The sequence below is a fragment of the Symphalangus syndactylus genome, chromosome 21 (assembly GCF_028878055.3).
Source record: "Symphalangus syndactylus isolate Jambi chromosome 21, NHGRI_mSymSyn1-v2.1_pri, whole genome shotgun sequence".
In the NCBI taxonomy this organism is placed as follows: Eukaryota; Metazoa; Chordata; class Mammalia; order Primates; family Hylobatidae; genus Symphalangus; species Symphalangus syndactylus.
In genome coordinates this window covers 47,270,789-47,837,186 of record NC_072443.2, presented here as the reverse complement: position 1 = coordinate 47,837,186, position 566,398 = coordinate 47,270,789, and the positions used below count along the sequence as shown (strand labels likewise).

The following is a 566,398-nucleotide window of genomic DNA, read 5'->3' as shown; positions in this document are numbered from 1 at the left end:
ACCCTACTTGTCAGGCCGTATGCCCAAGGGGCTATGTCTGCCCCTGAGTGACCACCTTTTTCTAATGTATGTGAAGATGCCATACAGCCTAGGGGAGTCCTAAGTAGAATCAGAGCACCCACAGAAGACACAGGTGTCAAGAAGGAAGGAACCATGTCCACACAACTCACCCTGCCTCCCAGTGATAAATATTCTCCTTTCCCCTCACCCCAATCACTCAAGTCCTTAAAGAAGTAGACTTTTATTAGGTAGACATTTTCATTTATGTGGAATTTTGTGGTTTGTTTCTCATAACTGAGTGGTTATAGGAGGTGTTGCTCTCCTAGGTTCTGGAAAAAGACTACACACAGAGGTAGCAGGAAGAGGAGGGGATCCAGAACCACAATGAGTAGCTGTGCTTGTCGTCTCAATGGTTGCAACTCTGAAGAGAGATAACGGACCTTCCCATCATTTTCTTTCACAAAGAGGCATATTGTGGTAGGCAGGATTCTAAGATGGCCTCCAACATTTCCACCCTCTGGAGTACATGCCCTGTATAATCTCATCATCCCTGTAAGTGTGGGTGAGACCTGTGAATATAAGGAGATATCATTCCTCTGATTAATATTATGTGGCAAAAGAGAACTTTCAGATGTAATTAAGGTCCCTAATCAGTTGGCTTTGAGTTAGTCAAAAGGGAGATTATCCTGGGTGGATCTGACCTAATCTGGTGAGCCTTAAAAAACAGACAAAAGAAACAACAACAGATGCCTCTGCTGGCCTGGAAGAAAGCAAACATCAATGTTGTAAACTGCCATTCCAGGGCCATGGAACTGCGACATGAAAGTGGCTTCTACGAGTTGAGAACAATCCCTGACCAAAATCCAGCAAGAAAACAGGGACTTCAGTCCTACATCCCCAAGGAACTGAATTTTGTCAACAACCAATGAATATGGAAGAGGACCCTAAGGCTCATATGACAGCACAGCCCTAGCCAACACTTGGACTTCAGCTGGGCAAGGCCCTCAGCAGAGGACCCAGCTAATCTACCCAGAATCCTGCCCTGTGGAAACTGAGATCATAAATCTGTCTTGTTTTAAGCTGCTAAGTATGTGGTAATTTGCAATGCAGCAAAAGGAAACAAATGTATATGTGAAAGGAGTTTATATACACAGGGTTGATTGGCTCCACAGGGAGTCTAACAACCACACCCCACAGCTAAATCACAGAATTGTGCTGAACCTGAGCCAAGGTCCCGAGTATGGTGTACCCATCATCACTGCTCAGCCCCAGCCTCACCATGATCCAAGCAGCAGGTGGAACAGGGTCACTCTCGTTTCCTCCTATGAAATGGCACACTTAAGATCTGGGGAAAGTGAGCCACAATATAAGCCACATAGGATAGGCAGAACTGACTTTCTGAGCTCATAGCTAGTATGAGACAGTTGATATTTATTATAAGGCTGAAATGGTAGAGAAGACCGTCGGGATTCCCACTGTCTGGTGCCAGACCTATGGTTACTTGGCCAAATAGAACTTTAGTCCCTAAGATACTGAACATGCAAAGCTGAATGGACACTAAAGTATCATTTTTCAGAAGGGTCTCCTAGAAGAAGGAAGGAAGGGGAAACAAGGTGGAAGGAGAGGAAAAAAAGGAGAATTTAATTCAGTAAACAAATATTTATGGTACCCATTATGTGCACAGTTCTGTTCGAGGCTCCCGAAATACAGTGGTGACTAAAACAAACAGAATCCCATGCACTTCAGTGAAAAAATATAGAGAAATCAATAAAACAAAAATTTAAAAATACATAGTATGTAATGATTATAAAGCAAGGGAGGAGTTGGAAGGGATATTGGTGTTCAACTTAAAAGAGTCAGATAAGACTCCCTTAGAAGGTCACATTTGGATACAAAACCAAAGGTGCTAAGGAATGAACCCTGTGGATTCCTGAGGAAATCATGTTCCAGGCAGACGAAATGCAAGTGCACAAGTCTTGAGGCAGGAGAGGGTCTGGCCTTTCTGAGGGATAATAAGATGGCCAGCATGGCTGGAGGGAAGTGAGGAAGGAGAAAAGAGAAAATGATGGGTTCAGAGAGTTTAAGGGCCTGTGGGTTACTTTGACTTTTACTTGCACAAGGTGGGAGCCACTGAGGGTTCTAAACAGAGGAAGGACATGATCAGTCTTAGGTTTTCAGTAATTTGATCCTGCAGCTGTGATAACAGACTACTGGAAGGGAAGGGTGGAAACAGGGAGATGGGTTAGGAAGCCATTGTAGTGTTCCGGGTAAGAGATGAAGTTTGCTTGGACCAAGGTGATGGAAGTGGAGAGAAGTGCTCCAATTCTGAATGACTTTTGGAGATACAGCCAATAGCATTCGCTCTGATTGGATTTAAGGTGTCAGAGAAAAAGCAGCCAAGGATAATTCCAAGGTTTTTAGCCTCCATGAGGAAGCCTGGAGGAGCTGGTTTGGAGAGGAATCTTGGAGTGCAGTTGGGGTGTATTAAGTCTGAGAAGCCTATTAGACATCCAGTGGTGCAGAGTTAAGAGCTGGGTGTTCTACTGTGGTGTTTAGGGAAGGATTAGGGCTGAAGACATAAATGTAATATCCAAAACATGAAACTGGATGTGATAAAAAAGAGAGTGCATGTAGATAGAGAAGTCCAAGTGTAAATCCTGGGGTACTCCCAGATTAAAGTGCCAGGGAGAGGAGGAAGAACAAGCAAAAGAGACTGAGAAAGAACAGCCAACGAGGAAGGAGAAAAACCAAGAGTCTGATGTCCTGGAATCCAAGGAAAGAAAGTGTTTCAAGCATGTGAAAGTGATCAACAGGGTCAAATGTTGCTGATAGGTTGAGCCAAGGCTGAGAGATGATATTGGATTTAACAGCATGTCATTGGGGACCTTAACACAAGTCATTTCAGTGGAGTGATGGGGATGAAAGCCTGGTTCAAGTATATTAAAAAGAGATTTTGAGGAGAGAAATTAGAGGTGGCAGGTATAGGCAACTCTTTTAAAGAGCTTGGCAACAAAGGAAAGCAGAGAAAAGGGTCAAAGCTGAAGAGGAAAATGATGAGAGGCATGTTTTTATGTTGATGGGAATTATCTAGTAGAAAAAGGGAAATGATGAGAAAGGATATAGTCAATATTCATTTGTACAAGAAAATAGCAGAAAACAATGTAACCTACTTGATAAAAGATTTTATGTAATAAAATATTTTATTGTAATATTTAAGACAGATTTTTTTACTGAAACATAATAAACACCCAGGAACCCACTACCGACCCCAAAAGCTAGACCACTACCAGTAACATCTATGTGCTCCTCCCTCTCTACTCTTACCTCTGTTTTAGAAGAAAGCAACTTTCCTGAATTGTGTTATTATCATTTTCCTGTAAAATTATATTCTCTTGACTGTATCCTCTTATATTTATTGACTAACAGATCAAGGATAATCTAACCTATGCCTCTCAACCTGGCCTCCTACAGACAGACATCAAACCACCTCAGTCAGACAGTCCCATGAAATTCCTCCCTTGTGTTTAACCTGCTACACTAAAATTCTGTTCTATTTCATCTCCTATCTCCAGCTGCTAGTGCTTTGGCTGAAAAACCCCTTCTTCTGCACAAAGATCATTATTATTCACTCCTGTCAGCATTATTTACTCTGCATGAAAGCAGGAAGAGATTGGCACACCTTTGTCCCATGTGCATATACAGAACAGACCCCAGTGGCCACAGCATTCTTGTTATCCTGGAAGATGCACCTGCAGCCCTCAAGCCTCCAGCCTCCCCCTCCCAACCTAAGGCACACCCTGTTCGTCAGGTGCCTATACCAACACCTGGCAGCTCCTCCACAGAGGCCTCAGAAAGGCAGGTGATAGCTAGTGACTAGGTTTCTTTCATTCCCAGATCTTGCCCTGTGGGCAGTGGCCATCCCCAGACCATCCAGGATTCTCCAGGTGTGCAAGGACCTGCAGGATTTTGACAAATGCCAGCAGAGTGGCCTCTTTACAAATGGATGCCAACAGGCTATGAAAAGCTTTCTGCATGCATAACCCAAAAATCTAGTTCCCCGACTTGTTCACTGATGCTTAAAATTGCTTTAAGGAGAGACAAAGGCTTTCATCTCACAACCAGAGAAAGCTTTGAAGGCCCTGGGTGAACTGATCTATTTAGACTAATGCACACTGTTGTATAAATGGAATGAAGGTTAGATGATGCAATGGGCCCCTTTAAAATAGGTGTGAAGTGACACGGGGTGTAGCAGAGAAAGATGGGGCTTTTCTTGCCTCCTTGGATGCTTGAAACGAACAGTCTTGAGACCAGGTGTGGTGGCTCAAACCTGTAATCCCAGTACTTTGGGAGACCAAGGCAGGTGGATCACTTGAGCCCAGGGATTCAAGACCAGCCTGGGCAACATGGCAAAACCCCGTTTATAAAAATATAAAAATTGGCCTGGCATCGTGGCAAGCACCTGCAATCTCAGCTACTCGGGAGGCTGAGGTGGGAGGATTGCTTAGAACTAGGAGATTGAGGCTGCAGTGAGCCAGGATCACCCCATTGCACACCAGCCTGGGCAACAGAGCAAGACCCTGTCTCAAAACACACACACACACACACATTTACACAGTCTTGAAATCGAAAGACCTGGAGTAAAGTTGGGCTCTGGGCCCTACTGCCAGCTGTTCGATCACAGGCAAAATTACTCGAAGCCTTGAGCCTGTTTTTTATTTCCAAAGTGAAGGTAATACCTACCTTCAGAGTTTACTGTGAAACTTTGATGTCATCATGTTTGTAAAAGTGCCCTGGCACAGTGACCACATTCTACTCGGTAAATATTTTCTATTTTTCCCTGTTGTCCCCAGGCATCTCAGGCTCTGTTTCTATCCACTCCATCCCCCTTTCTTAGCATTATAAGGTCAAGAGTGAGGAATCTGGGACCACGCAACCCAGGTTCAAATCCTGACTCTGTCACTTGCTGACATCTTGGACAAGTTTAACCTCTCTGCTCAGTTCCCTCATCTGTAAAAATGGGGATAACAATAGTACTTGCCTCATGGGGTGACAGTAAGGATGAAATGAGTTCATGTGTGTAATGCACTTAGAACAATTCCTGGCACCAAAAAACGCATTGTAAGAAGTGTTGTTACTATGATTCCCAATGACTTCTCACCTGTCCACTTTCCACAAGCCCAAAGATCAAGCTCCACTTTCGCTCTCTCACCTACAAAAGCGCACGGTCAATGGCTACACATTCTGCCCCACCCCCAACGCCCCCAGCCCGGGTTTCCTAACGCCCCCAGCCCAGTCCTGAACCCTTCAGGCCATCTGGTCCTTCCACCACCAGCAAAGCCCAAAACAGCTTTCAGCTTCCCCCAGCAGCCCCCTAGCGGAACCTGGGAACCCGCCGCTGCAGGAGAGGCGGGGCGGCTCTGTGACGTCGCGCCCGGCGCTACCCCGGGTGACCTGGCAGCGGAGCCCGCGCAGGGTTTGCCAGGCGAAGGCGCAGCGCTAACGGTCCTAACATTAACGGCGTTCGTGCCTCGCCGCTGCTGTCACCCCTGGCCGCTGCTGCCCTCCCCGCCGAGGTTCTACTGCTCTCCTTCTTGAGAAGAAGGGTCGGAGGCACTGGATCTCTCCCCACACCTCTCGCCTGAGGCCAGGCGCCAGGTGTCGCCTGAAGCCAGACAGCCGGTTTGGGAGCGAGCCTGAGGTAGCCACCCCGAGGGGAAGTGGAGGGAGGGCAGGGCTCTGAGCGCCCCGAGGGCTGCGCTGGTCTGAGGGAGGAGCCCTGCGGGACGCCCCCTGGATTCTGAGCCTCTCCTTGTTCACAGGGCAAGGGGAAGGCAAGGAGATCAAGAGAATGTGACTGTGGGGATTATGGCCTTCTGGCCAATTTGTGTGCGTATTTTGTACCCAGAATACTATTATACGGTTTCTTACCCAGAGGACAGTGGTTGGGAGACTCAAGAGTCTGGAATCAGAGCCCTCCACGGAGCAGCCACACCTCTGCTTTTTCATCAGCAACAGGGATATAAAAATACCTCTGGGGGAATTGTCATGTGGACCAATGGGCATACCTAGTACTTCATAGACTCCTATCATGCATTATTTTATACCTAGCACTTCATAGACTCCTATCACGCATTATTTTATACCTAGCACTTCATAGACTCCTATCACGCATTATTTTATACCTAGCACTTCATAGACTCCTATCACGCATTATTTTATACCTAGCACTTCATAGACTCCTATCACGCATTATTTTATACCTAGCACTTCATAGACTGCTATCACACGTTCATTTTATACCTAGCACTTCATAGACTGCTATCACGCATTCATTTTATACCTAGCACTTCATAGACTCCTATCACGCGTTCATTTTATAGCTAGCACTTCATAGACTGCTATCACGCGTTCATTTTATAGCTAGCACTTCATAGACTGCTATCACGCGTTCATTTTATAGCTAGCACTTCATAGACTGCTATCACGCGTTCATTTTTACTAGTATCTATTGAACACTAAGTTCCAGGCACTGGGCTAGGCATTGGGATGGTGTGGTGAGTAAAAACTGACCAGTCCTGCCGTGAAGTTTGCTGCGGGAGGCACATGTTACTCAAAGAATCACACCGATGATAAGTAAGTGATGCTCTCAAAGGGTATGTGCAATGGAACTGACAGGGTAATCAGGGAAGTCTGAGCAGACCTCCAAAGGAAGAATTAACCTGTTAAGAGGAGGAGAATGCATTCCAAACAAGAGTAACCACATCCCAAACCCACCATCTCCAATTCCAAACCCAAATAGGGATGTGCAGTTGCCTGTACTTGGTTCCAAGTGCTACTCATAGAAACCCTCTGAGTTTCTGCCCTGGAGCCTTTCATTCATGTAACTGGAGACTTTCATTTATGAAAAGGAAACCCTGTTTAGCCCATACCAATAAAACCAAGTGAGAGATCCCTGAAACAAGACTATAGTCTATTTTAAGACCTACATTCTTCAGCACTTGGCAGGTATATGTTGAGCTGCCATTTCACATTGAGAGGCATGTAGGTTTCACTTAAGAGGAAATGCATTGAATTGAAAGAGTTGGGGTTATGGATAAGCTCTGGAATGTATAATTGAAGAAGGCCTACAATATCAAGAGATTTAAAAATGGGGCCCGGTGCGGTGGCTCACGCCTGTAATCCCAGCACTTTGGGAGGCCGAGGCGGGCGGATCACGAGGTCAGGAGATCGAGACCATCCTGGCTAACACGGTGAAACCCCGTCTCTACTAAAAATACAAAAAAAATTAGCCGGGCGCGGTAGCGGGCGCCTGTAGTCCCAGCTACTCGGGAGGCTGAGGCAGGCGAATGGCGTGAACCTGGGAGGCGGAGCTTGCAGTGAGCCAAGATAGCGCCACTGCAGTCCGGCCTGGGCGACAGAGCAAGACTCCATCTCAAATAAATAAATAAATAAATAAATAAATAAAAAATAAAAATGGAAAAGAACTTTACGAAATGTTAAAATTGAGGAATGTTACGACAGAATGGACCTTTCTCCCACTTCTTTGATGTGAACAAATGACCCTTATTGCCCAAAGGCAGAAAAGCTGGGCTTTGGTGCCTCTTAAACTCAGAGAGTCTATGATTTCAACTCTTTGTGATTCAAAAGTGCATGGAACTCCTGAAAATAAATGGGAACATGGGAGGTTAATTTGACCTGACCCTCCTTTATAGTGTTTTCTATTTCTACAAGGGTACCACCACCGTGCACCCAGTCATCCAAGCTTGAAAACTGATAGTCACTCTAGACTTTTCTGTCCTTCACCTCTTCCTCCTTCTCCACCTTCTGTTCTTCCTCCTCCTCCACCTCCTCTTTTCTTCCTCCTCCTCCTCCTTCAATAGTTACCAAATCCTGTAGATCCTATCTCCTAAATACCTGTCTCTTATACCCCTCCCTATTGCAACTGCTTTTCAAGGCAGTGAAGCTCCTGAGAGTTGTCAAAAGTGCTGCCATATTCTCCTAATCTGGCTCACTGCCTGAAGCTTCACCATCCTCTCTTCAGCTCATCCACACAGCTGTCAGTCAACGTGTTTCAGAGTCCAACAAAGAGAAATAAATCATATAGTAATTTTTTGAGCATATAATAATTTTAACAAGAGAAGTTCAATATAAAGAATTGTTAATGATGGGATTGGAGTAATGAAGGATTGGCTAATATGTCAGGAGAGATCTAAAATATACAGGAATCACAGACATAAGGGGCAATCACTACCCCTGAGATAGATCACCCAAGGAAGAAACCTTTCCCAGAGCTTGGTGCAGAGGGGTTGGCCACAGCTGACTGGAGAGCAGAGAAATTGCTGAAGTGCCAGGCAGGCAAAATTTACTCTCTGAAACACCAGAGAAGCCATTCACTAAAAGGTAACTCACTGACAGCACTCTGCTATAGAGCTTCCCAAGAGAGGTGCCAGGGGACACTGCTAGCCATGGAGCACTGATGGCCACCGTGTACTCCAGCAGTTGGGCACTCAAAAGATCACACACTGCATGAACCAGATGCTGGAAAAGCTGTGTGCTACAGGATCCCAGCATAGAAGAAACTACAAGTTCCTGGAGCCTAGCAAGAAGAGCATATCTAAATTCCTAAGAGAAACCTCTTCCTCCTCCAGTCCTTCCAGTGCCCTGTCCTAACAAAGCTTATCCTTATGACAGCTGGCAAGGGAAAAAATGTTAAAGGACCTAGTTCAATTTTTGTGGAGGAGGCAATACAAGGTGAATTTGGAGCTGAGAGGCAAACATTGATAACTGGACCTCAAGCTAACACTGATGGTGTGACTCTTGTGCTTAAATTTTCTTTTTTTTTTTTTTTTTTTGAGATGGAAATTTTCTAGTGGCTCCCCATTGCCTTCAACAAAAAGCTCAAAAGCCCAAGCCTTGAGCTATATTTCCAGCCTTAGGCCCAACCACTTCTGCTTTGTCCACTTTAGAGCTCCATAATTACAGTTCCCTGAACTCATCACGTTTCTGACAATCCCACATCTTTGCCTAAGTCCTTCTAGCTACATGAAATTCTCTCCTTACTCTCATAAGTACACATATGCTTACTGAATACCTGCCCCGTACCCAGCTCTCTTCTGAGGGCTTGCAATACAGCAGTGAACAAACCAGGTTTTTCCAAGTCTCAGTTCAGATGTCACCACTCTTTGAAAAGTATTTTCTGACCTCCTTCTAATACCTGCAGATGTTAGATGCCTCATCCAAGAGTTTTTCTTCTGTTTTTCTTCTGTTCTTCTATATCTAGTGCAGGCTTCTTGACACTTATTATACCTTATTTGAGTCACTGATTTTCCTGTCACTCTCTTCCACTAGACTGTGAGCTCCATGAAGCAGAGTGTGTGACTTATTTATTCATGTATCCCAGTATTCAGCACAATTCCAATAAAACACCTAAATTTTGTTAGATTAATGATTTCCTAAGGATCACATAATTAGTCATAAATAGTCCCAGGGCCAAAACCCTGGACTCCTGCCTCACAGTCAAGAGTGCTTCTTCACTACAGCTTCATCTGCCCTCTAGATGTTATGCCACAACTAGCTACGAAGGATAGCAGCCCTGTTTTGCTTTGGAAAAGGCCAGTGCAATGTTGAATATCATCAGGAATGGTAATGGAAACTGAAGAGAAACATAGCCCTAATCTTATATTGGAAACTATAGTGCATTCACTCCTCAGAGCCCTTGCTTGTATGTTTTAAATCTCTGACTCACAGGAATGCTATAATGAAATCAGAAGTAGGAAGGACGACCAGCCTGACCAACATGGTGAAAACCTGTCTCTACTAAAAATACAAAAATTAGCCAGGTATGGCAGCACGCACCTGTAGTCCCAGCTATTCAGGAGGTTGAGGCAGGAGAATTGCTTGAACTCAAGGGGTGGAAGTTGCAGTGAGCCAAGCTCATGCCACTGCATTCCAGCCTGGGCGACAGAGCGAGACTCCATCTAAAAAAAAAAAAAAAAAAAAAAAAGTAGGAAGGACAAGGAAAAGATGAAAATGGTGTGGAGTATTATGACACTTACTCTTAATAAAGACTTTCATACTCTTATATAAGACAGGGCTAAGGTGACCCAAGTGTGTACACCAGGTCCCCAAATCAGGGAACCATGTTGCACAACTTTACAGGACATAGTTTACATGCCAGTCTGTAAATGAGCCATGTGTCCCTAGAATTGTGGATGATGATGTGAATGAACATGGGGAAAATCTTTGAAATATGAGCATGGCTTAGATAAACCAAAAGAGGTACTTATTCATTTGTTAAATAATAAACATGTAGAACTCATGCTTTCAAGAGGTAATACTAGCATGATATATAAGCAAGTTTGGGAAATTTGCTGATAAAGCCAAAAACTACTACTCAAAAAAAGGACAAGGTCAAGTAGGACTGCTCTTAGCAATATTGCTGTTGGCATCCAAATGCTGTGTTGACTTGGCTGTGGGTTTGTCTCAGGATAGAAAAAGATCCAGGCTTCTGTGAAACACAGTTGAAGAAGCAAAGTTAATACGAATAAGACAAATTGTGGAGATCTTGAAAGTCAGACAGGGCATAATTTTTATAAGAAAAGAAATGAAGATCCATTAAACATTTTTCAGAGTTATGTAAAAACATGAGTGGTTAAGAAATTTTACTGGAGGGCAAGATGACCAACTAGACGCAGACAAGTGGAACAGCTCCCACAGAGGAACTGAGATGACTGGAGTGCTTTTAACATGTCTTCAGAGGGAAGGCACAGACAGTGGACTGAGGGAAGGCACAGAAGCTTGGCTGAAGGGGGAGAAAGCTGGGAACCTCATACGGGCTACCATACACTGAAGCTCATTTTTGAACCACAACAGCTCTGGGGGAACGAGTGAGTTGAACTGGCAATGAGCAACCTGCTCTCACCAGGGTCCACTGGAACCCTGGAAGGAGGGGACCCCTCAGTCACCACAGAAACTTGAGGTGGCAGGGAGAGCTGCTTAGAGAAGTAGGGCAGCAAGCCAGCTGATGTGGAGCCCAGAGAGTTTGATGTGGGAGTGTTTGTAGTACAGCATGGCCAGGGATGGCCATTCCACTAGGCTCAACTTGCTCCAATAAGAGACTTTAGCTGTAGGGGAACTGTTGAACCTTATCTCTGCAGGGCAGTCTTGTTCATCAGATGGAGCTGGTCTGATCTGAGCACCCCTTGGTCTGCTGGCCTCTTCCAGGCCCAAGCCTGGCCATGCCTGCTTACAGGGCAGTCTCAGGTGCCTTGGGGGTCCACACCATAGCTTCTGCACTGGCGGACCATGCCTGATCAGTGGAGAGCTCCAGCAAGGTGGCCCCTATGGCTGCATGCTGCAGCCAGTACTTTCCCTCCCCATACCACAGCTTCCCTGAGCCCACAGCAACTACCCACATCACTTTGCTGTTCCATGTCTGCACAGGCAGGTTTTGTTTTACTTGCCCCGCCAGCACACAAGAGTGTAGTCCACCCCTGCCGACCCCACTGACTGCCACTGCAGACAGAGCCTTGGTGGGTACAGAACCAGCAAGCACCACCCCTGCCAACACCTGTCCTTGTGCTAACACTGTGCAGAGAACAGCAGATCCCCCTCCACCCTAAGCAACCACTCCTGCTTGCAGGGCACAGAGAAGTCACCTGAACTTGCACCGGCCAGCACCCTGCCCCCATTCAACACCACCTCCAGTGCAACAGCACACACAGTCTCCATCAGGGACCCCTGCTCCCCACAACAGCTGCCTTGCCTCTGCCACTGTGTGGTGATTTCGGGAACTTTTGTATGTCCCTGAGGACTTTGGAAACCATTTTTGTAATAATATTAATAAAAACTATTAATATTTAATTTTAAATTACCTTTTATGATGGAAAATAAATAATATATATAAAGTACTTAAGGAGACTATAGGCCTTTTTGACTACAAAAAATCAGTTTTCAAAGAAAATATGGCTGTCCTTAAGAATATTTTTAAATAAATCACATAAAATTTTTGAAAACTTAAGCATTTGGTAAGTAAAGGGGGAATTTTGGAAACATTATTTAATTTAATAATTACAATTCTAGATTTTCACAAACTATAAGTATTATTTATTTCAAGTATAATTTACATATTTTGAATTTTTTTCTTTTTTTTTTTTTTTGAGACAAGGTCTTGCTCTGTCACCCAGGCTAGGGTACAGTGGTGTGATCTTGGCTCATTGCAACCTCATCCTCCCAACTCAGCCTCCTGAGTAGCTGGGACTATAGGCATGTGCCACTATGCCTGGCTAATTTTTGTATTTTTAGTAGAGACAGGGTTTCACCACGTTGCCAAGGCTGGTCTTGAACTGAGCTCAAGTGATCCGCCCGCCTCAGCCTCCCAAAGTGTTGGGTTTACTGGCGTGAGCCACTGCACCCAGCCAAAAAATATTTTTATAAGACTTTACCGAAGGCCTAGAGTCTCCTTTATTAAATCAATTAAATTATTTTCTTTTTTTGAGGCAAATGTTTATTATTTTTGTAAACAAACAATAAGTCATTATAAAAGTCCACTAAGTATCAGATTTTGGATATTTGTTTAATATCAAAAGCCAAAAATAAGTCACAAACAAATCAAGTCACAATGGGAAAAAAAGTGAACAAAATCTACTGTTTTCTTAGGGACAAATGATGATGATGATGGTGATGGTGATGATGATGATGAAAACAAATCATATAACTTCATTGTTAGGAGAAAATAATGTGAAAAATAAGAGAAAATTAAATCAAAAGTAGAGCTAAGTATTTGCAACACATATGCATAAAGATTATCATTGTCACTGATAATAAATGCATCGCAATTAAAGTAATAATCCGACGTACAGGGATTGTTTTAACAAGATGGTTGAAAGGAAAAGCCCTATAAAGGCGTCTCTGGCAGCAGGTGTTATACATAAAACCTTCGGCACAGAAACAATAGGTACTGAAATCTGGAAGTTTACCGACTGTGTCAAACAGTGTCCAAATATAATTTCAACTGTTGTAAGTTTGTAAATGGTTGTAAATTTTGTATTACTATAGAAAGTTTACAACCATCAATCTTTCATGGCACACCTGTAGCCCATTCTGCCATGGCCTCTAGTGGAGAGCTCAGCTTTAGAGAACTATGAAAGGCAGAAGAGGATTAAGTGGCAAAATGCATACTACAAACAATATTTGATGATATCCAAGTTTTCTAGGAACGCCTATGGTGCAGTATGAAAAACCCTGGGGAAGTATAGGGTTTAAGCAGATGAAAGAAGAAGGGTACTTCAAGTAAGCCGGCTAGAATTAGCAAAATACTGAGGGGAAGAGAGAAAAGAAGGATAGATGACTGTTAACAGTGGGCAAGACAGTGTTAAGCTTTGGATATATAATTTTTTTTTTTTTTGGAAAGTGGCCAGAGCAGACTGTATAGGAAATTTGTGTTGGTAAAAAGTAGCAGAAAATTTTTAGTTTAGAATTATAGGTATAAATCATAGAAAACCTTGAAAGTCAGGATATGATTGTCATTTTGTGAGCAGTGCTCCCCGACTATAAAAAGCAACTTGGAAGATAGATCTGGACACACTGGACAGGACAGGCCAGAGAATGACCTGAGACAGGGAGACTAGTCAGGAGGCTGCACAATAGGTGATAAGGGGCTGAGCCAGAGCCACAGGAGTAGAAATAGAAAGGGATTAATTGAAGACACATTTCAAAGGAAATAGTGGGATTTAGTGAGATTCAGCAGACTGAAGAAAATGGATGACTCTCAGGCTTTGAGGCCAAAGGACTGAGAGATTAGGGTATCATGTTCAGAGAAGAACCTGGAAGAGGGATTTAGTTGGGAGATGGACAATGGATTCTAGTGAAGTGTCCTGGAGGCAATGGGAAGTACGAAATAGAAGCACAAGGCGAGAGGTCAAGGATGGGAAAACAAGTGTAATCCACACAGTTTTGTCATAGATAAAGCCGTGAAGAGGCTGCAAGCTCTCCAAGAAGAGCAACAGAAAGAATGCTGAAGACCTGAGTTGGGGGAAGATTGCTAACTCTTGCTTAGAGCAAGGAAGGAGGAAGAGGAATTATGGAAGGAGGCAAAGGAGCAATGCTGAGGAAAATAGACACACAAGAATGGCATATGCTATCAAAGGAGGAGAAAGGCTCAAGAAGGAAAGAATTGTCATGTCTAGCAGGCCACCTCCCATGTCAGACTATGTGTATTCATATCCTGCCTCTGTCACTTATTATATGTCATTGCAAAAGTTCTGTTATCTTTTTTAGTTTCATCATCTGTGAAATAATGCTAATATATTCTACCTCATAGGGATATTTTGAGGATTACTTGAGAAAAATGTATGGTCCAGTACTTAGCACAGTACTGGTCCTGTTATGAGTGCACCTAGCACTTACAATAAATTAATAGATATAATTGATAACTTTTAAGGGAAAAATAGAATGATGAGAAGAGAAAAAAAAAACTGCAAGAGGTTAAAGAAGGACCAACCCCTGAGAAAGACAATGGGTATGGAAAACTTACAAGAGATTCCTTGCCCCAAAATGAAAAGAGCTTGCAGACCAGTTGTTAGAAACGGCAATGGGATGAAGTAAAGGCTTTACTTAAGTTTGCTCTATACTGACCAAGGGTTAACATTGTTACTGTCGTCATGGAAGCTTCCTTAATTAGGATTGGGGCATCTTTTCATTTACATGAGATTATCTGAGACTCCAGGAGAGAAATTAAACAATTGCACAACTAAAAGATCCTGTCAAAATACATGGACACAGAAAATGGTGCAGCCGCTGTGGAAAACAGTGTGGCAGTTCCTCAAAAAATTAAAATACAATTACCATATGATCCATCCATTCCACTTCTGGGTATATATACCCAACACAATTTAAAGCAAGGACTTGAACACATATTTGTATACCTATGTTCATAGCAGCATTATTCACAATAGCTAAAATGTGGAAATGATCCAACTTTCCATTGACCTATGAATGGATAAAACTGTGGTACATCTAACAAAATAGTATTCAGCCTTAAGAACAAAGAAATTCTCAGCTTGGGGCCAGTGGTGCAATGGATAACACATCTGACTATGGATCCGAAGAAAAAGGAAATTCTGACACATGCTACCACATGAATGAACCTGAAGACATTGTGCTAAGTGAAATAAACCACACACGAAGGGACAAATATTATATGCCATATGATTTTATATGATAGTCAAATTCATGGAGATAGAAGAATGGTGGTTGCCAGGAGCTGTGGGGAAGGAGAATAGGGAGTTAGTACTTAATGGGTACACAGTTTCAGCTGGTGAAGATGAAAAAGTTCTGGAGATGGTTGGTGGTGATTGTGGCGCAACAATGTGAATGTACTTAATGCCACTGAACTGTACATTTAAAATGGTAAATTGTGTGTATTTTTAACACAGTAAAAGAATATATATATGTGCAGAAAACATGAGCAAATAAGGCACTGCTCTTTGATAGATAAAATGGGTTGAAAAGTCATCAGAAACAACTTATAAGAGTAACTTTTTAAATGATGAAATATTTCATACCGACAAAATTAAATACATGATGTAAGTAAAAGTATAAAAATAATGAAACAAGCATCTAGGCAGCAACCATCCAGGTTAAAACATACAGCATTACTAATAGTACTGAGACCCTTGTTGTATCTCCCTAATGACATCCCTCTCCCTCCTCTCCCTCCTCCACCAGAGGTAACCACCATTCTGAATTTGTATTTATCATTCCTTACTCTTTATTATAATATTATAACATATATATGTCACCAGAAACAATATATTGCTTTTCCACCTAGCATGGTGAGACTCCTCCACGGTGATGTCTGTGGCATACTCATTGAGAATTGTTGTTATTGTTTTAACAACTGAAGCTTTTTATCATTTTATCAAAAACAATTGAAGCTTTTATCACTCTTTATTCCTAATAGTGCATTTTGCCTTAAAGTATCTTTTGTCTGGCATTAGTATGTCTACCTTAACTTTTATTGGCTATTCTTTGCTTATTTATACCCTTTTTACCTTGAGTCTTTCTGTGTCTTTGTTTTTTCAGGTGTACCTATACCTGTATTTTAACTGGCACATTTAAGCCCATTTATTTTTATTGTGATTACTGATATGTATGCATTATTTTCTACCATGTTATTTGTCTACTTTTCCTACGTTTTCACTTCTCCTTTCTTGCCTTCTTTTTGACTGATGAAGGGTTTTGTTTGTTTCCTTGTTTGTGTTTTTAAAAAATTCCTTTTTTCCTCTCTACAGATTTAGTGGTTATATTACTGTTATGACTTTTCTAATACTTTGCAAAGTCTAAAATTAATCATTATTTTATCCTCTTTTTCCTCCAAATAAAAAAACATAAATAAAGTAAAAGGTCATGAAGTTCCACCAACCTAAGACCACTTTAGTTTCTTGTCTTGGGATTTCCCAGCCATGCTGGTGTTGGTATAAATTGAAAACTTAGAACTAGTCTGTGGCTACAAACTCCTGGGGGATTGTTTCTCTCCTGACTAGAAGCAGCAATGGAGACAGGTTTCTTTGTTGCTTATCCCTGCCTGTAGGCAGATATTTTCAGCCACACCTGAGGGTGCAGTCCCTGGGTGGGTCTCAAGTTTAGGTCAGAAGGGGAGTCCTTTAGTCCAGACGTTTGCCTTTTGTGAGCCCAATCCTTGGTCTCCACCCACCCTGCCTGGCCATTTATCTCAAAGCTTCAAGTTCCTGCCATCTACATTTGCCCAGGTGAGCTCTAGTTTCTTCATTTGCCCAGCACTGCGGGTTCCACTTTACTCACCTCATTGGCCACTGGAAGATTTCTCTCACTTCATTGCAAGCTCAGCAAGGCAATGTGAAAGCTTTGTACTGAGATTTGTCTGGCCTCTAGGTGTTTTGAAGAGGGACAGCTTTTTAGCATATCTAGTCTGTCCCTTTCTCTACTAAAAGCAGAAAAAAATCTTTTGATCTATTTTTTATTTGTGGAGGGAATTGTATACACTTTATGGATTTTCGTATTTTGTTTCAATTTGTCCTGGAACTTTTTGAAAGAAAATGTACGAATTTTCCACCTGACAATTAGAGTGGAAAAGAACATGCAGCTATAAAGAGAGACGCTCATCAAATGGCTGTTTAATGACTATTTTTATGTGGAAATGGCCTAATGTCAATTCATAGAGGGTTCAGAGTAAATTTTGCTACAATTCTTACCCAACTAATAAGTGCTGGACGACATGGAAAGATGTTCATGATATACTTTTGAGTAAATAAGCTGTTTTGTATAATCTTATTTTTTTATTTTACAAACATATATATACTGAAAAATTCTGGATTTTTGGGGGTGATATCATTATTTTGGGGCGATATCATTAGGGAATTTTTTGCTGACCTCCACTTTTTAAATGAACAAGGGCTGTGTAATTTTTATGTAAAGCACATAACTATTTACAACAAAAAGTAGGGGTTAGCAGACGGCTTTCTAACCTTGGCGTTGTGTAACAATAGAATGCATTTGTCTTGCAGAGTCCCCAAAATTGAGTGTCAAACAGAGGCTGGGTGACCTCCTGTCCAGGATTGCTCTCATCTTATTAATCGAAGTTTCCATCTTATGTATTTTTTTCTCCTGAGAATAGGCCAACCAATCAATGGCTCAGACAGATAAGCCAACATGCATCCCGCCGGAGCTGCCGAAGATGCTGAAGGAGTTTGCCAAAGCCGCCATTAGGGTGCAGCCGCAGGACCTCATCCAGTGGGCAGCCGAGTACGTGCTCCTTTCTCGCCTTCACCCCTTGGAGGACGGCCGGAGAGAGAGGGTCCTGGAAAACCGCGGAGGTTGTCATGGCTGCAGCCAGGGGGTCGGGACTAACCGGCATCGTCTTTGTTTTAGCTCTTGCATTGCTTTGATGCTTTAAAATTCACACATAAATACTACATCTAGCTGGGCAAGGATGGGATGCCTCCCCTAAGCGAGCCAGATTGAGCAGTAGGACGCCAGGTCAATAGGCCGTGTCCTGGGGCAAGCAGCAAGAGTTAGATGACCGCGTCGCACCAGCGTACGCACACCCACCTCCTCCCTGCACTCCTTTTCCCACTTCCGGTGGAAAGAAGGGCTGGGAATCTCCGAAGCTTAATCTGCCTTTCTTCGTTCTCCTGTCTCACCACTAGATGGCAGCAGTGCAGCCGGGAGAGGGAGCGACAGCCCCGGATGGATGGGGTGGGACCAGTCCGGCTAGTTCACTCCTTTAAGGAGACACTTCCTCCCCTGCTGTTAAAACTCATACTTGGACCCAACCAAAGACGCTTTGTATCTTGTCTTGGAGGAAATTGTTGTTATTTTCTTTAGTGTTTCTCTGAACTGATTTGTTCTGCCAACATAAAGATGTCCGCACAGTGCACATTGCATTCTGGGGAAAGGCCAAGCAGAGTGATGGGGTCCTCAGGCATGGCTGAAAACAGTGTGCCTCAAACACGGGTGCTTTCTTTCAGGAGAGACCTCCAGAGGCTGCTCAGTAGATGGAGCTTACACAACAATCGCTGTGGGCCTGGATTGAAGTAGCTTTGCACAGAAAACCTCTCAATTATGAAATTGCTCCTTAGACAAACTTGCCTGCCTGAGACTGGGGAACCAGGACTTGAGACAGGAGTTGGAAGATAACTAGACCTCACGGACCATTTTCAGGCTATTTTTACTGCTTGATGATTCCCTGCTTAGGAGGGTTTCAGTGGGAAAGTGACAGTGAGAGAGGCCGTTGAGAGAAAGCCAGTGAGTTGGGGAAGGGAAGATGTCCTCAGCCTGAGGTTGTGAGTGGGTGTCCTGCCCAGATGGTGGGGAGAGTGTGGACACCTTTGAGACGACACAAAATGTCATCTAAGAGGGGACTTTCGGAGTCTCTGGGCCAGTGCTGTGCTCCTGGACTGGATTAGGATGCAGCTTTTACAATTGGAAGGAAAATAAGCCAGTGGTGCTCATAAAAAGAAACATAAATGGGGGTTGCTTTGCCTAGTAATGAGCCCTGTTTAGTTTTCCATTCTAAATTTTATATATTGCCTCTTAAGATTGAACTTTAGCTTCAGAAGACTAATATATTTTGGCATAGTCAGATAGACTTTATCTTATACATTAGTTTCAAACCCATTTGATTGTTCTTGTGCTGCTGTTTTATAGTAAGCAAAATGACATTGCTTAGTATTGTCCCTGACATTTATGGAAGAGGCATTCCACTATTTTAGCCTGCTTGCTCTCATATTGTATCACGTGCTATAATTTTTTTAGACATCCATGAAAACCTAGTTTGTAGTTTAACCACAATGAAAAAGGAGGACATGACCTAAGAGACCCCTCCATTCTATCCAGACATGAAAAGCACCTCTCAGATGGTTGTATATGACTTACTTAAAACCTGTAGCATTTTAGAGAATAAAACTCTGCGAAGTATTTCCAAGACAAAATACGTTTTTAATCCATTGCAAGTAAGAATCTCCCTACATATGTGTTGTCAACGAAGAAACCTCTTACCAGGCATCAGCAGGACATATACTTATTTGTCCTCTGGTAGGCATGTGTTACAACACAAATTTGCAATATATGTGTATAACCATGGACCTGATCACTTGCAAATGAAGCTCAATAACCCAAAGAATGAAATCCATGATTACAGCTTTGCTTCCAGGTTGTCTAACCAATTCCACAAGAAGTCCAGGGATGTTGGTACTGAGTGTTACTCTACCTGGGCAGCACTTCTGTGGAATGAGGTACTGTGTGTCTCTGTCCCTCCCATTTATACCACCCAAGTCTGGTTATAAAGCCTGAGGCCACACCCTGCTCCTATTGTCATATTGCACCCATGCCCCACCCACCCCAACACTGATCTGTGTGCAGAGATTTCTCATGCACATTGTTAAAGGTGGCCTTAATGTATTTCTTCTGCCCTTCCTGCTGATGACCTCCAAGGGGTGACTGGCAATTACTGCTTTAGTCCATGTAGCTTTCGCTCTGCCTTGCTATGTGGCTCAGAGACAGGCAATGGTTAGCCCATCATTGTATGGCTTGACCCTAAAATGGACTTTTACAAAATTCCCTCTATATTATTTTCATACTACCTGGATCTGGAGGAAGTAGTGGAGGGAAAAAAGCAGGGAGGGACAGAAATTTCTGGTTCATGGATCATCAATAACCAGGCTTTTGATGGAGACAGACCCTGCCATACAGCACTGGTGACCCACATGTCAGCAGCTCATGTCCGTTCCCTGCTGCAGGCAGCCTCTTTTCATCTTATGCCAATCCTGAAACAGAACTCAGTACTTGTTCCACAATGCCCCAAAACAAAGTCCACTCCACAAAACATTGAGGAGCAGGCAGATTTCACTGAAAATTTTAAGGGAAGATGGAGAAACAGTTTTATTTCACAGGCACCTCATAGCTTAAGATTGTCTCAAACCTTCTTTGGCTTGTCTTCTCTCCTGAGCCTCGCAGCCTGCCCTGCCAACCCTCTCTCCCTTCCCTCTTGAAGCCCCAGGCCTCACTACCTCCCACCAGAAACTCTTCCTGATTCACCCCAGGACACTTCCATCTCTTCCCCTTCCCTCCTTTTTTGTTTCTTCAGAGATGGGGGTCTTACTCTGTCACCCCGTCTGGAGTATAGTGGCACAATTATAGTTCGCTGCAGCCTCAAACTCCTGGGCTCAAGTGGTCCTCCAGCCTCAGGCTCTGGAGTCGCCAGATTACAGGCCTAGCCACCATTCCTGTGCTGCCTTCCCCTTTCTTACGTACATTACTTTTTAGTTCTCTTCCAACTTCTCTTCCCAAGATTATATATACATATGTAACATATATCTGTGTGTATAAAACACTCAGAGATGACTGAAAAAGAAACCCGAACCCAATATGCTCCAGGGAATTGCATACCCAAACTTTTCTTGGTTCTTCCTCATCCTTAGAGAAGAACAAAGCTTTGTATTCTCTAAGCATTCTCTATGCCCTAAGTGGAGGGTAACACATTCAGGCTTTTCCCATATGTAAGTGAACTAAACACAATGACACATAGAAGCCACTTAACAAAGGTTCCTTTCTCTACTCCTTCCCTCAGAAGAAGGGGGAAGGATTGCTAGAACCGCCAGAGGCCACTGGTGTATAGGATGCTCCTCCTACTCTCTGACTTTTTTTCTTGTAGTTATTTTGAGGCCCTGTCCTGTGGAAAGACGCCTCCGGTGAGAGAGCAGTCTGAGCAAGCTGCTTTGTGTAACTGGGCAGAGCTAACACCTGAGCTGTTAAAAGTCCTACATTCTCAGGTAAGGGCCCTGCTGCAGCATTGAGGAGAATGTAGGGACAGTGTTGAGGCTGGGTGGGTACAGACGAAAGCCCTCTGTTCTCCTGCCAGTCAGCTGACTACTTGGCACCACCCTAAAATACACTAAACCATGGCCTGAAAGTAAATCTTTCCTTGGCAAATGGGAATAATTTTGAAATAGGCTGTAGGCTGAGTCATTGGTGGGGTCATCCCAGATTTCCTTGAAGCTGGCAGAATGTACAGGGGCTCAATGCAATGCTAATCTCGTCTCTCCAGAAAAGTGCAGGTCCTCAGTCACTCGACAGTGTCTCCTTACTGATCAAGACCATAATATGATGCCAATCACAGTTTGGGGAAGGGCATATTTTAGCTCCCCAGTTATCCCAGGTCCAGACATAGCTTTTAGTTTTAGGGAGAGGCTGTGAGCCTCTTCACAGCCACATCATCCTGGGAGTTGCCTGGTGAATGAATGCATGAGGAGGGTCCGGCTTGAGAAAGTTTGTGGTTTGGCCAATTCCCAGGAAATATGGTTGAGCACCACCATACCCTGCTTTATGGTCCAGGACAGAGCGGTTTGGGGTGATTTAGGACTGGCTTGGCTAACCACCTTCGTCCCAGAGGCTTAGCATTTCACTAGAATCAGAGAGTCAGGAAAGGTGTTGGAGCACTTCATCTGGCATCTGTGCTCTTGTTGCATTGGTGGCCAACGATCAGTCACCTTCCCTCCTTTTATCCACCAAGTACCTTGTGCAGTGAACATGACAGAGCTCTAAAGTACCTGGGATCAAGCAACATTAGGCATCCAGACCAAATCCCTACGGGTCAGCCACATACCCCATATCATTCCTGGGAAAGCATGAGGGATGCACTTGAGGTCTAGAGCTAAGAACTCAGTGCAATCTGGAAGAAAGAGGCCTACATCTTGTTCTAATTTTACCATTAATTAGTGGCCTCAGATAAGCCCTCTACCCCTTGGTTTTGTTTTCAGGCTGTTCTATCTGTCATATAAAGAATAAAACAATTCAGGAATACAATAGCAGATAAAAGCATCACCAGAAATTAAAATGTAATATAAATGTATAAATATAAATGTAATATAATTATAAATATAAATATAAATTATAAATGTAATATAAATGTATAAATATAAATCTTTTGCATAATTCTGACACCTAAAGTTTAACAATTAATAAATTATATTTCAGCATGCTCTTCACTAGGATTTGCAAAGATAACTGCCACACAGAGCCATCTTTACCTTTTTAACACCCCCTCCCGCCCCTTGCCATGTGCTGGGAGATGTGGACCTGGCCTGGGGGTGGGGTGTTTCTCAGGGCCTTGTCTCAACTTCTCCCACATCCTCTTTGTTATGTCTGTCCCCTGCCCTGCAGGTTGCTGGCAGACTGATCATCCGTGCAGAGGAGCTGGCCCAGATGTGGAAAGTGGTGAATCTCCCAACAGATCTGTTTAATAGTGTGATGAATGTGGGTCGCTTCACGGAGGAGATCGAGTGGCTGAAGTTTTTAGCCCTTGCTTGCAGTGCTCTGGGAGTTGTAAGTTAGTTTGACTGTTTTTTGTTCCTGAAGGGGAAATCTCCCTCTGGGCCTGGAAGGGCAGTGCATCTATACACGCGGTCAACTCTCCAGGGCTGATGATAAACATGCCTCTTCTCATCTTGTCCTTCTCCTCTCTAAAGGAAGGTCATTTCTGTGCTTGTCAGGCAGTAGCAGGGGTTGGGAGGAGGAGAGAGGGAAACACTATGTTCAGGCTCTGGGGAGAGTTGACTACAGTGTAGCTCTTGGATCATTTATGAATATTGCCCTCAGATTTATTTTGACTCCGCTCCCTCCATTCACATTCCCAGAGACAACAAGAGCCGACTGTAGAAAAAGACTTCCAGACACCTAGAATATGTATCAATAGACACTTTTTAAAGGGGGTACAATCTTATAGAAAACTACTATGTAACAAACAGAATTGGATGCAGAACTCAGACATAAGAAAGCAAAAGAAAAGAGAGATGAGGCTATTTCTGAATTTAGTCATGACATCTCCATGGATGCAGGATGTTCATACAGATTTATGCCTTTTCCAAATTTGACTTGTTTGATATTGGAAAAGCAATTTTACTGTTTTGAAGCCAAAGATGCTGAAATCAGTTTATATGTATAGATATTTATAGCTTGGGTATCTTATATGTGAACGTACATTGCTAAACATTGTTAAAATAACTTAAAATGAATCAAAAACATGGTTTTTTAAAAGAATCCCTGAGATACATGCAAGTTTGAAAATTATTGAGAAAATAATTGCCTCTGCCAAAACCAAATGGTATGAAAAGGTAGTCTGAATCATTCAGTATATCTAAACATAATCTTGTTCTTCTCAAATATGCTTGGAATACATATTTGACAGTTTTGTTTCTGAGAAAATTTAGTGGAAATATTGTAGTCCAACTTTTCCTATAGGTTCCCCTACAGCCTTCATCATAATTATTTCTTTAGAGAGAAGTAAACAAGAGGACATTTGTGGCTTTTCTTCTTCATTGTCCTTTATAGCATTTATTACTGAATAAATCACTATCCTCTGAGGAGGAAAGGAAAGTAAGCAGCAGAGGCCTATGAATTGTCAGTCAGGACTGGGGAAGATCACAAACGGGAAGATAAAAAATGAACATATTTTATTAAATTCTCATAGGGTTACAGATTTTTTTTCACACCACATTTGGAGACGTTTTGGGGGGAAAATATACCTTTAAAATTTTATCTGTAGTTAATTCGGATCTTCTTGGTCTACCCCACCCACAAAGGGTCAAATAAGAAAATAAATAAATTCAATCCAATCCTGAAATTTTAGTCTGATGCAGTAACTGAAACAGCCTAAAGGTAAATTTCCCAGTATCTCAGGTTTTTCCTCACCACGCTCTCTTCTCCAAGATGGCAGTTGAATGTAGATGGAAAGAGGGGACTCTAGGACCACAGAGCAGTCAAGTGAAGGGTTTCTCACATCCCTCAGTCTTCTCTGGCATCTCTGGTCTCCATGGCAATGCCTGTCTGTCTGGTCGCTAGCTGCTTGCAGCTTAAGTTTTTGGTCTCGTCTCTTCCAGACTGGTGAAAGGCTGACGATGCCTCCCCCACTGGCTCATTTCGTTCTCAATGGTGTCAAGGGCCTCCTTGATTCTCTGCCAGGCTGTCGTATCTGCTCCCTGGTTCTGGTGGTCACCAGCGTGTGGTGTGCCTGAGTCCTTCCCTTATCCCCATACCTCACAGTAACAAAGAGCGACTTTGGAAAGTCAGATTCCAACCCTCCCTTTACTTAGCCCACTGTGTAGATGCTAGGTTTCCTCTGATGTACCTGCCTCCCAAACTGGAGAGGGGAAACCATGAGGTGAATTGGATCTTTCTACTTCCCTTCTAAAATAAGGAGGTGGGATTCAATGTTCCATGAGGTTCATCTACCTCTGACATCCTGTGATTCTATCCCCACTTCTCTGCTTCCTCTGAGACTTCTCTGCTTCCTCTGAGACACCCTCAGGCCTACCTCTGAATAACAGTGAGCTCCTCCAATTCTAAGAGGCCTTGACATATCTGACTTTGCTCCTCATCATCCCCATGTCAAAGAACCCCTAGAGATAAAGTCAGCCTGGAGGTTAAGTCTGTAAATAAAGGGTGTCCTATGAATCCAGTAATCAATACCCTTATATTCATTTCTATCATGCTGGAGCTGGACTGTTTCTGGGATCTTAAATGTGGGGTTGGTCAGTGGTATGGTGTGAATGTTTGTGTCCTCCCAAAATTCATATATTGAAATCTCAACTTCCAAGATCATGGCCTTAAAAGTAGGGCCTCTGGGAGTTGATTAGGTCATGAGGGTGGAGCCCTCATGAATGGGATTAGTGCCCTTATAAAAGTTGCCCCCTCCACCAAGTGAGGACACATAGAAGGCATCATTCATGAGGAACCGGCCCTCACCAGAGAGCAAATCTGCTGGCCCCTTGGTCTTGGACTTCCCAGACTCCAAAACTGTGAGCAATAAATTTCTGTTGTTTATAAATTACCCAGTCTAAGGTATTTTATTATAGCCGAGACTAAGTCAGGGGTCACCATCTGGTGAAGACCTTGCATCCTAGTTAATTCATATATCCTTAGAGGCAAGCCCAGAATTTCTCTTTCCTTTGCCAATTCAACAGCAAGACAGGATTTCTATGCCATTCAGAAAAGCCAGTTTGTTCCTTGTAGAAGAGTCTAGTAACAGAAATTTTTACTCTGGTAGGTAATAGGTACATTTACTCCATCTTGAGCTCTCTGCATCTAATACACATTATTCAGAAAGCGATGGCATGCAGACCTGTATTCCTCCTCCCTTCAGCACTCCTTCCTCTGGACTGGTCTATGCCACCTCCTGTTCCACTGAACTGATTATTAAAAAAGGAAGAGATCACGTATGTAGAAAATAATCATGTTCACTGGAAGGAGCGGCATATTTTGTTAGCAAACGATTTACATTTCAAGGCTTTCACCTCTAACTTTGAAAATGAAGCTTGCAAGATGCTTAAAGATTACGTCTGTGAAGTGGATCCCAAAAAAAATATTGTGCAAGAGAATGAAGACCTGTTTACTTTAGGTTTAGGTCAGTTTACCAAATAGCTCCAGTCCAAAGAGTTATTTATACACTCATCCATTCATTAAATCTTTAAAAATACTTAAAAATCTTATGAGGCAGTAGAATTTGAAGGTTTGTAGTTTGAATAATCAATAAAAGATGATGTTTAGGGTTGAAAGCCCCTATGTTAATTTGTTGCCATGACTTGGTGGCTTGAACAACAGAAATCTGTTGTCTCTCAGTCCTGGAGGACAGAAGTTCTGAGAACAAGCTGTCAGCAGGATTGCTTTCTTCTGAGGCATTTCTCCTTGGCTTAAAAATGGCCAGCTTCTCAAACTGTGTCCCTCTGTGCCTACATGTCTGGTGGCTCTCTCTATGTCCTAACTCCTCTTCTTATAAAGACACCCTACTGACTTCATTTTAACTTATCTTTTTAAAGGACATATGTTCAAATACAATCACATTCTCCAGTTCTGGGGTTAAGGCTTCGGCATGAACTTTAGGGGGAACAATTCAGCCCATACCAGCACCCCATGGGAGAGGGCAACAGAACAAAGCATTACGGGTGCAGAGGGTTTTTTTTGTTCGTTTGTTTGTTTTTTACAGAAACAGGGTGAGCTGTGGGTGGAAATTATAAAGTTCAGAGTTTGCTTGCAAATCTACCCTAAAGCATTCTCCCACTCACATGCATGACTTACCATCCTCCCAGACAGCCTCATATATACTAGTTAGCCCCATGCCTGCCCTCCCATCCGCTCTGAATTAAGTGAAAGTGAGTAGAAGATGCAGCGTTTCACAACGATTTCCATGAGAGGACCCCCAGGGGCAGAGGAGAGGAAAGGAAGGTGGCCTGCCTCAAACTCAATTTTTTTTTGACATCATGTGGTTTATTGAAGATTCTGTTTTATAAAATAACAATGCTTATTAAATGTAAAGAAACAAATTTGAAATATTAACTCAATTAAAATTAATTTTAATTATGTTTAAATTACTTGCCATCAAGTAAAACTATCACTCAAGGAAGAGTTTATTCACATCCTCAGTACCTCCTGACATAGACTTACGCTCCTGGGTAACACACACCACAGTTAGAGAAGCCCCATCTAGGCAATCATTCTGTTCTGGGAGAGGATGAGAGGAGAACAGCAAACATCAACTGCTAAGGCGGGACAAGTCTCCTCTACTAATCATGTGGGAAGATACAGCAGCTGCTTTTTCACTCACCCTAAGGACTCAGGACTGATCTTTCACTGATCCCTGGAAGAGTGGGTCAGGATGATCCATACATCATCAGTTTGAGTAAACCACCAAGATCTGTTGCTGACCTTCATTTCACAACTCTTTTGCTTGTAACATTTATTCAAAGGGTGGGTTTATTTAAAGACATGAGATGAGTTCTGAGCGTGCTCCTTTAATGTTCAAGTTTCATTGTAAGGAGGGTTTGCTTCTGTAGTAACCCTTCTATTAAAATTCCTGGCACTCATTGTCAACCAATATTTCCTCAGCAATAAAAGGGTTAGTAATACGTAATATGAAATAAAGCACTAGCTGATTCTATTTAGATGGACCCAGATGCTTTAGAGGAACGTTTATCTTGATGTTAAACACCATTTTTCCAGTATCTTCCTGGGACTCCATTTTCCTGGGGAAATTACCCTTCTCTTATCTTCTTCTCTACTGTGTCATTGCCACAAGTATCTTGCTGGATTATATAGGCTAGACCATCTATCTCAGCCCTTTAGAGATAAGATTGGAGGGTAATAAGAAGAAATAATTCTAATTATATAGAATGCAAATCAACTTCCCTCCTTTAGTGAGGTTATTCGGGCTAAAGTAACAAATATCTTAAAGTACTTAGGAATGTATAAATTTAATTCCTTGAGTAGTCTTCCAACAAAGAAAGAAAAAAAATAAAGATACCCAATACTTAATATTTTTTAGAATGAATTAGTGCCATTTGAATGTAAAAATTTCAAGCTTTCTAGAATCTTAAATTTTTCCCACTTCATTTTATAAGAGCAATATTTTTGTTTTCTTTCTTGTATCTAAATGGATCTCAGGAATATTGCCTGGAAGAGTAACTTTCTCCTCATTTTATCTAACTTTTATAGACTATTACCAGAACCCTCAAGATAGTGTGTGAGGTCTTATCATGTGACCATAATGGTGGGTCGCCCCGGATCCCGTTCAGCACCTTCCAGTTTCTCTACACGTATATTGCCGAAGTGGATGGGGAGATCTCTGCATCACACGTCAGCAGGATGCTAAACTACATGGAACAGGAAGTGTAAGTTAACTTTTGTCAAGTGGAGGTGAAAGAATACCAGGAAAACAAATCTAGCTGGCCAAGATAGTGAGATTATTGTATTATACTGCTCTGGAAACAGAAAAGTATTGTGAGAAACATGAAATATGGATCTGAAAGAAAAGGGGAAAGGGAAGGAGAAGAGGAAGGTAAAGAATGATATAGGACAACAATTCTTTGAGTGCTACTGAGACTAGCAGTAGTGGCAGCAGCATCTGAGAACATGTTAGAAATGCAGAATCTCAGGCTACACCCTGGACCTATGGAATCACAAACTCTAGGGGTGGAGCCCAGGAATCTGTGTATTTATAAGCCCCCCTAGTAACTCTGACTCACACTTAGCTATGATCAGTGGAACAGAAGTGGAGGAGAAGGAGGAGGAGGAGGAGAAGCAGGCAGTCAAGGGTTAAAAGAAAAAGAGGGCTGGGCATGGTGGCTCACACCTGTAACCCTAGGGTGGGTGGATGGCTTTAGCTCAGGAGTTCAAGACCAGCCTGGGCAATATGGTGAACCCCTGTCTTTACTAAAAATACAAAAATTAGCTGGGCGTGGTGGTATGTGTCTGTATCAGTTAATTGGGAGAGTAGCTTGAGCCCAGGAGGCAGAGGTTGCAGTCAGCCAAGATTGCACCAGTTACTCCAGCCTGGACGACAGAGCCAGACCCTGTCTCAGAAAACAAAACAAAACAAAAAAAGAGAAAAAGGAGCAACAGCAGAATTAATGTGAAATGAGAGTTGTTTGCATATTGTCTTCTTAAGATTAACTGTCAATGAATTAACTGCAGATATACCTTTTTCCAAACAGAATTGGCCCTGATGGTATAATCACAGTGAATGACTTTACCCAAAACCCCATGGTTCGGCTGGAGTAACAGCACAATTTTGGCAATTTTAAAGGAAGATACAGAGATGATTGTACTTCAGAATGACTGAAACCCATATACCACCCAAAATCAATTTTCTTGTACAACTGGCACACACTAATAAACAATTAAACAAACATATGAGATCAGAAATGTGCAGAATTAAGATGTGAAATTGTTGGAACAAACCACTTTCATTACCAGGAGATTAGTATTCTTCCCACGTGGACACTGAGTAAAAGTGGCTGAGAAAGCATGGATAGAAAATGCATCTCCAATCAAAGCCAGACTGTCAGATTTTAAAAAGTAGTATGTTAACCAGACACAGTGTTGTTGTTCTGTGATTGTCAGGCATAATTTAGATGAGTGTCTTTTATATGGTCAATTGAAGTTTTTGCCAGTTTATTTCTCCATTTGTTGGTACTGTGCTAGTCATTCATTCATCCTCTTACTCATCAATATTTACTGAGGTTAGCTATGTGCCAGGAATAGGGTTGCAAGAAAAAAATACAGGACACCCAGTTACATTTGAATTTCAGACAAACAAAAAATATGTTTTGTTTTGGTTTTTGCTAAACCTGGCAGCATTCCAGGAACTATGCTGGCTTCTGAGCACATACAAATAAATAATATCAGAATTCTGCCTTCAAGGAGCTCACAGTCTAACACTAAGATAAGACATGAACATAAATCATTTTCATGCAAATGGCCTTGAGAAGAACTAACAGTATCCCAGAAAGTGTCAATGTCAATGGATTTTTCTGAAACCATATACAGATGTCATGGAACCCACTAGAGAAAATCCCCTACAGGAGCCTAAGACCTTCTGACAAGGTCTTAAAGATTTTCCTTCCTCGAAAGAAACAGATGAGATTAACAGGCTGTGATTATGGTTCTTAATGTCAGGTGTGCCTAGGTCGCTGGGTCAGTCCCTTCTATTTGTAACACTATCCCCTCTTAAAAGTTGCTTTTGGGCCGGGCGTGGTGGCTCACGCCTGTAATCCCAGCACTTTGGGAGGCCAAGGTGGGCGGATCACGAGTTCAGGAAATCGAGACCAACCTGGCTAACATGGTGAAACGCTGTCTCTACTAAAATTACAAAAAATTAGCCGGGCGTGGTGGTAGGCACCTGTAGTCCCAGCGACACGGAAGGCTGAGGAAGGAGAATGGCGTGAACCTGGGAGGCAGAGCTTGCATTGAGCCGAGATCGCGCCACTGCACTCCAGCCTGGGCGACAGAGCGAGACTCCGTCTCAAAAAAAAAAAAAAAGTTGCTTTTGCTCAAAAATCATGTTATGTTACATGCATATATCTCTCTCCATCAATTGAGGAGAAATTTGTCTATTAGTGTCTAAAGGTAAGAGGAGAGAGATTGTGATTGGATGTTACCATGGTCCTTGATTTCTGACCCGAGTGAAACAATAAAAGGGACTGAAACAAATTCTTCCCCCACAGCACTGGGCTGCACCTGCAGGGGATGGGCAACAACTAATCCTACCTGCTGTCTGCCTTCCTAGCCAAAGTGGCCCCTCATTTCCTTTTTTTTTTTTTAATTATACTTTAAGTTCTAGGGTACATATTCACAACGTGCAGATTTGTTGCATATATATACATGTGAGTGGCCCCCTCATTTCTAACTGCTCTGGAACCTAAGGCTGTTTGAGAAGGCTGAAGCACTACAGGTGAAACCTGGCACTGTAATTAATCAGGATTAGAGAATGAGTGAAATCCTTTAACCTGCCTCAGATTCTTGGTGTCTCTCAGTTTCTCTTTCACTGTGGCCAAAGAACTGAAATATGGTCTTGTCTGCAAATAGGGAATAAAGGGGGACAGAAGAGACAGCTCCAATTTGAAAGATCTTAAAATAACAAATTAGGTTCATAAATGTAACAAAAGCAGGAGTCCTTCGTACATTTGGGAAAACAGGTTGAAATCAGAAACTTAGTCTTGGTAGCCTTGAACATAATCCCTCAAGAGTGAGGCTAATAAAATTCCAACGACCCAAGGGTATACTAGACACAGACATGAAGTTATTGGTGCTGTAGCTATCTGTGCTTACTGAGACTAAGCACAATTGGCAATACCATTGTTCACTGCCAATTGCTCATCTTTTGAGCCACCACTTGGTGTGCACCATCTTCCTCCTCTCCCGCCCTGGCTCACTGGGGCAATGCTTGCTCTAAGCTATTGATATTGCTATGCCACAGCTGCTCACTAGGGACACAGTATCTACAGCACATCTGCCAACTGAACCTGCTTCTGCAGTCACCCCAAGGATGGAAAACAGCTTTGTGCTTTGCCCTCTACCTGGGCTATGCTGTATTAACAATATTATAAATACTGTATTAATGATAATACCCAACATTTATTAAGCACTTACCATGTGTAAGCCACTGTGTACACTGCTTTATACATTCTCAAATTTTTCCTTACAATATGACCTTATGAAGTCAGTGTCATTATCTCTAAGAAACAATCTTAGATAAATTAAGTTGTTCAATGTCACTGGTGAGAAAGAATTTGGATCCAGTTCTGACTCCAAACCTATGATGCCTTGTATATATCCTCAGTGCCTGTCTAGGTATGGGATTCCTCCCACCCCCACCTGAAATAATCCCTGAGAGATTTACATGCAAATAGTTTATTTAGGAGGCAATCCCAGGAAAGTGGAACAGGGATAGGAAGAGTAAGATATTATAGTGATGGGAAGAAAGCTAATAAATGGTGTGTTATCCAGCCAGTTACCCCTGTACCCCAATACTTTTGGGGAACTCTGGGAGACAGCATAGAACACATCTCAGAGTTATCCCAATCGAAGGGTGAGGAAGCTCTTCATCCATCACTGGATAATCCCCACCTGTCACTGACTGAGGGCTTCTTCCAAGGGAATTAATGTTCTGCCTTTGCAGCTTGCCTCAGCTTGCTCCTTTTCCTCCAGGAAAAAGGCTCTCGGCCAGGAAATCATAGATGTTCACAATAAGAAGCCACCTGCATCTGCTACACTGCCTTACAGATATTTTAATAAAACAAAATTTTAACATTTTAATCACTATTAATGTTTCTCTCTTTGGGTCAGGCACAAGTCTTCAGGGTCTGCAGGGCAATAAGTGACCGTCATTGTGCTGTATTAAAATTCACAACTGACCCACAAACATGACACATTGTCCCCAACCATTTCTTCCTGTGATGGGATCATTCCAAAGGGGGTCCCTTGATTCTTGCTGCCAACAGATCCTTGTCAGACCCATCCCACTGGCTTTCCTATCATAATCAGCAATATCTATACAGTCCTAGCATGACCCCAGTTAAACTGTCAAACAAAGGCCCTTGTAACATATGGTTTGTATTTCTCCTTTACAAAAATTTTCAGGAAGCAATAAAATCAGGATTTCATAAAGCAGAAACGGTGGGCTCTTTCTTTCCCAAATTAAGCTATTTTGATTAAAGTGAAGACTGCAGATACATAAGCTCCAGTGGGAAATGCAAAGATTATGGCTCAATTCCATTTTCTCTATGCTCCATGCCCTTCCTCTCCTTGATGCTATTCCATCAGGGACCTACCATCCCTAGTTAACCAACTACTTCCAGGATCACCAGGGCCCTGCAACAGAAGGAGTGGACACCCCAATGTGGAAAGCTGGTTTTGAATTAGGTTAGAATGGGAATCTTAACCTGAAATCCTTGGAGAGGCTCCTCAGTGCCTCTGATAACATTATATATAAAACTATGTTTCCAAAATGTGCTCATTAGCATTTTTCTGAAGAAAAAATTATAAAGCTTTGAGCAATTTCTCAAAGTTGTATATTATCTCAAAAGGCCAAGAACCTTCAGGTTCAAAATAGCCCCAGAGAGCACTAAATGTCTTGAAGAAAGACAACAGCACAGTCTCTCAGATCTTTCCAAGCAGAACTGAGCTCACGCTCCCAACATGTGACTCCTTATCCACAGCCTCTTACTTTTTGAATCTTAGATCCTGGCCATAAATCTGTGTTTTTAGTTTAGATCTTCATATACTTTCAACTTTGGTCATTTCCTATAAACTGGAACATGGTCAAACCTGAACAGAGATTTTCATACTTCAGAGGTGAGCCAATTGGCAAAGTCATGGTCCAATGTGCTGAATTATGAAAGACTGGATAGACAAGCAGAGTTGTGTATCCATGATACTAGAGGGACTAAACCTCTGGACCAAGCTCAAAGGGCCAGTCCTGGATAATCCTGAGCCTCGGACATTCAAGTAGCTGTCAGCCCCAATGCACCAAAGCAGTCCAAACAATGGTTGATTCATTGGTTTATTCAACAAATAATTAAGAAATTCCTACAAGTGCAAGGGATTGTGCTAGGCACTGGGGATACTGCTGTGAACAAGGTGAGGTCCCTGCTTTCACAGAGATTAAATTCTACTTAGGAAGACAGACATCACATAACTAAACACAAGTTTATATTGTGAGAAACGATGCTACTACATAGTAGCATGGGGCACACAGTTAGTTTTCAGGAGCAGGATAGAGAGGCTTTCTTGAGGAAGTAATTTGAGAACAAGTTCGGAAGCCACAGGCAACTCAGAAAGGTGTATTTGCAGCCCACAGGTCTTTGCCACGCTCCAGACTCAACTATCCAGTAGCTAACTTGACATCTTTTCTTGGATGACTCCAAAGTACTCCCTAATTTAACAAATCCAAAAATGACTTTCCTGGTTTGCATTTTTTTCATAATAAAATGTTGGAGAGAAATGAATTCATAAGCTTCCTTCCTAAATGTGGATCTCTCCCACCACCCGCCAAGATACAAAACCCAGAAACCAGGGTCAACAAATACCTTCCCCTTGCCTGACTTTCCAACTCTTATCACCAAGTGCTCTCCATTTTACCTCCTGTGCATCTCTCAAATATGTCCTCTTCACCTTCCCTCACCACCACCTCCGTTAGGTCCCCTCATCCCCTCTCAGCTACCAACATATTTCATCTGGACTTCCTATCAGTCTGGTCCTCACAGGGAACAGAAGACAATCTAGATTTTTGAGGACAATTAAAAGGTTTACGGCCGGGCGCTGTGGCTCACACCTGTAATCCCAGCACTTTGGGAGGCTGAGGCGGACGGATCACGAGGTCAGGAGATGGAGACCATCTTGGCTAACACGGTGAAACCCCGTCTCTACTAAAAATACAAAAAATTAGCCGGGCGTGGTGGCAGGCGCCTGTAGACCCAGCTACTCGGGAGGCTGAGGCAGGAGAATGGCGTGAACCCGGGAGGCAGAGCTTGCAGTGAGCCGACACAGCACCACTGCAGTCCGGCCTGGGCGAAAGAGCGAGACTCTGTCTCAAAAAACAAAACAAAACAAACAAAAGAAGGTTTACATAATGGACAACAAGGGGGTTGAGGCACCCAGGGACTAGCAAACCATTATCACCCCTAAGACTGAAGGGACAAAGGGAAGGACATGGTTTATTAGATTGTGAGAGGACTGAAGCTCCAGGGGCTCCCCTGATGATGCAGAGGGCCAGTGCATCAGCCAAATGGTGCTGAGATAGCAGGAATATCCCATTCTCTCCCTCTTCTATTGACTAAACAGAACCTGAAGCTGGAGGGCATGTCTGACTGATGTCAGTCCAAGGAGAGGACAGAGAATGGATGCAGGAGGAGAGAACGTGCTCACACCCATACTTGCCTTTCCCCCAAGAACTCTCTATGCTAGTGATCAGCAAACTTCCTCTGTAAAGGCCCAGATAGTAAATATCTTAGGCTTGGCCGGCTAGACGGTCTCTATCACAAATACTCAACTTTGGCAGTTGTAGCACAGATAATGTGTAAACACATTAGTGTGACTGTGTTCCAATGAAACTTTGTAACACTGAGATGATTTTCAGGTAACTTTTCACATCACAAAATATCATTCTTCTGACTTAAAAAAAAAAACTACCTGAAAATGTAAAAACTGTTCTCAGGCTATATCCAAGAATGGCAGACTGAATTTAGCCAGGGACTGTAGATTTCAGATTCCTGCTCTACACTACAGCCATGGATCTTTGTAAAACCCCAGTCAGTTCACTGTGCCCCCTGCTTGAACTTTTACATATTCCCAGTGGCCTTAGGATAATAAGCCAAATCATGTAGCCTATGAGGACTGCATAGTCTGGCCCTACATACATTTCCATCCCCACTGTCTATACTTCAGCAGCAAGAGCCTCTCTGGGTTTCTCTTTCTCAACATCATGCTGTCTCCACCTCTTTAGAATACTCTGCTCTCCACTCTCTATCTAGTTCATTTGCAGATCTCAGCTCACTGCAACATTATTTATAATAGCAAACAACAAAATGAAATGGGGTGGGGGCATAACATTCCCAACACTAGGGAAATGAATCATGGAACACCAGGCAGCCATTTTATAATTGTACATTAATGAGAAACAATGTTGATTAGATACTAAGAGAAAACACTCATGTTACAGTAATATCTATTATTTCATATTGTCGTAATACATTTATACATATATATGTAGGTGGAAAAAATCTTGAAGGGAATCCACCAAGCTGTTCAGAGTGATAACTCATGGGTAATGGGGTTATGGGTGGTCTTTTCCTTTTTGCTTATCTATATTTTCTAAAATAAACATGTATTAAGAAAAATCAATATGAATTTTAAAAAAATCAACTTAACTAAAAAAAAACCCTTAATTTCAGGTGAATATGTCAGCAAGTTATGAAGTTATGTGAGGGCTGGGTAAGGAAAGGAGAGGTTTTCACAGTTTGATCTAATTCAAAACTAAATCTGTGAAATACTCGTTTCCTAAAATTGCTCAGGATAAGTGTGTGATATTTTGGTGGACATATTTTAGTTCCTGGGCTTTGACATTAATTGTAACAGACTTTTAAAGGGTAGCTCTTTTCTCCATTAAAAAGAAATGAGGCAGGGCATGGTGGCTCACCACTGTAATTCCGGCACTTTTGAGGCCAAGGCGGGCGGATCACCTGAAGTCAGGAGTTTGAGACCAGCCTGGCCAACATGGTGAAACCCTGTCTCTACTAAAAATACAAAAATTAGCCGCGTGTGGTGGCGCGCACCTGTAATCCCAGCTATTCGGGAGGCTGAGGCAGGAGAATCGCTGGAATCCAGGAGGCAGAGGTTGCAGTGAACTGAGATTGCGCCACTGCACTCCTGCCTGGGTGACAGTTGAAATGGAATAAACTGAGTTATCTCTCTTCAACTTGATTTAAATCGTTAACCCAAAACTCAATGCCTTAAAAACCAATGACTGAAATCCTCATTAAAATGAGTGCACATGCCAATACTAAGAATGTTGTGTCATTTTTCATCAAAAGTAATTACCTCAACATAAGAGGAGACAAGTACGCATGGAAGTAAACCCAAAATCCCAACTAATGAACATCGTTCTGAGATCAGTGGCCACAGGGAATAATTCTGCAATTGCCATCACACGCAAAGATAATAACCCGGAGGTCTTATTTTTATAGAATATCAAGAACAAAATCATCCAAAAGGCACACGATGCCAAACTAAAAATAAAGAGCGAAAACCCAAAAAGTCGCGCTCAATTCCTTCTGAAACCTATCCGCCTCCTACCCCTGTCCCTTCCTCTGGCGCTGGCGGTTCCTTGTCCCCGTTTTCCCCACCGCAAGTACTGGAACCGCCGCTTAACTCTTTTCTCGGCGGCTCCGCCCCGACCCCGCCCCAGCCATGCCTCGGCCCTACCCCGTTCGCCGTTTATTGGCTTCTCCCACCTCCTGCCGGTGGCTGACGAGCCGGGAAGCCGGGAGGGATCTATTGCGTACGCCCAAGGCGCTAGGCCTGGAGCAGGAGACACGGAGTGGAGGCGCGTCGCAGACTATGAAGCGCGGCGTTCGGCGGGATCCTTTCCGGAAGCGGAAGCTCGAAGGTCCGGGAGCCCACGGCGGTTAATTCTTTTTACCGTGAGGCTTCACCTCCCTCGGTCTGGGCTTCTCTGAGGCTGCGAGAGATGGTCAGGTCCGGATCTCGACCGGGCCAGGTGAGGGCTGAGGACCTGAGGAGTCCGCTGTGGGGATGGAGAGGAACAGGGGGGTTTTCGGGCCAGGAACTTGTAAAACTCTGCTCGAAAAAAGACAAAGACAATGCGGCGACATTAAAGTGCTGGGACAGAGGTGCAGGGAACACCTAATCTTCCCGTCGTAACACGGCCGCTCGGTCTCTAGATGTTTCTGTTGAAATCGTCGTAGGCCTCTAGAGCGCCGGCTTTGGGGTCAGGCCCGGGTTCAAGTCCCAGCCTTCGCCGCTGGGTCGAGTGACTTAACCTCTCCTAGCTTCAGTCACCTGCAGATTGAGAGTCTACTACTTTTTACTTCTCAGAACTTCCTATTCCTTAGCTGCAAAATAGGCAGAAATAAGCATAAAATCCTGTCTCGAATTGAGAAGGTTAAGAGAACCCAGTAAAAACATCGATCACACAGTTGTTGTAGACATACAACAAAATTTAATTCCCTTTAAAACAGGTAGTTTGCCACTATCTTAATGATAACAGCAGCCAACATTTAGATAGGACTTATGTGGCAGATACTACTGTAAGTGCTTTTATATATTACATAGAATAACTCATTTAATAGTCGCAATATCCTTATGAGGTAAGTACTATTATCCCTATTTTATATATGAGGAAATCGAGGGCTGGAGGATTCAAATAACTTAGCAGTTACACAGCTGTGGAAACAAGATTCAGACTCACAAAGCTGATGCCAGAATCCAGTCTTCTTTTAAACATTTTACCTAGTAGATGTATGACTTTGAACAAACCACTTTTCTGAAATGTAGGTTCCCACCTCACAGAAATAATAACTCACAAGGTGTGGATTAAGTGGAAATGAAAGACCTCGGCACACTGTAAGTCATTCTACAGAGGCAGCATTATCTTGTACTTGTCGGTAGGAGATATGACTACTAAGAAATGCTTATATGATTCTCAAATAGCAAAATTAAAAGTTTAATGATAATAACCCCGTAGAAGTAAGTGTAAAATAAAGCAAACTGATTCTCCTGTATTGTGATCAGGACACTCCTTTTGGAGAGCAGCTTTGCAGTTTGTATCAAGGGTTATTAAATTGCTAATAACCTTTCACCAAATAATTTTCCTTTTAATCCTAAATATAAAAAGGCTGTTTTCAGTAGATAGAAAGGCTTATTCCAGGTTTGTTTTTTTAATTGTGAAAAATATGAAGCAAACCAAGACCATATTATATTACTTCCACTGAAGGAAACATTATACAACCATTAAAAATTTCTGAATATGAAAAAGATTTAAAAGTAGAAAACACAGGATTTAAAATTGCAAATACCTAGTTATTATGACTAAGTAAAAAAATGCATAGGAAAAAAGATTGGAAGGCCCAATAGCAAAGAACACGTCTGGTACCTAGATCTTGGTTTCCAAGCACCATTGTCCACTAAGGACTCATGGCTTCTTGGAGAAATGACCAACTCCAGGGCTGAGCAGGGGAATTATAAGAAAAGCGTGGATACATCAAACTAAAAAGCTTCTGCACAGCACAGGAAATGATTAATGGAGTGAAAAGGCAATCTACAGAATGGGAGAAAATATTTCCAAGCTGTGTATCTGATAAATAATATCCAAAATACATATAAGGAATTTCTATAACTCAAAAGCAGAACAACACATAATCTGGTTAAAAAATTAAAAAAGGATTTGAATAGACATTTCTCCAAAGAAGACATACAGATGACCAACAGGTATATGAAAAGATGCTCAACATCACTAATCATCAAGGAAATGCAAATTAAAACCACAATGAACTATCACCTAACACCTGTTAGGATGACTTATTAAAAAAATGAAAACACGTGTTGGCAAGGATTTGGAAGAATTGGAACCCTTGTACACTGTCAGTGGGAATGTAAAATGGTATAGCCGCTATGGAAAACAATATGGAGATTCTTCACCAAATTAAAAATAGAACTATATCACCCAGCAATTCCACTTCTGGGAATTTATCCAAAAGAATTGAAATCAGGATATAGAAGAGATATTTGCACTCTTGTGTTCATTGCAGCACTATTCACAATAGCCAAAATGTGGGAACAACCCAAATGTCTATCTACAGATGAACAGATAAAGAAAATACGGTATATACATACAATGGACTATTATTCAACCTTTAAAAAGAAAGAAATTGCTGTCATATGCAACAACAGAGACAAACCTTGAAGACATTATGCTAAGTGAAATAAGCTAGTCACAGAAGGACAAATACTGCATGATTTTACTTACATAAAGTACCTAAATAGTTAAAACTCATAGAAGCAGAATGTGAGCATGGATTGGGCGTGAACCAGAGGGATTTTTGTTTTTTGGTTTTTGTTTTTTTTTTTGTAAAGAACAGTATTGGGGTAATTGGCAACATGCGAATAAGGTCTGAACATTAGATCGTAATTCTGTATCAATGTTAATTCCTGGTTTTGATAATTATACTGTGGTTATGTTAGAGAATGGCCTTGTTTTTAGGAAATATTTAGGAGTAAAGGAGTATTATATCTGCAAACTTAACTCTAATGGTTAAGGCAAAAAGTACTGCTGTGTATATATATTGAGAGAGAATATGGAAAATGTCAAGGGTCACAGAATCTGAGTGAAGCATATATAGGGCTTCTGTGTACTATTATTTCATAGTAGAAACTACAAAAAAAAAATGGAAAGGAATTGTTCCAATATGATAGTTACTGTTTCAAGGTGCTTTTATCATGAGTAATTTTCTTTACCAGATTTTCTATAATATAGCCTTGTGTATATTTTTTGGAGAAACACCATATATAATCTTACAGTTATGCCAGACATGTACCTCAGACAGTGTACTTTAATTGTGGTAGTTGTTTTTGGACTCGATCCAGCGTATAGTATTATAGTGTCATGGCTTGGATTTTTTATTATGATTCCAGCCAAGACATCGACATAAATATACCAAAGGGAAAGACCCTGAGACTGTGATGCAGAGACCAGTGGAGTGATGTTATACAAGGTCTTACTTCCCACATTGTTGGTTCTCACTGCTGGCTTCATGACCCTCCATCATATTCCAAGTTAACTCAAGAAGTATAACTCTTACCAACCCAGTTTTTTAAAAAATGCATTCTCAGTGACATTCTTAGAAGGATGGAGCACATATTCAAGCATATAATAGAATGCCATATAACTTTAGAAAGTTTGGTAGTTACAGCTCAAAGCTATCTTGAGATGAAATATGTAAATATGTCAAGAGAAATTATAAATGAAACTGCCAACAGTGACTACATCTGGAGGGTGGAACTAGGGGGAATCAGGGACTTTCTCATGTCTATTTAAAATTATTTTGAATAGAGATTATATTTATCTGATATAAAGTTATTAAGATATAAAATAGTATACCATGGAAAGTGTCCCTTCTCGCTCTGTCCCCAGATACTCTGTTTCCCTCCCCAGAGGCAACCATGATTAACTGTTTCTGGCATAACTCCCAAGATACCGGATGCATGTAAAAGCAAATACTTATTTTTTCCTGTTTTTCTACACAAAAGGTTGTCCATTACTGTCACTTTTAAAACAAAAAGGTTTAAGAAAACAGTGGTATATGAATTTAAAAAGAAAGATTAAGACAGTGAGATGTAGATAAAGAGAAGGGGTGGAGTTCTCACTTGCTGGTCTAATCAGGCATTCTAAAGAATGTACATAAAAGGAACCAGAGTTAAGAACTCTGTTCTGTGTCTTGAATTAACTTGCATGTTTCAAAGAATTTGGGAATATAGAACATATTTGGGACTAATATAGTCTGAACTTAGTATAGTAGTTACTTCTGGTTTAAAATAGTATCTCAATTTCCTTTTCACCTTAAATAGACTTAAGGAAGAAATATATGTGTTGTTTGCTTGACATTTTACATAAAAGAAATTTAATATGTGAATTAAATTATAATTGTGGATTTTTAGGATATATCACATTAATTAAAACAGTGAATAATGTGGTACATACATACAATGGAATATATTTGACCTCAAAAAGGAAGAAAAATTTTGACACATGCTACAATATAGATGAAGCTTGAAGACATTATGCTAAGTGAAATAAGCCAGTCACAAAAGAACAAATATTGTATTATTCCAGTTATATAAAGTTTCTAGAGAAGTCAAATTCATAGAAACTAGGATGATAGTTGCTAGGGTCAGGGGGAAGAGGGGATGGAAAGGTATTGTTTGATGGATACAGAGTTTCAGTTTGAGAAGATGAATAAAAGAAAAAAATGACATTAAATTTTGTCAAGATAGCATATTGAAAATATAATAGAAAAATATTTGTTTATCTGCTATAATATATTATGTCATAGGTGTTATCTTCAGGAAGGCACACTGGACCTGCTAAATTAACAAATGGAAAGAAAGCGTAAGTACTTAAAGACGTTTACAACTTCAGATTTCAAGGAATTTTTCAGGCCTTTGGGCTGGATGACATGTTGTCTACGCCAGAAAATTAGGTAGCCCTCTACCATCACAAGCTCTGGGGAACAATTTTTCATGTCTACCCATGTTAATCATTTTAGTATTTAATAGTCTTTCTAATCTTCAAAATGTGTTTATAAATTCATCTTGTACATAGTTGGACAAGCTTTCTTGTCTAGTCTTTGCTGGAAAGAAAATGACTACTTACTAATATATTTTGGGAAAAATATTTGTAAGAATATTAATGAGCTTGTTTTCCAGGACCTATTTAAGAAAAATACCACGTTTTAATGCAGTTTCTGGCTATTCCATCCATTCTGATTCAGCAAGTCAGGTAAGATTGAATGGATACACACTATTTTAATTAGTTTTCAGATCGTAGCTAAAAAGTAGGAATAAAATGCAAAGTATTAATTGCTCTAAGGAAGTATGAAGTCTGTTGCTTTAAAACATCTTTTCTACCAATAATAAATTGTTTGTAAATAAACAAATTTTAAAACTACATAATATATATTTTTTCCTACACTAACAGTTATATACAAATGTATTCTAAATGACTTTATGTCTTACAGGCTGAAACTGTACACGGGCTTGATGGTTGTGCTTCTTTGCTGAGGGACATTTTGAGAAATGAAGATTCAGGTTTATTTTTTTAAATTCTTTGCTGATCACCTTATCTCAAGTCATTATTTTGATGTTAACAAGTTTTTGTTTTATTAATAGGTTCAGAAACAGCATATTTAGAAAACAGATCTAATTCTAGACCTTTAGAAAGCAAAAGATATGGATCAAAAAAGAAAAGACACGAAAAACATACTATTCCTTTGGTAGTCCAGAAAGAAACATGTAAGCCTTTTTTCTCTTAGTTATTTAAAGATAATCCTTAATTGTGGGTATTTTGATCAGTTATCAGGATTATACAGTTGACTTTCATTTTAATAATCAGTATTAGTTAGGTTTATGTGTGCTTATGCCTTTCCCTATTCAGCTTCTAATCACTGAGTAGTCCACTTTGCTTGCTGTCATTTTCTCAAGAAGAAAAGTAGAAAAAGAGACTGTCTGGGTTTTGTAGGAGAAAAAGTTCAAACTCAGAATGACATTTGGGAGGTATGTAGAGTGATTTTAGTTTCCCCTGCCACTTGTTTTCATGGATAATCATAAATTGGTTGTATTTCAAATGTATACTTCTAGTAGTTGCTTTAAAATTATTATATAATATATATATATCCTAAGTTGGTCAAGCTGAACTTGTCAAGCTACACAGTTAGGATACATGGTACACAGGAAGGTAAAATTGGATGAATAAGGAAAGAGAGCCTGCTGCTGATTGGTGGTGAATATAGCCAAGGGTACTTTACACCCTCACGGCTAGCTAACTTTTCCTAGTTTAGAACAAGAAAGTTTTGATTATGTTGTCCCTTGGAGGCCTAGAGAACAAGATAGCCCAAAATGAAGATGAAAAAAGTCCACAGTGGGAATTCAGATGGACTAGAATTAGACTAGCCAGTTCTATAGTTCAGGTGGGCCAGAAATGTCAGCACTGTAGTGCGTGTTTAGATTCAGCTTGGGCAAGGAATGCAGTTTAGAAAGTCATATAAAGCAGTAGCCCTATAAAGAGATAAGGATTTAGGCAAGGAGGCTGAGAAAGTGTCAGTAGAGCATTCATGGGACTAGAGGTTGATGTTTCAGATAGTCCCGAGGTAGAGAACTAAGGCAAGGGAAACCTAACTCATCTTGGAGGCCAGTAACAATAGCCTTATATTATCTTGACCTGTACTATTCAAGATGGTAGCCACTGGCCACATGTTGCTATTCAGCACTTGAAATATGACTAGTACAACCAAGGAATTGAATTTTAATGTTATTTAATTTAAATTAATTTAAAATTAAATTTGAAAACTGATAATTGATCCAGTTATTATAAAACTTTTAAGTATGTTTGGAATAACTTGGGCATGTGAACCTACCTTTTCAAGTGTCAATTTTATTAAATCTAAATATAGACCAAGTATTTCTGATGAGAATTTAGCATCTAGATTGTGCTTTGTGTAAAATATATGCTAGATTTAGAAGATTTAATACAAAATTTCAGTTATTTATATTATACACTGAAATGCTAATATTTTGGATATATTGATTTAAATATTATGAAAAGTAATTTTACCTATTTTATATGGTTACTGGAAATTTCAAGTTACATATATGGTTTGCATTACATTTCTATTGGACAGCATTGGTCTAAGCTCAGCACACTACAGCCAGCTTTATAAGTAATGTTTAGTTATTTTATTTTGTAAATAAGATTTTATTAGAATGCAGCCAAGCTAATTTATTAATGCGTTTTTATTAGCTGTTTTTGTGCTGCAGTGTCAGAGTTGAGTAGTTTTGACAGAGATCATCAGGCCTGCTAAACCTAAATATTTATTTGACCTTTGAAGAAAGAGTGCTAAACTCTGGCCTTAACTCTTAAAGCAGAGGCCTTTTTATTGGGGCCCAATTGAGAAAGAAAGGAGCAGTAGCACCTGTTCCTCCAGTCTCCTACTTTTTGTCTGTAGGCAGGTTATTTCTTATCCAGGGCACCTTTCCTCAAGGAACTATTATTTGCGATATATGTGACTGGCAGTGGGTGTCATGGTATCAGCTTATTGGATCCTGACTTATCTGCTTCTGTCAGTCAGAGTTCCAGCAAGAAACAGATGGCAACACTCAAATTGAGGTAATTCGAGGAGGGTTTATTTACAAAGGGATTGATAAAGGTATGAGTAGGGTATAGGAAAACCACAGATTTTGCCTACTAGGTCGTGTGAGTCTAGTGCTAGCAGCAGCAGCAGCAGAGCTGTTATCATCTCTAGGCCATAAGGGATTAGGAGAGAGAGAGGTTACTGGATCTAGAAAGAGATACTGTTTATGGAATATGCTACTTTGAGAAGAGCAGTGAGCTTCATTGAAAGGATGAAGTCAGCCCAAGGTGGCCTTATAGAAAGGGAGCAGGAGTAAGTGTATATCCTGACTTCATGCTTCTTCCTTTCCTTGATATGCCAAGACTCCCATTGGATTGAACCCAACTGATGCCCTACTGATGTATATCAGGTCTGGGATTTGACTCTTACAAGCTAGTAAGTTAGTCTTACTGTGTCATGGATGCTAGCAGAAGACAAAACTACTGGGTCAGAGACAAAGGACTTTATTACTCACAGCACAGGAAGCAATATGTGCATCAGCATATTGTGTTGGTTCTCATTCACCCTAGTTCCCATTGGGGTGATATGGTGGACCCATATGGATGCTGCACATGCCTTAGGTTTAGGTTGCAACTGAGGAACACTGAGCTTGGGGAATCTGTCACATTGATAGTAAGCAGTAATCAAGCCTGTGCTTGTCCCAGAGGGAAACATTACCTCATCCTTCAAGGTTGCTTACTGCAAACACAACCCTGAGAAGCAGCCCAGGTAAGGAGTTTAGGTCAAAGCCTTGCTTTTTTGGTATATATAGCAAGACATATTGAAGGACTGTCTTTTTGCAGCCCATGTAGATCAGCATTCCTGGGAGAGCAGGGTGAAGACCAGTAGAGGTGGATTTGGATTGGCAGATGGAAGATTCTGGCATTCTGGGTCCATAGCGTTAAATTCTTATTTGGATTACAGCCAAATCGGCAGTTCTGGCCTGTGATCAGGGTGCAATATTCTTATTGTTCTTTCTCCCATATTTTCTTAATGAGAAGGAAGGACCTACTTCCATAGGACAATCTTCTTTAGGGTTGCAATATTAGAAATTAGTTCCTAATTGTGTGTGTGTGTGTGTGTGTGTGTGTGGTTGGCAGCTGTTAACCAATAATACAAGATTTTGCTCTGTTACCACAATGCTCAAAAATACACAAAATCCAAGCTCATAACTTGTTCTCTTGACCATCTCCAAGTGAAGTAATCATAAAGAACTTTAAGCAGTCCATTACAGCATGTTAACTAGTATCCATGTATGATTTTACTTTTAACACACATTAGCTTGCTATTTTGTGTTAGCTGTCTTCTGGGGAGTGGCCCCCTTATGTACTTTCTGTCTGGGATCATATGATCATTGAATGCATACCTGATCATTGAATGCCTATGGAGTCAGGTAAGCACACCATGATGCATTCTGGGAGTAAGGAGGCAGAGAAGCCCTTCCAGAATTGTATTGAGCTTATTTGAGAGTGCTTCTGGCATTAAAAAACAATATGTATTTTTTAAATAAGCAACTTTTACATGTGATAACTGTGTTGAATGCTTTCATGATTTTGCTTTTAGTAACATACATTGCTGTCTTCATCTTGGGGAACTAAACCAACCGCAGGCAAAAATCCTTTGAGCATTGATTGCCACTCATAAAGGCCAGGTGTTCTTACGTATTTCAAATTATAATAGGCATCCAGTGGCTCTTACCTGCACTGGATGTTTGTTCTATATTCGAGTGGCAGGAATAACTTCCTGTCAGATAGTGCTTGTCTATCCAAGCAACAGCCAGTGCTTGCACAACAGCTAGACTTCAGGGACTGAAAAAGTTTTATGGACTGAGTAAATGAATACTTTCCTTTCATGAATTCTAGTTATCACCTGACATCACTTAAACATATTGCCAGACCAATAGCTACAATTTTCATGTAGAGTGCGTTGGTGTAATTAACAAGAGCAAGAAAATATACTTCATTTGTATTTGTGTAGTAACAGGCTCATTTGATCATTGGTTTGTTTTATTTTAAAATTGTGTAGTAGTCATATAACTGCAGTCTTTCCCTTACGGTTTCTAACTTGTCTTGGATTGTTTAAGACTTCATATCATTAAGTAAAGTTACTCAACATTATCCATAGAGCTTTGTGTGGACTGAGTTTATAAAGAAGCAGAATATGTCATTTTAGTTCTAAGGCTTTGATTTTGAAGAAATAGGTTTGGAATTTATTAATTTATGTTAGTTGACAACATCTGGCTGAGGCATAATGTAGCTCAGCTTTATTAGAAACTGTGAAAACCACGCCTTGAAAAGAAAGTAAATGAGAGCCTGATGCTGTGACCTGTGTGTGAAATCTGAGAATTCTTCAAACTAGCCAATTCTTAAGGACCAGAGGAAATCCAAGCGCAGAAGGAAAGACCCAGGAATCAAGAGGAAAGGACTTGTGGTATGCTAGATGGCCATGGGCTATGATCTCGCCCTCTATCATTTTAGATTTCAAAGTTAAAATATTTTAGAGGGCACTTTTCCATTTAATTTATTATAAAATTGTATTTCCAGTAAGAAATAGTATTTGCTTTGCAGAAGTTTATTAACCAGTTTTGTTTGAGCTGATATGTTCAGATAGTGAAGGTAACTCTTATTAATTTTGATTTTAATCACCTCAGAGAGGACATGTTCAGAGGTTTATTACTGACATCAGATAGCATGATTTATGAATATGATATATTTACTTGTCTATTGTAAGAGTGCAGCTATTTGGTGATATTTAACATTGAGTTTTTACTGTGTGCTAGACATTGCTTTAAGAAATTTACAAGTGTTATGTCATTTACATCTCTCAATAATCTTATAAAATAGGCATTATTAAAATTTTTCTGATGAGGAAAAAGAGGTCAAGAGAAGTTAATTTGCCCAAGGTTACTCAGCTAATAAGTGTTAAAGCTTGTATTTAGGTCTGGAAAGTACACTCATAGGAATAGATCCTCTCAAAAGGAAACATACCCAAAGTCGAAAGGGAAGCATCTGATATCTTCAGCCATTTTCGTAGTCAAATACTAAGTCTTTTTCTTTAAATTTTTTTTTCTATTTTCACTGGTTATAGTATTTAATCTGCCTTTAACTTTTTCTGTTTTTGCTTTTACATGGAAGTTTTATGCTTTTAGTAATGTTTTTATTTTCAATAAACTATATTTGAGGGATTCTCTACTTTTAAATTTTTAATTATTTTGTTTTTTAAAAAATTAAGGAATACTTTTCATAAACAATTTTAAAGTACATAAATCTCAATAAATTTTTGCATGTGTATACACCCCTGTAGCCACCACCTAGATCAAGATATAGACAATTTTTAGCACCCTGCAAGGCTCCCTCCCTATCAGTACCCTCACCATCACCTAGACCCTCATCCCTGTGTAACCATTTTCCTGACTTCTGTTTCCATTTGTGACTTTTACCTGTTTGATGACTTCCTGTAAATGTGATTGAACACTGTGCGCCCTTGTGTTTGACTACTTTCAGTCAGCCTTAAGTGTGTTAAACATCCAGGTAGTTGTATATATCAGTACTTTGTTGTTTTTTTAATGCTGTATAGTATTCCAGCCTGCGAGTATACCACAGTTTATCCATTTCTGCTATTCATGGCTATTTGGTGTTTTCAGCTTTGGGCTACTGCAAATCAAGCTGCTGTGAACATTCTTGTACGTGTCTTTTAGTAGACATAAGCACTCATTTCTATTGGTGTATACCTGGGAGTGGAATTGTTATTTCATAGAATATATGTACATTTAGTTTTGGTAGGTGTGACAAATAGCCATATATTTTTCTAAATTTATTTTGTATACTGATAACCTATGATTTACCAGAATATTTTCATTTCTGTTAATAGTGTTTTAAAAAACCTTTGGGAAGGGGACCTAATTAGGGAAATAGAATTCAGATTGTTATACTAATCTATAGGTAGTGCTATAACTTTGTTGTTTTTTACTTATTACTTTGTTAATACCGATTTCTACCTTGTTCATAGACTAATACTAGGTTCTGTAAGAGAAAACAATGAAGTACAGCCCTGCTTAGAGAAACTTATGGTTTAGTCAGAAAGGCAGGAGGATGAAAGATAAGCAGTATAAGGCAGTGTGTCAGTGGCATATGATTTGTATAGATAATATGTGCTCTGGGGTGGTGAAGAGTAGTCACTAGACTGGAATGATTGGATTGGAAAAGGCTTCATATGGAAGAAGGAAACTCAGATGAGCCTTGGTGAGTGGGTAGAATTGGATTGGAAGGAATGGTTCATGAACAATGTTACTGGAAGGCGAGAAAAGCTTGTTGGGTAACTAAATTGGCCTGACTGAAATGAAAAATTCGAGTTGGGGGTGATGGGGCGATAGTTGGAAAAGTAGCTTGTGGTCAAGCTTTGGAAACTTCAAATGCCAGGCCAAGATTTTGTTTGTTTGGTTGGTTTTGTTTTGTTTTGTTTTGTTTTTGAGGACCCAAAGCATCAGAATTGTACAAACTATTCTCTTTCTTATTGCATTTTCCCTTGAGAACGTGAACTGACAAGGAACAAGGTGAAGGAGTTTGACTGGACTTTAGGGATAATATAACTCCCTTAAAAGAAGTGTTAAAGTTGAAGGAGAGATTTTACAAATGGCAAGCAGCATAAAAAATGAGAATTGTAAAGAATTAGTATAGATGATTTTTGACTGGGGAAACTTAATTACTTTCAGAAAGAATTTGAGATGATTTTCTTTAGTAGGGGTGATAGTGGTAAAGCCCTTCTATGAAGTATGTGATGAATTGGACTACTTCTGAGAGCCCTTTCTTCTCTTAAAATCTGTGGTAAAAGTTTTTGAATAATCATATTTCAAGAACTTTTTTTCTTCTTCCACATTAGCATCTTCAGATAATAAGAAACAGATACCTAATGAAGCTTCTGCTAGAAGTGAAAGAGACACATCAGACCTAGGACAAAATTGGTCATTGCAAGATCATTATAGAATGTATTCACCCATAATATATCAAGCCCTCTGTGAGCATGTGCAGACTCAGATGTCACTGATGAATGACTTGACTAAAAAGAACATCCCTAATGGAATTCCTGCTGTACCATGCCATGCTCCCTCTCATTCTGGTGAGTATAAATACTGTTTTAAAATCATGAGTGTAAGTTCTAATTAAATTGCTTGGTTACTGTATAAAAAGTAGAATATGTGATTAATTTTTTCTCTCTCTTACTTGTAGAATCTCAGGTAACTCCTCATTCTAGTTATGGCTTATATACCTCCACCCCAGTCTGGTCACCTCAGCGGCCACCCTGCCCTCCAAAGGTTCATTCTGTGCGTACAGTTCGTATACTATATAAGTAACTATTTGTTTATAGCAGTCATTCAGGAAGGACTGTTGAATTTATTGATTGTAACTTAATGCACTAGGATTTAAAGACCAGTTGTTTATTTTTTTTTTTGCTATAAAAGTTTTACCTATTTATGGCCAGGTGCCATGGCTCACACCTGTAATCTCAGCACTTTGGGAGGCCGAGGTGGGTGGATCACGAGGTCTGGAGTTCAAAACCAGCCTGGCCAACATGATGAAACCCCATCTCTACCAAAAATACAGAAATTAACTGGGCATGGTGGCACATGCCTGTAATCCCAGCTACTCGGGAGGCTGAGGCAGGAGAGTTACTTGAACCGGGACCCAGGAGGCGGAGGTAGCAGTGAGTGAGATCGTGCCACTGCACTCCAGCCTGGGCTACAGAGTGAGACTCTATCTCAAAAAAAGAAAGAAAAGTTTTACCTATTTATTAATGACAATAATGAAGGAGAAAGAGGGAAAGAGATCAGTAGGGGGAAAAAAATCAACTATACTGACCACCCAAGTACAACTGCTGTTAACACACTGACAGAGTTCTTTCCAGTCGTTTAATCCTCTGTACAGGTTTCAGTTTCTGATTTGTATTTGTTAACGTTTGCTTTCCTTTTAAAATAAAGTTATAAGTAAACAATACAGTCTTATATACTGCTTCTTTCATTTAATACTTTATTAAAAACATATTTATTAATATATACCCTTTGAATTTTTAATAACTTGTTAATACTGTATTTTGTGGATATACCATAGTCTGTGTAACTACTATATGGTTAGGAGTAGTAACCATATATTTGAGTTTGTTATAATTAATATTATTATTAATAAGCAAGTTTCTAATATCAGAAACTTACTAATATTCTTAGCTTAAAAGTAAGTTGGATTTTTTTCCTCAGTACAATAAAGATTCTTGTTTTTTAAAGCTTAGTTTACCCTGTAATATGGGAGCATTACAAGGCCATGACTAAAATAGACTGTTTACAAATACCACAGATGGTTTAAAAGCATCAAAAATTAGTCCACTTTGGGAAATTACATCATAAGAAAATAAGTTCAAACATACAAAAAGTTTTTGCACAAACATATTTACAGAAATGTTTCAGCAGTGAAAAACTGGCTGTTACTTAAATGTCTAACCGTGTGGGAGTAGTTACACAGACTATAGTATATCCTCAAAATATAGTAGTAACTACTTATTAAATATTCACAAAATGAATATATTAATAAACATGTTTTAATAAATATATTTCATATATTTGAGTTTGTTGTGATTAATACCTACAAATGAGTGCTCATACTTCTGAAGACTTGTTTTTCTCTTTCTTTAGGAAGTTCGAACTGATGGCGACAGTCAGTTTGCATCACAAGGTAAAGCGGTTTCTGCAACCTGTACTGATGTTCTAAGGAATTCATTTAATACCAGCCCTGGAGTTCCATGTAGCCTGCCCAAAACTGACATATCAGCTATTCCAACATTGCAGCAACTGGGCCTTGTTAATGGAATTCTTCCACAACAAGGAGTTCATAAGGAAACAGACCTACTAAAATGTTTTCAAACATATTTGTCTCTTTTTCGATCTCATGGAAAAGAAACGCATCTGGACAGTCAGACACACCGAAGCCCTACTCAGTCACAATCAGCTTTCTTGGCTACTAATGAAGAAAAATGTGCCAGAGAGCAAATTAGAGAGGCCACAAGTGAAAGAAAGGATTTAAACGTACGTGTGCGAGATACAAAAACAGTGAAGGATATACAGAAGGCAAAAAATGTGAACGAGACAGCTGAAAAAGTTAGAATTATAAAATATTTGTTGGGAGAGCTCAAGGCCCTGGTAGCAGAACAAGGTAGATGGGACTTATAACTTTCTGTAGTATGGTGTTATACTAAATAGCAATGTCATATTATTTAGCTATCATTTAAATGGAGTTTGTGGTATTTTCCATAGAACTGTGTTTTGAGCTAATAAGAAAATGAGTTCTACTTGTTGTATTATTTTTTAGGTTTTGATCCCTTCTTTCCTGTGGATTTAAAATGTGTTTGAGAATATCAAACATTCAGTCTTTTGCTTGCAAGTGTGTATTTATTCTGCTTGATAGTAGACCTTGAAAAGAGTCAACCAAAGAGAATTTGTACAGATAAAAATTTTAATTAGAGAATGCCTATAAATGATTAACTCCTTGAGTAGACTGGTTATTCTTCCTATTTTAAAAAGATGCAGAGTATTCCTTCCTGTCATTTCTTTAATAGCCAACTGTTAGATTGTTCAACAAATCTCACTTTGAGAAGTAACCCGTACCTTCTTATGCCCTTTTCAGTGTATTTTTAGGACTTTTTTTCTTAAATCAAGAAAAATGTTTCTGAGCCAGATTCTATTCATTTGTTTCCATTCTGTGTATGTATTCTATAGTAATGGCTTTTGCTTGAAATGAGTTACAGTTTTGTCATCTTGCAAACACAGTAATTGATTTTGGAAGCATTGATTGAATACCTAATGTTTGCAGACAAAAAAAAAAAATCTTAAAATGCTATATAAATGTAGCACCATTAAACCAAAGATTTAGTGTATTAAAATTGCTGTGTTTTCAGACCTTCAACTTATTACCATTTTCACAATCAGATACATAATCATGGTAATAATAATAATACAATTGGCTGTCATTTATTGAACACTTACCATGTGTCCAGCACAGTGCTAAGTGTTTTATATGCATTATCTCATTTAATCCTCCCAGCAGCCCTATGTGGTACTGTTACCACTCCCATTTTACTGATGAGGAAACTGAGACTCCGTCTCAAAATAAAAAATAAATAAATAAATAAAGATTGGTAGAAGACTGCTTGATCATTGAACACAGTTGTTTACTGTGTACATATACTTTTCATGAGGATGTTAAAATATCTGTGAAACTGAATACATTTTTGTAACTTAGAATACACTTTCAACCTCTTGGTTATCAGATGATTAATAAATAATTTTAGGTACTTTCAGCCCATAGTAAATATGAATGGGAATGAGAGGACAAAGATAAAAGGCAAAAGAATTAATATCTACCTTCTATGCCTGTGTCTGTTCGCAATCTCCAAAAACATCTCTCCACAATTATTAACAACTTTTTGATGTCACAACAAATGAGATGTGGCTGCTTGTGTTCAATCTACTTTAGAAAATTAAATAATGAAACTATCTTAGCAGACCCTCACTCAATATTTTGCCATATTAACCCCCTAAAGTAAATTGTTTGCTTATGCCAGGATCAAAGGTTGTATTATAAATGTTAATACTATAACCAGTTATAGGAAACCCTATAGCAATCATAGGAGTCCACTGTGGTCCTTGGTAAGTATGGACTAAGAGATTTGTGCAAGCCACATTCCTACTTGACTCTTGAACTGAAAAAAAAAAAAAAAAAAAAAATCACTTATGTAATAATCCTGTGATTTAAGATTAATCTTTAGTTTACTGAACTTAATTTCTTTAGAATTCTAAGGAAGCAAATACCAGCAGCATGAAAGAGAAAAATGGAACCTGTATAATAAATTTATAAATAATTGAGTTGAATTTATAACAAGAATGTACATATCTGTAAAGATTTTCTTTTTTAGTAATACATACTAATAATCTTGTCCAAAAATATAATATTGATTTTACTCATTTCTGTTGCCGTTTATAGGGGATTCAGAAATTCAGAGGTTGGTTACAGAAATGGAGGCATGTATATCTGTACTTCCAACAGTAAGTGGAAACACAGATATTCAAGTTGAGATAGCACTGGCCATGCAACCATTAAGAAGTGAGAATGCTCAGTTACGAAGGTAAGAATTGCTCTTTGAATATTTTTGTCTGTATGCAAAGATGTCTCCTGGCCAGAACAAAGGTGCCAAATGACATACCTAGGACTTCATAAGTAAAATTTATTTGCTGTCTTAGCTGTATTTCTACCTTTCTTCCTCACTTTTCAGAGATTTCCAGCATTCTCTAACTCTTCCTTCTGCCCACTTGTACGTATTTTCTCCCACTTCTTTTACCCCTATTGTCACTTGGTAGTGTGTAGGCAGAAAAATGAAGTATCTCTGTATATTTATCAGACTAGTCTAAGTTATGCTGCAGGAACAAACTTCTAAATCTCATTTGCATAGTACAGCAAGTTTCTTTCTCCCTCATGCCAAGACTAACATGGATCATTGGTGGCTCTTTCATCGTGTGACTCAGGATCCAGACTCCCTCCATTTTATGAAGCCACTGTCTCAGTATGTATTGTCCAGGAAAAAGAGAATGTGGATATGGTAATGGGGGAGTCCTACATGGCTCAACTCAGAAGTGATCGTTTCGCTACCACTTATATTTTATAGGCTGAAACAAGGCACATGGCCCTGCCTAATAGAAAGGTCTGGGACATTGTATTAAAAGCAAACTGTTTTTCTTCTGCTCTCACACCACAACAATCGACACAGAACACTTACATGATCAATGTGTAGGGATTTCTCCCGACCAGCAAGCAAACAATCAGTTCTGCAACAGACACCAGTTGGGAGTCCTCCAGTTCAGTTCCAACACTATCTGCCTGGAAATAGTATCAGATCCCACAGGTTGAGGGCTCAGTTCCACAAGACTGAGCTCTACTTCCAATGCCAATCACAAGCCCCAGGTTATTTTGCCTGTGTTTCTGACTGGTTGGCTATAAATCGAAGTTCCCTTGACCTCCTTCTTTGGGTTCAGTTAATTTGCTAGAGCGGCTCACAGAACTCATGGAAACACTTAGTTTACCACTTTATTATAAAGGATATTGTAAAGGATACAGATGAAGAGATGCAGAGGGCAAGGTATTGGAGAAAGGGCGTGGAGCTTCTATGCCCTCAGTGGGTGCACCACCCTCTAGAAAGCTCCATGTGTTTATCTGTAAGCTCTTCAAACCCTGCTCTCTTGGGCCTTTTATGGAGGCTTCATTGGATAGTCATGGTTGAATCATGGACAGCTGTGAAGATATATGATTTGACAAAAAGGGTATGATCTAATAGACAGAGTGGGGAAACCCAAGAAGTTCTGTCTGTTCAAATTCTTTTTGGCCTCTCTGTGGAGCATTCCTTTCTCCTCAGTATGAGGCAGGTCTCCTTCGGAAATGGGGTTCTTATTTACTACAAACAGACAAGGTAGGTCAGAGAATTTCCTTATGGCAAGAAAGGTGGGAGAAGATTAGAGTATGTTTTTAGTTCCTATGGCCTACGGTGGGGAGGAAAAAGGAGCAGGTGAAAGGATGTCAAGAGAAGGTTAGAGAGACAGATTCTGTTTTCTGAGGCCTGCTTCTGAGGCCTAAAGTACCTGAATATTAACAAACGACTGTCTTTCACCTTTATCACTGAAGCTGGTCTGAAGCTGCTTCAGGAACCAGGGACAAAAGGCCAAATACTTTAATAAAAGGTATGTTTTTGGTTTTGACTGCTTAACAAATAACAAGGGCTGTGGGCATTGACAGCCAGGAACTGTGAATGAAAACATATGTATGTGTATATATACGTATATATGTATGTGTATATATACGTATATATGTATGTGTATATATACGTATATATGTATGTGTATATATACGTATATATATGTGTATGTATGTATATGCAGTAACAAACATATACTCACACCACACACATTTATATACAATATGTATATATAAAAATATATAAAATAATGTCACAGATATATACTTACTTCTATACACCCAGGAAGGAAAGGAGAACCTTAGTAAGCACTAATATAGCCCCACCACACTTAGACATAGAAAAAAGTAAAATTCTTTGATATTTTTTCTTTTGGTCATCTTAACTTGTTGGAATTACATTCTTAATTTGTTTAGGAAAGATGTAGACCAGGGATCTAATCTTGAAATAAAAAAGGAATCACCCACATATTAGCAATAATATCTTAACTTTGAATGTTTCAGTGATGACCCTCAAGGCCAACACTTCAGTGTCTGTTTATTAATACACTTTGCAGAAAATTGGAGTACATATCAAGTGCTTCTGCAGCACTACAATGCGAATGTGCCCTGAGAGAGTGTTACAGCCGCATAAGCTATAGACATTGTGTAAGATATGACCTGCAAGGATCTACACAAATTTTTAAAGAAACTGGAAAGCAATTAAATAGTTGGAACATAGCTAAAATATACATATCTGGAGCCTGTAGAGGCATGATAGCTAGAGAGATGCACTCATTTAGTATTCTTTCTCTGGAGGTCATTATCCTGTAGCTACTACGATATAAGATGGGGTTGCTGGGTTTAAGATCTAATATCACCTTTAGTCTTGACCTAAGGAATTCCTATACCAGCATAAATTTTTAAAACCAAAAGTGAGTAAATAATAAAATAATGAACAGCAAATACTGCTAACATTTATTGAATGTTTTATATATGCCAGAATATTGTCCTTGATATGTGTCACCTCTTTATATCTTCACAACAGCTCTGTGAAATAGGTGCTATTTACTCGCATTGACAGATGAGGAAATGAAGGCACAAAGAGTTTATGTAACTTGCCCAAGGTTATACATCTAAGAAGTTAAGAGTCAAGACTCGAACCCAGGCAATTTGGTTTTAGAGTACAGTGATCTTAACTTTTAGATTTTTACACTGTCTCGGTTAGGAAGTAGAGATTTAATTATACCTCACTATTTAGGTGTATTTTGTGGAACATAGAATGTATTGTAAGCCATTCAAAATAAACAAGCATATTATTTAAAGGAATGACAATCAAATAATTGGTTTCTTAAATAAGGATACCAAAACTTAGTCTGAGAATATTTTAACATTGTCACCATGGAAAATATTAGTGGTTCTTATTTATTTCGGTTCCTTAGAACATTTTTAAATTGCCTTAGGAGCTAATTCATAAGCCACTCAAGAAAATGAAGTTTACTGGTTTATGGGCCACCACTTGTTTCTAGTTTTTTTTTAAAGGTATTTGTTTGATGTCTGACCTAATTCTTCAACTGGCACCAGAGCTATTTGGCTGGCTGTCTTTACAGGACAAAGATTATGTAGCATGCTATTGCCACTGTTGTTTACTTGACCTTCTAAAAGATGAAAAAACTAAAAAATGAAGAATTTTTTAGATATGTTCTTTTTAGCAGAATGAGGTTTCTGGTAGTAGTGTAGGAAATTTTGTGCCACTTTGGTAATCTATTTGGAAAGAATTACCCATCATCTCCATTACAAATGAAAATTGGAATACATTGGTTCATTCAAAAGTGTTTCTCATCATTTTCAATTTTTAAAAAAGTATTTTTTTTTTCCTGTTTAGATATTTGGAAACTACGTGTTTCTTTTTAACCACATCTTTTAGGACTTTCTTGGAGTTTATTGCCATCTTGTGGCTTAAAAAATTGCTACATGCATCGTTTCTATGATATTTTGGCATTTTTGGCATTTAGGCTAGACAGTTTTTAATGTGTCTTCTGGCACAGTTATTCAGCATTTAGCCTTCCTGGTCGCCAACCACTAAATGTCTGTAGTGCCCCATTAATTTTGACCACCAGAAGGCCTGGCACATTTCCAAATTTCCTGGATGGGAGTTTGGTGGGTATTACCTCCAGTTAAGAGCCATTGAGCTAGAGAGTGCCAAGAATTCATGACCACCTCCTGATATTAAACTCAACTATGAGACCATTATGTAGCCACACAGAACATAAAAATGAAACAGGAGTGAATGGAAGGAGTCAAGAATGATGTTCAGGTTCTGTCTTCATAATTTAACAAATGGTAACATAATTCTTCCAGATGGGAGCTACTAGAGGAAGAATAGATTTGTTTTATTTCATATTGTTAATGTTTTTTGAGTTGGGCAAGGTAATAGGAGAGCCTGTGAGTTAAGATTTAGACCTGCTGAGTTAGACTGTCTGGAGTACAGGAACAAGATGCAAGATGGAAATGTAGACTCGGGAATTATTCTCTGAACATGTTTTTATTGAGCTTTTTGTATAGATCTGGCACCGTTGTAGACACTGGAGACAATTTGATTGAAAGTGAGTGATTTGTTACCAGCATATAAGTAAGTGGTATATTCACAAATAAGGTCGAGTGTGTGAACGCAGTGAAAGGTGAATTGCTGGGGAGTAACAACTTTTTAAGGAAAGAACAGAAGATTAAAATTAGGAGAGTGACATCACAAAAGTCACAGGAAGAAAACAATTTATAGGAGAGATTTTGTATAGCATTAAAATAAACCGACAACAAGAACAAAGATAGGTCCAGAATAAATATCACAAGACAAATTACTCAAAGAACTTCAGAAAAACTTAAAACAGTGTTCCATAGTCTCAAGGAAATTAAAGATAATAGGATCTCTTACAGGGAGAACGACTGAGATTGAGACAAAGTGCTCAAAGAAGAAAAAAAGAAGAAAAGTGAGTTAAGTGAACTCAGAAAAATAAAGCAAAAAAATTACAAAAATGAAAGAAACAAATGTAAAATAATTAACAAACAGACAAACTCAGGGATAGTGTAGTCCACTAGAACTTAAGTATTGTGAAGCCTGAAGTTTTTTGTTTTGTTGCTTTTTGGGTTTTTAGGTTTTTTTCCCTAAGTCTTTCTGTTTTAATTGCTACTAAATTCATAGTTCAGTGTCTCCTACTACCCTTAGCTTCTTCCTATTCCTAAACCCTTTTAAAATTTTTTATTTATTTTTATTATGGTAAAATATATATAATATTTACCTTTTTATTTTTAACCATTTGCAAGTGTACATTTCAGTGGCAATAAATAAATTCACAATGTTCTGTAGCCGTTACCACTATCTGTGCCAAAACTTTTTCATCCCCAGCATGAACTCTGTACCCATTAAACAGTAACTTTCTCTTCTTCCCTTTCTTACCTCCTGGTAAGTTCTTGTTTTTTGTTGTTTTTGTCTCTGAATTTGAGAAGGCTGAAATTTTGTTGCTTTATAGTTTGCAACTATATTTCTAGTGCTAGGAATTGTGCCTAACACTCACTTTAACAAATATTTGTTAAATTGACTGAATGCCTGGTAGATAAGCTTGAGGGAATCACACAAGGCAAAATAGAAAAAGAATGATCTAAAAATTATTATGAAGAAGATAATACATATGAAAAAGAAAATAGATATAAAATTGGTGTTCCTGAAAAAAGAGAACAAATGGATTAAAGACAATATTAAGATATTTATAAATAAAAGGGAAATTTTTCTGGTTGTACCACTTTATTCTAGCCTGGGAGACAGAGCAAGACCCTATCTCTAAGAAAAAAAAAAAAAAAGATCTGTGTCAGCAGATGAATAGGACATAGAAGATCTCAGAAAAACCATGCAAAACAATCAACACCAACACATATGCTGGTTGTTACTACACCCTAAGGATGAAACAAGTTAATTTTTGGAGACACTCAAAAGAAGTAGAAAATTATGTATGAAGAGAAAAATTTTAGTCTGTCTCCAGCCTTTCCACGGTGATTTTCGTTGCCAGGGGATCATAGAATATCATTTACAAAGTTCTAAGGGAAAGAAAGTATGCCCCGATAATCTCTAATGTGGTCTAGCTGTCTTTTTAGTGTAAAGGCCACAGTCATATTCTCAAGTGTGCAAGAACTTAGGAAGTTTAACACCTTTGAACACCTTTAAAAAACAAAAAACTTGAATGGCAAAGTCCAGTCAACCAAAAGATGAATTCAAACAAAAGAGTAGACAGATGTGAACATTGAATCTATATGTAAAACTAAGACAACCATGGAAATTATGGTTATAGATCAGAATGTGTTAGTAATCTTGATAATATGAATTCCAAACTCTGCATTTTTCATATCCTATTTCCTAAATTTTAGATTACTTAGGAATAATATTTCTTGAAGTAAAGAAACATTTGCCTAACAGTTTTGGTTTCGCTTGTTAATTTCTTTCCATTAAAATCATGTAATCCTAAATTCAATACATAATATTTTTAAATAGTATTTGTAATATCATCCCATTATTTTAAAATTCTTCTTAGATATTTGTCTTTTTGTCTCTGCATATGCTGGAGAATGTATGAATGTTATCCAGCAAATAATGATTGTTATTTCTGTTTAACAATGTGCTAGATGTTCTAACAAGTGCAGTAAGGCAAGAAGAAATAAAAGCCAGCCACACTGTAAAGGAAAGAAGTAAAACTGTCTTGTTCACAGATGACATGATAACTCTTGTAGAAGATCCTATGGAATCTACAAAAATGCTGCTAGAGTTAATAGAAAGCTTAGCAAGGTTGCAGGATACAAGATCAATTGTATTTTTATGTGCCAGCAATGAACAATTTGAAATTAAATTTAAAATCAGTACTAGGATAGCATCAAAAAAATATGAACAATTTAGGGATAAATTTGAAAAATATGTAAGACCCATACACTGAAAACTACAAAATATTGCTGAGAGAAATTAAAGATCCGTATAAGTGAGAGATAAACCAGATCCATAAATGTAAGACTTAAGATATCACTTCTCCCCAAATTGATGTATAGATTTTATGTAATTAAAGTAAAAACTCAAGCATGCTTTTTTTAAATATTTAATTGAAGCTGATTCTAAAGTTTACATGGAAATTTGAAGAATCTAAAGTACCCAAAACAGTATTGAGAAAGGAAAACCAAGTTGGTACTATTCAATTTCAAAACATAAAGGAATAGTATTCTAAGAAGTGTGGTGTAAAGGTGACAAATAGATCACTGAAACAGAATAGAGTCTAGAAACAAATTCACACACAGAGATAGTGTTTTGCAAAGATATCAGAGAAATTCAGTGGGGAAAGAATACTCTTTTCAATAAATAGTGCTGAAACAATGGGAGAGTCATGTTTTTAAAAAATGAACCTCAACCTTTATCTCATACAGTATACAAAATTGACTTGAAATGAATCACAGATCTTAATGTATAAACTAAAACTACAAAACTTCTACAAGGAAACATAGAGAAAATCTTAGGGATTTTGGATTGGGAAAGATTTTAAAAATACAACACAAAAAATATAAACTAGAAAAAAATGAGTAAAGTGGACTTCATCAAAATTTAAAACTTCAGTTCTTCAAAAAACACTTATTAAAAATGAAGAAGCAACCAACAGACGGAGAGAAAATATTTGTAAAACATGTACCTGATAAAGGACTTGTATTAGAATGTATAAAGAACTTAAGACAGTATAAATTTTTAAATATCAAGTTTAAAAACGGGCAAAATATTTGAACAGACACTTCACCAAATAAGTGGATATCAAATATGAATATCAAATAAGAATATGGAAAGATGCTTATCAGTAATGATTAGGAAAGTGAAAATTAAAACCATGACAAAATACCATTGCATACCCATTAGAATGGCTAAAATTCAAAATTAATAAACGTTGGGATGTGAAGGATTTCACAACTGGTGGGGATGTAAAATAATTTGAACACTTTGGAAAAAAAGTTTGGCAGTTTGTTAGAAATTAAACATATATCTAACATACGATCCAGCCAGTCCACTCCTAGATATTTAAGAGAAGCCAAAGCGTGTGTCCACACAGAAACTTGTTGATGAGTGTTCATAGGAAACAACCCAAATGTCTATCAATAGGTGAATGGATAAACAAATAGTGCTATATCCATACAGTAGAATACTACTCAAAAGGGTTAGAACTATTGATACATGGAACAGCATGGATGAATCCCAAAATTTTTTTTTTTTTTTTTTTTTTTGAGACGGAGTCTTGCTCTGTCGCCCAGGCTGGAGTGCAGTGGCGCGATCTCGGCTCACTGCAAGCTCCGCCTCCCGGGTTCACGCCATTCTCCTGCCTCAGTCTCCCAAGTAGCTGGGACTACAGGCGCCCGCCACCACGCCCGGCTAATTTTTTGTATTTTTAGTAGAGACGGGGTTTCACCGTGGTCTCGATCTCCTGACCTCGTGACCCACCCGCCTCGGCCTCCCAAAGTGCTGGGATTACAGGCGTGAGCCACCGCACCCAGCCGAATCCCAAAATTATTATGTTGAGTGCAAGAAGCCAGGCTAAAAGAGTATATATTCCATAATTCCATTTATATAAAATTCTAGAATATGCGAACTATAAATAAGTGCTTATCTGGGAAGAGAGAGTTATGAAAAGGGCTATGAGGAAACTTTTAGGGATGATGAATATGTTTTTTGAAAAATTTTTAGGTTTGGGGGTACACGTGAAGGTTTGTTACATAGGTAAACGTGTCACAGGAGGTTTGTTATACATGTTATTACATCACCCAGGTATTAAGCCCAGTACCCAATAGTTACCTTTTCTGCTTTTCTCCCTCCTACCACCTTCCCCTCCCTCCTACCATCCAGACCCCAGTGTCTGTTGTTTGCTTCTTTGTTAATAAGTTCTTATCATTTAGCTCCCACTTATAAGTGAGAACGTGGTATTTGCTTTTGTTTCTGGGTTAGTTTGCTAAGGATGATAGCCTCCAGTTCCCTTCATATTGCAAAAAAACATGATCTCATTCTTTTTTATGGCTGCTGATGAATATCTTAATTGTGATGGTGGTTTTACTACATCATATGGCAGAACATAAAATGACACACTTTAAATTTATGTAGTTTCTAGTATGTCAGTTTTATCTCAAGCTATCAAAAAAAAAAAAACGAATGACTTGAATAAAAGAAATATTTGCCTAAGTAGCAGCAGTTCTTTTCCTTTTTTAAAATCCAGTATGTTTAAATTTAGTACATATCTTAAAATAGCATGTGTAACATCAATTTTTAAAATATCCTTTTTTCTGTTTTTATCATGTATCATTTTAAATAGAATATTTTTTTAAAAGCCTAGCCCTGAAAGCAGGGAATGAGAGGAATGAAAGTAGCTAGTTGTACAGTTAGATTGGAGGGAATTTTTTTAAAATATGGGAAGAGTTTTAATATGTTTCTTGGCTTAGGCACATGAACTGGCAAAGAGGGAGAAACTGCAGATACAGAAGATAAAGGGGGTGGGATAGGAGCAGAGTCCTTGATGGTCTAGGAGGAGAATGGGATCCAGGGCACAGATGAGGCTACTCATCAGACTAGATGGAAAAAATGAGGGCTAATACACATGGATACACCCTGGGACCAAAGGATGACTGTGTTTGTCCCCAAACCACATTATTTTTAGTGAAAAAAGGAAAGTATACAATTGAGAAGAGGAGGGTAGGAATGAGGGGCTTGCAGTGAATTATTAGAAGTTTAGATTGGTTACATTTGGGAAGAGAAGAATCTGACCAGGGACATACAAAAAGATTATCGAGGAAAGCTTCTGTTGTAAAGGGGAAACCTTTAAAGAAAATCAGAATTTTATTAAAACAAAAATAAGCTCACATTATACTGTTGTTCTGCAGCTTGCTGCTTTCACTTCATAATGTGTCTCAGAGATCTTTTCACGTCAGTACAAATGGACCTCTCGCTCTTTTTATTATCTGTGTATTAGTATTTCATATATGGATGTACCATAATTTATGTAACATTTTAAGTTGTTTCCAACTTGGCACTATTAAATAATTGCTGTTGTGAACATCCTTGTATGTATCTACAAGGTGGGAGATGCTTTTGCACATGTAAAACTGTTTCTGATGCTTGATAACCTAGAAGTAGAATAATTTTGTCAGAGATTATGAACATTTTACATTTTGTTGGACATTTCAAACTGCCATCCAGAATGGTTATACTGATATAATCACACGAATTGAGTTAATTCATTTCCTGTACTATCATCAGAAAATGTTATTTCCTTTTATTTTTGTCAATCCTATGGCCAAAAAATACCTTCTTTTAAATTTGCAATTCTTCATGTTAGTGAAGATGAGCATTTTTATCATATGCTTATAGGCCATTTCTATTTCTTATGTGAACTGCTCATTCTTATCCTTTGTCACTTTTTACTAGGTTGCCTTCCTTACTGATTTGTAGGAGTTCTTTAAATGTTATGGACCCCTTGTCTATAACATATGTGCAGGTATTTTCTTTCAGGCTTTTAATTCTACAAAGTTTCAAATTTTGATATGGTTAAATCTTTCGTTCTTTTCCTTGATGCTTGCTGGATATTGAGTTTCACTTGGAAATGCCTTCCCGACTTCAAGATTATGTAGATTTCCCCCATAAAACTTGTATAGTTGGGTTTTGTTTACATATTTTATCACTTTAATCAACTCATAATTAATATATGTGAGTGATGTGAGGTAGGGTACTATCATTTTAGAGTCAGTACCAAAAATAAATATTTTAAGGCAAAATATTTTTAGGTAAGTAATTCTGGAAAGATAATAGAGGTAACTTTTTTTCCCCATAAGCGATAACTTCTTAGGAGTAAAGAAAACACTTTTATATGTTTCTATTTGTGAAGCAGATACATATTGTGAAGTTCATTGTAACAGGGCAGATTTGTAGCATGTTAATATTCTCATTACTTAAGACCATTAACTTTTCCATCTAATAAAATTATTAGAAGCATAGATTTGTGTTTCAGCATATGACAAACATCAGGCAGATAGATGTCTGATAGCAGTCAGTGCCTGTAGGTATTCTAGTTCATAGTAATGACAAATCTTTTAAAAAGTAGATGATTAACTACAGTGATGAAGATACACCGAAAGACGACGAGAAACAGCATGAGGAGATAGAAAAGGAAAGAAAGAGAAAAAAACAACAAATCACTGAAGAGACAAAAAAGAGAAATTAACACTTTCCTCATGAGGGTTTTTTGTTTTTGTTTTTGTTTTTGAGGCAGAGTCTCGCTCTTTCACCAGGCTGGAATGCAGTGGCGCAATCTCGCTCACTGCAACCTCCACCTCCCAGGTTCAAGCAATTCTCCTGCCTCAGCCCCCCCAAGTAGCTGGGATTACAGGCACCACACCCAGCTAATTTTTGTATTTTTAGTAGAGATGGGGTTTCGCCATGTTGGCCAGGCTAGTCTCAAACTCCTGACCTCAGGTGATCCGCCCACCTCGACCTCCCAAAGTGCTGGGATTACAGGCGTGAGCCACTGCACCTGGCCTATGAAGGGAGGTTTTATGTTGTTTCAGGCAACCTTAAAAAATTATCTCAGGCCTCATAATAATAGTAGTATGGTTTTGTTATTGTTGTTTATTTAGTTTTTGTCTTTTGGGGATGAGATGGACTTCTGCCGTCTTAGTGGGTTTATGTTTTATCTTTTTTGATAGGCTATCACATGTATACTATTAAATTGGCTTGGTATTCTTGCATTCATAGTTCTTCATTATTTCTTTAGGCAGTTGAGAATTTTGAACCAGCAACTCAGAGAACAACAGAAAACTCATAAGCCATCTGGTGCTGTGGATTGCAACCTTGAATGTAGGTAAAAGAACTTTAAGGATTGATAAATTATTTGTGGCTCTGGAAATGTTGATAAAGAATTGAGCTTTTGTAATTACTTTGAGGGGATAAATTTAAAATATTGCAGAAACATAGGAAAATAAAAGATGCTATCACTTCCCAATAATATACACCTTTTTTTGTTTGTTTGTTTTGAAATACAGGAATGTGTTTCCTTTTACATATCTTCTCTGCATATATAATTGATTTATTTAACAAACACTTACTGAATACCTACTGTATGCCAGGCACAAATAGAACTATATATGTACTTTTTCTTTTTTTAAAATGAGATCACACTGTATATACTTTTCCACAGCTTCTGTTTATTCATTTAACATATAGTGGACATTTTTGTCTATCAAAATACATAATTATGCATCTTTCTCTTTAAGAATTACTTGGGTATTCTGCTTATCCAGGTCTACCATAATATGTTCCTTTGGTAATAGCACTTTCCCCTTTTTTCCCAGTGCAAACAACATTGCAGTGAAAATCTTTGTATATGTCTTTGTGCATATATGTCAGCTTTTTCTGTTTGTTTGTTTGTTTGTTTTGAGATGGCGTCACTCTGTGGCCCAAGCTGGAGTGCAGTGGTGCGATCATGGCTCACTGCAACCTCTGCCTCCAAGGTTCAAGCTATTCTTTTCCCTCAGCCTCTCAAGTATCTGGGATTATAGGCGCCTGCCACCACGCCCGGCTAATTTTTGTATTTTTATTAGAGACAGGGTTTCATCATGTTGGCCAGGCTGGTCTTGAACTCCTGACCTCAAGTGATCCCCTCCCAAAGTGTGGGATTACAGACAATGAGCCACCACGCCTGGCCAGCATTTTTGTAGGATAGATTTATAGCAGTAGAATTGTTGAGCCAAAGGGTATATACAGTTGCAATTGTGACAGATATTGCCAAATTGTCCTTAATGATCACAGAGCTTAATTAAAGAAAGAAACTAGAATAGTACCAGAAGAAAAGATAAGAATTTTTATTTTTTTATTTTTTTGGAGGGGAACTTTTCCTAAGCCTGACAAAGACTCAATTGCCACAGAGGAACAGATTGATAAAATATGTCCCCAGAAAACTTTTTCAGTTTCTACATAGCAAAATTATAAATACATTCAAAACATAAGCAAAATGGAGAAACAATACATGACACAATGAAGGCTTAATCTTCTTAATATATAAATATATCTTACAAATCAATAAGAAAAAAATATGATTATCCAACAGAATGAGCACTTTATAAAAGTGTTCAGTTTCACTAGAGTGATTTAGAAATTATCACTGTGTCTCCACTGTTAACCAAAGGTGAGGAGAGGGAGAGGGTAGGAGAGAGGAGGCCTAGAGGACAAGTGGGGAGATCAGTAGTTGCCACTTTAAATAGCTTCTCTTATTTATATTATCTGATCATTTATCTTATTGTTTCTTTGAGATCATTACTGTTTATAATTACTTGTTTGTTATCAGCTCTGTGAGAACAGGGGCCACGTCTGTGTTGTTCATCTCTGTATATTCAGATTCTAATACAATACCTCACACATAGTAAGCATTCAGTGAGCATGTATTTGCTTAATAAATGGTGCCATATACTTTTATCACCATGAAAAAGAACGTGATAGATCTATGTGTTTGCATACAACAGTCTTATGGGAAAAAAAGGCAAAGTTAGAAATTGTGTATAGTGTGTGTGTGTATGTAGTGTAATTAATACCATATGCAAAAGTGTTTTCACGAAAGATACCAAAATTAATACTGATTGTTTCTGGGGACAGAGAGGAGGAGTGGAAGGGAGATTCTTCATTGAGAATCATTTGGTATCATTGACATTTTGTGGTGTTTGAATTTTTTAACTTTGTACATGTATTATTCTTTTAAAAGGATTATGTATTCTTTCTTTTGAAAGGGTTAAAAAAATTAATGCTTAAATGTCAACTGGAAAAGAAAGGTATGACTTCTGTCAATCATTTTTAAAAATATATGTAGTATTTATGTAGAACTGCTCATGCAATTAATTGTTAAACAAAATCAATAAATTTCAGGCTTTTTTTTTTTTTTTTTTTTTAAAGAAACAGGTATTTTCCAAGTTTGTACTTTTTAGGTTTGGGAAACAACTATTTGATCCATTTTGTCTTACAGTGTTTTCTCTTCAGTCATTGAATATGTCACTGCAAAATCAATTGGAGGAGTCACTGAAGAGCCAGGAATTACTGCAGAGTAAAAATGAAGAGCTGTTAAAAGTGATTGAAAATCAGAAAGATGAAAACAAAAAATTTACTAGTATATTTAAAGACAAAGATCAAACTATACTTGAAAATAAACAGCAATACGATATTGAGATAACAAGAATAAAAATTGGTACGTATTTAGACAGTAGTTATGGTCACATCTTTTAAAAGGAATAAGGAAACTGAAACTTTTGTTGTTTTAGAATTGGAGGAAGCCCTAGTCAATGTGAAAAGCTCGCAGTTTAAGTTAGAAACGGCTGAAAAGGAAAACCAGATATTGGGGATAACATTACGTCAGCGTGATGCTGAGGTGACTCGACTAAGAGAATTAACCAGGTAAAATTGACTTCCTTTGAATAACTCATGCCTTTTTTATTTTTAGGTGTTTTTATAAACTTCAAAATAATGTTAGACCTGTTTTCTCACCCATATCTTTTTCTCTTATTTTGCCAAGGTTTTTGCTAATTTCTAATGATGTTTTCTTCTGTTCCAATTAAATTAGTTTAGAAATTTCAAACCTGGCGAAATGTTTTTTTAAAACTGTGTGATTCTGGGCAGGGGGACCTGATGAGAAGCTGAAGACTTGTATAGCAACACCATTGAGCCCTCTGGTTCTGAAGCTAGAGAGATCTGACTGTAATCCTAGCTCTGCCACATATTAGCTGAGTAACTTTGAGCAAGCCATTTAACTTCTCTAAACCTCAGCTGTAAAGTAGGCACATGAATAGAGTTGTCATGGGAAACTAAGAAATCATTCATGAAAAGCACTTAGCATGGTAAGCCCTCATGCCATATGATCTTGGGTAAGTCAGCCTCTTTCAGCCTTATTTCATCAGTTAAATGAGTGAGCTGGCAGTAGCCCTTGAGATCACTTCATTCCCTAACAGTATTTTTCTAAAATAAAATTACCTCACTCAATTTTTCTATGATATTCACTTACAAAATTCAAGTTTTCTTTTGAGATATTTGCGCAGAATTGGATTCTCAACTGCTTTTTAAAGTTCTAGGCAAGAAGTCAGTTATCTTAGGCCTAAAGATCTGCAGATCTGACTTTGTCTTCAAATGATCCTAGAAGTTCCAAATATAAAATAATCTTCCTTGTGTTTCCAATGAACAGATCGATTTTGAATTTTAAACTTCTCCCCTCATTTTGAATGATAAACTTGTAGGGAAGCAGATGAAACGGTAATATATAACATTTAATTTATTAATTTAGTTTTATAAATGTATTTGAAATTAATAATCTGTTCACATGGAAATATTGCCCTTTTTCCACATTTATATTTCATAGGATGTTTGCATTCAAACTTTTATTTAACAATGGCAAAAGCAAGACATTTTTTGTAATCATAGAATTATAATTGATTAGGTTCTAGTCAGAGGTTCTGAATATTGGCTTATACCAGTCTTATTCAAAATAAAGTAATAGAATGTTCCTTCTTATGGAAGTCTTTGTAAGGTATCCCAAGGAGCATGTTTCCTTTTTTCTAAGGAATAATTTTGGGGTGAGAACTTTGTTAGTGTCAAGTATTTATACTAAGAGAACCGAGTAACAAAAGGCCACATATGGTGTGATTCCATTTATACGAAATGTCCAGAATAGGCAGATTCACAGAGACACAAAGTAGATTAGTAGTTGCCAGGGGCTGGAGGAACCGAGGGGTGTAGAATGGGAAGTGACTGCTAATGGGTAGTTTCATTTAGGAGTGATGCAGATGTTCTAAAATTAGATAGTGGTGACAGTTCTCAACTCTATGAATATACTAATAACCACCAAATTTTGCACTTAAAAGGAGTAGATTTTGTGGTATGTAAATTATATCTGTTGAGTGCAGTGCCTCATGCCTGTAACCCCAGCACTTTGGGAGGCTGAGGTGGGTGGATCGCCTGAGCCCAGGAGCTCAAGACCAGCCTGGGCAACACAGCAAAACCCTGTCTCTACAAAAAATACCAAAGTTAGCTGGGCGTGGTGGCACATGCCTGTAGTCCCAGCTACTCGAGAGGCAGAAATGGGAGGACCCCAGGAGGTGGAAGCTGTGGTGAGCCACTGTCATGCCACTGCACTCCAACCTGGGTGACAGAGTGAGACCCTGTCTCAAAAAATAATAATAAAATAAATATATTAAAATAATATCTCAATAAACTTATTTTGTAAAAGTTATATATGGTATACAGTCTGTTTAGAAAAGAAAAAGGAAGAAAAGAAAAAAATAGTGAGTCAGCATGGTCAAGTGCCATGAGAGTTTGCTTAGGAGTTACTATGAACATCTGCTTCATTCTAAGGGGCAACTCTTAGCCCCAAGCAGAAAATCAGATGAAGTGGAGGATATAGTTCTCTGGTAGTTTTCTTTCCTTCTCACAATCCTTTTCTTCATACTGCTAAATTCAGCTTCTTTATGGATATGAAATCACAAGCTGCTATCTTTTATTTATAAAGTACTTCGATTTTTTTCAAAGTTCTGTCTTTCCTATGTCATTTTATTTGTCCTCATCTATGGAGGGAAGATTTTAGTATCTGCATTTTCATAAATGGGCAAACTGAGGCCACCCAAAATAAGTATTAGTAGAATGTTAATAACAGAGCTGGGACTAGAACTCACATCTCTTAATTTCTAGCCAGATGTTCCTCTTGCACATGGAGTGGCTTTAGCCATGGTAACAACTCCATGCATGATTTAGCCTAAGTAAACCTTATAATTTTTTACCTGGGAGGTAGACAGATGAATGGATGGATTCGTTTGTTTATTCAACAAACATTAATTTTGTATTATGTTCCAAATATATATGTGTGAAGCATACATAAAAATATTTAATTATTTTTAGTGGCTAAATATCCACACTGACAAGTGAAAAGCGTATTCTAGCGCTTTACTGACATATGTAGGGATACATCTTTTTTTATTTATTTATTTTTTATTTTGAGACAGTCTTGCTCTGTCGCCCAGGCTGGAGTGCAGTGGCACTATCTTGGCTCACTGCAAGCTCCGCCTCCTGTGTTCACGCCATTCTCCTGCCTCAGCCTCCCCAGTAGCTGGGACTACAGGTGTCCCCCACCACGCCCAGCTATTTTTTTTTTTTTTTTTTTTTTAGTAGAGACTGGGTTTCACCGTGTTAGCCAGGATGGTCTCTATCTCCTGACTTCATGATCCACCTGCCTCAGCCTCCCAAAGTGCTGGGATTACAGGCGTGAGCCACTGTGCCAGGCCAGATACATCTTTTTTTAAGTAAATGCATTGCACATGTTGACAATACTATTCAACATATGCAATGCATTTACTAAGAAAATTGGTAACAAAAACATAAGAAAAATCTTTCAGAGTAACAGTATAACTTTTCTAGAAATTAGTAGAAATGGAAGCCCAAAGAAAAAAGGGACTTACCTGACTTTCACAGCTAGTTAGTGTCTGAACTAGGACCAGAGCCAGGATTTTGGATTCTGTCTTCAGCTTTGCTATCTGTTTTAAAGAGGACAGCTTTTCTCTGGATAAAGATGCCCCATTATTGAGGTATTCTTCTACCTGTGTAGGAGATACTTTTGTACCTGCTCATTCTTTCAAAATAACATGCAGTCTGCCTTTTCCATTGTTTATTCAGAATGAAAAAGTGTAATTGGAGCCTTTTTTTTCCTTAACATTTATCCTAACATAGAAGTATAGGAACTGAAAAAGTTCATTAATTCTTGCTTACTATTTGCCTTTATAAAAGGCCTTGTCTAGAATATTAGATACAGACTTTTGCCCTCCTTTTCGTAAGACTAAAGAATTTTCCTATCAGTTTTTTATATTTTTGTTAAGCACGTTTTTATGCTGGGCATAAATCCTGCCTCGTGACTACTAGCTCACCTGTCAGATTGACTACACTCTTATGAATGATTGTAAAAACATGATGGGAAGGCTTAGCACAGTATCTCATGTAGAGTTTAGCACTATCCCTACATTTTCTAAAGATTTAGTAACAGCTTCAAAATTCTAACTACGTTCATTGATGTCAGTTTTATACTTTTTTTTTTGTTTTGAGGCAGAATCTTGCTGTCACCCAAGCTGGAGTGCAGTGGTGCGATCACAGCTCAGTGCCGCCTCAACCTCCCTGGCTCATGCAATCTTCCCACTTCAGGCTCCCAAGTAGCTGGGACCACAGGCACATGCCACTGTGCCCAGCTATTTTTTTTTTTTTTTGTACTTTTAGTAGAGACGAGGTCTTGCCATGTTGCCCCAGCTGGTCTTGAACTTCTAGGCTCAAGCAGTTCTCCCACCTTGGCCTCCCAAAGTGCTGGGATTACCAGCACACCCAGCCATTGTTTTGTTCTTTAAATTAAAACAAAACAAAAAAGTCTCTGAGCTTAATTATATCTAAATTCATCCACATTGTTGATTTATAATTTCTTTGGTGACACCCTATGCAATTCAATTGGTTAGGAACATCTCTAGTTCTATAGGTGGGTTGCTGTGACCATTTTAGTGTTACTTTGGACGTTAGAGTGTAAAGCACCAGCATCCGACAGTACAGATAAATCTACATGCTCTTCTACTCCTTCACTCTTCCCATAGTCACCTTAGTCAGATAGGCATATGGTTTTTGTATGTGTGTTTTAAATAATCTCTCAGAAAAGAGATTTTGTAAAATTTCTGAATGCCTTTCTCAGACTTTGGGGAAGGAGTAATGGGACTGAAAGGTACATGTACAAGGTCTAAAGAAATACCACAAATCATCTTTCTTTTCTGTCTCCAACCTGTAATGATTTTAAATGTGCCTGTATCACTTTTTTTTTTCAGATCTTACTACAACATGTTATAAAACCATTAAAATGAGGAAAATTAATATTTTAATTTAAATAATATTTATATTTAAAAATATATAAATTAAATAATATATAACATTATTTAAGTAAATAAGTAGTGAATAGTTTCAAAGAGCATTCTTACAAGTACTCATAGTTATTTAAATTAATATATTTTTATAAGTAGCCTAGAAAGAACCCTGCATTTGTTATGAAAATGTGCCAATTTTCTAAGTATTAAAAATCACTGTCTTTGGCTGAATTACATATAATAGAAACACCAGTATATCCACTTGTCACTGTTTAGGTGCTCATATTCCTTCCTTTAAAATTTTAACGTTTTCATATCTCTTTACTTAGAGAGATTTTTAATTTCAGAGACGATGAGTCATATTCTGTTTATATATCAGAAGATTAGTAATTGCTACTAATTTCCAGAAATTAAGCTTTTTTAAATGTCATTGTCCCTTCCTTTCTTTATCTCTGATTTTATCTATAGCAACAATAATTTTTTTTAAAAACTGGAAAGAAACCTCAATATAAGTATTCCTTTACTGAAAATAAAAATAAAAATTTTGGTATGCAGTCTGATCAAATTAATTAGTGGGTCATTATTCATTACAGCATTCCTTCAAAGATATGTTTCTCCAGCATATTTTTGTGTTGTAGTAACAACTCATTAGCTTCTTTTAATATCATAATTGACAAATTAATACCATCTTAACTATGTGGGGTACAGTGATGTTTTGGTATATGTAAACAAGGTGAAATAAGTAAATCAAGCTAATTAACATGTCCATCATCTCACTTATTGTATTTTGGAGTGAGACATTTGGAATTTACTTTTTTAGCAATGTTGGATTATTATTAAGTATAATCACTCTAGGCTGGGCGTGGTGGCTCACGCCTGTAATCCTAACACTTTGGGGGGCCAAGGCGGGCAGATCACCTGAGGTCAGGAGTTTGAGACTAGCCTGGCCAACATGGTAAAACCCTGTCTCTACTAAAAATACAAAAATTAGCTGGGCATGGTAGCAGATGCCTGTAATCCCAGCTACTCGGAAGGCTGAGGCAGGAGTATGGCTTGAACTCGGGAGGCAGAGGTTACCATGAGGTGAGATTGCACCACTGTACTCCAGCTTGGGCAACAGAACAAAACTCCGTCTAAAAAAAAAAAAAAAGTTTAGTCACCCTACTGTTCAATAGAACCCACAAACTTATTCCTCCTATGTAACTGAAACTTTGTACCCTTTGACTAACATCTCCCCATATCCCATACCCTACCTTACACCCACCACAACTCCAGTCTCTGGTAACCACTATTCTACTCTCTGCTTCTATGAGTTCAACTTGTTTATATTCCATATATAAGTGAGGTCATGCAGTATTAGTCTTTCTGTTCCTGGCTTATTTCACTTAGCATATGGATGTCCTCCAGGTTCATTCATGTTGCAAATGACAGAATTTCCTGGTTTTTTTGTTTGTTTGTTTGTTTTTTTAGGGCTGAGTAGTATTCCAATATGTTTATATGCCACATTTTCTATAAAGAAATAATCATTCATTCACTGAAGGAAACTTAAGTTTATTCCATACCTTGGCTGTTGTGAATAATGCTACAATGCCCATACTCTGGGTATGTGTGTATAGATACATAGATATGTGCGTGTGTGTGTGTGTGTGTATGTACGTATACATATATATGTGTGTATATATGTATACATATATATGGATATATATATGGATATGTACATAGACATGGGATTGCTGAATCATATGGTAATTCTATTTATACATTTTTGAGGAGCTTCCACACTGTTTCCCGTTGTGTCTATACTAATTTACATTCCTACCAACAGTATACAAGGGTTTCCTTTTCTCCACATCTTCATCAACACTTGTTAGCTTTCATCTTTTTTGTAATAGCCATTCTGACAGGTGTGAGATGATATCTCATTGTGGTTTTAATTTGCATTTCCCTAATGTTGAGCATTTTTTCTTAGACATATTGGCCATTTAAATGGAGAAATGTCCTTTGCCCATTTTTTTAATTATTTGTTTTTTTGCTATTGAGTTGCGTGAGTCCCTTACATATTTTGAATATTAACCCCTTATCAAGCATGGTTTGCAAATATTTCTCCCACGCCATGGCTTGTCTCTTCACTCTGTTAGATTGTTCCCCTTGCTGTGCAGAAGCCTTTTAGTTTGATACAATTTCATTTGTCTATTTTTGTTTGTGATACCTGTGCTTTCAAGGTCATATCTAAAAAATGATTGCCTGGACCAGTGTCATGGAGCTTTTCCCTCATGTTTATTTCTGATAGTTTTACAGTTTCAGGTCTTGCATTTAAATCTTTAATCCATTTTTAGTATATTTTTGTATTCATTGTGAAGTAAGAATCCAATTCCATTCTTTTGTACGTGGATCTCCAGTTTTCCCATCACCATCTGTTGAAGAGACTTTTCCCCATTTTGTTTTCTTGTCACCTTTGTCAAAAATCAATTGGCCATAAATACATGGATTTATTTATGTCCTGTTCCATTGATCAGCGTGTCTGTTTTTATGCCAGTTCATGCCGTTTTGATTTCAATTCCTTTAATATATTTTGAAATCAGGCAATGTGGTGCCCCCAGCTTTGTTCTTTTTACTTAAGATATTTTTGGCTTTTTGGGGTTTTTTAAAATTATTCTATATGAATTTTAGGATGGTTTGTTCTATTTCTGTGAAAAATGACACTGGAATTTTGATAGGAATTCTGTTGAATTTGTAGGTCATTTTGGGTAGCATGCATATTCCAACAATATTGTTTCTTCCAGTCATGAGCACAGGATAGCCTTCCATTTATTTGTGTTTTCTTCAATTTCTTTTATCAGTGTTTCATAGTTTTTAGTATATACTAATAATATATATATATTTAGTAAATACTAATAATATATGTGTATTGTTCATCTCCTTTGTTAACTCTTCACTGAAGTATTTTACTTTGTTTTTTGTCGCTTGTTTTTCTTAATTTCTTTTGGGTAGTTTGTTGTGAGTGTATAGAAACGTTACTGATTTTTTATGTTGATTTTGTATCCTGCAACTTTACTGAGTTTATCAGCAAAACAGTTTTTTGATGTTTAGGATTTTCTGTGTATAAAATCGTGTCAGCAAACAGACAATTTCATTTCTTCCTTTCTGATTATCTTCTATTTTTTTTCTCTTGCCTAATTACTCTAGGTAAGATTTCCAGTAATATGTTGAAAAAAGTGGTGAGAGTGGGCCTTCTTACCTTAGTCTTGATCTTAGAGGAAAAACTTTCAACTTTGCATCATTGAATATGATGTTAACTATGGGTTTGTCATATATATGGCCTTTGTTGTGTTAAGGTATATTCCTTCTATATGGGATCTTTTTAGAGTTTTTTCATGAAAGCATGTTGAAATTTATCAAGTGCATTTTCTGCATCTTTTGCGGTGATCATATAGTTTTAAATTCTTCGTTCTGTTAATGTGGTATATCACATTGGTTTTGTATATTGAGCCATCCTTGCATCTCAAATGTAAATACTCTAATCATGGTGAATAATTCTTTTAATGTGTTGTTGAATTTGGTTTGCTAGTATTTTGTTGAGGGGTTTTTTTTTAATCTGTGTTCATCAGAGATATTGACCTGTAGTTTTCTTTTCTTGTAGTGTTCTTTTCTGGCTTTGTTATCAGAGTCATATTGGCCTTGTTCTTGGCCGTGTTCAGTGTTTTCTATGTAAAACAAGTTTGGAAAAATTCCCTCCACTTTGAATGTTTGGAAGAGTTTGAGAAGGATTGGTATTCTCAATCCTTCTTTAAATGTTCTTTAAGTGTTGGTTAGAATTCAGCTATAAAGCTGTCTTGTCCTGGGCTTTTCTTTGGTGGGAGACTTTATTAAGAACATTTAATATCCTTACTCATTACTGGTCTGCTCAGACTTTCTGTTTCTTCGTGATTCAAGTTTGGTAAGTTGTGTCTGTATAGGAATTTATCCATTTCTTCTGGGTTATCTAATTTGTTGGTGTGTAATTGCTCATAGTAACTTCTTATGATTCTTTGCATTGCTGTGTTATCAGTTGTAATGTCTCCTTTTATTTCTGATTCATTTGAGTCTTCTCTCTCCTTTTCTTAGTCTAGCTAAGGGTTTGTCAATTTTGTTTATTTCTCTCAAAAAACAAACTCAGTTTTGCTGATTTTTTCCTATTGTTTTTCTAGTCTCTATTTCATTTATTTCTTGCTCTGATCTTTTGTGATTTCTTCCTTCTGCTAATTTTGGGCTTAATTTGTTCTTATTTTTCTAGTTCCTTAAGATGTAATATTAGATTGAGAGCTTTCTTTTTTGATATATGTTTATTGCTATAAATTTCCCTCTTAGAATTGCTTTTGCTGCATCCCATAAATGTTGTCATATTTTGTTTTCATTTTTGTTTGTCTCAAGGTATTATTTTATTACCCTTTTAATTTCTTCTTTGTCTCATTGGTTGTTCAGCAACATGTTGCTTAATTTCCATGTTGTGAATTTCCCAAAATTTCTCGTTATGGATTCCTGGTTTCATGCCATTGGAATCGGAAGATGCTTGATATGATTCTAGTCTCCTTAAATTTGTTAAGACTTATTTTGTGGTCTAGCATGATCTATCCTGAAGAATGTTCTGTGTGCACGAGAGAAGAATGTGTACTCTGTTGCAATAGGATGGAATGTTCTATATTATGTCTATGAGATCTATTTGGTCTAAACCAAGCTTGTCCAACTCATAGCCCCTGAGCCACATGCAGCCCAGGATGGGTTTGAATGTGGCTCAACACAAATTCATAAACTTTCTTAAAACATTATGAAATTTTTTTTGACAAATTTTTAAGCTCATCAGCTGTCGTTAGTGTTAATGTATTTTATGTGTGGCCCAAGACAATTCTTCTTCCAGTGTGGCCCAGTGAAGCCAAAAGCTTGGACACATTCTGTGATTTTGTGCTTCTAGTTGCTTGTTTTCGTATTAAGAACCAGACACTTCTCTCAAATCCTTTTTTTTAAAGATGGAGGTATAGATAAGTGAATTAAAGAAACAGTTAAAAAATAATAATTAGTGTTCTAAATTCTTCTTAACAGAACTTTACAGACTAGCATGGCAAAGCTTCTCTCCGATCTTAGTGTGGACAGTGCTCGCTGCAAGCCTGGGAATAACCTTACCAAATCACTCTTGAACATTCATGATAAACAACTTCAACATGACCCAGCTCCTGCTCACACTTCCATAATGAGCTATCTAAATAAGTTAGAAACAAATTACAGTTTTACACATTCAGAGCCACTTTCTACAATTAAAAATGAGGAAACCATAGAGCCAGACAAACCCTATGAAAATGTTCTGTCCTCCAGAGGCCCTCAAAATAGTAACACTAGGGGCATGGAGGAAGTATCTGCACCTGGAATTATTTCTGCCCTTTCAAAACAGGATTCTGATGAAGGGAGCGAAACTATGGCTTTAATAGAAGATGAGCATAATTTGGATAATACAATTTACATTCCTTTTGCTAGAAGCACTTCTGAAAAGAAATCACTTTCTAAGAGACTATCCCCTCAGCCACAAATAAGAGCAGCTACAACACAGCTAGTCAGCAACAGTGGACTTGCTGTCTCTGGAAAAGAAAATAAACTGTGTACACCTGTAGTCTGTTCCTCTTCAACAAAGGAAGCAGAAGATGCACCTGAAAAACTTTCCAGAGCATCTGATATGAATGACACACAGCTCCTCAAGAAAATAAAGGAAGCAATTGGTAAGATCCCTGCTGCCACCAAGGAGCCAGAGGAACAAACTGCAAGTCATGGCCCATCAGGTTGTCTTAGCAACAGCCTTCAAGTGAAAGGCAATACTGTCTGTGATGGTAGTGTTTTCACTTCTGACTTGATGTCTGACTGGAGCATCTCTTCATTTTCAACGTTCACATCTCGTGATGAACAAGACTTCAGAAATGGCCTTGCGGCATTAGATGCCAACATATCTAGACTCCAGAAGTCTTTAAGGACTGGTCTTCTGGAGAAATGAATTCAGAAGAAAACCCATCAGGTGCTTCTTTTTAAAACTAGAACTTGGCTATATTGAATGTGTATTTCTCTTTAGTGAAGTGATGTTTTATATTATTAATTATGTGTGAAGTAATACATTGTGCAAGTAATAAATGTATTGTTGAGATACATTGACACTGAGGAGCTTATAAAAACAAGTCATCTTCAGAAGTTGACAATTGCTACAAGAAGAAAGTTGTAGATAACTAGGAAATTATTGTAAGTAATGTTTTATTTCAGTACTTAGCAATTAGAGTTCTTTTATTAAGATGTATCTGCTGGATTAAGGGTACAGGTTGAAATAGTTCTGTGGTTGTCCTAAAAGATAATGGGAAAAGAATCTCTGGATGTAAGTTTTTCTATTGAAACTAGAGGTTTTTTTTTTTTTCTATTTCCATATACTTTTTTTTTAATAGCAATGTGTTTTTATTAAACATGCTGTGTGCCACAGGCCAGTGTTGTTGGTGAAATATATAAACATTTATTTAAAGAAAAAAGTTACCAGTATCTACACCTCTTAAAAAACATTGATTGGTCTAAAAAATATATAGATAACATCCTAAATTAACATATGGCTTCTTAAAACTTGGGCACTTTTATTTGTTTTTATCCCAAATTCATGTTTTAAGGCCTTTAAAGAATAGTCAGACTGATAAAGAACTGCTAACAGATAAGCTATAGTTTGGGAAATTTGTGGGTTTTTTTAAAATAACAAATGTTTAGTTTTGTCCTTATATTTAAACATGATGGAATTTGTAAATCTTGGCATTGATTGTAATTCTGCCTTTTTGGAAGAATTTTTTTTTCCAGCATGTTAGCTGAGAATATTCTCTATTTTATAAATAATATGAAGTAGGTTGGTCTCTCTGCTTCTCCATACCAGGACTTCTTAGCTCAGTATCATCTCCCTTCATGTAAGCAGCACATTTTAACTCTTAGGAAGCTGAACGTTGTGTTATCACTAATACTTTGTACAGGTCACCTGCCTACTCTAATTGTCTTTAGTACTTGGACAGGCTTTATCAATTTTTTTAATTTTATTTATACTTTGGCTTTATCATTAAAGAGTGTTCTCCTAGTCCCAGAACCTCCTTGTGTTTTTTGTTTTTTTGTTGTTGTTTTTTTTTTTTTAGGTGTTAGTGCTACAGCATTTGAAGGAGCCAGCTGTAGTCTCTTTGATATGTTCAGATTTTCCAGATAGAGATTTAAGTCTAAAAATTTATTAAGTGAATTCTAAACTATTTCACACAAGAGTCCATTAGCATCTTTAATTTTATTTAGTATTCATGAATTAATTTATTGGCATCTTATTTGGAGGTAATAGGCCACAACTCTTTAACAAATAAGTTCAGATATAAAAAATAATAAAAAAGGAAGAAAATTGTGTCATTTATCTACTCCCAAATATTTAACTGTTATTCATATGCAAAAGTAAAATCTTAAGATTACATGGTAATACAAGAAGATAGTCCTATTTGGCCCTTAACATGGAACAGCCATCCTTATATGCAAAGGAAATTTTTAAACTCTGTGTGTTCAATTAATTAGTGGCTAATAATTTGATCAAGAAACAAATGAGACTAGAAATTTCTTCAGGGACCTTCAGCAGAAGCTTAGTATTTGATAAAAGACATGCACATGACTTGAAATAGGAACGTGCAAGAATTTGGTTAAATTTCAAGATGGAATATGCACCTAGCAATATGGATAGAATAGATAGTGAGTTTTATAGAACTTTAGAACAGAAGGAAGCCAAGAGTAGAGGAGGACCTAGAAGAGAACTTCATTTGGATGAATACATAGGATTTGGGTAATCCTGTGAATAGCCTTAAATGTTTCCGCCTTAGAAAGTCAGTATCATCAAAATGTGGAGATTGGTTGAATTTGGTATATTAGGATGTACCGTGGTAGACCAACCTGACTGAAATAGAGGTGGGGAGAGGGTGGTAATAATAAATGAAGAAAACACAATTAGAAGATTTGGGTCAGTTGTGGAATGTCTTGAGCTCCAGGCTGAGGAGTATCCATTAAACATTAAGTCATTGAAGTATTTGGGGATCTGGTGGTGGTATTTTTTGTTTTTTTGTTTTTTTTCAGTTGAGGATTACCAGGCGAAGTTGGGTATTCTTAAAATGTCATACAGTGATAGTAAATAGGAAGGATTGGAGGAGGGAGAGACTGGAGACCATTTAGAAAGCTGTTGCAGTAGTTCAGACATAATCCTTTGGCAATAGAAGTGAAAAAGGAGAGGCAAATTGAAGAAAATTTTTCAGTCAGCTGGGTGACTAAATAGGAACTACAGAGGATAGAAAAATCAAAGATGACTCCAAGGTTTTCAGTTTAATCAGTTTGAGACACACCGAGCAATGTCTAAAATGAAAAGTCAAGTTCTTAGTTAAGTTCGAAGTTGTCTTCGTTAGAATAAAAAGGGGAGAAGGAGAGTGTCCATTCTCAGTCGTCATCTTTAGATCATCTCAGCAGGAGTCAGCATTACTGCCTCACTGTAGTCTCAGAAAGGTCAGGCTGGTCCCAGATCCCAGCCCTCTCAGCCTTTTCAGATGTCCCAGAGTGCAAAAAGCGTATTAGTAGATCTCCAGAGTATCCCTAACCTCTGACACACTGAAATTCGTGTCTCCTGATAGGTATTGAGCATGGAATGAGAACCATCCTCTAGCATTTTGTCACTATTTTACTGTCTTTGATCTGTGGAGGTAATATACAACCCTTTACAATGAATTTAGTAGTTGTGAACACCATTGAAGATAAAAGGTAGAATCTGATGGTATTGGACCAAGTGTAGAGATCCTAGGGGCAGGGCTAAAGAACCAAAGAAGTACTTAGCACATTTTCTTCCCTTATTCTCACCACCCCTGGAGTTTAGTAAATCTTTCAAAAACCTTTACTTTTCACTGATGGTGGCATTTTACTTGTCAAGCGCCTTAAAAGTGATAAAGGCCTGCTCCAAGTACATGGAAAGTAGGGCAGCATTGTAAAACGTGCTTAGGTAAAAAGGGCATACAGCTTCATCACAGCTGACCAGGTAGGTAACTAGTGCTCACATTCCCTCAGCTAAAGATTCATTCACTCAATGAATGAAATGAAAGCTCTAATATGTTCCAGTTACTATTGTAGGCTCTGAGAAGACAACAATAAACAAGACAGACATTCCATCCTTAAAGAGCTTATGATACAGTGGGACACAAGCAAAGGAACATACAGTCAGTTCTTTGAAGAAAAATAAAGCAGGGTAAGGGAACAAAGAGTGATAACGTTGGCTTAAGTTTAAATAGTAGGATAACAGGCCCCTTCTCAAAAATAATGTTTAAGGGTCCAGAATTTAAGCAACCACTAGGGAAAGTTGGGTTTGATTTGTAAGTTAACACTCCCTTAATCATTTTTCGAATGTTAGTTCTAGATTTCCTTCTGCTCAGAATTGCTTAAACATGTGGGTTCTAAGACTATAGCATACCTTAACACACACAGTACAAAGCCCCTTAACTTTTCTGGATGTATTAATATTACCACTTGTAGAGAACCAGGCACTATTTTATTTAAAGCTGTTGTCTTGAGCTGACCCTCCCATAGAATTACCAGAGATGATAAGATCTTAGACTTCTGAAGGGTTTAAAAGTTAACTTTGAAAGGACTACAGAAATAATCTCACTGTTATACTCAAAGAAAAGAAATGTTCTACAGTGATACTACTGGATACCTACTACTGGAAGATTCCAAGCACACCAGGGGTATTCCTTTTGCCTGGACCACCTTTTGCCCAAGCTCCTCCTGACAAATTTTTATTTATTCTTGAAATCCACAGTACTACTTCTGTACCTTGTAGATACTTCTAGTGATGCCTTTATCAGTTTACATATCCACCTTTCCTACCCTCTACTCTTCTTGAGGATAGGGACCAGGATTGATTCATTTTCAACTGCCCTCATGACCCTTGGTGACTATCATATAGTTTGTACTTAATAACTATTGTTGGACCTAACTAAATCTCTGCAGATGATGACCTAGGCATAACTTGATTTTCTGTTGGTGTTAAGTTCATGAAACAGCTTGTTAATAGCTTTATTACACACATCTAAGTTCCTAGGATTAGCCTCCCTGTGCCTTTTATTCTTTATTCAGTTACTAACTTCTGAAACCAAATTCACTTACTGGCAAACATTTGCACACTGCTGCTTGTGCTATGGAGAAGCCACAGATTCTTAAATATTTAGGACATAAACTTTTTTTTTAACCATGACACTAATGCAGAGTAATCTGTCCCACTAGCCTGCCTCACCAGTTTTTGGGAGGGATGAATGTAAGCAAAGCACTGGAAAACTGCAGGGCACTGTACAGTCTGTGACTTATGACAATATTTAAAGAGTCCTCACCATCCTGCTTGCCCTCTTCTGATGTCTGCTAGTTTGTCAGTGAGTCCCTTAAAATGTAAATCCAGCAATGAACTTCAGATGTGATCTGATCCAGGCGGACGACAGTAAGATTGTCATTTTCAATAATCTTGTAGTAGTTTTAAAATGGACAAAGGTTGAGTTGGCTATCTTAGCCATCACGCTGCAGATCATATTAGGGCTGTAGTTAGTTAATTTCCCAATAATATTCACATTGTCATTCTTGGTGTTGAGTGGCACCATGTTAGGGCGGCTGGGGCAGGAAGTCACAGGTGGCCGTTTCCATCTAGCTAGACATGAGCATTTCCTTGAAGACTAAGGTTCTAACTAGATAAGTGGTCTCAGCTGCTTCTAAAGGAAGAGCTCAAGTTTACCACAAACTCTCAGTGCTTGTTCTCCTTGAAGCCAGGTCTGCTTTTAGAGGCCATGAATAATGAAATATGAAAACTAGCATGTGGAAACTGAAATCAGACATATTTAAAGACACTTGCTTAAGGCCGCACACCTAACACCTTAACCAGATGTTGTGATTCTCAGTTGCCTTTCTTCATTATGTTGTCTTCCTGACAGCTCAGTCTCATGACCACTGGAAACTTTAGGGCTCCAAATCTGTCACCAGAACCTAGCTCTGTGCCGTTCTGTCTATACTAGCATGGTCTAATAATAAGGAATTCCCTCTGGGATTTATTGTGAGGATTAAATAAAATCACGTGAAAATGTTTTGCAAACTACAAACATTAAGTGGATGATAATGATTACTAATTACATGTAGTTGGTCTATGTGTATGTATGTGTGTGTACTATAATAGACACTTAAGGTCTTACTTTTGCTTTATTAAAGGCACACAGTGTTCTTAAAATCTGTTTACCATGTGGCATAATGCTAGTAAAACAATTTCCCCGCCTGTCACTTGGTCATTTCCACCGAAGTCATTACTAAAACTCATTTTAAAGTAGACAGGTTTTTCTCCCATCGACACTGGCATTCAAAGTGAGCTCTGACATTTCCAGGACCCCAGCATTATCTTCTGCTCAGCCCAAGGGTAAGAGGGCTCATTTCTCCACAGAAATCTCAAGAAGACGTGGAGAAGAACACCAGCTATCCAAGAAGAAAACTCAGTCCCTTTTGGAGCAAGAGACTTACACGTTTGTTCAAATCTATAACAAGAAACGTTGTCAGCCGCTCAGTAGGGAGCACACGGCCAAGGTACATATTTTCATCCCACCATCCTTTCCAGATTATTTTGCACTTGGCTGTGAGCTCTAGGCCCAGAGTTGGGTAAGAGACCAGATTCAAATATTTTAAAAGTAAGGAGCTCCAAAACAAGCAGAACAGACCTTCTTGGAGGGTAGTAGTTTGTTTGAGGTTTGGCAAGAAGAAAGTAGTAAAGGCAAAGTAATTTTCAAACCTAGAGCCTCAATGGATTAAGAGAAAATTAATCTTTTCTCTTTTTATTAGGTCAGTCAATATGATTAGACTTGCCATCTTAGGATAGGGTGATGGAGTGATTGAAGATGAGACAAAAACTAGAGCAAATCAGTAAATCACATTTGAAAAAATAGGTCTTCACAATTTAGAGCAGTGAGCTATATTCTAACATCACCCCTCCCCAACACAAAGCTTGTGATCATTGTTTCACTACAGACTCAGTCCACCATCACTATCTCTCCCCTCCCCATATCCCAACCAGTCTACAAATCTGTCTGGTTAGATTTTTAAAATAATGGATGACAAAACACTTAGAGCAACTTCTCTCAACTCCTAACATACCCAGAAAGGGTATGAGAATTTAAATTATAGTTTTGTATTATATCTTTGGCCAAAATTTGAGAAAATGCCATGGTATATTATTGATTAATATAAAACACTTAAACAGGCAATGATAAGTTGGTGGGAAAATTCACTTGAACAACATGGTGCATTAGAAGAGCAAGAGCAGTGGATCAAGAGTCAGGTGACCTAGTAATTTTGTCTTTATGTGTTATGTGACCTTCATTCATTTACAATTTATTGCTGCCTGCCGTGTGCTGCATACTGAGCATTTAAAGACAAATAAGACAGTGTGCCTTTGAAGGGCCTAGAGCCCCAGTGCCTCCCAAATGAGGAGATACGATCTCAAAGACTCATTCCAGCTCAAAAGGCTAAATTTTCCAAGAAGAAAGATCGCAACACCAAAGGAACTAGCCACGTGGCTTTGGTATGTCCTCCTACCACGTTGGTATCTTACAGAATTTTAGCTTTGGGTTGCTCTTTCTTTTTTTACTTTATTTCCTTCTTTCTTTCATACTAATGTCATGGGTGCTCTCCATATTTATTTTTCTTCTTCTTTTAATTTCGAAGAGTGTCTTTATATGGTAATTCTGAGGACTTGAACATTTTTCTTTTACCCTCACATTTAAATTAAATAATTTACACTGGTTCTTAATGTGAAGATGGTAATGTAAAGTGGCCCTTTTCCCCCTTTTGCAGAAACTAAGAAGAGTACAACTCCATCTGCAGGGGGAACAGGGAGAGAGCTCTAAAACCAAACCACAAAGTAGCTAGAAGGACTGAAAAAGCAGGAGTTATCAAGCAGGAGTGCATAGGAGAGGAAACAGTGGATGCTATGACTCCAGATAGCAGAAAAGGCTAGCAGACTACATTTCTCGAAGAAAAATGGTTTACCCAGAAGTGAAAAGGGTTTTTTTTAATTATTTTTTTTATTGATGAGATCTCGCTCTGTCGCCCAGGCTGGAGTGCAGTGACATGATCAAAGCTCACTGTAACCTCAAACTCCTGGGCTCAAGGCATCCTCCTGAATAGCTGAGATTACAAGAGTGTGCAACCACGCCCACCTAATTTTTTTCTTTTTTTTTTTTTGTGGAGACAGGGTTTCACCATCTTTCCTAGGCTGGTTTTGAACTCCTGGGCTCAAGCAATCCTCATGCCTTGGCCTCCCAATGTGCTGGAATCTCAGGTGTGAGCTACCATGCCCAGCCAGGAAAAGTTTTAAATCCTTAGTTTGTAACAATGGGGAGAGGATCCATGGGCTTTACATAGATTTTATGTTTAGAGACAGGGAGCACAGGTGCCTATTCCCAAGTGGAAGAATAAACACCAAACATAGTAATGCAAAAAACTCTGAATATTAAGGAAAATTCCAGTCCTCCTTACAAGCTTGCTGCAAATAGCTGATCTAAGAAAACTTTCCTTAACTGCTTCAAAAAAAGTCACCAAGAAAGACCAGCAGAGGATCTGTACTAAAATATTTTTAGGAAATAGGGGAAATAAATAGGAAAATATGACTGTAAACTAAAACCACTTATCAGGAAAACATTGCCATGAAGTAGACAAAAGTTTGTGACTAAGTATTTGGTCATGAATGTTTATAACTGAATGAAACAGCTATTTATTGAAACCAAGAGCACTGAGCAGAGAAGCAAGAGTCTAGGGCCAAGATGATCTGATAACAGGAGGGGATGAAGCAGGAGTTGGCAGAACTTAGGGAAAAGATGGAAGGACACATTACACCATCTCAGAAATGAAGGCAAAATTGAAAGCAAGTCAAAGTAAAATAGATTAAACATAATAGTTTTGATACAAAATTATAGGTTCAAACTTGTCCTCCCTTCAGCGCTTTACTTACTACACTATTGCCTCCCAGCTCTAAGCAAGGCTTCTAAGAAATGTGTCATGGAGCAGATCCTTGTTGCTTTGTAGGTGACATAATTTTCCCCTCTAGAAGCCTGTAGAATTTTCTCTGGCTTTGATCATCTTAAATTTCACTCTAATGGGTATGGGAGGTTTTGATCTTTAATGTCACCTGTTAATGCTCTGTGAGCTGCTTAAATCAGTGGTCTTGCATATTTTTCTAACTCTAGAAAACTTCAGTCATTATTTCTTTAAATATTTCCTCCTACTACTTTCTTTTTCTGTCTCGTATGATTTCTATTACACTTCCATTTGAAATTTCATGTCTCCTTTTTTTTTTTCATTTCTTTGTCTATTCTTAACTCTTCTGGAGGAAGTTTCCTGATGTGATCTTTCTATTTATTTATTTGAGACGGAGTCTCGCTCTTGTCGCCCAGGCTGGAGTGCAGTGGTGCAATCTTGGCTCACTGCAAGCTCCGCCTCCCATGTTCACGCCATTCTTCTGCCTCAGCCTCCCAAGTAGCTGGGACTACAGGTGCCCGCCATCACACCTGGCTAATTTTTTTGTATTTTTAGTAGAGATGGGGTTTCACCGTGTTAGCCAGGATGGTCTCGATCTCCTGACCTCATGGTCCACCCGCCTCGGCCTCCCAAAGTGCTGGGATTACAGGCGTGAGCCACTGCGCCCGGCCTGATGTGATCTTTCATCTCATTCATTGGTTTTTCAGCTATCCCTATTCTGCAAATAAACTCATGTGTTGAGTTCTTAATTTCAACTGTTATATTATTCATACAGTATTTTTTTATAATTGCTTGTTCCTGCCTCATATTTCCAATACTCTCCCTTATCTTGTTAAATGTGTTTATTATGTGTATTTTAAATTCAGGCCTCTCTGGTCCATTGATTCTGATACCTTTAGCATGGACTGTTAAGCATGTGCACATGGTTTATATCATTATTTTCCCCTGTAAGCTTACATTACCTTGGGGAGTATCAGCTACCTGGACAGACAATGTATACCTGGAATGGAGACTGAAATCCAGAATCCAACTGAGACCCTTCTGATGAGTTATTGAGTGTATGTGATGTGAGGTGGTGGTTGTAGTGATAGGAAATACTCCTTAGAGTGTTGACCTCTGTCACTTCAGTCTAGGTTTGATCATTCCCTGTTTCCTGTATCTTTTTTTTTTTCCTGAGCTCTACTCATTTTTCAAGAGCTTCCTCCCATAGGATTGGGACAGAGATTAGGCCTGCTCAGGAGTCAAGACATTCTTCTGCACCTGTTGTTAGCCGCTCTTCAAGCCCTGCCATAGGCAACTCAAATACTCAGTGGCACTGGCCTGAGTACTGCTCTTCTGCCCCCCAGAAGTGAGAGGTGAGCAATGACTCACTCAGAACAATGTGGGGGGAGAAGAAAAATGCAGGGAGAATGATGTCCCCCAGCCCACCTTCTGCCTGGCCACCTTCTATTTTAGGCTGACGTTTCCTATATACCCACTGGTAATCAATCACTTCCTGTCTCCCCAAAGGTTTCTCAGTAGTTTTATGGTATATTCTGTTATCCGTTATTAACTTGCCTGTCACTTCTGTAGCATTCCATGGTGGGTTCTGAAAGACTAGCAACCCAGGTTCATTTGCCATCTTGTGCTCCCCACTGATGTGTAATGTTACCTCTGCGTCACTCACCCAGTTCCCCTTTATCTGTGGGTCTGTTTATTCTCCCTCTCATCTGTTTTACCTGTCTCTGTGCAATACCATACTTTTAATTATTGCAGATTTATAATGTCTTCATATCAGGTAAAATGATCCTTTCTCCCCCCATTCATCTGCAAAATTGTCTTTGTCTATGCTTGGGCCTTTACTCTTCTGTGTGAAGGACCAGTTGGTCAAATTCTGTGACAAATTCTCTTGAGATTTTATTAGAATTGCTTAGAATTTATAGGTTAATTTGGAGAATTGCCATTTTTATTATATTGAAACCTCCAACCCATTAATATTGTATAATGCTCCATTTACTAACTCCATAAAAATCTTGTTAAACTTTTATAGAATTTATTCCTAAGTACCTTATAGCTTTTGTTACAGTTGCACATCCCAGGGTTTTTTTTTTTCTTTTTTTCCACAATGAAAAGACCTTTAGTTTGTTCCTAATCACATAAAAGTAAATCCCACCTGAAATCCCGCCATCATGAGATTAACGAGTTGGTTATCCTTTTAAGCATTCTTTATACATACACATAAAAATACACAAGTAATTCTATATATATAGGATCATATCATGCTTGCTATTTTTTTCATCAACACCTTCTCTCACCACCTTCTCTCTTCATACTAGTCCTTTTCCCACTCCCTAGCCACACACCTGTAACCTATCTTCATAACCTAATGGGTGATTGTCAGTGTTTTCTCCATGCTCATTAAGTCATATAGGTCCATGATTTATATAGACTTCAGAGAGAGCTGGTTGTTGTTTCACAAAAGTGGGATCATATTTAACTTTTCTGTATTTTGATTTTCTGACTTAGAAGTACCTTAGGGAAATCCCTCTAGATGACTAGGAAGTCATCTAGTATGGATCTAATTTATTCTCTTCAATGGCTAGTTAGTATTCCATGATATGGAAATATTGTATAATGCATAATTCATTCAATCATTTTGTTCAGTTATATATAACAGAAAATAGCTATTTTAAGTAGAAAGAGATTTAACGTAGGGAATTTGGGACTTACAAAATCACTGGAAGTGCCCAAGTTGTAGGCTCTAGGCTGGGCCTCAAAGAATCATGCCCACAACAGTCCTACAGACCGTTCTGTCCAAGAGAACTGCTGTCTCTGTCACATTCCAGAAGCTGCTGTTCCAGCTGCTCGCTTCAGAATCACACTACCTTAGCTGCAACTTGAGGATCAGGAGGCTACCACAGGAACTTTTTACTCCGGACCTACATTGTGTCTGTCAGATCTGCACTAGTGCATCTGGAAAGATTAAATCACAATCTAAAGTCCTAGCTTTGAGGGAGAGTTGGAAATATGTCTTTAGCTTTCCAGCCTCTGCAAAATAGAAAGACACACAAGAAAGGGGTTAACCAAACAGAGAGTGGGCCAATCTACCAAATCTATTGCTGTGAGCATTCACTTTGTTTCCAGTTTGGGGTCTCCTATCAACACTGTCACACAATTGCCATATGACCTCATGTGTGTGTCTACTGCTATTTCTAAGGAATAGATTCCCAGGAGTAGAACTGCTGAGCCAAAAGATATACTTATTTTAAAAAATAGATCTTGCCAAATTGCCTTCTAAAGAGGTTGTAACACTTTACACTTCTGCTATAAATGTGTGAAAATTTCCTTCATATATACCACCAGCAATAAGCAATAGATGCTGTGGCTTGTCGTGTGTGTGTGTGTGTGTGTGTGTGTGTGTGTGTGCGTTTGAAAAATAATACTTTTTATTATGGAGAATTTCAAGCATGCACAAAAAAGGCAAATAGCCTAGTGAACTCCCATGTGTCCATCAGCCAGCCCAATATCCATGGCCAAACCTGCCCCATCCAATTCCTTCTGTTTCATTTTGTTTTAAAGCAAGTTCCTGATGCCTTATTAGCTCATCTGTAAATATAAGTATAAATGTATTTCTAAAACACAGGAACAGAAAACCAAACACCACATGTTCTCATAAGTGGGAGTTGAATGATGAGAGCACATAGACACAGGGAGGGGAACATCACACACCGGGGCCTGTCGGTGAGTGAAGGACAAGGGGACGGAGAGCATTAGGACAAATACCTAATGCATGTGGGCCTAAAACCTACATGATGGGTTGATAGGTGCAGCAAACCACCATGGCACATGTATACCTATGTAACAAACCTGCACGTTCAGCACATGTATCCCAGAACTTAGAGTAAAAAGTTAAAAAAAAAAAAATAAGCACAATATTATCATATCTAAAAAATTAACAATAATTATTCATTAAATAGTTAGCTAGTATTTACATCTTATTTGAAGTACACAAATAAAGGTACACAAGTTGCAATTGATTAGTCTTTTATGTCTCTTTTAACAAATTGTCTCCCTTGCCATATTCTTTTTCCTCCATACAATTTATTTGTTGAAGGAACCAAGTTTTTGGTGCTGTAAAGCTTCACAAATTCACAGTCTGAATTTTGCAAGATGCATTTCTATGTTTTGGTGGAAGATTTTCCTCATCCTTATTGCCTGTGAATTGTTAATGGAATCTGAAAGCTTGATCAGATTCAGGTTTGATTTTTATGGCAAGAAGAATTCAAAGGCAGTGACTGTTTCTCGATCAGGAGTCACATAATGTTTGGTTGTCTCCCTCTTTGTGATGTTAACAACCATTGATGCTCAGTACCCAGATCTATTAGTTCAGTAGGATTGCAAAATGGTGACAGTCTAAATCTACTCTTTTTCATTTATGAGGTGTACTGTCTATCGAGAAAAATTTTCTCACCTCTGCTGTTTGGTTACCCAATGGTATAGTTCATATAAATAAGGCAACATAAGTGCTTGATTCTTTCCCATTATTTACCAGTTTTCAAAATAATGAATTGGTTCCTTAGCATCCTTTAATGATGACTGGGTTTTTTAAGTATCATTATGAAGTAATGGATTAAACTTCTTTGATGTGTTTCAATCCATTGCAGTTATGATTTTCATTGATACTTACATTGTCCCATGTTTGATCTTTGGAAGCTTTACTATGTCTGTTATTATGTTTGCCAGTGTGATGGGGGTTGAGTGATTTTTTTGTTACTTTTATTTTTATTTCTCTGATTTCTAGTGAACTTGAATCATATTCATATGTTTGTTGGGCCTTTTGATACTACTAATTAGTAGGTTGTTTGTATCCTTTGCACAGTTTTCTAATCAGTTGTGTTAGTTGTTAGTCACCATCTTATCAGTTTTTAAGGGTGCTTTGTATAGAAAGTGATCCTTTGTATGAATATAGTAGCACAAACATTTTTTCAGACACATTGACTGCTATTAACTTTGTTTATAGTACTATTTGCCGTACCAAAAAAGTGATTTATAAATGGCTGAGTATGCCTATCTTTTATTTTATAGTTCTTGGTAAGGAAAGTCTCCTCAAACCATAGTGTGTACATATAATCTCCTAGATATTTTTCTTCAACTTAAAATTTTTTTACGTTTAAATGCTTAATATATTTGTATTTATTTTTTAATGTAGTGTAAGATGGCAGTTCAACACTTTTCTTCCAGTTGTGTCTGCATAGTAAAAAAAAAATAGTTCAACTTTTTTCCCATTGAACTACCACTTTGACATACATTTAAATAATAACTACAGTGTAATCATTAATTATTTATTCTGTTCCAGAAATATATTTTGTATTCTTACTAATGCTATATTGAATTGAATTTATAAGTGTTATAGTATCACTGATATCTTAATAAGCCCCCCTGTATACTCTGTCTTCTTTTTTTTATTTTTATTTTTATTTTTGAGATAGAGCTTCTCTCTTGTTGCCCAGGTTGGAGTGCAATGGCATGATCTCAGCTCACCACAACCTCCACCTCCTGGGTTCAAGGGATCCTCCTGCCTCAGCCTCCCAAGTAGCTGGGACTACAGGCTCTTGCTTCCATGCCCGGCTAATTTTTTTGTATTTTTAGTAGAGACAGGGCTTCACCGTGTTAGCCAGGATGGTCTCGATCTCCTGACCTCATGATCTGCCCGCCTCAGCCTCCCAAAGTGCTGGAATTACAGGCGTGAGCCACTGCGCCTGGCCTGCTCTGTCTTCTTATATTTTTCATAGTTTTACTAGCTATTCTTTGGTATTCTTTCTTTATATAAACTTTAGAATCATTTTATCTAATTCCAATAAAAACTCTGTTGAAATTCTAATTGGAACTACATTAAATTAATATGTTAAAATTTCTAGAATTAACAGTTTTATATTAAGTATTTTCTTCCAGGAACATGATATGACTTTAAATATATTCAAATATTTTGTGTCTTTTAATAGTTTTTCCCCAATTAAAAAAAAATAAGCCTAGAGTTGATCTTGTTAAATGTATAAGTATTTAAAACTTTTGGCACTATCTTAATCTGAATAGATTTTTATTAGCAACATGAATTATTATGTAAACATAAGAAAGAACTTTCCAGATAGAATGTCCAGTCGCTGGAATTCGTAAGTGAGTTGAAGGCTCCCTCTCATTTTACCGGGAAGGAAAAATGGATATACACCTTCCTAAGACTGTTCAGTTATGGTCTTGCTGAGAGATAGGGGGAAGGACCAGAGGAGCCCTGGAAGACCTACTCAGAAAAGGAATCTGGAATGTTGCTGTTTTAGGCAGCCTCCTAATGTCAGGCTTCTGTTCATGTGAGGGCTGTTGACTTAATTAGCCAGTTTTTCCAGTGGGTACATGGGTGTGTGGGAGACCATTATAAAACATGCTGGGATAATTCAGAGCAAAAAATTCCCAAAGTATTTCTTCTGTTTTCTTTCTTTCTTAAAAATTCCACCTTACTGTTATGATATTGTTTGGTTGTTTTGTTTTTGCAATTAATAGCTTTTTATTTCCACAGATAAGTCATGCAATAAATGTATTTATTAACCCACATCGTGCCAAGCTCTCCATTTATTGCTTGGATATATAGAAAAAGCCAGACCTAGTCCTTGTCCTCAAAGGCTTGCAGTCTATTTGAGGATACACAAATGGATTACTCAGTATGAGGCACACATGTTTTGGAGCACAGAGGAGAGACATCTTAATCAAACTGGTGAAGTTCAGTCAGTTTCACAGATAAGGGATCATTCAAGCTTGGAAAAGACGAATGATTCCTGAACTACCATGGCACGTTCAGAAAATAGTGAGGTGCTCCCACGGCTGGAGTTGACGTTACGATGAGTAGCTACAGAAGAACCCAAAAAAAGATCAGGAGTTTGGTCAGCTACAGACTTTTACAGAGGAGACTCCCGTTAACAGATTTATGTTGAAGAAAATCATTCTATCAGTGTGGATTAGAGGGACAAGACTGATGACAGGAAGCCCAGTTGGAAGGCTGCCACAATAGCCTAAGGGGCAGGTAAGGCAAGTGGTAGTGAGAACTGGGGAGGAGAGGAATTTGCCATCTGCATAGGTAGGAAATCCCATGGGCAACTGATGAGGCAAAGGGAATGCAGAAAGACCCAGGTTTCTGGCCAGGACTGCTGGATGGGTGTCAGTGTCATTAACCTGGGAGCCAGGAGGCTGGGCAGGTTTCCTGGGGATGAGGGGAAGAGGGCAATATTGGACATGAATTCCAGGTGAAGAAGTCCAAAAGCTGAGTACTCAGAAGAAATGGACTAGAGATTTACATTTGGGGATCATTGGTGGTATCTGAAACCATGTGAGGGCATGAGATGGGTTAGGAAGCGTGCAGAGCTAGGGTGGAGTACTCAAGGCTTAGTTCATGTTCTCGTATACCAACAGCAGTTATCAAAGACAACTTAAGCTAGCAGATGAATGCTTTCTACAACAGAACTAAGAACCTCTGATAAGTTTTTAATTCAGAAGCTAAACTGATTAAACAATAAACATCTTAAAGTCAGAAAAGCTAATAAATAAGCTCTTTCCATTTATACTTCTACTCAAGTACTACTTGTTAAAATAACTTCTGACTTTGTTAATAAACAATTATAAACATGAATGCAAAAAACTAGATGAAAATGTACTGTTGTCCCGGCATGATGGGTCAGGCCTGTAATCCCAGAACTTTGGGAGGCCAAGGAGGGCAGATCACTTGAGGTCAGGAGTTTGAGACCAGCCTGACCAACATGAGGAAACCCAATCTCTACCAAACAAACAAACAAACAAAACAACCTACAAAAATTAGCCAGGCATGGTGGCAGGCACCTGTAATCCCAGCTACTCAGGAGGCTGAGGCATGAGAATCGCTTGAACCCAGGAGGTGGAGGCTACAGTGAGCCAAGATTGTGCCACTGCACTCTAGTCTGGGTGACAGAGCAAGACCCTGTCTCAAAGAAAAAGAAAATGTACTGGGTTATTCACAAATGCTGGATTCAAACTTAAGTTTTTCACTTCACACCTGTTTAGGATTCATCAGGTGTAGATAATCCGAACCACCATCTCAATCCTCCACTCACCTATAGGTTCCCTTGGATTGCACCATCTCTCCAGCTGCCACTCATCATGTCTGCCTTGGCTGGGACCATGGGTCACAGCTCACAGTCTCTCCAACCTGGCACTGAATGAAGACTGCACAGATAGAGGTTACCAAAAAAGAGGCAATGCAGAATAATGGAAAGAATTTTAGCCTACCAGGGGCCAGAGAACTGAGTTTGGCATGGCACGATTAAGTAATTGGTACTCCACAGAAAAGTACTTACCATTTGTGAAACAATTATTCTGTGTCAAACACTCTGCTGATATGCTTTGCAATGTGCCCTCTTGTGCAACCCTCACAACAACCTTATGAAATGGATGGGGTTTATTTATCTCATTTGTATCTGTTTTTTAACAATTAGGAAATTCAGGTCCAGAAGAAATTAAGTCACTTGTGCAAGGTCACATAGCCAGTTTTTTTTTTTTTTTTTTTTTTTGAGACGGAGTCTTGCTCTGTCGCCCAGGCTGGAGTGCAGTGGCACGATCTCGGCTCACTGCAAGCTCCGCCTCCCGGGTTCACGCCATTCTCCTGCCTCAGCCTCTCTGAGTAGCTGGGACTACAGGCGCCCGCCACCACGCCCGGCTAATTTTTTTGTATTTTTAGTAGAGACGGGGTTTCACCGTGGTCTCGATCTCCTGACCTTGTGATCCACCTGCCTCGGCCTCCCAAAGTGCTGGGATTACAAGCGTGAGCCACCGTGCCCGGCCCACATAGCTAGTTAATAACAAAGCTTCAGTGACTCAGATGTTAACACTAAACTATAGTCCCTCCACACAATTTGAGGTAGAAATGCACAACTTATCCTCTACCTTCTACTTTGTCTTTTGCAAAACAAGGGATTTTTCATAGATGATATCATCTGGCTATAGATTCTCATTATGTAGGAAATTGAGTTTATAGACTTTGTATACATCAGAGGACTTACATATAAAATATCTCCAGATTTACTTTATACAGTAGATAGATTTCTCAGCCATGATTTGTATGTGCTCATTTTGTCTGTAAACGTGGCCTTTGCTGTGCTGGGTTTTCAAATCCCTTCCCTCCCCTCTGCCCAGATCACCTATTGTTTCTAAGATAAACCTCTACAGTGTGTTTAGAATGGAGGTATAGGGCTCTTGAGGGTAGCAAACGGAGAACCTATAGGTTTATAAAAGTAGAATATGAAGGAAGATGACAGATAGAATGTAAAATAATAGAATGTAATCCCAAGTTTATATTTGTTTATGTTGTCATTTCTATTCTTTCAGACTTTTTAAAACTGTGGATTTAAATGTTCTGCAAAGTCTTACACAAAAGCCCAACACAGTACATGAACTACAGAAAAGCAGAACTGCTCTGAACAAGGAAGAGGTGGGAGATCTGAGTCCTGGCCCCAGCACCCACTTCATCAACTTCAGTCACCTCCTTGGAATCTGGGGTTCTGCAGCTTGAAATAATCAATTTGGATTTTAAACTTATTTGTAACATAATAATAATCATAGGAACTTTAAAATAATATTTTGTACTAAATTTTAGAATTATTATAATAAGTGATCTAATAAAACAGTCTTTTCCTGAAAGATGCCCAGTAAATTCTCAATAAAAGTTACTTAGGGGATTACAGGGTGTGGCTGTGGGGAAGATGATAGATACATTTTATTTTCTACCTTCTATACTGTTTGTTTTCTTTCCCTTTTTCTTGCAATTAACATTTATATTTTTATGGTTAAAATATTAATTTAAACTTTTTTCAGATTTTGGAATTACATTCTCATTAGTGGCTTTGTAACAAGAGAGACTCAGGTTGAAATCCCAATGCCATCACTTACCAGTTGTATGATTTTATCTCCTCTTAAATGCAGGTGGGAAGTGGGGAGTAATTGTAGAATTTTGGGGTGCTGATCTAAAGTGATAACAATTGTAAAGACTTAGTACTTGGGGATGTAATACATTTTTCCTGCTCCTGCCCACATGACTTTTCTGTACGTTAAATCGCTATTATCTTATGTATTATCCTTATATAACAGGAAAAGTTAACCTTTGGTTAACACATAAGATAATAAGATTTAAAGAATAATACATAACAGGATTTAAAGTACAGAAAATCAGTGTACAGTGAATATTTATAGGAACAAATCTACAAATCATATTTTAAAGTTTGGTATGTCTGTATTTTCATATGTTAATACTACTGATCAAGGAACTGATCTTTTTTAAAAAATATTTTAACCCCCTCCCACCCCCACCAGTCTCTAGTAGCTACCATTCTACTATCTGCTTCTGTTGAGTTCAACTTTTAAAGATTCTACATGTGAGTGAGATCGTGTGATATTTGTTTTTCTGTGCCTGGCTTATTTCATGTAACATAATGTCCTCTAGGTTCACCCATGTTGTTGCAAATGAAGGATTTTCTTCTTTTTGAGGTTGAATAGTTTTCCGTTGCGTGTCTATATATACCATGTCTTAGTCTGTTTCTGTTGCTTATAATAGAATACCTAAAACTGGGTAATTTATAAATAAAAGGTATTCATTTATTATAGTGTGGAAGCTGAGAAGTCCAAGGTTAAGGGGCCTCATCTGGTGAAAGCTTTCTTGCTGGTGAGGTCTCTGTAGAGTCCCAGGGCAGTCTGGGGTATCTCATGGCAAGGGGGCTGAGCGTGCTAGTCCTCTTCTTATAAAGCCACCACTCTCATGATAACCCATTAATCCATTAACCCATTAGTCTATTAATCCATGACCCAAACACTTCTTAAAGACCACATCTCTCAACACTGCCACATTGGCGGTTAAATTTCAACATGAGTTTTGGAAAGGACAGATATTCAAACCGTAGCAACACATTTTATTTATTCATTTATTTGCTGTTGTACACTCAGGTTGATTCTGTATCTTGGCTATTGTGAATAATGCTGCAATGAGCATGGGAATGCAGCTATCTCTTCAACATAGTGATTTCATTTCTTTTGAATATATACACAGAAGTGGAACTGCTGGATCATATAGTAATTCTACTTTTAGTTTTTTGAAGGGCCTCCAAACTGTTTTCTGTAATGCTGTACCAATTTACATTCCCACCAACAGTGTATAAGCTTTCCCTTTTCTCCACAAGAGAGTAATCTCTAAACAAATAATTAGCCTTTAGAACAGAAGAGCAAACTGAAGCACAGTTGTCTAATATGCAAATTGTTTTGTTTGCTGGGGGTTTTACCTAGGCCGTCAGTAGTTCTCAACTCTGGTTCCACATCAGAATTACTGGGGAAACAAACAAAAAAATTATTCCCCAGGCTTTATCCTAGACTAACTGAATCAATTTCTGGGGGTAAGACCCAGTCATACATGTTTTGTTTTGTTTTGTTTTGTTTTGTTTTGTTTTGTTTTGTTTTGTTTTGTTTAAAGCTCTGCAAGCAAGTACATTGTGCAGCTAGACTTGAGAACCAGCAGGCTTTTAGCCTCAGCCCACCAATGCTGATCTAGGTAGATTTAGTATATTCACGAGCTAAGGTGAGCTAATATATTATTCAATACCCATGTAAGACTAATAAATTGTGACATCTTACTGTCTTTTCCTTCCCTTTCCTTCTCCTTTGGCTTATTTATTTATTTATTTTTAAACAAGGACCAAGCAGTGACGGAGGCCAAGCCAGAGAAGGGATCCAGAGACAGGAAGGAAGTGCAGCGGATGTGCATAGACGGATGGGAGATCCAGGCTTGCAGAATAAACTTTTTGCAAAGGTAGTAAAAATAAACGGGCACCCCCTCCCCAACAAGCCAAGGAAGATTTTCTACAACTAATGTCACTTTGGGGCAGTGGGGGCTAACTTACATTGTTTCAGGAGGCCTAAGGAAACAGACAATTTCTCACTGAAGGAAATTTATTTTGTCTTGACACACCAGACATCATGTGCTAGGTTTGTGTGTTTGGACCATGGTCTTCTTCAGGTATTTGTGCAGATCCTCTTTGTCTCTAGTCACTAGCCAGAGTTTAGGGGAGCTGGTACAATCTAGCCCCCATTAACTCTTGAAACTGACCAGCTCGGGCTCCTTTTTAGAACGAGACTCCAAACTAAGGAGAAATTTTTAGAAGTGGAATAAAATGTACATAATAGGAAATGATACAAACCAACTTGCAAAAATCACTTGTATTTATGTATGTTAGCAATAAATAATCTGAAAAAGAAATTAAGAAAACAATTCAGTTTTCAGTAGCATCAAAAAGGATAAAATACTTAGGAATAAATTTAACCAAGGAGGTGAAAGACTTGTACACTGAAAACTATAAAGTATTGCTAAAAAGAAATTAAAGAAGACATAAATAAATGAAAGACATTCTGTGTTTATGCATTGGAAGACAATAGTGTTATAATGACAATATTACCCAAAGTGATCTACAGATTCAATACAATGCCTATTAAAATCCCAATGTTTTTGCAGAAATAAAAGGAACCCATTCTAAAACCCATATGGAACCTCAGAAAGCCCCCAATAGCTAAAACAATCTTGAAAAAGAACAACAAAATTGAAGGTTTCATACTTCCTGATTTCAAAACTTACTACAAAACTACAGTAATCAAAACAGTGGGGTACTAGCATAAGGACAGACATATGGGCCAATGGAATGGAATGGAGAGTCCAGAAATAAATCCTTGCATTATATGGTCAGCCTATTTTCAATGAGGTTTGAAATCAATGGGTAAACAACAGTCTTTTCAACAAATGGTGGTGGAAAAACTGGATATCCACATGCAGAAGAATAAAGTTGGATCCTTACCTTATACCATATACAAACATTAACTCAAGATGGATGAAAGACCTAAATTTAAGAGCTAAACTGTAAAACTCTTAGAAGAAAACATCGGGAAAATTTTTATGAAATATTGGATTTAGCAATCGTTTCTTCGGTATGACATCAATAACATAGACAACAAAGCAACCTACAGAATGAGAGAAAGTATTTGCTAATCATATATCTAGAAAAGGATTAATAGTCAGAATATGTAAATTTAATAACAAAACAACCCAATTTTAAAATGGGAAAAGGAATTCAATAGACATTTCTCCAAAGAAGATACTCAAAAACAATGCTCCACAATTTTAGTCATTAGGGTAATGCAAATCAAAATTACAATGGAATACCACTTTATACCTGCTAAGTTTACTATTATCAAAAAATAGAAAATAATATATATTAATGAGAATGTGGAAAAACTGGAACCCTTGTGCATTGCTGGTAAGAATGTAAAATGGTACAGCCATCAAAACAGTTCAGTGGTTTCTCAAAAAAGTTAAAAAATAGACGTTCTATGACTCAGTAATTTCATTCCTAGGTATGTTTTATTTTTAAAAGAATTGAAAATGGTCATTCAAACAATACTCATATGCCAATATTCATATTATGCATTATTCATAATAGCCAAAATGTAAAAACAACCCAAATGTCCATTAACAGAAGAATGGATAAACAAAATACAGCCGGGCATGGTGGCTCACGCCTGTAATCCCAGCACTTTGGGAGGCCGAGGTGGGCGGATCACGAGGTCAGGAGATCGAGACCATCCTGGCTAACACGGTGAAACCCCGTCTCCACTAAAAATACAAAAAATTAGCTGGGCGAGGTGGCAGGCGCCTGTAGTCCCAGCTACGCGGGAGGCTGAGGCAGGAGAATGGCATGAACCCTGGGGGGCAGAGCCTGCAGTGAGCCGAGATCGCGCCACTGCACTCCAGCCTGGGTAAAAGAGCGAGACTCCGTCTCAAAAAAAAAAAGAATGGATAAACAAAATAATGCTAGATATGAATATTACTCAGCTATAAAAAAATGAAATGTTGATATATTCTACCTGGATAAACCTTGAAAACATTATGCTGAATGAAATAAGACAGACACAAAAGGACATATATTATATGATTACACTTATATGGGGTAACTAGAATAGGCAAAATGATAGAGACAGAAAGTAGAATAAAAGTTACCAGGTGTTGGAAGGAAGAGGAAATGGGAGATATTGCTTAATGTGTACAAAGTTTCTGTTTGGGATTATGACAAAGGTCTGGAAATAGATAGTTACACAATATGGTGAATGTACTTAATGATACTAAATTGTATACTTTAAAAATGGTTCAAATTGGCTGGGCACAGTGGCTCACACCTGTAATACCAGGTCTTTGGGAGGCCAAGGTGGGTGGATCACAAGGTCAGGTGATTGAGACCATCCTGGCTAACATGGTGAAACCCCATCTCTACTAAAAATACAAAAAATTAGCCAGGTGTTGTGTCACACACCTGTAGTCCCAGCTACTCGGGAGGCTGAGGCAGGAGAATCACTTGAAACTGGGAGGCAGAGGTTACAATCAGCTGAGATGGCATCATTGCACTCCAGCCTGGGCAACAGAGCAAGACTCCATCTCAAAAAAAAAAAAAAAAAAAGGTTAGAATTATAAATTTTGGGTTATGTATATTTTGCTACAATAAAAAAGTGAAAAAATTAACATGACAGGGAAGAGTCGTGAAATGGTTTGAATTTGTGTCCCCACCCAAATCTCATGTCAAATTGGAGGAGGGGGCTGGTGGAAGGTGATTGGATCATGGGGGTGGATTTCCCCTGTGCTGTTCTTGTGAAAGTTTAGCAAATTTGCAGCCTGACCATATGGTAGTAAAGAAAAACCCATTTTCTGGACAGAAAGTCAAGCTGGCTGCAGAAATTTGCATAAGTGGAGCCAAATATTAATATTCAAGACAATGGAGAAAATGTCTCCAGGGCATTTCAGAGACCTTCACTGTAGCCCCTCCTATCACAGGCCTGGAGGCCTAGGAGGGGAAAATGTTTCATGGGCCAGACCTAGGGCCCAGCTGCTCTATGCAGCCTCAGGACATGGCACCCTGCATCCCAGCTTCAGCTGTGACTAAAAGGGGCCAAGATACAGCTCAGACCATTGCTTCAGAGGGTGCAACCCCCAAGCCTTGGCAGCTTCCATGTGGTGTTGGGCCTGGGGGTGAACAGAAAGCAAGAGTTGAGTTTTTGGGAACTGATATGGTTTCGCTCTATGTCCTCACCCAAATCTCATCTTATAGCTTCCATAATTCTCATATGTTGTGGGAGGGACCCAGTGGGAGATGACCGAATCATGGGGGCAGGTCTTTCCTGTGCTTTTCTCATGATAGTTAGTGGGTCTCACAAGAGCTGATGGTTTTAAAAATGGGAGTTTTTCTGCACAAGCTCTCTCTTTGCCTGCTGCCATCCATGTAAGATGTGATTTGCTCCTCTTTGCCTTCCACCATGATTTTGAGGCCTCCCCAGCCATGAGTAACTGTAAGTCCATTAAACCTCTGTTTCTTCCCAGTCTTCGGTATGTTTTTATTAGCATTGTGAGAATGGACTAATACAGTAAATTGGTAACAGTAGAGTGTGGTGCTGCTGAAAAGATACCTGAAAATGTGGAAGCAACTTTGGAACTGGGTAACAGGCAGAGGTTGGAACAGTTTGGAGGGCTCAGAAGAAGACAGGAAAATGTGGGAAAGTTTGGAACTCCCTAGAAACTTGTTGAATGGCTTTGACAAAAATGCTGATAATAACATGGACAATGAAATCCAGGCTGAGGTGGTCTCAGATGGAGATGAGGAACTTGTTGGGAACTGGAGCAAAGGTGACTCTTGTTATGTTTTATCAAAGAGACTGACAGCATTTTACCACTGCCCTAGAGATTTGTGGAACTTTGAACTTGAGATAGATGATTTAGGGTATCTGGCAGAAGAAATTTCTAAGCAGCAAAGCATTCAAGAGGTGACTTAGGTGCTGTTAAAGGCATTCAGTTTTATAAGGGAGGCAGAGCATAAAAGTTCAGAAAATTTGCAGCCTGACAATGCGATAGAAGAGAAAATCCCATTTTCTGAGGAGAAATTCAAGCCTGCTGCAGAAATTTGCATAAGTAACAGGAGCGGAATGTTAATCCCCATGACAATGGGGAAAATGTCTCCAGGCCATGTCTGAGACCTTTGTGGCAGCCCCTCCCATCACAGGCCAGGAGGCCTAGGAGGAAAAAGTGGTTTCATGGACCAGGCCCAGGATCCCTGTGCTGTGTGCAGCCCGGGGATTAGGTGCCCTGTGTCCCAGCTGCTCCAGCCGAGGCTAAAAGGGGCCAATATAGAGCTTGGGCTGTGGCTTCAGAGGGTGCAAGCCCCAAGCCTTGGCAGCTTCCACATGGTGTTGAGCCTGCAGGTACACAGAAGTCAAGAATTTAGGTTTGGAAACCTCCACTTAGATTTCAGAGAAGGTATGGAAATGCCTGGATGCCCAGGCAGAAGTTTGCTGCAGGGGCAGGGAAGTCATGGAGAACTCTGCTAGGGCAGTGCAGGAGGGAAATGTGAGGTCAGAGCCCCGAAGCAGAGTCCCTACTGGGGCACTGCCTAGTGGAGCTGTGAGAAGAGGGCCACTGTCCTCCAGACCCCAGAATCGTAGATCCACTGACAGCTTGCACCATTCACCTGGAAAACCACAGACACTCAATACCAGCCCATGAAAGCAGCCAAGAGGAAGGCTACATCCTGCAAAGCCACAGCAGCAGAGCTGCCCAAGACCATGAGAACCCACCTCTCGCATCAGTGTGACCTGGATGTGAAACATGGAGTCAAAGGAGGTCATTTTGGAGCTTTAAGATTTGACTGCCCTGCTGGATTTCAGATTTGCATAGGGCCTGTAGCCCCTTTATTTTGGCCAATTTCTCCCATTTAGAATGGCTGTATTTACCCAATGCCTGTACTTTCATTGTATCTAGGAAGTAATTAACTTGCTTTTGATTTTACAGGTTTATAGGTGGAAGGGACTTGCCTTGTCTCAGATGAGACTTTGGACTGTGGACTTTTGAGTTAATGCTGAAACGATTTAAGACTTTGGTGGACTATTGGGAAGGCATGATTGGTTTTGAAATGTGAGGACATGAAATTTGGGAGAGGCCAGGACAGAATAATATGGTTTGGCTCTGTGTCCCCACCCAAATCTCATCTTGTAGCTCCCATAATTCCCTTGTGTTGTGGGAGGGACCTGGTGGGAGATGATTGAGTCATGGGGTTGGGTCCTTCCTGTGCTGTTCTCATGATAGTGAATGGGTCTCACAAGATCTGATGGTTTTAAAAACGGGAGTTTCTCTGCACAAGCCCTCGCTCTGCCTGCTGCCATTCATGTAAGATGTGACTTGCTCCTCCTTGACTTCCACCATGATTGTGAGGCCTCCTCAGCCACGTGAAATTGTAAGTCCATTAAACCTCTTTTTCTTCCCAGTCTCATGTATGTCTTCATCAGCAGCTTGAAAATGGACTAATACATGAACCTCCACCTAGATTTCAGAGGATGTATGGAAATGCCTGGGTGTCCAGGCAGAAGTCTGCTGCAGGGGCAGAGGCCTTATGGAGAACCTCCACTAGGGCAGTGTGGAGGGGAAATGTGGAGTTGGAGCCCCCACACAGAGTCCCCACTGTGGCACTGCCTAGTGGAGCTGTGAGAAGAGGGCCACTATCCTTCAGACCCCAGAATGGTAGATCCACTGACAGTTTGCACAGTGCACCTGGAAAAGCTGCAGGCACTCAATGCCAGCCTGTGAAAGCAGCCACAGGGGCTATACCCTGCAGACCCTCTGGGGTGGAGCTGCCCAAGGAGTTGGAAGCACATCCTTGCATCAGCATGCCCTGGATGTGAGACATGAATTCAAAAGAGATGATTTTAGAGCTTTAAGATTTAATGACTTCCCTGCTGAGTTTTGGATTTGCATGAGGCCTGTAGCCCCTTTGTTTTGGTCAATTTCTCCCTTTTTTTTTGAGATTGTGTCTCCCTCTGTTGCCCAGACAGGAGTGCAGTATCACAATCTCGGCTTACTGCAGCCTCTGCCTCCTGAATTCAAGTCATCCTCCTGCCTCAGCCTCCAAGTAGCTGGGATTACAGGCACACACCACCACACTTGACTAATTTTAAAAATATTTTTAGTAGAGACAGGGTTTCACCATGTTGCCCAGGCTGGTCTTAAACTCCTGACCTCAAGTAATCCACCTGCCTTGGCCTCCCAAATTGTTGGGATTTCAGGCATAAGCCACCGCACTTCGCCGCAATTTCTCCCTTTTGGAATGGGAGCATTTACCCAATGCCTATATCCCCATTGCATCTTGGAAGTAACTAAGTTGTTTTTGATTTTACAGGTTCATAGGCAGAAGGGATTTATTTGTCTCAGATGAGACTTTGGACTGTGGATTTTTGAGTTAATGTTGAAATGAGTTAAGATTGGGAGACTGTTGAGAAGGGATAATTGTATTTTGCAATGTGAGCAGGACACGAAATTAGAGAGGGGCCGGGGTGGAATTATATGATTTGGATTTGTGTCCCCACCCAAATCTCATGTTGAATTGGAGGAGGGGCCTGGTGAGAAGTGATTAAATCATGGATCATGGGGGTGGATTTCCCCCTTGCTGTTCTCATGATAGTGAGTGAGTTCTCACAAGATCTGATGGTTTAAAAGTGTATGGCACTTCCCCCTGCACTCTCTCTCTCTCTCCTGCCACTATATGAAGAAAGCGCTTGGTTCCCCTTCACCTTCTGCTATGATTGTAAGTTTCCTGAGGCCCCATAGTCATCCTTCCTGTTAAGCCTGAGGAACTGTCAGTCAATTAAATCTCTTTTCTTCATAAATTACCCAGTTTCAGGTAGCTCTTTATGGCAGTGTGAAAACTGACTAATACAAGTTGAAAGAAAAAGAAGAGCCAGATAAAAGTGAGTAAGGGAAACAGAGCCAGGAAATCTCAGAAGTCCAGCTACCATATATATTTTTTGACACTACTCAGAAACAACAAAGGGGAAAGCTTTGTGACGTTTGAAAAACTGTCTGGACCAATCTCCTTTTAAAAGTTCAAGAAAACAAAATTCATGTAAAAATGATCAACAAAAAAATACTAAGGTCAACTCTCATGTAAAGTTACTACAACGAAGTGAATAAAGATCATAATAACCTCCAGCAAGATATTCTCAAAAAAAATTAAAGCTATAATGTCCTAGAAAAGCTAATACACACTGAGTGACATAAAACATGAAAGAACAACATACATCAGAATTAGAGAAACTCAGAAATTGGAACAGAACTCACAGAAGAATTAAACATTTTATTTTATTTTATTTTTTTATTTTTTTTTAGAATTAAACATTTTAAAAAGCATTTGAGAAATAAAGATTGACCTATAAGGAACACAAGAACACATAAATATGACTAATAAACAAAAAACAAAAAAACTAGAGCTTCTTGGAGAAATGGCTGATTCCAGGTTTGAGGCAGCAAATGTACAGATGTGCCTGGAACATCTTGTCATATCAGATAGCAAGGAAGCTATCAAAGACTTCTAGGGTCTCTCACTAGAGAGAGAGAGAGAGAGAAAAAAAAAAAGACTACTAGAATCTTATCAAAAGGAGCCAGGAGCCATATTGAAGAAGAAGCTCCTACTGGCCAAAGATGGGACAATTTGAGCTCTAATTTAGTAGATGGAAACCTATCAAATATATTTAAATGCATGAATTTATAATGATATTAAAGAAATCTAAGAATGACAGAGAATCAATTCATTATCTTGAAAACTGGGCACTTTTTTTTTTAAAAGCAGGTATTCATCGTGCCTTTCCTACCTCAGGGTAATCAAATAGTAGATGAGAGGTAGCATCTCCTTAACCACTTATTGAACTAATAAATGAAAACAAAATTATTAGAATGTCATGATTTTGCAAACCAATTAATTAATGAATCTAGGAATTGGGCATGGACAGCTGCTAACCTCAAAAAACAGCAAACACCAGACATCATGATCATGTACCTTTTGATGAAAAGAACACACAACCATCTATAACCTTACAAAAGACATCAGTCTGAGGAAGACCCTGGATCAGCTGCCAACTTGCTGTCAATACAGAGGACAGAGAAACATGCTGAATTACCTCATGAATGTGCAACCCCCAGACTCTGGAAAACCTCACAGATCAAGGGCTTAAGTTATTTAACAAATAATTGTAAGGAAAAGACTTAAAAGGCAAATAAAGTTAAAAAAAAAAAAAAGAGTAGGGGGAGGGGTAAGGTGCACCCTTGGAAGATACCAAGAAAAACAAAAGCAACACAAGTGACTGCATGAAAGTCAGGTTAGTGGTTACTTTTGGGAGGAGGGAGAAAGGGGGTTGTCATTGAGGTAGGGCACATGGAGAGGCTTCTGGGGTGGCTGGCAGAGTTCTATTTCTTGATCCAGGTGGTGATTACAAGGATGTTCCCTTTATAATAATTTACTAGTTTATATATTTTTTTATGGTTTTCTGTATTTATGTTTTATTTTACAATTAAAAAAATTTGAAAAAACACTCAACCTGCAGTAAACAGTTTTTTTAAAAAAACAAAAGAAGGTCCAAGTGAAGAGATCAGAAGCTATAAAATATTTCATATTGGGTGCAAACTAAATATAAAGCAAGCCAAAACCAGAAACACCTCCTCCCTCCCCCTTTTTTTAATTTAAAGAACTTTGTAAGTATCTTCCAAACCAATGAGAGATTCTTAACACACACAAAGGGAGTATGTCAGAGGAAGCGTGGGGCTGAGTTGCACCACTGAAGGATGTCTGAAAAAAAACTACATAGACAACCTTCCAGCACTAAAACTTTATAGCCCCATGGTTCCGCTGACATCTTCATTTTACAGATTAGAAAACTGAGGCCCAGAGACAGCCAGTGTCCCATACACGCTCACAAAGCTAGCATCAGCCGCCGGCCTAAGGCCTAGGTCTCCCAGTCTGGCACTAAGACACGCACCAAGACAGTACCAGCCCGCTGACCGCCGCGTGCGAGGAGTAACTGGTGCGGTGCAGGGTAAGTGCGAGGGGGCCCCCGGGTCTGGCGCTAGGTTTGGCTGCGGATTCTCCGCTCCCGACTCCGAGGCAGAAGGCGGGTGGGCGTGGCGGGAAGGGCAGCAGGTCCACTCCTCGAGCGCTATGCAAATGTCATGCAAATCAGCGCATGGGGGCTGGAGCCGGTGGTTTGAGTCCTGACCCGGTAGCGCCGCTCCCTCACTCGCTCTCCCCAGCGCGCGTCCGCTCTCCGCACTCCCACTTGCTCTCTCTGTCGCCCGTTCGCTCACCCCCGCCCCGCCCTGCCCAGTCCCGGACGCGCCTCGCGGGCTCCTCGCGCCGCCAGGTCGGCAGCAGGGCGCTGAGCTAGCTGGGAGCCCGCGCTGTGCGCCTGCGGCCGGGGCGCCCCGCCAAGCGCCGGTGCCCCGGCTCCCGGGCCGCCTTCGCCGCGCGGGTGAGTGAGCCCGCCCCACGCTTTTGTCCAGGCGCGGGCCCTGGAAGTCAAGGCTCCGAGGGTGGGAGTTCTGGGTGGTGGCTGGGACCCCCACCGTCTGTGCCCCCCGACTCCCCTGGTGGAGAGGGGCCCCGGGGTGCGGCGAGGAGTCGGGGGCGTAAGGAGACGACCCCAGTGACGCCAGGCTGCACGAGTTTTCTTTTGGGGAGATGAAGTGCTTGGGGACAGTGATGCGATTGCCTCTCTAGGAATCATCTGAAGGGGGTGCCTTTGATTTGAGGGGCGGAGGAGAAGCGGACCCTTCTCCCAGCTCCCAGACCCTCGCTAGAGGACTCGGTGACGGCCTCTGGGAAGAGGGTGCCACGTGAAGGTCCTTCCAGCCCAAATGTGATTCCGGGAAGGTAGGGCGGGGAAGGCGGCCCGCGAGGGCCAGACCTGGCCATCCCAGGCGAAGCTGGGGCGCGGGCTTTGCAGACTTGTTCCTGCTCCATACTCCTCACTTAAGCTCCTTGCCTCGCTCTGCCTCCTTCGCGTTAACTGGGGTCCCATTGTTGAGGGACCTTGTTCGCCGATGATTGCGGTTGGAAAGTTTTGGATAAACTTCTCAGGAGATATGAGCTGTCAATAGTTGAGGTAGACCCCTTCCTGGAACTTACGGAACTAAAAGTCCCTTCAAGACCCAAAAGACTGAATTTCTAGGAGTGGCATTGCAGATGCGAAGATGGGCTGATGGGGAAATGGTTTCTAGGATTTTTTTTAGATTGTGGTGTGTGTGTTGGGGTGTGGGGCACTTTCTATTTCATAGCCAGAAGGAGAAGACCCAGCTCTACTAGAGTCTAGAGGGAGTAAAATTAGCTGTTGTGATTCAGGGAGCTAAGTGGGTGTGGGGAAACACCTGGGCAGTGGGCGTGATGCCAGACCTCAGGCCCTTGGTTTTTACCATCCCTCCTCTCCCCAGGTGTAAAGACCAGAGTATATGCAATGACCCTCCCACCCCACAGCCTTTGAGAGCCTGCCCTGGAGCTGCATCCCCCTTCCAAGAGAGGCTGTGTTCTTCTCCACCTGAATGGAATCCTTTTTGTCAAAATGCACTTATCAATAAATTATTTCCAGATGGTGGGCTTAGAAGGCCCATTTAGGGAACCCCACCCACAATTCAAAGAATCAGGAATCAACAATGCAAGTCTCTGGGAGAAGTGTAGGTGCATCTGGTGACTTTATTAGGTTCCTACAAGGCATTTAGGGTTCTAATAGAACTATCTGTTTTCTTTTCTCTTAAATTCTTGACCTTCTCTCTTCTGTGATTCTCTTAGTCTCTTCCCCGCCTGCACACTGTGGGACTGTGGAGGATGATGCTGCTGGCACCACAGTACTCTAGGGCAGCATGGAATTTTCCTTCCTGCCCAGAATGAGGCAGGAGCCTTGAGTCTGGGAGGAACCTGAGCAGTTGGTCCTGGATCTGGAGTGGTTGGACTCTGGATGTTGGATTGGGTAGTGGGTACTCTGGGGACATGCACAAGAGCTTTTTTGCCAAGATGTACAGGTCTGTCCCATTGTTCACTGATGATACAAAGGATGCTGGACCTCATATGCAGCTAAGCATGAGCTTGGAAACCACTCCACTGTGGGGAAGCATTTATGCTGGTTTATCTCCCATGTTCAGTTTCTTTTGTGTAATAACTGGCTAGCTGAGGAGAAGGGTAGCTGCAGCCTTGTAGATGTTTCCTTGTCTTATTTTTATTTTTATTTTTTATTTTGAGACAGGGTCTGGCTCCGTTGCCCAGGCTGGAGTACAGTGGCATGATCTCGGCTCACTGCAGCCTTGACCTACCAGGCTCAAGGAATCCTCCACCTCAGCCTCCTGAGTAGCAGGGACTACAGGTGTGTGCCACCACACCTGGCTAGTTTTTTGGATTTTTTGTAGAGACAGGGTCCCACCATGTTGTCCAGACTAGTCTAATGGGCTCAAGTGATCGCCCACCTCTGCCTCCCAAAGTGCTGGGTTACAGGCATGAGCCACTGCACCCAGCCGGAGTAGTTGCTGTTTGTGTGAGGTTTGCTCACCCATTCATCAGGGGCTGCTTCCCCAGGGGCCAGATCTTAGAGAACATATACAGAGCAGACTAGGCCTTGAACATTCCTAGTCTAACTGGTAAGGCCAGGTGGCCCCACCTGCTGCCTCAACATGGTAGACAGACAGCTACAGTCACTGCAGAGTAGGGGCTCCTGGCTGGCAGGTGTCGGGGTGGAATCTGCTGAGAAGGCTTGTCAGAGAAGGAGGTGACCCAGATGGTGCAGAGGGGAGAGGCCTTTGAGTTCCAAGGGTGGGGAAAGATTCTGGGTCTCTGGCTAGGGAGATCTTTGCTGGCCTCGGAGGCATAGATTGTGAATGCACTGGGGTCACCATGTACTCAGTGTCTTTGAGAATGACCCCTTGCTTTTATCCTCAAAATATAAGATGAGCCTAGAGTTTGAAACACAACTAGTTGGCTTGTCTGTCTTTTAGGAAGTTCATAAGGTGGGGTGGGGGTTTCAGAATGCAGCCTTGCTTGGGGATTTGGGTACAGTGTCCCATGAGTATGGGGAGTCTTAGTATCTTTCTGAGAACAATACTTCTTGGGAGTCTGGAAATATAAGCCTACTTGGAAGCCCAGCTGCACCTCTCACAGCTCAAACCAACCCACACAGGGTGGGAGATTGTTCATTCTTAAAAGCTTCCTGTCTTGTCTTTTCAGCAAATGTAGTAAAATTTAGAAACAGCACTTAAAAAGTATCCTTTCCCAACAAAAGACAACGTCCTCGCTCAACTTGGCCAACAGACGGTGCATGCAGAGGAAAATGAGGCAGGGCCATTTGCATGGAAAATGTCCATGTGGATGCTCAGGCCTGAGCGGGGTCTACTGGGAGGCCTGAGTGCTCAGAATCAAGGAACCACCCAGCAGTGAGCCAGAGTGGGACAGAGCGATGTCACTGTGATGAGCTCCCATGCCATGTGACTTCTATCTCTTCCCTGTGCTCCCCCAGCCTCCTGCCTTACAAGCAGGCAGATGTGGCTGTCGGGGGCAGCAGTGCCCATACAAGCCACGCCCCTCTCCCACCTGTGCCATTCTGCAGATGGATTCTCTTTATTCTTTCTTGAGTTTTGGCTGCACACTTTTCCATTCGTTTGATGCCAACAGGTTGAGCAAATGCATTCCCCTCACAAACTCAAGGTGGGTGGACCTCCGTATTTGCACTGCAGGCCAGCAGGTGCATCCCTCCTCCTTGTAGCATGCACCTGGTGTGTGAGGGCTGCAGCCCCCATGACATTTACTATGACAGCCAGCCCAGTCTGCTGGGGCAGGAGGAGAGCCAGCAAAAGTTGCTGCCTCATGAGCTGGAAGGTAAGGCTGTGTTTCCAGATGCTCCCACCACCTTCTTTTCCCTGCCCTCCTGCTCACTGTACTTCAGTGTCTGAGGGTGAATGGGCACCCCACTAGGGAACTGTGGAAATTTTTGTGTAGATCTGGCTTCTCAGATTTTCCACGTTGTCCCCATCCCCCCCTCTGTTGGTACTTCCTTGCCCCGCTTCCACCCTCCGCTCCTCTCCTTCCCTGGGTCTTCAGTGCAGAGCCCTCTGGAGACAGAAAGCCCCTTTGGAGACAAAAGAAAAGGGATGAGGAGAGGATTTCCTTTTCTTTCAGACCTGCTTCTTGATTTTTTTCCCTGGCTCTGGGAGCTCAGATCTGTTGCTAATTTGTTAATCCAGGACCTTATGGGTTATTTCTCATAATCTCTGGGGGAACCAAACACCTGCAACTTGGGGCTTTTATAGTTGAGGATGCTGTTTACCTTTCTTGTTTTCAGAGATGAGGATTTCTGATGTATAGTAGGTCTCATTCAGGTTTCTGGCAGGAGGAGGCAGCCAGGCAGGATGTGGTCTTTGGTGTTAAACTTGGGTTCAGTTCCATCCCATTCACTTACTGGCTGGGTGTTCTTGGGCGTGGGTTTTAACCTCTGTGAGCTGACTTGAGTTTTGTCATCTGACAATTAGGGCGGTTATAAAAATTAAATGAACATAGGAATATAAATAGGCACAAAACAAAGAATAGCTTTTATTATATATACCGTGCAGTGTTCTCCAGGTCTATAGAATGACTTGTAAATCAACCAGCAGACACTAATGATGTCTACTTTCTATTGAGCTCTGTAGAGGATTATAAAACAAAGGTAATGTGAGCCAGGCACGGTGGCTCACGCCTGTAATCCCAGCACTTTGGGAGGCCAAGGCGGGCAGATCACAAGGTGAGGAGACGGAGACCATCCTGGCTAACACGGTGAAATCCCATCTCTACTAAAAATACAAAAAATTAGCTGGGTGTGGTGGCGGGCGTCTGTAGTCCCAGCTACTCGGGAGGTTGAGGCAGGAGAATGGTGTGAACCCAGGAGGCGGAGCTTGCAGTGAGCTGAGATGGCGCCACTGCACTCCAGCCCGGGCGACAGTGCGAGACCCCGTCTCAAAAAAAAAAAAACAAAGGTAATGTGCCTATGCTAAGAGACTCTGGGTGGGCAGCAAGAGAGCTAACACATATGAGGTAATTCGAAAACAGGGACAACATGCAATTTCCAAGTTTCATTAAGAGAATTAAAGGATGACAAGAAATTCAGGGTCTAGAGTGATGTGGGAAGGCCTCAAAGATGGAGAGGAGGAAGGGAGGGTGAACATTTGCCAGGAGAGAGGAAGGCAGGAACATTTGGCTCCGGTGTCTGAAGGCTGTCAGCTCCTTCTTTGCTGGGCCCTGGCACAACACCTTTGACCCTGTGGCGTGCTCCCAAACATGCAGGTGTGCTTGTCCTGAGGTTTATTTTGGGAGTGGTTTTCATTCTGGCCTTATTTTCCCTCTGCTGCCAATAATATTTCTGAAACATCTGAAATTGTTTTATTTTATACTCGATCAAAAATATTAAGAGGCAATTGGGTGGCCAGAGTGAAAGCCCAGAGGCCCGTAGAAGACTTTTGGGTTTCTGGGGCTTTGTGTTGTCTTTTCATGCCTCATGTATTGTAGCTCACTTCCTAGTTCCGGAATCACAGGGTGTTAGGACTAAGGCTCAAGTCCACTTGATCTTTGCATTGGACTGAAGAGGAAACTCTGGCCTAAGACGCCAAGTGGTGGCTGGGTACGGTGGTTCATGCCTGTAATCCCAGCACTTTGGGAGGCCAAGGCGGGTGGATCATCTGAGGTCAGGAGTTCAGGACCAGCCCGACCAACGTGGTGAAACCCCATCTCCACTAAAAATCCCAAAATTATCCGGGTGTGATGGCAGGCCCCTGTAATCCCAGCTACTCAGGCGGCTGGGGCAAGAGAATCACTTGAACCCAGGAGCAGAGGTTGCGGTGAGCTGAGATCACACCACTGCACTCCAGCCTAGGCAACAAGAGCAAGACTCCGTCTAAAAAAAAAAAAAAAAAAAAAAAATTCAAGTAGTAGAGCCAGCATCAGCCAGAGTTCTCATCACTATCTACCCTGGTGGAGGATAGTGATGGCACAGGAAGGTGAACGGCCTGACATAGGCAGGAAAAATGGATACATTTGTTCCCTCATCTGCCCCACCTGCTTCTCTAGAGTCCTTGAAGGCTGTCCTCTTTAGTCTGAGGGTCCTTTGGGGAACAGGAGTGAATGCCCTTCCTTTATCTGGCCTGTGATCACTGCCATCTGTCTGCTTCAGGGCCCCTGGATACCGAGTGCTATTCCTCTTTCCTGGGGTCAGACTACATGGAATGTCATCTGAGGCTGCGGGAAACACCAGGAAGATGCCCCGGGTTTGGGGGCTAGCTCCAGCACTGTCTCCTGCTATGTGACGTGGTATCTCCAGGTCTCAGATTGTCCACCTTTAAATGGACAGAGAAGCCCTTCTCTACTCATCTGATGAGGCTGTAGGCAGATGAACACGTGCTCAGCAACCTGTGCTTGTGATGCGGTCGTAAGGGTAGTGTCCTGCTAGGCACTGTGCTCCTGGAGGTCACCGGCTGTAGTTCATCTTGTATCCTTACGCATAGCCTGGTGCCTGACACACCACAGGTGCTCAGTACATCTGGGTAGAAGGACTGGCTAATGGGGTAAATGGAGGTGCTCAGAGAAGATTCTAGGGGATTTGCTGTCTGCCACTCCATGAGAAGGCACTTTCCACTCATTCACCTCACTTCTTCAGTTATGTCTTCTATAGGGCTAGGTATACTTCATTCTAACTTTTCTCCTGAGCTTTATGCATCTTTCCAGCTAAGTACTGAGTCCATTCATAGAACATGACTCAAGCAGATGTATTCCTAACCTTCCCCATTATCCAAGTTAAATTTCCATTTGGTATTTTCCTATTAGTGTCAACAGGGTGATCATTTTCGTAATCAGTTGGTTGCTAATCTTGTGGAAACAAGTATGTTCACGAGGAAGCAGCAGGTGGTTTTAGAACATGCCTGGAAGAACATAGTTCTTACCTTGCAACCTGCCTCTGATTACTACCAAAAGCTCCTGCCTTTCCAGTAGTCACTCATGGTGTACATGATACAATCAACGCAGCTGCTACTGATGTTACCCAATAGTATGTTTTAGGGAGTTATCAGGCTTCTTGTTGCAATTGGGCAAGTACCTAGGGGGCTCAGCTCCTCCCCTGTGGGCCTGCTGATTATCCCAGGCAGAGAAACACTTGGTTTTACTTCGATACTACTATTTTCTCCTGACCAGACCGTACTAGCTCACACTTGGAGTATTAACTGTGGCGTCTCTGTAGCCCAAATACATCATACACTTGATTGCTTTGTTGATCTAGAACATAGTCTGACTGTGTCACCACCTTCAGAAACCCCCGGTGGCTCCGTTTCACACAGAACAGCCTTAAGCTGTTCACAGGCCTCTATAATCTGACCTCCAAGCCCAGTCTCACAGCAGCCACCCCCACACTCCTTGATCCCACTACAACCAGACTTCTTGTCTCAGCCCAATTTATACTTTCCTGTGTCTCTGAGTGTGACTGTAAGTTCATCCTCACCTGGAATATTCTTCACTTGTCTCTTTGATTGTCAGGTTCTTCTATCCTTAAATATTTGTTCAGGGAATGAGTTAAGTTCCTAATAACTGTCAGATACTGCCCCTAGAGGCTGCTTCTGACCTTTTCAGCCTCAACTTCTCTAGAAATAAGTCCCTGTAAAATTCTTTTTACAGAGACAAGTCATAAATTATCATGGTATGTTTTTATCATTTGTTTAATTTTTCTCATGCTAAAATTTTATATCTGTAACTATACTGAAAAAATATCAAGGGAAGAACATGCTAATGCCTCTGTTTCCTCATAGCAGTGGTTCCAGAACTGGCTGATAACAAAATCTCTTTGGGAACCTTGTTTGAAAAATAATCTATGGCTCCCCAGTCCCAGCCCAGACTACTTTGGTGGGGTCAGGGAATCTCTGGTTTAACAAAGCTTTTCAGGTGTTTCTGATGTCAACCTGATTTGATTTTTCGCTATGTAATTATTTCTATTATTTCTTTGATTTGTGTATTAGGAGGGATTCTTCAAAATTAACAGAAACCAATTCAGGCCAGCTGTAGAGAAAAAAATAAAGGTAATAGCATGATAAAAGATAGATTCTCGTATTTTTTTTTTTTTTTCGTATTTTCTTTATTCCAAATTATAGGCACTAAGATTTGTATCACTTTATAGTTTCTCAGGAAAAAGCACTTCCTTTCATATAGACAATTTTAGAAAAGTTTCTAAACTACAATATACCTTTATTTTTGAAATTGCATACCAGTTTCTTCATCATTATGATCAAAATATAAAGATCCTTCTGAACTATGATAATGTGATAACTGATATAATCTATCAGAGTTACATATGATTTCAGGGTGAAATGCTGTTTTTCATAATCTGTGTTCATGATTTTTGAATGTTGATGCATTCTTGCATTCCTGGAATAAACACTTAGTCATAATGTATAGTTTTTTAAAAAAAATACCCTAGTGACTTTGATTTTCGAATATTTTATTTTGGTTTTTTACATCTATAGTCCTAAGTGAGATTGAACTATTAATTGTCTTTGCTTCCCTTGGCCAGTTTTGTATGTGCCCACAATTTTGACATTTTTGGCACCTTTAGGATTGAAAGAATAAGTCTGAGGAATATTAAAGTCTACCAGGGTTTTATCTACATATTCTTCAGATTAAATTTTGAGTTCTGGCTTTTCTGTAAGTAATATTGCTAAAAGTTAGATATGTTTTTCTAAAAGCTAACTGGAAGCTTTGAAAAAAATAAATATTCAGTATCTACCTGATCATCTGTTGCACATAAATCAGTCACACCAACTTTTCCTAGCTTCGGTGTATTCTGGTCTGGTAAATTTGGCAGTTTTACTGCCTTTTGATTCCGTTGTTTGACAAATGATCAGCATTTTCCCAGGTACACAATAACTTTTCAGTGCTGCATCATAATAGGTTTTTTTGAAGACTCTTTTTCTTTCTCATGTAAAAAAGTAGATATAATTTATATACAGTAAAATTCACCTGTTTTAATGTACAATTCTGAACAATTAGTACACAATTATGAGAAAGTTCAGTTCTGAATTTTGACAAATGTATATATAGTCATATAGGCACCATCACAACTGAGATACAGAAGAGCTCCATCACCTCCCAGAATTGCCTTGTGAGCTTTTGTTGTCTGCTCTTCCACCACCTGCAGACCTTGGCAGTTACTGATCTACTTTCTCTCCCTGTGTTCTTTCCTATCTCAGAATGTCATAAATGGAGTCATGGTTTGTAGGCTTTTTAGTGTGCCTGCTTTCACTTAGCATTAATGTGTTCGAGATTCATCCATGGTGGTGGGTATATCAATAGGTCATTTGCTTTTGTTGCTGAGTATTATTTCATTGTAAAGATGTATCACCATGTGTTTACCTATTCCCCAGTTGAAGGACATTTGGGCTGTTTCCAGTTTGAGGTGATAATGAACAATTCACTATCAATATTTGTGAACAGATTTTTGTGTGAACATAGATTTCATTTCACTTGGGTAAATATCTAGGATTGGGGTTTCTGGGAGGTATAGTAAATGTAATAGAATACCAAACTGTTTTCCAAAGTGGCTGTACCATTTTGCATTCCTGGTAGTAATATATGAGGGTTATACTTTCCACATCTTTGTCAGTACTTGGTATTGTCAGATTTTAAAAATTTTAGACATTCTAATAGGTATAGTTTTATCATATTGTGTTTTTAATTTGAATTTCCTTAGTGACTACTGATGTTGAACATCTTTGTACTTATTTGCCAAACATATATTGTCTTTGGTGAAGTATCTGTTTAAGTCTTTTGCCCAAGTTTTATTGGATTGTTTTTTTCCTTATGATTTAGATTTGAGAGCTCTTTATATATTCTGGACATTAATCTTTTATCGGGTACATGTTTGGCAAATATTTTCTTGCCGTCTGTAGCTTGTCTTCTCATTCTCTTTAACAATGCCTGTTACTGCATAGCAGAAGTCTTTAATTGTGATGAAATTCAATTTATCAATTTTTAAAAATGTGTTATGCTTTTGCTGTTGTATCTAAGAAATACTGACCTAATGTGGAGTCATTAAGATTTTCTCCAGTGCTTTCTTCAAGATGTTTTACAGTTTTAGGTTGTATATTTAGTTCTGATCCATTTTAAGTTAATTTTTATACATGATGTAAGGTATAGATAGAGATTCTATTGTGCGTATGAATGTCCAATTGTGCTAGCACCACAGTGAAAAGATTATCCTTCTCTTATTGAATTGTCTTTGTACCTTTGTTGAAAATCAGTTGAGCATGTATGTGTGGTCTATTCTGAGTATTCTGTCCCATTGATTTATGTGTTCTTTCAACAATACCACACTGTATTGATTATTGTAGCTTTATTGTAAGTTTTGAAGTAAAGAAATTTGAGCCCTTCAACTTAGTTCTTTCTTTTCAAAATAGTTTTGGCTATTACAGATTTTTTGGCCTGACATATAAATTTTAGAATCATCTTGTTGGCGTCTGCATACATTCCTGATGGCAGTCTGTTGGTATTGCATTGAATCTATAAATCAGTTTGGAGAGAATTGATATCTTAACAATGTTGGGTTTTTGAGTACCTAAATAAACTATATTTCTCCCTTTAGGTCATCTTTGATTTCCTTATCAATATTTTATAGTTTTTAGCATATAAATATTGAACATATTTTGTCATGTTTATAGCTATGTATTTCATGTTTTGGTGCAATTTTTAATGGTACTTTTAGTAAAATTCTGTTTTCCAATTGTTCATTGCTAGTATTTATAACTACAATTGATTTAGTATTTTAATGGATTTTTTAAAAATTTAAATCAGAATAAAGTACAGCAAAATATGTACTTGCAGAGTTTGAAAATCTAATGTGATTAGTAGCTAGCTAAATCTAATGTGTAACTTAAACAATTTAAAAGACTGGGATATAGAATCAATTTTCAGCCCTCATCAGCTCTTAACTATTTCCCTGAGCTTTTTAATTATTTTTAAGCAATTGATTTTTGTTTGTTGACCTTATATCTTTTAACTTTTCTAAACTGACTTATTAGTTCTAGTAGCTTTTTTTCTAGATTCTTTGAGATTTTCATCATAGATAATCATGTCATCTCTGAATAAAGACAGTTTTATTTATTCAATTCCAATTTCTTTGCCTTTATTTTTCTTGCTTTATTGTGCTGGTTAGGATTTCCAGTATAATGTTAAACAGGAGTGGTGAAAACAGACATCATTGCCTTATTTCCAATCTTAGGAGGCAGGCGTTGAGTCTTATATCATCTTGTGTGATATTAGTCATAGGTTTTTTGTAGATACTTTTTATCAGGTTGAGGAAGTTTCCTTCTAGTTTGCTTAGATTGTCTTTACCGTGAATGAATAATGATTTGTTCAAGTGCTTTTTATGGATCTGTTGAGATGATCATATTTTTTTCTTTTGTCCATGAGTTGGCAAACTTTTTCACAAAGGGCAGTGTGAGAAAAATAAATATATATTTGGTCTTTATTTTCAGTTTCTGGCATAGAGCTTCTAAAACCCTGAGAATTTCCTGAGTGAGAGTGGTGAGAGGAATGTCTTTGGTTATTCATAATAAGTCCCTTTCAACCATACCTGAGTTTATGCTGGTGAGGTGACACTTGGTGAACCCCTGTATAGCTTCAGGATGGGGGCTGATTGTCAGAGGAACCAACCATGAAATTAGAAGGTTGGAATTTTCAGCACACCCTGCCCCAACATCTAGGGAGGGGAGAAGGGCTGAACACCGAGCAAATCACTAATGGCCAGTGATTTAATCAATGATTCCTTTGTAACGGAACCTCTGTAAAAACTCCTAATCAAAGGAGTTTGGAGAGCTTTGGAATTGACTAAACACACTGAGATGCTGGCAAGGTGCTGGCAATGCCTAGAGAGGGCATGGAAGTTCCCTGCCCCTTTTCACATACCTTGTCCTGTGTATCTCTTCCATTTGGCTGTTCCTAGGTTGTATCCTGTAAAATAAACTGGTAAATATAAGAAAAGAGGGCTCTCAAGTTCTGTAAACCATTCTAACAAATTATCAAACCCAAGAAGGGGGTCATGGGAATCCCTGACTTATCGTCAGTTGGTCAGAAATATGAGGGGCCCAGGACTTGTGATCAGCATCTGAAATGGGGGCAGTCTTGGGGACTGAGCCCTTAAGCTGTAGGATCTAACACTAACTCAAGGTTGATAGTGTTAGCATTGAATTGGATTGTAAGATGCAGCTGGTGTCTAGAGAGAGATTTGGTTGGTATGAGGAAAAAAACTCCATATAGCTGGGTGTCAGAAGTGTTCTGGAAGTTAAAAACAGGTCATAGTAGCCAGATAACAAATATTTTAGGCTTTGTGGGCCATAAGGTACTTTATTCAACTCTCTGCTCAACTCTCATAAATCTCCTCTACTCAGTGATTCAGCTCTGCCATTTGTAGCATGAAAGCGGCCACAGACAATAGATGGATAAGTGAATGGATGTGGCTGTGTTCCAGGAAGCTGTATTTATAAAAACAGGCTGCAGGTTGGATTTGGCCTGCTGGTCATAGTTTTCCCAGTCATAGTTTGCTGATCCTTGCTTTAGTCTATTGATATGTGGAATTACAGTAATTGATTTTCAAATGTTTAACCAGCCTTACATTCCCAGAATAAACTCCACTTGTGGCATATTATTAATCTTTTTATATATTGCTGGATTTGGTTTACTCAATGTCATTGAAGTTTTTTGTGTCTATATTCATGAAGGATATTGATCTGATGTCTTTGTCTGGTTTTGGTGTCAGGGTATATTGGTAGCCTTATGAGTTGGGAAGTATTCCTTCCTCTTCTATTTTCTGGAAGAGTTTGCATAAAACTGTTGTTATTTATTCCTGAAAGTTTTGGTAGAATTTGCCAGTGACACCTGAGCCTGAAGTTGTTTTGCGGCATGATTTTCAACAGCAAATTAAATTATTTAACAAATATAGGACTGTCCAGGTTATTTGTTTCTTCTTGAGTGATTTTCAGTAGGTTATATCTTTGGGATAATTTGTCTATTTAATCTAAAAGACAGAATATTTATAAATGTTCATAATATTATTATCTTTTTAATTTCTTTAGGAATTGTAGTAATGTCTCATTTTCTATTCCTGATATTTATAGTTTGTATCTTCTCTTTTGCTCTTGGTCAATCTGGCTAGCAGTTTGTGAATTTTATTGGTTCTTTCAAAGAACCAGGGGTTTGTTGGTTTGAGTTTTCTCAATGTTTTTTGTTTCCAGATTCATTGGTTTTTCTTTATCATATATTCTGCTTGTTTTGGGTTCAGTTGCTCTTCCTTTTCTAGTTTGCTAAAGTGAATGCTTAGATCATTGATTTGAGACCTTTCTTCTTTTCTGATAATTTCTAGGGTTCTCCTTTTCTGGGACAATTGGGTTGGGAAAGGGGACATGGAGGTGTAGAACCAGTTTTCCTACCTCTAAGCATTTATTAGGAGAGCTTTAGTAAAAGCCTTACCAGCAGGGAGCCCTGAGGCTTCTGCTTGGGGGTGGGACCAATGGGAAGGAGGCAAAGGGTCACACCATGGACTGTTTCTTTCATGGGAAGCAGTGGCCTGGTCTTCCCACCCTGACGGTCTAGGACCCTAATGCTCATCTGCCTCCCAATATGGTCTGTAGAAAGGAGAGGAAAGGGAGTTGGAGTTGCTGCAGTGTTGTTGGATAAAAGGGTTCTCTCCTAATAGTTTAGAACAGGAGCTGGTGGACTTTTTCTGTAAAGAAGCAGATACAGATAGTAACTATTTTCAACTTTGCAGGCTATACCATCTCTGTCACAGGTATTCATCTCTGCCACTGGAGCATGGAAGGAGCTGTAGATAACATGTAAATGAATGGGCATGGATGTGTTTCAGTAAACCTTGGTTTACAAAAATAGATAACAAGCTGGATTTGGCCCATGGGCCACAGTTTGCCTACACCTGCTTTAGTCTGCTAATGTGGTGAATTACACTGATTGATTTTCAACTGTTCCAGACAAGTTGTATTCTTGAGATAAATTCCACTTGGTTTAGAGCATCTGGTCTGTGCTGGCCCTGTCTTTGTTTCTCAGCTTGCGTTGTCACTGAGCCATGAGCTTCTCAGGGGTGGGGCCACAATAGGGCCATCTGATCTCCTGTCAGGTGTATGGTAGATGGCTAGTGAACCTTTGTGGCTGGGTGGAAACACCTGTGCCCTTCGGTGGTCCTCTGCTGCAACTTCCTTTTTGGGTCCCCCCAGGAGCCTAGAAGAAATGGAGGTTGGGTGGAGGAGTTGGGCTCAAGTGCTGTCACTGCAGGCCCCAGGCTGATCTTTCATTTTGAGACTATTTTAGAAATGTGACTCATGTTTGGTCTGTGAGGCGTTGCTTTCTAATTACTCTCTGTCCTTTTTCTGGGGGATGTGGTTGGCACCATAGCTGGCAGGCTCAGGAATTCAGGCCTCCAGGTGCCAGCCCAGTGCTGGTGTTCTAAAAGGGCTTGATTGACCCCTTTCCAGGACCATGGCTTTCTAGATCCTTTTATAGAGGAGTGTGCCTGTGTGTGGGAAGGGGAAGAGCAGGAGGGGCCAGGCCTTTCTGGCTCCTAAATGACCTTCATGCCTGTGGAGTGTGGACTAGATAGAGCCATGTGACAAGGCATGACAAACGGATTTTGCACAGGTAGATTTCATCGTCCATCTTAGCCACTTTTCCTAATTGATTGGGAGGGCTGGGTGAGTGGTTGATGGGAAAGGTCTGGAGCTGACAGACCCGGGTTTCAATCCCAGCTCAAGAACTTATTAGATGGGTGAATCTGGGCACATTATTTAACTACTCTGAACTTCAGTTCACTTCCTTATAAAATGGAGATGTAACAACCTCCCAGAATTGTTGTGAGGGATGTGTTAAGTCCCTCACTTTCTCTCCTGGGCTGACAGAGGTGAGCAGAGTGGTGGACAACAGAAGTGCAAAACGACTTGAAAACATCATGGGAGAATCCATTTGCAGACTGGGATATGGAGCGGGTGTGCTGGTCCCCTTTTCCTGCCTAGAATATTTCCGAGCTGAAAGATGGGGAGGGGTGATTCAAGGGCCAAGCCTCTATTCTGCTCTGGAGCAAGACCACCCTAGGTCTGGATGATGCCTTAGGTTGTTTGGGCCTCTTGTCTTTCATTGTTCAGCCAGGTTCACTGGGATAGGAACCTGGAGCTGTGCCAGTCCTGGTTTAGTGGAATTAGTTGCACAGTTGCCTTGGATTTAATGGGAAAATTTAAGGCCTCTTGGACCTGTTGATAATAATAACCCTCCTTATGACCACCCATGTGGGAGGAGTGAGGAGAGTCACCTCCAACTGCCTTCAGAACACCACCACCTTTTCATGTGTTCTGAGGTTTCTGCTTTCCTCTTAACAAGGTTCAAGACCCTTTTGCACAGGTGTTGGGGATGAGGACCCTGCTTTCCTGCAGAGTCTGTGAGTTAAGGGCTCTACTGCTCCTAGGCCACCCTGCTCACCCTAGACTGAGGCCTCATTGCCTTCTGGGACAATCAGACCAAGGCTTTTACTGGAGAGCTCATAAAACTTGTTAAGGATCAAGTACTAGATAAAGTTCCAATTTTGTCACCCTGAGATACTCTTGTATTATTGTACCTGAAAACAGTATTGAAACACAGATCTCATTGTGACACCCCTGGTTAAAAACAATGTTAATCCCCTGCTACATAAAAGACAAAATTTCAACTATTCAACGTGGCATGTAAAATAGGCTGCAATTAGGCCTGCCACCTAAAATATTCAGTTATTATTTTGCTATAAATACTTCTTATTTTGATAATGTTTTACAGTTTACTTGTACATTTTACATTTAATCTTTGTCAATCTTATGATATCGTTCTTGTTCCCACTTTGTAGTTGATGGCCCAAAGCTTAGGGAAGTTAAAAGAAATTTGTCCAAGATCAGATGGCCACAATAAAGTCAAACCAAGCACAGGGTATAAATTAGTGCTCACTTGCTACTTCCTCACTGTATGACCTTGAACAAGTTTATTTATCTGTAAAGAATCAGGGATAATACAACAAACTTGTAAAGTTTTTGTGAGGATTAAATGAGAAAATCCAAGCAAAGTGCTTGGGAGAATGCCTGGCACATAGTAAGTGCTCAGAAAATGTTGGGTATTATTATGATACTCTATTTTAATTATTCCAAAATTAATGTTTTCAGTTTTTAATTCCACTATTATAAGTAACACTGTTATAATGATCTTTGTCCAAATAGTTTATTTTTTCTGTTGTATTATTTCCTTGGATTATATTCCAAGAAAAGCATTACTAGGTCAAAAGATACGATCCTCTTTTTTTGCCTTTGTTCCACATTGCCAACTAGCCCTTTAGAAGGATGGTTCTCATTTAAAAGGCAGCTACTAGACTCATGAGAGTGAACTCTCTCCCATCGGTGGTACTTTTGTGCAACCTCTCAGCCCATCAGAGGGCCTATACCAGTCATTTATCAGTCAATGAGGGTTATAATTATCACCTTCCAAAAAGACCAACAGATCCTAGACTGGTTGGAGCCAAACTTTATAAACTAGGTTGTGCCTACAGCAAGACACAGGACCCGGCTAATCAGCAAACTGTACTAAAAACTCTAGAAATGGCTGACCTCTCAACTCACTTTCTGTAGGGCTCTGTGGGAGTCTTTGCGTGTACACAGCAGGTAGATAAGAAGGAGTGGTACTGGGGGAGGCAGGAGTTGCTTATGAGCTGTGGACCTGAGGATTGTAGGGAAGAAGACTGTATGGGAACCATGTGTGGCTTCAGACTTTTTATGTAGGAGAGTGTATGCATTTGTTTGGGTTATGTAACAAAGTATCACAAGCCAGGTGGCTCAAAACAGTGGAAATTCATTTCCTCACAGCTCCAGAGGCTGGAAGTCTGAAATCAGGGGTTCAGAGTCAAGCTTTCCACTGCAGGTTCTGGGAGGATCCTTCCTTGACTCTTCTGGCTTCTAGTGGCTGCCAGCAGTCCTTGGCATTCCTTGGTTGCATGTGTGTCACTCCAGTCTCTGCGTCCATCTTCACATGGACTTCTCCCCTCTGTGTCAGTGTATGTTCACATGATGTCCTCCTCTCTGTGTGTCTGCATCCAATGCATCCAAATTTCCTCCTGTTTTTTTTGTTTTTTTTTTTGATACTAGCCATTGGATTAAATCCCATCCTAATTCAGTATGACTTCGTCTTAACCTGATTATATCTGCAAAGACCCTATTTCCAAACCAGGTCACATTCACAGGTACCAGAAGTTAGGACTTCAATAGGATTTTTGGGGGGACACAATTCAACCCATGACAGATGGATTGGGAAGAGAAAATGGAACATGTCCATTTTTCATATCACAGACTACACCGTGGATGGGGCTGTTGGTGGAGAAAATTATGGACAGTTGTAGTGTCACTGGTGGGAATGCTGGACAGTTGTCTGGGCCAGTGCTGCTTCTGTTCTTGGCCTCCCCAGCCCCACTTACCCTAAGGATTTGTCACAAAACTAGTCACTGATAAGTATTAGGTGCTTCTAGCTGGGATGATGCAGCCACAGCAGAAAGAGCTTAGCCACCGAGGGAAAGGGGTGTTCTAGGAGCCAGTGGGGAGTCATAGAAATAACAGGACTGGGCAGACATGCAGATCTCAGGTTAAGTCTCAGGCTACCTGGAACACCATGGCCTCAGTTTCCCCATTGAAGGGTAAGGAGGAAGGGACTGCATAGCTTCTGACGTCCCTTTCTGTTTGGCATTATAGAATTCTAACAGGAGAGGTAACATTTAAGAGACACCCAAGCTCCTTGACCCTAAGGGTTGTCCTGAGGTCTGTCTGGGTGACGAGGTGTGAGCAGCTGATATGGGTGGGTACTGGGGAGGGGACAATGTGGTATTTCCCATCCCAGGTCTTTCTTTCCAACAAAACTTTATTCAAGTCACCTCTCCATGAGGCCTTTCCTGGCCACCCTCTCTAAAATTTCAACCTCATCCTGATATTTCATGTCCCCTCTTTCAGTTTTATTTTTTCTCCTTATACTTATCCCCTATCCAACATGGTTTACATTTTATGTATTTTCCTCACTAATTGTCTGTTTTTCCCACTAAACAGTAAGCTCCTTGAAGGCAAGGATTTTTATCCAGTTCTAAAATAATGCCTGTCACATACCAGGCACTCCATACGTATTTGTTGAATAAATGAAGGTGTGGTAAACCTGATAAATTGGGTGAAAATTTAAAGGGGGGTGTACCAGTTACAGTCTTTGAAAGGTCTCAGTCCTCCTTGGCTCCAGCCCCCTAGCCAAGACTGCCCAGGGTCCTGCCATAAGTAGCACCTATTTCTGCAGGGTTTGTTCCAGTCATCAATTGCTGGGACAAAACTCTCCCAAACAGTAGCATAAATAGTGGCATAAGACAACAATCATTTTGTTATGCTCTGGGGTTCTGTGGGTCAGGAATTTGAACAGGACACAGTGGGGATGGCTTGTGAAGACCTGAAAAGCTGAGGTGACTCAAACAGCTAGGGGCTTGGATCATTTGGAGGCTTCTTCACTTACCATCTGGCTTCTAGACTGAGACAACTTGAAGGCTGGGTTCAGCTGGGATACCTGGAGCCAGAGTGCCTACATATGGCCTCTCCATGTGGCTTGGGCTTCCTCACAGCATGGTGGCTGGGTTCCTGGAGCAAGCGTTCCCAGAAGGAGCATTCCATGAGAGCCAGGTGAAGACTCCCTGGTCTTCTATTACCTGGCCTCAGAAGTCACATAGTGTTGCTTTTTGCCATACTCTGTTGATCAAAGCAGCCATAAGCCTGCACCTTGATAGGAGTGTCAAATATTTTGAGACCATGTTTTAAAACTGCCACAGGAATCTTACCACTTTATCACCACTCCCAATCTAAAGTTAACCTGAAGTAAAAATCTGCCACCTTCAGATCAGGACTTACGGTAAATTATACCTGTTCTCTACCTCAGTCTTCACTAATTGAGCTTCTTCAGGACAGAGTCTGCCATGTTTATGTTTTTTGAAGCACCTAGCACATTATCTGGCACACAATAAGTACTAAGCAAGTCAGCAAGCAAGGGAATGAATGAATGCACGAACACAGGGAATGGGTGTTTTCTGTGGCTGGCTTAGCACTGCTAAGTAGCTACAGGAAGACTTGAAACTCCTGTCTATTAAGGCCAAAGTTTTCTAACCAGTTTCCATTCAAATTCTGCAAAAGCTGTGGGTTAGGAATAGATTCCTGTGGAAGAGACATGAGTATGGAGATAGAAGTTGTATGGTATGTTAGGGAATACTGGTAATCTGGTTTGACGATAGCAAATAATTTCTGTATTTTCCTAGGACAATGGTAGAATAAGGCTAGAATGTAAGGGCCTTGTTGCAGGCCACTGAGTATAGATATTATTCATTAATGAAGAGTCATCAAATATTGTTGAGCAGCAGAGTACATGTAATAGGAGCTGTGAACTAGGAAGATTGACCTGCCAGTGACATTCAAAACAGATTGGAATAGGGAACCCCAAAGATAGGCAAAACAGAAGGTTTGAAATCCAGGTAGGCAACCAGGGCCTGAACCAAGCTAGAAACTGCAGGAAAGCCAGCAAGGGGAGGGATGTGAGTGATTGTGAGGTTAGCATGTGTTTGGGGCCATGTGAGAGGTGACAAAGAAGAGAATGTAAAAGATGATGCAACAATCGCATATATTTAGAGACGGAGTCTGTCACTCAAGCTAGAGTGCAGTGGCTGCAATCTCGAACTCCTGGGCTCAAACGATCCTCCTGCTTTTAGCTTCCTGAGTAGCTGGAGCTACAGGCATATGCCACCATGTCTGGCTAATTTTTTTACTTTTTGTAAAGACAGGATCTCACTATGTTGCCCAGGCTGGTCTCAAGCTCCTGGCCTCAAGCAATCCTCCTGTCTCAGACTCCCAAAACACCAGGAACACTTTTACATTGTAGGGACTAATTTCTATAATTTTGTTATAAAAATTTTCAAATATACAGCAAAGTTTAAACACATGTATGGTGAATACATATATTCCCTCCACCTAGATTCTAAAGTTAACATTTTCCTGTATTTGTTTTATCACCTGTCCATCCTTCCATCGTCAATCAGTCCATCTTGTTTTTGTGATATGTTTAAGTCACAGACATTGGGAAATTGTACGTGTTCCCCTAAATACTTAAGCATGCATACCATTACCTTGAGTTGAATATTGTTTACATTATTTTTTCTTTTGAGGTAAAACTTATTTATAGTGAAATGAACAAATCTTAAGCATAGCATTGGATGACTTTGGACAAAAGCATGCACCCGTGCAATCCAAACCCCTTTCAAGATTTGGACATTACCATCATTCTACAGAATTCCTTTATATTTCTTTCCAATTTCTGTCCCCACCCTCCAGATGCAACCATTATTCTAATATTTAAGGAACAGATTTGTTTTGTCTCTCCTAGAACTTCACATAAATGAAATTGTATGGTATATATTCTTTGGCTTAGTGTTTTTTTCATTTGACCTGTTTTTGAGATTTATCCATGTTGTTTTGTGTATCAGTCCATTCCTTTTAATTGCTGAGGAGTATTTCGTTTATGGCTGTACCACAGTTTACTTATCCCATTTCCAGTTTTTGGAAAAAAAGTTGTTTCCAGTTTGGCTATTATGAATAAAGCTGCTATGAATATTTTTGTATAGGTGTTTTTGGGTAGACATATGTTTTCACTTCTCTTGGGTAAATATCTAGGAGTGGAATTGCTAGGTCATAAGATGAGTCTATGTTTAGTTTTGTAAGAAACTACCAAAGTGTCTGTTTCCACATTTATACACCTATATTTCCAATATATCAGAATCTAGTTGCTTCACATCCTCATCAACATTTGGTGTTGTCAGTCTTTTTAATTCTAGTCATTCTTGTGGATACTGCTATGGCAGATCCTATTATAGTTGTAATTTGCATTTCCCTAATAATTAAGGATATTAAGTGCTATTATGTGCCTATTGACCATTTATGTATCTTTCTTTTTGAAGTGTTATTCAAGTATTTTGCCCATTTAAGAATTTGAATTGTCTTTTTATTATTGAGTCATAGGAATTTTTTATTCTGAATACCAGTTCTTTATCAGATACATGATTTGCTAACATGTTTTTCTAATTTGTAGCTTGCCTATTCATTTTCTTTCTTAGATCAGAAGTTTTACATTTTGATAAGGTCTAATTTATCTTTTTTTTTTTTTTTGGCAAGGCTATTTTTTTTCTGTGTCCAAAGAAACTTTCACCAACCCCCAAATTACCAAGATAATCACCATGTTTTCATCTAGAAGCTTTATAACTATAGTTTTTATGTTTAGGTTTGTCATCCATCTCAAATTAATTTTTGTGTATAGTGTGAAGTAGGGATCAAGATTTCTTTTTTGCCCCTGTGGATATCCGTTGTTCTAGCCCCATTTGTTGCAAAAACACCTTCCTTTTTGTTAGGTACTGTTTTTATTCTCTTGCAGAAGAAGAAATTGAGACAGAGCTAGGTTAAGTAACCGCACCTGGCAGAGACAGAGCCAGGATTTGAACCCAGGCAGTCTGGATGCAGAGCCCGTATTTAAACCACTGTGTTATAATAACCCTTCTTACGTGGATGACAGGTTTTCAACATGAATGCAGGCAACTCAGTGTAAAGCCCTGGTAGGGAATTCAGGAAGCAGGGGAGTTCAGTTTGGGATTGAGCTGGGGAGCCCATGGGATACCTAAGTGGGCACAGTGGGGAGAAGATAGAAAAAAGAAGGAAAAACTTGGAAGAACAAGTAGGGGAGAAGGGAGGTGGGGGCTGCTGACAGGGGATGTTGTTAAGCCTAACCTGGATTTCAACTTTTTTATTTAGCATCAGGGGATTGGTTCTCTGTCATATCAATCCTGGTCTAGAAGAGTCATGAAATAGGCAAGATACAGCTAGTCTAAATCTTTTGAATCTAGGTAGTAAGGGTGACATGAGCAAGAGTCATAAAGCCAGAGAAGATAAATAGATTAAGTAGAGGTAGGGAAAGTCAGCAAGCCTCATGTTTAGGATGCCTACTCTCTGTTAGACAGACCTGGCTTCAGGTCTTCATCCAGGCCTTGCAGCTCACTCTGTGATCTCAGGCAGGTTACTTCATTTCTGTACCTCATTTTTCCTCATCTGTAAAATAGAGATAACACTAAACTCACTGAATTAAAATACATAATGGTTTTAGTATCTGGCACATACACTCAATAATGGTGTGTCAGCTATTTTAAGATTCAGTATTTTAAGAATGTGGTCAAGGCCCAGAAATGTAGTAGACCCTCAGGAAAGCTTGCTGAATACACAGATGAACTCCAGGGACACAGTATTCTCCAGTTTAAATTGTGTAACTGCGTAGTTTTAGCACAGTTGGCCATGAAGTTAGAGTAAGAAACTAGGAGCATGAGCTGAGCTGGTCTCTAAATACTCAAGGTGGTGCAGGAGGCAGCCCAGACTGGTGACGCTGAGCCAGCATGGCCTTAGAGCCTTCTTTAGGAAGGGCACTGACTGCCAGCTCGGATTCCAATGGAGCCCCCACGGGCCTGGAGCTCTGGAGTGGGCAGGGAAGGTGCTTCTGCTCTGAGTGAACAGAGAGCTCCCTGACAGCAAGCATGAGGATACTCCTGCCTGCGGAAGGGGTGGCACCTCAAGTGTATTGTTGCCCAGATGGCCCACAGAAACCCATGTCTGTCCCTGGTTTTGATGACTATGTCCTGATCTAGCCCCACTTCTAGAAAAGGCCATTTAAATGGAGTTTGTAGGATTGACATTTTGAGTCCAGTCCACTTTCCATATGGGCAGGAAGCAGAGTCAATTAAGTACTTGTCGAGGACCTGCTGGGTACCTGTTGAGACTCTGTGCTGGGTTAGGACACTGTTTTCCTGCCCACCAGGAGCTCAGTGTAGTTAGTGAATGACACACACAAAGAGGTATGTGGTACGTGCCAGATGTAAATGGCCAAAGACAGCTTGGGCAGAGTCATATGGATAAATGCTTTCTACAAGGATTGTCACACTAATGCTAGATGTTCAGGCCCTCTGTCGTCTACTCCAGCTCTGGTACCTTCTCCTTTCCAACAGTAATAACCGATATTTGAGTGTTCGCTGTGAGGGCAGCACTTTGGAGCTGTTAACTAAGGTTCTCATGATGACCCCATGAGGGGAGCTCTGTTAGTACTTCTGTATTTAAGACGAGGGATCTGAAGGACAGACACCCACAGGCTTCTACAGGCGCATTGCTGGTGAGCGCTGGTGCTGGGTGTGAACCCAGCTGTCTTGCTGCAGAGCTTACCTTGGTAGGCCCTTGGGGCTGCTTGGCTAGTTTTTTTTCAAATATAGAGCAGGAAGGAGGATTATTGACATTTTCTTTCATGATCTCAACATGCAATCACACAGTGTCCAACCAGTTTTTTTTTTTTTTTTTTTTTTTTGAGACGGAGCTCACTCTATCGCCCAGGCTAGAGTGCAGTGGCGCCATCTCAGCTAACTGCAAGCTCCGCCTCCCAGGTTCACACCATTCTCCTGCCTCAGCCTCCCAAGTAGCTGAGACCACAGGCACCCGCCACTGTACCTGGCTAATTTTTTGTATTTTTAGTAGAGACGGGGTTTCACCATTTTAGCCAGGATGGTCTCGATCTCCTGACCTTGTGATCCTCCCCCTAAGCCTCCCAAAGTGCTGGGATTACAGGCGTGAGCCACCGTGCCTAGCCTGTATCCAACCAGTTTTTACCTAAATATGGCCCCCTGTACATTTTACCCTGACACTGGCTCAGCTAAAATATTCTTAATTTCAGAAGAAGAGGCAACAAGACAGAACTACTGTGTTTATTGACCAATTTAGGCTGTCTCAGGTCACAGCTCTGAGGATGGGAGCACACTGAGTACTTTAACAATCCATGGCAAGGTGACAGCATCTTGGGCTCAGACACAAGAATTATTCTCAGACAGGGCTTTTTTCAGTGCCATAAATTTAAGCAGCTGGAATTCTTTTCCATCCTATTCAACCTCCTGAAGTGAAGAATTTTGCCTTTTATTGGGAAATCTGCATTTCATTGTATAGCTAGAACACTATGTCCTTGGCTCCCTGATCCTCTAGAGAAGGTGGGTCTTTATTTTATTCCAGGTTCTGGGTGCCGTTAAGCTCAAATACCAGAAAGTCTCTTTCAGCATGAGAAGCTGGAGACACAGCAGTGCCCTGATCAAAGAATTCGAGCAGCCAGGTGTCCACCCCAGTGCAACGCAGGCCTTGTGCACAGGGTGTAGGGAAGAACTGCAGGTCTAGGAGACAGTGATGCTGGCTGCTCAGCATCGTGGCTCTCCCTACGCCTCTGGTCTGGAGCCCTGTGCTGGGCCTGCCAGGGCGTGAGCGCTGCTCTGCTGTCTGCAGAATCAAAGGAGGGTATTTTAAACAGCATAACAGAAGGCATCATCCCAGTCACTGATGTCCTTCAAAATAACCTTCTTCAGAAAGTATATACTTGTGCTAGTGATGATGCCATTGCTCAAAATGTTTTTGGAATTTCACTTTTAGAATTGTGTTTAGTTTAGAATCATGCCTTTTTTCCTTCCTTCTGAGGGGGAGTTTTTTTTTTTTTTTTCTAACTGCATCTGAAAATATTAAAGAATCCATCACTTAAAAATTTATATAAGTATGTAAACTTTTTGTTTCTATTACCTAAAGGGGAAATTACTGGCAGCAATTTGATGCCCACATGTTACCAGAAACAGATGATGCCAGTCATTTAAACTTTCGTGAACCTCATGGGTAATACATGCTATCTCATTGTTAATTTGTGCTTATCACTACTGAGGTTGGGCATGTTTCCATGTATTTTGGCCATTTGTGAATTGTTTATTCTTGTCCTTGGCTCACTTTTCTATTAAACGATTTGTCTTTTTCTCCTTGAGCTATAGAAGCTCTTCATATGATAGTGGTATATGGACAGTTCTTTTAATATCTTGTGTTATGACACAGCTTCATCTTTTGAACATAAATTAGATTTTTGGAAATGCATGGCTTGTGACTGATTAAGTCAGGCTAAAGTGACTTCAGCAATGTTATTTCAGTACCCATGTCTGGAAGGACTTAAACGTGTCACGGACTTGGAGTCAGATGTAATCAGGAATAGACAGACTGTGTTGGAGGTGTGATTAGGATGAGTAATTGACTAGCTGAGAAGCTGATGAAAACTTCATGTATACATACCTAAAACATTTTAACTTAAAACATATAATGTTAAACATTTAGTTGCCAAACTTTCACTATGGGACCCAACTGGGTTTACTAAGGGGAGCCTATGTTATCTTACTTGTTTGCTCTATGCCTGTAAGGCATTTTCTGCACATTCCAGTTTGAATCTTTTTAGTGTAGAATGGAATTTAGGCACTTTGAAAGCCATCAGAATGCAGAACTCTTTTAGTTTTTATAATTTTTTCCCTGTTTTTTACAGTTGTCCCATCCAAACCTAATTCAATAGCAATTTTTTAAACAATTCATTTCTATCATTTAACTTTCACAGAAAGAGATCTTTTATATTCACATTTAATCACTTTATATACTATTTAAATTATATGTAAATTTAGTCATTCAATTTCAATAATAAATACCATGGACATAACTGGTTTTAGGGACAAGCCAGCTGACTGTTGGTAAGCACACAGCTCTCCTGGATGAAGCCAGTTTGGTAGGAAGAGCACCGTCAATATGGGTGAACAGAAGCATTTTAGTGAAAGGAGGCTGCTATGGTTTGGATGTCCCCTCCAAAACTCATGTTGAAACTGGGTCCCCAGTGTGTCAGTGTTGAGAGGTGGGGCCTTTGGTGGGGGTGATTAGGTCATGTGGGCTCTGCCTTCTTAAATGGATAAATCCATTCTTGGATTAATAGATTAATAGGTTAATGAATAGATTAATCCATTCATAGGTTAATGTGTTAATGGATTAATGGCTATCAAGGGAGGAGAACTGGTGGTGTTATAAGAAGAGGAAGAGAGCCTTGAGCTAGCATGATCAGCATACTGCACTGCCTCAGGAATCTTAAGAGTCCCCACCAGCAGGAAGGTTCTTACCAGATGTAGCCTCTTGACCTTGTACTTCTCAGCCTCTGCAATTGTAGGAAATACATTTCTTTCTTACTCTTTAGTTTCTGGTATTCTGTTATAAGCAATAGAAGATGGACTAAGAGGCCTATGGCTATCTCAGGCTGTCTGGGGACCTAAGAGACAAAGGGAATGGGTGAAAGGTTAGAATCACATTTCTGGAGAACCTAGTCCTATTTTCCTTTCCTTAGTACTTTGAGATCTCTCCCACTCTGGAGACCTCTCAGTTCTCCCAAGCTGCACTCCACATTTTTCTGTCTATGAAACCATCTTCAGGGCCAAGGACAATACCACAGGATCTGGGCACTATTGCAAGTGATAAACATAAGCATGACAAGCAGATAGCTCCCAAGAGCCTCTGTAGCAGGAGCAGCAGCAAGAAAACTACCAACCCTCAGGGCACTGAAGATGGCCCAGAATCCAATACCAGTGGGCATCCAAAAGTCTTTTGTCCTTCGGTTTACGTTATGCCCATGGCTGAGAGTCATCAGGCCACAGGCCCCAAGTGCAAGTGGGAGAGTTGAAGTGCAAGGGAAAATTAATGTATACAGGCCATGGTGACAGGCCCAGTGTAGACTATTAGGCTGGATTTGCCCCAGGATTGAAAACTTAGTCAGGGCCATAGCCCATGACACACAGTTTTTTTAATACCAAAGATCAGGTGTCCTCAGTTTGCAATATGGAAACAATTTGGGTTTGGGAGTCATATCTGAATTCAAGTCCAGCCTGTATAACACTTTGAGAAATCACTGAACTTCTCTGAGCCTGTTTCCCATATTAAAAAATGAAGATAACATTGCCTGGTTTGTATGAGTAGCTGATGTGAAGATTAGGAGCATATATAAAATGCACTGTAATACATAAAGAAGGTCCCCATTAAATAAAGGCTGTTATTATTAAGAGGTACTCAATAAATATTTGAATGGGTAATATAGTTAAATGGAAAACTGGCTGTATTAGGGTTGACTTGGCAAAAGCAAAACCAAAAAGAAGCATACATGTGAAATAACGCCTGTTGTTAGGTGGTTAGCATTGAGATTTATGTGCCTCATTCAACCTGGTACCCTGGTGAGACCAATTCTGGGCAGATCCCAGTGTATGCACAAACGAGAGGGTTGTAGTGGTGTGTTACAGAGGAAAATGTTCCAACTGGGAACCAACTTTCTCCTTCCACACTCACAGGCAACAAAGCATTCCTTTCCAGGTAAAGAGGAAGAAAAACTACTGAAGTGTCATAGATTCTCCGTTTGTTGATTCCAAACTAGGTGTTGTCCCTTTATATGCCCAGTAACTGAGTAAGGATAACATCACAAACACTGGAGACTCAGGTGCCCAGGCCCCAGTGTACCAAATTCTGTTCTGGAAAGAATAGACTTGTAGTTTTGAGATATAAACAAATTGTAGTATTCACTGTTTCCTCTTTCATCTCACTCTTTCTACCTGAAATGTTTACACTTGAATGAACGGAAAAGATTATATTAGTCTTTAAAATTCCTGACAAAGTCCTCTGCTCTAGGTGGCTTGATCAGTGATAGCTTTGTTGTAAAAGCAGAAGGTCCCAAATATCTAGGGCAGGTAGTGGTGGCAAAAAGCAGGATCAGGGTCTATTTGCTTTGGTTACCGTGCTTGTCTTTTGGAGTGAGAGGCTTTGGCAAAGTGATGATGCTTCTGGAGCACCAGTTAGGAATGGTTGGCATTCACAAATGATCTCCTTCTCCTTTTTTAAAATTTTAATTTTGTTTTTATTTTTTAATTTCTTGTATTTATTTTTTTAAGGACAGGGTCTCACTCTATCACCAAGGCTAGAGCAGAGTAGCACAATCATAACTCACTGTAGCCTCCAACTCCTGGGCTTAAGCAAACCTCCCACCTCAACCTCCTGAGTAACTAGAACTACAGGCTCGTGCTCCAGCCTGGGTGACAGGATGAGGCCTCATCTCCTAAAAAAAATAATAAACAATGAGATCAGGTATATATAAAAACATATAAATGAAAAATATAGTTATTGAAATAAGATGCAATAGATGGGATACACTGGAGACTGGTTACCATTGAAGCATGAGTTAACAGATTGGAAAATAGGGCAGAGAAGTTTAGCCTGGCTGTGGCACAGAAATATAAAGATGTCAGAAACATGAAAGAACAGTTTAAAGGTATAGAAGGTAAATGACAGGCCTCAGCATTGTTTAATAAAAGCTACAAAAACAGATTTAAAAAGAGAATGGAAGTGAAGCAATATTTAAATAAATGATTAATAAGTTTCCAGAATTCAGTAACAATGTGAGTTCTGAGATCAAAAGTGTCTCCTAATACTTTGAAATCTAAACAAAAGTTAACCCGCAATTAGACATAGTGAAACTGCAGAAACTGCTTTTTGTTCCTCTTCAGAAAAGAGAAAAAAGAGCAACCTAAAAATCCAAAATAAAAATACAAGTTATGTATAAATAAATGACAGACTGACAGGTATTTCATCAGCAACAAGAGAGGTAAAAAGACAGAGGAGTAACTTTTCTGTGTTGACCCTAAAATACTATACCTAGATAAACTATCCCAGGAGAATGAGAGCAAAACAAAGACCAAGAATATAAATACAAAGATGCTCACTAAAATAACTATTAAAGTATATATTTTGGGTGTTTGTTTCTTTTTAATTCCCATCTCTATTTTAGATTCAGTGGGTACACGTGCAAATTACAAGAATATATTGTGAGATGCTAAGGTTTGGGCTTCTATTGATCCCATCACCCACAGATAGTAAACACTGTATCCAATAGGAGGTTTTTCAGCCTTTGCCCCCTCCCCCTCCTCTTGGAGTCACGAGTGTCTATTGTTCCCATAAAGGATATGTTTTGGAAAGAAAAAATTAAACAGTGAGAAAATATGTACAATGTAAGAGGCAATGGTAAACATAGAAATTGATAAAATATATTTATTTGTTAGTGATGCAAAAAATTCATAAGTGTATATGGTTTGAAAAACATGATTAAAATGAAGACTAGGCAACAATAGCAAGATGGTGCAGATTATTTTGAGGGAAAATGTTAAAGCCATATTCAGAGTCAGGAAGATAATAATTATAGATTTTTTAAGAAAAAACTATAGTCATCAATTGTACCCAGAGGGTTAGGCTACATTACTAAACTCAGTAGCCCAAAATAAACATTATCTTATTTAGCTTCCAATTCTTTGGGTTGGTTGGGCAGTTTTTAAATCTGGCCTAGCTCAGCAGATCTTGATTGGACTCTATCATGTCTCTATGGTCAGCCGGTGACTACATGATCTAGGATAGCCTCACTCACATGTCTGGAAGTTGACTGTCTGATCCTTGGATGTCTTAGTTCTCTTCCAAATTGCTTCTCATCTTCCAGCAGGCTACCTTGGGGTATTCACATAGTAGACCCAGGTTTCCAAATGCAGCAAGACAGAAGGATTTAACTGTCCAAAAACTTTTTAAGCCTCTGCTTATGTTATATGTGCTAATGTCCTGTTAGTCAAAGCATGTCACATTGCCAAGCCTGGATTCAATGGGGAGAGAAATAGACTCCACGTCTTTGACAGAAGTAAAAGAATTTATGGGTGTTTTTGGAATCTATCAGAGTCTGCTCTTTGGCCACATTTCTCATGCATGCAAAATATGCTCATCCTTATCCTAAGCTCTCTGTCTTATTTATAGCATCAGGTTGGAAGTCTACGATCTCATGATCTTATCACATACGGATATGAAAGAGGGTCCTCAGCTGTAGCTCCTTGGATACGGCAGCTCTTGATCCAGAATTTAAAATGACAAGTCACCTGCTTCCTACACCTCCATCATATAGTGGTGAGACAGGGGCAGGATAACTGGAATAGACATTTCTCTTCAAAAAGGAGAAAAACAAAAGGCACATAGCAGTTACTGGTCCATAACAAATCAAAATTCTCCCGGGGCAAATGTTGCCAGGTCATCTAATCTAGGGCCATTCCTTCTGCTCTCTGGGGTGTCTTCCCAGTTTGTTGTTCTCCAAGGCTCTTGACTCCATTCTCTAGTATCTTGGTTCTCCCTCTTAAAGAGCCTTTCCTTTTCCATAAGAAATAGTGCAGTTGAGTCCCTTTCTCATCTGTCTTTCTGCCCATAGTTGAGGGCCCAGAGACCTCTTTGCGGCTTAATCAATTTTAGTCCCTTCTAATCCAAGCTGATGGTGTTTTGTTGGGATGATTTTCTTTAAAATATTGTGGGCTTTCTATGTAATACGCTCTAGCCCAAATCATTGTATAAAAACTACACCCACAATTGTTTTTTTTTTTTTTTTTCCCTCTAGAGTTATTCAGTGACTTGGGATTAGGCTGCTGTCAGGCCCTTAAGATTCTTAGGAGCTTTTTTGACAAGCTAAGGTGTGCTAGGCACTTTCTTAAATCCTTCAGAGGCCTTAACAAATGGTCATACAACCCAACTCTTAATTTGCTCTTTTAAGGCCTCCTTTTACTCTGAGAATATTTTACTCAAAAATTGTCAAATATAGGCAGACTGGAGACGAGGGACAGTTTTATTTTCCAACACCGCAAATCCTGGACCTTTTATATTCCATCTAAATTCTGGTTGCAAACTGAACATTTCCTTCTTTAGCTCACCTTTGTCTTGCCATACTTTAGCATATGCAGTTAAGAGCTCCTAAATGATACTTTCGAAATTTTGTCTGGAGATCTACTTAGCTGCAACTAGGAGTTCACTAGGGTCTTTTCTTTTTGAAAATCTCAGGAGCTGGTTTTTTGAAAAGATCAGCAAAATTGATAGACCGCTAGCGAGACTAATAAAGAAGAAAAGAGAGAAGAATCAAATAGACACAATAAAAAATGATAAAGGGGATATCACCACCGATCCTACAGAAATACAAACTATCATCAGAGAATACTGTAAATACCTCTATGCAAATAAACTAGAAAATCTAGAAGAAATGGATAAATTCCTGGACACAGACACCTTCCCAAGACTAAACCAGGCAGAAGTTGAACCCCCGAATAGACCAATAACAGGCTCTGAAATTGAGGCAATAATTAATAGCCTACCAACCAAAAAAAGTCCAGGACCAGACGGATTCACAGCCGAATTCTACCAGAGGTACAAGGAGGAGCTGGTACCATTCCAATCAATAGAAAAAGAGGGAATCCTACCTAACTCATTTTATGAGGCCAGCATCATCCTGATACCAAAGCCTGGCAGAGACACAACAAAAAAAGAGAATTTTAGACCAATATCCCTGGTGAATATTGATGCAAAAATCCTCAATAAAATACTGGCAAACCGAATACAGCAGCACATCAAAAAGCTTATCCACCATGATCAAGTGGGCTTCATCCCTGGGATGCAAGGCTGGTTCAACATACACAAATCAATAAACGTAATCCACCATATTAACAGAACCAAAGACAAAAACCACATGATTATCTCAATAGATGCAGAAAAGGCCTTTGACAAAATTCTACAGCCCTTCATGCTAAAAACTCTCAATAAATTAGGTATTGATGGGACATATCTCAAAATAATAAGAGCTATTTATGACAAACTCACAGCCAACATCATACTGAATGGGCAAAAACTGGAAGCATTCCTTTTGAAAACTGGCACAAGACATGGATGCCCTCTCTCACCACTCTTATTCAACATAGTGTTGGAAGTTCTGGCCAGGGCAATCAGGCAGGAGAAAGAAATAAAGGGTATTCAATTAGGAAAAGAGGAAGTCAAATTGTCCCTGTTTGCAGATGACATGATTGTATATTTAGAAAACCCCATCATCTCAGCCCCAAATCTCCTTAAGCTGTTAGGCAATTTCAGCAAAGTCTCAGGATACAAAATCAATGTGCAAAAATCACAAGCATTCTTATACACCAATAACAGACAAAAGGAGAGGCAAATCATGAGTGAACTCCCATTCACAATTGCTTCAAAGGGAATAAAATAACTAGGAATCCAACTTACAAGGGATGTGAAGGACCTCTTCAAGGAGAACTACAAACCACTGCTCAACGAAATAAAAGAGGACACAAACAAATGGAAGAACATTCCATGCTCATGGATAGGAAGAATCAATATTGTGAAAATGGCCATACTGCCCAAGGTAATTTATAGATTCAATGCCATCCCCATCAAGCTACAAATGACTTTCTTCACAGAATTGGAAAAAACTAAAGTTCAAAAAAGAGCCCGCATTGCCAAGACAATCCTAAGCCAAAAGAACAAAGCTGGAGGCATCGCATTACCTGACTTCAAACTATACTACAAGGCTACAGTAACCAAAACAGCATAGTACTGTTACCAAAATAGAGATATAGACCAATGGAACAGAACAGAGCCCTCAGAAATAATACCACACATCTACAACCATCTCATCTTTGACAAAACTGACAAAAACCAGAAATGGGGAAAGGATTCCCTATTCAATAAATGGTGTTAGGAAAACTGGCTAGCCATATGTAGAAAGCTGAAACTGAATCCCTTCCTTACACCTTATACAAAAATTAATTCAAGATGGATTAAAGACTTACATGTTAGACCTAAAACCATAAAAACCCTAGAAGAAAACCTAGGCAGTACCATTCAGGACATAGGCATGGGCAAGGACTTCATGTCTAAAACACCAAAAGCAATGGCAACAAAAGCCAAAATTGACAAATAGGATCTAATTAAACTAAAGAGCTTCTGCACAGCAAAAGAAACTACCATCAGAGTGAACAGGCAACCTACAGAATGGGAGAAAATTTTTGCAATTTACTCATCTGACAAAGGGCTAATATCCAGAATCTGCAAAGAACTCAAACAAATTTACAGGAAAAAAACAACCCCATCAAAAAGTGGGTGAAGGATATGAACAGACACTTCTCAAAAGAAGACATTTATGCAGCCAAAAGACACATGAAAAAATGCTCATCATCACTGGCCATCAGAGAAATGCAAATCAAAACCATAATGAGATATCATCTCACACCAGTTAGAATGGCGATCATTAAAAAGTCAGGAAACATCAGGTGCTGGAGAGGATATGGAGAAATAGGAACACTTTTACACTGTTGGTGGGATTGTAAACTAGTTCAACCATTGTGGAAGTCAGTGTGGCGATTCCTCAAGGATTGAGAATTAGAAATACCATTTGACCCAGCCATCCCATTACTGGGTATATACCCAAAGGATTATAAATCATGCTGCTATAAAGACACATGCACACGTATGTTTATTGCAACACTATTCACAATAGCAAAGAATTGGAACCAACCCAAATGTCCATCAATGATAGACTGGATTAAGAAAATGTGGCACATATACACCATGGAATACTATGCAGCCATAAAAAAGGATGAGTTCCTGTCCTTTGTAGGGACATGGATGAAGCTGGAAACCGTCATTCTCAGCAAACTATCGCAAGGACAAAAAACCAAACACCACATGTTCTCACTCATAGCTGGGAACTGAACAATGAGAACACTTGGACACAGGAAGGAGAACATCACACACTGGGGCCTGTTGTGGGGTGCAGGGAGGGGAGAGGGATAGCATTAGGAGATATACCTAATGTAAATGATGAGTTAATGGGTGCAGCACACCAACATGGCACATGTATACATATGTAACGAACCTGCATGTTGTGCACTTGTACCCTAGAACTTAAAGTATAATTAAAAAAATGAATAAATGTACTCACAGAAAAAAAAAGAAAATCTCTTACGTTACTGCAAGCTTTAGTTTCACCAGTTGTTCTGTCTCAACCCAACACGAGCCATCATTTTGCCAGCCTGCTATAGCAGTTTCTTCTCCATTTCTCCAGCCATTGCAAACTGTTTTCTTACTGCTTTTCTTGCCACTAGAAAAGCCACTATTTCAAAGCCAGTACCGCATGTTATAATTTTTCTTATGGCGCCACCCCACATTTGAAAGCAACTGCTGTATCAGTTAGCTTTTACTGCATAATAAACCACCCCAAAATTTAGAGACTTAAACCATAGCTATTTTTATTTATATCACAATTCTTTGGGTTGGCTAGGTAGTATTTCTGATCTGGACCAGCACAACTGATCTCTTACTACATGCAATTAAAGCTATTCTTTGAGGAAAATTTATGGCCTTAAATGCATTTATGAAACATTTAAAGTATGAAAAATAAGTTGAGGTCAGGCATGGTGGATCATGGCTATAATCCAAGCACTTTAGGAGGCCAAGGTGTGGATCACTTGAGCTCAGAAATTTGAGACCAGTCTGAGCAACATGGCGAAACCCCATCTCCACAAAAAATACAAAAATTATCCAGGCGTAGTGGCGCGGGCCTGTCGTCCCGGCTATTCAGTCGGCTGAGGTAGGAGGATATCCTGAGCCTGGGAGGCTGAGGCTACAGTGAGCTGTGATCATGCCACTGAACTCCAGGTTGGGCAACAGAGCGAGACCCCATCTGCCCCCACTTCCTACCAAAAAGAAAAGAATAACATGTCGAATAGGTATTATTATAAATTTTATTTGGCTATATTTAAAAGATAATCTAAATGACCATGGCTTTAATGACCTAGGGGTTTAACATTTGCCATATAACAAGAAGTTTTGAGGTAGTCCAAGGCAAATATGGATTCTCCATTACGCCATCAGGGTCCTGGGCTCTTCTAACATCCACTCAGCTAAACATAATTTTCATACTCATGCTTGCTGCCTCATGGTTGCACAGTGGCTGCTTTACTTGCAGTTTTGTGTTCACATTCCAAGCATGATGGAGAAAGGACAGGTTTTGAAAGAGGCATGTGCCAAGTGAGTTGGCTACCTTTAATTAGAGAGCTTTCTTGGAAGCCCTATGCAATAACTTCCACTTATATGTCATTGGTTAGAACTGTGTCATTTGGCAGTTCCTAGCTGCAACGGAGCCAGGGAAGTATAGTTTTTTTTTTTTTAGCATGGTATATTGCCTTCCCAAACCAAATAAGGGTATGTTAGCATGGAACAAGGGAGAATATTATAAATATTGTGTAGGCAATTATTGTTGTCTACTATATATATCCCACTCAAGAAGCTAGAAAAAAATCCTAAATAAACCTTTGGAAAAGTAGAAGGAAGGAAACAAAGGAAGGCAAATTAAATAGAAAATCATTTGGAGGATTAAAAAAGTGATATAGATAAAACCCTAGTAAGGCTTTTTTTTTTTTTCAAAATAAGACCCACAAATAATATTTTGAATGAAATGGAAATATAACTCCTGATATGAAATTGATAATAAGAATCAAAAACCTATACTCTGAAAATTTTTATGTTAAAATTTGGATTAGGAGAAGACATGGGTAATTTTCTAGGCAAATATAATTTGCCGTAACTACTTCAAAAGATATAGAAAACTGCAGTAAAATAACAATTATAAAGAATTTAAACTGATAGTTAAGAGACTTCTTCTCCCAAAAATATAAGGCTTAAATGGTTTTTTGCATGTAGAACTCCAAGAAATAAATAATCCTAATATTGTGCAAACTGTCTAAGAGGATAGAAACTGAGGAAAAGCTGTCTTTTTAAAATAATGATAGTATAACCTAAATATCCAAATAAGACAAGAAGAACACAAGAAAGGAAAATTGTGGGCCAGTTTTATTTATAAACATAAATGCTTATGAAATATTTACAAATCTATTTCAAATATTTACATTCTGATTAAGTAGAGTTTGTGAAAGGAGTAGAAGGATGATTCAACATTAGAAAATATATTAATGTCATAAAGAATATTAACAGATTAATAATGCCTATAATCTATTACATACAGAAAAAACATTAGTCAGAATTTAGCACTCATTCACAATTGAGGCAAACTTCTCAGAAAACTGAGAACTTCCTTAACCTGATAAAGAACATCTATCAAAATAGTAAAGCAAAAAACAATCCTTAGCAATACACAGTAACATCAGGCTCACTTTCAATAAAGTCATAAAAAAGACAAGAATGCCCTTTATCACTATATTCAGCATTGTACAGGATGTTCTAGCCAATGCAATAGGACAAGAAAAATGTGAATATTGAAGATAAATATTAAAATGTTCTTACTTGCATACCAATAAGATTTTCTTGGGATTTTTAAGTGGAAAATACAGTCATCCCTCACTATCCATGGGAGATTGGTTCTAGGACCTCCCTTGGGTGTCAAAATCTGTGGACGCTCAAGTCCCTTATATAAAATGGTATAGTATTTGCATATAGTCTACGTGTATCCTACTGTATACTGTAAATCATCTTTAGGTTATATGTAATACCCAACACTATGTAAAGGCTATGTAAATAGTTGTTATACTGTATTTTTTATTTGTATTATTTTTATTGTTATATTGTTATTTTCATTAGATTTTTTAAAAAAAATATTTTGGATTTGCAGTTGGTTGAAGCCATGGATGCAGAACCCATGGATATAGAGAACCAACTGTATACTATAAGAGTTCCAAGTTCCATAAATACAGTATCAACATATTAAAGTACTATTTACCAGGAATAACCAACTAGAAAAATTAATAGATAAAGGATCCCATTTTCAGCAATAACAAAAGCCATAATATACCCAGGAGTACACCTAACCCAAAAGTACACAAGAATGTTTTTGAAGAAAATTACAGTTGTTGAAAGGAAAAAAAAAAGAGATCCTTCATAAATGGAGAAAAGGGCTATATTGATGAACTGGAAGATTCATTATAAAGGTGCCAGTTCTCCACAAATTAATTCATAAGTTAAATATACTTCTTAGTATGGATGAGCATATGGAATGACAGACGCCTACACTGCTGGAAGGACAGTACTACAGCTTTAGGAAACAATTTGTTTATACCCTTTACACCCTGGAATTTCAGTCCTAGATGGAGAATATTTCTAGCGTACCTGAGTAGACGTTTAATATTAAAGTGTTCATTGCAGCAAAAAATGGGAAACAGTCTAAATTTCCACCAGTAGGAAAATGAATGAAATATTATACATACTATATACAGCAGTAAAAGAACTATAGTTCTATTTCTTAAGAGATCAATCTAAAAAACAACATTGAATGAAAGAAGCAAGTTACAGAAGGATATGAAAAGAATAGTGTTTATGTGAGTTTTAAAGCCTGGGAAACAACACTATATATACAGTGTGATTATACTGTCTTTCTGTGCATTCACACAAACATGTCTGGGAATGATAAAACAATGAGTTTATAATGGTTCTTAAGGGAGGAAAAGACGTGGAAATGGGAAGAAAGGGTTCCCAAAGAGACACAAATGTATCTGATGTTCTTTTAATCAAGAATCTGTTTTGTCGCTATGATAGAAATCTTTCGCCATTACAAAGTGCTTTACCCTAAATGCAGTGAGGTATCTTGGATTAGATCCTGGAACATAAAAATAACATCAGTTGAAAAACTGGTGAAATCCAAATAAAGTCTGGTTTCTTAGTTTTGAAAAATGTACCATGGTAATGTAATAGATTAACATTAGGGGAAACTGAGTGAAGAGTACCAGGGACTCTGTATCATGTTTGAAATTTTTCTAAGAATATAATGTTATTCCCAAATAAAACATTTATTTTAAACAGTGGGGAGGGGGTGGATTTTTTTAATGGCTTTAATTAGCTGGGCATAGAAGTGTGTCGCTGTAGTCCTAGCTATTTGGGAGGCTGACATGGGTGTATTGCTTGAGTCCAGGAATCTGAGGCTGCAGTTAGCTATGATTGCCAGTGTACTCCAGCCTGTGCAACAGAGCAAGACCCTGTCTCTGTAATCTCAGCACTTTGGGAGGCCGAGGCAGGCGGATCACGAGGTCAGATCGAGACCACGGTGAAACCCCGTCTCTACTAAAAATACAAACAAAATTAGCCGGGTGTGGTAGCAGGCGCCTGTAGTCCCAGCTACTCAGAGAGGCTGAGGCAGGAGAATGGCATGAACCCGGGAGGCGGAGCTTGCAGTGAGCCGAGATCGCGCCACTGCACTCCAGCCTGGGCGACAGAGCGAGACTCTATCTCAAAAAAAAAAAAAAAAAAATATATATATATATATAGCTGGGCATGGTGGAGTGTACCTGTAGTCCTAGCTACTTGGGAGGCTACAGCAGATAGATTGCTTGAGCCCAGGAGTTTGAGGCTGCAGTGAGCTGTGATTGCACCACTGCACTCCAACCTGAGCAACAGAGTGAGACCTTGTCTCAAAAAAACAAAACTAAACTAAAACCCAAAAGGTGCTCATGTCTATTTCCCCAGCATTGTCAACCTTGAACTCTGTCCCTGAGGTGGATGGACTCCTGACATGTCCTTGTGGTAAATATTTCCTGGGTATAAATGATGCTACTAGTCTTTGTGTCCTGGATGTCTCATCTGCCCTGTTTTAGAACACTCCTAGAGGGCACCAGTCTCTCTGCAAAGTCTTCTTTATTCCAATTTCATGGGTCATTTGGTACTCACCTAAGACCTAGAGATCTTAGAGTTGGAATGGACCCTAACAGAGTGCCCTGTGCAGCCCCTTTCCACAGGGAGGTCAGTCCTCTGGAGGACAGGCTGAGGAACTCAGTGAGCAAAAATGACTAGAACCCAGAAGTTTGCTTCCTAGGATTATCTTTGCTCTCACCTCATTGTCTCTTATAATAAAGGCAAAAGAGACTGAATACCCCCTCTTATTTGTTTGTTTGCTTTGAAAACTAGTGGAGAGGTCAGGCACTGTGGCTCATGCCTGCAGTGCCAGCTACTAAGGTGGTGGAGGCAGGAGGATTGCTTGAGGCCAGGAGTTCAAGGCTAAAGTGCACTATGATTGTACCTGTGAATAGCCACTGCATGCTAGCTTGGGCAACACAGCGAGATCCTGTCTTTAAAAAAAAAAAACAAAAAAAAAAAACTGAGGAGAAGAGTTATGTATTACCCAGAAATGGTGACAGACACTGGAGCTGGAGCTATGAAGGTGAGGTTGGTGCATCTTTTTGTCTCTTTGCTTACAGACCTTCCTAGGATTAGATACTGTCTGCTTCTGAGGGAAGAGTGGGCTGGGTGCAGAGAGAACTAAGAGTTGTAGAATGTATGCCTGCCCCTCAGTCTTTATCACAACCCTCTGGAGAGGTCAATTGCTCCTGTCTTACAGATGAGGGAACAGGCTTAGAAAGGTTAAGTGACTTCCCTAAGGTAATAAAACTAATAAGAGATAGGTCTATATTTTAGGATTCTAAGAACTCATGACTAAGGAAGACCCCTGTGAAGGCAGGGAGGATGTATTCCCCAGAGCCAACTTTTACTCTTGGAAGAGCTGTGGCTGGGAATGATGTGGAACCTGAGCCAAGACAGAGCAGCTAGCCTAGGACAGGTTGAGGGAAGATCCAGGGGGTGAGGATCAGGCCTGCCAGGGCTACATGCCACCGTGGATTCCTCCCTCTGGAAAAGAAAGTTATGCAAGTTGGCTTCCTGCTCCTCCTACCCCTCATTCCTCTGTTCCATCCTAGCTTGGGGGCCCATGTCCACTAGCCTTCCTGGGAGGCCTCCCCCAAACCAAGGTCCTTGCTTTGTCTCTGTTTAATAGGTATGGGAGAGGCTTATGTGACTAAAGAGGACACCTCAGAGCTTGGTCAAGATAGGTGTGTGAGAGTAAACTCAATCATTATGTGAATGTGGTTGTTGGCTGAACACAGAGCATAAACCTAGAAGATTTGTGGGAGCACGGAGGGAAAGTGCCTTTTGAGAGAGGTCTCCAAGGAGAATATGAGATTAGTTGAGGTTCAGTGAGTTCCTTTGTTGCTGACTCAAGAAGCATATTTGAAGGGATAAGCCCTCTCACTTAGAGCAGAAGCATCCCAGCCTTGTTGCCATAGTGACAGTGCTCAAACAGAGGCTTAAAAAACAGAAAACACCATGTCAGAGGGATTCCTTTGGAGCTATGATGCCCCAGTAGAGGTCCCAGCTATTGTGTGCTATGGAGGAGAGGGGCAGGGAATTTGAATAGTTCCCCTTCCTTCCTGTTTCTTGCTGTGGGGCTTTTGTTTTGGTCTTTCTCTCTGGACTGATATGGCCTTTGGAAAGGGATGTGTCTCTGCAGAAGGAACCAGTCTTCTTTTAAACCTATGTCGGAAGTTGGAGGCATCTCCCTTTTTCAGGCCCTTTTCTTTCTTGGTTATGCTGGCTGTTAACTTGCCATTCTGGAATGTAGTGGAGTTTTCTGTAAAGCCAGCCACCTTACCCCATTCCTATTAGAACATGAATCTGTTTGCAGCAAGCTACATATATAGTCTCCTTGTCCTGCTCCCTAGGTTGGATGCTCTTAAGCCTGGATGTTCATTCTTATCTCATAGAGGAAGGATGAAAGGGCCCTTACAACCAGACAGACTTGTGAGATGTGGTCACTAGTCACTTGGCTTATCTGGCCTCTTTAAACTGTACCCCAATTTGCAAGGACATATTAAAATATGTGATTATTTCTCCTAATCTGTCTGATTTCATTGTTTCCAGTATTTTTGACATCTGGTCTTCTGCATCTCTGCTTTGACAACATGGTTTAGACTTTGGTTTGCTTTGACCCATGGACTGGTGAGACTTGAGCTATTGAATTACTGATAGCGGAGTTGTGAGGGGTGTGTTGATTCTGTTACTCCTTCTGTTTCCAGGTTCCTGCCTGATAAGCTGTATTCCACACTATCCGAAGATCATACCTTAAGCCTCAGCAAGCCCTCTGTCTTAAATATCAGAGTGTGTGGGTTCTGTACCTTGTCAGATCCAACATGGTGTCTGTCCCAGCAGCACACTGGGAGCCAGCCAAATCTGGATTAGACATAGTCTTGCCTTAGGGCACTTGCAGTCTAGTGATAGAAGTGATGCTAGAAATGTAAGCACCTCAAAGGAGAGATCTTTGTCTATTTTGCTTTGTTCATTAATGTATCCCCTATGCTTAGAACAGTGACTGCTATGTAAGTATTTAATACAAATGTGTTGCATAAATGGACACAATGTCTATGAACAATGTCAAAAGAGAAGTACAAATAAATAAGGCAGTTTCAGAGAGATAATATATTGGCAGAGGAAATGAACAGACAAGTTGATCTTGTTTTTTGTTATTGACTATATGATCTTTGGAATTTGTTGAAACTTGCATTATAGCCTTTTGAGTTTAATTTTTGAAAATATTTTCTATGTGTTTGAAAAGAGTAATGCATATTTTGTAATTATCAGACATAGGGTTCTATATATGTCTATTAGATTAAGCTTTTTTGCCCATGGTGACAAATTTGGGAGTTTTTACACAAATAGTTGTGAGATTGGATTAAATTGAGCAGAATTGGCCTGATTCTGAGCTGTTATATTGGAGATAGTTACTAGACCCCCATTTCTAAAACTGATGATGCCAGGGATATTCTCTACCTCTTTATCTCACTCCTGTTATTATTATGTAGTGATTCTCTTTCTGATTAATTAAAGTCTATTTTGTCTGATATTAATTTAGTTATTCCAACTCTTTTATGGTTAGTTTTTGCCTAACTTATTTTTTCATTTATTATTTTCAATGCCTTTGTGTTTTCTAGGTTCATCTTATGAATAGTATATAGGTGGAATATATAGCTACAGATATAGATAGATATTGTATATAATATTGTATAATAATATTATCTGTCTTTTAATGGGTGAATTTGGTCCATTTATCTTTATTGTGATTTCTGATAAAGTTGGAGTTGGAGAGACATGAGTGTACCTGGATGGATGAATTGCTGATGGCCATGATGGGAGATAATCCACCACAACAGTATACCAGAAGATACCTAATAAATGTTAGTTCTCTTTTTTAACCCCTGTCTCTAGTCTCTTCCTAGTGGATATTTGGATGATTTAAGTAGATTTTTTCTGATTAGCTCCTTGGGTACAAATGTTATATATTTCTGACACTCTCAGCCTCTCTAAACCCTAGCATTCTGACCTTGTAGGTGGTGTATAAAAGAACTGGATTGATTGTAGGGGGTTAAAGAGGGAGTGGGTGGAAAGGAAATTGTGGCAGGAGGTGTTGATGACTCATTGAAAACATATGAGTGGAAAGAAAGGCTAGAAATAGGATGGTAGCTAGAAAAGGGAGTAGGTCTCATTGTTGGTATTTTTAAGAGAGGACGTCTGAAGACAGAAAAAAAGGAACTGACAGAAAATGAGTGGTTGAAGGTATTAATGAAGCAAGCACTAAGCTATCACTTATCAGCTTCTTTAGAGTGAGAAGCAGTGAGAAAGGGATATACAGAAAAATATTTTTACATGGTATTCCATAGAAATATACATCTCTACTAAATTATTAGTGTAAACTATGTAAAGATAGGCAATATGATTTTTAAAATATAGATTAATCTCATACTTCCTTACCAAGCTCTTAATAAACATTAGTTAGGCCAACTGGATTTTCTGTCTCTACTATTTTATAGCACTAGGAAGAACTTTTAATTCATCAAGTCTATATTCCCATCTAAGATAGGAGAACTTTTATAGCATCCTTCACAGATAGTTGTCCAGGACCTTTTGAACATTTGTGGTTTTAAGAATCTACCACCTGAAATATGAAGCTGCTGCCTTTGTCCAGAGGTCCGGTAGTATGAAGCTCCTCTTTTATTCGGTAGAAATCTGCCTATATGTAACAAGCTCTTTCTGGAACAGCATATCATGAATATAATTTCATTATATGTTTGAAGTCCCCACCATGTATCTGTTTCTTTGTACTCCATCTTATAACATTACCTGAGACCTGTCTCGTAAGAGGACTTCTGGATCCCCAAGAAACTTTTGCCTTTTTAAAACAAGGAATTCCAGTTTTTTGCGTTCAGACTAAAGAAGTCGCCCAGAACCATGAATGAAAATGGTATTTTGTCTGATTTTTAAATATCTAATAAAATGATTATATAGTTTTTTTTCTTTGTTACTAAGTTGGTACTGTAAATTACACTGATTTTCAGTTGTTGAACCAGCCTTACATTTTCAGGATAAACCACACAGAATAATAATATATTTTTTTCAAAATATATTGCTGAATTTGATTTACCAATATTTTGTTGAGGATGTTTGTGTTTATATTCATGAATAATACTGGTCCATGGTTTTCTTTTTTTATAATGTCTTTTATCTTATTTTCATACCAAGTAATGTTGGTCTCATAAAATTTCTTTAATTGAGGTTCTCTATTTCTTCTTGTGGGAATTTTGGTAGTTTGTGTCTTTCAATGAATTTTTGTATTTTATCTAAGTTGTCAAATTTTTATATTATGACATAGATTTGTTTTATATATATATAGAGAGAGAGACTTGTTCTATATATATAGATTCATATATATACATAAAATGTCTGTAGGATTTGTAGTAATGTTCTCTATTTTGTTCCTGAGATTTATTTTTGTACCATCTTTCTTTTTTTCCTGATCAGCCTGACTACAGGCTTACCAATTTTATTGATCTTTCCAAAAACCAAACTTTTGGCTTCATTGATTTTCTTTATTTCTTTTCATTGTTATTGATTTCTGCTTTTATCTCTATTATTTCCTTCTTTCTGAGAAATTTGGTTTTCATTTGTTCTTTTTCTAGTTTATCCTAAAGTAGAAGCTTAGATCACTGAGTTAATTCTTTCCTTCTTTACTAATGTAAGCACTTAATGCTACACATTTTCTTCTGACCTTTTCCTGCATCCCCCCAAATTTGACATATTGTGCCTTTTATGTCCATTCCATTTGAAATATTTTCAAATATTCATTGTGACTTCTTTTTTGAACTGTGAGTTACTTGGAAATGTGTTGTTTAATCTGCAAGCATTTTAGGAATTTGTTAGATACCTTCCTGTTACTAAGTTTTAGTTTAATTTCATAACGATCAGAGAATATTTCTATGTGGTTTCACTTCTTTTAATTTGATTCAGGTTTGTTTAGTAGCCCAGAATATGGTCTATCTTGATAAATTTTTCATATGCATTTGAAAATAATGTGTATTTTGCATTTGTTGGGTTGAGTGTCAATTCAGTCAGGTTGGTTGATAGTGGTGTTCACCTTTCTAAATCCTTACTTATTTTCTGTGTACTTGTTTTATCAATTACTGAGAGAGGAGTGTTGAAATCTCTAACTACAACTGCGGATTTTCCTAGTTCTCCTTTCAGGCCTAAGACTTTTTGGATAATGTATTTTGGAACCCTGTGTTAGATGTGTACACATTTAGGAGTGTTACATTTCCTTAGTGAATTGATCCTTTTTATGAAATTACTCTCTTTATCCCTGGTAATATTCCTTTTCCTGAAATCTACTTTGTCTGATATTAATATAGCCATTTCAGTTTTCTTTTGATTAGTGCTTACATTTATATCTTTTTCCATTGTTTTATTTTTAACCCATTTCTGTCTTTATATTCAAGGTGAGCTTTTTTTGTGGATAGCATATAATTGGGTATTACTTTTTTATACAATCTAACAATCTTTAATTCATGTAGTTAGGCCATTTATAATTAATGCAATTATTGATATGATTGGATTAAAACTACCATAAATATTTTTTGTTTCATCTTTTTCTTGTCCCTTTTATCCTCTTTTTCTGCTTGCCTTTGTATTTATTGAGATTTGTTTGTTTGTTTTGTTTTGTTTAATGTGGAGTCTCACTCTGTTGCCCAAGCTAGAGTGCAGTGGTGCGATCTTGCTCACTGCAACCTCCACCTCCCAAGTTCAAGCAATTCTCCTGCCTCATCCTCCCAAGTAGCTGGGACTACAGGCACGTGCCACCATGCCTGACTAATTTTTATATTTTTAGTAGATGGGGTTTCACCATGTTGGCCAGGCTGGTCTCAAACTCCTGACCTCAGTTGATCTGCCTGCCTCAGCCTCCCAAAGTGCTGGGATTACAGGCATGAGCCACCACATCCAGCTCAGAATTTTTATTATTTCATTTTATCTCCACTATTGGCTTATTATTATACTTCTTTTTAAAAATGTAATGTGTGCTCTAGTGTTTACAACATATATCTTTCATCTCACAGTCTACCTTCCAATTATATCACTTCATGTATAGTATAAAAACCTTAGAATATTATACTCCAAGTTCTTCCTTCTCAACTCTTGTGCTGTTGTTGTTATGCATTTTTCTTTTACATACCCTATAAACCCATAGTGCATTACTACTATTTTTACTTTAAAAAGTCAATTATCTTTTAGAGCAATTAAACATTTTTTAAAATGTCTTTTATATTTACCTTCATTTTAACCATTTCTGGAGATCTTAGTTTATTTGTTTGGATTCAAATTCTGTCTGACATATCCCTTCTGCCTGAAGAAGTTTCTTTACTAGTTCTCATTGTGCAACTTTGTTAATAATGCATTCTCTCAGCTTTTCATTTAGTTTCCAAAGTCTGTATTTTTCTTTTATTTTTGAGAAATATTTTCAGGAGTATGGAATTCTGGATTGACAGGGTTCTTTCTTTCAGTACCTTTAAGATTTCCTTTGTTGTTTTTCTGGTTTGCACTTTTTCAGATGAGAAGTATGCTTTCGTGTATTCCCTCACCCTATCTGCCTTTAAGATTGTTTCTTTCCCTTTGATTTTCAGCCGCTTGAAGATTATATGCCTAGGTATGTTGGGTTGTTTTCGTTTGTATTTATACTGCTTGGAGTTCTCTGAGATTTTTGGATTTGTAGTTTGATGTCTTTCATTATTTTTGGAAAATGCTTAATTATTATGTAAGTATTTCTTCTGACTCATCCTCTAGTTCTTCTCTTTCTGAGATTCCAATTATATGCATATTAGACCATTTGATATTATTCCATAGCTTTTAGATTCTTTGTTTTCTTTTTTCCCCCTATTCTTTTATTTCTTTGTGTTTTAGTTTGGATAATTTCTGTTGACTCATCTTAAAAATCACTGATGTTGTTTCCCCAGTTGTGTTGAGTGTGCTTGTGAGCCTTTTGAAGGCATCCTTAATCCATGGAAACAGAAAGTAGACTATTGGTTGCCTAGGGTTGGGAAACCTTAGGGTAGGTTATGGGAAGCGACTGTGAATAGATATGGCATTTCTTTTACAGGTGATGCAAGTGCACTAAATTCATTGAGGTGATGGCTGCACAACTCTTTGACTATACTTAGCATTGATTTGAAGACTTTAAACTGTATGGTATATGAATTATATCTCAATAGAGCATACATATTATTTATACATATATATATATATATATATATATATATATATAGACAGAGAAACAACTTCATGTTTTATGTTCAAAGGCTACATTGATAAAACTCTGGTAGGAATCAGGAAGGAGCAAGACATCTTACTGATGGTGCTGAAGGGTGTATAGAACAAAAATAATTCTGAAGGAAATGTTACAGGCTGGGCACAGTGGCTCACATCTGTAATCCCAGCACTTTGGGAGGACAAGGTGGGTGGATCGGTCAGGAGTTTGAGACCAGCCTGACCAACATGGTAAAACCCTGTCTCTACTAAAAGTACAAAATTAGCCAGGCATGGTGGTACATGCCTGTAACCCAGCTACTCAGGAGGCTGAGGCAGGAGAATTACTTGAACCCAGGAGGTAGAGGTTGCAGTGAGCTGAGATCACACTATTGCACTCCAGCCTGGGCAACAAGAGCGAAACTCCATCTCAAAAAAATAAAAAGAAATGTTACTATAACTGAAGCTGGTGGAAGGATAGGAATTATTATTTTGTCCCGTGTTACATACTTGATTCTAAGTGTTGGAAAATGACTCTGTTAAGTAGTAAGTGTTCTTAATTAGTCCATGTCTTTATTTTTCCATGTGTTTTGTAATTTATAGTTATTAGCCTTATAAATTTTAAAAGTTCCAAGTCATCCTGATGCTTTGAGTGCTACCTAGTGGTCAAACTCCTCTCTACTGTGTGTCCTTGGACACCCGACCCACCAGGTACTAGTGTTATCTGGTAGTGATACTGTTGAATTTTAATGATCTGGCTGACAGTTTCCATATTACCTCCTTCTGTTATAAAACAAAATACAAGTAGGCCTGTGGAGAGTTCTCCAAACTGAGAATTTTAGGACAGCTTTCCTACAGGAGGTTCACTAAGAAATCCACAAACGTCATGTGGTAGCCTAGCAGGTGCTCCTTATATGCAGGAAAGATACCCATGCCCTGGAGTGTTGTATGTTTCCAGACACACAGAACACTTCTAAGTGTTTCTTGATGTTTATGGTATGGAATAACCCCCAAAATATGTTAAGCAAAATAAAGCAAGGTGTAGAAGAGTGTGTATAATATGTTATTATTTGTATTTAAGAAAAAGTGGGTATAAAAATATACATGTATTTTCAAAATGTATCTCTAGAAGATGCTGATTACAAGGCTGATTCTGGAAGAGAAGTTGGTGCTGGATACCTAGGAGCTGGGTACCTGGAAGCAGGTGTGGGTGAAAGACATTTCACTATATACTTCTATATCTTTTCAGTTGAAGGGGCAAGGGAAAACTTCTCCTTTGCCCTCTGAAGGTTCACTAAACATCAAATGACAAAAGGTGGATTAACAGTAGAAAAGGCACATAAATTTATTTGATCATAGTTTTCCATGACATGGGAGCCTTCAGAATGAAGACCCAAAGATACAAAGGAAACCGTTCATTTTTATGCTTAGGTTCAATAAACTGTGGACAACTGTGTAAAAATATGATTGGACAAAAAGGGTATAATCTAATGCTAATAGACTGAGTAGGGAAACTCAGCAAGGCCTTTCCGTTTGTATTCCTCCTTTCTGTGCAGCATTTCTTCCTTCTGATGGGGCAAGACTCTCTCTGGAATGGGGCTCTTATGACCTACAGTCAAACAAGGTAGGTCAGATAATTTCTTTATGGCCAGTTTTTACACAGAAAGGCCAGGGGGAGAAGTTAGATTAATATTTTTAGGTTTCATGGCTGGCTTTAAGGAAAAGGGGTTCTGGTTACTATAACCTTCCTTGGGGAAGAGGGATTCTAGTGTCCTTGGAGGAGAATGAGTAGCCAGAGACAGGAGGGAAGGAGAAGGTCAGAGAGAAACTTTTGCTTCTGAGGCTGCTTCTGAAGCCTTCATTTTGGGGTATTGTTTTCTGAGCCCCAAAACAATTTCAAACCATATAACTGTATTTGCCATTTAAACAGGAATACAAGTTAAATTAAAACAAAATCTTCCTAGGATGGTTAATCAAACTTGAAGCTCAGATTGGCCCTTGATAATTTATTCTTTGTCCTTATTTCTCATCCCTGGGGTCTTCTGTCTTCAGGTCTTCCACCCCTGATCAGTTGCCTGCCACAGACATATTGAAATATTCCCCTCCATCTCTGAGCCTAATAGAAACTCTACACAGGGATGAAGCAGGATTTCTAAAATCTCTCTTGTGACTGATTGCCATATTGAACCTCAGGCTTTCTAGACCAGTGGTTCTCAACCTTGAGCCTGCATCAGAGTCACCTGGAGGACTTGTCAATATGCAATCAGCCCCACACCCAGAGTTTCTGATTCAGCAGGTCTGGGGTAGGACCCAATAATCTGCATTTCTAACAAGTTCCCAGGTGATGCTAATTAGGGACCACACTTTGAGAAACACTGCTCTATTCTAAAATAGTTTCTCCTATGATGGATTGATGTGTAGTTTTTGTGTTCCAGTTGTGTCTTCATTTAGACATATAAAGAAAAGGAGAGCTATGTTCCTTTCCATGGGCGTGCTTATAGCGCACCATTGCCCAGCTCTCTGTGCAGCCAACAATGCCCTTCAGGCTCGTTATGCCTCATAAGACAATATGCACTTTACCACCAGCAGAGCTGACACATTAGAAACCTGGCATCCTCCTTCATCTCTACTTCCTAGAGCAGACATTCTTCTGGTCACTGCCGTCAACTCCCTGTAAAGACTTAATTGGTATTTTAGAGGAGGCACTAAAAGAGTCATGCTAATTACTGATTTCCCTTCCAGTGTTTCTCTCCAGGGGTGCTATTAGCATTTTTAGGCAAGACAAAATGCTTTATAATGCTCTTTATAATGAGCATTCTATTTAATGTAGGACATTCAGCTCCTTTCCCTTGTTCTCAAGTCGTTATGATAGTCAATAATCCCACTGCACATCCCAATGCTCCCTCAATCCCCCTAACCCTTAACCCCCGTGCAACCTGCCTGTACCACCTTTACCCACCTGCATTCCCACCTCCAGGATGGGTTATGAGGACAACTCAACTTTCCACTGAGAACCACCAAGACCATTATTAAATTACCTGTCCAGACCTTTGCTTTAGATCCCTGCAAAAATCCCAAGGCATATTTTATTATTTTCCTTTTTATCAAATGTTGATATTAAAAAGTTACCAAACTCTGGCTGGGCACAGTAGCTCACGCCTGTAATCCCAGCACTTTGGGAGGCTGAGGCATGTGGATCACTTGAGGTCAGGAGTTCAAGACCAGCCTAGCCAATATGGTGAAACCCCATCTCTACTAAAAATACAAAAATTAGCAGGACATGGTGGAGTGCACCTGTAGTCCCAACTACTTGGGAGGCTGAGGCACAAGAATCACTTGAACATGGGAGGCAGAGGTTGCAGCGAGCTGAGATTGTGCCACTGCACACCTGAGCCTGGGCGACAGAGTGAGACCCTGTCTCTAAAAAACAACAAACAAACAAACAAACGAAAACCAGTAATGAAATGCTGAATGTTTCCTTTTGAAAACGCTGTTAGTAGAATTGTCCATTGTGTTGTTCAGTTCTCTCTCTGGAGAGAGACCTTTTGGAGATTAGCACTGGAGGGCCCTGTTACCTGATGAAGTGGCTTCGTGTCCTCATCTGACAAGTAGAACTGTGTGACCTGTCCTGTTTCCTTTTTTGCCATGAGCATCAGGGAACTCAGGGATCGATGTAATGCTTGATAGGGTTGCAAAATTAGCTTAGAAAATCATTTTGCCTATATTATCAGCTTTTATATAGTTTTAATTTTTAAATAATTAACAGCTTTATTTTTTGTTTTCTTGTGAGTGGCTTCTAATTATTTGAGAAGCAGGAGAGTATTAAGTGTCTGTGGTGCAGGCGAGTTGTGAAATAATAGCCAGATGTGGCCTAATCAGCTGGGCAAAAGAATGGGAATGACAGAGCACCAGGGGCCTCCCATGTGCATGGGGCAGGGTAGTGAACTGAGGATAGGAAGAGCAGCAGGTTTGGAGGCTCCTCTGGCTGGTAGAAAGTAGAAGGGGGCTGGTGAGAATGAAGGGCCAAGTGTGCTCACTGGAGATGGGGTTGAGGTTAAGGAACTAAGAAGCGATAGGTAGCCCTAAACCCTTACCAGAGATGGATATACATTGAGGGGGGTGGCAGCAGATGTCCTGAGCTTGACCTTTCTCTTCAAGGTCAAGAGAAGTCCTGCTGGGATTGCCTGGATTAGTTTATGAGACATGAGGAAACCATTCCTTATAGAAACACCTGTTCTGCTTTAGCTCTCATTTGGTCCTGTGGCCAAACAGATTACAGGGAGCAACTGGGTGCAGACAAGGCTGGCATTCCTGAAATGAACTTTCTGCTGACACTTCCTGTCCAGGTGGAAAAGAGCATCTGGCTGTGGGACTGTAATGGGTGGGAATTCCACCTCATCCTGCCCCTTCTTTGAGAGCCGGGTCTCTCCCATTTCCTTTTCAAAGTGTCCCTCAAAGTGTCAGGGGAAGCCACAACCCTAAACTCAGGATTTCCACCCTCTCTGTCTCCTTTGTGATTTATTAAGGGATTGTGTAAGGACTTTTTCAGTCTGGAACTCCTGCTGAATGCTGTCTTAGTCTATCTGTGCTGCTATGACAAAATACCTGAGGCTGGGTGATTTACAAATAGTAGAAATTTTTTCCTCACAGTTCTGGAAAATGGAAGTCCAAGATCAAGACACCAGCAGATTTGGTGTCTTGTTTGGGCTGTTTTCTGCTTCCAAGATGGTGCCAAGTTGCTTCCTCCTCACGTGGCAGAAGGCAGAAGAGCAAAAAAGGGCTTCAGCAGTTCACTCCAGCCCCTTTATAAGGTTGCTGATCCTATTCTCGAGGGCTCTGCCCTCCTGACTTAATCACCTCCAAAAGGTCCTACCTCTTAATACTGTCGCATCAGGGATTAAGATTCAACATAAATTTTGGGAGGGAACAGAAGACATTCAAAAACAGCAAATGTCATTGTGAGGGCTTGATTTCCTTTGGATTTTCAAACTGTCCTTTTCAAATTAACACACCATCTGGAAGGGTAGCCTATGGAGGTTTCTGAAATAAGTTATTTGTCCCTCTGAGGAAATGGAATTGCTACTTACTGTAGGTATTTGTTTCCGTCTTAAGAAGTGAGATTTACCCTCAGAGGAAAACAAAATTTCTGAAGGGAGGAGAAGGGGGAACTTCAGGAGCCTGGGCCAGGCTGAGTTGGGGGGTCCCGTGTTCTGCCTTGTGTGGTGCTGGGGGAACAGAGCATATCGGCCCAGCCCTGGGACAGTGAAGGTAGGAGAGACACTCCTCTAGAAGCACAGTTCTCTCCCAGGGTGTCGGTGTTTTTTTTCCTGCCCTGTCAGCCCTTTATTCCCCTGGCCATGTCACCAAAGCCAGATCCCTGATAGCCAGGAGCCAGCTCCCTCCAGAAGGCCCCAACAGCCACCTACCTGCACTGCCTTTCACCTGCAGGAAGGCAGCTCCCATGGCCTTCCTCCCTCACCCCTACCAGGGCCTTCCCCTAGACCGTGCAGCCTACCCTGAGTACCACCCTCATGGTTCCGCGTCTGTCCTCTATAGGGGAAGAAACTACCTCGTTCTGGTTCTCCTTGTAACTATTGTTCCTGAACTCTAAACGTATAACCCCCCACAAGGTAATAAAGGCCACCCATCGTCACTGTTGGGATGCTTCCCTATTTCTACATAGCCTGTCCCAGAGTGATGTACTCCTCCCAGCCGCTCCCACATCCCTTTTGCGTGTCTGTCTCTGATTTGGCTTTCCTTTCCTCCTTCCCACCCACCCAGGTGGCTCCCGGCTGCCTCTGCTGCAGTTCAGAGCAACTTCAGGAGCTTCCCCGCTGAGAGCTTCAGGCCGCCTTCCCTGTCCCACTGGCCCAGTTGCCACAACAAACAACAGAGAAGACGGTGGTGAGTGAGCAGAGTTTACATTATGCTGTTGACCATTCCTCCTCAGTCCACCCTGGGGAGGCTGCAGAGATGGGAGCTGTGTATCTTTCTAGGTGCCCAGAAGAGACTGCTGCCCCCAAGGTGAGATGGCACCTGGCCAGCTGCCCAGGCAGGTAGGAGTGAAGGCAGTATGCTGTAGCATTGTCTGTTGATCTTGGCTTAGCTGGTCAGAATTCTTGAACTGGCGAAGGTGGTGGGAATCATCATTGGAACTAGCCAGGAAACAAGATTAAGGGCCTGCGGGGTGCCCTGGCTGCTGCTAGAAACTGTTCACACTGCACGCTGTGGTACTCCATCCTTCCAAGCTGGCTGAAAACTTCCTCCTCCTGCTGCTCCAGGCGGCTGCTCTGACTAGCTCTGGTTTTGATTTCTCCATTGACTCCATGGTTCCTTGGCAAGCAGGCATTGTTGGGAATGGAACACAGGTGGAACTTTGTGTTACCTGGACCCATAACCATAGCTAGTTCTGTGGGACTGAGCAGCTTCCAGAGCACTGTCCACAACCTGGTCACCTGCACTCTGTTTGGTGAGAAATCCTGTGTGACAATAGGTGTAGAGTGAGCTTGTTTAACAAAGACAGTGCCTTCTTTGGGCAGCTATACAATAGTAAATATTTTAAATAATATTCCAAAATGTAGGTGATCGTTTGGGATTTCATATGTGTAATTTGGGGCTTAGGGTGTTTCCATTGCTTTCTGCAGCTTTAGCAGTGAGGAAGGTGGTTTCCCGCTGCTACCTTTGATGCCCTCCTTAGGGTCTAACTACTATAGTACTTCAGGGGTCCTCAGCTAACATCAGCCTGGGGTGAGGGTGTCAGTTAACTCTCAGTGCAGAGGAGGCTGGCAGGGCCAAAACCAAAACCAGTGAAACAAAGAAAGTGAGAAGGTTGGTGGGTGGTGGACATGGGGAGGCATGAATTCATAACAGGAAGTGTGGTCTGTGATTTCAAAAAAATAATACTGATTATTTCCCCCATGGTGCTAAACCTGCTTTGAACTATGGCCCCATCATTGACTTGAGGGAACAGCTTCTTAGACTACTTTAAAAGACATATCGAAGTATGTAGGGCCTGCTCTTTTGTTAAGGAAATAAATCCCATAACATTAAAGGAATTTTTTAAAAAGTGACTATGAGGTTGGACTCTAAAATGGCTGATAAAGGGAAAAGCAGTGTCCTACTACTGCCTGAAAGAAAACACAGCACATGTGGCTCAGATGGGGGCTTTATTTTAGGATTTGTGGGAGGCTGGACCAAAGTGAACACTGAACATATAAGCAAGGCGTCCTTTAAAGGAAAGCCTTAAGGCTTTTCACACTGTGAAGCACCATAGGTAGAAGATCAAAGGATGCACAAAATAATACAAGTCCCTTTATTTTAAAGGCACATCTGCCTGGCCGAAAGTCAGGATGAAAGTAGTGCCTCTGGTACTGGTGAGCGGGCTATGCCAGAAGCCCTCTTTGTTTAGTCACCTACTTTATGCTGTGACAGGGACATTTGCAATGAGGAAAAGAAGTAAATAAAAACAAGATAAAACTTCAGTTTTAAAGCCTAGGGGCACATGACACAATAGGACTCACCCAGTATTCCTTTCTTCACATCATTTGGGCCATGTGAGCAAAGCTCTTGAGACACATCTGGTCAGTGCAAAGGCAGTCTAGAACTCATGCCTTTCTCTGTGAGTCCCTTAAAGTCTGAGCCAATGGGACACATAGGTAATACAGGACTCCTTAGCAAGATGTAAACATTTTTTAAATTTAATTTAATTTTTAAAAATTTACAAATAATAGTTGTGCATATTCATGGAGTACATAGTGATGTTTTGATACAATTAATATATGGTGATCAGATCTGGGCAATTAGCCTATCCATCATTGCAAACATTTATCATTTCTTTATGTTTGAAACATTCAATATCCTCTTCTACCTATTTGAAACTATATAATATATTATTGTTAACTATAGTCATCCTACCATGGCATAGAACAGTAGAACTTATTCTTCTTATCTAGCTGTAATTTTGTATCCTTTAGAAATATCTCCCTATCCCACCCTTCTTCCTGCCCTTGCCAGTCTCTAGTATCCTGTGTTCTACTTTTTTACTTCTTTGAGATCAGCGTTTTTTGGCTTTCACATATGAATGAGAACACACCGTGTCTAACTTTCTGTTCCTGGCTTATCTCACTTAATATAATGTCCTCCAGTTCTATCCATGTTGCCGCAAATGGCAAGATTCATTCTTTTTTATGGCTGAATAGTATTCCATTGTGTATCTGTACAACATTTTATTTATCCATTCATCTTCTGTTGGATACCTATGTTGATCCCATATCTTGGCTATTGTAAATAGTGCTGCAGTAGACATGGGGATACAGACGTCTCTTTGATATGATTTCCTTTTTTCCTTTGGATAAATTTCCGGTAGTAGAATTGCTGGATCATATGGTTGTTTTATTTTTAGTTTTGGAAAAACCTCTATACTGGTTTCCATAGTTGCTATACCAGTTTATATTCCCACCAAGAGTATATGAGTTTCCTTTTCTCCTCATCCTTGCCAGCATTTGTTGTTTGTCTTTTTGAAAATAGCCATTCTAACTCGGATAAGATGATACCTCATTGTGGTTTTGATTTGTATTTCCCTGATGATTAGTGATGTTGGGCATTTTTCCATATATTTGTTGGCAATTTATATTTTTTCTTTTGAGAAATGTCTGTTCATATCATTTGCCCATTTTCTAATCAGATTGTTTTTCTGCTGTTGAATTGAGTTCCTTGCATATTCTGGATATTAATCCCCTGTCAGGTGAGTAGTTTGCAAATATTTTCTCCCATCCTGTAGGTTTTTTCACTATTTGTTTTCTTTGCTTCCTTTGCTATGCAGAAACATTTTCATTTGATATAATACTATTTGTTTATTTTTGCTTTTGTTCCCTGTGCTTTTGAGGTCTTATTCATTAAATATTTTCCCAGACCAATGTTCTGAGGCATTTTCCTTATGTTTTCTTCTAGTAATTTTATCATTTCAGGTCTTACATTTAGGTATTTGATCCATTTTGAATTGATTTTTGTATAGGATGAGCGGTGGGGGGTCTAATTTTATTCTTCTGCATTTGGATATCCAGTTTCCCCAGCACCATCTATTCAAGAGAGTATCCTTTTCCCAAAGATGTTCTCAGTACCTTTGTCAAAAATCAATTGGCCGTACCTATGTGGATTAATTTCTGGGTTCTCTATTTGTTCCATTGGTCTATGTGTCTGTTTTTATGCTAATACCATGCTGTTTGGGTTACTACAGGTTTGTAGTATATTTTGAAGTCTGGTAGTGTGATACCCCCAGCTTTGTCATTTTTGGTCAGGACTGCTTTGGCTATTTAGGGCCTTTCATTGTTCCATATAAAGTTTAGGATTTTTTTTTCTATTTCTGTGAAGAATTTCATTGGTATTCTGATAGGAATTGCATCCAATCTATAGATTGCTTTGGGTAGTATTGTCATTTTAACAATATTAATTCTTCTGATCCATGGGCATAGGATGCCTTTCCACTTGTTTGTATCCTTTTCAATCTCTTTCATCAATGTTTTGGAGTTTTCCTTGTAGAGGTCTTTCACCTCCTTGGTTAAATTTATTCCTATGTTTTTTAGTAGCTATTGTAAATGGGATTGCTTTCTTGATTTCTTTTCAGCTAGTTTGTTGCTTGTGTATAGAAATGCTACTCATTTTTGTATATTAATTTTGTGTCCTGTAACTTTACTAAATTTGTTTATCAGTTCTAAGTTTTTTGGTAGAGTCTTTATATATATATGGTGGTTTTCATCTTTTCATTTCCAGATGTAAGAATCCCTTGAGCATTTCTTGTAAGGCCAGTTTAGTGGTGATGAATTCCTTTACTTTTTGCTTGTCTGTGAAATATTTTATTTCTTCTTCATTTCTGAAAGTTCGCTTCGCTGGGTATGATATTCTTGGCTCACAGAGTTTTTCCCTTCTTTCTTTCAGTAGTTTAAATTCTATTCTTTCCTGGCCTGTAAGATTCCTTTTGAGAAATCTCCTCTTAGTCTAACAGAGATTCCCTTATATGTAACTTGGTGCTTTTCTCTTGATGCTTTTAAAATTCTTTCTTTGTCTTTGACTTTTGACAATTTGATTATAATGTGCCTTAGTGAGGAGCTGTTTGGGTTTAATCTATTTGGGGTTCTTTGAGCTTTCTAGACCTGAATGTCCATCTCTCCCCTAAGACTTAGGAAGTTTTCTGCTAATTTTTATTGCATTAATTGATTTCCTTTTAGTTCTTTTTAAATGATATCCATCTCTTTGTTGAATTTCTCATTCAAATCTTGAATTACTTTCCTGATTTCATCAGATTATCTCACTGATTTTCCTTAAGATTATTATTTTGAATTGTTTTTCTGGCATTTCATATATTTCCTTATGATTGGAGTCTGTTACTGGATAATTATTTTTCTTGGGAGGTAACATGTTTTCTGATTTTTTCATGGTTGTGTTTCTACATTGATTTCTATGCATCTGGTGGAAAAGTTGCCTCTTCCAATTTTATGAAGTAGGCTTTGTAGAGAAAGACTTATATGAATGTGTCTTGTGATGTCGGTTCAGTGGGGTGCATTTGCCTGGGTTCTAGGTGGATGCATTAGTGTAGTCTCTGTGTAGTTTCTTCACCTGTAATCCACACTAGTGGCATTTGTGATTTCTGAGTGACCTAGGCTGAAAGAGTTTGTGGTGACAGTGGTGCAGCTTTGCCAGGCTGGGCTTGCTGGGCTTTTTTCTAAGGTTGGAGGATATAAATGTAAATGATGGATTGGCCAAATTTGGGTCTAGCTTGCTGAGTTTGGGAGCCCAGGGCTATTATTTTGGCCAGGAGCATGAGCATGCAGATGTTTGGCCAACCTAGTGTGCCTGTCAGGAGTGGTCTGTGGGGCTGCTTTTCAGACTCAGGACAGGATGCTGACAGAAGTCCACTTGGCTGGACTCAGGTTGTGTTTGCTGGGGACTACCTACAGGTCTGTTTCTCATGCTTGTGACACAGCTGCATGATTGCCTGCTTGGCTGGGGGGCATGTCTACTGGGGATGGCCCATGGGGCTCTTTCTTCATCTCAGGACATGGGCTTATAGCTGCTCAGCCAGCCTGGTGATGTGTCTGCCAGGGGCAGCCCATGCAGCTGCTTATTAGGTCCAGGATGCAGGCGCAAGGCTGCTCAACTGGTGTGGTGGCATGCCTGCCAGAGGTGGCCCACAGGGCTATATCTCAGGCTGGGGCATGGACAGACAGCTGCTCAGCCAGCCTGGGAGAATATCTGCTGGGGATGGTCCACAGCATTGTTTCTTAGGTTTGGGACACAGGTGCAAAGCTGCTTAGCTGGCATAAGGGCATACCTGCCAGAAATGTCCTGTGGGTTTCTCAGGCCCTTTTTGGGGGGTGGGGGTTGTACAGGGCCACTAGGCAGGCCAGGGACATGCCTGCAAAGGGGGGATACTATTATGGAGCTGTTTCTCAGGTCCTGAGTGTGGGTGCATAGCCACTTTGCTGGTGCAGGGGCATATCAACTGCTTGAAGGCTCAGGGGCCTCTCCTATTTAGAGGAGGGCATGCAACCATTTGGCTGGCTCAAGGGTGGGTTTGCCCCAGGCAGAACTGACAGATTTTTCCTCTGGCTGGAAGTGCAGTGGCAGGGGTTGGTTTCCCTGCTGTACAGGACCAGAGTCACAGCTGATCTTGGGCCCATGCAACTGGGGTTGTGGCATACAGCCACCCATGTGAGCTTGGTGTAAGGAAAATGGAGCTCCAGTGCTGGGAGGTGCAGTAGTTACTGGCCCCCAGAGCAGGATGCAATCCAGAGGTGGCTGAGGTCTCAAGATTGTGCCTTGCTGCATCAGCTTGGCTCACAAAAGATGGGAGAGATGGGAAGTGCATACCTTGTGCTCCTAATTCAGGGCAATGTGGCTGTGTGAATTCCAGTGGCTCTCCGAACTGGGCCCAGGACTTGTAAGGATTGTGGGATTCTCCTGTTGTAAGGAATGTAGGTGTTTGCAATGCCAATGGGGACAGGTGGGGATCTTCTGCTTACCTTTTCCTTGCAACAAGAAGTCACTCCTGACTCCAGACATCTTGGCAGGGGAGATAGAGCTGCAGGGATTGAGTGGCTTCATGCTGCCCTCCTGGACACCACAGGTGTGTCTCCATGCCCTGCTACCTTCTAACACTCTCCCTACCAACATTTCTCAATAGATGTTTCAAAAGGGCAAGTAACCTGTAGTTTCCTCCATATATATTTTCAGAGATGTCAGTGGAAAGTCTCTTATCTGAATTCTATGACTTCTTTTTTCTTTTTTTTTTTTTTTTTGAGACAGGGTGTTGCTCTGTTGCCCAGGTTGGAGTGCAATGGCACAATTATAGCTCACTGCAGCCTCTACCTCTCAGGCTTAAACAATCCTCCTGCCTCAGCCTCCTGAGTAGCTGGGACTATAGGCACACACCACCATATCCAGCTTTTGAATTCTTTGTAGAGATGGGGTCTTGCTGTGTTGTCAGGGCTGGCCTCAAACTCCTGGGCTCAAGCAATCCTCCCACCTCAGCCTCTCAAAGTGCTGGGATTAACAGGCATGAGCCAACGAACCCAGCCTTATGAATTCCATGTTTTTAATGAAGATGATCATTCTGCTTTTGATATAATAACTTTGAACAATGAATTATGATATATATCACATCAAATTATATTTACATATGCTTCATTATTATTTTTCTTTTTTTAATGAAAGTGTATTTTAGAGAGCTCTATATTGCTTGATATATAAGTTGTAGTTAAATATGGGGTTTGATCATGTTTCTTTAAAAGGTGGGCATTAGGACCTTGATCAATAGTGTAACCATCTCTTACGTTATTGTTTCTATGAAAAATTCAGTCCCCTTCCCCAGAAAAGAATGTAACTCCCATCAATGTGGCTAACATGACATGACATTCTACCAGGCATGACTTTCATTCATTTAACAAGTGCTCCTTGAATGATGAGTGAGGCCAAGTCCCTACTCTCACGTAATTTTCATTCTAGTGGAACAGGAAGACAGCAACATCCAGCAGTGATTTTAAAGTACAGTAAGAGCCAGATGTGGCAGCTCACACCTGTAATCCCAGCACTTTGGGAGGCCAAGGTGGATGGATCACCTGAGGTCAGGAGTTCGAGACCAGCCTGGCCAACATAGTGAAACCCCGTCTCTACTCAAAATACAAAAATTAGTTGGACATGGTGGTGTAGGCCTGTAATCCCAGCTACTCAGGAGGCTGAGGCAAGAGAATCACTTGGACCCAGGAGGCAGAGGTTGCGGCGAGCTGAGATCGCGCCATTGCACTCCAGCCTGGAGGACAAGAGTGAAACTCCGTCTCAAAAAAAAAAAAAAAAAAAAAAGAAACAATAAAGTACAATAAGGAGCATAAGGGGATGAAGAGATTGGGTACAGAGGTATTTTATATAGGATGGTCAAGTAGTCAAGAAAGGCCCCTCTGTGGAGGTGATATGTAAGCAGAAAACAATAAAGTAAAGGAGGGGGTCTTGAGAAGATCTGGAGGAAGACAACTATTCAGGGTAGGAAAACTGTCCATTGCAAAGGCCCTGAGTCAGGAGTGAACTTGGTGTGGTTGGAGGAACAGCAAAGCAGGCCAGTGAGTGTAAGAGTGGGAGGGCAGAGCTTAATAGGAGATGAGTTTGGAGCAGTGAGCCAGAGCTGGGTGATGCAGGGCCGTGTAGGCCATGGTAAGGGGTTTGGGTTTTATTCTGTGTGTAGTGGGCAGCCGTTGGAGGGTGTTGAGTGGGGAGCACCACAATCTGACTGTGTGAGGGAGCTAACTCTAGGGAAGTGAGAGTGGAATTAGGGAGGCAGATAGGAGACTGCTATAGTGGTCTAAAAGCATGACGATGGTGCCTTGGATGGCTGGTGGCAGTGGAGGTGGAGGGGAGTGATAAGATTAAAGTTAGAGGCCGGGTGCGGTGGCTCACGCCTGTAATCCCAGCACTTTGGGAGGCCGAGGCGGGTGGATCACGAGGTCAGGAGATCAAGACCATCCTGGCTAACACAGTGAAACCCGGTCTCTACTAAAAATACAAAAAATTAGCCAGGCGAGGTGGCGGGCACCTGTAGTCCCAGCTACTCGGGAGGCTGAGGCAGGAGAATGGCGTGAACCCCAGGGGGCGGAGCCTGCAGTGAGCGGAGATCACACCACTGCACTCCAGCCTGGGCGACAGCGAGACTCTGTCTCAAAAAAAAAAAAAAAAAAAGATTAAAGTTAGAACCAGTCAGAGCTGCTTATGGATTGGAAGTGGAGGGAGAGGAGTGAGGGATGAATTCTGGGCCTGAGCACTTGGGTGGACAGTGGAGCCTTTTGCCTGGATGGGAAATGCTGTGAGAAGAGCACATTTGGCTGGAGGAAATGGAGAGGTCCTGTATGTCTTGTTAGATAAACCAGTCGAGATCTGGAGTAGACAGTGAGGTGTCAAATTCTGGAGGTCAGTGGAGAGGGTAGGATAAGAAATGTGTGTGGAGATCACCAGCCTCTAGATGGTGTATAAAACCACAGGACTGGATTTGATCACCTCAGGAGTGAGCATGCCAGTCATTTAGAGACCAGGAAAAGGAAGTAGGAAGAAAAACAGGAGAGCATGGCATTCCAGAAACCAAGGGAAGAAAGTCTGTCAAGAAGCAGGGGTGGTGATTAACTGTGTTAGTGCAGCCACGAGGTGTTTAAACCCATTATCACACAAGGAATAATGCTCTCTTGGTGATTTCCTGCTTTCATATGTGCTCGTGGACCTCATCTTCCCCCATTAAACTGGAACCTCGTTGAAGCCAGGGATGATTTCTTTCTTCTGTTTGCACTCAGAGCCACTCAAAGCTGTGCCTTAACTGCCTCATTCCAAAAGCTCTGCAGTGTGAGGTTGAGGCCTGAAGTGACGTTTCCTGAGGAGCTACTTTTGGATTTGTGTATTGGGGGGGTGTGGGGACAGTGATGACAAGGAAGGTCCAGGACTAGTCCCTTCCTAGGCAGAAAAGGCTACTGATGTCCCAACTCTGAGTAGAAGGGTTGGGTGGCAGAGGAGAAGATAGATGGGAGGAGTAGGACAGATGCACAAATGTGTCAGATTCTTAACTTCAGAAACTGTCAGCCCCACAAACGTGGTCACAGGACTTCAACCTGAGGAAGCAGGGACACTGATGGGTCATGATGGGCTCTTTGCCCACTGATTGATGCAGCAGTGGGATTCTTTACCATACTTTGTAAAGTACACGTGACCCCCTGCTGCAGCTGAAGAAGGATGGAGGAGTCCCTCATGGCTTCCCTTGAAGGTTTCTTACTCAGAACTACCATTTCAGGTTCTTACAAAGACTGGAGAATCCAGATGGTACCTGTGTCTGGGGAGTAATTCTATGAGCTGTGCTTTGGGACAGCAGTGGCCTCTTCTCTTGACCAGGTTTCATTTCTCTGTATTGATGGGGAGTGGGGTCTGGCCATTTTTGACTAGAGGCAATATCTGTGGTGGAATAGCTTGAAGACCCGGTCTTAGCCTATTTTATGCTGCTATAAAAGAATGTCACAAACCAGGTAATTTATAAAGAATAGAGACTTATTTCTTACAGTTCTGGAGGCTGGGAAGTCCAAGTTCAAGGGCTGGCTTCTTGCCAGGGCCTTCTTGCTGTGTCATCCCATGGTGGAACATAGAAGGACAAAAGAGAATAAAAGAGCAAGAGGGGGGTTGGACTTTTTTTAAAATAACAAACCCACTCCTACAATAATGAACCCATTCCTGAAATAACATGAATCTATTAATGAGAACAAAGCCTTCATTACTTAATCACCTCTTAAAGGTCCCACCTCTCAAAACTGTTGCAGTGGGAGTCAAGTTTCCAAAACATGAATTCTGGGGGACACATTCAAACCACAGCAACCCCCTACAGGGTTGGACAAACTGGAAGTTAATCTATGTAGGTAAAGGGTTGGGTTTTCTGGCAATTGGGAGATTGTGATGAGGTTTGGATCTTGTCCTGTCTCTTACATAAACATAGTGAAAGCAGACGACCCATAGTATCATAGGAAAGCATAAGAGTAGTTTCTGATTGGGGCACTTGTGAACACTTTGACAAAATGGAAAGCCATCTTGGGGGAGGCAGGACCAGCAGTCGAGCCCCTACAACACAAAGGAGACCCTGGGTGTGGGATGAAGGTGGACCCCTAGCCCTGTAGAGTTTAAGCTGGTAGGAGGCCTGCAGACCAAGGGTTCATCCCCTGGAGTTTTTCTTGGAACTTATTACTACATGTTTCCAGATAATCCCTGATCATGGGGCCTGATAAAATTCATTCTTACTGCTAAAACTATGTTAAGATAAAAGTTGTTTTTATTCATTTGCTATCCATTAAAGCCACCACAGACTAATTATTTTTCAAAAGAAAGAAAACTGTGCTACAGTTCTGCAAGTAACTTATGACCAGATGTTGAGGTCTTGGGATACCCTGCCCTGCTTAAAAAATATTGTAAGAGATCTTTAGACAGTAAAATCTAAAAATAAAACCCAAAATGTAAAAAAGATGAATAATAGCAAAGCATGATAGTTCAAGAGTTTTGTTGGCTTTTTAATTTTTTATTTATTTTTAAAAGAATCATAAGTTATAATTTCATACTGGTTGCTGAGACTTAGATATACCAATTTTGTAGTGGGGAGGGAGGGTAATTATAGAAAGCAAGAGAGAAAACTTTGAAAATCACTGGTAGCTCAGCCGGGCATGGTGGCTCACGCCTATAATCCCAGCACTTTGGGAGGCCGAGGTGGGTGGATCACTTGAGGTCGGGAGTTTGAGACCAGCCTGGTTAACATGGTGAAAGCCTGTCCCTACTAAAAATACAAAAAAAAGAATAGCCAGGTGTGGTGGTGCACACTTGTAATCCCAGCTACTTGGAGAACTAAGACAGGAGAATCGCCTGAACCCAAGAGGCGGAGGTTGCAGTGAGCCAAGATCGCACTACTGCACTCCAGCCTGGGCAACAGAGTGAGACTTCATCAGAAAGAAAAGAACAAAAGAGAGAGAGAGAGAGAGAGGAAAGAAGGAAAGAAGGAAGGGAGGGAGGGAGGAAGGAAGGAAGGAAGGAAGGAAGGAAGGAAGGAAGGAAGGAAGGGAGGGAGGAAGGAAATCACTGGTAGCTTAGCTGAATAGTCAGTGGGTATCTGCAAGCTAGACTTTATCATGCACACAAATCCTCGATCTAAAAATGAGTGGCAGTGGAAGTAGTGGTAGGAGGCAGGAGTGAAGATCATGTCGCATTAATTTAGGGTATCTGAAAAAGACATGGAGCCACTGACCACTTCTGTATCTACCAGCTTTCCACTTAGCTGCCTGAGGTGAGTAGAAATTGTATTAGGCATTTCCATAACCTTATCCTTAACTGTGTTCCCTCCTTTTCTTAGTGCCTGAGGTGAGTCTGGCAGTATCCGTACTTCCCTGCTCCCATTCATACAACCATGTTCTCAGATCCTGGCTTGATGTGGGTTAATTAGCTGTTCTAGGCCAGATTTCTCAGATTTCTGTTCTCACCTGTTCTGCACAACTACAACAGCTGGTGTCCTGCTGGCCTTTGCCTGAGTCACACCCTCAGGTCATGCATCCCCACCTTTTACAGGCAGAGTTGTTAGCATGAGAGCGCTGCTCTGTGCTCTCAGTGAAGGATGAAGGGAGAGGAGAAGAGCACCCTAGGATGATGGTAGAACTTTCAGTTCTCTTGCCAACAAATTGAATGAAGTTATAAGCTCTCCACAAGTTTTATTCAGTACAGACCTGGTGTCTGATGCTACAGTTAAGAGACTAGATTTAGAAGGAGGGTGGTGCACCTGTTTTGGTGGGAGGAATGAATGGGATGTAAGGAGAGATGATGGTCTGTGCATCTCAGACAAAGGAACTTAAAAAGAGGAGTCTTCAAATTCAAAAGAATGCCCCCTGCAAAAAAAAAGAGCCTTAGAAATATCTCAAATGAACAGAAATTTGAATTAGAATCCAGAAGATGAAAGTCAACAGGAATAATAAGAAAATAAATAAGGAAACATTCTTTACTTAAAAATTTTAAAAAGTCAGCTAAATGTTGATAGGATGTGAAGTGGTAGATGACATTTTAAGATAAAGACTATGGGAAAGGAGTTTATTTTGCCACTATCTTTCTTACAGTCTTTTGCTAATAGCTGTGAAGGGTCTTAGATTTCATATACTTTCAAGTTAAGGAGTTAACCTGCCACACATACATGCTGGCAGAAGATGAGACTCATGGGGTAGAGATAAGGGACTTTATGATTCACAACAGTAACAGTAATCAGAACATCATCATTTTCCTGTACTGGTTCTTTGAGCTCCAACCCCCACAGGTTGACACCAAGAGGGCCAGGTGATACCTGCACACACAGTGGAGAGAAGTCCTGAGCCTAGGGAACTTGAGAGTTCTGTAATGAACAGTAAGTGTGCCTGCACTTTGCTCCATCCTGAGGGAAACTCTGTCTTTGAAGGCTGTTTGCTATGCAAATCTTCTTGAAAAGATAGTTGGGAACAAAGGCAGTCAGTGCCTCTGCTTGCAAGATGTGCAAAACCGTGAGAGACATGAAGAATGGTCTCCCAACTGTTGCATCAATAAAAAGGGAGAGGAAGCTAATGTTTATTATATCCTTGTTATGCACCAAGCACCGACCAGGAGACTTCTCATTTCTTGCCTCATCAAAGTTCCAAAGCAGGCTTGCCCAGCGGTGGTACTGTTGTTGTTTTATCAGTAAGCAAGCTGGTGAGTCAGGGAACTGGAATATCTAGGTGGAGGATTTGTGTATGTATTATGTACTTCTTATATGCTAAGCATTGTGCTAAGAAGTAGCTAAAACTTAATTAGATGCTTATCAGGCGCCAAGCACAGTTCTAAGAGCTCTCCATGATTGATTGATTAAATTCACCACAACTAAGATTATCAGGTGCTGCTGAGGAAACTGAGGCACAGTGGGTGACAGAACTGAGATTCAAATCTGCACATTTAACCACTGTGTGGTTGCGAGTTGTGGGTTTTTGTTTTTGTTTTTGAGAGAGGGTCTGGCTCTGTCGCTCAGGCTGGAGTGCAGAGGTGCCATCTCTGCTCACTACAACCTCTGCCTTCTGGACTCAAGTAATCCTCCTTCCTCAGCCCCCTGAGTGGCTGGGACCACAGGCATGCACCACCATACCCAGTTAATTTTTGTGTTTTTTTGTAGAGTTGGGGTTTGCCGTGTTGCCCAGGCTTGTCTCGACCTCCTGGGCTCAAGTGGTCGACTTGCCTTGGCCTCCCAAAGTGCTGGGATTACAGGCGCCCTGTGGTTGTGTTCTTTCTTCATTCCTCAGAGTCATAGCAAGAGGGTCATAGTCAAACTAATGTGTGCCCAGAGGAAGTGGATGTATTTGAAAACTGCCAAGTAGAAATAGTTGAAGTGGGACTGAGTGTGTTTAATCTGCAGAACGATAAAGGATAAGTGATGCCTGTTTTCAAACATTTGTAGGCATGTCTTATAGAAGAGGAGAGTTCACTCTGTGTGACTGCAGGAGGCAGAATTGGGTCCATTTAGGGAGAGGCATATCATGGCTCAGCAAAAATCATTTCTTGAATAATACAGTGCCCCCTGACGTCATATGGGAATGGACTACCTGTGAGGGTGGTAACTCAGGGGTTACCTTTCAGAAATGTGCTGTCTGGGCTCTGTCAAGGTCCCCACAATAAGCCCCTCTGCTATAGGAGCTGGGCAATGGAAGAGGATGGCCCTAATGAGGTTCTCTAGACCCTTCCTAAGAGAGCTGACCCTGCTAACAGTGACCTGAACTCCTTCCCCTGCCATGCTCCCTGTCCCTTCTTAGAGCCTCAGGCCTCTGGTCTGTTGGACATGCACAGAGATGGTCTCTGCATGTGTGAGGAGGGTGCCTTACCTCTTGAGAATCCAGGACCACCCTAAGGATCTGGAGGAGTTAGTGCTGTAGCTCCTCGCACTCTCAGGCCTGCTCTATTTTTGGTTCCTTTCCTGCTATCAGCCTGTAATCACCAGCCTTATGGCTTAGCTATACCCTGGCAAATCTCCTTGCACACATCAGGCCCACTGTTGCCCAGTTTGGGACAGAATAAGATTCTGTGGTTCTGTAATTCACTCTTTCCTTGTCAAGTAGCCCAAGCTTTAAAAAGCAAGTGGGAACAGGTGGTTGGGCCAGTGCTGCTCTGTGATGACCTGGCTATGGCCCCCTGACAACTCCCCTGGTGTAGCTGTAGGCCTGGGCTGAGCAGATCTGATCCAGATGCAGCCCCAGAGGGGAACCCTGGGCACGTAGGGAAAGGAATTTGGGGAGATGGTAAGAAACAGGAGTGGTGGCAGCTGGCTTCACAGTATATGCTCCCCTCTGTTAGAAAAGGCCTCTGCTGGGGGCTAAAGACTCCCCAGAAGTAGTCTTAATTAGTCTGTGGACATCTTTAAAAGAATCTCATTTTCATCAAAGGGTTTTAAAGAGTGATGCTTAGCCCAGTGTAAAGGGCATAGTCAAGATCTGATCCTGAAATAATGTCTCTGCTATCCTAGATGTCAGGAGAAACTAAAAATATCCTCATAATCCTGAGGAATTCTTGGTTTATTGCACCCATCTCTTTTCCCTTTGAGCATCCTTCCAGAAAGTGAGAGTGAGGAAGTGAGCCAAGTAGCTTTAATTACCCAATCTGCTGACATTATTTTATCTGCGCCACTGATATTAAATCTGCACAGCATTCCACTTAAATCTCAGTGCTAACAGCAGCCTCTACAAACTTGGGCCTTTGTCCTTCTGTTTGCTGTGGCCCATGCTCTGTTTCCCACCCTACTGCAACCTCCCTCAGACTTCTTAAATTCCGAAGCTCTCTGTGGCACCGGAAATGATCTGTCTGTGGAATGTCCATACTTCAGGAAAGTCCCTGATCTGTGTGTGTTTATTCCCAAATTCTGCTCCCCCCAACTCAGCCTGGCTGTTTGTGGTTGAGTTCTGGCATGTGCCCATCATTATAGAAACCTGGATTTGGCAGGGGCATTGTGCCATATTTCTATTATTGGCATCTTTGGAGAAGGAGGAGAAAGTCTGTCTAGTTTTTTTCCCTCTCTTTTATGTACAAATGAAAATTTCTTATGTTAGTAACTTTTCTGGCCAACCAGTCAAATACATCTTCAATTTCAGATTGGTTCCCTGGAGTGTGAAAGTTTTCTCCTGGTTTAATGTTGACTCTGTTGCCTAATAGCTGGTTCATTTAGCACCTGATTGGTGCTGTGGTTATAGCTGCAACAGGCCACATTTAAGGAGGGCTTCCAGGGAACCGGCACCGTGTTGAGGACTTTAATCCTCATGACCTCTGAGACAAGTGCTGTTACCATCTTCTCCCCATTATAGGGAGGACATGAGCTAAAAGAGGTCCAAGAACTTGCTGAAAGCCAGGCAGTGTGGTGCCAGAGCTGGCTGACTTCAGCGCCTACTTCATGCTTCCATGCATGCATACATATGCCATACATACATGTGGGAGACCCATAGGATGTATGCCATCAATGCATACTGCTGTGCACACCAGTGCTCCCACCATCCTCCCAGGAAGTGTTGGTATCATTATAAAACTCTGTCCTCAGCAAGTGTGTATTAAGAACTTACTGTGTGTAGATTCAAAGATGTACAAACCCAGGCCCTGCTCATAGGCATTGCAGCTGGGGAGACAAGGCCTTGATCTGCAGAATCTGAGCTGGGCTGAGCAGGGGAAGCTTTGTCTGTTTTGTTCACTGCTATGTCTCCAGGGACTATTATAGCACCTGGCAGGTAGTAAGCTCTCAAAAACGTGATGAATGAACAAACTTCTAATTAAACAAAGCCATTTACATTTTTACAAATAAATGAAAGAACACATGAATTTCTAAAAAGTTTGAAGGACATAAACTGAGATTAGAGGGCAGCTTTTAAATTATGTACATTAAACTGTATAAAAAGCTCCCCATGTTGTCCTCATTTTTCTTACTTTTCATAGGTTGGTGGGCACAATGTGATGGATGGGGTGCTTGTGGACCCATGTCATAGATAGGGCTTTAGAGGCTCTTAGATCCTTGCTGGGTGGGGAGGGCTTAGAGAAGAGATGGACCTTGAGGTTGGAGTAGGACTCAGCTGGGTGGAAAAGACCGTGGGAGGCATTTCAGAGCTGCCCCCACTGGCAGGATTATACTAGAGAGGGCAGAAGCCTCATGTTTTGCTTGATAGCAATTGTTTTGAACTTCACTACTTCTCGAAGCTTGGATCCTTTTCTGTCTTACTCAATACTTGCCTCACTTCCCAAGACTTGCCTAACTTGGTTGGGTATCTAACTGTATATCCCTTCAAACCATGTAGGAATCCCTGGACCTAATACTTGCCTGAATTCTGGCACCAGATCAAGAAGAACAAGCTTAAACGGAGGCCGAGGCAGGAGAGTAAAATACCGGGGAGCCACAAGTCAGCACCAGGCAAGTTGACAGGAATCAAGAGGACCTGGATGCAAGAGCCATAAAATCCCATGCACTCTGACTCAGTAATTGAAGTTCTTGAAACGTATCTTGGGGAAATAATCTAAAGGATTATTATGGAAATAAAGGGGCCAGGTGTGGTGGCTCACGCCTGTAATCCCAGCACTTTGGGAGGCCAAGGTGGGTGGATCACCTGAGGTCAGGAGTTCAAGACCAGCCTGACCAACAAGGTGAAACCCTGTCTCTACTAAAAATACAAAAATTAGCCAGGCATGGTGTCAGGTGCCTGTAGTCCTAACTACTCGGAAGGCTGAGACAGGAGACTTGCTTGAACCTGGGAGGTGGAGGTTGCAGTGAGCCGAGATTGCGCCACTGTACTCCAGCCTGGGTAACAGAATGAGACTCCATCTCAAAAAAAAAAAAAAAGAAAGAAAGGATCAGTTTATGTCCATGAAACTGTTTGTTTTAATGAAATTGGAAGCAACCTAAATAATAAATAACAGGGGCATCATTAAGTTTTGGCTTGTCTACTTGCTAGAATATGATACAGTCACTGAAAATAAGATTTATGAAGAGTGTTCCATATCTGAGGAAAAGCATGAAAAATAAAGGCAATGATAATTTGTATATATAATTTTATTTTTAAAAGTACATACATAGAAAAAGATTGGAAAAATATTACAGAAAATTATAGTATTTTTATTGGGGGAAAAGTCATTTGTAATCCTACTCACAACCAAACTTTTAGCCAATATTGTTTATTTGTTTATTAATGACAAAAGATGATGAGACAAGGGAACTCGAGTGAGTTCAACATTCCTGTAAAGAGTCAGAAACCAAGACACTGTCTGTCTAGCAAAGGAGTAAGGACAGCTATGAGAACATGTCCAAAATAACCCGGAGTGTGAAATAACAGGTTCCTGGACAGAGGGCACATGAAGCCTGAGCTTGGCCGGAATAGGGTGAATGTGGCCGGGGAAGACACCTTTGTCTTTTGTTTTTCTAGAGGCTTGGTGTCTGTAACCAAATTTATCCCTGAGCCTGAGACACAGGAACAGGGTCCATGAGTCAGTGTTTCTGTGGCAGCCTTCTGGGTCAGTGCCTACACAGGCAGGGCAGGCACCAAATTTGACAGAGTTGCATGGGGAAGATATCTTTGAAGTCATGTCTTGTGTCTAGACTTAGGGAGACATGGGAGTGATTAGGGTAGAGGTGGCCATATGTATACCCCGGCTCCCCTGAATAGTCCCAGCATGAGTATTCAAAAAGCCCTTTCCATTCTCAAGAGTCCTCATTTGGATAATATGTTATGTGGTCACCCTAATTATTGAAAAGGAGGTTGGAGGACATTCTGGGTTGATGACAATTGCTCTGCTGGTTGCCTCTAGTGCTTAAGAGGCCGTGAATTGTCCGGGTGTGGTGGCTCATGCCTGTAATCCCAGCATTTTGGGAGGCTGAGGCAGGCAGATTGCTTGAGGTTGGGAGTTTGAGACCAGCCTGGCCAACATGGTGAAACCCCATCTCTACTAAAAATACAAAAATTAGCCAGGTGTGGTGGCACACGTCTGTAATCCCAGCAACTCGGGAGGCTGAGGCAGGAGAATTGCTTGAACCCGGGAGGCGGAGGTTGCAGTGAGCCAAGATCATGTCACTGCATTCCAGCCTGGGCAACAGAGCGAGATTCCATCTCAAAAAAAAAAAAGAGGAGAGAGAGAGACAGTGAATTAAGATTCCCTGATGCAGAGGTGGGCCCAGCCTGATGGAGAAGTGGCCCAGGTGTTGTAGATGAATACAGTTCTGCTATCTATCCTGATTAAGATAACCAAGGTAATTATTCCCAAGCTGCCCCAGCATGTGGCTAGAATTCATATTTAACTTTGACCCAGGAGCTCCTTTTCCCCTTGCAGTCTTGCTCCCCCATCCCACAAACCTGGTACATGACCATTAAAATCTCAATAAGCAGAAGCTTAAGTAAGGGTAATTTGCCAGCTGAACCTTCCCCTATTTGCAACCTTTTAGCATTAGCAAGTTCTTGACTTTTCATGAAAAAGCCCTGGTATGGCTAGTGCAAAAATCAGTTCAAATGGTAGAGGATGATAACTTTAAGCAGATAGGGACTTGGCCTGAGTGGGCTCTGTTTATTTCCTGCTGTCTGCCCTTTCTTCTATCGGCTCTGTCAAGGCACACTTTTTGGGAACCCCATTACTGAGCATACTGCCAAGTTGACCATCAGTGATCTAGCCTGGGAGCCAAGCCTAGGTTCATCTTGCAAGAAAAGTGGGGTGGGATTGTGGAGAAGGCCCCCTCCCCTGTGCCCACAGGAGGACTGGTGTGACCTTGAGTGCCCCAATATGCCTGGCTGGACATCTTGGGAGCACTGGGAAACAGGAGGTAAAGACCTTCACACAGTATCTCCTCACAGACAGCCTCAGCTCAGTGGAGCCCTCAGTCAACGGAGAAGCCGTGACAGGCACAGCTGACTGGATGTGTGAACAAACAGATTAACAGCTCAGGGATTGCCAAAGTAAAGAGACATCTAGATCTTTCATAGACGTTTTGTTCGGTTGGTTGGTTGAGGGGCACAGGTGACAAGTGTTGGGGCATACTCTGGCTTTTCCTGGACTTAAGCAAGAAATTACCTTTTTGGCACCTGGACACTGTTTTAAGTCTCTAGTTAAGAGATAAGGGGAAATCACCATCTCACTCAAGAGAGAACGCTCTGCTTTAGAGGCCAGACTAGATATGGAATTGGCCGGAATCTGCCAGGATCTGTGGAGAGGACACCTAAGCAAGCATGGGCTAATGTCAAACCATAGCTTCCTAGAGAGGTTGGGTGGGGAAACCTGACTTTCAATGGGGGAGGAAGTACCACTGCAAAGTCTTAAACTGAAACAGGTGTAAGCAAGTTGGTTCTGACCTCCCCTCATTTGGTTTAAGCGTGCATCACAAGGAACAGGTGCTGTCAATAATGAATTCAGTTTTTCTCTTGAGCCCAGAAGCAGAGAGGGATGAAGCCATTAGGTGATAGAACTCAGCCCTGACTAACAGGTATGAGGGGGAACAGAACTGGGGGGCAAGAGTTCTTCAGTGTGGGCGTCCTGAATCTCTATCGCTGACTCTGAGAAGTCCCAGGAGTCTGCTTTCTCTAAGAACAGTTCCATATTGGGTAATGACAAAAAACCAGAGTGAGATTAAAAATGGATTCTTTATATTGAGCGTTAATGATAAAAGCTCCAGGTGATAGCATTCTGTTCAATGTTCTATAACTGTTAGAAATGGGGGTTAGTAATTAGAAGTGAATTGTTAATTTAATAGACATGTTTTTATAGAAAAATGATATAAATAAGTATGTGAAGTACTGCTTTCTGGCCTAATCAATCACACCTGGAGGGGCCTACCTGGCTGGCTGCTGTGTCCACCAGGTAGAAGCTTACCTAAATTGCTTGAAAGAAAATGTTCTGGCACTAGAATTGCCATTTCAAAGCTTTACAGGGATGGTAAACAACATACTGCTCTTCAGAGCACTATACCAATCTTGTTATTGTTGGCGAGAGAGAGCATCTAACACTCAATAAGTGCTAGGCACTCCAGGCTGCATGCTAAAAAAAAATGAACTGCTGCCTTTGTTTAGCACAGTGTCCCCAGTAGGGTGTGGAATTTCAAGTTCAGGAGTAGACAAGCATGAAGGGTTTTAGGGCCTTTGAACAGGCCAATGCCACATTAGCTTTTTAATTTTCCATCCCACTTTCCTGGCTCCTGGGGCTCTATTTTCTCTTTGATAATCTGTTTTCTCCAATAGGATTCCAAATTCCCTATTGGAAGTTGAGCCTCATATCCGTAAGGCCCGTGCTCCCTGAGCCAGGTATGAGTGCAGCTAATAGCTGATGGTGGTCCATTGATCTCCCTGTTGGCCCTGCATCTGCCTGTACTTCCCCCTTGCAGCTGATGGAGGATCCTGTGTGGAAGGGCTCCCTCTCCCCAAGTGCAAATGGCTCCCTGTTTCAGAGAGGGTTGAGAGGGGACACGCACTTTCTCCTCTCCACTGGGAACCAGCTGAGCTGACACCTCCGAGAAGAAGTTCCTCTTTGTGTTCCTGCTGATGGGCTGTGCTCTCAGTTGGTCATTGGTTTTCTCCATGCCTTCTCCAGGTTCCCAGAGGTCACCATTTTCATTCTAGTTAGCCCCACTCTAGAAGAGATTTAGGGCTGGGAGAAGAGGAGAAATATGTGTTAGCCTCATTAGTATCTTTGGTGAAGTGTGAGGAGAAAAAGGTAGCCATGATTGCTAGAAAAATGAGACTGTTAAGGGAGAAAAGTATGTTGATCTCTGTTATCACCCATCATTGCAGATGGCAAAAGTCAGTTGTTCTCAGCAACATCACTGAGTGCCGTGCAAAGACCCTGGAACTGGAGGGTGTCCTTTGGGAGACAGGTAGGGCATGGTGTGGAAGGGCCTGTATGAGTCACATGAGGACAGCCAAGGGTCTGACTGGACTCCCAGCCAGTCCTGCCACAGGTATTGCACGCAGCTGGTGCTTGAGTGGGCTCACCTGCCTATCTGAGGAGCACGACAGGGAAGGTGAGAACTGTCCTGAGCCTGTTGGGGGGATTGTTCATCTAGAAGAGGCACAACTGGCATCCCCATTGGCAGAGCCAGGGCCAGGCTTAGAGCATCAGGTCAAGGCTGCTTGGACTTTGGTCAGCTCAGCTTTAAAGAGCTGTGGCTAGAGGAGAGACTCCAGCAACCTGCAGACCAGCTCAGGGGAATGTCAGGGGAGTGAGGGGCTGGGTGGCTAGGAAACGGGCAGGTGACCACGAGCTCCTTGCTCTCTTCTTGTCTGCCTCTTCTCCAATAGGCTGAGGGTTCCTGAGGTCCAGGGGCCTCCTCAGAGCCATAATGAGGAATGTGCCCCTTCCAAGGCTGTCCCCTGAGTCTCAGTCTTCCCTAACTTCTCTAACTCCTTTGCTCTTACCCCTATATTGCTGTAATTCCTGCCTCCCAGCTGGCTGGGATGGAGCTGGACTTGGTCCCTGCTGAATCTCAGAATCTAGATTGGAGCAGCAGTTGCTCGAATATTCAATGAATACTTGAAGGCAATGACAGAGAAGGTGAGAAGTGTCCTGAGCCTGTTTGGGGGGACTGTTCATCTAGAAGAGACACAACTGGCATCCGCATTGGCAGAGCCAGGGCCAGGCTTAGAGCTGGCTTACATTTCCTCATTTTGTATTCCACTGAGCACCAGAAATGAAGCAGAGAGGGCTGAACCCTGACACAGTGGGCCAGCTCAAGCCTGAGATTGAGGCCCAGAAAGGCCCAGGCTCAACAGACGCCAGCTCCGGACCCAGGGCCACCCTGCTCACCCATGGCCCACAGAGGGATGCAGATTGAACTCTTCGTTCCGGAGAGTGGCCACCTTGATTGGGAAGGGAAGCAGGGGCAGGGGAGGAGACGGAAGTCACAGGGAGACTATGGGAACCACGGAAAACACGGCCATTCTCTCCTGAGGTCTGGGGTTGGGGCCTATGTCTGTTTCACCTACAGTGCTTATGTCATTGTATTGGGAGGAGGTAGTTGAACCTCTCACCTTATTTATAGTCCTAGCGGGCATTGTGGGCACTCAGTAAATACACAGTGATGGGTGTGTGGACAGGTTATGAGTTCTGAGCCTTAGGCCCTAGTTCTTCCTGCTCTGCTGAGGGCACAAACCTGATAAAGCTTGAGAACCATGATCAGGTAAACTGTTCGAAATAGTCAGGAGAGTCCCATCTTCTCAATCCTTTTGTCCAGCTGTGGAATAGGCCTTTTAGACAAACAACAGTGGCCTAAGAAGTTGGAATATGGAAGAGGATTCCTATGTATAAGAACCGCAGGAAATAATGACCTTCTGGAATTTCCTTGCTGAGAGGGCTGTGTGTTGTGGCTGTGGCATTTGGCTACTGCGTGTATGTCCTATTTCCTGTAATACAAGGCTTAGCTCATCACTAGCAGACTGACAAGCTAGTCTCAGAAGCAGAGCAACTGGGATTGTCAAATGGGTTTCCTTAGTATGCTCCATCCTGCTTACTGGTGAGAGGTTTAGGATAGTGTGTCTGAGCTGCTGTCTGCAGAGCAGAGTGTGCGAGTGGCTCTGCAGGTGCTGGGGTTCACAGAGAGACTGCCAGGATGTGCACCTAAGATTATATGTTTAGAGGTCTTCTTTTTGTTTGTTTGTTTTTTGAGATGAAGTTTCACTCTTGTTGCCCAGGCTGGAGTGCAATGGCACAATCTTGGCTCACCACAACCTCCGCCTCCTGGGTTCAAGTGATTCTCCTGCCTCAGTCTCCCAAGTAGCTAGGATTACAGGCACCTTCCACCACTCCTGGCTACCTTTTTGTATTTTTAGTAGAGATGGAGTTTCACCATGTTGGCCAGGCTGGTCTCGAACTCCTGACCACAAGTGATCCACCCACCTTGGCCTCCCAAAGTGCTGGGATTACAGGTGTGAGCCACCACGCCTGGCCTCTTTAGAGGTCTTCTAACCCCAGAGAGGTTAGGACACTCCCTCAGGGCCTCACTGTTAGCAGACCCTGTCCCTGAAATTTTGTGGCCTTAAGTCAGTTTCTTCTCTGTAGGCCTTGGTTTTCTCATCTATAGACTGAGAAGGTGAGCCAGGGGCTCTCTGAGTTCTGTGATTGTATGCAATCTAGCGGCAGAGCCAGAACAGGACACCAGGACCTTTGAACTCCAATCCACTCCCAGCTCTTCCCTGTGGCATCTCTAACAATGTGACCTTGTCACCGAGGGTCTGAAGCCTGGAATCAGAGACCTCAGTTCAAATCTAGTTGATAATAAGTAGCCGTTACTTATTAGCTTTGAGAACTTTGGCTACTATTACTCAACTTCTGAGTCCTTCCTTTATCTTTAAGATGAAAATAATACAGTATGTATCTTATAGGATTACTTTGAAAATTACAGTAAACTTAGATAAAGCCCTCAGTACAGTACCTAGTCCTCAATAAGCGTTCAATAAATGGGTTATTTGTATTAGTGACAATTGGTGTGTGGTTCAGTCACTGCACTTGTCTGGACCTTAGGTTTCGTTTCTGTAATTGGACCAGTGCTTCTCTGACTTGGCCATCCCTGAGGACAGTCAAGAAAGAGCATGTATTCTAGGGTTAGGGGCTTGGGGTGTAGCCTGTAGCAGCTTGCAGAAAGCCTGTCATTTCTTTGAATTCCTATTTATTTGTAAAATCTACTTACAGTTGGTATCCTATACAATGATCTGAATTTTTTGGCTGTAATATAAAAATGCTTCACCCAAATCTTTGAGTAAAGTTGATGTTCTAGGGTGAGGTAGCCTCAAATATCCCAAAGGGCATACAGCCACACCCCTCTGGGCTGGAGGTGGGATTGAAAGTAGTTTCAAAGGTCCCTTCCAGCTCTGAAATTCCAGGCACCTAGAGTAAGTGAGTCTCATCCTCAAAGGACCTAAGGTTGGTACCAAAGAATTATAAAGGAACCTGAGAAGTGGAATCCCTGTGCCCTGCCCCTGGTGAGAATGGACAGGGCTGGGTGGAAGTGGAACTAGCAGAAACAGGGAGAGAGACAGCCCTCTGCAGTGAAGGGTGAAGGAGGCTGGAGGAAGAGCTGGGCTGTGTCTGGGCCTGACTGTCGGCCCTTGGGCTGATGACCCTGGCAGGGTTGACTTGGCAGCTCTCCACCTCCCCAGGTAATTTCCAGGAAACACTAAGCCATTGTTTCTCATCCACAGCTGGAGGCTGTCTGGGGAGGAGCCCTCGTATCTCAGGAGGGCAGTGAGGGCAGGGGGTGAACTGCATGTGGAAACATAGAGCTTGTCACACTGCCAAGGCCTCCTGGCCATTCTGATGCAGCACCTAAGGCTGGGGTCTGGGCTTGTGCCCAGCCAGTGGGAGGAGAGTTGAGGGAGTCTGGAGAAGGGCAGCGAGTTTTTGGAAAGAACACAGAAATTTCTGGCTTGTGAATGGGAACAATCTCTAACTACACTCTGGGAACCTCTCTGTGCATGGGGAGAGACTATCTGCTGATGGTGGTGTCAGCCTTGCACAAATTTGCCAGTATGCATGGTCTCTTCTTCAGGCATGAGGGATTCAAATGAAGTCACCCCGTTTGTTTAGGGCAAATGTAAGGGTTTTCCCTGGGCAAGGGATTGATGACTTAGTCAAATTCATACTCAGCAGATGTCATGACTAAAAATCTAAGGGGATATCAATACATTTGTTACACTGGAAATTTCCTGTTGTGTAAGGTATTTGTTATAATAAGATTTAACATAGCTTTTTTTTTGGTGGGGGGGATGGAGTTTCGCTCCATTGCCCAGGCTGGAGTGCAGTGGCACTGTCTCAGCCCACTGCAACCTCTGGGTTCAAGAGATTCTCCTGCCTCAGCCTCCAGAGTAGCTGGGATTACAGGCGCCTGCCACCACACCCAGCTGACTTTTGTATTTTTGATAGAGAGGAGGTTTCACCATGTTAGCCAGGGTGGTCTTGAACTCCTGACCTCAGGTCATGCCCCCACCTTGGCCTCCCAAAGTTCTGGGATTGCAGGTGTGAGCCACCACACCCGGCCATAAGATTTAACATATCTTGATAAACCCTTTCTAAGCATGTTACCAAGTTGGATTTGAAGTTCAGAAGGACTGGATTCCAGTACTGCTTTATGAACTGTATGACCTTAGGCAAGACTCACCTGGTCTTCGAGCTTCAGGTGTTCCATCCATAAAGTGGTGCTATAAAATATCTCAGTATGTTGGCCAGGCACGGTGGTTCACGCCTGTAATCCCAGCACTTTGGGAGGCCGAGGTGGGTGGATCACCTGAGGTCAGGAGTTCGAGACCAGCCTGGCCAACATGCTCAAACCCCGTCTCTACTAAAAATACAAAAAAATTAGCCAGGCATAATGGTGCACACCTGTAATCCCAGCTACTCAGGAGGCTAAAGCAGGAGAATCACTTGAACCCAGGATGCGGAGGTTGCATTGAGCTGAGATCACGCCATTGTACTTCAGCCTGGGTGACAAGAGCAAGACTCCATCTCAAAAAATAAATAAATAAATAATATCTTAGTATGTTGTGAAGTTGAAATGGGATATTGATTAGGAAAGTATTTCATAAGGTGTTAAATAAGTAGCTAAATGTTCATTTTAAGTAAAAACCCTTTTGGTAACATTAGCTAAGCATCACCATCCTCTAGGCCCTCCACAAGCTAGTCTCAATCAATGTAATGACTGTATTTCTCAACATTTCTCTTGACCCATCCGTTTACCAGACGAGTTTCCTTGCTCTTATATACAAGCACCACCATCTGCCCAGATCAACTCTATACTGGAGGGCTCACCTGCTTAGATTACCATGGCCTGTTCTCTGTGCCTTACCAGCTTCAGAGATCTCAACTCAGTCTTTGAAGATACATTGGTCCACTCTGGACCCTAGTTTCCTCATCCATAAAATAAGGGAGCGGACTACATGATTTAGGTTCCCTTTCATCCCTGACATTCTGCAATCCAGCCATATTTCAGTGTGCAAACAGTAACCTAGAATCTGAGAAGATGAGAGCAATGCATGTTGTCCAACCAATTATAAGTAATTGATTTAAAAAAGCAATTTAAAAGCATGAATTTAAAAATAAAATAATAAAAATAAAAGCATGAATTAATAATCTATTCCTTGTGATATATAGGGCAATGTTTGTAGCAATATTTAAATGAACTAAAACATTTAAGTGAAATGTGATACCTGAGTCTTCATCATAACTTACTATTATCAAATTGTTACCATTTGTTGAGTGCTTGCTACATGCCAGACATGGTTAGAAATTACCTATTACAGTTACAATGAATTGAGTATTTTGAGTATCTACTTTCTGATAGATGCTTAAAGCTGCTGCTAATCATACTACCCTGCAGATGTACAGATGGGGAAATTGAGGTTTAGAGAAGTTAAGTAACTCACCCACTGTCATCCGGCCACTGTGTGGCAGTAGCATGGTTCAAGTCTAGGTGTGTGTAACAACAAAGCCTGTGACATGATGGCTTCACCCAAGTCCTCTGTCTTGCAGTCACCACTGTGCTTCCTCTTAGGTTGTAAATCTGTTGTTACTACTCTCCTAGGACTGGTGGTTACCCCAGCTGTGTTTATGATACAGCTCTGGACTTGACCCTGAATTAGGGATTGGCCCTCTCTCTCTCTAGTTGAGGCAGCCAGCCTGAGAATTGTATGGGAAAAAACCCTAGATTTTTATGGGAAAAATCTCCACCTAGATTTAGCACCTTCCCTCCTCTGGCATGTTGGAGAAACCCAGTCTCAGCTCCCTCCTTACTTCCCTCCCTGTGCACCTGCCCTCTCCTGTCGGTGCTAACCGAGGATGGAAGTAAAACTAGAAATCCTTAACACTGCTTGCCAGGCTTTGGGCTTCAGCCACAGGAGGCAGATTGTGTTGATGGATGTAATTAGAAAACTGCAAACCTGCTTCTCAAATCCCAGGTCCCAAAGGAGTTGATAAACCAGGTTGGCTCATCTCTCATTTTCCTTTGCTGTGTCACATGGGGAAGGATTTGGAATAGGAGTATTCCCAGGCCTTTCAGTAATGGAAGCTCGAGTCAACCATGGATGCACCAGAGCCAGACGAGTGATGGCAACTGCCTTTGGCCCCAGGGGGTCCAGCAGGAGCTGTGGATGGCTGGGGCTGGTGACAGTCTTCACTTGATAAGATTCTGGGATCCTACTGGCAACCATGTCACCGCAGCCCCTCCTGTCAGCAGTGCTTCCTGCTCCCTCTCCCCTTGGAAGACCTGTTCCAGCTGAATGGCTTAGGCTCTCACATGGAAAGGAGGACACACACAGAAGCGCCTTCCTTCTTCCCTCTCTTCCAATCAGTCAGGTGTTAGTTGAGTCACAGAGCTAATGTTTTCCCAGGGGAAACAGGCCATGGGACCTGATGCCTCCCCTAAACTGCATAGAGAGGAGCAGGGGCCACATTTAGAAGCCAGGCCTGGGCAGCTTCTCTCACAGTTCACTTGTGCCCATGCCCTCAGAATCTAAGGGTCTTCCTAGCAAAGTATCCTCTGGGCTTGTCCCTTAAGATCATCCCCACAGAACCAGCTCCATGCAGAAAGCAGAGAGGCAGTGTGTATTTCAGGCCATTTTAGACAGAAGGAATGGGATCTACAGTCTGCAGGTAGAGAACCTGCTCACAGCCTGCTCCAGGGAAGCGTGTGATCTGCAGAATTGTGAGGTGCATTTCCTTCCTGCACCTTTTCCCAAGTGGGCTTTCCTAGGCTTCTCACAGACCACTGTTGGAGAGGAGGGGAGGGCAGGGCAGACTCCTGCCACAGAGAGGCCACCCTTTTTACTCCCTCTCCTTTCTGGGTCTCCTCTCAGTCCTGTGACCCTACAGCACCAACAGCACACCCTACTTTCATGGGCTGCCCAAACCCACTTGCTAGTCCTCTCCCCGCCTTCCCTCCCTGCCCCCTGCAAGATTTCTGTTTCAAAATAACTCAAATTACCAAATGCTGGCAGAATTGAGGGAGTGGGAGGGAGAGGAAGAATGAAATCATTGAAGGACAGGGAATATATTCCATTTACCTTATGAGCAAATGATACTCCCCAACATCCTGCCCCATTAATTTTGCTGTTAATATTTGCCATTCTGCTAAGGGATTAAATGAGTTCTAAGTCACCTTAAGTACTTAGTCTAATGCCTGACAGTAAGTGCTAAGTACATGGCAACTATTATTGGTTCTCTCTTTTTCTCCTTTTTCCCCTGGGATTTTCCCTTAGCTCTTCCAGCCCCAGCTCTTCTCTGGACAGATGTCATCCAATCAGAAGGCTCCAACTGGGAGCTGGCCAGAAGCAGAGGAGCTAGAATCATGCACAGGTGTGGGTCGGGACTAACCCAGCCCTCAGAGTCATCCTAGCCTGTGCCCTGTCTCACAGGTGTGCCTCGAGGACCAGGTGTGCCTGCCTGATTTGCCTGCCTGGCGGGCAGCCCTGCGCAGGGAGCCCCAACAGAAGTCTTTTCGGTTGGATAAGCTTTGCCTCCTCTCCTGGGGTCCTGCAGCAGTTTGTCCCTGCCTGGGCTTGGCTCCCCCTGCTGGAACCTTTCCTACCTGCCCACATGTCTTGTGGAAAGCTGGTGGCAGTCTTAGAGAAAGGTGCACTAGGACAGGAAATGCCCAGAGAGACCCTTCAGGCCGTGTAGAGAGGACCAGAGAAGGAAGGTGGTTTTCCTGAGATCACACAGCTGGTTTGGGTGACAGCACCATAATAAGCATGAGAGTCACTGACTCTTCTGTGCTATCTCACCCTCCAGTGCCACCCGGATTTCTCCTGTGCCCCCTACTTTGAGCAAGGTTGTCTTTATTCTCTGAGCCTCTGACAGAAACTTTAAAATCATAAAAGCAATAACACCATTAACGATAGCATCCATCATAGATTCAGCTCCTATTCTGTGTGAGAGACTAGGCTGAGGCCGCTTTTTATGCACGTTGCTGACCCTCGTAACAATCTTGCAGGTAGGAGGGCATTAGCAGTAGCCCCATTTTACAGATGAATCAACTAAGATTTTGAAAGATTGTCAATTGCCTCAAGTCACCCTCCTAGGGATTGGAAGCCATGAGCTCGATTCTTGTTCCCTGAGTCGATTTCCTGGGCTTCGGTGGGCTAATGGTTGTGAGGCTGCCCCTACCTGAGTACTCACACCTCATCTCATAGGGTTTAAAACACAAGGCACAGTTCTGCTTGGCAGAATGGAGTAGGGGGCATGGTATTTGAGAAGGAGACAGTGGTGGTAGGAGTTCAATAAGTATACTTGATACCCCAAACTTAATCCTGAGGGGGTGAAACCTAAGAATGAAGTGAGTGAACTTTAGAATTATAGCTGCAGTGTGCGTTTTGCTAATTTAGTTATAAGCAGGGCTCTGGTTCTGGCTTTAATTTCTTTTGCATATGACTTGTATCGCAGAAAACTTCTCTCAGCCTGTTCCCATCAAATCCCAAATAAAGCAAGAATTCCAGCAGGAAGAGAACAACTCCAGGAGACCAGACCTTGCTCCTTCACACTGTGTGTGAGGTTAGGTGTGTGGATTTGATTAGATCTGTGTGCATGTGTCTGTGCGTTGTTGTTGTTGTTGTTGTCCCCTTTTAAGAAAATTTAAAAATAACTTTCTGCCAAAGATGTGGGCACCAGGGTTGTGTTGCTGAGCAGACATGCTCCTCCCACCCGTGGTCTGCTGCTCTGCTGATGTGGCCCAGCTGATGTGGGCAGCTTGTCTGCCTGCAGAAGCCCAGCCACTCCTTTAATGTGTCTTCCAAGAGGAAAGGCCCAGGAAGCCATGGGGAGGGAGAGGCTGCCTAGTGGCTCAGGGAAGAACTCAACTGTTGGGACAAGAGTGGGCTGGCTTTGCATGCTTTCATGTGGGAACCCAGGGACCTGGATCCAAGTCACTCAAGGATGCCAGCAGGAAACCCTGAGATTGTACCCAAGGCAGACTGTGATTGTGCCCATTTCACAGCTGGGAAGACTGAGAAACAAAGAGTAGAAAGGATACAAATCAAACCCATTATGAGGTACCATCTCACATCAGTCAGAATGGCTTTTGTTTAAAAGTCCAAAATAACAGATGTTGGCAAAGCTGTGGAGAAAAAAAAAAGACACTTATACACTGTTGGTGAGAATGTAAATTAGTCCAGCCACTGGGGCAGTTTGGAGATTCCTCAAAGAACTAGGAGTTGAGCTACCATTCGACCCAGCAATCTCATTACTGGGTATATATTCAAAGAAAAATAAATCATTCTATCATAAGGACACATGCATCTGTATGTTCTCCACAGTGCTATTCCCAATAGCAAAGACATGGAATCAAACTAAGTGCCTATCAATGGTGGAGTAGATAAAGAAGATGTGGCACATATACGCCATAGAATATAATGCAGCCATAAAAAAGAATGAAATCATGTCCTCTGCAGCAACATGGGCATAGCTGGAGGCCATTATCCTAAGCAAACTAACACAGAAACAGAAAAACAAATACCACATGTTCTCACTTGTAAGTGGAAGCTAAACATGAGGTATACATGAACATAAAAACAGAACAATAGACACTCTAGGGATTGCTAGCAGAGGGAAAAGGGAGGAGAGCAAGGGCTGAAAAACTATCTATTGGGTACTATGCTCCCTACCTGGGTGATGGGTTTAATCATACCCCAAGCCTCAGTATCATGTAAGTTGCCTTTGTAATAAACCTGCACATGTATTCCCTTACTCTAGAATAAAAGTTTTTTTTAAAAGGGAAAATAAAGTAAAAGTTAAAAAATAAAGAAGACCACTTTTCCCTTTCTCCTGGTGTATTTTAAGAAGGACAGAAATGAGAGTAGATGGTAACAGAGAGAGTAGGGAGATAGGCTAATGTGGTGGTTCTGAAAATGTGCCCTGGGGGTCCCTGAGACTCTTCCAGGGGCCCTTGAGGTCCAAGTTATTTTTCTAAGAAAACAACATTTGCTTTATTTCACTCTCATTCTCTTTCAAGCATACAGTGGAGTTTTCTAGTAGCTGTGATGTCACAATAGATTGGATGCAAAAGCAGATATGAAAATCTAGCTGTTTACTACTAGCCAGACATTACAGAAATTTGCAAAAAGGAGCAACTCTTCTCATTAAATTCTTTTTTGTCTTAGAAAATATATTTTTCTCCTAAAATGTTATTTATGTTAGCCTATAATGGGCTTATTGATGTTTTAAAATGAATTAATATTTCCCAGTTTTAATTTCCAACACTGTAAATATTGACAGCAATAACTCACAAACAAAAGCTCTCTGGGGGTCCTCAATAATTTTTAGAAGCATAAAGGGGCCCACCCTGAGACAAAAATGTTTGAGAACTACTGGGAAAGCAAGTAGGGGGTCTCCTAGGTGTTAAAAGAATACCAACTCTTCAAGAATCAGATATGATTCAAGGGAAAAACTTAAATTCATGTCATTGCCGATTCGGATGTCCACAGTCTGCCCCAAGGTGTGAGTTGCATAGGATGTTCCTTTGGAACTATGAAAATACCTTCTCTCGTTGGAGGAAAAGGTCTGGACAGGGCATCACCTTGCTGCCTCATTTTAGAGGAGTGCTCCAAGGATCATTCCTGAAGCTCTCCAGGGCTCTGGACCAGCGAGGCAAAGTCGTGCTCAACATGAACACAGTCTGTGGAGTCTGGCCCTCATCAGTGCAATTCCTTATGAGAAACACAGCACAGGAGTTCTCCATCCATCTGCTTGCTGGGCTTGCATCCTGCTCTAGGGATCATAAACAGGGCTTCTTCAGCTTAGGGAAGAAAGAGCTGGGTCTCAGGAGGAAATATCTTATGAGCTCTGGGTGGTAATCCCAGGCCAGATGTGCCAAGGGGTTGGAGTGGCGTTCCAGGCCAGATGTGGAATTGGGAGAGTGCCCAGCCCCTCCGAGGGCTCAGCTCTCTGCTTGACAGGGTCCTCCCTTTGTTCCACACTCAGATTAGAATCTGCAGCTCTGAACAAGTAAAAATAAAAACCTGTGAGCTTCCACCCCTGGCTCCCCCAGGACTCCATTGAGAGCCTCTGCAGTGGCAGCCAGAGGTTTCAAAGGTCACCCCAGCTGGGCGGATTAGAACAACAGATCTCCCGGACCGGGTGAAGTTGGCTGCTCAGCGGAAGGCAAGTTGCAACATCTGCGAGCAGAGTCAGAACAAAAGCCCCTTAACTTTTTCGGTCTGGCCGTGGGCTCTTTGGCGCCCGGCACTCCTTCGCTCTCCATTCTTGGCTGGACCTTGGACAGGAACCTCTGCAGTACGGTGGTGGTGAAGTGTGGCTGCCTTGCATCCTGACTCATGTGAAAGCTGCTGGGGAAGAAGCCGTGGTAAGGTGTGTCCCGTTCACTGGTGTGTGGCCCTGCCCAGCTTTGCTCCGGTAGGTCACAGCAAGTCAGCCTGGCACAGCCGAGGAGCAGCGCACTCTGGAATTAGGAGTGATTAGAGAACTTGTCAGGATTTGAGTGCATTGCAGAGAGGATTAAGGTGGGAGAGCGGAGCTGTCAGTGCCTGGGGCACTTGCACGTGGGTGGTTTTGCTGCCTCTGATGTGTGCTGTTGTTGGAGGTAGGGTTCACGGTAGACTGCGGAGCCTGCTTGGGAGCCCCTCCCTCTAGGGAAGGTATAGTATTTCCAAGATGCCCGGCAAACTGACCAGGTGCTTCAAGACAATGATCATTTAAAATGTGTACACTTTGGGTAGGGAAGGGGACAACTGGTTTCTCTAAACTTGTTCTGTGGTATTACTTGAGCCCTGATTTTTTAAACTTTTTTTCTGAGTCATTTGCCTTATAGTTGCAATCTCTTTTCGCTGTAGTTGAAAGTGTTCCTTTCTGGGTTCAAGAGACAATTTAAAGTGCTTTTGATCAAATTAAAGTCCAATTAACTCAATGCTGCTTCAAATATTTAATAAATTATGTTGCTTGTGAAAGCCTCATTTAGAGGTGGGCGTTGGCCCAAGCATCATGGGGTGAGAGGTAAGGGGGGTAAGGGGGAGTTTCCAGCTCTTGAAGAACTGCTCTTTTTGACCCTCTCCCCTGTTTTTTCTTCTTACTTCTCTGTGTTTCCCCTTTGATTTGTGTTTAGCTTGTATTGAATAAGACCCCCTAGCTGGGTGTGTTTGATTTTAGCCACTGAGCATTGCTCTGCATTAGAGAAATTATTGCAGAAATCACCCAACCTCTCTGGTTTTCTTGATTGGAATATAGTCAACAGGCTTGACAAGGGATTATAGAGGAACAAGGTTGGTCTAATTTACTTTGTTATTAATTTTTTTTCTGATAGAGCATTCCACATATGTCAGTAACCATTAATTGTGTGGCAGGGATCTGTTTATGCTGATGATGGCAGTGGGTGGGGCGATGGGCTGAGGGTGAGCAGAGCTGTTTGCTGTGGCTGGGCTCTGGTCCTGCCCGCATGATAGTTGAGTAACTCTCTCCCACAAAACCGCCTCGCAAGGGACTAGATGTTCCCTTGCTGTATTGATTTGCCTGTTCCTTTTCTAACCTGAAGCCAGACCTCTCCTAGGGATGGATGACTCCTGTCTAATGTGCTACTGAGATCAAGCAGGTACCTTTTGATGAGAACATCTGGGGCCTTCAGGAGATTTCCATGGGCCTCTGATTTGGGATCAAGAGGACTTGCACAGAGGGTCTTGAGCCACTCCTACCTTCCAGGAGGATCTCACCACTCCTAGCTTCCAGCTCCCCTGAAAGCAAAGGTAGAGAAGAGTCTTGTGTCTTCAAAGCCAGGTCTGACAGCAGAAAGGGGAGGCACATGCTCTGCCTCTCTTCCTCTGTACAACTCCCAACCCTCTGCCTATTGCATCTCTCATTACTGGGGATGGCAAGAAATACCTCATTTGAGATGTGGGGGCCTCCCAGAAGCCAGCAGACTTTGACTTTGTAATCAGACCTTGGTTTGGTTTTCACTTTTTAGCTGTGTGACCTTAGACAAGAGTAGTTGGCTTTCTGAGCCTCCATGTCTTCATTTGTGAAGGGGTGATCACTAGAACTGCTCTTTCTGATTGAGATGGGTGCCCAGCATGATGTCAGCACGTACACCTTGCTCATTAAATGGTGCTGCTAGTACAGACACAAAGGTGCTCCAGGAAGCTGCCCATGGGCCTCAGGCCCTCCTCCTCACCTTCCCAGGGAATTCTGCCATCTGCTTCCTGCTCTGTTTTCCAGTCATCTCACTCAGAGACCCTTGCCTGAAGATAACTGGGGCTTCTTGCTGTCCTTGGTGAAAGGATCGATATCTGTATTCAGGGTGGAGAGACGGGCATCCGTTTGGGAACTGGATGATAATGATGTTGACAGCCACTGCTATTGAATGGCTTTTGTGCTATATTATGGGTGTTACATACACTCTCATTCAAACCTTCTCTTCAACTTTATGAGATTGATATGATCATTGCATTTGACAGAGAAAGAGACTGAAGCCAAGACAGTTGGAGCACCTTGCCCAGCCCACAGCTGGAAAGTGGCCGTGTCCCCGGGTTTGTGGCAGGGTCACAAAAGTCTGATCCTCATGATACCTGTCCCCATCTCCACCCCAAGTCTCCACCCAGTCCTGGCTGCACAGTGTATCTGTCACTTCACCTCTGTGGCAGAGGAGGAGGGCACAGGGAGCAGTGTTCCTACTGGGGTGTGGTCCTGGGTAGCTATGTGGGATATCAGATGCCCATTCCTTCCCCAGCCCCGTGTTTCTATGGTCGCCACACAAACACACAACACACATGCCCCACTCATGTAATTGTTTGCTGCTGTATACCAAGTCTGTAGCTTGGCCCATGGTATATATTTAGTAAATATATTTTAATTGAGTGAATGAATATATCTTGATGCTTGCCATTAAAATTGTAGTATGACTGCTTTTAAATGGTTCTACAAACATACACTATATGCTGTAAATGCTATAGATGCTATAAATATGGCAAAATGTTAATTGTTAAACCTAGGTGATAGGTATTTGGGGTGCTCATTTTATCATGCAATTCTACTGTTCTGTATGTTTGAAATTTTCCATAATAATTTTTTAAATTTAAAATTTCTATATCATCAAATTCATACCATTATTTTCCCTGTAAATATGTACCCATAAAACCACCTGGTATTCCACTGTATTTGACCAGTTCTCACTGTTGGATTTTTAAAAATATGGTCTAGCTTCTGTCATAAATAATGCAAATAGTGTTCTTATAAATAAATTTTGGGCTGTATCTCTGATTCTTTCACAATAATATATTTCTAAATGTAGGATTATTGAGAAAAGACATGGACGTATTTTTTAGAATCTTTTTACCAAATTGCTTTCCAGAAAGACTACACCAGTTTTTATTCCCCATAGAGGGTATGAGCATGCCCATCTCATCATGGTCTCACCAGCAGTATATGTTATGTTTCTTTTTAAATGTCATTTAAATGAAATGTTTTGGTTCATTTTTAAAAAGTAACAGCTTATTCTTAATTTGCACTCTTAGATTATTGTTGGAGCCAAGCAGTGTTCAGTGGTACATCTTCTGTGCACTGTTCCGGTCATATCATCCGCCCATTGATCTGTTGGGCTGCTTTCTTCTGATATGTAAAGACCTTTGTTTGGTGCAAACATTTTATTCCAGGTTATCACCCATCCTTTAATGTTGTTGATAGTAGTACAGAATATTTTAATTTTATACATTTGTGGTAGCGGCTCTCAACTTTTCCCCTTGTTATCCCAACTTTTACTTTTCCTTTCCCATCAGCCAATTTGACTGCTTACAGGAGGCAAGAGGGCCTAGTGTTTAAGAATAGCAGCTCTGGTGCCAGGTGCTTGGATTCCAATGCCTGTTCTGCCCCCTACTAAATGCATGAACTTGGACAAATTTCTCAATCTCACTGTGCCTCAGGTGTCTAATCCCTCAAATGGGGGTACCAAGATTATCTGTCTTATAGTGTTGTTGTAAGGAGCAAATGAGCTGTTTATTATTTATAAAGGGCTTGGAAGAGTTCCCCATGTCTAGTAAGTGCTACACAAGTGTTTGCTTTTATTGTTACCTACTGCAGGGAACCTGTGAGTCTTACCATTTGGAAAGGAATTTTGTTTGCAAAGCTAGTATCTTATCAGTGAAAAAGAAAGCTGGGTTTATCAAGCAGGGGATGTGCCCTGTTACAAACGAGCCTAGTCCCTTTGCTGCTTTCACTTGAACTTCACAAGAGATATCCCCATTTTATTTTTGTTAGACATTATTCAATTTAAACAAACTAATTACATGCCCCAGAGAGCATTGTTCATTTGTGGCAGCTTACCTGACTCACAGCATAGGACTTCAGTGTGTGACCAGACAGCCAAGACAATGAACAGAAAAGCAAATCTAGGAATATGGCTTCTCTTCAGTTCAGCAGATGTGTGTCCATGTCTGGGCCAGTCACCAGGGATTTTGTGGTAGGAAATGATCGTCAGCCTGGAGCTGTCCCCACCTGCACTTGGAACCTGGGACAGGGACACTTAGGATGTATTCCAGGTGGTGGCAGTGATTGTCCAATGGCCTTGACTGGAGTCCAACCACCTAGCTCTTCTCAACTGCAACATTTTCCCAGCCTGTTTCTTCAGATTTTTCTATGGATTTTGGAAACTCCCCCTGAAACTCCACCATCTTTCCAACAAATCGTTCCTCTGTTTACAAGAGCCAGAGTTAGCTTCTGTTGCTTGCAATCAAGAACTCAGATATGTACTTATAATAATTCCACTTTTGGAATCATTCGTAAGGAAATCTTTAGGAATTCAGGCATAGATTTCAGCACACATAGGCTCATCACTGGGCATCATAAAAGATTTAGAAACTATCCAAATGGCCAGCAGTAGGGAGATAGTTATGTAAGTCATACGTCAATATGATGGATATTTGAAAATCAAATTTCTTAAAAGCAACTTTTCCCCCTTATTTTAAGAAAAGTTGTAGGGAAAAAATAGAAAACATTATGTACATAGTATGCTTTCAACCATGTAAGATATGTGTTTTTCTATATTGATAAAAGCAAAATTGGAGGGAAATGTACCACCATTCTGTATAATAGAATTATGGATATTTTCACTTAAAAAACTTTTATTTCAGGTTCACATTTTCACATTTTAAAAGAACCCTGGAGCCTGATAAACCTGGGTTTAACTTCCACTTCTGCTACTCAATAGCTGTGTAATGGGCAAGTTATTCCACCTGTCTGACCTCAGCTTCTTTATTTGCAAAATGATGACTATATGTACTTCATGGGGTTGTTCTGAGGATTAAAACAAATGAAATAATGTATAAAGTGCTTGATACAGTGCCTGGAACAGAATATATTCTCAATAAATGATAACTATTTTTACAAATGGGTAATTTTCAAGTTTTATGATGAAATGTATTTAAAATTAAGAATAATAAAATATCACAAAAGAGTTGACGATCACTCTAATGGATAGTCATCTGTTACTTCTCACATCAGCTGCTTGTTCTGCTACCCTTGCCAGCCCCAGTCACATCTTATCTAGTCCCCAGTAGGCCCTGGACCAGGAGTCAGGGCTTCAGGTGTTCTTGCCAGTGATGCTATCATTTTGCTCTGTCTCGTGGGGCAAGTGACTTACCCTCTCTGGGCTTCAGTTATAAATAGAGTCATTAGCCTGGATAATCTGAAAACACCCCCCTTCTCTGATGATCTGTGATCTTGGAGCCTTGTTCACAATCTGCTCCTCAGAGGTGGGATGTCCCCCCTTACCTGCCTCCTTCCCTTCATTCAGCCAAGACTCTCCCCTTACCTCACCCAGGGTCCTTGCCATATTAACCCCAAACTACCTTCCTCTCTTGGAGTATGGATCCCATCTTTCTATAGCCTGCGAGCTCTTGCAGTTCAGGCTAAAGCAGTTTCTACTTTCTACAAGAAGTGCTTAATATAGATGTTGGTCCTGAAGAGTTAGTGACTATTAAATACAGATTATAGACACCTATTATAAGATAGACACCTAAGAACTATTTCTCCATTCTTGTCCCCAGCTTCCCCTTTCCTAGAAGAAGGGGTCAGTGGAAAGATGGGAAATTCCCCACAGGGTTTTGAGGAGGCAGGGCATTGCCCTGGGAACTGGAGCCTTTGTCTGGGATGGGCTCTGCCTTGTCCTGGCACTTTGTGTATAAAAGACAGAGCCTCTCATCTTCAGAGAGGAGCTGTGGGTGGACACTGACCTAACTGGGGATCTGCTCCATGTAAAAGCCACACCTCCAAGCTGGACACACCTGATGCCTGAAGGGAAGACAGGGCTGTGCTTTGTCTGATCTGACCTGGTCCTCTTCCTTCCTTTTTGCAGACCATGGGGGATGTGAAGCTGGTTGCCTCGTCACACATTTCCAAAACCTCCCTCAGTGTGGATCCCTCAAGAGTTAACTCCATGCCCCTGACAGAGGCCCCTGCTTTCATTTTGCCCCCTCGGAACCTCTGCATCAAAGAAGGAGCCACCGCCAAGTTCGAAGGGCGGGTAAGAAGTGTGGCTGGATGGGGAGGCTGTGGGGAAGGATGGGCAGGGGCCACTGCTCCTTGTCAAGGCTTTTCCTGGGCCAGCTGGATCTAATAGAAGGCTCAATTTTCTTTTGGACCTTCATGTAAAATGAACCTGTGCCACTTTTCTCTTTCTTTTGTTTGTGATGGGCTTTGGTCTGTGCTGGAGAACTTGGGAGTGGGGAGGATGCTGCAAGTTGACCATCCTGTGATGTTTTGCTGTTAACATAAGTTGTGTTCTGGGTACATGCTACGTAATTACAGAAAAAGAAGACACGGTCCAGTGGCAGGAATAATATAGCTTGGGTTTATATATGTCCTCAAATCTGGACAATTGAGAATTGACTGTAATTTTTCTCTTGCTTTTTCCCTGGAAGGAGTGTTTAGTTAGCCAACCTTCTTGTACATCCGCTTGGTATACCTGGAGCAGTGATAGGACCTCTCATTTCACTTCTGTCATCTGTTGTAAATGAATACTGGTCACTTGCCATTACTGGGACTCCACTTCTTCTTCTACAAATAGGCATGATCATTCCTTGTCTACCTTGTACTCAAAGGAGAAGAGAACACTGAAGAATAGTTGCACTATGACTCAGCAGTCTAAGAGGGAGCTCCTGAAAGCTTGTAGGAGGGGATCAGGCAGATGATTCTTTTTGTATGATGCCAGACCTTACCTTTGTGTAAGTGGCGGGTCTGGCTACGTGGTTGTCTGGAGAGTTTGCAGGGGTTGCTGCCTTGAAAATGGCCTGGGGCTGTACTGAATTGCATGCTGTGCATGGACCTGTGTGGTCAAGACTGTTTACTAATGATTCTGACCTACTAGTCCTTTCATATGTTTTACCAGAAGATTGCTGGGGATGTTAGTGATGTTCCTGAGGAGTCTGTTTCTCTCTGGGCACTACCAGGATGAGGGCTGTCTTCTGTTGCTCTGACTCTGGTTCCCTCTGTCCTCTTATCCTCATAGCTAACAGGAAAGAAGCAACAGGAAGAATCGCTGGGGGCTCATAAATGACTTAGATGACTATAAAAAGGAATGAAGTACTGACTCATGCTATAACATGGATGAACCTTGACACATTATGCTAAGTGAAAGAAGCCAGACACAAAAAGCCACTGATTATAGGATTCCATTTATATGAAATGTCCAGAATAGGAATATCTATAGAGACAGAAAGTAGAAAGGTGGTCACCAGGGGCTGGGGGGAAGAGAGATAGGGAGTGACTGCTGATAGGTACAGGATTTATTTGGGGCCGATGAAAATGTTCTGAAATTAGTAGTGGTGGTTGTACAACTTTTTAGTGTACAGTACTTACAAAATACTGAATTATATGCTTAGAAAATTAAAAAGTAAAAACATTTGAGAAATGGCTGGGACAGCAAAATGGATCTTAACTGCACACCCACTCTCCTGCCATACTGCTTCTGAGATATAAACTCCTTCCTCAATTCAAACAAACGTGGAGAGGAAGAGACGGCAGCCTCCATGTCATGTGATGATGCCTTTGCTTCCTTTACTGACCTTGATGTCATGAAAGAACCATGCCTTGAGTGACTTGATTTGGAACTTCCATCTCCTGAGCACTGGCCAGGAGCCAACACACTGGAGTTCTTTGTTGCTCAGTGTCCTCTGGTTGGCAAGTCATACCTTCTATGTGGCTAAGGTTTCCTTCTCTGAGAAAAGACAATTGGCTGTTTCTGTATTTCTGGCCCACAGGGGTAGAAGAAGAAAAGTTGATAGATAGTAAAAGTACTTCATAAAGTTAGAAAGTATACTTTGGTAAGACAGTATTTTTCTTAAGGAGTTGAAATTTACATAACATAAATTTAACCATTTTAACATGAACAATTTAGAGTCATTTAATTCAGTGTTGACTGCAGTATTCTTAAAATGTAGCTTTCTCTATGTGAAAATTTTATTTTTCTTATATGGATGTAATCATTGACCTTGTATATTACATGTGGACTATATGTCAAAATGCATGTGTTCCTTATGAGTCAGACTGCAGTGCTACTTGACCACTTACCACCTGACTTGAATTAACCCAGAACAATGCCTTGGCAGCACACTGGTGTATACAGAAGAAAGACTATTCCAGAGAGACGTCAAAAGCATCCAGCTGTCTTGCAGAGACAAATGCAGAGGGAGAGACTGTAGAAGAAAATGCCCTGGAAGCTAGCATGCTGCAAGTGTGTATTGTTAGTGCAGGAAACAACACAAAGAGACTTTTGCATCAGGGAAGGGCCACATCACATGATCCCAGAAGAAGAGAGCTGGTTGTTTTGATACCAAGGACGAAATTAAACAGGGGGTGTTTCTGACCTGGTGACCTCAAAGAAGTGAAAAGTTAGGTGGTGTTAGCCTGAGGTGGCATGGGTTTTGAGCAGGAGTTGCTGGTTATAATAAGCTCCAAACACTCAAAATTTGCAGTTCCCTATTGGGCATAGTCAATGGTGATCTGCCTTCAATGCATGTCAGCCTTCGCTGTTGGGGCCACTTGACCTTGTCTGCAGCCGACCCCTCCCTCCAGGTCCTGGGACACACCCCTCCCTCCAGGTCCTGTTCTAGGTGCTCAGTCGTCACAGAACCAGTCCTGGTATCACTCTCAGGATGGCCTCAGGAGCACATTTCTCTGGTAACTGAGCTCTTGCAGAACCTCTTATGAGTGACTAACTTAAAAAGTATGCCTTCAAGCAACTTCTTGGGCCCAGGCTGGTCCCTGTCACAGCTGACAGGAATCTTCTTCCTGGCCTCTATCCACAGCACCTCTGCCTGCTTTCCTCCCTGAAGTTGCCCACACAGTGGAGACAGTGGAGGGTCCTAGGACTTCCCAGGTTCTTCTGAAAGAGGTTCAGGGGACCCTCCCATCACTGAGAAACACAGTAGACACCATAGATGTGACAAAGTTCTAAAGATTTGTTTCCTACTGCCTTTGGAGCTGCCAATCAGAAGTTCTTCACATGTGTGCTTTTGGTTTTTATTCTAATAAGACATTAAGAACTATTGTCCACTCTGCCTCATTTCCTTTTTATGCCTATTTTTAGACAAAGGACTTAATGAACCACTTCCTTCAATAAAGCTCCTCTTTCTATCTAGAGACTTGGGTGACATTAAGACGGGATAATAGGCACCCCCTGGTGGTTCAAGCCTCTTTCCGAGGAGCTCCAAACTATGAGATGCTCATCTCTGTGGGCTCAGTCCCTCACAGCCTTTAGGGCCTTTCCTCCTTGTGGGAGACACATGGGGTAGCCAACACGTAACCCATGACCAGGCCCCTTTGCCTTTGCCCTGTTCCATGATGGGGTCCACTGTAGAGGCTTCCTTTGCAGCTAAGGGTAGCCCAGTGACACATTTGGGCTGAAGTCAGATAGGGAGCTTCTGGAAAAGCCCTTGCTTTTCTGATTAAAGGAAGATAAAAAGACATCACTGGTGCTCTCATATTCCACCCTTCCCTTGCTTCCTGCCTTGAATACAGGTGTAATGCCTGGTGCTTGGGCAGCCAGATTAAAACCATGAGGCAACAAGCCTGTACATTAAGGATTGGTTGGGGGCAGGGGGACAGCAGTGGAGGGAGTGAAAAGAACCAGCAGCTAAGAGACACAAATCCTAAAGTTCAAAGGCTTTCCCAGATACGATCTTTGCAGTGATTCACACAGGAAATGTTACAGAAAGTATTCCTAACTGATAAATAGCTCACGAGATGCATGTGGAGATAGTGTCTCCTTAAATGAAGGGAATGAATAGGAGAGAAGACATTGCACAGGGATAGGGGTTCCTTATTCTGAGTTGATCGTGATCTTGCAGTGAAATCATTCTCGAAGAATTCATTCACTCCCTGGCTGTGGCCATTAGGCTTGAACCAGCAGGGTCTAGGGTTTATGAGAGGAAGTCAACAACTACTATTTGATTAGTGTCTACTGATTTGACCTAAGCCGCTTCTGTCTGTCCTCTCCCCTCTCCTTCCCATCCCTTCCCTTCCGTTCCTTCTTTTTTTTTTTTTTTTTTTTTTTTTTTCCAGCTTTGCCAGCCCAAAGCTTGAGGAGACTTTGGGCTGGCAGGAATTAATACAACTTTATCTAATTTCCACCTTTAGACCCAGACAACCAGATCCCTCTTCCCGTGCCCACAACCTAGAAGCCCCTGTTCCTTTATCCAGCAGTTCTTGCTCCACAGAGCAGCAGAGCAGGAGACCTGTCTGCCCAAGGGATACGCCCACTGTAGCCAAACCGCTGCCATGTGCTGGGCACCGAGGACCCAGGAATTTTTTACCAACTGGCCCTGAGCACACTTCTAACACCTGTGTAGGCCTCCTCCCATGAGAAGATGTTGCTAGGCCTGGGGGGTGGGGTCAAAGGGCAGCTGTTTGCTTGGGAGGACAGTGAGGTAGATGAAAATTCAGACGCAGGCTCTGTGTTCTGCTCATGCTCATGTTCTACCACATGCCTAGTAGAACAGAATATAAGTAGGGTGGGGCGAGAAGTGCACAGGACTGTGCCACTGTCTGGTGTTCATTGCTGGGCCTCAGGGGTGGCTGGGGGCTTCCATGTACAGACAGCCAGGGCTCCACGAATGCCAGGGGCTGGCGGAAACACCCCTAGCTGCTGTGTTGCCCATGCTGGCAGCTGAAGTGTTGATGGGCTGCTTTCCCCACCACAGAGTCAAGTATGAAAAGAGAGCAGTGGTAGGAAAAATGCTGAAATTACTGGAGATTTCTTCCCTTCTACCCTGGAATTTATTCTTATCAAAAAAAAAAAAGCAAACATGGTGACAAGCCCTGGCTGTGCTGTGACTCAGATGAGCTAATACTTTAGTGTCTCTTGAGAAGTACAGCCCAAATGAGGTTTCGGCTCACACTGCTGGCCTTAGCGTTTGCTGAAGTGGGCTTTGTGATAAAGAGCCAGCCCTGGCCCTGTCAAGGCGTGTTTCTGTCTAAGCTGTAAGAAGGGAACATGAGAATACTGAACCATGGAAGCATGAATAATTCCTCAATTTCCACTTTAAACAGTAGTGTATCCATCTCCCAATAACTTTCAACTCAGTTCACTTCCAGCTCAGAAGCAGTCAGCCACCATGTTTAGCACTTTGAGAAATTTGAAAGAAATGTCCGGTTTGCTTTCTGTCCTCAGGAGTCTTAATGATGTGGTTCTGGAGAAGAATGTGCATATAGAATACCAAGATATGACAGTGTATAATTAGGTGCTTGAATTTCTTCAAGAAATAGTTTCTACTATAGGAATTGAGAGATTAAGATGAGGCGGAGTGGCTTGAAGACTGGTTTCCTGCTCTGATTTCTGCCCTTCCAGTTCGTCCTTCCTACTGCTACTTAAGTGATCTTCCTACCACGTAGATCTGACGGTGCCACCTCCTGCTTTATACACTGGAACCTTGGATGGTTCCCCTTGCATGAAATTCTGCAGCACTGCTTAAAAGGCCTTTGATGACCAGCTCCTCACCCTCCAGCCTTGTCTCCTTTCCCTCCCTTCTTCCATCTGATGTATTTTGGTGATGGTCCTGCTCCCCTGGCCCACACAGGCACAGTGCAAATCCTTTGCTCTGGCCCCACCTTTGTGGAGAAAGGGTAAACGAGAAACATATTTTATCTTCCTATTGGTTTGGGGTTAGGAATGGGGTAGATATGATAGAAAGGGGACTAACGTATTTGTTAATGGCTTATTGGTGCCAGGCTTACAATCTTAATCATTTTATCCTCCTGGCAAGGCAGCTTTTATCCTGATTTTTTATAGGGTAAGAACCTGGGGGCTCCAAGGGATTATAACATTTACACCAGTAAGTGATGGAGCCAGTTTTAATGGACCTAAGTCTCATGTTCCTCCTGCCGCATGACGCTGCCCCTTCACATGTCTCATCTGGTTCCTTGAACGCGATGACCATTTCTTATCCATCTTTGAATAAGATGAATGCCTGCCATATGATGAATGCTCAAGCAGTGTTTGGTGCCCCGAGGAGAACCACAGTGGTGAAGTGTCTAAGACTCCTGGTGTCTTGCCAGTCAAGCCCATAAGGATTTGGCCCTGTACTTCTTCTAGGGCCCTGTGTCTCTGTTACCCCATCAGCACTCCCTGCCTGGCTTCAGAGCCCTCATTCCACACCAGCCACACCCCTGCGCACCTGCTCTCTGCTCCTCCACAGCCTGTGCCTATATCAAGAGTGCCCTTCCTTCTCCTTTCCATTCTACCCAGCCTCAGGATCTGATTTAAATTCTACCTCCTTCATGCTACTTTCCTTATGCTTCCTTTTAAAGCATTTCATTAGAGTACAGAAGAGCCATGGTTATAGGATGTGGAAAATTTACAATAATCATGTAAGATCATTCTTGACTAATAGCCACAGGAAAGAGTTGACTACTTTGGCCTTTTAAAAAGGTATTATTCACTAATAATCTCTGTGCCTATAACTTTGTTACAAAGAAAAACATGATTTAAATGCTAAACTATTTTTAAAACAAAAATTCAGACAAAGTTAAAAGTTATTTGCCTTAGCCCTTACTTCTACTCTCCATAGGTAGCCACCATTAATAATGTTGAGTATCCTTTCAGAAATGATCTATACAAATATGAGCATATATCTGAATATCCTTATATATACACAAATGGGCCGTGTATACATAATAACCTACAATTTGCTCTTTCTATTTTTTTTGTGAGTTCATAGTAGGAAATATATATTTATGGGGTACATGAGATATTTTGATAAGGCGTGCAATGTGAAATAAACACATTGTAGAGAATGGGGTATCCATCCCCTCAAGCATTTATCCTTTGAGTTACAAACAAGTCAATTATACTCTTTATTTTGAAAAATACAATTATTATTGACTATAGGTACCCTGTTGTGCTATCGAATAGTAGGTCTTATTTTTTCTATATTTTTTGTGCCCATTAGCCACCCCCCTCCTCCCCCACCCCCACCCTCCCACTACCCTTCCCAGCCTCTGGTAACCATCTGCAACTTGCTCTTTTTACTGAATGTCTTTTGGTGTTTTTGTTTTCACATTAGCACACAGATCCACTTCACAGCTCTAATCCTGAACTTTCTAACCCTCAATTGTTCCCTTCTCTGAATGCTTATAATACTTATATATATATATATACATATTATACGTGTATATATATATACGCATATAATACATATATATATATATGACTCATTTTTACTCTTTATCAATTTTTTTTTGAGATGGAGTCTTACTCTGTTGCCCCAAGCTGGAGTGCAGTGACACAATCTCGGTTCACTGCAACCTCTGCCTCCCAGGTTTGAGCAATACTCCTGCCTCAGCCTCCTGAGTAGCTGGGACTATAGGCGTGTGCCACCACACCCAGCTAATTTTTGTATTTTTTAGTAGAGACAGGGTTTCACCATGTTGGCCAGGCTGGTCTCGAACTCCTGACCTCAGGTGATCCGCCCACCTCGGCCTCCCAAAATGCTGGGATTATAGGCATAAGCCACCGTGCCTGGCCTACTCTTTATCGGTTTTTTAATCAATTTATAATTTGATCCATTATTGTTTATCTTTTGCTTCTTCAATGAGCATGAGCTGTTCAAGATACAGAATTGCATTGTCCAGTAGGATACCTACCCGTTAGTTACATGTGGCTACTTAAATTTAAATTAACATGAATTTAAATTAAATAAAATTGAAAATTCAGTTCCTCAGCCACATCAGCCACATTTTCAGTGCTCAATAGTCACATGGGGCAAATGGCTACCATATTGGACAGCACAGATTCTTGATCATTATCATAGAATGTCCTTTCAGACAGGGCTGATCGAGAGCATTCTCATACATAATTCAACTTCTCATACTGTATATCACTAACCCACAGCTAGAAGACAGACTGGAAATAGTTGTTCCATTCACAGTAAAATTGAAGGCATTACATTCTTGAGAATTAAGTGAATTCTCAAGATTCATTCAAAGAAAAGTATGATCTGTTGATGAATCTTTGTCCTTCATCTTCACTGTAGAATGCTAACCTTGATATCCCAGCAAGCTTGAATGTGCTCCCAAATTTTCCACAGGTGTCTATTCCACGTGGCTGGTAGCCCAGGTGTCACAGAGTTTCCAAAGTACTCAAAGGGAAAGCAGAAGAATGGCAGGGCAAGCATTACTGAAAGTTTACCATAGTCACCAGCTGGTCGTCACTTTGGGTTCAAAATGGTGGACTGAACAGACGTATTAACTTCCCTTCCTGACAAATATGACATCGAAATAAACATGAAGAGGTCCAAAGAGAATGCATTCATAGCTGCACTAAAAATGTGAGAGGGACATTAGTGGATGAGAGATTTTCTTGGCATTGCATTGAAGGACATATTAGCTCTGCCTGCAGAACAGTTAAGGGGTGAGGCTTCAGCCATATATTTGAGATTAAAAGATTTGGAGATTAGGAGTGGATGTAGGGCAGAAGTCGGGATGATTAAAGGAAAGCCTATTTACTAAACATGTATATGGAGAGAGTTGAAGCTCCTGCTGTAGATGTTAGTTTATAAGAAACAAGATGGAAGTGTGTTAGGTGTGCCATCATCTGTCCACTTGCTCCATGACCCAGCCTGTGACCATGACCAAGTCCTCTATGTGAAGCCTGCTAATAGACATTCCCCATGTGGGGCTTGCAGTCCACCCCCTTATTCAGGGAGATAGGACTACTCCCAAGAGGTAGAAAACCCACAGAAGCCACCTGCATTTGGAAACGAGTTCTTCAGCCACTGATGTTAACAGTTAATTCGTGGACACCAGATGTCTGAAAACAACATTTATACAACATAATATTGCTATCAAGAAAATTGTTGTTTTTAAAAATCAATCCATAGACAAAACTCAAAAGTGTTCATTATAGTTACAGAACAGAAGGTAAATCCTGTAAGTTTTGGCAAGCCAAAAGTAGAGGGATGGTGAATGGTAAGGTAGAGACAGAAAAACAGAGGAAGAGAAAAATATAGTGACACTAATGTCCCCATCTTACACAGTGGGAAGTAAAGAGATTCCATCTAAAATGGATGGGTCAAATAACAGGTTTAAGTATGTGACTTAAAACCATAATGACAGAGGTAAAAAAAAAAAAAAAAAAAAAAAGAAAGTCAACTCATGGGCCATATTTGGCACACAGACCTTTTGTGTTTGGCCAGTGGTGTTCTCAGAAAGTTTGAGCAAAGATTTGCAAATGGAAAATGTACACATATGATTCGTGTATAAGTGGCTTTTCTTTACAAATGAGAGCTGGCAATGTTTCCCCATGGCCACACTGGCCCAGAGGGTGCCATCACTGTGTCTGGCATTAGTTTCCAGGTTGTTATAGTCCCCACCATTCCAAGGCATCTCCCAACACTAAGGACAAGTGCCTGTTGCCGGTGAGGACTTTGCTTTTCTCCTAGCCAAGTCTATATTCATAATGGGAAAGCAGGAAATGGACAGGAAGGGCCTCGTGACATTTCTTGTCCCAGCCCACATTCCCTACATGTGTTTCCTGCCCAGCCTCTGTAGGCAGTGGAGTTAGTGATTATGCTATAAATGTCCAATAAAAGATCTAAAAATCAAGTCAAGGCCAGTAAGAGGGAGGCACCGTAAGCCAGAGAAATTTCTCATCACTCCTGTGGGACTCCATTAAGTGCTGTCTAAATTCTTAAATCAAGAAATAGACACAGAGCAAAATAAAAATAATTAAAAGAAAAATGGATTATGTCAAGGGTTATAGGTGAGAAGTAATACTATTGCACGGAGGGGAAAGATAAAAAAGGAAAGAAACCTTTAGCCATTTTATACCCTCAACTTTCACCTTACTTTATACACATTCTTATTGCTTGAATTTTTTGTAAACAGTAGACAGGAATTACTTCTGTATATTTTTTAAAAGCACAATAAAAATGCCTACAAGAAGATTCAGTACAGCTGTCTGAGTTCAATGTCCAGATTCTATTTGACAGATGGTCAAAGATGAATACACAGTTTACAGTGAAAGAAGTGTAGACAAAGTCCGGGCATGGAAAATATATAACACTGCATTTAAGAAATTACACAACTCTGCTGGCATTTAAACAAATGGAAATCAAAATACCTTAAAAGTATTTATGCACCTAAAACACTAGCAAAATAAGATACCAAGAGCCCACTGCTGGGGCTGTGAGGAAACAGGTGAGGTTTTCTTTTGTTGGAAGTACCAATTATTGGTTCAGCCTCCTTGGGGCTTAGATTGGCAGAATGTTACAAGGGCAATAAAACTGTTGATGTGCCTTGCCAAGAATTCTGCTTTTGACACTGTAACTTAACTCTTAAAGGAGAAGAAAAAATGTAGTTGCTACAAAGATGTCCAAAGCATTATTTTTAATAACAAAAAAGGAACTAGTTTGTACTCAAAAGGAGATAGATTATTATACAAACACATCAATATGGCAGATATTACATAATCACCTATTTGTCACTGTGGTAGCTATATCCATAAATGAAAATGCCTGTGAATAACAAAGTAGGAAGAAAAGTAGAACAAACACTGTGCACACTCTGATCACAACCATAGAAAATCCATCAATGTGTTCATTACCTAAAATTAGAAGAGGATTTGGAACTGTATGAATAGAATTATTTTTTGTTGTAAGTTCTTTAAGTGTCTGCGTTTTTAAAATTTCTCAATGACGGTTTACTTACTAGATGGCTGGCGCTGTCTAGATATGTCTGTCTCTCTACTAATAAGGCCTTAGGCTCCTATTGTTTTAACGTGTTTCCGATTATCTCAACTGTCTGCCGTAAAATGGAAACAAAGCTGAGTGGCAAAATGACCGATGAGAGATAAAGAAACCAGATTGGGGTTTTCTTCCTCTTAACTGTATACTCAAAGTGGCGTAGGGGATCTACACAGGCATGAGCGATAGCACTGAGGTCTGGTTCATTTGTTGACATAGATACAATTTCTGCAGAGCCCAGGATGTTCAGATTCCTTCTAATATCTATCTTCCTTCCAACTCTAAGTTAATAAGTAAGACACTACTTTCATAAATAATGACCAATGTGAGTTGAGCCTCCTCTGTGCTCCAGACTCTGGAGATACAAAGAAAAATAAAACATGATTGCTGTCTTCAGTGATCTTGTAACTAATGAATTCTCAATATCAAAACAGAAAATTAAACTTTCTTTCCTCTATGAAGCCTTTTCTAGCTCTTCTACCTCATTGCATTTCTTTCCATTTCCATATTCCAAGAGGGTTGTATTCTGCACTCTACAATTTAGATTTTAATTAGATAATTAACATAGTGTGTTGTGGAAAGAGCCCTGGACTGGGGTTCTAGTTCCCACATAGTTGCCTTAAAGCTTTCTACAAACCACTAAACCTTCCCGAGTCTCACATTCCTTCTTATAAAATCACGATTCAGATGATCCCTAAGACCCTTCAACATCTGAAATTCTATGATTTGTCTGTTGTAGTGTGTGTTCTCTGTTTTACATGCCTAGTTTTTATAAAACACACCTCGGTGCCAGCTCCTGGTAGATGCCCAGTAAAAAGAGATTATTTATTCAGTCTATAAGTTTTCTAAATATTAATCTCTTGTCTCCTTAATGTTCTGTTTTTATTTAAGATAGATTTTGAGTGTTTAGATTTGATTCATTCAAGTAATGTTTATCAAGCACTTTACCATGAGCTGGCTACTGTGTAGGCTGTTTGTGGTTTGAGGAGGTGCTTGGGGAGGGCTGGCCATCATTTGTGAGGACTGTGGTGTTAAGATCTACACATCAGGCTGAGAGTTGGACCAAATCATCTTGACCGTTGCTCCCATCTTCAACATTTTATTATTTTATTCAGTGCCTATTTGTATTGGAGTTGGTGTTGGAGTTTTCTTTGTGGTTTGTTCTGATCACATCTGATTTTTAATAATATGCCATACATTTGTGTGGCATTTTACAGAACCCCTTCTAGTTTATTTAGAGGGTGGAGAGTGCTAGTTACCCCCTCTCCCATTTGTCAGCACTTAGGGAAAGAGATGCAGAATGAAATGGAGGGAAGTGTGTGCATGGAGGGCCAGTGCCTCTAAGAGCACAGCACCCTCCAGGAGAGCTCGACTGAAGGATGAGGCCAGGCCTCTAGTGACTCCCTCAGGATTCCATTTGTCCAGCCACTGCAGGGCAGAGTTACTGGAGACTTGGTGGGCCAGTGCTCCCAGAGCTCCTCCGTCAGTCCCTTCCAGGCTTCATCTACTGTGAGAGTCTTCCCAACAATTGGCTTGGAGCACTTCATCTCTGGCCAGAAGCCTCCAGTTGTTCTGACTGCAGACTCCTGGCCTGGCATTTGCCTTTCTCCACGATGTGGGGCTAGTTCCCCAGACCAGCACTCTTCCCAGCTGCCAAGCCCTACAATCCCTGAGCAGGTCCCGGGATTTGCCTCTTGGACTTCCGTCATCCTTTCTAACTGGAGCCCGGACCCCTAATCTATCATAGTGCTACCCTGCTTCTTCTAAATGTCACCTCTTCCAGGGAGCCCATCCTGCTCCTCCTTGCCAGTTGTTGGTCTCTTTCCTGCTGAATCACCCTGGGGCTTTCCTGTGCTGTGTATCTTTGGCTTTGTGTTCTGATTATTTAAGTGCTTGTCTCTAGAATGCGAGCCTCTAGACAATCTCTTATTCATCTTTGTGTTCTCTATAGCACCTAGGACAGTGCCCGGCCCGTGGTAGATATTCAGTCAGACTTGGTTAGGTGATGGCTGAGCAGGGATGGATTTAAATACTCTGGGGCACTGCAGTCAGCCCCGTGATGCCAAAGTGTTGTCATTTGCAATGCATTTACTGGGAAGCTTGTCGGCTATCCTAAGGAGCTGCCTCTCTTAAGACCAACAGTGTGATCTGGAAGGAGGGCAGTTCTGGTGTCATTTGCTTGGGTCTTTGTCTCTAATTCACTCTGTCCTCTGGGCTATAGTTTCCTCATCCTATAAAATGAGAGAGTTGAACCAGATGACGGTGATGCCCCTTCCTATTCCAACATAACATAGTTTCATAAAAATACATTTATTTCTATTTTATTTTATTTTTTTGAGACAGAGTCTCACTCTGTTGCCCAGGCTGGAGTACAGTGGCTCAGTCTAGGCTCACTGCAACCTCTGCCTCCTGGGTTCAAGCAATTCTCCTGTCTCACCCTCCCAAGTAGCTGGGATTACAGGCACATGCCACCAGGCCAGGCTAATTTTTGTATTTTTAGTAGAGACGGGGTTTCACCACGTTAGTCAGACTGGTCTCAAACTCCTGACGTCAGGTGATCCACCCGCCTAGGCCGCCCAAAGTGCTGGGATTACAGGCATGAGCCACCGCGCCCAACCATAAAAATAAACTTTAAACAAGATTTTGGAGTAGGGACCTGGTGGTTTTATGAGCACGTTTACCAGTTGACCCCAGTGCTACGTGACAGGCTGACTTAAGTGACTAGTTTGCAGGTTCGTTCAGTAAACACTAATGGTATGCAGGATGTTTGTACTTCTGCAATAAACAGATGACAGAGAAAACCAAGACACTGTCCCTGTATTCAAAGGTTTGACATCCTCAACTTGCTGAGGCTGTAAATGTGCACTTCCCACACCCACTACATGCACATCAACCTTGAGTGCTGGCATGTCGTGTGGGAATGAGGAAGTGTGTTCTGATGCCACACATTGGACCTAATGTCTCCTTCAAATTAATCCCTGTCCCCTGCCTCTGCTGAAGAACTCTGAAATAAAAGTGGGTGGGAAATGGTGATGGTGAAAAGAGACTTGTGTCCTGATAGTGAAGGTGAGGATGAGCAATAGACTCACTTGTTTTTCTCTCATGTGGTGGCACCCTGAGTCCCTGAGCAATTCCTCTAAGAGTTGCAGGTCCCTCTCAGCCACTCAGAAAACTCCAGCAGGGATTACAGCAGGACGAGGTGGGGGCAGGGCAGAGCCTGTTGAGAGCTGGAGTTTAGATGGTGAGCACAGAGTCCCAAGCCTGGGAGGGAGGTTGTCTGTGGAGTGTGAAGAATTTGGCTCAACCTGGCCACCAAATGCTGGGAAGCCTGACAGGGGAGTGAAAAATGAGCCTGGAAGAGTTGGAGCCAGGAAGGCAAGGAAAATCAAATCAAATCTGGATCCTGACTTAAAAGGCATTAGGCTGAGGGGAGCCAGGCACCTGAACATACTTTCCACAGCCTGTCATGCTGGGCCTGCCTCATCCGTGCGCAGCGAGGGGACGTCGGGCCCAGGGAGACTGGTTCCCAGGCCACCATCCCCCAGCCAGTCCGCTCAGGCACAGGCACAACCCCATCAAATGCCATACTCTGTTGGGCTGGAGGACGGCAGAGCTGCTGTGGCTCAGTCCTGAAAGGAGTGGGGAGAGACTGTTTCTGGAGCAGACTGGCGCCAGTCAGTCCCCCACATGCACAGTGAAAACTGGTACTGAATTAATGAATTATCTGAGACAAAGCTCTTTTGTCATAAAGTCAAGTCATCCCCAACCCTACCCCGACTCTTCATTTTTAGCTGCCAGGACATAGCTATTTGGGGTTTGAAGTGAAATTCTGGATACCTTAGTGCTGGAATCATTCATGGAGGCACTTTGTAGAGAGTGGTTTCTCAAGGTGGGATCCTGCAGAAGCCACTGGGTGCCTGCAGGGTCCCACCCAGACCCACTGAGGTGAGACCAAGGAATCTGCACTTGAGCACACTGTCCCTAAACAGGTTCTTCTATGAGCCACTCAAGGGACAGCTGTTAGTCTCCAGAGATGGAAGCAAAGGTCACTCCTGCAGGTTTCAGCCGCCCCTGGGGGAGCACGTGGGAAGTGGCTGGGCAGTGGAGGAAGGGGTAACTGGGCTTCTGCATCTTGCCTGATTTTACTTCTGAGGGTGGCGGGTCTGACAATCTCAGGCCCTGGGAAGGGAATCTCTGTTGATGGGCTGCTCGAGCATATTGCTGACTTATAGATTGGTGATTCTTTTTTTTTTTTTTTTTTTTTTTTTTTTTTGAGACAGAGTCTCACTGTATTGCCCAGGCTGGAGTACAGTGGCGCGATCTTGGCTCACTGCAAGCTCCACCTCCCGGGTTCACGCCATTCTCCTGCCTCAGCCTCCCGAGTAGCTGGGACTACAGGCGCCTGCCACCACGCTTGGCTAATTTTTTGTATTTTGTTTAGTAGAGATGGGGAATGATGATTCTTAATATCACCATTATCTCCCCATTATCACCCTCCTGAGGAATCCCCTAGTGAAAATTTAATACCACAGATATACTCTATACTGTATATGTGTACTGTAGTATATCTGTGTGTATATGTAAAAAGAGTAAGACTTTTTGCCCCGTACTCCCGAGAACCAGTTATCCCCCTGCCTTACAGATGATATTACCCCCTTGAGAATGCATCATATAGATTAAATTTTATAATGCTTAGAATCTTTTTCTGGAGTAGAGATGTGGAGTCAGAATAGAGAAGGGAAAATATGGGTAGGAAATAATAAACCTGGGGTAAGAATAGCATACAGAAATAAGCACTGGACAGTCTTGTATTATAGTTGTTAGAGATGGGCTGCAAATGTGACTATTAGCTTTCTGGAAATCATTTTGTCTTTAAAAGATAAGCTCATTTGCTCAGGAGATGTAGTCAAAGGCCTAACTAGTGGGAACTCTGAAGATCATGTGTGGGTGTATACACATGTCCCTGTGTGTAAACAAGGAGCTGTCTGGATGCTAAAGGTGGTAGGAGATGCTTTTTGGGCAGAAGACTGGAGACCCCTGGCTCTGTCATTGTTCTGTGTTCTATCTCCCCTCCTACCTTGAACTCAGATCACCACTATCATCTGCTCCACACCCTCAGCCCTGTTCCCAAGCTGGCTCAGGCCCCTTCTCGCTGCTCTTCGCCTCATCTGCCTTGGGGCCCTCAGGTCTCTGTTCTACACTTGGTCATACTTCCTGAACCTCTCCAAAGTTTCAGCGGGGAAGAGAGGGTGAGCGCAAGACTCGAGCTGTGGCAGAGTGTGGGTAAACACCTCAGGGGGGACCTGTTCACCTTGACCTCTGCTTCAGGGAGCAGTGGCCAGCCCCGTGCTTATAAACATGGGCTTGCCAGAGCCCAAATGATCAAAAAACATCAGGGCAGGAAATCAGAAGCTCTGTGTCATGGGGCGATGGAAAGAATAGAAAGCACAGATTTTGTAGCCAGGATATCTGAGTTTGAATTTGTTCTGCTTACATTCTCTAGGCCCCATAGCTGAGATGGGAATAATAATTCCTACTTCTGAGCATCGTTGGAGGGTTGATGCAATGGCAGATGTGCGCCAGCACATAGCAGTTGCCTAATAAAACGATGGGCATCGTAGTACTATAGTAATATAATCAGGAACACTGATCCGTCCACAGCACCATTCTAAATGGCTTACTTTGAGAATGTTTTAAAGTAAAAATGCAATATTCTACTTAAGGAAGCAGATAAGCAAAGGTAGAAAGAAGGCTAAAATTACCTATGGTTCTGCTTTGCTCTCAGTCTGTATTATTGTTTTGTTTAATCGTTCTGTCCTATAGTTATTTGCTAAGCTGGGGGTTTCTTTTGTTTTCAGCATAGGGATAACTACAGGATCTACAGGGGCAGAGTGGCTTGTGGAAGCATCACAGGCCATGGGTCGGACTTGATTTTTAATTCAATCCCATCCTTTACCAGCTGTGATCATGAGTAATTTGCCAACTCTCCAGGTCATGCTCCTATCTATAAAATGGGGATAATACTACCTATAATATGGCATTACTTAAGTGAAATTCTGGATATCTTCAATACCTTCATTACTTCAGTGAAATTCTGGATATGTTTGCCGCATATGTAATATAAGTGCTTAGTAACTTTCAGTCATAACTAAAATTATTCATACTGTTTTGTATCCTGCTTTTTTCAGCCAACATAGCATTTTTCAAATCACTCTGTCACCATAATTTTAATGGTGGATATTCCATTAAATTTGATATGCTACCATTTACTGAATCATTACTCTGTTGGCAGTTATCTCGATGGTTTCCAATGTTTCCTTTTATAAATTAAATTTGCATCAACATCTTTATACATGAAGTTTTTAATTCCATATTTAATATTATTTCCTTGGGATTGATTAGTTGGCAGAAGAGAGGTGAATGGGACAAGGATTCGGGCATCTTTAAGCACAAGTACTTTCCAAGAGGCTTGTCTTCTTCAGCTTGCACTGTTATCAGTAAGGGAGAAGACATAGCACCAGTTTTCATGGCCCACCTGCTCCCTGATCTGTGAGATTCAAACTCGCCTTGTCAATTTGGGGCACCTCCCTCCACCAACTCCTTCCTGCCCCAGCTCATAGCTTGGTTCCCTCCAAACCAAGAATCCTTCACTAAACCTCAGTCTGTATCTGCCCTGCAGCTTGGCCTCTTGTCCTGGTGCCACACAGGGATCAGCAGGGTCTGCAGGTACCAAGCGGTCAGGAGAGTGGAAGGCAGGAAGCCAGAGAGTCCAGTGACAGCTGAGACCCATAATGGCGTCTGCTGGGGTGGCGGAGGGAGCGAGAACAGCAAGCAGACTCAGAGATCAGGCCTCTTCATCCTAGTCGTCGGAAAGATCAAGACAGCCCAGGGCTCAGGAGACCTCAGTGCCTACCATGATGCCTGACACACAGTAGGTGATTAAGAGTGAAAACCAAAGGCTGGGCAGTGAGTGCAAGGAGAACCATCTTCTTCCCAGAGGTTCACTGACCTTGACTGACTGATAGAGGACCTCGTAATTTCAAGCTAAGAGACTCTTCCAGCCACACAGAGTCAAATGTTGAACTACTTCGTACTTGTCGTTCCCCTTTTTCTCTTTTTTTCTCTACACATCATGGTCCTGGCCCACATAGTCATTAATTTTAATCATTCCATTGAAATCATATTCTTATTCAGAGTATATTTGTCAATTTGTCTTCACTGGGCCCCAGACTAGGAGCCTTTGGGTTGGATACTGTCTCCCCTAATAGAGAGTGAGCATCCTAAGGCAGGTGCCACATCTACTGTACTGACTCTAAAATAGGTGCACAACAAATACAGAGCTGGGTTCTAAGAGGCATGAAATGCTAAGACTCAGTTCTTGCTCACTAAGCATTAATGCAGCCTGACTGAAGTACTAAAATGTATGTGCATGCACACACTTTCCTGAACTTATATTTGTTTTGTAAGATCTGCCAGTGCTGAGAGCCAGATGAGGTACCCCATGCCTATAATCCCAGCACTTCGGGAGGCTGTTGGGGGAGGATTGCTTGAAGCCAGCAGTTCGAGACCACCAGCCTGGGCAGCAAAGCAAGACCCAGTCTCTACAAAAAATAGAAATAAAAAAAATTAGCTGGGCATAGTGGTATGCAACTGTAGTCCCAGCTACTGAGAGGCTAAGGTGGGAGGATCACTGGAGCCCAGGAGTTCAAGGCTGCAGTGAGCTATGATGGCACTCCAACCTGGGTGACAGAGCAAAACCCCATCTCTAAAATAAAAAAAAAAAAATTACCATGTTGAATCTGTCTTTCCCATCTCTGCTATTAGAGTAGGCGCTCCTTGTGGGAGGAGACTAGATCCTTAACCTTCTTTGCATCCCCAGAGTCTAGCACAGTAACAGTGAAGGGTGCTCAACGAGCCTTTATCCAGTGCATAAACAAACACTAGTAATGAACAAGACCTTATGCTCTGTGGTCAGTATATTTTTTTTTTTTTTTTTTTTGAGGCGGAGTCTCGCTCTGTCACCCAGGCTGGAGTGCAGTGGCGCAATCTCGGCTCACTGCAAGCTCCGCCTCCCGGATTCACGCCATTCTCCTGCCTCAGCCTCTCCGAGTAGCTGGGACTACAGGCGCCCGCCACCACGCCCGGCTAATTTTTTGTATTTTTAGTAGAGACGGGGTTTCACCGTGGTCTTGATCTCCTGACCTTGTGATCCACCCGCCTCGGCCTCCCAAAGTGCTGGGATTACAAGCGTGAGCCACTGCGCCCGGCTGTGGTCAGTATATTAATACAATAAAATGTGCAACAAAAAATATAGGAAAGAAGCATTCAGAAGACCTCATGAAGAAGGCCAGTTTCATTCTAGGCCTTTCTAGGAGTCATTAATTTATTCAATTACAAAATAAGGGTGTGGTGTTTAACAGTGCTCTCGAAGAATACTCCTGAGGGGACACTGGTGAAATATCTTGCCAAAAGACTAGGAAACCTTGCCATAACTTTTTGATACTTGGAACTTTCTTGCCCTTGATTCTGTTTGACTCCCCTGAAAAGTAGTGAGCTATGGAGGGACAAGCCTGAATTTGGAGACATTGTGTAAATTACTTATCTTCTTTGAGATTTTTTTTTTCTTACCTGTAAAATTAGTATGGTAACACTGACCTTACAGAGGTATTGGGAGGATTAACCAAAATGATTTGCATAATGTAGCCTGTACTTCCCGAGAACGAACATCCAACCCTGTCCATGCTTGTACAGCTGGGGGAGGAGTAACTGCCTCTGGAGGCCTGTGATGCAGTCTCAACTGACCCTGCAAAAGTATTGTAACCTCTGCCTGACCTGCTTGTAGGTTGCTTAGGAGGAGAGCTGAGAAGTGACAGGAAAATGGTTTTGTATGCAGTTTATGAGTTAAGAGAATATTACTTAATTGTGGGTTTGATGGAAAACATTATGTGAGGTTGGTTCAGATCTTTCCAGAGGTCTGCCAGCAACCTCAGAAGTGGAGCCTTATTGAAAACAGCTGGGGAGAAGGTTGGCGCCCAGCCTCTCCTTGCTTTTCCATGCCCCAGAGCTGTCTTGCTCAGTGGACTGAGCTCAGCCCCAGGACCCTGCCAAGGGCTCTGGCAGCCTCAGCTGGGGACAGGCAGTGGCTCTGCCCAGCTTGGGGCTGCATCTCAAAGATCAAAACCAGTTAAGCCAGGAATTTGCCAGGCCACCAGTCAGTATTTCTTCCAGGTCTTGAAATTAGCCACTGACTTGAGTTCTTGCAGGATGAGTTAACCAGTGCAACGTTTTCGTGGCAGGGGTGTGGGCTGCCTGCTGGATGTGTGATGGATGGGCTGTGTTGTCCTTTGAAGTCCTCCCAGCTGTCCTGCTGGGCACCAGCTAGAGAATGAGGATACTATTCAAAGCACAGCCCTCCCATATGTCCATTCGGAAGCCTCACCCTCCTTTGCCACAGAGGCTTTTCTATCGGAAGGCTGCTAGCTTTGCTACAGCTGAGGCCCGTTTGGTTTTATCCCAACCACTCACCAACCATGTCGATTTCAGCTGAATTTTCTTGAGGACAAATATGGCATGCCACTCCCTTATTCTTTCATTTCAAAGGGACATTTAGTCACTGCCAGTCTCTTGTTTTATTTACTTTCTAAAAATGTGCTCCTAGTAAATTTGCATAATTTGAATTTCAGTAAGTAAAATTTTTTAACTTTTTTACTGTTCATGAAAGTAAAATACGTTCTTTACTTTAAATTTTTGACATACAGAAAGTATAGAAAACAATCCCACCATCCAGTGATGACAGCTTTTTACACATTGGTAGATTTCCTTTTTATTTCTTTTTTTTTCTATTGTAACAAGGAGAAAGTATATTGTTAAAAATTACATTATGGATATTAAGTAACTGGTTTTATATGCTGCCTTTTTAGTTAATACTTAATGCTTTCTCATATTCCTTAAAATTCTTCAAGATAAATCTTAATAGTTGTATAGTATTTTGGTCGTAATTATTTCAAATAGGCTATGTTTTTGATATTTTGATTTCTAATATTTAATCTTTTAAATAAATAAAACATATCCATCTTCATGGACATCTTTGATAATTCCTAAGAGATATTAGAAATAGAATTATTGAATCTTTTTAAGGCTTTGGATAGCTATTTCCAAATTGTTAAAAATAGCCTGATAAGGTCAACATTACTATGCCAATTTTATAGGTAAGAAAAATGAAGTTTAAATTATTACCCTCCCTTCAGCAATGCTTAAGAATTTAATTTTCTGACACTCATAAGCACTAGCTATCACTTTACCTATTAACACATTTTTAAAATGAAACATATCACATTTTATTTTACCTTTGTTTGATTAATTTTAATTAAACATTTTTATATGTTTGTCTACTTTAGAAACTTCTTGTTCATGTCCTTTACTTTTTTCCTTCTGTGTTCTTTTTATTTAGTCATGTAAACTTTTTATATCTTAAAAAGTTCACTTTTTTTACACATATATTTGAAATATTTTTAATTTGTTTACCTTTTAATTTTTATCTTAAGTTTACTTTTGTACAGAAATTTTAAATTTTAGTGGTCACATATCTTTATGCTTTCCACTATTACTGTCATGCCTGGAATCTCTAAGATTATATCCACATTTCTTCTAGCTTTTTTTACTTTTAACATTGTAATCAAAATGGATGTTTCTGTGTATAATGTGAGGAAGGGATCTTGAATAGGATTTTTTTCAAGTTATCCATATTTACTAAATAATCTATTCTTTTCCCATTAGTTTGAGGTCACTTTACTGTGTACTAAAGTCTTATGTATAGAGTTTGTTTTAGGATTTTTCTGGACTATTTATTTCATTAGTCAATATGTGAACAAAAATGGTTTTAATAATTGTTGCCTTTTAGCATTCCATATCTAATCATATAATCCTACTGGTTACTTTTAATACAAGGACAAAGTATTTCTCTTTATATATCCAAGATTTCTCGTATGTTCTTTAGAAAGTTTTGAAACTTTAATTATATGGGATCTTCACATTTCTTAAATTTGTTCCTAGGTGAAGTGCATGTGCATCCTTTCCTAATGGTAATAGCTACTAGATATGAAAACAGTTTTAACTTTTGAGTAGTTTATAACTGGCTAAAGCCAATATCAGAGGTATCGATGGTTCTGAACTTATGATAGTTCAGCTTTACATTTTCAACTTTATGCAAAAATGATACACATTCATTAGAAACCACACTTCAAGTACCCCCACAACCATTGGTTTTCACTTTCAGTGCTCAATAAATTACATGAGATATTCAATTTTGTATTATATAATAGGCCTTGTGTTAGATGATTTTGCCAACTGCAAGCTAATGTAAGTGTTCTGAGCATGTTTAAGGGAGGCTAGGCTAAGCTATGATGTTTGATGGAGTCACTATGTTAAATGCATTTTCAATTTAGAAAATTTTCAACTTAGGATGAGCTTATTGGGATGTAACCCATCATAAATTAAGGAGCATCCATATATGCATAGCCTTTAATGCTTTTATCATTGAACAAAAATTACTAAAAATTAGTGAGCCAATCATTCAACTCACAAAATCAAAGACTAGAACAAGCCGAGGGAAAGCAGAAGCAAAACATTTATATAAAAGGAGAAATGAGTTTATTACAAAGAGAAAAACAATATTTAGGAATAAATTTAAGGACTGGTCTTAGAAATAGGAAATAGTCAACCCCTACTAGGCCATTCAAAGAAAGACAGAAAACATACCTAACATTTGGAAATGGGACTCTAACCACTGATCTGCAGTTGATAAAAATGAGATTTTCAGGGTAAACTTTGATTTGAAGATCTTGAAAGAAGTAGATGCTTTTCTAAGAAAATTAACTTAAAAAAAGTTGAAAACCTGAAAAGTTCAGTGGAAGAAACTGAAGCAGTTGAAGAAATATATCCTGAGAAAGTTCTGGATCCACATAGTTTTATAGATGAGTTCATTAAAACCTTCAAGGAGTAGATCATTCCAAGCTCTGTATTTGTAGCACAAAGGTTATTTACAGTATGAAATGGAATATTTCTTTCATAATCTCTCTCACCTTTATACATTCAGTTCTGTGAAATTCTTGGAAAGCTAGAATTGTGGTTGTAAGGCATCTTAGAGGGTAGGAAGGCTTCTTTTGACAACATCCCAGCCAAATGGCTCTCCAGCCTTCTTACGAACATTCTGGGGATGGGGATCTACCATGTCACAGTTGGTCTATTTGGTTGTTGAGGCATTCTTGGTCTTACTTATATGAATCTAAATCTGCCTCTGGAGAATTATGGACCCATTTATCCTTGGTCTGTCCTCTGGCACTACATAGCAGGTAGACTTTTATATAAGAGCTCACCATATATTTGAAGACAGATATGCCCTCCTTTTGGTGTGTTTTACTCCAGGCTAAATAGACCAACGTCCATCAACTATACTTTATGTTCCTTCAATAAACATCTGTTGAGCACCTGCCAGGTGCCAGCCGGGCACGGGGCATCACCCATCATCAGACACCATGAGCCCCTTCCTCAATATCCTATTAACACTTGGCACTTGTACCTGGACGCAGTCTGTCAGTGATGCCCATGTGGAATGGGACTGCCCACTCCCTGTGTGGACACCATGCTCTGTTAATACGGCTTAAGGTTAAATAATGTTTAAAAGACTCATGCTCGGCTCCTTTCAATGGGAGCTGCCCTTCCACCCTAATTTTGTCTAGTTGATGATTTAGAACCTTCACAAGACTTATTCTCTCCTGATATATCTTGATTCAGACCTTTGTTTTATTTTATTTTGAGAAAGCATTTTGCTCTTGTTGCCCAGGCTGGAATATAATGGCATGATAGCTCACTGCAACCTCTCCCTCCGAGGTTCAAGCGATTTTCCTGCCTCAGCCTCCCAAGTATCTGGGATTACAGGTGCCTGCCACCATGCCCAGCTAATTTTTTTTTTTTTTGTATTTTTAATAGAGACAGGGTTTCACCATGTTGGTCAGCCTCGTCTCAAACTCCTGACCTCAGGTGATCCACCCGCTTCAGCCTCCAAAAGTGCTGGGATTACAGGCATGAGCCACTGTACCTGACCTGACTTTGCTCTTTTAGAACATTGATTCTATCAGCCAATATGTATACTCCCAGGATTAATGCCAACTTTAGTACTCGTGAGCAGCCTCGCAGTCCATTCAAGTAATAAATTCATAATAAATAATAATAAATTCAATGGAATAAAAATGTTCAACAAAAACAAAATAGGAAGTCCTGGGACCTACCAGAGAGACCATGACATTAATTTAAAAATACTTATTGATCACCTACTATGTGCCAGTCATTGTGCTGGGAATTGGTAATTCACTGGTGAGCCAAAGCTTTGTAGCTCTTTCCACAGACAGTTACAGTCTAGTGCGATGAGACAGGCAGGAGTAACTGTGCACACAGATGAATTATAAGTCGTGATGAGACCCACTGAAGGAAAGCGCGGGGTGCAATGAGAGCATAACAGCATGACTTAGTTTGGGAAATCAACAAAGGTGTCTCTGAAGTGACACCCAGGCTGGGATATAAAGATTGGAGAGGAGAGACATCAGTCAGCTAGCCACTCAGTGCTGCCAAAAGGAAGTGGCCATGCTGAGTGTGGAGACAAGTTCAGAATAGGTGTAATGCCTGTTTCCCTCTCATGAGTAAGTCACAGTCTTGCAGTAAGTTGTGCCAAATATACCTGGAATGAATAAAAACATAACCCGAGTTACTGGCATAAGGGCTGTCACCTCAGATTGTCATGAGACATTCTGGTTTAAAATATTCTCATTTTTCCAGTAAAGTCATCCAAATATGCTTGGAGTTCCAGTATTTTGATGTTGAAACTTTTATAGCACCAACTCCTTCTTGCACCTGGAGGCTGCTCGTAAATCTCTCGTCAGATAATGTATCCTGATTTTTTTTAATGGAAAATATGGTCCTGTGCTTGGTGTAGGGCAGAGAGAAATGTGGAAGGTGATGTCATGGTGATTAGTTGTCTCAGATTTTCTGGGACAGGCCTGATTTTAAGTAGTCTGAGCTGTGATCAGATCAACATGCACTCGTTTTTAAAATGTGATCACTGTAGATAATAGTGTAGGTGCTGCAAGGTGGAAGCAGGGCAAGATCAGAGGCAGCCAGAGTAACTGGGGAGGCTCTCTAGAGGCAGAGCAAGTGGTCCTGGAGGAGCAGGCAGAGAGGGAAAGAGTGCACTTGTGTGGCCTTTTGGAATTGCTCCTTGCTTGGCTCCGCCAGCAGTGCACATTTCTAAAGCCCCTATCCTGTTCAACAGTGTATGGTGAAGCTGTTTCAAAAGGACACAATTAGGAGGAAAAATCTGATTTGTGACACATCCCATAGACAAATAGAAATAGAACTATGATTATCTCCTTTTGCGACAAGGAAGTAAGTGAAAATTGATTGTATCAGCATTTAGCCCTGGCTTTAGAATATTATTTTTCAGCCTTACAAACAAATACTACCTACTTAGAGGTGGATCTGGGTCCTCAGTACCTAATCTCTAGGTGTATTTAGAGAACTAGGCCCACCGTGGCCAGGGGCCAGGAGCAGCAGTGGCCTGAGCCCTGCATGGTGTTAGGGGTCTTTGCCTTAGAGAGGGGCTGGGTGGGTCATTCAGGTCAGGGCTGTCCTTATTGAATGGGTCTTCCCTTCAGGTGACATAGCTAAGCAGTCAGTGCTGAGAATTCTGACTCTGTCCTCACCTGCATTTGGTGGCAGTCCTTTCCAGGGGCAGAAGAAGCAGCTGAGGGCCAAGGAAATATTGGTTTTTTCATTTCCCCCTGTCCAGCAAAAGGAAGGGAAAAACACCAAGCTTGGAAATGGGACCCTGACCCTGGACCCAGTTGTAAAGCTCTTAAGACAGAAAACGGCTTTGGAATAAGCGCTGCTCTCATGCTTGCGTCCTGCACCTGAGGGTGAAGGGCTCTCCAGGCATGCCTGCTTCTTTTGGGCTGCAGGTTGTCCTGGTTCCCCTCAGCTTCTAGGGCAACAGCCCTGCTGGACAGCAGTGTCAGCCAAGTGGTCACTGTGAGAAGCTGCTGCTGAGAGGCTAGGAGTTCGGTCAGCATTCCCAGAGACTAGGGGCTCCTTCAGAAGCCAAGTGGTGATGGTAGGAGTCCAGGCTCCCTTAGGCTGAAGAGGACTCTCTAGGGTGTAACAAGTTTACAGACCCTTCCAATTCCTAGCCCGAAGCTGGCCCTTTTAACAACACAAAATAAAGTCATCTTCTCAAGAGCCACCAGGCCTCTCTCAGCAGCCCACTCCCCTGAAGACACCCGTAGGCATGATTCATCCTTAGCAAGTACTTCTCCCTGTCACTTCCTGACACCCCCATGGGACTGACACCCACCCATCCTTACTTCTTCCCCACTCCTCAGACCTGGAGGTCACTATGGCTAACGTGCTTAGTGCAGCAAAGGCCCTAGGGCAGCCCTGGCACCAGCCATGCATTTGTTTTTGTTTTTGTTTTGAGACAGAGTCTCACCCTGTCGCCCAGCCTGGAGTGCAGCGGTGCAGTCTTGGCTCACTGCAACCTCCACCTCCCAGGTTCAAGTGATTCTCCTGCCTCAGCCACCTGAGTATCTGGGATTACAGGCGCAAGCCACCATGCTTGGCTAATTTTTGTATTTTTAGTAGAGGCGGGGTTTCGTCATTTTGGCCAGGCTGGTCTCAAACCCCTGACCTCAGGTGATCTGCCAACCTCGGCCTCACAGAGTGCTGGAATTACAAGCATGAGCCACCACACCCAGCCTCATGCATTTGTTTTTAACAGACAAAGAATGGGTTGCGCTGCGCCTGAAATTCTCTGAGCTGGGTGGTCTGGGCAGTTGTCTGTACTGAGACCAAGCCCTACCTGCAGGCTTCTCAACCCACTGCTTTTGTCTAACGGTGGCTCAGCCGGGCCCCAGCCCCCGCCAATTCTTCCTCCCTGAGGATCACAGACTTGAAAGGGACACTGGCAGGAGGGAGAAAGGAAAGTTTGAGTTTTGTTTTTTACTACATAACTGGGCAGCTTTTCCCTCCATTTTTCCAGATGCTTCTTTAGAAAAGAGATTTCAGTGGCATGGACTGGGAAGTCTAATTCTGCTTTAAATGTGTGTTTTGAACCAGGACTCTGACCCCTTTGGTGCTCCCCAGCCCCTAAACAGGCCACCAACAAATACCCAGAGAACAACCACAGGCAGGGTTTGCTCACAGTGGGTCCTGATTGGAGGGTTGCTGGTATGTGTTTCTTTTCTTTTCTGCAACCCCTGGGCCATTGCCCTAAAATTCCTGAGCAATAGCTTGTGAGAGGGCTGTGCCCTGTGGAACTAAGTTGGTAAGAGCCAATAGATCAGGCGGAAGTGGCTGAGGAGAGCTACTCTGGTTCAGCAAGAGCTGTTTATGTGCTGGCACGACCTGGAATCTGCCTCGGCTGACAACCTGGGGTCTCCGAGGACCCCTCCTAAGGTGGGCAGGGCTGTTGGGAGCCATCTCACATCTAGTGCAAACTGGGTTCACCCTTTCCCTACAAACCCTTGGGCGCCAGCCCCAGCCCTGTAAGTCACCCCTACTGCTGCTCCCCTGGGGCAGATGCTATATTAAGAGGTGGTCCTACCTTCCTGCTCAACTCACAGCAACACCTCTATGGAGCCCTCACCCTCCTCCGTGCTCCCATGGTCCTCAGCACACACCTCTTACACAGCCCTGACTGCATGTGCTGTGAGCCTTGAGGCTGCGAGCCACTTCTGGGCGGCCTGGAGCGAAGGCCTGTGTGGTCACGGGGCAGAGAAGGGGGAATGAGGGTGAAGAGAAATAGGCAGGCCAGGTCTTATTCATAGCACAATGAGAACTCATTGGAAATTTTCAAAACAGAGAGGTGGCTTTCATCTGATTTATTTATTATAAAGCAGTGTAACATTTGGCAAAGGGATAAACATATAGCTAATTGAAACAGGACAGAGAGTTCAGAAATAGATTTATGTATATTGGCTCATTGACTTTTTTATTGTGGTGAAATATACATAAAATGAAATTTACCACTTTAACCATTTTTAAGTGGACAGTTTAGTGGCACTAAGTACATTCACACTGTTGTACAACCATCACTACCATTTATCTCTGGAACCTTTTCACCTTGTAAAACTGAAAGTTCACACCCATTAAACAATAACTTCTTACTTCCTTTGCCTCTAGTCCCTGGCAACCACCATTCTACTTTCTGTCTCTATGAATTTGACTACTCTAGGTACCTCACATAAGTGGAATTATATAGTATTTGTGACCGTCTTACTTTACTTAGCATAATGTCTTCAGGGTTCACCAGTATAGCATATGTCAGCATTTCCTTCCTTTTTAAATTTTTCCCTATGTAATGCCAAACCACAGAACCTTCCTTTTTAAGGCTGAATAATATCCCATTGTACACATATACCATATTTTGCTTGTCCATTTATCTGTTGATGCACATTTGGGTTGCTTCCACTATCTGGATGTTGTGAATAATGCTGTCATGATTGTGGGTGTACAAATTCCTTTTTTCTTTTCTTTTTTTTTTTTTTTTTTTGAGGTGGAATCTCACTCTGTTACCCAGGCTAGAGTGCAATGGCGCAATCTCAGCTCACTGCAACCTCTGCCTCCTGGATTCAAACAATTCTTCTGCCTCTGCCCCCCAAGTAGCTGGGATTACAGGCATGTGCCACCACCCCCAGCTAATTTTTGAATTTTTAGTAGAGACGGGGTTTCACCATGTTGGCCGGGCTGGTCTCGAACTCCTGACCTCAGGTGATCCACCTGCCTCAGCCTCCCAAAGTGCTGGGGTTACAGGTGTGAGCCACCACACCCAGCCTGGGTGTACAAATTTCTGTTCAAGTCCCTGCTTTCAATTATTTTAAGTATATGCTTGGAAGTGGAATTGCTGGATCATATGATAATTGAACTTTAATTTTTTGAAGAACTCTGCCATTTTACATTTCCACTAGCAGTGTGCGACGGTTCCAATTTCTCCATGTCCTTGCCCATACTTGTTACTTTCTATTGCTTTTTTTAAAATAATGGTGTCCTTAAAATGAGTTTTTAAAGAAAGAAAATGAAAACTTATAAACTTATGAGGACAGAAAGAATGAGGAGAGACAATTGCAAATGGGAGATGTCAACAAACTGGTAGATGACGGCACGTGAATAGATGGTTGGCTGAGTTGGGTTTCAGTCTTCTGTCGTGCTCTGCCTGTGGTTAGGGGAGTGGGCAATGATGAAGAAATTGGAAGATGGCATACTTCCAGAGCCTGGGTTGCGAAGTGAAGCTGAAAACTGGACGATGAAAGGTCTGATAAGGAGCAGTGAGGCCCCGGTTGCCCCCTGTAGTCCATGCCCCAGGCCCCTCTCCTCCCGTACACCCAAGGAGACCTAAAGCTCCTCCGTGGAGAGGCTGAAGCTGACCAGCTCTCACGTCCTGGACATGAGGTACAGCTGCAGGCAGGGCGAAGCGTTGTACTCAAAAGGGAGAGGGGCCTAGTGAAAGTCAGCATGTGGAAAATAACCAACTTGCCTTCCCACCCAGCCATGGTCTTCCCTCACTCAGTGTACTAAATGCTGGTAGGCAGACTTAATTGCTATACCCACCCTCCACCCTACACCACCAAAGCAGTAACTAGGAAGATGCCTTTTTATGGAAACTGATCATCTCAAGGGAGAAGATCTGCAGATATTGATGTTGATGTTTTAATTTCAATCCCTCTACCATGAGGTCTGACACATTGACAGGTCCCATCTGTGCACCTTGAACTTTGTATTTCCTTACTTACATACAAGAAGAACCAGTAAAGGATCATCAGAGGTCCAAGGGAATCCTTTGTTACGGAACAGATATAAAGAACCGAACAAGGAACCAAGTAGAAACAGAAGACTGCAGGAAACAGAACTTCAAAGAAGTTTCTCTCACCTCAGAGATAAGATGTTATGTCCATTAAGCAAGAAGAGAAGACAATTCACAACAATTTTGAAAAACTGAAAAAGGGTTTTTTGAAGTTAAGGATAGCCAAAATAATAAATTCAATATGCTAGTTGGAAAATAAAGTCAAAGAAATCTCTCAGAGAGAATAAAAAGACTGAGGTAGAAAAAGTGTGTAAAGAAATGTAGGTCAGTCTAATAGGGCTCATGTCCACTTCATGGGAGTTCCATGAAGAGAACATCGAGGAAAACAGTAGAGAGAGAATTCTCAAAACACAAACATTCCTCAAAACTGAAAGACATGCATTGCCAGTAATGAAAGTATCTACCAACGCTCTGACGGACAGTGAACAAAGACACACACCAAGTCAGGTCATCATGAAAGTCTAGAATATCAGAATGAAAAGAAGATTCTAAAAGTTTGAAAGGAAAACACACACACAACCCCACATGCATAATAGGTCACAGATGATGGATCAGGGAGTCCGTGTGGCATTATGCCTCTCAAACAGCAACACTGGATGCCAGAATTGCCTTCAAATGCCATGAAGCAGTATCTTCAGAGTTCCAAAGGAAAAAAAGATTTCCATTAAAATTCCATCTCCAGACAAAATGTCAGTTGAGTATAAAGGTAGAATGTGGATACTTTTGGAAATGCCAGATCTAAAAATTTTAACTTTCCATGCATTCATTCTTAGGAAACTAATGGAATGGTATTCTATCAAAACGGCAGCATAGAACGAGAAATTTCCAAGAGGTTGGTGAAGGAATATCCCAGGACCACTATGCATCAAGCCCAGAAAACATCCAGTTTAGATTAGAGGAGGATGACAAAATGTTCCAGGAGGGATATCTCTAAAGGAGAAAAAAATAACAGCAACTGATGAATTATCTGATGCATTTGACCATTACCGAGAAGAATTTATGGTTCTCTTAAGAAGTTGGAGTCCTTAAAAAACTAAGGAAATCAAAGTAAAGCAGTTATTAACTCCAGGAAAAATAAAAAGCTCAAGATATTTATCGTAATATACTATGTGGCATGGCAGTGAGCAAAGTTAGAATGTAGTGAAGACCACGATTTTTGTCATGTCAATGTGTAATGTCATTTTGCAGGGGTAAGGGATGGATTTATGTGGGGGCAGATTTGAGAGCTAAAAGTTCACATTCCATACAGAGAACTTAAGAGATTGTCTTAGTCCATTTAAAGTTTGTGCTGCTATAACAAAATACCACAGACCGAGTAATTTATAAACAATAGGAATTCATTTCTCACAGCCCTAGAGGCTGAGAAGTCTAAGATCAATGCACCACTTGGTGAGGGCCAGTCTTTCTGTTTCCAAGAGAGCACCTTGTTGCTGCATCCTCCAAAGGGGATGAATGCTATGTCATCTCATGGTGGAAGGCAGAAGGGCAAAAAGAGGCAAACTACTTCCATCAAGCCCTTTTCTTTTTTTCTTTTTATTTTTTTCTTGAGACGGAGTCTCGCTCTGTCGCCCAGGCTGGAGTGCAGTGGCGCAATCTCGGCTCACTGCAAGCTCCGCCTCCCGGGTTCACGCCATTCTCCTGCCTCAGCCTCTCTGAGTAGCTGAGACTACAGGCACCCGCCACCACGCCCGGCTAATTTTTTGTATTTTTAGTAGAGATTTGGTTTCACCGTGGTCTCAATCTCCTGACCTCGTGATCCGCCCGCCTCGGCCTCTCAAAGTGCTGGGATTACAAGCGTGAGCCACCGCGCCCGGCCCATCAAGCCCTTTTCTAAGGGCACTTAACACCTTCATGAAGGCTCTGCCCTTGTGAGCCACACCTCCTAATACTGTGGCATTGATGATTAAGTTTCAACATGAACTCTAGAGGGGCCAAAAACACTCAAATTATAGCAGAGATAATGCATAAAATTAAAAAGAATAAAGTAAGCCAGATGTGGTGGCTCACACCTGTAATCCCAGCAACTTTGGGAGGTCAAGGTGGGTGGATCGCTTGAGCCCAGGAGTTCGAGACCAGCCTGGGCAACATGGTGAAACCCCATCTTTACCAAAAATATGAAAAATTAGCCAGGCATGGTGGCACGTGCCTGTGATCCCAGCTACTTGGGAGGCTCTGGTGGGAGGATCGCTTGAGCATGGGAGGTAGAGGTTACAGTGAGCCAAGATCTGCCACTGCACTCCAGCCTAGGTGACAAAGTGAGACCCCATCTCAAAAAAAGAAAAAAAAAAAGAATAGTAGTTGTGTAAGACTATGGTTTAGGAATAATGGAAGGAGTATGAGAAGAAATGACTAAAAGCATTGAAGGTGATTGCCCTCAAGGAGGTGGAAATGGGAGTAGGAGGGCGGCCTGCTTTCTTATGACATAGTACCAATTCACATTTTAACCATGTGTGGGTGTTTTGGTGAGAATAAATATATATATATTTTTTGAGGTGGAGTTTCGCTCTTGTTGCCCACACTGGAGTGCAATGGCATGATCTCGGCTCACTGCAGCCTCCATCTCCCAGGTTCAAGTGATTCTCCTGCCTCAGCCTCCCGAGTAGCTGGGATTACAGGTGCCCGCCACCATGCCCAGCTGATTTTTTGTATTTTTAGTAGAGACGAGGTTTCACCATGTTGGCCAGGCTAGTCTCAAATTCCTGACCCCCGGTGATCCACCTGCCTCGGCCTCCCAAAGTGCTGGGATTACAGGTGTGAGCCACCGTGTCTGGCCGAGAATAAAAATATTTTAATAAAGATCTGGATTTTTTTAGGCTAATGGCCAGTCAGACACTGACATTGCATGAGGAACAACTTTTGATTCCTTCTCTGACATGATTCTCTATGCAAATCATGATGGCTTTGGGCAGCTTGGGACATGGGGCAGACATTCAAGCATAAAGGGACATTTTCATGAGGCTGCTATCTGCCACTTGTGCCAGGTATTTTCCAACAGAGTCACAGAGATGCTCTCCTGGCCATATGGATACAGGTGGCATAAAAGATCCTGCTTTCATAGCTCCACCTGCTCCACTCCATCCCTCAGAGCTGCTACCTGGGAGAGTGAGCAGAATGCATGCTTTGTGTGGTGGATTCTGACCCAACATGGAGCAGGTGTTGGGTCACACAGACAGGCTGCAGAGACCAGAAAGTCTGAAACAAAGCCAAGGAAGCCAAGTCATGATGTCCTCAGGATATTGAGACCCTCAGGTCACTTTTGCCCACCCCTGCTTTTAAACAGAAATTGTCAGAGGATAAGACAGAACAATCTGTGGCCAGTGTCTGAGTCTTGGGCAGTGGGCTCTGCTGATGGAGGGGTTATAGTCTCTGTGTTCTTTGGGGAGCAGACCTCCACTCCATCCCTACTGCCAGTGAAGTATGTCCCTCCCTCTCTCCAGGTCCAATCATGACTGGCTAAAAACTCCAGATTTATTATCCAGATTTATTTCCTGACACTCACCCATCCCTCTTGAAATTCCAGGGCTGCATTAGTCAGTGAGGCAGAAATCCAGGGGATGGTCTCTGTCTCCAAGGCTCAAATGGTATTTTGGGAGTGGAATAGTGGCACAGTAAAACTGCAGACCAGATATTTGTTTTAAAATGTGTTTTTTAATAATACATAAAAACAAGGATCACTTTTCAAATTGGGTTTTGGTCTTTAAATAAAAATAATAAGCCAATTCAACCAGAGCAGAATGTTCTCAGTTAAAGCATTGGATTTTTACCTAGTTAAGAGTGTGATGCCTTGAAGTTGTCTGCAAGAATGAAAGCTGTGTAAGATGAGGCTTACCAAGCCCAGAAGTTTATATGTTCTGATATTTCTTAGGGCAGAAGTAGTTTCATGCCATTGACAAAGCTGGGCGTGAAATGGAGTTTAGGGTACCCTATTATTAAAAAAAATTGTTGACTTTGAAGAAGAGAGGAAGAGTCTAACCTTTAGAATCTATTAATGTAGTATTGTACATGTGCTATCTCATTTAATTATAAACTTCTCAGCCAGGCGTGGTGGCTCACACCTGTAATCCCAGCACTTTGGGAGGCCGAGGTGGGTGGATCACCTGAGGTCAGGAGTTCAAGACCAGCCTGACCAACATGGAGAAACCCTGCCTCAACTAAAAATACAAAATTAGCCAGGCATAGTGGTGCATGCCTGTAATCCCAGCTACTCGGGAGGCTGAGGCAGGAGAGTCACTTGAACTCGGGAGGCAGAGGTTGCGGTGTGCCGAGATCACGCCATTGCATTCCAGCCTGAACAACAAGAGCAAAACTCTGTCTCATAAATAAATACATACATACATACATACATACTTCTCCATGGAAGTAGATTCTGGTATCATCCCCATTTTGCAGTTATGTAAACTCAGAGCCAAATAAGTAACTTGCTCAATGTCAGGCAGCTGATGATTGATGCAGCCCACATCCACACATAGATCTGTCTGACTCCAAAGGCCATATACCTTCCTGAAGTAAGTAGGTGGGACTTTTTTTTGCAGGTGACGAAACTCCAGCTAGGTTAAGCAAAAGAAATGTATTGTCTTATATACCTGAGTGGATCCAGAGTCTACCACAACTCTATCAACTCTGTCTCCATTTCTTCTCTTCACTGTATATATCAGCTCTTATTCTCCAGATGACTTCCTCCTTTTGGGAGGAGGCAATAAAATGGATAATGGGGGTTGGGAGAGAATGGCTGCAGAGAGCCTAAGTCTTACATCTTCCCAGTTTTGGGTCTCTGTGAAAAGAGACAACTTTGGTCTCTCAATATTCAAAGATAAAGTTGCAGGGAAGATCTCTCATTGGCTGGCTTGGAACATATGCCCATTGTTTGAGACCAAGTGCTTTGTCCAGGAGGCATTTTACCAATTGGCATCTCCACCAGGTCTCACACATAATGGGTGGAAAGGGAGGGGGCACTTCCTCCAAAGGAGAGGAATGCTGCTTACACTGGCAGGCAGGAGAGCCTAGCAAATCAGAACCACGCCAAACCACAGCATTAATTTGTTAAACCTCTGTAATGCCACATGCCTCTCATTAATACTTAATATGTCTGAGAGTGCGTCTCTATTTGGTAGCAAAAACTGGAGAGCTGCCACAGAAGAGTGATCTCCTGGGCTTGCTCCTCCAGCTGAAGACACAGTATCCGTGGAGACCCATGGTGAGAGAGAGTACAGCCAGAACCCCAGAGTTTTGTGTAGAGGTTCCGGAAAGGCTGGAGCCCCACAACTATCCCAGAAGGGCTGGGAGTTAAACCAGAAGGACATCTGTTTTGCTATGAAAATAATGCATTTGGGGGAACCAGGAAACTATCAACGTGAGAGGTTGCCCATCACACTTAAAATTCTATGTCTTTGGCCGGGCACAGTGGCTCATGCCTATGATCCTAGAACTTTGGGAAGCCAAGGCAGGCAGATCTTTTGAGACCAGAAGTTCAAGACCAGCCTGGGCAACATGGAAAAACCCCATTTCTACAAAAGTACAAAAAATTAGCTGGGCATAGTGGCATATGCCTGTAGTCCCAGCTACTTGGGAGGTTAAGGTAGGAGAATCACCTGAGCCCAGGAGTTCGAGGCTGCAATGAGCTGATTATGCCACTGCACTCTAGCCTGAGCAACAGAGTGAGAACCTGTCTCAGAAAAAAAAAAAAGAAAAAAAGAAAAAAAAATCTGTGTCTTTGTTTGGCTGCTCCAAAGGGTTTTAGATGCTTATATCATTAAAAGGGAATCAAAAAGTTGCATATGTTGATAAGGTTGGTCTAGATAAAAGGAAATAGATCTTTTTGATTAAGCGGTCCAGAAGGGCTTGAATTATAACCCCCAGCTACAGAGCTATAACTTGCCTTGTGTTTTCAGTGACAGAAACAAGTCCTCAGCCTTGCAGATGTCGAGGTGCAGGGATTCCTATGTCTCGGGTCATAGGATAAGAAAGCATGACATAGGAAGTGAGAGCGGCTGATCACAGAGAAAGAGACTTTGAGCATCTGTCCCTGGAGACCCACATGGCGTTTGCTGAGCCATTCAGAGGAACAATTCTCTGCATTCTGGTTTTATTTCCACGGAAGCACTTTTGTCCTCATTGGTTTACAAGTTGGACATGGGGGTGGGGAGCATCCAGCAGTTTAAGCCTCTCACTAATTGCTGTTTTTAGTTGGTATGATCTCTTCCTGATGGGTTCTGTGGGTTCAGTTAAGGCTTTTGACTGTTGGCAATGGGATTATTCAAAGCCTTAATTAAGTGCCTGCCTGCTTATGGGGCTGAGTGCCAGTTGCTGACACAGACGCAGGCTCCGAAGCTTGGTCATGCCATGCCCCTGGCTCACCCTTCACTCTTCACCCTCATAACATACCCATGAGGTAAGTTTTATAGACATTTTCTGTGGTCTGATTTGTTTGGGGTGTTAATGTTTTCCTTCTTTTTTTTTGTGCAACCACATCCATTTATTATCTGAGTGAGTTTATACTTGGAGATGGGGCAGAAGAAGATTGATTCTTCTTCAACTAATCCCTCAGCACCATTGGTTTTATTTCCTACTGTTTTTCAGTCTTTAATCACCAGTCCTCTTCTAGTCTTTTATCACAGGAGAAACAACACTTGTAACATGGTAGGAAGTTCAGAGTAATGTGTTACAGGCAGGCAGGCAGGCAGGCAACAATCACGAATACATAGACGGTGTTGCAGAATGAGGCTTTGTCAGCTTAGGGGAGAAGTCCATCTAGAAGAATTCCTTAATGTCCCCTCCTCCAGGCCCAGCCTTTCCCAGCATCCATTCAGTTACTTAACAATCAAGCAAATACTCATTGACAACCCCTTGGGTCTGTTGTTCCCAGCCCTAAAGATTCTTCAGCTCACTGCTCATATCTTCTTTGTGCATCTTCCCAATCCCCAGTGCCCTGCTGGGCAGTCTGTTTTCTCACTGGCCTCAGCTCAATCCTGCTTTCTCTCCTTCCCGGTCTTCCTCCATCCCTGACGTGGGCAGAGCCTCAGTTCCTTCTTCCTGCTCATGTGACCTATCTGCGGTTGGGCCACCGCAGCTGTGCCCTGCAGCTGTGTGGGTTTGTAGTGTGTGCACTGCGCCAGGCCCTGCCAGACACAAAAGACATACGGCAGATCTGCAGAATCAGCACAATCACCCCCTTTCTGCTACTCACCAAGCTTGGAGAAGATGGATATGTTGCTTTGAGTCTTGGAGGAGCTATAGGGACAAAGAATTTGCCACTGCTCTGAGCGCAGGCTATGGTAGCCTGTCCTAAGCAACTGGGGATAAGTTGAACGCCCTTGATATATGTTAGAGAAAAACCAAAACGCTTAGTGCTCTAACAGATGTTTTGCTTTTAGTCATTAAGTAAATCTCAAGGCAGCACCAGGTTCTGGAAACTCCCTCTGAAGTGAGACAGGCAGGTAGAATGCAGTGGCCAAGCGGCTGCCTGCCTGCAGCTCAGCTTTCTCCTCAACCTTCAGCAAGTACAGAATGAGCCCTCATTCCTTTTAAAGGCCTTTTGAGGCCATAAAGGTTTTTGAGGACATTTTATGAAACTGGAGCACAGTTTTACTGTTTAAAATTATTATAGGGGTTATGGTGACTATATCTTTATTTTTATGACAAGTTGTTGGTTATACCCTTGATTTATTTGATACCTGGCTTTTATTCGAGAATACAACCTCCAATTAAATGTGGTTACTGTGTCAAGAATGCGATTCTCTCCTTAGAGTGACCCTCTTTGGGGCCATTTCCAAAACTCATTGTGGTGAAAACTCAGGGCTGTCTATTCATGTTTGTGAGCATTTCTTCTTGTGGTTACTTGGTTTTCTCATATGGAGGATTAGAGGGTACTAAGGTTGTGGGTTGGACCCAGAGGAGAATGCAGGGGAAAGGAAAGAATCTTCCCTAAGAAGCTAAGTGGGTCACCATTTAAAACCATAATACTTCAGAGATGGGAGGAAACTTAGATACCAAAAGCAATTTCCTCCTTAATACAAGGGAGGAATTACAACCCAAGGAAGCTAGGACACCAAGTCAGGCACAGAGGGTGCAGGCCCTGGCTTGCATACTAGCCTCTCTGTACCACACTGACTCTCCTAGGGGTGTCTTAGGTACACACCTGGCAGGCACCAATCCTGTCTCATTACGAAAACAAGGGAATAGCCCAAGACTTGCTTATGGTGTGATTATAACCTTGGTGAACCATTTGACACTCTCCAAAAGTAGGGAGCAGATATTGCTTTAACCTATAAGGGATTTAGGGTCCTTGGAGATAGACGCTTATTAATACTTTTGGTTCTACAGAACTTACCTCACCAAAAACATGGATTTACGATAAGGCATGGAGACAACCACTCAACCTGGAAACCAAAATTATGGTCTCCAATCTGCCATTTAAGCTGCCATGTGAGATCATGGCAAACCATCTACTTCTCCAGGCCTCTTTTCTAGGCTACATGGGCCCAGTAATACGACTGGCTTTGCGAGCTGTTGTGGATATTGTTGGTGCCCCACCTGTAAACCTTCATTAGGCCCATTCCCAGCTGCTGTGAGTGTTGGCAAGGACTTGCAGGCAGGGGTCTCTGAAGCCCTATCTGAGGTTCTGCTTCTGGGTATCCAAGCCAAAGACATCTCCCTCATAGCTGCAAGAGTCAAGTAAGAGTCTATACACGGCGGCCCTCTGAAAACCACGGGATCAAAGAGTTTTTACTGTGCTCTTGATGAAGATCCTGACTGTAAAAATCCCAGCTATGACTTCTTGGTGGAAGGCCAGTGATGACAGCAGATAAGGCAACCTGGGAGGGCAGGGCTATTGTCATGTATCCCAAGGATGTGAACCCAGGCTTATTCCTTCACCACCCAGAGGTCCAGGGTAGTGGCAGACAGTAAAAACGGATTGATTTTCCATATTGGGAGGGCAAGTATTAAAGTTGCAAATCATTCAGACCTTGGAACTGAACAAGGTCACAAAAATTCCTGCGTTTGCTTCAGGTCCAATGTGCTATAAAAGTATCATAGTGAACTGCAACTTTCTTAAGTGATGCCAGTTTCAGCATATTTTCAAATTCCTAAATATTTATTTTAAGAGGGCATTTCAGAGGTAAGCTTGGGGTATGTGTAGAAAGTGAGAGGAAAAGAGAAAGAGACAGAAGGATCGTGTCCCTGAGGTCTGGAACGTTCACAATGTCCCCAGTTAATCATTGATGCCCCAGAGCCCAGTGAGCCACCGGAGCTGGCCCTGCTGCAGGGGGCCAGTGGGCTTGCTAATGGAATGCCAGGACGCCTTTGGCACAGTTAATGATTTACCTCCTCCTTGTTGCAATGCTTGGCACTCCCTTTCTCTGAAGCTGATAGGAGGCTGCATGATCATCTTCGGACAGGTAGACCAGCCCTGCCTAATGGAGTGCAGGAGAAGACAATGATGGTTTGCAGATTCACTGTATGAGCAGAGTCTTGAGGGGCTTCCTTCTGTAGGAAAGGGTTTCACATGAGAAGAATGCTTTAACAGTGTAATTGTTGTCTGATGTTCCCATGCCTGAACCTTTCTGCCTTTAGGGCCACAAGATGACATGATTTTATATGGGTGCATGACCTCTGTCACTTTTAAACATGCATAACATTTGTTTGCATAGCTCTTTTATTTCCACTACTAGATTTAAATTCCTTGAGGCCCTCAACAAATTAATGAGTGTGCTATATACATTCATTATACAGCACACTAATATAAAAGAAATGCATTTTTTAAGTAAAATTCTTTTTTCTGTTTTGCAAAGGCTAGGTGTACTATTGCAGAACTCTCAGAAACTAGTAGTTAACTAAAAAGAAAGGAGGAGACTCACAATCCTAACCACCCAGAGACAACAGCTGTTAACACACCATTTTATATTACAGTGGCTGAGACCCTGTGTATCCTGATGGATGCGGTCTCCTTCAACACTGTCAGCCTAAGGTCTGGAACACTTGTTTTGGTGAGGCTACAGTGGCTTCAGGCATTGTTCACATAGCTTTCGGGGAATCCACTCCAGAGTCTCAGCATTTCCTCCAAAGTACTCAATCTCTGTCATGAGTATAGTTTAGATTTTAATAGGAAAGGGATATATTTTTGTTTCTAGACATTGTAAATAAGATAGACCATATTGATTTGGAGTTTTGTTGTTGTTTCTTTTTCACTGAAGCTTGACCACAGATTAGTGGGGACAGAAAGGCAGTCTTGTGAGATTCACAAACTGGCACTGAGGAGTGACTATATGGAATAATCCAAGAGGGATTGTTCACTTTGGGAGTTTTCCCTGTTATTCAAGGCCTCCTTCCTTAGGAAGAAATCTGCATCCTGGTTACTGAGACTCTGGTCTAAGGGTGGGCTAGGGGCTGAACACCTGGGAAGGAAACTGAGCACAGTCCAAAGACAACAACCGGCGCTTTTTAGCATAGCTCTTTCCTCTCTTAGTATGCTTAGGGAAGAGACTGTATTTGGATGCCCAGGCCTGTGTGCACATGCGCCAATATAGCATCACTGTGTGACCTTGCAGAGGAGGGAAGAGACTGCATGTGGATGCCCAGGCCTGTGTGCACATGCGCCAACATAACATCACTCTGTGACCTTGCAGAGGAGGGAGGAGAGTGCATGTGGATGTCCAGGCCTGTGTGCACATGCGCCAACATAGCATCACTCTGTGACCTTGCAGGGGGTGTGAGGAGGATTATTGCTACAGATCAGTGAAGCCTTTCTTTGTAAATGCAATTTGGGAGTCATTCACTGAATTTTGGTTTTGCTTCATCCATATCCATTCTCTCTTTTCTTGAAGTGGATACATGGATAAAACTATTGCTACCACTGTTTTGTAATGCAAACAACTTTGTTCTCAGGAAACTCCTATGATGCCTTCTATTTTCCAGTGCTAAAATCCCCAATTCTGGGTCCTTGGCTGCACATTAGTGAGCCATTCTGAACCCTACTCCTCCAAAGATGAGTTAATTCTGAAGAGCCTACTGAGTTTCAAGTGTTTGAAGGCCCTTGGGGGACTTCCTTTCTCTAAAACTCAAAGTGAATTCTTTTCTTTGAATTTATCTCTGCATTTTCCCCTTTTTTGAGAGATGTCTTCTCTCTGATTGGGTTGCTATGAAACTCAGATGATTGCACCACTGCACTCCAGCCTGGGCAGCAGAGCAAGACTCCATCTCAAAAAAAAAAAAAAAGGAAACTCAGATGAGCCAAGTACTTAGAGAAGTGCTGAACACTTAGCACTCAGCAAATGTCAGCTGCTAACTACAGTTAGAGAAAGGCGAGTGGTCTAGAGCAGCACTACCCCATAGGACTGTCACAAGGCCTGAGTGTAGTTATAACTTTTCTAGTAGCCACATTAAAAAGTAGAAACAACTGAAATTAATCTGAATACATTTAATTCAACATATCAAAAATACTACTTTTCAACATCTAATCCATATTTTTAATTATTGAGATGTTTTGCCCTTTTTTGTATTGTCTTCAAAACGCAGTGTGTAATGCACACTTACAGTGCAACTCAGTCTCACTGGCCACATTTCAAGTGCTCCGTCGCTACCTGTGGCCAGTGGCTACCGTGCTGGGCAGTGCAGGTCCTGAACCTTGCTACTGCCCAGGGACCAGCAGCATCAGTAGCATCTGTGAGCTTGTCCCAACTGCAGAATCTCAGGCCCCAGCCCGGACCTGTAGAAGCAGAATATGCATTTTAACAGGATCACCAAGGATTTATTAGCATGTTAGAGTGAGAAGCACTGGTCTAGAATCCCCATACTCAGTCCTGGCCCCCTGGGATTCTAATCTAATTGGTCTAAGGTGGGACCTGGGCACTAGTGTTTTTTTATAGCTCCCCTGGGCGATTCTAAAATGCAGCTGGGCTTGAGAGTCATTTGCGTAGTGGGCTCTGGAGCCAGGATGCCTGACTTTGCCACCTTCTATCTTTGAGACCTTGGGAAATTGCCAAAATTCTCTGTACCTTGATTTCCTTATCTGTAAAATGAGAATGAAATGGGGGTGTTATGAGGATTAAATGAGTTAACACATGTAAAGCACTCTGAACCATACCTGACACAGAGAGAGTACTCATGAAATATAGGCTCTTACCCTTTCTTCTTTTTCTTGAAGGTCCGGGGTTACCCAGAGCCCCAGGTGACATGGCACAGAAACGGGCAACCCATCACCAGCGGGGGCCGCTTCCTGCTGGATTGCGGCATCCGGGGGACTTTCAGCCTTGTGATTCATGCTGTCCATGAGGAGGACAGGGGAAAGTATACCTGTGAAGCCACCAATGGCAGTGGTGCTCGCCAGGTGACAGTGGAGTTGACAGTAGAAGGTGAGTCCCAGGAGGCCCGAGTCCGGGAGGGAGCTGAGCTCTCAGTTTCCCCAAGGCCTGCAGCTCCTGCCTTAGCCCTCTCTTGAAGGATGGAGGAACTGACAAGAGAAAACACACCCCATCCCTGAACTCAGGACTTTCCAATCTAATGGGAGAGATGTGGTCCCTGCGAACAAGGGAGGCATCCAGGAGACAATGTTTGTCAAACTAGGTATCACCTGTCTCCTGCTTGAGCCCTCCCATGGCTTCCCCTCACACTGCAGCTGAAATCAGACTCCTTAGGATGGTCTTACAGAGCCCCACCCAATTTGGCCCCTCCCTAGCTCTCAGACCCATCTTCTACCACTCTGCACCCGTTCAGCCCACCGTGGTCACACCCGCCTCTGGCCCTTCTTTGAGCAAGGCTACAGGGCCTTCACCCTTGCTGTTCCTTCTGTAAAAGAAGAGCCCTTCCCTCAGCCTCTCGCCTGATGCTCCTTTCACATCCTTCAGGTCTGTGCTCAGTTGTCTGCTCCTTAGAGGCCCTTTCCCAACCATCCCAGCCCTATGACTCTCCATCCTCTCACCCCACTCGAGGTTTTTCTTTTAGGACGTATTACCATCTCACATTGCAGTGTCTCCTCCATCCCCCACCACTAAATGGAAGATTTAGGAGGAAATGGACTTTCTCTGCTCATTGCCTTATCTCCAACATCTAGAAAGCTTCCTGGCACATGGTAGATACTGAAATATTTGAGGAATGAATGAACAATGTTTTTATCCTCATTAACATCATCTTTAGCGTCATTATGAAATAATACATGCTCATTATTAAAAATTATGTAACTCAGAAAAATATGTAGGAAGTAAACACATCAATGTGTTAACATATTAGTTAAAAGTAATTGCTAAAACCGCATGACTTTTGCACCAACCTAATATTTTTGTCTTTTTCCCCACTCTGTACTTTAAAAAATTCTGTTAACTTTAAAACTTCTAGGAGAAACATTGGACCATAAGTAAAATATGTTTTGCTACTAGTGTGTCCTTCTGCCATGCTGAAGCCACTCCACTGGAAAGAGTATCTCTAGTTCAGGCCCCTGGCTGACACTTAAAGCCTTGATATCAGGAAGGACATGGGGTCTGTCGGCCCCTCAGAAGTAACACAAGGTTCCCTTGACCCTTCCCGGTCTTTCTAAGACTGGAAGTTTATAAACCAAGGCTCAGACTCATTTCTCCTCTTTCAGAAGACTGTCCTCCCAATCTGGTTTTCAGGGGACACTAGATGGAGAATTAAGGTAGTCAGGGAAGGTTCCAGAAGGGGGCGAGGTGCACCTGGGCTAATGGCCGCCCTTTGCCCTGTTTACCCTGTCTCCCCACACCACAGAAGGGCCAACAGGCTGTTTCACAGAGTGGAGCATACATAGTTTGGATGCTTTCCTTAAATTCTTTAACTGAGTGACTCACTTACTCTAATGACCTTTGAGTGCTTGTGGCTGGGGCATTCCAGATGGAAAGTGGCCCCTGTTCAGAGCCTCAGGATGGACCTCAGCTCTGCCATCCTGGTGCTGTGCTTTCCCCTACATGAACCCCCTTTCAATGCCTGAACTTTGTGTTGATGCCTACAAATAAAAATTACCCTGTTCCCTCTTCTGAGTTCTGTTTAGAGCTGGGGAAATTGAAAAAGCACTGAGTTATGAGTTTGTGCCAATGAGATGTGTGACTCTAAACCTTTGCACCTGTCTTTCTGCAGGATAAAGGGTTTGACTTTGGTGGTCTCTACAACCTGGACTAGCCCTTGTTTTCTATGATCCACATTAAGGGAAGATTGGAGTCTGTTAGGAATACAGGGGAGGCATATAAAACCTAGATAATATGAAAACCTTTTCTTCAATCCCCACTGTTCAGGAAGTGAGATCTGATGTCATGACCAAGCAGGAAAATTTTTAGTAGCTCATGGTACTCAGGGCAGGGGAAAGGAAATCAGGCTGAGGGCTGTAGAGGAAGGAGAGCCGGCTAAAGCTCTCAACCCCACCCCTCCCCTTTGGTTTTCATTTGGGGAGACTCAGGCCCTCAAATTAAAATTAAAATAAAGTTAATTAAAATAAAATTAAGACATAAAATGTAAGATACTTTCTGTCTTCTAACTCTAGGAGATAGAGAACAGCATAAAGGATGCAGCTCTTTAAATGTGTGTGAGTCCTATGCACATTCTGCTTCTGCAGCAAGACTGGTTTTAAGCTAATGTGTGATTTGGGGCCACCCCACAGACCTAGGCCTGAAAGAGTCCACTCTGGGCCCTTCTGCCATGGATAAGTTGTTGGCTGTGCCAGGATAGCCCAACCCTTTACAAAGGAAACCTAGCAGCCCACCTGCTTTCCCTCCAGCTCTCTGTGCTATGCTTCTTACTTGGAGTGAACAGAGGTCCAGGAATTCAGAGTGTAATTCATATGTGGAGTTTTGTAATCCTTTAGTGATCAAGTTTAGGAGGCAGCGTTGTGCAATGGAAAGAAAGTCAAATGGTCTTGGATTGAATTTTAGCTCTACTAATTTCTAACTATGGAGAAATTAACCTTCCTAAGCCTTCCTTTTCTGTGCCTTGGAATTCATGGCTGCCCTACAGTGTGGTATAAGGATAAGCACAGCTAGTAGGAAATAGCACCCAGAAAGTGGTAGCTTCATCATTGTTTGAACTGGCATTAGCATCCTTAGAGCTACTTAAAAAGGGAAATCTTCAAGAGAGAAAGATTACTCATCTGACTTTTAATTTAGTGATCAGGCCCAAGAAACATTCAGGATCCCCCAAGAGAAGGAGTGCCTTGATGAGGGCCATGCAGTTATTCAGGGCCTTGCATGATGGAAATCAACCTTGGTCTGAGCCCCTGGAAGGCTCTCTGAAGACAGCTCTGACACTTGCCCACCTCCAGAGGGCAGGTCGTGAGGCTTTGTGCAGAGCAAGGAAGAGACATGGTACCTGCCCTCTGAGAACTTCCTCTCCAGTGGAGGACCACAGACCTGTCCTGTAGAGATTTAATGTAAGCCATATATATAATCTTTTTTTTTTTTTTTTTTTTTTGAGACAATGTCTCTCTCTGTTGCTCAGACTAGAGTGCAGTGGTGTAATCTCAGCTCACTGCAGCCTCGACCTCCTGGGCTCAAGTGCTCCTCCTACCTCAGCCTCCCAAGTAGCTGGGACTACAGGCCTGCACCAACACACTGGGCTAATTTATGTATTTGTATGTATGTGTGTATGTATGTATGTATTTATTTTCCCGAGACAGGGTCTTGCTGTGTTGCCCAGGCTGGAGTGCTGTGACACGATCTTGGCTCACTGCAACCTCTGCCTCCTGGGTTCAAGCAATTCTTCTGCCTCAGCCTCCCAAGTAGCTGGGATTACAGGCGTGTGCCATCACGCCCAGCTAATTTTTGTACTTGTAGTAGAGACGGGGCCTCACCATGTTGGCCAAGCTGATCTTGAACTCCTGACCTTGTGATCCGCCTACCTCAGCCTCCCAAAGTGCTGGGGTTACAAGTGTGAGCCACTGCACCCGGCCTTATGTATTTATTTTTTTAAAGATGGGGTTTCACCATATTGCCCAGGCTTGTGTAATCTTAAGTTTACTAGTGGCCACATTTTAAGATATCATGTAAAATTCATTTTAATAAAATACTTTAACCTATTATGTCCAAAATATTACCATTGCAATGTATAATCAATATAAAAATTATTAATGAGATATTTTACATTCTTCAACATCTGGGATATATTTTACACTTACAGCACACCTCACTTCAGACCAGCAATAATGTCGAGTGCTCAATAGCCACAAGTGGCTAACAGCTACTCTTTTGAACAGTGCAGTTCTAGAAGCTGCCACCTGAATAGGAATAAACAAGGTTTACACAGAACAAAAAGAGGAAAGCCACATGGATGAACAGGTGTTGATATGGTTTGGATGTTTGATCCTTCCAAGTCTCATGTTGAAATGTGATTCCAAAGGTTGGAGGTAGGGCCTGGTGGGAGGTGATTAGATCATGGAGATGGATCCCTCATGAATGGCTTAATACCATCCCCTTGGTGATAAGTGAGTTCTCCCTCAGTTAGTTCACGTGAGATCTGGTTGTTTAAAAGTGTCTGGGACCTCTCCCTTCTCTCTCTTCCTCCCTCTCTTGTCATCTGACATTTCTGCTCCTGCTTCACCTTCCTCCATGATTGTAAGCTTCCCGAGGCCCTCACCAAGAGCAGATCCTGGTGCCATGCTTCTTGTACAGCCTGCAGAACCACGAGCCAAATAAACCTTTTTTCTATGTAAATTACCCAGCCTCAGGTATTTCTTTATAACAATGTGAGAACAGACTAACAGGTGGTGAGTAGTCCTGGGTCATCACACATCCACACAGTAAGCCTCGGACATGAAGTGGAGTGAGTGCCCAAATGGTGGGTATGCCCAGCCCCAGTGGTTTCAGTCTGAGAAGGCCCTTGACACTGCAAGAACCAGAGAGTCATTTCAGGTAATAAAGGGTTAACTTTAAGGACATAAGCTCAGGAGCCCAGGGAAAGCCAAACTGGCAGCCCCCAGAGGAGATCCAGACCTCAGATGGATCACCCACCTTAGAGGATTGGTTAGTGCAAATGCATGTGCACAGAAATCACCTGGCGAATCTGGTTGAAATGCAGATGCTGATTCCGCAGGCCTGGGGCAGAGCCTGGGAGTCTGCATTTCCAGCCACCAGTTGATGCCATGCTGCTGGTCCACAGACCATTCTTGGAGTAGCAAGGAAGGATTTAATTACATATGTGATATATTCCACCTAGTACAGTGATTCTCAAACTTAAGCATGCATCAGAATCACCTGGAGGGCTGCTGAAAACACTGACTGGGCTGGAGCCATCTGCCTGGCTCTCCCCTCCCAGATGGTCCAAGCACACCTTCTCCCTACCCCCAGCCACCCCTCAGTGCCACAGCTCCTGCTATCTACACCCGCATGAAACCACTGTGATGCAGACCGAGGCTCTGACTATGTGAGAGAGAGAGGGCCAGCCAGTGGGTCACCTAGACTGTGACAGCAGAAGGGAGAATGACCCCCTGTCATGAGATTTAAGGGAGAAGAGTAGCCCTGGTGACCACTAATGCAGCTCTGGTGGTGCCACTGACACCAAGATTCTTGGGCCACCTTGAAATCGCAGGAATGCTCCTGTGCCATCTTTTGTTGCCACTGCCCTGTTTCAGGGGCAGATCTCTCAGACTCTTTTTATCTTCATGTTGGGTTGGATTGATGACATTATACATTTTTAGGCCATGTCTATTTATGCTGGCTGAGTTTTAAATTACTGTGTTCCTCCTGGATGTTTGTCATGGTTCTTCTTTTGGTTCTTTTTGCTCTTATTTCTTTTGGACTGTCTTCCTTTATCTAACTTTTCTACCCATCTAAAGGACCTATAATTATATTTCCCATTTATCTTCTTTATAAATGCTTTTCAACCTCTAAAACTCCCTAATGACTCTTCATTTTCTAAAAATCTAGGCAGAATTTTTTAAAATCTAGGCAGAATCTTAAAATGCTCTGAGTTTTTATCCTTTTCTGTCTCATTAAAGTTAACAATACAAATGTGATAGAAAGGAAAATTACTCTTTTTGCCCCACCAGACTCTTTGCTGTAAAATAGTTGTGTGTTCAAGACTGCCTTTGCAGAAGCAGCATTACTCATTTAGTATACAAAAGAGTTAGCTGGAAAGTTACTTGGTCTCATTCTGTTCTTGAAGGATGACTTCCAAATTTCCTTTAGCTGGAATCTCTTCCCTCACCCTCCACTTTGCCTTTGCCTCTTTTTCCCTCCAAAATACACATGGGTTGCCCTTGCTGGCCCAACTTAGATTTTTGCCACTGATGCTGCCTCCTTTTTTTTCCATCTCGTATTCCTCCACCTCCTTCTCCCATCTCCACCCCTGGCCTTTTGTGGATTTAGGCTTTTCCCAGTTGCTCATAGTTCTAGCCTCTTCTTCATTCCTCAGATTTTATTGAACTTTGTACTGGGATATAAAGAACTCCTAGCCTCAAGCAATAAATAAAGCTCAAACTCCTAGCCTCAAGCAATCCTCCTGCCTCAGCCTCCTGAGAAGCTGTGGCTACAGGCACGTACCACCATGCCTGGCTTCACAGTTCTTTATACTTGAACTTATTTGTGTTTAAATTGTAAATAAAGCTGGGCATTCTGGCTCATGCCTGTAATCCCAGCACTTTGGGAGGCCAAAGTGGGCAGATCACTTGAGGTTAGGAGTTCGAGACCAGCCTGACCAACATGGTGAAACCCCACGTCTACTAAAAATATAAAAATTAGCCATATGTGGTGGTGGGTGCCTATAATCCCAGCTACTCAGGAGGCTGAGGCAGGAGGATCACTTGAGCCCGACATGGGGAGGCTGCAGTGAGCCAAGATTGTACCACTGCACTCCAGCCTGGGCGACAGAGTGAGACTCCATCTCAAAATATGTAAAAAATAAAAATAAATAAATTGTAAATAAGTATTTTAAATGTTTTTCTTCTCCACTAGAACTGTAAGCTCCATGAAGGCAAGACATGTCTCTTTTTATCAGTTACTGAATCCCCAGTGTAAGGAACCACAGGGCCTGAGCCATGATGGGTCTGGCCTGTAGAAAGAGCTCAGTAAATATTTGTTGACTGCCTCTGTAGCTGCCTTTGGTACTTTATCCCCTGTACTAAGAAAGGGATTCAGTTCCTAGTATGTATAAGCACTAGTCAGAGCTTCAAGAAGTAGACTAACATGTACAACAAAATCCGGAATAATATCTGAGCCTTAAAAGAAAGGCAGAGTGCTTCAAAGAGAATTTCAGCAAAAATGTTATTCACATTGAGCAATTTCAGTGACCTTTAGTTTTGACTTTTTTCATTCCTTTTTTCTTCAATATCAAGTTTAATATTCAACCAGAAATTCTGGTTCTAGGCACTTCTCCAGAGGTTTTCTTAAACCACTGGCCCTAAACGGAGACAGTACCACCCTCTAGGGGGCACTTAGGAGATTCACAGGGGCCCTTTTGGTTTCCCAGTGATTGGGAGTGTTGCCAGATTTAGGGAGCAAGCACTAGGGGTACAGGATGGGCTTCACAGCAAGAATCTTTTCCCAGTTCCTCACAGTCCTACGAGAACAGACACCACAAATATATAAATCGGTGGTTCCTTAGTCTTCAATAATACAAAAAAAAAAAGTCTTCAAGACATTGTAAAACAAGCCCAGTAATTGAAGAAATGGTCATCGTTTAGAGGGAAGATTAAAAGGAATGAAGCTATAGCTCCAAAATTTTTGAAAAATTTACTCTGCACAAATTTTCTACTAAATGAAATATAACATTTCTATCTATATATATATAATTACCTCATATAATTGTATATATAGATAGTGCTGTTACTACACTATTGCCCTGAAAATGTGGATCAGAAGAGACTTAAAACTCTTAATATTAGAAGCAAATAGTATTAGGTTAATGGAGATGCATAAAATGTAGGCATCTTATTGAATTTTATTGCCATCTCACATTTTTTAAAACTTTGGGGAACAGTAATAAATCTATATTGTAAAAAGATTATGTATTCATCTCAAAAAAAAAAAGATTCTGTATTTCCATTATGTTTTGGAGATGACTGCTGTTCTCATCCTAGCACATGGCTTCTTTATAGTCTCTTGTTATTATCACTGTTCCTTCGTCCAAACCATTCACCGAATGTGTATTTCAAGGTAAGGTGGGATTTTACCTTGAAATCCTGTGATAACTTTTACTGTGATATTTTTTTTACTACTCAACCCCATATCATAAAATGGAGAATTGTTTTAACACCACATTAATACATTAATCATCTTTCTAAAAATGTGCTCTACTTCAGTGGTCTATAACTTGTCTTGCTATGTTATCTTCTTTTAAAGTTATTTTCTTCTTTTTTATATAACACATCTTTTTATTTGAATATTCTAGTGTCCACTTGTAGACCTGTGCTCTTTCCCTTTGCTGTGCTACTTGTACAGTATGATTTTTCATCATTCACTTTTAAATCTAAACATGCATTAGGAGTTAATGCAAGAATCTGCCATTTGTCGTCTAATGTGCCTGAGCACTTACATATTGAAATGGTCGTGCTTGAACAGTTGCATATTGAAATCCATATTTTTATCATTCACTTCCCCTCTATATCACCGTAATGCTTTAGTTAAGGCTTTACATTTATTTTGTTTTTGAAATTATCACATATGTGTATGTGTGATTAGAAGGGAATTTTGATCAAGGTCGCATGGGGGTACCAGTTAATACGTGTTATAAAAAGCGGATATTTGTCCTGATAGAGTGGAGAACCACTATTTTAAGTAATCCTCAAAAAACACTTTGAAGTTGGCTACAAGTAGGGCGACTGCTCCCCACTTTTCCTGGAACAGTCCTAGCTTTCTCCTGCTATCCTGGCATGATTATTAATTGCATCTCTCTCAGTGTTGAGAGTCTCTGTTTGGATGATAAATTATATCACCGCACATTTTTAGAAGCATTTCAACTCCTTTCAATTTTGATCACATTATTCACTTTTGCGCAGTGTGCTCTGACCCGATTCAGTCTTTCTGTATCACTTGACAAACAGAGCTAGGTCTACCTTATCCCTTCCACCACTGAACTTTCCAATCCTAAGACCTGCCAGCATTCTCTTTTACTTGTCTTTGAAAAATCTAAGATCGGATACCGTCAGTGTCTTGGCCTCTCCTTTTTCTCAGCAACTTGCTTCTGTCCTCACCAATTCTCTTAACTCACTCTTCTATTTTTTGCGTTTCTACTTTAATCCCCTTTCCACTTATTTTTCTACATAACCTTACTGTTCTGCCAGATTTTCATACTTTTACAAAATTAATTTTGCCTTATCTAACAATTTGCAACTTCAAATTTTTCCTATAAATAGACCGTTAGTAATGTTAGTCTAAATTCTTTTTGTCTTGATGTGAACTCTCTGTTAACTCATATTAAAATAAGCATCCATCAATTCCATTTTTAGCTGACTGCTTTATGTGTTACGTTTTCATCATACCCTCTTACCCTGACATAGAAGTATCTCTCCCCAGCATTCTTTGGCTATTCTTTGGGGAAGTGCCATGTTTTTGCTTTTATTTATTTTTTAAGGAACAAAGGAATTTAAGCCTTTTGGATTAAGATATTTAGCTCCCAAGACTTTTTAAAATGCTCAGTCTAATTTTTTTTATTGTGGTAAAATATACATACCTAACGTAAAATTTACCGTTTTAACCATTTCAAAGTGTACAATTGTCATTAAGTACATTCACAGTGTTGTGCAGCCATCACTGCTATCTCATTCCAGGACTTGTTTATTACCCCAAATGGAAACCCCATACCCACTGAGCATTAATTCCCCATCTCCTCCTCCCCCAGCTCCTGGCAACTACGAACCACCATCTTTCTCTATGGATTTGCCTCTCCTGGACATTTCATATGAATGGAATCCTATCATACATGGCCTTTTGGGTCTGAGCTCCTTCACTTAATGCACTTTTTCAATGTCCATCCATGTTATACCACGTGTTAGTACTTCATTCCTTTTACAGCTGAATAATACTTCATTGTATGGGTGCACCACATTTCGTTTATCCATTTATCAGTTAATCAGTCTAATTTTATAAAATCTTTATTCCCAGATGAAATGAGTGATACAGTAGTGTGGGTAGTACAATGGATGGTACACAGATATTTTGTGGTGAAATGTTAGAGACTGGATAATGCTGCTGTATAGAGCATGTTTAGAAGGCCCTATCCATCCTCTATTTGGATGCCAGATTTTACTTTCTTCCTCCCTGCCCCTTTTTTTGCAACTAGATTGTTTTTCATGTTTTGTTTCTTCTTTACCATTATATTTATAGGTTTTAGAAATTATAGCTGAATAAAATTACTCAGAGTCCCATAACCCCCAAAATAATCAGTATTAATAACATGGTACCTTTTCTTCTGGTCATTTTCCTGTCTTTGGGTATTTTAGTTTTACCTAATTATGATCACATTAAATAGGTAACTTTGTATGCTTCCCAAAATGTATTTACTTAACAAATATTTAAATACCTACAATGTGCTGAGATTTGTTCTGGATACCTCTGATGAGTGAATAAGAAGTTCCAGTGGGCATATGGGTTGGGGTCTTTAGCATATAGATGATATTTAAAGCTATGGGGCTCAGACCTCCTGGGGTAAATTAGATGGAGCTGGGGAGAGGCCCAGGACTCAGCCGTAGGTTGTCCCAGCATGCAAAGCTTGAGCAGAGAAGGAGGTTGAGAGAAGATGGATAACCTGGTAAAAGCAGGAAAGTCTAGAAGAGAAAGTGCTTTGAAGGGGAGTGGGACCTTGTGTCAAATGCTACTGAGCATCTGAGTGAGATGGAGACAGAGTGTCAACCATTGGGTTTGACAAGATTGTGGTTGGGATGGAGCCCAGTGGAGTGGAGAGGATCATAGCCCATTTGGAGTGTGCTGAGGAATGAAAGAGATAATATCCTAACATGTACCTGCATGTTTCAGATATTCTTAAACATAATTTAATGGCAGAATAAGATGTCTAATTGTACATTTTACCTAACTACTTATTTTCTTCCTACTGAGTGACATTTATGTTGCTTCTAACTTTCACTATTACAAATAAGATCAAAGCGAATAGCTGTGTAAACTTTCTTTTCTAACTTTAGTGTCGTTTCCTTTGAATGGAGTCACAGAAACGGAGGTGCTAGCCCAAGAGCAGAGCATCTTTAAAGCTTATGATTTTTCCTCGCTCAAATATTTCCAGGAGGACTGGACAGTTGGCTCTGCCTCCAGCAGCATCTGAGGGCCCAGCGTCTTGACTGTCAGTTGGGTCCTTTCAAAACAAGTCTCTCCTTTTATCAATCTAGAAGTTCTTTTACTTTTGAATAGAGAATGGAATGACAAAAACCAAAACACTTTCAGGAATGAAAGCTAGACACAGCTCACTAAGTAATGTTAAACAGAAATGCCTGTATTGTAATCACCAATTACATGGAGCCACAACTTAAATGTGATGCAAGTGTTTGTTATTAATCCCTTTTCACTAAATTTCTGGTGGAACCTTAAACCGGGTGTGGCTGGTGAAAATACTCCGCCATAATTTTTCTCCTCCACCTATGTTCTTACACAGTCATATAAATGTGACCAGAGTTAAAGTTAAGGAAGTTTACCCTTTTGCGGTAAACTCCCTGCAAATTCCCCACAGCAAGTGTCTGCTGATACCAGAGGATGACGCTACCCTCCCTGGGATAGGGTTTTATAAACATTCCCAGCTTGCAGCAAAAGAAGAACAACTTTCAGGGTGATCGTCATCTCAAAAATGACCCCTTCTTCCCACCCCACCCCTCAAAATAAAACTCCCACTACTTTAGAGTTATTTCGTGGTCACATTGTGAATTGTCCCTCCCAGCTGCAGGAGCTGGATGAAAGGAGCTAACCCCAGCTGCCTTGCTGGCTTTGCTATTTAATGGCCTCCTGCCAAGCACAGCAGCAGCTCACCCAGGATCAGCAGCGCCCAGTAGAATAGCACCTACTATGGCCTCATCATCTCACCTAGGACTGACTGGCAGTGCCCAGCATAGCAGCGCCTTGCCCAAGACTGGCAGTGTATAGCATAGCAGTGTCTTGCCCAGGACTGGCAGTGTCTAGCATAGCAGCGCCTTGCCCAGGACAGGCAGTGTATAGCATAGCAGCGCCTTGCCCAGGACTGGCAGTGCTCAGTGTGGCAGCACTGCAGATTCTGCAGGAGGTGCTGGCTCCGCTGTAGCTCATCTGCAGTGATCTGTCCTGCTCCCTTTCAGCTTGCTGCTACTTGCCAGGCCTTAAGTGGAAGAATGGAGTGTTGATTGTGTCAGTCAAGAGTAGGTGTGGTAAGAGATAGGCATGGGCCTTTCCCTCCCTCCCTTTAACTGAGAAAATGTTCTGGAGAGGTCCTGAATCACCCCTAAATAATCCCCAAAATGGAAGGTAGAGCATGCCACCATAACAACTCAGCAGAGTGGTTGAGAGTTCTAGAATCTGGCAGACCTGGGTGAATTTCTGCACTGTTACTGACTCTGTGACCTTGTATGGATGACTTAACTTCTCTGAATCTTATTTCTCTCATCCGTTTAAAACATAGGATAATGTAGTATCAGCTTCATAAAATTATTGCAAGAAATTCACATGATAATGTACGTAAACACCTACCATAGTACCCATAGTGACACAGCCCATGCTCAGTCAAGAATAATTATCACCATCACTATCCCACCCACCCCTGCTGTTAAATCGTTTTTACTTTCATTGCTCCAAGTTGGTGGCTTAGACCTGACTCATCAACCCTTTTTCTTGCAGGAAGTTTTGCGAAGCAGCTTGGTCAACCTGTTGTTTCCAAAACCTTAGGGTAAGTCCTGGATGTTCAAGACAGAGTGAGGGTTGGATTGCTTTCCTGCTGACTTGAGCAGGATAGGTCTGGGGAGTAAGTCTTGGCTCTCCTAGGTTATAATAACCAAAGGGCGGGAGCCTAGTACAATGAGATGTGTCATTTACGCAGCACCTCCTGACCTGGCCGCCTCTGTGATTGGCCCCTTTGGCCCAGCTGCTAAATGCTAAGGAAGTGGGAGAGGTGGCCAGAGTCTGCAGTGGACTCTAACAATCAAGGCAATAGTCAGAAGATTGAAATAAGCAAGCCTAGAAGAGGTGGGTAACAGTAGCTGCTGTAACAGACAAGCCTCGAATCACAATGGCTCAACCCAGGGAAACTTTGTTTCTTACTTAGGGAAAGTTCAATTCAGATATCCTGGAACGTGGGGAGAGCCATCCACATTATCTTCCAGGAGCCCAGGCTGCTTCCATTTTATAGCGTCATCTCCTAGGCCCTTGAGCCGCCACTGGGCCTTCTGGATCTCACCAGCAGAGTGGACGAGAGAGACTGCAGAGCCTCACGGGAGGTTCTTATGAGTTGGCCCTGGAAGTGGCATACAGCTCTTCTGCTCATGGTCTCCTGGCCAAAACCCAGGCTTTCGGCCAGGGCTCAGTGGAATTCAGGCATGCCTAACTGCAAGGCAGGCTAGTAAATGAAGTCTAGCTGCATGCCCAAGAGGTACAGGAAATAGGTTTTGGTGCCACACATTTTTCTAGAGAGAGCATGAGAAAGTTTCTGAGGCATAAAATTGGGAAGGCTACACTTTGATGGCTTCTGACCTCAACTTAGTGCCTTTGGGTGAGGTGGAGAGAGGACGGTTGAATTGCTGCCTTGTCTGGGACTGGATTCTCTGCCAATTTCCTTACAGGGATAGATTTTCAGCTCCAGCAGTGGAGACCCGTCCAAGCATCTGGGGGGAGTGCCCACCAAAGTTTGCTACCAAGCTGGGCCGAGTTGTGGTCAAAGAAGGACAGATGGGACGATTCTCCTGCAAGATCACTGGCCGGCCCCAACCTCAGGTCACCTGGCTCAAGGTGAGGTTTCTGTCTGCCCTGACCCTGATCCAGCCTGTATTAGTCTGTTCTCATGCTGCTAATAGACATACCTGTGACTGGGTAATTTATAAAGGAAAGAGGTTTAATGGACTCACCATTCCACATGGCTGGGGAGGCCTCACAATCATGGCAGAAGGTGAATGAGGAGCAAAGTCGTGCCTTACATGGCGGCAGGCAAGAGAGCATGTGCAGAGGAACTCCTCTTTATAAAACCATCAGATCACATGAGACTTATTCGCTATCATGAGAATAGCATGGGAAAACCTGCCCATGCTATTTACCTTGATTCAGTTACTTCCCACTGGGTCCCTCCCACAACACGTGGGAATTATGGGAGCTACATTTCAAGATGAGATTTGGGTGGGGACACAGCCAAACCATATCACAGCCCTAGGGACCCTGAAAATTCAGGGTTAGACCCTTCAACTAGTAGGAGTCTTTCCATTCTGTTCCTCCTGTTTCAGGCGGTTCTCAGGGGTTCTCTGTATATTTGTTAGTGATGCATGTTCCTGTCCCTATTACAACTCTCCCTCTGTTACTCAGACCACAGTGTTCTGACAATTCTCACACTCACAAAATAGCAGAAAACTTCTGAGTCAAGACAAGTCTGACAATCTTGAGAGTGGACTGTGAAGTTAGGGTTCTAGGTGTCAAGCCACAGCTCCCTGGTTTATAAAGCCTGTGAAGCTGGATAAGTCATTTGATTTCTTGGAACCCTGGTTTCCTTATCTGTGAGATAGAAATAATACCACCTACCTCAAAATATTGTTGGGAGGCTCCATGTGGAAGGGATTTATAAATCATTCAGGGCTGGGGGAAGTGAAGCTTAAGTGGGAGAGATGGGCAGGCAGGGAGGCAGTGGCATGGGGTTGGGGATGGCTGTTAAACAGGGCAGTGAGGCTCCAAGGGGAACAGGTAAAGTCATGGCCAGGGGAACAGGTTTTTCAGAGTTGGAATGCCTGGGTAAAAGTGAGTATTGACACCTTTTACCTGCTTCTAATTCTCTTGAACTCCCCTAGGAAAAGAATAAAAGGAATGGGGAGGTAAGGAAAAACTGAAGTGAGGAATATGGGATTTCCTACCTCAAACTCAGGCTCCTTTGAAACAGTTTCCAGGCAACTGCTCTAAGCAGGACAGAGCACCACACCACATCCACAGACCTCAAGTCAGGGCCCCTGAACTGTTTAAAGTCGGCTCTCTGAGCGCATTGACAGGGCCCACAGCAGAGGGCGCTGCTGTCCAGGCCCTGGAGTCTGCCCCACTAGGATTGGCAGGAGGCAGGAGGACACAGCCAGAAGGTAAGCAGATTTGTATGGCCAAGTTACCCCATTGCCATCCACAGGGAAATGTTCCACTGCAGCCGAGTGCCCGTGTGTCTATGTCTGAGAAGAACGGGATGCAGGTTCTGGAAATCCATGGAGTCAACCAAGATGACATGGGAGTGTACACGTGCCTGGTGGTGAACGGGTCAGGGAAGGCCTCGATGTCAGCTGAACTTTCCATCCAAGGTATCGACCAGTGGAGGGCTAGTGCAGAACGATCCCTGCCTGGTGCCGCACCCTCCTAGAGGAGCTGCTTGTTCACTGCGCACCTGTGTGTGTATACACCTGGCCCACTCACACACCCAGGCACTCCCCAGGGGCAGGTCTTTTTTTTTTTTCTTTTCAGACAGAGTCTTGCTCTGACATGACCTCAGCTCATTGCAACCTCCGCCACCCAGGTTCAAGCGATTCTCCTGCCTCAGCCTCCTGAGTAGCTGGGACTACAGGCACGCACCACCACGCCCGGCTAATTTTTGTATTTTTTGTAGAGACAGGGTTTTATCATGTTGGCCAGGCTGACCTCAAGTGATCCGCCTGCCTTGGCCTCCCAAAGTGCTGGGATTACAAGCGTGAGCCACCACGCCCGGCCACCAGAGGCAGGTCTTTGACAAGAAGAAAGGGTGAGAAGGGGCAGCACAGACCTGGCCGCAAGGGAAGATGCCCTGTGCTTGGCTGCCACCTTCCCTTGTGTTCCCATACTCTCCCCCTCCATGTCTTCAATCCTTTCTTCTCACCCAGACTGCCTTTTGTATCTGTGATTGCCAGCTGGAAGAATGAATGTTGCTAACGTCTTGCCATCACCCCAAATTTAACCTGCCCAGAATTTACTCATAGTTTACTCTGTCCTTCAAGTCAGGCGATCCTTTGACTTGACTCCCTCTACCAGGGTTCCCATGTTCCTTCACACCCAAACTGGACTTTCCAGCATCCTTTTGACCCCTGCCTCTTTCTCCTTGAGTCGTCAGCCCTGTCAGTTCTTCCTTGGAAGTCTTGTTGAACACGTCTCCTCCTTACAGTTCTTTGGTTCCTCAAGTCCAGGCTGAGGAGGGAGTGCGTGGATGGGGAAGGGGCTGCATGTCACCTTACTGGAGCAGGAACTCGGGGGTCAGGAAGGGAAGTGGCTTTCAGTCCTTCCTCCTTCTTTGCCTCCTTCTTTTCTTCTGATTTTTCTCTTCTGCATCTGCTTCTTCTTAGAAACGATTCCTCCTTGCTCTTGTTACTATTTTTGGCCTGGGTATTTTTCACAATCTACAGAAAGAAATATATTTCACAGTACATTGCAACCCAGAACGTTTATACATAGGTAAACAAGTATCCTGACTGTACTGTGTGCAGTGCATGCTGGTATTCTCTATTTCACTTGACATCACTAAAACAAGAAATCCTGGTCCTGACCGGAAAACCTGACTTGGTGGCTCACTGCTGGATAAGGAGATGCCACCAGACACCCAGAGCAATGTGTGCCTGCCCTGACGTTGAGTTAAAAACTACTCTCTCCTGATGGACTTCATGACAAAATATGTTGCCTGATATTTGTTTTAAAATACTTGAAAACAAATAAACAAAAGAAAACAAAAATGGATATATAAGACTGGCAAAATGTGGTATCTCCTTAATCGTGGTGATGGCTTTCAGGGTTTATTATGTCTTTCTACTGTTGTATATTTTGAAGTTTACCATGATAAAATTTGAGAAAGAATATAGCAGGAAAAATATGTATTTTATGTTTTTTCTTTGAAGAACTGGATAACATTAAAAGTATGCTTTTCTGTGCAATGGTAAGTTACAGTGTTTGGTTTGGAATTTTCAGTAGATGTTTGTTTGTCCCTGGATTGGTTTCTTTTCCTTCTGTTTAGTGAACAGAAACAGATTCCATGCCCTCAGGGTATGGTAGCACCAGCCACTATTAAAAAGCCCAAAGGACCGCACCTGAAGCTTTGACAATGTACTCTAGGGCTGGGGGGAATTCAAAGGCCAGGGAAGCTGGAAGGAGCCAGCGGGGTGGGACCACGGTGATGAGGAAGTGCCTGGGGAGGGAAATTTTGGTGTATACAGCATTCTACTAACAGTCTTTCCACTCTTCCCCCTTTTTCCAGGTTTGGACAGTGCCAATAGGTATGTCTAGGCTTTGTGACTTTTACGTTTTCCCTCTTGAAATGCCCTGCAAGGAAAGAAGGGATGTTATCAAGAAATGCCCTGGATTTCTGAATTATCTTATAGGGCAGAAGAATTGGCCGTTTGGAGGGTGTTGTTTTATTTTGGGTGTTTTGTCTTGTTCTCCTATTGTAATATGACACATGGATTCTGTCTCAGGTTGCTGTCAGTATAGAGACTGGAAAACTCAGTGTCGCCATCTTTCTCAGTATCTACACAGTCTCTTCTCTGGTTAGCATCCTGAGGAAGAACACTGCTCTGAGAAGGCCGCCTTCCTCATTCCAGGGTGGAGTCTGTTCACTCATCCAGCCCAGACACAGCAGGAGCCTCTTTCCTGTGTGTGAGGCTCGGCGCTAGATGCTGGGTGTGCAGAGGTGGGCGTAGAGGAGGGCTTAAACCACACAAACGCACGTTACCAACTGGGATGCGTCTGTGAGGAAGGACAACAGGAAGGCACTGATTAGAATAGAGGGGCAGGGAAGCCATTTCGGGAACTTGGTATTTGAGCTCAGACCTGTGCAAAGGAATGTTAGCTGGTGAAGAAAAGCTCAGGGAGTGTGCTCCAAACAGCAGGGATAGCATGTACAAGCTGTGAACCAAGAGGTGGGCCCATGGGAACCCAGAAGGATGCCAGTGTGGCCACAGCCTGGTGAATGGTGGGCCAATGTCTGTACAATCAGGAGCTGGCATTCCTGTGGGCCCTCTTGTGGGGCTCAGTTTCGTTCTTAAAGTAGTGGAAAAGCTGTTGGAAAATCCTTAGGCTTGAAATGACATAATTTGATTAATGTTTTTAAAGATCGACTATGGTCGCTGTATACAAAATAGATTAGAGAGAGCAGAGTGGACACGGGACACCGGTGGCGGGGGTTGAACTAGGGAGGCACCAGTGGAGAAGGGAAATGTAGGGAAAGCAGGGCTCTGGGCAGGGCTGCGGGACAGGCCAGTGTCGGGAATGGCTGCTTGTGCTGTGTCTTGGGAAACTGGGCAAACTGCCGAGAAAGATGCTCTTACTTGCTCTTAACTTGTGGGCTTTTGTGATCCCTGGAATCCGTGCTTGTGATGAGTAATGTTTGTGAGTAACCAGATGATCCTTCTGTTCTCCCCTCTCCTCACCCACCCTACCCACACCCTCACCACCACACAGGTCATTTGGGAGAGAAACAAAAGCCACCAATTCAGACGTCAGGAAAGAAGTGACCAATGTAAGCTCAAAGGAGTCAAAGCTGGACAGTCTGGAGGCTGCAGCCGAAAGCAAGAACTGCTCCAGCCCCCAGAGAGGTGGCTCCCCACCCTGGGCTGCAAACAGCCAGCCTCAGCCCCCAAGGGAGTCTAAGCTGGAGTCATGCAAGGACTCGCCCAGAACGCCCCCGCAGATCCCAGTCCTTCAGAAGACTTCCAGCTCCATCACCTTGCAGGCCGCAAGAGTTCAGCTGGAACCAAGAGCACCAGGCCTGGGGGTCCTATCACCTTCTGGAGAAGAGAGGAAGAGGCCAGCTGCTCCCCGTCCAGCCACCTTCCCCACCAGGCAGCCTGGCCTGGGGAGCCAAGACGTTGTGAGCAAGGCTGCTACCAGGAGAATCCCCATGGAGGACCAGAGGGATTCAGCATTCCCCAAATTTGAGAGCAAGCCCCAAAGCCAGGAAGTCGGGGAAAATCAAACTGTCAAGTTCAGATGTGAAGGTGAGTAGAGGTAATTAGGGTCACCGGTTGCCAACATGTAGCCCCTTGGTGGCCACTGCCTTCCTTCAGCACCCAGCTGGTCTGCACCTCCTGTATCCATTCATCTTCTTGGACTAGCTCCTTTAGAAAACCACCTTACAGGGGCCTTCACCTCAGGAGGGACTCATTGTAGAAATGCCCTTTGTTCTGGAGAGACCCCTAACAGTAGCCTGTTGTTTGCTGTTGGATAGAGTACCGGCCCTGGGCCCTAGTTCTTACCACCCTAGAAGAAACACCCTCATTATCGCCAACATCAAAAAGCAAACCTCATGGTCTCCTCCGCCCTTTCTTGCCCTTGCCTGGCTTTGGCCGACCTGGAGACCTAGCCCATCACCCTGTATTCATCCTCCTCAAGGCCCCTGACTCTCTCAGGAGGTTTCGTCTTGTGGAGTGTGGTTGAGGGTGAGGAAGCAGACTCAGAGGTGGGAGGGCAGCTCCACACCAAACTGAGCCCTTTCCTCCAGCTCAGGCCTTCCCCACCTACCTCACAAGCATGGGGTGCTCTCCAGGGCATAGGGAACTCATGTTCTTCACCTGGCCCTGTAGTTTCAGGGATTCCAAAGCCTGAAGTGGCCTGGTTCCTGGAAGGCACCCCTGTGAGGAGACAGGAAGGCAGCATTGAGGTTTATGAAGATGCTGGCTCCCATTACCTCTGCCTGCTGAAAGCCCGGACCAGGGACAGTGGGACATACAGCTGCACTGCTTCCAACGCCCAAGGCCAGGTGTCCTGTAGCTGGACCCTCCAAGTGGAAAGTGAGTACACTTCTCCGGGTCACCCTGCATTCTCTGTGGGACAATCATTCATGGGGTGCTTCACCTTCTGCAGATGGTTCATCTCCTATAACCCCCTGCCTTGGTGCACAGCCCGACAGAAATGTCACCCCCAATCACATGCCAAGGCCAAGTATGTTGCTCTAGGCCAGTGATTCATAATCAGGAGTTCACATCAGAATCACCTCAAAATAAACATGCATGGCCCCACGCCCAGCCCAGCTGACAGCTACCTTTCCTAGGTCCTTCAGCTGTTTGAATAGTGCCGTGACTCACGTTTGTAACCACAGAGAACTGAGTGTTCATTAAATATACAGGTTTAGAGTAATGTGAGATGATGTGGGATCCCACATCTTTTACGTTTATTGTACTCTGTTTATAAAAGTAATGCATGTTCATTGTGGGGAATTTAAACAATATATAATCTTATGACTCAGAAATAAATTATATTTTAATGTTTTTTATACAAACTTACCATTGTGGTATTTGTATACTGCTTTCCATCCTAATTTGCTCATGTGATATTAACATCTTTTTATACAATTCTTGGAAAGCATGACTTTTAGTACCCATATAATATTGCATGGCATGGCTGTATCTAATTTAGGTATGCTGTTATTTGTTGAATAATTAAATTGTTTCCATTTTTCACTATTATTACATACCTATGATAAATATTCTTGTACCTGTCTATCTCTATAAAATTTCCCTCTTACTCTAAATGCATATGTAGGCCCTAGGCCCATGCCATACCCTTGAGAAATGCATTAACAAATACCACAAGAGTAGAATCTGCAAACTGCAGGCTGCTGGAAACTGTGGAACAAATAACTTTCACCCATTTCTTTTCCACGTACAAATTGCAAGCAAAAAAAAAAAAAAAAAAACACAGCCTATAGAAAACTTATATTAGAAGGTATATAGTAACATCAACAATTACAATAATTTTGATAATCTTCTGCCAATCCTGACTGAGATAATCTTTAAAAAGTTATGGGAACATCAAGAGAATTTGGACACTGATAAGATTTAATATAAAGGAATTCGTGGTGTTTTAAGATGTGATGGTGATCTTGTTACTTTTTTTTTTTATAAGTTCATCTGTTTGAGAGATATATCCTGAGTTATTTACTGGTGAAATGATATGGTTTTTTATGTTTGACTTAGAAATAATTCATGTTTGGGGAGCACTGGCAGGAGTATCAATGAAATAATATTGATATAAATGAAAGTTGAGAGATGGGTACATAGGAATTCACTACACTGCTTTGTCTACTTTTGTGTGTGTTTGAAAATTTTCAAAATGCACATTTCCAAAAGAAAAAAAGACTTAATGATGTATCCATATAGTAGGATGCCAGACAACATCCTGTAGACTGATGCTAAAACATGTTCAAGATGCACTAGGAAGGGAGAGGAGCAAAGTACAGGCTCATATGTAAAAGGAAGAAAAGATCTGTGTACACACATGCAAAAGATGCCTGTGTGTGCACAAATCATTTCTGGAAGAGCACACAAGTCCCTCTAGGAAGGGGAAACTGGGGGTCCACAGGAAGGAATGGGGCATCTTACTTTTCACTGTATACTATTGATTCACTGGGATTTTAACTATTGTTTAACTGGAATTTTTGCTATCCTCGTGCATTCCTTTACAAGAAATATTATCCATGCCCTGTGCAGGTGGGAGTGCTTGTAGGCAGAGTTCACAGGTCTAGGAGATCAAGCTTCATCATCCAGGCCAGGTCTCTATCCCTGCGCAGGGGACAGAAATATGATGTCACGTCCACCACAGGTTAATGGTGTATCCAGAGGGCCTAGATTCTCCTGTGGCTTCTTCTCCTGTGAATTTATCTAAGTCTCATAGAAGACTATTTTTAGCCTGTTCGCATCATGGGGTAATACATCTCAGGTTGATTCCCTATCTTGCTGTGTTTTGTGTGACAGCTTTATTGAGATATAATTCACATAACATAAAAAGCACCCTTTTAAAGTATACAATTCAGTGGTTTTTAATATATTCACAGAGTTGTGTGGCCATCACCATCATCTAATTTCAGAACATTTTCACTACCCTTCCCAAAAGAATCCTACCCATTAGCCATCACTCCCTGTTCTCCCATCCCCACAACCCCTGACAGCCACTAATCTATTTTTTGTCTCTATGGGTTTTCCTCTTCTGAACATTTGATATTAAGTGAAATCATTCAATATGTGGCCTTTTGTGTCTGGCTTCTTTCTCTTAGCTTAATGTTTTCAGGGTTCATCGATGTTGTAGCAGGTGTTAGTACTTCATTCAGCCATGTGGCTGAATCATATTGCATCATATGGATATAGCATGTTTTTTTTATCCATGCATCAGTTAAGGTCCATGTGGTTGTTTCTACTTTTTAGCTATGGTGAAAAGTGTTGCTATGCACATTTATGTATGGGTTGTTTTCAATACCCGTTTTCAATTTTGATGTTAGACCATATATATTGTTGGGTCATAAGGTAATTCTGGATTTAACCCTCTGAGGAACTAACAAACTGTTTTTCACCATTTTACATTCTTCTAGCAATGTACAAGTGTTGCAGTTTTTCCACATTCTCACCAATACTTGTTATTTTCTTCCTTGCTTGCTTGCTTGCTTTTTTTTTAAAAAATGAGGTCTTGCTTTGTCGATGGGGCTAGAGTGCAGTGGCATGATAATAGCTCACTGTAACCTTGAATTCCTGGGCTCAGGGAATCCTCCTGCCTCACCTCCTGAGTAGGTGGGACTAAAGGTGCTTGCCACCACACTCGGCTAATTTTTTTTATTATTTATAGAGATGGGAGTCTGACTATGTTGCCCAGGCTGGTCTCAAACCCTTAGACTTGAGTGATCCTCCCACTTCAACCTCCCAAAGCACTGGGATTATAGGCATGAGCCACTGCACTCAGCCTGTTTTCTATTTTTTCTTTATAGCCATTCGCAATCATCTGACTATGATTTTTTTTTTTTTGAAACAGGGTCTCACTGTGTTGCCCAGGCTGGAGTGCAGTGGCATGATAATAGCTCATTGCAGCCTCAACATCCCAGCCTCAAGTGATCCTTCCCACCTCAGCCAACTGGGTAGCTGGGACCACAGGCATATGCCACCATACCCAGATAATTTTGTTTATTTATTTATTTATTTTTATTATTATACTTTAGGTTTTAGGGTACATGTGCACAATGTGCAGGTTTCTTACATATGTATCCATGTGCCATATTGTTCTGCTGCACCCATTAACTCGTCATTTAGCATTAGGTATATCTCCTAATGCTGTCCCTCCCCCCTCCCCCCAACCCACAACAGTCCCCGGAGTGTGATGTTCCCCTTCCTGTGTCCATGAGTTCTCATTGTTCAGTTCCCACCTATGAGTGAGAACACGCGGTGTTTGGTTTTTAGTCCTTGCGATAGTTTACTGAGAATGATGTTTTCCAGTTTCATCCATGTCCCTACAAAGGACATGAACTCATCATTTTTTATGGCTGCATAGTATTCCATGGTGTATATGTGCCACATTTTCTTAATCCAGTCTATCGTTGTTGGACATTTGGGTTGGTTCCAAGTCTTTGCTATTGTGAATAGTGCCGCAATAAACATACGTGTGCATGTGTCTTTATAGCAGCATGATTTATAGTCCTTTGGGTATATACCCAGTACTGGGATGGCTGGGTCAAATGGTATTTCTAGTTCTAGATCCCTGAGGAATCGCCACACTGACTTCCACAATGGTTGAACTAGTCTACAGTCCCACCAACAGTGTAAAAGTGTTCCTATTTCTCCACATCCTCTCCAGCACCTGTTGTTTCCTGTTTTTTTAATGATGGCCATTCTAACTGGTGTGAGATGTTATCTCACTGTGGTTTTGATTTGCATTTCTCTGATGGCCAGTGATGATGAGCATTTCTTCATGTGTTTTTTGGCTGCATAAATGTCTTCTTTTGAGAAGTGTCTGTTCATGTCCTTTGCCCACTTTTTGATAGGGTTGTTTGTTTTTTTCTTGTAAATTTGTCTGAGTTCATTGTAGATTCTGGATATTAGCCCTTTGTCAGATGAGTAGGTTGCAAAAATTTTCTCCCATTCTGTAGGTTGCCTGTTCACTCTGATGGTAGTTTCTTTTGCTGTGCAGAAGCTCTTTAGTTTAATGAGATCCCATTTGTCAATTTTGGCTTTTGTTGCCGTTGCTTTTGGTGTTTTAGACATGAAGTCCTTGCCCACGCCTATGTCCTGAATGGTATTGCCTAGGTTTTCTTGTAGGATTTTAATGGTTTTAGGTCTAACATTTAAGTCTTTAATCCATCTTGAATTAATTTTTGTATAAGGTGTAAGGAAGGGATCCAGTTTCAGCTTTCTACATATGGCTAGCCAGTTTTCCCAGCACCATTTATTAAATAGGGAATCCTTTCCCCATTTCTTGTTTTTGTCAGGTTTGTCAAAGATCAGATAGTTGTAGATATGCGGCATCATTTCTGAGGGCTCTGTTCTGTTCCATTGATCTATGTCTCTGTTGTGGTACCAGTACCATACTGTTTTGGTTACTGTAGCCTTGTAGTATAGTTTGAAGTCAGGTAGCGTGATGCCTCCAGCTTTGTTCTTTTGGCTTAGGAGTGACTTGGTGATGCGGGCTCTTTTTTGGTTCCATATGAACTTTAAAGTAGTTTTTTCCAATTCTGTGAAGAAAGTCATTGGTAGCTTGATGGGGATGGCATTGAATCTATAAATTACCTTGGGCAGTTTGGCCATTTTCACGATATTGATTCTTCCAACCCATGAGCATGGAATGTTCTTCCATTTGTTTGTATCCTCTTTTATTTCATTGAGCAGTGGTTTGTAGTTCTCCTTGAAGAGGTCCTTTACATCCCTTGTAAGTTGGATTCCTAGGTATTTTATTCTCTTTGAAGAAATTGTGAATGGGAGTTCACTCATGATTTGGCTCTCTGTTTGTCTGTGATTGGTGTACAAGAATGCTTGTGATTTTTGTACATTGATTTTGTATCCTGAGACTTTGCTGAAGTTGCTAATCAGCTTAAGGAGATTTTGGGCTGAGACAATGGGGTTTTCTAGATATACAATCATGTCATCTGCAAACAGGGACAATTTGAGTTCCTCTTTTCCTAATTGAATACCCTTTATTTCCTTCTCCTGCCTGATTGCTCTGGCAAGAACTTCCAACACTATGTTGAATAGTAGTGGTGAGAGAGGGCATCCCTGTCTTGTGCCCGTTTTCAGAGGGAATGCTTCCAGTTTTTGCCCATTCAGTATGATATTGGCTGTGGGTTTGTCATAGATAGCTCTTATTATTTTGAGATACGTCCCATCAATACCTAATTTATTGAGAGTTTTTAGCATGAAGCGTTGTTGAATTTTGTCAAAGGCCTTTTCTGCATCTATTGAGATAATCATGTGGTTTTTGTCTTTGGTTCTGTTTATATGCTGGATGACATTTATTGATTTGCATATGTTGAACCAGCCTTGCATCCCAGGGATGAAGCCCACTTGATCATGGTGTATAAGCTTTTTGACGTGCTGCTGGATTCGGTTTGCCAGTATTTTATTGAGGATTTTTGCATCAATGTTCATCAAGGATATTGGTCTGAAATTCTCTTTTTTGGTTATGTCTCTGCCAGGCTTTGGTATCAGGATGATGCTGGCTTCATAAAATGTGTTAGGGAGGATTCCCTCTTTTTCTATCGGTCGGAATAGTTTCAGAAGGAATGGTACCAGTTCCTCCTTGTACCTCTGGTAGAATTCGGCTGTGAATCCATCAGGTCCTGGACTCTTTTTGGTTGGTAAGCTGTTGATTATTGCCACAATTTCAGAACCTGTTATTGGTCTATTCAGAGATTCAACTTATTCCTGGTTTAGTCTTGGGAGAGTGTATTTGTTGAGGAATTTATCCATTTCTTCTAGATTTTCTAGTTTATTTGCATAGAGGTGTTTGTAGTATTCTCTGATGGTAGATTGTATTTCTGTGGGATCGGTGGTGATATCCCCTTTTTCATTTTTTATTGCATCTATTTGATTCTTCTCTCTTTTCCTCTTTATTAGTCTTGCTAGCGGTCTATCAATTTTGTTGATCTTTTCAAAAAACCAGCTCCTGGATTCATTAATTTTTTGAAGGGTTTTTTGTGTCTCTATTTCCTTCAGTTCTGCTCTGATTTTAGTTATTTCTAGCCTTCTGCTAGCTTTTGAATGTGTTTGCTCTTGCTTTTCTAGTTCTTTTAATTGTGATGTTAGGGTGTCAATTTTGGATCTTTCCTGCTTTCTCTTGTGGGCATTTAGTGCTATAAATTTCCCTCTACACACTGCTTTGAACGTGTCCCAGAGATTCTGGTATGTTGTGTCTTTGTTCTCGTTGGTTTCAAAGAACATCTTTATTTCTGCCTTCATTTCATTATGTACCCAATAGTCATTCAGGAGCAGGATGTTCAGTTTCCATGTAGTTGAGCGGTTCTGAGTGAGTTTCTTAATCCTGAGTTCTAGTTTGATTGCACTGTGGTCTGAGAGACAGTTTGTTATAATTTCTGTTCTTTTACATTTGCTGAGGAGAGCTTTACTTCCAACTATGTGGTCAATTTTGCAATAGGTGTGGTGTGGTGCTGAAAAAATGTATACTCTGTTGATTTGGGGTGGAGAGTTCTGTAGATGTCTATTAGGTCCACTTTGTGCAGAGCTGAGTTCAATTCCTGGATATCCTTGTTAACTTTCTGTGTCATTGATCTGCCTAATGTTGACAGTGAGGTGTTAAAATCTCCCATTATTATTGTGTGGGAGTTTAAGTCCCTTTGTAGGTCACTCAGGACTTGCTTTATGAATCTGGGTGCTCCTGTGTTGGGTGCATATATATTTAGGATAGTTAGCTCTTCTTGTTGAATTGATCCCTTTACCATTATGTAATGGCCTTCTTTGTCTCTTTTGATCTTTGTTGGTTTAAGTCTATTTTATCAGAGACTAGGATTGCAACCCCTGCCTTTTTTTGTTTTCCATTTGCTTGATAGATCTTCCTCCATCCCTTTATTGTGAGTCTATGTGTGTCTCTGCACGTGAGTTGGATTTCCTGAATACAGCACACTGGTGGGTCCTGACTCCTTATCCAGTTTGCCAGTCTGTGTCTTTTAATTGGAGCATTTAGCCCATTTACATTTAAAGTTAATATTGTTATATGTGAATCTTATCCTGTCATTATGATGTTAGTTGGTTATTTTGCTCGTTAGTTGATGCAGTTTCTTCCTAGCCTCGATGGTCTTTACAATTTGGCATTTTTTTGTAGTGGCTGGTACCGGTTGTTCCTTTCCATGTTTAGTGCTTCCTTCAGGAGCTCTTTTAGGGCAGGCCTGGTGGTGACAAAATCACTCAGCATTTGCTTGTCTGTAAAGTATTTTATTTCTCCTTCACTTAGTTTGGCTGGATATGAAATTCTGGGTTGAAAATTCTTTTCTTTAAGAATGTTGAATATCGGCCCCCACTCTCTTCTGGCTTGTAGAGTTTCTGCCGAGAGATCCGCTGTTAGTCTGATGGGCTTCCCTTTGTGGGTAACCCGACCTTTCTCTCTGGCTGCCCTTAACATTTTTTCCTTCATTTCAACTTTGGTGAATCTGACAATTATGTGTCTTGGAGTTGCTCTTGTCGAGGAGTATCTTTGTGGCGTTCTCTGTATTTCCTGAATCTGAATGTTGGCCTGCCTTGCTAGATTGGGGAAGTTCTCCTGGATAATATCTTGCAGAGTGTTTTCCAACTTGGTTCCATTCTCCCCGTCATTTTCAGGTACACCAATCAGACGTAGGTTTGGTCTTTTCGCATAGTCCGAAATTTCTTGGCGGCTTTGTTCATTTCTTTTTATTCTTTTTTCTCTAAACTTCCCTTCTCGCTTCATTTCATTCATTTCATCTTCCATCAGCGATACCCTTTCTTCCAGTTGATCGCATCTGCTACCAAGGCTTCTGCAATCTTCGCGTAGTTCTCGATACTTGGCTTTCAGCTCCATCAGCTCCTTTAAGCCCTTCTCTCCATCGGTTATTCTAGTTATCCATTCTTCTATTTTTTTTTCAAAGTTTTTAACTTCTTTGCTATTGTTTTGAATTTCCTCCCATAGCTCGGAGTAGTTTGATCATCTGAAGCCTTCTTCTCTCAACTCGTCAAAGTCATCCTCCGTCCAGCTTTATTCCGTTGCTGGTGAGGAACTGCGTTCCTTTGGAGGAGGAGAGGTGCTCTTCTTTTTAGAGTTTCCAGTTTTTCTGCTCTGTTTTTTCCCCATCTTTGTGGTTTTATCTACTTTTGGTCTTTGATGATGGTGATGTACAGCTGGGTTTTTGGTGTGGAGGTCCTTTCTGTTTGTTAGTTTTCCTTCTACCAGACAGGACCCTCAGCTGCAGATCTGTTGGAGTTTACTAGAGGTCCACTCCAGACCCTGTTTGGCTGGGTGTCAGCAGCGGTGGCTGCAGAACAGCGGATTTTCCTGAGACCACAAATTCAGCTGTTTGATGGTTCCTCTGGAAGTTTTGTCTCAGAGGAGTACCCGGCCGAGTGAGGTGTCTGTCTGTCCCTACTGGGGGGTGCCTCCCAGCTAGGCTGCTCAGGGGTGAGGGACCCACTTTAGGAGGCAGTCTGTCTGTTCTCATATCTCCAGCTGCATGCTGGGAGAACCACTACTCTCTTCAAAGCTGTCAGTCAGACAGGGACATTTAAGTCTGCAGAGGTTCCTGCTGAATTTTTGTTTGTCTGTGCTCTGCCCCCAGAGGTGGAGCCTATAAAGGCAGGCAGGCCTCCTTGAGCTGTGGTGGGCTCCACCCAGTTCGAGCTTCCTGGCTGCTTTGTTTACCTAAACAAGCCTGGTCAATGGTGGGCGCCCCTCCCCCAGCCTCGCTGCCGCCTTGCAGCTTGATCTCAGACTGCTGTGCTAGCAATCAGCAAGACTCCGTGGGCATAGGACCCTCCGAGCCAGGTGCAGGACACAATCTCCTAGTGTGCCGTTTTCCAGGCCCGTTGGAAAAGCACAGTATTAGGGTGGGAGTGACCCGATTTTCCAGGTGCCGTCTGTTACCCCTTTCTTTGACTAGGAAAGGGAACTCCCTGACCCCTTGTGCTTCCCGAGTGAGGCAATGCCTCGCCCTGCTTCTGCTTGCACACAGTGCGCTTCACTGACTGTCCTGCACCCACTCTTTGGCACTCCCTAGTGAGATGAAACCGGTACCTCAAACAGAAATGCAGAAATCACCCGTCTTCTGTGTCGCTCAGGCTGGGAGCTGTAGACTGGAGCTGTTCCTATTCGGCCATCTTGGCTCCACCCCCAATTTTGTTTATTTTTGTAGATAAAAGGTCTCACTATGTTGCCCAGGCTGGACTTCAACTCCTTGCTGAAACAGTCCTCCCACTTTTGCCTCCTAAAGTGCTGGGTTTACAGGCATGAGCTACCACACCCAGCCTGACTGCAATTTTGATTTGCATTTCCCTGATGACTAGTGATTTTGAGCATCATTTCATATACTTATTGGACATTTTTATATCTCCTTCGGAGAAATGCCTATTCAGGTACTTTACCCATGTTTTAATTGCATCATTTACTTTTTTATTGTTGAGTTGCAAGGGTTCTTTATGTATTCTGGATACAAGTCATTTACCAGATATGATTTACAATAATCCTCTCCCATTCTGTAAAGGCTGGATTATTTGTCATGTGTGGCCATGGAAGTCCCTGCTTAGTTAGTTTAGTGATCAGCTAATTGATTGGATGGAGAGTTCCTTAAATGCCTTGAACTAATACTTTTCCCAGCCTTTGCCAAGGGGCTCTCGGTGTGTGTTACGCCCATCTTCAGTGCTCCGGCCAGCAGTTTACAGCTCTGCTTTAGCCTTTACTTTCTGCTTGCACCAAAGCTCCGAGTCAGCCAGAGGTGAGACAGTAGGGCCTTCTTACATCTTTCCTGGGCAGGCTCACAGCCCTGCACATCCATGTGGGCTTCTCAGTTCTCAGGAATCTGTCAGAGCTTTTCAAAGTCCTGGACATCTCATTCCCCAGTTTTTCCTTTTAAGTCTTTTGATCAGACTCTTGTTAGCCCTGAGTGATATTGCTGTCTCAAGTAGCTGTAGTATTAAACAATTGCTACTGATTGATTTTAACAAACATCCTGGAGACAGGGCCATCCACACAGAGTAAACTTTGAGTCGGGTTAAATAAAGACAACCCTGAAAATGGAATTGTTGAAGGAGCTGCCAGACAGGGCAAATAGTGACCATTCTCTTACGGATGGGGTTTTTCAGGAGCTCTGAACCCATCCTGCCCCTTGCTAAGTGGCTGATTTTCACAAGTACCATAGGTACTGTTAGTTTTCAGAGTTACCCCAGAGCTGGGGCAAGGGGCACAAGAGTGAAAAAGCACATAGCTTGCTGTTCTTACCAAGATTCAGCTATGTTTTGTTGTTGTTGTTGTTGTTGTTTGTTGTTTGGGAGGGTGGAGGGGCAGGGTATTGTTGTTTAGGTTTTTTTGTTGTTGTTTATTGTTTTTACTTTTTAGAGACAGAGTCTTGCTCTGTCACCCAGACTGGAGTGCAGTGGCGTGATCATAGCTTGCTACAGCCTCAAACTCTTGGGCTCAAGCAATCCTCCTGCCTCAGCCTACTAAGTGAGACTACAGGCACATGCCATCATTCCTGGCTCATATTTTAATTTTATTTTTTTGGTAGAGACAAGAGTCTTGCTATGTTTCTCAGGCTGGTTTCAAACTTGTGGCTCAAGCAATGCTTCTGCCTTGGCCTCCCAAAGTGCTGAGATTAAAGATGTGAGCCACCACTCCTGGATGTTTGTTTGTTTTTATTGAATGCTCCTCAGAATGTTGCAAGCCTGTGGTTAATTTCTGGCATTCTGAAACCATTGCTTTTGACTCTTTTTGCCAGTATTGTTGTTGCTTTTATGGAGGAGTAGATCTTCAGAGGTCTTTACTTTGCCATTCCACATCCTATCTTCTTGATGAAGACACTCGCTTTTCTAAAACTTCTCCAGTTCCTAAACATCCTAGCTAATTCTTAGCAGATGAGTTTACCATGAAGCAGGTCATCTGATGGGTGTTCTTTTAGCTCCTCCTACATACGTCTCTCTTTCTGTTTTCCTGTACTACAGAATACCTGTCTGTTTCCCTTCCCAAGACTTCTCTTTCTGTCCCTTCCCATCTTCACAAGGATCTGATCTAACAATGATTTACTCTCCCACCACTTCTTCAATCTTTCCCCTTCCCTTATTGAGAGACCTCTTTTTTTCCCTACAAGCATGCTCTAGTTGTCCCTGTGCTGAAAAAGGAAAGAAAATCTTCCTTCCGCTTGAGAGCCCCTTGAGCTCCTACTCTATCCCTCCACTCTCTTTCATCCCTAGGCTATATTTGCCGCAAGTAGAGTCTCTGTGCACAGCTTCTACTTGATAATAACAGCTAACACTCACTGAGGATGTGCTATGCTGGGTTTTGTGCTAAATGCTCTACCTGAATTGTTTCATTTAGTTACCCCAACAATCTTACAAGAAAATCATACCCATTTTCTAGATGAGAATACTGATCTTTAGTAAGGTTAAATGACTTGTCCAAGTTCACGTGCCTTGTAAAAGAGAGCGTATTTCTAACCCAAACTGACCTGGCGTGAAAGCCTATATCCTTTTTGGTAACTCCCAAAGGCACTTCTCTAATGAGGGAGTTCAACACTGGCCAAGGGAAGGGATGGAGAGGGTGCCTCCCCACACCCTCCGGGTGATCTGTCTGACCCTTCCTCAGTGCCAGGCCTGTCCAGGTACACCATCACTCTGTCTTGACGCTGCCCTCCCATCGCCTACCCTCCCCTAGGATCTGGAGGAGAAAGTGCAGCTGTACAGTCAGAGCTGGCTGTAAAACTTGGCTTCAGCATCGAGTTCAACTATGGGAAATTAGTAACCTCGTCTATAAAATGAACTCAAGAGAACAACCTCATAGCATTGTCACAATCACATCTGGAAAAGTACCTGGCACATAGTAGGCCCTCAAATCTTATTAGCTTTCTTGCCCATAAACCCCTGCGGTATAATATGACATTTCCTCTCCTCTCTGTATTGAATAGGCTCTTGAAAAGCACCAGTGATATATCTTCTAAGCACCAAATCCAGTTCCACCTTTTCTCAGCTATCAGCCACCTTGACACATGTACAGCATGTTCTGGTTGTCATAGAAGAGATTATCCCTATTGCTCTCAATTAAGGTCCCCAAACTAGAAAATGTCCCCTAATTCACTGATGTAGAAGGCTTTTGGAAAGTTCAGCTCAGCAGTTCTCAACCAGAATGTGCGTTCAAACCACACAAGGGCATCGTTACTGCATATTCCCAGGTCCCCGGCAGCTCTGAGCCCTTGACCTAGAATGGGGTTCAAACTGTGCTTAGAAAACTGGAGCACATGTGAGTCCTATGATTCAGTTCTGGAATTGGAAAAAAATCATTGTAATAATTTAAAATTGAAATGTCCTCACCTGCGAGCCTGTGGCTTATACAAGTAAAAAGATATTCGCAAGATTGTATAATCACTGATGGGACATATTAAAGAAGATAAGAGACACTAGAAAGTAGAGTAGGACCAACAAGCAGGAAGGAGCTCTCTGGAGGCTCGAGGGCAGCAAAAGCCAAGGCAAAACAGGAGGCACCTAGGTCACAGAAGACAGAAGGCAGGTCCAGGTTCTAAGCACCCCACGGCTAGGGTGTTTTGTGACTGTGAAAAAGCCCCTGTGGGTGACTCTGCTTCAGGCTCCAGGTCTCTACATCACTGGTGCTGCCTGTTTCTTAAGCGTGAAGAGAGATAAGGCAAAGGCAGGCTGCCGAGGGTACCCAGGTGTCCAGGACAGTGAGGCATGCCTGGGAGGCTGGGGTGACTGCAGGTATCACCAGAGCGGGCAAGCTGTGATCTGAGCTGACCTGTCCTTTTCCCTCACAGGGCTTGCTGTGATGGAGGTGGCCCCCTGCTTCTCCAGTGTCCTGAAGGACTGCACTGTCATTGAGGGCCAGGATTTTGTGCTGCAGTGCTCCGTACGGGGGACCCCAGTGCCCCGGATCACTTGGCTGCTGAATGGTGAGTTCCCCCTGCCCCAGCTCTCTGCTCCCATCCCCTGGGCCCTTTGGCGCTGCCTGAATTCTCACTTATCCCTCTGAGCCATTTATGCCTTGGACATCCCGGAGGTATGAGAAGGAAGCATGGGGCACAGAGAGAGCACGGGCACTGGGATCCTACTCCTGACTGGCTGAGCAAGTTACTACTCCTGTCTGAGCCTTGAGTTCTCCATCTACATGGCGGGAATCATGCTGCCTATCTGCAGGGTGGTGGCTGTGAAATTAAATTAGATCATTTCTATAAAGTGGTTAATGAGATGCCTGACACATAGGGGCATGAGCAGTTGGATTTATTTTCAAATGGCCAAACTCATAATAGGCCCTCAATTAATGTTTGTTGAGTCAATAAATGAACAAATAAATTAATAAACGAATGAACCACTCTCAAAGTCGCTTGAGGGATCTCACCTTTTATTTAGTGGCAGGTGGTTCTGGGACTCACAGATCAGTTATTCTTTTTAAATTGATAGTCCTATAGAGACTCGCCAACTCTCTTTTTGTCAAGTAAGTTCCTTTAAAAAATTATTTGCCGTATATTATCACCCTTTTCTTTTTAAAGGACCATTTAATTTCAACAGTGTGGGAGAACTCTGTCTTTAAAAGACTGAGAACTGTCCATTAAACTGATAAGATGGAGCAGGGACTACTGTTGGGATCCCCAGGGAGGGCGAAAGAGCACCTGCTGAGAGTCAGGAGACACAGGCACTTGTCCTTCTCCACCGCTGAGTGGTCGGGTGACCTTGGACACTTCACTCCTCGGGGTACCAGCTTCTTTATCTATGAGAAGATAGGGTGGAAAAGAAGGTTTGGGATCTCAGCTCACTCTCACACCTAATAGAATAGGCTCCTTAAGACAGCAGTGGGCTGGGCGCAGTGGCTCACGCCTGTAATCCGCACTTTGGGAGGCTGAGGTGGGTGGATCACCTGAGGTCAGGAGTTCGAGACCAGCCTGGCCAACATGATGAAACCCCATCTCTACTAAAAATACAAAACTTAGCTGGACATGGTGCCAGGTGCCTGTAATCCCAGCTACTCCGGAGGCTGAGGCAGGAGAATCGCTTGAACCCAGGAGCCAGAGGTTGCAGTGAGCAGAGATAGCGACACTGCACTCCAGCCTGGGCAACAAGAGCAAAACTCCATAAATAAATAAATAAATAAATAAGAGAGCAAGTGAGCAAGCAGTGCCCCAACACTTATGCACCAAATAGTCCCCAGTTGTTTCTGCGTCATTGATGTATTGCCTGTGAACCTTCCTTGTTGGTGTAGTTTGCTCAGGCTTTGCTAGAAGCTGTCTTTAGGGAGTGAGAGGAAGTGCCATCTAGTCTTCCTACATGCAGTGTTCTTGGGTAGGTAAGTGAGAATTGAGGCCTGCCTTCCCTCCCAGCTGTCAGCAAAGGACGGAAGTCCTACTGGATCCAGTGATTGACTTCAAGGAGGCAGCCTCCTTGTGGCTGGAACGCAATATGGGCATTAAGGACTAATAATGGAGTCTAGACTAAGTATCAACAAACATTTTCTATAAAGGGCCAGGTGGTAGCTATTTTCAGCTTTTCAGGCCATACAGCCTCTTTAACAACACTCAACTCTGCTGTTGTGGTATAAAAACAGCCATAGAAGGCTGGGCGCAGTGGCTCACTCCTGTAATCCCAGCACTCTGGGAGGCCAAGGCAGGCGGATTGCCTGAGCTCAGGAGTTCAAGACCAGCCTGGCCAACACAGCGAAACTGTCTCTACAAAAAAAAAAAAAAAAAAAAATAGCAAAACTTAGCCGCTCCACTCCAACCTGGGTAATAAGAGTGAGACCCTGTCTCAAAAAATAAAAGAATAGGCAGTACATAAGCCATAGACAATACGTGAAAGAATGAGTGTGGCTATGTTACAGTAAAACTTTATGGATACTGAAATGTGAATTTCGCATAATTTTTACATGTCATGAAATATATTACCTTTATTTTTTTTGGCCATTTAAAATATGTAAAAACTATTCTTAGCTTGCAGGCGCTACAAAAACAAGCTGCAGTTAGGATTCTGCCCAGGAGCCATAGCTTGCTGTCTCCTAGTTTATGCATCACTCAAGACCGTGTTTTCTCAGTGACTCTTAGCGTTTCCACACCCGTTCCACTAGAGGGCGATCATGCTCAGGTTGGGTTTCCTTGGCTGCTAACTCTGGTTTAACCCAGCCTCCGAGCTGGGAGAGCCTAATGTCTCCCAATTCTGATGTGCCCTGAGCCAACAGCTCCGTTCTGGGGCCTCCATCCCATCCCATGTTTGTGGGGCCACAGTGAGTTACGTTCCAGTTAAAGGAGAGCTCTCAAAAGGCTTGTCAGCACATGTTTGGACAGAAGAGACACATTGGCAGCAGTCAGGGAATACACTGATATTGTCAAGGAAGAGAGGTTTGAAGGGTACCATTGTGACAAAAACTAAAAACAAAGAGCAGTGCTCACTTCTCTCAGTGGCAGGATCCAGGCCACTGCCTTTCCCAGCCCTCGGCCCCACTGTTATGAAATGCAATAGGTTGAGAGGAATCTTTCCCTCTGGTCCTATGGTGTGCTTGCCAGTCTCTTTGCCAAACTGTCATGGAGACATGAAGTGTTGCTATGTGCAGAAGAAAACACTGCATTGCAGGGAGACGACTTCTTTGTGTACTTTCTCCCTCCCCCACTGGCCGTCCCCGATTTTATGAAGTGCAAACCAGGACCCTGGGGCCTGGCAAGGGAAGAAACTGACAGTTGCTTCCTATATGGCAGCTGGACACATTCCTGCTCCGAGGCCAGACTCTTCAGTAATGAGATTTTTTTTTCCTGGAAATGAAAAGTCACATCCCAGAATGATAAACTCCCAGGAACATAGAGCATTCAGGAAACCACTGAAGCTCATTTCATGCATTCCTGTCTCCATGCAGGACTTTATGTGACCTGGAACATGTCACATGGGAGGGACTCTGGAAAAAAGGAGCCGAGTCATTCTTAGTTCCCTATGTTTACCTTTGTGAACCCTAAAATACATCTAATTGCATAGAAGAAATGCACCTAACTGCAACACTGGGTAGGGGATGCAGAATTGCTTTTTGATAAATATCTACAGTGGAAAATGGAATCATTGTTTCTGGAGACATCTAAGTGGAGCTGGGCGCCCCATGTTCAGCCCAGGAAAGCTCTGTTTTGCCTGAGGCTGGGCTATGGGCCAGATGACCCTGTAAGATTCTCTCCAGGCTCAGAATTCTGTGAAGTTGAGGATGTGAATTTGGAGACTGTTTAACACAGAATGCCCAAAACTCTGTCCCTTTCCCTCCTGCATTTTTAATTGCTCCAGTTTTTCTCCCTCCCCCATCCCTCTAGGCCCCGTCTTCCTCCTCCACCACACAATTACTCCCTTTCCTTCATCTCCTTAGCCCCTGGCTCTTTCTGCAGCCCATAAGCCTCTGTCCAGCTGGCTGGAGATGTGCATGGTACATCATTAGCCCTCAATGGATCTGAGCAAGCATGACAAGCCTCAGCGTCGTGACAGCAGCAGCCCTGCTGAGGACAGGGCTCCCATCCCTACTGCCAGTGCTGCCTGGCCTGAGCCTTCCTGTGCTTCCTCCACAGGGCAGCCCATCCAGTACGCTCGCTCCACCTGTGAGGCCGGCATGGCTGAGCTCCACATCCAGGATGCCCTGCCGGAGGACCATGGCACCTACACCTGCCTGGCTGAGAATGCCTTGGGGCAGGTGTCCTGCAGCGCCCGGGTCACCGTCCGTGGTAGGAGCCTCTGGGCACCTGGGTAGAAGCACCTTTCCTGCAGACACTTCTGCTTTGGAGGAAGGGCACATTTGTAGAAAATGGTATCATGAGTGACAATCCAGGGAGCAGAGGCGCACATGGCACTACTCCACACCATTGGCAGCGGCAGGTGCCGTGACAGAGGAGTGGCTGCTGCATCCTCTTAGGGACAGAGGAGAGGGTCCTTAAAAAGTGCTGCACCTGCAGGTAGGAAGTGAGGGAGATGACCTCCAGGAGTTCACAGCGACAAGGGTCTGCCATCAGAGGTGGCCTTTTCCTCACCCCCTCACTCCACTGGGGCCATGGAAAGATATGGGGGAAAGAGATGAGGGCTCCCTTAGCTCCAGAAGCTCCAGGTCTGGTCAGAAGAAAACCTCACACACTACAAAAAGACTTGGGAGAGCACTCACATATTCCCTGAGCAGTCAGTGGCCTCACCAGTGACCCCTTACATGCCGGGGGACCCTGGGTCACAGTGTGCATATTGAGGCTTCCAGAGGGTCACAGGTTGTCCCTTTTCTGCCCCCCTTCTACTCACGGGCCCAGGCTTGTTTTTACACATCAGCAGCCTGGTCTCCAGTAATCTGATTATCGTGGTCATCCATTCATCAGCCAAGCACTTAGTCCCCAGGAACTGCAGGGAGCCACAGACTCAAGACAGATCTGTGTGGGCTGTGGTATCAGCAGGCCTGGTGACAGTTCCCACGGAAGTGCTTCTCAGGTCCAGGGCTTTCAGGTAAGCCTGATCCCACCCTCACCCTGAGCCTATGCCCCCCGCTCCTGTGCATGACTGGGTCCTCTGGTGCTACCACTGAGTGCAGCGTGACTGGTCCCCCATCAGACAAGCAGGAGAATACATCTCTCCATTCCCCAGGGCTCAGGCCTGTCAGGAACCCCTCCGTATTGTATGAGTAGCCACTGTCTGGGAGGCTGCAGGAGGAAGTTTCGCAGAAAAGGAAAGGGGAAGAAACATTTGTGGCTTACTGTGTTAAGTACTTTCACCTCACCCGTATTCTCTCACGGAGACCTCAGTAGCCTAGGGGACAAGGATGCTGTCCTGATTTCAGACAGAAGGCTCTGAAGTCTCAGGAAGTGAATGTAACTTGCCTAAGTGCATCATGTTAGTCTGCAAAGCTGGACCCTGGAGCCCATAGCCTGTGACTTTCAAGTCTGTGCTCATTCCTATGCCCTGACCTTTTTCAGAGGGCACGTCCCCTGGCCCAAAAGGGAAGACTGGCCACTGTGGGCTGGACAATGTCGGTCCCTTAGGGATGAAGGAACTGGCACTGATGGAGAATGTGGCCGACGATGGCTCCGTGAAGCTCTCTGCCAGGAGTGAGCACGAGAAACTGGTCCACCCCTTCCTTCCAGGAAACCCACCACACTGGGCTCAGAGCCCAGCTCTGGCCTCTGGGAATTTGCCAGCCAGATTCTGGTTTACAAACTTACTCATTTATCCTCATAGTTCTAACTTCATGACTCCCTGGGAGCCAGGTGGGGAGCTCAGGAAATTGTGATAATGAGACTTCAGAGGAAACCTGAACTGCTGAGAACCTTGTCTCTGAGGGCCAGGGAGCAGGACTCACCTGGGGGCTCTTCTTGGAGGCCAGCGTGGCCAACCCCAGAGTCGAGTAAGGGGCAGCAAGAGTCAGAATACTACACGTAGGGCCGCGTGGCTCAGCCCTCTGTTTTCCGATACTCCCTCCACAGCTGCAGCCAAGCACTAATCCAATGTCTGTCCTGGCTTGCCTGTGCTTAGACTGGATTAGAGTGGCCCAGCTGAGCTAATAGTACCTCGGAGGTGGGAGTCCCAGGCAAAGGATCAAGAACTCTTTAGGGCCATCCTCCTGACTCCCGGGCCTGTGGGGGCTGGGGCCTGAAGGATCACCACCCATCCGAAAAAAAAAAAAGGCACAGAATAGTCCCAGGCAAAAACTCTGCCAAGGAAGTTTGGATTTGCTCTGAGAAGAGGCCTGCATGAGAGAACCCCCTCCCAGTGCAGGGGATGTACTGGGCTATAAAGACCAGACAGGCTCAGATACCATAAATGGTGAACAAGGCTGAGGACGCAGCTGCACGCTCAGGCCCAGCAGCGTTTGGGCTCTCTCAGCACAGGCTTGGAGCAGGGTGAGCCTGGCACAGTGACACCCCCTGGCACGGTGCCCTGAGACACTCAGGAGGTTCAGGGCTGCTCCCTGCACTGTCCTCCACTGTGGAGTTTTTCTGACTTGATTGGCAGCCCCGTTGGCTCTGGGTCCTCGGGGGACAGCATGGGCTGGGGGAGATGATCACAGTGGAGGTGTTTGTTCCCTCCTGCAGTGATGGCTGCTTCACCTCTCCCTTAGCTGCCCAGGACCAGCCCTCTCTTGCCCTTAGTGTGGCATTGGGCCACAGTGGGGAGCACGGATGTGGAGCCAGCGGCCTGGGTGTGAGTCCTGCTCTGCCACTTACTAGCCCTGCAGCCTGGCGTTAGTTAGCATTCCAGACCTCACCTTCCTCTTGTGTGAAATGGAGATGCTGACAGTCGCGGTACTGTGAGGATTAAGTGAATGAATGAGCAAAGTATCCCCAGAGCACAGGATAGCACATACCCTCCATAGGTATATGCTGTGATTATGATTGTCCAGCAGAGCCCACCTTTAAACAAGATACAATCCTTACAAATGCCAAGACTGAGGAGGGGTTTTCCCAAAGGATCCACTTTGCTACAGTATTGTTTGTTTGTTTGGCCATCAGAGAATCAGAGGAGGGAGGTGTCCAGCCAGACAGACCCCATAGATACACGCGCCTGCTTCCAAGGGCTCTGGTCACAAGGTGGCGCCATGCAGCAACACGTGTCCCTCCAGTTGTCTTCTCTCGGAGGTGGTTGAGGGGCAGCTCCGCTGGAAGCAAGCTTATTCTGAGAGCTCAGCAGATACTGTGCCAAAGGCCAGAGGCAGGGGCTCTTTCTCACCTCTCGCCTTATGCCGATATTTTGCGACCATCGAGATTGCTGGTGCAGCCCTCAGACACGATTTCTGCGGCCAGCCCTTCATGCTTTCTCTGTCTCTCCTCCTCAGTGACTCTCTTCTTCTCCAAATCCTGGAAACTCCCACAAATGTCACTTTCTCTGGGAAGCCTACCCTAATCACCCCAGAATACCTTCCCTGAACACCGTGTGCTTCTAGTATTACACTTACTTATAAACAAGTCTTTACGGCACACCTATATTGATCAGTGCCAGGCATTGTTCTGGGGAAACTGCAGTAGACAGGACAGCTGAGGGCCCTGCCTGCAGGGTGCTTACATTCTGATGGGGATGCCGGTAGCAATCAGCACCTGGCCTCATTTCAAATGCTGGCACGCGCTGTTAAGAACATGAGCAGGTCACAAAGGAGTAATTATAAAGAGAAAAAGCCAGTGAGCGGGTGCCTGAATCGAGGAGGGTGAGAGGGTGTATCTTCAGTGCTGTGAGGAAGCCTCAGAGGTGTCCATGGCCTGGGGAAAGAGAGCTCCAGGCGGGCAGCACAGCAAGTGCAAGGCCCTGAGTCAGGAGCAAGGTTGGCCCATTCGAGGAGCAGCAAGACGGCAGCCTCTGTGGCTGCAGCAAAGTAGACGGGGCAGTGTGATAGAAAGTGAGTTCAGAAGGCGGGGGCACACCATGCCGGGCCTCTGGAGGTGAGGAGGAAACAATTTACTCCATGAAAATTCACTTTCATTTTACTCTACTTGCTTAATTATCTTCCTCTCCAGACTGTAAGCTCCCTGCAGGGAGGGACCACATCGTACTGTGTGTAGAGCCAGGCCTGCCATGGGAGCATACATTCCCTGAATGGATGAGAGCACAGAGGTTGCCGAACCTCCCCTGCAGTGCAAGGAGGCATTCCCTAGAATTTCTCGCTTTTCTGGGGGCTCAGTGCCCATTAGGGTGTGCAGGAAATCTGCAAATTACCTTCAAGAGTCCCTCAACAGGGCTAGGCGCAGTGGCTCATTCCTGTAATCCCAGCACTTTGGGAGGCCAAGGCGGGTGGATCGCTTGAGTCCAGGAGTTTGAGACTACCTTGGGCAACATGGCGACACACCATCTCCACAACAAACACAAAACTTAGCCGGGTGTGGTGGCCCATGCCTCTAATCCCAGCTACTCAGGAGGCTGAGGCAGGAGGATTGCTTGAGCCTGCGAGGTCGAGACTGCAGTCGCAGTGAGCCGTGATCACACCACTGGACTCCAGCCTGGATGACAGAGCAAGACCCTGTCTCAAAAAAAAAAAAAAAAAAGAGTCCCTCAACAAATATTCCTTCTTTCTCCAATACAGGCTAGGGAAAAAGAATTCCCCAATAGTTAACAAAGCAATGAATGTCTTTCCTCCTGATCCAGGGTGAGTCTAAAAGATGATTAATTCAAATTCCTGCAGAGCCCAGGAAGATCTGAAATACAGTATATATTTCATGGTGTTTGGACTGAGTCATTGCTGGGGGCTTCTTTGGACTAGAATATTTTAAATTTTTTTCCCCCTGGAGTATCTCTGTCAAGGCTAAAATTCTTAAGTGTCTAGATTTATTAATAGCCTGCTAGTTGTGCCCATTTTGACATAGTTTCTCAGCCTAATGGTTTGTTGATTTAACTGAAGGCCTGGTGGGCCTGTTTAAGGCATCTAAGGACATCAAATGTGGCTAAGTTAGAAAGATAAAAAGATGATCTCTAGAATAGATAATAAAATATAACAAGCATATTTATTAGAGTATTTGTTCTGAGGCAGAGCTTCTAATGAAGACAACAGGCATCAGTGAAGTCAGCGTTTGCTTGGCAATGAGCAGAGGCACAGTTTGTTTTCAGATTAATACCAGGCACTCTGCAGGGCAGCCTGGAGCCACCTCCTTTGTCTTCCCAGGTTATGCACAGGTACTTTGGACACTGTATAATCTATCCAGTTAACATAAGGTATGGATCCTGACCTCCTTAAGCTTAAAAACACTGACAACTTCTTAAATACTTACATTGGCTACAGAAAAATATATTGAAGAAGAATAAATACCAGTTTTAACTTGCCTTTTTTATATATATTAAGAAGCTTAGTTTATTCAAAACATCTGTCCCCAAGCCTTTAAACTCTAAGAAGGCAAGCAATTAGTTACATGTTAAAATTTTTAACCAATATTTTCATTTTATGTAGGTTGAGTACAGAATTGGGTTTGTGTACCACGTGGGTTCTTTGTGTTACAGAAAGACTTCTGAGCATATAAGTGTACGTTTGTGCCCATACCATAGAACTTGAGCCTCATTTTACTAACAGGGCCATTATAGAGCTTTATAACTCTCCACCTCTACAGTCCATAGTCAGTCATAATTACGTGGAGTCCCAGATCAAGAATGCTATCCAGAATCGCAGCATTGAGCTCCTAGTGGCAAAATGTGACCCATGTGATGACAGTGTAACTAAGAGTGTGGTTTCCAAGCCTGCACTGGGAGGGAACAGTGGGTGGTTTGGATGCCATACCTTTATGTTTAGAGTGTAATTATAACTTCTAAGACAGTGAAAAGGCTGTGGTTTCAGTGATCCTTGCTTCCCAGCTAGAAACCCTATCATTACTGGTCAGAGATCTTTTTTGGGATATTATACGTCATTGTTCCTTTCATTCTTTTCCTCGCACACTTCTCTTCCCATTTGCTTCTTAAGTTCTGGGAGGAAGGGAGGCCAAAAGAGAAAACGCTATGGGAGGAAAAATCCTTTTAATGCCACAAAGTAGCCATTTTGCTGACTTCAAGAGGGTTCTGTTTGGTTAGGAGACAGCCTTTTGTTTAAAGGGAATTCAGATGCCCCGGGGATTTACAGCTTGCACAAACCCCCTGGAAGAGGAAAGGGGCTGCGTGGTGTGTCAGCAGGGAGAATGTAACTCTCCTTTGATGATTCCTCCAGAGTTAACAATTTAGGGAAAGGAGGAGGCTGGTGGTGATCCCTGGACCATGCTGGATTTTGAACTCCAAATAAAGAAAGATGGGGGAACTGTGCTTCCATGGTGCCCCCTCAACTGGTGATTTATTGAATTTACATAGTATAACGGGGTTTGGAGTGAATCAGAATTGCTGTTGGAATGGTATTTTGCATTGTAATAACTAAGGAATACAGCTCATGTTCAAAGCTTAAGGAAAATATTTGGTAGATCCAAGATGAAGGCAAAGGTGCATTGAATGCAAATTTGGATCCAGGAGCATGGGTCTTCAGAAAGTAGCAAGTTGATCAGCAAATGTTGGCAGGTAGAAAAACACACTTATAAGGAGAAATTCAGAATTTAGTTGTTTTTCCTACTGAAACCACAGAAAGAAAAGGAAGGGCTGTGAAGGGAAGACAGGAGAATTACTGTAGTGCAGAAGGAAATGCCAGATCCTGGCCAGCCACCAGGACAAAGGCAGCAGTGGGTTCCTAGTGTCAGGTCCTAGAGGAGGTAAAGGCCTTGCTCCTGGTGCTGGGTTTGAAGAAGAGGCTTTACTAGTTATTTTATAAGCTGAATGAGTGCACAAGGTAACAAACTGCTCCCGTTTTGTGGGTGTCTAACTCGTCCTCTAAATAAAAGCTTTCCAAAACATCATGTTGGGTATCAATTTATATCAGGGTTTTTAAAGTAAAACTACTATCAATTTGTTTTTAAGAAGGAATTGTTTTGATAGGAAAAGTCTAATTGGCTAGAAAAGCTAGCTTGTTTTATTTAATTCTCACAACAACTCCACTTGACACTTCCAAATTCACTTTACAGATGAAGAAATTGATGCTCAGGAGGTGATGTCAGCTGCCCATAGTAGCCCAGTCGATCAGCAGCAGCACCAGGCCCCCACTTGCTTCAGCCCATGGGCTTTCTGCATGGCTGCTCTGGGATCCTGATAGATCATTTGTTTGATGCTTTTGCTTCACCAGAGCAATCATTTCATGTTTAGTTTCATGACTAGGAACTGGCTTCAAAAACAACTTCTAATGAGTCAAAAACAGCCTAAATGGCAAGGACGGAAAAACTCCTCGGGTCAGTAGAATCATGAAGCGGGGGGGTGCATATATCTGTCTCTGTCTCTCATTCTCTCCCCCTTCCTTTGCTTCCCTTTTCCCCCCTCTCTCTTTCTCACATTCTCTCTCTTTCTTTCTCTTCTCTCTATTCTTCCCTTTCTCCCATTCTTGCTCTTTCTTAGGTCCTATTAACAGCTTCGTCTATATGGCATCGTTTTTACTTGTCAGCATCTGCTTTGGCTTATTCTTAGTCACTGTGCTTGTCTTTCACATTGGAGGACGGCCCAATCAGTCCTTTCCCATTCTGTCAAAATGGGACAGTGGCAGTTTAATGACTGAGTCTGTGAATGAATTGGCTAATACCAAGTAACAAAGCAACAAATAAATGCACTTTAAATCCTTAATCCTACACAAGGAAAACAAGGAGACTCAGCCCTTTCTGCACTCCAGAAAGAAGGCCCTCTCTGGGCTCAGTCTCAGCAGAGCAGAAGGAAGCACAGCTGTGGGGAAAACCAGGGTATATTTAGTGTGGCCCCATTTGAGCTGGGCAAGTCTGTCACTGGGTCCCAGCAAAGCATCCCTTGCTACTTGTGTGCCATGGCCAGTGTATGTCCTCCCAAGATGAAGAAGGCTCGGGCTCTCTGAGACAACCTTGCCACTGGGGGCCTCTTGCCTCAGAGCCTGGTCCTTAAACCAGGATGATGCTACAAGGAGGCCAAGAACAAGCAGAGAGGAGTGACTCCCGGGGTAATGGGTAGCTCTGGACATGAATATGATGACAGAAAGCTCCTCACAGAATTGAGACCTGCCTCTGCTCCCAGGACAGTCAAGGGAAAGCACCCAGACCAGGACCCCGCCAGCAGCATCCGCCTCCTCGTGGGGCATCCCATCCCCAGGCCTTAGGACAGGCGAGCTTCTTTCTCTGAGTTTCAACTCCCTCCACTGTAAAACAGACACAATCTGCCCAATACTTCCGAGATGTTGAGGATAACACTGAATGAGCTGTGAACATCTTTTGGAATCCTGGAGTGCTGGGCTCTATAAGGAATCATTGTCATGTGAAAGTTCTGGTTTGGGGGGTTTTTCTCATTGTAGTTATTATCAGATTGAATTTCCACAACCAAAGGAGTCAGTTGGGTTGGGAAAGTCAGAAAACATTGATTTTTATACTTCTTGTGTGCCATGTATTGTTCTAGCTGTTTTATATGTTATTTTTTAATCATCTAAAACCCTGCAATATTACCATGCATTAGACTGATGATGTAGACATCATACTTTTCAGTATTATGTTGCCATAAGTTTGGAGGAGAGAACACCAAGGCTTGCTTTGGGAAGGTTGCTTCAGATCACACAGCCAGGGCCATGAGTTAAGAATGCCAGTTTCCATCTGCCCCTTCGTATTTTACCTAAGTCCACAGAAGAGTGAGCATAAACTGATAGAGTCTAGAGGCCAGAGATGAGCCAGAATAATTTGTTTGGCTTTGGAATGAATTGAAATACACACACACACACACACACACGTGTTGCCCTTTTCACCTGGCTTGTCTCTGTTCTGCTTTAGTTTTTCTCAGTTGTCAAGGATCTAGGATGTGGGTCAGCTGACAGTGTGTTTGTCCTGGAGCGGTCACCATGGGCACCGTTGGAGGAGACTGGTTCCCTTTGAAGAGACGCCGACGTAACATCCCAGCCTTGTCGTCAGAAGGCCTGGGCATGAGCTCTGGGTCTGCCCACACTGGCCCCATGATGTTAGCCAAGTCACTTCCCCTTAGTTAAGTCTCTCCTGGTCTCTACACCAGTACAGTGGAGTGGTGAGTTGGGACTGAGTCCCACCTTGCCGGTCTGAGAACAGGCTCGTTCTGAACATTCACTCTCAATCATTTCCATCTTCCCTTCATTCTTGCTGTAGGGCTTTGGGGAACAAAATGCAGGGCCAGAGGTAATGAGTGACACCAGAACTAAATGTCTGCCTATCGGCTGGTTTCCCCCAAGTTCACTCACTCATCTCCTGGAGGGGGTGCAATGAAAGCTTGTCCTCAATTTACTTTGAGATATATCCCATGATACTTTTAAGCAACACATTTGTATTCTTAACAGTATTTGCCTCCGGTCATATAAAAATGAGTCCATAATCCTTGGGTGAGGCCCAGACTGCATTGGTTCTTTGGCTGCTGATAAACCCATCAAGTAATTGAGCCCAAGTGGATAAATGTGAGTCAGTTCTCATGCCAGCCTCATACAAATGTTCTCATTGATAATGAATGGTTGTACAAAGTATTTTTACCTATTACCTCTTTAAAACTATCCAAAGTCCTGTGATAATACCATGACTTCCGCTAGAGACACATGAGGAAGTGGGGCTTCAGACGGAGGCAGAGACTTGCCTGAGGCCAGGATCCCCTCCACAGCTGCAGGTGGAACCAGTGAGCTGCCAGGTGGGAGGCAGCTCCCAGGCCACCCTTTCATGCATACTTCTGAGCTCCCAGGGGACGGAGGGGCAGATAGGCTTTTAGTCCCCAATGGCTGAGACTCACAGGGTGACTTGGCTTTGCCAAACCCCAAGACCAGGAAACAGGGGCTGTGGGAAGAACCCAGAGAAGGTGGGGTTGAAGAGAAGACTGCCACAGGCTTAAAGGGGAGTGCGCTGGAGTTGGTGACGTTCCATAGCATCGAGGAATTTGAGCCCATCTGTGTGAAGCTCTATAAGGCTGGGGACTCGCTGAGATTGCAGAGAGGCAGGAACAGGGAGTGATGTGGAAAGACAAAAACATTTTGTCCTTGAGCCTTCTCAGTCTGTGCAAGACAGGAAATTCCTCAACTCTCCTGAGGCAGCCAGCTCTCCTGACTGCTGCAGCCTAGTGAGAGAAACAAGATAGATCAATGCATTTCCAATCCTGTGCCCCCAAGCCCACTCTCGGAGCCTTCTGCCAAGGCCCCTGGCAGCCCTCCATCAAAGGCTGCGGCGCTGAGTCAGCAGCACCAGAGAGCAGCAGGGGCCTGAGAGCCCCATCTTCCAAGGGGACCGTGGGGAGTTACCTGCCGTCACACTCAGGCTCCATACCCTTCAACTGCACCTGCTTTGGGGGAAGTTTTCCTCCAGCCTCCTGGGCCTTCCCAGCCTCTCCCCATCCAGGTTCCCAGAGGCTGGACTAGGAGAGTTCTACAGTAGGCCTGCTTTCATTTTCAGTGGCAGTGGATAAAAATTCAGTGGCAACTTTGGAGGTGACACCTGCCCAGATATATTACATACCCTGGAAACCTCCCCATGGCTCCACTTCTTGAAGAAGGTCTAGTATTTGTGGTCCTGTGTTGATAAGAACCCAAAATGCCGGCGGCCCTTTCCCCAGAAACTTAGGGTTTAAGTTAGAGATATCCTAACCCTCCCCTTCTCAACAGTTGCACCTGCCAAAAACAGAAACAAAAAATGCTACAATGCCATTTACTAAACGCCAAGCTGCCTGCCTCACACGACCAAGGGAGAGACCAGAGGCTGGGCAGCCATGGCTTGTCCTGCACCAGGATTGTCCCCTGTGAGACGTGGACGGCAGGGCCAGCCACTCTGCAGCCCCCTCCCCTTCAGCTCCTGTGAGGCGGGGATTCCAAGAATGAGGAAAGGCTGTTCATCCACCTCTACAAGAAACTGAATGTGAGTGAGGGGCCAGGCCTCTCACCCTCCTCCTTGACTTGCCCACGCACTCCCTCTCTCAGAGAAACTGATTTTTTCTCCTAGTTTTTATTGAGGTATTATTGATGTATAATAAACTACATAGACTTAAGGTTTTCAGTTTGGTAAGTTTTGCCATATGCACACACATGAAACCTTTGCCATGATTTTTAAAAGTGAAATTCTCATTGCCCCCAAATGTTTCCTCATGCCCCTTAATAATCCAACCCCCCATCACCTGCCTCACACCACTACTGACCTGCTTTCTGTCACTGGATTTTGCATTTTCTAGAATTTTATATAAATGGAGTCATCCAACATGTACTCTCTCTTTGGCATCTTCCTTTTTTTTTTTTTTTTTTTTTTTTGAGACAGATTCTTGCTCTGTCTCCCAGGCTGGAGTGCAGTGGTGTGATCATGGCTCACTGCAGCCTCAACCTCCCAGGCTCAAGTGATCCTCCCACCTCAGCCTCCCAAGTAGCTGGGACTACAGCTTGGTGTCTTTCATTCAACATAATTATTGTGAGATTCATCCCTGTTGTGGTACCCTCAGTAGTTCATTCTTTTTTGTTGCTGAGTAATATTCCATTGTGTGGATATATCACAATTTGTTTTACTCACCTGTTAATGGACATTTGGGTCATTTCTAGTTTGCACTATTGTGAATGAAGCTGCTCTGAATGTTTGTGTACAAGACTTGTTATGGATATGTGCTTGCATTTCTCTTGGGGACATACCCAGGAGTAGCATGAATAGAACCTAAGGGAAGTATATGTTTAACTTTTTAAGAAACTGCCAAACTGTTTTCAGAAGGTTCTGTACCACCTGCCATGTATGAGAGTTGGAAGTTGCTCCACGTCCTTGTCAAGACCAATTCCTGGGACGTGATGTCTTTTTATTTTTAGCCATTCTAATGAGTGTAGTGTCTTTGGCTTTTGTGAGGTGCTTAAAACCTCCTAGGATGGGAATGGAGCACCATATAATTATAGAAAATGACAAAGAAGCTCTTCAGTTCTGTCTTATGAGAGACACCAAGATGTATTGTTAAATTAAAGAGATGCCAATCATTTTGTATAATGTGCTTTCATTTACTTTTTTAAGAAGAAAATAAATGCCTGTTTGCTTCTATATGTTACACACGTAGATCATTTCTGGCAAGATGAACAAGAAACTGAAAACTCTTTGCCTCTGAGGAGAGATCACTGCGGATGGGGTGGGAGGGAGACTTTCCATACTCTTTGGTACCTTTTTAATTTTGTGCCATGTGAGCATATCATTTATCTGAAAAATAAAATATTTTTAAAAACTCACAAACTTGTAAGAACTCATTGTTTATTCCTGGCTATCAGGCAAGAACATTGTCATTGCCAAGCAGAGAAATGGGAGGCATCTTGTTCCTAATGATCTCTAGAAACTCCAAACACTCTTTATCTGTTAGCTGCCAGTTTCTGGTGGGAACCTGAGCATCAACACAGTCATGTACCAAGTGGTTATTCAGTCTGTGTTTGTTGAATGAATGCATGAATGTTCACCCCATGTTCTGTTTTCTACCACACAGAAAAGAAGAGTAGTGGGAAGAGCGAGTACCTTCTGCCTGTGGCTCCCAGCAAGCCCACTGCACCCATCTTCCTGCAGGGCCTCTCTGATCTCAAAGTCATGGATGGAAGCCAGGTCACTATGACCGTCCAAGTGTCAGGTCTGTCTCTGCATCTCTCTCTCAGGGATTAACATGAAAATGGTCTTGGTTGCAATGGGTATTGCTCTCTGAGGACCCACTCAGATCCTTGATACACCAGAAAATCAGATGGGATCATCAGGCAATGCACCCAAAGAAATGGAGACTCTTGTCCTCTCTTTTCTGCCTTCTCTGGGTAGGATTTTCTGGATTCATGATTAAATGGTCCAGAGGAAGAACATGGCCATAGAGCAGAGCAGTGAGAGATTAATTTGAAAATACAGTGTGGCCAGTGTAGCTGGAAGGTCTTGAAGACTGGTACAAAACCAGATTATGGGCGGGGCACGGTGGCTCATGCCTGTAATCCCAGCACTTTGGGAGGCCAAGGCAGCAGGTCACAAGGTCAGGAGATTGAGACCATCCTGGCTAACACAGTGAAACCCCGTCTCTACTAAAAAATACAAAAAATTAGCTGGGTGTGGTGGCAGGCGCCTGTAGTCCCAGCTACTCGGGAGGCTGAGGCCGGAGAATGGCATGAACCTGGGAGGTGGAGCTTGCAGTGAGCCGAAATCGCGCCACTGCACTCCAGCCTGGGCAACGGAGCAAAAACTGTCTCAAAAAAAAAAAAAAAAAAAATTATGTGAGAACTTCCCAAATCTCAGAAGATGTTCTCAGTTGCTCTATTCAAATTTTAAGGTCCTCCCTACAAACCCACGAGGTAGATCCTATTCGAATTCCTATTTTACTGATGGGGAAGTGGAAGCATAGAGAGTTGTTGGAGTGTTTCATCCAATATCACTGTATTCAGTGCAGAGTTGCTACAAAGCCGGGGAGGACCTCCCTAACCAGTCCCCCTTCCCCTCCTCCTGGTTCAGGGAATCCACCCCCTGAAGTCATCTGGCTGCACAATGGAAATGAGATCCAAGAGTCAGAGGACTTCCACTTTGAACAGAGAGGCACTCAGCACAGCCTTTGTATCCAGGAAGTGTTCCCGGAGGACACGGGCACGTACACCTGCGAGGCCTGGAACAGCGCTGGAGAGGTCCGCACCCAGGCCGTGCTCACGGTACAAGGTGAGGCTGACCCACTCAGAGCGAGTGGGAAGGAGATGCTGCTGCGGCCTCTCCAAAAGTGATTTGGAGGCAAGGAAACCACATGAGACTACTTTGTTCCCACTGTGGGCCCTCTCCTCCCTCAGTCCCACCCCAGCCCCAGAGGCCAGCTCTCTGTCCAACATCACAAGCTCTGATTGAGTGGGGCTGCCCTTCCCAGCTTTCTGAAGTCCCTGCCCTCTCTGGGTTACTGGTGCCAAGGTGCATAGAGTACTAAGAGGGAAATCTGTAATACACTTAACAATTTGGCAGCGATAGCTTTTGAGGTGAGTTATGGGCTTAACAGGGTCCTTGCCATTAGATAACATATTTAAGAGGAGAGGCAAGTTAAGCACACATAAAGTGAGTGACAACTCTTAATCACACGCATTGGATACAGATCATTAGCACCTGGCTCGGTGCCCCTGTGCCTTCTGGGCTACCTCCCCTTACCTTGGATATACAGTTGTGTTAATATTATCCTCTGAGAATGTATCCGAGATGGATGTACAATGAGAAGGGTATGCTGCGTTTGTGTATCCAATCACAGTTATTTCTGGACAAGCTGTTACTTGGGTGACATGCTATCTTCCCACCCTTCACCTCCATGGAGAATTGAGTGGATACTGCCTGCTGAGGGGCCTCCCTGTTTAGCTCTGCCCTTTGCCAACTTCCAGAGCCTCACGATGGCACCCAGCCCTGGTTCATCAGTAAGCCTCGCTCAGTGACAGCCTCCCTGGGCCAGAGTGTCCTCATCTCCTGCGCCATAGCTGGTGACCCCTTTCCTACCGTGCACTGGCTCCGAGATGGCAAAGCCCTCTGCAAAGACACTGGCCACTTCGAGGTGCTTCAGAATGAGGATGTGTTCACCCTGGTTCTAAAGAAGGTGCAGCCCTGGCATGCCGGCCAGTATGAGATCCTGCTCAAGTGAGTCTGCATGTCCGGCCAGCCTCCCTTAACCCTTCCCTCCAAATTCTTAGCTCCCCTAACCTGGGTCTGGGCAGCCAGAAGAAGCACAAACGGATGTGGAGCTTGGACTTCCAGGTAAAGCAAGTGCGGGCTCAGTGCTGCCCACAAGCTTTTGCTTCTTCCACTTCAGTATAGCAAGTGTTCATTAGAACCTTCCCTTTTGAGCTCAGTTCCCCAGAATCCTGTCTTGTTACATCCTTGTTCCCCCACTATGTGGTGTATGGTGAGTATGAAGGAAGGAGGAATGGATCAAAGTTGGAAAAGCAGAGGGATAGGGGGAATGCATTTGTTATCGATTGCTGTGTAACAAATTACCCTGAAACTTAGCAGCTTGAAACATTTATCATCTCCCAGCTGGGAATTTGGAAGCAGCTTAGCTGGATGATTTTGAAGTTTCAGTCAAGATGTCAGCAGGGGCTGCAGTCTCTGAAGGCCTGAGTGACACTGGAGGACCTGCTTCCAAGGCTCACTCCCGTGACTGTGGCAGGAGGCCTCAGCTCCTCGCTGGTTGTAAGTGGAAGGCCTCAGCTCCTCACTGGTTGTAAGTGGGAGGCCTCAGCTCCTCACTGGCTGTTGGTGGGAGGACTCAGCTCCTCACTGGCTGTTGGTGGGAGGACTCAGCTCCTTGTCTTGTGGGCCTCTCCGTGGGGCTGCTTGAGTGTCTTTATAGCATGGCAGCTGGCTTCCCCAGAGCTAGTGATCGAAGAGGGAGCCCAGGTTGGAGCTTGCACTGTCTTTTAAGACCTACCCTTGGAAGCCACACACTATCACTTCCGACTTTGTTAAAGTGAGTCACTAAGTACAGCCCATACTCAAGGGGAGGTAAATTCAGTTCCACCTCTTGGAGAAAAGAATTTGCAGACATTTTAAAACTACCAGAGGGAGGTTAACTTTCCCCATTACTTTTTTCTCTCCTTTTCAAGGTCTTGCTAGGTTACGTGGGAAGGTCAGCTCCATGAGGCACACTGCTATATTTCCAGGCCTAGAACAGTGGCGAGCCCATAGTCGACATCGGGTAGCCATTTATTAGATGAATGTGATTCAGAAATGCTCTTTTACCTTGAAAATGCCCTGTCTCTTAAAATCCTATGCCAGCCCTGGATTGATGGAGACAGAATGCCTTCTGTGGGTCCTAGGGTTGGTATAAGCATTGAAGAAGATCATTTGTTTGCACCTAACCTACAAATAGGAGGTCATGCCACATCCTGAAGATGGTTAGACCTGTCCAGGCCCGGGTGCCTGACCACTTTGCAAGGGGCTTTCTCGCCTGTATTTTATCATCTCCCCATGCTGAGCCCATCATGTTCACAGCTCTGAGCTACAAATAGGCTCTAGAGCTAAAGGCCGAGGCTACTGCAAAACCCAATATGTACCCCATCCCCTTAGGTCCTCTGTGACCATGTGCTTTATACCTGTATCAGTTATCTTTTGCTGCATAACAAACCACCCCAATACTTAATAACTATTAAAAATAGCTAGTTTTTTTTTAAAGCAGTTTCATTATTTCTTAGGCGTCTTTGGGTCTCCTATAAAGTTCTGCTGATTTAGGCAAGGCTAATCTCAGCTGAGCTCAATGACATGTCTGTTGCGGTCAAGTGATGGGATGCTTGTGAGCTGCTGGTCACCCTACTATTATTAGCAGTACACTCAGAATGCATCAACTGCCTTTGCATTATGCTTGAATAGTTATTACCAGGAAGGCCACTCTGCCTCCAAAATGGGGAGAAGGTACATGCTTACCCCCTAGGTCAGTACAAAGAATGGAAACCGATGATGTGTAAAAATACCTGCTGATGATCTTGTCAGTATAGAAGGAGTAGCACTTTGAGATAATACTTAACATTACTCAAGCCAGACATCCTAGAGGAGATGAGCTTGTTTGGGGATTTTGATGGAAAAGGAGGGCTGAGTCTTGGCAAATGTGATAAGGCTTAGCTGTTGAGTAGGCCGAGCAAGAAAGGGTGGGGTGGGGGCAGAGCCAAGCAAAGGGCTGTGGGAAGTTTGCCAGGCCAGAGAGGAGACGTGCACCAGGAGGTCGGCAGGCAGACTGTCTGGGGCCAGCTGGGGACAGTCATAAAATTTAGACTGTCCCAGCAGGAAGGGGCTTCAGAAGTTATCCAACCTCATCGTCATTTAATAACGGGGGACACTGAGGTCTCAGGGTTGTGGACTTGCTTGTGGCCACCCAAAGGCAAGTAACAGAGCCCAAGTTCAAGTCCTCATCTTTTGACTTAAATCAGATGCTCTTCCATTCCTTATGGCTCTGCATGGGGAGTTTCTCCCAAGTGCACAGGGAACTGGAAGGACCTGGGAAACCACACTAGAGCCTCCAGCCTGCAGCCTTTGCCTCTTTTTCTTCCCCAAAGTCCAGCCTCTTCATTCCTTTCAGAGGCCACTGCCCTGGCCTTGGCTTTGTCCCCACCTGAGAAGAAGCAAGTCAGTGGAGAGTTTCCTGAGGGTACGTGGCAGGCCTGCCAGAGACCTTGCTCCTCCAGCGACCTAGGCCTAGAGCAGGGTGCCTTTCGAGGGGAACGACTGGATGGCTGGGAGGAAGCCGGGGGTCTGGTGTGCAGGGGCAGAGGGGTGGGCAGATCCTGCCTGTACCTGCTAGGGTTGTGAGGCAGGTATGGGTGAGTAATTTCTGCCTCTCTTCCCTTCCTAGCTCTTGTCTACTGTACCAAAAGGGGAAATGACAAAAAGTCAGTTCAAAATTCCAGCTGGAATACTTGAAACACTTGATTCTTGCCAGGAAATTAGTTCTTTTTTATTTATTTATTTACTTTTTTGACAGAGTCTCGCTCTGTCGCCCAGGCTGGAGTGCAGTGGCACGATCTTGGCTCACTGCAAGCTCCACCTCCCGGGTTCACACCATTCTCCTGCCTCAGCCTCCTGAGGAGCTGGGACTACAGGCACCCGCCACTACGCCCGGCTAATTTTTTTTTTTTTTTTTTTTTTTGTATTTTTAGTAGAGACGGGGTTTCACTGTGTTAGCCAGGATGGTTTCCATCTCCTGGCCTCATGATCCGCCTGCCTCAGCCTCCCAAAATGCTGGGATTATAGGTGTGAGCCACCACGCCCAGCCGAAATTAGTTCTTTAAACTAATTTTTCCATATAGAACCTATCCAAGAGGTAGAAGATTCAGGGTGGGACAGGATCCAAGGCTTTGTAACCAGAGTGGGACTCTTATTCAGGGCTTAGTAAGCCGAGGCAAAAGGACTCTTCGTTTGTGAAAGGTTCAGTTTATAGGATGATAGCCCCATATGCTCTGTGGCAGCTCCTGGGATGGGGCCTCATCTTCAGCCCCAGCCCTGATTTTATAACCGGGTTATGTGCAGATGTCAAAGATGGCCCCAAGACCCTGTTCCAGCAGCTTAGGTGATCTGACATGTGGGTCCCAGGCAGGAGGCCACTATGAACTTTGTAGGCTGAAAATGAACCCATGGTTTGTCTTTAAGGCCCAGCAGAGATTTAAGTGTATGGCTGTAGGAATGGTTACCACTAGATCACCCTCACCACTGGATGTTCCACTTAATGGGTCAGCCTTGGTATCCCAAGTCCCCCACCTTCCTCTGACCCCTTAGACTGCTGGGTGCCACAGGGTAATGCCTGGGGGTAGATTGGGCAGGAGCCCCTGGGAAGCTTATCTGAGTCTGTGCTCCCCACCTTGAGCACAGGTAATGGAAAGTGACAGAAGCCCTTACCTGCTTCCCCCATGGGGAGAATCAGCTTACTCCAGCTTGGGGCACAGGGCTGGCCACCACCAAAACCTCAGAGGAGTCCAGCTGGGGTAAAGCAGCCATCTGGGCAGTGTCTGCTCCTGATGTTTGCATCTGGGCTGTGTTCTACTGGTGACAGGAGGAAACTCTGCTGAGGAGATGCTGAAAGGGCTGCCAGGAAAACACAGCCCTTAGGCATCTCATCTTCCTGCTCCATGTCAACCCAGGCACCACAAGGCTGTGCTTAAAAGTAGGAAAAGAGTGGCCTGACACTGCCCAGCAGCCTGGCAGAAGCAGGGTGACCTCACATGGTTATTCTACAAGTTCACCCAAAGCCCATAAGCCTTTTTGAGTGTTGAGAACTCAGGGCACGCTGAGGACCTCTTCGTCTTCCCAGGGCCTGGCACCCATGAGGTTTCTAATTGCTGTTTGTTGAGCAAAGGAACACCCTGAACTCAAAATTCTCCAGACTTGAGACTCCCTGCACCTTGAATCTGTGCCTTCTGAGAGCCTGAGCATTGAGGAGGGTGGCTGGGAGGGGACAGGCTATGGGATGCATGGCCAGGGTGGAGAGAGGAGTGAAAGAGCTAAGGCAGTCAGGAAGGCACCTGCACCAGCACAGCCTGGGACAGCACGAGGGCACTGGGGAGAAGGACAAAGGAGAGGAGCCCAGCAGGTGAGGGGAGCCCAGCAGGCGAGGGGAGCCCAGCAGGCGAGGGGAGCCCAGCAGGCGAGGGGAGGCTGGAGGATAGCAACAATTGGCTTCTCCTTGCTTCAAATGGGTGCCAGCACCCAAGGGTGAGCAGTGCCCCAGAGCCCCTGAGAATCCTGGGCCAGGCCATGGGCTGCCAGTGTCCGTCCACTGGAAGGGAGGCCTTGTAGAGTGAGGTGGAGACCCACACATGCCGGCAGAATGCACAAGAACACATGCTCAGATGCCTGTCCAGGTGGATGTAACTCATATGTGCACATATTCCCAAACACAGACCTCCAGGTGCAGGTGCCCACCAGCTAGACCAGTATATGTGTGTATCATGTGTATGGTTGATATCTACATATGTGCATGGACACACACATGTCCCAGACCAGATTTGTACTGATAAGCACAGTAGGGTGGGGTGCAAAGGTCATAGGGTCACAGGTCCCAACCCCTCCCTCCACTAGCAAGCTCTGTGAGTTTAGGCAAATTACTTAGCCTTGACCCTTAGTATTATTATTTTTTAATAGAGGTGAGGTCTTGCTATGTTTGCCCAAACTGGTGTCAAACTTGCGAGCTCAAGCAATCCTCCCACTTCGGCCTCCCAGAGTGCTGGGATTACAGGCGTGAACCACTGCGCCTGGACCACTTTACCTTTATAAGCCTCCTTTTTCTTACCTTATAAAAACAGTGCTGACTCTAATCTCACAGAGCTGTTCTAAGATTAAATGAGATGGCTCATGTAAAGAATCTGTCACAGAGCTTGGCACATCTGCTATTGGGTCTGAGTGCTAGTGAGATGGCCACATCCAGGGGCATGAGTGGGAGCACTGTTGTCAGAGACCCTGAGGGTCCCACCCCAGAGCCCCCTTTCCTTATCTTTAAATTGGGCATGGCAGTGCTCTATACCTCTCTGCATGCTGTGGATATCAAGAAAGAACTGCGTGTGGGTGTCATGAAAGCTGGAGGGTGCTGTATGAAATGCAGTTGTTATAACCATCACTAGTCACCTCTGGCTTGCAGACCTGCCCCCACCCCTTCCCCTAGCCTGCCCCCACCCCTTCCCCTAGCCTGAGCAGAACCTTCTTGGCTGGTCAGAGCTCAGAAATGCCAGCAGGTGGCAGCCTTATGGGGTTAGAGGGACAATCTGCTGCAAATCCACTGCACTGTAGCCAGACAGGGTACAGCCCCTCCCCTGAGCAGAGGGCCTGAGCCTCTGTGCACCAGCAGGAGACTGACCAGGTTTATGAACACGAAGAATCCAGAGCCCTCCCCACCTGAAGGAAGAAGAGAAAGGGCCACTCGTGTAGGAAAACACTTGTTGGGTTTTTAACACAAGAAGTTCTGATCTGAGAGCATTATCAATGAGTGGGGGTTGGAGGGTGCTTCCATTCCCGAGCAAGAGAGGGAAAGGAACTACCTCCATGTTAAGGGATCACGGAGTCAGAGTCAAGGTCACTGGGCAGGCCCACCACCAGGGCCTATCTGTCTAGACTGAGCTGCTCCATCACAGTCCCCAGCAGGGTTAGCCTTTCTCCTTCCCCTTTTATTGGTTGAGTGAGTGATTTATTGATTGAATGATTATATTATATACTTACAGAAAAGTATTCCTACTTCTGGATGCCTGCCTTAGCTGTTGTCCAGACATTCTTTTTTAATTCTTCTTTTTAAATAAGAGCTGAGAAAATAAAGGGTGACCACAGAGTGAGAGGGTCCTGCCCTAAATCTAAGGCTGGGGTGAATGTCACAGTCAAGCCGGCAACTTCCATCTTCCCCGCTGGCCAGCAGCCTGTGATCAAGTCCACACTGAACAGGCCCTTTGCCCAGAGGGCCTCTTGATCTTTATTGATCTTTGGAATTCCTCAGGAACCGGGTTGGTGAATGCAGTTGCCAGGTGTCACTGATGCTACAGAACAGCTCTGCCAGAGCCCTTCCACGGTGAGTGCCTCCAGCAGCTGCTCCACCAGGCCATGCCCCCATCCCCACCTTCCTCCTGGCCCCGGCAGCTCCAGCCCAGCAGCCCTAGATTGTTTGTGTCCTGCAGCTGAGTCTTCCAAAGCCAGAAGGGAGAGCCTGGAAGGGGAATGAGGGAGGGAGAGCAGGGGAAGGAGGGGGTGATTTTTTTTTTTTTTTTTTTGCACACACCCTTATAAGGCTACTGAAGTCATTACCGATGTAATAAACCAACTAAGCAAGCGAGCGCCTCTCACCAATGTTCCCATCTATAAACACAGCCTGGCCAGCCTCCCCCCTCCCCTCCCGCTCCCCTCTACCCTCCCACCCTCAGGGATTTGCTCTCCCCTGACGTTTCTTTCTTACCCAGCCCCTTTTCCTCCTGCTACTTTCCTTTTTCCCTTCACTGGTTGCAGGGGGAGGGAGCCTGCCAGCTGTGAGGGCCTCTGTGGTGGAGGAGTTGGTGCTGATGGTGGTGGTAGTGACCGCTATGGGTCCCTGAGGCCTGGCTGGCCAGCAAGAGGGCAGGGTTGGCCAGAGGAGGAAGACGGCGAGGACGTGCGAGGGGTGCTGAAGAGGCGCGTGGAGACGAGGCAGCACACTGAGGAGGCGATCCGCCAGCAGGAGGTGGAGCAGCTGGACTTCCGAGACCTCCTGGGGAAGAAGGTGAGTACCAAGACCCTATCGGAAGACGACCTGAAGGAGATCCCAGCCGAGCAGATGGATTTCCGTGCCAACCTGCAGCGGCAAGTGAAGCCAAAGACTGTGTCAGAGGAAGAGAGGAAGGTGCACAGCCCCCAGCAGGTCGATTTCCGCTCTGTCCTGGCCAAGAAGGGGACTCCCAAGACCCCCGTGCCTGAGAAGGTGCCACCGCCAAAACCTGCCACCCCGGATTTTCGCTCAGTGCTGGGTGGCAAGAAGAAATTACCAGCAGAGAATGGTAGCAGCAGTGCTGAGACCCTGAATGCCAAGGCAGTGGAAAGTTCCAAGCCCCTGAGCAATGCACAGCCTTCAGGACCCTTGAAACCCGTGGGCAACGCCAAGCCTGCTGAGACCCTGAAGCCTGTGGGCAACGCCAAGCCTGCTGAGACCCTGAAGCCCGTGGGCAACGCCAAGCCTGCTGAGACCCTGAAGCCCGTGGGCAACGCCAAGCCTGCTGAGACCCTGAAGCCCGTGGGCAACGCCAAGCCTGCTGAGACCCTGAAGCCCGTGGGCAACGCCAAGCCTGATGAGAACCTGAAATCCACTAGCAAAGAAGAACTCAAGAAAGACGTTAAGAATGATGTGAACTACAAGAGAGGCCATGCAGGGACCACAGATAATGAAAAGAGATCAGAGAGCCGGGGGACAGCCCCAACCTTCAAGGAGAAGCTGCAAGATGTTCGTGTGGCAGAGGGCAAGAAGCTGCTGCTCCAGTGCCAAGTGTCTTCTGACCCCCCAGCCACCATCACCTGGACGCTGAATGGAAAGACCCTCAAGACCACCAAGTTCATCGCCCTCTCCCAGGAAGGTAAATGAGCATGGGGGTTGGGGAAGAAGGGGCCTCTGTACCAGGGCCACTCCTAGCTCATGGAGCCTTGGTCTCGCTGACCCCTGTTGGCAGCCCATAGCCTGGGTAGGAGGGCCGCACCCCTGTTTCCTGCTCACTCAAGGATAGGTCCCCACTCAGGGGCCTTGGGTACATGCACCAAGGCTGGGGCTAAGGGCTGGGATCCTGGTCCTTGTGGTACATGCCCACATCTTGGCACCCATCTGGCTGAGCCCTCTTATGGCACCCCCACCTGTGGCTCCCCAGTGGAGACCTGAGCCTGAGTTGATTCCCAGCTCATGTGGAGAGGGCTCTGTCCACAGGCTTGGAGGTAGGGGACACGGAGGCTGGAGCCAGGGAGAAGCTCTGAGTAAAGAGCTGTTTAGAGAAGTGTCTTAGGTTTGGGGAAGGGTGTGCAGTGACCAGATGGCACGGAGCTCTGAGTTGGGGTCAACAATAACTTAAGTCTTGATAGCACTGTGGGTTTGAAGGGATCTGTCGGGAAAGCCAAAATCCCAAAACAGCCCCTACAGCACACACTCATGGGCAGACAGAGCTACTCGCTTCCTAATTTGGATGAGACGTTTGTTTGCTGGTATTTCACATTCTTGGATGGTGGGGAGAGGAGGGGGGCCCCAAATCCTTCCATCTATGTGGACTTTTGGGGTCTGGAGTTTTCAGAGGGGCCAGTTTATACTTGGAGAAGAGATGGGGGTGACACGGGAGCATTTTCTCTGGACCCTCAATTTGGTTTGAAGTGCTTTTGTAAATCCCAAGTCTGGGTGGGAGCTCCGAGGCCGGCCGACCTCCACATCCCATTCTGGCAGCCAGTGGAGGGTTAGGTTGCCAGCGCAGAACAGAGTCCTGCCTGAGCTGATGCTGGTGGCTCCGGCCAGGGCAGGGTACAAAGAAGCTCCCAGGAAGTGACATTGCACCCTTGAGGGGCAGAGGGCAGCCACAGAAGAGGCCGGAGTGGACAAGTTCTGTCAAATCTGCGTCAGCTGAGGTGTCAGAGTGCTCTCCCTGTGGGCTGCTCCCCTCCCTGCCCCTGGCAGCACCCTCCCCACTCCTTCCCTCACCTTCTAACGCTGCCTGCCTTCCCCTCACAAGTAGAATGGAGCATTTGAAGATGACAGAATCCCTCTCAGCCCCCAGTAAGGGTCTGTCTTCCCTCTACATCTGGGACAGCACACCTGGAGCAGCTGAGCATGTTGAATCTCAGCGCTGAAAGAGTGAAGGGGACACTGGCTGGCAGAGAGAAAAGTGTGTTATTTTCTGCTAATGTGTTGACGCAGTAACTTTTCCATGTGGATGTCCTCAGATTGGCAGGGTCCTCTAGAAGTCGTCTCCTCCATCCCCTACCTGTGCTGGCTCAGCCCCCCTCCCCTGAGGCATGGGGGACTATTGGGCTGGGGTGAGACGTCCAGAGGAGCGGACACCACAGCCTGTCCTGCTGCCCCTGTGGGGCTCTCCCACTTGGAAAGTCCTTGGTAAAACTGATTGGAAACCCTGACTGGGAGCATTTCCCAGGTCGCCCTATGGTGATCTCTCCAGGCAGGAAGCAGGGTGGCATCCACCATCCTCAGGACAAGGTTGGGGCTGTCCCCTGGCTCTCTGATCTCTTTTCATTATCTGTGGTCCCTGCATGGCCTCTCTTGCAGTTCACATCATTCTTAACGTCTTTCTTGAGTTCTTCTTTGCTAGTGGATTTCAGGTTCTCATCAGGCTTGGTGTTGCCCATGGGCTTCAGAGTCTCAGCAGACTTGGCGTTGGGAGGTCTGTGGCTACTCCAGCCTCAGGGAAACTGAGGTTAAGTCAGTTGGGGGCAGCTGCTCTCGGGCTTGCATGGGGTTTAAACCCAGAGCCATCAACAGCTACTTACAAACAATTCACTCAACTAAGCGATGTAAGGCAGACCCCAGGCCTGGTCTCAGAAACCCTTCTGAGCCATTAGCCACTGTCTTCCCTGAGTGCCTGCAGTATGTTTTCCCTGCTGGTCCCTGAGTGGTAAAGAGCCTAGAGATCCTAGCCACTCCAGCCTCCCTTCCCATGGAAACCGTCCTAGAGGGAACAGTTCAGATCCAGAACAGCAGCAGAAGAAATGATCCAAGGAAGGCTGCACACAGAGAGGAGAGAGAGACCAGGAGAGGTAGGAAGGGATTCCAGAGAGAGCCCCAAATCAAACTGTAAGACATCTTCTAAATATTTTTAAATTGTGTTTAAAGAATAGCTGACATCTGTTGAACACTACGTGCTAGACACTATCTTAGGCCTCTTACACTTTTCACCCATTTAATCCTCCCAACGACTACTGTACTCTCCACCTAACAGAGAAGTTAAGTACTTCACCAAATGCAAGGTGCTGGGGGTAACAGAGCTGGGATTTGAACTCAGGTAGCTGAGTTCCTGTGCCTAGACCACTGTGCTATATGACCTCTTAGTTAATTCCTATTATTTTGTCAGGATACTGGTGGCAGCTGAGAATTTGTCTATCAACAGAAAACACTAATGACTATTTCCGCCTCGATTTTGTTAAGAGTTGTCTGAAGCTTGAAACACTGATGGTGCCCCCAGCCTTGCCAGGTTTCTGGTATTTTCCCTGCGATGGTGGAAGCAGACCTTGAAATGGGCCTGTCTTGCTTCAATACAGGAGAGTGCATTGTCTCAAAAAATCAGCCCCACCTTCTGTCCCTTCACTCACCAAGACTTCAAGAGCCCAGTGTTTTGTTAAGGAAAAAGCTTATCTTAAGACTTCGTCTATCAGTCACCACTTAAGTAGGTCCCTCCTCAGGCAGTAGGGCATTCTGAGAGGTGGGGGGAGTCTTTTCTCAATAGATCTGGAAGGAGAAGACACACTCACAGTGATAAAATTGTTAGAGCCAAGTGCTGACAAGTGCTATGAGTGTGTCGGGAGGAGCTGCTGGAAGTGGGAAGAGAGGGAGCTGAGTGCTGGACTTTAATCTAAGCGCTGAAGGCAGGCCAGAGGGGACGGGCTTCCAGGCCGGGGCCCGCAGCAGCAGAGGCGTCCTGCTACCAGCTTGTTCTGGGCTGGAGAGGATGACATGGCCCCAGTTTCATCCTATATCCTGCCAAGGAATTCCAGTCTAAAGGCAGTAGGGAATCATGCAAGATTTTGGAATGAGGAGCACTGTACGTGAAGCTCAGTTTAGAGGTTTTGGTGGACTCTGTGCCCAAAAGACAAATACAGAGCTGACTGAAGAGGTCGGGAGGAAGATGGTGAGGCCTAGACTAGCATAGTAGCCACAACCACAGACAGGGAATGACCAGTTCGAGAAGCAAGGATAGAAGTAATGGCACCTGTTGCCTGGCTTGGAAGGGCAGGATGGGGGGGGGGGGGTAGGTAAAGAAGATGAAGGAATGGAAGACCACTAAGTCTTAGTTAATTCCTCTGAGTGTCTGAGTGGCCGGGGTCTCAGTGGTGGTATCAGTGGGAATAAGGAAGCCGGTGGTTGGAGGAGGTTTCTAGGGGAAGGTGAGGGAATGGCTCCGCTGGCCTCCCGTCCTGCATCCTTCACACTCAGCTCAGCACCTGCCCTGCCCCCGGCTTCCTGACTTGGAGACGTTTTTGCTCCGCTGCACTGATCCCCACCCTGTCAGCTCTGCTACAAACAAGATTCACTTCCTCCAGGATGCCTTCCTGTTGTCACCTACCTTTGGCCACGAGAGACTCTTGCACTGTCCCCTCCCCATCAACCTGTGTATCTTCGTGCACCAACTGCTAGTGGACGCGCTGTTTATAGATTTCAGGGGACTTCTCTGATGTCCGTAGCTTAGATAGGGCTCATAGCCCACAGACCCCCCCAAACAGGGTTACATCACCCCATTTAGTTCACCCCCTTTCATGCTGAGGAGAGCAGAAGAGGTATGACAGCCATGGGCTGGAGTTCACCACTAGTTGATTTGTGGCAAGACACCGACACGTGGAGGTGTCCTTCCTCTTCCTGCACCCCTATAGCTGCAGGGCTGATGGGGTTCAGAGTTACCACCAACTGGGCCTGCCCTCTGCCCCCAAGTCTTTCCCCAGCCCTTCCAGGACCTGCCTCTGCTGAGGGGTGGGAGGCCGATGGCCCTGTGAGCTGAGGGGAGCTCTGTGGTGGCCTGAGAAGGGCTTTACCTTTATACTTTGTTTCCTGTCTCCAGACCAGGCTCCTCCTCCTGGCAAAACACTTTTCCCAGTCTAACAATGAGGATTCATTCTTGTTGCTGTTGTGAATAGGTAATTCATTTTTAGTTGCCTTCAGGGTAGAATTTTGCAAAGGCTTTTTAAAAACCCATGTAAGTTCATCCTACGAAAAATGGATTTATGCAGCATCTACCATGAGCAAGGCATTATTCTAGCCCCCTTTGTTGTGTGCATAATCCACTTGAAGAACTCTGAATTTTCTTTTTTCAAAAACTATATATTATCTTTTTCAATAGTAAGTTATATTTGACTAAGTGTTTGTGACCTTTTCTTACATAGATCCTACCAGATCACCTGCTACAGAAATACGCCTTCATCCTTCTCAGAGTGACAAATATGTTTTACTGTGACTGCATTCCAGGCTTAGGAAAAACAGTGCTGACAGACAGGGTCACTGCCCTCCGAGAGCTGGTGTGGGAGACAGGCATGCAGGTCAGCAATGGCCTTGTGAGCCGTGCTTTGACATGGATGAGCTCAGAGTTGGGAGCACAGAAGAGGTCCGCCCAGGCCTGGGGGATTAGGGGGAACAAGGAGGACACCATGCCTGCAGGGGTGACCTGGAGATGAGATGAGTCGTACTGTCAGGGCTTGCCAGGTGGGCTGGGTAGGCTGACTGAGGCAGCCCTATAGCAGAGCCTCCAGGAAGCTCCTTCCCTCCATCCACATCCCCTTCCTCCCCTATGCCCCCAACTCAGAAAAGGAGAGAGCTGGGGGAGCTTCAGACCCAGGAGCACTTACTCCACCACAGCCCTCAGGGCCTCTCCCAGGCGGAGCTCCACAGTGATGCTGACCTCTCCCATCCCCCTCATCTCCCTCTCAAAATTCCCCACCAGGCTGAGGCTTCTCAAAAAAAACCTCTGGGAAACAGCTTTTCTTCTGGAGGTCAAGAATGAACTGTCCCACAGGAAATACCAGATTCTTCATCTGGGGTAGCCAAGCCTGCAAGCCTGCCAGGGGGGCCTCCCCAAGCCCATGCACATGGCCAGGGGTCCAGGCTCTGGGCAGGTTGGAAAAGCTGCCTGCCCCATGCCTTGCCCTGGGAGAGGAGGCGGGGGCCGGGTCCACATGCCCCCCTACTCTCTGTGTACTGTCTTTGCGGCTTCTATCATTTTGACTTAAGGCTCAAGGCAGATGAGGGACTGAAACTGAAAGAAAATCAAGGATTTGAACAGGATGTGCATTGGGGGTGGGATATCTGTTCCTAAAGCCTTAGCCCCACCCTGACTTGAGGGAAAATTTCCGGATGGGATTTGTCTCTGCTAAGCCTCTGAGCCCCTCTAGTTGGGGCTAGAGGTCATCTTGGCATCCTCCTGCCCACCCAGATGAATGGAAAGTTATCTCTCCAGGACATGGTTATCCTCATTCCCCACTCCTGTGCCTCACAATTCTTACTCTTCTGACAGACTTCCTAAAATTCCAGCCTAAATCCTCTACATTACAGTCTCTACAAATTCTGTCTCCTAACTACAAAGGGAAGAGAACAGAGTGAAGCCTTCCCGAGGTTTGGGGTCTGTATAAGGGTATAGGAAGTTGGGAGTGGGGTGCAGGTCAGCCCTCTTGCCCCAGGTGGTTTATAGGATGAAGGTTTCTCTGTTTAAAACATTACCCAGGTGGCAAGGAGTAAAGGGGAATATTACACCCTTCCTTCCTCTTCCAGCCTTAGTGAGGTTTTCTGCGCAGAACTGATGTCATCCTTCCTCTTTCTAATCTCCTTGTATTTGCTGGTCAAGGCTGTGCATTTGTGTAATGGGGGGCAGGGACAGTAGTTGGTGTCCACTCAGAATGCACCCAGCTCTTCCCTCCCAATGCCAGTGGCTTGTGGGACATGAGATGGGAGCTCCAGGCAGCAAAGTGCACGTGGCCCTGGCTCTGTCCTCCTGTGTGACGGCTGCTGCCCTGACAACAGGGGCAGCTTTGAGCAGGATGTACTGATATTTACTTGTTTGTGCATCTGAAAGCAAGAATTAGGAACTGCTGCCCTTCTGCCTGGCCCAGCAGGCCTCTTTCCACACCCTGAGGGAACCTCCCCAAGGGGGTCCCCAGAGGAGAAGTAACCAGCTCTGGGATGAGAGAGCTGGCAGGGGCCAGGATCAGACCCCAGATTCCTGTGTGTGCCTAGCTGACACCTCCTTCCCCAAACCAGGCCAGAAGATGGTGCTGGGAGTGAAGGCAGGCCCAGGGGAGAGTCCATGGAGAGGGAAGGCCATCCCCACTTCTCTCTGGGGCAACCAGAAGACCCAACTCTAAAGAGAGGCAGCCCCAGAGGGCCCCTCTGCAGGCCCAGTGCCCCTCATTGGCTGTGGTTCTCCAGCTCAGACACCCTTCCTAAAAAGTCAGCTCCTGGGGCCCTGGCTATAGTCACCACCTCCCAGCAGATCTTCCCACAGGCCGGTGCCCCTCCTGGACAAGGGCTCCTAGCCTCCTCCACCCACTTCTTTGCTCAAAGCTTCAAAGCTCCCTTTTCCAGAATGCAGTCACAGCATCACTGCTGTAAACAGAGTGGGACCCCCTCACCTGTCACTGTTCCTAACACAGGTCTATAACCCTGTGTCAGACTCCTTTTCTCTCTTGGTGACATGCAGGGGGCAGGGCCTGTGTGCCTCTCCTTCTATTGTATTGGATGGTCTCCAAAGCCAGAGGCTATTTCTCTCCCTTCTTTTGCAGCTTTCTATTATGTCCCCACAAGAGGACTCTTTGGAGTTGGGGAAGAGGTATCAGGAAGGAACATATTTAGGGATCAGTTATTTTGGACATGGGTTATAAGCAGAAAGTGCCCTGGCTTTGGTGAGGAGTGGGGGATTGGTTCCCACAAGGCCTCTGGCTTCTGGGCTCCCAGAGGCTGCCCGTGTGAGTAACACTCACCTGCTGTGCTCCAGATGCCAGGGCAGGTACTACGACCACACCTGGTTCACTCAACAATTCTTCCTCCCCAGGCTCACTCTGTTCCATCTCCATCGAGAAGGCACTGCCTGAGGACAGAGGCTTATACAAGTGTGTAGCCAAGAATGACGCTGGCCAGGCTGAGTGCTCCTGCCAAGTCACCGTGGACGGTAGGTCGTGCCCACCCATCGCCACCACCCATACACAGGGGTCCCATTTCTCAGCCCCTCCCTTCCCTACCATACCTTGTCTGTCAGACAGAACTGCCCCCAACACTGCCCTCCCTACCCAAAGGCATTCATTTTGGATGAATGAATATCTTTTGCCAAAAGAAAAAGAGACAGGAAGGAAAGTGGCAGCTCTACTTGATCACCTACATGGCTTCACTCCTCCCCTGGCCATCCTGTCCCCCTCCCAGTCCTGACTCCCACACCCAGAACCTTCTGAGCTGGGAAGCTGGGGCACTGGGCAGTAGAAAAGACACACCCACAGGAAAATGACTACAAAGTATTTTACAAAAGCCACAACAAACAAGTGTTGGAGCTGGCAGGACGACCCAGCAGGGTCAGCCGTGAGGAGGAGGGAGCAGAGCGAGGCCCATGTGGGAGACTTCCTAGAGGAGGTGAGTTGGGGCTGAGTCTCTGGATAGAGAGGACAGGGCAGCCTCTGCCAAAACAAAATGGTAGTAATAATAATAATAATAAGAAGAAAAAGAATACTGCAGAGGGAGGTGGGAGGACACCTCGGGGAGAGAGCAGGCCTGCCGGGTCTTAGTGGAGTTTCTGTGTTAGGAAGAGGCAGTGCCAAGCTGCGAGGAACTGGGCTTTGTCCTAAGGAAATGCAGGAAGTGCATTCATGACTCCTTTCTCTCTTTCCTGAGGAGTATAGAATTGGAATCTGAAAAGTAGAATGAACCTCGTGATGATTTAGATGAACACCCTCATTTTACAGATGAGAAACTGAGGGCATCCAGAGAGGAAATGCATTTTGGAGGGGGGCTCTCTGGCCCATTTAGGGCCGAGCTGGGGCCAGAACCCCATCCCAGGACTCACAACCCAGGATCATTTCTTTGTATTTGGCACTTACCTGGAAATGTCTCAAAAGGTAGTTTTGGGGAAATAGTTTCTTGCCCTTGAAATGTCTGGTTAATAACCATCAGAGACACATCAAAAACTAGTGTCCAAATAAGGCATCTTGAAGCCCAGCTTGGTTGTTCTTCTCCCTCCTGGGTGTGATGAGTTGAGTTCTGAAGTCCTAGCCCGTCTCACTGCCATTCCACACCATGTAGAGCCCGTGTCCTGTTTCTGGACTTTACAATCGGTTTCCCGATCACAAAGCTGAGCTCTCTGGAACATGATGAACGGGAGAGAGGTGGAAAAGAAAGTCTTTTTTATAAAAACACAATGGCAGCACAAATTAATTGTTAATAGCCGAAAGGTAAGCTGAACTCATCTAATACTGTGTACTTCTCCTTGGAGATCGTGCGTATATGTGCTATAGGGGCTCTGAGTCTAAGGAAGCGGACTTGATGGGTCCAAGTTTATGGTCAATTCAGAGGGGGCGTGGGACATATGTTCTGAGGTTCTGCACAGGGGATGCTGTGGCTGATGACTCCTGTGTGGGAGTCTCTCCTCACCCAGGCTGTCACCCACCCAGATCACAGTCCTGCTTCTTTCTGTATAGGTGCTGCACTGTAAAGTATAGCGTTTCTGAAAACTTGATCCTTGAAGCCCACCTCTAACACCCTTCTGCTCATTTGGGACTCACACTGCTTCCTGAGCTAGTGAAGGAGGTTATCGGCTTTTGGAGCCTCTTTAGGTCCTATTTACATGGCTAGCTGAAGGCAGGAGAGCAATTCATTCTCCTTATCTGGAAAATGTTAGCACCTTTTCCAGATTTGTTTTCAAGATGAAATTTCCTTTTCCCCTACTGAAATACACTTGGGGATTCTTTTTTTTTTCTTTTAAGGTTTGCGGAATTCATTCTGCAACTTATAGGGCTTTGTTTGCCTAGAGTCTGCTGTCTGCTGGCAGATTCCCTTGTCCTCTCCACTAATCTTGATGACCATCATTATTTATCCCTAATTCCTTCAAATGCAGAGTTAGGCCTCCAGCTGCAAATTGGGAGCTGGGTCTTGGAAGAAGAGCTAGAAAAGTGATAGGAGGGAGCCCAGCTGAGATAATAGGACTGACTATCAGTCCATTGGGTTTGGTTTTGTTGACAGAAAGGATAAGGGCAGCCTCGTCCCCCTGCTCTTCTTTCCCTGTTGCTATACTTGCAGATATATTAGCATCCTGTATGCCGGGTGGGCATTTACCCAGATTTAGCTTTATTTTTTCATCAAGAGCCTCTCTTGGAAAGTAGTAAAGGACTGTGGTCGCCTTGACAGCTCCCCTGTCGCCTTTGTATCGTCTGGTGCTCCACTCCACTGGCTAGGCTAGGTCTCCTGCCCTCATTCTGTCCCCTCATCCCCTCAGCTCTCCCTACTCCCCAAGGCATCATAATTGACTTGGGGATCCCAATGAGTTTGTGCATCCCCTGAAATTACAGGCAAAATGTTGCATTATGTGGGTTGGAGCATCTTTCTGAAGAGAGGGGTCCATAGTTCTTAGTCGAATTCTCAGAAGGAGTCATGAATCAGAATACATTGAAGAACTACTTACCCTAAGCAGCAACAATGACTGAATTTTCAAGCCCAGCCATTGTATGGGCTCTTCCAGCCTGTCTCCAGCTGCAACTGCCCACCCGACCTCTGCATAGAACCAGGCCTTCATCCCTCTTATAGGGCAATGAGGTCCATCTCCACTAGGCAATGGGACTACAGCTGGTGCTGACTTCAGACTGCCTTCCCCAGTCACTCAGCAGGGCTGGCCTGGCCCCTGAAAGTCGCTATCATTCACTCATCCTGTGCCAAACACCATCGAGACCATACATCTGAGGCCAACATATCTTTCAAAATCTCATAAAAATGAGGCAAATGGGGCTCATTGGCTGGTCTGCATTACTCACACTACTGATTCCCTCATATCATAAAGGATGTAACCTTTATAACACAGCACAGCTGGCTATTTTAATCATGTGTTTGGGTCTTTTTCCTAAGAAAAAGGGTGTTTATGTACTTTCTTGATTATGGTCATATCACCCTTCCTTCTGAACCCAGCAGAAGACAAGGGTTAACTTGTGCCACATAGAAGGGAGCTAAAACCTAGAGTAAATGTGGACTTGCCCAAAAACTCACCCAGGAGGAGAACAAGCTGACCTTCAATGCCTGCCCTGGCCAGAGACTGTTGTGCACTTTGCATTTTCAGTCTATGCAACAGTTGGGCAGGGTGTCTTTCTCAGTGAGCAAACAGGCTCACCAAGGGTCAGCTGCCTTCCAGGCCCCACAGACGGTAGGCGTAGATCTGGTGTTGGGGCTCCACCCTGCACAGTGAATTACAACATGAAATATCCTGGCAGGACTCAGTGGTCTAGCTTGGAAACCTGCTCCTTTCCACAGCCTGACGCAGCTTCCCTGGGCAGTGAATTACCATGGCGGCGCCCACTCCCAGAGTGATCCAGACCTCCCTGAGTAACATCCCTCCCTGCGGGTAGGTCCTTCTGCACATGGACTCAGTAACCCCTTTCCTCTCATTCCGACCCAGATGACCAGTGAGGAAACTAAGTCCTTCCTAGGCCAGAATCCCATGAGAGGAGTCAAAAAACACCTTAGCCCCTCACTGGCTCATCCAGTTATTCTCAACTCAGGCCTCCTGTCCCCACCCACCCTGGCCAGGGCATCCAGCTTTTGGTACCAGTGAGACCAGGGCTTTGTGACCACAGAGGTTCATGCATGATTGTGATAGGAAGGGACACTCTAGTGGGTACTCATGCCATCACTCAGTCATTTAACTAATATCTGAGTGCCCGCTCTGTGCCAGGCACTGCCGTAGGAACTGGTTTTAAAACAGTAAATGAAGTAGGAAAAGTTCCAGCTTTCGGGACTTTTCTAGTGGGAAAGAGGCAGTAATGCAGGTGAACAGCTGTGCCATATCCTCAGGTAATGTCACCAGCTATGAAGAAAGCAAAGCAGGGTAATGGGGGAGGGAATACCATTTTTGGAAGAGGTGGTCACAGGCCCCTCTGAGGAAGGAACATTTGAACAGAGACTGAAGGAAGCAGGGAAGGAAGAGGGACAAGGTGACAACAAGAGCATAGCCCTGAGCTGAGGACACTGTGCTTAAGGCGTTTCAGGAGGCAGGAAGCCAGGGTGGTGGAGCCATGAGCAAGGGGCAGGATGGTAGGAAGTGAGGTTGAGGAGAACTGTGGACCAGATCCAGGCAGTGTTGGCTATGATTAAAAAATTGAGATTTTATTCTAAGTGTGATAGGCCAACACTGGACATTTATGAAGGATCACTCATGTCCATGTGATGACCAGACCCAGGATGAGTCAGAGGGAAAGCAGGGAGCACAATGGGGGGTTGCCACAATAGGGACAGGAAGTGATCAGATTCATAACCTCTTTGGCTGTAGAGCTGATAGGAGTTGCTGATGAGCTGGGTATGGAGAGAGAGAGAGAGAGAAGTCAAAGATGACTCTTAGTTTTCATGGTGGAGTGAAGATCAATGGTGGGGCTGGGGGGCACGATCAAGAGTTTAGTGCATGTGAAGTTTAAGATGCCCATTTGACCTCTCAAGCGGTCCTGTCACATAGGCAGGTGTTTAGGTGAACCTGGAGTTGAGGGGGAGGTCAGGGTTGGAGGTGGGATACAGGGAGCCATCCACACACAGAGGCCATTCACTGCCCTGGGTTTGAATGAGGTCCCTGGAGAGTACAGAGGTGGAGATAAGAAGAGGGAGAGAGAGAGAGGCAGGGGCAGGATAGGGGCCTGCGAAGAAGGCTAAGAAGGAAGTACTCCAGTGAGATGGGAAGAAACCCAGGAGATGGGGGTGTCCCAGAAACCAAATGCTGAGAACTTCAAAAAGGAAGGAATGATCGAGATTAATGTGCCAGGCCAGGTGTGGTGGCTCACGCTTGTAATACCAACACTTTGAGAAGCAGGTGAATTGCTTGAGCCAGGAGTTCAATGCCATCCTGGGCTACATGGCGAAACCCTGTCTCTGCAAAAAATACAAAAGTTGGCTGGATGCTGTGGGGCATGCCTGTAGTCCCAGCTACTCAGGAGGATGAGCCAGGAGGACAGCTTGAGCATGGGAGGTTGAGGCTACAGTGAGCCAAGATGCACCACTGCACTCCAGCCTGGGGGACAGAGGGAGACCCTGTCAAAAAAAAAAAAAAGAAGAAGAAGAAAGGAAGAAAAGGAAGAAAAAGGAAGGAAGGAAGAAAGGAAAGAAGGAAGGAAGGAAGGAAAGAAGGAAGGAAGGAAGGAAGGAAGGAAGGAAGGAAGGAAGGAAGGAAGGAAGGTAGGTCAGGTGCTGCTGCCAAATAAAGATGAGCCTGAGCATTGGCTATTGGGTTTGGCAACACTGAGGTCATTGGTGACCTTGCAGAGGGCCTCAGGGGAGTGATAGTAACAACAGCCTCATCTCAGGCATACAGAGACTGAGTCACCTGCTCAAGGTCACCATAACTAGCAGAGTGGGAAGTTAAACCCAAGCCTTGGTTCCTAACCACTGTGGTCCACTGTTACCTTGGCCCCTAGGCACTTCTGATTATTGCTGAGCTGATTTTGACCCACCCCTCCCTTCTTGGCCTTGGCCCTGCCGTATTACTATGTCTGCTCCCACTCCCACATTTATTCTTTTTTTTTTTTGAGACAGAGTTTTGCTCTTTTTGCCTGGGCTGGAGTGCAGTGGTGTGATCTCGGCTCACTGCAACCTCCGTCTCCTGGATTCAAGCCATTCTGCTGCCTCAGCCTCCCAAGTAGCTGAGATTACAGGCACCCGCCACCACGCCTGGCTAATTTTTGTATTTTTAGTAGAGAAGAGGTTTCACCATGTTGGCCAGTCTGGTCTCAAACCCCTGACCTCAGGTGATCCACCCGCCTCAGCCTCCCAAAGTGCTGGGATTACAGGCGTGAGCTACTGCGCCTGGCCCACATTTATTCTTTAAATCATCACAGACAACCAACGGGCATTATGTGGAACTAAATAAAATTGCTGTTTTTGTAGGTCAAAAACACTTCAATACTGGCGAATGGTATATAGTTCAACCTGATCTGAGCATACAAAGCACTTAGCACCATGCATACATGGAGTCAATACCCAGTAAATGTCAGCCATCACCTTACAACTTGGCCATACCTCCCTCACCCTTCTATTGAGGTGGTGTTATTTTGTGAGGAAGCTCAGACTCAGAAAAGTTCAGGAACTTGCCCAGGGACTCACAGTTCCTAAGCAGCAGAGCCAGAAAGGAGCGCAAGCATCCTGATCTCTCTTCCGTACTACACTAGCACACTGCTTGCACTCAGAGAGAGAGGCCAGCAAGGAGGGATGAGCCAACCCAGGGAGAGGCTGGAGCCCAGCCCCTCTGCCCTGCCCCATTGGGGGCCCCTAGAAGCTGGACCCCTCCCAGAAGCTTCCCAAGACTTCACACCCCCTGCGTGGGGTCAGAGTTCAGGGAACCAGCCTCCTGGGGGAGATAAAAAAAAATGCTGCCCAGAGAGCTTGAGTCCAGAGCCCAGGAGTGGAAGGGGTGAGGCATTGTCCATATAAGAACACATTTTCCTCTCAATGTAGAGGCCCCCCACTTCCTCACACCTCCATCTTCCTCCCCCACACTTCTTTGGGGACGCAAGGAAAGGACTTCAGCTTTGGGGGCCTAGATCTAGAAATGGAGTTTAATTTCATCACAAAATGATTAAAATAGAAAATACAAGCTGCTCTTAAACTTATATTACTATTATTTTTATCCCCTGGGCAGCCATGTGAGCACAAAGCTGGTTTTGATTAGGCACATGGCCCTTCAAGCCCACTCCTTGCTGCAGTTCGCATGGAGGTCTGCTGGCTCCACATCCCTGGCAGGGTCCCGTGGTGCATGCACGGCCCCACCGTGCTAACACTTTAAGTGGAGCACGGCCACCCCCTGGGGCTCCGAGTCTGGGGTGTGCCTAATTTGAAAGGGGGACTTGAGCCCCTTTCCTCATGGCCTGATGGAAAGATAAAGTGCTACAGGAACTTCTAAAAGTAAGACTCAAAGCACATTACAGGGTAGTGTACTGACACGTCCAGTGAAAACCCAGCACCCTAGGGCCGAGGACAGAGGCACAGGCAGATGGGCAGGGCAGGGAGGGTTTTCTGAAGGTGGAAAATTTTAAAGCTGATTCAGAAGGAGGTAAGGGAATGTGGCTATCAAGAGGAATTAATTCATAAGTAAGTGATCATTTTCATTTTCTTTTTTTTTTTTTTTTTCATTTTTTGGAGACAGGGTCTCACTCTGTCATCATGCTGGAGTGCAGTGGCACAATCACTGCAGCAGCACGATCACTGCAGCCTCAAGCTCTGTGGGCTCAGGTGATCCTCCCACCTCAGCCTCCAAAGCAGCTGGGACTACAAGCACATGCCACAGTGCCCAGCTAATTTTTGTAAATTTTGTAGAGACAGGGTTTCACCATGTTGCCCAGGCTGGTCTTGAACTTCTGGGTCCAAGTGATCCGACTGCCTTGGCCTCCCAAAGTCTTGGGATTACAGGTGTGAGCCATCATGCCAGGCTGATAAACGATCATTTCCTGCTTTCCAAAACACTGCTGCATGTGTTCTCTCCTTTGGGCTTCGAAACACCATGAGGTAGAGAAAATAAGTGATTCCCTTGTACAGATGTGGAAACAGAGACATGGGACAGTTTAAATTATTTGCCCAAGTTCCCAAGATTGCTGATGACAAAGCCAAAGCTAGAGCTGTCCTCTCTTGGCTTCTACTGTGGTGATGCTTGGAAGTAAAGCCCAACACAACCCCATGAGGACAAAAGGAGTCTCAGTACCTGCGTCCTTTCAGGAGCCCAGGAAAACTGGGCCTCTTATACTTTGCTTTCTTGTGCCTCAGCTTACTCCTCAGTTAAAAAAGCAAACCTGATCCTTCTTCTTCTCCCTCCTGTATGCTCCAAGACTCACCAGGAGAATGAGTGCTGAAGCCAAGGAGTGCAGAACTGCATACATACTCTGCCCTGTACTCCTCTTCCTTAAGAAGGGCCGGGCACGGTGGCTCACGCCAGTAATCCCAGCACTTTGGGAGGCCGAAGGAGGCAGATCACCTGAGGCCAGGAGTTCAAGACCAGCCTGGCCAACATGGCGAAAACCCATCTCTACTGAAAATATGAAAAATTAGTCGGGTGTGTACTCAGGAGGCTACTCAGGAGGCTGAGGCACGAGAATCACTTGAACCCGGGAGGCAGAGGTTGCAGTGAGCCAAGATCATGTCACTGTACTCCAGCCTGGGTGACAGAGTGAGATTCCATTTCAAAAAAAAACAAGGGGCCAAACAAACAAAACAATTACTGGGTACACCTTCTTTACATTGTCCTTGGTAAGTGTTGCAAATGCTGGCCTTCAAGGAAGGGAAGAAAGGAGAGGCCGGACAAGGAAAGCTTAGACTGACTCCATGCCCCTGCTTTATGGCACCCTCATCCCCAAATATTAAGGGGAGGCACTGCCAGGTTTTTCTGCCTCTTGGAATGTCCTGGAGCCATTCCCTGTGCACTCCCTGTGCTTGAGGACAGATGAGGAGTTTTCTGTTGGCCAAATGTCAGTCATCCATGGAGCTTCTGGGTCATATCGTGCCCAGACCCCAACCCAGACCAATGAAACCAGGACCTGTGGGGTGTGCTACACTGGCACAGGTGCTTCTAACATACAACTGAGGCTGAGATCCACCGAGGCTGACAAATAACTATGTCCAGAGGATTTTCTGTAGCTGAGAATGACCACGATCCTTGGGGAAAATGTCCAGTGTAAGAAAATGAAATCATCCCTGCCCCATGGCTTTCTGTTTCTCTGTGTCCCCATGGAACTGGCGTGCTGGGTTACAGGCAGCAGCCTCCTGAGGAGGTTGAGAGTGTCCACTCCAGATAGCAGGGACCCCTGATGTGCCATCTGGGCCTCCTTTGCTCGTATGGAAGGTGGCAGGAGTCCAGCTTGCAGTGGGGAGTGGAGGCAAGGGAGTGTTTTGGTGTCAAGTGCTACTTGAAAGGGTTGCTTTGGCTGTCTGCTCCCACCCACACCCCATCACGTACTACTAGGTAGTCCTACTTAAGGCCCACAATGGTGCATGCAGGGCTTTCGGCTGTCTTTGGTGGGGGATTGCCCCCACAGCCCCCGGAGGCCTGTCTGCTTCTGAGCTGCCATGAGCCTGCAATACCCACACAGGGCCTCCTCCCTGGATTACCCATAACAGAGAGGAGGCAGGCGCTAGGTTGGGAAGGAAGCCTATCAGGGTGATAATGAGCAGAGGGACTCATGCAGGCAGATCCATGTTCTGGAGAAGGCGAGGGGCCTAAATGCCTCCCAGAAGAAGAAATGCATCCAGAGGCAGCTCAGAGTCCACTTGCTGGGAGAAAGATGTCCCCAGCCCCCAGTTCTGCTCCCTGTGCCCACCCCTCAGAGCCCCAGGAGCCCAGTCTAGGCAAGATCAGCCTGACTGCCAGTCCTGGAGGCGGACCATGAGAGGGCTCTTCCTCCCCAGCCAAGCCTCAGGAATGTGGTGGAGCCTCTGCTGGAAAGTCCCCCCCACCCACTCCCCACCCCCACTGAGCTTCCTTTCCTCAGTAGCAGGAAAAGGATGCCGAGGGAGGGGGCTCCAAGGGGGAGACTCTCTCAGCGCCATCCCCAAAGAGTGCTCCTTGTGGGGAAAGGAAGGCCAGTGAAAGTGCTGGGGCCCAGTGATAGGCACTCAACCAGCTCCTCCTTATCCCAGTTCCTGGATGGTTTCCCCACAGTGTCCTGGGGGCCAGCGAGGGCCTTTCCACTCAGCCCAGCCCAGCCAAGTGATGTTGCCCTGCTTGCCCTCCATGAGGGAGGGTTTCCTCTGGCAGGGGGAGGGTGGAGCAGAGCCTGAGGGCAGGCACCGCCCGGCATCTTTAGGTCCGCCCAGCAGGCAGCTGTGCCCAGCTTCACTGGGCCTGTTGGGGGAGGCCTGGCAGAAGCCCCACAGTGGGGCCTAAACCCCATCTCAGAGGTGGGAGCCATGCTGGCTGCATGCTCAGAGGCCTCTGTTTGGTTTGTCACTGCAAAGTTTGGTCTGCAGAAGAAAGAGAAATCAGAGGCTGTGCGCCACCTCTAGTCCATGAGCCCAAGGGCAGGGACCCTGTCCCCTCCTACCCTTGTTGGAGAGGAGACCCAGGATGTCTAGCATGAGGGAGACAAGGCCTGATGGAGGAGAAAGCCAGGGGAGGTGAACAAGGGGTGACTCTGCCAGCAATGGCATTCCAGGGGAGCATCCCAAGCTCCCAGGGAAGCCTGTGCGCTCATCTTGCCAAGGTGACGGTGCTGTCCCCACTGGATTAATCAGGCCCAGGGTAGTGGACGGTCCTTCTTTGATGCTGTCATGGAGGGTGAAAGAGGTTGCCTGGACGCAGGCACTGTTCTGCCCAGTGGGCACAAAGGGCCCTCAGAGTTGGGGGAGGAGTTTGGTTGAGGTGGGATTTTGACCAAGAGACCCCCTCTGCTCATTTCCTCAGCAGCTGCTAATGTTTATTGTTACCTGTTTCGTTCCAGATGCTCCGGCCAGTGAGAACACCAAGGCCCCAGAGATGAAATCCCGGAGGCCCAAGAGCTCTCTTCCTCCCGTGCTAGGAACTGAGAGTGAGTACTCGCCCAGCTTCACCAGGCAGAGGCAGGGGCAGGCACCGCAGGGACTGAGGGCAGCCTCAGAGCCCCCACTTCCTGGTCACTCACTCTTGCCTGAATTCCTGAAAGTCTGATGTCTGCCCACACCCCGAAGTGCCCAGTGAACTCCCAGTAACAGAGCCAGTGGCCTTTTCTCACCCCATCCCAGTGCTCTTCCCAGCCTGTCTCCAGCCTGGGTGGTGTTGCACATCTTGTTTGAGCTCCTGTCCACCTCCCTCACCCAACCTCCTTCATGCCCTTTCACTTCCCACCAAGGCTCTAGGAGAGCTCCTCCTAATTTCTCCCCAGCTGACCCTGCCCTCCCAGGGGCTCTTTCTGGATTGTAACTCTGATCTCATCACTCCTGGTTGAAATATGTAGTGGCCCCCAGAGCCTGCAAAACCCACAAGCAAAGCTCCACATGTTAATGCCCAGGACATACCTAGCTCACATGTGCACACGTGGTCCCACATGTGGCCTGCTCCCTGCCTGTCTTTCCCGGTGCTGCCCCCAGCTCCTTTACTTCTATTTTATACTCAGGCCAAACTGAGCTCTTCACTGCGCACTACACAGCCCCCAAGTTCCTTCCTTCATGCCTTCTCTGGCACCTCTCTCCATGAGACACCTTTCTGCCAAACTCCTCTGAAAAGTCCCTCATCCCTGAGTTCTTCCTCACCTCAGCTCCCACAGTGTCAGCACCTGGCTCCTCCACTACCTCCTTCCCAATGTCACGGAGGTGTGTCTGGGTCTCATCCTCCCTCCTCCATTGTACAGGGTCTGTTCAAGTGATTACCTTTCAGAATGACACATGCTGCGCCTTGCTCATGGAAGGCCCTTCCCAGTTTCTCTTAGAATCGAATCGCAGTGTGGTAGAAAAAGCCAAGAGAGAAAGGAGCCTCTCCATGACCATAGGCAGCTACCTCCCTCTTTTTGGATCTCAGCTTCTCCATAGCCCACACATCCATTAGGCACCATGCGTAGGGTCCACAGTGCTTTTACAGGCCTGCCAAATGCTGTAATATCTTATAAAATTAGAAGAAAAAAGTGAACTTTTAAGTCAAAGACAATGTTTTAATTCACAATATGAATATATTCATCTTTATACCCATGCAGTTATAAAGTGTAATTTACATAATTCAAATATAATACTTGATATATAATTAAATCTATTAAATTAATGTACTTTTTTACATTAAATCTATGTCCTTTTTTTTGGTGGAGGAGGGGGCTATAAAGGCAGAAGTGCTTCAAAAGTCACAATGTCACCCTGGCTTCCCTTATAATTTTTAATCTAACTTTGACAGCAGAACTATCCTTTGAAACCTACAATTTCAACAGAGGGTGCAAAGTTGCTTGAACATCCCCAGCACATGCTGTGTTTTTTTTTTTGTTTGTTTTTTTTTTTTTTTTTTTTTTTTTTTGAGACGGAGTCTCGCTCTGTCGCCCAGGCTGGAGTGCAGTGGCGCAATCTCGGCCCACTGCAAGCTCTGCCTCCCAGGTTCATGCCATTCTCCTGCCTCAGCCTCTCCAAGTAGCTGTGACTACAGGCGCCCGCCACCACACCCGGCTAATTTTTTTGTATTTTTAGTAGAGACGGGGTTTCACCCTAGTCTCGATCTCCTGACCTCGTGATCCGCCCGCCTCCGCCTCCCAAAGTGCTGGGATTACAAGCGTGAGCTACCGTGCCGGGCCCATGCTGTGTTTTAAAACAAACAAACAAAAAACAAGATAAGCTCCTAATTGCCCATACTGATAGAAGAAAGTAATTGAGCCTGATTAACTCAGACTACAATCTTTTTCCATTACAACGCAGTGTTTTGTGACTTTGTTTTATTCTTACCTTCCTAATGATGAACCTGGGTTCCTCGAACATACCGCAGCCAGGCTGTCGGGGGAACTCAGCCTTCAGTATGTTGGGGCAGAGAAATTGGAATTAATTTCTCATTGGTACTTAACCGAGGTAGATAGCCTGAGAATATCAAGCATGGACATTTAATAAGTTGTCGGAAATGCATACATAATACCAAGAAAAATCTAGTGAGAATGGGTTAATAATTTTATCTTCCAAAAATATTCTTTGGACCCGTGCTATACTTGGTATGGAAAACCGTGAGCAGAAGAGATAGAGAATGTAGGAAGGGCTCCAGGGGCTGTGAATTGGAGCTATGGCATGGCTGTCCCCCACTCCTGGGTGCAGAAGCTACAGTGCAGGTATTGATCTGGTGGGCAGCCTCCAGCCCTCAGCTCCAGCACACCCACTCCAGTGAGCCCCTGAGGAGGTGAGATGGGGTCAGAGCCGAGCTGTGGAGGAGGAAAACAAGCTTGAGACGATGAGCAGAGCAGGAGCTGGGCTCTCTGCCCTGAGAACAGAAGGCTGTGGAAACCCCATGCAAGTTGTCACTGTCCAAGTCTGGAGCAGCGGCTCACACCCCTGGCTGCATGTTATATTCACCTGGGGAGCTTTTAAACCCCTGCCGTGCAGGCTTCCCCTGCCCCCAGACCAATTACATCAGAATCTCAGGGGTGGGTGCCAGGCCTCAGTATTTGTTCAAGCTCCAGGTCACCCCAAGTGCAGTCAAGCTGGAAACCAGCTGTTCCAGGGAGAAAACTGGTGCCCACACTGTGGGTCTTGAGAAGCAGAAGGGGGTCTCCCCTGCTGCCTCTGTTAAGTGTGGAACCGCCTCAGGGACCCTCGCATCAACATCCTCAGAGTATCGTGTTGCCCAGAGAGCAGAACAAGGTACCCTGTGGTGGAGAGACTGGAAGCAGGGAATGAAGCTCAGTCCGAGTTAGTGGGGGAGAAGCAGACTGGTAGCAAGTGCTTCATCTCTGCAGAAAACACACATTCATGACTGGATTAACTCCAGTAGATGCCACTTGGATTTCAGTCTGTGTGCAGAGCCCCCATGTTGGAATTTCAGACATCTTGCCCCTGAAAGAATGGGAGTGTTTGTCTCCACACACTCCAAAGTCATGGCCGCTTTGTACCCCTTTGCTGGCCCACCCCCCAATCCCCGTCATTCCAAACCTGCTACCCCAACACTGAGAGCGGTGCTAGGCTGGCTCTAGCTGCCCTCCACCTGCTTGCACCCGTACACTCTTGTCCTTCAGAAGCCTGTACCCTGGGGGCCTGAGAGATGCCCTGGGATTTGTTTCTGGAGCCTCCTGAGAAGCTCCTGAGAAGGCAGCTGCCCAGAGATGGGAAGTGAAGGAGACGTCTTGTTTTTTTTGTTTTTGTTTTTGTTTCGAGATGGAGTCTCGCTCTGTCACCAGGCTGGAGTGCAGTGGCGCGATCTCGGCTCACTGCAACCTCCACCTCCTGGTTTCAAGTGATTCTCCTGCCTCAGCCTGCCGGGCAGCTGGGACTACAGGTGTGCACCACCACGCCCAGCTAATTTTTGTATTTTTAGTAGAGACGGGGTTTCGCCATGTGGGCCAGGATGGTCTCTATCTCTTGACCTCGTGACCCGCCCACCTCAGCCTCCCAACGTGCTGGGATTACAGGCGTGAGCCACCGCGCCCGGCCGGAGATGTCTTTTAGGTTTGCACCCTTTCTTTTCTCCCTTTGGAGGATAATTGTTAGTTTATTGATTATATACATTACATATGCACACATTCTTATTTAACCATTTTAAACAATATGGAAATATACTATATACATCATGAAAGTCCTCTTTCATCTACCAATTCTACTCACACCCCAAAAATACTCAGTGACTTTTTTCCATGCATTTTTATATACATGCACAAGTACATCAATTGGATTTTTGCCTCACAGAGATGGAATTGCACAGTCTGTACACCTCTGCAACTTGCCTTTTTTTCTTGGCTTTGCCATCCCCAGTCCCAGACACCTCTGATTCTATGAGTGATCTGGCTGTGTGTGTGTGTGTGTGTGTGTGTGTGTGTGTGTTCATCTGTGTCAAGGGCTGAGAAGTACCCAGTCTAAGAGGGAAATTCATCTTTCCTGAGGTGAGGCTGAGTGATTTTCTCATCAAACAGATAGTGACCAGGTCCCTCTTCTGCACACCTCCCTCCCTGCTGAGCACTGAGGAGCATGAGAGAAAAGCCACCCCAACCCAATCAAGGACGGGGTGAGAGAAAGTGGACAGAAGTACAAGTTAACCTGCCAGACACTGACTCACAAGTGCAGGAGGGAGGTGGGAGCAGCTTGGGAAGATTTCGGGATGAGGAAAACGGGGTCAGGTTAAGGAGAAGGAGAGGAATGTGGTTTATGTGGTTTGGCTGGAGAGAAAATGATAACATCAGTTGGGGAGAAGGCAGACAGGGAGGAGCCACACAGATGCTAGAGTGAAGATTGTGAGGGCACCTGTCTCAGGACAGCTGCAGGCTGAACAAAATCAGAGTCTACCGAGTGCCTGTGTACTGGGAGCACCTTAGGAGCTCCATCTATGTCACTTCAGCCGAGTCTCACTCAACTGCGCTATAAATAGCTGTTCCCATTTTAGGGATGAGCAAAACAGTGCCTCAGAGAACTAAACTGCTCTGTCCAGGGTCTCACAGCTAGTAAGATGTGGAACTGTGGTGCCAACCCTGACCTGCATTCTGGCCACTACACCCTGGCCTGGCCGCAGTCTCAGGATGTACTCTGTGCTGTCCACACGTGGCTGGGCAGTACGTCCCCTGGCTCATCAGGGGTGGCAGGAGGTGGGGACTAGCTGACAGGGCTGGCAGAGGTCTGGCCGCCACTAAAGCTGGGAGAAGGAGAGCTGCAGCCAACTTGCCTCCCTGGACCTTGAGACCTCTCAATGTTTGTTCGCTGTGTGCCTCTTGATGGGAATTTTTTATATCTATTTTGATATAATTTCAAATTTACAGAAACATTGCAACAATACTACAAGGGACTCTTGCATGCTCTTTATTTAGAGTCACCAATTGTTTACATTTTGTTTCACTGTTTTATCATTATATATATATGTATATATATATAAATATATATTCATTTATTTATTCATTTAGATAGAGATAGGTACCTACCATTTTAGGCCAAATTGGAGACATCATGCCCTTGACTTCTAACTATCCTGTTGTCCTAAGAACATAACTACAATGCAATTATTGAAATCAAAATCAAAGAGTAAATTTGACATTGAACCAATACCGTTGTCTAATTGATTCATAGCTACATTTATTGTCAATTGTTCTAATAATGTTCTTTATGGCTATCTTTTTCTCCTGTTGATGAATATTTAATAATAACACTCCTAAAACACTTCATCTACTCCTCCAGCCCAGAGTGGGTCCTCTCCTCCCTTTGGAGATGGAACAGGAAAGAAGTTCACAGGCCCAGGGGAGAAACACCCCACACTCTTCCACCTAAGCTGAGTAGGACATGGGGAGACAGAAATACTCCTGTTGGATTCCAGGTGCCAACTTACTATGATCAGTTCTGGGGCAACACTCAGGCACAAGACACAGCAAGAAAGCCAATGAGCTAGAAAGCAGGAGACGAAGGTCTTGGTTCTCCCAGTAGTTAAATATGTGGCCTTGGTCAAAGCCCTTCATTCCTCTGGACTTGGGCTTCCTTGCTAGTCAGATGGGGAGTTTCTCCAGCTGACCCCAGGCCTTTCCCAACTCTGACATCAGCATCAGCCCGTTGGATGGAAAGCTTTTGAGTGACACAGTTCAGTTGAGATTAATAACTCTCCTTCATATCATCTGAAGTGTGAAGGAGTCCAAAGCTACAGCAAATATAGTTTAGGTCACACAGCAGCAAAAGTGTCTTGAGGGAAAGAGGCCTTAAGCATACAGGTTTAGGGGTGTCCCAGCTGGAGGGGGCCCAAATGGCCAGGGGAGTTCTTGGGAATTTTTTGTGAGGGGAGACAAGCATGCTGGCTGTGTAAAGGAGGCATTGATGGGGCTTAAGAAGTGGCCTTAGGAAATGCACATGAGGTGATGCCAGTTTGATACCAGACTCTAGGAATTCCTCCTAGCAGTCTGTATAAGCTGATGGTCTTTCAGAAGAGACATAAATAGGCATCCATGTGGGGCTTTTACACCTTGAAGACAGAAACTGGGTCCTGTGCATCTCCAAAACTTCGGTAGCTGGTCCCTCAGTAGGTTTATAATAAATATTTGATTTTTCAAACCAGTTCATAAGTTCCCATGCTCCAAGGGTCCCTGCCTCCACTGTGGTTCTGTCACTGGGTATGATGCCAATGGAACATCCCTTTGCAGCCTATGCCTGGCCTTGGCCTGAGCTTCACCTCTGACATCAGTCACTTTGGAACATCCCAGATTATGAGACTGTCAGATATCTTTGCCTAGATCTCCCATATGTGTCTGCCTCTAAAATGGAAAGTTGTGTCAATTTGAAAGCATCTCTGGACATTAAAAACTGTCCATTTTCCATGCAAGATTTCCCCAGGATCAAATCTTTTTTTTTAAACATTCCTCTGCAGGTCATGGGGAATGTTCAATCCTGATGGGATTCAAAAGGCTGGAAGAGAGGTTGGGATTTGGCATCAAGACTTGCCTGACAGTGAAAGACGTGGGGCCCTGGGACAGAGGCTGGGCTATTTCCATGAATGTTTCTGAAAGCTAGCACCAAATCCCAGTTACTCCCAAAGTGTGGGTCTGGGAGGAGGAATAGTGCCTACCTGGCACACTCCCACCTACAGGTGTGTGACCCTATGACTTCCAACCACTACTCCTCCCAACTCTCCCAGTGTCTCCCATAAGCCAGTGAACTGGCCAGAGGGGGGACGTGGAGGGTACCCACCAAGCAATGCTGGCACCCCTGGCCCAGCACACCTCTTTCACAACCATCCTGACGCTCTGTGTCCTGGGGGTTTGGGAATGGATGTAATCAGAGGAGCAGTGTTTCTTTGGAATCTTCTTGTGTGACAGCCCTTGCTTTGAGGAAGGTGAGCAAGAAATTTGCCCAGAGATGTTAATTCTGAGAAAATGACCAATATTCCTCCACATATCTGTAAGGATGTACTGGATGAGGCCAGCTTGTGCAGTGGGGGAGTGGGTCAGGTCACCCAGGGCCAGTGTGGTAGGACTCAGCCTTCCATCCTCAGGTACCCCCACCTCCTCCCTGCTCTGATACAGCCTCATGGCGTGGGTGCTCACTCCATGCTCAACCCAGCCAGAGTCCTTTTCAGGAGCCTTTGGCAGAAAGTTCATGCTGATTTTGGGAATTGTGAAGGATTTGATGTCTATTTTTAACTACCTACCTAAAAAGGGAAATGTCCCCAGAGAGGCAGACATCCAGGGACCTCCCTGTACCCAAGGCTGGTAACGCTGGTTCCCTAATTCTCCTTTGCTTTCAATTATCTCAGACCTTTTGACTGTGAGACCCACCTTGAGGCTCTGCACCTATCTTGCAAATGTTCACTCTGGTCTCTCTGCCCTGCCGATGTTCCAGGTTTGAGAGCAAGGCATTCAGGTGCCTTCAGACCTGAGCATCTGGAAACTTCTGTGGGTTACTGACCTCCTTTTTTTTCCCCAGGACTAGGTTAGGGCTTGGGTCAGCTGGAACAGATTACCTGGACAATTAGGAGGCTGGCCTCCCCACCCCTGCTCCAGGTTTCCCAGGAGGCTTCCAGATCCAATGCTTTGATTCATGTTTTTATTGGGCTATTTCACTTCCTCTAATATCAATCTCCTATCTAGAGTGGAAGGCTCAGCGCCTGGCAGTTTTGATCCCAGAGGGGACAGCAGAGACATCCTTTTCACAGAAAGTTATATAAAAATCCAACTCCCAGGGCTATATTTCTCAGCATCAGTGCCCAGGGCTGGGGGAGAATGTTCCTTGGGAATTCCCAGGTTAACAGAAATCCTTGAGGCTTTCACTCATTCCTTTAATGGCCATTTATCAGGCATGTGCCAGATACTATGCTAGGCACTGCAGATACAGAAGGTAGATCCTATCCCTGTCCCCAGAAGCTTGCCACGGTGTGTCCATGCTGGGGACAGGTTTCTGAAATAGCAGTGCCTGATGGATGCTGTGATGGAGCTACCTCAGAGGGCCATGAACCCAGTGGGGCATTAGTGGTGCATGAGCTGGGACCTGCCCAAAGAATATGCAAGAGCCATCCAAGAGAAGAGGGCCCAGCATGTGCAAAGGAGTGAAGGCAAGAGCCTGGTGTTGCAGAAACTGAAAGACTTTCCATGTAGATTACAGAGCAGCACTTCCCAAAGGAAGGTGCAGAGACCAGCAGCAGTAGCAGCACCAGCATCTGGAAGCCAAGAATCTATATTTTTATTAAATTTTCCAGGCAATCATAATGTAGGCTAAATTTTGAGAACCACTGATATTGAGTATTGAGGTTGTGATGAAAGTTGTTCCCTCTTGGGAAAGCAAGCAAGAAAGTTGGGGATGAAAGCCAGGGACAGAGCTCAAAGACCTTGTAAGATGAGTTGAATTTGATCCAGAGTGGCAGTGAGCAGCCACTGAACAGGTTCGGGCAGTGAAGTGACATCATATTTGCATTTGAGAAAGATCACTTTGGCCACAGAGTGACAAATGTGATGGGGGACAGGGGACCAGAAGCCTAGGAGGTGATGCAGTTGGGACTACAATGCTGATGGTAGGAAGGTAGAAATTGGCAGACTGAGGAGGTAATTAGTTGGTGTAGACAACAGGCATTAGTCAGTGGATATGGGCAGGGAGGGGGCCTTGGGAGAAATGGGGACAGGGAGCAGGTTTGGGGAAAAGGTCTTGGATTTGGTTTTGCACATGTTGGGCTGGCAGTACGTGTTTGGCATCTCCCTGGGAGATGCTGGTCAGGCAGTTGGATGTATTGGTATGGGCTCAGGAGAGAGGTCTGGCTTCAGGGGAAATGGAGGCAAGAGAATAGGGGACGGAAAGAGGAGCTCAAAGGGCAGCGATGAGCACAGTACCCCGGGGCAGTGCTCTACCAGGAAGGATGTGCTGCCTGGGCTGACTGCCTAAAGGAGGTAGCTGAGCCCCTCCTCAGAGGAGCAGCCTGAGTAGGGCATGCTCTGCCCTCCCTGCCTGTCCCATGGCCAGCAGCCATCATGGAGTTTGCAAAGGTGGTTGGGTTTTATTTTCCTTCTAGGATGTTCCTCTCTGACTGGCTGGTACACAAAGTTTAGGGTGTCAGAGAAGAGGATGAGAGACAAAGGGCTGACAGGAATAATAAGATAATAAGAGTGACTCCAGAGGAGAGGAAACTACTTAGTGAGCCAAGGAGTACTGCGAGTTTAGGCATCTGGACCAGCAGAATGTCCCCTCTTCTGAGGACCTGGACTGGGGAGAAGAAGTACAGGTGCCACATGAGAGCTCTCAGGTTAGTGTAAGGCTGAACTGACCAACAGGGTACCACATAGCTGAAAGGGCCAAACTTGTCCCAAAGGACAGAGAAGTCCTCTGGGGATCTGTTTGTTTCAGAGAGGGGGGTAGTGGGGGAAGGGGCTGATGTTAGAACATGCACTGAGGCTGAGCATGGTGGCTCACAACTGTAATCCCAGCACTTTGGGAGGCCGAAGTGGGAGCTCACTTGAGCTCAGGAGTTTGAGACCAGTCTGTGCAACATAGAGAGTCTCTACAAAAAATTAGCTGAGTGGGTGCTGAGATGGGAGGATCACTTTAGCCCAGCAGGTTGAGGCTACAGTGAGCTGTGATCATGCCACTGTACTCATCCTGGGTGACACAGCAAGGCCTTGTGTCAAAAAAAAAAAAAGAAGAAAGAAAAAGAAAAAAAGAACATGCACTATATGCTATACTTTCTTTACAATGTAGCTTAACTCTTTACAACAAATTTTATTTATTCCATACCCTGGGTGGCAGGAGGCTCAGGTCCCATTTCCAGCTCCAGAACATCAGGTTTTATGAACCCAGCAAGTCACCAGACTTTTATGAGATGCCATCTCCTTTTTCATAAAATGGAAACATTATGATGCTCCCTGCTGTGTTCGATTAGGATAAGAGCCAAGTGAAATGCTCCCCCTGAGAAACCGGGTTTTAGAACCCAGTGCTTTCCCCTATAAGCCCAGCACACAATTAGTGGATTTCAGCAGATGATCGTATAAAATATGTATAGAATAGGATATAAAACATTGTTAACACTCAAAATTGTTTTTACTGATAGGAACCAAGCCAGTTTCAAATGCTAACCAATTCAAACAATGGTAGCTCCAAATTTACAGAACAAACATAAAAATTTGGCCTTCAATCCTATTTAACTATGACACTGAAAGATTAGTTAGGGCTTCTCTTCCAGTCAAATGGGTTTACCTAGAGCCACCAAGTATGGGGCAGGACTTTGGAGTCCCCTGATTTCATGCTGCGCTCCTAGCTCATCACCCCAGGGGTTGTCAACCTCCTTCTCACACCCTCTGGTGCCCACCCTACTGATGATGCCCATCCACAGCTATATTAGTCTTCTAGGGCTGACTTAACAAAGTACGGCAGACTGGGCGGCTTAACCACAGAAATGGATTCTCACAGCTCTGGAGGCTAGAAGTCCAAGATTGAGGTTTCTGCTTGAAAATGGCAGTCTTTCCCCTGTGTCCTCACATGGTCTTTTCTCTGTGTGTGCGTTTGTCTGGTCTCTCTCGCTCTCCTCCCTCCTTCTCCCTTCCTCCCTCTTTCTCTCTTGCTCCTTTCTCTCTCTCTCTCTCTCTCTCTCTCTCCCCCCCCCCTTCTTCCTAATCTCTTCTTATAAGGACACCAAATTGGACTATGGCCCACCCTAATGGCCTCGTTTTAATTTAATTACCTCTTTTAAGGCCCTATTTCTAAATATGGTCACATTCTGAGGTACCGCGGGTTAGGGCTTCAACATGTGAATTTGGGGAGACACAATTCAGCCCATGACAACAGCCCTACACGTAGCTCCTCTGAACAGATGGCCTCCTCTCTCCAGAGATCAGATCTGGGCTCCGGTAGAAGCCCTCCCTTCTTTCCTGGAGGGCTTCTCGCTTCCCAACAGTCCTGGACAAAGAGGGGCAGGGCCTCTGTGGCTCAGCCAGTCACAGGCATCCCATATCCCATCTGGTCTCCCCCACCAAAGGATTTGGCTCCCCACGCTCTTCACTCTAGTGTCTTCGAGCTCTCCCTCTCCACTGTGCCCTAACCGTTGCCTTCCACCTTGTCATCTTCTCTCTTCTCTCACCTCAGAAGAAACCTAAGCTTCATATTCCCTCTTGTTTCCTTGCTTCTGTTTGTCCTTTCACCTCCAGCATCCTTGACTATTTCACTCCCCACTGTTTGCTCAAGAATCTCCTCTGGGGTGACTTTGGACCATGCTGTCCCATGAAACCTGGCCTCTCCAGCATCACCATCTCTCACTCCATGCTGGGCACACCTGGTGCTCTTCCCAGCATCTGTCCTCCTCTACCCTTGCTTGTGGCGACGCTCCTTCTGCTCTCAGGGTCCTTCCACAGCCCTCTCCCGTGTCTCGGCTTCTTTACTGTGGACACACCTGGGATCAAACCCTGGCCTCCGCTCCTCTTTCATTGCATTCTCTTTCCCCAAAGAACTGACCCATCTTCAAGGTTTCCATTCTAATGGCTTCTTTAATTCTGGAATCTTTCACTTCCAGTCTCTACCAACCTCCCTCTGGAATTCTGATCCTGGGCTTCTAACCTACAAACAGATTGAAGCTGAAATATTAATCTTGTACTCCTAATTCTATATTTCTTCAATATGACTTTCCATGTGTATCTATGCAAGAAATCTCAAAATCATCTGTGTACCTCCTTCTTGTTTAGCCCGTTAAATTATTTTGACTTTCCTCTGCCTCTCATTTGCATCTTCTTTTCTGCATGGATCTTGATCAGTGCCTTCCAAGGTATGGCAATAGCCTCCTAATTGGATCTGTCCCCCAAGAGCTGGAAAGACCTATCAGGGACCTCTAGCCCAGCCTGACTACTGTTTGAGTGAGGACTCGCTGTTCAATCCGGACAAAAGCCTTAGCGCTTGAGCTTAGCATTTGAGGCCAGCACTGTCTAACAGAACTCTCTGTGATGAAAGAAATGTCTTATGTCAACACAATGTGATAGCTACTAACCACATAGGGCTATTGAGAGCTTGAAATGTGACTAGTGCAACCAAGGAACCAAATTTTCAATTTTCTTTCTTTTTTTTCTGAGATAAGGCCTCTCTCTGTCACCCAGGCTGGAGTGCAGTGGCAAAATCATAGCTACTGTAACCTCGAACTCTTGGGCTCAAGCAATCCCTCCCAAGTAACTGAGACTACAGGCAGGCACCACCATACCTGGCTGTTTTTATTATTTTTTACGGAGACAGGGTCTTGCCGTGTTGCCCAGGTTAGTCTCGAACTCCTGGCCTCAAGTGATCTTGCCACCTCTGCCTCCCAAAGCGCTGGGATTACAGGCTGAGCCACTATGCCTCACCTTAATTTTCTTTAATTCAGAGTGCCCACTATCCTCATACCACTGCTGTCCAATATCAGCCCTGTGCTCTGCCAGCCTCCACCAGACATCACCCTGATTCGCACCTCTGAGCCACTGTCTATTCCTGACCTGTGAGTTCTCCCGTTTCTCCAGTTCAGACCTTCCCTAGCCTTCAGGTGCATCTTACATCCTATCTTTTAGCCTTCTAACTAACCATCTCCTGCACCAACAGTGTTCTTTTTCCATTCAAACAGCCACATCACGTTGACTGAATAACACATCTTTTTTTTATAACTTTCTATTTAACTTTTATCTTGAAATAATTTGAGACTCACAGAAAAAATTGTAAAAATAGCATGAAAAATTATTGTATATACCCTTCATCTAGGTTCCTCAAAGGTTAACATTTTTACCATGTTTGCTTTTTTTTTTTTTTTTTTTTTTTTTTTTTTGAGATGGAGTCTCGCTGTGTCACCCAGGCTGGAGTGCGATGGCACAATCTCAGTTCATTGCAGCCTCTACCTCCCGGGTTCATGCAATTCTTCTGCCTCAGCCTCCTGAGTAGCTGGGATTACAGGCGCACACCACCACACCTGGCTAATTTTTGTATTTTTAGTAGAAATGGGTTTTTGCCATGTTGGTCAGGCTGGTCTCAAACTTCTGACTTCAGGTGATCCACCCGCCTCAGCCTCCCAAAGTGCTGGGATTACAGGCGTGAGCCAACGCACCTGGCCTTGCTTTTTCATATATTCTTTCTCTCCTTCTCTTTTTCCATTTCTCTCTTCCTTCTACTTCTCCACACATATATACACGTATATATACACACATATATATGTATATACTATGAACAGTGTGAAAGTAAGTTGCACACAGGATACCCTCTACACCTAAATACTTCAGTGTGTATTTCCGAAAAACAAGAACAGTCTCTTATAAAGCCACAGTTTGATGATCAAAACACGAAATTAACACTAATCCAAGACTACCCTCTAATTGATTGACCTTATTCAGATGTTGCCAGTTATCCTATAAATGTCCTTTATGGCAAAAGAAAAAAAAAGCCTTTCTTCTTTCCTGTGGACCACATGTCTTGACATTTAAGACCTTGAGGTCTGATTTCTTACATTGTTTGGTTTCCTCCTCAGTACCCAGGTTAGTCGTGTGTACTGACTGGCATTTGCCTGGCACACAGCAGGCCCTGAGTAACTTTTTGGAGATGGACGGATGGATCAACGATGACAATGAGCCAGAGTGAACTTGGTGGAAGCCCTCACCCTGGGCTTAATCACACAGCCGGCAGCCATCAGCTCGGTGATCTCAGTGTACCCCTGCCAGGGATCGCTGCCTCACGCAGTCCTCCTGGGGCATTCAGTGGGCAGCAGCACGCGTCCCGTAGTGGAAATGCACAAGTTCCACAAGTTACTAATTTGCCTGTGGTCACAGGGCAACCCATATCCAAGCCAATGACACCACTTCCCCTTCATCTGCAGAGGTGAAGCTATCTGGATGAATAATTGTTAATATTAGCCCACTCATTCATTCAACAAATCATTATTGTGTGCCAGGCCCATTGATATACAGTAGTGAACCAAAAAAGTCCCTGGCCTCAAAAAGCTCACAGTTTAGGAGGAGGAGAAGGGCAGACAGTAAATAAATAAGTGAAGATATAGTTTTTCACATGGTCATAAGTGCTATGGGGTGGGGGGACCATAAAGCGAGATGAGAAGGATGAGGGGTGCTGGGGGCAGGGCTGCCGTTTGTATGGGATGGTTAGGGAAGATCTCACTGATGAAGTGGCTTTTCCTCATTTTTTATGTTTAGGTATAATTTCCCTGCAGTGAACTTCACCCTCTTTAGTGCACAGTTCCTTGAGTCTTGATAAATTAATGTCATCATGTGACTCCCAGCATGGTCAAGATCTGGTTCTGTCACCACCAGTGCCCCTTTGCAGCCCACCCCTCCCCCACCCTACTTCTGGCAACCATTCATTAATCTGTTCTCCATTCCTATAGTTCTGCCTTTTCTAGAATGTCATATAAATGGAATCATACAGTATGTAACCTTTTGAATTTGGCTTCTCTGAGCAGAAGAAAAAGAGAAATCATTGAGTTTCATCCATGTTCTGTGTATCAGTAGTTTCTTCCTTTTTATTGGTGGCATCAATATGCCACGATTCATCCATTTGGATACCTTCTAGTTTTTGGCAATTATGAATAAGGCCACTGCAAATATTCGCATACAGGTATTTGTGTGCCTGTAGGTTTTCATTTCATTTGGATAGATAGGTTAGATGGCTTTTGAGCAAAGACCCGGAAGAAATATGAAACAAGCCATGAAGACAGCTCAAGATGTTTTTGCACATGCACTATATTGTGATTTAGCCAAGTGAATAGGTTTGTGCTGCATATCTTTTCTGTTTGAGTCATTTTTCTCATTTGAGTTATTTGGAGGAAGTAGGAGTAAGAAGGGAGGAGGCCAATTTATTCATTCATCCATTCATCCATCCAACAAACTTTAAAAAAATGAAAGCCACCAGTCAACAGTCTGTGACCCAAAGGAAGCTTGTGACCCTTGGATCCACACCAAAGGCTAATTTTAGTTGGTTTATCTGACATGACATAATTTCCTTTCTGAGTTTCCTGAAAGTTAGGGTGAGAGAGTGGTTAATGAGTGTGGCATTATCATCTTCGAAAAGGGCTATGGGAGCACAAGCATTTTAGAGAGTTTTTAATCTCATTGGAGGCTTCAGGGACCCTTTCATAGGTCCCTGAGAACTGATATTCTTTTTTGTCTGTGAGGTTGTCTGTGTGAAAGGGCAAGGTGATCTCTCAAAAGACATATTCATTTACTTTCTTTTTTCTTTTTTTTGAGACAGAGTCTCACTCTGTCACCCAGGCTGGAGTGCAGTGGTGCAATCTCTGCTCACTGCAGCCTCCACCTCCCAGGTTCAAGCGATTCTCCTGCCTCAGCTTCCTGGGTAGCTGGGATTACAGGTGTGCACACCACCATGCCCAGCTAATTTTTTTGTCTTTTTAGTAGAGATGGGGTTTCACCACACTGGCCAGGCTGGTCTCAAACTCCTGACTTCTAGTGATCCACCTGCCTCGGCCTCCCAAAGTGCTGAGATTACAGGTGTAAGCCACCGTGCTCAGCCTGAAAAGACATGTTCAAGTAAGAGTCCTCCCTGGATGAGGGACCAGTGGACAGGACTGCATCTTCCTAGGATCAGGAGCTTTGTGAAAAAACAGAACTACAGGAAATAACTTGTGGACTTCTTTGTTTCAGGTGATGCGACTGTGAAAAAGAAACCTGCCCCCAAGACACCTCCGAAGGCAGGTAATTGGCCACGGCACTATCTGGGGTCAAAGAAGTCATCTGCCATGGGGGTTCTGCCTTTACCTTGCTAGACTGACACCTGGGTATGTGGTCCCAGGAGACACCCCACTGCAACCCCATCCCTACCCTCAGTTCCAGCTCTGCATTTTTCAGGCTGAGTTTGCTCGTGGAGAGCCTCTGCACAGCCTGGCTCCTGGTCCCCTTCCACAGCTTTGTCTTTCCGTCTGCCTCCCATGTTGACGGCATCATACAGGACTAGCAGCTCTCCTGCCTGCCCCTTCTGCGAATTCTGCCCTGCTGTCCATCCTCTGCTCTACCCTTGGGTACATGACCCTCTCGGGGCTATTTTTGTGCCCGGCTCTGTGTGTCCTTGTTATATGGAGCCCTTGTCTGTTTTCCACTGGATGACACTTGAGGACTTGAATCGAGCCTGCCAGCCAGGGGTACCTGGAGTTTAGAAGGCAAGGTGCTGCTTAATTCATAAGTGAGTTAGGACCTCAATTCAAAAAATTAGGGTAAGACACAAATTCCACTACAACCCATGAATGGAGAATCATGCTATGTAAGTCGTGTGGGTCACTTCTGAGGGAATCAGAATGAAGAGGTGAACAAACCTAGCAGGTCCATGAACTTGGATGTCCTGCAGCAGGATCACTGCCCCTCAGTCTTACCCTGAAGTTTCCAGAAGCCAAGAGAGAAGCCAACAGACCACTGTGGACAATGGCTTCAAATGTGATCAGGATGCCTGAGACCCTTCTGCCTTCCTCACTTTCTCCCTGTCCTCCCTCAGCAATGCCCCCTCAGATCATCCAGTTCCCTGACGACCAGAAGGTACGCGCAGGAGAGTCAGTGGAGCTGTTTGGTAAAGTGACAGGCACTCAGCCCATCACCTGTACCTGGATGAAGTTCCGAAAGCAGGTCAGTGATGGTATGGGGTGGGCATTGGGGGTGCTGGGAATAACCCGCACAGCCTTCGGGCCGAAAGGGATGAGAAATGCCGTGCTGGAGATGGCCTCACTCTTCATAGCTTTAGAAGTGGGAGAGGCCACTCCCCTACCCATTGCTCACCTGCCAAACCTGAGTTCTTGCTAACCTTTGCTTCTGAATCTACCAATAATCCCTGCCTTTGTAGACAATTTGCGTAATAGAGAAAAGTGTGAGGGGAAAAGTAGAAACCATCCATGGCCCTCATCTGGTTTGATAGCACAGTCTAGAATTCTATTCAGAGTCAGGAAAGTCGAGCCTGTGACCCAAGATGACCCTTAGACTCCATGAGCTTGCTATGATTCTGTGCCAGCCCACTGATTCCTGTCTGTTATAACCACTTAAACTTGCCACATGCTGAAGGGACAAAAGCAAATGTGAGTATTTGGATAGAAGACTTGTATGATAAATAGAATTGTGTCTGACTGACCCAGAAATCTAGCTACAATTTATCATAATGTTTCCTATGGAAAAATGTTTGAATTTCCAGACAACCAGCTTTGAAAGGACTTGGGGAGCCCAGCAGCTCCACCAATCCACGGTAGTAGTGTGTGCCTGTAGGCATGATCAGCAGAGACCCTGGAATGGTGGGTTGGCACGGGAGTGGGAAGTTGTGAAGATTTATTCTGAGCCTTCTGTTGCTCTGTTTTAAAATCACTCAAATTCTGCTAGGCCCAGAGATGAGCACTTAGTACTAACAGGGAGGAAAGTAGGGTTGGTCTCAAAAGATGGAAATGAGAAGTTCGCCTTTAGCATCCCAGAGCATGTTTGCCCTGAGCGACATCTGGACTACTGTTGTCTGAAATAAGATGGAATCTCATCATTTTTCAGAGACATTTAGCCAAGTCCTAGCTCTGTCCTTCAGAACTTTCTGCCATGTTGAAAGTGTTATCTCTGTACTATCCAATATGGCAGCCACCAGCCATATATATGTGGCTATTGAGCACTTGAAATGTGGCTAGTGCAACTGAGGAACCGAATATTTAATTTTAATTAGTTAAAAACTGTTATAGCAGCTTTGTTAAGATTTAATTCATATACCATAAAATTCACCCTCTTGAAGTGTACAGTTCAGTGGTTTTCAGTAGATTCACAAGGTTGTGCAAGCATCACCATTATCTAATTCTAGAATACTTTCATCATCCCAGTAAGAAACCCCAGACCCATTAGCAGACATTCCTCCCCTTCCCCCAGGCCCTGACAACCACTAACCTACTCTCAGTATTTATGGATTTGTATATTCTGGACATTTCATATCAATGGAATCATACACTATGTCATTCTCTCTCTGTGTAGCTTTCTCTTTTTTTTACTTAGCATACTCTTTTCAGGGCTCATTCTTATTGTAGCATGAATCAGTACTTCATTCCTTTCAATGAATTAATGATAAACCATTGTCAGGTTAGACCATATTTTGTTTATTTGTTCATCAGTTGATGGACATCTGGGTTGTTTCCACTTAACTAATTAAAATTTAAATAGCCACATGTGACTAGAGGCTACAGCATTGGACAGCACAGAAGAGGTTAGAACCCACTGGAGTGGACTTTGTGAATGACTTTGCTGAGATGTGTTCTCCTATCATCCCATTCCAGAGAGGCAGAGGGAGACCAGGATATTTCTGGGAGCAGTGAGTGCTCAGCTAGTTCATCCATCCTGCCCCTACTCCACACCCCAGACCTGGCACCCTCAGGGAAGCTGGATCTGGATGCAGGAGAGAAGGGGCCTCAGGGGGAAGCGCAGAGTCCAGACCAGACCGAGCCCCCCACAGCTTGTCCAGCTGCATCCTTCAGGAAGTAGGGAATGGGGAGGAGCCCCCTTCCTTTCCTGGCCCGAGGGCCCAAGGCTCCAGCACCTGCTCTATCCTCCGCCCCTAGATCCAGGAAAGCGAGCACATGAAGGTGGAGAACAGCGAGAGCGGCAGCAAGCTCACCATCCTGGCCGCGCGCCAGGAGCACTGCGGCTGCTACACACTGCTGGTGGAGAACAAGCTGGGCAGCAGGCAGGCCCAGGTCAACCTCACTGTCGTGGGTGAGTCTGGCGGCTGGGTGGCATGGAGCTTGGGGCAAGGGGAAGGCAGGGAGCCCCCAGGCAAGATACGTGGGCTTCATCACCCATTATCTCTCACCACTCCTGTGCCTGATTTATAAGGCACCGCAGAAAGAAGATCACGGCAACCCACAGACTCCCTGCTAGACCCTGCTGACCTCCAGGCTCAGCAGAGGGGCCAAGGCTGGGCAGAAAGCCTTTTCCCTGTCTCTATCAACCCCTCTCTGTGATAGCTGTTCCTGGAGTTCCCCGCCCTCAGGCCTTGACATCTAGCTTATTTGAGAAATACGAGACATGAGGCATAAACTTGGTCAACTTCTTGGCCCCTACACCACAGGTGTCTGTATCTGTCCCCATCCTGACTCCACTCTCCAGGCTCTGGGGATGGCCCACCTTGGTCCTGCCGAAGGCTGCTCCCTTCTCCTGTGCTCTGGACCCCAGGTCCTTGGGGGCTCCACCATCCCTACTTCTCTCTTCAACCTCTTCCTCTCTCTTGGCTCCTCCCAGCAGCCCATAGGTGTCGCCATCTTAGCCAGATGCACAGGCATTAATAACTCCTGCAATGTTCTCTCTCACTCTAGCCACCCTACCTTCTCTCTCTGACAGGAGTGAGTCTCTACTGCACTTCTGCTTCTTCACCCCCCAGCACCCTCCAGCTTCCTATGGCCTCACCCGCACGCCCCATTAGTCTGCAGGGACTGTTCTTCTGAGGTCACCATGACCTCCCAATCCTGACTCCACTTGCTTTTCCTTATCACCTCCTTCATCCGAGGATTGAGTGGGGTCTGTCTCCAGACTGATTCTCAAGTTCACTTTTCCTCTCCTCCCTTACCACTGTCTTCGTGCCCTGGTCAGCTTTCTCCTGGAGCATCAAGAGAGTTTTCTAACCAGTCTCCCGCTGTTGTCATGTTCTGCTCCAGTTGTTCCCAGTGTGGCAGGTGCTTGGGACAGCAGAAGAATGAGCAGGCAGAGGGGCAGACAGAGAGAGTAGACTCTATGCCTCATGCATTTGTGGGCCTTCATATGTTGTGCATGTGAAAGCCTTTGACCTGGCATTTATTGATATGTGCATGAGACCCGAGCAGGTTTTCCATTTGTCCTTGGCTTTCAAGCTTATAGGATACATTTGTGAAAATTAGAAAAAGAGGCCTCGCTGGGCAGAGTGAAAAGGGTACAGCACCCCCAGCCTCACCTCAGAGCTCATGACCTGGCCTTGGGGAGGACAGGTTGGCCCAGATGCCCCCACTAGGCCCCTTTTATGCAGTGCACAAAACTCTCAGCTGTGCGTGCTGATCCAACCTTAACTTCCTGCAAACTAGCCTTTCCTGTGTGTTCCTGGTGCCCACACACGTGGGCACACAGAACAAAAGGATCTGTTGGTAGCAGGGCTTGTGCGGCTATGGTGGTTAGAAGTCTTCCCCTGGAATCTCTTTTATGGAGGTATCTAGACATGAAGTTAGAAGTTGGAGACATTGACTCTTAAGGTCTCTTGTAGCTCTGACATTCTATGATTCCCCAACTCTGTTCTCTGACATTCTGATTCCTTGACTCTATTCCCTGATATTCTATGATTCCTCACCTCTGTTCTCTGCTGGTCTTTGATTCCTTGACTTTGTTCTCTGACATTCCGTGATTCCCTGACTTAGTTCTCAAGCAGTTTTTCTCCCCTATCTTCATCTCGTACCCTCACCTTAGGACTAGGATGGACAGGACTGATGTTTCCAGCCTTACGAGGAGAAACTGAAGCCTAATCTGAACAAAGTAACATAATGCATCAGGGGATATGTGGGAACTAGTTCTAAACTTTCAAACACTTGTCCTCCAGTGCCACTCATGGGAGTGTGAAGTAGGTACAGAATGTCCCAAAAGGTAAAGGAACACTCTGGCTGCAAAATTCATCTTGAGGGGGACATGCAAGCCTTTTGGGGAGCTGTCCACATGCCAGGGAGTCGTTGATGTCTGTGCCTCCATTTTTCTCATGCTGAGCCTTAGGAAGCCCTGTAGCACTTCCCTCCAGCCCCTAAGCAGTTGGGGAAGAAGAAGTCCTTGTCCAACCAGGTGAATAGCGAAGACATGAGGATAAAGGTCAAAGTAATACAGAGCTGGGAAGACAAATTAGGTGGCCAGTGAGCTGCGCCCATGCCAGCTACCAGAACAGACCACAGGTTCCACAGCCTGGCCCGACTCCCCAGACAGGAAGTACTGCAAAGGCCCCTGGAAGATTGTCCCTGGACACAGGGGACCCGGGAGAGGGAATTCACAGAGGACTGAGCTCCAGCATCCACTCCCCACCCCCAATTGTCCACATTTCTCTTTACCTTCTCTCTTGCTCTGTTCCTCTCCCTGGCCTTGTTTCTTCGCCCTGTGTTCTGTTTCAGCCATTTCTCAGTGTCTGTCACCCTGTCCCGTGTCCCCTCTTTTCCGTTTGTCCTCCTTCCTCTGACCCCCGTTCTTTTGTTTCTTTCAGTTGGAAGTTTCAGATCGGGGAAGACTGGTGTACAAAGGGGTCAGGGAATGGGTTTTTCATTTCTAAAGGAGAATAACAACCCTTTTCTCACTCTGTCTCTTTTTGGTGACTCCAGGTGTTTATTTGAATAATTTCCTCCCAAGGAGTCAGGAACCTGTGGAGGCTTGGTGCTAGTGATCCACTTTACTGGTACATTTAGATCTGTTCTGAAGCACTGATTTGGCCCTGTACTCCCGTCCTATCAGCAAGCGTCAGTTTAAACTTCTTTGATGTTCTCTCTCATCTGCTCCTCCTTAAGCAACTCTGGGGTCAGCTTCTTTGAACTGCTTTTCTGTACTCAGCCGTCCCTCCCCCCAGCCCCCATGATGCCCGGCTCCTGCGCGGTGCCACGCACTCCCCTCCTCCGATCACCACTGCGCGGGCTGCAGTTCTGGCCTTTTATGGTTTAGTTTCTTATTCTCTGTGGCCAGTGCTGACAGGGCCATTGGCGTGGCTGTCTGCCAGCTGGCAGGAGCAGCATGTTAAATGCCGTCCTGGGAGGGGAATGGAATGGAGGAGAACCGAGGCTTTCTGTCTGCCTCCCCCTCAAAGAGCTAAGAATAGAATTGCTCAATAAAATAGGACTCACATTGATGGATACAGCAAAGCCACATTCATTCAGAGCCCACGCACTTAGAATTAGTTCAAAGTAAACCTGGATGAAGCTCAGATTTACCTGTGCATCTCCAGGGACACCTCTGTATTCTCTGATCAGGGTTTATTAAGCAGATGTAAAATGTACATGAGGTGAAAACAGGAATCACTTGGCCTGCTCCAGACAGTTTTCATGCATTTACAGACCAGCTAAATAAGGCCAGTTTAATACAACTCCTCCTTGTTAGCAGGAAACTTCTCTTATTGTATATTCTTTAAAGGGCCACTTTCTTTTCAGATCATCTCTGACTCCTATTTTTCAAACGATAATAAAAACTAGCCTTTCCCTCTGTTAGCTTAAATGAATGATATTTAGCTATTTTGGAGACTTATTATTGTTATATTTTAAAAGACAGCCCAGGAATTTGCGATGCTCAGAGCCTCTTCCTGCGCATGCGCTTCTGGCCTTGGCCTGCGGGGAATGAGGGAGGGGACAGAGAGCAGCACACCCAGATGGATTCCTTAAGGTCACTCACCCAGCACAAGAAAAGCAGGTCTCTTTTCATATCTTTAAAGGAGAAAAACAAAGTAGAGAGAGCCCCAAATACCCAATAATCCCCAAATACTAACTCAGTTTGGAGCTTGCATGATTTCCCATCTTAATGCTCAGCTCAGGCTTAAGCAAGATGCCTTCTTGAGCTCATTCTGCCTGATAGCCTGGAAAGTCCTGAACCCTGGAGCGAGGGTCCAGAGACTTTTTGGAATCTCCTTTTGGCTCTGCCACTGACTACTGGGTTTTCTTGATAAGCAAAATGCCTTAGCTGCTGAGGATGCATTTCCCAAGGGCCAGGATTATCCAGGTAGATGACTTTTGAGGGCCCTTCCAGCAGCTGCTGAAGTCCCAGGGAAGGGACATCCAGGTGGGGCTAGGCATAGCCACTGGTCATCTTCAAATAAGTGAGCACCAAGAGACCTCGAGGGCAGTTACTCTAGTGGGAAGCTGTAGGATGGGATCCTCCATTTTCCTGGGAATTCGAACTTTTGCTGAGGAGAAAATCCTGGAGCTGGTGCCATTGGAGACTCTTGTCTTAGACTCAGCTGAGTTTCCTATTCTGTTAGTCAAGCCTCCAGGGAGCCCTGGGAGAATTCAGAGGAAATGTGGAGTCTCCTTTGCCCAGAGATGCCCAGGGTTTCCCTCCCAGTCTGAGTGTGTTGCCATGGAGGACAGGCTCACAGGAGCTCCCTGTTCTAAGGACGTCTGTTCTTTTCTGAGGGTTTTCATCCCTTTACTAGTTCAGCCACTGCATGGGGCTCATAGCTTAGAAAGAACAGAAAGCATTAGGTGCAGCCCACAGCTCTAAAGGCAGGTGGAGGGGTGGGAGGCCTCCAATCTCCTAGGACTTCTGACTTTGGTCTTTTCTGAACTCCTTAATTTGGTAGCAAATTCCTTAAAAGTGTTGGAGTTTTACTTGGAATTAAAGTCCCTCTCCCCAAATGTTGTGTCTTCTCTTGTGTGACAAGTCTTACATATCATATATGTCATGTACAGGTTCTCATTTTCAGCCAAGAGATATCTGTAACAGGGTAGGGTACAAATGGCACCTCTTCTGCAACACCCATTTCTCAGTTTTCTTTTCTCGGCCAAAGCAGAAGGAAGATCAGTTGGCAGAGTGCGTTCATTTGTAAGCCCACACGACTCCAACCGTGGCCAATCACATGGTTTCCAGGCAGCCTTCTCTGGGAGGAGTAGTGGGTCTGTCTTCCATCCCTCTTTAGGCTTTTTTACTTCCTTAGCTGGGTCTTGAGAGGACTTGAACCACTTGTCTTTAAGAGAGTTTAGAGTAATAAACATCTTAGCCAAAACCAGAAATGTTTCAAAAAAGGCCAATATATCTCTCAGAACAAACAGTTTTTCTAAGAGAACATATTAAACAGCCAGTGAAAGTGGTTCCATCACAGGACGCCTCTGGCATGACTGCCAGCACTGGGAAGTGGCTCTGTCACAATCCCAGAATCATTCCCAGGGCTTTGGTTATTGGGGATAGACAGTTTCTGGGTAGTGCATTCTGGGCTGGAATGTGGATCAGCAGGGCTGGGAGAGGGGACAAGAATGAATATAAGTATGAGTATATATACTCATATACACATGTATATACATGCAGATTTTTCTTCTCCATATACACAGGGTCATTTGCAGGAATTGCCTTTGGCCTTCCTGCCTTGCTGGGGGTGGAGAGTAGCAGTCAAGTACTTTATCTATCTATGTTTGCTTACTTGATGCTTGCAAAAACCCTAAGAGGTAGGAACATATTAGCACCATTCTCTGAATGAGAAAGTCAGGCAAACAAACCACTTTCAAATTTGCTGGGGTCGACATAGCTTAAAAGCATGGTTTCAATTGCTAGTTTCTGAGGCTTCATGAACTCAAACAGCACTGGGGGAGATGAAGGGTTAATGAACACAGATATCTGTAACTAACCAACCATCTGCAAAAACTAAATCTGAAAAATAGGAGAGTTTTGCTAAGATAAGCAACTAATAAAATCAGCAAAACTCAAGAGCCTCATTAAAGTATTGGCTACCATGATTTGACTTGAAGTTGGCAGTACTGCTAGTTCTGAGGCCAGGTCATCTGAATGAGAAGGCAGCCAGCCAAAAGGGCCACTTCTTATTTGTGTCCTCAGCTCATTTTCTGTCCATTAGTCAGGGATGGCTATGATTTGCTATTGTGGCTTGCTTTTGAAATTATTTATATCTCAACAGCCCTCTGAGAATAAAAGAGGTAGGACAGGAGTAATTTTTAAGTATATAAAGTTAGAAATAAACTCCTACAATAATCTTGATAGTAATGACTAGTCAAGCCAGCCACTCTTCTAAGAATTTCTCACAACCACCTGTGATGCAAGTGCTATTGTTATTCACATTTTACAGATGAGGAAACTGAGGCACAGGTCGATTAGCAGATACTGTGTGGGGACAGATCTGTGTTCCAACTTGAATCTGTCTGACTTCAGAGCACAAACACTGCGCTATACCGCCCCTTGGTGGGGCAGGCATTTTTCAAGACCCAGAGAAAGTGGAGGCAGATCCCTAGTTATGTCACAGGTCATTGGCCAAGGGCCTGAAGGACAGACACACACACTCATGCTGAACTCTCTCTCTCAAAACATGTTTTCGATGGGAAATAGTCCACGCCTTCTGGGCAGCTTCCTAGATCTGTTTACTCTGACAAATATGTTTATGACTTGGGCAAAGTACAGGAAATCGTGACTTGCATGTAGACTGGAAAACTAGCAAAAAAAGGCGGGGGGGCCTTTTTTGGAGGAAATAGTTATACATGGGGCTTTCCGTACAGGTGGGTTTGTACATAGCTCTAACTGTGATGTGCGGATGAGGGAAAGAGACTCAGAACCAGGGACTTTGGAGTGGGTCCTCTAGGCTGCCTTCCCCCCATGACACAGGTAATTCAAAAACTTCCTTTGCCTGCAATTCTGGAAAGTGTGGGTGATATTGTGCTTCTCTATCCCCAGATAAGCCAGACCCCCCAGCTGGCACACCTTGTGCCTCTGACATTCGGAGCTCCTCACTGACCCTGTCCTGGTACGGCTCCTCGTATGATGGGGGCAGTGCTGTACAGTCCTACAGCATCGAGATCTGGGACTCAGCCAACAAGACGTGGAAGGAACTAGCCACATGCCGCAGCACCTCTTTCAACGTCCAGGACCTGCTGCCTGACCACGAATATAAGTTCCGTGTACGTGCAATCAATGTGTATGGAACCAGTGAGCCAAGCCAGGAGTCTGAACTCACAACGGTAGGAGAGAAACCTGAAGGTAGGCTGCCTTCACTTCATCAGTGGCTTGAAATAAATATGCATGACTGACCTTGTGTATGTAAAGACTGTACTGAAAGGAGTGAAAAGGAACTGAGGAAACATTAATGATGACTGGCAGGGTCTTTTGGAGTCTTGGTTTCCAAGACAGTGATGTTCAGCCATTCTTCAAAAGAAGTATGGACATTTCAAAAAACATTTCAGAAAAACTTAGGACATTTCAAAAAACATTGAACCAGCAATTTTGGCATGCTGCCACCAGGGGGTGATGGTGTGTTACTCAGGAGCATAGGAGTTCAAGCAAGCCACATGTTCCTCTTCCACCCTCCTCCCCTTCTCTCCTCTTGTATCCATATTTGAGTGTCTACTTGGTGTCAGATTCTTGGAACACAAAGATAAGACATGGAGCTTAAAATCCAGGGGAACAGAGGTGTGTATGGCTAACTGTAATGAGAAGGGACGCATGCTATTATAGCTGGGTAAAAAAAGAACCAAAGGGACATAACAGAATGCATGGAGCATTTTTCCATGGAGACCAAGGAAGGCTTTCTGGAGAAGGTGACACTTAGTCTGAGTCCTGGGAAAAGGGATAGGATTCTAAAAGGCAGGGAAGATAAGGAAAGGCACTCTACAAGAGAAAACAGCATGAGCAAAGGTTACAAAGCAATGGCAGTGTGTGGCATTTTCAGATGCTCATGTGTGGCCAAGGCATATGTTGTGTGAGATAGAACAGGAGGAAGTAAGACTAAAAGGGCATTTTAGGTAAAGTTGTGAAATTCACCAAAGATTCTCAGACGGGATTGAGATGATTAGATCTGGTTTTTAGAAAACTAGGGAAAGAGCAAGGCTTTGCTATTCACAGTGCAGTTGTGGACCAGCAGCCTTGGCATCCTGGGAGCTTCTTAGCAAGCAGACTCCCCCAGGCCCTTCTGGGCCTTGACTGAAAATGATCCACTGCTTGGGGGTTCAGATGCACACGAATGTTTGAGAAGCACTGGAGTGGCAGGTGGGTCAGAGGAGATGAGACTGCAGTCAGCCATACCAGATGGGCCTCTGGGATGACAGTCCAGGGGAGGGATGGAAAGGGCATGAACTTCAAGCCTCAGGAGGTAGAATTGACCATACTTGATGACTTGTTCCATAGAGAGTTGAGGAAGAGAACTGGAAGATTCTAAGATGACTTACAGTTCCTGGCTGGGGTAACTGAACACAAATTCAAGAGCCAGCTAGAGGTTTATTGTTATAATTCACCATGGCTAACATGTATTGAGCACTTACTCTAAGCTTACGATGTGTTAATCACTTTATATGCATCATTTCATCCAATCCCAATAGCCCAATGAAGCAGATACTGTTATTACCCTCATTTTACAGATAGGAGAAATGAGATTTAGAGGGGAGAAGCTACTTGCCCAAAGTCACAGAGCTTGTAATTGGTGAGGTGATGCTCACCAATTGGTGAACTCAGGGCTGTCTGGCCTGAAGCTTGTGCTCCTTTGGTCAGGCTGAGGGAAGAGGTCAGGCTGTCTTCCAGGTTCCTGACTTGAGTGACTTGGAGGTTATGTAACAGGGAGTCTGGGAGGAGAGGGGAGCTGTGGTTTCAGCCCTGCTGAGTTGAGGCATCTGAGGGATAGCCAAGGGAAGGTATCCTAAGACTGTTGGGTCTAGAGCCCAAGAGAAAGGTTTAAGCTAGTGTTGCAGGCTTGGAAGTCTTTACTATTTAATTAATAAGTGAAACCATGGGCATTGACAAGGTTACAGACAGTGTGGTGGAGAAAGTCATTACCAATACCATAAAGAAGGAGCTTGCAGTACCAGGAGAAAGGACTGAGAGGGGAGAGAACCAGGAGGAGGCTGGAGTCTCAAAGAAACAGGGGAGGGAGAAGGCGCAAAGAGGGCTTCGTGAACTGCATCCAATGCTAAATAAAGATGAAGGAGATGAGGACTCAGAGGGTCTTTGGATTTAGTCCTTTGGTTGGTAGTGATCTTTGTGATCAAAGTCTGTAGAGTTTCCACTGAGTGAAAAGATGGTTGCCCTGGTTAAGGAATAAATGGAAGAAAGAGAGGCCAGAAGCATGGAATATTATTTCAGGAAGTTTTATGTGAAGAACAGGAAAAGGACATTGTAAATTTAGGATAAGAGGCTGGGCGTGGTGGCTCACACCTGTAATCCCAGCACTTTGGGAGGCTGAGGCGGGTGGATCGCCTGAGCTCAGGAGTTCAAGAGTAGCCTGGGCAACATGGCAAAACCCCATCTCTACTAAAAGTACAAAAAATTAGCTGGGCATGGTGGCATGCACCTGTGGTCCCAGCTACTCAGGAGGTTGAGGCAGGAGGATCACTTGAACCCAGGAGGCAGAGGTTGTAGTGAGCCAAGATTGCACCACTGAACTCCAGCCTGGGTGACACAGTGAGACTCCATCTCAAAAAAAAAAATGAATTAAAGAATATAGGATAAGAAAAGGTTGGGGGTGAGGAGAAGGTGGAGGGACATCAAGGGAAGAGAGCTCTTGGAGATAGGAGAATGTAGAGTTGTGAGGCAGATAGTAGAAGACTGAAGTATCAGAGGAGATGAGCTCCACATGCAGAGTGTCACTTGAAAACCAAAACTGATCACTAGGTGAGAATGTATTTGACTCCTTCTAATTACAAGGAATTAGAAATCAAGTGAGGCAAATAGTGAACCTGAGCAAAGCTCAGAAAGCGAGAAAGTGAGCAGGCCTGGCATCAACAGGAAGCTAGAGCGATTGTGAGTATGGAAACTGTCATCTGATTCAATGACCCTGTTTAGTTTTGAAAAAAATTTGAAAATTAGGTACAAAACAGGTATTAAAACTTTACTTTCAATTAAACAACGGCTCCAGAAAGAAAGTAAGTTAGGGTACCAATGGAAAACATACCAGCTTTACAATTTTATGCTAGCAGCTGTGTGTCGAGCGGCCTTTACCCATTGAGCCATGTCAATATGCGTAGAGCAGGTCTCCTTGAGAACTATGGTGCAAGTCACGGAGGTATGATGCCTGCTCCTGGGACAGCTTTCGCAGGGATCCCAACCACTAGCCACTCCCAAATGTCTGTCGGGGGACACCGAGTAACAAAACTGCCATCCCTGTCTTCTTACACACACACACACACACACACACACACACACACACACACACACACAAAACGTCCCTCTGAAATGAGCAGGCTGGGGGCTGCATAGAGTGTGGGTCCCAGGGGGCAATCAAGTTCCAGTCTGTGGTGTTAGGATGTTACTTGGAAAAGTGACAGGAAAAGGAATAAGATTGCAGTGTGAAGAGTTCATTGGCTGGAAAGGAAATCGTCCAGGTCTGTGCTATGGTGTAAAGAAGGAGAGACTGGAGAATCCCTGACTAACCCCAGGCAGCAGGACCCGAGGCCACGGGAGCTGCAAGGTGTAGCCTCCAGGGGTCTAGGCCAGCTGCTCCTAAGGCTGTGTGGAGACTCTGCTGGGAGGAAGAGCTGGGACTGCCTGTCTGGGGCAAGTAGCCTCTCCCTTGTTCCCTGCCATCAGCCCGCTGAACCCTCTCTGGGCCTTCAGACTCACCTTCCCTGCTGCCACCCTTCCCAGCTGGGAATAGACAAAGGGCAATGTTGAAATCACTTGAAATCCAGAGGGGGGGTCCAGTCCACCCAGGGCTTCCAGATGGGAAGCTACTCCCCAGCTGAGGCTTGCTGGATTACCAAGGGGGAGGAGGAAGAGGGCAGAACAGTTGGCAAGTGTTAGGCCTCAGGGCAGAGGACTCTGGTTGAGGGGATTCCAGGCAGAATTCCTCTGCGGTCTGCTCAGATGCTTGTTTTTTATAAAGCTCCATAGGCCATCCCTCTGCTGAAGAGGGAAATGGCTCTCAGGGAAGTGGCGTGTGTTTTCACGCGCGCGTGTGTGTGTGTTGGCAGAGAGGTGGGATCAAGTAAGAGGTCATTGTAGGTCATTTCTGTGGAGCAGGTGGGGTGGGATCATATTAAAAAGGCAGCGCTGATTAACCCACACTCCATGAAGCCCAGCTAATGTTGGCTCTGACCTTCACCACTACCACCACAGCCACTGCCACTCCTGCCTCTCGCTCTTCTACTTCATTCTCATGCCTCATTTGCATACCTGTTTGTACCCTAGCCCTCATCCCACATCCATTCACCACGTGTTCTGTGCCCCTCCTGTGTTCTAGGCACTGCCATGGGTACTGGGGATACAGGGGGAGACAAAGCATAGGTTCCCCATGGAGCTCCAGTGGCTTCTCTATCTCTATGCCGGAGCCACTCCTAAGACTAAGGTCCTTGAACTGACAATGCACTCCCAAACCCAAGTGCACAGAGCCAGAACCTTACCACAGTCCCGCTCCCTCCCAGCGCAACCAGTTCTTGAACTGTACTCCTCAAATCCTGCTGCTACTCCATCCCTGCTCCTAACCCTAATTTGTTCTAGTCTGTATAATTGTTAGCAGAACAGCTACTGTGACTGAGGCTTCTTGCAGAACTGGAGCCTCCTTGCAATCCCCAGGACGGTTCAAGACATAAAGCGCAGCTACACCCTGGCCTGAGGCCGTTTCCGGGGCTGCGATGCCCTCTAGTGTTCTCTGGGTGTGCAACAGTCCTTGGCTGCAGGAAGGGACAATTCTTTGTCCAGGGGACTGACTGAACTTGTGCCATGTGAGGGTCCCGAGCACTCAGCTGATCCTCTCCCAAACACTCCAGGGTAACGAGACTCTCATCTGTTTGCACAAATATCTCAGAACCATCTTCCAAATAGCCTTCCACTTAGCTCATGGATCTCATAGCTCATTCTGAACAGATTTTTTTTTTTTTAAGTTCAGTGGAAGACCCTTCCCTAGTGGAAAGATGGAAACCAGTTCACCTTTCTCAACAACCCTTTATGCACCAAGAGCTCTGCTAATTGAACTGTGGTCTTTCCTCTACTTCTCTCTCACTCCTCCCCTTGTGGTCAAATAGAAGAGAGGCAGGAAAAGAAAGGGAAAGCAGAAGGGGATGTAGCAGCCTGGAATCTTTCTCTTTTTTAAAGAGATCGGGTCTCCCTCTGTTGCACAGGCTGGACTTGAACTCCTAGGTTCAAGCATTCCTCCCGCCTCAGCCTCCCGAATAGCTGGGACTACAGGCACTTGCCACTGCTCCCGGCTTAGTCCAGAGTCTTGATCCAAGTTTCTTGCAGCATAAAGGAACATAGTGCACTAGAAAGAGGGGCTGGAATTCCTTGAGAATGATCTAGGTCTTTCCCCCAGAGCATTGGCAGGAGAAGCAGACCTGCTGCAGACCTCTGGGGTTAGAGGGGAAGGTGAGGCTTGGATGTGGGCTCATGAGTGAGGCCAGAGGTTAGCCCTGTGGCTGTCTACCTGGACTCACAGTGACAGGCAGGGGCCAGCTCTAGGACTGGATGCCCCCTTCAAGGCACACAGAGAAAGTCCCCTGCTGCTGGGCCATTGGCAAGACTGCTCCTCCTGACACCAGGCCAGGAAAGCTGCCCTCTCCTTTCCCTCTCACTCTGCTGCTTGGAATACACTGGTCTCCATGCCACGCCTGGAAAATGTGGCACAGGAACAAGAAATAAAGGATGCCTCAACTGGTGAACCACTGTATCGGGCAGCAGCACCACAGGTCAAGATAGGGGCCTCCCTGACAGTAAATAGGATGATTCTGTGTTGAAGACCTAGTCCAGTGACTGGTCCACCTGGTGTCCCATCACTCATTGACTCCAATATTTTTGCTTCTCTTAAAACCCTGTTTATAATATCACCACTGAACTAACCTAAATGTCTATTGGACATACTTATTATTCTAGTGGTACCTCTCATGTGAGTTCCATATCCCTCCAGCCTTCCTCCTACGTGAGGTAGAACACTAAATGGTTCCCCGAAGGTGCAGTAGTCATGAGTTGATGAAAAGTCCGAAACCCTCATCTCACCCTTGGCGATTGTGTGATTCTCTTTAAAGTCATGTCCATTTTAGACTTCTTTCCCAACCTCAGAGGCCTCACATTTTCTGATTAAGACGTAGCCCTTCCCTTCAGTGGCCTTGCATGCCACCTCCAGCTCCATCGTGGCTTTTGGACTGCCGGCAGCCAGAGCTCCGGGGCAGGCACCCAGGGCGCTCTCAACAGCTACCCAGTACTCACCCGTTTGGGGCCCGTGCACACTTTGCCCTGTGACAGCATCTGACAGCCCGAGCAGTAGATTGAGGAGCTGCTCTTTCTGTCTTGGGTTCTAACTATGTACTTTAGGGCTCACCACCCTAAAAGGTAGAATGATTAGATTCTCCTGAACACTAACTCCGTTCCTGGCTTCTAGTTGCATTGCTCTCAGGTCATCCTTTCCACCTGTGAATTGGACAATGCCACTCTTAACTCTCCAACATGTGGATTTAGGAATATTGACCAGTTAGGCCCATATCCCGACAGCAACCGTGAAACCCACCTCAGATACTTCAGCTAGACTCTATCTGGGTGTCCCTGTCTATCTCATCCTTTTTTATTTTTCCATGGCAGCTTCCTTTCTGTGATAAAATACACTTTCCAATCCCATTCATGTTTAGTTTTAGTTTTTTTTAAAAAAAACTAAGCTTTGTCAGCAGCATTTTAAGAACTCTAAACACACACTCACACCAGTACACCCACACTCACACTCATATGCCCACCCTCACACACACACACACACACACACACTCTCACACTTTAAAAATCCTTTTCCTCCCTCTATGCTTTCTCTCCTGTCTTTGTTTTGCTTCCTCGGGAAACCTCCCATTCATTGTCCAGCTGTCAGCCAGGACGCAGCCCAGACGATGGCTGAGGAACACACAGCATACGACGAAGCCTGGCATCCAGAGCTAGCCAGGGCCCGAGACATCAGGTGCAACCCTTCCTCTTACAGATGGGGAAACCAAGGCCCAGGAAGGGAAAGGCAAGGTCAGGAAGCCAGAGTGGCTCGATTGTCAACAAACAAACCTGTATCAAGGCAAAGGAAGGCCTGGAGCTCTGAAGTGGATGTGCTGTGCTGTGCTGGACGCCCCCCTGTTCCAGGGAACCCCTCCTGCTCCCCGGACCCTGTTCACTCCTGACATGGCCATGGGAGCAGCTGGCATGACTGTGTCCCTTCCTGCTCTGCCTCACAAATACCTGTTGGTTTCATTTGTGTGACGTCACTCGCCCCTTCGTTGTATTCCATCATTTCCTCTAAGACACAACTCAAAGGCTATTTCTTCTAAGAATAATTGCTCTCACTTACAATTGCCCCATTTTGTGTCACCCTCCCCTGTTGTGTGTTCACTTTGAACCATGGTGATATGTGCGTGATTATGGTACACTTTGTAAATTGTTACTTCAAGTATATATGTTTTTGCCTCTTGAACTAAATCATAAGCTACAAGAAAGGAGAGACCATGCCTTCTGTGTAATATGTTTTGAATGCCCACAATAACTGACATTCAGGATGCTTGGTCCAATGCTGGGATGCCGTCAACAACATTCAACGAATGGCTACATGGATTTGACACTAGAAGCAATTATAAGTTGCTGACTTTTGAGCCAGGGCAGAAAGAGACTGTCACAGTTGTGTGTAGGTTCTGAAAGTCAGGAAGGGTTGGGTGAGATGTGGAGAAGGGTATATCTGGGGACCATGAGGCTAGAGAGGATGGGACAGAGGGGAGACCTGGTGGAGAAGTGGAGCTGAGTGGAGGGAAGAGGCTGGCACCTGCCAGTCTGCACCGGGCCCTATTTGCTATGTGGACTGACCAGCCCCAGGGGATGCCCAGAGCTCTGGGCCTGGTAGTCGTCTGCCTGAGGAGGCTGAGGCCTGGCAAGGCCCCCAGCACATCTTGCTGTCAGTGGGCCTTCAGTACTAATCACCTGTGTCCTCTCTGTCCTTCCTTGTGCCCCCCCAGAGCCGAAGGATGAAGTGGAGGTGTCAGACGATGGTGAGTGCAGCCCCCGTCCTCGGGTCAGGCTCTTGGGGTGGAGGGGGCTGAGTGGGGGCATCTGAGACTCACACCAACCCTGACCTGTGCCCCACAGATGAGAAAGAGCCCGAGGTTGATTACCGGACAGTGACAGTCAATACCGAACAAAAAGTGTCTGACTTCTACGACATTGAAGAGAGATTAGGATCGTAAGTGCAGTGGGAAGTTGCCTCTGGGCTCCCAGGCTGAGAGTGGTGCGGGTCTCACAGTTAGATTCAGTGCCTCAGCTTCCTGTTGCTCCCTGGGCCCTGCCTCCTCCCCAGACTGAGAGTCCTGCAGGATCCAAAGGACTGACCCACAAAAGCATCACTCACTCACCCAGGACTCTCTGCAGAGTTGCCCATGCGGTCCTGCACCGTCCCAGCTCTGCAAAGGCTGTGGGCAAGTCCTTCTTTTTCTGTGCCTCTGTTCAGAGCCCAGGACCAAAATGAGACACAGGGAGGGGAACAACACTCACTGGGACCTGTCGGGGGAAGGCAGGGGGTGTGGGGAGCAGAACATTAGGGAGAAGAGCCAATGCATGCTGAGCTTAATACCTAGGTGGTGGGGTGTTAGGTGCAGCAAACCACCATGGCACACGTTTACCTACGTAACAAACATACATATCCTGCACATGTACCCTGGAACTTAAAAAAATAATTTTTAAAATAAAATAAAATGAGAGGACTGGATCAGATTATCTTTGGTATCCCTTCCATTTGATCCACAGAAGTCAGTGGAGCCTGATCAGTGCTCACTGTAAAGCAATGCCTGCGTTAGTGCTCCATTAAATGCACAGCAGTCATCAAGCTCCCTCATGAACTTGGCTCGCACTGCTTACTCTGGCTTCTCCCTGGGGCATGGAGGACAGAGTGGGCTCAGACCCCAACCCTGAGCCAAGCTGTTCATCTGCCCTTAGCCCTGTCCCTGGAGGAATAGAAGAGGTGGGAGAGAAAGGAGTGGGACTCCACTTGTATTTCCAGCGGTTTCTGGGAAATGAAGGAGTGATGCAAACCGGGTAACAGTGTCAGAAAGAAGTCGGTGCCATCACAGAGGAGCCCCACTCTCCCCTCTCTCAGCAGTGGGAAGCAGGACCCTGCCTGGGCCATCACCAGGGGATCAGTGGTTGGGAGTGGAAGGAAGGAAGGCAACTGCTCAGTAATTCTCTGCATTTGGGAAGGGCTGTCTCCACTCATCTTCATGGGTTCCACCGCAGGGAGGGGAAGAGATGCCATCAGCCAAGGTTGACAGTGGGTTTGTCAGCATTAGAAATGTGCTTCAAAGGCCAGGTGTGGTGGCTCACGCTTGTAATCTCAGCACTTTGGGAGGCCAAGGTGGGAGGATTGCTTGAGGCCAGGAGTTCAAGACCAGCCTGGGCAACATAGCGAGACCCTATTTCTAAAAAAAAAAAAATGTTTAAAGATAAGAAAAAACAAATGTGCCTCATTGCTCTAGAGCAGGAGTCTGGGCCTTTCATAAAGGCTGATATCTTAGATTTTATGGGCGATATGCCTTTGTCACAACTCCTTAGCTCTGCCACTGTAGCACAAAAGCTGCCATAGACAATATGCAAACAGCCAGGCAGGGCTGTGCTCCAATAACACCTTACTTATAAAAGGAGGTGGGCCAGATCTGTCCCATGGGCCATAATTTGCCAACCCTAAGTTAGTGGAAAACTTGGCTAAATGTGGCTTTTCTCTCCTCCCGCTTTCATTTACAGTGGGAAATTTGGACAGGTCTTTCGACTTGTAGAAAAGAAAACTCGAAAAGTCTGGGCAGGGAAATTCTTCAAGGCATATTCAGCAAAAGAGAAAGAGAATATCCGGCAGGAGATCAGCATCATGAACTGCCTCCACCATCCCAAGCTGGTCCAGTGTGTGGATGCCTTCGAAGAAAAGGCCAACATCGTCATGGTCCTGGAGATGTGAGTGGCTCACTGCCAGCAGCCTGGGCACCGCAGGGAGCCCCCAAATGTGTCTCCCCTACTGCCCTACCCCAACCACCTCTGCCCCGAGATGGAAAGCACTGCGGACAGGAGTGTGATATGTAAGATGCTCACCAGCCATACAGCCAGGCCTGACCAAACAGAACCGAAGGTCTGTGCACAGTGCTGGCCCTGAGCCTCTGAGCGCCAGCCCAGCTGCAGCCCTGTGCTTATTTCCAAAACAAATCAGTAGATCTTTGAGGACCCTGGCACCTTTCTCACCCTCATCTCCCCATGAAAGGGCCAAAGCTATCCCTAGGCTCCTTGGTTTCATTCAGGGCATTCACACCTGAAGGTGGTTTAGGGGAGGGACAGGGCAGCTTCCTGACTTCCATGTGAAAGATAAGGGGCGCCCCTGGCTGGGGGCTCGAAATCCAGGATGGAAGCCTCGCTCTGGTCCTCAGTCTGCTCCTGTGTCTCCACATGCCCCTGGTCTACTCTTGTTTGTACTCTTTGGACTTCTCACTCACTAAAGAGTGGTGCTTTCCCTATGGGGTTGTACAAAGGCAGGGGGACTGTCAGATGACCTCCAGCCAAGCCTTTCCCAGAATCCATTGTTTCTTCTGCACCTGAATCCTCCACCCCCCTCACCTCTGAGCTGTTGGTGCTTGTGTGTACACACACACACACACACACGCACGCGCGCACTCACACACACACACACGCACTCACAGTCAAGCATGCACACTGGCATCAGCAAGCCAGGCATCCCCTACAGCATCTGCATTCTTAACAGTTTCCTTTTTTACCTGCATTTTTAGAATATATGCTACAATCACCTAAAAAAATGTTAGGAAATACACAGTGAAAAGTCTACTTTCCACCATTATTCCTGTCTATCCTTTCCTAAACACCACGACCATCACCAACACAAATGGAAAGCTTCATTGGCTTTTATCTGTGTCCTTCCAAAGTTTCTCTATGAAAATATAAGTGTACACACACACACACACATATATATTCTTATTTTCTTGCCCTTTAACACAAAAAGTAACTTCTTATACTCACTATCATATACTTTGCTTTTTTAGTTTGGTTTGTTTGTTGATGTTGTTGTTGTTTGAGACGGAGTCTCACTCTGTCACTGAGGCTGGAGGGCAGTGGTGCCATCTCGGCTTATTGCAACCTCCGCCTCCCAGGTTCAAGCGATCCTCCCACCTCACCACAGGCTCACGCCACCTCGCCAGCTAATTTTTGTATTTTTGTACAGATGGGGTTTCACCATGTTGCCCAGGCTGGTCTCGAACTCCTGGGCTCAAGCGATCCATCTGCCTCAGCTTCCCAAAGTGCTGGGATTACAGGCGTGAGCCACCGCACCCAGCCTACTTTGCTTTGTCAGCAAATTACTATGGGAGTTAGTCCCATCTCACTACCTAGTGAGCTTCCTCATTCTCACAGCTCTATGGGGTTTTGTTGTATAGAAAATCACAATTTATTTAAGCAGCTTTCTTTTGGTAAGAGATTGAGTGGTTTCCAGCCTTTTGCTTTTACAAACAAGCATCGTTTGTAACCTTGTGCACACATCTTTTCACTCATGCCTGTGAATATCTATAGGATAAACTCCCAGAAGTGAGGGAGAGCTGGGTTAAAGGGTATGCGCATTTGAAATCTTTAGAGGTATTGTGAAATTGCTTTCAACATCCTTGAAATGCTCATGCTGAACTTCGGGGGTCTCTGTCATTTGGTGAGGGCTCTATCAGCATCTTGGAATTCTTTCCCGGGAAAGTTGAGGCCAGTAAGCCATCCCCAAGCTGTAGATATGAGTGGAATATTAGTATTTTCTCTCCCCTCATGCCATTAACATTCTGGCACACAAGTATTTCCTTTCCGTATGTGTTCCTTAGGAAAGGCAATAGTAGCTACGAGTGTAGGCTTGAGTCAGATGAACCTTACCTCAAATCCCAGCTCTGCTTCTAACTTGTTATTTGACCTTGAGTAAGTTATTCTATTGTACCAATCCTTAATTTTATTATCCATAAATGTAGATACGATGCCCACCTCATGAACGCTGTGGGATTCAATGCAATAATGCATATAGGGCACAGTGCTCTATAATGGGGAGTTAGTGTTAGGAGTATGATACATTGACTTTTTTTGTATCCTGGTTTTTTTCCACTTAAAAGTACTTTTTGAGCATTTAACTTCCAACAAGGTGTTGTGGAACAAATCCTTCCTAGTATTCAGGAAGCGTGGCTTCAGTTTCTGCTACTATCGAGTCATGATTTTGCAATTGTCAAATCCTACCAGCACGAAGAAGTACTTAGATTAGAACAGTCAATCTCAAGATGCTCCTTTTGGTTATAAAATTCTAATATTTCATGGAACCATAAGAGATGCAGTGAAGAATTTCCATTCGTATTTTACAATCTACATTCAGCCCCAAATTCAGACTTTCCTCCCCATTTTCAGGAAATATGTAGCCCACGTCTGTGGCCTCATTCTTTATACCCTCACAATAGCCCCGTGGGCTGCATCTTTTCACATTTATTCTAGAACAGGTTGCTTAGTCCAGGCAGTGTGGGCATGTGAGGACATGTGGAGAAGTGTCTTATCTTTAAAGTTAAACCTTGAGCAAGTTCTTGAGAGGGTGCAGGGAGGGCAGGAGTCACAGGGCCTGGGGAAGGCCAGGCAGCAGCACCAGTGGGCAGAATACCATACTTAGCTTGGAACTGGGAGTTGGCAAGCTGGATGGAAAAAGCAAAGAGAAAATGTAAGAAAGCTTCAGCTGGTCTGGCTTTCATCCCTCCACCCCATGCCTCCCCTGTGGACAGCAGCAGGTCTTCCATGCCCAGATACCAGAAGATTTGCCTGCACTTGGGACCTTGGCCAGGTCGCCAAGAGTTAGGAACTTGGTAAGAACTCAGTCAACCAAAGAAGAAGGGAACAGGTTCATACTCCATCTATACATCCTTTCCAGCTTAAACATTCTAAGACTTGACCACTGAGAAGGGAAAGGATGGTTTTCACCCGTGCAATGTGCTAACCTTGTTGGATGGAGAAACTGAGATTAAAAGAAGGATGATGCCTGGCGATAGAACAATGGAAATGTATTCCAGGGTCCCAGCCTTAAGTTCAGTTGCCTCAGATCTAGTGGGAAATAGTAACGAATGTGTCTTCAGCCTTTCTGACTTCTGATTACTAGATGAGCCCCCACCATATAGCAGTTTGGTCTGACACAGTGGTTCCTTCAGGCCCCTGGCCTACTTGGGATTGTCCTTTTGGAAGTGCTTGGGACATGCCAGGTGGTGGTGGGACCCTGAGCATTGAAGATAATGTGAAGTTTAAGCTGTGTCATCCATGGCTTATCTCATGTTTGTGCTACTATTAGCAAAATTTATCAAAGGACGTTCCAGCTGGCTGCCACAGGGCAAGGAGCAGAGGGTCTTGAGTCCCCTGATAGCACCATTCCTTCTTGCTTCCTATGAGGGCTAGCCAAGGTCTAGGGTTTGGGGGATGAATCTGATTTCTTAGGATAGGGATCACTTATTTATTTAGTCATTCACTCACTCACCATTAATTTATTAAGCCTAATCTTGGCCCTTGGCATTATCCCATTTCTGTGGGTGGCAGTTGCTGTCTATCAAACCAATATTTTCCACCCATAGCATTGAGTATTTTGAAGAGAAACCCACAGAACCATTAATCCTGCCTGTTTAACCCCTTCCATCTTAGAAAGTTGAACCATAGGAACAGTTTTCAAAATATAATAAGTATGTATGAATAGGATTGAACCTATTTGAATTTATATTGAATAGGTTTCCTCCAGAAATGCAGCAAGAATTATCTCCATGGCTCAGATTCCCACCACTCATTGCCTCAGACGTTTCCAAGGGCATTGAAAACAATGGTTGCTTGCTTTTTCAGAATATTTAAAATTTAAATGTAAACATTTTGGAGCACCTTGTCTGTGCCAAATATAGTCGGAGGCAAATAAGGGTCTAGAGATGAGCTTGGCACCTGTGATGTATTCAGAACTTCAAGGCAAAGCCAACTTGATACAGAAAGTGCAGAGACGAGGCCATGGACATAAGGCCATGGAAAGTGCAGAGACAAGGCTGTGGACATAAGGCCATGGATGCCCAGTGAGGGAAAGATCATTCCATGTGAAGAAATGGGGAGTGACTTTTTCAGAGGGTGTGAATTTCAGCTGGTCTCCCAGGAGTGGTAGTTGAGTAAGCCAGTATTTCTCAAACTTGTCTGATCATAAGGATGACCTGGGGTAATTATTACAAATATAGATCCTCAGATCTCTCCCAAGACTTTCTAAATCAAAATCTCCAAGGAAGAGCTTGGGAATTTGTATTTTTAATAAGAGCCCCAAGTGATTCTTTACATAGAAAATTGATCATTAATATTGAGCATTGACTGTGTGCCAGATACTTCCAAGCACTTTACCTGTGTTGACTCATTTAGTCTTTGGAACCACCCTGTGAGGTGAGGCTGTTTTTAATCTGCATCTTACAGATGAGGAAAATGAAGCACAGAGATATTAAGAACTGGCTGAGACCTAAGAATGTAGATGAGAGTTTGACTTGGTAGAGAGCAGTAGAAATGGAGGGCATAAGGACAAGAGCGCCACCTGCTGGCCATTTGGGGACCTTCTTCTCAGATGGGTTTTAAAGTGTGAGTTCTAGCTCCCTCCAGCTGTCACTGGCACAGACTGACCTTCTCCAGTTCAGCCCTTCCAGAAGTGAATGTGTGTGTCACGTGGCAGAGGCTGTGGTATGCTGGGCCCCACAGTGCATCCCTGTCTCTCTCCTGCAGGGGTCAGTGACAAGATCCACCTAGCCCACCACAGCTTATCAAACGATAAGTAATAAGTGTTGAGCACCTTCTGTGTGTTAGGCATGATACTTTACAAAGGTTCCTACATTCCTAAAAACTCTATGAGGCAGGGATAGATAAGGAAACAGGGACTCAGAAAGGTTAAGCAACTTGCCCAATGTCACACAGCTCATAAAAGGCAGCAGCAGGATTCAAACTCAGCTCCTTTCCTCTTCGTGAGGACTCTCTGTAGGAGAGGAAATACCCTTGCAAGAGGACAGGTCCAGAACCCACCCGGCCTTGTTCAACTGGTGGACCTACAGGCCACTGCAGAAACATGAGCTTATGACTGGGTGACAGAGACCCTGTCTCTACAAAACATTTAAAAAATTAGCCAGGTGCGGTGGCATATACCTGTAGTCCTAGCTACTTGGGAGGCTGAGGCAAGGGGATCGCTTGAGCCCAGGAGTTCAAAGTTATGTTGAACTATGATCACAGAACTGCACTCAAGCCTGGATGACAGAGCAAGACCCTGTCTCAAAAGCGAAAGAAAGAAAAGGAAGAAGGAGGGGAGGGGAGGGGAGAAGGAGGGAGGCAAGGGAGGGAAGGGAGGGAGGGAGGCAGGCAGGCTGGATGGAAGGAAGGAAGGAAGGAAGGAAGGAAGGAAGGAAGGAAGGAAGGTTATAGGCCAGGCATGATGGCTTATGCCTGTAATCCCAGCACTTTGGGAGGCTGAGGTGGGATAACCGCTGGAGACCAGGAGTTCCAGACCAGCTTGGGCTCCCCTCCCCTCCTCCTTCCTTTCCTTTCTTTCGCTTTTGAGACAGGGTCTTGCTCTGTCACCCAGGCTTGAGTGCAGTTGTGTGATCATAGCTCAACATAACTTTGAACTCCTTGTCTCTACCAAAAAAAAAAAAAAAAAAATTGAAAAAGAAAAAAAGAAAAGCAAGCTTACTGATATCTGGGTGCTGCATAAGTTACCAGAGAGATGCTTTAAACTTGCTAAGCAGAGACCAAGAAAGGTGGGTCAGAGGGCTAGGACAGGGGAACAGAGAGGACTTGTGCAACTCAGCTGGTGGGGCCATGCATTTGCACTGAAGGGCAATATGCTGACGACTGAGACCCCGGGGCAGTCCCTAGCAGAGGATGCATGCCTGTGGCTGCAGAAGCAAAGTTCACTAGAAATAGCCAGGATCCAAAGCCTATCCAGGTAGAAAGGATTACACAGCTGGGGTAAGGAAGGGGTCCAAGGGAGACCAGTTAATTATGACTGCAGGGAGTAAACCAATACTATAGGCCTGGCCAGAGTAAGCAAATCTGTCACAGCTGTAGGTATAATGAGTTACAGCCAACTAATTTTAGAAAATTTGCTGAGGCTCATTATTGAAGATGGAAGGTATTTTTCCGTTCCTGGCTATGCAAAACAAAGGCTTGTGGGAACTGTGAGTATTTTGAACTTGAGTTCCCTGTGACTAAAAGACACGGCTAGGGTACCAGAATGTTCCCTTAGGCATGTGTGGTCATTTGAAGGAAAGAGACTGTTTAGAGGTCACTCTTTTTGCTAAGAAGATCATGTCTGGATCTCTGTGTTCACACCCACCTCTGAAACTGCCTAGCGTAGATGCTTCCTTGAGTCCCCAGCAGCTTAGAGGGTGCAGGGCAGAGTTCCCTGATGGGAAACCAGGAAGCCCTGACCCTTCTCCCATGTTGGAGGGTGGGGATTCAGGAATTGCCCATCACCCCCATTCCCTGGGCTTTCCTGCCAGTTTTTCCTACCCGCAGTCTACCCTGGCCAGACTCCCTGCCAGCCTGGCTTCCATGAGCTTGTGGCTTGACCTCGTGCACATGTTCCCACAGCGTGTCAGGAGGTGAGCTGTTTGAGCGCATCATTGACGAGGACTTTGAGCTAACGGAGCGCGAGTGCATCAAGTACATGCGGCAGATCTCAGAGGGGGTGGAGTACATCCACAAGCAGGGCATCGTGCACCTGGACCTCAAGCCGGAGAACATCATGTGTGTCAACAAGACAGGCACCAGGATCAAGCTCATCGACTTTGGTCTGGCCAGGAGGCTGGGTAAGGCTCATCTGCCTTTCCCATGGACACCAGTGTGTATTGCAGTGGCCGTTTCCTCTCACACTGAGTGTGAGAGGAAACATACAGTATTGGGGCTAAATCCGAGACCATGAAGACTTCTCAGGTTCGAATCCTACGCCTACCACATACTAGATGTGACAGTAAGCCTCAAATTCCCCATCAGAAAAGTGGGATCATAGTAGGACCTAACTCACAGATTTGTTAGGAGGATCAAATGTGTTAATATAGGTAAAGGGATGGGAAGAGTGCCTTGCACATAGTAAGACTGCTTAGGTGTTAGCTGTATATATGATGATGATTATCCCCTTTTGTTTTTCACTCTGGTGCCATTAGCAGCAAAAGTCATTTTGATGATGGTGGCTCTGCACATCTGCATCATACTGTACACATTAAGCACTTTCACATAAAAAATAATCCCTATGATTCTCACCAGGAGGTGAGCAGGGTAGATTTTATGAGCCCCAACTTGTAGACTAGGAAACAAAGGTTCACAATAGCTTTGCCCAGGAGGTCCCACTGTGAGCCAGGGGATGTGCTGGGATTGGAACAAGGACCCCAGACCTTGCTCAGGGTGCTCTGCAGCACCTCTGATTCTTATGCTAGCCAGGAGAGAGGTCACAGAGGGGGAGGTGGTCAGGGTCTCAAGGCCAGCCGTGAAAGCACTTTGGTAGGTGCCTGCCTGGCTTACATTCTGCCTGCATCCAGCCCGCCTCGGCAGCCCTTTGATGTCCCAGTGATTGAGGAAACAGCTTCATCCTCCCTTCTCAGCCACTGCCCTGCTAGCAAGGAGCCCTAGGGCGGGGGTGAGCTGGCTTTATTTCACCACCCTGCGGGGAATAGAAAGGAGGGGCCAAATGAATGCCACCCAATAAACGCCTCCTAGGATGCTCAGTGCTGGCTGAGGCTGTGTTGGTCATACAGAGGAAAGGGGCAAGGGGAGGCGAGGTTCCGATAGACTATGACCGGTCTGGTGGTCAGCGCGGGCAGGTGAGAAACATGCCTCAGCGCTGGGCGCATGTGCCTGCTCTGCTCTGCTCACTCCTGCTAACAGGACAGGGTAGGGGCAGTGGCTGGCATACAGGGCCTGCCTTTGCACAGTGACCACCAATAAATTAAACGAATAGAGAGGCTGCTGTCCTCAGGAGTCGGCAGTGTCAGAGCCCAGGGAACACAATGTCCAGGGTCCACTGATGAGGGATATTGTGGGAATGACCGTGTCCACCAAGGACCAGAGAACTGAGAAGTGGCAAAAATGTAGCAGAAAGGGCTGAGAGGCAGGAATTGGAGCAGAGCTTTCACATCTGAGGGCTGTTAAATGCTTTGTTTTAGAACATTTGCTATGAGCTCTGCGAAGTTAAGCAAGACCAGATATAGCCCACAGGTACCTGCCTTTTGCACATATTAACAGGCATCTCTGGTCCTTTATGGCCAAGAGGTACCACCCTGGGGTTGAAGCCTCTCCCGACTACCCTCCCAGTAGCTCCTGAAGGACAGCCATGAAGCTGCATGAGGAGTAGGAGAAGCAGGAGGGAGGAGCAGTGGTAAGCATGGCTCAGGAGTCGGACTACCTGGGCTTGAGTCCTGGCCACCACTTGTTAACCGGGTGGGGAAATCACTGCACTCCCCTGGGCCTCACTCATGTCCTCAGTAGCACGGGCATTATACCTACCCCTTAGGGTGGGTAAGAACCCTTATAAAGCTGCCGGTGGGGTACATAGGACGTAGTGAATGCTAGAGATTATTATTAAGCATAAGTCACAGTCCCTGCCTAGGGGAACTAACTCATGAGAGAGACTCACAAAAAGACCATTCGGGGCGGGTGCTTTAACGGCCTCTTCTCCCCCTGCCCACCCTGCACAGGACATTTGAGGTGAGTGTGCAGTTTGTCGGTTTCACTGGCATGTTGACGCACCTGTTTAACAAGGAGGTCAGATGTCTCTGTGCCTGTTCTCTGTGCCGAAGCCTGTGTCTGGCCCCTCCCAGGTTGGGGTCAACACACAGATTCGGGCAGCTGCTGGCCTCAAGGTGGCTCCGTGATGTGCTGGCAATTTATCCTTCTCCATCCTGGTTTCAGAGAACGCAGGGTCTCTGAAGGTCCTCTTTGGCACCCCGGAGTTTGTGGCTCCTGAAGTGATCAACTATGAGCCCATCGGCTACGCCACAGACATGTGGAGCATTGGGGTCATCTGCTACATCCTGTGAGTCCTGGGGCACTTGGTGGACTGGTGGACCACTTGGTGGACCGGTGGGTGGGGGCTGAGGGTTCCACAGGAGGGTCCCCAGGCTGCCCTGCCATTGTCATGATGGGGAGCCCGCCCCAGAGTCAGGAGGGTGGCAGCCTCCCCTCCCATCTCTGGCAGCCCACCCTGCTCCTGGGCTCCCAGGGAGTCAGTAGCATGCATATTCTGTAGCATCATGTAGCTACACATGCCAAGATCCCCATTCTGGGTGCTCACTGTCTCCAAGGCTGGCCAGCCTGGGGCCTTTGGTCAGGAGGGTGGGAAATGTGGCTGGCACCAAGTAATAAAACCTCACTTGTGTGGGTCTACAAAGAAGGAGAGCAGGAGGCCAGGGGCGAATCTCTGGGCATCCTCATTGTCTTCAGGGCATAGCACTCCATCCCCATGGCATGGGGACCCCAACTACCAGCCTCATCTCTGAATCTAGTATATGGGTGAATTAATAAACACTATTGATGATCGAGCCTTCAATGGGACTAACAGATAAAAGAAAGTAATACAGTAATTAGAACTGAAAAATCAGGTGGGAAATCCAAAGCCATTTCAATGAACAATAATGCAGGAGAGGGGAGGCCAGCCATCTAGGCCGGGGCTTCACAAACATTAGCATGCCTGACTCACCTAGGCGGCTCCTTACCTTGCAGGGTTTTTGTTCAGGTCTGGGTGACCTGGAATGCCACATTTCTAACAGGCTCTAGGTTTGCGAATGTGCTGGTTCAATGACTGCGCTCTGAGTAACAAGGCTTGAGAACACTCTGTCGGTGTGGTCTGGCTGCTTTAGTCCCTGAAGCCCCAGGGTGCGGACAGTCATTAGTCTCAGAACTTGTGTGGCAGCCCCTGAACCTGTGTGGCCACATGCAGTTATGGGATGGTGTCCCCAAAGATGCAGATGCGTATGCTTTCATTCGATAATGTTTTTACTGTCAAAAGGAAAAATCTAACAGTTTCATAGAAAATGAAGAAGACCTCTATGAATATTTTCTTAGACCCCTGAGGCCTTCAGACTCCAGTGTGAGAGAAGGTTCTGGGCGATTTGCACAGCCAGGTTTAGAAACCAGTGTTACGAAAACTTTAGCAGAAGTGGGGTGACTTTTGTACAATGTGACTTTTTCACATGCTCAGGAGCTTTACTCACTGTGGCCTGTTAGGACAGTCCCCTCAGTGGAACCTGCACCACAGGCATTGTAGCCCAGACAGTTATCCTGTTTCCTGCCTGGGATTAGCTCCACCACCACAGCCTTCCCCGGATCAGCAGAAAAACCCCGGGCCAAGTGTGCATTTCCCTGCCTGTCTCCCTGCCCCGCCCCCTCTTGGAGAAGGAGCGCTGACAAGTGGAGACAGCAGCTGGACTGGAGCTTGACTCCTGGCTCCCTAGATAAGTAAGGAACAGCAGGGTAGGGGGCAGGGCCAGCCTGCCCCTTTCAGGGCAGCCCCAGGCCTGGGCAGTGCTAACCTCTGGCCCTGGGAAAAACACCAGACCCTTGAGAAGCAGTCCTTGGTCAGCTCTCTCTGTTCAGCCCCAGCTGCCCTGTGGTCTGGCTTGGTCCCAGGGTCCCCCTCCAGCCATCATGGAGACTTGCCTTACTGTTTATTCTTCAGTGGGTTTTCCGACTGCCATGGCATCAGGATCTTCTGCAGCTACAGATTTTCGCATAGGACCTTGTTTGATCCTCAGAACAAACCCAAGAGTGGGTCATGGCAGGGATTCCATCTTCATGTGGCGTTGAGGTGACAGAGGCCAAGGAAGCCCATGTGGCTGCCCACTTCCCACAGTTGGGCCAGGGGACCAGTCATCCCAGTCTGCCAGGATATGGGACTTTCGGTGCTAACATGGGAACAGTCCCAGGCAAACCAGGACAATTGGTCTCTCTACTGGTCAGTGACAGAGCAGTGACTAGACTGCTCACTAAGTTTTCACCTGTGTAACCTCTACCCAGATCAAGAAACCAATCACTGCCAGGCCCCCACAGCCCTCTGGCGCCCCTCCCTGTTACCAACCCCCAGAGGTCACCATTACCCTCATGGCTAATGTCAATGAAATCATACAGAAAGAAGTGTCTGGCTTTTTTTGCTTGACATCGTTTGTGAGATTCATTCATAGAACTATGTGTCACTGTAGACTGTTTATTCTCAGTGTTATGCAGTATCCCATTGTGTGAATATAATCCAGTTAACTTATCCATTCTGCTTTGATAGGCTTTTGAGTGGGTTCCAGTTTGGCCATTGGAAGCATTCTGGTTCACGTGTTTCAGTGAATATATTTCTACATTTCTGTTGGATATATAATCTAGTACTAGAATAACTGGGTCATAGGGCACTTTATTGTCAAATGAGAGTTCTTTTAGGTGGAGGAACATAGTAATTTGGGCACTATGCTACCTTGTTTACCAGATTGCTTTTAAAGCGAACTAGGGCAGAGTTTTGGAAATGGGGAGAAGATAGCTTTGATGCTGCCGGTGCTTGGGCAGAAGGGTGTCAGGAAGGAGGAGGGGTGTGTGTGGCAAGGACCCAGGCCAGGTGGCACAGACTCAGCCTGGATCAATCCTGTGCCACATCTTAGGTCCTGGACCCCCACTGTGAGCCACTGCCCTCTGGGGCTTTTCCAGGCTGGCTCTTTCAGCATGGATGGAAGTCAGGGAGTTCCCCTCCCAAGCCAGGGCTCTCAGCAGAGGGTGGTGCTGAAAACAAACATTGGCGCCAAGGAGATGGTTTCCTTTAAGCTCCTGCTATGCAGAACTCCAGAGCCATGGCTGGGAGCACCCAAAAGAGGCTCTCTGGTGGCTCTCATGGCATCCTCCGCCCCACTCTGTCCCTCTCTTTGGAGGCTAGTCATCTGTTGGGCAGTCCCTGTCAGGTCAACTTCCACCTTTGTACCAGAGAGCCCCTCTTGTTCTCCTTTCTGGGGCTAGTGAGAGATGGAGAGGCCAGGGAGTTGGAAGGGAAGGCAACAGACCGTGTCACCATAGGACGATGTGACTTTACTCTCTCCCACCCAGCCCAGCCATCAGGGCAGTTCCTGGCCCTATAGGGAAGGAGCAGGATGGGGTCGTGGAGCCCCCACACTCTCACCTCAGATCCTGAAGGGAGATAGTAGGTTGTGTGAGTACCTAGAGACCTTCTGAAGTTAGCAATAGCCATGTGGTTTCTGGCAGGAAGCGAGAACACCAGAGAGCTGGAGGCCACACTTCCATACGGAAGAAATCCTAAGCCCGCCTCCGTTTAAGAGCCCTCCTCCCAGGCCGGGCGCAGTGGCTCACGCTTGTAATCCCAGCACTTTGGGAGGCCGAGGCGGGCGGATCACAAGGTCAGGAGATCGAGACCACGGTGAAACCCCGTCTCTACTAAAAAATACAAAAAATTAGCCGGGTGTGGTGGCGGGCGCCTGTAGTCCCAGCTACTCGGAGAGGCTGAGGCAGGAGAATGGCGTGAACCCGGGAGGTGGAGCTTGCAGTGAGCTGAGATTGCACCACTGCACTCCAGCCTGGGAGCCGTCTCAAAAAAAGAAAAAAAAAGAGCCCTCCTCCCCCTGCTGTCTCCCTCCCCTACTTCCTGGACTTGGTACTTCCTTGCTACCTGTGGGGAGGCCACAACAGCTCTTCTCCGAGCCCTTCCCTCACCCTGTTCCACAATGCCTTCTCTCCCAGCCTCCCTCAAGCCAGAGTGAACCAGCAATGGCTGCTCTGCTTCCTCCTTCTGTCTCTTCCTGACCAGGCCCAGCAGCACAGCCTTCCCATTCATGCTTGTTTGTTTGTCCAACACCCACCATGGTGCAGACAGCTGTCAGCTGTCCCTCCCCACCCTGGTGTGTGGTCAGGAGATGCCAGGAGGGAGGAGAGGTGTGTATGGCAGGGAGGCAGGTCAGCTCTTCCGGTGACAGCTGCCCAGTCAGCTGAGGAGGGGTCACAGTGCCGGGGCATTGGGGGCCTCCTCAGACCAGGGTCTGACTGCAGGGCTCCTCAGCCAGATCCAGTAACCTCTGCCTTCCCCACCTGGGGCTGCCGCTGCCCTCTGTGCTGCTGAGCCTGGAAATACGCTCTGATTCCAGCCCTAGGATTCCTGTTCCCTCCCCAAGCCCAGCCACCACCTTCAACTTATACTAACACAACTAAACCCCAGGTTGCTGCTTCCTCAGCCAGTCCACAAAATGATGCACAGCTCTTCCTGTAGACCTACTCAGCCCTCTCCGCTCTCCCACCAGAGTATCAGATGGCTAATATGGATACAAGACTAACCCCTTCCTAGCAGTCAGTAGTTCCATCAGCAGATATGTGGTCCCCTTAGCTGGCCACTGGTACAGTCGGGGCATCTGTCTGCTGCTTGAAACACAACACAGAAGCCAGGTGCAGTAGTGTGCACCTGTGGTCCCAGCTACTCAGGATGCTGTGATGGGAGGATCACTTGAGGTCAGGAGTTCAAGACCAGCCTGGCTGATAGAGTAAGACCCCCATTTCTTAAAACACACACACACACACACACACACACACACACACACACACACACACACACACACAGAAATGCCAAGAGGCATTTCTGCACCCTCTCCTCTCCTAACCTTCTGCCCCTAGAGCCAAACAGGCCTCCACATCAGATTCCCTGGGGGAATTTCTTTTGTAATGAGCTGAGAACTAAGAAATTAGAATGCCCTGCATTCATGACCATTGTGTTTCATCAGCACAAAGACTAAAATTTGACCATTAAAAATCAACGTGTAGAGTCTGGCTGTACTTGATACATCCAGTGAAGAAAAAGTAAAGCATCCAAGGACTTGCCCAGACTGATTACAATTTTGTGAAAAACAGATCAATCCATTAGTTAAAAACTAGATAAGACCAGGGAGATAAAGAGGTGTTTTAATGCTAACATTATTTGTTGACCGGTTGATTTTTTTAACAAATAATAACTGTTATCTAGCTGGGCGCAGTGGCTCATGCCTATACTCCCAGCACTTTGGGAGACCAAGGTGAGTGGATGGCCTGAGCCCAGGAGTTTGAGACCAGCTTGGGCAACATGGCAAAACCCCATCTCTCTACTCAGGAGGCTGAGGCAGGAGAATGGCATGAACCCGGGAGGCGGAGCTTGCAGTGAGCCGAGATTGTGCCACTGCACTCCAGCCTGGGCGACAGAGCGAGACTCCATCTCAAACAAACAAACAAACAAACAAAAAACCCATCTCTGCAAGAAATACATAAGGTAGCTGGGCATGGTGGCATGCGCCTGTGGTCCCTGCTACTCGGGTGGCTTAGGTGGGAGGGTCACCTGAGCCTGGGGAGGTTGAGGCTGCAGTGAGCCATGATCACACCACTGTATTCCAGCCTGGGTGACAGAGTGAGACTCTGTCTCAAAAAAATTAAAAAAAAATAATAATGACTATTTTCTAAATAAAAAGACAAGGCTGGGCACAGTGGCTCATGCCTGTAATGCACTTTGGGAGGCAGAGGTAGGAGGATTGCTTAAGCTCAGGAATTTGAGACTAGCCTGGGCAACATGGTGAAACCCCATCTCTACCAAAATACAAAAAATTAGCCAGATGTGTTGGCACACACCTGTGGTTCCAGCTACTCAGGAGACTGAGGTGGAAGGATCGCTTGAGCCAGAGGTTCAGTGAGCTGAGATCGCACTACTGCACTCCAACCTGGGCAATAGAACAAGACCCCATCTCAAAAAAAAAAACAAAACTTAAAGGACATGATCCCTTATGCAAATTCTGGCAATAAAGAAAAAGTTCCCCAAAAAGGTTTTTAAAAATCCTGTAAAACCCCACCACCCAGCAACAGCATTACTGAAAATTCAAACACCCTCTTTGTCAACATGCTGTGTATGTATTCCATTTTTTATTCGAGACACGTGCTCTTTAATAGGGAGAATGCTGGAGGAACTTGGGCAGGCGAGGAGCCAGGCAGGGTGAGGAGAGTATTTCAGATGGATAGGCTGCCAGGAAGGAGGAGTGCCAGAGGCCAGAGGCGAGGAGGCTCTCCCTGACTGTGCCCAGAGTTGCAGAGATTAAGACCTATCTTTGCAGGATTATAGTTCCTAATAAGGAAAGGAGGTTTGCAGAAGGGGAACTTTCTGCATTCCACAGCAGGGTTGTTTGCTTTTCCTGGCATCTTTTGGAGTACTGCCGGACTTCCCCCCTCTCTGTTTCCAGTGGAAAATGTAAAGAAGCAGCAGGTGGCTGACAAGCAAGAGACAGGCTGCTTCCTGATGGGGCTTGCATGGGCCATGTGGGGGTCAGGGTCCCAGAGACAGAGAGAGCTGGGAGGCCCCTAGGAAATCTAGCCTAGTTTCCTTGATGTATAAAAGGAGAAACTGGCTAGGCACGGTGGCTCACACCTGTAATCCCGGCACTTTGGGAGGCCGAGGCAGGCGGATCACGAGGTCAGGAGATAGAGACCATCCTAACGAACACTGTGAAACCCCATCTCTACTAAAAATACAAAAAAATTAGCTGGGAGTGGTGGCGGGCACCTGTAGTCCCAGCTACTCAGGAGGCTGAGGCAGGAGAATGGCATGAACCCAGGGGGCAGAGCTTGCAGCAAGCGGAGATCGCACCACTGCACTCCAGCCTGGGCAACAGAGCAAGACTCCATCTCAAAAAAAAGGAGAAACTGAGGCCCAGAGAGGGGAAAGGAGCAGCAGATAACAGTGCAGACTCAGGGACAGGTAAATGCCCACCCTTCCCTCGTGGGGACATGACTGAGAATGATTCTCTTTGCCTTCTTAAAACATAAATCAGGGTCTTGCTTAAAAAAAAAAATCCCATCCACAAAAATCTATTACTCAGAAACACAAATATGTTGATTAGGATGAGACAATTCACATTGTAAAAGCTTTCTTCTCTTTACAAAAGGTTTCACCAGAGGGTTCCTCCCATGGCAAGGTTTTTCTCCAGTATTTCAAGTGGGGTTTGTTCTGTCAAACTCAACCAAAGCCTTACTCCTGAAGCTGTCAGTGCTTGGCTGATGATGATGGATTCATAAGCATTTGGGAGAAGGGACATTGGTAAAGCTCTAACTTGACAGGTTGATGGCAGGAGGGCCCCAGACCCATCTCTCTCTTTTTTTTTTTTTTTTTTTTTTTTTGAGATTGAGTTTCGCTTGTCGCCCAGGTTGGAGTGCAATGGTGCGATCTTGGCTCACTGCAACCCCCACCTCTAGGGTTCAAGCAATTCTCCTGCCTCAGCCTCCCGAGTAGCTGGGATTACAGGTGCTTGCCACCACGCCCAGCTAATTTTTGTATTTTTAGTAGAGACAGGGCTTCACCATGTTGGCCAGGCTAGCCTCAAACTCCTGACCTCAGGTGATCCATCCATCTCGGCCTCCCAAAGTGCTGGGATTACAGGCGTGAGCCACCTTGCCTGGCCCCCAGACCCATCTCATGGGGCTCAGCTGAGATCAGGGCAGAAACAGCTACATAATTTGCAACATAAAAGGTGGGGCCACTTGTTCAAACCTTATTGAGAATCTTGAGATGACAGCAGCAGAGCATTAAACCAAGCACAGGGCCTGTCTAAGGGTGGGACTGTGGGCAACTGTGCTGGTCAAACACCCATAAGGCTGACTCACAAGGCCCGCATGAACAGTGGGGTGAGTTGTTGCTATGAAGGTGAGGTGCACAGAGGTGAGAGGTAAGGTCAATAAGCCACAAATCTTATCTATTTTGTTTTGAAATTCTTTACCTTATAAAGTTTATTTGGCTTAAGCTGCTGGTCATAAAGTCATTCCTGCACTCACAGCTTGGTGAGGCAGTGGAGGGAACCCAGCAGAACTGCATGAGATCTCCGGGCACGGACTGCTTCCTTATTGTGGACCAGGCCTGGTGCCAGTGCTGAACACTGCAATTTACTTCATCTTCACAGAAATGTTAGGATAGTAGAGCATTTAAGAGGACAGGCTCTAGAGGCAGATACCTGGGTTCCAATCTCACTGGCTGCGAATCTTTGGGCAGGTTACTCGAGCCTGGGCTGTGCCTCAATTCCCTCATCTGTAAAACAAAGCTATAAGAATTACCTACATCATAGGGCAGTGTTAAGATTAAGTGAGTTCACTTGTTTTAGGCACTTGACCCAGTGCCTGGCACATAGAAAAAGTTCAACGAATGTCTGCTGCCATCATGATGATGATGAGGATGAAGAAGTGACCACCCTATAGTTAAATGGCAGCTTCTCCATTTTAGAGGAGAAAACTGACACAGATCAGGGAATTGTCCAAGGCCATCCAGCAAGCAGAGAGGCTGCACTCTGTCCTCTGCCACAGCACCTCATAGGGAAGTTTTCTAGTTTGGCAAAAATGCCTCAGGTTCCCTGAACCTACATTGCTGATTCAAAGTCCATCTGTCCATCGGGCACACACTTCACTTACTGAGCCTCTCCTATTTGCTGGGCCCTCTTCTTGGAGCTGAAGGTGTGTGGAGAGAGGTGGGAGGGAGGGGACAGAAGGGTGCAGTGGTGATCACTACCATGTGCCCAGTCCACGGAGAGGGGGCAGGAGCACGGGAGGAAGGGGCTTGGAGAAGGCTCTAGCCTGGGCTTTGGGGAATAATAGAAGACCGGGACAGAGGGACTTATCAGCCCTGCCGTGTACCCTGCAGAAGCCTGTAATCTAAAGCCAACCCACTGCACCTCAGCCTCACAGGTAGGTGGTGTCAAGAGGCAGGTGACCAAGAAAAGACACGGCTGTGAACCACACCCTCTTTTCTTTCCACAAGTGGAAGAAAGGCAGGTGCAAGGCCCACAGAGCATGAGTTTGGGGGTGGGGAGGCTGGCTGACCCTCGCCTTTGACCTCAGTTATCACTCACCTGGTCGTCGCGCCCTCTCCTAGCCACACCTGCTCTCCTGCTCTTGTCTCTCCAGAGTCAGTGGCCTTTCCCCCTTCATGGGAGACAACGATAACGAAACCTTGGCCAACGTTACCTCTGCCACCTGGGACTTCGACGACGAGGCATTTGATGAGATCTCCGACGATGCCAAGGATTTCATCAGTAATCTGCTGAAGAAAGATATGAAGTAATGAGTTGGGATTTCAGTCTTTGCTTCGCCACTCCCTGCCCTGTGTTGGGAAGCAAAGGGGGATTCCTTTGCCTGTTGGGGCACCCTCCTTGCCACCCCGCCTTGGGTCATTCCTAGCATTCCCTGAGGAAGGGAGGGTGGGCATGGTAAGAGACCCAAGTGCATGTGGGTCGGGGAGGTGACTTCCTAGGCCCTGCCCACTAGAGCTAGACATGGGATTCACCTTCAGAGGCTCAGATACCTGACTTGAAAAGCGACACTTGACCACATTGCAGAGCGAGGGGCAGCTGTTCTGTGTGAATAATGACTGCCCTTCTTATTTTCTGGGTACAGTTGTGGCCAGCCACAGCCCTCTTCAGGGACTGCAGGGGAAGGACCCTCTCAACAAGCAAGAGCAGAGGACACGGGCATCTTAGAACTTCTCTGTGGGTCCCGATCATATCCCCAGATTATTATTATTATTCTGCCTTAGTGTTTTTTTATATCTCAGTTATTTAATAACTGCCTGCTTGAATACAGCCAGGTACCTTCTAACATCTGGCCAAAGGGAGGCTATGATCCCAGACCACTGGGCTTAGCCCTCTCCCAGCTCCTCCTCTGTTGAGGTTCCCCACCTGTGCCTGCTGCAGCTGTGAACATAGGGAAGTGAACAGTGGGAGGTCAGCGTGCATGGGCTGTGGGGAAAGGTCAGGCACTCAAGCCCTCCAGGTTTCAGTAGAAGATTGGAGCTTGGAGTTGTAGAGGAGACCAGAGTGGGAGGTTGGCTGAAGGTGGGCAGTGGGTGTGCCTAGACAGAATCTCCTGGAAGGAACTGTCCTGGGCTCTGCATGTGTAGGGAAAGGGAGCAGTGGGACTCAGGTGAGAACAGCTGGCCTATTGGGCAGCTCACCCACTCTGCAAATAGGTGACTAGATGAGGCAGGGCCTGACTGTAGGGGTGCCGAGGAGCTTGGAGCTATACTTGGCAATCCCAGGGAGCAGTTGTAGCATTGCCAAGAAGGGTGGTGTTGACATGGGTGGTGTGCTAGAGAGAAGGGGAGGGGCCTGGCTCCAGGGCAGGCAGGAGGCTCTGCACTCCCAGGTGACTTTGCAGCCTTGTGAGGCTGCCAATGGCTCCCCCGAGGAAGAATGGCTGTTTGGGGCAGGAAGGCGCAGTTAGTTGCTGAAGGAGCAATATTGGAGTGTCTCAGATGGCTCTGTCAGGCTTTCCTGTGATGCACCCCACTCTCAGTCCTTTTTAGCCAGTTCAGGGCCAAACTCCCCCAGAGGCCACATTCTACACTCCTTGACAATGAGATCTTTTTAGGCTTTTGCTGTCACAGCCTGTATCAGAAATGGGCATGACTCAAGGAGAACTGAGATAGTGTGGGAAGTCTAAATTCTCTTCCAATATGAGGGACCCCGACACCCAAGGTGCCTCAGGAGATGGAAACCTCCTCAGTAACTCTGGTACAAGGATGGCTTTTGTCATCCAAGCCTTATTCACTGAAGATTTGGTAAACAAGGTATTGTGTGTGTACATATCTTATTTTCTCATCTGGCCTTGAATTAAGTCAGTAACAGGCTGTACTGGATCCTCTGTGCTCATAAAATGGATTCACCAAAGAACTCATCTTATTCAAATAGATCAAGACACCAAATTCCCATAAACTCTTATACCCAGCCTCTCTTCAAGCAGAAATCACCACCTATCAGCACTTAAAAAAAAAATTCCTTCCTACTATAAAAATAATGCATGAAAATTATAGAGGATTTGAAGAATATAATAAAATTTAAATCATCTATAATCCCTTTACCTAAAGATCACTACATTTTGCTATACTTCTTTCCAGTCATTTTTCTATGTATGTTAGCATTTGGTTCTTTAGGCTTTCTTAGGCTTTCTTAGTCCTGTTACAGTTAAGGCAATGGCTCTAAAATGTTTCTAGATCCCCAGAGCTTTCAGAAAGATGAAGTGAGCTTCAGTGCAGTTCTAAAGTAGTCATAATTCAAGGTTATAGGCAGGACCTACTTCTTTGAGTTGTAACAGGAAAAACCTGATATTCAACAACACCATAAGACTAAAACATGAAAGTTCAGTGATTGTCGGAGATTTTTTCCTAGGGTTTAACTCTCCCCTCCTCCAGATAGGGTGGCAGGAGGATTAGCCTCTGTGGGCCCCAGCCCTCATGGGAGCAGCAGAATGATGCCACCCTGGAATAGGGTGCCAGCCGATCCCAGAAACGTCTGCCCTGCAGCACTTACTCTTCCTCAACCCCAAGAGCAGGCAATGGAGCCCAGTCACTTCCTTGGTGCTTGGGCTTTCATAACACCGACCCATGCTAGTTCTGGTTAGTGTGACCCAGACCAAGTGAGGAGAAAGGTGAAGAGCACAGTGATCCTGATCACGGTGGATGGTCTGGGAGCAGGGGGCCCTGGGCTCTGCCCTCATGACCAGGGACAGGTGGCCTCCCATTTCTGAACTAACCAGTGGTCTCTGAGGTCTCCTCCTGCTCAAAAATCTCCTTATCTCTGCCTCTGTCAGAAACCGCCTGGACTGCACACAGTGCCTTCAGCATCCATGGCTAATGAAAGATACCAAGAACATGGAGGCCAAGAAACTCTCCAAGGACCGGATGAAGAAGTACATGGCAAGAAGGAAATGGCAGGTAATGCAAGGATCACTTTGGACTGGGATGTTGCCCCTCATATTTGTGTTGTTCAAGCCACTTTCATTCCCAGCTTGCCCTGGCCTCACACCAAGAAAGTTTAAATTTATTTCTGAAGTAGTCTGGGACCAATTTAGGCAGCTGATTAAGGTACAGTGGTGTGCTTAGTCCTAAGTGCAGAGTCCCTTTCTCGAGGAGATGGGATGGATTCTTAGCTTAGCTGTCTCTCTGTTCCTGCTTACCTTTGCCCCAAGGGACCGTAAACCCTTACTCAGGTTAAGCCAATGACATTTTGTGTCTTCATGGCTTGGGATGAGCAACATCACTTTAAGGTCCATTTGTCAACCCTGAGAATGGGATGGTAGTATGGTGGTCTCACATTTCTTTATGATGAAGGAGGAGGGCACATGATCTAAAGAGAGAGACATGGTCCTACCATCTAGGAAGGTTGTATGTTAATAGCCATGTGTCCTTAGCAAATGACGTAATCTTGCTGTGGATTTTTCTCATCTATAAAGCGGGAATAATAGTGGTACCAACTTCACAGCATTGTTGTGATAATTATGAGAATTACATGAGATCATCCTCATGTGGCCTTTAGTAGTACAATGCCTGGCACATGGCAAGTGTCCAGAAGCGATCCCAGTCGCTAATAGGTATTAAGGTAGGCCATCTGTCAGGGACCATTTAAAGCACTATCTATGCACTAAATCTTTTAACCCTAGGAGGCAGGTACTATTATCATCCCCACTTTACAGACAAAATTGAGGCAGAGAAAAGGTTAGGAAAGCCATCCAGGATCACACAGCTAATAAGCAGAAGGGCCAGGATTCAAACCCAGAGCTTGACTGCAAAACACATAGTCTTAACCCCAAGACTGCCTCTGATAAAAGGCATGGGTGGATAAAATTATTATCCAAAACCACAGGATGTTTATCAGTTTATCACCGTCATCACCTATTTTATCAGTTTTATTACCACAATTAGAATTGCAATTCTTTTTTTTTTTTGAGATGGAGTCTCGCTCTGTTGCCCAGGCTGGAGTACAGTGGCACAATCTTGGCTCACTGCAAGCTCCGCCTCCTGGGGTCACGCCATTCTCCTGCCTCAGCCTCCCAAGTAGCTGGGATTACAGGCGCCCACCACCACGCCCGGCTAATTTTTTGTATTTTTAGTGGAGACGGGGTTTCACCGTGTTAGCCAAGATGGTCTTGATCTCCTGACCTTGTGATCCACCTGCCTCGGCCTCCCAAAGTGTTGGGATTACAGGCGTGAGCCACTGCTCCCAACCTAGAATTACAATTGTTAGGCTGCTGGAGAAGACATGGTTTCTTTCATTCTTTTTTTTTTTTTTTTTTTTCTTGAGACGAAGTCTCACTCCATCACCCAGGCTGGAGTGCAGTGGCACGATCTCGGCTCACTGCAGCCTCTGCTTCCCAGGTTCAAGCGATTGAGAGGACATGGTTTCCACACTCAGGGACCATGTAGTGCAATGGGGAACTGAAGCAACTAGACATGAAAGGATGTAACATGCACCAAGATGTACAAACTATCCGGATAGTTCTCCATAGCCATGGGTGTGTATGGATAGAACGGACCTGGTCGCAAGCAGAGTTGGATGTGATTATGAGGAAATGCTCCCAGGTGCAGGAGTTTGAATTAGGTGTGGAACCTCAGTCAGAATACAGAGAAGAGGACTGGATAGGTGGAGGAGAAGGCACAGAGGTGGGAGCCGGACCCATTCCGGCTGGGCTTGGCTGGACAGGAGCAGAGTCTTTTAGCTGGATACTCAAGGGACCCAGGGGCATTGAGACTTTGCCTGGGTGGCAAAGAAAAGGGAAATCACTGTGTTGGAGGCAACTGGAACACTGGTCATTTACCACACCAGGTGACCAAATCACAGTTGCCTCAAAAAGTAGAGTGTCACTCAGAGGTTGAAAGAGGGAGCAAAGGCAAATGGGGGCCACAAGTGTGGAGTTTAAGTGACCACCATCCTGAGCACATATCAGCTGTGCTCCTCCACCATGGAAGTCAGTTCCTGGCTACACCCCTCATGGGAAGGTTTAGATGGGTCTCCAGGCCTCCCTCAAGCGCAAGGTGAGTTGAAACATCTGTAGCTGCTTACCTTTTGGTGCTACTAGGATCTGAGTAGCAAATATTCTTTTTAAAAAAGTAGGGGAGGATCTACAAAATCAAAGTCAGCTGTATTAATAATCCTGTGGCCAGCAGGTCTCAAAGAAATATTTCTGGAAAGGATAGGGAAGCTGATGTCAGGGCGGGGCAGTCCTCAGAGCAGTGAGTCTAAGTGGTTATTGCTTGGCTGAGGCTATAGGTTGAGGGGCAGCCTTATCACCTGGGAACATCTGCAGATGAACAAAAGCCAGGAGGATGCCTAAACCCAGGGGCTAGGAGCAGAGAAGAGATGAGGAAGCAAGAGAGGAGGCAAAGGGAATTTTTCAGTTAAATCAGTCAGGGAATCATAGTGGTGCTAATTTTTTTTTTTTTTTTTAAGAGACAGCGTCTCATGCTGTCACCCAGGCTGGAGGGCAATGGTACAATCATAGCTCACTGCAGTCTCGACCTCGTGGGCTCAAGCAATCTTCTCGTCTTGGCCTCCTGAGTAGCTGGGACTACAGGCATATGCCGCCAGACCGGCTAATATTTTTTTTTCTCCTTTGGTAGAAACAGGGTCTCACTATGTTGCCTAGACTAGTCTTGAACTCCTGGCCTCAAGCGATGCTGCTGCGTTGGCTGCCCGAAGTGCTGAGTGCTCAGCCTATGCTGATATTTTAATCAATTTTTTTTTCTTCTTGTTTACGGCATTATTAGCCATAGGGTTTTCTGGAAGGGCAGGGGAAGAAAAGGGTAGAATTCAGAGAATGAACCTTAATTTTATATTTTAGTATAGATGGCGACATTTGGAAATGATTTTTCCACAAAATTGCACACAAAAGTTGTCCACAAAAATCCCATTCAACAAGTAGTTTCCCTGAAGAGTAGCTTCCCTGGTAACAGCTCTAACCATTTCATGTTATGTTGCTCCCTCAGGAAAATGTTTTCTGCATTTTAACTGCAATCACCAGGGCCTTAGCTCCCCTTGGAATATGGAGGTTCCCTCTTGCAGCAGCCAAGGTTCTGTGCAGTGGGGTGGAGTGGGAAGGAGTGGGCTGTGGGCAGGGGCAGAGGGAGAGGGGAGGAGCAGGCTCAGGTGGCCCAGAACTCTCTGTAGCTCTGCCAGAGAAGGCACCTTCTTGTTATTCTGGTGTGGTTTTCATAAAAAGCCCTAGAAGGGATGAAGTGACATGGGAACAAATCCCTACAAGCAAAGCTAGGCTGGGTATAGATGACTAATCATATTACTCATCTTAGAATGAAGTTATTCTGAAAGAAGGTATATTTTAAATTTATATTAAAAGAATTTTACAAAGATATGTTGGAAAGGTGTAGCAATGGGGGCAGGTAGGTTGAGCAGATTAACAGGGTTTCTGCATGCACATTGGAAGCAAAAGACTAGACATCAGAGGCCCATAGGTAGCCATCTTTATTTTCTGGGAACCATAAAGACCCCAGCAGTATGGACCAAGGGCATTAGGGGAGAAAACACTGGACTCAGTATAGCATGGAGTATTCTTGACCATCCCATTTGGATGGTATGCACTGCTCAGGGGAAACTGTAGTCTTGGGGCTATTGGTATATATGGGGGGCTTTGATGGGTAACCAGCTTGCTGTATGTTTGCCAGGGAATGTCTTAGTATTGGTGCCAAAAGACCCTAATCCTGGGAAACTCCACAAGCCTGCCTGGGCAAGCCAGGATGGCTGGCCCCACAAGCTCTCCAAGGGGCAGGGAATTTGTGCTGCATAAGGAGGCTGGTGCAGATACTGCTCACCAGCGACACGGAACCCAGCCTGGGCAATTGCCCTCAAGCAAGAAAAAGGGAGAAATTACAAAATTAAAACTTGGCTATCTTGATGTTCCAAAAATTTCCAAAGGTCTTTGGTCAGTAAAGCAACAACCAATTGTCAGCTCAAAGGCATAAAACTGGAAGACTAGAACATATTGATATATTCATTTCTAGTTCTGACAAATAACTTCCTCAGCATTTCTTTTCACAAATCAATTTCCAAATATTTTTCTATGTTTTAGAAATTGTATGCTGGATATCTTCATCTTTTAGAGAAGTTCTCCCTATGTGAGACATATTTATTTGTTAATATATTTACTACTTCCTCTGAAATACTATAACTCTTTTGTTTCCTTTCTGACAGCTTCATTTTAGTCATTTTGTTATGAAATAAAATCTGGAAGAAAAAAGACATCGTCTTGCCACACCACACAGGTGAAGACAGTCCTGATCAGTCCCAATCCTAATGTCTGGAATTGGGGAGCCCATGGGCTCAAGGCGGGTGTTCCTTGCTACACATTTATGGATATAAACCAGAGTCTTTCTGTAGAGGTCTGGAACTGCAGGAAGATTAGAATCTTCTGCTCCCAGGCTCCTGAGGCCCAGAGAGGGGAACTGACTTGCACAAGGTCTCCCAGCAATTAGGGTTAGAGAACTAACCTGTCCCTTGTTGGGAATGAACCCTCCGGGTTTAGAGGCTCCTAGCCCAGGACAAACCAATCTGTGTTGGATAAAGGGAACAGAGAGCAGAGAAGGGCCGAGTCTGAGAATCGGGTTGATTAGGAAGCAGGCTGGTCTGACATTCACTACATAGGGAAGGCTGCATGGCTGGTACCACCTCTTACCTGTTCCTGAGGGCAGGGTAACCTCTCATGGGAAGAGCTGGGTCTCTCTACACTCTGGCTAGCACAACAAACAGGTTGAACCAGTAACATCTCCCAGAAGAGCATGAAAGGTTGCCACGTGGCCTTGAGACTGCGGAGGCATTCTCCGCAGGGCCACATGGTGGTTCTTCGCACAGTTAAGTTGTTCAGTTTTCATCTCTCACCATCTTCCCCTCCTCGTCACCTCCACCTGGGGCTGCATAGATTCTGTTCAGCGACCCAGCCTCACTCTGGTGGTAGAGGCCAGAAACATACCCACACCATACAGTGTGATGTGTGTGAGAAGGGATGGCCAGGGGACAGAGCATGGTGGAATGTCTGTCCAAAGTGCATGAGAGCAGTCTGCAGCAAGGATGGCAGGAGGCATGACAGTAAGGTCATCCCGCGCACTGCAGTAGGTCTCCTCTTTAACCATACACACACACACACACAATTCTCTGTATGTTTTCTTAGCACCCAGAATTTATTTACTTTCAAAATGATCAGTCTTTTTACTGAAGCTTACTGGCTTTCCAACTAGTCCTAAATTGTGAGGCTTTACTGAAGTACTTGAGCATGTGAAGTGAACTGAGGAAGAAAATGGCTGTGCCGGCAGAGTTTGAGGTGCAATGAGTACAAGCCATTTGCCTATGAAGAGGCTGTTTCCTTCCTCTCTCAGGGGGGACAAGTAGCCAGTCTGTGGTGACATCTGTTGTCTGGATGCACAGCTTTTAGATGCCTAAAAAAGATGCTTTGGGTGCAGGGGTGGAAAGACTTGGTTATGCCTTAGTTTTCTTATCTTAGTCATTCCTGTTAACCTTAGAAAAAAGGTGAAAAACTTATTGAAAGATAAGAAACAGTAAGACACAATTGTACATTATTAGGGAACCTATGCTTGGTAGAATTTTCGCAATGTAAATAAATTACATCTCAAGTTCTGATCCTTTTCAGCAGAAATTCTTTCCTCTCCCAAGTCTAGTCACTGAAAAGCAAAGTGCCATTGCCTTTTATTTCTTCGGTGCTTCTTTTTGGTGCCTGAATGGGCACCAGGGAAGAGCTCCCCTCCAGAGCTTCACTGCATCATAGACTTGTGCTGGGGCCAGCCAGAGTGTTTCTCAAAATCTTTTAAGTCTCTAAATTATAAACAGAGCTAAATGGGACTTTGGAGATCATCTTATCCAGCCCCCTCCTTCTAGAGAAGGAAACTGAAGCTCAGAGTGGTTAAGTGACTTGCCCAAGGTCAACAAGATGCTGTGTTATTATGATTATGATTATTTTTGCATCAGGACTTGTGGGATCTGTAGTAACTATTCTCTCGGCCAATTATAATCACATCACTGGCATTGTTTTACGAGAAATAGCCCCGCTAGGCCCAGTCAGCAATAAGTCTTTGGAGCTGTCTCAGCCTGCAGTTGCTTTATATAAACTATCCCTTTTATGGGAGTTGAAGCACTGTATGAAAAGGGTTTTTGTCTCATGTTGACCTTGTTTAGTCACATTAACGCACACATCAGTTCCAGGCCCCATTCCATTCTCTGAACATCTTCTGACACACTGACAGTGCTGAGCAGAGCAAGGTTGGGTTCGCTCCTCTGGCAGAACCTCGGCTCTCAGGAGGTCCTTGTTCTGGGGAACAGCTGCTTCTCCAGGGCTGGGCTCTACTCCCCGCAGCCCCTCGCACTACCCAGCTGGAACCAGGGACAACGCCTGAGTCCAACCCTCGTGTCTATTTTCCAGAAAACGGGCAATGCTGTGAGAGCCATTGGAAGACTGTCCTCTATGGCAATGATCTCAGGGCTCAGTGGCAGGAAATCCTCAACAGGGTCACCAACCAGCCCGCTCAATGCAGAAAAACTAGAATCTGAAGGTAAGGAGGAGTTTCTCCAGCCAGCTGGTGAGAAAGAAAGGGTTGCGGAACAAAGGGGCATTTTGAGGTTTTGGTTGGTTTTTTTTTGTTTTGTTTTGTTTTTTAATATGCCCTGCAAGGATAAATTCAGAAGTAATTTTGGGTTGTCCTGACAATTACTAAGTCTAATAATTATTCTTAATCGTTTAACCTTAGGCTTAACCATTTTCAGAGGGAAAGTTGTTATTTGTCTAATAGAACTACATGACCTCAGCTATGCTTTTTCATATATTTTGTGTTAAAATTAACAAAGACTTTATTAAAATCTTCCTTTGTTCTTATGGCAAAAGTGATATTCTATATTAATACGCAAAAATAACATTAAAATTACATGTAGATGTGTAAGATTTATAAAATATTCTATTTTCTACCATCTTTGTGGTTTTGTTTTAAATAAAAGTTAACTCATGTGGTCTACATTCTTTGGCATTGTTCATGATGCTGAATCGTGTCATTTGAAATCGGCAGACTGGGACTGGCAGGTCTCCTGGAGACTAATAGGGTCAATTACTTGCTCACCGTCTTAGATGCTGTCCCATCCATCTCCTCAGTGAAAGCCCCAGCCTTTTCCTGCTTCAGGTGCATGCAGGGCCAGGCCCTTATCTCATTTGGCCAGAGACACCCTCTGTCCCTCCCTGCCTGGTGCTTTTTGTATCCACAGGTGAGAATCTGAGTTTAGATCTCTTTGGTGAGCAAAGGTAGGGTTATTGGTGAGGCCAGCAACTGCCTGCTCTGGAGCTTTCTTGCAGCCAGGGATAGACTGCAGCACACAGGCCTGGTCCCTCCTGAGCCACTCCTGCCCCTCCTCAGATGACCCAGACATAGCCTGAAGGGAAGGGAGGAGATACACCTGTCCCTCCAAGTTACAGCTTTTCCCTGAACCAATCCCACATCCTGGTCCACAGTCACACAGCATGAAGGCAGTGTGAGCATGGAGAAAGAGCCACTGGAAGCTGCAGATGCAGCTAGGACCTGACTCCTCCCTTGTAAAAAGCACGTGGAACACCTGCTGCAGAAGGAAGGCAGAGGGATACCAAGACTAGGAAGGCTGGTGAGGTCCTGCCGTGCTCAGATACCCTCAGCTGAATCCTAAAGCAGCATGAAATGCAGCCAGAAATCCTTTTTAAAGATGATTTCCTCTTTCAACATGTCAGCATAAGGGGAAGGGGGAGTCTGATCATTTCCTCAGCTTGGGCACAGTTCCTTCTTCTGCCAAAAACCATTTGGCAGCAGGCCAACCTGTCCCCAGGAGAAAGGCATGCTTATGATTCAGTTCTCAAAGCTGCCTTCTTTGCTAAATCATAGCGACTTTTTTAAAAGTTAGTTTCTTTAAGCTAGAGGCGAGGCAAGAACAAGGAATGAAGAAATGACCTGGTCTTCTTCTCTGTCTTCTAGAAGATGTGTCCCAAGCTTTCCTTGAGGCTGTTGCTGAGGAAAAGCCTCATGTAAAACCCTATTTCTCTAAGACCATTCGCGATTTAGAAGTTGTGGAGGGAAGTGCTGCTAGATTTGACTGCAAGATTGAAGGTAAGTTGTAGCTGTGCTTCCCTTCACCATGAATAGGGTGTGGCTGGATGGCAGGGTCCCTACCATGCACCCTGGGCAAGATGTCAGTTCTGTGCAGGTGGGGACAATGAGGAACCGCCAAGCTTTGGGGGAAACTGCGTCAGCAGGAGCTGCTCATAAAGGGCGATGCCCTGCACTCTCACCTCCTGAAGGTGTGTCCTTCAGTCACTTCCCAAGGGGGCACATTTGAAATTTCACCTACTTACACCAGCCACTAGACCTAAGTTTAGAAATGGCCTTGCATGGACTTACCTGGCTTTGGAACATGCTTAGTGAAATGAGCTTTGCAAACTGCTGAAAAGCATGTGACTTGCCCATACGAGGCCCTCAAAGGCTGGCACAAAGGCATAGGATGTGGCAGGCTCTGCTACTCGTCCACAGGCTGTGTGACCTTGGACGGTGGTCCAACTCCCCTGGGTTATGGTCCCTCTGCTGTAAGATGATAGCTAAGTCACGGAGTGGCTCTGGGGATTCCGTGAGGGGACATATGTGAGAAGGGGGAACCTTTTAGATCTTGTAAAGATGTCACGGAGCAAAGGGAAAAGTTGTGGGACTGGCAGGTACAGAGAGAGCGCATGCATTGTGACTTCAGACTGATGCCAGTTGAGAGCCAGGCACCCGGGACAAAGCACTCAGCCGGCGCCATCTTCCCCAGGCTGCTTATCTGCCTGCTGGGAATAATGCAGCCATAGACCTGTCAGTGGTCAGAGCTCAAGGGACCTTAAGGGGTCATGGCATAGCACCTGAGAAAAGAGCAAAGTTGATGACACAAAGCATTTCCATTTTCATATAGATTGCAACCGTCTAGAAAGAGAAGGGACAAGATAAGACAGGCTTTTTGCTTCAAGTCTGTGACTTTCACCTGCCAACCAGGGTGGCAGGTTATCGCCCATTTTGGTCTGACCAAATAAAGCACAGAAGTTTATTAGGCAACTTCCCCAAGGCCGCATAGCACAGTACAGCAGTCAGAACAAACTGTGCCTCCCACTTTCTTTGATTCTCCAGCAATGTGACTAGATAATGCCTTTTGAGTAAAATAACCCAAAGTTAGGAATGGAAAAGATAGTTTTTCTTCTGCATCTTTATATTATCAAAGTGCCTTATCAATGCTTCGCCTACCATAGTCATTTTCCTTTCCTCATTCAATTAAAAGAAAGTGGATGTGCTGCCTTTGATAATGTGAAAATTCTCGGACTGGGGATTCTGCTGAAGGCTCTGGAGCCACTGCTTGCAATTCTCACCATTACCATTGCATTTGGGTCTTCTGAAGTTTCTTTTCCTTTTTGAATGTTTTAAAATAACATAACGATTATCATTTTGTACCTAATTTTCTCTTTGGGATTGTTTCGTACTTAATTTTCTCTTTGGAATTGTTTCATTGATGTTTATGTAACTTTTGCCTGGAGCTCTGATGAGAAATTAAAGCATATGGATGCTGTTTTGATAAAAACAAAATTGAAACTTTTGCACTAAGAGTGCAGAGCGTGGGAGTGCAGGGTACTTTATGACCAGCTCTTCCTGACCCAATTTTCCTCATGGTCTGGGTGTTCCTAATTACTTCAAAAAAACAATTTCCAAAATTATTTTGAAAAAACAACATTGAAAAGAACATTAGAATTCTTGATTTCTTATGTATAATTTTTATTCTGGCTAGGGCTCATATTAGCCTGTTTGCATTGCTATAAAGGAATACCTGAGGCTGGAAAATTTATAAAGAAAAGAAGCTTATTTGGCTTGGTGCCAGCATCTGCATCCAGTGAGGCCTCAGGATGCTTTCAATCATAGCAGAAGCAGGCATGTCACATGGCAAGAGAGAGAGCGAGAGAGAAGGATGTGCCACGTTTTAACAACCAGATCCGCATGAACTGGCAGAGCAGGAACTCACCCATTACCTCGGGGAGGGCACCAAGACATTCATGAGGGATCCGCCTCCATGACCCAAACACCTCCCATCAGGCCCCACCTCCAACACTGGGGATCACATTTCAACATGAGATTCAGGGGGCACAAATATCCAAACCGTATCAGGGCTACAATTTTTTTCCTATAAAAATACTTCTCCAACATTTGAGAGAAAGTCAGGTGGAATATATTTAAAGGTATGTATATATATGACTTTAAAAGCGGGGTACGTGTATATACCATGTACATGCAAACAAAATGCATAATGTTGGTAATGCTGTGCATATATATGTACACATACACATTAAACATATATTTTATATGCATGTGTATTTTATTTTTTAATGCTGAACTTTGCAGAGATATGACTAATGCATAAAGGCTCATTGGTGAGGTCCATTTCCAATTGTCCATAGGCAAATTACCTGCTTTGGATCAGACTAAGACAAATATTGCTTTCTTCTTCTTGGCAATATTATCAGCTCTTTTAAATTATGTTTTATATAGCTGTTATTAGCTTTATTGAGTTATAATTTATATACTATAAAATTCACCTATTTTATATGCACAATTCAATTATTTTTAATGAATTTATACCACAATCCAATTTTAGAACATTTTCATCACTCCAAAAAGTTCCCTTCTTCCCATTTTGTTTTGACTCTTATTTTTCATTTAAGTTATTTAACTTAAACTATTATACAAAATTGAAAATTTAGGCTGGGCATAGTGGCTCACATCTGTAATCCCAACACTTTGGAAAGCCAAGGCAGGCAGATCACTTGAGTCCAGGAGTTCAAGACCAGCCTGGGCAACATGGTGAAACCCCATCGCTACAAAAAATATGAAAATTAGCTGGGTGTGGTGGTGTGTACCTGTAGTCTGAGCTACGCAGTAGGCTGAGGTGGGAGGATCACTTGAGCCTGGACATTGGAGGTCGCAGTGACCTGAGATCATGCTGCTGCGCTCCTGCCTAGGCAACAGAGTGAGACTCTGTCTCAAAAAAAAAAAAAAAAAAAAAAGATAGAAAATTGTATTTTTGGCTGAGCATGGGTGGCTCACACCTGTAATCCCAGCACTTTGGGAGGCCAAGGCAGGCAGATTACCTGAGGTCAGGAGATACAGACTAGCCTGGTCAACATGCTGAAACCCTGTCTCTACTAAAAATACAAAAATTAGCCGGGTGTGGTGGCGCACGCCTGTAATCCCAGCTACTCAGAAGGCTGAGGCACAAGAATCACTTGAACCAAGGAGGCAGAGGTTACAGTGAGCCAAGATCACGCTACTGCACTTCAGCCTGGGCGACAAAGTGAGACTCTGTCTCAAAAAAAAAAAAAAAAGAAAATTGTATTTTCACTCTAAGAAGGCATTTAGATCTAGGTGTAGAGAGTTGGAGTTGGAGCAGTATTTCAGGTAGTACTCCATTTTTTATTTTTATTTTTTTGCCATGTTTGCCAAGCTGGTCTTGAACTCCTGCCCACCTCGGCCTCCCAAAGTGCTGGGATTACAGGTGTGAGCCACCATGCCTAGCCTCAGGTAGTACTCTATGTCTGTTTAAAGATGGGTGGGTGTGGTGGCTCACACCTGTAATCCCAGCACTTTGGGAGGTCAAGGTCAGAGGATCCCTTGAGCCCAGGAGTTTGAGACCAGCCTGGGCAACATAGGGAGACCCTGTCTTTACAAAAAAAAACTTTTTAAAAATTAGCCGGGCATGGTGGCATGTACCTATAGCTCCAGCTACTTGGGAGGCTGAGGGAGGAGGATCGCTTGAGCCCAGGAAGTTGAGGCTGCAGTGAGCCATGTTCATGCCACTGCACTCCAGCCTAGGTGATAGAATGAGACCCTGTCCCCCTATCCCCCAAAAAGTGAAAGGTGGGATGTTTAACTGAGCATGGTCACTCATGCCTATAGTCTTGATACTCAGGAGGCTGAGAAGGGAGGATCGTTTGAGCCCAGGAATTTGAGCAACAGTAAGCTATGATCATGCCACTACACTCCAGCCTAGGCAACAGAGTGAGACCCATCACTTAAAAAAAAAAAAAAAACTATTAAGTTTTTTAATAGGTGGGATGTGGTGCTAGTCCAACATGTGTGGGAAATGGAACAACTTTAAAATATTCTATTTGGGGTTTCAGATATTGGTATTTACAAGACATGTCCATATTCTAATGTAGATATCAAAACAGTTGATAAAGGCCAACATCAAAATTTTTTCCTTAACCACCTTAATCAATAGTGGTAGCTTATGAGTTGCTTGCATGAGTTGATAAGAAATTTTGAATAACAGTTCCTGCAACTTGTGTTCTCTCCCTGTGATGCAGGATACCCGGACCCCGAGGTTGTCTGGTTCAAAGATGACCAGTCAATCAGGGAGTCCCGCCACTTCCAGATAGACTACGATGAGGACGGGAACTGCTCTTTAATTATTAGTGATGTTTGCGGGGATGACGATGCCAAGTACACCTGCAAGGCTGTCAACAGTCTTGGAGAAGCCACCTGCACAGCAGAGCTCATTGTGGAAACGATGGAGGAAGGCGAAGGGGAAGGGGAAGAGGAAGAAGAGTGAAACAAAGCCAGAGAAAAGCAGTTTCTAAGTCATATTAAAAGGACTATTTCTCTAAAAAAAAAAAAACTCAAGATAGTAAAAGCACCTAGTGTGATAGATTATCTAGTTAGGTCATTTGTGGGTTGATTCTTCAGAAACAGCAGTTGATACCTAGCAGCGTTATTGATGGGCATTAATCTACATTAGCTGGCACCTTAAGATACTAGTGCAGCTAGATTTCATTTAGGGAAATCACCAGTAACTTGGCTGACCAATTGATTTTAGAGAGAAAGTAACCAAACCAAATATTTATCTGGGCAAAGTCATAAATTCTCCACTTGAATGCGCTCATTAAAAATAAGGCCAAAACAAGGGTTCTGGGCCACAGCTCAGCCCAGAGGGTCCCTGGAGATGGGAAGCCTCTGTCTCCCCACCCCCTGACTCTAGAGAACTGGGTTTTCTCCCAGTACTCCAGCAATTCATTTCTGAAAGCAGTTGAGCCACTTTATTCCAAAGTACACTGCAGATGTTCAAACTCTCCATTTCTCTTTCCCCTTCCACCTGCCAGTTTTTCTGAATCTCAACTTGTCATGAGTTTAAGCATTAAGGACATTATGCTTCTTAGATTCTGAAGACAGGTCCCTGCTCATGGATGACTCTGGCTTCCTTAGGAAAATATTTTTCTTCCAAAATCAGTAGGAAATCTAAACTTATCCCCTCTTTGCAGATATCTAGCAGCTTCAGACATTTGGTTAAGAACCCATGGAAAAAAAAAAAATCCTTGCTAATGTGGTTTCCTTTGCAAACAAGGATTCTTATTTGTGCTGTTGTTATAGAATATCAGCTCTGAATGTGTGGTAAAGATTTTTGTGTTTGAATATAGGAGAAATCAGTTTGCTAAAAAGTTAGTCTTAATTATCTATTGGCCATGATGAAACAGATTTCAACTGATAAAGAGCTGGAGAACTCCATGTACTTTGGAATCTCCTCCAAGATAGCCAGAGTTTAATACATCTTCATTCTCAACACTCTCCAAAGAACATGACCTACCTTATGGGTTCCATATTTTTCTTCTTAAATGTGCATCAATCATGCCTTGCCCCCAGCCTTTAAATATATTCTTAGACCTGGTAAATGCACTCAGACTTGCGTCTTTAGGAATTTTTAACTTTCTTTCACTACATTGGCACTTAAATTTTTTCTTCATAAAACTTTTTGAAGGTCATAAACAAAGACCATAATTGATAGACCTAATACATTTCCTCTCTGTGTGTGTGTAACATTCCAAATACTTTTTTTTTCTTTTCCACTGTTTGTAAGGTGCAACAATTTAATATTTTTAAGGGACTTTTTAAGAGTTCCTTAAGAACCAATTTAAAATTACTTCAGTGCAATCCTACACAGTATCAACATTAGAATTTTGATATTAGTCTTACGTTATCTTCCATGCTATTTTTATCTGCTTTTTGCTGCTAGTTTCAAACTGCCAGTATTTTTCCTTTTGCTTTTAAAATAGTTACAATATTTTTCATAATAGCCACAGTATTGCCACAGTTTATTATAATAAAGGGTTTTCATTTGATTTAGAGCATTCAAAGCTTTTTTCTATCACTTTTGTGTTCAGAATATAACCTTTGTGTGTGTGTATGTTGTGTGTGTGCATGTGTGGTGTATATGTGTGTTACAGTTTAATGCCTTGGGATTGTGTTAATGTTCTCTTGGTTTATTATGCCATCAGAATGGTAAATGAGAACACTACAACTGTAGTCAGCTCACAGTTTTTAAATAAAGGATACCACAGTGCATGCTGTTTGTTCAATCTTTGCAGACTTCTCTTTCTTTCTATGCTACCAGTTGTAAAGGACACAGATATATCTTGGAAATGAAAAACAAACACTGTGGTGCATAGATGTGAAGAACTGGCTTATGTGGTTGTGTTTTACTATAGAACAGAATGATTTAGGAAGTTCTTGTTTATATAGGTAGCCTAATTTACACGTTTAGTTCAAAATTTCTCTTGAGCATCAGTACTATATCATTCTAGAAGGACATCTTATAGAGCAGGTGTCCCCAACCCCCGGTACATGGCCTGTTAGGAACCAGGTCACACATAAGGAGGTTAGCAGTGGGCAAGTAAGCAAAGCTTCATCTATATTTATAGCTGATCCCCATTGCTTGCATTACCGCCTGAGCTCTGCCTCCTGTCAGATCAGCAGCAGCATTAGGTTCTCTCAGGAACAAACTCTATTGTGAATTGCTCATGTGAGGGATCTAGGTTTCACGCTCCTTATGAGAATCTAACACCTGATGATCTGTCACTGTCTCCCATCACCCCTAGATGGGACAGTCTAGTTGCAGGAAAACAAGCTCAGGGCTTCCACTGATTCTACATTATGATGAGTTGTATACTTATTATTATTACAATGTAATAAAATTATTATTTTATATTATTATAATAAAATGTATTATTACAATGTAATAATAATAGAAATAAAACGCACAATACATATAATGTGCTTGAATAATCCCAAAACCACCCCCTCTCCCGGTCCATGGAGAAACTGTCTTCCATGAAAGTGGTCCCTGGTGCCAAAAAGGTTAGGGACCACTGTTACAGAATATCAGGTTCTCAAAATGCTAAAATCTATATGACATTTTTAACACGTGACATTATCATCATCATCATCATCACTGATACTATTTACCAGGGCATGGTTTGAATTGGTGACTTTGGTGCAATTCATTATTGGCAGCCAAATGCTTTATCCATATCTTCATATTGAAGAATTTGTTATCAGGAAACTACCAGTCCTGCTTTACAAGAAGTCTGTTATCAGATATCAGATCGCGAGGCCCCCATGTCTTCAAATGTTCAAACAATATTGTGAATAGTCTAGAAAGAGTTTAAGACATGCCGTTAAATGTAGGGCTAGATAATTCTCTGATTCTTTGATGTAGTCTGGAAAGAAACAATCCATTGTCTAGTTAATAAATATTTAGTGTTTTCATTTTTAAGACAATCACAATCCACAAATGTCCCTAGTAATTTATTATTTTTAAGGAAAATGACTTTTTATTCCTTGCTAGTGAAAAATGTACAATTTATATGCTGCACTGAGAAAAATAACAGATATATTTTCTTCCATTCATTTTCATCCCAAACATATAAAAAATAATCCATTGATTGTTCCTTGCATTGCATATCTTATTAAAAGATATTTCCTACATGCAACTAATAAGACATGCTGACTGTTGTCAGCTCTAAATTTATGTAAAGATTTTTTATTTTTGTTAAAATGTTTGAAATTTGCTTTTTGCTCCACACCTTACCTGTTTTTGATAAATCTGTGCTAATGAGTACCTAGGAGGTAATAAATAATTGAGTTGTGAGAAACCCAATTCTCCATTTTTCAAGAAAACACAAGTAGCACTACTCTCTTTATCCCTTGGGACTCCTTCTCTGTATTTTGAAAGGGGGGGCTAATGTCAGTGGCAGTTGTTGCTAAGGATCTCTGCACAGAGTTAGGGCTTCACTCTCGGCTTCCTGGTTAGATGGGGCCATGTGACTAGTCCTAGTCAGTGAGCTGTGACCAGAAGTGATGTATGTACCCTCGGGACCAGAGCATTTATGTGCTGGTACAAGCCTCTCCATAATGACTGGCAACACATGAGATGGTGGCTGCTGCAGCCATCTGGGCCTCTAGCCAACCCAAAATGGGGACATAACAAAAGCAAGAAATAAACATTTGTTCTTATAAATCACCAAGATTTTAGGGTTCTCTGGGGCTGCAACATAACCTAGACTATCCTGATACAGGCTTATCACCATGTTCTGGATGTGTGGGGACCAGGATGGTAGCCACTACTCACAAGTGGCTATTTAAATTTAAGTTACTTAAAATAAAATAAAAAATTCAGTTCCTCAGTTGTATGAGTTACATTTCAATGCTCTATAGTCACATGTACATCACTTTTCAAATTATGTGAAATTAAAACTGAAAAGCTTGTGTGAAAGTCTAGAGAGTATGTCTATAGTTTCATCAATTGTATTGGATAATATAGTCTCGATACTCAAGTGTTGTTCTTAATTATTTATATTCAAATATAGTTTTTCACTTTGTAAGACATTTTAAAGGCTGAGTGCAGTGGTGCACACCTGTAGTCCCAGCACTTTGGGAGGCCAAGGCAGGAGAATCGCTTGAGGCCAGAAGTTCAAGACCAGCCTGCACAACATAGCAAGACCCCATCTCTATTTCTTTAAAAAAAAATAATTAAAACATAAAAAGACATTTTGAAAGTACCAGTTCTGGCCAGGCGCAGTGGCTCACGCCTGTAATCCCAGCACTTTGGGAGGCCGAGGCAGGTGGATCACGAGGTCAGGAGATCGAGACCATCCTGGCTAACATGGTGAAACCCCCGTCTCTACTAAAAATACAAAAAATTAGCCGGGCGTGGTAGCGGGTGCATGTAGTCCCAGCTACTCGGGAGGCTGAGGCAGGAGAATGGCATGAACCCGGGAGGCAGAGCCTGCAGTGAGCGGAGATTGCGCCACTGCACTCCAGCCTGGGCGACAGAGTGAGACTCCGTCTCAAAAAAAAAAAAAGTACCAGTTCTACGCTTCTGACCTAAAATCTCAATAGTCCTGCAATTCACAAGCAACTCTCAGATTATTTCTGATATGAGACAACCAACAAGGCCAACATTCTCCAACGTCTTTGGAATTTGCTACTTGAGGTGGGGGATCACCAGTGGGGACTATGAGATGGATGCAGAAAGGGAGAGAGACAGGGCTGCTGAGGCAGAATTTCCTCAACAATGGGTCAAAAGGGAGAGGAGCCATCCTGAGGCTACAATCCTTCCAAACTCAGCTGCCTTTTATCAGAACTCCCTTCCCACTGGAATTCAAAACACTCAGGAGATCTATAGTGCTTAGGGACAACACTGAATTTCTAACCGCTGCTGGTTGGAGATTTTAGCCCATAGGCCTTACCCGTGTTCCAAATGCTTATACCCTGCAGGAAGCGCTTCGTGTCAGCGACTTCAGCCCCCCCGAGTCTCTGTTTGAGGCCTGTGGTAAATTTTCACAAGATATTTTGTGACTCTCTTAGACTAGATTTCTTTCAGCTGCAGATAACTAAGGGAGAAGGAGGTTACAAATTAACCTATGTCAATTTGGTCATTCATATTTATTATTAATAACATCTTTAAGACAGGTATCAGTAGCCTCCAATAGTTAAGATATAGATTGAGCTATGGGGCTTCTCCACAACCACGCTTCAGGTGGTATGTTTCAGAGATAGTCTTAGGCCAAACTTATCAAACACCTATTAGCCAGCAGTCATACAACCGATTCTGCAAGCTCCATGAAGTCCCAGATATGTCTCTCTGGAAAGCACCTTGCATGTTGTCACTGAAGGCAAATCCTGCAGTGTACTTGGGTAGGAGGCAGCTAACCTGGTTAATCAGTGGAGTCAGTTCCTGTTGGTGCTATCCTAGGAACCAACTTGTCCAACTTACCCACCATTTTCATTCCCTCTGTAAAATAAGTTACTACCTCTTACCTCTACCTCTTACTACAGCTGTGCCGCTTGTGCCTCAGTTTCCACAGCTACAAAATTAGAGTTATAGTAGTTCCTCACTCATGGGTTGATAGATTAAACGAGCTCTATGTGCCTGACCTTATGGTATGCCCTCATTCTGGCACTCAGAGATGCTAAGATGTATCAGAAACAATCTCTACTCTGAAAGAACTGATTACATTTCTGCAGAAAAAAAAAAACCCAAATATGTGAAAAAATTATATTCAGTCAGCCCTCTGTATCCATGGGTTCCAAATCCATGGATTCAATCAACTGGAGATGAAAAATATTTGGTGGGAGGCTAGGTGTGGTGGCTCATGCCTGTAATGCTAGCACTTTGGGAGGCCAAGGCAGGCAGATCACCTGAGGTTAGGAGTTCAAGACCAGTCTGGCCAATATGGTGAAACCTTGTCTCTACTAAAATACAAAAATTAGCTGAGCATAATGGCAGGCGCCTGTAATCCCAGCTACTAAGGAGGCTGAGACAGGAGAATTGCTTGAAACCAGGAGACGGTGGTTGCAGTGAGCCGAGATCACACCACTGCACTCCAGCCTGGGTGGCTGAGTGGCTGAGTGAGATACTGTCTCAAAATATATATATATATATATTTCATATTATATATATAAAATACATATATTTCATATTATATATATAAAATACATATATTTCATATTATATATATAAAATATATATATTTCATATTATATATATAAAATATATATATTTCATATTATATATAAAATATATATTTCATATTATATATATAAAATATATATTTCATGTATATATATAAAATATATATATTTCATAGTATATATATAAAATATATAATGTATTTTATATTATATATAGAAAATATATATTATATATTTCATATTATATATAAAATATATATTTTATATATAATATTATATATAATATTTATATTATATATAATATTAATATATAATATATATTTTATATTATATCTATAATTTATAATATATATTTTATATTATATTTATAATTATATAAATATATAATTATATATTATAATTATATAATTAATAATATAATTAAATTTATATTTATAATATATAATATATATTTTATATTATATCTATATTTTATATATATATATTTGGGGGTGGGGAGTTCCACAAACTTCCAAAAAGCAAAACTTGAATTTGCTGCTCACCTAGTACTACATTGAATCTATGTGAAAGAAGTGATGTGTAGGCATTGTATTCAGTATTATAAGTAATCTAGAGATGATTTAAAGCATACAGGAAAATGTGCATAGGTTACATGCAAATACTACATATGCCATTTTATATAAGGGACTTGAGCAACTGCAGATTTTGTTATCTGTGGGGGTGTCCTGGAACCAATACCCCACCAACAACTGTACTAAAGATGGAAGGTATTATTTTAAGTTCTACCCACCTCCCCAAAAAAGGATCTTTGAAACTGGAAGTGCCATGTAATTGTACAAAAAAACAATTGCTGTGAGTTTAGGAAATTTTACAAATCTAAATCTTGTTCTAAGGAAAGTTTTAACTTCCAGTCCCTAAATATTCCCTTCTTCACAGTCAAAGGAGAAAAGCTCATCTGATCTTATGAGTATTATTTTTCTATCAAGAGGAAATTTCCTAGAGTTAGCTTGACTTAAACTAATTACACTTAACTTTTATCCTGACACATCCCCTAAGTTCTAATTGATATTTGCAAAAGCTGACATACATTGACTTGCTTCTGGCTGCATATTAACCACAGAACAAATAGGGCTCCCAAGGCTGAGTAGATGTCTTTTTCAAATTGTCTAGAAAGCTAAAAACTGAGACTCCTGTTTTCAGAAGAATCACGAGATCAAGGAAATATCAGCTTAGGAAACAGGAACCTACCACAGTAGAGAGAAAGTCAAACATGAAATACTCGAGAGAAGCAGTGATTCTCTACCCCTCAGAACTTTCATTAAACTGATAGTAAAGGGATAACAATGTTTTTAAAAAAGATGTCCCCGGTGTGTGATGTTCCCCTTCCTGTGTCCATGTGTTCTCATTGTTCAATTCCCACCTATGAAGGTAACAAACCTGCACGTTGTACACATGTACCCTAAAACTTAAAGTATAGTAATAATAAAATAAAGAGATGTGAGGGATGGAGCCAAGATGGCCGAATAGGAACAGCTCCAGTCTACAGCTCCCAGCCTGAGCGACACAGAAGACGGGCGATTTCTGAATTTCTGTTCGAGGTACCGGTTTCATCTCACTAGGGAGTGCCAAACAGTGGGTGCAGGACAGTCAGTGAAGCGCACGGTGTGCGAGCCGAAGCAGGGCGAGGCACTGCCTCACTCGGGAAGCGCAAGGGGTCAGGGAGTTCCCTTTCCTAGTCGAAGAAAGGGGTAACAGACGGCACCTGGAATATCGGGTCACTCCCACCCTAATACTGCGCTTTTCCAACGGGCCTGGAAAACGGCACACTAGGAGATTGTGTCCCACACCTGGCTCGGAGGGTCCTATGCCCACGGAGTCTCGCTGATTGCTAGCACAGCAGTCTGAGATCAAGCTGCAAGGAGGCAGCGAGGCTGGGGGAGGGGCACCCGCCATTGCCCAGGCTTGCTTAGGTAAACAAAGCAGCCAGGAAGCTCGATCTGGGTGGAGCCCACCACAGCTCAAGGAGGCCTGCCTGCCTCTGTAGGCTCCACCTCTGGGGGCAGGGCACAGACAAACAAAAAGTCAGCAGGAACCGCCAGACTTAAATGTCCCTGTCTGACTGACAGCTTTGAAGAGAGTAGTGGTTCTCCCAGCACGCAGCTGGAGATCTGAGAACAGACAGACTGCCTCCTAAAGTGGGTCCCTGACCCCTGAGCAGCCCAACTGGGAGGCACCCCCCAGTAGGGACAGACTGACACCTCACTCGGCCAGGTACTCCTCTGAGACAAAACTTCCAGAGGAACTATCAGACAGCTGAATTTGTGGTCTCACGAAAATCCGCTGTTCTGCAGCCACCACTGCTGACACCCAGCCAAACAGGGTTTGGAGTGGACCTCTAGTAAACTCCAACAGACCTGCAGCTGAGGGTCCTGTCTGGTAGAAGGAAAACTAACAAACAGAAAGGACATCCACACCAAAAACCCATCTGTACATCACCATCATCAAAGACCAAAAGTAGATAAAACCACAAAGATGGGGAAAAAACAGAGCAGAAAAACTGGAAACTCTAAAAAGAAGAGCACCTCTCCTCCTCCAAAGGAACGCAGTTCCTCACCAGCAACGGAACAAAGTTGGATAGAGGATGACTTTGATGAGTTGAGAGAAGAAGGCTTCAGACAATCAAACTACTCCGAGCTACGGGAGGAAATTCAAAACAATAGCAAAGAAGTTAAAAACTTTGAAAAAAAATGAGAAGAATGGATAACTAGAATAACCAATGGAGAGAAGGGCTTAAAGGAGCTGATGGAGCTGAAAGCCAAGTTTCGAGAACTACGCGAAGATTGCAGAAGCCTCAGTAGCAGATGCGATCAACTGGAAGAAAGGGTATCAGTGATGGAAGATGAAATGAATGAAATGAAGCAAGAAGGGAAGTTTAGAGAAAAAAGAATAAAGAAATGAACAAAGCCTCCAAGAAATTTGGGACTATGTGAAAAGACCAAACCTACGTCTGATTGGTGTACCTGAAAATGACGGGGAGAATGGAACCAAGTTGGAAAACACTCTGCAAGATATTATCCAGGAGAACTTCCCCAATCTAGCAAGGCAGGCCAACATTCAGATTCAGGAAATACAGAGAATGCCACAAAGATACTCCTCGACAAGAGCAACTCCAAGACACATAATTGTCAGATTCACCAAAGTTGAAATGAAGGAAAAAATGTTAAGGGCAGCCAGAGAGAAAGGTCGGGTTACCCACAAAGGGAAGCCCATCAGACTAACAGCGGATCTCTCGGCAGAAACTCTACAAGCCAGAAGAGAGTGGAGGCCGATATTCAACATTCTTAAAGAAAAGAATTTTCAACCCAGAATTTCATATCCAGCCAAACTAAGTGAAGGAGAAATAAAATACTTTACAGACAAGCAAACGCTGAGTGATTTTGTCACCACCAGGCCTGCCCTAAAAGAGCTCCTGAAGGAAGCACTAAACATGGAAAGGAACAACCGGTACCAGCCCCTGAAAAACATGCCAAATTGTAAAGACCATTGAGGCTAGGAAGAAACTGCATCAACTAACGAGCAAAATAACCAACTAACATCATAATGACAGGATCAGATTCACACATAACAATATTAAGTTAAATGTAAATGGGCTAAATGCTCCAATCAAAAGACACAGACTGGCAAACTGGATAAGGAGTCAGGACCCATCAGTGTGCTGTATTCAGGAAACTCATCTCACGTGCAGAGACACACATAGACTCAAAATAAAGGGATGGAGGAAGATCTATCAAGCAAATGGAAAACAAAAAAAGGCAGGGGTTGCAATCCTAGTCTCTGATAAAATAGACTTTAAACCAACAAAGATCAAAAGAGACAAAGAAGGCCATTACATAATGGTAAAGGGATCAATTCAACAAGAAGAGCTAACTATCCTAAATATATATGCACCCAACACAGGAGCACCAAGATTCATAAAGCAAGTCCTGAGTGATCTACAAAGGGACTTAAACTCCCCCACAATAATAATGGGAGATTTTAACACCCCACTGTCAACATTAGACAGATCAACGAGACAGAAAGTTAACAAGGATATCCAGGAATTGAACTCAGCTCTGCACAGAGTGGATCTAATAGACATCTACAGAACTCTCCACCCCAAATTAACAGAATATACATTTTTTTCAGCACCACACCACACCTATTCCAAAATTGACCACATAGTTGGAAGTAAAGCTCTCCCCAGCAAATGTAAAAGAACAGAAATTATAACAAACTGTCTCTCAGACCACAGTGCAATCAAACTAGAACTCAGGATTAAGAAACTCACTCAAAACCGCTGGACTACGTGGAAACTGAACAACCTGCTTCTGAATGACTATTGGGTACATAATGAAATGAAGGCAGAAATAAAGATGTTCTTTGAAACCAACGAGAACAAAGACACAACATACCAGAATCTCTGGGACACGTTCAAAGCAGTGTGTAGAGGGAAATTTATAGCACTAAATGCCCACAAGAGAAAGCAGGAAAGATCCAAAATTGACACCCTAACATCACAATTAAAAGAACTAGAAAAGCAAGAGCAAACACATTCAAAAGCTAGCAGAAGGCTAGAAATAACTAAAATCAGAGCAGAACTGAAGGAAATAGAGACACAAAAAACCCTTCAAAAAATTAATGAATCCAGGAGCTGGTTTTTTTAAAAGATCAACAAAATTGATAGACCGCTAGCAAGACTAATAAAGAAGAAAAGAGAGAAGAATCAAATAGATGCAATAAAAAATGAAAAAGGGGTATCACCACCAATCCCACAGAAATACAATCTACCATCAGAGAATACTACAAACACCTCTATGTAAATAAACTAGAAAATCTAGAAGAAATGGATAAATTCCTCAACAAATACACCCTCCCAAGACTAAACCAGGAAGAAGTTGAATCTCTGAATAGACCAATAACAGGTTCTGAAATTGTGGCAATAATCAATAGCTTACCAACCAAAAAGAGTCCAGGACCTGATGGATTCACAGCCGAATTCTACCACAGGTACAAGGAGGAACTGGTACCATTCCTTCCGAAACTATTCCAATCGATAGAAAAAGAGGGAATCCTCTCTAACACATTTTATGAAGCCAGCATCGTCCTGATACCAAAGCCTGGCAGAGACATAACCAAAAAAGAGAATTTCAGACCAATATCCTTGATGAACATTGATGCAAAAATCCTCAATAAAATACTGGAAAACCAAATCCAGCAGCACATCAAAAAGCTTATCCACCATAATTGAGTGGGCTGCATCCCTGGGATGCAAGGCTGGTTCAACATACGCAAATCAATAAATGTAATCCAGCATATAAACAGAACCAAAGACAAAAACCACATGATTATCTCAATAGATGCAGAAAAGGCCTTTGACAAAATTCAACAACGCTTCATGCTAAAAACTCTCAATAAATTAGGTATTGATGGGACATATCTCAAAATAATAAGAGCTATCTATGACAAACCCACAGCCAATATCATACTGAATGGGCAAAAACTGGAAGCATTCCCTCTGAAAACTGGCACAAGACAGGGATGCCCTCTCTCACTGCTCCTATTCAACATAGTGCTGGAAGTTCTGGCCAGAGCAATCAGGCAGGAGAAAGAAATAAAGGGTATTCAATTAGGAAAAGAAGAAGTCAAATTGTCCCTGTTTGCAGATGACATGATTGTATATCTAGAAAACCCCATTGTCTCAGCCCAAAATCTCCTTAAGCTGATTAGCAACTTCAGCAAAGTCTCAGGATACAAAATCAATGTACAAAAATCACAAGCATTCTTGTACACCAATCACAGACAAACAGAGAGCCAAATCATGAGTGAACTCCCATTCAAAATTGCTTCAAACAGAATAAAATACCTAGGAATCCAACTTACAAGGGATGTGAAGGACCTCTTCAAGGAGAACTACAAACCACTGCTCAATGAAATAAAAGAGGATACAAACAAATGGAAGAACATTCCATGCTCATGGGTTGGAAGAATCAATATCGTGAAAATGGCCATACTGCCCAAGGTAATTTATAGATTCAATGCCATCCCCATCAAGCTACCAATGACTTTCTTCACAGAATTGGAAAAAACTACTTTAAAGTTCATATGGAACCAAAAAAGAGCCCACATCGCCAAGTCAATCCTAAGCCAAAAGAACAAAGCTGGAGGCATCACGTTACCTGACTTCAAACTATACTACAAGGCTACAGTAACCAAAACAGCATGATACTGGTACCACAACAGAGACATAGATCAATGGAACAGAACAGAGCCCTCAGAAATGATGCTGCATATCTACAACTATCTGATCTTTGACAAACCTGACAAACACAAGAAATGGGGAAAGGATTCCCTATTTAATAAATGGTGCTGGGAAAACTGGCTAGCCATATGTAGAAAGCTGAAACTGGATCCCTTCCTTACACCTTATACAAAAATTAATTCAAGATGGATTAAAGACTTAAATGTTAGACCTAAAACCATTAAAATCCTACAAGAAAACCTAGGCAATACCATTCAGGACATAGGCGCGGGCAAGGACTTCATGTCTAAAACACCAAAAGCAATGGCAACAAAAGCCAAAATTGACAAATGGGATCTAATTAAACTAAAGAGCTTCTGCACAGCAAAAGAAACTACCGTCAGAGTGAACAGGAAACCTAAAGAATGGGAGAAAATTTTTGCAACCTACTCATCTGACAAAGGGCTAATTTCCAGAATCTACAATGAACTCAGACAAATTTACAAGAAAAAAACAAACAACCCCATCAAAAAGTGGGCAAAGGACATGAACAGACACTTCTCAAAAGAAGACATTTATGCAGCCAAAAAACACATGAAGAAATGCTCATCATCACTGGCCATCAGAGAAATGCAAATCAAAACCACAGTGAGATACCATCTCACACCAGTTAGAATGGCCATCATTAAAAAATCAGGAAACAACAGGTGCTAGAGAGGATGTGGAGAAATAGGAACACTTTTACACTGTTGGTGGGACTGTAAACTAGTTCAACCATTGTGGAAGTCAGTGTTGTGATTCCTCAGGGATCTAGAACTAGAAATACCATTTGACCCAGCCATCCCATTACTGGGTATATACCCAAAGGACTATAAATCATGCTGCTATAAAGACACATGCACACGTATGTTTATTGTGGCACTATTCACAATAGCAAAGAGTTGGAACCAACCCAAATGTCCAACAATGATAGACTGGATTAAGAAAATGCGGCACATATACACCATGGAATACTATGCAGCCATAAAAAATGATGAGTTCATGTCCTTTGTAGGGACATGGATGAAGCTGGAAACCATCATTCTCAGTAAACTATCGCAAGGACAAAAAACCAAACACCGCATGTTCTCACTCATAGGTGGGAATTGAACAATGAGAACTCATGGACACAGGAAGGGGAACATCACACTCCGGGGACTGTTGTGGGGTTGGGGGAGGGGGGAGGGAGAGCATTAGGAGATATACCTAATGCTAAATGACGAGTTAATGGGTGCAGGAAATCAACGTGTCACATGGATACATATGTAACAAACCTGCACATTGTGCACATGTACACTAAAACCTAAAGTATAATAAAAAAAAAAAAAAGAGATGTAAACTCTTCAAATATAAAGACAAATACGGGTGATGACAGATGGAAAATGTCAGCATTCTGGAAGATGGAAAACAAAGAATGGATAACTGACGTAGAGCAGAGAAACTGAAGTTAACATCCTGCATAGGAGCAAGCCAATAGAAAGACAAGTCAGTCTGCCCTGAATTCCCCAAAGGCTAGAGGCTGGACAGCCAGGTACCTATGAAAGGGAGCCTCACAAGGTATGACTTATACATGCAAACCAAGGTCTATGAGGTCAAAGCAGCTCAAAAGTCCACTAGGAGATCAAGGCAGAGGCAGGGATTGTTGGGAGTTAGGACAGAGCAGAGGCCACGAGTCAGGAGGTTACTCTGGACTCTTCGATACTACCCATGTCAAAGTGCAGAAAAGACTCTGATCCCAGAAAGGCATTTGTTTGCTTAAGGCTTTTTAAAAGACTGATTAGGCCGGGCACGGTGGTTCACAACTGTAATCTCAGCACTTTGGGAGGACAAAGCAGGAATATTCCTTGAGCCTTGAAGACCAGCCTGGGAAACATAGGGAGACCCTGGCTCTACAAAAAAAAATAAAAACAAAAATAAATTGTGTTTTAATTAGCCGGGTGTCATGGTATGTGTCTGTAGTCCCAGCTTCTTGGGAGGCTGAAGAGGGAGGATCGCTTGGGCCTGGGAGATTCAGGCTGCAGTGAGCTGTGATCACGCCACTACACTCCAGCCTGGGCAAAAAGAATGAAACCCCATTTTTTTCTAAAGAAAAAAAAAAGACAGATTAGCTTCTTTGAAGTTAAATTGGTTGTCCAAGAAGCCAAATCATTTAGACTTTCAATAATGCACCCTCTTAATGAATGCCTTATATTCATTTATTTAAAATAGAAACTCAGTTGACTAATCTCCATTTAATTCAACTTGCCCAACTTAACCACAACTCTCATTCCTTCTGTAAAATGACTAATGCCCACATACTTCTGTCCCCACTAACTGAGGTGCATATTTACCAAGAGTCAAAATGGGTTTGTTCTTTTTTTTTTTTGAGACAGAGTCTCGCTCTGTCGCCCAGGCTGGAGTGCAGTGGCGCAATCTCGGCTCACTGCAAGCTCCACCTCCCAGGTTCACACCATTCTCCTGCCTTAGCCTCCCGAGTAGCTGGGACTACAGGCGCCCGCCACCACGCCGGGCTAATCTTTCGGCATTTTTAGTAGAGACGGGGTTTCACTGTGTTAGCCAGGATGGTCTCGATCTCCTGACCTCGTGATCCGCCAGTCTCGGCCTCCCAAAGTGCTGGGATTACAGGCATGAGCCACCACGTCCGGCCAAAATGGGTTTGTTCTTAAACTTATTTATGCCAGTTGTACTTGTCATTGTAATTATATAATTTGATTAAGTATTACATAAAGCAACAAAAATTGAGTACTAAGGAGAAGAGTAGTTGTTTCTATGGAAGCTAAATTGAGACTACTTGTCATGCCTGGCAGATTGAACACCTGCATTTTCTCCTGTTTCTCCCAAAACCTTAATAAAGGAACAAAAGGCATAAACCCATAAGAGCAAAGAATGAGAAAGGAGATATATTAGAGTTGAGATGTCAGCAACATTTTGGAATAGGCTAATTGGTAATTAATTTTAAGTTTCAACTTTTTCCATTCTGCAAGTGTCCGCAGGGGAGAAAGCCTCAAAAACAAGGTGATTCAAGCTGGGTGTGGTGGTGCATACCTGTAATCCTAGCTACTCAGGAGGCTGAGGTGGGAGGATCGCTTGAGTCCAGGAGTTTAAGCCTTCAGTGAGCTATGATCATGCCACTGCACTCCAGCCTGGGCGACAGAATGAGACCCTGTCTCAAAAACACAAATGAAAAAGGCAAGGTAATTCCTACCACAGAATTAACAAAAGCAGGGGAACTAGATATCCCCCTCATCTCCTCCTCCTCTAGCCCATATGGCTAGCTGACAGTCCCTCCCCCCAACCCTGGCAGGAAAGTGGATCTTTTAAAGTTGGACTGGGGAGACCATGGACTGGTGGACAACAGGCACAACTTGGCGGGTGAGAGGGAGGCAACTGAGAAAACTCAGGGACTGGGGAGAGTCTGCACACTGATCTTTGAAACTCCAGCCCTCTCTCACTGCTTGGCTGCCAGAATTCTGACTACAGGGCAAGACTGGCTACAGAATTTGCAGGGCCCAGTGCAAAATAAAAATGTAGGGCTCCCTGTTTAAGATAAAATTTTCAAGATGGCAAAATTTCTCTTAAATGGTCCAATACTGTTATAAATTTAGTAAGAGTTAAATCTTGAATCCCAAATCTAAGTCAGTTACACAATTTATATGTTAAATTGGAATCACAGGCTAATCTGTTTCTCTAATATGCCCTTTTTTTTTTTTTTTTTTTTTTTGAGCACAGCAGTAGAACAAGCGTGAGGTCCTTCTAAGGCAGAGCCCTGTGAGACTGCATGGGATGCTGGCCCATGAGGCCAGCCCTGCTGCAGGTTATTCCCGCACAGGCAAGGGACCGAAGGACTGTTCTTGGAAACTGGACAATCCAGAGAAATGACCCACATATACTGTCACGTGGGAATTTCTCAATAAAAATGTCCAATTCTTATCAAATTGTCAATGTGGGTACTTTATGCATTTAATGGCAATTTTTGCACACAGAAAAATTATTCAGAGACCATTTTGTTCTTTTTAATTCATATTTTACCTATTGCAAATTTTAAAACCTAGTTCTTCCTTAAACTTTTAAATTCGATTTCCAGATCTGATTTGGTAGATTTATAAAATCTACCAAAATGCAATATTAACTTTAAAGGGGACTTTTAGCATCTAATTAATTAATTCCCTTAATCTTTTTTAAATCATGTTCATGAATGTAATAAACACCTGTAATCCTAGCTACTTGGGAGGCTGAGGTGGGAGGATTGCTTAAGGCCAGGAGTGCAGTGAGCTATGTTTGTGCCACTGCACTCCAACCTGGGCAACAGAGTGAGACTGTCTCAAAAAACAAACAAACGTGGCTGGGTGCAGTGGTGCACATCTGTAATCCCAGCACTTTCAGAGGCTGAGGTGGGCAGATCACTTGAGGTCAGGAGTTCAAGACCAGCCTGGCTAACATGGTGAAACTCCGTCTCTAAAAAAAACAAAAAAATTAGCCAGGTATGGTGGTGCGTGCCTATAATCCCAGCTACTCGGGAAGCTGAGGCAGGAGAATCTCTTAAACCCAGGAGGCAGAGGTTGTAGTGAGCCGATATGGCCTCACTGCATTCCAGCCTGGGTAACAGAGTGAGACCCTGTCTCAAAACAAACAAACAAACAAATGAAAATTATTACCAGTGTATAATAATTTCATTTTCATTTTAAATTCTTCAATTGGCTTATAACAAAACTTCCCAAGAAAATCTCCTACAAATAACTTCTCAAGTAAAATGTCTCATAATAATTAAATTTATAAATACAATAGGACTTAATTTCTCTTAAATGGTCCAATACTGTTATAAATTTAGTAAGAGTTAAATCTTGAATCCCAAATCTAAGTCAGTTACACAATTTATATGTTAAATTGGAATCACAGGCTAATCTGTTTCTTTAATATGCCTCTTTTTTTTTTTTTTTTTTGAGCAAGGTACCATCCAGGCTGGAATACAGTGGTGCTATCATAGCTCACTGCAGCCTCAAACTCCTGGACTCAAGTAACCCTCCTGCCTCAGCCTCCCAAGTAGCTCAGGACTACAGGCATGCATTATCATGCCTGTAATGAGAAAAACCTGGAATTATATAGAAAAACCTTCCCCCAAGCTGGGAGGGAGCCAAGAGACCAAAAAATGACTCAGACAAGTCCAGTTTGGCAAGTAGATGAGTTTATTTGGACTTACATAGGAGGTACTCCCGGACAGCAGCAGGACAGCTTTAGAGACCCATGCTGCCTCCCATCCCTATGCTGCTTTTATACTAATTTTCTGGCCCTTTGCCTATTGTGTGTGTTATGGGACTTTTTTCCCAGGTAGGTTCTCAGATACTCTCTGGAATGTTTGGGTTCTCAGGGACACCTGCTCCTTGACAGGACAGAGCAAGACCCCATCTCTAAAAAAAGAATAAAAAGAAGTACCAAAAATAAGGATTTTAACTAACATTTAATACCATATGTTTACTTTGTAACTTTTCTAAATTCTAAATTTCATGAAGTTAAAGAAACTTGTTTATTTGAAGAAACATTACCTTTCCACTTAGGGAACATCATCTTCTCAGCTGGCTGAGTTTACTCTGACCAAAGACTTCAGCTGAGCATGACACTTGGAATTATAAGACACCCTGGAAATATTTCTTGTGACTCTGATTGCCAAGCTGAGTTCCTTTCTGTAGTTACTACATTTTGGACTCTAAAATCCAGTCCTTGAGTTTCAGTCCTAAATACTCCTTTATTCCTGGAGTTTGCAACCCCAAATAAGATTGTAGCTAGGACAGGCGCAGTAATCCCAGTACTGAGAGGCCAAGATGGGTGAATCATTTGAACCTAGGAGTTCGAGACCAGCCTGGGCAACATGGTGAAACCCTGTCTCTAATAAAAATACAAAAAATCTGCTGTGTGTGGTGGTGTGTGCCTGTAGTCTCAGCTACTCGGGAGGCTAAGGTGGGAGAATTATCTGAGCCCAGGAGGCTGACGCTGCAGTGAGCCACGATCGTGCCACTGCATCCAGCCTGAGTGACAGAGTGAAAACCTGCCTCGGCCGGGCGCGGTGGCTCACGCTTGTAATCCCAGCACTTTGGGAGGCCGAGGCGGGCGGATCACGAGGTCAGGAGATCGAGACCACGGTGAAACCCCGTCTTTACTAAAAATACAAAAAAAAATTAGCCGGGCGCCTGTAGTCCCAGCTACTCAGGAGGCTGAGGCAGGAGAATGGCGTGACCCCGGGAGGCAGAGCTTGCAGTGAGCCGAGATTGCGCCACTGCACTCCAGCCTGGGCGACAGAGCGAGACTCCGTCTCAAAAAAAAAAAAAAAAAAAGAAAACCTGCCTCAAAAAAAAGATTGTAGCTAACATCTTTCATCACTACTTCGTTTTACATTTTTTCAATTCTCCTTAGATATGTAATGTTTTCCAACTACCTGTAAAGATACTTATGGTCATTCCATTGGATCCTCAGGATTCTTATTTAAGTCTGTGTGTTAGTCAGGGTTCTCTAGAGGGACAGGACTAATAGGATAAATGTGTATATGAAAGGGAGTTTATTAGGGAGTATTGGCTCACATAATCACAAGGTGTAGTCCCACAATAGGCCTTCTGCAAGCTGAGGAGCCAGGAAGCCAGTCCGAGTCCCAAAACCTCAAAAGTAGGGAAGCCGACAGTGCAGCCTTCAGACTGTGGCCAAAGGCCCAAGAGCCCCTGGCAAACCACTGGTGTAAGTCCAAGAGTCCAAAAGCTGAAGACCTTGGAGTCTGATGTTTGAGGGCAGGAAGCATCCAGTACAGGAGAAAGATGGAGGCCAGAAGACTAAACCAGTCTAGTCCTTCCACTTTCCTCCTCCTGCTTTTATCCTAGCCACCCTGGCAGCTGATTAGATGGTGCTGGCAGCTGATTGAGGGTGGGTCTGCCTCTCCCAGTCCACTGACTCAAATGTTAATCTCCTTTGGTAACACCCTCACAGACACACCCAGGAACAATACTTTGCATCCTTCAATCCAGTCAAGTTGACACTCAATATTAACCATCACAGTCTGTTAAAACCTTTTTGGAGTTGGTGGAATCCCAAAATGTTTTCATGTCCTTCTTTATGGTAGGGTCACACCCCTATGGACATTAAATGACATCCAACTGAATTCTGCATTATCATGGATTTGTCAGATAGTGCTAAGGTCATTCTAATGACTGTGAGCATTCTACAGCAAGGCCCACAGTAAACAGGCCCCAGCTAGTCACAGAGTTTCAGTTTTTAGTGCTTCACTCTTAAATACAGGCAAACAATTAAATAACATCAGATATTTGAGGAAAATTTTCTAACACAAAAGACAAAGAGGACAACAAACATTAAAAATAACTTGGAAGAAACAGAGATCATATAGGGAGGAGAGGAAAACAATAATTCATATCCTCAAAGAAATTTAAGAAAATATTATACCCAAAACCAAACAGGATGCTATATACAAAAAATAAAAATGAAAAATTAAAGAAGCATTCAAAGAATTAGGTTGGAAAACATAATTATAGAAATCTCCCAGGAAGAAATAAAAAAAGAGGCCAGACACAGTGGCTGACACCTGTAATCCCAGCACCTTGGGAGACCGAGGCAGGCGGATCAATTGAGCCCAAGATTTCAAGACCAGCCTGGGTAACATAATGAAACACCATCTCTACAAAAAATTTAAAAAAAATTAGCCAGGTGCGGTGGTGTGTGCCTATAGTTCCAATCACTTGGGAGGCTGAAGTAGGAGGATCACTTGAGCCCAGGAGGTCGAGGTTGCAGTGAACTGTGGTCGTACCACTGCGCTCCAGCCTGGGTGACACAGTAAGACCCTGTCTCAGAAAAAAAGGAAGAGGAGGAGGACGAGGAGGAGGAGGAGGAGGGGAAGCAGGAAGAGGAAGATTAGGAAGGGGAGGAGGGAGAAGAGGAAGAAGAAAGAAAAAGGAAGAAGAAAAAATAAGAAGGAGGAGGAGGAGGAGTGGGGGGAGGGGAAGAAAAACAAGAAGACAACAGTGAATAACAGAAGAGAAAAGATAAAAGAATTAGAAAAGGTCCAATATACAAACAACAGAACACTAGAGAGAAAAGAGAAAATGGGGCAGAAGTAGAAGTCAATATCCTACCTCACAAAATATTAATTTTCTAGGTCAGTGGTTCTCAAAGTGTGGTTTGGAACTCCAAGACCATTTCAGGGAGAACATGAAGTCGACACTATTTTAATAATAATGCTAACTTGTTATTTGTCTTTTTCACCCTCTTTCACCAACAAATGTAGAAGGGAGTTTTTCAGAGTCTACCCGATGTGTAATGATGTCATCATTCTGAGGATTTATATTTTCTTACGATTTTAAATTTCTTAGTTCCAATTTCTAATATGGTAAATAATACATAGTTATAAGCCACATTAGAAAAACTTCTTTAGGATCTTCAATAACTTTGAAGAGCTTGAGAACCACTATTCCAGGTGATCATTTAATCTAAATATAGCTAAGCACATTCGTTTGAAGCTCCTATACAACACCCAAAATGCAACCTATATTACTATTGTCTCCTCTTCCTTTTCTCTGAGCTTCCCACTAAAAATTCCACTCATACAAAAACATAAAAGAATTTACTGACTTTGTAAGGGATGTGGATAAAGGAGTTTATATCAATCAGCATTTCACTTCAAACCCCCGCAAGACCTGCCTCTTCTCCCAAGTTTCCCTGTTTTTACTTTTCCCCCATGCTCTCTCTGGTTTTGTCTGGTGCAGTGGAGTACAGTGGCCCACTCAAGGCTCACTGCAGCCTCGACTTCCTGGGCTCAAGCTATCCTCCTACCTCAGTCCCCTGAGCAGCTGGTACTACAGGCGCCCACCACCACACCTGGCGAATTTTTGTATTTTTTGTAAAGATGGGGTTTCACCATGTTGCCTAGGCTAGTCTCGAATTCTTGGGCTCAAGCAGCCCACCCATCTCAGCCTCCCAAAGTGCTGAGACTACAAGTGTGAGCCACCTTGCCTGGCCTCCATCCTCTCTCTTAGTATTGTTATTTTCCTCTTACCCTTTTCTCTTCCCTCATATAGGGAAGTTTAAGTTTATCCAAGATTTAGCTAAACTAGCAAAAATAAAAAACAAAAAACAAAAAACCCATATTACTGATATCCACCCTCAATAGAAGACAGAAAGAAAAAGAGGAATTATAGTTTCTGATACAAAGAAAAAATTTAAGGCCAGGTGCAGTGGCTCACGCCTGTTATCTCAGCACTTTGGGAGGCCAAGGAAGGAGGATCACTTGAGCCCAGGAGTTCAAGACCAGCTGGGCAACATACGGAGACTCTGTCTCTACAAAAAACATAAAAATTAGCCAGATGTGATGGTATGCACCTGTAGTCCCAGCTACTCGGGAGGCTGAGGCAGAAGGATTGCTTTAGCCTGGGAGTTCAAGGCTGCAGTGACCTATGATTGCACCACTGTACTCCAGCCTGGGCAACAGAGTGAGATCCTGTCAAAAAAAAAAAAGAAAAAGAAAAGAAAGAAAGAGAAATTTTAATCACAAAAACTACTATATTCATTGCAGAAAAAGCAAAACACATATAAACAGAAAGAACATTTTTTAAAAAATGATGCTGTCTCTCACCCAAAAATAAACATTATTAATATATTGGTATACCCCCTTCTGGATTTTTTCCTCCATAGACAAATCCCTACACCTAATTATTAAACAATGGGGTCTTACTACATGCCATGTATAATCCACTTTTTTACTTAGCATATTCTAAACAACGTCCATGTCAAATACATCTATGAAATATTATTTTCCCAAACTTTCTCTAAAAACTTTTTCAAAACCAGGCATAGTGGCTCATGCCTATAATCCCAGCACTTTGAGAGGCTGAGGCTTGAGCCCAGGAGTTCAAGGCTGCAGTGAGCTGTGATCATGCCACTGTACTCTAACCTGGGCAACAGAGAAAGATCTTGTCTCTAAAAAATAGGAAATAAAAAATAAAAACTTTTTCAAACTGAGAAAAAAATTTGACAGTTTCATAAACACTCTTATGCCCTTCACATACAATTAATGTTAGAAGAAGATTTACCCTGAACATCTCACTTGTCTGCATGGCTCAGGTCCTCTGATCAAAGGCAATTCCAAACAATTCACGAATACTTATATAAGGAGACATCTCAGAATAGCAAAGCGTAGACATGTTTCCCTCCCTGGAGATAGTCCAGGATAGTAAAGATAAAGATCTCTTCTTCCTCCCTTCCTGGACAAGACTTGCTTACATTCCAGAGGAAACTGAGGTTTCTCTCTCTCTGGAGGGGATGATGGGCAGGTCTCTGGCAGTTATATATAAGATCAGAGTTTCCTAATTTTTACAGGGTTCCTCTCCTGTAATGCACCCCACTGCATGTGCAGGTACCATCTCGCCCTCACGACGACCCTTGGAAACCAACATAGGATGTTGCTTGGGCGGCTGCTTTTGCTATGAATGATTAATTGTTTTTGTTTTTGACTCAGAAGCCTCATTTAAAAGTAAGTTTCTGCAAAACCATTTTTAATGGCTGAATATACTATTTTAAGCTTCCATCATAATTTAGTCAGTCTATACTGCTGGACATTTAGATTGTTTCCAACAGTTTGGAAATATCCTTATTGTAAATAGCATTGTGATGAATGAACTTTTATAACTAAATCTTTTTTCACATCCTAAATTCTTTCTTTAGGATAAATTCCAATGGCTGGGTGCTGTGGCGTGTGCCTGTAGTCCCAGTTATCGGAAGGCTGAGGTGAGAGAATCACTTGAGCCCAGGAGTTTGAAGCCAGCCTGGGAAATAGAGCAAGATCCTATCTTTAAAACAGATAAAAATGAAAAAGTTCCAAGAAGTGTTAATTGCTGGGTCAAAGGACACACACAATTTTAAAGTTTCGGTATGTATTTATGTATTTCCAAGCTGTCTTCCAGAAAGTCTATCAATCTATACTTTCAATAGCAAAGCGTAAGAACACAACTGTTCTTATATCCCTGCCAACAGTGTTACTGACATTTTGAATAAGCAAAAAAAAAAAAGAAGAAGACATCTATCTCATTGTTTTAATCAGCATTTATTCATAAATGTGACTGAACTTCATTAGCGTGTTCATTAACTATTTATAGGGAGACTATGGCCTGCAGCTGATCGCAGAAAATCATCAAATACTAAGGCAACTATCACACAGCCTCTCATATGTGTCTCTTCTCTCCCCACATCTGCTGAGGGTTCAGTTCTTCCAAGTTCAGATTCTCAAAGAGATGAACCTGATATAGCCATTTCATATTAGGTTGTATCACCAGCCAGTCTAAGGGACCGCTAACTGGAAGTTTAAGGTGGAATTTAGAGTCTGAATCCTATCACCCGTCCCTCTTTTCCTCCAGGGTTTTGCATGATAGAAAAACTAGATCACCAGCCAAACAAGAATCCAAATGTCAGCTGTCTTTTTTTTTTTTGAGATGGGATCTTGCTCTGTTGCCTGCCCAGGTTGGAGTGCTGTGGTGCTATCACCACCCACTGCAACTTCAATCTCCCCAGCTCAAGCCATCCTCCTGCCTCAGCCTCTCAAGTCGCTGGGACTATAGACATGCACCACTATATTCAGCTAATATTTTTATATTTTGTAGAGACAAAGTCTTACTATGTTGCCCAGGCTGGCCTCAAACTTCTGAGCTCATGTGATCCTCCTACCTCAGCCTCCCAAAGTGCTGGGATTACACCATGCCCGGCCCAAATGTCAGTTGTCTTCATGGTTGGTCAGGCACCCAAAAACATACCCTTGAAGAGTTCTCTGATGCTGGCCAGTTTGGAGATGGCAACGGGGTCACATCTCACCTTCCTGAATTGAAGATAGCTTCCTGGCCTGGCAGGACTGATCAGAATTCCACCCCAGTTCCCACTGCCAATCACAGGCAGAAAAACTAGAAAAGTGAAAGAGTGGTGCACTGCAAAGCAGAAGGAAAAGAAAGCCTGGCTGCCTTTCAGTTCAGTGACTATGCAGAATCCCTTGTCTCCAAGTAAAAGCATGGCCCTGTGAATTTCACAGATCTTAACTGATTCTATTAATCTTTTCTCCTCGCTGTGAATAGGCAGAGGCCAGATATGTTTATTTCTAATATTCCCTGTGATAGGAGTTTTTCATTTTTGGCCTCCTAGTATCTAAACACACTTCCTATTTGGAAAAAATTCCAATAAAGAAGCTTAAGTATGGACAAATAGGCCCTTTCTCAGATCCCTTGTCTCTAGAATTTGGGCACAGGACCTTCCAATCAGACACTCCTACCTAAGACCTTGATTCTAGGGTAACAGAAAGAAGCAAATGGCACTTAGAATCTTTCCAGAGGTGGAAGAGGAAGCAATAAGGGTACTGTCCAATGTCCAATGGTGGTTGTGCCAATGACAGACGCAGCTGGATACTAACCAGATGCTTCCTGTGTATTGATTTGGTCTCTATTTCTGGCTGCCTAATTTCCCATGGCTCCTTTCCAAGTTCCAAGCCTCATTCTTCAGCTTTTCCAACAATTTTGTGAGCTATCCAATGTCCTTTCAATAAATTCATTTTCTCTCTAACTAACCAAGAGTTAGTCTCCATTATTTAGGAACCTGGAAATTTGGTTAGTACATACATCTTTTTGTGCCTTTTCTATGAAGACAAAAAGATAAGAAAGAGGGGTGCCCACCTCCAGTTCAGAAGTATCCACTATCCTGACTTTTGTGATAAACATTTCATGGTTTTGCTTTGTAGTCTTAGCATCTATGTATGTAGTCAGGGGAATGAGAATAATATGGTAGAAAATATGGTCCCTGTCTGTCAATAGGGCTTCCCTGAAAGAGATGGCAGTGACTCCAGTCTCTAACATTCTTATTATGTCCAGATTAACTATACGATAGCTTCCTAGATGACAATCCTGGTGCAAACCATCCTATTTCCTACTATCAGGATTCCTCTCTGCTTTTAATTTATTATAAATTGCTTATGCGTATTTAACATATAAGATGTATCTAACATATAAAGTATATGTAAGTTATGAGCATAAAAATGAAATGAACACACATGAATCCACACCTAAGTTAAGAACATCACCAACAATGGTGAAGCTACCTGTGCACTTGTCCTGGATGTCATACCTCTACCTCTCCTTGTGCTGATCATTCCTTTAAAACAATTATGAAATATAACTGACATAAACATAAATATACATGTTGATGAATCATCATGAAAGGAAAATCTACAGAACCATACCAACGTGAGGAAATAAAACATTTCCTACTCCCAGAACCCCTCCTCATACCCTCTCCCAGGCCCCGCTATTTGTCCCCTCTTGGTCATAAACTCCTCTCTCTTTATCAGAGGTATCCACTGTCCTGACTTTTGTGATAATCATTTTCTTGGCTTTTCTATACAGTTTTACTACCTGTGTCTGTATCCCTAAACAACATCATTTCATTTGTCCTCATTTTGAACTTGAGATGAATGGATCATACTGTATATATTCTTTTGTGTCTTCTGTCATTCAATATTTTATTTATGAGATTCACCATGTTGTTGAGTAGAACTGCAATTTGTTCATTTGCATTGCTGTAAAGTATCCCATCACAGGAATGTACCATGATGTATTTATTTATTTTACTGTGGATAGACGTTGTGTTGTATTCAGTGTGGGGTATGATGAACAATGCTGCTTTGAATATTCTGATGCATGTATCCTAGGAGATCTTTAAGGTCATCAGCCTGGCAGTAGAATACCATCACGGGATATATGTATCTTCAACTTTACTAGATAATGCCAAATTGTTTCCCAAACTGAACACACCAATTAACCAACAGCAGTCTGAAGAGTTTCTGCCGCATCACATCCTTGCCAACAATTGGTGTTATCAAACTTGAATTTTAGCCAATCTAGAGGATAGTTAATGGTATCTCACTGTGGTTATACTTGCATTTCCCTAATTAATAATGAGACTGAGCATATTTGCATGTTTATTGACCATTTATATTTTCTTCTGTTCAAGTCTTTGCTCATTTTTTTCAATGTGATTGTCTATTATTGATTTGAAAGAGTTTTCATATATCCTGGAGGCTATTATCAATTATACATGTGGCAAATATCTTGTACTCTGTACCTTGCTTTTTTGCTTATTTCATGCTATCTTTTGGCAAACAAAAGTTCTTTATTTTAATATAGTCAAATGTAAGAATCTTCTCATTTATGGTTGGTGATATTGATAGTTTTAAAATTCTATACCTTTGAAGTCATATTCTTCTGTATTAATTTCTATTTCTTAAAAAATTAGATATGGGAGTTTTCACTATGTTGCAAATGCCAACACCAGTTCTGAGAATGAGAAGCTAAACCTGGAGCCATGGCAACATGAGGAAGCTGAAGCTCCAGGATCCTTGAAGGGCGCACTAAAGTGGTCCAGATCCCATCTGGCTTTTAGCAGAGGTATATATAAGTCCCTCTGAAGGAAAGCATCCCAAATGTAAGCCCTTGGAATTTCCATTGATTTAAATTCAATAAAATAAACTTACAATAAAAAATTACAGGGAGATTAAGCCACCATGAGTCAGTGAACAAAAACAACAACAAAAAAATGATTTAGTCCTCCAGAAACTTCAAATATTAGAATTATCATATAGGGAAAATAAAAATAAGCCTGTATAAAATATTTAAGAAAATAAAGGATGAAATAAAAAACATAATTTATGTCCACATAAAATCCTGCACATGAATGTTCATAGGAACTTTATCCATAAGTGCCAAAATTTGGAAGCAACCAAGATGTCCTTCAATTGGTGAATAGGTTAAAAAAAAAAGAAGGTATATCCAGACAACGGGATATTATTCAGTGATTAAAAGAAATGAGCTGTCAAGCCATGAAAAGACACAGACAAACCTTAAGTGCATGTTGCTAAGTGAAAAAAAAAAAAAAAAAAAAAAAAAAAAAAAAAAACAATGGAAAGGCAACATCCTGTGTAATTCCAACTATATGACATTCTGGAAAAAGCAACACTGTAGAGACAGTAAAAAATCAATGGTTACTATGGGTGTGGGAGGAGGCTGGTTTGGGATGAATAGGTAAAGCACAGATTTTTTAGGGCAGTGAAACTATTATGTACAATGTGCCATGACAGATATATGGTATTATATATTCATAAAAATTCATATAGGCAAGGAACAAGGGATTATTAAAAATGACCAGACAGATTTGAAAGGTTTCTGTATTGTTTAGAAAGATGATAAAGATACTGATTAATATTAGACTTAATGAGTTAATGATCCATGCTGTAATTTCTATGGTAACCAATAAAAGAAGAGAAGCAAGATGTACAAATTCCAGTGAGTAGAGGGGGAAGAATTAGTGATATTTTAAAAATTATAAATGCAAAAAAGGAGTGATACAGTTTAGCTGTGTGTCTCCACTCAAATCTCATCTCAAATTGTAATCATCATGTGTTGAGGGAGGGACTGGTGGGAGGTGACTGGATCATGGGGATGGTCTCCCTCATGCTGTTCTAGTGACAGTGAGTTCTCACGAGGTCTGACGTTTATAAGTGTTTGGCAGTTCCTTCTTTGCTCTCTCTCCTGCTGCCTTGTGGAGAAGGTGCTTGCTTCTCCTTTGCTTTCCACCATTGTATCAGTCCCTTCTCACACTGCTATGAAGAAATATCTGAGACTAGGTAATTTACAAAGGCAAGAAGTTTAATTGACACAGTTCTGTATGGCTGGGGAGGCCTCAGGAAACTTACAATCATGGTGGAAAGGGAAGCCAACATATCCTTCTTCATATGGCAGCAGGAGAGACAAATGCAAGCAGGGGAAGTGCCAGATGCTCATAAAACCATCAGAGCTTGTGAGTCTCACTCACTATCACAAGAACAGCATAGAGGTAACCACATCCACGATTCAATTACCTCCCACTGGGTCCCTCCTACAACACATGGGGATTATGGGAACTATAATTCAAGATGAGATGTGGGTGGAAACACAGCCTAATTGTATCAACCATGATTGTAAATTTCCTGAGGCCTCCCAAGCCATGCAGAACTGTGAGTCAATTAAACATCTTTTCTTTATAAATTACCCAGTCTCAGGTAGTTCTTTATCGAAGTGTGAAAACTGACTAATACAGAAGATTGGTACTGGAAGTGGGGCACTGCTATAAAGATACCTGAGTATGTTGAAGCAAGTGTGGAACTGGGTAACAGGCAGAGGTCACCCCACTTTGGAGGGCTCAGAAGAAGACATGAAGATGTGGGAAAGTTTGGAACTTCCTGGAGAATTGTTGAATGATTTTGACCAAAATGCTGATAGTGATATGGACAATGAAGTCCAGGCTGAGGTGGTCTTAGATGGAGACGAAGAACTTATTGGGAACTGGAGCAAAGGTCACTCTTGCTATGCTTTAGCAAAGAGACTGACAGCATTTTGCCCCTGCCCTAGAGATCTGTGGAACTTTAAACTTGAGACAGATTATTTAGGGTATCTGGTAGAAGAAACTTCTAAGCACCAAAGCATTCAAGATGTCACATGGCTTTTTCTGAAAGCAAACGGTCACATGCATTCACAAGGAGATGATATGAAATTGGAACTTATGTTTCAAAGGGAAGCAGAGCATAAAAGTTTGGAAATTTGCAGCCTGACCATGCAGTAGAAAACAAAGACCCATTTTCCAGGGAGAAATTCGAGCCGGCTGCAGGAATTTGCACAAGTAACAAGGAGCTGAATGTTAATAGCTGAGACAATGGGGAAAAATGTCTCCAGGGAATTTCAGAGATCTTCAGGACAGCCCCTCCCATCACAGACCTAGAGGCCTCGGAGGGAAAAATGGTTTCCTGGGCTAGGCAGGCCCAGGGCTCTACTGCTGTGTGCAGCTTCAAGATATGGTGCCCTGTGTCCCAGCCACTCCAGCTCATGGCTAAAAGGGGCCAAGATACAGCTTGGACCATTGCTTCAGAGGGTGCAAGCCCCAAGCCCTGGCAGCTTTTATGTGGTGTTGGGCCTGCAAGTGTGCAGAAGCCAAGAGTTGACATTTAGAAACCTATGCCTAGATTTCAGAGCATGTATGGAAATGACTGGATGTCCAGTCAGAAGTCTGCTGCATGGGCGGAGCCCTCATGGAGAACCTCTACTAGTGCAGTGCAAAAGGGAAATGCGGGGTGGGATCATCCACACAGAGTCCCCACTGGGGCACCACCTAGTGGATCTGAGAATAGGGCCACTGTCCTCCAGACCCCAGAATGGTAGATCCACCAACAGCTTGCACTCTGGACCTGGAAAAGCTGCAGGCACTCAACTCCAGCACATGAAAGCAGCCTTTGGGGCTGTACCCTGCAGAGCCACAGGGGCAGAGCTGCCCAAAGCCTTAGGAGCTCACCTTTTGAATTAGCATGCACTGTATGTGAGACATGGAGTCAAAGGAGATTATTTAAGAGGTTTAATATTTAATGACTGCCCAACGAGGTTTCAGACTTGCATAGGGCCTGTGGCCCCTTTGTTTTGGCCAATTTCTCCCATGTGGAATGGGAACATTTACCCAGTGCCTGTACCTCCATTGTATCTTGGAAGTAACTAACTTATTTTTGATTTTACAGGCTTGTAGGTGAAAGGGACTTGCCTTGTCTCAGATCAGACTTTGAACTTGGACTTTTGAGTTAATGCTGGAATGAGTTAAGACTTTGGGGGACTGTTGGGAAGGTATGATTGGAATAGCATGTGCAAATTCCCTGAGGCAAAAAAGGAGTACTGCTCGACGGAAGACCTAAGATGAGGCCAGTATGACTAGGGGCATGGTGAGACTGAGGAGGCAGGTAGGGTCTAGTCTATGCAGATTTTTGTATACCACATTAAATATTTTATGCTTTATCCTAAGTGTCATCAAAAGCCATTTAAATATCCTTGGAGGTGGGGTAGAGGAAGGTAGTAGACCCGAACAAGGTTGTACGTGGAAAAGATCACTCTGACTGTACTGTAGAGCAGGGGTCCCCAAACTCTGGGCCACAGACTGGTACAGGCCCATGGCCTGTTAGGAACCCGGCCACACAGCAGGAGGTGAGCAGCAGACAAGTGAGCATTACCACCCGAGCTCCACCTCCTGCCAGACCAACAGCGGCATTAGATTCTCATAGGAACACGAACCCTATCGTGAACTGTGCATGCAAGGGATCTAGGTTGCATGCTCCATCTAATGCCTGCTGATGTGAAGTGAAACAGTTTCATCCTGAAACCATTCCCTCCCCAGTCCATGGAAAAACTGTCTTCCATGAAACCAGTCCCTGGCGCCAGAAAGGTTGGAGATCACTGCTATAAAGAACAGACTGGAGTTGGGCCTAAGTGACTGCAAGAAGACACATTGAGTTTTAAACTGATTTCCAACTGAACAGAACTTTATGCATTCCTGCCTCCTCCTACTTTCCCATTAAGTAGATTATATTGAAAAAAAAAATCAGTCAAATGAATGAAAGAAGTTTTTAGATGAATGATGATCTAGTTTTGTAAAACAGTTCACTTCTTTATTTCTTTTGCAAAGAAATTTTTTTGCCCTCTGATCACAGTGTGCAATTTGGGCTCACCAACTTGCTCTTTAAAAAATTCAGGAAGGTCAGGTGTGGTGGTTCATGCCTATAATCCCAGCACTTTGGGAGGCTGAGGCAGGTGGATCACCTGAGGTCAGGAGTTCGAAACCAGCCTGGCCAACATGGTGAAATCCTGTCTCTACTATACATACAAAAATTAGCCGGACGTGGGGGCAAGCGTCTGTAATCCCAGCTACTTGGAAGGCTGAGGCAGGAGAATTGCTTGAACCCAGGAGGTGGAGGTTGCAGTGAGCCAAGATTGTGCCATCACACTCCAGTCTGGGGGACAAGAGCAAGACTTCGTCTCCAAAAAAAAAAAAAAAATTTCAGGAAAACAAGGCAACAGAATCTCTAAACAATCTGCAACGGCGGGAAAGGATGGGACCCTGACAATTGTCAATTTATACCTCCCACTTCATCTCTTGAGGTCTTGAAACTGCTTTTGCAAAAATTCTAACAGTGAGAAAATTGTGACTGAAATAGATCTGATCTAACCAGCCCCCATTTTGACTTTGTAAACCAAAGAACATGATCAAGGCAAGTCTCAATCATTTTAGGAGGTTTATTTGCCATAGTAAAGGATGTATGCCAGGGAGGCGGGTATATGCCTACCTACAAAGATGATTTTGAGGGCTTCAGTACTTAAAGGGGAAAGGGTGGATACTGGGGGAAGAGACATTTTTTTTTTTTTTTTTTTTTTTTTTTTTTGAAGACGGAGTCTCGCTCTGTCACCAGGCTGGAGTGCAGCGGCGCAATCTCGGCTCACTGCAACCTCCAACTCCAAGTGATTCTCTTGCCTCAGTCTCCCAAGTAGCTGGGACTACAGGCACACGCCACCACGCCCAACTAATTTTTGTATTTTTAGTAAAGATGGGGTTTCACCATACTGGCCAGGCTGGTCTCAAACTCCTGACCTTGTGATCTGCCTGCCTGGCCTCCCAAAGTGCTGGGATTACAGGCATGAGCCACCCCACCCAGCCAAGAAATATTTTTAAATTGTGTCAGTAGATAAAAAGATAAAACAGTTGCATCCTTTCGAATACACAAGTTTCATGTGAGTGGGGAGTGGAGGAAATATTCACGCCTTAGTCTGGCTCAGTTAATCTGTATTTTTACATAAGATAACGTAGACAATACGGCAGAGGAAGCAATCAGATATGCATTCGTCTCAGGTGAGGAGAGGGAAGACTTTGAGTTCTGTCCTATGTCCCATACCTGTGAAGATATCAACTTACATTGCCAGGTTGAAATTCAACAGAACTGTTTTAGAGTAAAGATCTTTGGGCCTAAAAGGAATTTCCTTGTGGGCAAAATGTGAGGGAAGTATATAGCTTTTATCTTTGTAGCTATCTTATTTAAGAACCAAATGGGAGGCAGGTTTGTGTGACCCAGTTCCCAGCTTGACTTTTCCCTTTGGCTCAATGAATCTGGGGTTTTCCTTTCTCATCTTTAACCTCCAAAACTGCCTTTGTTCATTCCTGGGCTTGGACCAAGCTAACTTTGGGAGAAACTTAGTTTACAGTTTAAGTGATAATAGCCCCTCCCCAAAACTAAACCACTTTTGTAAAACTAATGAAAAGCCACCAGGTTAGAAGGATAAGAGGAGCTTGAATTCTGCTAAGACATAGGCTTCGTTAAGTTAAATGATTACCAGCCACTATTCCAGAGGTCACTAGATTTGCAGCTTCCCCAGTTCACTATTGTAGAACCTAAGATTGGACTTTTGAAATAACCTTTCAGGCTTCTGATTTCGGATGGCTGACGACCCCACTGGGACCTTTGACTCTTGGCTCAACCAGTCCTGTGGCCTCCACCCAGAAGCAGGCTCAGTGCAGGAGGACCATTTTCCACACCCCTATAATTGCATTCCCAACCAATCAGCAGCACCCGTTCCTCCAACCTCCTGCCTGCCAAACTGTTTGTGTTTGTGTGTGTGTGTGTGTGTGGGGGGGGGGGGGGGTGTTTCGTTTTGTCTGTTTTGTTTTGTTTTGACTATAGCTCTCAGATCTTAGCCAAACTATTCTGGAAAGACCCTACCCTCTGAATTTTGGGGGAGATTTTGAGTAATAACTCCATCTCCAGGACCAATCTCATGTCAATTAAATTCTTTATTGCAATGCCATGGTCTCTATGAATTGATTTTGTCTGTGCAGTGGGCAGGATGAACGTATTGGGTGATTACAGTGTCACAGATTTAAATACCACCACCACCCCCAGAACTCTGAGAAAAGATAATAGCTCAAACAGCTCTGAGCTGTCTGAGCCACGTAAGGTATGCAAAAACTTACCAGGTCCAGAGAGACAAGAGTTTGCCTGGGGGCAATTGTTTAGACATTTTGCTTCTGACTAGCAGCCTCACCCATTATCTTCATGTTCCTGGAATCTGTGATACAAAGAATAGTTTATAGCCAATCAATAGCTAATGTAATTTTAATGTAAATTCTTAGTAAACAACTTAGAAACTGCCTCTTTTTCCTTTAAAAACCCACTCATAACTGCTGCTAATCAGAGTGTATATTTAGGGTAACTTGAATCTATGCTCCCAGGTAGCCATCTTCAACCTTTATGCTTGAATAAACTTCCTTTAAACTAGATTCTTACCTTTTTTATTATTTTAGGTTGACAATTCTCAAATTTATATCTCTAGCTCATTGGACTTCCTTCCCGAACCTCAGAGTCTAAATCTAATTGTCTATCCAGCCTCTCCACTTGGATGTTTAATAAGGATTTCAAATTCAACATATAAAAAACAAAATTCCTGACTTCCGCCTTAAAAATGGTCTCTTACAAGTTGCTCAAAACGCCTTTGACCTCACACTCCAAAACTAATATATCCATAAATCTTATGCTTCTACTTCTAAAATACGCACAGAATTCATTGTTGTTTTCATCACCTCGATCTCCACCACTCTGGCCCACACCACTATCACCATGGCTGGATTATTGTAATAACTTCCTGATACCGCTTTTCACCAACTAATACGAGCATTTTCGTCTGGTTCCCTCGGGGTCCTTAAGCCCCAGGCTGCGGATAGAACCAGTCCCTGGCCTGTTAGGAACCAGGAGGCACAGCAGGAGGTGAGCAGCAAGCAAGGGAGCATTACCTACTGAGCTCCGCCTCCCTCAGATCAGCGGTGGCATCAGATTCTCATAGGAGCGGGGACCCTATTGTGAACTGCGCATTGGAGGGATCTAAGTTGTGTGCTCCTTATGAGAATCTAATGATAAATGTAACGCCTTTGAATCATCCTGAAACCATCATACACCCCCCACCACGAAACCGGTCCCTGGTGACGAAAAGGTTGGGGGCCGCTGCATATAATCCCTGGGAGACTGATGACTTTGTCTCTTTCACTTAGTGCCATGAACTCCAGGGCAACTTTGTGGACGCTCCATAAACACTTGCTGGAATGAACCCACAAATATTTTATACTACCACATATACAGTAATACATTTAAGGAGCTGCTTGGGTGTGTAAAAAATTGCAGGGCACGTTTACAAATAACCTCCTGAAACAAAGCAATGAATGGAAAGTGGGGTAAGCTGGTCGAAGCAACGCCCACAAGCTGCTCCAGCTTCCCAAAGCACAGGTTTTCCACCTAAGCCAACATCCTTTTATTTTTAGTCACTATAGCTATAAATCTACTCCCTTACCCCGCACCTCACTCTCAGCCGACAGCCCAATGGGCTTATCCTCCTCTCGCCCTCACGATGAGCGAGTCCACGCGGTCTCAGGCTGGAAGATGCACTTGAACACCTGCCCAGCACTCACGGACGACACTGGATTCTAGGCCGCCTGGGCTTCTCCACTGTACTAGGAATGTAAAATCAAAAGTCAGAAAGAAAACTTCGGAGGTGGAATCTCCAACCCGGCTACGGGTTAGGAAGCAAAGCGCACCTAGCAAAGGGCTGGTCCCTGCAGCCTCAAGGGCTGATGGGAAGTGAATCCACCGTCAACCGCCCTGATCCAAGATGGCAGGATACCAGAGCGATAGTGTTTAGCTGTGAAGATAGGGCCGTTGAAGAAGGGAGAACGAAAGCATAATTGTTTTGATTCAACATGGAAGCAGTGATTATAGGAGGGCGAATAGCGAGAGACGACGCAACATCCAGTTGGCAGAAGCAGCGGGCCTGGCGAGGGTGGCCACATTGAACTAACCCAAGATGGCGCCGAGGTTGTAACCGGGAGCGCCCAAGAGGCGGGAATTACCCTGATCCAAGATGGCAGTGGCAACTGAGGCAAGCCGAAGGACAGGAGCGCCAGGAGCGTCTTTGCCCTCAGCCAAGATGGCGGCTGCCGTGGACCCTGTCCCGGCTCCGCCCCGCGGCCCTGGCCCCGCCTCCCCCTCGTCCCTCCCTCCGCCCCCTCGCCTCGCTTAGTCCGGCCCGAGGCGCTCGCGCTAGGAGAGCGGGCTTCGGGCACTTGACATGGCGGCAGCGGCGGCGACTGCAGCGGCGAAGGGGAATGGGGGCGGCGGTGGCAGGGCCGGGGCCGGGGACGCCAGCGGCACGCGGAAGAAGAAGGGCCCGGGGCCCCTGGCCACGGCGTACCTGGTCATCTACAATGTGGTGATGACAGCCGGGTGAGGCTGGGGCTCGAGGAGGCGGGGAGCCAGCGCGGCCGGGGAGGGAGCGCTGCGGCCAGCGGCGGAGCGGATAGGATCGGTGCGGCCCGCCGCAGGCAGTGCATCCCCGGCGGGCGGTGCCCGGGACCCCGCACCTGGGCGCTGAGGGCGGCCGAGCGCTGAATCGGCCCCAGTGGTTGCCCGCGAGCTCCCTCCTGCGCTGGGGGTCGAGCCAAGTTCCCAGGCATTAGGGCGCGGGGACTGCTGCCGGGCGCTGGCTCGCGAGGGCCGCGGGAGGAAAGGTGGGGCTGGCCACAGGTGCGGGGCCGGGGGCGGCGGCGGGACGACCTGCGGCGCGGAGCCCATCCTGAGCGGCCAGGCTCGGATAGTGAACGGCGCCAGCATGAAGAGTGGAGGAGCTGTGTCTGCAGAGTGACCATTCATTTGGGCGGCTGTTTTCAAAATCTGGGCTGCGCTTTAATCCGAAAGGTATTGGGAAAGCGTTCAAAGTTTTTGGCCAGCGACAGGAGCAGAGCTGGGCTTTAGATGAGTTCAGACTTTTTAGGATGGGTTGGTGTGGGGAAGAAACTGGGGAGTAGAAGGCAGAGTTACTGGGAAGGGGGAGAATAGACCCTCGAAACGGTTTTACCCATCTTCTGTCTCCCTCATTTCAGTCCATCCCTTATCCCGGCGGGTTTTTAGTTCAAGCTCTGCCACTAATTAGCTGTGTGACTTTGGATAAATCATCTTATTTCTCTAGCCTCCGTTTTTTCATCTGTAAAACTAAAGGGTTGGGCTGGGTGATGAAGGTTCTTTCAGCTCTGCAATTCTTTATCTCGTCATTTTGGTGAGGAGGATCATAGGATCAGACAATTTGTTATATATTTTTAAGTTATCTTCATTTGTAATTTTTTAAGAAGTCCTAACATTTTATTATGAAAAATTTCAAACATACAGAAGAGTTGAAAGAATTGTATAGTGAACATCCATTTTTATTTAGTTTTAAAGTAGGTGAAACATCGGTAGGGTTAAAAATGAAAAACATAAGGGAATACAGTGAAAATCTTTCCTCCCACCTTTCCCTTCTACCCAGCACCCCTCCCTCGAGGCAGTTAATTTTGTGTATCCTTAAGATGCTGATGCAAGCAAATATGTTTATACATCCCCCTACCCCTTTTTAAAATAAGACAAATACCAATATATTAATCTTTTTACAATTTAGCACCTTGCTTTTTTTTTCACGAAAAAGAAAATATATCGTGAGAGGATCATGTATGTATTGCTAGTATTAGAAATGGTAGGTTTTGAAACCTAGGCTCGGAGAAGTTGTGACTTGCATGAGATCATAGAACTTGTAGTAGAAGTTCCAGATCTAGAAATCATTTCTCTTGACTCACAGGTCAATGAAGAACTAGTACAGATACAAGCTTTATATCACATCAGTGATCACATAGACTGATTTTTAAAAGAACATCTAGGAATCTCACTGTGTGTATTAATATTTATATGTAAATTCTTGTTGTCTTAGCAAGAGCTGGTGAGGGCATTTGACTGGAGAGAGATTTTGAGGTACATTGGTAAGAAGAAAGAAGTCTATTCCTGAGCAATGAACATAGAGAATGGGGTGGAGGGTAAGGAGTGGTGTCTTAAACCAGGAAGATAAATTGGGATTGTGAGAGCAAAGTAAGCTTTTTTTTTTTAAGGCTGTTAATGGTTGTACCAGTTACATCATTAAATAATTTCTTCTTTTACAAACTCTTATTTGATGTCCTTATATGATAGTTTTTGGAAATAGCATAGACCACACACACCCCATTGCCTAGTTGATACTATACATTTATCTCAATCCTTCCAGGAGACATACCTTAATAAAAAGGTCCATTTGTTTTATTATGGAACTTAAGAAAACATTATGTTTATTTTTGAGAAGGACAGTGGAACAAAAATATAACATTCACAGCTGTATGCTTAAGTGCTTTCCTGTTTTGTGGTTTGTATTGATCTGGCTTTCATTTCTTCATTGATTTTGGGAAATTTGGCTAAAAAACTTTTTTTTTTTTTTTTTTTTTTTTTTTTAGCAAGAGCCCTTTATTCTTAATTTTAAAAGGATAGATTTTAAGGTATGGGTAATTGTTCCAGTGAGACAATTATAACAATAGTTTAAAGCATCTTCTTTCCACCCTGTAATTATTAAAAACCCTTTAACGGCACAGGCTGTTTAAAATTTTCCTTTAACTGTTTTTTTCTCATCTTAGGTTTTCTTGGCACCTAATTTAGCGGCACAAGGACCATTTTAGCTTATTCCTTTCCTTTTGGCCTTGATCTCAATAGCAAAGTTGCCAAAAAAATGAGCTCCAGATGGGTGAGGTGCCACTATGCTTTCACTGAGCCCTCTTGGTAAGGTGCTGTTGGTGTTGCAACATTTCAGTGTATTACAGCTTGGCATTTGAGAGCTATCGTCCATAAATCCAGGTTACTCATGCTTGAGGTCACCTTTAGCAATATCTTTTATTGCCACAGCTGTCTATTAACCTGAATTCTACTTTTTTTATTTTTATTTTTTCCTGATTGCTGTTTTCTCTTTTACTAGGTGGCTGGTTATAGCGGTTGGTCTGGTCCGAGCATACCTGGCTAAGGGTAGCTACCATAGCCTTTATTATTCAATTGAAAAGCCTTTGAAATTCTTTCAAACTGGAGCCTTATTGGAGGTAGGTCCTGAGATTTATTGTTGTTATTGATTTCCTTTGGTATAAAGAAAAACATGCAACTAAATTATATTGAAGTAGCATACGCCTGTTGGATTCATGTTAAATTTTGAAATTTTGCCTCCTCACATACTAAAGTGTTGATACCTAGGCTTTTTGATGTTCTAGATTGGGTAAAATCTCATTTAACTTATGTTACCTTGAATGTATTTTATATTCGACTTTTTTGGGAAATCAACTGAAACAAGCTTATATTAGGATTTTTTAAAATTCTAGAGACATCCTGGGGAAGCACTGGCAAAATCAGATGCTTTCAGGGTTTACTTAATAGAAATAGTGAAGTTGGTGGGTGTAGGATATTAGAAGTGATAGATAGAAGACATAATAGAGAGCCTGTCTAAAGGCGGCCACATTTTAAAAATTTAACAAAAATATTGATTTCCCTGCATTAAGGGCAATGTATATCCAGCCCTCTCTCTTGGGGTAAGTATAGATTAGGATTTTGGAATTGCAAGGGACAAAAACCCAATTCAAACTATTTTAAGCAAAAAAGGAATTTTCTATACTCTGTAGTTGATAGAGATACAGGATTAATTTACAGAGAAACTAGCTCAGGAATGAGAACCAAGGAGTTGACACTGCCAGATTCTCTTGCTTTCTCTCATTTCTGCTTGTCTGTTTCTCTTTGAATGTTGGTCTTGGGCTCTCCACGTGGTGGGAAACAGGGAGGGTGTTTATTTTTCTCAGCATCTGTGTCACATAGTTCCCAGGAAGGATTCTGGTTGGCCCTACCTAGACTATGTGAGTGATGTGAGGTGCTTGATTAGCCAATCTTAGGACACATGCCCATTCTTCTGTCCAAGGGACTATAGACTTTGCTTATGGAAAAGAGGGATGGGGATAGCTTTGGGCACGCAAAATCAATAGCCGCCATAGTTCATTATGGTGAAAAACCTTCAGATTGCTGGGAAGATCTGGTTCATTTTGCTTAGCCTCCAGGCAAGACCATTGAAACATTTATACTTTACTGGCAACTTTTAAAACCTGAACTATGGAATGATACTTAAGAAAAAGTCATTTATCTTGCTGGGCACGGTGGCTCACGCCTGTAATCCCAGCATTTTGGGAGGCCGAGGCGGGTGGATCACGAGGTCAGGAGATTGAGACCATCCTGGCTAACACGGTGAAACCCCGTCTCTACTAAAAACACAAAAATTAGCCAGATGTGGTGGCACGGGCGGGTAGTCCCAGCTACCGGGAGGTGGAGGTTGCAGTGAGCTGAGATCACGCCACTGTACTCCAGCCTGGGCGACAACGAGACTCTGTCTCAAAAAAAAAAAAATCGTTTATCTCATGGAATGAAATGTGATACCTCTACCTTTCATTCTCACTTTTTTTTTTTTTTTTCTTGAGACAAGGTCTTGGTCTGTCACCCAGGCTGGAGTGCAGTGGTGCACTCATGGCCGTGGCTCACTGCAGCCTTGAACTCCTGGGACCAAGCAGTCCTCCCACCTCAGCTTCCAGAGTAGCTGGGCCCACAGGCTTGCACCACCATACATGGCTAATTTTTAAAACTTCATAGAGACAGGGTCTCCCTGTGTTGCCCAGGCTGGTTTCAAACTCCTTGGCTCAAGCAATCGTCCCATCTCAGCCTCCCAAAGCACTGAGATTACAGGCGTGAACCACTGCACCCAGCCCACTCTCACTTTATTTATTTATTTTTTTTGAGAGAGGGTCACTCTGTCACCCAGGCTGAAGTGCAGTGGTGTGATCACTGCTCACTGCAGCCTCGACTTCCCCGGCCCCAGCCATCCTCCCACCTCATCCTCCCAAGTAGCTGGGACCACAGGCGTGCACCACCGTGCCTGCCTCATTTTTATATTTTTGGTAGAGGTGAGGTTTGGCTGTGTTGCCCAGGCTGGATCCACTCTCACTTTCTAGATCAGAAAGTTATCCATTTTGCTTTTGTTTTTTTCTCTTAGAAGGCAGAGGAATTTCTTTTTTTCTTTCTTTCTTTCTTTCTTTTTGCTTTTTTTTTTTTTTTTGACATAGGGCTTTACTCTGTTGCCCAGGCAGGAGTGCAGTGGTGGGATCTCGGCTCACTGCAGCACAGAGGAATTTCAATAGTGTCCATACTTAGGCATTTTAAGTAGGTGGTATGATGAAATGAGCTTCCAGCTGGAAGCCTGAATACCTTTTTATTTTAAGTATAATAGTTTTCCCAACTGACTCTATAGATTTGGGTGAGTCTTTTCTCTCTTATCCACCTCCTTTTCATTTGTAAATAATTAGGTTAAAGTAGATTTCTAAAGTCCCTTACTACCCTAACCATTTGAGTGTGAGGAAATTTTAACAAATCCTAATGTGAACCGTTTTTTAAACTTAGAGGCTTGAACTTTTTTTGGAAGTGAACACTAGTAAATAAGTAGTACTTTCTCTTTCAGAGCCTTGGCCAGTACATTTCCCACAAGCTACAGAGAAGCAAATTTGGAGTCAAGACCATCAGACTCCCAGTACTTGATATAGTAGGGGGTTGTCCCCAGTTGGAATACTTCAATAATTTAAAGGGATTTCTATCTCTTTAAGACATCATAATATTAGGGCTGAGCACAGTGGCTCATGCTTATAGTCCCAGCAGTCCCAGAGCTTTGGGAGGCCAAGGCAGGAGGATCACTTGAGGGCAAGAGTTCGAGACCAGCTTGAGCAACATAGCAAGACCTCATCTCTACAAAAAAAACATTTTTTTTTTTTTTTTTTAGCTGGGCTGGGTGGTGGGTACCTGTAGTCCCAGCTACTTGGGAGGCTGAAATGGGAGGCTTGAGCTTGAGCCCAGGAGTTTGAGGCTGCAGCGAACTATGATTGCATCACTGCAATCCAGCCTGGATGACAGAGTGAGACCTTGTCTCAACAACAACAAAAAAACTTGGTAATGTTAGAAGTATAATTTTTAAAATTTAAGTATATCTTATGGAAGGTAGGGACATTAAACAGTGTCATACTTTAAAATCCACTCAGGAACCAAGTCTTAAACTTTGAAGGATTAGCCTGTTTATCCTTATAGAATTTTTAATAGGGATTTGGGAAAATATCTTGGATTTTTGGTTTTATCTCTGTTATCCCCACTAAGAACCAATTAAGTGACAAATCCTGGATTTGATTTTGGGAAAAGGTCTGTGCATAAGGAAGTGAAGACTCCCAGGAACATGCAGGCAATTAACATTGCAAAGGTCAGTGATGGAAGTAATCCCTTGGACTGGGCGATAGAGCAGGCTTGCTAAAACCACAATTTCTGTGGTTGAGGAGTTTTTCATTGCCTACCCCATCTATGCTGTGTAATAATTAGATGTGTGTGGTATTGTTTAATTACACATAAGTTATCCTGATGGGAATTATTAGTGTTGACATATATCCTGTTTACAGGAGGAGAAAATGAATCCAGGGAAGGCAGCTACTCATTTATATCTCTTTATGCTAAATGTTATTCTTTATTAGGTTCTGTGGGAGTTTACTTAAAAAGGAAATCGAAATTCCTTGTTCTCCAATTTCACATCTTCTTAGGAAAATAATAACACTTTGCTTTTTAAAAGACATAAAAACATTTACCAAGCAAATACAAAGGAGCATGTAGTAGTGAGGTACAAAAGGAAGCCTGGCTGAGTACCGTGGCTCACACCTGTAATCCCAGCACTTTAGGAGGCTGACATGGGGGGATTGCTTGAGGCCAGAAATTCAAGACCATCCTGGGAAACATAGCGAGACCCCATCTCTACAAAAAATTAAAAAATTAGCCAGGCATGGTAGCACGTGCCTGTAGTCCCAGCTAATCAGGAGACTGAGGCGGGAGGATCACTTGTGCCCATGAGTTCAAGGCTACAGTGAGCCATGATCGTGCCACTGCACTTCAGCCTGGGTGGCAGAGCAAGACCCCATTTCCAAAAAAAAAGTATCTATAAATAAAATGCTACTCCTGGATAAAATGTGGTCTATGGATATAAACATTCATAAAATTAATAAAAGCAAATGAATTACTGATATATGATATGCCTGGATAAATCCTGAAAAAATGCATGTGAAAGGAGGCAGATACAAAAAGTCACAGATAGTATGATTTCATTTATAAGAAATATCCAGAATAGGCAAATCCATAGCAACAGAAAGTAGAGGAATTGTTAGGGGCTGTGGGGAGAGAGAGTGGGGAGTGACTGCTAATGGTACAGGATTTCTTTTTAAAGTGATGATATTGTTCTTGAAATAGTGGTGGTGGGTGCACAACTCTGTGAACATATTAAAAACCACTAGACTGTACAGTTTAAAATTGTGAATTTTGTGGCATGTGAATTATATGTCAGTTTTTAAAAAATGAGTTCTCCTGTAATGAGCTGTGGGTGTTTTCTACTTTATTCATTTGTTCGAGTCCATGATATTCATTGATAAGGCAGATGTTATCTTTGCATATTTGTCCAGTATAGTTAGGTTAAAAATTAGTGGATTGATGCAGTTTTGGCAGTTTAAAATTATGTCTGAGAGAATTTGGATTTCTAAATATCTTTGGTTAACATAAGACTGTAATTATAGCAAAGACACTTTCTTTTTTTTTTTCTTTTTTTTTTGAGACAGAGTCTTGCTCTGTCGCCCAGGCTGGAGTGCAGTGGCACGATCTCTGCTCACTGCAAGCTCCGCCTCCCGGGTTCATGCCATTCTCCTGCCTCAGCCTCCCGAGTAGCTGGGACTACAGGTGCCCACCACCACGCCTGGCTAATTTTTTTTTGTATTTTTAGTAGAGACGGGGTTTCACCGTGTTAGCCAGGATGGTCTCGATCTCCTGACCTTATGATCCGCGCGCCTCGGCCTCCAAAAGTGCTGGGATTACAGGCGTGAGCCACCACGCCCAGCCAAAGACACTTACAAATACTCATGATTGGATATGCCTTTGTGATTGACAGTGAGATTTCAAATGGATTAAAGATTGCTCTGCAAAGAGGTTAGCTGTTGAGATTGATACAGGCTATCTTCAACATATGCACCATTGTGCATCTGGGACTGTCTGATGGACCACAGGAATTCCCTTTTCTTCCCATTCTCTTCCGGATCTTTCTTCTACTTAAAACACCTTATCTACAAAAATCAATAAACAACCCAATCTTATTTCTGATCGTATCCTAGAATTGACCTAGGGCAGGGTCCGGAGAAGTGGTGGGAGACAGCAGACAGCTTTTGTTAGTCTTCTAACCCCACCACCACTTTCTCAGCCCCATCTGTGTGTTCTGGTCTCACTCTGCAGACCTCACTTCACAATGCTCTTCAGATCCTTTAATGAATAGGAAACTGATTTTGGATATTTCTATAAAATATAGCAAAGTCTTAGGAACTTGCAGTATCCTTAAGAAGAAAGATCCCTTCTTAATCTCCCTGCCAGTTTTTCTTTCTTTATGGCTCAAACACTAACTGGTTTTTGCCATGGAGGTATTGCGCTTCAGACTGCTTTTGTGAACTGGTTTGAGGACATAACCATTGTCTGTTATATTTTCCCTTCTGGTGGAAACATTCTGATTTCCCAGTAATAGTCTCAAAAAGGAACTTCTGAAATGCAAGCTACATGCATATGTTAGGCTCCTTTTATTCTGGACCCATTTTGAGGAAACACATCTCTAAAAGAGGCTTTTGAAAAGCTAGCAAGAGCAAGTCATAGTGGAGATATCTAACACAAATAGGAATGACAACAAATCCCAGAAAAACCAGCTTCTCAAACAGTGTGAAAACCAGAGGAAAACTCTAACTTGATTAAAATTAATAAGTGTCACAACATTAGAAGGGAAGAGGGAGCCGTAAGGAAACAGGAACCCACCCACACAGGCCTCACTGCTTGGTGACTCAAGCAAATAGAAGCAAATTGATGTGGTATTCAAAGAGGTGCAATAGCTAACATCTGTAGAAGGGAATGTGCTGAAATTAAAAAAAAAAAAACTAAAAATATCAGTGGTGGCAATATAGGGCAGGAAGGAGCCACAGTGCAAGAAATAGGTGATACTGAAGATTCAAAAAAGGCGGGAGTTTCCACTCACATTCTCATATAAAATCAATTGCAGAACAGAAGTCATAGGGAAATTTTCAAAGTTCACCATGTAAAAGAAACGTTACAAAACATAACAGAAAAACAATATGTATAGAACCAATGTATCTAGAAAACCTGATGAGGGTGTATAAGCTTTCAAAAAGTAAGACTACCAGAAGAAGTAGAAAAGGTTGGAATATACAGCTTATAAATAATCAGGGAGAAAAGTTACAGAAAACTTTGCTGAACTGAAAGGCCACCTCACTATGGTTAGTGAGAGTTTATGGTGTTCCACAACAAAAAAATTTCTTCCTTTCCTGAGTACTTAAACAATTTCCAGCATAAAAGAGCAGATTTTAAAATGTAATAGTTAAAAACAACTTGGGACCTTAAAGTTGAAAGAAGAAACAATCCCCGTGTAGTAGGAAATATTAGATTCCTGGATAACAGATCATGCAGTTTCCTACAGTTGGAAACATTTGAAAACACTTAGAAAAACTAATGGAACTTTTAAAGCACCTTACCAAAGAGTATTTAAGTTTAATCTGAGTAGTTAGCTGTTATCAAAGAGTAACTGTTATATAAATAAATAAAATTAACCAAGTTTTCAGACTAGCACTGTCCAGTAGGACTTTCTGCAGTGATAACGTTGGAACGTTGTCCAAAACAGTAGCCACTAGTCACTTAAAATGTGGCTAGTGGGTCTGAGAAACTGAGTTTTAAATTTTACTTACTTTTGGTCAGGAGCGGTGGCTGACACCTGTAATCCCAGCACTTTGAAAGGCCAAGGTGGGAGGATCGCTTCAGGCCAGGAGTTCAAGACCAGCTTGGGCAATATAGCAAGACCTCGCCTCTGCAAAAAATTTAAAAAATTAGCCAGATACAATGGCACACATTAGTCCTAGCTACTCGGGAGGCTAAGGCAGGAGAATCGCTTGAGCCCAGGAGTTTCAGGCTGAAGTAAGTTATAGTCACTCCACTGCACTCCTGTCTAGGGGACAGAGCAAGACCCTGTTTTCCAAAAAAAAAAAAAAATGAAAATTCTTTACTCTTTAAGTTTAAATAGGCACATATGGCTAGTGGCCGCACAGCATAGGCCTTTAGACCACGGTACAGAATGCAGTGTGATCATGTGGAATCCCATAAGATATTTCAGATTTTACCAGGCTAGAATGAAGTGGGAAGGAGGACAAACATAACAATGTAAATTTTGTATCACTGCAGAGTTTATAAAGTTTTAAATTGATAATAATGAGAATAGTTATATGCTGACGTTTTCAGATTAGGAAAATCAATAGGGAATAAAAGCACAATTGCAGATACTGAAAAAGGTATGAAGAGTATATATCAAACTGTTAATTACAGCTTACCTCTGGAGGGGCATGGTATTTTGGGGCAAGCGGGGAGTAAAAGATTACCACTTTTATGGGCTTCATCCCTGGGATGCAAGGGTGGTTCAACGTATGCAAATCAATAAATGTATCCAGCATATAAACAGAACCAAAGACAAAAACCACATGATTATTTCAATAGATGCAGAAAAGGCCTTTGACAAAATTCAACAATGCTTCATGCTAAAAACTCTCAATAAATTAGGTATTGATGGGACGTATCTCAAAATAATAAGAGCTATCTATGACAAACCCACAGCCAATATCATACTGAATGGGCAAAAACTGGAAGCATTCCCTTTGAAAACTGGCACAAGACAGGGATGCCCTCTCTCACCACTTCTATTCAACATAGTGTTGGAAGTTCTGGCCAGGGCAATCAGGCAGGAGAAGGAAATAAAGGTATTCAATTAGGAAAAGAAGAAGTCAAATTGTCCCTGTTTGCAGATGACATGATTGTATATCTAGAAAACCCCATTGTCTCAGCCCAAAGTCTCCTTAAGCTGATAAGCAACTTCAGCAAAGTCTCAGGATACAAAATGAATGTACAAAAATCACAAGCATTCTTATACACCAATAAGAGACAAACAGCCAAATCATGAGTGAACTACCATTCACAATTGCTTCAAAGAGAATAAAATACCTAGGAATCCAACTTACAAGGGATGTGAAGGACCTCTTCAAGGAGAACTACAAACCACTGCTCAATGAAATAAAAGAGGATACAAACAAATGGAAGAACATTCCATGCTCAAGGGTTGGAAGAATTTATATCATGAAAATGGCCATACTGCCCAGGGTAATTTATAGATTCAATGCCATCCCCATCAAGCTACCAATGACTTTCTTCACAGAATTAGAAAAAACTACTTTAAAGTTCATATGGAACCAAAAAAGAGCCCACATCGCCAAGTCAATCCTAAGCCAAAAGAACAAAGCTGGAGGCATCACGCTACCTGACTTCAAACTATACTACAAGGCTACAGTAACCAAAACAGCATGGTACTGGTACCACAACAGAGATATAGATCAATGGAACAGAACAGAGGCCTCAGAAATAATGCCGCATATCTACAACTATCTGATCTTTGACAAACCTGACAAAAGCAGGCAATGGGGAGAGGATTCCCTATTTAATAAATGGTGCTGGGAAAACTGGCTAGCCATATGTAGAAAGCTGAAACTGGATCCCTTCCTTACACCTTATACAAAAATTAATTCAAGATGGATTAAAGACTTACATGTTAGACCTAAAACCATAAAAACCCTAGAAGAAAACCTAGGCATTACCATTCAGGACATAGGCATAGGCAAGGACTTCATGTCTAAAACACCAAAAGCAATGGCAACAAAAGCCAAAATTGATTAATGGGATCTAATTAAACTAAAGAGCTTCTGCACAGCAAAAGAAACTACCATCAGAGTGAACAGGCAACCTACAAAGTGGGAGAAAATTTTTGCAACCTACTCATCTGACAAAGGGCTAATATCCAGCATCTACAATGAACTCAAACAAATTTACAAGAAAAAAACAAACAACCCCATCAAAAAGTGGGCGAAGGACATGAACAGACACTTCTCAAAAGAAGACATTTATGCAGCCAAAAAACACATGAAAAAATGCTCATCATCACTGGCCATCAGAGAAATACAAATCAAAACCACAATGAGATACCATCTCATACCAGTTAGAATGGCCATCATTAAAAAGTCAGGAAACAACAGGTGCTGGAGAGGATGTGGAGAAATAGGAACACTTTTACACTGTTGGTGGGACTGTAGACTAGTTCAACCATTGTGGAAGTCAGTGTGGAGATTCCTCAGGGATCTAGAACTAGAAATACCATTTGACCCAGCCATCCCATTACTGGGTATATACTCAAAGGACTATAAATCATGCTGCTATAAAGACACATGCACACGTATGTTTATTGCGGCACTATTCACAATAGCAAAGACTTGGAACCAACCCAAATGTCCAACAACGATAGACTGGATTAAGAAAATGTGTCACATATACACCATGGAATATTATGCAGCCATAAAAAATGATGAGTTCATGTCCTTTGTAGGGACATGGATGAAACTGGAAATCATCATTCTCAGTAAACTATCGCAGGGACAAAAAACCAAACACCGCATGTTCTCACTCACAGGTGGGAATTGAACAATGAGAACACATGGACACAGGAAGGGGAACATCACACTCCAGGGACTGTTGTGGGGTGGGGGGAGGGGGTGGGATAGCATTAGGAGATTCGCCTAATGCTAAATGACGAGTTAATGGGTGCAGCACACCAACATGGCACATGTATACATATGTAACAAACCTGCACATTGTGCACATGTACCCTAAAACTTTAATAATAATAGAAAAAAGATTATCACTTTTAATATACTTTAGTATGTATTTGTATATCACTTACATGAAACATATAATTTTTAAAAATAAAATTCTATATTATATGTAATTGAAAGCAAGATGAATGAGGAAAATAAGATTTTAAAGTTTTTTTGAAAAAGGAAGACAATAGGCAGCTTAGTTTATTTTTCAATTTAAAGAGAAATAGTTTTACATCTACAAATCCTGTTAATTTTTTTAATGGCAGGCGAATAATAATAAACCTATAGCATAATGGAGTATAGTAAAAATGCATCATTTTTTATGTTTATGCAAATGGACTGATTTATCAAGATAAAAAGATGAAATGATGGTTACTGGTTAAAAACTAAAGTCTAACAATCTGTTGTTTACGAGACTGACTTTAAGTTTACTAAGGGACAAACCAGCTTGCCATGACCAAGTGTCAAGAAAAGCAGGACTACCCAGTTACAGCATAAGATAAAGAGCAGAAGCTGAAGAGAACCTTAGTTCACAGTTTGTCAGTAGCAAGGACATGGGAGACACGTGTTGGTGCAATCATATGATGAATGAATGATTATCTGAACAGAGAAACAAAATATGAAAAAAGCTGGCAGAAATGCTATAGAAGTTAAAAAATAGAATTGTTCTTAAGAGGTGTCACAGTATATGTAAAAACACTAGAGACAAGAAATTTGGGTATGAAGACTTGGTTTTGCCATTAATTAGCCCTGTGACCTTGATCTTAACCTCTCTTGCCCTCAATTCATTATGTGCAGTGAATACACTGGATTAGATGACCTTACATTTTTCCCCACTTTTAAGTTCTGTGAGACTTCAACATTTCACTATCAAAACATGAAAATTAAGCAAATAATGAAATAGTAAATTATAGGGGTAGAAATAGCAAGAAAGGTGAAATAAGTGAAAGGAAAAATAATGGTAATTGAGGAATCTTTTTACCTATTTCCTCCTTAAAAATTGGATGTAAAAGGATTTTGAAAACATGTTTGGAGTCTGAGGGAGCCCAATGAATAACCAACACCCTTTTGCTTGTTTATGTTCTGAACATTGAGCAATAACTCAAAGGAGTTACATAAGGATCCTGAAAATGAGGACATGCTTTAGTGTGCGAGTCAAATGGGTTTGCTAACTGAACTCCACAGTTAGGCTCACCACACATCCTGTCCTGAGCAGCAGCAGCAGATGGGCTGTCTTAGAAGAAACCATGAAAACTTGAGGTTCTCCCTTTTTTTTTTTTTTTTTTTTTGAGATGGAGTCTCTCTCTGTCACCCAGGCTGGAGTGCAATGGGCGCGATCTCAGCTCACTGCAAGCTCCGCCTCCTGGGTTCACGCCATTCTCCTGCCTCAGCCTCCCAAGTAGATGGGACTACAGGCGTGTGCCACCTCGCCTGGCTAATTTTTTTTTGTATTTTCAGTAGAAATGGGGTTTCACCGTGTTAGCCAGGATGGTCTCGATCTCCTGACCTCGTGATCTGCCCGCCTCGGCCTCCCAAAGTGCTGGGATTACAGGCGTGAGCCACTGCGCCCAGCCAGAAAACTTGAGGTTCTCTATGAAACCTCTCGAGTGGAGCTGAATTGAACACACCCCATTTGTTCTTCCCAAATTTACGCTCAAATGAGTCATCCTTTCCAGAGGTAAAGTAATTAAAGGAGACTAGTACTGTGTGGTGGAAATCCATCCTCATAGAAACCAGAAGAGAGGGGAAAGGTGTTTTCCCCCAGTAATAAGTACTACATATTCATTGTAGAAAAAACTCAGATGCAGAAGAAAATGCATAGCAGTCATAATCTAAAGATAACCACTGTTAACATTTTGGTGTCTATCCTTGAAGACTATATATTATTATTATTGGTAAGTTTTAAGCAAGAATGAAATCATATATGTGTAGAATATGATAATTCCTAAAACAAATCAAATATTGGTAGATGTAACTCAAATTGGTTAGGGACCTCTGCACCGTAAAACGAGTGTGGTGGACATGTCTGTGGAGCTGCCCAGCTCAGTGTATCCTCTCTGGAATTTGTCTGGTTTTCAAGGCTGGACCCTTAGCAGCTACATCTCTATTCCCTAACTGCATCTTAGGCCATAGCTGGCTGATCCAGGGATGCTTAACTGACCCAAAGTGGGCTAGTCGGGTTTTTTTTTTCCTCCCAAGAATTTGGAATTTTGAATTGAAAGACAGAGGTGGGGAATCACTATAGCTGAATCACATTAAGTCCATGGGCTGCAGTTGAGGTCTTGAAAGCTGCTTGGGTTTCTATTCTCTTTGAGACTTGTTAAACTTTTGGGGGCTTTGTTATTATTGTTTTACCTTGGATTAAAAATGAAATTGAACAGAATTGTTGGTAACCTACAAAAATAATTCCCCTAGTTCAAATTTTAGAAACTTTGAAAAGATGTTTCCAAGTAATTTATTGTGCAAATGGCATTTTTACATTGAGGTTAAATTTTAAAACTAAAATCAGTTTATTGCCAGTGGAAATGGAAGGGACACAAGAGGAGACAGGAGTTTATGGTTCATATTTTCTTTTTGTTTTTTTGAGACAGGGTCTTGCTCTGTTGCCCAAGATGGAGTGCAGTGGCATGATTGTAGCTCATTGCAGCCTCAACCTCTTGGGCTCAAGTGATCCTCCTGCCTCAGCCTTCCAAGTAGCTAGGACTACAGGCACATGCCACCAGGCCCAGCTAGTTTTTAAAATTTTTTGTAGAGATGGGGGTCTCGCTATGTTGCACAGGCTGGTCTTGAACTCCTGACCTCAAGTGATCCTCCTGCTTTGGCCTCCCAAAGTGTTAAGATTACAGGCATGAGCCACTGTGCCTGGCCCAGCATGTATTTTCAAGGGAGATTTTGAAAATGGCAAGTCATCTAAATTTTTTTTTGATGAGGTGTGCTTATTCTTGTCCAGTGATTCTTAGTGGACCTCAACAAAGCAGTGCCACCACTTCAGAGTGCATTTTGGAAAATTGTGAGGGTATTTCAATTGCCACAATGACTGGAGATGCTACTGGCTAGATGTCCTACGATGTGTGAGACAGTCCAACTTCATGAAGATTTGTTCTGCATCCTCCTTGGCTTCTGCATATCTCCCCAGGCCAACCCCTCTACAAATATAAATGGACCATTTTATAGCACATATTAATACTGAAAAATCTTCAGGAGAAATTAACAAGCTTATTAAGTTAGAAGAAGGTTGTGGTCTTAGCTTTTGTTGCTGTAAAACAAAAATACCACAAACCTAGCAGCTGAAAACAACGCTCATCGTTTAGCTCACGGTTCTCTAAGTCAGAAGCTGGGCTTGACTGGGTTCTTTGCTCGGGGGTCTCATAAGATTGAAATCAAGTTGTCAGCCAAGCTGTCTGATTTCTTATCTGGAGGCTCCAGGGAAAGAATCCACTTTCAAGCTCATCCAGGTTATTGGCTGAATCTAGTTGTAGGTGTGAGGTCCTCATTTCCTTGCTAGCTGTCAGTAGGAGGTTACTCCTCATTCCTAGAGGCTGCTCTCCAGGCCTTGCACATGATTCCCCTGCAGCTTCAAAGCCAGAGTGGCCTGCTGAATCCCTCTTGTTCTTTGAATATCTCTGACTTCCCCTTCTGCCACCAGCCAGAGGAAATTGCTTTTAAAGGGCTCATCTGGTAGAGTCCGGTCCACCCACATAATATCTGTATCTTCAAATCAATTGACTTGAGACTTTAATTACACTTGCAAAATCCCTACACTGCAGTACCTAGATTAGTGTTTGATTGAATAGCCAAGGAACAGTAATTGTGGGGGATTGCCTTAAGAATGCTGCCCTACCACCATCATTGGTATGAAGCGAGAAGCTTAAGTGAAATGAAGGTATTGTCTCAAAATAATTAAGTAATTTATTCTCTCTGCACAATATTTGAACATTTTGAACATTCTCTCTGTACAATATTAAGAACATTTATTCTCTCTGCACAGTATTCTGTAAGCATTAAACAGCATTTCTAGTTTGCATATTTAGTTGAAAAGGATTTCAGCGCAGTAGTGAAAATCATTGAAAATCAGTTCTGAGATTCCTGTTTAGACTTCAATTATTAAATTATTGGAGACACATGATATGTAGGGATTTCATTGGATTTCTTTAATATAGACTAATATTTCATATTATTGCCTGTGTGTATGTAATGGTATAAAATCTAGGTTGTGAAATGTAAATTTTATTTTGGGATAGCTCATCTTCTGTTTTGTCCTAAAAGTATCCTCTGTTACACAATGGCTTTATTGCCTCTTGCATTACAGTTTTTTACATCTAATTCCTCTTCTATTCCTTATTGCACCATTTAAAGAATACATTTCCAAGGTCTTTTTACAGACTGTACACTGATTGTGTGTCTCGATAGGATTTTAAGGCAGAAGTATAGATTTTCTGTGATACTTTCCTCTGACCCCATGCCATGACATAACCTAGGAGATTATTTAGATTATTTTGACACTTTATAAATAAATAAGACCTAGCTGATTTGAAATAGTAATGTACTCCTTCAGTTTCTCTACTTTGACTGTTACTTACTTTAGCATGTTATTCCAACTTTGTATAAGATTACTTCTTTATTTCTATTATTAATACTCTTTTTTCCAAGTATTAGGCTGTACCTCTACATCTGCCCTTTTATTTTCCTGTGCTTGTCTACAGTGGTTTCTGTTACTCTTATTTTTAAAAACAAACTTATTTATCATAACTTACTATGTACATCTGACTGCATCATTATGTCCCCATTTAGAAGTTGAAATACATATTTTGAAAAATAAATTACATTCTTTTTATTTCTTCTTTGCATATCAATTGGGACATTGTATTTGCTTTTGAAAATTTTGTGTAGGTAGGTCATTTTATCTATGAATTTCTTTTCAGAATGGTAGAGGAGGCATTATAAAATATGTGCGATTAAAAGGGGGAGAGTGTGTCTGAGGACTGAGACCTACTGCTTTGTCATGCAAAGAAGACATGCTAGCCATTCATTGCTGTGTGTCCTCTCCTGCAGTGTCCTGTTGCTAATCAGCAGCCTGGATATCTTTTTTTTTTTTTTTTTTTTGAGACGGAGTGTTGCTCTCTTGCCCACGCTGGAGTGCAGTGGCGCGATCTCAGCTCACTGCAACCTCTGTCTCCTGGGTTCAAGCGATTCTCCTGCCTCAGCCTTCCCAGTAGCCGAGGCTACAGGCATGCGCCACTACGCCCAGCTAATTTTTTGTATTTTTAGTAGAGATGGGGTTTCACCATGTTGGCCAGGCTGGTCTCAAACTCCTGACCTCAGGTCATCCACCCGCCTGGGCCTCCCAAAGTGCTGGGATTATAGGCGTGAGCCACCATGCCTGGCCAGTCTGGGTGTCTTGCTGCATACATGGATAGAATAGGTTTTCTGGGCCGGGTGCAGTGGCTCATGCCTGTAATCCCAGCACTTTGGGAGGCCAAGGCTGGCGGATCACTTGAGCCCAGCAGTTCAAGACTAGCCTGGGCAACATGGCGAAAGCCTGTCCATACAAAAAATACAAAAATTAGCCAGGCGTGGTGGCAATTGCCTGTAGTCCCAGCTACTCAGGAGGCTGAGGTGGAAGGATCGCTTGAGTCCAAGGAGGTTGAGGTTGCAGGGAGCTGCAATTGCACCACTGCACTCTGCCTGGGTGATAGAATAAGATCCCGTGTCCAAAAAAAATGAACAGGTTTTCTGTCTAGGTACTGTCATCTGTCTTCTTGTTTCAAAGAATGTTTTTCATTCCCCATTTTGATCTAGATCTGTCTTTTAGTTCTCCTCAACTTTGCAGCAGGAGGTGTAGCTTATCATATTTACACTTTAGTACTTAACAGTGTTTTCTATTGAAAAAGATTGTAAGATTTGCAATGTGGTAATTATTTTGTTCTCCTGTCAGTTACCAGCAACATCGTGCAGCTTGGTTTGGTTTTTCAATCCAATCTCCCCACTTCCCTCCCCACAAATTGAGTGAAATAATAGTTTTTGAGCACAGAGCCTTATCAGGCTCAGGCATGTTTTAAATAAGCTAAGTCTTGTCAAGTTCTGACTCTGTAGATCTCTCATTACTAATGCACAATGAAATAATATGATAGAATAGAAATAAAACCTAAGTTCTTGGTCCTGACCATCATTTACTGCCCTGGGCAAGTTGTGTGGCTTCTCTGAGCCTTGGTTTTCTTGTCTGCGAGTAGAGATTTTCTGTCCTGCCTATCTGCCAGGTAATTGTTAGGATCAAACAATATAAAGACTGCTAGAGAAATGTAAAAATTCTGAAATGCCCTACAATAGCTGTTAGGTTATATCATCTAGAAAAGCTTTGGTCATTAAATCAATCTTATAAATGGCTTCAAATTACTTTTTTGCCACCACCACCAGAGTTAAATCACTGCTATATAAAGGACAGGTTGGAAGGGGATTTAGAAGGACTTAATTTGCCAGTTGGATGGCCATTGAGATGGAGTGGAGATGGCAGTCTCACTCAAGGCACTGGAAATAAAAATGGGGAAGACAGACCCCAGAATCACTAGCAGGACTTAGAAACTGGTTGTACTTGAGGATGAGGGGAAGGAAGGACTGTTGAACCCCAAAGACTGGGAGGCTGGTTATCAAGAGGCATAACGGGCGGAATGGAAGGAAAGCGTGTGCTTCCCACTGAGGCTGTGTTTGAGCCGCTGCTGTGACTCCCAGATGGAGCTGTCCAGAGGCAGCTTGGGATGTAGGCCCAGATCCCCAGGAGACAGGGTTGTATTGGACCAGGGAGCACCTCTGCAGTGAGATCATTGAATGAGGCAAGATGGGGACTGAGGGTGGAACTTAGTAGAATGAATGTCTGTATTGAAGGGCCTGCCAGACAAGAAGAGCCAACAAAGGCCCTTCTCAGCCCGTGTTCTGGAGTCCGTGGTAGTTCTGTTCTACAGCCTATAGGACGTGGAGATGCTGTACACTTATTGCTCTTACAAGTTTGTGCATTATAAAAGAGCCCTTGATGTCTGATAAACCACTGGGGGAAAGAGTAAATCTTCCTAAGAAAATCCTTCAAAGATACACAAACTAAAAATGAACAAACAAACAAAACTGAGCAAGAATTTACATTTTGTTAAATAGCCTGTAGCCAAGTTTAAAAATGGAATGTTCATTTTTCATATTTAATGCTGCTGGCAGACGCTGCTCTATTCTTACTGAAACATTAGTTTATATGAAATAAAAATTTAATATCTTGATTCTTACTAATTCTCTTTTTTCCCCTTTTTTTCTTTTAGATTTTACATTGTGCTATAGGTAAGTATGGATTTTCCTGCCTACTATGTACAGTGAATTCTGCTTGTTTAAAAAGTCATAGATGATAGGCTTGATTGATTTCTATTAAATATTGAAAAAACAAAATGATTTAGTCATCATATATGAAATTGCTGAAATTAGAGTGGTTTTCAGTTTCTGAAATCATAGGTACTATTTAGATGTTATGACTGAACACTTTATTAAAGGTCACAGCTATTTTGTTCTGTTAATTTAAAAAAGGTGTCTCCCACCTTCTCAGTGCAAGGGTAATAGAAACATTAGCATGTTTATAAAAATGTGGCTGGAGTTCTGGTGCTGGGCTGTGTTGAAAAGCCCTCTCTATGATCACTTAAATGGTATCATTCTCTCTCCTTATCTTTCAAATGGGAGTATTGCCTACCTCCCAGGTGAATATTATGTGTATGTGAGAGGGATTAGAAAAGTACTAAGTATAAAGAGTTTTACAAATGTAGGGGATTTCTACTAAAAGCGGATACAATATGTTTTCTTTTTCTTTTTGTGGGGAAGGGCGAGTCATCAAATTTTGCTGTGGAATAGAGGCATAACGTCTAGTTTGGAGTGGCTAGACCTTTCTAATTGAATAAAAACCAATCTTGGAAAGTTGATAGATCCCACAGAGCAAGCCCATAGTGATTGCTGTGCACTCCAGGTATGTCTGCCAAAGGGAGGATTTGAGTTGATACTTATTCAGAAGCACTGAAGGTCTAAAAATTTGAGAACTGCAAATCTACACCGTTATGGCCCCATCAATTTAATCCATAACTAAATGGGTAGTTGCTATATTCAGGGAAACTTACAGTTCAGATAGGCACACAGGTAGAGAATACCAAACTGTCTACTGTGGATCTAGCAGAGGTCACTGTGATATCTGGCTCCATTACCTTCTTTTTTTGTTGTTTTAGGGACAGGGTCCCAGGCTAGAGTGCATTGATGCGATCATAGCTCAGCCTCCTGAGTAGCTGGGATTACAGGTGTGCGACACCATGCCTGGCTAATTTTTGTATTTTTAGTAGAGATGGGGTTTTACCATGTTGGCCAGCCTGGTCTCAAACTCCTGGCCTCAAGTGATCCACCCACCTTGGCCTCCCAAAGTGCTGGGATTACAGGCATGAGTCACCACGCCTGGCTAAGAACCTTGTTATAAAGAATTGCACCTTGGGCCAGGTGTGGTGGCTCATGCCTGTAATACCAGCACCTTTGGAGGCTGAGGCAGGAGGATCACTTGAGGCCAGGAGTTCGAGACCAGCCTGGGCAACACAGGGAGACCCCCATCTCTACAAAAAATAAAAAACGAGCCAGGTGTGGTGGTGCATGCCTGTGTCCCAGCTACTCAGGAGGCTGAGGTGGGAGGATGGCTTGAGCCCAGGAGGTTGAGGCTTCAGTGAGCCATGATCACATCATTGCATTTTAGCCTGGGCAGCAGAGTGAGTCTCTGTTTAAAAAATAAAAAAAAAGATTTAAAAGAATTGCACCTCTGCTGGTTTCTCACTTCTTACCTGGGATTATGGGTAGAGAGTCCAGGGACCCCTTCAAATGATGTGCAAAATTTTATATGTATGTTTCTGTGTTTATTTGGAGGGGCGGGTAGGGAGAGAATTCATAGCTTCAATTAGATTCTCTGAGGAGTCTGTGATTCCCAAAAGGCTAAGAAATGCTGCTTTAGAACCTTTGAATGGTAGATTTGAAAGCAGCTTGGGGGCTCATCTGTCCTGTGGTCTGCTTTCCCAGAGAAGACTAGTGACCTGGCCCAGCTCGTACAGCTGGTAAATGGGGAGGCTCATTTGGAAGACAGGTCAGTCTGACACCTGCCTGATTTCGTTTTATGATTAATGGGTTTTAACTTTTGTGCAGTCTGACACACATTTCCTTTTTAGTCCTTTATAATTTTGAAATGAAAAATTTTATCCTTTCATAAGTGGTTAAATAAATCTTAAGCACAACCTAGCAGATTGGGGGATATATTTGGCCATAGAGAGTTCTGGAACCTCTCAGGCCTTCTCCACATGACTGAACTCTGCCTCATTCTTCCTCAACTCTCTTAACCTTCAGCTGTCTCTGTATAAAGCTCTCAGGTGCATCTTTTCCAAGTATCTTAGCCGGTTCTGGCTGCTGTAACAAAATACCATAAATTGGGTAGCTTATAAATAACAAAAATTTATTTTTCACAGTTCTGGGGGCTGGGAATTCCAAGATCAAGGTGGTGCTGACAGATTCCCTGTTTAGCGAGGGCCTGTTCCTCATAGACAGTAGCTTCTTACTGTGTCCTTGCATGGTGGAAGGGGCAAGTGAGCTCCCTTGGGCCTTTTATAAGGGCACTAACCCCATTCATGAGATCCCTTGTGACCTAATAGCCTCCTGAATACCCCACCACTGAATACTTTTGCGCTGGGCATTAGGTTTCAACATAGGAATTTTGGAGGGACACAGACATTCAGGATACAGCACCAAGCATGTGTACTGTGATTTTTAGTTAATGTTAATTTTATTTTAATACCCTAAATCCCTTTGTCTGTCTTAAAATATACCCTTATATGTCTTTATAAAATTTCTCTACCCCTGGAAATAAAGTTTCTGACAAGTATATTTTTTCATTCACACTAAGAAAATTATCGAATGCCTAGCACGTGTGCATACCAGATGGTGTTGAGCAGTGGGAGTAGAGAGGTGAATGGGCTCAGACTTAGGTCCAGGAAACCCACAGTCAGATGGGCATCCCCTGAGTTCCTCTGGTATAGTGCATCCTGAGGACTGGTGTGCACATCACACGCTGCTCAGAGGGTTGGTGGCAGGTTTGCTTCCCCCTCAGACTCTGAACTCCTAGCGGGCAGATTCTGTTTAATTAAGCTCTGCATCCCCAGAGCCCAGCGGCAGGATCCTTCTACATCCTCAAGGACCTTGTTCTGTCTGTGCTCTCTCACTCCTGCCTCATCACCCTGTGCTATCTGCCTTTTCCTTCTCAGTGCACAAAATGCTCAGAGTGCTCTGTCTTAAAAATCTTTTAACCTGACCATTGACCCTGTATTTCCCTTATACTACTATATAACTGTTCTCCGTCCCTTTTCCCAGATTTATGGTAGGGTCTTTCTACTTCTCATGCCCATCAATACCTGAACCCTGCAGTTGGGTGTCTGTTCCCCTTGTTCTACAAAAAATCACCCTCTGGTCTAAAGTCAGCAACAATTTCTACTGGATTCTGAGGACACTGTTGGAAGTTCCTGGACTTAGCTACATGGGGCACTGCTGATGACTCCCTCCTGGAGATCCTGCTCCTTCAGCCTTTGTTGTACTGAGCCCTCCTGGAATACCTTGTCCTCTGTGGTCCTTTTCTTTCTTTCGGTGCTTTTATTTCTTTCCTTGTCCCTTAATCGTGAGTGTTTCTGGAGTTCTGTCTTAGCTCATTGCCCTTCTGACTGAACATACCCTCTGTGGGTGATCTCTTCGCATGGCATGAGATATGCATACTTTTCCAATTCCAAGCCACACCTGCATCCCAGACTCCAGCCTTGTCCACTGATTTCCTGGACGTCTGCTCCTGGGTTCACACAGGCACCTCCTCAGCATGACCCACTCTCCCAGACTCATTCTGCCTCCTTATTCTGTCTGTCAGGGCTGCTGCCAGCCACCAGCCATTCAGTCATTCATCCTAGACGAGAGCTTGTCGATGGTGTCTCCTCCTCTCTCACCGGCATTCCTGTAGCCAGGCAGTCATCAAGTTTTGTCAATTCAATTTCCTGAATGTCTTTCAGGTTGTCTTGTATCTTCATCCCTACTTGGGACCTCAGTATGTCTCATCTGGATTCCCATGTATCTTCCTGAACTTCTAGGCTTATAGCAATAATAATAATAATAAGAGCCACCATTTCTTGAATACTTACTGTATTCCAGTGCTTTACATTCATTACCTCATTTACTTCCCATTTTCCAGCTGAGACTGAGGCTTAGAAGGTTTCCTGTCTTTGTTCTTACCACAAATAAATGTGTGAGGTGATGCATATGTTAATTAGCTTGATTTAGTCATTCCACAGTGTATTCATATTTCATAACATCACATTGTACACCATAAGTATGTGTGTGTGTGTATATATATGTGTGTGTGTGTATATATATATATATATTTTTTTTTTTTTGGTCACTTTAAAAAAGAAGAAATGTACCATGTCTTGCCAAAGTTCACACAACACTAAGCCCTACCCCAGGACTTGAACCTATGGCTGTGTGGCTCCAAGTCCATGCACCACACTGCTCTCGTGGGTTTAGTTATAGGACCGTTTTGAGCATGTCATTTGCCTACTTAAAACCTTTTGCTGGTTTAAATTTCTTCATGATCTGGGCCCTGCCCACTTCTCCAGTCTTTCCAGTGCCTACTCTCTGCCTCCCACTCCGTGCTCGTCTACGCTGTGCCCAGGCTCTGCTCTCTGCCTGGAATGAGCAGCCCAGCCCCTTCAGGTGGCCAGCTCTGTGCATCTCTTCCAGTAAACTTCCATACCACCCACAGCTAGAGTAGGGACCCTTCCTCACTCTTCCATAATACCTTGCACCTCACTCGGTATTATACCTTCCACAATGTGTATTATGTGTGGTCTGGCACCGCACCCATGTCCCCACCAGTACCACTGAATATTTTTAGAGCGAGAGCTGTTTCTTATTGATCTCTGTATCCTGGTACCTAACAGTAAGTACATAGTACCTAGCAGAAGTTTGGTGAATATTTGATCATCATCTTACCAAATTCTGGTGGGAATTTCCAAAACTTACTTCAAAGTGATTTCAGTTCCTTAAAGGAATTAGAGATAACGATAAGGAGTAAGCTGTTTCTAGCATTAACCTAAAGGCAATGCTTCATTTTTACTTAGATCACTTAAGTTTATTTGTGGAATGATGGTTTATTTTTCAGTAGCATTCTGAAAGTTTTCACTACAACAACTTAGTCTTTCAGAAACTTATTTTAAAGCCTTGAGATATCTTTAGTTTTCATATTGTTGATGAAAAGTATAGACCTGAGTCAGACTAGGGTTACTCACTAGTTGTGTGATTCCAGGAAGTAACTCAATTTTTGTGCTCATTTAATTCTTCATCAGTAAAAGGGGGATAAGAATACCTACCTCACAGGTTGCATGCATGGAAAAATGCATGAAGAACACTCGGCACAATGTCTGAAACATGGCTGTATTGAAAATTGCCCAATAAAATGGTAGCTGTTATTATTACTTAAGCGACATAATCTCATAGAATATTAAAAGATTATTGTTCCTCTAATGTTCAATATTTAGATGTATATAAATGTAACTCTTTCATGTTCTTAATTTTCTTAAATTATAATTTCTTTGCAAGTGAGCACTTCAGGGCCCTTCATTCTTAGTATGAGTTGGAGTTGCATCTTGCTCACGGTTATGACAATGCAACTTGGCAAATACAGCCTCCAGAAACAATCAACTAAAATCTATGGAGGGGCTCATTTCTGTATAGCTGTAAATGAGTTCCCACACCTCAACTTTTTCAAAGTAGGTGGTTTGTTTTTTTTTTTTTTTTTTTTTTTGAGACGGAGTCTTGCTCTGTCACCCAGGCTGGAGTGCAGTGGCACAATCTCGGCTCACTGCAAACTCCGCCTCCCGGGTTCATGCCATTCTCCTGCCTCAGCCTCTCCGAGTAGCTGGGACTACAGGCGCCCGCCACCACGCCCGGCTAATTTTTTGTATTTTTAGTAGAGACGGGGTTTCACCGTGGTCTCGATCTCCTGACCTCATGATCCGCCCGCCTCGGCCTCCCAAAGTGCTGGGATTACAAGCGTGAGCCACCGCGCCCAGCCTGGTGATTTGTTTTTTATTGATAATAGAAGGATGGGATTTCTCAAATGCTGTAGCTACAGCCCTCAACCTAAGATTTGTAAAGCTTTTATATTTATTCAGTGTTTTTCCTTTTAGAAATGAGAATTTTTAAAAATAGGCCAGTTGTGGTGGCTCACACCTGTAATCCCAGTACTTTGGGAGGCCAAGGCGGGCAGATCACCTGAGGTCAGGAATTCGAGACCAGCCTGGCCTACATGGTGAAACCTCGTCTCTACGAAAAGTACAAAAATTAGCTGGACATGGTAGCAGGCACCTATAGTCCCAGCTACTCGGGAGACTGAGGTGGGAGAATCACTTGAACCCAGGAGGCGGAGGTTGCAATGAGCCGAGATTGTGCCACTGCACTCCAGCCTGGGCGACAGAGTGAGACCCCGTCTCAAAAAATAAATAGACACCAAAACCTACCTTGAGATATGTTTTTTTTTTCCATAATACTGCAAACAAGAGTTGTGGTTTTTTTATTCATGTGGTATGATTTGTGTTGAATGAAGTATTAAGAAGTGTATCTTTTCTGTGTCGTCTTCAAGATTAGATTGTGGAAGAGGCATGGGGGCTGTGGTTCTCAGCTGACTCTGCAGTATGGTTCCCTTCTTTATGGATGGGAATTAGAGGTGCAGGTAGTGGAACTGAAGATACTCTTGGTAAGATGTGACACTGTGCATTTAGTGAACTTTCATGTCAGAGATTACACTACCAACATAAATAACTCTTGAAGTTTTCTTTTGATAGAAAATTGTAGCTCAGTCACAGCCCAGAGAGTTATATCTAAAGTTTAGTATTTGCACGTTAATTTCATGAACAGGCAGGGACAAAAGACCTTTCACTTAGCATATGCTGGATTTGTGGTTTCAGATATTTGCTGTGTGTGCCAGCTTGCACTCCTCCCTCAAACAGAAGACACTTTATTAAAAATTTTAAGTGAATTCCAAAAAAATCATAATCACCTTAATATTCATTGGTAGCTTATGGCTCCAGACTGATTTTATTAGGTAACAAAGGTTGCCAGGTAGGAAGTAGAGCAGCTGCCAGGGAGACCCACGTCTCTTCCTACCAAAAAAATCTTTCCAGCCCACTAATTAGAGCTAACTAAATCCTCCCTTGAACTGTAACACTCCCGCCTCTGCCCCCCTACTTTGAGAGGGCCAAGCTTTTATCAGTCATTCACAATGCAATGTTGTAAAGGAACTGCCATCACTTATTTTTAAAACCAGACACAGAACCCACCAAATTTTAGCAGAAGAGAACTCTGGAAGGAGAGCATCTTGGAGGGAAGAGGTGAATTCCTCCAAATTTCTCTCTCCTGGAATTCTGCTTTCACACCTGTGCCCAGCCTTCAGCAGCGTGGCTGGGCACAGAAACATTACTGCGTTGTTTCCACTTAGCTGACATTTTAAAAATGAACGTTACCAAATTGTAAGAAGAGACAAAAGGGAATAATTACCTAAAATACAGACAGTACAGTATAAAAACCACCATCCCCAAAGAACAAGTTTCTGATCCAAAGCTCTAACTCCCTTTTAGTTTCTGGGGGCTGGTGCGGTTTCTACTTGCTCTCTTTAAGCCTTGTTCTTACCGGGACCCCTGTCACAAATAGGGATAACAAACATTTCTTATTCAGATTTAAATATTGCTTTCTGCCTGGGAGCATGTTTAGTGGTGGTGATGGCAGGGGGATGGGGGAGAAAGGAATGTAACCTAGCCAGGCAAGCTAGCCTGTCTCTCCTGCTTAGAGGCTTCTAAGGCTCACCTGTGGAGAGCCGCTTGGGAAGATTGGAGGCCTGGGTAGGAGGTTGCCAAATCCAACCTTCCCCTCCTTTGCAATTAATTCTGCCTTTGTCATTTATTCAAATACAGTAGTTTTCCAGCATCCTGACAATGGAGCTCTAACAGTCAAGACCATAAGTGGTCATATTCAAACTTTAATCTTTCCCAAATCAGTTAAGCCCTTCAGACCAGGCCAGCTTAGTAGCCTCCCTCTGCCTTAGCTCTGGCTCATTCTATTGTCTCCTGATCAAATGTTCCCTGCTCCCCTCCAGACAAGGAGAGAAGAAAATGCACCTGCATCTTGTGCTCCTGATACACAAAGCTTCAGCCCCTGTTCTCTGAATAAACCTTGCTTTTTCACACCTCCATAATTTTGTACATATGGTTTCCTTGGCCTGGAACACCAAGCTCTGTTAGTTCCCTGCTCTGTGTGAATATAACTGAGATGAAGGAAAGGAAGAGAGAAATAGAGCATGCTCATTTGTAACCTAAAGAGCCTGAGCAGGGAGGGTGGAAGACTTACCCAGGTATACACCACCTGGTACCTCGCACTTTGCAAGCACTCAGTGAGCAGCACCCAAGTATGAGGCAAAAACAGGCCCTGAGGATTTCTGTGCCTAGTTGGAGTTCAGAAGGGAAAGCTATGAAGAGAGCCCAGATCAGGGAATTTTATCCTCTGCTGTCCCTGCAGGAACAACTAAGTGTTTCTTTGGAATGGAAACCTATTATTGAGACCTTAAGGTGCCTTCTCTATAAGATAATATTAGCTGGCTGTCCAGTCCGTCAGAAATCAACCCAGGGCACACCCTGTTGGAAACATTACTAGTCGTTTGACAAGTCAGGCACCTTCCCTCTGGGCCTAGTTTCCACGTGTGAAAAACGAGGGCATTGGACTGAATACGTGATGATCTCTATCATTCCTTACAGCCACTCGTTCTGAAATTCTGTGAACCTGTAAATGTGATGTTGCTTCAGAAATGAATGTCAGTGATCTGAGTAGTGATGTAAAAGGAGGGTACGCTAGATGTTTAAATGTGCCGAAGTATGAGTGTTTGGAAATTCATTTCAAGTACAGTAGTTCTACTACCTTTTTCCCTCTAGATAAATTTTGAAAGTCCCATCAGAATGCAGAATTGAGAGAGGACACACATACACGTTTTCTGTAACAGACGTTTACTATGGTCACCACTAGATGGCACCCTTGTATTAGTAAGATTTTTCTCTTAGAAATTACAGGGCTTCAGGATGACTTCTAATAAAAATAGATAGTAATTAATCAATAGCTGAAACTGAGGAATCAGCAAGTTAACCAGAGAAAATAGAAATGGATGTTTTTCTCTCACTGTCTGATGACTTGATCCTTAAGATTCGAGGTAAGGAAAAGCTGGAGCTTTCTACATTGCCCTGAGGGAGATTATTTTATAAATATTTCTTAATTGAAAAGCATAAGATACCTTTAAATCCAAGATGAGTTTGATTTGCTTGATGAAAAGGCGTGCCATATTTCAGCAGTTCTTTGGTGTGATGGTTTGTGATAGTCTGAAGTCAACCTTCCACCTATTCTTAGCTTCAGAAGCAAGGTTAGTCCTGCAAAGCTGGAAACACCAAGTAGTTACCAAGTTGAGTAAATCCTGTTGAACCAAAAAGTGAAAACCTGAGTCATCTTTTAGCCAAAGAGTGATTTGATTTATGCTTCTGTGGCAGGAGTTGAATGGTTACGATGTGTTAAAAGGGAGCAAGAAAGCTTTGGAAAATTTGTATGACCGTGATATGTCATTTTTATAGTTCAGTTTCCTTGTCTTGGGAGAGGATTTTTTTTCTCTTCATTCACTGTAAACATCTTTCCATTAATTTTTAAAAATATGTTTTTTTTAGAGCAGTTTGAGGTTCACAGCAAAATTGAGAGGAAGGTACAGACATGTCCCATACGCCCCCTTCCTCCACACATGCATAGTCTCCCATTATCAACATCCCCAACCAGAGTAGTACATTTGTTACAATTGATTAATGTACATTGACACATCATTTTTGTCCAAAGCCCATGGTTCACTCTTAGCATTGTACAATTGTTGGGTTTGGACAAATTTATAATGACATATATCTAATATTATACTGTCATACAGAGTGTTTTCACTGTCTTAAAAATCTTCTGTGCTCTACCTGTTTATCCCCCAAAGCCCTGGAAGCCATTGATCTTTTCACTGTCTCCATGGTTTTGCCTTTTCCAGAATGTCATACAGTATGCAGCCTTTTCAGACCGACTTCTTTGACTTAGTAATATGTGTTTAAGTTTCCTCCATGTCTTCTCATGGCTTGATAGCCCATTTCATTTTAGCACTGAATACTCTGTTGTCTAGATGTACCACAATTTACCCATTCTCCTAGTAAAGTACATCTTGGTTGCTACCAGGTTTTGCCAATTATGAATAAAGCTGCTATGGACATTTGCGTGCAGGTTTTTGTGCAGATGCAAGTTTTCAACTCCTTTGGATAAATACCAAAGAGCATGATTGCTAGATTATATGCTAAGGGTATGTTTAGTTTTGTAAGAATCTGCCAAACAGTCTTCTAAAGTGTCTGTACTGTTTTGCTTTCCCAAGAGTAATGAATGAGTTTCTTATTCCACATCCTCTGCTGCATTTGGTTTTGTCGGTGCTCTGGATTTTGACCCTTCTAATAGATGTGTAGTGGTGTATTGATTATGCATGATGTAGAGCATCTTTTAATATGCTTATTTGCATCTGTAGGTCTTCTTGCTTGCTTCTGAAGCAACATCACATTACAGGTTCACTCCCAGGCTGGAGTGCAGTGGAGCAATCATAGCTCACTGTAGCCTTGAACTCCTGGGCTCAAGTGATCCTCCTTCCCCAGTCTCCCAAGTAGCTGGGACTACAGGTGTGAGCCACCATGCCCAGCTAATTTTTTTAATTTTTTGTAGAGATGGGATCTTGCTATCTTTCTCAGGCTGGTCTTGAACTCTTGGCCTCAAGTGATCCTCCCACCTCAGCCTGGCAAAGTATCTTTTAAGGCAGCAGTCCCCAACCTCTTTGGCACCAGGGACTGGTTTCGTGAAAGGCATTTTTTTCCATGGACTGGGGGTAAGGGGAGGGGGTGGTTTTGGGATGAAATTGTTTCACTTCAGATCATCAGGCATTAGATTCTCATAAGGAGCACTCAACCTAGGTCCCTTGAATGCACAGTTGGCACTAGGGTTCATGCTTCTATGAGAATCTAACACTGCTGCTGATCTGACAGGAGGTGGAGCTCAGGCAGTGATACTCACTCACCTGCTGCTCTCCTGCTGTACAGCCCAGGGACTGGGGACCCCTGTTTTAAGGTCTTTTTAAATTTAAGATAACAGTCCTTTGTCAAATATTATCTTTTGCAAATACTTTCTCCTGGTCTGGGGCTTGTCTTTTTATTCCCTTTGCAATATCTTTTGCAGAGCAGAAATTTTTAATTTTAGTCAAGTCCAGTTTGCCAGTTTGTTGGACTTCAGACATTCTAATAGGTGTGTAGTGGTAGTTGTTGTTTTAATTTTTGTTTCTCTAATGACAAATGCTATGGCACATCTTTTCATATGCTCATTTGTCATCTTCTGGGGCAAGGTGTCTATTCAGGTCTTTGCTCATTTTTCAGTTGGATTTTTTTTTGTTGAGATTTAAGAATTCTTTCTATATTTTGGATACAAATTCTTTATCAGACAGGTGTTTAGCAAATATTTTCTCTTGCTCTGGGGCTTGTCTTTTGATTCTTTTAATAGTGTCTTTGAGGAAGCACAGATTTTTAAATTTAATAATGTACAACTTAACCAGTTTTCCCTTTCATGGATTGTGCTTTGGTATTGTGTCTAAAAACTTGTTACTATAGATATTTCGATTACCCTGATTTGATCTTTACATATTACATGAATATATAAAAATATCACATGTATCCTGAAAATATACATATCTATTGTATATCTTTTTTTTGTTGTTGTTGTTACTGAATCTTGCTCTGTCACCCAGGCTGGAGTGCAGTGTCATGGTCATGGCTTGCTGCAGCCTTGATCTGCAGGGCTCAGGTGATCCTCCCACCTCAGCTTCCCAAGCAGCTGGGACTACAGGCGCACACCACCACACTTGGCTAGTTTTTGTGCTTTTTGTAGAGATGGGACTTCTCTGTGTTGCCGGGGATGGTCTTGAACTCTTGGGGTCAATAGATCTGCCTGCCTTGGCCTCCCAAAGTGCTGGAATTACAGGCATGAGCCACTGCACCTGACCTCAATTTATTTTTTAGAGATGGGGTCTTGCTGTGTTGCCCACACCAGTCTCAAACTCCTGGCCTCAGGTGATCCTCCCACCTCAGTCTGTGATCCATTTTGAGTTAATTTTTGTGAAAGGTGTCAGGTCTGTGTCTAGTTTTATTTATTTATTTTTTACATATAGTCATCCAGTTGTTCAGCACCATTGGTTGAAAAGTCTATTCTTTCTCCATTGCATTGTCTTTATGCCACTGTCAAAGATCAGTTATTGCTGGATCTATTTCTGGCCCCTCTGTTCTATTGATGTATGTGTTTATTATTTTGCCAATACCAGGGCTACCTTGATTATAAGTCTTAAAATCTGGTAGTAGAAGTCCTCTAACTTTATTCCTTCTTTTTTCAGTATTGTATGGGTCTTTTGCCTTTCCATATAAACTTTGGAATCTTTTTGTCAACATCTACAAAATGGCTTCCTGGGATTTTGAGTGGATTGTGTTGAACCTATAGAGCAAGTCGGGAATAATTGACATCTTAACAATATTGACTCTTTCAATCCACAGACATGCAATATTTCTCCACTTATTTAGATCTTTGATTTCTTTTATCATTGTTTTGCAGTTTTTCACATAGCAATTCTCTGTTTTGTTAGATTTATATGTGTTTTTATTTGGTGTTAGTATAAATGATTTTTTTTAACTTTAAAATTTTGGTGGTTCATTGCTGGTATAGAGAAAGGCAATTGACCTTCATATATTGATCTTATGTCCTGTGACCTTGCTATACTTGCTTATTAGTTCTAGGATTTTCTGTGTGTGTGTGTGTTTGTAGATTCTTTGAGATCTTCTATATAGACAGATAATCATGTCATCTTTGCACAAAGACAGTTTTATTTCTTCCTTTTCAGTTTATTTACCTTTTATTTCTTTTTCTTGTCTTACTGCACTGGCTAAGACTTCCAGTATGACATTCTTCATACTCTTTACTCAATAAGATAAAATTATTCCTAGCTCAGTTTTTTCCCCAACCAATTTTGAAGGCATATACACTTTCTACTTCATTTTTACTATCAGGGTATAAAATTCAATGTCTATTTTTTTAAGTTCTTCTGTATCCTTACTTATTTTTTTGTCTGCTTGACCTGTCTTGCACTTAGAATGATTATGTTGTTAACATCTCTAAGTACTAATGTGTTTCTAATTTTCCTTGCATCTTCTATAGCATTTGCTTTAGCAAAAGTTGTTGCTGTGTTATTTGATGCATAAATATTTATAACTGTTGTTTCTTCATTGTCAGTTGTGGCTTTAGCATTTAAAAAAGTGTTTGTCAGATTTAATGCTTTTTTGTCTTAAATCTTACTTTATCTGAATCAAAATCATGACCCCCTACTTTCTTTTGTTTCCATTTGCCTGATATGCCCTTGTGCATTCTTTTATTTTGTGTCCCTTAATCAATCACTTTAATATTAGCAGAGTTGGGTTTTGTTTTGTGAGCCAGTTTGAAAATCTTTCATATAATAGGTGAGTTAAGCCCATTCATAGTTTTTGATATGACAGATATGTTTATCTTACTCTGTTACATTTATGTTATAATTGCAACATACTCTGTTATATTTGCTGTATTTGCCTACCTGATGTGTTTTCTTTATTTTCTTTATTTTTTTTTCAAGAGATGGGGTCTCGCTGTGTTGCCCAGGCTGGAGTGCAGTGGCTATTCACAGAAGTGGTCATAGCACACTTTAGCCTTGGATTCCTGGGCTCAAGTGATCCTTCTGCCTCAGCCTCTCAAGCAGCTGGGAGTACAGATGTGTACCACCATGTCCAGCTACTGATATGTCTTTGTATCTTTTTAAATGCGCTTAGTCCTCTGTTTCCTTATTTAATTTTTTGCTCTCAAGCTTGTCAGTTTTTAAAGGTTGTCTTTTAACTCCCACCTATTGCCGGTACAACAGTGAGCTTATTCTACTTTCCTCTTTCCCTTCTCCCATTTTTAAACTTACATTATTTATAGCTTGTCAGAACATATAACATTTATATATTATTCTTCTGCCCTATCCCAACATTTGTTTTAGTCTTAAGACCACATTTAAATATATTTACAGACAGTGAACATTTAATATATTTAAATGTGTTCTTAAGACTAAAACAAAGGTTGGGATAGGGCAGAAGAATAATATATACTATTCTTTTAGTTGGATGAAGAATAATATATATTATGTAAAAGAATAATATATATTATTAGTTTGGCATCAGACTCCTCAAGGGAAACATAAAAACAAGGTGACAATGGAGCAGCATTTTCAAGAAATTTAAGGGAAGAAAAAGTCAAGGGAAGAATAATATATATTATATAAAAGAATAATATATATTCTTTTAGTTGGATGAAGCTCATTCTCTAGTAGTGTCAGGAACTGTGACACATTGGAGATGTCACCTTACTCACAAGCTAGTAAGTTTGTTAGCGTTTCATGGATCCTGACAGAAAACATGAGACTCTTGGGCCAGATACAAATATATTGCCATATTACTCGTGGCAAAAACAATAGCCAGGACACCCTCTTCATTTGCATCAGTTCTCCACGTCCCCTAAGTCCCATGGGGATGACACATGTGCGTCTAGATGAATATCTAAATATGCAGTGGTTTATGTTAGAGCACTTGAGGAATCTAGTGTTTTTATAGTAAACGGAAGCTCTTTGGGAATCAATGCTGCCTTATCCCTCCAGGTTGCTCCTTGAAAACACAAGTCTAAGAAATGACCTGGGAAAAGAGCAGTCAGGAGCTTGCCTTTTTGGCATACCTAGCAGGAATGCCCAGGGCCCATGGCAGAATGCCTGTCCCCAAAAGAAGATTGCCAAAAAGGGCTGTGGGCATAGTATTCTCTGAGTCCATCCATGTTTCAGACTTTTCCTGTGGCCTTGATATTTGAAGGACTGATTTGCTAGATACAAAATCCTTAGTTGACTTTTTCTTGCCTTAAATTTCTTGAAAATGCTGCTCCATTTTCACATTGTTTTTATGTTTCCCTTGGGGAGTCTGATGCCAACCTAATTATCTTGCCCTTTTGAGATATGTGGTCTTATCATAAAACTATGAGATCTTTCTCTCTCTCTCTCTCTCTCTCTGTAAATATACATACTTTTTAAAGTCTAATGGTTTTACTAGGACATGCCTCAATTGAGCTTTACAGGGTGATTTTCCCAGATACCCAATAGGCCCTTTCAGTATGTAGATTTGGGCCTTCTTTTGTTTCTGAAAGTGTTATTAGACTATAGTTTTAAATTTTAGTTCTGTTTCATTATTTTGCTTCTCTTTTAATTTAGGGATTCCAAACATATGTGTGTTGGATCTTCTTTGCCTCCTTCCCTTTCTACTGCTTTATCTCTGATCCCTCTTCTTTATCCTATTTTCATTCTCATGGTTATTTTGCTTTTATTATTCAATTTTCTTTATTACATTTTTATTTGAATCTGTTCTCCTTTGGGCGCTTTGAAATTTAGTCTTCATTTCAGATATAATTTTATCTTTTTCTTTTTTTACTGAATTCAATCAAATTTTTGTTCAGTTCTGCCCACTTTTAGTCCATTTCTATTTTCAGTTTTTGAATTGATTAAACATATATTTTTTTCATAGCCCAAATGCCTATTTAAGGATGTTTAATTCAGTTTGGGTTATTGTGTTAAAGTTTCCTCTGTGATTTTTTGGAGGGCATTGTCATTAGCTGAAATGTTTTGATCTTCTTTTTCTTTTTTTTTTTTTTTTTTTTTTTTTTTTGAGACGGAGTCTCGCTCTGTCGCCCAGGCTGGAGTGCAGTGGCGCAATCTTGGCTCACTGCAAGCTCCGCCTCCCGGGTTCACGCCATTCTCCCGCCTCAGCCTGTCCGAGCAGCTGGGACTACAGGCGCCTGCCACCACGCCCGGCTAATTTTTTTGTATTTTTAGTAGAGACGGGGTTTCACCGTGGTCTCGATCTCCTGACCTCGTGATCCGCCCCCTCGGCCTCCCAAAGTGCTGAGATTACAAGCGTGAGCCACCGCGCCCGGCCTTGATCTTCTTTTTCTATTTTCTCCTGAAAATGGTTTTGTATAGTTGTAAACTACTTGCATCTGTTCCTTTTGTAGACAAGATTGGAAGTTTGGGTTGGTTTATAAGATCCCTAGTTTGCAAACACTGTAATCCTTAAATGCAGTGAAGTATAGTCTCTTTAGTGGATGGCTTTTTGCTTGAAGAGGTCGGTGGGGAGGAATTATATGCCCCTGATTGTTTTACCTCGCCTTTGTGTTAGAGCAATCTGAATTTCCTCCTGCCTCTTTCTCCTTCCCCATCCAGTCACTAGAGGGCACCTCCTCTCCCTTCTTTTTTACTCATTTCTTCCTTAGAAGCAATGCCTTTTTCAGATTGCCATAGCATCCCACAGACTCTGTCTCTTCCCTATGGTTAGTGCTCCAAATAAGATGTTTTTCAATGTTTTTATAATTAGGGTAGACTATCTCTTTCAGGAGTGATTTTGGCTCAGATTTAGGCCTTCTGCTCTGCTCTTCTCTCTTCTATGCCATTTTTCCAAATTCTCCTCACTTTCCACAAAGATTTGCAGTGGGACCTCAGGAGATAGCTGTGCTTGGAATTTGCTGTTTATTATTTTTACTTACAGGTGTATTGAGTCTGTAGTCTGTGTCAATTAACCGTGCTGAAGATGTGGGGTTTGTATGCTTGTATTTGTTACTGTTGATCTGTATAGATTTTTGGAGGATTTCTAATATTCAGCTGTATAGATACATTGTGATTTTTAACCAGTTCTCTATTTGTTAAATATGTTGGTGGTTTTAAAGTGTGTAGATTATAACTACTTGTAGCTTAATGTTTATACAGCTGTGATTAATCTCTATAGATAAATTTCCAGAAATAGGTCAAAAGTTATATATTTCAAGGCTTTTACTAATATAGACTTCCCAGTGTCCCTCCAGAAAACCCACAAGTATTTATTATTAATTTTTCTTTTTTTTTCTTTTTTTGAGACAGAGTCTCATTCTGTCGCCCAGGCTGGAGTGCAATGGCACAATCTCAGCTCACTGCAACTTCCGCCTCCCGGGTTTAAGGGATTCCCTGCCTCAGCCTCCCGAGTAGCTGGGATTACAGGCACCCGCCACCATGCCTGGCTAATTTTTGTATTTTTTTTTTTTTTTTTTAGTAGAGATGGGGATTCACCATGTTGGCCAGACTGGTCTCAAACTCCTGACTTCAAGTGATTTGCCCACCTTGGCCTCCCAAAGTGCTGGGATTACAAGTGTGAGCCACTGTGCCCGGCCTATATTTATCATTTATTGGGTTTCTACTGGGTGGCAGGCGCGGCACTGACAAAGCACTGAGGATACAAAACTCAGTCTGACCCACATCTGCCCTTAAGCCCAGGAGGTAAACATGAAGAACAGAGGGACAGTGTGACAAATGTTTCACCCAAAGGGTAAGTTCAAAGAGGTATAGGAACACACAAGAAAGGCCGCAGGGTTTTCTGGAACCCTTTTCCATTATAAACAAGGTCACCTCTGTCCTCACAGAGTACAAACATCCTCAGTTTCTTACCTTACTGAAAACCTGACTTTCCTTGAGGACATTACTGCCCTTGCTGCCACTCAAGGTGAGTGAGGCTGTTCACTCTCCCACCCTACCAGTCTCTCTCCCAGCTCTCATCCTGCACCTTAGGCACCTGCCTTTGTCCTGAGATTCCCTCATGGGTTCTTCTTTCTCCTTGCATCCCGCAAATGGTGCTCCATGGGCTCTGGCCCATAACCTTTCTCTTCTCCTCTGCAGTCTCCCTGTATGGTCCCACTGTACCTTCCGACAGCTTCAATGGCTCCCACATACCACTTCTGGGCCACATCCTTCTCCTGCATCTCTGTCCCAGCTGCCCACCTGGACATCTCCACATGGTGCCTCTGCAGACACCACAGACTCAACACGTGCAGAAGCCACCTCATCATTGTTCCCCGACCTGCTCTCCTCTGTACTTTAGATCTGCTAGTGGCACTACCAGTTTCCACCTCGTTCCTAATCAGGAACCTGGGATGTCAGCCTTCGTCTTCTTCACCATTTGCCCTCTGCTTCTCTGTCTACCTCTTTTCCTTTCAGGGAACATCATTTCCCTGCCACTTGTGTTTCTGTTCTTTAAAACAAAAAACAAAAACTCTTTTGCCTTCATCCCCTACTCTAAATCCCCTTTTCTCTTCCCTCTTGCCCTTTCTTTCTCTGTATTTTTCTAGCCACTTCATTGTTGCTCATTTTCTGCATTTCTCTTTTTCCTCTTGCTTCTCTAGTGGTTCCTTCTCATTCCCTATTCACAATCTCCTCAGTCCTCACTGCCCAGATAACAATCTTGATCTTGTGCCTGTTCTTTTTCCTTTAGGGGATTTGAGTTTGGATGGGACAGCTTGAGGCTGGCCATTTCTAAAGCCTGGGGCGTGGGAGAATGGGGTAAGCAAAGTATCAAATACTTCTTCTTTTTTTTTTTTTTTTTTTTTTTGAAACAGGGTCTCACTGTGTTGCCCAGGCTGGTCTGGAACCCCTGGCCTCAATTAATTCTCCTGCCTCAGCCTCCCAAAGTGTTGGGATTATAGGTGTGAGCTACCACACTCAGCCTTAAATACTTCTAGACTAAAATCCAACTTATTGTTTTCTCTTTCCCTTCTACACCAAGAGGTAGGCCAGTATTTGTCCTCTGAGCATACCTGGATTCCCAAATGACAACTCTGGGGCGCCTTGAAGACTACAGTTATAATTTGGGGGCAGAAAACACCCCCAGAAATCCTCAAACCTAATAAAAGATAACTGAATGACCAGAAAGGAGGGCTTTAAAGGTATGTCAGTCTGCAAGCAGCAGCTGATCTTTGTGGTGTTTTTGTTGTTCTTGTTGTTGTTGTTGTTGTTGTTGTTGTTGGAGACAGGGTCTTGCTCTGTCACCCAGGTTTGAGTGCAGTGGTGTGATCACAGCTCACTGCAGCCTCAACTTCCCAGGCTCAAGCAATCTTCCCACCTCAGCCTCCCAAGTAGATGTGACCACAAGTGCATGCCACTACGCCCAGCTAATTTTTGTATTTTTGGTAGAGACGGGATTTCGTTATGTTGCCCAGACTGGTCTCAAACTCCTGAACTCAAGAAATGTGCCTGCCCTGACTTCCCAAAGTGCTGGGATTACAGACATGAGCCACCGCTCCCAGCCCTGATCTTGGTGCTTTTGATAGTGGCTCTTCTTCACAGCCTTCTTGAGATGCGGTTCATCTTTAGCACTTATCACACTGTAGCCTTGAGAAGTATGACTAATAACTTCAGGAGGCAGTTGAGTTCAATAGAGAGTATTTTGAACTCCTAAATTGTTCTGTTAATGACGGCTGCTCAGAAAGGAGTCAAGGGTCTATAAATAATGGCAGATTAGCACCTTGAATAGACAGCTTGTTCTTATAGATTTTTGGAGGTGGAATATATTGTTTTTTTATTGACTTAAAAAAGTGAATATGTGACAATTTAAGGCAGGAATAATCTTTTAACCTTAATATACTCCTTGTTTAATTTTAATAAAGTAAGTAGGGTAGAATTTCAGATATTAATTAGTTCCATTCATTATGCTTTTGAAGGGACATAAAGGATATGTTGTTCTACCCTTCTGCAATGGTCAAAATGGTATTGCTTCCAGAGAGTGAACAAACATACGAGATCATTAGGTAATTACACAATTTATAGCTTATCTAAATATGATTTGATATTGAAAATCTTGGGCTGGGCATGGTAGCTCATGCCTGCAACCCCAGCACTTTGGGAGGCCAAAGCTGGAGGATCACTTGAGCCTAGGAGTTCAAGACCAGCCTGGGCAATATAATGAGGACCTATATATACAAAAAATCAAAGAATTTAGCCAGGCTTGGTGACACACACCTGTGGTTCCGGCTACTCAGAGAGGTTGAGTCAGGAGGATTGCTTGAGTCCAGGAGGTGGAGGCTGCAGTGAGCTGTGATTGTACCATTTTACTTTAGCCTAAGTGACAAGCGAGACTCCATCTCAAAAAGAAAAAAAGGAAAACTGGCTCTGATAAAAGGTTCTGCCTGTAGTGATCTATTTTTGGATAGTAGTAGTAGTAGTTTTCTATTGATACATTAAAACGTATCTTACAACTTAGTTGCTTAAAACAAAATGTTTCCAATCTCTCAGTTTCTGTGGGTCAGGAATTTGGGAACGGTTTAGTTGAGTAGTTCTGGCCCAGTCTCATGCAGTTGCGGTCAAAGTGTTGGCTAGAGCTGTAGTCATCTGCAGACTGGGCTAGAACTGGGGGATGGCTGCTGGCAGGGGGTCCTGGCTCCTCACCATATGCTAGAATGTCCCTTGTGACATAGCAGCTGGTTTTCCTCAAGGAAGAGAAGAGGTCTAAGAGAGGGCAAGGAGGAAGCTGCAGTGCGTTTTATGATCCAGTCTCTTAAGTCACATACCATTACTTCTGCTTGTTTTCTATTTGTTAGAAGCAAGTTACTAAGCCCACATCATGCCCTAGTGGAGGAGAATTAGGCTCTGCCTTGTGAAGGGAGGAGTATCAAAGAATTCGTGGATGTATGGTTAGCACCACCCACCACAGGCTTGTTTTTCCTGATTTTTTTCTTCCTAGATTGAAGATGGTACAGCTTAGTAGTTAAGAGCATGGTTCTGAAGCCAGACTGCCTGGCTTTGATTCTGGTTCTTCCACTTGCTTACTGTGTGCTTTAGTAAGTGTGAGTTGCCTTCTCTGGACCTCAGTTCCCTCATGTATGTGTTGAGGAAAATGGCGCCTACCTCACAGAAGTGTGTGAGAAGTTAATTAATTAATATAAGTAAAGGATATAGATCCGGGCCTGATGCATAGAATGCTCTTAATAGATGTTAACTTTTAGTATCGTTATTGTCGTTTGAACAGCAATATAGCCCAGTTTATTTCTCCCTTTATTTCTGTGTAATCTAACGTAATGCTTGGTCTAACATATATCACCTCATACAGGCTCTGATCATCCTGGTAGGTCATACATGGTAGGAGCCAAGTGGGCTGATGACTGTCAGTGCAGACTCCACCTGTAGTGGTATAGCATGTGAGGGTTCTTAGCTTCTTGTTGATACATGGTAAGGAATATCCCTTTCCCTTCCAGAACTCTTACTTGGAAAGGGCTCCCTCCTAAACTTGACAGGAACCTGCTCTGGGACCTGTGAGCTGTGTTCAGTGTTCTCCACATTCACTCACACTTTCAGTCCATAAATATTTATGAAACTTCCTTGGAATTCAAAGCAAAGTAATTCTCACAGTATTTTACTGTGAAGAATCAAGGGAAATACATATGTCCTAGCTCTTTAGAGTTTATTCATATAACATTTTGATCTTAGATCTGGGGCTGATTTGCTTAGTTGTTTAGAGTATAATGCTTATGGGTGGAAAATTTTTCCTTAAAATAATCTGTGTGGAGGAAGGCAGTAATCACAATTCCAACACTTTTAAAGGAAAATTATTTATTAGAGGGCAATCAACTATTTATAATAGTTAAGTACATTCATTAAATACTTCATTTATATCTGGTAGATCTTGACCTGGCATTGAGTTGCCACATTCTTGGCTCTAGAAAGATGTTTTTAAAAGATGTTCATGAATACTACATGTCAAAATTGTAAGAGAAAGCAGATTTTTAAAATTTTTGGACATAATATACTAGCGAATTTTTTTAGATATGAACTCTGTTTTATAGATGATTCAGAAGATTGTTTACCAGAAAAAAATTATTACACCAAATTTCCACCGTATTTTTTCTTATTGATGTCATTAATTTCCCTGACTGAAAAGTGTAATTGAAATGGCTTCTTTTAAAAGTGTTGCCTTGTCCTGCACTCTGATAGTTTGACTTCTTAAGTCCACCCAGATTCTCTTCAGATATTGAGTTCATTTTCGCAACTATAAAAGGATAAGTAGGATTGCATTTGGTTATGCATACCAGAGTTCTGACTACTGTGGCTTTAATCAAATAGGGATTTATTTTTCCTATATAACAGGAAGTCTGTCTTTCTGCTCTACTATCCTTAGTGTGGGGCTTCTGTCTTTGTACTTGTAGTCTCATAGTTATAAGACGTCTATGAGGCTGGGCGTGGTGGCTCACGCTTGTAATCCTAGCACTTTGGGAGGCCGAGGCGGGCGGATCACGAGGTCAGGAGATCGAGACCACGGTGAAACCCCGTCTCTACTAAAAATACAAAAAATTAGCCGGGCATGGTGGCGGGCGCCTGTAGTCCCAGCTGCTCGGAGAGGCTGAGGCAGGAGAATGGCGTGAACCCGGGAGGCGGAGCTTGCAGTGAGCCGAGATCGCGCCACTGCACTCCAGCCTGGGTGACAGAGCGAGACTCCTTCTCAAAAAAAAAAAAAAAAAAAAAAAAAGAATTCTTTAAAAAAAAAAAAAAGATGTCTATGATGAGTTAATATGGTGTCATGTTTACATTCCAGGCAGAAAGTGCAAGACTTTCCAGAAACTTTATGTTTCCTTGGTCAGAACTGTGCTAGGTGGCTTCCTCAAGTTGCATGGGATCCCAAGAAAGCTAGTGTTTTAGCAGGATACATTGCTAACCCAGATGAGATCAGTGTTCTGTTAGTGAGGCCGAAAGGGACATTGTATAGTGGGTAAGCAAACGGTATTGTCTGCCACAAGGGTTTGGATAGTTGCTCAAGTCCTGAGCCGATAGAGCAATCTATGAGTCCATCCACTTGGCAATAGCACATAGTGATAGTACAGTACTCAGTGTAAGTAATGAATCAGGTCTATATCTTTAGTGTTGCAATCCAAAAGCAAAAACACAGAGTAGTTTACCCCTAGGTAATATACGTGGTCATAAATCTCAATAATGACCTTGTACGTGATCTTGTTTTCCTCCCATCAAAGTCCTCATTAATAATAAGGGGTACTTGAATAAATAAACTCTTCCAAAAGCTGTTTCCATTTCGATTTTTTTTGTTATATTTGAGCCAGGCACGGTGGTTCATGCTTGTAATCCCAGCACTTTGGGAGGCTGAGGCATGCAGATTGCTTGACGTCAGGAGTTCGAGACCAGCCTGGGCAACATGGTGAAACCCCATCTCTACTAAAATACAAAAGTTAGCCGGGCGTGGTGGTGCGCACCTGTAATCCCAGCTACTCAGGAGTCTGAGGCAGGAGAATCACTTGAACTCAGGAGGTGGAGGTTGCAGTGAGCTAAGATCGTACCACTGCACTCCAGCCTGAGCGACAAAGGGAGACTGTCTCCAAAAAAAAAAAAAAAAAAAAACTTTTTATTATATATATTTTTGGTAAAATGATTGTAAATAAGTTGTATATGAAAATGATTGTTGTATATTGTTTCAGTGGAAATTGTACCCATTTTTATTTTTAACGGAATTGGCGGCTATTAAATCAAGTTGTGGTCTTTTTTTTTTTTTTTTTTTTTTTTAAAGTAAAAAGACTTTATTTCTATTTATTTATTTATTTATTTTCACTGAGACTGAGTCTCGCTCTCTTGCCCAGGCCGGAGTACAGTGGCATGATCTTGGCTCATTGCAACCTCTGCCTCCTGGGTTCAAGCAATTCTGCCACCTCAGCCTCCTGAGTAGCTGGGATTATAGGCATGTGCCACCACGCATGGCTAATTTTTGTGTTTTTAGTAGAGACGGGGTTTCACCATGTTTGCCAGACCAGTCTCAAACTCTTGACCTCAAGTGATCTGCCTGCCTTGGCCTCCCAAAGTGCTGGGATTACAGGCGTGAGCCACTGCGCCTGGCCAAAAGACTTCATTTCTAATATAAAGTAACACATACACATTGTTTAAAAAAAAAAAAAATCAGCTAGTACCAAAGTACTAAAGAAGGTAAAACACACCCTTGATTTCATTACCCAGAAATAATTATATTTTTACCATCTTTTTTTTTTTTTTTTTTTTTTTTTTTTTTGAGGCAGGGTCTCTCTTACTACAGCTTCGACCTCCTGGGCTCAAGCAATCCTCCCACCTCAGCCTCCTGAGTAGCTGGGACCACAAGCATGCAGCACCACATGCTGCTAGTTTTTGTATTTTTTGGAGAGACAGGGTTTTGCAATGTTTCCTAGACTGGTCTCAAACTCCTGAGCTCAAGTATTCTTCCTGCCTCTGTTACCATCTTGAAATACATTTCTGTGCATAACAAAAATGGCATTTGAAATTTAGAAATTATATTTGGAATTATTTGTGAACGAAGTTCAGTATGAATAAGTATATTAGCTGAGATATCTCTTGACATAAAAATTTGGAAAACTTTAGATAAATAATTCCATTTAAACCTTCAAAAAGTAAAAGTTAACATTTGATTTCCATTATTTATAGCTGGAAATTTTTTAGGTAGCATTTCTGAAAAAACCTGACATTGATAAATTCTTATTGATTTTGATTTATCTTCTAACAAGAAATAAAAGCTTTTGCTCTGAGCCTAGGATTTCCTTATTCCTTCTTGAGGCCATTTATTTATTTTGGGGTATGACAATGGAAATATCAGAATAATAGCAGATGATTGATATGAAAAAATATCTTTTTTTATAATGACCATTTAATGTTCCGTGTGGGTTGGGTCTTCTTGTACCTGAACATTCATTTGCCTATCGTTTTCAAGCTGCAGATATATTCCACCTCTCCAGTTAAATTTAGCTGAGGAATTGTTAGGTGCGGGCTATAATTGCTCTTTCTCTTCTCTTCACTTTCCCAGCCTCTGCAGTACTTTGACAAGCTTCACTCCTCCTGCAAGCAGTGTTTTCAGTGTGTGTCTTTTATGTGCTGTCGACAGGCTCTTTCCATGTTCTGTGGGCCTCCTACTCAGGGAACGCCACCACTGCCACCACCCCCGTATTAGTACAGGATGGGAAAGCAGAGCTGGGCAAAGTCATTTGTACTTTTAACATCTGTGTGAACAGCACTCAAGAGGCTCTTTGTTTTATCCTTCTTGGATCTTTTGCCTGCACTCAGAGTTGTTACCCCCCAAACAGTTCTTGGTGCCTTATGGGCTCAAGATTCAAAAAGCCAAGCTTTCCTAAAAGTATAGATGACAGAAAGGGAAAAAAGACTGTATTTTTCTATTTAAATGCCACTGTAACATTACTTATTAGACAAATAAATTATAAATATAGCAATGGAATTCTTTTTAATAAAAAAAATGCCCACATATTCTGCAATTCCGGTCAATAATTTTTGTTTTTCTGTGTTTCCTTTTAGACCTGGTCTGTATGCATATCCAGTGTCTACATTGTTATAATTTGAGTGGCTATCATTTGGATTCTGACAGTTTTTTTCCTTTAATATAATCATTTTTCCATTTTGTTATGTGATCCTTTATAGTGACACTTTAAATGAGTTTATTTTTTAATAAGTAATTCATTCACATGGTATAAAATGCAAAAGCTATAAAAGGGTATGCAGTGGAAAGGGAGTCTCTCTCCTGCCCCAGTCCCCCAGCCATCCAGTGCCCTTCCCCAGAGGTAACAGTTTTTCCTCATTTCTTGTGATATAACAATATTCTTTCTTTTTTTTACTTTGATTCTTTCCCTTGATTTACGAGTTTTCAGGATAATGTATTGGTTTCCCGGAATCCTCTAAAGAAGACCGGTGAAAGTGTGTAGGGTTTCTTTTTCCATGTAAAATGTGTTTTATTGGTTTCTTTAAAAAAAGGTTCAGGATTTAGTTTGAAATCAGACAGCAATACCTCTCATCCATTGATGGTCAAATGGCTTCAGCTACCAATACTTCATTAACTCTAAAAGAAAATAACTGTTTCCATTTTGAGGGGGGGAAATCTAGTTTAAATTAGTTTTACATTGGTCTGTAATTTAAAACAGAATGAGGGCTAGTGTTTCCTGTTGCTTTATACAGCCCTCTGTTCATACAAAACCTGGAATGTAATATTCCCAACTCAGGCAGGCACTAATACTGACATATACACACACCCTCCCCCCAAACAGCAAGAATCAGAGTGTCAAAGGGACAATGAAGATTTTCATTTTATTATTTTGTCGTCATAATCTCATAGCTTTTAACATATTTGATGTGATTCCGTCCATTTTAATGATTCTTTCTGATGCTCATATTAGCCCATTCTTGGCCAGTTGGAGCATCTTCAGGTTATCTTCTGAGTCCTTTTTGAAAGGACCCCAGTGATCTTTAATAATTTTCTGCTTTCTGGTATGACAGAATGTTTCGGCTCATCTTGTATTCACTAATACTTCTAAATTACTACAAAATACCTGATAATGAGATGTATCATCATGTCTCTCTCAGTGGAGAACAAGTCGTTCTCATTTTTAAAATATTAGAAATAATTTTTCAACCAATGTCTGTGTCGTTACATACACTCTTCAGTCTTTGGCTTATGCCCTTGGCATCTCTGTTGATAGATAGATGTTTTAGTCTTTGGCTTATGCCTTTAGCATACATCTTTATGTGTAATGACTAATTCAAAACATATGAATATTCTTTTAACTCTTAAATAAATATTGCCAGATTCAATTCCCAAAGGATTGTGCCCATTGGCAAAATGTGAGTATGGTTGTTTCAACATAGTACCAGCATTTGGGTATTATGATTCTTTTTTAATATTCACTAAGTTACTTATAGAACAATTGCAAGTATTAATAGTTTCTTTGATTTGCTTTATTGCTAATTGTGGAGTTGAATATAATTCCATATGTTTGTTTATTAATTGTGGCCATTTTTATGTGAATTGTCTATTTATGCCCTTTGCTCATTTGCCTATTAGCATCTTGATTTTTTCAAGATAAAAACAATTTGTATTCTTTATATACTTTAAATGTTAATCTGTTGTCATATTGGTTGCAAGCATTTTACATTGTGAACATTTCAAACATTGGTTGCAAATATTTGATTTTGTCCTAGTTATATAAAGACCATTAATTTACCTTCTTAGAGAGTGACCACCAAATGTTAAACGTACATACCAATTTGTTATATTGAACTATCTATGTAAGCTAGGCAAGTCACTTTACCTTCTCCCAACCTCACATCTATCAAGTGTTGAATTGAACTTGATCACTTGGATCCTTTCCAACTCTGACAGCCAACATTTTCTTAGTAAAAAAGCACCATATTTAACCCCAGCAGTTCCTTGCTCTCTTACATAGAGAATCTTTCCCATGGATGCCTTTTTTCACAACCTTCTAGTACAGTTAAATATTATCTCCAGTCTTCTTTCCCTGCCCACGTAGTTTGGTAGAACTCTGAAGAAGGAACATTGCCAATAGGAGTATATTTTTTGGTTTGCTTAAGTGAAATCCTGTGATCACTGGTTTAGTAGAGTCAAGAGAGAATGACTTATTCTCTCAACCTTGTTGTTTATTAGATCTCGTGTTATTTCAAGAAAGTGGCTATTAGGTTGGGTTTAGCTTTTTTTTTTTTTTTTTTTTTTGAGACAGAGTCTCGCTCTGTCACCCAGGCTGGAGTGCAGTGGTGCAATCTTGGCTCAGTGCAACCTCCGCCTCTCGGGCCAAGCAATTCTCCTGCCTCACCCTCCTGAGTAGCTAGGATTACAGGTGTGTACCACCACACCCAGCTAATTTTTGTGTTTTTAGCAGAGATGGGGTTTCATCATGTTGGCCAGGCTGGTCTCGAACTCCTAACCTCAGGTGATGCACCCACCTCGGCCTCCCAAAGTGCTGGGATTATAGACATGAGCCATCATGCCTGGCTGGGTTTAGCTTTTTGAAAAAGCTCTGCATAAAAAAGTTTTCAAAAGTATATTGAAACAGTATTTGATAAATTTTTAAAATAGAAATACTAATAATTTTTTTTATCCAGCATTCAAGGTACTTATGGATTATTAGTATAAGTTAGCAAAAAGTGATGATATATATAATAGTTCAACTGTTTTTTAAAAGTTCAATTTTGTTCGGCCCTGACAGTTTTACTAATTAAAAAAAAAACTGTCTGTGATGTGGTCTTGCTGGTGAAATACATATGAACCATTCATATTTCAAGGCTCCAATTAACAATCTGGTTTAAAACACCTGGTATTCCATAAACAATAAAAATAATAGGGTGGGAATTTATTATTGGAATGCTAACTATAATACAGAGATTTGAGTAAGTTTCCATGACTTATAATTGATTCACTGTGTCCTCTCAGAGAATGACATCTATTATCTTCACATTTTCATCTTTTTCAAAATGTGACACCCTTTTATCTTCAGAAAGGAAATACGTGTCATTTATCATGTCTATATTTTGCTCTCATTCAGAGGATAGACTTTCAGAGTGGAGACCTCAAAAGTAAACAAGCAAGTAAGGAGGCTCTGAATGTTTGAGAAAGCTTTCAAAAAAGTCATTCCCTTAAGAGGTCTCTGGGCCCTCTCTTGAAACCAATTTATTATTTTTTACCTGTAAGAGCCTCAATAAGTGGATGAGTAAGATGCTAGTGGCAGATATTTGGACAGCTGGCCATCTGAAATGGAGGAAGTAGAAAAGAAAATGAATAAAGTACATCCAGTGAACTAGAAGCCAGTACAGCAAAGTCATTAATATATAGGAACACGGCTCAAAAAACCAAGCACCAGGATTTTTTTCCTTTCTTTTCTTTTTTTTTTTTTTTTTAGACAGGCTCTCACTCTGTCCCCTAGGCTGGAGTGCAGTGGCGTGATCATGGCTCACTGTAGCCTCAGACTCAGCTCAGTGATCCTCCCGTCTCAGCCTCCTGAATAGCTGGGATTACAGGTATACACCATTATGCCTGTCTTTTTTTTTTTTTTTAAGTAGAGACGAGGTCTTGCCATGTTGCCCAGGCTGGTCTCGAACTCCTGAACTCAAGTGATCCTCCTGAAGTGTTGGGATTACAGGCATGAGCCACCGCGCCCAGCTCAGGTTTTATTTCTTTCATGGACACTATGAATTGTACAACTGGATTATTTTCTTTCATTGCATTGGTTGTAAAGGAGCTCAGAGCCAAGTTTGTGGTCCACCTTGAACAAGTGCACAGGCCCTCTCTGCATTTGTTTAGGTATTAATTTCTCTCATGATTTTAAGTTATTGTTTCTACCCTTATTTTCCCTGAGCCTAACTTCTACCATACGTTTTTTTTTAATTTTGTTTTTCTTTGAGACCGAGTCTCACTCTGTTACCCAGGCTGGAGTGTAGTGGCGAGATCTCGGCTCGCTGCAGCCTTGCCCTCCTGGGTTCAAGTGATTCTTGTGCCTCAGCCTCTCGAGTAGCTGGGACTATAGGCACACACCACCATGCCCAGCTAATTTTTGTATTTTTAGTAGAAACGGGGTTTCACCATGTTGGCCAGGCTGGTCTCAAACTCCTGACCTCAAGTGATCTGCCCACCTCAGCCTCCCAAAGTGCTGGGATTACAGGCGTGAATCACCGAGCCCGGCCCCATATGTGTTTTTTATTATGTATTATAGTGCTCTTTCAGCTTTTCTTCCCAAGTTTTCTAAACACCAATGGGGAATATAGTTTCACCCCAGAAGGTTTTGAGAGTAAAGGCAAGGTAGCCTGCCTTAAATGAAACACCTTTGGGTCCCCTTTTATCTATTTAATGTAAAAATGGATTTCCCCCAAAGTTTTCAGGGAAAATCAATATTCCATGAAGATATACTGTATATATCCAGTGGCTATATCTTCTGAAGTAGAATTGCTTATGTAGGGGTAAAATTCCTATGAAAAATACCTTAAATTTAAATTACTCATACATCACAGTGCAACTTAGTATCGGCTCCTAGTAAGTCTAGCACAGCTGCTTTATTCTCCAGTTGAAAGTGTTCGCTCTTCCTTCATTTGAATGCCATATGATATAATTGGCTCTCATTTGGGAACTATGTTATATTAAAATTACATTATCCAAAGATAGTATAAAGAACAGTAACATCACAGTCATCATGCTGAGAGGCCAGGGGACCTAAGACCACCATTCATTCTGGTGCATATATTCACATCGTAAAATGCTGGGTGCAGTTGCTCACACTAAGTTATTTTTCTGTTCATTTTGTTTTGGTTGAGTTCATATAGCTGATTTTGAGTAAGTTGACCACTAGTAAGATGTCACTGGACTGGACACCACTGTTACATCTTTTGGGTATGCATGCCCTAGTTTGAAAAGCACCTCTGTACTTAGTTTTGTCACTTAAATGGAAAAGATTTCAATCTAGCCCCACACTTCTTACCAGTGATGACAAATGAAGTATCAATATACTTGATTTCTTATGTTTCTCCTTTAATATTCATTTCTGTTTCATTACAATTAAGCATGAATATATGTAGTAACACTATCCTTTTAGCACAAAGAAAATATAATGCCCTTTTAAAGTTTAATACATATTTTCAGAAATGCCAACTTCAAGTAAATCCACAGAACTTATAAATACCATAGTTTTGCTATTGATTTCAGTCTAAGACAAATTTCTTTTGTCAGAACCCAATAACCTAAGTGTGATTATGTGAAATGTATTGAATATTGCTTTCTGGGGGTGGTCGGGAGCTGCAACCCCAAGAGACATGGCCAGTTTTCTATGTTCTGGGAAAAAAGAAAAGAGAATTGCCCTCTGTCAGTCCTCTGAAAACACCAGCCATCCTCTTCCCTGAGTCCCATGGTGTTTGAATCTGCTCCGGCTCCTGTTTTATATCCCATCCTTCTCCATTTTGGTCAGAAATATTTTCTGTTACCCTGAGATTAGCTTGTACTTTAACAGAAAGAAAGAAAATTCCTGGTTAAGATTAGAAGTGGTTCACTTTTAGAATTATCTTTTTGCTAGTGCCAAAAGCTTAATTTATTGTTAAGAATAATGATTTTTTTTAATTTTGAAAATTTAATTTGTGTTCTTTAAAAGTAGGCAATGTGGAAAAGTACAAAGAGGAGAGTTTAAAATTATTCTAAATTCTATCAATAGAGCTAATCTTCATTAGTATTAGTTAAATGTCATTCCAGAGAGCATTCTCTTCACATATATATTAATACGAGAAAGAAAAAGTAGGCAGACAGACATAGCTTATACTATCATGAAAAAGACATTTTTCATTAAAAACATTGTTCATAAAAAAAATTATAAAACTTTTTTTTACCGTGTGTGTGTGTGTGTGTGCGTGCGTGCGTGTGTGTCTGTGTATTTGTTGTTGTTTTGAGATAGGGTCTCGCTCTGTCATTCCAGGCTGGAGTGCAATTAGTGCCATCATAGCTCAATGCAGCCTCAACCTCCTGGGGTCAAGTGTTCCTCCCACCTCACCTGAGTAGCTGGGATTACAGACACACGCTACTATGCCCGGCTATTTTTTTAAAAAATTTTTTGTAGATGTGGAGTCTCACTGTGTTATCCAGGCTGGTCTCAAACACCTGGACTCAAGTGATTATCTCACCTTGGCTTCCCAAAGTGCCAGGATTGCCATGCCTGGTAACACTATTTACTAAAAGATCTAAGAAAAAAGTTATGAAAATTCTAGATTCAAATTATGTTTACCTATATTTTCATTTTACATAACATCTCTTAACTCTATTAAGGACATTTAGACAATACTCTTAATTCTATTAAGGAAATTAGTATCTCTTCCCTCACTCCTATTTTTAAATTGTTATTAATTTATTATTGTTCATAGCATTTATAATATAGTCTATGACCATAATTGTTTAGTCTTAATATTATATTTTAATGGATTTAGTGCCCACCATGGGCATTTTTATTATGACTTCTCCATTCCTGAGTTCTTTATTTTGATTTATTTCATTTGGCTGAGTTTCTGACAGCTTGTGTTTCTCAAGGTCACATAAGCATTATACATGAAGTTCTTTCACATTTGGTGATGTCTACCTTTTGCCTTATTGTAGTATTGAAATGACCTCGAACATACTCTCTTTGCCTCAGACCTTTATAGTATTGCTTCATTGCCTTCTTACTTTGGATATTGCTGTGGGTAAACTCAGGCTGAGTTTTTACTACTTTGTAGGTAATTTTTTTGGTCTGGATCTCTGAAGTATTATTTTTGTAACCAAGAAATTTCTCAGTTTTAGTCATTCACTATCAGTTGTTATGTGGAACACAGTGTATTCTTTCTTTTTTTTTTTGTTTTGTTTACTCAAAAAATTAAATCATTGTTGCAACTACAGTATATGCTAAATTTATATACATATACACACACACATATATAGTCAAAGATAGCTCATGTTTAAATACAAATAAGATCTTTACTTTTCTTTTTCTTTTTTTTTTTAATTAATTTTGCACAGTGTATTCTTTCAGTGCAGATTTAATTTTTTCATTTCAGGTTTCTGTTCCATGTTGTGTCCCCGACATTGGACATAACAGTTATCCTTATGTTGGGTTGTCTTTGTTTTCCATAGTATCTTCCAGTTGCCTTAATCTTTGACTTTCCCGCTGGATGCAATGGGTAGTTTCCTTTTGTTTCCTTGCTTTCTTGTATTCTGTTTGTGTTGTTGCCATGTCTCTTCATCTTGTTGAAGCGTTAGCAGTTCTGTGCAACAATTTTATTTGCTCTGATAGAGGTATTACCAAATTCTCCCTGCCTGCATTTCCACAGTATTGAAGATTCAGTTGTTTTCCCCTTTGAGCTACAATTTAAGGATTTGAGTTTTTCTGTTTTACACATTTTTCTACACCCTGAGGACATGGGGGTACAGGTTAGGAGAGTGTATGGTTATGAAAACATTATAAAGCCTCAGTCATTAAAATTTACATATTGATATAGGAAGATCTTCAGGATAAATTTTAAGGGAAGAAAAGCAAGGTATAGAAGAATGTGTATAAAATGCTTCCTTTATATAAAAAATTGAAAAAAGAATGTATATAAATATGTCTTTATACATTCACCTGCATATTTGCTTTATATACTTTATCTCTGAATGCTAGACAAGGAATTAATAATTGGTTACCTGTGGAAAAGGGACCTGGGTAGTGATGGGATTGGGAGGGAAAATTTTCTCTGTGTATCTTTTTGTACTTCTGGAATCTTTTTTTTTTTTTTTTTTTTTTGAGACGGAGTCTTGCTCTGTCGCTCAGGCGGGAGTGCAGTGGCGCAATCTTGGCTCACTGTAAGCTCCTCCTCCCAGGTTCATGCCATTCTCCTGCCTCAGCCTGCAGAGTAGCTGGGACTACAGGCGCCCGCTACCACGCCCGGCTAATTTTTTGTATTTTTTTTAGTAGAGACGGGGTTTCACCGTGGTCTCGGTCTCCTGACCTTGTGATCCACCAGCCTCGGCCTCCCAAAGTGCTGGGATTACAGGCGTGAGCCACTGCGCCCGGCCACTTCTCGAATCTTAAGCAACATGAATGAGCTATGTATTAAATATGTGGGCACTGCTTTCTGTTCTGAGATTTAATTGCCCTGTTGTAGGATTCCTCAACCCTGAAGGAAGTGTCCCTGCTTCCCACACAGAATTCTGTATCAGTCTCCGACTCAGTGTGGGGCCTGGAAGGCTCAGCATGGATAAGGTGGCTCCTAGTTAGTCACTTCCCCCACTTCACCATTGCTGTTCAGCCTCCAGTTCTGTCACACACTAGCCAGAAATTTGTATTTCTCTCCAAATCTGGCTCATTAATGAACATTCAGGATTTTGTTGATTCACCAATATTACTTTTGGGGGAAGAGACTGTGCCATAATCTCTTTCTTGTCCTGACTAGCATGTTTTAAAATACATGGCATTAAGTTGTACCTATTCCTTTTTGGTTGCTGCTGGTAATTTTTGTAGTTGTTGCTGTTGTTGTGATTTAATATTACTACTTTTGATTCAGTATATTTTGTATTTGGTTAGGGAGATTGTGTGATCTGATTTATCTTGTTACCATGTTAGCCTACTACACACCTAGGCCATATGGTCTAGCTTGTTGCTTCTAGGCTATAAGCCTCTACAGCAGGTAACTGGACTGTACGGCAGGTATAGCACAGTGGTATTTGTGTATCTACACATAGAAAAGGCACAGTAAAATTATGGTATACAAGATGTAAAATGGCAGTTACCATGAATGGAGCTTGCAGGACTGGAAGTTGCTCTGGATGAATCATTGAGTGGTGAGGGAATGTGAAGGCCTAGGACATTGCTGTGCACTACTGTGGACTTTATGAACCCTGTACACTTAGGCTACTAAATTTATAAAATATATTTTTCTTTCTGCAATAATAAATTAACCTTAGCTTATTGTAACCTTCTTACTTTATAAGCTTAATTTTCTTTAACATTTTTGCTTTTTGTAAAGCTCTTAGCTTAAAACACAAAGACATTGTATAGCTGTACAGAAATACTTTACATCTTTATTCTATAAGCTTTCTCCTATTTTTAATTTCTTTTTTTACTCTTTAAAACTTTTTTGTTAAAAACTAACACACACACACACACACACACACAAGCCTACGTCTACATAGGGACAGGATCATCACTATCACTGTCTTCCTCCTCTACATCGTGTCCCACTGGAAGGTCTTCAGGGGCAGTAACACACATGGAGCTGCCATCTCCTATAACAATGCCCTTCTCCTGGAATACCTCCTGAAGGACCTGCCTAAATCTGTTTTACACTTAACTTTTTTTTAAGTAAGTAGGATTATACTCTAAAGTAACAATAAAAATTATAGTATAGTAAATACATAAACCAGTTACATAGTCATTTATTATCATTATCAAGTATTATGTACTGTATATAATGTACTGTGCTATATTTTATATGACTTTTATATGACATGCTATATTTTTATATGACTATTTTTATATGAGCAGCAGCACACTAGATTTGTTTATACCAGCACCATCAGAAACATATGAGTAATGAGTTGCATTATAATGTTAACAATGGACATTACTAGGTAACGGGAATTTTTCAGCTCCATTATAGTCTTATGGGACCATCACCATATATGCAGTACGTCGTTATCCGAAATGCCATTGTGTGGTGCTTGACGGTACTCAACTGTCAACCTGGTCTTTGTCAGGTATAGCCAGTCTCCCAACTTCACTAACCTGCCCCATCTGAAGGTTGCACCAGGCAGGGAGGATTTCTAGTGCTGCTCAGCTTTGCAGGGCTCAGTGGTTTGGGGAGTCCTCAGAGCACCCTCATTCTGGGGAAGCAAGCAACCAGTTGCCAGATCCCCTTTATACAGCTTTTGCTTAACACACACACACACACACACACACACACCGCTATGTTTCTTTTATCTGCCAGTGTTTTTGCTTCAAAAGTTCATTGCCCTTTCAACATAAATTCCCATAACTATTTCTCAAGTTATAATCTTGCCTTGCCAAAGATTTGCACTGCTGACAGAGATATCTTTCTGAAACCAATATGTAATCATGCCGTCCTTCTGTTTACCAATGTTTGGTCACCCCTCATCACCTTCAGGAAAAAGTCTTATTTTTGAGAACTACGCTAAAACATATCAGTCATAGCCTGGGAGTGTGAGCTCACCAGGGACACTGTCTTCCTTTTGCATCCCCAGTGTGGAGAGTGGTATGTGGCACAGAGTAGGTGCTCTACAAATATTAACAAATAGTAGATGTCTGGTACATCTTTTTTTGAATGAATTTTAGGCTAGTGAGAGTTTACTAGTAAGATTCCAGAATCTCTCTATCATCTGTAAACAACCAATTTAAGTAGCCAACAACAAAAATATCTGTAGTTTGGGTTTTAACATGCTATGCCATTGTGTTCAAATAAGAAGTAATGGCATATAAATGCAAAAACAGTGGGATTGACTGCAAGAAGTGCCAAAAAGAAAGAGGATCTATCTGCCAGGCACATGCCTGTAATTCCAGCACTTTGGGATGCTGAGGCGGACAGATCACTTGAGCTTAGGAGTTTGAGACCAGCCTGGGCATCATGGCGAAACCCTGTCTCTGCTAAAAATACAAAAATTAGCTGGGCGTGGTGGCACATGCCTGTAGTCCCAGCTACTTGGGAGTCTGAGGCAGAAGAATGGCTTGAACCCAGGAGGTCGAGGCTGCAGTGAGCCATGATTGTGCCACTGTACTCTAGTCTGGGCAACAGAGTGAGACCATGTCTAATCAAAGAGAGAATCTAGTCTGTCTTGTCTATCTATATTCCACATTCTACAAGGATTTGTGGTAGCTCATACACAAAATATCACACTATAGTATGCTTCAGATCTGGCGTGAAGGTTTCTGGCTACCAAGTTAAAGAGGGTGACTGAGTTATATAATTCTTATGATTGGAAAGGAGCAAACATTTCTTAACATTGAGCTCTAAAACAAATTTCCTACCTCTATGAGAGGGTTTGAGTGATAGGGTGGACATTATACTGTATACTATTCCTATGCCAAATAAGGTAATATTAATACTTTTTGACAGTTTTTTTTTTTTTTTTTTTTGAGATGGAGTCTCACTCTATCACCCTGGCTGGAGTGCAATGGCGCGTTTTCAGCTCACTGCAAACTCCACCTCCTGGGTTCGAGAGATCTCCTGCCTCAGCCTCCCGAGTAGCTGGGATTACAGGCGCCTGCCACCACGTCCGGCTGATTTTTGTATTTTTAGTAGAGACGGGGTTTCACCACGTTGGCCAGGTTGGTCTCGAACTGCGGACCTCAGGTGATCTGCCCACCTCAGCCCCCCAAAGTGCTGGGATTACAGGCATGAGCCACTGCGCCTAGCCTTTTTTGACAGTTTCTTATGAAATTCACCTGATAATAATGATAAGCCCAACTTGGTGGTGCCAGTTCTGTTCAGAGCTAAGATAATGCCCATCTATGTGGCCTTCTGTTCTTTAGCTTAAATTCAGGGATAGAGCTCTTGGCCTTTTGACTGGTCCAGTAGAGCAGGCATTTTGAGATTGTGCTGTCAGGTGAGGGCCTGAACTGCTGTTTGCTGGGTGACTGGTTGAAGTAGTTGTCTATGCTACAGAGAAACTAAGTGACAGTTGGTCTGAATGACATGATTTGGGGAAAATTAAGGTGTCTAAGTAGGCGAGTTCACTGGATAGAGACGGTAGGAGCACCTGCAGGCAAGGCTAGAAACATCTTGACAGCTACATCAATTAGAAAGTATTGATCAGCTTTTTGTTCACTAGTTATTAAGATTTAAATTTACTGCCAAGGGTGTGCTAAGACAGGCACTTTTGTATATTGCTGGTGGGAGTATAAATTGATAATAAACTTCTTGGAAAGCAATTTGGCAATACATTTCAAGAGCCTTAAAAACATTCATGCCATTTGACCTAGTACTTCTGGGAAAATGTCCCAAGGAAATAATCCTTTTTTTAATAAAAGGTCTAAGCCTCAAATTTTGAGTGTTATTTGTAATGCTTCATTACTTCATTTATAATATCAAGAAATTCAAGGCAATTTAAATGTCCAATAGAAGGAGAATAAACAAACATATTCACTCAAAGGAATATCATGATTTAAGCTAAAATCTTTTGAAGAAGAGAAGGAAAATTCTTAAAATGTTAAATGACAAAAGCAAAAGACAATATAAACAGTAGAAGTTAAACTGGTTTAAAATATGCTTAGAGGAAAAGACTGGTGAGAAATACACTAAATAAATCATTTTGTGTGTGTGTGGATACTAAAGCATTTTTAAGAAAAACACTGTTGACCAGGTTTGGTGGCTCACTCACACCTGTAATCTCAGCACTTTGGGAGGCCGAGGCAGCGGGTGGATGACCTGAGGTCAATTTCAGATGACCTAAAACTCCGCCTCTAACAAAAATACAAAAATTAGCCAGGCATGGTGGTGCATGCCTATAATCCCAGCTACTCAGGAGGCTGAGGCACAAGAATCACTTGGACCTGGGAGGCAGAGGTTGCAGTGAGCCAAGATTGTGCCACTGCACTCCAGCCTGGGCGATAGAACAAGACTGTCTCAAAAAAAGAAAAGAAAAGAAAAACACTGTTAATTTATGTATGGCATTTTTGAAAGGGAGACAAATACAAATTTATATTCCCTAGAGAAGGGTGATTTATAGTGGGGAGGGAATAATTAATAAACCTGTGTTCAGCTGAATTGCAGTTTTTGCCCCTAGACCTTCTAGTTCCATTTGTTTAAAGTTACTCTTAGCACCTGTAATCCCAGCACTTTGGGAGGCTGAGGCGGGCAGATCACGAGGTTGAGAGATCGAGACCATCCTGACCAATATGGTGAAACCCTGTCTCTACTAAAAACACAAAAATGAGCTGGGCATGGTAGCGCATGCCTATGATCCCAGCTACTCGGGAGACTGAGGTAGGAGAATCACTTGAACCCAGGAGGCAGGGGTTGCAGTGAGCCGAAATCATGCCATTGCACTCCAGCCTGGGCGACAAGAGCGAAACTCCATCTGAGAAAAAAAACAACAAAAAAAGTTACTTTAGCTGGGCATGGGGGCTCATGCCTGTAATCTCAGCACTTTGGGAGGCCAAGGCAGGAGAATTGTGTGAGCCTAGGAGTTTGAAACCAGCCTGGGCAACATAGCAAGACCTTGTCTCTATAAAAACTTTTAAAAATTACCTGGGCAGGCCAGGCGCGGTGGCTCACGCCTGTAATCTCAGCACTTTGGGAGGCCGAGGCGGGCGGATCATGAGGTCAGGAGATCGAGACCATCCTGGCCAACATAGTGAAAGCCCATCTCTACTAAAAATACAAAAATTAGCCGGGCATGGTGGCACATGCCTGTAATCCCAGCTACTCGGGAGGCAGAGGCAGGAGAACCCCTTCAACCACGGAGTTGGAGGTTGCAGTGAGCTGAGATCGCCCCACAGCACTCTAGCCTGGCGACAGAGAGAGACGTCTTCAATATATGTTTGTTTTTTTTTTTTTAGTTATCCATGTGTTTTATTAAATCTCTAAAGTTCAGTACTTCTAAAAGATGAGGTCCCTATATACATAATTCTTTGAGAAAATTAGATAGTTTTATAAATTATACTGGTTCCCATTATTTCATATTTTTTTCTTTTTTTTTTATTATTGTACTTTAGGTTTTAGGGTACATGTGCACAATGTGCAGGTTTGTTACATATGTATCCATGTGCCATGTTGGTTTGCTGCACCCATTAAGTCGTCATTTAGCATTAGGTATATCTCCTAATGCTGTCCCTCCCCCCTCCCCCCAACCCACAACAGTCCCTGGAGTGTGATGTTCCCCTTCCTGTGTCCATGAGTTCTCATTGTTCAATTCCCACCTGTGAGTGAGAACATGCGGTGTTTGGTTTTTTGTCCTTGCGATAGTTTACTGAGAATGATGTTTTCCAGTTTCATCCATGTCCCTACAAAGGACGTGAACTCATCATTTTTTATGGCTGCATAGTATTCCATGGTGTATATGTGCCGCATTTTCTTAATCCAGTCTATCGTTGTTGGACATTTGGGTTGTTTCCAAGTCTTTGCTATTGTGAATAGTGCCGCAATAAACATACGTGTGCATGTGTCTTTATAGCAGCATGATTTATAGTCCTTTGGGTATATACCCAGTAATGGGATGGCTGGGTCAAATGGTATTTCTAGTTCTAGATCCCTGAGGAATCACCACACTGACTTCCACAATGGTTGAACTAGTTTACAGTCCCACCAACAGTGTAAAAGTGTTCTTGTTTCTCCACATCCTCTCCAGCACCTGTTGTATCCTGACTTTTTAATGATGGCCATTCTAACTGGTGTGAGATGGTATCTCATTGTGGTTTTGATTTGCATTTCTCTGATGGCCAGTGATGATGAGCATTTTTTCATGTGTTTTATGGCTGCATAAATGTCTTCTTTTGAGAAGTATCTGTTCATGTCCTTTGCCCACTTTTTGATGGGGTTGTTTGTTTTTTTCTTGTAAATTTGTTTGAGTTCATTGTAGATTCTGGATATTAGCCCTTTGTCAGATGAATAGGTTGCAAAAATTTTCTCCCATTCTGTAGGTTGCCTGTTCACTCTGATGGTAGTTTCTTTTGCTGTGCAGAAGCTCTTTAGTTTAATTAGATCCCATTAATCAATTTTGGCTTTTGTTGCCATTGCTTTTGGTGTTTTAGACATGAAGTCCTTGCCCACACCTATGTCCTGAATGGTATTGCCTAGGCTTTCTTCTAGGGTTTTTATGATTTTAGGTCTAACATGTAAGTCTTTAATCCATCTTGAATTAATTTTTGTATAAGGTGTAAGGAAGGGATCCAGTTTCAGCTTTCTACATATGGCTAGCCAGTTTTCCCAGCACCATTTATTAAATAGGGAATCCTTTTCCCATTGCTTGTTTTTGTCAGGTTTGTCAAAGATCAGATAGTTGTAGATATGCGGCATCATTTCTGAGGGCTCTGTTCTGTTCCATTGATCTATATCTCTGTTGTGGTACCAGTACCATGCTGTTTTGGTTACTGTAGCCTTGTAGTATAGTTTGAAGTCAGGTAGCATGATGCCTCCAGCTTTGTTCTTTTGGCTTAGGATTGACTTGGCGATGTGGGCTCTTTTTTGGTTCCATATGAACTTTAAAGTAGTCTTTTCTAATTCTGTGAAGAAAGTCATTGGTAGCTTGATGGGGATGGCATTGAATCTATAAATTACCTTGGGCAGTATGGCCATTTTCACGATATTGATTCTTCCAACCCATGAGCATGGAATGTTCTTCCATTTGTTTGTATCCTCTTTTATTTCATTGAGCAGTGGTTTGTAGTTCTCCTTGAAGAGGTCCTTCACAGCCCTTGTAAGTTGGATTCCTAAGTATTTTATTCTGTTTGAAGCAATTGTGAATGGGAGTTCACTCATGATTTGGCTCTCTGTTTGTCTGTGATTGGTGTACAAGAATGCTTGTGATTTTTGTACATTGATTTTGTATCCTGAGACTTTGCTGAAGTTGCTAATCAGCTTAAGGAGATTTTGGGCTGAGACAATGGGGTTTTCTAGATGTACAATCATGTCATCTGCAAACAGGGACAATTTGACTTCTTCTTTTCCTAATTGAATACCCTTTATTTCCTTCTCCTGCCTGATTGCCCTGGCCAGAACTTCCAGCACTATGTTGAATAGGAGTGGTGAGAGAGGGCATCCCTGTCTTGTGCCAGTTTTCAAAGGGAATGCTTCCAGTTTTTGCCCATTCAGTATGATATTGGCTGTGGGTTTGTCATAGATAGCTCTTATTATTTTGAGATATGTCCCATCAATACCTAATTTATTAAGAGTTTTTAGCATGAAGCGTTGTTGAATTTTGTCAAAGGCCTTTTCTGCATCTATTGAGATAATCATGTGGTTTTTGTCTTTGGTTCTGTTTATATGCTGGATGACATTTATTGATTTGCATATGTTGAACCAGCCTTGCATCCCAGGGATGAAGCCCACTTGATCATGGTGTATAAGTTTTTTGATGTGCTGCTGGATTCGGTTTGCCAGTATTTTATTGAGCATTTTTGCATCAATGTTCATCAAAGATATTGGTCTGAAATTCTCTTTTTTGGTTATGTCTCTGCCAGGCTTTGGTATCAGGATGATGCTGACCTCATAAAATGTGTTAGGGAGGATTCCCTCTTTTTCTATCGATTGGAATAGTTTCAGAAGGAATGGTACCAGTTCCTCCTTGTACCTCTGGTAGAATTCGGCTGTGAATCCATCAGGTCCTGGACTCTTTTTGGTTGGTAAGCTATTGATTATTGCCACAATTTCAGAACCTGTTGTTGGTCTATTCAGAGATTCAACTTCTTCCTGGTTTAGTCTTGGGAGGGTGTATTTGTTGAGGAATTTATCCATTTCTTCTAGATTTTCTAGTTTATTTGCATAGAGGTATTTGTAGTATTCTCTGATGGTAGATTGTATTTCTGTGGGATTGGTGGTGATAACCCCTTTTTCAATTTTTATTGCATCTATTTGATTCTTCTCTTTTTTCTTCTTTATTAGTCTTGCTAGCAGTCTATCAATTTTGTTGATCTTTTCAAAAAACCAGCTCCTGGATTCATTAATTTTTTTGAAGGGTTTTTTGTGTCTCTATTTCCTTCAGTTCTGCTCTGATTTTAGTTATTTCTAGCCTTCTGCTAGCTTCTGAAGGTGTTTGCTCTTGCTTTTCTATTTCTTTTTTTTTTTTTTTTTTTTTTTTGAGACGGAGTCTCGCTCTGTCGCCCAGGCTGGAGTGCAGTGGCGCGATCTCGGCTCACTGCAAGCTCTGCCTCCTGGGTTCACGCCATTCTCCTGCCTCAGCCTCTCCGAGTAGCTGGGACTACAGGCGCCCGCCACCACGCCCGGCTAATTTTTTTTTGTATTTTTAGTAGAGATGGGGTTTCACCGTGGTCTCGATCTCCTGACCTCGTGATCCGCCCGCCTCGGCCTCCGAAAGTGCTGGGATTACAAGCGTGAGCCACTGCGCCCGGCCGCTTTTCTATTTCTTTTAATTGTGATGTTAGGGTGTCAGTTTTGGATCTTTCCTGCTTTCTCTTGTGGGCATTTAGTGCTATAAATTTCCCTCTACACACTACTTTTAGTGTGTCCCAGAGATTCTGGTATGTTGTGTCTTTGTTCTCGTTGGTTTCAAAGAACATCTTTATTTCTGCCTTCATTTCATTCTGTACCCAGTAGTCATTCAGGAGCAGGTTGTTCAGTTTCCATGTAGTTGAGTGGTTTTGAGTGAGTTTCTTAATCCTGAGTTCTAGTTTGATTGCACTGTGGTCTGAGAGACAGTTTGTTATAATTTCTGTTCTTTTACGTTTGCTGAGGAGAGCTTTACTTCCAACTATGTGGTCAATTTTGGAATAGGTGTGGTGTGGTGCTGAAAAAATGTATATTCTGTTGATTTGGGGTGGAGAGTTCTGTAGATGTCTATTAGGTCCACTCTGTGCAGAGCTGAGTTCAATTCCTGGATATCCTTGTTAACTTTCTGTCTCGTTGATCTGTCTAATGTTGACAGTGGGGTGTTAAAATCTCCCATTATTATTGTGTGGGAGTTTAAGTCCCTTTGTAGGTCACTCAGTACTTGCTTTATGAATCTTGGTGCTCCTGTGTTGGGTGCATATATATTTAGGATAGTTAGCTCTTCTTGTTGAATTGATCCCTTTACCATTATGTAATGGCCTTCTTTGTCTCTTTTGATCTTTGTTGGTTTAAAGTCTGTTTTATCAGAGACTAGGATTGCAACCCCTGCCTTTTTTTGTTTTCCATTTGCTGATAGATCTTCCTCCATCCCTTTATTTTGAGTTTATGTGTGTCTCTGCATGTGAGATGGGTTTCCTGAATACAGCACACTGATGGGTCTTGACTCCTTATCCAGTTTGCCAGTCTATGTCTTTTAATTGGAGCATTTAGCCCATTTACATTTAAAGTTAATATTGTTATGTGTGAATTTGATCCTGTCATTATGATGTTAGTTGGCTATTTTGCTCGTTAGTTGATGCAGTTTCTTCCTAGCCTCGATGGTCTTTACAATTTGGCATGTTTTTGCAGTGGCTGGTACCGGTTGTTCCTTTCCATGTTTAGTGCTTCCTTCAGGAGCTCTTTTAGGGCAGGCCTGGTGGTGACAAAATCACTCAGCATTTGCTTGTCTGTAGAGTATTTTATTTCTCCTTCACTTAGGAAGCTTAGTTTGGCTGGATATGAAATTCTGGGTTGAAAATTCTTTTCTTTAAGAATGTTGAATATTGGCCCCCACTCTCTTCTGGCTTGTAGAGTTTCTGCCTAGAGATCAGCTGTTAGTCTGATGGGCTCCCTTTGTGGGTAACCTGATCTTTCTCTCTGGCCGCCCTTAACATTTTTTCTTTCATTTCAACTTTGGTGAATCTGACAATTATGTGTCTTGGAGTTGCTCTTGTCGAGGAGTATCTTTGTGGCGTTCTCTGTATTTCCTGAATCTGAATGTTGGCCTGCCTTGCTAGATTGGGGGAGTTCTCCTGGATAATATTCTGCAGAGTGTTTTCCAACTTGGTTCCATTCTCCCCATCATTTTCAGGTACACCAATCAGACGTAGATTTGGTCTTTTCACATAGTCCCAAATTTCTTGGAGGCTTTGTTCGTTTCTTTTTATTCTTTTTTCTCTAAACTTCCCTTCTCGCTTCATTTCATTCATTTCATCTTCCATCACTGATACCCTTTCTTCCAGTTGATCGCATCGGCTCCCAAGGCTTCTGCAATCTTCGCGTAGTTCTCGAAACTTGGCTTTCAGCTCCATCAGCTCCTTTAAGCCCTTCTCTCCATTGGTTATTCTAGTTATCCATTCGTCTAATTTTTTTTCAAAGTTTTTAACTTCTTTGCTATTGTTTTGAATTTCCTCCCGTAGCTCGGAGTAGTTTGATCGTCTGAAGCCTTCTTCTCTCAACTCGTCAAAGTCATCCTCCGTCCAGCTTTATTCCGTTGCTGGTGAGGAACTGCGTTCCTTTGGAGGAGGAGAGGTGCTCTTCTTTTTAGAGTTTCCAGTTTTTCTGCTCTGTTTTTTCCCCATCTTTGTGGTTTTATCTACTTTTGGTCTTTGATGATGGTGATGTACAGCTGGGTTTTTGGTGTGGAGGTCCTTTCTGTTTGTTAGTTTTCCTTCTACCAGACAGGACCCTCAGCTGCAGGTCTGTTGGAGTTTGCTAGAGGTCCACTCCAGACGCTGTTTGGCTGGGTGTCAGCAACAGTGGCTGCAGAACAGTGGATTTTCGTGAGACCACAAATTCAGCTGTCTGATAGTTCCTCTGGAAGTTTTGTCTCAAGAGGAGTACCTGGCCGAGTGAGGTGTCAGTCTGTCCCTACTGGGGGGTGCCTCCCAGTTAGGCTGCTCAGGGGTCAGGGACCCACTTTAGGAGGCAGTCTGTCCGTTCTCAGATCTCCAGCTGCATGCTGGGAGAACCACTACTCTCTTCAAAGCTGTCAGACAGGGACATTTAAGTCTGCAGAGGTTCCTGCTGAATTTTTGTTTGTCTGTGCTCTGCCCCCAGAGGTGGAGCCTACAGAGGCAGGCAGGCCTCCTTGAGCTGTGGTGGGCTCCACCCAGTTCGAGCTTCCTGGCTGCTTTGTTTACCTAAGCAAGCCTGGGCAATGGTGGGTGCCCCTCCCCCAGCCTTGCTGCCACCTTGCAGTTTGATCTCAGACTGCTGTGCTAGCAATCAGCGAGATTCCGTGGGCATAGGACCCTCCAAGCCAGGTGCGGGACACAATCTCCTGGTGTGCCGTTTTCCAAGCCCATTGGAAAAGCGCAGTATTAGGGTGGGACTGACCCGATTTTCCAGGTGCCGTCTGTTACCCCTTTCTTTGACTAGGAAAGGGAATTCCCTGACCCCTTGTGCTTCCCGAGTGAGGCAATGCCTCGCCCTGCTTCGGCTCGCGCACAGTGCGCTTCACCGACTGTCCTGCACCCACTATTTGGCACTCCCTAGTGAGATGAACGCGGTACCTCAAACGGAAATGCAGAAATCAACTGTCTTCTGTGCCGCTCACGCTGGGAGCTGTAGACTGGAGCTGTTCCTATTCGGCCATCTTGGCTCCACCCCGTTTGTTTGTTTTTTAAATTGGTTTCTAGAGGAAATCCACAACTACGTATTGTCCCATCTAAGTGTGATCTGGCTAAATATATTCACTACATGTTTGACTTACTAATTAGCTTTGTTAGCTGTATTACAAAATTATATAACCAGGTTTTGTAGTTCATTTATACATTTATTTATGTATTTATTTACTTTTACTCATTTATGTATTCTGAGACAGGGCCTCACTCTGTCACCCAGGCTGGAGTGCAATGGCATGATCACAGCTCACTGCAGCCTCAACCTCCCAAACTCAAGCAATCCTCTTGCCTCAGCCTCCCTAGAGCTGGGACTAGAGGCATACGCTACCATGGCGAACTAATATGTTTTTTATTTTTAGTAGAGACGAGGTCTCACTGTGTTGTGCAGGATGGTCTGGAACTCCTAGACTCAAGCAATTCTCCTGCTTCAGCCTCCCAGAGTGTTGGGATTACAGGTGTGAGCCACTGCTCCTCGCCATTTATTTTTTTAGTAACAGCTTCGTTAAGATATAACTCACTGCCAGGTGTGGTGGCTCATGCCTGTAATCCCAGCACTTTGGGAATCCGAGACAGGCTGATCAGCTGAGGTCAGGAGTTCAAGACCAGCCCAGCCAATATGGTGAAGCCCTGTCTCTACCAAAAATACAAAAACTTAGCCAGCGATGGTCGCACATGCCTGTAGTCCCAGCTACTTGGGAGGCTGAGGCACAAGAATCACTTGAACCTGGGAGGTGGAGGTTGCAGTGAGCTGAGATTGCACCACTGCACTCTAGCCTGGGTGACAGAGTGAGACTCTGTCTCAAAAAATAAATAAATAAAATAATCAAAGATGATTCCAGTGTTACAACTCGAGGACATTGGGAGGATAATTGTGCCAGGGCTTGTAATGAACAAGGTGATCAAAAAAAAAAGGTTTTAAAGACAGTCTTTTATGTTATGCTTGTTGGCAAAATATTCAAGTAGATAATAAAAGATACCTAACTTAACCATTAGATAGTGTATCAAGTCTGATGTCCATGAGCTTCCAGCACTCATTAGACGTGAATAGGATTGATTTCTCATCCTTTGTTTCCTATTTGTTTTGAAACCCATATTGTAAAATGAGTCTTATTTTAAAGATTAGATAGTGGTTTTGCTTTCTCCATCTATACAGTAAGTATAAAAAATACTGTACTTGGTCAGTGGTTTTGAGAGGTTTAAGAAAGGTACCTGGATCCCATGGTTTTGTAATACCATTAAAAATATTATTGTTTTTAGGGAGAAAACTTTGTTTTAATGCGGACTACATTGAAAACTTAGTGTGTATAGCAATATAGACACCTTTCAGTTGCTCAAGATCGTTTTGGCTCTAAACATTTCAGTTGGAATGTTTTAGAAAATATATTATATATTGAAATTCAGTACAGTACATTTATTTATCCATCCTAAAATTTCTTTCAGGAATTGTTCCATCTTCTGTTGTCCTGACTTCTTTCCAGGTGATGTCAAGAGTTTTTCTAATATGGGCAGTAACACATAGCGTCAAAGAGGTAAGTGTTTATATGGACTAAAATAATGTCAACACTAACAAACACTAGTCAACTTTTCTGATTCACATGTTTGTTATGGCTAAAGAGTTCCAGGTCATGTCAATATAGCTGAGATAAAGCTCACATTCACTGTAGGAGCTGGGTTAATAGTGGGAAACATATCCCAGATATGCAGTGTTGTTAAAGAGAAGACTGATTAAATGGTAAAGTCCTGTAATCTGAGTTCTCATGGAGGTTCAGATGGTGTGGATGTGGTCTGCAACTCAGTTATATTTTTCTGATACCTTGTTCGTATCATGTTGCCCAGGCCGCTCTCGAACTCCTGAGCTCAAGCGATCTGCCTGCCTCAGTCTCCCAAAATTCTAGGATTTCAGGCATGAGCCACCACACCTGGCCCAAGTCATCATTTTAAACCTATACAGTAGTTCCCTCTTATCCTAGGGGAATACATTCCAAAACCCCCACTGGATACCAGAAACCGTGGATAGCACACAACCCGATTGCTGCTGACCGAAACACGTTTCTGTCTTCTACCCGCAAATGTAATGCCTTTTACATATTTACTAAGCATTTATCATGCCCCGTGGCTGCAACTTTTGCAGTTTGAGGTTCACCAGCAAAACTAGCACAAATTTTTTTCCTTCTTCACAATTTCACAAATAGAAGATTTGTTTCTACTGTAGGTCTTAGCAACTTTAGCATACAGTTTGTTTTGTTTCGTTATTAAGCTGAGAACTTTTACTGTCTTGCTTCAAGGAAGTTCTTTATGGCTCCTCTTTGACATATCTGAATTGCCAGCATCACTACTCTTGCATTTTGGGGCTGTTTTTAAATAAAATAAGGGTTACTTGAACACAAGCACTGATAACCAAGTTAGCTACTAAGTGATTAATGGGCCAGTAGCATATACAGTGTGGATACACTGGACAAAGGGAAGATTTGTGTCCTAGGTGGGATACAGTGGGACAGCATGAGATTTCATCATGCTGCTGAGAACAGTGCACAACTTAAGAATTAGGAATTGTTTCTTTCTGGAATTTTCCATTTAATATTTTTGGACTGTGGTTGACCAGGCGTAACAGAAACTACAGAAAGCGAAACTCCAGATAAGCAAGGACTGTGATATTTCTTCCTCTCATACTTTTGTGTAGATACCATTTCCTTTTCATTTTAACCAACAACTCATAATTTTATCTTCCAATAGTCTCCAATGACCTAAAACTTCTTCCTAGTAGTAACTCATTTACATTCTTAAATAGATAATTATGTACTTTCAGTAATTAAGTGCTAGGTACATGAAGTCAAAGTATTGTTCACTATGAAATATCCAATCACTTTGCCAATATAGTCAAATATTAATTGTCCAGGTGCTAATCTACCAGTTGATAGATTCTTCATGGGCTCTGCTTCCTCCCTTCCACTTAGTGACCACTCCTTGGCTTATGAGCACATCTGCCAAAGCAGGTAGACAGGTACGTCAAAAATGCTTTACAACTCAAATCAAGCAATTCTATTAGTCAAGTTGCTGTTAGCAACATTTGCCAGGATTTCCTGGGTAGATCATTGAAACTGGTTGGCTTGCAAAGCTATTAAATGTCTCTGTGGATTATAGGTACATGGACTTGGTGTCATCCTCCATAACCATGCTGCCTGCCAGATGCAAAGGACTTAACATGTAACAGACACTTTCACATACATTATCACATTTGAGCTTTACAGTAATTTGTTATATACTCATTACATTTCCATATTCAAAATTGTTTCTCTACAACTAGAGTGACTGAATTTCTGCTAACATTAACATATCATTTTCTTTACCTGCTGAAAAAAAAAAAGGAAAAGAAAAAAGGCATATCATTTTCTAAAGAATGTAGTACATTCTCATTCATGGTTTTGTTTAGAGCAGTAGGTGCCCTCCATCCCTGCCCTACGTCTTCGACAGCTAACTTGAAAAGCCTGTTGCTGTGGCCCCTCAGAGGCCAGTGCTTACTATCTGTCACCTTGAAAAGGCTGTTGTTGTGGCCCCTCAGAGGCCAGTGCTTGCTCTCTGTCAGCTGTTACCTGGACCCTTCTCTTGGCCAAATGCTATTTTTCCTGCCTTGGAGTTTCATATTAGCTATAATTCAATTTGTTCTGTACAACATCACATATGACTTCTGTTCTTCGATTTCCGGAAGCATCTTAAAAATATCTTTGTTTTCCTTAATATTCAACTCTGCTTACTTTAATGGTGGGAACTGTATAATTAATGCATAAGGAAATTGACCTTAGAAATAACTGCTTAATCACATATATCTCACTTTCTTGTAGTAATGTTCAAATTCTTTTCACACTACTATCATTTCTCAGTTTCTTTTTATATCATATTCCCCTCTAAAGTGGACAAGAATTCTTTCTTTTAATCACATTACATGTGAATTTGGACTCCTGCTCCACCCCCTCTGCCTTGCGCATTTCCTTTGCGCATCTCCCTTGTGCATCTCCCTTGTTTTACTGTACCTGTACATGATGTGTTAGGGTGTAGCCTATGTAACCTTTTCAAACTAGACTCTACTTTTTTCACATGAGTATATTTCCTTTTAAGAAGCCCTATGGGACATGCATCATTGCTTCTCGTTTTAATTCTCTACCCCATGGAATGCTAGTCACATAAATGTCATCACATACATTGTGAAACTAAAAAGTGATCAGATGGTTTTCTCTTATGGATAAGGATCTACCCATCAGCTAGTGTGACACCTTGATCAGCAGGATATTAATGAAAAAATTTGAATCAATACACAGAGGCAAGAAAAGAAAAAAAGAATTGTGATCCATATGTTCAAATGCTTTTCCTTGACCTAACATAGCAAATACCCCATCCACCTTTTTCCTTTCCAAGAGACCATATAAATGAACAAACAAAAGCCCTGGCATAACAAGTCAGCTGTGTGCCGCCCGCTTCTGGCTTGCTGCTGGGCTTTGTGACACTTAAGTTACCATTCTCACCAACTTTTCAGCAGCATGCTTACAAAAATCTTGTAATTAGTGTTTAAGAAAGTAACCTCCAGTTTTTTATAATAGCATTGGTGCTTGTTTGATATGTTATAGTTTACAGAGGGCTTTATTAAAGTATGTTATGATCATTCTCTCTTAACAACCATGCCTTGAAATAGGTAGCTTGTAGTCTCCATTTAGAGTTTGGAAGCTACAGCAGCAAAGTGACTATTGCACACCTAACAAATGGCAGAGTCAAGATTGGATTCTAAATCCAGGGTCTTTCTGCTGCATCAGAGCTGCCACCTTCTCACCCTTTAAAAACATGATGATGGCCGGGCACAGTGGCTCACACTTGTGATCTCAGCACTTTGGGAGGCTGAGGCAGGAGTTCAACACCAGCCGGGGCAACATAGTGAGACCTCATCTCTACAAAACAAAAAACAAGAAAACCTGACGTAAACATATTTTTAACTTTTGTTGTGCTAACTTCTCTCACTCCCCTATGGAGTAGAAATGCCTGTGTAAGATCCATAGGTGCTTTTCCTCCTCAACAGTTCCACCATGCCATATTCACATTAGGATATGATTCTCCTGCTAAATCATCTGTACATCAGATGTACACATCAATTGTGGGCCCTAGGTGCTTATCTGCAACACATTGCTTCTCTGTTTTTTTACTGCTCAAGTGCTCTGAGATGAATCCTTCCAATTAGCCTTTCCCCTTAAAAGTTCTAAGACTCTTTCTCAAACCAGGATGTATGCACTATTTGGACCAGAATCACCCAGAGAGCTTATTAAAAACACATATTCCAGGACGCACCTTACACTTGATACAGAATGTCTAGGAGTGGGACCAGGGAATCTGAATTTTTATTAGGCTTCTCAAATAATTTTAAGAATTCCAAGGTTTGAGAAGTGATCTAAGATACCTATGTGTTGTGCTGTAATTTTTGTGACCTTCCCTTCTTAATTTAATTTACTTTTCTACTTAGTTTACTTGAAGCCTAACCCAATCTCAGCATCTCTTTTCTAACTCCAAGAGCCATTGTTTCATTCTTGAAGAATGAAAACCTTGGAGTTCCCTTAAACTGCTAAGCAAAGATACTGTGGAATTTCTGGTGCTCTGTCCAAAATCCAACGTCTTTGCTGATGACTAGGTAAGAGGAAGCTTGAGGAGCCTGCCTTAAGGCAGAGGAAGATCTGAAATCATTGCACTGAAGAAGCAAGACTGACTTTGGTTTGTTTTTAAGAGAGAGGCCCAAGGAATCCAGCTCCCTCACACTGGGGTGGAGTTGCTGGGAAGGGTCTGTAGCGGGCATGTGCTTCATGCTGTGGGCCAGAGCCGTCAAGGAGATCGCTTCACAGAGCCGTCAGGGAGATCTCTTCATGGAGCCTCAGGGAGATCTATTCACAGAGCTGTCAGGGAGACCTCTTCACAGAGCTGTCAGGGAGATGGGTTCAGAGGCCATTCCCACCTGAGGTAACACAGTGCCGACACCTCTTCCTGGGATTCCTCAAAAGTGTCACCTCACCTGGACGGTTTTATTCTTTTCTAGGTAATTAGTATTCTAGAACGTGGAGGCTTAGCACCCAAAATTTAGGTAAAGGGTTGATGAGTTTGGACTTTAACATTAACCTTGCAACTTAGGATGAAGCACTTCAACTTGCCGAGTCTTGTTTTTCTCATCTGTAAAATAATAATACTAATATCTGCCCTGTCTGCTATACTGCAGTTTTTGTGAAGATGAAGTGAGAAGGATATATGAGAACAAGGTGGCAGTTATCGAGAGAGAACTCAAGGTCTCCAGCATGCAGGTTTTCACTGAGCAGCTTCTGAAACCCTTACAAAGCAGCCAGCGGCTTTTGTGCAGAGGAGTGCCACTTCCTTCAGAGAGAGAACACGGTTTTCCTTTCTTCCTCTTTCCCTCTTCCTTTCCACTCTTGGAGAAGCCAAAACACCAGATACATAATGTCCTAATGCCCCTGCTCCTGGACGTGTTTTGGTTGTTGGGGTTTTTCCTCCCTGCTGGGTCCTCCAGCTGGGTCACAGTGTGCTCGTGTTCTTCCCGCCTCTGAGGCCGCTTCCCTGGTTGGCGTGTCTCCTGTGGCCGCACGCCTTCTGTGTTATCCCTGATGGCTGTGTTGTGGACTTCCCAGCATGCGCTATCTGTGAACATGGTGTCATGGTGAGGCAGAAAGGCAGCTTCTTATCCCCATCATTCAGATGAGGAGATGAGATGCTGTGTCAGGGGCACGTTCATTTCTTCCTTGGGCCCTGCGCTTGGACCAAAGCCGTGCCATCCTGTCATCTAGCCTCAGTGCCCTTTCCACAGTGACACTGCAGCTCAGTTAGCAAAGGCCATTGAGTTACGTTCAGTATCCTTTGTCCCCCCTAAAAGCTGAATGTCTAAAATCCTCCACCCTACTCCATCTATTTGGTTACTTTCTATTTTAAATATTCTTGTAGGTGGATTTACATCACCTTCGTTTTAAAATAGCACCTCTCTTAAAGGTAAAAAAAAAAAAAAAAGCCTCCTTATTTGATTGTTAATCAGACTGTCAAACTTGAGGCAGCTCCTAGACAAATGTAGCAGCACTTAGTGGCATTTCCACTTAAAGATTGTGTTAGTTATCTCATAGCTAGCTGGATCCTTTTGCTGTTACCTATATTTAGCATAGATGGTTTTGGCAAAATCAGAATGTCTATTTTTCTCTCAGTGTTTTTCTGCCTGTCCCCTTCCAACATTTTCCTTGTACTGTGTATGAAGATTTTATTTCAAAATATTGAAAAAATATTTAGATCTTTTAGGTTCAGTGTAGATTCACTTCTCTCTCTCTCTCTCTTTTTTTTTTTTTTTTTGTTTGGAGACAGGGTCCTGCTCTGTCATCCTGTCATCACCCAGGCTGGAGTGCAGTGACACAATCATCTCACTGCAGTCTCAAACTCCTGGGATCAAGCTATTCTCCAGCCTCGGCCTCCTGAGTAGCTGAGACTACAGGTGCACACCACCACACTCAGTTGATTTTTTTATTATTTATTTATTTATTTTTGTAGAGGCACGGTCTCAAACTGTTGCCCAGGCTCGTTTCCAATTCCTAGCCTCACACAATCCTCCTGCCTCGGCCTCCCAGAGTGCTGGAGTTACAGGCATGAGCCACCACACCGGCCAAGAGTGGGCTCACTTCTGTCATCCCATGTTGCATCTTTCTCCTGTTGTCTTAGTTCCTTTATAGCCTTTGAAAAATTCCACCAGAACTCAGTTGTTTTTTAAAATATAATATCCCCGATGATAATTAAGTTAGTTACATGTAAAAGAAAGAAAGAGAAAGCAAGCAAGCGTCTTCTTAAACCACAGAATCCAATGTTACCACCACTTTATACAGTACTTTATACAGAACCTCTTTGTCAAGTAATAGTTGGATAGGTTCCAAGCTCAGCAAAATCAGGAAATTGGTTTCACTTGTCTTTAATGTTAATCTTTTTCTGCTCTGGGCTCACCTCCACTGCACCCTGTGCCCTCCTCCCCATGGTGACTCTGCTCCTGCAAACACCTAGACATGGGAAGCTTCTCAGGGCCTTTTTTTTGGCTCTCTCACCTCAAGGGCTAAAATCTGATATGCACCATTCCTAGTTGTCAATTCTAACGTGAGAAGGGACATTTATACCAGAAGTCTGCACAGTTATCTTAATTTGGGGAAATCTCATTCAGGAGAGGAAGGGCCAGGTCCTGACCTAGTAGCCCCAGAGAAAAATGTCCCACTGTCCTGAGGTCCCCCTAGGACTCAGAGCTGTCCCTGCCCTAGCCTACCCCATTCCAGACTGTCCTGGCAGATGCTAGTCCCTTCAAGCTTGAGCACTGATCAACTTCTTCCTCTCCCTCTGCCCCAGGACTTCCAGATTGTAGGTTTCTCAGTGCATTTAGCATTTTGGTTAGCCTTCTAAAATATACTAACCCCCTCTCATTTAATTTCTCTTCTGGATGTATCCATGGGGTCTCCTACATTACTCCTATTTTTGATGGTGAAATTTTTGACAAGCTTGTTGGAACACATTCTCTTCAAGCATAAGATGTGTCTATACTGTTGGGTGGTATCTTAACATATGTATTGATGCTACTTTCCAATAGTGGGAAGCCTGTTTAGAGCTAAATCTGGTTACTTGCAGTTCTGGGATTAACAAAGATGCTTGACTTTTCACTTTAGGAAACTGTCATAGAAAAGGAATGAGAGTGAAGGAAGAAGAAAATCATTACCTTGGGCTTAAAATAGTAGTTCTCCAAATAAGCACACAAGATTTCCAGGCTAGGAGTCTGTGTGGTTTTAGCTTTAGTTATATGTGATCAGCTTAAATTAATGAATAATACAGGGAAACAAAGCTCTATGTTCAAACTGTGTTGTCAAGTTGTATTATCAGTGGGGAGTCACCAGTAAGTGAATCCTGACATTCAAACCAGCTTTAATCTGTGGCTTCAAAGTGAAATGAATTAAGGTGCTTATTTAGACTGTTTATTCCAAGACAAAAAAGTAACTTTTTAGTACCATGCAGTGATGGAAAGATGTTGGTTACCAACATGTTTGCTGTGGGTATTTCCTCTACCCCAGCACTGTCCAATAGAACTTTCTGCATTGCTGGAAATGTTCTGTGTATCTGCATTCTTCAATACAGTAGCTCTTAGCCATACGTGAACACTTGAAATATGGTTAATGTGACTGAGGAATTGAATTTCAGTTTAATTGTATTTTAAATAGCCACATGTGACTAGAAGTTGCACTATTGGACAGTGTAGCTCTGGATATTCAGTATGACATTATTTACCATTCTCTTGATTTTAGGCAATTCGGTTTTCATATATTTTATCTTATGTGTATGTGAATGACTGTATAATTTTTCTTTTAAAGGAACAAAAGAAAATTTATAAGATATGTTTGGTATGTTGTATTCCTTAAATTAAGGGGTTTTTTTTAGTACTCTAGATTAAATTGTCATAAAAATCCTAATTGCAGGTGTGGGAAATGATGTTGATGGTGTTCTCCTCATGCATTGCAGAGGTAGCAGTTGGTTAGATGGTGAGTCAGGAGGCCATACAGGCCTTACCTCTCAGAGGGCTGCAGCTTGGCCTCTGCAATGGATTCACCTGATAAGTTTGCCTTTGTTGGAAACCATTTCACATGCGTTTTCTCTCCTATTTGAGTTAAAATATGCCATAGGAGTACAGTCAGTGTTATTATCCCACTGAGTTTGAAGATTCTCATTTCTCACTGTAAAAGTGAGGTGATTGGCATGCATCGTGAGCATGTTAAACTGTGTCAGCAAAGCCAAGAAAAGTTAGAAACTATTACCTGTAAACTACTTTTAAGCAGATGTGCTCCACAGTACAATAGGTGGCATTTTTAAAGCATTGATTAATATTCATTTGAAAACTTGTGAGAGGAGGAAGTGTCTCTCATTACCTGCTTCTTTGCCAAAATGTCAGTCCTTTATGTAGTGTAGCTTTTCAAAATAAATCTATTTTGAAATACTAATAGGGGATATCAGAGAGTTTAATTAAAAATACATAAATATGACAAGAATACCAGTACCTACAACCCCTTGATAGTTGTCCCGCACAGTGAATTCAATCAGGTAACTGATCTCATTGGGAATCTTAAAGACCAGAGAGGAACCTGAAAAAATTATTCCCCATCACTCCTGTGAAATATCCATACAGTGTATTTCCATTTCTTCAGGGAAGAGAGTTTAGTAACCTTTTTAAACTTACCCATATCAAGAAGCCCTGTAGTCAAAACGTCTCACCGCAAACTGAGATGCATCACAGAAAAAATAAAGCATATGACTAAGCGTCTGCATTTTCCAGAGAGAGGACTCTTTCTAAGTCTGGAGTAAAACCCTGGTGTACTTCTGGAATTTGTAAGATGTGCCTTGGTGTACATGTGTGGATTTGTGTGTATGCATGCTAAGGGCATGCTTTGCATTTTAGAGGGGAAGAAAAACTAATTATTAGGCTTGTTACACTAAAGATTTTTAACTTTTGTTTTCTTCAGAAAAACTTATTATTAGGCTTGCCACATTAAAGAGTTTTAGCTTTTGTTTTCTTCAAACCATAAATGTTTGTTTTTTAGCAGGACAAGTTTTGGCACCTTCTCCCTCTCACTTCCTCTTGCTCTGGCTTTTTTTTTTTTTTTTTGGAGTCTCAATCTGTCATCCAGGCTGGAGTGCAGTGACACGATCTCGGCTCACTGCAACCTCCACCTCCCTGGTTCAAGCGATTCTCCTGCCTCAGCCTCCCTAGTAGCTGGGACTTATAGGCATGCACCACCACGCCGGCTAATTTTTGTATTTTTTAGTAGAGACGGGTTTCACCATATTGGTCAGGCTGGCCTTGAACTCCTGACCTTGTGATCCGCCTGCCTCAGCCTCCCAAAGTTGCTGGGATTACAGGCGTGAGCCACCACGTCTGGCCTTTGCTCTGGCTTATTGCCAGAATAACCCAAAATGTGAAAATTGTGAATCTCTTTTGCCTTCTGCATTGGTGCTGTCTTGTTAGGTCAGGTTTAAAGAATCTTTTGCCAAGGTCATTGCCTTAAAGAAAAGTATGTTCAGAGCCTCAAGTGTAAAAATTAATCAGACTTTTAAATAACACTTTTAAATAACTAAAGTTTTTAAAACTTTAGAGTTTTCAAATATGTTGCATGACATTTGTGTAGCACTTTACGATCTGTAGCAGGGGCTATCTACTGGCAGCAGAGGTCTGTCCCACAGGATTTTAAAAGAACATGGAAGAAAAGCATGGTGACTGGAGGGTGCATGCCATCTCACACAAGCAGTCAGTGTGCACCTCAGCTAGAGATGGCCAGACGTATTCAGTAATGTGAAATCTAATTTTTTTGAGAAAAGGCAGAAATCTAGATTTTTAAAATGAGAAATCTCCTGATTTTTAAAAACTGGTTCAAATATTTTTAAAGCACTGTACAAGCCCAAACAGAACATCTATGGTCAGGGACTATAGGTCACCATTTTGATATTTCTGCTCCAAGAGATGGTGTTCATAGCCTTTTTTCCCCACCTTTTGAAATTTTTGCAATTATTACACTGTCATAGAACAGAAAGAACCATGACATTTCACAAAATATATTGCCAGTTTCATGTTCTTTTGACATTTCAGTTACCTTTCTGTCAGTGGTAAATCTTCTCCCCTCTGGAGTGTTGGGTGGGCACATTGGGATACTGCATTTGGAGATTTGGGGGTGGACTGTGGGATGAGTAGGCCCCAGCTCTTTCCTTGGGGCCACAGTCACCATTTGCTGAGAATATTGTTCTCTGGGTTATCATTGCTGGAGTTAAAAGACTATCACTTCATAGAATATTTAGACTGGATTAGATATATATGATGAAGGTTGGGATTAAATATGACTCCATTCTGATGCAGTGTCTGTGTTTGAATTGAGTTGAAGGTAATAGTTGCATGAAAGCTTTTCAGTTAGTAACATGGTTTTTGGAGGTGAGCAAATCAAACAGGACTAAGGAAGAATATTGGGAAAGACTAGCAGCTGGTGAGATCCTTAGACATCTCAGAGTTGGTAGACATATGTTAACCTTCAAGTAGAGGGAGAGATGGCATCTTTTAAACAATACTTAGGCAACAAAAAGCAAAACAAGAACAACACAAAGCATTTCTTTGTAATTAAGCCTAAGAGACAGTCATCAGGTTGTATGGAGTGTCAGCAGTGACTAGCATAGATAGTAGGATCTCAGTAAATTGAATTTTTCCCTTCATGGAATAATAATGGTAACTGCTAAAATGTCAAGGGCTTTGCTAAGCACTTCATATGTTTTCTGATCTCTCCAGTTTACAAATGAGGAAGCTGAGGATCAGAGAGGATAAGTAACTTGCCTCAGGACATGCAGCCAGGAAGTCTGGAGATCTGTTTGATTCCAGGGTTGCACGCAATTGGAGTAGAGGCCAGTGGTGGTGAAGCTAGGCTAGTTGAGGTACTGACCATCCTTTCTTCATGTTTTCCAGAAAACAGGCTGAACACATAGGAACCATTAAAGTTGGACTAATGGGAACATTTCAGCATTCTGCATGTCTGGCCTGTCATAAATGCAGAATCAATCATGTATCGCTTGTTGATTGCATGCTTATATATTTTTTCATTGCATGTTCAGAAAAGTTTACTTCGTGACCAAGAGTTGTTTTGATAGCCAGAACATTTAACTAGGCCATTATTCACATCAAAAAAATAGTTCTCAGTTATTGGTATTGTGATGGTAAGAACTTTTTAACCAGTTTCCTTTGTCACTGTAGGATTTTTTTTTTTAATCTGGCCAGGTATGGTGGCTCACGCCTGTAATCCCAGCACTTTGGGAGGCCGAGGTGGGCGGATCACGAGGTCAGAAGATCGAGACCATCCTGGCTAACACGGTGAAACCCCGTCTCTACTAAAAATACAAAAAATTGGCCGGGCGTGGCAGCGGGCGCCTGTAATCCCAGCTACTCGGGAGGCTGAGGCAGGAGAATGGCGTGAACCCAGGAGGCAGAGGTTGCAGTGAGCAGAAGATCGCGCCACTGCACTCCAGCCTGGGTGACAGAGTAAAACTCCATCTCAAAAAAAAAAAAAAACTATGTTGCACATTATTCTCTCCTTTAAAGGGGAAGAAATATTAATATTTTTATAACACAGTTTTCATAAAATAGGAATAGTATTTTGTTTAGCAGGCACTTTATCATGGATTTTTAATAAATTATAAAGGACACTTTATACATAAAATTGTTGTGTGAAAAGACTAATACTAGGCCGGGCACGGTGGCTCATGCCTGTAATCCCAGCACTCTGAGAAGCCAAGGAGGGTGGATCACTTAAGATCAGGAGTTTGAGACCAGCCTGGGCAACATGGTGAAACCCCGTCTCCACCAAAAAAAAATAAAAATTTAGCTGGGCATGGTGGTGCATACCTGTAGTCTCCAGCTACTCCAGAGACTGAGGCAGGATAATCACTTGAACTGGAGAGGCAGAGATTGCAGTGAGCTGACACTGTGCCACTGCACTCCAGCCTGGGCGACAGAGCAAGACTCTGTCTCAAAAAAAAAAAAAAAAAAAAAAAAAAAAAAAAAAAAAAAAAAAAAACAAAACCCAACATACTCATCCAAATATCTTTTTTTTTTAAAACCACCATGTTTGTATCTGTTACTATTACATTTCAGTATCAAGGATGAAATTCCTTTTAGATAAATAACCAAATGACTTACATTTTTGTTCAAAAAAGCTTAATCAAGTTAGAGAAAGGACCGAGATTGTCGTCAGAACTGTCCTGTTCTCGAGCCCAAGCCCTCAGCTGATAGACCAACCGGCACCAGCACTGCAGCCCCTTAGGAGCTGACCTCCCACCCAAGGCTGTTCCAGCTGAATCAGAGCACATTTGCTGAGACTGCAGTTAGGTTGCCATCTATTATTTCTTCATTCCTGTTCATTCAACAAATATTTATTCAGTATCTTCTGTGCCCCAGGTATTGTACTAAGCACTAAGTAAGACACATGAGAAAAGGAGAGATGCAGTTGTTGCCCTCACAGGGCTTCCAGCCTAGTATGAGTCAAGCAGAATCTAGCAGACAGCAAACACCGTATAGTGGGATAACTGCTAAGGCAGAGGGATGACAGTGCTGTGACCGCTGGGTCATCCCTCAGTTGCCCAGTTGAGGGCTGAGTAGGCTGTTCCGGTTCCTCGGGAGCTGTGCCAGTCTCCCAGGCCCCATGGTTCCCTTCATGGGGTGGTCTGCGAGTTAACACATACAAAGCACTTAGAACAGTGCCTGGTGCTTAGTAAGTGCTCAGTAAATCTCAGCTACCTACTGGGTATAATGTAACCTAATCTTTCCCCAAACATTTAATAACAAATTTCTGTGTAATTGTTTTGAATTCTGTGTCCTGAGGTTTCTAACAGAGATATAATTGGCTTTTCACACAGAACTGAATATGTTCTTTATACATACTAAAATAGTTTCACAGTTAGCTGGTGAAAATTTATGCATAATTACTTTTATCATTCTTAAGGAATAATTAGCCCTGCTAATGGGAACTATCATTATCTTAATCATCATCATTATCCTAATCTAAAGCATTTATTAAGAATTTGATTTTGCCTTATAACTAAGCTAGCCCTTCTTCAAAGCAAGTTTGTGACCTTGCCTTCAGCTTGTTTACAGTCTAAGACAATACTGATGGGGAGGCAGATTGGGGCCAGTGTTCATTCTGCTGTTCCCTCTCAAGTTACCTTCCATTCGTGTACCCTTGTTGATATGTTTTCTTTTAAATGTTATGTCTTTATGGTTATAAAGCCCACCTCTTCCAGCAGATCCTGAGGCCTCACACCCAAAATAATATGTTTAGAAAACCAGATAATAGTTATATTTCCTTCTCATTGTATCCCCAGAGTGGCTGCTTAGTATTTAGGTGATTTTTAGAAAATAATTTTTTCTGAAGTAATTTCAAACTTAGAGAAAAGTTGCCAGAGCAGTACAAAGAACTCTCATATTCTCTTCACTCAGATTCCCCAATTATTGGCATTTTACTTCATTTGTTTCGTTTCCTACTGTCTCTGTGTTTTTTGTTTTTTTGAGACAAGTCTCACTCTGGTGCCCCAGGCTGGAGTGCAATGGTGAGATCTTGGCTCACTGCAACCTCCGCCTCCTGGGCTCAAGCGATTCTCCCACCTCAGCCTCCTGAGTTGTTGGGACCACAGGCGCTTGCCACCACGCTTGGCTAATTTTTGTATTTTTTGTAGTGTCAGGGTTTCGCCATGTTGCCCAGGCTGGTCTTGAACTGCTGGGCTCAAGCAATCCACCCGCCTCAGCTTCCCAAAGTGGTGGGATTACAAGCATGAGCCACCATATTCAACCTCTCTGTGTTTTTATATGCATTATCATTTATTTTTTCTGAACTTTGAGAGCAACCTGTGTGTAACATCCTATCACCCATAAGTACTTGAGTATGTGTTCTAGACACTCCTATATCACCTGCATAGAACTCTCCAAATCGGGAAATCAGCCTTGATACAACACTACTGTCTAATCCAGTATGCTGCATTCAAATTCCACTAACTGTCCAAACAATGTCTTTTTTCTCCATTCTGGAATGGAGAAAATAATCAGTATCTTCTGCATTCCAGGTCTTGTGCTGAGCACTGGGATTCATGGAAGAAGGAGACATGTGGTTGCTGTGGTGTTCCTGCCATATCCGTGTGATGTTTCTTTGTCAGGTCTCTCCAGACTCCTTCAGTCTGGACGATCTCCTCAGCCTTGCCCTGTCCCTCATGGCCTTGTGTCAGTTTTAAAGAGTACAAGCTGTAAGTTCTCAGCCTAGGTCCATTCAGCGTTCCCTAATAACCAATTCAAGCCACACCTGCTCTTCTCAGGAGGCATGCCATGACTACCCTTCCCACTCCTGGTGACATTGACCTCTGTCATCTGCTCCTGTTAGTATCTGCCGGGTTTCTCCACCTCTAGTTCACCTCCTTTTTATTAATTAGTATTTTGTGGGAATGACTCCTGCCTATGTCAGCCACCTCTATGATGGTTATCAAATGGCAACTGTCTATTTCTGTCGTTTCTTTTACACATAGGAGTTGGCGTTCTGTAAGAAATGGCTTTCCGTTTCTTCCATTTATTTATTTTATTTATATCTGTTTGGACTCATGAATTCCCGTATAATTCAATGGGTTATAGTCTATTATTTATTTTGATGCTAAAACTATCTAGGATTTGGCCAGTGGGAGTTCTTCCTCCTGGTCCTCTTGACTTCCTTCCATCATCCATTGAGTATTTCCTTATGATGTGGCACAAAAAGATTTCCAGACTCATCTTGTACTTCCCCAGCCCCAGCCCTGGAATCAGCCGTTTTGCCAAAGAGCCCTGCCTGGTTCCTTTTAGTAGAGGATGGTAACTTAGGATCCAAGATCTGGGTAGATGAGGTGCTCACTGCTACTGAGATGTCATTGCTTCTAGATCCTCTCAGTAGAGAAAGCTTGGGTACGTACACATATACACACATATACACTCACACACATTTACATCTAGAAGTATTTATATAGCTGTGTGTGTATATAAATCATGGTTTCATACTGATCCCTGCAACCACAGTCTTAATACCTCAGTGTTCTTTCTAGCATTTTCCGTTCCATGTTTGTTAATACCTCCTCCAACAGCAAGAAGCCCATTTTTCTTTTTTTTCTTTTTTTTTTCCTTTCATATAGTACTGCTTTATAATATATGGCACTTCTGCCCAGCCAAACTTAATCTTAGTTTTCTTTTTTTTTTCCCTGAAGACATGCCAGTTTTATTATTAATTTTTTTTGCACACAAAACAATAAACATTTTCTAAAAATACATACAAACAAAAAGATGCATATCAAACATATTAGGAAGGTTGCACATGGGAAGACGGGGAATAGAAATGGGGGGTAGGAATTAAAGAAAGTAAATGAGAGAGGGACTTTGTATGGATCAATGATAATAACTCAATCCTCTATTTGACAAAGAAGAAGGAGAAGGAAGAGGAAGAAAAAGAATGTGGGATAAAGGATCAGAAAGGGAGGAAAATAGAAAAAATTAGAGTATGACTCCAGGGTGAACCTGTTTTGTTGTTGCTGGGTTGGTTGGTTGGTTCGTGTGTTGTATTTTTGATATGTTTCGCCATGTTGGCCAGGCTGGTCTCGAACTCCTAGCCTCAAGTGATCAACCCGCCTCAGCCTCCTAGAGTGCTGGGACTACAGGCGTGAGCCACCACGTCCAGCCCCCACATTACGTCTGGCCTCCGTGGTAGACCTCCCAGACGGGGCGGCCGGGCAGAGGCGCTCCTCACATCCCAGACTATGGGTGGCTGGGCAGAGGCGCTCCTCACTTCTTCCCAGACGGGGCGGCTGGGCAGAGGCGCTCCTCACATCCCAGATGGGGCAGCCGAGCAGAGGCGCTCCTCACATCCCAGACCATGGGCGGCCGGGCAGAGGCTCTCCTCACTTCCCAGACGGGGCGGCCGGGCAGAGGCGCTCCTCACCTCCCAGACGATGGGCGGCCAGGCAGAGGCGCTCCTCACTTCCCAGACGGGGCGGCCGGGCAGAGACGCTCCTCACTTCTTCCCAGACGGGGCGGCCGGGCAGAGGCGCTCCTCACCTCCCAAATGGGGCGGCGGCCGGGCAGAGGCTGCAATCCCAGCACCCTGGGAGGCCAAGGCAGGCGGCTGGGAGGCGGAGGCTGCAGCGAGCCAAGACCACGCCACCGCACTCCAGTCCGGGCAACACAGAGCACCCAGTGAGCGAGACTCCGTCTGCAGTCCCAGCACCTCGCGAGGCCAAGGCGGGCAGACCACTCGAGGTCAGGAGCTGGAGAGCAGCGTGGCCAACATGGTGAAACCGCGCCTCCAGCCAAAGGACAAAAAGCAGGCAGGGGTGGTGGCGCGCGCCCGCAATCCCAGGCAGCCCACAGGCCGAGGCAGGAGAATCACGGGAGCCGGACGCAGGGAGTCTGCAGCAATCCAGCCTGGGCCACGGAGGGAAGAAAAAGAAAGAGAGAGAGAGAGAGAGAAAGAAAGAAAAAGAAAGGAAAGAAAGGGAGGGAGGGAGGAAGGAGAGAGAGAAAGAAAGAGGGAGGGAAGGAAGGAAGGAAGCCATTTTTCTTAATGTATTGATTTTTTTGCTCAGTTTGCCTGTTTGCTCCATGTAACTGGTTTTCCAGCCACACTGGCCATCTCTTCCACCTGTCACCTCTGTCTCTCCTTCACCACCCCCATCCTCAACTGCAGGCCTCTGGTTCATACCTGTGTTAGCGCACCACCTTCCCTCACCTCTCCATGTCCTCACCACCTTGAGTTTTCAGCCACCATACTGTCCTCTGCGTGGGGAAGGGAAAGAGGTGAGTCTCAGGTGAATCTTATCCAAAGACATATTTGAGATGATTGGGCTGGTCTCTGGAAAACCAGAAGCTTGCCTAGTGAGGTATTTCATTCTTCCTTTTTTCCTGTTTTCTTTTTTAATATTTGTGTTTATGAGTTTTTCATTTTGAATTGAAATCATATTTTGTATTTCAGTTTCTGCTTAGCAGAGATGGAAAAGAGAAACAAGCTTTCAAGATAGATCTTCAGGGGTCTTGACAATAAGTTAAATCCAGAAATAAACAGGGCTCATCTTAGTCCATTGGTGCTGCTATTAAGGAACACCTGAGGCTGAATGATTTAAAAAGAAAAGAGGTCTATTTGGCTCATGGTTCTGCAGGCTGTATAAGAAGCATGGCGCCAGCACCTGCATCCGGTGAGGGCCTCATGCTGCTTCCACTCATGGGGGAAGATGAAGGGATCCAGCCTGCGCAGAGGTCACATGGCGAAGAGGAGCTAGGGGGTGGCGATGGGCTCTTCACCAGCAGATCAGAAACTAACAGTAAGGACTTACTCGCCCTCTCCCCAGGTCCCACCCCCAGCATTGGGGATCAGATTTCAACATGAGGTTTGGAGGGTCAAATATTCTAACCATAGGAAGGCCAAAACAGAAAAGAAATGATTGTTAGCAAAACAAGATTCAGGGAAGAAAATTCACATTAACTTTAGGTAATTCATTAGGGTTTGTTTCAAGTTCTAATGTTGTGTTTTAACTTGGGTCAGTTGATGCACAACTAGAAGTCATTTCATGGACATATTAAAGATACCACTGGGTGCTAGTGACCTGTAGTTTTTTATGCTTTACTCAGTCTTTCTCGGTGAACCTCTTCCACTCAGTCCCTGAAGTCCAAATCCTATTATTCTCTATTCCCTTTCCAGAGGTAGGTAACATTTATTGGAGAACAAATGGCTTTCTTGACACTAAGTAAACATCACATTTACCTTATCTGTTCTCTAGGCTCTTCTTGTATAGGGTTCCTTCCAATAGTTATTGATTTTGAAAGATAATTGTTACCCCATAACGTGTGTGTGTGTGTGTGTGCATGCATGTGAGACCCCAAGCCCAAGAAGACAAGTCAGAGCTGTTCAGGTTTAGGAGACATACCTTGGGTTCAAATTCTGTAAACCTCACTTTACTTGTCTATAAAATGGGGATTCAGTGAGGTAATATATGTTAAAAAGTGCTTGGCATATAGTAAGAGCTCAGTAACAATTAGGTATAATTATTTTTACTGCTGTCACCATAAATATTAAAAAGAGATACTAAAAAAATTTTAATGGGCAAAGGATTTGAATATTTTTCCAAAGAAGATATAAAACAGCCAATAAGCACATGAAAAGATGCTCAACATCACTAGTCATTAGGGACGTGCAAATCAAAACTACCGTGAGATACCACTTTACACTCATTAGGACGGCTATTATTAAAAAAAAAAAAATCAAAAACGAAAAAACAAAACACAGCAAATAAGCAGTGGAGAAATTGGAACTCTTGCTGCGCACTGTTGGTAGGGATGTAATGTAAAATGGTACAGCCACTGTGGACAACAGTTTGGCAGTTTCTCAAAAAGTTAAACATAAAATTACCATATGGTCCAATAATTCCACTACTAAGAATATACCCAAAAGAACTGAAAGCAAGTACTTAAACTTACTTATACACCAATGTTCAGAGCAGCATACTCATAATAGCCAAAAAGATAGGAACAGCCCAAATGTCCATCAACAAATGATAAAATGTAGTATATACATACAATGACATATTTTTCAGACACAAAAAGGAAGGAAATTCTAATACATACTACCACATAGATGAATCAGACATAGAAATACACATACTAGGCCAGGCACGGTGGCTCACGCCTGTAATCCCAGCACTTTGGGAGGCCGAGGCAGGCAGATCATTTGAGGTCAAGAGTTCAAGAGCAGCCTGGCCAACATGACAAAACCTTGTCTCCACTAAAAATATAAAAATTAGCTGGGCATGTTGGTGGGTGGCTGTAATCCCAGCTACTTGGGAGGCTGAGGCAGGAGAATCACTTGAACCCGGGAGGTGGTGGTTTCAGTGAGTCGAGATTGGACCACTGCACTCCTACCTGGGCAACAGAGTGAGACTCCATCTCAAAAAAATAAAGACATATACTGTATTATTCCACTTATATGAGGTACCTAGAATAAACAAATTCTTAGAGATAGAAAATAGAATAGTGGTTACCTGGGGGTGGTGAGGGGAAGATGTGGAGTGATTGTTTAATGGGTACGGAGTTTCTGTTTGGGATGATGAAATCCTTCTGGAAATGGATAGTGGTAATGGTTGCACAATATGGTGAATGTACTTAATTCCAACAAATTATGCACTTAAAATTGTTAAATGATACATTTTATATTATCCACACACACAAAGAAATTGCTGAGATTTTAAAATGACAATAAGATGGAAAACCTACCTATACATGTTCTTACAAGGTTGTTTTTTCCCCTATAGAATCCATTGGTGATAGACATTGACTCCCTTCTCCCTGCCTCCCCACACAGTCTGTCAAAGAACTGTTGCAGAATAACATTTGTATGCTAAAGAAGTCACAGGGGCCAGGCGTGGTGGCTCACCTGTAATCCCAGCACTTTAGGAGGCCGAGGCGGGCGGATCATGAGGTCAGGAGATCGAGACCATCCTGGCTAACACAGTGAAACCCTGTCTCTAGTAAAAACACAAAAAAATTAGCTGGGCATGGTGGCGGGTACCTGTAGTCTCAGCTACTCAGGAGGCTGAGGCAGGAGAATGGCGTGAACCCGGGAAGCGGAGCTTGCAGTAAGCCGAGATCGCGCCACTGCACTCCAGCCTGGGCAACAGAGCAAGACTCCATCTCAAAAAAAAAAAGTCACAGGAAGGGGAAGGTTGGAGGGGTTAAATGAATCTATAACAGAGGTTGGCCTATAGGTCAAATCTAGCCTGCAATTTATAATAGTTTTTACTTTTTTTTGTTGGTTTGTGGGGTTTGTTTTGTTTTTTAGAAACAGAGTCTTGCTCTGTTGCCCAGGCTGGAGTGCAGTGGTGTGATCACAGCTCACTGCAGGCTTAACTTTCCGGGCTCAGGTGATTCTGAGTAGCTGAGACTATAGGCACATGCCACCATGCCCAGCTAATAGTTTTTGCATTTTTTTACAGGGTTTAAAAAACAATGATGAGTATATTACAACAGCCACATGTGGTGCAAACCCTAAATTATTTACTAACTAGCCTTGTACAGAAGAAGTTTGCCAACACCTAGTCTAGAGCATTGCTATGGACTGAATTGTGTCTCCTCCCACAAAAAATTCACACCTTGAAGCCCTAACCCCCACTGCGATAGTATTTGGCAATGGGACCTTTGGGAAATAAGTTTAGATGAGGTCATGAGGAGGTGGAGCCCTCATGATGGGATTAGCACCCTTATGAAAAAAGATACCATGTGAAGGAGGACACATCTAGAAGGTGGCCGTCTGCAAGTCAGGAAAAGACCCCTCACCAGAAACCAACCATGCTGCCATCCTGATCTCAGACTTCCAGCCTCCATAATTGTGAGATAATACTTTTCCCTTGTTTAAGCCCCCCAGTCTATGGTATTCTGTTACGGCAGCCTAAGCAGACTAAGACAAATGTACAGTTTTTCCAAAAGCAAAGCCTAGTCCTACCCTCTTAGATTTTACCAAATCTTTTCACAAATGAAAGGGGTTTTAAGAAGAGGAAAGAATGCTTGCTGTAAAGCTTGGTCAGGGAATTTCTTTGAAATAACCAGCGCAGTAAGCAGCGGGTTCCAAAATGCTAAGAAGAATAGGGTTTCTACAATAGTGGTTTTCTTATGTGGCACCATCTGTTTTTCTTTGACTGTAATAAAAATGACAGCTTTTCATGTACTGATACTCCCTGTGCCTTTTAAAGTCAAACATATGATGCTATTTGTGTGTAAAGGTTTTTCTCTTGCACCCATTTGTTTCTCCAGCTTGAATTTCTATGTAAACTCCCTTGGCTAAATTACACAAGCCGCCTACACCCAGCCGCCTCCTCCCTTGTTTTAGAGCAGGGGGTGGAAACCTTCCGTCTGCAGCGTGGAGTATCCAATACACAGCTCACTGTGCCAGGCAAAGAAAGATTCCCTAACAGGAAGGGCTTCATGGTACCCACTCCCCCATTTGTGCTCATCGTTCTGCATATGCAACTTTGAAACATGGCTTTATGGCATTTTTGGCAACCTATCCTAAACCTGGCTTTTGTCTCCCTCTTCTCCTTAGTAATCCTTGGTAAATCTTCATCATCTCCCTTCTGCCTCTTTGCCCTAAATGCCCCTTTTCTCTTAAAAGACTATGATATGTATTTAAAGCAAACTCCTTTTTTTTTCTTTTTTTAAGAGAGGGGGTCTCACTATGTTGCACAGGCTGGTCTCGAACCCCTGGCCTTAAGCTATCCTCTCACAGCCTCCCAGATACTTTTTTATTAAATAACTTTACAGAAGTATAATTTACAAAATTCAACCACGTTAAGTGTATAATTAAACGGTTTTTAGTAAATGTACCAAGCTGTGCAACCATCACCATAATCTAATTTTAGAACATTTCCATCACCGCAATATGATCCCTCATGCCCTTTTTTAAAATTTTTTTTATTTTTTAAAATTTTTGTGGGTACATAGTAGATATCTGTATTTAAGGGGTGCATGAGATGTTTTGATATAGGGATGCAATGTGAAATAAGCACATCATGGAGACCTTATGCGCTTTTATAATTAGTTCCCATTCCCAGCCCCTGGCAACCACTATTCTACTTTCTGTCTCTAGATTTGCCTTTTCTGGATATTTCATATAAATAGAATCATATAATGTATGATGATTTGCATTTGGCTTCTTTCATTCAACATGATGTTTTAGAGGCTTGTCTGTGTTGTAGCATGTGTCAATATTTCTTACCTTTATGTTGCTGAATAGTATTCCACTGTACAGGTATATATATCACATGTCATTTATCCATTCACCAGTTGATGGATATTTGGGTTGTTTTCACTTTTCAATTATGACTAATACTCTATGAACATCTGCATTAAAATCTTTGAGCAGACTTATTAGACCTCCTTTTTCCTTCTTTTAAGAGACAGGGTCTTGCTCGTCACCCAGGCTGGAGTGCAGTGGCACCATCATAGCTCACTTTGACTTCAAATTCCTGGGCTCAAGTGATCCTTCCACCTCACCTCCCAAGTAGGTGGGACCACAGGTGTGCACCACCACGCTGGCTACTTTTTAATTTTATTATAGAAACGGAGTCTCACTATGCTGCCCAGGCTGATCTCAGCTCCTGGCCTCAAGTGATCCTCCTGCCTCAGCCTCCCAAAGCACTGGGATTATAGGCATGAGCCACTCAGCCATAAACCTCTTATTCTTGATAATTAGTAAAATCATATGTTTATATGTTTCTAGTTATAAATTCAAAAAGCAGCTGAGTAGAGCTTTTTATAATCCAAATCCGTTCCCCCTCAAAAAACCCCTCCTAAGCTAAATTAGTTTTTCTTACTTCTCTGAAGCTATTGATGAGTCAGTCACTGGCACTTAATAGAAAGGAGGCTCCCTACTTACTATAAAAATGTTCCCAATTGTTGCTTTCAAAATAGAAAAGTGGCCGGGTGTAGTGGCTCACACTTGTAATCCCAGCATTTTGGAAGGCCAAGGAGGGAGGATCACTTGAGTCTAGGAGTTTGAGACCAGCCTGGGCAACACAGTGAAACGCCATTTCTACAAAAAATAAGAAAAAAAAATAGCTGGGTGTGGTAGCACGCACTTGTAGTCCCAGCTACTCTTGAAACTGAGGTGGGAGGCTCAGTCCCAAGGAGGCTGTCCTGGGAGGTTGAAGGTTGAAGCTGTGGTGAGCTGTGATTGTGCTACTGCCTTTCAGCCTGGGTAACAGAACAAGACCTAGTCTCACGAAAAAAAAAATGGGGAGGAAAAGAAAAATACAAGTTATCATCCAATTTAAGGGGCATTGATTCCACACATCCCTATGTCCAGACCTGTGTCAGGACTGAGGAAGCCAAATGATGAGACCTGGGCCCTTGAAGACCTTGCCATCAGGCAGGGAGTAATCGCCAGAGAACTGTTCACATTTCACATGCTCAGCAGTCAGTAATGATGACAGGAGAGCTTGTCAGTTATTCTCTCCTCTCTGGCCTTCTGGATGAAGGAAAAATTATTTTTAAGAAGCACTATCAAAGCCTTTACCCATTTTTTTCACCAACTAGAATAATTTCAGCTCATGCAAGGAAGTCAGTATTAGCCAGCGTTTCACGCCTTGCCCGTGGAGGGATCATGGGCACACATCTTTCCAAAGAACAGCAGCAGCCCTGGTCGCCCCAGGCCAGCTCAGCCCCCTGTCTTTGGTAGGACCTTTCTGGGCAGTCCTGGTTTGGATATGTCCAGGGCCTAGAAGCACACAACTTTTTGCGGTGGCCTATGTGATTAGTCACCTGGTTTGTTACTCAGTTTTTCTTAGGTTGAACCAAGCATTTTACTCCCTGCCAGTTTTACTAGTCTCATGTCCATATGCCTCTTGCTCATGGTATCCTTTTACATATTTTAAAGTACTTACCCGCTCTTTCCTTTTCCAAAGTCAGCTCTGCTAGTTGAGGAGTTCTAGCAGACTCTGCTCCCTAAATGGGGTCTCATCTATTTACACTGTAGTAATCGGGATAAGACGGTTAATGTGGCTGAATCCTGGAGTGTTGTTTGTTTGAACAGCCACCTCACACCCTGTTGGCTCCTGTGAGGCCTATGGTTCACCAAAAACTCCAGATCTCTTGATTTCATAAGGTGGGTCTTCTCCATTCTGATCTGGAGTCATTTTGTTGTTGCTAAGTCATGTAATTACATTTAGACTTACTAAATTTATGTTACTGTGGGTTGTTTGGGGGTTTTTTCATTTATTTTTTGTGGTAAAATACATATAACGTTTACCATTTTGCCACTTCTAAGTGTATAGTTCAGTTGCATAAATACTGTCCCATTGTTGTGCAACCGTCATCACCATCCATCTCCAAAACTTTTTTAATCCTCCCAAACTGGAACTCCATACCAATTAAACAATAATTCTCTATTTCTCATCTTCCCAGCTGCTGGCAACCTTCTGTCTCTACTCTTTGTCTCTGCCTCACCCTAGGTACCACATATGAGTAGAATCACACAGTATTCACCTTTATGTGACTGGCTTATTTTACTTAGCATGATGTCTTCAAGGTTCATCTATGTTGCAGCATGTGTAAGAATTTCCTCCCTTTTAAGGCTGAATAATACTCCACTGTATGTATATAATAATATCCCACTGTATGTATAGACCACATCTTGCTTATCCATCCATCAGTACACACCTGGGTTTCTTTGCCTTTTGACTGTTGTGAATAATGCTGCTATAAACATGAGTGTACAAATATCTCTTCGAGTCTCATTGATCATACTGGTTTTAACTTATGCATTACATTTGTCCATTTTGTGTTATTGGTTGTATAATTATCTATAAATCACATAAGATCAATCTCTTTATCCAAATCCCTTCTTGATAACAATGTTGCATTTCCTGTTGATTGGAAGAAATCATTTTTCACAAAATGGTCATTTCCTGCATCTCTAGTCTTTTTTAAAAGACTTATGCCATCGTCTTCACAGCTGGCCTCTGGGAACAGACTGCTTTCATACTTAGCCTGAGTCTGAGTTTGTCATAGTTCTTTTGGCTAAGGTCTAACTTGGGGACGGATGGGAGGTGAATAATAACCAACCTCTAGGCTGGGTCAAAGCAGGAGGTTTTGGGTGGTTTCGGGTTTTGTTTGTTTGTTTTTTACCTATTTGAAGGTCACTAAGACTACACAGAAACTATCAGGCACCATGAAGAAGGGAACTGAGTCTCAGAGTAACCCAATTAGGACTGAATTCATTTGCTCTGCAATTATTTATTGAGCTCTTACTTGTGAAAAGCACAAAGTGTTTTTGGAAAACAGAAGATGAATAAAACACGTTCCCTGCTTTCAAGATGTTTACAGTACAAAATATTAGAGGAACTTTCTATTATAACCCAGAGCTCTTTAGGCAAGGCTTCCACTCATAGCTGTAAAAACATATCTCCTTAAGATAAGGAGGATTTTGATGTATTTTATAAATACATCAGAAAAGCAAAATACATCAAAAAGCAAAGTGTGCTTTTATATTTATATTTTGTTATAGATGGATTCAAGTAAGGATTTGGAGACAGACTGGAAAATCTCACCATGAAAGCTTTAGAGGTGGTTAGCCTTTGCTTTACTTTGGCTAATGTGAGAACACCAGGAAAACAGAAAGTACTCTTGCTCTTGACAGTATAAAATTCTTATTATTTTTAGAGAATAGTAACTGCATTTATGAAATTATTTGTCAGAGCAATTTAGTTAATAGATATGTAAATGACTACTTATTTCATTGTGTAGGTGGATCGCTCCATGTACACTTTCTGAGGAAGAATATAAGTGCTAAAAACTATTAACATTACAAGTGGAAAGAAGCAAAAGTTAAGGCTAGAATGCCATTCCCTTGCTGTATTAGGTATTAGGAGTGGGACAGAAAGTCCATCTTGTCATCAAGATTTGTTCAGTTTATGGGGTGGGATTTCTTATTTACATCCGACTCTTGGACCGTTTTTTTTGTTGTTGTTTTTTGATGCATGGTAACTAATATGAATTGGAGTGCAAGGGTATTTCTTGCTGATTTTCAAGCACAAAAGGTCATTACAAACTCAACTGGGAAGGGATTGGGGGAGGTGCTGAAAGTTAAAGCCACGGCAGTAAATTTTCAACACAAGAGAATACCTCCTAAAAATCACCTAGGGGCTCTTTTAAACCTTTATTTATTTATTTATTTTTTTCAGCATAAAAACAACTTCAGAGGAGGCTGGGGATTTCAAAGCTCTCTGGCTCTAACTGCCTCCTGGGAACAGCATGGAAGCTTCCCTAATCATGGAGGAGTTAATGCAGGCCTCCTTTGGGGGAAGAAGTCTCTAATGGGAGGAAATAAATGGGCTCTTGCCTTACAGATGGTCCCGAGCCCTCCCCTCACTGGAATTCTTCTTGCTCTGTGAGCTAGCCTCATCTTCAGTTGTGCTTTTTTTTTTTTTTTTTTTTTGAGACAGTCTCACTCTGTCACCCAGGCTGGGGTGCAGTGGCACTATCTCGGCTCACTGCAACCTCCGCCTCCCGGGTTCAAGCGACTCTCCTGTCTCAGCCCTCCTGAGTAACTGGGATTACAGGCATGTGCCACCACACTTGGCTAATTTTTTGTATTTTTAGTAGAAATAGGGTGTTGCCATGTTGGCCAGGCTGGTCTCAAACTCCTGACCTCATGTGATCCACCCACCTCAGCCTCCCAAAGTGCTGGGATTACAGGCGTGACCACTGACATCAGTCCACATTCTCTGCATGAGGCTGGCAAACCTGCAAATCCCCACCCCTCGTGTTTGTTACCCCCACCCTGCTGGTCTTGCTCCTGGTGACTGAGGCCCTTCACACTTGGCCCTCATCTGTGGGATGTACACAGCTGTCATCCTAGGCCCCAGCTCTACACGCAAGCTCTTTCTGCTGTACAGGGGTCCTGAGGATAGAGACCAGCGGCTGTGCCGACTCACTCCCTGGCTCTGCTGGGTGCTGCACACTGTCTTCATTAACGTCATCTGTGTGTTTTTTTTTCTTTTGTTTTCCTCTTCCTTCAGGTACAGAGTGAAGACAGTGTCCTCCTGTTTGTTATTGCCTGGACGATCACGGAAATCATCCGTTACTCCTTTTATACATTCAGTCTATTAAACCATCTGCCTTACCTCATCAAATGGGCCAGGTAAAAAAGTACATTTCAAAAGGCTCACTTTTGAAATGATCTGTCATTGCATTTGCCCTTTATTGCCTAAATATTGCCTCCAAGTTTCTAAAAATAAAATTGAGACAGGGGTTGGGTAGAAATCTTATCCGTAGATTTCATCAGAATAGGAGTCTGTACTTAACTTTGACTAACGGAAATACTGTTTTAAGGTTTTTATATTTTACTTAAATTATTTTAATTGGGATCAGTTCTTTTCAGTTAAATTATGCAGTATTTTCTTTTTTAAAAAAATTTCATCACCAAGTAGCAATCAACAGAGATTTGCCGTAACATCCCTTTTCTGTCCATATCATCACATTTTACTGATGAGCTTCTGCCATTGTGATGGGCTTTTTTGGACCAAGTCCTATTCTCCTAGTCTCAATTTTGCCAAGAAGTTGTGACTCTTAAATTAATTTTTAGGTAATGACAAACATTACATGGCAATTTTAGCTTATCACTTTTATTTTGCTTTGATTGTTTTTACAAGTAATGATGACTTTGGTAAAAGGCTAGTAGTTCATCTGCTTACCTTAATGAGTCCATGAGACAGTTGCAGGCAGTTTTCTGAGCTGGGAAGGACTTTGAGGGAGAGTGACAAAGCAGAAGGACCCAAGTTGTCCCTGGAGCTGAAATGCCTTATTTGGTGGAAGGAAAGCAGTGGTTCCTAGACTTTTTATGAGTTCAGTAATTAAATTAGGGACATAATCCGATTGTTTCCAACATTTCGAGTATGGGAACTCCTTCGTTATTTTATTATTTTTCTCATTTGCAATGAACATTTTTATTAGGAAAGGGGAAGAATGGGAAACATAGCAGTTACTAACCAACCTGGACAGCCACTGTGAAAGCTTTTTACCCTGGTTGTTAGGGAAGTCTGTTGACCAAGCCCTGGTTTTACAGAAAGATTCTTTCGTCCACTGTTCTCCATGGCCTCTGAAAGATTTTTTTCCACCATCCTACTTAGTGTGGCTAAAATTGGCAGTGGGGAATATGTCTTCCCTTCCACTTCAGAGATTTTCATCACAATTTCTGTGCCCAGAAGTTTGCAGTCCATTGCACTTGTGAGCCACAAACAGCCAAAGGCTGTTTAAAGTCTGAGCTGATGATTCCTTTAGCAATACTTAACAGTGGCTTACAGTTCCATGGGGCAGTGACTGCTCTCTGAATTCTTTGTGGAATATGGAGAACTCCTTCTTAAAGAGAAAAAAATTATGCAGATTCCCCTCCCATGTAATGATAATTGTAATTGTGGGGTGTTTTGATTGGAAAATTACATAGTAACCAAAAGCTATTATGAATTATAAATTTTTTAAATTGCATATATTTGATTTTTCACAATAGCATGTACAAACGTTTGAAAAATAGTAGCAGTATACAGATGCTTGTGCTATTTTTTTTGTTGTTCAGTCTTTGTGTGTGGTGTGGAATTCCTAGACTACATGTTCCAGTACCTCCGCCACTACCACCCCAACCCCATCCCAAGACCTACAGGGCAGGACCTTTCAGTATAAACCATGACTCAGTTCCCCTACTTTACCAGCATTTGGCATCACTTTAGTTATTTTAGAGCATAATTTTGAAGAGTTGTTTATTTTGTCAGACCAAATTTTGAGGCTGCCTGAACAGCCTTTATTTCGTCGTTAGAACATTTGGAAACATATACCTGCTGTAGGCTGGTTTCAAAAACTGGCTTGTAAAACCTGAATTTGAATAGCAGGTAAACAGGAAAATGTATAAACAATCATTTTCTAAAAGACCAGTATTGATTAGAAGGGTGGGAAGTGCAGCTTCCTCCTAAAGCTGACTTTGAGCCTCAGTAATGAATATTTTGTTTTGTTTTAGGTACACACTTTTCATTGTGCTGTACCCAATGGGAGTGTCAGGAGAGCTGCTCACAATATATGCAGCTCTGCCCTTTGTCAGACAAGCTGGCCTATATTCCATCAGTTTACCCAACAAATACAATTTCTCTTTTGACTACTATGCATTCCTGATTCTAATAATGATCTCCTACATTCCAAGTAAGTAAACAGTTATGCATATATTTAATTATATTTTAAAATTCGGCTCTACAATAACTAGAGTTAACTATCTTTGACTGTTTTTGCACTATATCCAAGTAAATGTAAATCTCATTTATTGGGAATTCTTGGTTTTTATTGAATGCTATCAAAAGGAATTTTTTCCAGTAGTAATTGAATAAAGATGAACCCTTCTCAATACAGTTGCCAAAATGCAGTCCTTCTCAGCATGTGGGTTTGAAACTGAATACCAGGCTAGGTTAAGTATATATTGGGGAAAGTACTGAATGGAAAACAAAAAAGCCATTAAAGGCCTTACCTTGATTGTAGTTTTCTGTGTCTTAAGAACTGCTTGTTATGATATTTGAAAAACATGATAAAAAGATTTTTGCATTGGTTACTATATCGAAATAGACATTTAACTTCATTTTGAAGGGATTGGTAGTTAACTAGAAACATAAAATAATAATAGATTTATTTTTTTCTAAATTTTTCATTTTCTTGTTGAGCACTGATTGGGACACAGTGTTCTCTTCAAGATGGTTTCCAATTATTTTCATAGTACTGCTGAAGATTTAAGTATATGGATAATCAAATGTGCCTATCAGTGTATTCAGTGACAGAGAAAAAGACATGTTTGATGTCTCTGTGAAGTGAGCCCTACTTTCTGAGGATGAGGAGTTTAGTCCTTTGCTGGAATTCTGATGTTCAATTATAAATCCTATGATTGATTTCTACATACCAAAAGATCTTCTTATAACCAAGGACATACAATGTTAGTGGTTCTTCTCGTTTTGCTATTTCTATAACCATTGTACCTCTGAATCTTATTTTAATCTAGAAAAGATACTGTATTCTTTCCTAAACCCCAGGTTAAATTCAGACAGGGTTGGACTTCTCTTCATTCCACGGCATCATCGGAATGAATCACCCTAACAAAGCAACATGCTTGTGTCCCTCTGTGGAAAATTGCATTTCATGCATTGTGAGAAAAAAACTACATCCAGATTTCATGTGAGTGTTTATCTTGCAGAAATTCTTGGATACAGTTCTGCTTCATGATTCATTTTCCACTCTTTATTCATGATTGAGTCCTCCTCTCTAGTGCTGGAATCACAGCGACCAGCGGTCATCTCTTTTCAAATGTAAAAAGTAGTTGATTTTCAAACAGATGATAAATGTGAAATCATCTAAACTTTTAAGTAATAAAAATTAACTAATAGTTTTTCACCTTTCTAATTTTGTTTTTTTTTTTTTTTTTTTAGAGTTTCATTTTCCAGTCTCTAGAGCAGCAGTTCACAGTTGCAGTTTTACCACACCCAGAGTAACTAACACATATTATCCCAGTGGGCACCACAGGCTTTATTTGAATTCACCATAGTCAAATGAAGGAGATATGTACCATACTGGGTGACTGGGAAAGGGGCAGGGAGGTCTTTATGAAATCAGATCCATAACAAGCTGCTTCCACACTGACAAAAATCTAGGGGTTCCTACCTGAGAGTTCCTGCAAGACTTCCAACCTCTCTAGGAAGCAGGGCTTCCTTCCAGGAGCCACTCCCCAGGGCAGCCTCTATCTGTCTGCATGTTTGTCTCTTTGTGCTCTGGTAGCCAACCAGTGCTGAGCTTTGCCTCTTCCTTCTGAGCTCTTGGTGTAGTCTCAGTGCCTGGGTACCACACGCAGCCTCCATGACAATAGCGTTCCTGAGGGAAACCCACTCCTGTGAGCTTTTCATCTTGGTCTTGAAAGAGATAGAGGGAAGAGAAGACACTGACCCCAGAGCCAGCTGTCTTTTAGAGCAGCAGTCCCCACAGCCTTTTTGGCATCAGGGACCAGTTTCATGGAAGACAGTTTTTCCCTGGGCGGTGGGGGGGATGGTTTCAGGATGAAACTGTTCTACCTTAGATCATCAGGCATTAGATTCTCATAAGAAACATATAACCTAGATCCCTTTAATGTGCAGTTTACAACAGGGTTCACACTTCTATGAGAATCTAAAGCCACTGCTGGTCTGACAGGAGGCAGAGTTCAGGCAGTAATGCTCATTTGCCTACCACTCACCTCCTGCTGTGCAGCTCTGTTCCAACAGGTCGGGGTTGGGGACCCCTCTTCTAGCGAGTAGGGAAGGACTCCCCTCCCAACAGAAGTCTGCTTTCTTTACCTTAAGTAATTCCCCCTTGCAGTCTCAGCCTCCTTTTGGTAAGAGAACTTGGCTCAGTTAAAATCTAACATAATTTCTTTTTCTAAGGCAGCTCACCTCTTGTAGACCGGAGAAAAGGGTGGATCTCAAATAATGATTAAAAGATTCCCTGCAAACCATTGACTCCTTACCCAGGTTCAAGATGGCACACAGACCACCTCTCCTGATGCGAGTCACCCTGGTGCCTGCTGGCCTCACTGTGCTCTGGCCTGAGCCAGCAGCTCTGAATGTTCTCAGGGGTTCAGGTTGTTACTGTTGAGGCCAGAGTGTACAGTTCATTCTGGCCAGCTGCACATTTCCAACTTTCCAAAGCTTTGTATTTATCAGAAAAAAATGCAGAATTAGGAGAGGTTGCTGTTGACATGCAGTCTCCTTTACCAAATTTGGTTTTCTTTCTAAACAAGGTAGCGTTCTTTTAATCTTTAGTGGCAAGTTGATGATACACATGTATTATATAAAGTAACACCTCCTTTTCATGGGCCTTATCCGTTGTTGCGTTGTTGCGTTGTTGCACACATAGCCTAAATTGTGGCTCATGAGGCTTGGCCCCAGGAGTTTCCTCATATTGGGGTGCCTTGGCCAGGTGCTCCTCTCCTGTTCTGCTGTAGTTGCAATATATACAGGATTAGTACAACACAATCCCTGCAGGACTCAGTAGATGTCTAAGGCCTGTTTACATTCCACCCCCAAATTGGTGAAAATTGGTTATGGGGGAGGGAGCCAAAAAAGGGCAAGGTACATTGATGAGGGGTGAGGACCTGGAGAAGCTGGCACTTTCCAGGTTGTCAGTGACTAACCACACCTCTGATTTTTAGAGAAACCAAGGAAACTTGGCCCAGGCAGAGAGCATATCTGGTGCTCTCATCCTCCACAGTTCTCTCCCCAGAGGGGAAGAGAGCCCCAAGAGGGCTGGTCATCTTCTTAAAGAAAGGAGGGCCCAGCAGCACCCACACCCCCCTCATCCCTAACACACAGGGACCGACACACACACGTGCCCAGCAGTGTCCCCATTCTGTGTTCCCTGAATTGGGAGAGCAGAAGGTGGAATTCTCAATAGCCTGTTGTCGGGTTGAGGGGTGTTTTCAGTGCTGTTCCTCAGTGTAGCTCATGTTGTTAAAAGTAGCAGCCGTGCATCTGAAAAGCTTTCAGTCTCATGGTCGGGTTCAGTCTGAACATGTAGGTGATTCAGATGTAGACAGAATCACAGTTCTGGTCAGCCAGAAGCCACTGCCTGAACTGTGGAGAATAGGCCAGACACCCTAGGCCCTTGGCCTCCCATCCACATTCCTTTCTCTGGGTACTGAGGAATCTCTGGGAGATGTAAAGGAGTGAAAGCGCCATCATCTGACCCTTCTGGTAGGTGGCAGGCCCTGCCCATGGAAATGAAGGTCTGCGTGGCCATCTTCTTCCTTGAACTGCCACCAAGGGCTTAATGCATGACTTCCAGACATTCTCCTTCCCCAGGCCCTCTGAACCAGCTGTGAGGCTGCAGCCACCCGCTGTGGGGTTGTGTGAACACAAATGCAACCAGTGGGAAGGTCTTGCGCATGCCCAGCTCACGGTTTCCCTTCATTAGAGTAAATCTATAGAAATGGGACTGGCCCCACATTTTTAAATGATTACCATTAACATTCCTTATGGTTTAATTATATCTTTACTTCCAGTTTTTAGATTATAGAGCTTGTCAGATTTTCTGGCTTTCGTGCCAAAATAATTCTCTGCCTATTAAATTATATGCTTAAGTGGGGTCTTTTCTGTGAACAACGTCCTGCCTGGCAGTAGCAATGGCGTGGATGGCAACCCTGTTCCACATGCTGCCTCCTCTGCAGGTTAGCAGATCTTTGTCACACAAGCACTGGTGTCCTGGCGTACTTTGGGAGGATCATTTGAAATTTGGCCAGCTTGGAACCCATTTAAAAAGGAAGAAACTTGTCAGGAGAGAGTTGGGAGTAGTAGAAATTATCTTCCAAAAAATATTCGTGACAGTATAAAAAAGAGAGACTGGGCTGGGCTTGGTAGCTCATGCCTATAGTCCTAGCACTTTGGGAGGCTGAGGCGGGCACACCCCTTGACCCCAGGGGTTCCAGACAAGCCTGGGCAACATAGGAGATCTCATCTCTACAAAAAATACAAAATTAGTTGAGTGTGAAGTGGTGTGCACCTGTAGTCCCAGCTACTCAAGAGGCTGAGTGGGGAGAATTGAGTGAGCCCAGGAGGTCCAGGCCATAAGCCACGATCACACCACTGCATACCAGCCTGGGTGACAAAGTAAGACCCTGTCTAAAAAAATAATAACAATAAAATAGAGATTGGAGCTGTTGGAGAAACGAGGAGAGGAAGGGTATTGTACAGCAAAGAGCATTTCACCTGGAGTTGTTTACACACAGTAACCTTGTGAAGGCCAAGTGGCTCAAAGTGGTATTTCCTAGCAGGGACACTATAGGCATTTTGGGTGGGATACTTCTTAGTAGTGGGTACTGTCATGCGTTGTGGCATGTTTTAGCATCCCTGGTCTCATATGCCAAATGCCAGTAACCTTTCCCTTTCTCTCTTATTTCCAAATAGTCAAACTATCGAAATAGTTCCAAATAGTTCCGAGGGAGGCAGTACCATCCCATTCATTTGAGAACCAGTGCTTTCTAAAGTATTCTATGAAATGACCAAGAACAGAAGAATCCCCAGTGCCTAAGACACTGGCTTGCTTTTCATAAGGCCTTTTTTTATTTTTTTACATCCAAACCTGACTTAGTTCAAAGCAAATGTTGTGGCATTCCTCCTCCTCCTCCTCCTCAAGTCTTTACCCAAAACTACTTCCCAAGAGAGGTTGTTCTTCCCAAAGAATCACCTGCCCTGGGACCAGATGGGGCTAGGCTGAGGTCAGGAGCCAAGAGCCTGGTCCCAACTCTGTCCGTGACTTACTGTGAGACCCTAGGCAAGTTGCTTACCCTCTCTGGGGCTCAAATTCTTCCTCTTTGAAATAGGAATAATAACTTCATCACTAGAATTCTTCACCTGGTTGTTGTGAAGTTAATCAGAATAAATGTGGAGATAATACATGAATGAGTGTAAAGAATATTATTTGGCTGCTCTGTGGCATCGATACAGGTCATGATAGTGACAATAGTGTCTGTCATTGTATTCCACACCACTTCTTCCCTCAGCTAAAGCAGGAAAAGAAAGGAGGTAAGTCTCTCTGTGTTTTTTCTTCCTTTCCCCAAGCCTACTTTGTTACCTTGCTTGGTTGCTGGATGAGAAATTAGTCAGAGGGTCAGAGAGGACCTCAACTTCATATGCTTTAAATAGAGCATATGCAATTTTAAACCATCCTCTTAACCAATTTTTCTTTTCTTTTCAGTTTTTCCCCAGTTATACTTCCACATGATACACCAGAGAAGAAAGATCCTTTCTCATACTGAAGAACACAAGAAATTTGAATAATTCCTGCTTTCTGCACCTCCCACCAAAACAAACTTTTCAATGATCAAAAAATGCTGCAGATTTTTTGAGTTCCCAATACGTTTCATAGAAAATAAGTAAGAACTATTTTTAAAATATTCAAACAAAACTAAAACAAAAATCCAGTGTCACATGGGCCTGAGATTTTATTTTAGAAAAAGGTTATTACGTAAAACACCCTGGCCAGTTCATTTCAGCATGCTCTTTCAACCAGAAGTTCCTAATATTTATGATGGCACTAGAAAGGGATTTGGCATTTTATGTCCTTCTGTGTCCTTCATGTATCTGATCAATGAAGACCTGTAACACTAAGTACTTGAGAGTTACAGTCTGAATAATGAAGTCGTACCAGCTGAATAGCCCAGCTTGCAGTATAGTTATGTTTCAGTCTGCAGTGTGTTTAGCATTCCCTTGTCAACGTGCTTGACTGCATGCTGGAAACTTTGTATTTTTGAAGCGGCAAACTCTGTTCTCTGGAATGCTCTGAAGTTATGGCTGGGACCTATCCCCTCATATCTAATGAATGAATTATAAAATGTATATGCCTATGAAGCTTCGGGGTAGTGCCCATAATCAGAAAACAACTTAGAACCCTTTTGTTTGTTTCCAATTGAGTCATTACTGCCTGCCACTAAGAAATGTGCTTGAATCTAATAAGTATGTGTATACCGTAAAGAATATATCTTATCTGGAGCTCAGCCTCAATCATGTCTTAACAAAATGACAGGTCTCAGAAAGGGGGAGCTCAGTAGCTCATAAGTGACAAGTCCTTTTCACAGCACCATTCTCAGAACACCTCTGAGTAACGTGTTTGCCATAACTATTCTCACTGATGAACTGATGGCCCTGAAGAAGCCGATCCAGTCACATAGGAAATGAGGCTCTGTTATTGAAAGCACATGGAAGGTGTTGCTTTAGAAAGGTAGTCGGGAAAAACATTCAGGAATAGATTTATACACCATTATTGTTTTATTTTTAAATTTTCATTCACTCTTCTGTTTGGATACTTTCGCTAATTAAGGTCCTATGTTAATTTCCACCAAGCTTTAAGTCCATAGTCAGTAAAACATTCCACTTGGGCCGTCATGAGCTAAAAGCAGTATCATCTCCGCATGTTGGAGCAGCCAAGAAATAGTTTGGTACTACCGACATTGTCTAATCCATGTCACATCCTCATACAATTTAATTGCTCAACCATGCATTTAAAACTCCTCAAGAAAGGGTTGGTACTGCAACTGTAGGTAAACTGAAAAAAAAAAAAATAAAGAGTTGGATGAAAATGTGAAAGCCCAAGTTTAGATGTGCATTAAGTATTAAATAGCACAGTATCTTCTTCATGGAGCTTTTTTTCCTCTCCCATCCCCTGCAGCTTCCTTTTTTTTTGGGGGGGGGTGGGGGGTTGCTGTTGAACTTTAAGACTTTAAAAGTTTAGCTTATTGAGTAGTTGTCATTTAAAATATAATTGCGAATATCAGAAAACTCATACTGGAAAACTAAATTTTTTTTCTCTCTTTTGAGACGGAGTCTCACTCTGTCACCCAGGCTGGAGTGCAGTGGCGTGATCTCCGCTCACTGCAAGCTCCACCCCCCTGGATTCACGCCATCCTCCTGCCTCAGCCTCCCAAGTAGCTGGGACTACAGGTGCCTGCCACCACACTCGGCTAATTTTTTTTGTATTTTTAGTAGAGACGGGGTTTCACCATGTTAGCCAGGATGGTCTCGATCTCCTGACCCCGTGATCCACCCGCCTCGGCCTCCCAAAGTGCTGGAATTGCAGGCATAAGCCACTGTGCCCAGCTCCTGGAAAACTAAATTTTTAAGTGCTTATTTTTATAGAAGTTTGAAAATTTAATGCAGGCAGGTGTGTAATAAATTATTTTTGAATTGAACATTAAAATTCTGCTTCTTAAAGTCAGCACTCAACTTGGACATGTTGAAATTAGAATCTATTCTTGTATTTGATAGACAAAATATGTGGGAAAGATTTTTTTCTTGCCTTTTCTCTCATTTTATTCTTCCATAATGTATTTCCACTATAAAATAAAATCAACTTGGGTTATATTTTTCATATTACTTTATTCTGTTAGATTTTTTCAGTTGTTTTTAGAAAAATTCTAGAAATCAGGATGAAAAATGCAGCTTTTCCAGGGTTGCTGGACTGGGGGTTTTATTTGGGCCTCCTTATTATAATTTGTGACTACGTATAAAAAACATTCTGTTGCAAACAGTGGTGTTGCATTGAGTTGAACTTTGGCAATGAGAACACAGCACACATCTCCCTTTTCAAAAAGGGTCTCAACCCCAGTGTGTATTTTTGTACATCAACATTTAGAATACTTATGGCAGATAAGTAAGGCATGTCACTGTGTCCTTCAATAACCTTTCTCAGTAACTGGTTTCTTTATCCCTAACATGAATTCATTTCTCCTTTGAAGTCATTTATTCTTCTATAAATTGAGAACAACCACACCACCAAGTGTCACACCTTCTTATAAAGTGTGAACAAGGAATGTCGTGTTTTTGTGGGTATTTTGTCAGACTTAGAGGTTTCATTTCAGGGCATAGTCAAGGCATCATCTTCCCAACTACCCACTTGATTATGTGTTTCAGACCCCCCCGTGGGGGCGTTCTTCTGACAGAGAGAATTCTTTGAGGTCCGCAGTAGTGCTTTTGTCGGCACAGACTGCTAATCTGCATCTTGCTGCGTTCTGTTTGCTGAGGTTGGGCTCATTCATTTAACACGTACCAACCATTATCCAGAGGTACCATGGAGAGTTAGTCATGGAATAAAGCACTGTTCTTGCAGATGAAAAAAGTCTCCAGAGCAGACTTCTGACAGGAAAGGTTTAGATGCTGGAGAGTTGAAGAGGTGTAAGAAGAGATCGTGCCCTCATTTTTCACTTATTTTTTTGGTTATTCATTTATAATAAAAGGTTGGCATTGATGTGGTACAACCTGCAAATTACTTACAGTTCTGAGTTTCAGATAAAACATTATAAAACATTAAATTCAATACATACTGCTCCTTTGAAATTTGGGTAAAAAATTATACAACCGTATATATAGTCATTTTTGTATTTTTTCTATGTTGTGAAAACCAAAATTGTAATTTTATAAGTCTTTGATTCACTAAAATTATATAATTTAAATGTATTTTTTGTATATTTAGAAATAAGGAGTCCAGAGACTATGCTTAACTTTCTATGCATGCATTTGAAAGCTGTTTTTACCTGATAATGTTAATGTAGTAATAAGTTATATTCATAAAATACTGATCTGTGTTGCATTTCAAAATAAACTGGTGTGTGCTCTGCCTGGATTTGAAATACCTACCAGCGAGTGCAGTGATTTTTCATAGTCAGTAGGCCTGAATGTGGTGTTGCAGGAATATGGGAGAAATTCAGTTCAATTATGGACTCCAGCTCTTTGACAATTTTAAAATCTAATTCTGCTATTCATAATGGTTCTGCACTTACAGGAAAGACAGATTATATTAAGAGGTTTCCAAAAAGTCCTTCCCTGCCAGTCAGTCTTCAGGCTAAGCCAGTCTGCAAGCTGGCTGCAGAGGGACAAGGGGTTCCTCATGCAAGTGACCGGGGAATCTAAGATATTAATCAGCACGGGGTTGAGGACCCTTGTCTTATAACAAGCTGGGGATTTGTAAGTGTAACTTTTCTTTTTTTGTTTTGAGACAGAGTTTCGCTGTTGTTGCCCAGGCTGGAGTGCAATGGCACGATCTCGGCTCACTGCAACCTCCACCTCCCTGATTCAAGCGATGTTTCTGCCTCAGCCTCCTGAGTAGCTGGGGATTACAGGCGCCCGCCACCACACCTGGCAATTTTTTGTATTTTTAGTAGAGACGAGGTTTCACCATGTTGGCCAGGCTGGTCTCGAACTCCTAACCTCAGGTGATCTACCCGCCTTGGCCTCCCACCATGCCTGGGATTACAGGCATGAGCCACCACGCCCAGCCCGTTAGTGTAACTTTTCTAACAGAAGTTCAGCGGGAGATCCTGTTGCCCAGCACTGTTCATCTTATATTAAAGCAAGATGTGGTGAAGTTCAAGTACCTCATTCTGAAAATGCCTCCAAACACAGGAATCCCAGGAATGGCCCCCCCTTACTCAGGCTCGCAGTAAGAAGTGGTGGGAAGGACACTGCCTTGGGGTGTCCTCCGCTGGGTCACAGCTGATCTAGCTCTAGGCCTCTGGTGCTGGGTATGTCGCAGTTACTTTTCCCAGTGACGTCTTGATCATGGTTCCTGCAGCAGTGATGTGCTCCCCACCTGAGTCTGCTGGCTCTTTCTCAGATCATCACCATGGCCTAAGAGTGTGGTCTTTGTTCCAAAGGAGAACACCTCCCTTCTAAATGCCATCTGATCGTGGCCTAGATGTTCCCAGCTCAGAGGTTAGACCACCTCTCTCCTCATGTAGAGCCTATTCACCTTCAGAGGTTGGCTTTTTCATTTATGAAAAAAGTATTGCAACTGAAACAGGAACAGATGGTAAAGTTAATAGTAGAGGCTACTCAGAAAACACAACCTTTACAATGTTAGCATGGTAATGGAGACCAGTGCTTTCCAATTTGTCATTGTCATATTTTGTGGCAATTATGTGTACTATGTTAATATAAGCCTCAGCCTAGAGGAATTACCATTGGTATAATTAAGAGACCTACTGTTACACAGCATTCCAAAAATACTGCTGTGTTTTTCTGTTCCCTTTAACAAGAATGAGGACTAGCTTTGCAATTCCTTTTATTATTGAAAAGAAAAAAATCCCAGCCTCACAAATAGCCTGGCTCATTGTCATACAGTTTAATGGTGAAGAAACTGTTCTAAGCAACTATTACCAAAATTAGCCATACCTATTAACATTTCTCTGCCTATAACAGAACCAGAGTTAGAAGAGAGAGCAGTGTGGTTATTTGACCAATACTTCTTTTAATTTAAAGATATATTAGTGCTATGAGGGCAAGTCTTGATACCAAAAATAATCCTCCCCACAAGAGGCAATTCACCCTAAAATCTCATTTGGTGAGCAAAAATAAGAATGTGAAAGGCTGTGTATATAAGCACCTAGAGTGCCCATTTCATAAATATTTTTATGTTTGGAAGTCACGCTTTCTGCTCCCTAATTCCAGAGCATAGACTTGTTAGTTACCATGGTAGTGCTTTCACATCTATCTTTGGCTTTGGGTGGAGGCAATCCAGATGTGTTTCCAGATGCTGCACTTGGTTAAAGCCAGAATCTGTATTTCCCCCTCGGTGTTGTCGTAGCCAGGCTTCCCCGCTGGGGGGCAGCACCTCACAAGCGATCGGGGCCTTAAGAGCCAAAGGAGTTTGGAAAACAGCTTCATCCCAAGGACACGGAAAGGGGCAGAGGCCCTCTAATGAAAATCAGTCACGGATCTTTTATTGTCCATATAAAGCAAAGACAGATTTTAAAGCATATTCTGGAGGAGTACGGGAAATAACACTTTTTTTGGAGCAAAGAAACCAGCTTGGGTGCGTGCTTCGAGGCTCAATCTATTTTCTCCCAGCTGCAGAGCCCTCCTCCCCATCGCAGACCCTGCAACTACTTGGTTTTGAAAAGCAGAGTGCTTTTGGAGCTGGCTTGCAAAGCAGGTGTCAGCCCTCCTATTTCATGGAGAGCCTGCTTGTTCATATTTGAAACGTTCAGGCAGGCCAGTTCCCACTCTTATTCTGTCTCTGGATATTTTTGGAGGGTGGCCTGGGCCATGAGAAAATGTCAGGCCACCTTATAAGGCGGTGTCTGGACCAAGAATGCTTGTCTGCAGCATATTCAGTCTATTCTGTGGATTTCAGTTAACTTGACTCTTGGACTGTGAGTTTTCTCACAGATTTAAAATGCTTCTGTTCATGCCACAGATTATTCTCACTCTTCAACAGGCTGAAAATCTTCCTCAAGAGATAGTTGTTTAAATGACAGCCACTTTGGACATACCAAGTGGATAATGTCCTTCACTAACCACAACTAGTTGATTGTGCCTGGGCTGATAGTCATGTTCAACTGATTTGCTGACTTAACGAATATATGTTAAGGTGAAATCCACAGACTATTAGTTCCGAGTGATCATGGGAACATGGGCATGTTAGGGAGAGGAGTCTGTGGTTTAAAACACTGAAACAAAAATTAAAGTTTTCTCTCCTGCTAAATGTTTCAGATCTTTCTGTATATGAATGCAACCTCCAAGAGGAGTGTTAATGCAGAATTTTCCAAACCTGTTTTTCACCTTTATCCTTGAAACTTCTTCAGGGCTAAAGTTCTTTGAACACACTTTGAAAAATACTTATCTATCGGTGGCAGCTGTCCCCATCAGAGAATATTGACCTATCCAAGGGGAAAAATGAGAGGTGGGGGTTTAGCCTGGGCTCTAGGAAGATTTTTCCTTGTTTCTGCTCTGTCGTTTCTAGGGATCTTTTTTCTTCTTTTGAGATAGGGTCTTGTTCTATAACCTAGGCTGGAATTCAGTGGCATGATCAGGGCCCACAGCAGCCTCAACCTCCCAGGCTCAAGCAATCCTCCCACCTCAGCCTCCCCCATAGCTGGGACTACAGGTGTGCACCACCACACCTGAATAATTTTGGAGGTTTTTGGTAGAGCTGGGGTCTCACTATGTTGCTCAGGCTGGCCCCAAACTCCTGGGCTCATGCCATCCTCCTGCCTTGGCCTCCCAAAGTGATGGGATTACAGGTGTGAGCCACCATGCCCAGCCCCTTGGGGCTTTAAAAATATGTAGAAATCACCATCATCAAATAGGTAATTGAATTATTAGGCTGAGAACTCAGGTGTCGGCAGCACTGGCTGGAAGCTTCCACTTGATGTGAACTTGTCTGAGCAGACTGGGCTGGGACTGGCAGCAACTGTGGTGCTGGGATCAATCTGCTGGGCCTCACCCTGGGGCTGCCTCCTGGGACACTGTCTGTGATTCCCTTTAAACTTCATCCTTCAATCTCTTACTCACTATCAGCTCAGGATATCACCCTCAATTTCACAGAGAAAACAGAGCCATCAGATAGTAATTCCTTCCACTTTTTTTGTCACCAGATCTAGAAACTTGCCATGCTGGGATCATCCTTTCCTTTTCCTGCTGTTAGAATGGATGGGGTGACCTTTCGCCAAAACTAATCCCTACCTTGTGCCCCAGATGTTTTTATCTTTCCCTCTCCTCACAGACCTCACTCTGTCGATTCTGCCTCTCTCTCTCTGTACTTCCTTTTTGCCAGCTCTTCCCATGCTGGCCTCGACTCCATGTCCTCCACTACTTCCACCTCTCTCCTGTCCTCTGGAAGAGATACCTACGAAGCACTTCTTTTTTGGAGACAGAGTCTCACTCTGTCACCCAGGCTGGAGTGCAGCGGCACGATCTCGGCTCACTGCAACTTCTGCCTCCCCGGTTCAAGCGGTTCTACCTCAGCCTCCCTAGTAACTGGGATTACAGGCCTGCAACACGACGCCTAGCTAATTTTTGTATTTTTAGTAGAGACAAGGTTTCACTATGTTGGCCAGGCTGGTCTCGAACTCCTGACTTCAAGGGATCCACCCGCCTCAGCCTCCCAGAGTGCTGGGATTACAGGCATGAGCCACCATGCCCAGCCCACTTCTCTCTTTCTTATCTGGCACTCTTCCTGTCTCACTCTAGCCTGGCTTTTCCTATCATCCCTCTCTGTTCAAGGTCACTAATGACGTTGTTATGAAAGCCAGTGCACACTTTTTAGTCTCTGTCTTATGGTTGAAGTTGGGGTGCAGTCCTGCTGGATGTTAGAAATAATGATACGGTTTTGGAGTAGACTGGGGGGCCCAACAATGCCCAGTCCCAGCCCAGAACTCTCATTTCTCCTCGATGCATTCCCAGTGGAGTTGTATACAAAAGAATCAATGGAAAACAAGCAAACTAGTGTTGCAGTTAACTGGCTTGAGCCCTAGGGTAGGATTATGGTAGTCTGGGCAGAACCTCACAGAACACTCCTGCTTCCTAAACCAGTGAGAGGTAGTGGCTTCAGCACAGGAAACTGTGAGACCTGCTCAATTCACCTCTCACCCGACCCCATCCCATTCTCCATCCCAGCACTTAGCTCTTATCCACTGAAATGGGAAGAAAGGCTGCTCCGACACACCCCCAGCTCCAGGACAGAAATTCATAAAGATTGAGTGCATGTGCCGCCATGCTCGGTTGGTGGGGGCCTGGGCCAGGAAGGACAGGAAAGCATCCAAGAAGAGAGCTGACCCCGCGCCACTTACTACTTAGGACTGGAGAGACAGAAGAGGGAAACACACCCCTGTGCACAGACCTCTTAATGCCCATTGGCTCCATCACTCCCACTAGCAAATGCAGCTCCATCACAATCTCAGAACTGAACATTAAGATCAACATTCCTCTTCCTTAGGGAGGAACGAAGATGTGTTGGAGAAGAATGAAGATGGACTTTGGAATCCTTCCCAGGAAGCCAACATCTTTCCTTCCCATCAGCCGGCCATCTTTCCTGAAATGACCTTTTCTTTTGAGAGCCTGCTCTTTTGGTTTTCTCCTGCCTAAGCCAACCTTTCTCTATCTCCCCTGCTAACCCCCCAACTCAGAGGTTGTCAGACTTGAGTGTGCACCTATGGCGCTGGTTAAAATCAGATTCCTGGACCTTCCCCAGGCCTTCTGAATCTGAATCCCTGTAGACAGAGCTTGGGGTTCCATTTTTAGGCACACTCCATGGGTGATTCTGATGGAGGGGCTTATGGGTTAATCTGGGGGAACATTGCCTTAAAGGTGCCTGATCCTGAGGGTTTTGTTCAGCATCTCCTCTCACTTCGAACCCCAGGCCCCTGACCAGTGGTCCCCGAGCAGATCTGGCCCACAGATGTATTCTGTTCTGCCCACATTGTATTAAAATGGAATCAGTTATAAACACTTTAAAACTGAGAGACATCATGTAACCATCTAAGAAAAATCAGAAGGTGAGGCTGCAGGAGTCCACACTCCTACCTGTCAGGCATCCGCAAGGACCAGGGGGAGCGGCCCCACTGGATGGAGCACTAGGGAAAGGGTTGAGCTTAGGCCCCAGTGCTTCCTGTTCAGAGACTCTGGTTCAGCCCTGTCCCTGCCCAGCCGGCCTTGCAGGCTTCTGAAGCAGGAGCTGGAGAGGAGCAGTAAGGCTCCCGCGGCTTCCAGCTGCATCTCCATGCTGGTGGCTCGCGCCTCTGTCTAAGCCTGCATCATTTCAGACTTCTGCTGGCCATCGTCACTGAGGTATGCCATGAGCACCAAAGCCTCAACCTATCCAAAATGAAGCACCCTCCTCTTCCTCTGCCACCAATCTTATCTTCCTCTTCCTCCTCCTCCCCTCCTCCTGTCTCCCCACCTCACTGAATGGCATCCCATCATCCAGTTGCTCAAGTCAAGAACTTGGGAGTCACTTTTCCTCTTCCGCTCCCTGATTGGCCCCCAGCCCCCTTCAGTTTGAATCAGTAGCTAAGTCCTGTTGATTCTGTCTGCTGAGGATGGACTGAATCTATCAAATCTATCAACTTCCCTCCTCCACTGCCTCCTTTCTTGTCCAAGCCACCATCATCTCTCAGCTGGATGGCAGCTGAAGCCTCCTAACCAGCCTCTCACCTTCCACTTCTGGTCTCCCAAATTCATTCTCCATACAGCAGCCAGAATCAACTTCTAAAAATGTAGGATGTAGCCAGGTGTGGTGGCTCACGCTTGTAATCCCAGCACTTTGGGAGGCCAAGGCGAGCAGATCACTTGAGGTCAGGAGTTTGAGACCAGCCTGGCCAATACGGTGAAACCCCTTCTCTACTAAAAATATGAAAATTAGCCAGACATGGTGGCACATGCCCATAGTCCCACCTACTTGGGAGGCTGAGGCAGAAGAATTGCTTGAACCTGGGAAGCAGAGGTTGCAGTGAGCAGAGATTGAGCCATTGCACTCCAGCCTGGGTGTCACAGCGAGACTCCATCTCAAAATAAAAAAACCCAAATAAACAAAACAAAACAAAATGTGAGATGATCATGTTTTTTCCACTTAAAAGCCTTCAGTAAGTATTGTTCTTGGGGTAAAGTCCAGACTCCCGAAATGACCTAAGACCTTCATCAACCTGTGCCTGCCTGCCTGTGTCCTTAGCCCTCCACTCCCCATCCTGAAAAAGCCTATCAGGCTCTCAGGGTGCTTGGCTCTCACGTCCTGGCCTTTGTACACCACATTCCCTCCACTTGGAAGACTCATTCCCCCTCCACCTTGCTACTTAATTTCCATCCTTCAGGTGTGGCTGGAGCCCCCGTCTCCAGGAAATACCTGCCCCAGGTCCCAGAACTGGCTATGGTGCTCCTCCTAGATGCTCCCACAGTGCCAGGGTTGTCAAACAGCTAAATTTGAATTTCAGACACCAGTGAAGAATGTTTTAGCATAAGTGTGTGTCCAGCAACATGTGTAATAATTTGCCAGGTGCAGTGACTCACATCTGTAATCCCAGCACTTTGGAAGGCTGAGGCAAGAGGATCACTTAAGCCCAGGAGTTCAAGACCAGCCTGCGCAACATAGTGAGACCTTGACTCTACAACAACATAATAATTTTTTTAAAAACACTTTAGGCCAGGCTCAGTGGCTCACGCCTGTAATCCCAACACTTTGGGAGGCCGAGGTGGGCAGATCACGAGGTCAGGAGATCAAGACCATCCTGGGTAACACGGTGAAACCCCGTCTCTACTAAAAAAAATACAAAAAATTAGCTGGGTGTGGTGGCAGGCACCTGTAGTCCCAGCTACTCGGGAGGCTGAGGCAGGAGAATGGCGTGAACCCAGGAAGCGGAGCTTGCAGTGAGCCGAGATCGCGCCACTGCACTCCAGCCTGGGCGACAGAGCGAGACTCTGTCTCAAAAAAAAACACCACTTTAAGTAATTTGCTAACTTGCTTTGTGACAATGAGCATGTTTCCCCATCACAGTCCTCGTTGCCGCCTCTTACCTGTTTGCCCACCAAGGACGGAAAGCTCCCCGAGGGTAAGGACTTCATCAGGCTTGCTTCCCACTGTATTCTCAGGGCCCAGTCTTTCACTGGGGTTTGGGAGATGTCAGGAAGCTCATAAACAGATGATTAAATCAGGTAGTTCAAGGGACTGTGAAGACATCTAGAAAGGCAATGTGTTAGAAAGTGTGGTCAGATGAAGTCTCTCTGAGGAGTGATTCAGGATTTGAACCAGATCTCACTGACCCCAAAGCCCACAGCTGTTTCCCTTCACCAGGGTCAAGCCTCATTTGTGGCAGAATATCACGTGAGTTGCCCATCAAGGCAGCCTCTCAAAGGTTGCAGAAGCTCCTTAGAGACTGTAGTCCTCTCTGAGCTCTTGGGGCTCCTGAGAAGCAGGGTGAATGTGATAAGACTTCGAGGTGCTGGGAGGACCCCACTTCCTGGAGCCCAGGCTGCAGCGCCGTTCCATGGCTGCTGCAGTCAGAGCACTGGGCATCTGAGCTCCAAACTTGCCTGACTTTCCTGGGACCCAGCATCACCCTCGGGTACCGGTCATTAGCAGAGCTGCTGGTAGCTCGGAGTCTGCTCACAGGATTCTCACAGGCCTCCAGGTCCTTATCTGCAGCAGCCTGGGACCAAGCCCCCTCCCTAGGCCTGGGCTGGGTGGGCCATGCCAGTGGCACCTCTGCCCACAGCCTAAAGCCTACATTGCCTATGTTTCTTTGGGTCATTGCTGCCCCTTCTTCCCAGCATTAGGACAGCTCATCAAGCTCCGCTTTCCCTGAAAGCCCTTCTAGTCCCGGCAGCAGACACTGACACTGCCTGCCCACAGCTCGGGCTGCTTTACCTCATGCCCAAAGTAAGCCGAGGAGCAGCTCCACCCACTCCATGGAAGACTGCCCCTACCCGCTACAGCACCACAGGCCCCCAGGCCATATCGTACCTGAGGGAACTATGCCATATCAGGCCCGGAAGGGGCCTCAGACTGGCATTGTCACCTCCAGCCTCCACTTGTACAGAGTTGGAAACTGATGCCAAGAGGGATAGGGGCCACTCGGCAGGGCACGGTGCCTCACACCTGTAATCCCAGCACTTTGGGAGGCCGAGGTGGGTGGATCACAAGGTTAGGAGATCAAGACCATTCTGGCTAACATGGTGAAACCCCGTCTCTACTAAAAATACAAAAATTAGCCAGGCATGGTGGTGAGCACCTGTAGTCCCAGCTACTCAGGAGGCTGAGGCAGAAGAATGGCTTGAACCTGGGAGGCGGAGCTTGCAGTGAGCCGAGATTGCACCACTGCACTCCAGCCTGGGGGACAGAGGGATAGGAGCCACTCCTCATCCCTCCCACCCCACCCTACAGCCTGCAGGATGGCATGCAGGGCATTTCAGGGTAAGCCAAGTAGGTAACTTCCTACTCCTCCAGGGACTTGAGCTTGCTGCCAAGGCAGGCAGAGTCAGGGCTGCCCACACTGTGATCTCAGGTGGGGACTTTCCAGGAGATTGTGGATTTAGGGGGGACCCTCCTAGGCCCTGAGAAGAATGTCGTGAATACTGCCGTGAATAAGCTTAGAGGACACAACCAGGGGACCACTGTTTCAGGCCGCCCTGGGAGGACCGAGGGCAACAGAAAGAGGGAGGTCCGCTAGGAGTTTCCAGTAACCCCTCTGGAAGCTCGTGGTTGCACAGCTTAGTCTGGGGCTGTGAGGGTTTCCGAAGGTTCCTACATGTATTTACCCAATAACTGATATCCATGGGCACCTTCCAGAAGGCCCAGCTCCTGCCTCAGCCACTCTCCCCGAATCAGAGCAGCATCCTGAGACGCAGCCTACAGATATGGAATCCAAGGGCTTGCCCAGCCTCCTGTCAAGAATGTCAATCCCAAGCCAGGTGGCTGTTTGGCTTGCCTGGTATATTTAGAAAAGTCAGGCTCCCTGCTCCCTTACCAAGTGTGAACTGCACCTATCACATGGAAATGTGATTCACTCCTCAGCAGCCCAGCTGAGCGGCTTCCACCGCCCCCAAGCATCCCTCCTTCCTTCCTCCCTCAGCCCTCTCTGCATGGGTATCCTCATATCCTCCAGTGGAGCTGAAGGCCCTGCCCCACTGTGACAGGGAAGGGCTGGTGGAAGGCACCTCAGTGGTCAAAGGTAAATGTCCCTTTTGCATTTTCTGGTAGCAATGCATTGGTGTTACTCTGTTTCCTTCTCTCTGGAAATCTGGATGCTTTCTTCCTCAGAGTCCTCAATTCTCACCGCCCTGACACACACACACTCTGCTCCTCCTGGGGTCTTGAGGAGCCCTGGATTGACTTGCAATCTGACCATGAGCCCCTCACGTAAACAAGTGGCATAAAGCAGAGGTTGTATCCTGGCAGCCGGTAGGCTTTTTGTTTTTGTTTTTCTTAAAATGATATTTTAAATTGTTTTGGTTACCAGCATTTTAAAATTATGAGAGTTCACATTTTAAAAAATGAACTTCCTGCTTCTCTGGAAAGAAGATGTGGCACTCCAGCAAGCCTGGACCTGGTTCCTGCACGCCTCGGCACACCCGCGGGGACTGAGTAGAGGCTGTCCCCTTTCTACTAGTGGGTTCTCCAGGTCACCTCACCAGGCCTGTGCGCTCATTTGAGTTCCCTGCCTGGGCCTTGGAGATTTCTGGATTTAGAGCTCCACATACCTAGGGCCTTCCATTCCAGCAGAGATAGAGCAGAGACACCCCGGTACCATAGGGCCTCATTTCTCCTTTTCCTCCCTCAGTTTCTCATTCTCTTCACTCTTCAGTCTTCTGAGTTATCTCCCTTCTTCTCACACCCTTCTTGAGTACCCTGTATCATTGGCTTATGTGGTTCTATTTTTGCCCAATACCAATCTCCCAGCCTGGTTCCTTGGAGACAGAGCCTCGTGATGCTTTGGAGTTGGGCCTGAGTTCGATTCCTGCTCCACTTTTTGTCTTCACCACTTTCCTGAGCCTCTTTTACGTAAAAAATAGAGAGAAAATGATACCTCGTTTGCAGGGTTGCCCTATTCCCTAGCTCATGAAATGGTCAAAGACAGCTGAGTTTGTTTCAGTGGAGAGCAGAGACTGTGGCCTCCTCTCCTGGCCCTGCAGGAACCTCAGCCACTTCCCCATTCTGTGGTCCCAGGACATAGCACGTGTGCACAGGCTACCCCCAGTGGGGCCCAGAGGTGCCAATGCCTCCAACCCTTGAGGACAGGAACTCCCCTAAGTGACAAGCCTCATCGGGCTGCTAGGCACTAGTCAGGCCCAGGCTGGGCTCCACCCAGGAGTCACCCAGGATCTCAGGACATGCTTCCCCCTCCTCCCCGAAAATCCCCAAAGCCAAGTGTCTGCCCCTGCCCAGGACCACAGGGAATACTGCTGATACTGCACAGCATGGACTGTGCCAAGCACTGTTCATATTTTTCACATGTGTTAACTCCTGAAATTATCCCAATAATTCTACAACATCAATACTGTTAGACTCCCATTTTACAGAGGAAGAAACAGGAATCGTTGAGGAAAGGTTAAATAACTGGCACAAAATCAACCAGCAGGTGAGTGGTAGAGCCTGGCTATAAAGGGAGGCTGTGGAGTTCCAGAACTTACACCTTTCATGACTGTGCTGATTATACCGCTTTTACTGTAGCTCCCAGGCCACGGTGCCCCGTGCTGAGCATTCAGCCCCTCTCTCGCCATCTTGAATCACCTCAGCTGCAGCAGCCCAGCCTGGCCCCCAAGCCGGTTACCCATGAGCACCACATGATGGCAGAGCCCAAACAACGCCCGCAATAGGCAAACGCCTGGAGATAGAACTCTCGTTTTGAAGTCAATCTTTTGATCACACAGAGAAAGTAAGTGCTCAACAACGAAATCCTCTTCCCTTTGTTGTCACAAACATAAAGCAATCCATTCAAGTGCCCACAAAATGATAAAATCCCCACATCTCTATTCCTCATTTTTGCTGTCTTGCTCAGTGCTAGCCTTGAGGGCCTGATACAGCTCCTTCTGCACCTGCAGCCTGGGTCCCTTTCCCTTGGGACTGGCGGGCTCCTTCAGCCCCTCCTAGGGACGCTGACACCAACCTGACACTCACAAAAAGAATTCTGAGAACTTGACACAATGGAGCCGTGTTGTTTTCTTGCTTAGACCCTGGCAGAAATGTAATAGCTACCCTGGGAAGGGAAGGCATGCCAGGCAGGGACCAGTAGATGGAGAATCTAAGCAAAGAAGGGAGGAAATCTGCTTGCATTCTGCCCTGACAGGAGTCCAGTCCTCCTCAGCCCTACAAAGGCCCTGAGCTGGGCAGCTGGCCCTCCGTGGGGGTAATTCCCACTGAGAGGTTGGTGGAGCTGCTCAGCACACTCACGGGCTTCTAGACCTGCACCTGCGTGTCCCTGTGGTCCATTGGTTCCCAAGCCCAGGCGCTCAGGGGCCCAGGAAACATGATATGATTCTTTTCCACAGGCTTCCAAACCTTGCCCGCCCTCATCCTCGGGTTCTCCAGGTCCTGGCTGCTGCTCTCACCTCCCATGAGAGCACCAAGTCTCCTTCCTGCTACCGCAAGACTTGACTTACCTAGAAAAAAAACAGGCAGTCCCCAGCCATCTCTTGAGAATCAGGACAAAGGAGCAAAAACACAAAAACACAGTGGAGATGCAGAAACGTGCCCCTTGCCCAAGTCCCAGCACCTGGGCCTGCCCCAGCACCGTCCACCTGAAAGCTCTGCCTGCCCCAGCACTGTCCACCTGAAAGCTCTGCCTGCCCCAGCACCGTCCATCTGAATAGTTCAGTGGCACTGGAGGTGTGGACCAGCCTGCCAGGGAGTCACTCTTCTTCCTGGCAGGACAGGCAGCCAAGCTTGCTGCTGGCCTAAAGCCCTGAGACTCCTCCCCAAAGCAGGAGCCCAGCCTTTTCCAGTCTCTCCACTTAGGGGTCTCCCTTAGCCCTAGGACTGCCCCTACTGAGTGACTCTTGAAGTCAAACTGTTGCTGGTGGCCCAGGCAAACACTAGTGGGAACAGCCTGCTGTTCAGGGAAAGGATCATCAGCTCGCAGGGTTCTTGTTTGTAGTGCATTAAAGCAAGTCTGGGACCTGGTTCACTGGGTTATTGATTTTTACCCTGGGGAAAGGGGGTAGCCTTACCCTTCCTTGATGTGGAACTGAAAGACCTCTGTTGGGGGGAGGGAGAAAAAGAGGTGGTGACCATTCACAGTGATTCAAGCTAATGATTTTTCCAGAGGAGAGCTTGTTCTATGGCTTCTGAAAATAAGCTAAGGCAGGGCCATGCTACCCCTGAAGGCTTTAGGGGGAACACTTGCTTGCCGCTTCCAGCCTCTGGAAACTCCAGGTTTCCTTTGCTTCCAGCAGCTTCACTCCAGTGTCTGCCCCTCCCTTCACATGGCATTCTCCCCTGTGTCTCTGTGCCTTAAATCCCCCTCTCCTTTCTTCTCTCACATGGGAACACCAGTCATTGCATTTAGGGCCTGCCCTAAATCAAAAGTATCTCATCAAGAAATGAGATTGTAATCTCATGATAAGATCTTAATATCTGAAAATGAGATCTCCATCCTTAATTATATTTGCAGACCTTATTTCCAAATAAAGTCACAGTCACAGGGAACAGGGGTTAGGACCTAGACACTTCTTTCTGGTGGGAACAAAACTCAACTCACTATACCCCGTTTCCTCCTCTAAAAATGAAGACAATAACATCTGCCTTACCACGTGGTTTCAAGGGTTACATGGGTCAGCACACATACAGTTCTTAGAACAGCACCTGGTGCCTCATAAGTGCTCAATAAATGTGAGCTATTATTACAATTCCTCTGCCACCTGCCAAACTCCTCCTCACCCTTCAAGACGCAACTCAATGAAACTTACTCTGAGCTGTCTCCCAACCCCTTTCTTCTCACCCAAGTGAAAGCACTGCCTGCACATCTGCTTCCACGGCCTTTGTAGACGCCCCTCTAGCATGGGCGTTGGGATGAGCTGTATAGAGGCTGTTTCCTCTCCCAGCCTATTGGCTCCTTTCGATCAAGAACTGGATCTTATTCATCTCTCTCTCTCTCTCTTTTAAAATAACCCTCTTTGAGTCCTACAAAAATATCTTGGTCACGAGCAATAATATGTACATGTATAGAGACATCACAGAGCAAGAATATTTCATCATCATACACCCAAATGTTTCACAGTTTTCTCCTGATAATCTAACTGGTATCCTTCACCTTTGTCCCTCCAGCACCTGCTGCAGAGCCTGGCACACTGGAGAGGGGCACACAGAGTGCTTGATCATTGGAGGAGGATGCCAGCCTGAGGTCAGAGCAGACACAAAGGGGCAGCTGAATGGAGCCAAAGGACACCCCCACGGTGAGGGCACGTGGGCAGGTTCTGGGGTTGATGAGAGGATGAAAGGAATGGCCTGGGGCATAGGGGCAACTGAGGCACGACAGATGAGTGTCAGCATTGAGTGTGCTTGAATTCTCCCTGGCATCAGGTAAACTCTCAGCCCTGATCCATGGCCAGTCTAGGGGCACTAAGAAGACAAAAAGAGGAAGGCTGTGACCATGGCCTGGCTGTGTGAAAGGCAAATCAGTTACCTTTGTTTTTATTGACTGTTTATTATTTATGACCAATTACCATGCAGCAAAAAACAGCTACATATATAATTACATGGCAGATTGATTTTGTTATTAGCTTCTTTTAATTATGCTGCTGATCTCTGTTTCCTAAATCTTCACTACCCAAAACAAACACAAAAACAAAACAGCCAAAAATAGAAGTCCTACTGCCCGCCTCTGCTTTCACAGCTGGGCAAGGTAGGTGGGATCCTGGCTCAGTCTCCACAATGGGATCAGTTCCTCAGCCCCAGCCTCTACTGTGGCTGTTGTTAAGAACTATGCTGGGCTGGGCATTGTGGCTCACGTCTGTAATCCTAACAATTTGGGAGGCTGAGGCGGGCGGATCACCTGAGGTCAGGAGTTCGAGACCAGCCTGGCCAACATGGTGAAACCCTGTCTCTACTAAAAATACAAAAAATTAGCCGGGCATGGTGGTGCATACCCGTAATCCTAGCTGCCTGGGAGGCTGAGGCAGGAGAATCGCTGGAACCTGGGAGGTGGAGGCTGCAGTGAGCCGAGATCACGCCACTGCACTCCAGCCTGGGTGACAGAGCAAGACTCCATCTCAACAACAACAACAACAACAACAAAAAAGAACTATGTTGTACTGAGCACTTGCCATGCTGGCTAAGTGTCTCACAGCACAGCAACCCTGCTAATATCCACTGAACCTGCCCGGTCTGTAGAGGCGCCTCTAAAAGCCTCGGATGGAGTCATTCCCTTGGCTGGGGAAGGGGTCCTGGGCTCCAAAGGTGGGAGAAGCTCCAAAGCTCAAAGCCCCTCCAAGTGTCTGAGTTCACTCCCATGGGGTCCATCCTGCCCCCATTCGGGCCAGTGGCTTGCTCCTCTGTGAAACCCACTTGTTTTTCACCCCTGCCTTCCTTACCCTCTTTCTCTGTCTCCTGTCCCTGGTCCCTACAGTGACAACCATGTGAAAATGGACTCCTCGGGTTCCAGCCAAAATGAGAAGTCAGGAGGAGGCAGGGAGCCACGGAGAAAAGCCAGGCAGGTCTGCAGTAGGTTTAGAGGAGGTGGAGGGAGCTAATCCAGATAGTGAGACAACCAAGGGAGTGAACTCATTGATCTGGAACTTGTAAACGAGCTAAACCCACAAGGTGTGGTCAGCATGTGTGTGCATCAGAAAAGCCATCTCTGGGGCGCCGTGATAACTTCCTTCATTGGAGAGGGCTCCTCATTGCTGCAGGGATCCTTCCCTCTCCACCTGGTTAATTCTCACCTATCTTTCTGGTTTTTTCTCAAACATCACCTCTCCGGGAGGCCTATTCCAGGAGCCCTCTGTGTCCGACTCCCCTGGAAATGTTCTGTTGCTCTATGTTTCTCCCTTGGAGTCCTGGCACAGGCATCGCTAAGTGACTGTGGCTGGTAGTTCCGGTTCTGCCTCATTTCCTCTCAGAAGGGAAGCTCCGAGAAGGCAGCGATTCTTGACTTGTTCAGCGCTGTCTCCCGAGCACGCGCATCGGGTTAGGCACGTAGTAGGCACTCAGCAAATATTTGTCAAGGGCACAACTCGAGTTGGAAATATGGGAGGAGTAAGTCCGGGTGGAAGGAAAGAAATGTGAAAAGCAGACTTTGCCTTGTGGCTTGCAAGGCCTTTCCCCTTTTAGGAATTGCTCGGCCCACTTAGGAATTTCACAGGAGCATGGAATCCTCCAGCCACGGGCAGTTTCCTCACCGCTTCCAGACTCTTCTGCTGCTCTCCTCAAAGAGCCCTGCAAACGAAAACGCCTCAGCTTTCCTTCCACGTTGCTGTGACAGAGACTTACGCTGTTTGCTGTTAGGAAGTTCTTTTTTGAGTTTGACTTTATACTTTGCATCCCATTTTCAATCCCTTTTCCCTCTTTTGAACGCAGACTCAAAGTATCAGAACTTCACAGGAGCTTACAGATGATCTAAGAAAGTTTCGAGACTTTTTTTTCCTAAGCAGGAAAATCCCTTTTCCCAGTTAGAGAATTTCATCTCCAAAATGTGAGGCTGACAAAAAGGAAACAGTTCTGATGGATGTAAGAGGTTGGGAGCCCTTTCAGGGCACCCGCAGGAGCTTCAAGGAACCCAGTTTGAAAACCACTGATCAGATCCAAGCCTGATACTTAGTGGATGAGAAAATTCAAGAAGGGAACTGGTCTGTCCCAGCCAGACCACGACTCATCGTTCCCATCCTGAAGTTCACAGCCAACATCCACCTCGGTGAAAATGATAAAGTTTGGGGTGCTCTGCAGATGAACTTTTTGAATAAGTATGTTCCAGTGTCATTTGGGGGCTATGTGTTTTTTGTTTTCCCTTTTATGGTATTTCATACTTCAATATGCCAAAAAAACTCAACAAGAAGTTGGCAAAAGAAGTTATACAAGCATGTTGCACAAATCTCCAAATCTTTGAATAAAGATGGTCATCAGAATTTCCCAAACGTTTCCACATAGGGCTGCGGAGTAAGGCCCATCTTTTTTGTGTTATTTACTCGTTTATTTTTTTTGGAGCACATCTGAAGCACAAACCATGCCATTGCAAGAAAGATCCAACTGGAATGAGAAATGGCAGGGACTCGTTTGTGCTGGGACTCGTTAAGTTTCCCAGCCCCAGGGGTTGGGGATTTTCATGGAATCAATTTCCTTCTTGGGATTGTTAACATAATCCCTTCACTGGAGAGTCGAGGGTCCTGCCAGCAGCCAGCACAGTGGGCCTGCTGTGGGCCTCTGAAGGAGCACATTCCCAAGGACCCAGAGGAAGGGCCAAGCCTCTTAGATGTCCCTCGAGCCACAAGCTCTTCATGCCACACCCTCACCCTGCCTTCCACCTTCAGCCAGCTCCCAGACTCCAGGGCAGGGAAATGGGGTGTCTCCAATGAGCAGGATCCATAGCGGTGCCCTGTAACAGCTATTACAGATCACTCCTCTGCCACGTGCCACCCTTCAAACATCAGTCAATGGGTTGGGTGCAGTGGCTCACGTCTGTAATCCCAGCACTTTGGGAGGCTGAGGTGGGAGGATTGCTTGAGGCTGGGATTTAGAGATCAGCCTGGGTAACAAAGCAGGACAACATCTCTAAAAATAAAAATTAAAAAATTAAAAAAAAATCTGTTGATGTGTCATGTTGTGGATGCCATTTTTCTAATTAATTAATTAATTTTTTTTTTTTTTTTTTTTTTTTTTTTTGAGACAGAGTCTTGCTCTGTCGCCCAGGCTGAATACAGTGGCGTGATCTCAGTTCACTGCAACCTCTGGCCCTCAGGTTCAAGCAATTCTCCTGCCTCAGCCTCCCGAGTAGCTGGGATTACAGGTGCCTGCCACCATGCCCGGCTAATTTTTGTATTTATTTATTTTTTTTAGTAGAGATGGGTTTTCACCATGTTGGCCAGTCTGGTTTCAAACTCCTGACCTCAGGTGATCCACTCACTTCGGCCTCCCAAATTGCTGGGATTACAAGTGTGAGTCACCGCAACTGGCCCATTTATTAAGCCTCTAGTATTTGCCAGGCACTGGGCCAGTCCATCTAATCCTGACAGCAAGGAATGACAATATTTGATATCTCCATTTTGCAAAGGAGAACACTGACTGTCAGAGGAGCTTGAGCCAAGTATTATTTCACTTAATGTTTGCATACATTAGGTTGGGCACGGTGGCTCATGCCTGTAATCCCAGCACTTTGGGAGGCCAAGGTGGGCAGATCACGAGGTCAGAAGATCGAGACCATCCTGGCCAACATGATGAAACCCGATCTCTACTAAAAATACAAAAATTGGCCGGGCATGGTGGCACATGCCTGTAATCCCAGCTACTCGGGAGGCGAGGAAGGAGAATCGCTTGAGCCAGAGAGTCGGAGGTTCTGGTGAGCCGAGATCCCGCCATTGCACTCCAGCCTGGTGACAGAGCAAGACACTGCGTCTCAAAAAAAAAAAAAAAAAAAAAGTTTGCATACATTATTTCATCTAATACTAATAATGGCTGTTATTGCTCGAAGACCTTCATCTTCACAACTATAAACTTGTTTACTCCTCACAATAACCCTATGAAATTAGGTATTATTCTCATTTTCGTCTTTCATATGAGAAAACTGCGGCCCAGAATGGTTAAGAGTCTACTGGGGTTAGGCATCCCTCAGCTTTCTCATCAGTTCAGGGTAGTCTCAATTCAGTTCAAGCAGCATTGACTATGTTTCTTCTGTGCAGGGGAAGCAGTATAGGGGAGTGGTTAAGAGCATGGATGTGGCTGGGCACAGTGGCTCATGCCTGTAATCCCAGTACTTTGGGAGGCCAAGGCGGGTGAATCATTTGAGGTCAGGAGTTCGAGACCATCCTGGCCAACATGGTGAAACCCTGTCTCTACTAAAAATACAAAAAATTAGCTGGGCGTGGTTGCACACACCTGTAGTCCCAGCTACTCCAGAGGTTGAGGCAGGAGAATCACTTGTACCCAGGTGGCACAGGTTGCAGTGAGCTAAGGTCACTCCAGCCCGGGCAACAAGAGCGAAACTCCATCTCAAAAAAAAACAAAAAAAAAAAACAAAAAAAAACCATGGACTCTAGTTTGGAGATTTCTCAAAGAACTTAAAATAGAACCACTATTTGACCCATCAGCCCTACTACTGGGTATACACCCAAGGGAAAAAAGTTCATTCTATCAAAAAGACACATTCCCCTGTATGCTCACTGTAGCACCATTCATAATAGCAAAGGCGTGGAATCAAGCTAAGTGCTTATCAACTGTGAATTGACAATGAAAATGTGGTACATATGCACCATGGAATACTATGCAGCCATAAAAATGAATGAAATCATGTCCTTTGCAGCAACATAGATAGAGCTGGAAGCCATTATCCTAAGTGAGCTAATGCAAGAACAGAAAACCAATACTGCATGTTCTCACTTATAAGTGAGAACTACACATCGAACACACATGAAAAAGATGAAAGCAATAGCACTGGGGATCACTAGAGAGAGGAACAAGGAGGCGGGCATGGGCTGAAGAACCACCTGTTGGGTACTATGCTTACTGCCTGGGTAATGAGATCGTTGAGACCCCAAGCCTCAGCGTCATGCAGTTTACCCAAGTGACGAACCCTCACGTGTACCCTTTAATCTATAATAAAAGTTGAAATTTTTTTAAAAAGCATGGATGCTGAGGTCAGACATAACTGGCTTTAGATTCCAGCAGGATCAGAGACAGGCCTTGTGAGGACAGGCAAGTGTGTTAGCTGTCTACTACTATGTAACAAATTACCCCAGCGTTTGCCTGCTCAAAGCAACCACTTACTATCTCCCAGTTTCTGTGGGTCAGGCAGGGACCTGAGAGCAGCTTAGCTGGGTGGTTCTGGCTCAGGGTCTCTCATGAGGTTACAGTCAAGATGCAGGTCAAGGCTGCAGCCACCTTAAGGCTCACCTAAGAGAGGAACGGGGTCCAAGCTCACTCATGAGGGTATCGCCGTGAGACTGGCTAGCAACATGGCAGAGGGCTTCCCCTGAAGCAAGTGACCCAAGAGAGTGGGAAAGCACCCAGGATGGAGGCCACAGTCTTTGAATAACAATCTCAGGAGCAGCATCCCACTACCTCTGCCCTGTTCTGCTCAGTAGGAGAGAGTCCACCCGGGACTGGAGGGGGACTGTACGAGAGCATGAATACAAGGCGGTGGGATGCCAGGGCCCTCTCAGAGGCTGCCTACCACAGGTCCCTTAAACTTCTAAGTCTCAGTTCCCTTGTCTGCAAAATGAGACTCAATAGGACCTGCCTCAAAGAGTTGTTTTGAGACCTCAGTGAGACAATGTCTATAAAGAAATAAGAGCTGGGCGCAGTGGCTCACACCAGTTATCTTAGCACTTTGGGAGGCTAAGCAGGAGGAGTGCTTGAGCCCAGGAATTCAAGACCAGCCTGGAAAACATAGAGGCCCTATCTCTACAAAAGATTTTTCAAAATTAGCCAGGCATGGTGGCACATGCCTGTGGTCCTAGCTTCTTAGGAGGCTAAGGTGGAAGGATTGCTTGAAGCCTGGGAGGTTGAGGCTGCAGTGAGCCATGATTGCACCACTGCACTCCAACCTGGGTGACAGAGTAAGACCCTGTCTAAAAAAAAAAAAAAAAAGAAAGAAAGAAAAGAAAGAAATTAGAACAGTGCTCAGCAAATAGTGAGTGTTCGATAAATGTTAGTTGTGGGCCGGGTGCAGTAGCTCACACCTGTAATCCCAGCATTTTGAGAGGCCAAGGCAGGCGGATCACTTGAGGTCAGGGTTCAAGACCAGCCTGGCCAACATGGTAAAACCCCCTCTCTACTAAAAATTAGCCTAGGCATGATGGCAGGTGCCTGTAATCTCAGCAAACTGGGAGGCTGAGGCAGGAGAATCACTTAAACCTGGGAGGCCAAGGTTGCAGTGAGCTGAGATTGTGCCATTGCACTCCAACCTGGGTGACAGAGTCAGGCTCTGTCTCAAAATAAATAAATAAATAATTTAATTACTTTATGTCAGTTGCTATCATCAGCAATGCTATAAGCTACTTGAGGCCAGGGACAGTGTGTCTTTCCTGATCTCATCTGTCCGTACCTGGCACTTCTTTTCATTCTGCTGATGCCAGGCACTGCCAGTGTCAGGCTGAGGGTAGGGGAGAATGAGGCAGTGCCTGCCTTCAGGGAGCACACCAGACACACACATGCACCTGCACAATATTCCCAAAGCTTGGGGAAGGGTCCTCCCCAAGGACATCAGGAGTGTCCTCTATGAGCCTTCTAGGATACAAGGGCTTAGGCTAACCAGAGGCTCTGAACCTACTCTCCCCAGAGATGGTGCAGCAGTGCAGGTAACCACAAGGGGCTAGTCCTGGGTACAAGCCCTCCCTCCCTGCCCCTGTGGGCCCTGGCTTGGCAGATCCCTCAAGCACCACCCATACTTCTCTCAGGAGAGACTGGCACAAGGGGAAGAACAAGTTCCAGAATCCTAGACCACCCACGTGCGGCCGGCAGTGACTGCATGGCTCCCTGAGGCTTGTCATCAAGGAACAACATGTTGCCCTCTGGGGTGCTTGGCGATGGCGGCAGCTGCTCAGCATTACCAACCTGGATCTCGGGGACAGCAGCAGAGGGGAGGGGACAGGGAAGTGCCACATCCTTGGCAAAGGACCACTTACCCAGGCTGCAGACGAGGAAAAGAGACCGAGCACAGGGGAGAAGCAGTGAGCTGCACTGCAGGGGCATGTGCTTGGGAGGGCTGTGGACAGGCCACCTCACCCGCAAAATGGGGCAAGCATCCTGCCACCTTGCGCCGAGGTCATGAGAATCAGCAGAGCCTGGCACACAGCAGGTGCTCCATAAATGGAACCATCGTGATCATCAGCCTGGTGTAAGTGGGAGGGTGCTCAGAGAAAGAAAGATTGACGCTAAGTAGTTGTTTGGTTTGTGTCAGTTTTATTGAAGTATCTGTACATATTTAAAAGTACTTCTGTCATAAGTGTAGAGCAAGACAAAACTTCACAGAGTGAACACACATGTGTCACCAGCATCCAGATCAAGAAACAGAACATGATCCACACCCAAGAAGCCCCCTTTGTGTTCCCTTGCAGTTCCCATCCACCTACAAGGGGGGGACACTGCGCTAACTGCTAAGGCCCTGCTCTTGAGGTTTATAAATGGAAGCAAATGGTGTGCCTTCTTTGTGTCCGTCCTTACTGGCTCAGCATCACGTCTGTGATGTTCCTCTGTGCTACTGCATGGTGGTGTTTGTTGGCTCCCGTTGCTGTGTAGAGTTCCACTGTGTGACTATACCCCAATATATTCATTCATCCTGCCACTGAGGGACATCTGGATTGTTTACAGTTTTTGGTTCTTAAAAACATCAGTGCCACTGGGCACAGTGTCCCATGCTTGTAATCCCAGCACTTTGGGAGGCCAAGGCGGGAGGATCAATTGAGGACAGGAGTTCAAGACCATCCTGGGCAATGTAGTGAGACCTTGTCTCTACAAAAAAAATTAAAAATTTGCCATGCATGGTGGAATGTGCTTCTAGTCCTAGCTACTCAAGAGGCTGAGGCATGAGGATAACTTAAGACCAGGAGTTTGAGACCAGCCTGGGAAACATAGCAACACCCCATCTCTACAAAAAATAATTAGCTGGGCACAGTGGTGTGTGCCTATGATCCCAGCTACTTGGGAGGCTGAGGCAGGGGATTGCTTGAGCCCAGGAGGTCAAGGTTGCAGTGAGCCATGATTGTGCCCCTGCACTCCAGGCTGGGCAACAGAACAAGAGACTGTCTTAATAAATAGATAAATAAATAAGCAGTGGTGCCATGAACATTCTCATACATGTTTTTGTGATGGGTTCAGGATGGAATTACTGGTCAGAAGTCACCCACACTCATTGCTCTAGTAGGCACTGTGGCACCCCAAAGCATTGCTAATAATATACACGTGCTGCTCTACATCCTTGTGCACACTCGGCATCATCCCTCCTTTTCATTTTAGTCATTCTAGAAGGTATGGAGTGATGACTTTAGTTGTGACTTAATCATGATTTGGATTTGCATTGCCCTGATGACAGGGAAGAGGAGCACCTTTCCCTATGTACTGGACATTCTGGTATGAATACAGATAGTTTAATTTCTGTCCTTGATGGGGCTTCTCTTAGGATTGATGCCTCCCACTCTCAGATTTTGCATTTCACAAATGAATATAATATGGCAGATCAGCCACAATGTTGCCAAGGAAAACAAACTATCACCAGTGGCAGATCTTGCAGATTAGTTCACACAACTCCATTGCATCCCTGCAGCAGGCCTTACGGCTCCAGGTCCACACACGACCCCAGCCCCCTGCCAGGCAGGTGCACTGGCATGAGATTTGCAAGGCAGCAGTGTGGCCAAGCCTGTGCTTTTGCTGCTTCCACTGTTTCTCCTGGAAAGCTTGGAGGTGAGATGGTTGGTTTTCCTGGGGCAGACGTGGCAAAGAGCCCAGGCCCCATCTCTAGTTTTGTGGATGTCAAGAGGCAGAGTCTGCAGCATCTGTTTGGTGATGCAGTCCTGAAATTGGCAGATGGGGGCAGTGGCTTCCTGACCCCCGAGATTCCTGATGCTGGCATCAATGGTGGGGCTCTTGGCAGACCAGTACTACCATGTTTGGGAGGCATTCTTAGAAGCCTGGCCTCAGTCTGCACCACCAGCCCCTCCAATAATGTTGTAAAGTCCTAAATCCCCGTGTTAAATTCTGTTCTGCTTAAAATAGAGTGATTGCTGTACCTGCAATTAAACTCTGACTGATACATCATGACACACTGATACCATCGTGTCAGGAAAGAAAAGATATTTTAAGATCAAAAAGTAAGAAGATAATCATTAAAAAAAAAGACAGTCTCTTAAATTTTATGAAATCAGTCCCATGAAAAGCCCATTTTCCTCTTCTCATTTTGTCAGTGGAAATTTCAACATTAGTGTCGGTTCTAAAGGAAGAAGTGAGTTTAGAGGAGGAATTAAAAGGGAATAAATAAAGAGTAGCCCCTGAAATGGGACATAAGGAAGTTGAGAAGGATTGGGCTGCTATTTAGTAACTATTTAACCACAGTGCCAGGAGTAACGTGACCCTTGCAGTGCCAGGAGTAATGTGACCCGTGACCCTCGTACCAATAGTATCTGGAACCCATTTTAAATGCCACGAATACTGTTATTTCTATGGGTTCTTTTGCCCTGACTTCGTTGGGGGTCAACAGGAGCTTTTGACCTTGTTGGGGGTCAACAAGAGCTTTCAACGAGGAGAAGTCCTGGGCAAGAGCCACTGTCCTGTCCCAGAAAAATGATTTGAGTGGCCATTAGTAACACTGGAGTCGTGATTTGATATTTTAAATGTTAATACAGGATTCAGGGGAAATGACTCCTGAGAAGAGAGAGAGGAGCTGGGGTCAGAGAGAGAGGAGCTGGGGTCAGGGGCCATTCAGGAGGACCCAGAGAGGCAGCCAAGGTTCTCCTGGGGAGTCTGCTCGGTACTTGGGGGTCTGGCTGCCATGCTTGTTTTGCTCCGCTGTGGCTGCCCGGGGCTACGGAGGCCTCTGCACCAAGTCCAGCTGGAGAAGGAAGGCCATGGGCTCTGGTGGCAGTGGGGGTTGTGGGGGCTGGAGGATGGCTCTTGATGCTGTCAGCTGAGCCTGGCTGGTAGGGACAAGGAGAGGGACTGATGATGCCATGACGGACTCTAGAGGTGGGAAGCACCTGAGTCGTCTAGTCTAAGTGATGTTTTCTCACTCTCTTGTTTTCCCGCTTAACAGTTTATAATGGAGATTTTCAAACATACACAAAAGTAGGGAGAATAGTATAGTTGACCCCCATAGACCCATCACCCAATGATAACACTCATCAACTCATCAACCCAGTCATATTTATTTATTTATTTATTTATTTATTTTTGAGACACAGTCTGGCTTGGTTGCCCAGGCTGGAATGCAGTGGTATGATCTCGACTCACTGCAACCTCCATCACCCCGGTTCAAGCGATTCTCCTGCCTCAGCCTCCCAGGTAGCTAGGATTACAGGCACCCACCACCACGCCTGGCTAATTTTTGTATTTTTAGTAGAGGTGGGGTTTCACCATGTTGTCCAGGCTGGTTTCAAACTCCTGACCTCAAGCAATCCACCCATCTTAGCCTCCCAAAGTGCTGGGATTACAGGCATGAGCCACTATGCCCAGCCGAACCCAGTCATTTTAAAACTCTTTCTAGCCTCTGGTCCTCTGTTCAAACTAAACCTTATGTATGTGTAGCTGAATTAGATTATGAGGTAGTAACTTAAATTTTTCTCCCTATCCCTTTCTCCCATTCAAACAGACATTAGGGGAATAGCCTGTAATACCTGGGAGAACTTAGAGGGTTTGCAAGAGAGGTAAAGATGGGGAAGGAACCTGTATTAGTTTGCTAGGGTTGTAATAACAAAATACCACAGACCGGGTGGCTTAAATGATAGAAATGGATGGCTTCACAGCTCTGGGGGCTAGAAATACTAGATCCAAGTGTCACGAGGGTTGTCTCCTTCTGAAGGCTGTAAGGGCAGATTTGCCCCAGGCCTCTCTCTTTGGATTGTAGATGGCTGTCTATTCCCCGCATCTCTTCACATCATCTTTTCTCTATGCATGCCTGTGACCAAATTTCCTCTTCTTATAAGGACACCAGTCATATTGGGTTAGACCCAATCCTAATGACCTCATTTTAACTTATCTCTGTAAAGAATCTATCTCCAAAGAAGGTCTGTTCTGAGGTACTGGGGGTTAGGATTTCAACATACGAAATTTGGGGATGGGGGAGACACAATTTATCTCATAACGGGGACTCTGGCAAAGACTAAACGAATGTCCTGAAGAAACACAAAGGGAGAGTTCCCCAGGCTAGGAAGGGCTTTCCCAGTTTGGGGAGTGGGGCTGTGGGATGAGGAGAGAAAAGCAGGGGGACATTCGTGAGCTCCCAAAAGGCACCCATGTCTCAGGAGTGACACAGAATCAGCAGAGACAGCTGGGCCCACAGGGGTCACTGGGCAGAGATGTGGCTTGTTAGTGGGCCCCTTGTCCGAGAACCCTAAGAATATCTGAACGGGCTTGATGGCTCACACCTGTAATCCCAGCACTTTGGGAGGCCGAGGTGGGAGGGGCACTTGAGGTCAGAAGCTCGAGACCAGCCTGACCAACGTGGTGAAACCCCATCTCTACTAAAAATACAAAAATTAGCTGGGCGTGGTGGTTCATGCCTATAATTCCAGCACTTTGGGAGGCCAAGGAGGTTGGATCACTTGAGCTCAGGAGTTCGAGACCCAGCCTGGCCAACATGGCAAAACCCCGTCTCTACTAAAAATACAAAAATTAGCTGGGTGTGGTGACATACCCTGTAATTCCAGCTACTCAGGAGGCTGAGGCATGAGAATCACTTGAACCTGGGAGGCGGAGTTTGCAGTAAGCCGAGATCACATCATTGCACTCCAGCCTGGGTGACAGTACAAGAATCTGTCTCAAAAACAAACAAAAAGAATATTTGGGGTAAACACTTCATCTAGCTTCTGGGATGGGTTCTGGGAGTCAAAAATTAATTTAGAAATTTAGAAAGTAAAGGAATTGATTTTTCTGCACTCCCTGAGGTTGTCAACTGAGAATGAAACCTGCCAAACATAAAGCAGATAAAATCTGGTCTGTTCTGGGTGCAGCTCTCCCCTAACCCTGTTCCCTCTGGCCCTTGCAGCATCCCAAGGCAATCCCCAGGAGTCCTGGGCTTCAGGGAACACAGTTTGAAAACTCTTAGGGTCCACCCCTCTCCACTTATTAACACACACGGACACCTGTGGCTCTGAGGAGGAAAAGACTTGCTCTTGGCAGGCACGAGCTGGTAAGCAGCAGGACCAGCCTAGAACTCAGGACTCCTCATTTCCACCAGGACACGATCCTGGTGGCTTCCTCAAAGATTTCCCAGGGAGGCTGATGCTGTGTCTTTAATCCATGTCCAGGTCTTCTGTGGGAGGTGTTTCATTTACATCAGACGGCTGGTTTGCTGAATCATCCTGGAGTGAGCCTGGAATCACTTCTTGCAACCTTGTCAGATTTTTATTATTGTCGTTGTTTTGCTTCATCCGTTTTAACAGATGTGTATCATCCCATGTTCTTTTGACATGTCCCCATCAATCTTTGAGCACATCTTTGCTTTCTAGCCCAATGAGGTATTCCAGGTTCACCTCGTCCTTTCCCTACCCCATACCTGGAATATGCCATTCATCAAAGGCTCTAAGTTGAGTTTTAGTAGCAGTTTGATAAGAAGGTGACTTGGGAAGTTATGATGTGTTGGAGAGAAGCACCATTAAATGGTACTTCTGTAATGGAGATAGCATCTTTATACAGTCAGATCATTCCTCATATACTGAGGTAATTCCCTTATGCAGAAATGGCTGAGAACTTCCTCCTTGAACTTGTCTCCAGCGTCTTTTAATACAATATTTTCTGTTTTAACTAGGTAGAGTGGATTCTGCTTTCCGTGACTAACCCTCCCTGATAGTGTTCGACACCAGGATGGTGGCAAGCAACAGACTCTTAAGGAAATGAGCATCTGAGATTGGCTCTCTCACCTAGTTGGATTGGAAGGCAAAAATGATCCTCTATGTACATTGGGAGATAGCACCTGGTAGTCCGTATCACGCATAGTGGCAATGCAGATCTCACCTGTGGTCACCTAGAATGAAGGGGAAGGCCTCAGAGGACAGAATGGCTGCTGAGCTAGCCACTGTGGTGAGATAAGAAACAGAAAGCCTGGGGAGTTGGACTGGCTGCTTTAACTACACAGAGTGTTTAAAGAAAGAAATGAAATGATCAGGATTTTTTCTTCTTTTTTAAAAAATAGCTTCATTGAGACACAACTGACATATAATAAAATGCACACATTCAAGGTGAACAGTTTGATAAATTTTGACATTATACACATATACACATGCCCCTGTGAAATCATCACAATGAGGATAATGAATACCCATTACCCCCAAAATTCCATATGTCCCTTTGCAATCAGCCCTTCTGCTCTTCCTTGACCCCTGCCATTCCTGGAGAACCACCAGTCTGCTTTTATCCCTATAGAATTCGTTTGCATTTTTTAGAATTTTTAATAAATAGAATAATACAGTATGTACTCCTTTTGTGTCTGGCTTTTTCTACTCAGGATAGTTATAACTGAGAGCCATTCATGTTGTTATTTATCAATAGTTCATCCCTTCTTATTGCTGAGTATTATTCCATTACATGAATATACCACAACTTGTTTTTCTGTTCACTTGTTGACAGATATCTGGGTTATTTCTAGTTACAAATAAAGCTGCTATAAACATTAGCATATAGGTCTTTTTGTGGACATATGTTCATATGCTTTCATTTTTCTTGGCTAGGAGTAAAATAATGGATTCTATGGTATGAGTATGCTTTGCTTTTTAAGAAACTTTCAAACTGTTCTCCAAGTGATTGTACCATTTTGCATTCTCACCAGCAGTGTACGAGAGTTCCAGTTGCTTCATATTCTGTCCAACACTTGGTATGGCCACTCTTTAAGTTTAGCCGTTCTAATAGGTGTGTAGTGGTATCTCATTGTGATTTCAATTCGCTTTCCCCTGACTGATGATGTTAGTATCCTTTCATGTCCTTATATGTTATCCATATATCCTCACCAATTTTGAACGAATCAGTTATTCAGATCTTTTGCCTATTTTTTATTGGGTTGTTTTCTTGTTACTGACTTTAGAGCATTCTCTAGAGATTTTACATATAAATCTTTTTTTTTTTTTTTTTTTTTTTTTAAGACGAGGTCTTGCTCTGTTGCCCAGGCTGCCAGGCTGGAGTACAGTGGCATGATCTTGGCTCACTGAGGCCTCTGCCTCCTGGGTTCAATCAATTCTCCCACCTTAGCTGGGATTACTGGGGCATGCCACCACGCCTGGTTAATTTTTGCATTTTTAGTAGAGACAGGATTTCACCATGTTGGCTAGGCTGGTCTCGAACTCCTGACCTCAGGTGATCCACCCGCCTCAGCCTCCCAAAGTGCTGGGATTACAGGCATGAGCCACTGATCCCAGCCAAATCTTTTATTAGATAAGTTATCTGTTCATAATTTCTCAGCCAGTGCCTTATCTTTTCATTCGTTTAATAATTTCTTTTGAAGAGCAGTTCTTAATAAAGTTTATCAAAAAATTTGAATAATTTGAAAAATAATAAATTGCTTTTGGTGTTGTATCAAAGAAATTGTTGCCTAACTCCAGGTTACAAGGATTTTCCTCCTGCACGCTCCTCTAGAAATTTTATGGTTTTACATTTTACACTTACAATAAATTAATTTTTTTTTTTTTTTTTTTTGCAAGACAGGGTCTTACTCTGTCACCTAGGCTGGAGTGTAGTGGCACAATCATAGCTCACTGCAGCTCAACCTCCCAGGCTCTTCCCACCTTAGCCTCTTGAGCAGCTGAGACTGCAAGTGTGCACCACTGTGCCTACCTAATTTTTAAAATTTTTTGTAGAGATGAGGATCTTGCTACATTGTCTGGGCTGGTCTTGAACCCCTAGCCTCAAGTGATCCTCCTGCCTCGGCCTCCCAAAGCACTGGGATTACAGGTATGAATCACCAAGGCCGGCCAATTTTAATTTTTTTTTTTTTTTTTTTTTTTTGAGACGGAGTCTCTCTCTGTCGCCCAGGCTGGAGTGCAGTGGTGCGATCTCAGCTCACTGCAAATTTCGCCTCCTGGGTTCGCAGCATTCTCCTGCCTCAGCCTCCCGAGTAGCTGGGACTACAGGCACCTGCCACCATGCCTGGCTAATTTTTTGTATTTTTAGTACAAAATATTTGTACTAAAAATTTCACCGTGTTAGCCAGGAGGGTCTCGATCTCCTGACCTCATGATCTGCCCACCTCGGCCTCCCAAAGTGCTGGGATTACAAGCACGAGCCACTGCGCCCGGACTGTTCTTTTGAGATGACGTTTCGCTCTGTCGCCCAGGCTGGAGTGCAGTGGTGAGATCTTGGCTCACTGCAACTTCTGCTTCCTGGGTTTAAGCGATTCACCTGCCTCAGCCTCCTGAGTAGCTGGAATTACAGGCACGTGCCACCACGCCTGGCTAATTTTTGTATTTTTAGTAGAGAGGGGGTTTTACTATGTTGGCGAGGCTGTTCTCGAATTCCTGACCTCAGGTGATCTGTGTGCCTCGGCCTCCCAAAATGCTGGGATTACAGGCGTAAGCCACTGCACCTGGCCCAATTTTAAGTTAATTTTTTATGTGTATGGTGTGAAGCAAGGATCAGCAAATTTTTCTTAAAGGGCCAGATAGTAAATATTTTAGTCTTTGTGGGCTGTCTGATCTCTGAGCAAAAGCAGACTGAGCCAATAAATACACGAGTGTGACAGTGATTCAATAAAACTTTATTTACAATAATAGGTAGTGGGCTGTATTTGGCCCACTGGTCAGAGTTTGCTCACCTTTAAATCTCCAAACTCCACTAAGCTTCCCTAGGCAACAGAAGCAGTCCCACCCATCCCTATCTGTTGAGTCTTGTCCTGCCTTGCTTAAAGATACTTAGTGCAAATAACTTTGCAGAAGAATGCCCATTTTTCTCATGCCCCAAACCCTACTCTTCCTTATTCCTTTCAGACCTATAAGCAGAGACATATTCTCATGTGCCCTAAAGGACCAAGTTCACAACCTGAACTCAGACAAGCTGTGTACATACCAGAATCTCAGGTTCTCAGGTGGACCAAGTGAACTGTAATGTCATCCCACTTCATCCTGTCTGCCTGCTTTGGGCTGATGAAAAAAGTTGAGAAGTTTAGGTCAAACACAGCCCCTAATGCTGTGTGATCTTGATCAAGTCACTCCCATTCTCTCTTTCTCTGCATCCCCCCAAGAAAATGATTTCTCCTAACACTTTCCGCATCTCAGCGTTGTTGAGTGGAGAAGAATAACACATTTCTTACCCACCTGGTTTGCTCTCTACCAGACAGTTCTAAAGCTGTTTTCTCCTTGAGCAGTTTTTAAAGACTGCTTGCTTGCTTTGTTTCCAAAAGCATGACACAAATGCAAGGTATTGTTACCGTTTTCTCTTTTTAAGTAAATTCTAGAAAGCCCAGCCACAGGATTTCACAATCTGTCACTGTCCCCCGGTGCCCCAGCCTGTTGCCAAGGAGAGAGATTATCCGGGTTTGGGGAAGGTCAGCCAGCCCCAGCACGATCTCTAACACAGCCTGGTTTGCCATCCTCAATCACAGATTCAGAGTTAGCCACACAGAGACTGGGCAGGACCACTCCAAGGCCAGAGCGGCCACTGAGGGAGAAACAACGCTCGGCACCACTCAAGCTCCCCCAGGCCACTCTAATCACCACCCACGCCTGCAGGCGGACGCAGCTCTCCAGTCTGTGGGGCAGGCAGGCTGTAGTTTGTCAGAATCCCGAAAGAGGGAACGTCTTTGAGAATGGAGCCCTCATCTGCATGGCCCTGGGGGCCCTGCTTTGAACACAGAAGAGATGAAAGAGCAGATCTCCCAGACTACTAGAGGAGTTGGTACACATACGGCACAGACATAAAAATATTTATCACAGCCATCCATAAATGTATGCAAGAGCTTGAGACCTGGGGATCTATTTCATTCCATGCTAACCTCATAAATGAACACCTGATTTATTAAGAGCAAACTTATTAATTTGCTATTATTAAGAATGCCTCCCATTTTATGTAAGGGCGAATAATTTGAAAAGGACCATCACATTATTGTTCTGTTCCTCATGACAAGTCAGGTAGGCCCACTTTAACGGTAAAAAAGACGAGGGACTTAAAACTAGGATATTCCTTCCATACTTATGAAGCAGGGTTACTGAAGTATTGCTTTTCTTTGACACAATTTTTTTCCCTCAATTTTTTTTAAAAAAGCTTTATTGCGATATAATTTACATACCATAAGTTTCAAGTGTGGAATTCATTTTTAGTACATTTACAGAGTCATGGAAGCTCTTACTACATCACCATAATCCTAGAACTCTTTTCGCCACCCTGTTGTACTCATTAGCAATGACTCCCCATTTCCCTCCCCCAGGCTCTAGATACAGGTAATCACTGATCTACTTTCAATAGATTTGCCTCTTTCAGACATTTCACATAAACAAGATCATATAGTATGTGCTTTTTTGTGACTAGTGGGATATTTTCAACCCAGTCTCATATATCCAACTCCTATACATACTTTAAGACCCCTTCTCACCCCAACCACCTCCATTCCCTGAAGACTGACCTTCCTTCCTTCCTTCCTTCTTTCCTCCCTCCCTCCCTTCCTTCCTCCCTCCCTCCCTCCCTTCCTTCCTTTTTCTGAGACATGATTTCACTCTGTTGCCCAAGGCTGGAGTGCAGGGGTATGATTGTAGCTCACTGCAGCCTTGACCTTCTCAGGCTCAGGTGATCCTCCCACCTCAGTCTCGTAAGTAGCTGGGACAACAGGTGTGCACCACCACACCCGGCTAATTTTTTTTTTTTTTTTGAGATGGAGTCTCACTCTGTCACCCAGGCTGGAGTGCAGTTGTGCCATCTCGGCTCACTGCAACCTCTGCCTCCTAGGTTCAAGCGATCCTCCTGCCTCAGTACCCCCTGAATAGCTGGGACTATAGGCACTCACCACCATGCCTGGCTAATTTTTGTATTTTTTGTAGAGACGGGGTTTTGCCATGTTCGCTAGGCTGGTCTTGAACATCTGGACTCAAGCGAACTGCCTACCTTGGCCTCTCCAAGTGTTGGGATTACAAGCGGGAGCCACCACGCCCAGCCTCCCCAAAGACTTCTTGCTCATTCCAACCTATGGAATATTTTTCTCCCATGAATTCACTCCCTCTTGTCTGGAGTGTTCGAGAAGCACTTGGCAAAAGTTGCACGGCCCATCTCTGCTGCTGCTGTGCTGTCTGTTCTCTAGCTCTTTCTGTGAATTCCTCACCTCTGACTTCCTGGGGTTGGATCTTGCTGACATACCTCGCAGGCGCCCGCTACTCACCCCACTCAGCTGTGCCCAGCATAGTTTTCTGCTTCAAATGGGTAATCAGTTTATGTATGTTGAAAGAATAAATGACTCACAGGGATGTTCCCAGACTTTAAGTAAAAAAGGATTCAGGAAAAGTGCAAGAAGGAAAGTAAAATCAAGAACAGGAACAAAGATCAAATGTAGAATGTGGGCATCAGAGTCCAAAGGGTTGGCAGCTACCAAACAGGTGCAGTCCTTGTGATGTGACTAGAGGGACATCAAAAGGCCCTGGGCCACAAAGGGTCTCCCACCTACCTCCAGGAGCAATTGAAATAACATATTAGTCACTCTTTGCACTGGAGGCCTTAACCGCCTCCATTAAAATGCAAATGTCAACACCTGGGAGAGTGGCAGATCATGCTATTATCAGCCATTTCCACCTCAGCTCCAATCTGAGCTCTTTAAATATTTCCTGTTCCCTGAGGCCCAGAGGTTTAGACATAAGGATGGGGTCTGGAAAAATCTAGGGTCCAGTTCCCCAGATGGCTAATTACAAACGTATCATCCTTGATTTCCAAGCCAAAGGTCAAGAGTAAGAGGGTTGACGTTCAGAGCTCATGGTGGGGTCCCAGCTGCAGTGGAGGATGACTCCCAGGGACTCAGTCATTTGTACCTGATGGCTAAGATGCTGCGCCCCACCGCCTGATAGATGACCAGCCCGCAAGATGCCCAGTGCGCCATCCTGTTAACTATTGTCTGACTTAGGGAAAATAAGTAGATAGTTCCCTGCGGGAAAGGTAAGTCATCTCTCTAGTTTGGAGCATGGGGCTTGCTCTCAAAATGTAAACATCTAGGAGAGGTTGGACACACTTTGTAGAGTCATTTCTACCTGATTGTCAGAATGAGATGATCTTTAAGATCCTTTTCAGTCTCAAGAGAGCCTTGGGTTCATAGAGTTTCTTAACTCCTTTTGAATAACTCATAGTGCAGGGCTCTCCTGGACAAAACTGTGCAGGGGGCAAAGTTCATTTTTGACCCCTAGTTCCTAACTGGCTTTCGTTTTTGCCCTCCTCCTTCTAGCTCCCAGGCACCCAGGCCCTCAGCCCCTCTTCTACTCAGTGTCTCCCATTCTATGGTTTCATTTGACCCAGGAAATGCTCTCTGGTCCCGAGGGTTCTTCTCTCCTTCCTAACTCATTCCTATTCCTAAATAGCAAGCATTCATTCTCCTAGTGCCCACAACCTTGGCCAAGCAGTAGCAGAGGCTGATTAAATTCATTACACTGAGGCTGGGCGTGGTGGCTTATGCCTGTAATCCCAGCACTTTGGGAGGCCAAGGCGGGTGGCTCACCTGAGGTCGGGAGTGTGAGACCAGCCTGACCAACATGGAGAAACCCCATCTCTACTAAAAATACAAAATTAGCCGGACGTGGTGGCACATGCCTGTAATTCCAGCTACTCGGGAGGCTGAGGCAGGAGAATTGCTTGAACCCAGGAGGTGGAGGTTGTGGTGAGCCGAGATTGCACCATTGTACTCCAGCCTGGGCAACAAGAGTGAAACTCCATCTCAAAAACAAAACAAAACAAAACAAAAACTCATTACACTGACTTGTCAAAGACTGATGTCCTGCCGCAAATCTCTGAACCTCCCAGGGGTATCTGCATTCATTTTTCCAACCATCTTATTGGGATATAACTTACATACCATAACAATCACCAGGTTAAGGTGTGCAGTTCAGTGCTTTTTAGTATACAGTTGACCCTTGAACAATGCAGGGGTTAGGGTTAGGGGCACCAGTGCCTGCACAGTAAAAAATCCACATATAAACTTTTGACTCTCCCAAAATTTAACCAATAGCCTACAGTTGACTGGAAGCCCTACAGATAACATGCACATCAATTAACACATATTTTATATGTTATATGTATTATATACTGTGTTCTTACAATAAAGTAAGCTAGAAGAAAAAAAATGTTAAGGGGGCTGGGCGCAGTGGCTCATGCCTGTAATCCCAGCACTTTGGGAGGCTGAGACGGGTGGATCATTTGAGGTCAGGAGTTTAAGACCTGGCTAACATGGTGAAACTCCGTCTCTACTAAAAATACAAAAATTAGCTGGGCACGGTGGTGCACATCTGTACTCCCAGCTACTCAGAAGGCCGAGGCACGAGAATTGCTTGTACCCAGGAGGCAGAGGTTGCAATGAGATGAGATCACCACTGCACTCCAGCCTGGGCAACAGAGCAAGACTCCGTCTGAAAAAAAGAAAGAAAGAAAATCATAAGGAAGAGAAAAAATTTATTTACTACTCATTAAGTGGAAGTGTATCATCATAAAGGTCTTCATCCTCATCTTCAGTAGGCTGAGGAGGAGGAATTGGTCTTGCTGTCTCAGGAGTGCAGGGGCAGAAGAAAATCCAGGTATAAGTGCACCTCCGCAGTTCAAACACGTGTTGTTCAAGGTTCAACTATATTTACGGAGTTGTACAATCATCACCATAACTAATCTTAGAACATTTTCATTACCCCCCAAATAAATCTTATACCTGTTATCTGTCACTTCCCGTTCTTCTCCTTCCCCAGGCCTAGGCAAGCACTAATCTTTCTGTCTCTCAATTTTCTGCATTGATTTTGAATCAATTTAGCAAATGAGTGTTATCCCAGAGCATGACTATCTAATAGTGGAGTTCTAAGCAGTGTGTGGGGGAATTATTTTTAGGTAGGGGAGTATTATTGCTACCCACTTCTAAAAGTATTTCTGATTATTCTAAAATATTAATATGTGAATATTCTAATTTCTGAAATAGAAATATTCTTATAAAAAGCAGCCTGTGGGAGTGAAGAATTAAGTCCTGAAGGATAACTGAGGCACGAGGGGGAAGATGGCTGGAGGGGGACAGAGGTGTATCTACAGGTCTCCCAAAGGGCCTGCTGTGCTCTGGGGTCTGTCGTCCCCATACCTCTAGCAAACTAAGCATTCACTTAAGAGAGAGACCAGAGATGGTGCTTAGGTTGGCATTCTCTCTGATGACAATATCCTTCTTTTTTTTTTTTTTAATGGGATTTGCCTCTGTTGCCCAGGCTGGAGTGCAGTGGTGTGATCACAGCTTACCCCAGCCTAGAACTCACGGGCTCAAGGTATCCTCCCACCTTAGCCTCCTGAGTAGCTGGTACCACAGGCATGTGCCACCATGCCTGGCTAATTTGTGTATTTTTGTATTTTTTTTTGTTGTTGTTTGGAGAGATAGGGTCTTGTCATGTTGCCCAGGCTGGTCTGGAACTCTTGGGCTCAAGTGATCCACCCGCCTCAGCATCACAAAGTGCTTAAATTAAAGGTGTGAGCTGCTGTGCTGGCCTGATCCTTTCATTTTGATACCAGGTGCACATCTTGGAGTTTGTCTTGAAAACCTCTGCCTTTCATTCCTGTGATCCTCAGCTTTTCTTGATTTCTTCTGACTGTGAAGACTCCTCCTTTACCCAGGGTTTGGCCCCACGGGGTTTCTTTCTCAGCCCTCCACGGGCCTCTTCCAGCCAATGGCATCATTCCCATCACCAGGTCACTTTTGGCCCAATCTACTTCTGTTCTGCAATAGCTTCCTGACTGGTCTCCCACACTCTTGGATCTTGCTTTTTTTTTTTTTTCTCTCCAGTGACAGGGTCCCACTTTGTCACCCAGGCTGAAGTGAAGTGGCATGATCATGGCTCGCTGTAGCCTTGAACTTCTGGGCTCCAGCAGTCCTCCAACTCAGCTTTCTGAGTAGCTGGTTTTACAGGGGCACACCACCCCACGCGCCTAATTTTTAAATTTTTTTTGTAGGGATGGGGTCTCACTATTATCAGCTGTGGTGCAGAGGCTGGTCTTGAATTCCTGGCCTCAAGCGATCCTCCTGCGCTGGCCTCCCAAGGTGCTGGGATACAGGGATCTTGTTTCTTGAATGTAGTAACATTATCGCCAGTTTGCCTCTTAAAACAGAATGAACCAGGACACTTCTGTCGCTAAATTTGGGGGTTCTTGTTTTTAAACTGAAGCCCAACCTCCTCTGCACTATGTTCCAGAGTTCAACTCACCTGTCCATCTTCACCCACTATTGAAAGTCCTCCTCCCCTATATATACCTGAGACTCCATCCTGCTTACCATTCCCCAGATGTACCATGTGTTTATCCACCAACTATTGGGCACCTCCTATGTGCCAGGCACCAGGCTAAACACTGGGCATGGAATAAGATCCCAACTCTACCCTCAAGGCATTCAGCAGACTGTGGAGACCGTTCTGTAAACAAGTCAAGATAATACAATGTGACAGGTGCTATAATAGATATAAGCAAGGTGTGCTGGGGGCAGAGGAGGAGGAGGGAGTACCTATTGGCATGGGGGAGGGGTGGAGGGAGGGGAGGGGTATTAGGGAGGGCTTCCCTCAGGTGCTGAGTTTGATTTGTGCAGGAAAAAGGGTTATCTCTGCAGAGGTACAAGAGCAGTTCATGGGGGCTGGGTGACAGGAAGGTGGTGAACTCACAGTGAAAGCTGGCAGGTAGGAACAGGCTGTTTTTTGGACATGGTTTCAGTGGGAGTGAGATCAGATGAGGACAAGGCGGAGGACAGATTTGAGGGCAAGGAGGGAGAGTTGGCAATTATCCACGCAAGGAAGGGGATGATTGAGACGAAGGTTGTGGTAAGAGAATGTGGAAGAAGAGACAGATGTGAAAAGACAAGGGCAGAGGAGAGACTACCACTCTTAAGATCAGGGAGTTTGGGCGAAGGTAATTCCACCAGCAGCAGGAAAAGGGAGTGAGGAGCAAGCTACTTGGGAGATGACCTTATTTTCGGAAACAGTGAATTTGGGACCTGGTGAGTCCCAAGGAGCATAGATGTGGAGCTCTCCAGTAGCCAGAGGGAAGCTTGCAACTGGGAAGGGAGGCAAGGGCTGAAGATACAGATTTCAGAAATATCTTAAGAGAAAAAAACATGCTTATCCTTGGGCCCAGCAATTCTATTTGTAGGAATTTCTCTTAAGGATATGTGTAAATTTTTATTCATTTATTTATTTTTGAGACAGCATTCTCTCTGTGTTGCCTAGGCTGGCCTTGAACTCCTGGGCTCAAGAGATCCTCTCACCTCAGCCTCCTGAGTAGCTGAGATTACCAATGTGAGCCACTGTGCCCAGCTTGTGTGAAAATTTATCTACAGAAATGCTCACTGTTTATAACAGTAAAGGAGTGGAAACTTTTATTTATAAACTGCTATGACAGTGAAAAATGCCTAACAGTAGGGGATTGGTTAAATAAAGTATACTATACCCATGCAATTTGGACAGTAAAATGGATATTGTAGATGAATGCTTACTGACATGAAAAAAAATCCACAATATTTTGCTAAGTAGAAAATGGTAGACTCTAAAACTAATTGTAGAGTAAAAGATCCAGTTATTGTTTAAGAAAAAAATCAAGATATTAATACTTTTTTTTTTTGAGATGGAGTCTTGCTCTTTCACCCAGGCTGGAGTGCAATGGTGCAGTCTTGGCTCACTGCAACCTCCACCTCCCGGGTTCAAGCGATTCTCCTGCCTCAGCCTCCCGAGTAGCTGGGATTACAGGTGCCCACCACCACACCTGGCTAATTTTTGTATTTCTAGTAGGGATGGAGTTTCACCATGTTGGCCAGGCTGGTCTCGAACTCCTGATCTCATGATCCGCCCTCCTCGGCCTCCCAAAGTACTGGGATTATAGGTGTGAGCCACCGCGCCCGGCCAGTACTGGTTCTTTGATGATATGATTATGAGTGTGTTTTCTCTCTTTTTAATTTTTTTCCCCACATCAATCATACATGGCTTTGTTGTAAGATGATTATTTTAAAAAATTGAATAAAATTAAGAGGAATGACTTAGGGATAGCTCTGGGAATGAGAAGATGAGAGGATCAAGGATGGAACCTTGCTCAACAGCCTTGATACCTCTGGCCATGTGGCCCCTGTCTGTGTGTCTTGAGGGGGCCACCCATGTCATATCTGCTACATTGCTGCATGGTAGAATACAACGAGCAGACTGCTACAACTATGAGCTTCGGGCAAACTTATATATATATATATATATATATATATTTTTTTTTTTTTTTTTGAGACAGAGTCTCGCTGTGTTGCCAGGCTGGAGTGCAGTGGTGTGACCTTGTTTCACTGCAACTTCCACCTTCTGGGTTCAAGCAATTCTCCTGCCTCAGCCTCCCAAGTAGCTGGGACTACAGGCATGCACCACCACACCTAGCTAATTTTTGTATTTTTACTAGAGACAAGGTTTCACCATGTTGGCCAGGATGGTCTCGATCTCTTGACCTTGTGATCCGTCTGCCTTGGCCTCCCAGAATGCTAGGATTACAGGCATGAGCCACCATGCCCGGCCTTTTTTTTTTTTTTTTTTTTTTTGAGACAGAGTCTCATTCTGTCACCCAGGCTGGAGTGCAATGGCACGATCTCGGCTCACTGCAACCTCCACCTCCCGGATTCAAGTGATTCTCCTGCCTCAGCCTCCAGAGTAGGATTACAGGCTCGCACCATCATGCCCAGCTAATTTTTGTATTTTTAGTAGAGACGGGTTTCACCATGTTGGCCAGGCTGGTCATGAGCTCCAGACCTCAGATGATCTGCCCGCCTCGGCCTCCCAAAGTGCTGGGGTTACAGGCATGAGCCACCATGCACGGCTGGACAAACTTTTTGATTCCCTAAATCTGTTTTCTCATCTTTATAGTGGGGATGACCTTCCTCAGAATAGTTATCTGACAATAAAATGTTTACAGACATACAATAGTTGCTTAGTAAATATTAGTCCATCCTCCCTTTCTTAGACATCCTTCCCTGCTAGACCCAGGTTTGACCTCCAGGCCCTTGTTTGGCCCTCACAGTGGGAAGTGACACCTCCTCTCTCTGAATGCCCGAGGTGCTGTTTGGACTTCTATTGAACCCAGAACTTTGCTCTGACTTAGAGATAGTGGCTAGCTCTTCTCCATCCCTGACTTGTTCGACTTGTTCCTGGTCTAGAGTTTGGTCATCTCTCCATCCTGGTAGCAACTAGCACAGTGCTTTGTACATTGAGGGTTCTCTAGAATTTTTATTGACTAAACTCATGTGTGGTTTTTTTTTGTTGTTTTTTTTGTTTTTTTTTTTTTTTTTTTTTTTTTTTTTACAACTTGGCTAATAGTGGAATACTCAAAGGCTGGATTACTCAAGGGTTAGTTCATTCTGACCTCTTGGAATTTTTCTCCTCCCAATTTGTAACTCTGGCAAGGTTTATCTTCCAGTCTGCTGAGATGACCAGCAGAGACACAAAGAAGGAAGCTCACTTAGACCTCTAGGCTCCCTGTCAGAAGCTCTGGGGAGAGAGTTGGAGGATGAAGAAGGGGGAAAGTAAAAGCTGTTTACCCACAGGCTGGGTAGGGGTGTGGTCTCCCACCTCTCCAGGGTTTAGACTGTCAGAACTCCAGCAGGACAGCTTGGGGGCAAAGGGAATTGGGTAGACACATGATTATACAGGCCTAGGTCCTTTTTGCCTGGCAGTCGAATCCTTCTCTCCATTCCTGCCTCTTGGGGCTGGTGCTGTGTATCTAGCCATTTTCCTCTTCCCCTGCTTCCCCCTCAGCGGGCACGCCAGCTTGCTCAGGTGCCTATCCTTCCTGCTAACACCTTGTTAGGTTAGGGAGGCAATCTGGCGCTGACGAACGACCTCTGAGTGCCAAGTTAGGAGACCTGTGTGACCTATGGCAAGTTGAATAAGCTCCCGGAGCCTCAGTTTCTGCATCTATAAGCTGGGAATAGCTACACGGTCTCTGTCCTCTGTCTCATCCTAGGATTACTGACGGGAACCAAGTGAGACTTATGAGACTTTATGAACAGGCAAAGAGCGCTTTATAAAAGCCAGGTGTTTCCAGTGTTGACTGTGGGGCTTTCTCCTGGTAACTACCCACCAAAGCCTCCCTGTCCGCCCCGCCCTGGCTGCATCGGCCTCACCCACTGCATCACCATCTTTTCCATCACTGTCTTCCTGCGTCTCAGAAGTCCTGTTCCTACATCTCCCCCGTCCATTTCCGGGTCTGGCTCTCCGGCCCCTGCGACCCCTCCAGGGACTCTGTTCTTCTTCTCCTTGAGGCACTCGCTGCCCAGGCGCCCCCCGCCCGGTGCGCCCTCCTTTGGCACAGCCGCCGGGCCAGAGAATCGCCCAATAAGAGCGCCGGACTGAAGTCTGACAGCTCCGGAAGCGGCCAATCGAGCCGGGCCAGGGAAGGGGGGCGCAGCGCCGGGGCTGAAGTTGGGTTAAATGGGGGGAGGGGGATTAAAGGGGGATACAAAA

General features: G+C 43.2%; 4 protein-coding genes, 2 long non-coding RNA genes and 1 other non-coding gene across 27 annotated transcripts; 4 read left to right on the top strand and 3 right to left on the bottom strand.

Moving 5' to 3' along the window:
- Positions 1 to 282: 282 nt before the first annotated feature.
- Positions 283 to 5,211, bottom strand: LOC129471521 (uncharacterized). The gene is made up of 3 exons (XR_008653616.2): positions 5,159 to 5,211; positions 1,279 to 1,345; positions 283 to 569 (listed from the first exon to the last, which is right to left on the bottom strand). It is a non-coding gene; the product is annotated as an uncharacterized lncRNA (long non-coding RNA).
- A 237-nt stretch (positions 5,212 to 5,448) lies between these two features.
- Positions 5,449 to 29,229, top strand: ROPN1 (rhophilin associated tail protein 1). Of its 2 annotated transcripts, XM_055259280.2 has the most exons (6): positions 5,449 to 5,698; positions 17,654 to 17,781; positions 21,191 to 21,308; positions 22,699 to 22,860; positions 28,021 to 28,196; positions 29,019 to 29,229. In XM_055259280.2, the coding sequence occupies exons 2-6, from the start codon at positions 17,666 to 17,668 to the stop codon at positions 29,083 to 29,085; spliced, it is 639 nt and encodes a 212-aa protein (XP_055115255.1). In that variant the 5' UTR covers positions 5,449 to 5,698; positions 17,654 to 17,665; the 3' UTR covers positions 29,086 to 29,229. The 2 variants fall into 2 exon arrangements, with proteins under 2 accessions (XP_055115255.1, XP_063486275.1); XM_063630205.1 differs by lacking the exon at positions 5,449 to 5,698 and having other exon boundaries at positions 17,704 to 17,852.
- Positions 29,230 to 36,803: 7,574 nt separating this feature from the next.
- CCDC14 (coiled-coil domain containing 14) lies at positions 36,804 to 79,100 on the top strand. Of its 7 annotated transcripts, XM_055259276.2 has the most exons (14): positions 36,833 to 37,081; positions 41,433 to 41,488; positions 41,806 to 41,878; positions 42,117 to 42,186; positions 42,268 to 42,390; positions 49,143 to 49,379; positions 49,490 to 49,584; positions 50,944 to 50,983; positions 51,206 to 51,460; positions 53,288 to 53,429; positions 64,846 to 64,928; positions 67,084 to 67,302; positions 67,376 to 67,508; positions 77,057 to 79,100. In XM_055259276.2, the coding sequence occupies exons 1-14, from the start codon at positions 37,052 to 37,054 to the stop codon at positions 77,991 to 77,993; spliced, it is 2,493 nt and encodes an 830-aa protein (XP_055115251.1). In that variant the 5' UTR covers positions 36,833 to 37,051; the 3' UTR covers positions 77,994 to 79,100. The 7 variants fall into 7 exon arrangements, with proteins under 7 accessions (XP_055115249.1, XP_063486253.1, XP_055115253.1 ...); XM_055259274.2 differs by having other exon boundaries at positions 36,804 to 37,081; positions 50,944 to 51,460; XM_063630183.1 differs by having other exon boundaries at positions 36,831 to 37,081; positions 50,944 to 51,460; positions 77,486 to 79,100.
- A 28,272-nt stretch (positions 79,101 to 107,372) lies between these two features.
- MYLK (myosin light chain kinase) lies at positions 107,373 to 387,054 on the top strand. Of its 2 annotated transcripts, XM_055258971.2 has the most exons (33): positions 107,373 to 107,473; positions 159,066 to 159,188; positions 197,632 to 197,799; positions 239,557 to 239,764; positions 252,146 to 252,194; positions 253,084 to 253,249; positions 254,613 to 254,778; positions 256,689 to 256,707; positions 257,891 to 258,426; positions 259,012 to 259,218; positions 272,175 to 272,309; positions 275,937 to 276,089; positions 288,304 to 288,441; positions 289,296 to 289,493; positions 290,189 to 290,438; positions 296,761 to 296,832; positions 297,264 to 298,357; positions 305,513 to 305,629; positions 316,107 to 316,193; positions 331,854 to 331,904; positions 332,695 to 332,822; positions 334,766 to 334,919; positions 341,568 to 341,870; positions 349,775 to 349,807; positions 349,905 to 349,998; positions 351,549 to 351,752; positions 358,434 to 358,651; positions 360,747 to 360,870; positions 369,762 to 369,914; positions 372,441 to 372,564; positions 379,068 to 379,197; positions 380,632 to 380,763; positions 385,026 to 387,054. In XM_055258971.2, exons 3-33 carry the CDS (start codon positions 197,635 to 197,637, stop codon positions 385,268 to 385,270), a joined length of 5,853 nt encoding a protein of 1,950 aa, XP_055114946.2. In that variant the 5' UTR covers positions 107,373 to 107,473; positions 159,066 to 159,188; positions 197,632 to 197,634; the 3' UTR covers positions 385,271 to 387,054. The 2 variants fall into 2 exon arrangements, with proteins under 2 accessions (XP_055114946.2, XP_063486252.1); XM_063630182.1 differs by lacking the exons at positions 107,373 to 107,473; positions 159,066 to 159,188; positions 197,632 to 197,799; ... (13 more) ...; positions 297,264 to 298,357; positions 305,513 to 305,629 and adding an exon at positions 305,957 to 306,081.
- On the bottom strand, positions 176,761 to 176,891 carry LOC129471752 (small nucleolar RNA SNORA5). Its single transcript, XR_008653713.2, has one exon. It is a non-coding gene; the product is annotated as a small nucleolar RNA SNORA5 (small nucleolar RNA).
- LOC129470956 (uncharacterized) lies at positions 354,282 to 420,355 on the bottom strand. 12 transcript variants are annotated; one of them, XR_008653441.2, is made up of 7 exons: positions 420,269 to 420,355; positions 420,025 to 420,179; positions 418,658 to 418,752; positions 400,826 to 400,943; positions 369,707 to 369,897; positions 360,585 to 368,892; positions 354,282 to 354,496 (listed from the first exon to the last, which is right to left on the bottom strand). It is a non-coding gene; the product is annotated as an uncharacterized lncRNA (long non-coding RNA). The 12 variants fall into 12 exon arrangements; XR_010118483.1 differs by having other exon boundaries at positions 420,032 to 420,179; XR_010118486.1 differs by lacking the exon at positions 420,269 to 420,355 and adding an exon at positions 407,147 to 407,264 and having other exon boundaries at positions 400,826 to 400,947; positions 420,025 to 420,250.
- Positions 420,356 to 420,648: 293 nt separating this feature from the next.
- Positions 420,649 to 525,333, top strand: HACD2 (3-hydroxyacyl-CoA dehydratase 2). 2 transcript variants are annotated; one of them, XM_055258973.2, is made up of 8 exons: positions 420,649 to 420,953; positions 423,526 to 423,643; positions 426,085 to 426,153; positions 440,725 to 440,743; positions 487,448 to 487,536; positions 514,178 to 514,299; positions 516,166 to 516,344; positions 521,901 to 525,333. In XM_055258973.2, the coding sequence occupies exons 1-8, from the start codon at positions 420,799 to 420,801 to the stop codon at positions 521,981 to 521,983; spliced, it is 834 nt and encodes a 277-aa protein (XP_055114948.1). In that variant the 5' UTR covers positions 420,649 to 420,798; the 3' UTR covers positions 521,984 to 525,333. The 2 variants fall into 2 exon arrangements, with proteins under 2 accessions (XP_055114948.1, XP_055114949.1); XM_055258974.2 differs by lacking the exon at positions 426,085 to 426,153.
- The last annotated feature ends 41,065 nt before the right edge of the window (positions 525,334 to 566,398 follow it).

Coding starts and splice junctions, on each gene's coding strand:
- ROPN1 (XM_055259280.2), top strand. CDS start 17,666: ATGGCTCAGACAGATAAGCCAACATGCATCCCGCCGGAGCTGCCGAAG. Junction 21,309..22,698: donor TAAAAGTCCTACATTCTCAG/GTAAGGGCCCTG, acceptor CCTGCCCTGCAG/GTTGCTGGCAGACTGATCAT. Junction 28,197..29,018: donor AACTACATGGAACAGGAAGT/GTAAGTTAACTT, acceptor TTTTCCAAACAG/AATTGGCCCTGATGGTATAA.
- CCDC14 (XM_055259274.2), top strand. CDS start 37,052: ATGGTCAGGTCCGGATCTCGACCGGGCCAG. Junction 37,082..41,432: donor CCGGATCTCGACCGGGCCAG/GTGAGGGCTGAG, acceptor ATTATGTCATAG/GTGTTATCTTCAGGAAGGCA. Junction 42,391..49,142: donor GGTAGTCCAGAAAGAAACAT/GTAAGCCTTTTT, acceptor CTTCCACATTAG/CATCTTCAGATAATAAGAAA.
- MYLK (XM_055258971.2), top strand. CDS start 197,635: ATGGGGGATGTGAAGCTGGTTGCCTCGTCACACATTTCCAAAACCTCC. Junction 259,219..272,174: donor CTGGACCCTCCAAGTGGAAA/GTGAGTACACTT, acceptor TTTCCCTCACAG/GGCTTGCTGTGATGGAGGTG. Junction 358,652..360,746: donor TGGTCTGGCCAGGAGGCTGG/GTAAGGCTCATC, acceptor TCCTGGTTTCAG/AGAACGCAGGGTCTCTGAAG.
- HACD2 (XM_055258973.2), top strand. CDS start 420,799: ATGGCGGCAGCGGCGGCGACTGCAGCGGCGAAGGGGAATGGGGGCGGC. Junction 420,954..423,525: donor AATGTGGTGATGACAGCCGG/GTGAGGCTGGGG, acceptor CTCTTTTACTAG/GTGGCTGGTTATAGCGGTTG. Junction 516,345..521,900: donor AATGATCTCCTACATTCCAA/GTAAGTAAACAG, acceptor TTTTCTTTTCAG/TTTTTCCCCAGTTATACTTC.